Source organism: Lissotriton helveticus, chromosome 2_1, assembly GCF_964261635.1.
Source record: "Lissotriton helveticus chromosome 2_1, aLisHel1.1, whole genome shotgun sequence".
Taxonomy (NCBI): domain Eukaryota; kingdom Metazoa; phylum Chordata; class Amphibia; order Caudata; family Salamandridae; genus Lissotriton; species Lissotriton helveticus.
Window position 1 is genome coordinate 308,249,336 of NC_136059.1, and position 576,716 is coordinate 308,826,051.

The 576,716-nt window shown below is 47.2% G+C and overlaps 1 protein-coding gene across 2 annotated transcripts; it reads right to left on the reverse strand.

Moving 5' to 3' along the window:
• Positions 1 to 86,169: 86,169 nt before the first annotated feature.
• Positions 86,170 to 474,429, reverse strand: ZNF532 (zinc finger protein 532). Of its 2 annotated transcripts, XM_078674894.1 has the most exons (11): positions 473,723 to 474,429; positions 472,234 to 472,706; positions 321,415 to 321,565; positions 313,169 to 315,543; positions 217,380 to 217,561; positions 181,226 to 181,402; positions 150,366 to 150,528; positions 147,878 to 148,147; positions 143,602 to 143,714; positions 142,232 to 142,385; positions 86,170 to 90,396 (listed from the first exon to the last, which is right to left on the reverse strand). In XM_078674894.1, exons 3-11 carry the CDS (start codon positions 321,479 to 321,481, stop codon positions 89,896 to 89,898), a joined length of 4,002 nt encoding a protein of 1,333 aa, XP_078531020.1. In that variant the 5' UTR covers positions 321,482 to 321,565; positions 472,234 to 472,706; positions 473,723 to 474,429; the 3' UTR covers positions 86,170 to 89,895. The 2 variants fall into 2 exon arrangements, with proteins under 2 accessions (XP_078531020.1, XP_078531021.1); XM_078674895.1 differs by lacking the exon at positions 321,415 to 321,565.
• Between the last annotated feature and the right edge of the window lie 102,287 nt (positions 474,430 to 576,716).

Below are 576,716 nucleotides of genomic sequence, written 5' to 3' on the forward strand. Positions count from 1 at the left end.
AAGCTCTTTTGTTTTCTTATGTACATTATATGTAACCATTATAACTATTGTGGATTAAAATATTGATTATTCTGTCACCTTAACCCTTCCTTATCACGATACCTCACATCACCACGCACTTTTTCCCCCCCTCCTTTCGGGGCGTTGCTCCACCTGTCTATTTCCAAAAACGTGATTTTTGTTATTTGGTACGAACCCCCAGTGTGATTAAAACATGGTGGCTTGATTCAATGTCTATGAGATTGTTTTCTGTAATGAGTTATATATGTGTTTTTCATCCTTATGGGACCCCTTCCTCTTAATACGTAACTAACCCAGGTCCCAGGGACTTTATTTGGGTAAAACCCCCCAATTATACTCTAGCCATAAGAAGGGCCAATTCACCAATTGAATGCTTTTTGAGCGTTGATGGAGAGAAGCCCAAAGACCAAGCGAAATGGGTGGCCCCACCTATAGCGAATCCCTTTGTCTCTCAGGAAGGAAGTCACTGGTTTCATAGTCCATCAGCACTGGAGCGTAATGAAGGAGATATCTTGGTAGAGGTGTACTTTTATCCCCTCGAAGAGGACATGAGGCTCATCCCACACCTTAGCCATAATAAGTTCCTGCTATTTGTAACTATGGAGGCACGTGAGTATGTCCTGTGGAGTGCTGGGTCTTCCAGAGGGGCATGCTGCCCCATGGGTTCGGTCTAGGAGGAGTTCTTTCTCCACTAACTCCGGTGCGATGTGGCGCAAAAGCCACCATGCATACTCTTCCAATTTGGCTGCATCCGCCTGTAGTAGGACGTCTTTATTCCTAATGTTGGACCTAAGGGACCTATTTCCTAAATCTTCCAAGTAGTAATTAAGGTTAGCATTACGGTCTTTGAGTTCCAGGATTTCACTGCAACAAGCTTCCAGCACTTCTCTGGCGTCACATTCTTTTCCACCGTGTCCACTCGTTGCTCCAATCCACCCATATCTTACTGAAGGTCTTTCACTTCCTTGGTCATTTTCTTCTTGTGTGGAAAAGTAAATTTTGCCATGTTCTGTGTCTCTACGTGTCATCCATCATATGTTATGTGTGCATGACCAATATGCATATGTTATTCCCCATGTCCGATTCAAGACGCAATTACAGTTGTGTCCTCCTCTAGTATGCCAGTTTCCAGTCCTCGTGAATACTACGAATATCAGGCCTATGTAAAGCTACGTTGCCACGTTTCTCAGTGTGCACGTTATTCTATTATAAAGTCCCCGTTTCCAGGCCTCAACAGGGCCCGGACATCAGATTCAGCTCCTGTCTCCTGAACCCTTGCTGAGGAGCGATCCAGCCCCCACCTGTATCCTCGACCTTTCACTTACTTCCTGCCTCGCAGTGCCCGGTGCAGCTTGGCTCTGCCTCTGAGTCTGCCAAGACTATGTTATGATTCCAGCTATCAGTTTAGTCCTCCTTCTCTGCATTCCTAAGCTACTGAACTACATCAATAGTTTCCGTCATTGTCTAGCCTATGCGGCTCCATGTTAAGAGAAATACTGTATTTAATGGTCATTTAATATTCTTCATCACGCACTATATGTAGAATAAATGCATGCTCCAGTCTTAGAGTCAGTTAGCTTTTCCCCTCATGACTTCTAGTTTATATCAACATGTTCCCTAAACATCAGATACTAGATAGGGTTTAGGTACATGTCGCTCCGACCCTCCAGACTTTAGTCTCTGCTCCTAGCACAGAGTTCATAGCCCCCAGCTTCTCCTCGTAACACGTCATTGCCAGTTTGCGCGCACCACCAGGTTAGAGGCCCCGGCTCCTTAGGTAGCCCCCTCCTATGTTTCCGCCCATTCATGACATATTCTGTTACGTTTGTATCACATGTCTGAGTTACACCTTCTTTTTACTCTTATCTTTCGCGACTGCTACGCGTCACGCCTTCTGCTCCACCCACTGCTACGCCTACTGCAATGTAATGCTATGTGTTTGCGTTATGTATATATGCTCATGTATTGTTATTAAAAGTCAGCGCGCTCATCCCAGACCCAGCCCCAGCAGCTGCTGGGCCCTGTCATCCTATTCCTATGCAGGTTGTCCTGTTCCTGTCCTTTATGCTGTAATAAACCTGCAAAACTCCCACTACCTCGAATCTTGACTCTTATTTATTGAGCTATCTGTTATGTTATATGTCTAGTCAAAAATAGGGTATTATTTATTTATTTACCACATAATGGCGCCCGAACAGGTACTTGCCCTTTCCCCACGCGTCGGTGAAGCCACGCCGACCCCCTGACCCTCTGCAGTCGTGACGGAACTCTTCTGCGCAGTGGCAGATATTTCTGCTCAAGTATCCCTCAGGCCCACGGAGGAGACGGAGGAGGCGGTCCAGCATCCAGACGAGACGGTGGAGGAACGCGGCGAGTCCCGACCAGAGCCCAAGCCAAGAGTCCAAGGTCCGAGGTATCCGGAGGTCCACCCGTAACTGAAGTCCGAAGTCCGAAGTTCGTCGTCGTAGCAGTCCAGTCCAGTCCGAGGCCTTCCGTTCTTGCTGCCCGGTGAGTACCGTTACTGGGGTGGTATCTAGACAGGGTCAATTTAATTGACTCTGGTCTGTGGGTTGGTGGTACACAGTCCCACAAACGAAGTGTCCACTTCGGTGGATGCGGGTCCTGACGTGTCTCTTTAAAGAGACCGGTAAGTTTCGTGCTGTTTCAGCAGTGCATCTAGTTTCTGTTCTAGTCAGTTCTGTTCTCGAGAAATTTCAAGTATTTCCAGGTAGTATTCTGTTCGAACTGTTGTTTTAAATGTTTTTTATGTATTCCAATGTCGTGGTATGAATGGGAAATAAGTATCGTGTTTATTGTGTATTGTATTGTGTCTAGATTACAGTTCAGTCATGCCCATATTTTCCAAGTTACGTCAGTTAAAAACTAGAAAGGGTCTGCTGGAAGCAGCAGTTCCCGTCCCGCCCAGGGACAGTCCAGGTCACTTTATGTATCAGAAGCATGGCATAAGCGCCATATTGTATCTAGATTTATGGGTAGAGTATACCAAACAGTTAGAAGAAAAGTATAGATGGCCCGTATCGGGTACATGGGATGCCGAATGCATCATGCGAGTAGAGGAAGCATTATGGAAAAAGAAAGCCAGACAATCACAGAAAGACGCCATCGAGTTATGGCGTAAAGAAGCTCATAAAAGAACCGAAAAAGAAATCAGAAAGTCAGAACTAAGTAGAGAATCCCAAGAACGAGCCCAAGAAAGAGAATTAATCGAGATAGGTGAACGAGTTAGAACTGAGCAATCAGACAGACAGAGGAATGCCCTCATTAAGGGTATGTATCCTCTTCTTGCCGAGGGCTTGCCAAAAGCGACCCCGGAGGCATCCAGTAATTTCCCGCCACCGTTAGTTCCGACCAAGCTACGTCACAAACCGACCGCAGCTGATATTTTTATTTCGTCCTATCTGGACGACACAGTCCCCGAATATGCAAATCCTGTTCGCGCTCCGCCAGTCCCTGTAAATCAGGTAATTCCTGCTCCTCCAGACACCGGGGTGCCCTTAACAGCCCCCCCGGGTCAGCCCGCCATACAAGTCCAGCCCACGTTACAATTACCGACCCTGCCAGGACGAAAAGCATCAGTTGATGATTCTAGTTTAGGGGCCGCAGGAGGAGGTCTTCCTCAAACCCCGCCGCCATACAAGCGTTTATCAGCACTCGAATTACATGCTCAAGCATCACAGCGTACTCCTAAAAGTAATAAGTCTGTTGCAGAGATCAGGCAAACCCTTGGCGAATGTGTCTATGACCCAGTTCCAGGCGAGTTTAATATGGTTTTATATTCCGTACGCGTAAGGAGAGTGACCGAGTATCTAGTCACCCTGCCGAATATGAAAGAAGATCTAGACAGGATATATCGTTTCATCCGTACAGGGGATGACCCACAAAGTATTAGTGATGCCATGTCTCAAAGGAAAGCCGAGATTCAGCGCATGATATTAAAGTTCTTAATTAACTGTCTAATAAGAGAACAGGATTACCCGTCTAAAGACCCGGAAGAAATGAAAACTCTAACAAAATGGAGTGATAATATAGCCGAAGGAAAGCACAATACCATTGGTGCCATGGAAAGTATGTACAAGAAAATCCGTAGAGAGATAATAAAGATACACGAACAGCGTAAAGCCGCACAAGTAAGCGAGAAAGAAAGTACCTCTGATCCTGAAGAGGAAGACGACGAGAATACTGCCAGAATAGCGTATGTAGGAAAATCGGTTATAGTGAGTTAAGTACTATGCATGAACAGGAACTAGTCCGATCAGCAGTCAGATGGATTACTGATTCTACCACTTTTCCAGACGAAATAGTGGCACAAATGTTTCTGAAAATACCCCCAGCCGAGCAGCGACTGGTGGGTATGTATATGATTCAGCACCTCATTACTCTGTATGAGGGTCAACATTCTGATCCAGGCCCGTTACATGATATCCTGAACGAGTTACTCCAGTACAAATGGAGAGGTCTAGGTACCGATTTAATTAGTGTCATTCTAGAACAACGCCACAAATATAGAACATTCTTGAACCCGCATTTTGTTCATGTCTCACCCCCAGAAAGTAAATCATTCTACATAGACAGACAGAATCCGTTACGAGAAGTCCACCCAGTCAGAGGAGAGGGTGGCGAAATGCAGCGAGTGTTTGTATACACTCCGATCACAAAGATGGAACTCCTCGAAATGAAGAAATTAATTCCCTGTCATGACAAAGATCCAGCAGGGTTCCATAGAGAATTAAAAGACATGCTCCGTATGGGAGAATACACTTACCCAGATATCATTAAAATGTTAAAGGTTCTGCTACCCGCAGGGGTGTATGAAAAGCTAAAGGAAAAAGAATGGGAGGTGGGAGAGAAAAAGATAGATTGGGCAGTCCTAGAAGCAGAAGATAAGATACGTGTACCAGGTACTGGTCTTGGAGAGAAATGTAAAGAATTACCAGAATTATTAATTCAAGTTTTACCCAGATTATTAACAACGAGAAAAGAAGACTGGGATGCAATCTCAGCCTGTAAACAGAAACAAGATGAAGATATTAGTGATTTTTATTCTAGGTTTGAAAAGTGCTTTAGTATCAACAGTGGCCTCAAGACAAGTAGTGAGTCATACCCTCACCTTTTCGTTACCAAATTAGTCGAGAATTCAAGTCCACCAATTAAAAACCGAGTTCTGAAAGTCGAAAGTACCTGGCAAGCAAATACTCCGTCCCAGATGCTCCAGATGCTCCAGTATCACCAGAATAGAATCAGGGAAGAGCAAGAACACGAGAGAAAACGTATGAAAGACACGAAAATGAAAGTACTAGTTGCACAATCTGTTCCTCAAGACAGTCAGAAGAGGGGTCCGAATCAAGTCAGTCATCCTGCAGCTCCCGTTAAAGGGAACTGCAATTATTGTAAACAGCCAGGTCATTTTATAAATGAGTGTGCAGTTCTGAAACACAACATAGCTACTGGTAAGACTAAAGAAAGACCACGTCCGCCTAGACAGGAACAAGTTTCACAGATTCCTCAGCCACAGAATGCACAACAGACAGTTACAGTACCGCAGCCTATTGCTGCAACACAGCATGTTACATCGCAGATGTACCAGTATGCACAGTCTGAGTATCCAGAGTACCAGCCATATTCATGAAACAGCCTAGAGAGGGAGGTAGGCTTGCCTCTCATCGAGATACCTGTAGATCAAGAAGGTCCCTATGTTCACAGTCAAGTATTAGGGAAAGACAGAAAGTTTTTGATTGATACAGGGGCAAGTAGGACCACAATTAGTCATGCCGAAGTTCCAGGGGCTCCGCTCTCAGGCTCAAGAAATGTTTCCCTTGGATTTTCAGGAAAGCCTATCGTTAATGAGATTTCAAAGCCAGTCACTCTAGAAGTAGGTCCATTGTCCCGCACTACTGATCTGTTACTTACTAAGTCATGTCCAGAAAATCTATTAGGCATTAAAACACTGAAAGAGTTAGGTGCAGTTATATGTTGTTCCCCAGAGGGAATACGATTGTTCCTACGTGACTTTAAGGGTCACTATGTATTACGAGATTTTGATTCCAGACTGTCTAAAGTTCCGCAGCATTTATGGGCGCAAGGTCCAACTGATGTAGGTTACATGCAAATCACACCCCATCGTGTGACTCTCAAACCAGGTGTAGTGTTACCACGAATCAGGCAGTATAGATTGCCACCTGAGGCTGTAGCAGCCTTATCCAAAATTATAGACGAGCTCATGGCTCAAGGAGTAGTTGTAGAAACTGACTCCAATGTATGTAATTCTCCGATCATTCCAGTCATGAAACGTACTGATCCAAATGCACCCCCAGTATATCGATTAGTGATTGATTTACGGGAACTTAACAAATGTATTATTCCGCAGTACCCAGTTGTCCCAGATATCTCTTCCCTGTTAACTGCTATTGATTCCGAAGCCACGTTCTTCACTGTCATAGACCTCAAGAACGCATTTTTTAGTGTTCCAATTCATCCAGACAGCCAGTTTCTTTTCGGATTTTGTTTAAATGGAAGGAGCTATATGTTTACACGAGCTCCTCAAGGTTTCACAGAAAGCCCTAGTATTTACAGTCAAGCACTTAAGAGACAACTAGATAATATTCACATGCCAACTGACACTGCCCTGCTCCAGTATGTCGATGATCTACTGATCACAGCCCGTTCTGAACGTGCTTGCGAGCGAGCATCCCTGACGGTTCTGTATTTTCTAGCCGAGATGGGGCACAAGGTGTCCCCTTCGAAGCTTCAATTCTGTGTCCAGCAAGTGGTCTACTTAGGACACTTACTGTCCAAGAGGGGTAGGCAGTTGACACCAGACCGTATCCAGTTAATAGCGAGTCTTCCTCAGCCCAAGACCCAGAAGGAGGTACGTGCCTTTATCGGCCTTACTTCTTATTGTAGACAATGGATTCCCCAGTATGCATTTCTAGCCAAGCAACTGATACAGTTAACGACACAGGAGGCAGCCGCATCGACTGTTCTCCCTTGGACATCTGAACATACACTTAGTTTCAACGAGTTAAAGAAAGCCCTATGCCAAGCTCCAGTTCTAGCTACACCGAACTACAGTAAGCCTTTTACACTTTTCGTTACTGAACGTGAAGGTACAGCATTATCTGTTCTTACACAAGATCAAGCAGGACAATACAAGCCCTGTGCTTATTTTTCGAGCACATTAGATCCAGTCGCCCAGGCGTTGCCTGCGTGCCTCAAGTCAGTTGCAGCCACAGCACTAGCTATTAGGCAAAGTGATTCCATAGTCTTAGGACATTCCTTGACAGTACAAGTCCCACACTCCGTGGAAGTTCTTTTAAACCGAACACAAACACAGCACTTGACAATTGCACGTTTAACAGGTTATGAATTGACACTGTTCCAGCCACACATAGATATTAGACGCTGCAACATCCTGAATCCTGCTACACTGTTACCATCAGTTAGTTCAAATCCTGCCGCACACGACTGTGTGGAAGTAGTCAACATTACGACAAAGCCAAGACAAGACCTGACAGACATTCCGTTACCAGATCCTGACCTGACACTTTATGTGGATGGTTCATGTATGAGAACTAGTACAGGAGAACTAGTCGCCGCGTATGCAGTGACTACTGACACTGAAGTTATTAAGACACACCGTATTGATACCCTGTCCGCTCAAGCAGCAGAGCTAGTTGCTCTGACACAAGCCTGTATACACGCCAAGAACCTGAAAGTTAATGTTTACACAGATTCACGTTACGCATTTGGAGTTGTACACGACTTTGGAGTGCTCTGGCAGGAGAGAGGTTTCATGACTTCTCATGGAACCAAGATTCAGCATGGTCTCCTTATTCAAGCTCTGTTAGATGCAATACATTTACCGACATCCATTGCTATCATGAAATGCAAAGCACATACGAAAGTCACTGACATTATTTCTCAAGGTAATGATCTAGCAGATCGCACAGCCAAGCGTACAGCACAGACTCTAGACAGTCCAGTTAACATGACACACACTCCAGATCTGACTACATGTATGACAGTTAAGGACCCTACTCAAGATGTCATAGATATCCAGTCACATGCTACTCCCGATGAAATCAAGAAGTGGTCTGAACAAGGAGGGGTCCAGACAGATCAAGGATGGGTGACGAAGGGTAGGACCGCATGGTTTCTCCCCGACTCTATGGTTCAAGTCATCATTAATACCGCACATAGTCCAGCACATTTAGGAGAAAAAGCAATGTTAGACAGTATCCAGAACATTTGGTTCAACAAGCATTTACGAGCTGCAGCCAAGCAGAAAGTCCGTACCTGTATGATATGTTGTCAGTTTAATCCAGGTAAAAGTGTCCCGGTGGAACAAGGTGGTTTCCAGCCTCCTGACCACCCTTTTGAGGTCCTCCAGATGGATTATATTCAGATGGAGCGATGTCGAGGTTTCAAGTATGTTCTTGTAGTTGTATGCGCTTTGTCCAGATGGACAGAAGCATATCCAGTCCCAGATTACACAGCCGCGACCACTGCCAAGCAGTTGGTTCGTGAGTTTTTCCCTCGATATGGACTCCCTAGAGTCGTATATTCTGATAACGGTCAGCCATTCTCATCTGAGTTGATGAAGCACGTTTCCCTGTTGTTAGGGTACCAGTGGAAGTTTCATTGTGTACGCCATCCTGAAGCAGCCGGTCTAGTCGAGAGACATAATCAGACTCTGAAAATTCGAATTGCCAAAATATGTAAAGATAAGGGTGTGGACTGGCTAGTAGCTCTGCCAGTCGCTTTGTTTTATATGCGCATGGTCGCACATTCCAGATCAGGTCTGTCCCCGTATGAGGTCGTATTCAGCCGCCCCCCTAACATGTGGGGTACTCCTAGACCCCGAAGTATTACTGATGTTTCATGTAATATGCTGACAGATTACCTAGCTTCCTTGATGTCTGCCCTCAACTCATGTCGTTCACAGGTTGCCGCCACATTTCCAGACAATACCGAGGTGGCACCGCATGAAATCGTTCCAGGTTCGATGGTGCTCGTACGTAACTTCGACAGATCAAGTCCGCTGGAGCCACGTTGGAAGGAGCCCCGTCAGGTCCTCCTCACCACCCGTACAGCTGTGAAATTGGAAGGACGCCGCGGCTGGGTGCACCTTTCGCACGTCAAGAAATTCTACGGATTAAAGCCGGTCTCTAAGAACATTTCCCAGGATATCAAGACTTGTCAAAACATTGTTCCTAAGGACTGTCCCGCAAATGACATTGACACAACCCCTCCCCTGTTAGAGAAAACTCCGCAACAGGAGTATAAACAGAAATTAAGGTCTAGTAAAATAAGTCAGCCAGTTTGATTGTCTAAGTCCTCCCCTAGGTGAAACGGTTAGACTGTTTCTGACATGTATAAAATAGACCCCCATAGTGAGAGAGTCAGTCAAAACTCAATCCGATGTATCGTTTTTCTAAGTTTCATATTATTTCTCAGCCTTTTGATTTCCTGCACTAGTTACGCATTTTTCCTGTGTTTTCCAGTTCCTCATGTAAATAAGCCTTCTAATGTTACAGTAGAGCACACGTTTAGTGATCTGCCTCCTCACGAATATTCATACCGCCTCGCTATGCATAACAATACATTTATCCGCATGTTGCATTATTCACATCAAACCAGCAATGCCACTAATTGTTGGGTGTGTGGTCGACTCCCCCCTTTCCAGACGTCAAAGGGAGTTCTGCCACTTTTTCCTTATCCTTTTTCACATAATGGTTCGTGTGGAGCATGGTCCACGTTAACGTCATCCTCAACAGACATGTCTTTTCTTAACAGTACATGTTTCCCAGACAAGCAAGGTTTCCCCCACAGAACAGGTTTAGATCCAGAAAATGAAGTGTACAATTTAGGTAATTATTCGTCGAATTTTATGGTCCTGAATGTTCAGTCTGATACTACTCCAGACTCACCTGCTATTTCAGTATTACCAGTCAAAGGCGAATTATGTGTCCGTAATTATGGTTCTGTACACGTAGGACATAGTGATTGTACTACTATTATCCAGTATAGTGACAGTGGGAAATCTATTTTTAAAGCTTCACGTCATTCTTATTTTGTTTGTGGTCAAACCGCATATGTTCGTCTGCCCCTCGATTGGGAGGGAACCTGTTACATTGCCTTCCTACTGCCACCTGTTTTCCTAGCCCCACCTGACTACCATAGGAATTCCTTCCTAGTACATACTAGACACAAGAGAAACCTCCCGATTGTCGATTATACTGAAACTGCTGCAGAGCAATTCATTGATATTGATAAAGGTGTGTTCCCTTATTTAGGTACAGTTGTAAACAGTAAGCTAATCCGTAGGTTAACAAGAACCCTTGAAGCTGTAGTAGATGAGACTGCCTCCGCTCTAGGTAACTTAACCGAAGAGCAATCCTTTATGAGAATTGTTGTGCTCCAGAATCGTCTCGTCCTTGACGTCATACTGGCCGATAGGGGCGGGGCCTGTAGAGTCATCGGATCCAGTTGTTGCATTTTCATTCCAAATAACGCGCCGTCTGTTTATTCAGCTATAACCAGACTTCATAAAATTGCCCATCTATTACACCAAGATCCAGGCACCTGGACATGGTCCGGTTGGTTCTGGAATATAATTTCCGCCTGGGGATGGAAAGTCCTGTCCTTTCTAGGTATCGCAGTAGCGATCATATTCAGCTGCTGCCTCTGTATACAATGTGGCCCTGCGATTTGCGGCATGTGTGCTACCTCTTGTATTCCTAGTCCCAAGCCCCGTTCTAAATCCCGTTCCAAGACAATTCGAGATGAACAAATGGTACTGTATGAAATGATAGATGGTATCATGAATATTGATGTTTCCTGATGGAAACGTAGTGACAAGGAGGGAATGTGGAAAAGTAAATTTTGCCATGTTCTGTGTCTCTACGTGTCATCCATCATATGTTATGTGTGCATGACCAATATGCATATGTTATTCCCCATGTCCGATTCAAGACGCAATTACAGTTGTGTCCTCCTCTAGTATGCCAGTTTCCAGTCCTCGTGAATACTACGAATATCAGGCCTATGTAAAGCTACGTTGCCACGTTTCTCAGTGTGCACGTTATTCTATTATAAAGTCCCCGTTTCCAGGCCTCAACAGGGCCCGGACATCAGATTCAGCTCCTGTCTCCTGAACCCTTGCTGAGGAGCGATCCAGCCCCCACCTGTATCCTCGACCTTTCACTTACTTCCTGCCTCGCAGTGCCCGGTGCAGCTTGGCTCTGCCTCTGAGTCTGCCAAGACTATGTTATGATTCCAGCTATCAGTTTAGTCCTCCTTCTCTGCATTCCTAAGCTACTGAACTACATCAATAGTTTCCGTCATTGTCTAGCCTATGCGGCTCCATGTTAAGAGAAATACTGTATTTAATGGTCATTTAATATTCTTCATCACGCACTATATGTAGAATAAATGCATGCTCCAGTCTTAGAGTCAGTTAGCTTTTCCCCTCATGACTTCTAGTTTATATCAACATGTTCCCTAAACATCAGATACTAGATAGGGTTTAGGTACATGTCGCTCCGACCCTCCAGACTTTAGTCTCTGCTCCTAGCACAGAGTTCATAGCCCCCAGCTTCTCCTCGTAACACGTCATTGCCAGTTTGCGCGCACCACCAGGTTAGAGGCCCCGGCTCCTTAGGTAGCCCCCTCCTATGTTTCCGCCCATTCATGACATATTCTGTTACGTTTGTATCACATGTCTGAGTTACACCTTCTTTTTACTCTTATCTTTCGCGACTGCTACGCGTCACGCCTTCTGCTCCACCCACTGCTACGCCTACTGCAATGTAATGCTATGTGTTTGCGTTATGTATATATGCTCATGTATTGTTATTAAAAGTCAGCGCGCTCATCCCAGACCCAGCCCCAGCAGCTGCTGGGCCCTGTCATCCTATTCCTATGCAGGTTGTCCTGTTCCTGTCCTTTATGCTGTAATAAACCTGCAAAACTCCCACTACCTCGAATCTTGACTCTTATTTATTGAGCTATCTGTTATGATATATGTCTAGTCAAAAATAGGGTATTATTTATTTATTTACCACACTTGAGGGTTGCTATGTCTTCTCTCAGAGTGCTAAAGAGGGTTTCCATGAATCCGTGTGTGAAGGGGTCCTCTTTATATGGATCTTGGTCCCTGCCTGACCTGGTGACCTCTGTGCCTCTGGGCCGGTCACTCCTCCACGCACTGCGCACACTCCCCGTGGGTGTGCCCTGCTGCCCGTTCCCGCCGCTGCTCGCAGCTGTGCCCCTGACCACGAGGCGTGGTCTCTGCTTCTGAAGCGCAGCGCCGCCTCTGCTGCCTGCGTGACCTTTTCTTTTCCTGCCTCTGCCTCTGCACTCTGGTCTGTCCCCCCTGTGTTGGGACTGCTTTCCCCCGCTTTGCCCAGCTTTTTTCTTCCTGCCAGTCTCTTGCCCAGTCCGCCGCTTTTCCCGCCGTTTTTCCCGCCGTTTTTACTCCCGCTGTGCCCCCGCCACATCCCCGCTCCCCGCCGCTGATCCCCTGCGGCCCCGCCCCCCTCCACCAGGAGCCTTCCCATTCGCCGCCCCGCTCCCGCCTCCCAGCTGCCCCTCCCTCCCACTGGAGCATATAGGGAGGAGTGCACGCAGTGGTGACCTGTGACCTCTGTGCCTCTGGGCCGGTCACTCCTCCACGCACTGCGCACACTCCCCGTGGGTGTGCCCTGCTGCCCGTTCCCGCCGCTGCTCGCAGCTGTGCCCCTGACCACGAGGCGTGGTCTCTGCTTCTGAAGCGCAGCGCCGCCTCTGCTGCCTGCGTGACCTTTTCTTTTCCTGCCTCTGCCTCTGCACTCTGGTCTGTCCCCCCTGTGTTGGGACTGCTTTCCCCCGCTTTGCCCAGCTTTTTTCTTCCTGCCAGTCTCTTGCCCAGTCCGCCGCTTTTCCCGCCGTTTTTACTCCCGCTGTGCCCCCGCCACATCCCCGCTCCCCGCCGCTGATCCCCTGCGGCCCCGCCCCCCTCCACCAGGAGCCTTCCCATTCGCCGCCCCGCTCCCGCCTCCCAGCTGCCCCTCCCTCGCTCCGCCCCCCCACTCTCCTCTTATGGCAGAGTGGCCAGCGCGCAGCGTGCACGCGCAGCGGGCGCGCCAAAGGCGCGCCAAAGGTAAGCCCGTCTGCGCCCGTCCGCGCCTGGACCGCGCCCAGTGCCAGGAACCCTGGCCCTCGCAGACCCCAGCCCTCCCGCCGGACCTACGACGCCGCCACCATCAACGCACTCAACACCGGCCGAATCCCAGGCTGCTACCGAGCCACCCCGAAACGGACCCACACCCTTCAGCTGCCACGCCTGCAAGTTCACCTGCATCCGGACCTGCCCCGCACCAACACCCGCCAAGCCGAACAGCAGCAGCAACCACCTGAAGTGCATCCTCCTCAACACCCGCTCCGTCCACAGACACGCCATCGAACTCTGGAACCTCCTCGACACCACAGCTCCTGACGTCGCCTTCCTCACGGAAACCTGGATGAACGACTCCTCAGCGCCCGACATCGCCATCGCCATCCCAGAGGGCTACAAGATCATCCGAAGGGATCGCATCAACAACACAGGAGGAGGCATCGCCATCATCCACAGGGACACCATCCGCATCACGACCAACACCGACGACACCCTGACAACCGCCGAACACCTGCACTTCCAGATCCACACCGACCCGAAGACCACCCTCAGAGGCACCCTGATCTACCGACCCCCGGGACCACGCACACAATTCAGCGAGGACATCGCCGACTTCATCAGCCCGCAGGCCCTCCCCTCCGCTGACTACATCCTCCTGGGGGACATCAACTTCCACCTGGAGAACAACAACAACCGCAACACCATCACCCTGCTCGACAACCTAGCCAACCTCGGCCTCAAGCAGCTGGTGTCCACCCCCACCCACCTCGCCGGACACACACTCGACGCTGTCTTCTCATCCAGCAAAGACATCGCCTTCAGCCACGCCACCGGACTCCACTGGACGGACCACAGCTGCGTCCACTTCACCTTCAAAAGAACGACGATCCACCACCACCTGCAACAGGTTGCTCGAAGAAGCTGGAACAAGATCACAGCCGACCAGCTCGCCGCGTCCCTGAGCCAGCACCCTCCCTCCAGCTCAGCGAACCCCAGCCAGGCCGCCGACAACCTCACGAAGTGGATCAGCAACTGCGCGGACGAACTCGCCCCACTGAGGACCCCGCCCAGCAGACCCGGCAGCAAGAAGGCCCCATGGTTCACCGACGAACTCAAGAGCTCCAAGAAGAACTGCCGAGCCCTCGAGAAAGCCTGGAGAAGAGAACCAACACCGGACAACATGACCACCCTCAAGCTTGCCACCCGGAAGCACCACCAACTGATCCGCCCCCACCAAGAAAACTGCATTCAAGGACCGGCTGGACAACAACGCACACAACAGCAAGGAACTCTTCAACATCGTGAAAGAGCTCTCCAACCCCAACGCCGGAAACAACGACATCACCCCATCGCAAGACCTCTGCAACTCCCTTGCCTCCTACTTCCACAACAAGATCGCGGACATACACAACAGCTTCAGCACCCAACCGACGCACGCCACGACCGAACCACTGCCCCCCACCACCACCCTCCGCGCCTGGACTCCGATCAGCACCGATGACACCGTCCGCATGATGAACTCTATCCACTCCGGATCTCCAACTGACCCATGCCCTCACCACGTCTTCAACAAGGCCGACGCCGTCATCGCACCCCACCTGCGGGACATCATCAACACCTCCTTCGACACCGCCACCTTCCCGGAGAGCTGGAAGCACGCCGAACTCAGCGCCCTACTCAAGAAACCTACAGCGGACCCCACCGAACTCAAGAATTACCGCCCCATCTCGCTCCTCCCGTTTCCAGCCAAAGTCATCGAGAAGACCGTCAACAAACAGCTGGCCGCCTTCCTCGAGACAAATGGATCCCTCGACCCCTCCCAGTCTGGCTTCCGAGCCAACCACAGCACCGAGACCGCCCTCATCGCTGCCACCGATGACATCCGAGCCCTGATGGACAACGGAGAAACAGCGGCCCTCATCCTCCTAGACCTCTCCGCGGCTTTCGACACTGTCTGCCACCGCACCCTAGTGCAGCGCCTCAGCAACGTCGGAATCCAGGAGAAAGCACTGGAATGGATCATCTCCTTCCTCGACGGAAGAACACAGAGAGTCCGCCTACCACCGTACAAGTCAGAGGCCACCGAAGTCATCTGCGGCGTCCCTCAAGGATCCTCGCTGAGCCCCACCCTCTTCAACGTCTACATGAGCCCCCTCGCGGCCATCGCACCCCAGCACAACCTCAACATCATCTCCTACGCGGACGACACCCAGCTGATCCTCTCCCTGACCAACGACCCCGCCGCCGCCAGAGCCAACCTTCACGAAGGGATGAAAGACGTAGCCGAGTGGATGACGACCAGCCGCCTGAAACTGAACTCAGACAAGACGGAAGTCCTCATCCTGGGCTCCTCGCCCTCCGCCTGGGACGACTCCTGGTGGCCCCCCGCCCTGGGCACCGCACCCAAACCGACAGACCGCGCACGCAACCTGGGCTTCATCCTGGACTCCTCCCTCTCCATGACCAGACAAGTCAACGCCGTCTCCTCGTCGTGCTTCAACATCCTGCGCATGCTACGGAAGATCTTCCGGTGGATCCCCACCGAGACCAGGAAGACGGTCACCCAGGCCCTCGTCACCAGCCGTCTGGACTACGGCAACGCCCTCTACGCCGGAACCACCGCCAAGCTCCAGAAGAGACTCCAGCGGATCCAGAACACCTCAGCCAGACTCATCCTCGACATCCCACGACACAGCCACATCTCCGGACATCTGAGAGACCTCCATTGGCTCCCCGTCAACAAAAGAATCACCTTCCGTCTCCTCACCCACGCACACAAAGCCCTTCACGATCAGGGCCCGAGCTACCTCAACAACCGCATCAACTTCTACGCTCCCAAACGCCACCTCCGATCAGCCAGTCACGCCCTCGCCGCCGTTCCCCGCGTCCGAAGAGCGACAACAGGAGGAAGGTCCTTCTCCTACCTGGCCGCCAAGACCTGGAACTCCCTCCCGACCGACCTGCGCCTGACCCAAGACCACCTCTCCTTCAGGAAGAAGCTCAAGACCTGGCTGTTCGAGCAGTAGCAGCACCCCCCCCCCCTCCCCCAAGCGCCTTGAGACCCTCCGGGTAAGTAGTGCGCTCTACAAGTGTCTTGATTGATTGATTGATTGCCTGGCTGCGGAGAAATGCCTGTGGGCGAACAGGGTTCCTTGGTCAATACAGGCCATTTGGAGGAGCTTAGTGAATAGATCTTTGATTGTAGGGTCTTTTTTCATTCTTGTGGAAGTCGTTTTAGTCACCCATAAGGCCTCCGGGGGAGTTTGTACACACTAAAATAAGTGGTCTCTCTTGCTGATAAATCATTACGCCCCCCATAGCAATCAGGTAGTCCGGGCCTCTGCAATATATCTTGCTCCTGCACTGAGTCTATCGAGCGGAGAGGGCCGACAAAGGTACTCCTTCTGCAGCCAACACCAGTAGCCCCTAGTTGAGTCATGCTAAAAATGCATTCCACTGCTCTGTGCCTTCTGCCGTTGCCAGTTGATCTTCTATGCTTTGAACAAGGGAGTCAGTCCTTTCTCACCGCGTGGTGAGGGACTCGCCCTATGAGCCCTGTCTCTACTACAGCTAGTGGGAAAGCAAATGGGACCGGGAGTCCCATTTCAGCCACTGATCTCCATGGGGCCAGCCCCGGTGTCTCAATGTCTCATAGAAGCCACTATCAGGAGAGGGCCGTCTTGCTCAGTCCTTTACCCTGGGGCTTTCCTCGGGCCAAGATTTAATGCCCTATTCTGGCTACTCCCATGGTGCAGGCTGGGTGCTCTCACTCTCCTCATTCACACCTCCCAGAAATTCAGTGCACTCTCCATCGTCGAAAGCGACAGTCCTCCAAATGAGGAGCCCAACTGGAGTCTGTAAGGAGAAAGACAATGGCAATCTCAGCTGTTACTGCCAGCCAGTTTCTGTGCCTGTGCCCAGCTCAGAGCAGTTATTCACACGCAGCCTAGTTTCCCTAGGGCAGCCTCGTGACCACACTGGCTCTTTGGGGATCACCTCTCGTGGAGCTGCCATCTGCACCTCTCTCACTGCATTCTCCTTGGAGTCTCCCGCGTTCAGCCAATGCTCCGTCTCTAATCCGCTTCCTGTACCGGTCTTTCAGAGGTTCATTGGTTGGTACGGCACAGCCTAGCCCGAATCTCTGTCTGGGATTTCCTCCGCAGTTTCTGCTTTGGCCGCCCGCTTCGGTGCACTGGTTGTCCCTGGTTTGGGGCAGTGATGCACCACGGCTGGCTCAGGGTAGAAAGAACCTGCGTCTCCATCCAACGAGCACCATGAAGTTACTCAAGGAGGGAGCACTCTTGAACAATGATTACATGGGTTTTTATAGGGAAGATCACAAACAAGGAACGCCCAGAGGTAAATAGAACTTTGGAAATAACACACAAATGAGCTAAGGCAAGAATAAACAGCATCGGTGTCTTGTGCAATTGCTACGTTTTAGGGCTAAACAACAAGATGTGCTATTCTGAGTAGACTTTACTTAAGGATTAACTATTGCCTGAAAACCTTCAAGCAAGCGGACTCTGCATGTTTACACATTCTACAATGTCCCAACCTGCAACTCTTTACTCATGTTTATACAGATGCGGTGTCAAAAAGAGAGCCAGGCTGAAAGTAGGGCAGGGGTGAAAATGGATGAAGCATAGCTTAATCAAAAAATTAAAGAATCAGATTTTACATTTTAACAGGCCCGCACCCTTCCTTCATTGTCGGCCGCCATCTTGTTCTCCAACTTCGCTCTGGTCATAGGAGGGGGGGTCGAATCTCGCCTCTCAGCGTAAACAAGGCAAGTCGTTGGTTCTCCTCTACATGGGGGTCCAGTTGCTAGAATCCCGGGTGAGTACAACTCCCCTGGTCCGCCTTTCTCTGGACGAGTACGGCTGAACTCCACAAGGCAGATCCTACACGGGCGCCATATTGGACACACACACACAAAATGGAGTTTAAACTGCATACAAAGGCTGCAATGGCAGGCCTGAGGCATGATTAAAAAGCTACTTAAGTGGGTGGCACAATCAGTGCTGTAGGCCCACTACGGCACCACGTTTGAAAGACGCTCATTTTCCAATTGTAATTCGTCGAATGTGATATATGCCATACAATGCCCATGCCTGAAACTATATATTGGACAGACGACACAAAAGGCAAAGACATGCATATGCCAGCAAAGAAGCAGAGTAAGATGTAAAACTGCCAATGCCCCACTGGTGGATCACTTCGCCGAAGCAGGGCACAACGAGAACGATATGAAATGGACAATATTGAAAGTCTTGAAATTGCCACCCCGTGGTGGGGACATATCGCAGATGCTAAACAGAGAAGAATTAAAGACAATGATCCAATTCGATACTATAAGGAACGGTCTAAATCGTGCGGAAGACTGGACCACCTTACTGTAAATATCTTTCTGCCCCCGTGGATCACACATTTCTTCCCAAGACTTTATTGAAATTGAATATTGAAGCCCCAATTCTGAACTATGAATAGACTATATTTATGGAAATTGTAATTTCGATGTAACTCTGGCAAATTATGTTTCGTATTTTCCTTGAGACTACTGAACCGAATGTAATTATCAATGTTTGCCACCACTACAAAATGTTATGTTCGTAATGTATCACTTTAAAGCACCTTCGCCGCCTGCACAATTCACACTCATGCACCCCCCGCTACCACTTACGCTAAGCACTGCTTTCCTATGTGCAAACTCGAAATTCAAGGGCAGCATAAGTTATGACATGCCCCGAGTACACACTCCAAGATGGAGCATATTCTAAAGTCCCCGTCCCCTTCCCAAGATGGCCGACAACGTGCGCAAGGCCTCTTTCCATTTTCACCCCTCCCAGTCTCAATCGCTATGGACTTAAACCCAGTGAACAAGTCTCCGCCCGACTGCAATTGAAGCAGCGGACGGATCGGACATCGCTCCAACGCCACCTGATTCCCATTCCTACGGAGCATCAGGATCCCTCGAGGTACGAGCCGCAACCTCCCTAATCCCAGTAGGCACTCTGCTGGTACCTGCTTTTGTTTTAAAACTCGAGATTGACCCATTCCTAACAACTGCAGGCTCCCCTGTTTTTATAACCCGAGACTGACCCATTTTCTAACAATTGTCGGTTTCAGAAAACACTCGATGAACGTTTCTGGACCTCGCCTTTACCTGGACCTTGTTCCCTCGCTCCTAGAATCCCAATTAATTGGAGTGCAAGTACCCCCCCGAGGTAAGAACGTGAAACTCTACTCCCACTCGGAACCCCTCGTTTCTTGCGATTTTTCGTAACCTCCCACTTTATTATTAATTTTACTCTAATGGTTTCAGAACGAACTCGGAGCACGATTCCGGACCTTGCAGCATATCGACACTGCCCGGACTTCAATCATTGCCTAGATGCATAGAGGTAAACCCCCACTCATTAGTTAACCACCCCATGAGGACTGCCGCCTTAACTCTTATAACCAATCCCCTTTTCACTTCTAGGTCGCACACCCACATTCCGACCTTCTCCCTAGGCGGCAAGGCAACACGTTCCCCACTCCAATCCCACCTGGGTAAGCTGACACTTGGATACCCTGTCCCCTCACCACCCAGATTGCACTGGTTGAATGTTCACGGCTGAATTAACACTTGAGGGTTTCGACAGAATATACATACTTGGTCTCCGTCGCTATAACTATGAACGATTCTTTGAATGTGAACCAGTCAATGTTGTATAAACACAATCCGTTTTTTTGCAAAGGCAATATCAGCTTAAAAACTATCTTATGATGTATAAACAATCCGTGTCACATTTTTGGCGACGTTTTTCAGCAAAGGAAATAACTAAATCTGAGACCACTAGTCACTCGAGCACCCGTCCGTGTATGCCCGGTCTCCTCACCAATTGCCTGACACCACTTAGAGCATGTTAAGTCGGATCCGAATAAATGCAAAATGTGCACAAAATTGGACATGCCTGTACCTCAGAGAACTAGCCAGTAATTCAGCTTATGGCTCTTCCTTTTCTCCCCCTTTTTTCTTTCTTTTCCTCCTAAAACAGGTGGATGCATTAATAATACAGGCAGGCAAATGTTGTCAATTTTAGTCCTGAAGAGGGTCCCATGTAATTAGAGCAAAAAGGGATCGAAACGTCGACTTGTGATAGTGCTTTCACAACCTAACCATTGTGTTTGAATTTGTTGTGTCTAGCATTTTCTTGGCAAGACTTTAAATCAAAACACTGAGTCAAAAGTGGCCAATATTGCTCGTATTTGCCTGTGAAACCCTTTTCCTTTATGTGTTTGTTTGTTCTGAGCTTGGTACAGGATTGTGCCTCTTAACCAATTATTGTGTCTTTTCATTTTTGCTCAAATATATACCCTGCCCGGCTGGGCAGTGGCAAATATAGTCTCCTATTATGGGCTATATTATCTTGTTCCTATTGATTCTGATAAGCTAAGGACCTTTGTTTTTCATAGTAGAACCACTAGTAGCATTTTACTACAAGACCTAGGTACACGTAGAACGACTTTACTAGGGACTTACAATCGAGTGTGAGCCACTTCCAGCATGTTTTATGGAGTGAGCACATGCACTTTAGCATAGGTCAGCAGTGGTAAGGTGCACATGGTCTTAAGCCAACAAAAATTAGATCAGCAAAAATTAAGGTGTAAGGCAAAATGTTTGGGGAGATCACCCCTAAGCTGACAGGTCTAACATTGGGTGAGGTACTTCCTCCTTTAAGGCATTATAGGATAAATCGGGTTTAGAATTTTGGCTGGCTAGGGCTAACAATGTGTGCCGAGAACAGGAGTAAAACTCCCATTGTGAGGACTGTGAGAGGAAGACGGCCGCGGAGGTAATGTCTGATACAAGTATAAGCTTTATTTAATCTGCACGGGGAGCACTCTGACACAATTGTATCAAAGTATCAGTCTTTTCTGACAGGGAGCCGTCCTTATATAGAAGAAAAAGAAATGTGACATAGTAGCCACTCAAATACTGTCACGTATCGCATTTTCAAGCTTGATTATACATGTGGAAATGGTTACTCTTCAAATAATGGATGTTCAGCTGACAACCCTGGTAAAATACTCCTATTGAATCTCCTAAATGCTGCCTGGGCCATGCTACTTCCAGAAACTGAATACTTTTCAGTTTACACCGGAGGCCCTCTGCTGTCTATTATAATTTTCCTGGCACTGTCTTACCTCTGTCCGCTTCTTCTGGAAACTGTTTACTCTGCTCCTCTGTTGCAATTTAGATATGTACATGCACTTGCAATTGATCACTCATTCCCTATTCAAGTTGTACCTTTGCATCACTCTCCATCCTGGGGACCACAGCAAGGCTGTCTCACAGTCCACCCACATAGCCGTCCCAGTGGCAGTCCCTTCCTGTCATTTCCAAACCAATAAAACTAAGTTTTCTTCACTGCCTCAACCATCCACATTTCTGTGGGAAGGTGGGTGGCACTATAGGACATGCAAGAGAATACACATAGTACTGGGAATTACTTTCTTATACCTATTACATGCCTCATTCATTACATTTGAAGATATACCGAAGCATTATAGTACACATGATGGCCCTGGCAAAGAAGAAAAGACACCCGGTAAAAATTCAAGCCCAGTGAAATATATTACCAAAATCATCTACAACCACAAAGTAGTGCAATTCATAACAGATCATTGCATTAAATTACCTATCCAACAACCTGCATAAAGGCAGATATATCACACAAAATTTACAGATGAAGCTCATGAAGTGGTCTATAATAAAAAAGGGGCCAGGCCACTTAACTAAGGATGGTAACTGCGCCTTCCAAGTAATACACTTTCTGAATTCGTAACGATCAGTATACTGAAAGTATGGACCAAGAAGGTTTCACCCCTTTTTGGACTGCGGCGAAGTTAACAAAGTGAGCCTCAGACTCGACTTTTGACATGCTTCGCAAGGGGCTAGAAAGAAAATAATTAAGAACAATGGAACAGGAGGGTTCATTGTTTAAAGCATAAAGGCACTTTAGAAAAAAGTTCGATTTTTATTCTATCCTTAGCTCTGCTCCCATGCAATAGTTAGGGGGTACTATGTCGTTTATTGCAAATTATTTTGCCACCTGAGGGGTTTAAGAGCCACAAACAGTTTTTAAAGTTTAACAGGGTTTTACAGGTCTTAAACAATTCTATACTGCTGGTCTTACAAACGACTGTGAAGCTTTACCAGGCTTGGCAAGGGATTAGTAACTAAATAATTATAAAAGGCACAAAGGCTCTTTAGACATTTCAGGAGATAAACAAAAAGGACGCAAATTAAGAATGTTAAGTTAAGAATGGAGCGTTTGATTATCTTGTCTGAATTGCACACAGCATAATAATGCATTTTACAATTACTGTAACCCAGGTTATCCCCGCTCTTTGCCAATGAAATCATCTCATTTTTGTACATTAATTAATAAGCCTCACATGGAAGGTGCAATAGGAACAAACAGTGGCCGAAGTTTGATATTTTAGCGAGTTAGCTTCATGTATCCGTGCTTTTTAAAAAAAAAAATACATTTTGCACTGGTTATTACATTGTGCAAGGGTCTATTTTCCACGACCTTGCTGTTTTTATGCTCTGAAGATCTCTGCAGCGAGCCCTGCATGAGTGGAGGGCCAACCAGCAAAGGAATCCAGTCCTGGTTTCTCATCGATGCTTCATAGATGAGGGGCCCAGATACAGGAATCCGATCCTTGCTTCCTGGGTCCCGGATGGCGCTAGATGGAGGAATCCTAGCCTGGGCCCTTGGTTGGCTCTGGAGGGAAACCTCTCCTGGATGGAGGAATCCGATCCTGGGTCCCTCCTTGGCTAGCATTGGAGGAAAACCTGCTGAGCAGCTGCTGTTGACCCTCGCTGCTGTATGGCAAAGAAGGAAGGGAAAGCCATTGCAAACTGCATTCTCAAAGGGCTTCCCTTCCTTCCCCCACACTACACAGCTACCGGTATGGTGACCTCACGCGTTGTGCTAACGCCCAACAGTGCTCGTCACTGCCAGTGTGAAATGGTAATCATGCGAGCATGTGCTCAGGGACAGATCTAGGGTGGTGCGATCAGTGCCATCACACCGGGTACTGACTTCAGGGGGCGCTGAGTTTGCAAGTTTATATTGGTTTTAAAAGAACCTGCTGCTGCTTTCCTGGCCTCCAGCAATTTCCAGGCAATAGTAAAAATGTCAAGATAACTCCTGTGATTAATATTCTTCCTGAAGAGAGATCAGAGTTTTGTCTAGTTGTGATTTTGGCTGATCATAAAATAGCACAGAGAGTTAATATGCCTGCTGCAATGAACTGGAGACTTTAGGGGGACAGTTTTAAAAGGTGGGATTGCAAACTAGTTTAAAAGCATTCCACCCATCTTCTAAGGATCATCAAAGGCCCATAGTGAACATTTCTCTGCCTTTGAAACATCAAACATATAGGTCTACAGAGCAATTGCTGATTCGCAAAACAAAGCAATTAACTCTGCCTCACATTTATAAAACAGTGACAGAGCCTTTCTCCTGCCCATGACCAGCAAGGGTCCCTATTTGGACAAAGGTACCTACCTCTGCCAACGAGAGACCCCCATTTCTAACAGTGATGAAGAGGAAAATAAATATGTGAGAAATGTACAAATGCTAGATTCCAGGAAAATGTGTGGAGGGAAATAGGTGCACTTTTCAAACAGAGAGGGAATGCAGAGAAAAGTGGTGTGAAAGAGAGAAATGGAAGTGCCTGAGGTACTTTAAATACTAATATCAATTACACAGACCTTGTTAAAACTTAATTCACAGAGCTTCGCTCCATAGAGAAATCCCTCACCCCCTTTCTTCCCACTTAAAGCACTCTGCATGCCGGGTAACTTTTTCCCCCTTTGAGAGTCATTGCAATTTTCACCAGTATTTTGCTTAACATGAATTCAGTTGACAAGAAATTATAGTTGTAATTTTTTGTTTTCAGAATTAAGGCGTTAGGAACTGCGGTGTGCAACTACATCTAATAAAACAATTGCACTTTTTATAATATTGATAGTAATGTTATCACAAAATGGGAAAAAAATACTGGGTTGCAAACAAGGTTAAAAACATTCCGCCCATCTTCCAAGGATCATCAAAGGCCAATAGTGAAAATTCCTCTGCCTTTGAAACATCAAACATATAGCTCAAAAGAGCTATTGCTGACCCGCCTAGATTCGCCAAACAAAGCAATTAACTCTGCCTCTACTTCAGGGCTCACATTTATAAAACAGTGACAGAGCTTTTCTCCTGCCCATGACCAGCAAGAGTGGGTCACACGAGACACATCTACCGAAACAGAAAGCAACAAGAAATGTAATACCAATGATACAACACACAAAAACATACACCCAGAAGCACGGAGCAACTCTGTAGCAGGTGCTTCCCATTAAAGTTATTTCTAAACACAATGCCCCTAGCTGTACTGGTCACTTGCTCAAAAGCTGGCCCTGCACAACACTCTCTTACTGCTTTTCCGGCCACGCCTGTAGTTTTTGTAAAGGGCCCTTTACTTACTGCTGACAGCTGCTCTGACAGTTACTGATGTGCTGGAGTGAGTTGCTGGTCCCGTCCAGAGATTAAAGGTGGCGCTCCTTTCTGACTGGTCGACCCGGGAGCAGCGCTGCTGGCAGGCTGACACAGATAATGCTTTATTTCTGCAGTACACTGCTTTGTAAGTTGTAGTGAATGGTTGCATTCAAACATGGTAAAAATATCAGAGCACCTGGTGCACTCGTCCATACAATGCAGCACTAGTCGTAAAACAAGAACACTAGAATCAGCTTGGGTCCTTCTGTTGGAAAGTGGATTATTGGTAGGGGCAAATGTAGGTCTGCCACTGGCAATAGGGCCACTAAAACATGTTAGTACTCAGCATATGTCTTAGAAAATTATTCCCATGCTCACCCCTTGGTAGCTTGGCTGCGAGCAGACAAGCTTTACTTCAATGACAGGTATGTAAAGCATTTAAAAACACCAATTCAGTAAATAATTAAGACAGAACACATAATAAATATCCAATACCAATTTATAAATATAGGAAATATTTGTATCTTTAAAATGACACCAGAACAACAAAAATCCAATGTACGGAACCGGAGATATGATTTTTTTAACGATTTAATAAAATTTAGCACTTAGAAGCTTATAGCATCATATTGTGAAACCTTCTCACGAAAGACCGGGCCAAAGTCAAAGTTTGAGGCCGGGCGCGATGGAGCCCCGAGCGGCTACTGCTCGCGGCAGGTCCCGGTCTCAGTTTCTACCTTAACACTTAAAAACTTTTCAGGAGCTTTTCTTCCCGAGGGCCCTCAAAGCTCCCAGCCAGTCCGGATCTGGTGAGGGTTCGCCTTCCCTGGAGCGGACTTAGAAAATTTCTCAAGATCGCTTCCTCGGGCAACCCAGGAATCCAGGCTGGCACGCGATGGAAGGCAGGCGGCTTGGCTTTCGCTGTTGCTCCCACTCACCTTTTCTACGAGCGAACTTAGAAACTTTTCTGGAGTTCTTTCTCGCGGGGTCTCTCAATGCACCACATGTATCCGGATCCAGTGAGGGTTCGCCGGCTTCAATTTTCTTCTAGCCCCGGTCATTCTCTGGAAGTTGGAGCGATTGAGCTTTTGGAGGGAAGAATCTGGTTGGCTTGGCCGGCTCGCAGTTATAGGCAGGCGGCCTGGCTAGTAACGTAGAGTTGGTCCCTCTATGGAGCTTTTTTTCAAAGTTGCTTCAAAGTTCTCCAAACATCTTGAACTTCTTCCTGAAGATCCTCAAGGGGTCTGAAGTGTCTCAAACTCACTGCAACGGCCTGGAAGCTCCAAGATGGTCCTTGAAAGTTGAGGACTTCAGTCCCCACAATCCACTGGTATAAAACCCTTACATATCCACTAGTATTTCTCCACGGTGTAGATTTAGTTGGTGATGTTCAAGATGAGCTCTTTTAACCTGTAGTTTCCAGGGAGTCCACTCTTTAGTTCTTTTTTAGCAAGATAATCTACAGGGCTGTAGTTTCAGATGGTGCAGTCTTCGGAGGTCAGGCTTTAGAAATCTTGCACAGCAAAACTTCTCAACAGGGCACTTCTTGCTTCAGTAAGTCTCTAGAAGCAGATCTGGAGGGCTTTGCCCCTCTCAGATACCTATTTCTAGTTCTCTGGGTCGAGCAGGAGGTCAGTTCTGACCAATGGGAGCAGGGTAACTCCTCCAATATATGACCACATGCTGTAAAGTGTGGCATTATTTTGTCCCAGAGTGCATCCCATCTTCCAAATCCATAATGGCTGATTTTCCAGCAAGGAGGTAAGAGCTGGCTAAACACACCCCTAGGATGGCGTATTTACTTAGACTCTCACCCCTGCATCTGCTCATACATTCCTTAATCCTACCATCTGAATAAGGTGGGAAGAGCAGGTTTGTAAATGACACTGTTCTCTGCTCCGCTCTTTGAAGAAAATAGTTTATGAATCCTCCCCCTGGCCTGGCATTCCTATGGAACAGCACACTGCCCTGCCAGCAGAGCTGGTTAACCCCAAGGGGTCTTTATCACCTCTTTAAGGCAGCCTGGCTAATCCACTTAACACTGACCAATCAGGGAAGACCACTGGAAGGCTGAATTTGGATTTACAAATAATAAAGTCTTATAACTTCTTGTATGTACACTTCAGGAGAAATTCAACAATATGATATTGTTGTATTTATTAATACCATTATGGGAAGTCTTTGAATGGCATTTCTAGCCCTCTCCTATCAAGAGTTATTAATAAATAGGTTCCTATCATGTTAACCTATGTAACAGGGGATTTGCAATGGGAAAAATGACTTGGGCCATTTTTCCAGCAAAAGTATATGTCTTACAGTATGCGTCTTACCCCACCCCAGGTGCAACTAGGGGAGACTCTAGGGGTTCTGAATCTGTAGAAATATTGCAGATTCTGCCTCCACAGTGCTCCTAGCATCAAAGTCGAATTTGAGCAGCACTTTACCACAATGTGGGGAGTGAAATGTGAACTTTCACTTAACCCAGGGCATATAAAACTAATTTTATAAGGGCGTATCTTATACATATCTGACCCCCCAACCCTGGGACACCCAGGGGAGACCCTGGGGGTTCCTACTATGGCAGAACTTTGTAGGTTATCCATTCTTAAGTGCGCCAAACCCCAAAGTCTAGTTTTGGCACAATTTACTTTTTAAAAGCTGTCCTGGCACACAGGGCTGCTTTTGAACTGACCTCAGGCTTTAGCAGTGCACACATGTAAGTGCAAAAAGAGCTGCTGGCCTCTAAACTGCCATGCCCTAAGGTACTAGGGACTTCTAGGTAGTTCCATGCCCCCGTGTCCTATTAAATACTAGGGGCCTACAGGGTAGGTCATGCCAATCACAGGGGTACCCCACCATACCATTGTGTACCCTAGCGTATGTAGGTGTTTTAACTGTATTCTAATGTGTCACTTTCAGCAAGCACTAGCCCTGGGCCTGGTTAGGCAGAGCCCAGGGTCAGTCAGTCAGTTAGATACCACCAGTATCAATCAGCAAAACGTTGGGGGGTGCTCAGGGCACAGAATGACTTTGCAACACAGCCCCCCTCCCCCACCCCAAACAAAAGGTGATAGGTTACTAACCTACACCCTGGTAGTCCTCATCAGCTAAGTGGAAAAACCTGTAAAGTCCATCTGCATTTGCATGGGCAAACCCAGGTCTGTATTCCACTGTAAAGTCCATTACCTGTAGGGAAATGAACCACCTTATCAGCTTGGGATTCTCCCCTCCCATCTGCATGAGCCATCTGAGAGGTCTGTGGTTAGTTTGAACACGAAAGTGAGTCCCAAACAAATATGGTCTCAACTTTTCCAGGGACCACACCACAGCAAAAGCCTCTCTCTCAATGGCACTCCACTTCTGCTCTCTGCGAAGAAGCCTCCGACTAATAAAGGCAACTGGCTGTTCAAGGCCCCCTTCGTTTAGCTGTGACAACACTGCCCCAATCCCTTGCTCTGAAGCATCTGTTTGAACTACAAATTCCTTTGTGTAGTCAGGGGATAGTAGCACTGGTACTGAACACATGGCAGCTTTCAGAGTGTCAAAAGCCTTCTGATACTATGGGGTCCAAATCTCCGTCTTGGGCCTCTTTTTAGAAGTGAGTTCTGTTAGGGGCCCCACAATGGTCCCATCATTTTGAACAAACCTTCTATAGTACCCTGTCCGTCAAGGAATGCCCTGACCTGTGTCTGGGTAACAGGAGCTGTCCACCCAAAATAGTTTGGATTTTAGCTTGGAGAGGCTGTACATAGACCCACCTACCAGGTGGCCCAGGTACACCATAGACCTCTGCCCTATTTGGCACGTGCTTGCCTTAATAGTCAGGCCTGTCTGTTGCATGGCCTGAAGCACTTCCTTAAGGTGGCTTATGTGCACCCTGTGGGGTTTTAGGTTTAAACCTATAATAACTGATACAACTCCACTGAAAGAGAAATAGCCCTCACCAGTGAAAACATATAAACACTGAAAAAACACCTGCACAGCCACAAACTAAATGCCATTCAATGAAAGGAAAAAGAGAATGAAAGAGTCATTTTTTTTCTTCCTGAAGGGGCCAATACAATGTAACTTTGTTATATAAGCTAGCAGTAAGAAAGACTGGGCTAACATTATTCTGCTTGAGTTTTGAGGTTTAGGGATGCCACTAAAATATTGATTCTTCTTCCTTTTGCTTGTTTCAGTTTTTGTGGTCTTTGGTCTAAAAATGCAGGGTTAGAAGCATGTTTTAGGTCTCGCAAATTGCCATCACCTCAGGCTTTAAACATTCAATGCAAGGTTTAGTGACAATGTATAAAGAGCGCTATCACCAAGCATCTGAGATAGTGGTGAAAACATGACACTAGACTTATGGAGAACATGGAACGCAGTATCACTTTGAATGCTCTGCAAAAAAAGGTTCTTTCCAAGTTCAACAAAGATTGGAGTGATATTGTTTGTATTTGCAGCTATTCAGCTACGTATATGAAAAAGTTGTGTGATGGACTGTAAAAATTGATACCCTAGCTGAACTAATACCCTGTAGGAGATCCTTGCCACTTATTAGATGGTATGCTGAAAGCATCTTTACATTCTTTTGAGTTAATGAGGGATGCTGTTTACTTTTTAGTCCATTCTAGAACACTGTTTTCTTATGCACAGGAACTAAAACGCAAATATTTATCATTTCTTGCTTTGCGTGGCATCAAAGAAAGAGTCATCCCTACTGTGTCCTTTAGCTGAATGTTCTTAGTCCAAGGGGCTATGAATGCTATATTATCCATGTGGTAACCGTTTACAGAATTTTTGCTGAGTGATGTTGGCAAAGACAAAAAATGTGAGGATATTTGGTCGCATATTGATAGGGATGTAAAAAAAAGTACCCTCTACTGCATTAGTAGATTTTTACAGGAAAACAAAACTGCTGTAGTGGACATGATAAAAAAACTAGTGTGTGAAAAAACTCTTGTCTGCCAAGTGTTCAGCATAATTGGTGTAGATGTGAAACATCTCCTTGAGAGTAGGCTGGTCGACACCTTTAGTGACTTTGGCCCTGCAACATGTTCCATGTTAGAGTGCTTGCCACTTGGTAAGCAAAGCAATGCTGAAGAGCAATTCAGGAACGTTTATTTTACAATGTATGAGAAATGGCTTGCAATGAGGCATAGAAATGTCCCTTCACCACCAATGGCATTTGAAGTCAATGAAATCTCAATGTGGTACTCTGTAAAAGTTCTAGATCCCATGAGTAATGGGAAATTTCCCCCGTAGTTTCAAAAGTGCTGCTTCATTTTTGACCGCTTCAATAACTATGAGGGCATAAGCGCCCAGCTCAATGCAAATGTTGCAGAACCTGCCATGAGAATTGCAATGTTCAAGTGCACCAGTATTGGCATGGAAAGCTATGTCAGTGGCCAGAGTTAACAAATTGTGTACTGGCTGTTTTGGCATTGCCCATCTCAAGTGCCAATGTTGAAAGGGCCTTTTCACAGAAGTTTATATGGGAAGGAAAGAGCGAGCACACATGACCAAAGACTCACTGAAGAAGTATTGTATGGTGTACTAGAATAAGTTTAATTTTCAAAAATCTATTTGGACCTCATATACACTATACGTACACTGTCTATATACCATGTTCTATCAGTGCAGAAAGCAAGCAATAATAAAAGCAAAATGCTCCATAAACACCGGAAAAACACTCTTTTTGTTGTTTTAGTGGCGGGCAAATGTTTAACCACTGATAACAACTGTTTTTTAAGGTATTGAAATCACTGAAAAAACCCCACCAGAATTTAGCAAAAATAGAAACTGAAAACAGGAAAGCCTACTTATGTGATTCCCCCCAGGTAGAACTATATCCATCTATATCCTCCAGGAAAGCTGCACTGAACTGTTCCAACCAAGACTAGACCCTGTTCCAGGGGCGGTGCGTCCATTAGGGCGCTGGGGCGTTGCCCCCCCACCCGCGCCCACAGCTCCCTCGGCGTCTCTGAAGTTAAGTAAACTCTCAGTTTACTTAAGTTCAGAGACACCGAGGGAGAACTGACAATCATGTCATTCAACATGACATCAGACCACCCACACCCTTCTGAGTCTGAAGGGGGTGGGTGGTCCGGCGTCATGTTGACTGACATAATTGTCAGACCAGGGGCAGCAGGCAGCAGCGCAAGTGTGCATGAGTGGGCAAGATCGGCGAATTTTTCAGCCGTGCCCAGTCATGCGCACTTGTGTTTGCACTGGCTTGCGCATGCCCATTAGGAGAGCGAGGATTGAGCAAAGGCTCAAACCTCGGTCTCCTAATGGGCAGGCGGGCGGAGAGTAACCATGCCCTCGGTCAATCCTGGCACTGCTGGCAGCGCCAGGATTGGCTGTTCCGTTTCCCGTTTCTGTAGGCGCCAACAGACCCGAGGCAGCGCGGACCTGCTCAGGTAGGATTTTTTTTTAAAACTCCTCCCCCTACCCCGCGAACTGAGACTGTGCCGTCTTTACCGGCTATCCCTTGAAAAATGGGCGAGTTTTGGGCGAGTTTTAAAAGCATGCGCCTCTTCGTCCTGGCCATGTCTTTGGTCGCGATTTCAGGAACACTTTCCTCTCTCGCCCATTAGGTGTGCGAGAGGTATTCCCACATTTGAGATCAGTTGATGACGCTTCATATCAGACAGCCAACGCGTGGAGTTAACCCTTCCTTTACCGTTGTGTTCAGTTCTGATAAAGTTAAAGGCTTTTCTATTTCTATGCGATATTTGACCTTGTGTGATGTAATCTGGTGCTGCTGCCCTTAGTTAAAGTTTGCGCCATATAAAAAAAACCCTGCAAAACAATTAAATGAATAAACCACGCACCTTTCCTAGCCAGGTGTCATATTAAAAAGAACCTGCAAAATAAATATCTAAATTGTGCTCCTTTCCGAGCCCGGTAGCGGAGTCTGCTGTAGGGCAGCTTCGAAGTGGAATTGTGTGCCGGTTAACACATCTGTGAGTTTTTGCTTCACTGTCCACTTGCTGCTTTGTTCACGGTTGTGTGCGAAATGTGTGGAGGTGTCATAAGGTCCAATGCATGGTCCTCGTGAAATTAAACTCAGCTGATCTGTTTGTTTTCCGTGATTCCTGCATCCTATCCAGGACAGTGTAATTTGGAATTTTAACCAGCTACTAAAACCTGCTGTAAACCAGGATGTGTAAACGTGAATTGTCGGTGCAAGGGTGCTTTTTCTCCCCAGTGAAAAGTGTCGCCTTGGAGACGTTTCTTTTTTATTTTCTGAGTCCATTCCAACTAATAAATTGTGCAGGCGCACAAGCAGATTCTTACATGCTTACGAAACACTCAGACACATATCTTCTCCCACACAATCTGAAACTCATTCTCCCAATGAAACACACTGTCAATTTCATTCATTCTCTCACTCATACCCAAACACACTGTTATGCAAATGCATTCTCTGTCCGATGCAGGCGATTTCTGTCAGACTCGTACACCGGCATGCACACACTTTTAGACATTCATGCAAATCCACGCATCTGCGCACACACACTGCCTCTCTTATACCATCTATCAAACTTATGCAAACACGTGCACACACAATTTTAAAGACTGCTTCAGTGGCACACTCCTACACTTCCACACACAATCAGTATACACCATACTCACCCACACTTTTCCTCAGGTGCACATGCTCATATTCTCACACTAACACTGAACCTTACAAACATCGAATTATTTTACACATATACACTTTTACACAGTCTCAATGTCAGTAGCCGATTGTATCAGTTTAAATATTGGCGAGGATGTGGCGTTCGAGCCAAAGCTGCCGACTTTAAAACTGGGTCTCCGTGTCGGCTCAACAATCCGTGATTCTGGGCAAATCATCAGTCTTCCCGTGCCTACAAAGTGACCTGGTGCAAAGTAACTGGTGCTAATGTAAAGCGCTCCTATACTTTCAGGTCGAGTTCGCACTATATAAAACTGAATATTTAGAAACAACAATGGAACCCAAACAAGTCGACCAGGGATCTTGGGAATCAATTATTTAGAACAACAATAGTCCCCGGAATGGAAGGATAGGGAACCAAGTAATGAATATAGACACAATTGTTGCTATGTTAAGTGGACTTGTCCAGCCGGACAGAGGTCTAATATTTACTTGAGAACAGTAAAGTCAATAATGTACAACAATACATAAAATGGGACACAGGACTGTGTCCTACATAGCCAGTGAAACACAGAACGGGGAGAAGGACACACACAAGGGGGGCTCAGGCAAAGCTTTCTAGGTTTTTTACACATAACAATTACATATTACTGTGAGAACAAATCGCAACAAAACAGCTTTACGTTGAAGTAAATGGAAGTTTTATAAGGTGTATTTAAGGTGTCAACTTCGTTTCGATCCGTTGAAGGAATGCATGGATCATCATCATCAGGACATAGAATGTTAGGATAGAGCCTCATATGCCTAGGGAAAAATAGTGAGGGAAAATATCCAGGCGGAAGGATTAGGGACCGTACATTACAGAAGAGTCAGTGGCGACAACGTTGCTTGCAACACAGTGAGTACTGATTGACATCACTGGTGTAATGAAAAGTGAGGGGGCCTCCCTGCAGGGTACTTAGGGGGTCCCCTACGGGCTCAATCAGGAGCTCTCCTGGCCAGAGTTCAGTGCCGAGGGGGACCCTTGGAGCTAGGGGCCCCCCGCACCGCGTGGGCTACGGGGGCCTGTGTTACGCCCCTGATTGATATGCACGACTATGACTAGGAAGGTGTAGGAAGGTACAGCTATTTAGTCTATGCTGCAGAATCGATCGGTGGGTGGTTGCTCTAGTTATTACAGGGCGCTCTGCCGTACGCCTCTCACTGTTCTGCATGCCGTACCCTTGATTACCGGTATGCTTGCTCGTGAGTCCTCCACATGTGAAACCAGCGTCCTACTACTGCTTATGGTTTTTCCCTATGCCTATCCAAACCACCTCAAATACACTACACCTTCCATGTCATCTTGATATGAGTGCAATCATTAGAAATCACGCCGTCCACCGATCAATTCTGCGGCATAGACTAATTAGCCGTACCTTGCTACAAGGTAATCTGAAAACAAATGCACTGAAGAATTACCCCAGAGAAGGCATATGTTTTGCATCCCATATTTGCTAGAGTTCTTATGAAAGTGGAGAAATCACCTGTTTTTAACGGAGTGGCGACTTGTGTGTGGCTGAGCAGTGTATGTATGTGCTTATATGTGAATGTGTGCGTGTGTATGCATTGTGTCTGTTCTTTGAGTTTGGAGGTTTGTGGCCATTAATCTACGGTGCTGTGTGTGGTCATTGTTTTGTCATGTGCTAAAAGGTCGTTTAATTATGGTTTTGTGAGAACGTCACCAGCACACCAGAAGTGGATAGAAAACTGAGCCCGGGTTTAATGTCATCTGTGTGAGTTTTCACAGCGCCTTAACGCAACCCAGGCAAGGGGTGGAAATCCAAGAATCATCAACGAAAATGTAAAGCTGCCCCATTGCGCTTCTTTTGTGCATAGCGGCAGAAGGGGGTGCCAATGTTATTAGAGTGTGCAACCATGTCAATTTTATGGATAACGAGTACTGCCTTATTTAACCTGTCCTTCTGCGGGGGACAGTCAGTGTTCGGTGGCAGGAGAGGCACCAAAACACAATACATTGTAGAGAAACTTGAACTGGTTACTGCCCAGAACGTTCCTCCTGGTCTCTCGTCGCTAGCGTTTTTTCAGTTGTATATTTGATTTCTCAGAATTACTATAACTTTATTTATTTAAAGTTTGAAACTCTTGAAAGGAAGTTTCCATCCTTCCTGTGTGCACTAAAGAATCTACTCTGATTAATAAGAAATGCCGATTTTTACCGATATTTACTTGTTTGCTTTTTGTATCACTTTGAATGTGAATGCACAGTGAAAGCACCCTTTTCAGTATCTCCAGCTGCTTCCCTTTCCAACCCCCTTATAGAGAAATATGACCATTTACATTCTCGAAAAGATATTTGATCGCAAATCAATAAGCACTTCCTTTTCATTTGCCGGCCATCTATTAATCCCCATGCTTTCGCTTATCACTTTTTGTAAAAAATGCTCATGGAATTGTGCAGTTAATTACATTCGACTTGTGCCGTGCTGCACGTGTTGAACTGGCGTTTGCATATGTAGGTTACAATTATAACAGTAAGCATAGCTGCACTTCACCATAGAACACATGTGCAGCGAAACACCAGTTAGCTGTTGGTACATGTATACACTAATTCCCGTACTGCTTGCACCATATTGCTTATGGGAGGATATTTGTATGTTCATGCAGGGTGCATCTATTTGGGCCTCGGGTTTCCAAGAGGCGCCGTTAGCCCTAGATGGGAGAGGTTGGATGGAAAACATGTCCTGTGCACTTTGTGTATTAGAGTCAGCCTCCCTCTTTTTATTGTGCAGTGCTTTGTGAATAGCGGTGCAATTTGTAGCAAAATTCTAAATGTTTTTGTGCTGAGAAACAGTATATTGGGTCGCAGTATTAGATTGTTGCAGTAATCTAGTTTACTATTAGCAAGCAGTGTGTTAATCAGAACATTAGCAGTGTGGACAGGTAATGTGCTTGGGGTTATTTCTTCTGTTAACCCCTCCAATGCTCATGACGAGCTCAGCTCATCATGAGCCACAGTTCCCGTGTGCTCATGACGAGCTGAGCTCGTCATGACCGTTAGAATGCTCACACGCGGGGCTAATTCCCCTGCTGTGCGAGCGTTCTACACAAACAGGTGTGGCCGTGACGAGCTCAGCTCGTCATGAGCACACGAGCACCGTGGCTCATGACGAGCTCAGCTCGTCATGAGCATGGGCAGCTGTGCGAGCCTCCCCTCCCCCCCAGCACAGCAGGGGAATCAGCCCCGCAGCGAAGGGGTTAAGTAGCTGTAATCAACTCATGGTAGCTGTGAATGTTCTGAAGAACTGTCGTCACAAACTAGGATTAAATAGGGTCCTTAAGTTCCATGCAGAGGAGGAAGAAAGAAGATCATCATTGAGATCACCATCATGTAAAGGGTAAAAAAAACAACAACAAAAAAACAGGTCCGGGACAGAACCATGGGGCTCACTAACAGGTAGGAGAGCAGGTGGCAAGTGGAGGAGCAGCAGAAGGCCAGGAAAGATCAATCGGTGAGATAGGAGATCCACTCTTTGGCTTTACCATCAAACAAGGCTTGGTGAGATCTGCAAGTAAGGTTGGGCGGCCAGCCTATCAGTGTCTAAGATGTGCTGCGATGAGGAACTTGTAGATAAGCCTGTGCGGGCAGTTTAGGCCCAGCACTAATTGCTTTATTAACCTTCCTGCTTCCTCAAATTTGCTTAAAAATGCACCGTTTGTCCACTCTTTTTTCGAAATTTTCTTGGGGGGTAAACCCCACCCAAACCCCCCATATGTTGTTTGCGCTCGCTCGGTACGCTTGCCCGCCGCAGTGTAGTAGGACAATAATGTTACGCCCAAGCACTTTCAAAAGTCACCAGCCGCCACTGCCCTGTTCACCAACCTTTGGAGGGTGGCAGGTGCATTCTTTAGGCCAAAGGGCATTAACTTGAACTGATAATGTCCCTCTGCTGTGGAGAATGCTGACCTCTCCTTTCCTCCATCAGTGAGGGCAATCTGCCAGAAACCTGAAGTCAAATCAAATGTACTCAGGTACTTAGCAGCCCCTAACCTATCAATGAGTTCATCAGCTCTAGGTATAGGGTAAACGTCAGTCTTTGTGAATGCATTCAATCCTCTGTAGTCCACACAGAGCCTTAACTTCTTGGGTCCCCTGAGGATTAGGTTTAGGTACCAGCACCACTGGACTGGCCCATAGACTCTCAGACGGTTCGATTACCCCCAGTTTCAGCAACCTCTGCTTTAATGCCGGCACTGACATGGTCAGACAACCTGTACAGTTTATTTTTGACAGGTAGGCTGTCACCAGTGTCACGTGGTGCACACACCACTCAGTGATGCCTGGTCAAAGAGATCAGGCCAGCAAACTGCTCCAGCACTTGCTTACAGTCTCTGTGCTGCTAGCCTGTCAATTTGGGAGACAGTACAACTCCCTCCACTGACCCATCTTTTTATTATTTTTTTTATAAATGCGTTTATTGGCATTTTCATAGTTGCAATACAGATACGATACTCATTAAGAATATGAAGACGTTTCAATAAGAATATTTCAACATCAAATTCTGTGTACAGTGATATACAATAAGACGGTTGTGGTAGGTCCCTTCGGCTCCCCTCACACCCACCCCCCCTTCCCTCTTCCCGCCCCATCTCAAGACCTCATTGGGAGACAGTAAGCTTAAGTCCATAGTGTTTAAGCCAAGGCTTCCATATTCTCCAAAACTTTTTGGGACAACCCCTTGCCTGATAAGTTGTTTTCTCCCCCAGCATGTACATATCCATATTTTTCCTCCACTCATTCAGTGATGGGCCCGTCACTGCCCCCCAATTCTTGGCCAGATCACACTTCGCCACATAGTTCTAGCTGGAATAGCAGTATTTTTGTCCTAGGGAGATCAACCTCCGTGGAGATTCCCAGCAGTACTAACTGCGGGTTCAGAGGAATCGCCCCCTCCAGAACGGCCCCTAGTTCCTCTAAAAGATTCCTCCTATATCTCTGAATCTGGGAACACTCCAGAACCGTGTGGAAGAAGTTGCCCTCCGCCTTCCCTATGTGATGTAAACGTGCCCTATCATAGTACGCCCTGTGCAGATACTTGAGTTGGATCAGTCTTAAGAGTGACTTGATGGCTACCTCACGAGGGTGCTTCAACGCCATTTCCCAGTCCAGGTCCTCTATTGCCCCCTCGTCTAGTTCCCATTTGGTCTTCAACTTCTGCAAGGAGTCTGGCTTGTTATTGATGATGGTCATGTATGTACAGGAGACTGCCTTATCTCCTATCTAGACCATCCGGAGGCGACCCTCGATTGGCGCGTATTCCGGAATGGCTGTTGTGTCAAAATGATGTGCCTGCCATGCGCGTCAGCTGCAGATATTTGTAATGTTGGGATTTGGCCATGGCATACACTGTCTGGAGGTACGAGAACGTTACCAGTTTCCAGCAACACAGTATGTCCTTCAGCTGGGAGATGCCCAGTAGGTCCCATTTCCTGAAACCTCTCAGTTTCGCAATTACTATAAGTCTGTTGCCTACCCACAGTGGGGTTTCCTTTGTCACTCTACCCGTCCATTTCATCTGCCTCTTTGCCTTTTTTCATGTTGCTATTACGATCTGTGTGGCTGTTAGGTGACGTGTGGAGTCCTTACCACTGTAGATATAGTGTGTATATGGGTGATCAGTGAATTGCGCATGTTCAAGCACATATGTGGAGTGGTCTCTTTCTACAGGACCCCATTCATTCACAACGATAAGGTGGGTTGCCCAATAATAGGCCCACAGGTCGGGCAGAGAGACACCACCATTATATTGGTTACATTGTAGTGTCGTCAGCGCTATCCTCGGTGGTTACCCATCACAGAGGAATGTTTTCAGTGTGCCCTCTATTTTGGTGAACAACTTGTCTGGGATCCAGTGGTACGTGTTTTTGCAGGACATATAAGAACTTCGGGAGAACTATCATTTTATAGAGCGCAGCTCCACTGACCCATCTTGCACATTAGTGGAGAGGAGGTTGGGCACAGGCTCAGTTTCCTCCTCCACACCCTCATCAGTGACCAGTAACATGGTCATATTTGCCCTATCATGGTGGGGTTTCAATCTATTCACATGTGGAACCCTATGAGGGTTTCTGGGGGTGCCAAGGTCAACCAAATAGGTAACATTACCCTTCTTTCCTAAGATTGGATAGGCCCCACTCCACTTGTCATGGAGGGCCAGGGAGCTCTAGGCTCCAACACCCACACCAATTGTCCCGGAGTATACTCAGACATAGTAGCCTTTTGATCTTACCCGTGCTTCATGAGCTCCTGGCTGGTGAGGTAACGGGTTTTTAGGAACCCGCTGGTGTCAGGGGATAACACCCGAAGACCTCTGAGTTCCCTTGTTCCGGACCACAGAAACACGTAGTCTTCTAGTCGCAGTCAAAGATCAAGTTTTATTGGTAGCTACCAAGTAACACGTGTCCCAGAAGTTCACCACACAGAGAGTAGGTTCTTGGGAGACTGTTCGTTTTTACAGAACCAGCCGTCTCCTTATATATCAAATATATGGCTTCAAGCAAGAATTCTTGAGTTTATGGTATGGCAACACACATATTTCTACAACAATACAAAGAGCGAAGTCATGTAAGCAAGCCCATATTTTAGATGTCCAGTTTGCTGATAGATTACCCAGTTGGATCGGGAACTCCCATCAGATATAGATGAACCACCAATAAAGGAAGGTACAACCCAGCCATAAAAGGGCCATAAACAAGATACGGGGACAGGTGCGTGTTTGAAGGAAACATGGGCTGTATGTAGTGAATGGTTCGTGGAATGTTATGCGTAGATGCTATCGTATTCGGCCACTGGGCGAGGAGCTGCCTAAACAGGTTTGGCCGAAGACAGTGGAGTCAGTTAGGACAGGTCAGGGGAAAGTCACGAAAGGTGGACGTGTCTATTTGGATCAAGCTCGACCTTTAATTGACTTATCATGAGGGCAAGATGCAAGATGGATGCCGTTCACAAAATGGAGTTTAAGGGATGGGACGGAAACTGTGATTTAGGGGTGTTGGCAACCCTCGATTGTAACGCAAATACATAGGAATGATGTCCTAATCATTATCGGTTCGTAGACACCAAAATCGTCTCGGTACGTTGAGGTTTCGTGACACGGGTATTGGACCTCGATATCGGGAAAACCACAGGGTCCGGATTTTGGGAACCACAGACCCTCCTTTTGCCCTCAAATAAGGCAATAACTCATGCTAATCTGAGTCCAAATCGGTATGAAGAAATTCGTGGAGATGTTGCTGGAGCATCATTCTGCTACTCAGCTCGTCCTGTGACACAGACTTCCGTACACACGAGGTAGCACAGAGGCCACATAGTGCAGGAGCACACTGTATACACAAGCAAAACATGAACAGAAGTGCCAAGATCATCCCGATGAAAATCAAAGTTTTCCATCCCCAGGCAGTGATCAGTTCCCAGAACCACCCCAGCAGGGACCAATCCCCTTTCTCAATGTGAAGGGAACCAGATATTTCGTGTAGTTTGGAGATGGCCTGGTATACTGTTGGTGCGTTATCAGGGATGAAAATGCAGCAACTGGATTGGATGACTCTACACACACCACCACGATCGGCGAGTATAATGTCTAAGGCAATTCGGTTCTGAAGGGTCATAAGTCGATCCGACTGAAGCTCTGTTGTCAAATTGCCAAGTGCTCCGGCCGTTGTGGTCACGGCGGATTCAACTATCCTCGCTAACTGGCGAATATTCCTGCTGTTCACCATAGGCCCCCAAAATGGCAGAAAACCCTTTGCGAAGTCAGCGAATTCCTGACCCGCGGTGTCGTCTTTACTCACGACACCTCTAGCTGTCCTTGTCCGGTGGTAATCTGCTCGGGCCGTGTAGGTAGGAGGCAGCAGAAATGAAATAAAACATATACCTGAGAAATCAGGGGGCAACCACGTGTAGGCTTGATCGTGGCAAACGAAATACGTGCCTTTAGCTGCCAAGAGTATCGGGGAAGTTCGGGAAGCAAATACATATGTTTCCGTGCAAATGCTCTTTCCTAACTGCGCTGTGGGGTTCCTACCAATACCCTGTAAGCATAAGTGACCTCGGTGGGGAACTATCCAAACTGGGCGAGATTTCTGTGCTGCCTGGCTCTTGACCAGGTAAACCCCATGTTTGGTCACGTTCCAACGGGTGTAGGGACTCAGTTCATCTTTGGGGATTGTCAGATAGGTGTCGATATCCCTACTCATGTTCCTTATCCCTGCAATTAGTGCCTTGTTACTGGAGTCGCTCGCAACGGGTCGGGTATGGTTCTAGGGCGAATAGGAACATGGTCTGGAAAGCCCACAGAGAACCATAGTAGCTAAATGGCAAAACGAAGTATGGGATACCCTTATCGGTTGTGTGTGGCATAAGTCCGCATATCCAACAGTTTGACGTGTTCATTATGGACTGGTGTCCGGGCAGACTCGTGTTCAGGTAAAGGGTGAAAGTAGTGTGGAGAAATAGTGGGAGGAGGTGGCGTCTGGGTGTCATTCGAAAAGGTAACTTTAAATACGAACAAGGTATAACCAATAAAAAACACAAGTATGCTACATAACATTAAAACACATAATATCAGGAATCTTCTTCTGGACAGTATCGTGCATAACTGTTTTTCGAAGTTCGTGAGTCTGACAGGTCTCTCTACCCTTGGAAACTCCATCCTCTAGTTGCTGCCCGCGGTGGTTGATTGATTCTCCCAGGGAGCGCGCTCTGCTCAGTCCGGGGTAACTCCCGTGGACCAATCAGAACCGTGGACCTAGAACTTCCCAGTTGCACTCCCCAGACTTCAACCGCGACCCTAGCAGCAGAACCGGATGGCGGTTCGAAAAATCAAAAATGAGCTAGTTCCCTTGGGACGAGAGAGCTGAAAATTCAAAAATAGTTCTTAGGGGAGAAGAGGAAATTACATGAGATCAAGCTTTTATTAGTTCTTTTGTCTAGACCGCAGGTTGTATCGTCGTTTCCCAGGTACGGTGTGATCTTCAAACAGCGTTTCAGGGTCAGTAGTGTCCAATTGCATAGATGGTGACATAAGTCCTTGCAAAATATGATCACTCTTCTTTTCGGTGCTAGTTTCTTTCAAACGGGCATCGCTGAAAGGGATGAAGCGAGGTACGGATTCTGTCTCAGAGTCAGCAAGTCCTTTGTTGACCCACCGGTCGTATGGAAGGGGTAGAGGGACCCGTTTGCAGTGGGTCCCATGTACCCAGTTCTTCTTGCCTTCAACCCGAACAGCAGATCTTGTTGAAAGTAGTACCAGGTGCGGTCCGGTCCACCTCGGTTGTCCGTTGTTGGTGCGCTGAAAATTCCGCAACAAAACCCACGAACCGGGTTCGATGAGGTGACCTGGATCGTCAGAGGCTGGTGGAGAAGAACTGTGAACCTGTTGGTGTAAAACACGCAATTTAGTTGTCAATTCGCACAAATAGTCAAGCAGTACGGGGTGCTCTATCTCGCTCAGTTTCTTGGGTCTTGGCACGCCCCAGACGTTGGCTGGGCGGCCAAACACGATTTCATGGGGGCTAAGTCCTAACCTGGAGTGGACAGTCGTCCTGGTTGACAAAAGTGCTAGAGGCAAGGCATCAGGCCATTTAAGACCTGTACTGGCTTGGATTTTGGCTAGTTTGAGTTTCGGAGTGCCATTGTAGCATTCTACTAATCCAGCCGATTGGGGGTGATTCGCAGAGTGGAATTTTTGGTGTATGCCTAGACACTCACACACTCTCTTCATCACGCATCCTACGAATTCACTTCCGTTATCACTCCAGACAATTCTAGGCATACCGAATCTAGGGAAGAACTCTTTAACAAGGGCTTTGGCAGTCGATAAGGCGGTGTTGTCCTTAAGGGGGTACGCTTCCACCCACCTTGAAAAGGCGCAAACAACAACGAGAACGTATTTCAGGTTGTTGCACCTCTCCATGTGGATGAAATCTAGCTGCAAAACCTCGAACGGGTACGTTGGAGGCGCAAAATGACCAGCTGGAGTTGGCGTTCCCCTACCGGGATTGTACTTCAAACATACCATACACTTTCTGACCACGTTTTCTGCGTACTTTGGGATATTGCTATTCTGCCATACTGGGGCCAATAGTTTACATATTCCTCTCGAATTGATGTGTGCCATTCCGTGAGCCATCGTTACCACTGCAAGTACGTATGCATTAGGTAGTAACCATCGCTGGTGTTCCGATAGTTCGACCCAACAACCATTCGCATCCAATCTACCTGTGCTTTCTCTCCATTCATTCATCTCGTTCTCAGTGGCCTCGGCTTGTATTGATTTTACGCTTTCAATGGTGTCCTCACACATTCCTACATCAGCAGTCCATCTAGCGGGACCCATGACATACATCCGATTCATTGTGTTCCTTGCAGTTCCTTTCGCAATCTCATCTGCAAATGCATTTCCGCGGCCAACATCATCCTGAATCTTTCTGTGTGCACTACATTTTATAATGGTGACTTGTAGGGGCAAGGTGAGTGACTCAAGGAGCTCATTAACTAGCTGGCCATGTTGTATCTTTGCACCATGGGACGTAAGGAACCCACGTTCACGCCATAATCTCCATAATCTCCCAAAACTGTGAGCCACACCAAAGGCATATTGGCTGACAGTGTACACATTCACTCGCTTTCCTTTCGCCAGCACACATGCTCTAGTAAGCGCTATCAACTCTGCAGCTTGTGCAGAACTGTGGGGAATGCGTGCAGTCTCTACAATGGTGTGTAACGTCGTTACGGCATATGCTGTAGTCGTATCACCATTCGGCAACTTGAAACATGAACCATCAACCCATAGAGTATCATTGCATTCGGGAAGGGGAGTGTCCTGTAAGTCTACTCTCCCTTTTGTCTCTTCCTCTGTCCTGAAACAGCAGTCATGCTTGTCAATCTTGTCTGTCTCTGTCGGGATGGGTAATAACGTAGCGGGATTGAGTGTATCACACCTCTTTATATGGATGTGACTTGCTAGCAGGGTAAGTTCGTAACTGGATAGTCGAGCGCTAGTAAGGTGTTGTGTCTTTGTCCTATTTAGTAAAATGTCTACTGCATGCGGAACCATAACGATCAGAGTGTTATTCATGACTAATCCAGCAGACTGTCGAATGCAGACAGCTGCTGCGGCTGTTGCTCTTAGACAACTTGGCAGTGCCTTAGCCACTGGATCCAGAGTTGCCGAAAAATACGCGCATGGGCGCTGTTTGTCCCCAAAGAGTTGCATTAAGACTGATAATGCACAACCTTCTTTTTCGTGGACATACAATGTAAAAGGCTTACTGTAGTTGGGGTTTCCCAACACAGGAGCCGAACACAATGCATCGCGCAACTCGCGAAAACTCGTCTGACAATCTTCAGACCAAGGCATAGGTTTAGGCGTGTCTTTGCGGAGTAGTGACAGTAAGGGTTTGGCTAGTAGTGAGAAATTTGGTATCCATTGTCTACAGTACGATGTAATGCCCAAAAAAGCCTCGGACACCTCTCAGTGTCCTTGGGGCACTTAGTTCTGTGATTGCCTGTATTCTTTCTGGTGTCAGTCTCCTTCCCTCCTTCGATAAGATGTGACCTAGGTAGGTTACTTCTTGTCGACAAAATTGCAGTTTTGAAAGGGAGACTTTGTGCTTCATGTCACATAGGTGACGTAATAGCGACAACGTAGCTTCCTTGCAAATCTCTTCAGTGTCTGCAGCGATCAGTAGATCGTCTACGTACTGAATCAATGTTGACCCATCTGGCAGTACAATTGTGTCTAATTGTGTTTTCAGAGCCTGACTGAATATTGATGGACTTTCGCAGTAGCCTTGAGGAGCGCATTTGAAGCGGAAGCTTCGTCCTCCTAAATTGAAGCCGAAAAGGTCTCTACTCTCTTCGGCGATCGGGATTCTTCAGGTCAATCACCGAGAACCAAGCTGCTGAAGCTGGAACCATTGTCAATAAAGCAGTAATGTCGGGGACGACTGGAAACTGCGGTATAACTACCTTGTTTACTTCTCGGAGGTCAATCACAAACCTATACACAGGGGGCTGTGAAGGATCAGTACGTTTCAAGACCGGTAAAACTGGACTGTTACAAATGTTTCCTGTTGTTTCCTCGATAACATCTTTATCGACCAAATCATAAACGATCGTTAACAATGCCTGTTCGCAGTCGTTAGAAATTTTGTATTGGGGAATACGTGGCAATCTGACGTTTGCTTTCAAAGTTATGACATACGGTGCTATCTCTAAACGACCTACATCGTTGGAACCATTAGCCCATAGTATATCTGGAAGTGATGACAATTCGGTTGGGATACCTTCTTTTGACAAGTACATTGGAGAAATGACTTTTCTCCCTAAAGTAAGCTGTACTCCCGAGGGAGAACAGTACAAAGTCGCGTACAACCTCTTTAGCAAATCCAATCCTAACAAATTTTCACCGCAACCTGTTGTAAGAATGAGGGGTGCTTCTAATTCACAGGGGCCAACAGAAACGGAAACAGGACTAGAGATCGGGTTTCTAACAGGGGCGCCAGAGAAGCCCACTGAGACATTCATTTCGCCAGACAAAGGTGCGCCAGGAAGTTTTGAGTGCATAATAGAACTTTTTGTAGCACCAGTATCCAGCAGAAATGGCTCTGACACTCCTGAGGTAATTACCTCGACATAAGGTCCATCCTGATCTACTGGAACTGAAACAACTCCCTCTCTTTGTCCATGGCTGTCCTAGTGATCGTTACCCTCATTGTCGTGTTCGGTGTAATAGTCGTCAGCATAGTACTGAGCTGACTTGGACGATGAATTACCCTGTTGATCAAAGCTATTCATTGATTTCTGAGGTGGAAAAGAAGTTATATTCTGAGTGAAATTTCCACGGCCTCTACCTCTAGAGGCATGCTGAACACCTCTTTCCCTTACACCTTGTGCACCGTTTAAACGTCGTGCAAGAGCCGGACAATTATTCCTAAAATGGCCCTCTTCTTTGCAATACGCACATTGATTCGGGCCATACGTAGGACGCTGATGGGAAAGCTCGTTTCCTTGCGCGTCTCTAGAGTACTGCAGATTCTGTTGATAATTAGGCTGGCTAGCCATACGAGGCTGATAGGCCTGTTGGAGAAGAACTTTAGTTTTCAAATCTTTCGTCTTTTTGTCTGCCTTGTCTAACTCGTCTTTACGCCTATTTTCATAGTACTGGGCTGTTGCTAGAATCTGCGCTGACGTAGAGACAGCCCAAGCACTTTCTGAGTCTTTTAGTTTAGCACACAATTCAGGAAGCAAATTGTGTACAAACTTGTCTACAAACAGTCTTTGGCCACCCTCGGTAGCCATATCCTGACCACTATGGTCAGTGAAGGTTTCCTCAAATCTCGTGAAGAAGTCAGACACATTCTCGTCTTTCTTCTGCTTGCACGCGGATAGCTTGTCCCAGTTTACACGTACTTCAGGCATAATTGTCTTCATGTATGCGATAATTCTACCAGGAAGTTCAGCTATTAACGGCTCAGGCTTGAAACCACCGATTTGTCTAGCATCTGTAGTCGCAATGTTTGCCCATGAGTCACCTAATTCTTGGTCATGATCCGTATGACGTATCTTACTCCATAAAGGATGTGGAACAATGTTCCCAAACAACATGTCTATATCCGCTAAATTCATTATACATGAGCTTGCAGTTTGGGACAACTCCTTATAATACCCAGTCGGGTTTTTACGGGGATCGGGTAGTGTCTGCTTGAGTGCTAGAACTTCGGATCTTTTCCAGGGGACATGTACCCATACACGCTGGAAATTAGGCAGAACCGGTGGAACTGCGTTTGCATCACCTTCCCTCCAAACCGGAGGAACCTCTCTCATAGGGTACTGTCTCGCTCTTTTCCTACTATACGTACCACTGTCAGAGGATGACCCAGAATTACCACCTGTACTTCGATGTGATAATAATATCTCTACTGCTCTTTCAACGTCGGGACCAACTATCATACCCTCCCCAAATTTAAATCGTAACCTACACAACTCCTGCAGGTTGCTCTTCTGACCATTATCTTCCAAATCCTCACACAGGAAAACACACATCTGCTCAAAGACGTATCTTTGCGTTGGTTCATCCCATTGACGGAAAACGTTCATGACAGACTCTACATCATATCTCGCTGTATCCATAGCCCAATTTCGTGCTAACTTATTCAATGTTTCCCTTTCCTGATAATCAGGCATTTGGCTTCGTAATTGTCTTCGTTCCGTGTTAGGGGTCGTTTTAGGCGACCGAAAAAGTGGTGAAGGAAAGTTAGTAACAATGCTGGCCATTTTATGCCAGACGAGAGGTGAAAGTGGAGGAATAGCTGGTAGTAGAACAGAGTCACGCAAAGCAGAAACAGAAATGTTCGTAGAACGAGTATCAGAGAGACTAGAAGGTGCGCTAGGCGAAATTTTGGAAGGAACGGTAGGAGAAATAGATGTGATCGGTGAGCCTTGAGGAGGCTGTGCCAAAGAAACAGGAGCCAGCTGAAGAGTAGCTGGTGAGTGCGGTAAAGGAGCCTGTATTACAGCTACCAAAGGTGCAACGAAAGGTGGCGGAGATGCTGTGGCATTTTGTGCATAGGGTGGCGGAGAATTTAATAGGTGGGACATCAATGGATCTTTCTCGGATCCTTCCTGTTGACCTTTTCCTCTATTTGGCAGCATTGGGTAACATTTATCTATCGCTAGTTTCTTGCTCCTAAGCATCTGTTCGCTCTCCTGCTCTTCCTCGTTATCTCTGTATGCAACGGCAGCTTGCACCATTGACATACCTCTTTTATTCTTTTTTGCTAGTCTTATTTCTTTCTGTTTGGCTTCCTTGCGCCATGAGCGGAAAGAGTCAAACATTGCCGGCCGGGCTTTCTTCTTGAACAATTTGACCTCTAAGTTATCTAATATTTCTTGGTCGAAACTACCATATTGGGGCCATTTTAAAACACCATCCTTGCGGGTGTATTTTATCCATACCTCGTTATATGTGATAGGACCTATGCCGTGCTTCACATAGAGTTCATACATTGGAGTTCCAATTGGAGGAACTGGACAAGAATCTTCCAACTGGGAGTCCTTACTACAACCAAGACAAAACAAGTTTCCAAGTTTGCTAAAACCAGGCATCTTCGCTCACTGGTCTAGCTTCAAACTTCAAAGGATTATCTGTTACGATATTTCTCGGGAATACACGAGTCCTTCGGCTTTGGGGCTTGCAAGTTCCAAATCAAGTCGTATCTCAAGGATACCAAAAACTAAGAACAAACTAAGGACTAGGAGACGCTCCACTTATACTTAACTGAAGTATTTGAAGATCGATGACGTCGCTAGAAGACTCGTCTATCGTTTCGCTCTACCAAGGATCACTGGGTCCAAAACAAGGTGATAGTCAGGGCAGCAGTCCTTCGTAGCCGTCGGGACGCGGGGAACCTCGCAGCAAATACCTTCGGAACCACGTCGACATACAGGGGTCGCTGAAGTGGCTGGCCGTCCTCCGGAATTTTCACACGAAGCTCCTCACGAACATCTGGCTTGGACCGTCACCGCTTGATATCGCCCCGAGTTGGGCGCCAACTGAGGTAACGGGTTTTTAGGAACCCGCTGGTGTCAGGGGATAACACCCGAAGACCTCTGAGTTCCCTTGTTCCGGACCACAGAAACACGTAGTCTTCTAGTCGCAGTCAAAGATCAAGTTTTATTGGTAGCTACCAAGTAACACGTGTCCCAGAAGTACACCACACAGAGAGTAGGTTCTTGGGAGACTGTTCGTTTTTACAGAACCAGGCGTCTCCTTATATATCAAATATATGGCTTCAAGCAAGAATTCTTGAGTTTATGGTATGGCAACACACATATTTCTACAACAATACAAAGAGCGAAGTCATGTAAGCAAGCCCATATTTTAGATGTCCAGTTTGCTGATAGATTACCCAGTTGGATCGGGAACTCCCATCAGATATAGATGAACCACCAATAAAGGAAGGTACAACCCAGCCATAAAAGGGCCATAAACAAGATACGGGGACAGGTGCGTGTTTGAAGGAAACATGGGCTGTATGTAGTGAATGGTTCGTGGAATGTTATGCGTAGATGCTATCGTATTCGGCCACTGGGCGAGGAGCTGCCTAAACAGGTTTGGCCGAAGACAGTGGAGTCAGTTGGGACAGGTCAGGGGAAAGTCACGAAAGGTGGACGTGTCTATTTGGATCAAGCTCGACCTTTAATTGACTTATCATGAGGGCAAGATGCAAGATGGATGCCGTTCACAAAATGGAGTTTAAGGGATGGGACGGAAACTGTGATTTAGGGGTGTTGGCAACCCTCGATTGTAACGCAAATACATAGGAATGATGTCCTAATCATTATCGGTTCGTAGACACCAAAATCGTCTCGGTACGTTGAGGTTTCGTGACACGGGTATTGGACCTCGATATCGGGAAAACCACAGGGTCCGGATTTTGGGAACCACACTGGCCTCCAGTTTCCTGTTTGCCTTGTACATGTACTCTGCCATTCTAGATCTGAGGCCTAGCACATAGTCAAGCACATTGTCCTGATCTTCCTTAAGAGGCTTCTCTAAAGACTCTCTCAGCAGGCTCAATAGCCCCCTCACTGTGTGTCCAAACACCAATAAAAGGACTGAAACCAACCCCTTTCTATGGCACCTCCCTGTAGGCAAACAGTAAGCATGGGAGGAGAACATCCCATCTCCGCCTGAGTTTCTCTGCCAACAAATTTATACTGCCCTTCAGGGTTTTGTTGAATCTCTACAAGACCATTTGCCTGTGGGTGATAGGGGTGGTGAACTTGTAGTCGACACCACACTCATCCCACATAGCAGTCAGATAACTGGACAGGAAGTTCGTGCCCCTTTCTGACACCACCTCTTTTGGAAAACCCATTCTGGTGAACACACCAAGCAGTGCTCTAGCCACCGCAGGAGCATTCAATGGTTCTAAGAGGTATGGCTAACGGGCACCTAGTGGCATGGTCAACTACCACTAAGATACCTATTCCCTGATGCAGTAGGTGGGTCCCGGGGACCAACATTGTACATCCCCTCCCTTTCAAAAGTTACCCCAATCACTGGCAGTGGTATTAGGGGAGCCTTTATCCTGCCCCCTGCCTTGCCACTGGCCTGACAGGTGACAAAAGAGCTGCAAAACTTCTTTACCTTTTCAGACATATGGGCCAGTAGAAATGGTTCACCAACCGGTTCCATGTCTTTGTCTGTCCCAAATGTCCTGCCAAGGGGATATCATGACCCAAAGTCAGGATGAACTCTCTGTACTTCTGGGGCACCACCAACCTCCTGGTGACCCCCTCCTTGAGGTTTCTGGACTCAGTATAAAGCAGCCTATCTTCCCAGTAGAGTTTGTGAAACCCACTGTGAAACCCACTGTCAACCCCTCCTCTTGCTTAGAAGCTATTCGCCTCAAGCCCTCAAGGGTGGGACAGTCATACTGTACCTTATTGAACTCCTCTCTGGAGGGTCCACCTGCTCCTATCAGTTCTGCCAAATCTGACAGCTCTGGCAGGGAAGGATACCTCCCTCAGATGCCAGATCCTCCCCATCAGGGTTAGATTCTTCCTGCACCTCTGGAGTTCCCTGGGCTGGCTCACCAGACCCAGTGCCCTTGGATGCTTGGCCCTTTGTTCCAGGGTCCAAGTGTCCAGCCCCTTCATTCTGGCTAGTCTGTGACCTAGTCACAGCACATACCCGCTCAGGGAGCTCCAATATTTTCATATGGAGTCCTCTCTCCACCTCTGACCACACAGAGGCTTCAAGATGATTGCCCAGTAAACACTGGACTAGGAGCACCTTTGACACAGCTACCCTCAAAGCTACCCTCAAAGGGCATGTCACACCTCCCCCATTCCAAATCTAACACAGCCATAGGATGGAGTTTGGTAGTGCTGTCTGCATAAGTCACCTGGAGAAGCTCACCAGGTAACACCTCTCTGGAGGCACCAGTTCATCCAGGGCCGTAGTTACACTAGCCCTAGTGTCTCTGATAGCTAGCCTCAACCTCAGTCCCATTCACTTTAGGCCTCTGCCTGAACATGTCCATGTTGGGAGGTAATGCAGCAAGGGTTGCAATATTCACCCCACCCAGGGACACTAAGGCTGCTTCCACCACCTGACTACCCCTCTCTGGGGCACCACTCTCCACCCCTACACTGAGACTGGCAATCCCTGTGGATGGCCCCTTAGGGGGGAGCTTCTTGGCCCAGACAGCATCTCCCTGCTTGTGGCCTAGCTGGTTACAGTCATAGCACTTACCCACCTTTGAGGGGTCAACAAACCTACCAGGCTTTCCCTGATTCCCCCTCCCTTTGAATTTGGGTTGGCTTGGGCCCCCCTCCTTGTGCAGGGTTTTGTGGGTCTTTGGAGGACTTCTGGTTTTGACCTTCCTTTCCCTGGGCTTTCCCCTGGGGAGGGACCTGTACTCCTGTCTTCTGGTTACCCCCATGGTGTTGAATGGAAACCTGGGTTCTCACCCACTCAACAGCTGCTTCCCCCAGCTCTTTGGGGTCTCACAAGCTTAGAGTCCACTAGATACTGGCGTAACTTCTCTTCTACACAATGAGTCAAAACATGTTCTTTCAAAAACAAACTATACAATCCCTCATATGTGTCAACTTTGTTCCCAACAATCCAGCCTTCCAGTGCCTTTACTGAAATGTCCACAAAGTCTACCCAAGACTTTGAACTCAATTTCTGGGTGCCTCTAAACTTCACCCCGTACTGCTCTGGAGTCAGACCAAATCTCTTGACCAAGCATGACTTCATCTGCTGGTATGATTCTGCATCCTCTCCCTTCAGGGTCAGGAGCCTATCCCTCCCAGCTACTAGAATCAACTCCCACAGGAGTGCACCCCAATACCTAGAGGCGACCCTACTCATTTTAAAGGCCCTCTCAAAAGCTGCTAGCCACCTGTCAATGTCATCCTCCTCTGTGTACTTGGGCACCATACCCTTGGGAAGTTTAGGATCAAATGCACCACCGCTGGACATTTCAAAATCTTCATTTTCACTGCCACCATTTCTTCTCAACTCCTCCCTCTCCCATCTCTTCCTAGCCAATTCCAATTTTTCCTCCGCCAAGGCAATCAAAGCTAATTGAGCCTCAAGCTGTCTCTCTGCAAATGACAGTGGTGGTTCTGGAGTAAGGGACCCTTCCCCACTCCCACCATCTGGAATCAACTAGCTAACACTAGTAAAAAGGGAAGAGGTCTCATCCTCACCACCCTCTTGGGTGAGGTTGGGCGGAACATCCTCCATCCCCACTTGGTTCTCCTCAGCTTCCCCGGCCCAGGCCTGTAGGGACTCAAGCAACCCTGCCTTCCTCATCTTCTTAGCAGCAGGCAGCCCTCTAAGCCTACACTGTGCCCAAAGATCAGCCCCCCAGAACTGGGACAGTTTAGCCAGGTCCAGCTCAATGTTTCCCTAGTTTTGGGTCACAGAAACTAGGCACAACCGACTTAGAACAATTTGGAAAAATCAAAACAATGGATTAAAAACAGTTTAGCCCCAATTCAAAAAATCAAACGCAAAAGTTTTGCTCTAAGGCAATTTAGAGGATTTTTATAATCTCAATTCTCTTTACTGAAAGGTTTACTTTTAAACACAAGTCCTCAATCACACAGCTGAGCACCAAATGTTGAAAAGTGGATTATTGGTAGGGGCAAATGTAGGCCTGCCACTGGCAATAAGGCCACTAACACATGGTAGTACTCAGCATAGGTCTTAGAAAATTATTCCCATACTCATCCCTTGGTAGCTTGCCTGCGAGCAGACAGGCTTTCCTTCAATGACAGGTATGTAAAGCATTTAAAAACACCAATTCAGTAAATAATTAAGACAACACATAATAAAAATCCAATACCAATTTATAAAAAATAGGACCTATTTCTATCTTCAAAATGACCCCAAAACGACAAAAATCCAATGTAGGGAACTGGAGATATGAATTTTTAAAGATTTAATAAAATATAGCACTTAGAAGATTATAGCACCATATTGTGATACCTGCTCGCGATAGACCGGGCCAAAGTCAAAGTTTCAGGCCAGACGCGATGGAGCCCTGAGCGGCTACAGCTCATGGCAGGTCCCGGTCTCAGTTTCTACCTTCACACTTAGAAGCTTTTCTTCCCGAGGGACCTCAAAGCTCCCAGCCAGTCCGGATCCGGTGAGGGTTCGCCGGCTTAACTTGTGACGAGGTCCCGGTCAACCTCCCTGGATCGGACTTAGAAAATTTCTCAAGATCGCTTCAGCGGAGCAACCCAGGAATCCAGGCCGGCACGCGATGGAAGGCAGGCGGCTTGGCTTTCGCGGTTGCTCCCGGTCACCTTTTCTATGAGCGGACTTAGAGACGTTTCTGGAGCTTTTTCTCGAAAGGTCTCTCGATGCTCCTCATGTAGACGGATCTGGGGAGGGTTCACCGGCTTCAGTTTTCTTCTAGTCCCGGTCAATCTCTGGAAGTTTGAGGGATGGAGCTTTTAGCGGGATGAACCTTGGTTGGCTGGGCCGGCTAGCGGTTGAAGGCAGGCGGCCTGGCTGGCCAGGTTGAGTCGGTCCCTCTATGGAGCTTTTTGTTTTTTCAAAGTTGCTTCAAACTTCTCCAAACTTCTTGAACTTCTTCCTGAAGTTCCTCAAGGGGTCCAAAGTGTCTCAAACTCACTCCAATGGTCTGGAGGCTCCAAGATGGTCCTTGAAAGTTGAGGACTTCAGTTCCCACAATCCACTGGTACACCACCCATACAAATCCACTGGGAGTTCTCCAAGGTGTAGATTTAGTTGGTGGTGTTCCAGATGAGCTCTTTTAACCTGTAGTTTTCAGGGAGTCCACTCTTTAGTTATTTTTCAGCGAGATAATCCACAGGGGTGTAGTTTCAGATGGTGCAGTCTTCAGAAGTCAGGCCTTGGAAATCTTTGCACAACAAAACTTCTCAACAAGGTACTTCTTGCTTCAGTAAGTTTCAAGCAGCAGATCTGGAGGGCTCTGTTCCTCTCAGATACTTAGTCCTAGTTCTCTGGGTCAAGCAGGCGGTCACTTCTGACCAATCGGAGCAGGGTAACTCCTCCAATATATGACCACATCCTGTAGAGTGTGGTATTATTTTGTCCCAGAGTGCATCAAACCTTCCAAATCCATAATAGCTGATTTTCCTGCAAGGAGGTAAGAGCTGGCTAAACACACCCCTAGGATGGCTAATTTACTTAGACTCCCCCCCCTGCATCTGCTCATACCTTACTTAATCCTACCATCTGCCAAAGGCAGGAAGTTCAGAGTTGTAAATGACACTGTTCTCTGCTCTCCTCTTTGAAGAACATAGTTTACGACTCCTCCCCCTGGCCTGGCATTCCTATGGAACAGCACACTGACGTGCCAGCAGAGCTGGTTAACCCCAGGGGCTCTTTATCACCTCTATCACAAGGCAGCTTGGCTTATCCACTTAACTCTGGCCAATCAGGGCAGACCACTGGAAGGCTGAATTTGGATTTACAAACAAGACAGTCTTATAACTTCTTGTATGTACACTTCAGTAGAAAATCAACAATATGATATTGTTGGATTTATTAATACCATTCTGGGAAGACTTTGAATGGCATTTCTAGCCCTCTCCTATCAAGAGTTATTAATCAATAACTTCCTTCCAAGTTAACCTATGTAACAGGGTATTTGCAATGGGAAAAGTGACATGGGCCATTTTTTGCAGCACCAGGACTTACATAAACATATTTTATAAGTATGTGTCTTATATCTAAAGGAACCCCACCCCAGGTGCCACTAGGTGAGACTTTAGGGGTTCTGAATCTGTAGAAATATTGCAGATTCTCCCTCCACAGTGCTCCTAGCATCAAAGTCGAATTTGAGCAGCACTTTACCACAATGTGGGGAGTGAAATGTGAACTTTCACTTAACCCAGGGCATATAAAACCCATTTTACAAGGGTGTACCTTATACATATCTGACCCCCCCCCACCCCTGGAACACCTAGGGGAGACCCTGGTGGTTCCTACTATGCCAAAACATTGTAGGCTATCCATTGTTAAGTGCCCCAAACCCCAAAGTCGAGTTTGGGCACAATTTACTTTTTTAAAGCGGTCCTGGCATCCAGGGCTGCTTTTCAACTGACCTTAGGCTTCAGCAGTGCACACATGCAAGTACAAAAAGAGCTGCTGGCCTGTAAACTGCCATGCCCTAGGGTGCTAGGGACTTCTAGGTCGTTTCAATCCCCCTTCCCTATTATATACTAGGAGCCTATAGGGTAGGTCATGCCAATCACAGGGGTACCCCACCATACCGTTGTCTACCCTAGTGTATGTAGGTGTTTTAACTGTATTCTAATGTGTCTCTTTCAGCATAGCACTGGCCCTTGGCCTGGTTAGGCAGAGCCCAGGGTCAGTCAGAGTCAGTTACCACCAGCATCAGTCATCAAAAAGTTAGGGGGTGTCCAGGGTACAGGATGACTTTGCAACACCTTCCAAAAGCGAAAGGTCACTTCAGATGTGAGAACTGTATTGCCTGTACGTTTTCCTTTGACACAGAGGTCTTTGAACATGGTAACATCAGACAAGACTTACATTTTTTCTCCAATTGTAACACATGTAATGTAGTTTACTGCATATGGTGTCCATGCTGTTTATGCTAGACTGGGCAAACCTCACAACCAATCAAGACACCCATCTGCCAAATTCATAGCAGAATATGATGCTCTGTATTGAACAGAGCGGTACAAAAGGGGGTGGTGATGGACGGAGCATCTGAAACAAGCAATCACTCACACCCAGTCAAAAGATCTGGGTTTAATCCATCACCGTTCTTTAGCCCACTCTGCCACTCTAGTTCAGACATGGCTATATGCAAATCAGTTTGACCCTGTGCCTCATGGGAACAGTCCAGCCCGAACTGCCAAGCCATGCCTTCCCTAGACCGGAAACAAGCTTCAGATGTGAGTCCCTTGCTCACTTTGCCACTGGATTCAAGCAAGCCGGGCTGAAGACGGCTGTCATGCCAGAAACCAGTCCTCGGAAGCTTGTTTCCGGTCCAGGGAAGGCATGGCTTGGCAGTTCGGGCTGGACTGTTCCCATGAGGCACAGGGTCAGACTGATTTACATATTACCATGTCTGAACTGGGGTGGCAGAGTGGGCTAAAGAACGGTGATGTATCAAACCCAGATCTTTTGACTGGGTGTGTGTTTGATTGGTTCAGATGCTCCGTCCATCACCACCCCCTTTTGTACCGCTTTGGCCGCCATAAGTGTGGCAGGGTATGCTCAGACGTGAGTCCCTTGCTCACTTTGCCAATGGATTCAAGCAAGCCGGGCTGAAGACGGCTGGAATGCCAGAAACCGGTCCTCGAAGCTTGTTTCTGGTCCAGGGAAGGCATGGCTTGGCAGTTCGGGCTGGACTGTTCCCATGAGGCACAGGGTCAGACTGATTTGCATATAGCCATGTCTGAACTGGGGTGGCAGAGTGGGCTAAAGAACAGTGATGGATTCCACCCAGATCTTTCGACTGGGTGTGAGTGTTTGATTGATTCAGATGCTCCGTCCATAACCACCCCCTTTTGTACCGCTGAACAGGAGGCCGGCAGACTAGCCCTTGGAGTCACCTCGGAGTCTTGGGTTTAGTTGCAGGTCCAATCCCTCTGACTCAGGCAGGAGGGCAGCAATCCAGTATGGCAGCAGTCCAGCAAGGTAGTCAGACTGATTTGCATATAGCCATGTCTGAACTGGGTTGGCAGAGTGGGCTAAAGAACGGTGATGGATCAAACCCAGATCTTTTGACTGGGTGTGAGTGTTTGATTGGTTCAGATGCTCCGTCCATCACCACCCCCTTTTGTACTGTATTGAACAGAACCATACAGCGGATGATCTCAAATGGCAAGTTATCGACAAGGCTACCATTCCCGAAAGAGGAGGAGACCTATCACAGATCCTACAAAGACTGGAATGTCGATGAAAAGAACGGCTCAACTACATCACTTATGGACTGAATACAGCTGAAGAATGGTGTGGTTTTGTTGCCACTCTATTCAATCTGTCCTTGAACTGTACTTCCATGAATGTCATCTCCCTGAGTTGTCAACACGCAATGATTCCTGTTTTGGATTGTCTTGATGCACAAGTTACTACTTGTGTAACGATATATCTGTAAGAGACATTAGTTAGTGATAGATTCCTTACCTTAGAATATCCCCAGGCGCCAGACTGGATCCGGAAAGTTTTGCTTAGCAGTACCCCTGTGCGTCGGTAGGTGGCGTTGTGCGGCTCTGCATCCGTCGCTGGCATCGTAAGCGCCGAGATGACGTCAAGGAGACTACTTAGGCGCCACCCATGCACGCTGACGTCAGTTCTGCACACGACTTTCGTCGCCGAAACGCAGAGCCATGCAAGAGACTGACCATTGGTGCATAAAACTAGGGCCCTAAAAAGGGATAACCTTAACCTTAGTAATCAGCTCGCAGAACAGGGAAGATGGGTGGGGTGGTAAGGAATCTATCACTAACTAATGTCTCTTACAGATATATCATTACAAAAGTAGTAACTTGTGCATCTGAAAGAGACACGTTAGTGATAGATTCCTTACCTTAGAATAGATACCCCAGCAATACCAACCCCGGTGGTGGGTCTGCGAACGAGATTACACCAAAAATTCACCGAGTACAGATCGGCCAAAGAAGCCATCTCTCCGGACTCGACTGTCAAGGTAGTAGTGCTTTGTAACGTGTGCAGCAAGGCCCTTGTAGCTGCCTGACAAATTTCCTGCAAGGGAACGCCGCGTCCCAAGGCAGTAGTGGCTGCCGTTGCCCTGGTCGAATGGGCACACAGCCCCACAGGAGACTCCTTCTTGGCCACGGAGTAACATGCTTTGATGCACAAAACAACCCACCGGGAAATGGTCAGTTTGTGCACAGACCGACCTTTTTTGGCACCCACGTAGCCAACAAAGAGTTGATCATCCATCCGGAACTGTTGTGTACGCTGCAGATAGAAAGCGAGTGCACAATTTGGGTCCAGATGGTGGAGCCTCTCCTCCACCCTTTGAAGGATGCGGAGGCGGAAAGAAGGTGGGCAAAGTGATGGTCTGCCCGATGAGGAAGGCTTTTCAACCTTTGGCAAGAAAGACGGATGGGTCCTTAAAACCACCTTGTCTGGATGAACAGGAAGGAAAGGAGGTTTAGAAGAAAGAGCCTGGAGGTCACTCACTCTTCTGGCAGAGGCGATAGCAACCAGGAAAGCAGTCTTTAAGGTAAGAAGACGTAAAGGACAAGTCCCACTGAGGCATTATGAAAAGCACAGGAGGAAACGTGTGTGTAATGCCTTCAAGGAAACGGTTAACAAACAGGGACTTAAAAAGAGAAGGCTGATCAGAAAGGCGGAGATGGCAGAAAGATTACCTTTGATAGTGCCCAGAGCAGAGCCCTGCTGGGCCAAAGACAGAAGAAACAGAAGAACCTCAGAAAGAGGGTCAGCAAGTGGATCCACAGCCTTTGCTGTGCACCATGCCACAAATTTGTTCCATCGGCAGGCGTATACCGTTTTAGTGGAGGGACGCCTGGCTGCCAGAATGACATCACAGACTTCGGGAGGAAGACCGAAAGGTGTCAATTGCCGCCGATCAATCTCCACGCATGGAGGTGGAGACTGGACAGGTTCGGGTGGAGGACCGTCCCCAGTTGCTGCTACAGAAGATCCTCCCGAAGAGGCAGACGGATCGGGGGATCGATGCTCATACTGAGTAGCTCGGGATACCATACTCTTCGAGCCCAGTCCGGAGCCAGAAGAAATATCTCTGGCCCAGTTGCGCCTGATCTTCTTCAGCACTCTGGGCAGAAGTGGTATAGGCGGAAAGGCGTACAACAGACCGCAGCTCCACTCCAGACGAAAAGCGTAGCCGAGCGAGTGCCGCCTTGGAAATGCCAATGCGCAGAACTGATGACATTGCGCGTTCTCTTCAGTGGCGAATAGATCTAACCAGGGCTCTCCCCACTGCAGCAAGAGACCCAGCACCACGTCAGAGTTCATACGCCATTTGTGATCCATCATGCACCAGCGGCTGAGTTCGTCACTATGGCGTTCAGAGAACCTGCCAGTTGTTGAACCACCAAGGTAATGCCTGCACGTTCCAGCCATGTCCAGAGGTGCAGAGCCTCCTGACATAGGGTCCGTGAACACATGCACTACACTTCCCCGGACAGAGGGAAGGAATGCCTTCAGTACGAGTCGGATCACCCGTAGCTCCAGAAGGTTGATATGGAGCAGGGACTCCAGAGGCCTCTGATCTCCGCCTCTCCCAAGTGGCCTCCCCATCCCAGGAGGGACGCATCCATCACTACTGTGTGCTCCGGTTGGTGAAGGGAGAGGGATCTGCCATTAACCCAATCTGGACATGATCCGACAGGTAACCCTGATGCTGCGCCCACTGGAACTTCTGGTCCCACTGTAGAGCCCTCATATGCCATCTGGCATGTCGCACTAACAGGATGCATGAGGCCATCAGGTCCAGGAGCCAGAGGGTCATCCTGACTGAAACCTTGGATAGAGGCTGTAAGATCGGAATCATAGCCAGAATATCCTTGACTCGCTGCTCGGAAGGAGAAACCCGAAACAGTGTCGAAGCCAGAACCGCTCCGATGAAGGGGAGCTTCGGAGAGGGACTCAGGTGCAACTTCGGCACGTTGATGGAAAACCCCAGAAAATGCAGGAGGTCGGCCGTAGTCTGAAGGTGGGCGACGACTGCTTGGAGGGAGCTTGCCTTCAACAACCAGTCGTCGAGGTAGGGGAAGACGGACACCCCTGACCTGCGCAGATGAGCTGCGACCACCGTCAGCACTTTTGTGAACAACCGAGGGGCGCTGGTAAGGCCGAAGGGGAGCACGGCAAACTGAAAATGCTCCTGGCCTACCGTGTACCGCAGGTACGGCCGGTTGGCCGGCAGGACAGGAATATGAAAATAAGCGTCTTGCAAGTCCAACGCTACCATCCAGTCTGCAGGGTCCAGGGCAGCCAGGACCTAAGCCAGAGTCAAAATCTTGAACTTCTCCTTCCGGAGGAAGCGATTGACATCCCGGAGGTCCAAGATGGGGTGCAGGCCCCCCTTGTCCTTTTTGGGGACCAGAAAGTAGTGGGAATAACAACCACTCCCTACTTCCTGAACAGGAACGCACTCTATGGCACCCTTGGCCACGCGGGCGGAGAGTTCCTGGCGAAGAAGAGTCAAATGATCCCCCGACATGCGGTGGTACTGAGGTGGCATGGATGGAGGGGGGGACTGAAAGGGAAGCGAGTAACCTTGGCAGATTATCTGCAGCACCCACTTGTCCGATGTAATTTCGCACCGGTGGTGGAGGTGATGGCGGACCCTGCCACCCACCGGCGTGGGGTGCTCCCTGAAGCTCGGATTAGGAAGACTTAGAGGTGGAATCAGCAGAGGTAGAGGTGGACTGACCCGCACGCTGGTTCCCAGACCCACCCCTGAGAAAGCCATGGCAGCGCTGAGGCTGGTTCTGCACAGGCTTGTTGGAGGAACATGCCTGGGTGCCTCTGCCCTGGCCACAAAAGGAACGAAACCCAGGAGTAGCAGGGTTCTTCGTAGAAAGGCCCAAGGAATTGGCCGTGGCCCGCGAGTCCTTAATGTGCTCCAGAACACGGTTGGCCTTATCGCCAAAGAGGCGGGAGCCATCAAAGGGCATGTCCATGAGCGAGCACTGGGCATTGGGCGAGAACCCAGTCAAATGCAACCAGGCTTGGCGCCGCAACGCCACAGTCGTTGACATTGCCCTGCCCAAGGAATCAGCGGTGTCCAAACCACATCTGATGGTAAACTTAGCCGCTTCCTTACCTTCAGCGACCGCTTGGGAAAGGACAGCCTGGACCTCCTCAGAACACTGAGGCAAGACCTGAGCCACGGAATCCCACACTGCGTGTAACGGCCCAACAAGCAGGCAGTGTTAACTGACCGCAGCCCTAAGCTGGCCGGGGAGAACAACCTCTTGCCAAATTGTTCCAGCCTTTTAGAGTCCTAGTCCGGCGGAGCCGTGGGGAAGGCACTCTGTGACGTCGAGGCCTGAATGACCAGGCTCTCAGGTGTAGGGTGAGTAGTCAGAAAGGCGGTATCACCAGGCGCCGGGCGGTGACGCTTTGCGAAGTTTTTATCCACCGGTGTCTCCGTGGCCGGCCAAACCAAGTGCCCAAGAGGACTTCGGAAAGGGCCTCATTGAAAGGAAGCAGCGGCTCCAATACTGTAGACGCCGTCAGGAGCTCCTCTATAAGGAGATTGGTTTTGAGGGCTACTGTAGGGAGGTCTTGATTGAGAGCCTCCGCAGGACCACAGTGTAGGAAACGCCCTCCTCCATAGTAGGTGGAGGAGAGGCAAACCCAGGTCAGAAGACACATCAAGTTCGCCCGCATCTTCAATGTCGTCCGCCCAATCCTGGTCGGAGTCACACTGCCGGGCAAGGGGGTCCTCGGAGCCCTCCCAGTCCTCGTCCTGCCCTGGTGTAGATGGACCCGGTTGCGGCGGCAAGGCCCGAGCCGGAGAAGGGACAAGCGGCGTCTGGCACGGAACCGGAAACGGCGCTGGCCGGGGCCAAGCCGGACCCGTACCCCAGGCCGGAACGAAATGGTCCGGGAACCGGGACAGGGGTGGGAGAAACAGCACCCAGTGCAGCGCCTGTGGCGGAGCCAAGTGCTGTGCCAGGGCTGGAGGCAAGCGCGGCGCTGCACCTCGTGGCGCCGGGGCCGGCTGCGCAGGATCCTGTAGTGCCGGGGCTGGTGGCAGAGCCCGCCGGGCCAACAGGATCTGGACACGGGATCGCGGGGCCCGGAGGCAGCCCGGGGCCTGAAAAGGCAGTCCATGGCAGCAAGAAACTCCTGCATCTCTTCGGGACTCGCCGACGGACCCGGGTAGAGCAGGTAGGCCGCGGGACTCCCTGGCTCCAGAGGAACTGCAGGGGTGGAGCCCCTGTCCCCCTCGTCCGCCTCCGGGGAGCGACAGGGGGACATCGGAGAGCGAACACGCTTCAACTTCTTTTTATGGCGTCGCTTACTGGAATCTGAAGGCGAAGACTTGAAGCCCGAGGAGCGATGGCTCCGGTCCCGTGAGCGGTCCCGTGAATGGCCCTTAGACCCGGAGCGGCGGTGAGAGGAATGCCGGACCTCCAGCAACTTCCGACACCGCTCCCGCAAGGCCTTTAGGGCCATGGCTCGACAGTCTCAAGAGTCCCGGGAGTCATGATCGGTCTCCAGGCATCGTGGGGGTCCGCCACCGGCATGTTAAGGCGGCACGACCCACAAGACTTAAATCCGGGCATCCCTACTTACACCAGGAGACAAGAAAAGGAGAAAAAAGCCTAAAAAAAGTAGTCAAAAAATGACTGAAGTACGTACTCAATCAGGATCTGTGCTTTCGTCGCAGAAAAAGAAAGAACTGACGTCAGCGCGCATGGGTGGCGGCTAAGTAGTCTCCATGACATCATCTCGGAGCTTTCGACGCCAGCGACAGATGCGGAGCCGCATGACGTCACTTACCGACGCGTAGGGGTACTGCTAAGCAGAACTTTCCGGATCCAGTCTAGCGCCTGGGGATATTCTAAGGTAAGGAATCTATCACTAACGTGTCTCTTTCAGATTATAATTACTGCACTGCAATTGCAGTATCCTCCGTAAATGTATATACGTTTATATAATTTTAAACAGACATGGTCCCATCATGTTTCCTCCATATCTCTATGTCCGCCACCACTATGTGTAATCTGTAATTTTTATTTTTCTCTTGCTTATTATCATTATTTATCCAGAATTAATCCCCTTCATTATAAGCACACATTGACTGCGTGGGCTTTGCCCTTTTGACAACAATCCATGAAGACAGTAAATATCGCCACGGGAGCACTAGACAGTGTACTCCTCCACGAGTGAACCCAGAGTGGCACAATACTCGTGCGCTCTTTATCTCCTGCAATGACTGGCACGCTGCATGGCATGAGGTTGTACGGGTGCAGCTCTAAGCTATAATTATCTACCACAGCGTGCGTTGCTCTTAGTGACTCTACGGAAGGAGGCGGACTTCGGCGGTCCTCCATGAATGGACTCCATTACCCCGTTACTTTGGATTATTAAGGAGGATGACTACGGCAGCCTAAGTCGCAGCATACACAAATGATTTTTCTCTCGCTCTGCTAATATGGGTAAGCCCCCTGGAAATTGTTCGATAACACTGATAAACAGGTAACAGGCAACACCATGCTCTGCGGTTTTTCCTCATTCTTGCCCCCCTTTTTCCTCTAAATAGATAATCCATAACACGGATTCTCGTGTTCCCTTTACATTACGGAAGTCTAATATGACACAAGACGCCGCAATGGCGGTCAGTCCCCTTTCCCTCACTGGGGAAAGTTAAAGACCAACACAGTCCTTATCCATTGCTCCTTCCCACATCACAATGAGGCTCATATGTCTTTTATTTCCTTCTCTCGATTAGTGCCCCGCTGGGCCCCATGTGAGTACCTTTCTCAGAATACACTTCCTTGTGGTGTGCACGTTACACTCTTGACAGTTGATTCTCATTCATTTAAGTACAACCATTAGTCAATTGACTACCGTTTGATTTATCTTGGTTTTTCTCCAGCTTAGCCCACTTATTTATCCCTTGATTATTTTTTCAGGCGTCCCTCATTGTTCGGTCCTGAGGAGACCCCCTATTGATGGTGGGGTCGAAACGCCATCCACACACTTCTAAAATGAACCATTCTCCAGCCCCTACTATTGTACTAGAAGGCTGTTACTAACTACTGAATAGTTATGCTATGGTTGTTTTTGTATTCTTGAAACCTATTTTATGTCACAAACTGTCACCTTTGATATTTAGGTTCTATTTTCACTTGGGATACCACACACTTTTCTTGATTAATTTGATTACGCATTTACATAAACAGCGAATACTCGTGATTGTCTTTTTGTGTATGGTTTCTTTTCTCTATCCGACATCTACCCATATAAATTGCCATTGAGCTAACTAGTACCATATATTACATACATAGGGCGTCTCGAACTTTTGGCGACCTACGACTCCGGTGCCCGACTAAAGGTGCCGCAACTGTGTTCTTTATCGATTGTTGCACATATCGGAGGTATCACTCTGGGAACGGCTCCCGCACGATTTGAAGTGAGGTACTCTCTCTGCGGGGGAAACATAATTCCTTTCTTGGGTGCGAAGGTCTACTGACTAAGGTCTCTACTTTTCAACTTTCGCAATCACCCTTCACCTAAACAGAGCAGTGAGCAACTCTGGTGCTTATCTGCTATTAATGGGACAGTATTAAAGAACAAATTGATGAAACCCCTGGGGAACATGAATGTGGTACCCCCCCCGAATCATTTTAAATATGTTCTGTATCATTGGGATGCTCACTACAAGGACATATTATTTTTCTAAAAACGTGACGTTTGACTTCATACCAAATATACTGTTTAGCCCTGACGAAGTTCCTGTGGCACAAAGGGGAACGAAACGTGTTGGCTGTGCCTTTGATAACTGAAATAAACTTTTTGATACTGAATAAAGAAGAGACTTTTAAAAATAGTCTTTGCTCTATTGACTTTATTTGAGTGCACCTTCCCTTTTGTTTTTGTCTACTGGTCTAATTTAGACATCCTTAAACAGCGGATGTTGGAAGTGACTGCACCATCTGATAATTGGAAGACACAGGAATTAATGTGCTTGACCTTGGTCTGCTGTTTGTGCTTTCTTATTATTACATACAATGTCCCCAGGCTACCAGTACTTAGCGCCAAGACACCCCAGGGTAGCAGTGCGCTCTATAAGTATAAATAACATAAAATGTCCACAGGAACCACTGTTCCTTCTTATATAATAGATACCCTGGTTCCATGCGAGTAGGGTGGACCATGTTTTCCTGTACATGTCCATGATGGTGTGGCATGCTGCCTTCATAGCTGTGCCCTGTACCTTTCAAAGACACTGTCAAGGGCCTGTTCTCATTAGGAGTATGACCAAACAAGCAAAGCGTACCTCTCCACCCCACATACAAATGGTGCAGGCGAGGAAACAACTTTAGTTAAAGTTGTTTTTCTTTAATTTCCCGCTGCCCGCCCGGGCAAAAGAAATGCTTTATGGGGAGCTGGGTCTTCAGGATAATAGAAATTAAAACTATCCTGCCTTCACCGACCAGACCCCCTCAGTCTAGCCGGCAGGCAGTTGGCTGCACACTGCCATGAGGGATGCACTGTATGGACCGTAGAGGCACAAACTTGACTCCGTGGCGGCAGGCGCTGCAAACTTTTTTTTTTTTTTTTTAAAACAGTTGTATCCATCAGAGTGCCCACCATTAAAGGTCAGTGACAACACTAGTGGGGTGGCGCGGCGCCAGTTGCCAGAAAAAAAGGCAAGGCACTGCCTCACTGAATTTGAATGAGGGCATTGCCGTGGCACAGACACCTCCTTACCTGGCATACTCCAGGACGAGAGCAGGGCCAGGAAGATAGGGGTCCTCCACATGTTGGGTTTGTTACTAGCAGTTCAATTAGTACACTACTTCAGTTCTCCCTAGTCCTGTCAGGGGAAAAATTTAGTTTGAGTCTCCCAGCCAATCTAAGCACTGCTCTTATGCAGCATATAATGCTAAGCAGCATAAGAGCAGTGCTACGATTGGCTGGGGCATGCAAGCACAATGCTCCATGGAAGACCGATGGGGCTGTCTCCTTGCTGACGCAGCTCCATTGGTACCTTAAATGTGGAAGCCTGAACTGCGCATATCAGATTGCCCACAGAAAATATACCAGCCAATCTCACCTGCCCAGCTTAGTTTCAGCCTTAGCTGCTCGTCACACCCACTGAGACACCGTAGCCCGCCCCATAAGGAAATAAAACGAATGGAGTGACTGAAGTAATTTAAATGATCAAAATGAGCCAGGTTGCAGCAGTGAGGGGGGGTCAACACCCCAGCGCCTTAAGGAACGAACCGCTGCTGTCATTGAGTGAGCACACCAATACTTAGGGCCACGCCCTAACCTTGACCGTACTTCCAGGCCCATAATTGCCAGGCTACTGAATTTCAGGGACCGAGACACAGTGTTGCGGCTAACACAGGAAAAGGGTCTCTTGACATTGCAGGGCTCGACGTTGTCTATCTTCCCAGACTTTACGCCCCTTGCCCAAGAAGCACAGCGTAAATACACTGGAGTAAAAGCCACTCTCCAAACTCTAGGCCTTAGATACAGCATGCTCTATCCTGCCCGTCTCAAGGTTGACGTCAATGGTAAACCACAAGTATTTGACATTTCCACAGATGTCCAAGTCTTTTGTAAACAGTACCCTGAGAAACGACACACATCGGGAGGAAACTCCCCTGAAAGCTCACTGCTGGATGACCAGTGACATGCCAACTATGCAATGTGAGAAAAAGAGGCTACGGTCACTACCTAATAACTCCCCTATCTTAAAATCTCATACCAGACTGAAATCACCGGAGGATATTACAGCTTAGTCAACAAGGGTGGCAGATTTCCCATTAGCAATGGTATTTTTACCCGACTGATCACCGTTGCACCTACCATTAATCCATTAATATATCATTATGTCATATTTAGACAGTCCAAATAGGACAACAATTTCCAATCTTTCCTATCCCTGAGATATTTAAGAAGAACCTGACCCAGGATTTCCAATACATTATTATTTTCCATCTGAAAGTAATCATTCGGCATTTGACTGGGGAATTTAGCATTAAGATCCCCTACCAATAGGATTGGAAGTTTGCCAAAGGTTTTCCATTACCATTACCAACTCTTTTAACTGTATATCTTGGCTATTTTTCAGGAGGGATATGAGTATTTACTATAATTTGATCTATGCAAACATTTTCCACCTACATTTCCTTGCTTTTCTTCAGACCTGAAATTGTAATATTTGAAACGATGTAAGAGTTAATAAAAATGTTTTGAATCTTTATATTGTGTTTTACTGTAACCAAAAAATGCTAACCCCACTGAGGGGGGTCCATATTGTCCCTTAACTGCATCCACACTATACACCATTAAATAATTGATCATCATTTCTTAAAATTCCTATGTTTCTTGAAGAGTATTATCAAATATTCATTCTTTTCTAAAATGGACATTGACTATTTAAGATTACTTTGCGAGCCAGAAATTTTACAAGAGACAAGGGAAACACCATCATCAGGAACTCCAAAAAGGTGGTCTTAGGTCAGCCTTTTCAGGATTAGTCGCTCCAGACACCAAATTCCAGTCATATTCACCCATTACAGATGAATCATCAGATTTTGCATAAATGTGCCTTTCAGTCAATCACTTCATTACAATCCCTTCGGTTCCCCCACCTAGAAATGTATTATTAAACCTATGACTTAATATTTTGTTTTGCTGTGCTGCCATTGGTACATCACGGCGACCTCAGTGGTAGGTTTCGATCTTCCTTTGAATATCAAATGGAACTGAAGGGGAAGGGAATCTCTCATATACATCATAACCTGCGCGTCACAAATTAAGAATTTCCACGAACAATACCCTGAAAATGGACAGTTTCAAATGGCCAAGATGCTGCAACATCAGTTGCCTTCGTGAAGGAAGCAATGTCCTTCGAAACCAATTTGGAGAGCTTTGGTATTGAGTTAAAGAGGCCTTAAATCCTAGATATTTGAGGGGTCCTTCTGAATAATGATCAGCAAAAATACCTACCAACTGAAGAACCCTATCTGCAGCATTATATGTATTAGCTGAAAATACTCCACTCCCTAAGTAGGTCGTAGTTTGCTGTAAAACCAAAGGACCTACCCCCTCCCCTCCTTTCAACATACATTACTTTGGTTCACAGACGTGATTTCGGGTACCCTATCAGGATTACCATGATGAAGAGAACGAGTCTGTGAGCTATTTTGAATCAAAACTTGGCCTTCTGAATCTCTACAAATATTACCAGCACTTGGATCTGAGGACAATATAATCAAACTGAGGTAATTTGAATCATCAGTCTTTTGCACAGTAATCTCTGGAGTTACTAATCTCTCTTGCTGCTCATCAACACCCTCCTTGTCTATTCGTCTTGGTAGCATGGACTCCAGCAGTAACACGTTTTTTTGTAATCCTACACTCTTTAATATTTTTATTTGCAACAGACCTTTCTTGCCCTGTTTTTTTCTGGAATAGTGGAAACACTTAATCTTTTTCGACCCATTCACACTCTCTGCCCCTACCCCATCATTCTCTTTTGCTTCTACTGCCCTAATGGACTCGTGTTCTGAGGGAGCATTTTTCAAAGCATCGATGCCTGTCATATTTCATGCTCCCCACCACCGTTAGCAACATACCTCTACTGCTTTAGTCGGTGTCACCTTATAACAGAGTGTAACCAAAAGGACCACGGTTTCATTATAGTTATAATTAAAATGGGACACCTCTACGGCTCGAGTCTGAATCTACTTATGGCAAGTAGGACTGAATAATATTCGAGAGCCTCAGATTGTTTGAAGGCATTGAGCAGAGAGGCCTATCTGACTCCTCTGCAAGCCCACCCCCTTCCATTATACATTTTCTAGAATAGACCACTTCTTTGCTCACCTAATAAATTCATATCAATATCCGAGATTACTAATCCGCCCCTAACATTACCTAACCCCATTAAAAAAATGATTCCCTATTTCAAGGCCGACAGACTGTTGGTGGCTATCTCCCTTAGTAGAGCAACTTATAATAGGACTAGGGCTGGTTGGCATTAACACCACTTACCCTTCCTGAATACCCTCTGACCTTGAGTCAGACCTTGCATACACATGTCATCTTATACTCACACTTATCTAATCCACCAAGTAACATTGAAACGGACATTTCCCAAGGATTGCTGGGCACCACAAGTAATGCTGATTAATCCATTAGCAAATGTTTCTTAGTTATTATTATTGGTTGGTAGTGGAAGAGATCCTTCTTTCAATATAGATTTCATATAGGTCTGTATCGAGTAGCTGGATCCCTTTGATGCATTTTGTTTTTTCACTAGGTCCTTTCTTTTCACCACCTGAGACCTCAGAACATGCAGAGGGCTTGAGGTCATACAGGCCCTCAAAAGAACAGCAACCTGGGCATTCATATTCTGACCTTAGAAACGTCATCCCAAAAGTGTTCTGCCCCTCATGCCCCGTGCCCAACTTATGTTCAATTGTCACTGGATCAGGAATGCAAATACTACACTTTACCATCACGCCTGCGTACGGATAACTAAAGCAATCAAAGAGATCAATGAGAGAACAAAAATCTGGCCAATCGCAATTTGGCTATACTCCACCCCAGTCAATATCCCAGGGAGGAATGCTTAAGCTAGTGCCACTTCAATGTCCCAAGGACCAATGCTAAAGCTAATGCCTCTTTAACTTTCCAAGAGCCCTACGCTTAGTATATAGCAACATGGCTATGACCATCTGAGCACACCCACCCAGAACTTAAAGAGCACATGGAGCGCTGAAAATCAAGGAGCACAGGAATCCAAGAGTGCTGAGACTCAATGATTGAGGTTAGATGACTTGCCTAGAATATCTTCTCCAACTTGATACAATCAAAAGTCACAATATCCCAGAGTCAAAACAATTCCATACATCCAAACTGTAGTGTAGTTCCTATCTTCCCAATAGGCTCTGCGCATTGGAATAATACCTACAGCAGTAAAGGCCTAGGCCAGACGTTAACTAGGTCTACTACTGTCGATACTAGACTTAAGTTTTGGGTTTGCCAGCGTAGCTCAGAGTTCGCTAGAAACTTTCTCGAATGTTCAGGAAAGAATTAACTCCCCTGATTAGACAAGAAGGGATTTAGTTTCTGACAACCATAGAACATGACAACTTTGCTCTCCCCTAATCAAGAGTGTATCTCCAGAGTCGTGTGAGCACAAGGCAATTATTTTACTCAGTCAGTACGTGCATTCTTAGTCTCATCAGATTGTAGAGAAAAGGAAGAGACGGGCGTGTTCAATAAAAAGGTGTTATTTATTGATCAGTCTCTTTTCTCGTACAAGAGAAATGGATCGATATTATTGCAATACTTATAGTTAAGTAAAGTGCATACATTAAAAGCAATAGTATAAAATAATACTGTAAAAACATTGATATGGTTTCTGAGCCATATGATGTTTAAAATGATTAAAATATATTACATACACATATACATTTGACTAAACGTACTCAACTGGTGTTTCTAAATACGCCTACCCCGTGTACCTGACCTAAGTCTAATGCGTGGGCGGGAATAGAAAGTTACAGTTTAAGTTAAGTTTGTTTTTGCCAAGTGAATAACTAAAGAATTCTCTGTGAGGGGTTATTCAGTTCTGTACCTGGAAGTTAGGATGAAATGAGGAATGGTATCTCTTTCTCTGCTCTCGATATTCCAGGCCGCCTGCGAGGGCTGCCCGAAAGCGCCGGTGCTGGGTCTCTCGGCAGGAGATAGCAGCGCGTCTCTCAGCGCGTCAGGAAGGCGGGGCTGCTGCCAGCGGGGTCTGCTCTGCTCTTGGCTTCGGCAAGTATGGCTGCTCCGTCTCGTCACCACGCGTGTGTTTGCATAGGGCAAGATCGGCAATATTTATACCTTAAAGGTGCCGAGATTGACGTAAGGATGGACATAGATACGTCAATAAAGATGTCATACGACTTGCTCGTTAGCACATTCTTTTACTGAAGTTCTCTGTGAAATCAAAACAATGGCCGCACGGATTTTCCAGGTTGTCATAGGTTTGATTTGTTATGAGAACGTCGTATGCCTTATCAGGGGCTGGAGGAATGTCGCTTGTCTAATTAGATCTCAAGCGTTATGACCTAATCAGATAACACGTTCCTGTGCCGTAGTGTGACTGCGTCAGATAACGGTATCTGCATCATGGGGGCTTTTCTTACCTCATGGGCTGACTGTTAGTTAACTTGATAGTTAGTTTAACCAGAATAGGGTCAGGAATAGGGGGATCGATTCAGAACCTATAGGAATACATGACACCCACTCCACGCTAACTATGGTCATATTTACTAATCTATGCATAGTATAACATAGTACAACATACTATAGAGTATAGTGTATACCTTACCACCCCAAAATACATAAATGCATTTTGAAACGTTCAAATATACTGAAAAATTGCAGACATATATATTGTATGCACTCAAGCTGTAGAAAAATGCCAAAGTAATCACATTTGTATACATTATTGCTTATATGGTATATGAGAAATACACATGAAATGGCTCTTAATATGGCTATACAGAAAGAAAGTTCGAGACCATTTCATCACATAATAAAATATTTGTGAACATACCAGCGGGCAACTAAAGTTTATAAAGTATCTAAAAATAGAAATCTTAGTTCTCTAGGAATAGTTTCTTACTTTAAGCAGAAGATAAGTGTCCCGAAATTTTTTGTAAAAATTAATTTGGGGCTGCTAAAAAAATTGCTGTCCGTGAACTGGTGGGAAAAATTGTTCATGTGACTTTATTTTCAAAGTTGAAGGCCGAATTCAGGGAACGCCGTGTGCGAGCTTGCTCAAAAGTCTCTATTTCTGTTCTGGAGAGAACATCATATCATTAAGGCTTTCGAAAAAACTGTCAACAGCTTCATGGGAAAGTTCCACTAAGTCGGAAATAGGTGTAACCATGCATTCGTGCGCATGATTGTCTCCATTGACATTCTGATTCGCATTGCTGACAGAAGGTCGTACCTGATCGATGCTGCTTTCATCTTGAACTTCACTACTCTTCAATCGTAGTGGTGAAGATTCCACGAATGCCGTCATCAGGATTGGCAGCCTTTGAGGGCAGCACAAAGCGTGAACCTTGGTAGGAACTAACAATGTATCTGCATCCACTGGCGCATCCGATTGTAGCGTCAGACAGGTGTCTAACACGCATTCTTCTCCGCATAGCAGACACCTTAATACAGGTAAAACACACCTTTGCCACATTGGTCGAAATGATAGAAACCAAGTCATGTTCAGGTCTCTAAGCCGGGAGAGTCCCAGGATTTTTGATATCCGGTCCCGGTATCCAATGGCTAGGATTGTATCTTCCATTGTCGCGAGAGTTTGATCTGTGACATGGGTTGCCATAACGAAAAATAAGGACTAAAAATAGGATTCCTGCAATTAGTCCCAGGATCAGGGGAAGTCCGCCAAAAATCGAATGGACGAAATCTGGAAAAATACCCAGTATGGCTTTGAATGGTGTTAATGCCATCGAAAATACTGTCTTAAATACCTTTTAGACCCCAGTGGTATCAGAAATATTTAAGATTTCGCTCAGGATTTCCGCGAAATGTACGGGTGAATTAGTTGATAATAATGTATGTATCTCTGCAGTCGTCCTTGCGACTTGTAGATCATACGTTTCTTTTGATGACGTGAGCCTTGTAGGCGTCTGAAGAAGCACTGTTTTCATTCTGCTTAAAGTATCTATTCGAATAGAAGTAATTTTCAAATTGGGCCATGCCCTTGCCTCCCTGTCTGGAAAGGAGCTGGGGAACAAAGAACGTCCACAGCACTTGACCTTCGCAGTCGTAGTTACTAGATAAGGAGTCCCGGGCGTAAGACTACAACATCTGCGGTCTACAATAAGAATGTAACTCCCATTATAGAGTCTTTGAAAGAATGGTTCTATTTCAGTTGCAGGTGCGCCTTGCTGGTGACATGAAAGGTTGTATGAATTCCCTTCACAGGCTCCATGCAAACTAATTCCGTTACACAGATGCGTGCCGCTTAGTGACATAGCACAATTGTTGCCACTAAGAAACACTTTCTGTCCTTTATTACTGACACATGCATGTGAATAGGGCAGGTTCCAAGTTGTTTTAAGGTACCCCTTTCCCAATTTCTCGTACATGCCAGCCTGTATATATTTTTGGCAGTATTGAAACCTGAAGGTTGAGATTGGAATATTTATGATTCCGTGTATTATCCATTCACTGACAGGTCGTTCTGACATTGTCATTGGTAATCTTTCTAGTTTTTCAATGCTCAAGATTGTATAATCAGCACCCTTTTGCGCCATACCGATTTGTCTATCAGTAAGGTTAAAGATTTGGAATAGTGACGTTGTGTTGATTAAACGCCAAGGCACATAGCCTGAACGAAGATTTTGTAACGTCCAGCCAAGCTGTACAATAGAACGCAATTGTGACTGACCATGTTGTAATAACAGTAAGTCTTGCGATAATATATCGATTGCTGAAGACACAATGCTGTCCAATGAAAAAATTCTGGAGGACAGAGTCATTAACCCATTGTCCACTACAGAAAGTGATTTTTCCAAATTAATACGGTCAATTTCCCGTATTCTCTCTGCTGTTTCAATTTGATTAACCTTCCAGGCCTCATTGTATGCTGCATATACAGAGGCTGCTATGAAACGCTTCTGACGCTGTTTGCGTGGTCCCAAAATGAAATCACGCAAGTCAGCACCATCAGTAAGTAAAGTTAGGTGTTGCTTAATTTCAGGCAGTGTGGAAGTTTGTAGCCATTGAAGGCATAATTTGCCCACACTGTAGGTTGTTATTATCCCTGGGTGATGTCTTTGGGGATATCTAGGGTCTGGCCTGGTCATTTTGAACCCCTGTGTTTTATTCAGGAATCTGTCTTGACAGTTATTTGTATCTGTGGGCCAGATCAACCATTGTTTCCAATCAGGATGTGTTCTGTTTTGGTTTAATATATGGTTTACGTCTATCTCTTCATCCGTATCAGAGCTATTGCTAAACATTGTTGGCTTTGGAATAGACGGTTTATTTAAATCTTTGATTTTGGCTAGGCCAAGACAGGTGGTTTGTTGAACAGTGTCATTTAAAAATATTATTTGTTCTGGGATCATGCAAGCTCTAAACAAAGCTTCTAAACCCTGTACTTGCCATTCTTTTGTACCCCAAACACTTTTCAAATCAACATTTTTGTCCCAATAATCAAATCCAAAAGTATTCATTTGTTCAAAAAATGAGTCTGAATATAACAATTTTGTGTTGGTTATCATGGTTTTCATCCCTGTCTTGTTTGATAATTTAAAATAAAATGTTTCAGCATTACTTGTGTTAAAACCTGAAAAATATGAATATTTGTCGTAAACGGTTCTTGAGCTCCCTTTTGGAGGTGTTGCACAATGTTCCCATTGATTAAAATTTAACACATTTCTAGGTTGTGCAGATCTATGTAAAAAGTGATTACCATAGTGGTTATAGCAATACATACTGTCATAATTTGTAGAACCCTGCAAATAATCATGTTTGGTAAATTTAGCAGACATTACTAAATCAGACATCATGTTATTAATGCTTTCGAAGTCCCAATCATCAGCAAATGAGTTTGGTTTTACAAAGTCACTCAAGGAGATCTTAATTTGGTGTGGATATTTCAGGATTTCGACCGGACCATAAATTTCATAGTCAGTGTTGTCCCAGGCTACCCCACCAGGTATTGGATTGGCTGTGAAGTTGGCTGAAGAAAGTTCTCTTTTCTCGACGTGTGAAGATGTGTGTGGTTTGAGGATCAAGTTGATGTTCTGACTTGCTGTGTCCATTTTAGCATATTTTCCCTCAATGAAGCGTCCCAAAGTTAATACCATGATGAGCCAAAGTATGAGGATAAATGCACCAAAACCCACCCAAAATTCAATCCATGGAGAAATCAGATATGTTTCTTTCAGTTGGTTCAAAAGTTCATTAGCTTTTTCTTTAAAGGTTTTTGATGATGGCTGTGTCTTTGATTCACTGAGGCTTTCAGAGGAATCATCGAAGTTTATGAAGTAGCCGGATGCAGTTCTGTCAATTGTTCCAATTGCTTCAGGATTTTTGTTTCTTGCATTTTCACTTGGTACTTCATTATAGATTGGTGTGTCTCTGCTAAATGTTTTTATTTGGGTTTTCAGAGGTCTGAGTTCTATTGCATTGTTGCATAGTCCTTGTTCTTCTGTAGGCGTTTCGAATGTGATGAGCCTCTTCGTTAGGACCTCTGTACTGGTAGCAAACCTTGGTGTTCTGCTACTTATTGGGAGTCCACTTGGCCTACTGTTTGTTATCGGCCACATGTTGTGGTTTTACCAGGTCGATGGATACAACTCGGTTCTCCTTTTTACCAGCAAGTGGCGGTAGTACAACTGATCTTGTCCCGTTGACAGACAAGACAGGAACTGCTTTTCTGTAAGAAGGCCCAAATTCCTTCTTTACCGCGATCTTCTCCCTGACTAGATCCCCGACTTTTGGAATCCAGACAGGTCTTGCTGGGACAGGTGGTGATTCTTCAGTGGTTGTTGGCTGTTGTTTCAACTGTATGTTGCTCAGGTCTTTTCTTGTTTTGTTTAAGTCCTGCAAAATAGCCAAACGGTCTTTGACATCAAAGCTTTTTTCTTTAACCACTGAAGTCTGACTGTCGAGGTCAGAGATAATCATTCTAGTTCCAAATAATAATTCGTACGGACTGAATCCCTTCAGAGAATTTCTTGGCAAGTTATTTAGACTACGTTGGACACTTATTAGATGTTTGACCCACCCAGCTCCCGAACCTAATATCCTTTCCATTATAGATTGCTTTCTGCCTTGGTTTTTTCTTTACACCATCCCGTACCATCAGGAAGGAAGTGAGAAGATTCCCGCTGGGCTGTGCTCATTTGGCCATGTTTCCCCCCCGGCCGGAGGGCTAGAGTGAAGACAATGGTCAAACGTAACATGCTCTTAGCGTATATGCCATTTAGACTCGCAAATCTTTGTATAACAGTCCGGACGTCAGCCGAGTGCTGGTGATCTACATTATAAGTTGAACTAGCCTGTATATGTTAATCGCAAGCCCTGCTTTTTACTGGTGATATTATCTGCCTTGATACGACGAGGTATTAAACTGTTTCTCTCCCCACTGCGATCTCTATTGCAGTTTGGGCAGTTTTTTACAAACATGGTGTGATGCAGGCTCATGCCTGGCCACCAGTACCGTGATTGTAATTCTTCCAGAGAATCTTTTAATTTAAGGTGTCTGAGACCCTCGCCCATATGTGCGTCTGCGATTAACAAGTTTCTCCTGTCCATGTTTGGAATCACTCTATCCCCCACTCCAGGGATTCGAGCAAAAGGGACGGAGTTTGCATCGATTATGTATGTATAATTGAGTGGATAGTTGATCGGTAACGCTGAGCAGTCGCCTTTTGATGAAGTTTTCACCGCCAGCACTGTTTCACCGTCAATGTATTTTAATGTACGCTTTTTTCGAACTACGGGAGCCGATTTAGTGGCTGCCGCTGCGGCTGCTTCAGCCAATGAATTCCCTACAACGTGAACGCCATCACGCTGATGACTCAGTGAGTGTGTCACGTGAGTCTTTGGTAGTTCTTTTTGTAAAAGAGCTACTTGTTCCCAGAGCAGTTTCTGCTTTATTGGTGCATCTGTGTCATCTTTGTAACCGTTTTGAATCCATGCCTGCAAATCGCTGTTATATGATTTGACGCAGTAATATGAATCTGACACTATAAGTGTCGGGAATTCGCGATCCGCATTATCTAGCGCCATTTTCAATGCTATTATTTCAGTTTGTTGTTCTGAATTAGTTTCTACTGAGTGTGATTTTGTTAATAGAGGTTTTAGTTTACCTCCGCGCCACACTTCTTTTGTAATCTCACATGTGGGGTTGTATGCTTGTTCTCCCCAAACGGGGGGTTGAGCATGTCCGTCTGTATAGATTACACAGGCGTAATGTCGTAGAGGCAGAATGTCGATTGGCAGAGGATACGTCTTTTCATACTTTAGATTTTTTACTTCTTCTAGTTCTGGATCAAAGTAGTAGTATACTTTGTCCGTTGTGATTGAATTCACCCATTGTATCCATTCCGGATTCAATGTTGTTGTTGGTAAATTACACGGTGTTGTTAGTGCCTCAAAGGCTGATTCTGCTGTTCTGACTGTGATATGTCTACCGTCAGCTATGTCTTTTTCTCTAGCTATTGCGGTTTGAACTGCACGAATGATTTTTCCTGTATTACTGAATTTCTGTTCAGCTTCTGTGTACAAGTGTGATTTGAATGCAATTGGTACCTTTTCTCCCTCATTAGAGGTCAGGTATGTGAATCCGCATCTCCCTGGGATGACTCGAATCACAAGATTGCGTGTGTTATCACGTGTTTCTAATTTTGTTTTAATTAGCATGTCTGTTTGTAAGGATCTCAAAATTTCTGTGTGTGTTTGAGTCCAATTGGATCTTTTAAAGTCTGGTTTAATTAGATCATAAAGGGGTTTGACCCTTTCTGCGTAATTTGCAATGTATGTTCCTCCGAAATTTAGGAAGCCTAGAATTGACTATAGGTTTTTTAGTGTTTTAGGAGCTTGGATTACGGCACATTTCTCTAGGAAATTGTCAGCCAGGCTTTTGCCTTCACTTGATAATTCATATCCTAAGAATAGGACTGTCAGATGGGCAATTCTGGATTTTTTAAAGTTGAATTTGTAACCCTCTGCTGCGAACCCAAGTATTATGGTGTTCACTCTTTTCAAGTGAGTCTCCAAGTCATCATCTGTTAAGTAAATGTCATCGACATAAGATAATGCTTCATCATCATATAGTTGTAGTAATTCTGTTACTCTCGCTGAGAATACCCCCGGGCTGTTCTTGTACCCCTGGGCTAACCGACAGAATTGTTTTTGAGTGCCATTTACCGAGAATGCAGTTAAATATCTGCTCTCCGGTGCTATGTTTTGACAAAAGAATCCATTGGAGATGTCCAAGGTTGTTTTGTATTTTTTGCGCACTATGTTATTCATTAGTGCAGCACTGTGTGAGTTTTGCACTGCAAAGGTTTTGCAACATGTGTTAAGGTGTCGGTAATCCAAAACTAGACAATATGAATTGTCTGGTTTGGAGACCGGAAACAAAGGATTGTTCATTTGTGAGGTGCAAGTTTCAATCACCCCCTGGTATTCTAGCTGATCTAGTATTTCATTTACCTGTTTTTTAGCTTCTTGCTTAATTGGGTACTGCCTTTGTGCAGTAGGTTGTGATTTTAACTGGATTTTGTGAGGAGGGGAGTCCTCATCCCATCCTACATGATTTTTATATAAAGCAGGTGCTAGAGCCACTGCCCACTTTCTGGCAAGTGTATATTTTTTATGAATCGGGATTTGATTCGAGAAGGCAGGCATAATTATTTCTTCGCCATGAGGGCACTCCCTAACAAACTCTGGTGGCCAGTCTTTTTCAGCTAGAAGGATATCATAGCCCTTGGAGAGATTATCCCAAAATAGTCCCCTTATTTTCCTAGTCTTATCTCCCTCTATACGTAATGTTATCTCGTATATCTTGTGGGGTTTGCTAACTCTGGTGTCTGCAGTTTCCACTTGAAGATATTCATTCGTGTCCACTGTCTCCAGATGATTCATAAGGACTTTGCGAGCTATGCTCACTTCTGCTGCGCTGTCTAGCATTGTCTGAGCCCACTCTCCGTTTTTCAGTTGTGTCCTCAGTATTCTCGGCATTGTTAACTACCTTGATACTGGCTACCTTCTTTTTTGGAAATTGTAATTTCTTTTTTAGCTGAGCAGGTTCCTTGTCTTTGGACTTGGCGTGCTCTTCTCTTTGTTCTGATCGTCCTCTTCTTTCCGATTTCTGCGAGGAATTCTGAAAAGATTGAGAGGGACGTGTATCAATGTCTTGATATCTATCAGGTTTTTTAATATTATCCCTATTTCTAAGGTTATATCTTTTCCCAGAGGGGTCACTCTGGGGTGACCTGTGTCTCTGGTTCGGAGATTTCTCCCTTCGCCTAGGAGACCTTCCTCGGGACTGGAATTTCTTTTCTTTAGGATTGGATTGTTTGTTTCCATCCCAGTTCTTTTTTGGTGAATTATTAAAAAATATTTTTTCTGGACTTTCAGTCAGTTGCGGTTTTACTGGTATTCCCCCTAAACTATCTCTACCTAGTTCCTCATAGGATTTTTCTATGATTCTGGCAATTTCAGCTGGTTGGTCTGCTATATCTGTCTCCTTTAACCTTTGGCGGATCGCCACGTTTGCTGCTTCACCTTTTATGTTGGCTAATAATATAGCCGAGACCTGCTTGAAGTCTTTCAGTAATTTCATACCAAGAGTTAAAGCTGGTTCTGGACCGTATTCATCTTGAATTTGTTTTAGCACATCTGGTATTATCGAAATGGATGGAACACCGTGCGTTTTTGTGTAGATTGAAGCAAAGACTGTACCCCAAGTGTCACAGTCCTCTATGTGTGGTGCGATTCCCATTGGGAGACATATAGTCAGAATCCTGTGTTTTTCTAGCGGGGTGGTGTCAGGAAACACCGCCTCTATTTGGGTGATTTTCTGTGCCAACCAGAATGGTATCTGTTCCCGTTTAGCCGGAACTTTACCTAGGCAGGATTGGATGTTCTGTGGTGTAATTTTATTTGTGTTCCCCTGGTGAGGGGTCAGCTGTGGAAGTTTAATCGCTGGCTGAATTGTTGAAGTCCGCATTACATACTGGACTAATTGTCTATGAATTTTTAGTAATTGTTTTAGCTGTATTAACAGCTCTCCTGTAGACATCCCTTCGATGTCTGGGTGTGGTGTGTATCCGGCTAAGACCGGCCACGTTGCTCCTGGTCTACCTAAAGGACCGAGCCTTGTAATGTGATTGTTATGTATTAGGGCGCCATCAAATAAGAGCAAATGCTCTTGGAATTTGAGTGGTACTTCCACCTCCTCGAAAGGAGTGTAAATGTCAGGTGGTACCTCTATTTTGTAATAGTGGAAGTACTTTGTTACAGCATTTGCTGCCGGAAAATGTATCCATGTATAGTATACCTCTGTCTGCCGATATTCGTGTGCCTCAATTACGAATATGACTGTGCCACCTCTAGGTGTCAGTCCATTTTCTATAAGTTTTAAGGTTATAGATCTCCTTTTGCTGACCGGAATGAGTATTATATCCGCGTCTGCATCCTGTAGTGCAGTATCTGCTGCTGCTATTTCAGCTGCTAATCTAACTGCCTCTCTTTCATCATCACTCTCTGTCATTTTACTGACCGGATGGTTATTTCTTTTGTTTGCAGATCAGGTTTCTAATGGAACAAAGATTAGATGCACAATATTTCGGAACAGTGTATCCTTCAACGTTGACTGTACCAAGAACCATACATAGGAGTTCCCTCCTGCGAGGTTTTGGAGGATATTACCTTTCACCCACTCCAGACGTCTTTGGAGTATGTGGGAAAAGGGGTCTGAGTGAGAAAGCACGACTGAGTTACTCTAAATGTCTTAAGTTAGTTTTATCGCCCTTTCCAAACGCGTTGGGCGCCATGTAGTGTAGTTCCTATCTTCCCAATAGGCTCTGCGCATTGGAATAATACCTACAGCAGTAAAGGCCTAGGCCAGACGTTAACTAGGTCTACTACTGTCGATACTAGACTTAAGTTTTGGGTTTGCCAGCGTAGCTCAGAGTTCGCTAGAAACTTTCTCGAATGTTCAGGAAAGAATTAACTCCCCTGATTAGACAAGAAGGGATTTAGTTTCTGACAACCATAGAACATGACAACTTTGCTCTCCCCTAATCAAGAGTGTATCTCCAGAGTCGCGTGAGCACAAGGCAATTATTTTACTCAGTCAGTACGTGCATTCTTAGTCTCATCAGATTGTAGAGAAAAGGAAGAGACGGGCGTGTTCAATAAAAAGGTGTTAATTATTGATCAGTCTCTTTTCTCGTACAAGAGAAATGGATCGATATTATTGCAATACTTATAGTTAAGTAAAGTGCATACATTAAAAGCAATAGTATAAAATAATACTGTAAAAACATTGATATGGTTTCTGAGCAATATGATGTTTAAAATGATTAAAATATATTACATACACATATACATTTGACTAAACGTACTCAACTGGTGTTTCTAAATACGCCTACCCCGTGTACCTGACCTAAGTCTAATGCGTGGGCGGGAATAGAAAGTTACAGTTTAAGTTAAGTTTATTTTTGCCAAGTGAATAACTAAAGAATTCTCTGTGAGGGGTTATTCAGTTCTGTACCTGGAAGTTAGGATGAAATGAGGAATGGTATCTCTTTCTCTGCTCTCGATATTCCAGGCCGCCTGCGAGGGCTGCCCGAAAGCGCCGGTGCTGGGTCTCTCGGCAGGAGATAGCAGCGCGTCTCTCAGCGCGTCAGGAAGGCGGGGCTGCTGCCAGCGGGGTCTGCTCTGCTCTTGGCTTCGGCAAGTATGGCTGCTCCGTCTCGTCACCACGCGTGTGTTTGCATAGGGCAAGATCGGCAATATTTATACCTTAAAGGTGCCGAGATTGACGTAAGGATGGACATAGATACGTCAATAAAGATGTCATACGACTTGCTCGTTAGCACATTCTTTTACTGAAGTTCTCTGTGAAATCAAAACAATGGCCGCACGGATTTTCCAGGTTGTCATAGGTTTGATTTGTTATGAGAACGTCGTATGCCTTATCAGGGGCTGGAGGAATGTCGCTTGTCTAATTAGATCTCAAGCGTTATGACCTAATCAGATAACACGTTCCTGTGCCGTAGTGTGACTGCGTCAGATAACGGTATCTGCATCATGGGGGCTTTTCTTGCCTCATGGGCTGACTGTTAGTTAACTTGATAGTTAGTTTAACCAGAATAGGGTCAGGAATAGGGGGATCGATTCAGAACCTATAGGAATACATGACAAAACGATTAGTCTGCTGTTACTGCTACCGCCATCACCAAAAAGCTGCCGCCTCAAATGTTATTACGGTTTTCTGTTTAGCAGGAGAAAGCACCCAAACACTTTCCTTCGACTTCTCCAGAGACTTACACTAGATAGTTGCTGAAGCAGTGCCCTCTTACACCCAGTGTAGCAGTCACCACCCTGCCGCACGCCCACCACCTCTAGGTTCGTCAAGGGCAGCAAGCGTAGTGGTGGTACCGCACTCACCGTGGGATTAATATCAGAAGGAGTAACCACAACACTCCCCTTAGCCAGGGAGTGCCCTAAGCATCAGCTACAACTCCTCCACAGGCTTGGGCTTACATTTTGGCTTAAACTCTGGCTTATGTTTTTAGAGTTTTAGATTACAGCATTACAGTGGGGTTTGGTGGACACGGCAGCAAACTGTGCTTTCGAGCAACTCTGACTATGATGCATAATAGCGCAGTACTAACGGAGCGTAAAAAGGTGAATTCCAAGTTTATTCAAGATTTTTATCAAATTAAATAAATAAAAAATAAAGGATACAAATAAACAGGCCTCACTCCTCCAACTCATTAAACTTTAACCTTCTCAACCTCTTCAGCCATTGTACTTTGTCCAACAGACAGGCACAGTTGAAGTTGAAAGCAGGTACAAACAATGGACTGGGTATCAGGAATGGCAGGCAGATGGAGGCCGAAGAACAGGAAAAGTAAATCAAGCATTTGCTGTGCAATCGGTCTCGCCTTTGGGACCAAGTGTTTAGCCATGTAGCATATTATCGCATATTACTGACAAGCAGTGTTTGATGTGCACACAGGAAGAGAAAGGCAGATATTGTTAGAGCATCTTTCGGGGCAAGGTCCTGCACTGAGGGGAGTGCTCTGGGGGACAGATGAGTAATAGGAGCGAGAAAGGGGGGGGGTCAAAGACGGAAGGAGAAATACAAGAGAAAGAGAGTCTGCAAATTAAAGTGAGAGAAAAGACAGCATATGAATAGGGAGAAGTGATGGTTTTTATTTCAGTAAGGGCACCGCCCACTGCGAGGTTGTTTAGTGCAAGGAGCTCAGTGGGAGTACACTGCAGCCAGGGAAGTTCTCACTTTGATGTCACTTAAACCAGGACAGGTATCAGTGCATGGAAAGCTTTCAGTGCGATGCCAGTGCAGTATGCAGCTGCTATTGCTAACCTATTAGCAGCCCCAGGGTAATTTTATAGCAGCATGGAAGAATTTAAATGCATAGCCACTGCATAAAGGCCACCTACAGTATGCTGGCAATTCGGTATGGGCAGCCCAGAGTGAATGCAGCTCTAGAGTGATATCACTATTGAATAGCAGCTGTCAGTGAATGTGTAGTTCTGTTAATGTCCATTGTTAATGCAGTAAGAGCAGCTTCCAGTGTGCCATTGCTGCGATAGACATAGCTGTGCGGTCACAGTAACATAATGCACCCAGGTGATGTCAGTGCTGTGCTGGTAGTGTTCACTTTTTATACATAAATGGCAACTCTAAGTGTTGTTAGTGTGCACTATTGACCCCCGAGAGAGCACGGAAAGCAGATAGAAGGCAGCAGGGCCACATGAGAAGAAGAACTAGCTGCTGGCTGGAGCAGTTCCCTGGCTGTCCTGCTCCATAAATGGATCTACTTTGGATCTCAGATTTAGGAAAGCGAACTGGAGAGCTGCCAGGAGCCCTCCACCTCCTGCATTAGCACTTGGAGGGGGAAAACTTGGGCTGCGATATTTGGAAAAGGCCTTGGAGTGGCACACAGTGGGCGGGATGGGAGGGAAAGAAGCCGAAGCAAAACAATTGAAACACACCTATGGAAACGCAGGCAAGACAGAGCCTGGTTAATCATGTGACCACATCGAGGTGGATTAGTAAAGTTATCGCTGGTGCTCTGCTATTTATCTCTGTATTATGTTTTACTCTGGATTTCATATTAATGCACAGTCCCCGAGTAATGGCCGAGAGCTATCTGCGTATTAAGGTGCACAGAGGGGTGGGCGCACTCGGACTGCTGAGGCTCACTGACGCGTGCAATGTCCACCATGTATAATAATGATGTTCCATGTGCCTAAATGTTAGCAGCAGCACCCGGCGTGTGCGAGCTGAGGCAGTCTGATTAACTGACTGCAAGCAGCACCGTGTGCAGCGAGTCGCTGGCAGTACAGAAAGAAAACTAGCGAGTTAATGGCTAGAAGAGAAATTAAAGGAAAAAGTAGTGCACTTACACAAAACATATGGCCCATAGTGAAAGGATCCTCGTAGCAGGGCCAGTAGCCAGGGTGGGAACAAAACAGCCAAAAGGCAGGGCAAATGTACACTGTTCAACAAAAATGAAATTTGTAAAGGCAGACCAAGTAACTAATGAAAACCAGTGGGCATGTTCAATCTCCACACAGGGAATACAGCAGGTCTCGGAGAGCAGCGCATGTGCGCTAACACTAGGCTAAACCTAAAAAGGCAGAACAATATAAACAGCACAATCCGCACCAACGCCGGCTGCTTTCTTTCACCACAGGAGCTATGGTGCCTAAAGCGGCTGCCTAATATGGCAGCTGAGGATACTTGCAGGCTCAGGGCTGCAAACTATTGACTACTCTGCTCTAGACGTTGAGGCTGCATAAGGCCATAAGGAAATAAACACAAAAGATTATTCTGATCATGGTCACCGGGTCTTCATATCGCCTTTCAATTTTAAAAAAACAGGGAAACGCATACTTCTGGGAAGATATGAAAAGAACACGATACAAACAAGATGGCCAAAAAAGTGCTTGTGTTACCCCCAAGGAGTCAAGTGAAACCAGACTTCAGAAGGCTTGATAGTGATTTGCAGGTATATTCTCTTGCTATGTTCAACAGTTAAAAAGATATGGGGGTGCAGTCTTCCTACAATGTTTTTGTTTTGGCCAATAGATGCAATAACCTCTCGTTGAAATGCTAGCAATGCAACCCCTCCCCCCGCTCCGTGAACGGACTGCAAGTTACACACACATTGCCCCAGCTGCTGGAGTGATATTTGAACGCTCTGTAGACATACTTGGAGTGATAATGGCCCCTCGACTCCCTCCCCCCTTGAGCTCAGCCATTAATCACATCCCAGACACAAAGCATTACTCACTATTTCCTGTTTAAGTCCCCGCAGAGCCCAGCGTGGGGAGCGGGCCTACTCTGAACCCCGCCTACACAGAGCCATCTACCTGCCTGTGGATGCAGAAAACAGCAGCGCCGCCTTCCTAAAGGTCAATACGACCACCGCCAGCCGCGCATGTTGCATGTAACGAGTGCACCCCAAACGCTGTGCATTATAGAGTAATGGAGAAAGGAAGCATGTGTAGTGCATCTGTGTAAATTCTACTGCCCTCATTCCTCTCAATGAAACACAAGCATTCCTGCTTCTATTCGAGACTGTGAAATGCCTATGCTTTGTTTTTTTCGTTTCACTTTTTCCAGGGAGAAAAAAAAACTTTGAAATCTGGGGCACACCTTTCAACTCCGCTTCATCTGGAAGGCACCCCATCCGCAGTCACCCACACTATTCAAACAAAGAACACACCCACCCCAGCTCCTGCCTCAACCACACTCCACTGTGTCAATCCTTTCAATGCAACTGTGAACACTGCTTGAATGCTTTAAGTGATCCTTCATTGCGGTTACCTTTTCTGTGCCTGAAAGAACATTACACCCGATGCAGGATGTGCAGTATTGCTGGCTGCTTCCTCCCCCTCCCTCCTCACTTCCTATCTAAACGGACTTCCTGGTCTTGAGATACGGGTACACGGCAGGCAGGGGGGGCTGCGTACCGTACAGCTGGACGGTGGCAGTAGCGCTGTGCGCTCTCTTTAATCAAATCCTCTCGGCAGTGACGTTAATTATTAGCCATAGTGATAATCTAAGTAGTGTGGTAGCCACCGTTTGGGTTTATTTCATTACTGCGTGCACACTTGCCTCACGCACACCCAGTGTCCACATCGGTCGAATTACAGTAAAAACACAAGCTGTGGCCATTGCGTTAATGGAAAAAAAGTGCTTTACTGACTAATGTAGGAGACAGTGTAATGCCGCAAGTAAACAATCAAGTCTGGATGGGCTGTCCGAAAAGGAGACAGGGAGGTAAAAAAGAGGCCTCATTTACAATAACAAGCCAGCGTTTAGCATAAACGATGACGCCAGCCAATCAAAAAGATGGGTGTAGCTTCAACTCCACTAAAGAAATGTTATCGATTACAAGACGCCTCGCAGAGCGAGGAGAGCATGCAGGCTCCAACGCTAGGCGAGACCTAAAAGAGCATTACATGCCTAAGGAATGTCTGCTGTCTAGAGGATCTTGCACCCAGGTTCCTCTTCATTTCTTACTTCCGGAATACATGCTTAATTGTGTAGCCCCGCTTTCTTCAGCACAGAGAACAAAGCTGTACAGTGTATGTGTTCCATTCTACTACTGAGAATGCGGTTAGATATAAGGGTGCTGCCAAATGCGAAAGGCCTAAAAACCAATCAGTGATGACACTGATGATGCGCCTGATGATGTTTGTTAGGTAGCCTTACCGGCAGCAGACCTCATGAAAAATGCCTGGTCTTCCACACCACTATAATCTTTTCCACAAACTGAACACTCACCCAACATCCACCCATTCCTCCCTCGCCTCCTATGCTCATTCATATCTGTAGCAACACTCACCACCACTATCACTACCGCTCTGCATCACAGTTTTCCTGCATTGTAGTCTCACTCGTCTATGTTGTGCTACATTGGCCTATCGATAAAAATGTGCTACATAAATCCCACTTACATACAGGTGCTTTGTAATGTAATGTGCTATCATCATGAGCAATGCATTGTTAAAGGTCAGGTCAGATTCCTACCTACTTTAAAAGTCAGATATGCTAACTCTTAGTTTTTGTACTGTAATAATAGCATCACTTCAACTCCTATTTAAAAATATATGGATTTTTTTTACTGTTGCTGTTTCAACAGAAGCCTCCAGCGGACCTCAAATGAGCTGCTGTAGATACATAATATAGTGTTATTAATGTTACACCATAAAATGATAAAAGTTCAAAATGCTAGACATTTATTTACATGGCAAATTCATTTCATACAGTTATAACGGACATATAGTTCAATTACATTTGACAGCAGCAAGACTTTTTCAGAAACCAAACAACCACTATAGTGTGCCATGCAGTAAACTAAATATACATAAAAAAAGTTTAAAAAAGTACAAAATTAGGGATTTATACAAGGTATAAAAAGGAAAAATGCAATAACTCTCACAGAGAACTATTTATGGAAAGGACTTAACTGTACACTTTCTGTAATGTATGTTAGTGGAAACATCCAACCATCACTCAGTGAACACAGGCATAATAATTTTGCACTTATAAACACACGTCCTAGGGACAACCTGATGTCATATTTTGGGTTGTTACGCTAAGTGCTCCAAGAGGATGGATACCACTTGTACAATATACAATTTATCTACAGTAAAAGAACAATCTTTGTCATGTTTTAAAGCAAAGACTGACTCCACCATGGGACCCCAGCACCCATCATGACTGTTGTCATTTAATGGCACTTGTTCAAAGCTGCATTCTTTGAAGCCATATAGACAAACAACATTTCCAATAACCTTATTATTGCCTTTCAGGTGAGCTATTAGGAAGCATTATTATCCCTGTGAGTGGACAACAACAGTCCCCATTAATGGCTCATCAAGAAGTTATAAGCCAAAGTCGAGGATGTATATAGAGGTGAAAGGGAAATTAACAGTCATTATTGCCCAGCTTTTGGAGGGCAACAAAGCAATTAACACATGATAATGTTCAATTTAATTACAAATGTTTTTTAAACCTCACGCTGTGTAAAAGACCCCAGAAGCTCCTGGCTTCCACAGTCTATCACTACAGTCACCTCAAAGTGAAAGAGTTTAGGTACGAACTGCGTATGCGTATATTCTGTAGAGATTTTCTTTTTCATTTTTTTTGTTTTTAAACAGCAGCTGCCAATGTTGTAACTAAGGGCCATATATACCGATTTTGGAATAGCAAATACCTAATCGTGATTTTCTGTGAATCGTAATTAGGAAATTGCTATTCCTAATGTATGAAAAGCATTAGGTTTCAGTTAGCGATTCTAAATGTGGACGCAAACAGAGTACTTTATGAATATTAATGACGTAGGTCGCAGTTTGAGACCCATTAGGAATTGTAGCCATCACAGGGATGGTGGTGTGCTGGGGTCAGTAGACCACAATGTCTGTGATTACTTTTTAGTAAAGCAATCTTTTTTTTTTCTTTTTAAATCAAGCCCATTTTCTAAAAGGAAAAGGGGCTGTGTTTCAAAAAATAAAATTAAACTCTAAGTTTAATTTTTTAAGAGCAGGCATTGCTACACTGCCTGCTCCTAAAAAATATTTGTTTCAACATTCCCAAAGGGGAAAGGGTCACATGGCAACTCCTTCCCATTTGCAAATGGTTATCACCACCTTTGAGATGTCGGTAAAAAATTAATGTTTTGCAACAGTCATTCAGGCGCAAAATATTCATACATACCACTACATTTCAATAGTTGGAAGGGGCGGCCTAAACACACCCTTCCAAATACCGAATCGCTAAACTCAATCTACCATTTAGTAACTTATTATCAAATCGCAACTCGAGTTTTGCACTAAAAAAATGTTTTTTTGCTGACGGAAACTGCCACATTCTGTGACTCAGGCTGCTTCTAACCACAAAAATATGTTTGTACATATGGCCCTAACTCTTCCAGGGCAACATCTTAGCCGTTTCTCCCTTATGGCACAGGTGAATAGAGAAGGCAAATCACAGGATGGCATTCTACTCAACAGAATGTTCATGTCAGCAAGCACAATGCCACATGGCGTGTTGCCTTCCTATTCTTTTTAGTGGCGATATGACCGTTTTGATAGTCTAACAAAAAAGGCTATTTATCATAAACAAAGACAAATGAGCATGATTCATCCAGATTTCCATCAACAACCACCACGAATTAGGATTTTAGGATGTCTGTTCGTTTGATGATATTTGATTGGGTTTTGAGAACTACTTTGACATCATTTTCTAGATGGGTTCTTTAAGAGTTATTGGAATACTGTTGAAGATGTAACAAACTGATCCAACCTAAAGGCAAAAAACAGATTTTAGAGGGGGTTCATAAAGGCTCAGTAGCATAAACTTTAGGATGCAATTAGGACCCGTTTCATGAACTACACCACTCACAATCAGATGTACCTCCTTAAGGTTCATGTCTAATTTATGTCCTTACTTTGCACTTTCAAAGAACTCACCAAGGCTAAAAAATACAGCAAAAACAAAATAAGCATTATAGTCTGCTGCTGAGGGCATTAATAGTTGTTAAGGGCCTTGAAACCCAGTTATGGGCCCGAGCTACAGACGATGGACTATAAGGAGGCTGAAGGCCTTTAACAACCATTATAATCAGAGGCGGAAGGACTATAATGCTATTATAATGCTATTAGAATATTCCACCAATGGGGGCGGGGCGGCAGAATGTTCTAAATTAAAAAGGGAGAAACAGAAAGGCAAACATTGGAAAATGGAGCAGAAGGTCTGTACACGCCATTATTGGCCCTGAGCCCCTCCATAATCTTCTGTGGAGCTCTCAGCATTCCAGTTTTCTAATAGTAGTTCATGCCTGCGTCCTCGTCATGTCAGTCTTTCTGCTCAGTTAAGCCTATCTCAGCTTTCCTTAGAGGGTGCTAATGCTTCCTATGTCAGGGCAAAGGATAAAAATAAATTTGATGCAAAGCACAGATTATCCCTTTAAGGGACAGATTTAATAGTCTTCAACTGTAAATACCCCAAAAAAACATTGTAAAAGAAATTATGCTAAAACATGAGGTCCAAATGCATTACTCGCTTTCGACGTTTGGAACGGTCTTAAATTCTCAGGTGTTTCATCATCGTCCAGCCAATAGCCAAGCTATGGTCTGCAGTTTAAAAGCAGTGGTTCTGGCAGCAGTCATGGTCTGAGTTCTATTCCAGTCGAACTGAATAGCTTATTATGAGAAACTGCACCATGTTTTAATGATTCTGTCCATTGGTACCATTCTGCCCAATGGTATGAACACCGTACTTTTGAAATAAGATGTCTTACCAATAGGGTTTAGAAAGAATGAGCATTCATGTAGATTTCGATTTCTGAAATGGACATTCACAGCCACTGATGGTGGAGACTTTGTAAAACTGCCTTCTTTCAAGTGCTTAGCAAATCTCTAATGCTACATCCTTAAATAAATAATGTGACATTTAAAAACACTATATTTATTAACCAACAAAACTTTCTAGCTACACATTTGTATGACATTCAACAAATACCCCAACACTTCCACTCATACATTCCGTGGTTAATTTTCATTTCGAAACTTCCATACACACTTTTTATACCAAACAGAACTCGAATAACAACCCAATATTAAGAACTGTTTGCGAGAAACCAATTACAAAAAACAAAAAAATAAACACACCCATTCTCTCCACGAGACAGTAATACAAACACATAACAAATAGTACAAAAGTTTTCTTTGAAATATATACAAGGTTCTTCTGTTTGTGATAGTTTGAGTAGATGCTGAGTGTATAGTGCGATGGGATAGCTAAAATAAACTGATTGTAGTGCTCCCAAGTACGGTTTGCTTCCTTCAGTATCAGCAGAAATGTTATTATGAGGTGTTTGATGTACACCCAAAGTCATCTTTTCTACTAATATTTAAGGAGGGTGCAACTTTACTTCACATTTATGGTAATTTTTCTACTGAGCTCATTCGTTTTGACTTGATGAAGGCCATGCCATGGGTTCTCATATGAGTGTTTAAGGCAGCTTCAGTTTCAAATGTCTTTGCACAAACTTTACATCTTTTTTCTGATTCTGCACAGTCAGATATCTCGTCTGCCAAACTGGGTTTACTGTCCTCATGATTCTCCTCTCCAGAGCCATTTTGTTTAGAAATGGGTTGTGGCTCCTTTAGCTTGTGGACAATGAAAAGATGGCGAGATAGAGACACATGGGAGGTATAACAGAGGCCGCACTCTCGACACTGGTATGATGAGCCATCTGATTTGTGCTGAGGGATATGTTCATGAAACTGTAGTAGGTTTTCTGTTGTAAAGCCACACACCGCACATTTGTGAACTTTAAAAACATTTATCTTTAACTTTTTCAATGGCTGAGTAATTGAACCTTTCTTGGGACTTGACTCGGCAATGGATTCTTCTAATTTGCGCTTTGGTGAAGAAACCTAAAGAAACAGTAAAACAAGAATAGTTACAAAAATGCTATAAGTCCATAAAACATTTTAATTTTATCAGTTTGGGTAGTCTGTGGTTTGGCATCACCAAATCTTAAAATAAAATAACTGATTTAGAATTGGCTGGTAACAGTAATTCATACGATTTCTGGAGGGGGTGAAACTTCTGCAGCAAGGTAGAGGAAATGCATCTTATGCCCTGTCTCACCCTAGCCATACAAAGTTGGTTCAGTCCGTCTGTCTGTCTCAACATTCTAAATCTTAGTAAATGTGACCAGGAGGTAAATTCTCAAAAAACAATTGCTAACCATCACAAATAATCAAAACATTTATCGCCATCCTCTTCAAATATTTAACACTGCAATGGGAATGCAAAGGACACAAAGTCTATTCCCCACTAGAGAGGAGAAGAACAAGCTACGTACCTTCGGTAACCCTATTTTCAGTCAATACTCTAGCTAACTGCAGAATCCACTGTTTGTGAATACCCACACGCCCCAGACTGGATCTGGAGATTTTTCTCAGCAATTCCCTCCTGCACCAGTAAGTGTCTTTGTACAGCTCCACGATGGTCTGTTAATTTGTTTTCAAATTTTTTTTTTGCAGAGTTTTATATAGTGCGAACTAGACCCGAACCGAATCAGGTATCAGAGCGCTTTACATATCACCAGTTACTTTACATGAGGACACACAAATGGCTAAAACTAGAAAATTCTGCAGGACCGAACAGGCTAAATGCCCCACCTGTCAGACTTGGTGATCCATGCAGCAGTGCTTAGTGAACATACGTAAAACATCACAGCCTGGAAGCTGTTCAAAATAGGTAGTACATGCACAAGTGCAGTCGCAGCAGCTTTGGCTCTGGTGGAATGAGCACGCAGGCCTTCTGGATGCTTTTTCTTGGCTAGTTGATACCAGATCTTTATACAAAGAACAACTCATCTGGGAAAGGTACATTTATGCACTACTCTTACCTTCTTCACACCAGAGAAATCGAAAAATAGCTGATAACCGACCCAGAGGTCTTTGGTGCCACTGATGTAGAAACTCTAGGGTCTCTTCCTTCATGGATGGATAAGGAGGTGTGAAGAACTCTGGCAGGGTAACAGACTGCCCAATTTGGAAAGGCGCAACAACTTTTGGGAAGAAAGCTGCCTTGGTTTTTAGCACCAATTTGTCAAGGAAGAAGGTGGTGTATGGTAGCTGGAAAGAAAGTGCTGGTTGCTCACTCACGTGATGAACTGACACGATTGCAACAAGGAACATGGTCTTCAATGTGAATATTACCAGGAAGAAGCTGTGCATAGGCTCAAATGGAGTGCACATTAAGAACGTAAGCACTAGACTAAGGCTCCAGTAGGGGATCACGAATGATGACCAAGTGATGGCTAATCAGGCAAGGGTAGAAAAGCCCTAGTGCTTGTGAAGTTGCTGACAACCTGTGACTGTTGTCACAGCAAGGCCTTCCTGGGCTAGAGACAAGGCAAAAAGGAGAACACCAGACAACTGGATATATAGGGATTACGTTAGACCTGTCAGCCTTAGGGTGATCTTCCCACAAACCTTTTTGCTTTTGCCGTTTTTTTGTGCTGAAATTTGTTTTGGTGGCATTAGGAGTCTGTGCACTTTACCACTGGTAACCAGTGCTAAGGGTCTTGAACTCTTTCCTTTATATTAAAGTTGGCTTACACCTGTTTGGGCTACTTAATTTACTTATGAGTCCCTTGTAAAGTGGCATACTGTATACCCAGGGCCTGTAAATTAAAAGCTGCTAGAGGACCTGCAGCACTTATTGTGCCACCAGATTCGACGCCGACATCCTTCAAGCCCTGAACACCAGACGACCCAGCGAATGCTGCTGCCATACTGCCCAGCATTCTACAGTAGGACCGTTCTCCTGAGCCAGATGCACTTTCTTCTGCACCAGCATGAACACTGTCACGCCACAAAGCACCACGCAGACCTCTCATCACACCACGCCAGAAGCAACACACAGACTCCACTGCTTACTCCTCCACATGCGCTCGATATGCAAGCATTCCACCAAATTATGGGAGCTTATTTCCTCGCTCGCACCAAACATCATCTTCATCACAGAGACCTGGCTCAATCCCACATCACCCCAGACATTGCCACAGTGATCCCCATCAGATATAAAATCATTCACCAGCACCGCACCAACAAGCCAAGAAGAGGAACACCATCATCCACAAAGAGACCATACAATGCACTACTACCACCGACAACATCACCCCCCACCATGGAACATCTCGACTTCAAGCTCCACGGATAACAAGACAACCATCAGAGGAAACCTCGCATGCCAAACCCCAGGTCCGTGCTCCAACTTCTGCAACACCATCACAGACTTCATTACGCCCCTTGCCTTTGACTCCAAGGACTACATCTTCCTTGGCGACCTAAATTTCCACATTGACAACCCCAATGACAACACTGCACACTTCCTTGACAGCATGAGCAGCCTCGGATTGACCCAGATGACCCTATGCACACCGCAGGACACGTGCTAGACCCAATCTTCACCTCCAGCAACTGTGTGAAATATAGTCACATCATATAAAACACATGGATCGATCATTCCATTGTCCACTTCCGCATCTCCATCCCCCGCACCTCAACCTCCAAGATGACCAGCGCCCCCACTGGAGGTACAAATAAATTTCAGAGACCAGCTGGCCGAACACCCTCAACTCCTCCAACCCTGCTACTACCACCAACCTCGAACAGGGAATGAAAAAACGTCAATGCCTGAATCACCAATTGTGCTGACAACATCGTTCCCATCAAGAGTAACATCCAGAGAAAATCCTCTAAAAATGGCAGCTGGCAAACCCAAGAACTCAGAACTGTGAAACCAGACAGCAAACAGCTGGAGAGGAAATGGTGCGCCAGCAAGGAGAACTCCGACAGGGCATCCTTCAAGACCTCCCTTAACATCTACCACCACCTGCTGAGGGAAACAAAGATAAGAGCCCTACCTCCATGCATCGAACCACCAACACCAACACCATGGCAACACCAACAAGGAACTTTTTAACATTGTTAAGGAACACTCCAACCCTGCTGCTAGCAAAAACACCATCACAGGAGCTGTGCAACAACCTTGCCAACATCTTACACAACAAGATTTCAACCATATACAGAAACTTTGAACCCCAACCCTACACCTACGGACTTCCTCAGCAGATGCAGCACCACCAAAACCGACACGAACCACAGACTGACTACCTGGAACCTTTTCTCTACCTAGGACACCACCTCCACCATGTAATCGATCCACTGGGGAGCTCCCACAGACCCATGCCCCCACAACATCTTCAATCTCAGAAACCAAAGGATTGGCAAGGAACTCACCACCCTGCTCAATACTCATCACCACTGCAACATTTCCCGATGGAGAAACATGCAGAAGTCAGACTACTACTCAAAAGACCCTCCACCGACCTCAGAGAACTCAAAAACGACAGGCCAATCTCTCTTCTCTCAATTCCAGCGAAGGTACTGGAAAAGATCACCACCAAGCAACTCATCACACACCTGGAGCAGAACCAGCTACTCAACACCTTCTAATCCAGTTTCCGCAGCAATCACCGCACCAAGACTGCCCTGATCAAAGCCACTAACTACATCCAAACCCTCCTCAACTGAGGAGAAACAGCAGCTCTGATCTTCCTCAACCTCTCAACAGCCTTCGACACTGTATCCCAACACAGACTGATCAAAAAAATGCTTATCTTTTAGCCTCACGCTCTTTGACGCATATATGACCCCACTGGCCAACATCGTCAGGTCCTGCGTTCTCAACACAATTTCCTACGCAGACAACCCCCAACTCATCCTCTCACTCACAGATGACCCCACCACGACCGCAATCATCTTCCATGGATGCATGACAAAAGTCACCGACTGGATGAAGAATAACTGCCTGCAGCTGAACACAGACAACATGGGAGTAATGGTCTTCGGCAGCAGCAGCAACACAAACAGCTTCTGGTGGCCATCAGACCTAGGACAAGCACCCACTCCCTCCAATCATGCCAGAAACTTCAGAATCATCATTGACAACAAGCTCACCAATAAATCACAGATCAACACCGTCTCCTCAGCCTGCTTTCTCACTCTGTGCATGCTAAGTGGGGATCCATGCACACGAGATGCACCGAGATAAAGGACCTCATCACCAGCCGACTGGACTATGGCAACAATACTTCGGAATCGCTGCGCACCTCCTGCAGAGACTTCAGACCATACAGAATGCTGCAGACAGACTCATCTTCGACCTTCCTCAACAAACCTAAATCACACACCCACCTCAGGCAACTCCACTGTCTCCCACTACAAAAGAGATGCCAATTCAAGCTGCTGACCCATGCACACAAGGCACTACACAACCAAGGATCAGCCTACATTAACGACTGCCTGAACTTCCACCAACCACCTCTCTATCACTTGCCCCTACTTCCTGCATCTACAGAAGCAGAAGTGGAGGACGCTCCTTCTACCACATCGCAGCAAATACCTGAATAGCCTCCCAACAACTCCGGACCATCACTTCAGTTCTGGGATTCCGAAGGGCCCACAAGACCGGACTGCTCGAATGAGCCTCCAGGACCTGCAAGCACCTGGCTACCCTATCAGGTGATTAGCTGTAATTTATAAATCCTGATTGATTGATTGACTTAATTAGCCCTTTCATACATGCCCCAGGTGTGACGTTGCAGCCTGAATGCAGTTTTAAACTGTCAATTCGACTTGGCAATATAACAAAGTTGCCAGTTGGACATTGTTTATTCCTCACAGAGAGGTGCACAATAAAGGGATCAGATGGGCCTAGATAGACCATCGACTGGTAGGATGGGGAGGCGGGATCTTGGCACAGTACCGCTTGCAAATGAAAAGGCTGTTCTCAGCTTCATACAAAGGCCTTTCCATCCCTGCATTGTTCATGCAGCCAGCTTGGAGCCAGGGTAGGGGAGTCAGGAAACTTCAAGCACTTCCAAGGGAACTCTCTAGGAACTTCTCATGACTCAAAGAAGGCACCATGTATAAAAAGGGAACTTTCACTCTTCAGTACACTCCTGGAACTGTGGATGCTACAGAAGAAGGACTGATGTGCTGCTTTGATGCCACAAGGACTACTCTGCTGCCCTGCTACCCTACTGCTCTGTAGCTTGCTGCCCTGCTTGCTGAGAGGGATGAATTGACCTGCATCCATCATCTCAGGCTGAAGTGACTCCAAGGGTCATAAGACTGACCTACTGTTTTGAGCTACAGGGACATGGCTAAAGCTCCAGATGCTCCCTGCAACTGCCCAGCTACTGCACCTGCCTACGCCCTGCTAGCCACAGCTGGAGTGAGCTCATGACCCCACAAGAGGTGCTTCACAGGTCCTGGACCTTTAATGAGGCCTCAGTTAAGCTCCTCTCCAAAATAAGGAGAAAATTGTAAATTTTGGGCCTTTGACAACATGAACGCGCCTATTCAGGCCAACATATTCCTGGCCATGCCGCCTACGAACGTGAAGGTTTTGCAAACCCGACTCTTCGCAACAAGAGCAACCAAACATCAGCAGCACCAGATCTGCAGTTGGCATTATAGCATCAGCTTGCAGTGACGGTCAATGTGAAATTCCAGCAACGACTGTTTGTGATGGCCGAAAGGATCTTTATGCTACATCAAAGATCACCTGTGACGCCCAGCCTACTACTCACTCTATATTGGCCATTCAAGACGCTCTCCCTGCTCCTCGCGGCCCCTTCCCCCACAAACAGAACTCTTTGTTCAGGACTCTTTCAGCGGGACTAATTTGGTCCCTGTCTCCGGCCCACACTCTATCGCTGTCGGCTGAACTTGTGACTTTCACCTTGTCTCGCACAACCAGATAACTGCAAGTGGCGTTTTGTGCTTTTAGGCAATTTACTTACCTGAAATCTTTAAAACTACATATCTCTGGTTCTTTGTACACATTGCCTGTCCTATATATATATATCAATCTAAATGCCTGTATTAGAACACTGCAGGAAGTATGCATTCACAGTACCCAGGGCACAATGCTGATTGCCACAAATAATGTCTTTACTGCAATGTATGACCAAACCACAAGTATTGCAGAATGTACTGAAAAGCACCAATTCTATTCCCACGGTATCGTGCCCAAGCACGCGATGTGTATAGTCCTTCTTTTGTTTTTGGAGCCTGTTGCGGCCATTTCACTTTGTCCCTTTTCAGTTTTAGGGCCCTACTACCAGTATTGAGAGCTGACATTCTGCATTTGCATGCAGGAGATTCCCAGCCCCAAGAAATGGTAGGCTGCCTGTGCAGAGCAATCTTGGGAGCAGGTAGGAGACGCCTGTTCCTCTTGTGGAGCGCTCGCTTGATTTACATTTATAGTATACTTACTCAGCGCTTGGACGCCCTTGGGCAGCAATCGCGCTTAATAAATCCATATACAATACAATACAATAGTGGTGCTGTAACAAGGACATTGTCTTAGTGCAATCACTTGGAATCACTTGGAACGTACGGGAATGATTTACAAACATTAAACCTTGGGCGCAACAGTAGTTGCTCAGCACCGGCAAGTCTCAAGGCAATTAGACTGTATGATACAGTAGGAAAGTGGCCCTAAACATAAAGACTAGTGTGTGATTATCAAAGCCAAATCACTGAGCGCCAACCATAGAAGAGGACTTTTTCACCCACAGGTAGCAACCTATAGTAACAAGTATATGATATACTGTTATATATGTGTATGCAGAAACACCAAGAGTAACGCCTTGCATGATTTGTTATAGGACTCCCTCTCTGCGGTACCCTCCCAAATTCCCTTCTCCTTGTCCGGTCACACTGAACCTCTGTATATTTATAACACAGAGTCAGAGCTAGTGGAAGATGAGCCTCCTGAGCCTCCTGACGGTACTGCCCCCAAGGAACCGCAACCTTGACATTGCCTCTAAGTAAAGCTTGACTGCTTTTGTGTCAACCTTCTGGATGGTTAAGCACAGGTTAATTTAGGACTTTTTGTGGTTCACCCTGACGGAGATTGTGGCTGTTGCTTGAATAGAGGTCAGCCTCCCCTTCAACCAACAACAAATTTCTCACAGGTTTGATATGCCAAGATAAACACCAATCAACAAACTTCTCACAGCACCCTGCAAACGTCTGGTTGACAGAATAACGTTTACTACCTTGGGAGGGAAGTCAAAAGCAGGCAGCTGTTGCAGCTCAATCTACAAATATGGTGGTGTAAGTTGTACCCCTGCTGCTACAACAGGAGAGTCTTCCAAAGGGGCAGCTGGATTGGAGGACTGATGATCATGATCAGTTCTGGGTACTGCACTCTCCTGGCCAAAGCCGGCGCCGGTGGATGACTTGGGCCCGGTAATTCATGATCTTCTTCAGAACTTTGGGAATGAGAGATAGAAGTGAGAATGTGTACAGGAGTCCCGAGCTCAAGTCAAACCGAATTAGGGCTCTGAGGTAGAATTGCCTTGGGAACTCTACAGCACAAAAGTTTTTACACTGCACATTTCCAGAGGTGGCAAAAACATCAAGACCGGGATCTCCCCATTGCTGAAAGATGCTCTGTGCCACCTTGGAGTGTGGCTTCCATTTGTGAACTGCCAAGCAGTGCTCGCTGAGTTTGAGCTCTGCAACTTAAAGATTCAGCCAGGTGTTCTCTGGGCACAAGATCAATAACCCCATCCTGTCTTTTGTGTTGCATAACCACATTGCGTCGGAGTCATCTGTAAGAATCTGCACCCATTCCCCCTTGGATTGGAGGAAAGCTTATACTGCCAAGCCAATCACCTGCAATTTTAGCAGACAGATGTGGAGTCGGGTCTCCGCCTGAGACCAGACTCTTCTGAACTCCACCTCGCCCAGATGTTATGTTATGTTATTTATGTATTTAATATAGCGCAACGGCTACTCAAAAAGAGTGTCCCGGCGCTTTAGGTAAGGGGAACAGATTCAGAATATCCTCCCCATCCCAGCAATGATGCACCAGTAACAACTATCAGTTATAGGTCGGGTAGAGAGAGGGGCTGCCACTGGTACAACTAATGTCCCGGAGCCACCACTGTAAATCTTTTGCAGTCTCCTCCAACACATGGATTGAATGGGATATGTTTCCCTGGTACTGAGCCCACTGAGACTTCAGATCCTTCTGCAGAGTCTGCATGTGCCACCTTGCGTGGGCCAATTGGAGGATACAGGAGGACAATAAGCCTCAGAGCTGCTCGCACAAAAACCCAGGTCAAAGGCTGAAACAACGGGCTAATAGCCCAAATATCCTGGACTCTGAGGAGGAGGGAAGGCCCAAAACACCACGGTGTCCACAATGGCTCCAATGAAAGAGTCTCTGTGAAGGAGTCAGCTGTGACTTCGGCACCTATATGGAACATTCAAGTGATGTTAACAGGTTGCTGTCATCTGGAGGTGGTTTAGGACTGTTTGAGGCAGGCCCGCTTTTAGTAACCAGTCATCAAGGTCTGGGAAGACTAGTATTCTCAACCACCTCAGATGGGCATCAACCACCACTATCACTTTTGTGAACTCCCAAGGGGCATTGACTGAGGCCAAATGGCAGCACAGAAACTGAAGTGTTTTTGGAGACTACCTCAAACCGCAGGTGGCATCTGCAGGACGGCAGGATAGGGATGTAGAAACATGAATCCAATGCCACCATTTAGTGTCTGGGTCCAGGACAAGCAGAACTTTGTCCAAAGAGAGCATCTTGAACTTCTCATTCTTGAGAAAGAATTTCAGAGCGGCGGAGGCCTAGAATAGGATGAAATAGTAAATTCTTTTTTTGGCACCAGAAAGTAGCAGGAATATCGGCCAGTGCCAAACCTTTTATGTCAGGACTCTCTCTAGGACTCCATTATCCAAGAGAGCATGAACTTCTTCTCGGAGAATGGACAAGTTGTACTCTGGAAACTGCTGTGGTGTTGGTGGCATACTTCCAGGGGTGAGGAAGGGAAGGGTATAACCGCACTGGGCAATTTGAGGAATGCATCTATCTGTTTTGCCACCCACAGAGGTAAAAACCTATCCGGCCTCCAACCAGCCAACACTATGCAGTCAGCCAAATAACTTTATTCGATTCAAATGAATCCTAAAAGTTTACAGAAAATCATACACTCATTAAAAATAAAAATTTCTACGCATAGTTTAAAAGCAATGCACAAAATAAAAACCAGATTAGGTAAATTCAATAAAAGCAATTTACAATTCGTAACGTTTCCTAATTAGAAAAACTATTTTGATAAAACTAAGCACAGAGCTGCAGATAGTAACAGTTGATAGCGACCTCAAATAGTTAAACCCCTCTGTAAGAACAAGGACGAATGTCCCTTAAAATAGGCTTAATAAAACGGGCTCTTGGGTCTTTGTAGTGTGTTCAAAAAAGCATAAGGTGCATTGTGCTCTGTTGGGCTACATTGTTACATGGATGGGGGGGGGAAGTCTCACACCAACCCCCCTGTTTCGGAAAAGCCACAAGAAAGTGCAGTGTGCTTAAACGAAATCTAGTCATTAGAAAACGTGAATGGACCTGGGTGGTAAAAGGCAAATAATATTGTTGCGGATTTAAAAGTGCACGGTTCACTGTGCCACTGACCTGGTTAGATAAGCCGGGTCAGGGACCTCCATTGCATTGTCAAGGTTCATAAGCCTCTTAGGACATCTCTTGAAAATAATAGGTCCTCTGAGGTCCAAATATTTCCCCATAGAAGCAAGGGGGCAATATGAATTCTGTCAGTCACATAGTCAATACCCACCTCAGAATGACAGAATTGAGTGGGGGAACTACTGGGGATCAGTAAAAATCGTTTAAAAAATGTGTTCTCTAATTTTTGAATCTGTGCACTTTTATGATATCCCCATACTCCTGCTCCATAGGTGGCCCTGACAGACATTTGGTTTTATACAATGTTTTCACTTCAGCTAATGTCTTATGACCAAGTTTGCAGGCAAATCGAAAAATCCCCTCTATGGTTCTACTAGTTTGTTGTAGCCTTGTCGTAATCAAGTGGTCCCAAAAAGGTTATCAAAAAGGTTCCCCAAGTAAGCAAAATTTGGTCCAGTCCTGTCAAACTCAGTGAATGCATTCAAATATTTTTGTAGGCTATTGGCTGTTAAGGTCATCAGGACTGTATTGTCCACATAGGACAATAAAGGTACCTGTTTGCCTCCTATTCTTGGAAAATCCAAGTGTTGCTGTAGTAAAAAATGTTCTAAGCCATTAGTATATATTAAAAATAAGAAGGGAGCCAATATCCAGCACTGGCGCACTCCGTCGTTTGTGGCAATTGGGTTAGTCTTTTCTCCCCCTGGACCATACCAGATAACTACAGTAGTAGACGTGTGTAATCTGTGCAACAGGGTGACAGGCGGTTCCTCAAATCCCGTAGTGCCCATAAGTGACCACAGCTTTCCCCGACAAACCGTGAAGGCCAGAAGGATTGAAACACCCCTGGCCTTCATGTACTTGACCATAATCATAGCCAAGTTGAGGCACTGCTCATCCATTCCCCTTCCCTTCCTGAAGCCAAATTGAGTGTTCACTATAAGGCCAGAAGTATTGGCCCATGACTCCAGGCGTGAAAGAATTACCCTCTCAACAACTTGCATGAAGCATCGATTAGAGGAATGCCTGTAGCATGTAGGGCCATTTCTATTTCCCTTTTTAAAAATCGGTGCCACCACTGCTCTTTTCCATGATGATAGAATACGTCTCACAATTGCTGCTTTAAAAACCTTGAGTAACAGTGGGGCCCATATTTGTGGGTTGCTTTTAAATAAATCCAGAGGCACACAGTCTGGCCCTGGAGCTTTTAGAGGAATACCCTTTCTCAGGGCCTCCTTCACTTCGCTTAAAGAAAGTGATGCAGTAAGCTGTTGTGCAGTTTGTATGTCGATACTTATTTCATCCTCGCACTCACTTGGTGAAACTCTCTTTGGGTTAAATATATTGGAGAAGTGGGTCTCCCAAGCCACCCCAATTATATTAATGTCCATGCTCCTTTTTTCATTAGTAAAAAGGGGGCGATTTAGCACCTCCCAAAAGCTCCTGGAATCCTTCAGGGCACTTATTCTTTCAAGATCATCCCAGGCCTGCCTTCTCAATTCATCATTTCTCTGCTCAATTACCTTTTTATAGGACTGCCTGGATACTTTTATGTAATGCCTTTTTCAATTATTTTGCGCCGCAGAACACTCGGCATTGAACCATCTTATTTCGGGGAGACTGCCTTTTTTTTACCTGTCTGAGCAAATTCTTAGCCATCACAAATAATTTCAAAACTTTGTATTATTGCATCTGGCTGTGAAGTATCGGTTAAACAAGTCATTACCGGAATTAGATTTGTTTTAATAACAATCTCCTCAATATCCTTCTAATTTATTGTGTTCCATTTTAGCCTTATCCCTAGGTTGCGATTATATTTTATTAGGCAATCAGAGGCCTTGCCCTTTCGTGCCTCAATATGTAGGGAAATAGTAAGGGGATTATGATCACTGGCAGGGTTGGGTTCGACCGCAAAGTGATCAACAAGGTGTGAGTACCTACTAGAAATCAGCATAACATCAATAGTGCTTACACACCACCCCCTGAAATGTCGAATATTGCACCACTGGAGTGCTAACCAAAGTGTCAATCATACGTAGGTCATTCACAACAACAATGGAGTTTAAGGCATTGCCCTGTGTGGTATGTTTAAAGTGAGTCATACGTTGATTATCAGTATTTACTAACCCACAAGCCTTGCTCCCGCAATGCTGACATAAGGTGCAGTTGAAATCTTCTACCCAAATAATACACAAAGGGGAGACCTTCACTGCTACCTTAACAATCTAAATGTCAAGCAAATGGATAACCACAACATTCTGTGTATCAAAAATATTGTAGTACCAATTGACTAATAATATGGGTACATTGATCAAATTAAAACACAGGATCAGCTGATACCATGGGGATTCAATTACTTTTTCTATTCTTAGCGACTCATACTGTACCCGAATTCGGGTCGCAAGGCCTCCCTTTGCCCTCCCTGCCAATGATGGTTTAGCTTAGTTAGTGAATGAGTTGTATCCATCCACAGAGACATCATCCCTGCTCCACGTTTCTTGTGTGCAAATAATGTCAAAGGTTTTGACATTCTGGACCCATGTCTCGTCTAATAACCTTCGAGAAATACCTGCAACATTCCAAGAAATAAGACGCACGCTGCGGCTATTAGGATGTCAATTTTGCGCATGTAAAGAGTTGTCATTCCCACTTTTCGATAGTTGTTCAGCTTGAGTGGCATTCAAATCTATCCCAATAGTCCCAGCTGTTCCCAGACCTCTATTATGGTACAGCTGCGGGAAACAATAGCTGTGTTTAGGGTCTATAGAGAGTGTATACTCTTTATCACTCCCACGTGTATTGGAAATAATCTCAGATACATGGGCATTGTCCTCTGATGCACTCGTTTTTAGCTTTAGTCAGTCTATATCAGCAAGACCGCTTAGTGTCTCAAAGCGATTTTCGTGATACCAGGGTGGAAACTGTGGATACGGTTTTGTCCTTAATGAGCTCTCTTCTTCCACTAAGTATGGTCGCAATCTAGGTGATCAATTAAAAAAACCCAATGGTAATATACAGATCCTTAACTAATTCATAGGTTGGTCAGCCATCCTATCTAATATGGATCTTACCTGACCTGGTGGCCTGTGGTCAATACAATGCAATCCCCCGCCAGTGACTTATTAGTTGGACCTACCCACCAAACCCTGCGTGCCATCTTAAGCTCAGAGAATAGTAGATTATTATTTACACCTGTCTTTGCATTTACACAACACAAAGATTTATTCCTCAGACATGGCCAGTCTTCCCTGTCACCAGGCAAGAATGGGGGAACATTAGCTAAAGCGACAATATAGGGTGTTGTTTCTGGAGACAGATGTAAGTTCAAATTAGTGCCACTGATAGGTGAATTACCTAAGTGATGATCTACAAGGGTACGTGAGCTTTGGGGCCTTTCATCAACATTGTTACATGCCTTATTCACTTGATCAGTGTTAGGGGGATTTACAAACTGACAATCACTTTGGGAAAATCCTTCTGTCTGAAATGAAGACACAGTGACTTGTGGGCAGTTAATTTCCGGTCTCCCTTGGTGAAAACCTTCTGGTGTCGTAGTTCTCCGAGAAGGTTCCGGGTTGTAAACACCCCCTCTATTGGCTCCACCCATGATCTTATTTAGCCTAGGTTTGTGCTCTCTAGGCAATGTGGGAATGCTAGGTGATTGTTTTTCTAAACATGATAACCTGCTCTCGATATCCGTTAATTTTTGAAGGATGGGATTTAAGTGCGCTGTAATTACAGTTTCCAATTTATCCCAAAACCCTCCTCCAAGTTGTGAATTAAAGGCGGCTCGGGAACCACCTCAACTGGAGCTATGACTTGATTGGCTTCAGGTGTAGGCTCCCTGTCCACTTGGTTGCTCCTACCACATAGTAGTTTAGATGTGAGGTGGCTTTGTTTGTATGACTACCTGCCCTTTCTTTTTCTTTGGTGGGGGTGCAAAGCTACCTCCGCCTTTTGAATTCGATTTCTGGGCCCTCGTATCTACATTTGGCATAACTAGAGTAACCTGGAAGTCGGTTATCTCCTGAACATTAGCAAGCTCAGGGCTTGGGTAGGGTGACCTGCTAGTTAGTGGTGCTCCGTCAACCGGGTTCGTTTGTGAGCTTAAAGTGCTGAGGGTATGATGACTAGGTAGCACTTGAGGATCATCTGCGCTCCGTTAATTCAATTTCGTGCATGAGAGCAGATTCAGCCCTTGATAAGAAGGCATCTAGTGTACCTACTACCCTTTGATCAGACTTAGGTTTTGTCATGTTTGATTAAAGCCCTACCTTACAACACAGGATAGTAACAGTCAAATAAGAAATATTATCAGGTAAAACCTTCAGGGTTCAGGGAGTAGCACCACTTCAATGAAGGCAGAGCGGCCAGGGGGCCCTTCGCAGGCACCTCTGCGCCAGGCCTCTTACTCACTTCTCCCCCTCAAGCGCACATCCTGGCTGCCTCTGCGCGACCTAAGCCTCGCTCGGCGCCCCCCCAGCCATGAGGGGGTGTCTTCCAGCCGGTCCGGGCCTCCGTGTCACCTGGTGTCCTCTCACGCCGTCGGCAGGCACCTCGCGGAGGCCGGCCAGATCAGGCCGCAACGCCGGGCCAGCTGACTCAGACCTGCGGCGGGCAGTCGACGTCCCAGAAGAGGTCAGGACGGGCACCAGCACCCTGCGACCAGCCTCCGATGGCCCCACACACGGCAGGAAGCTCTGTTCTTCAGCCACGGCGAACGGAGCTCCTCAGGCTAGATGTTGCTCTGCCGCCATCTTCTCTGACAAGACTACCAACACTATGCACCTGAAGTTAAGCTAAAGGGGTTTTGCAAAGGCAACAGACCTGGAGGGGCTAGAGGTGGGGTCCTGGGGACCTGGATGCTGTGGCCCGGACCCCCAACGTCTACCTCAAAAGAACTGGAGTGTCTATTTTTGCATGGGCAAAACCTGTCAGTCTTTGCTGAAACCCTCTTCCAAAGCCTCAAAAAGGGCAAAATTGTTGGGAAAATTGCTGTACGCACAATGAAAGACCAAAAGCGCATGCAGTTACTTTGCTTTCAGTGCAGCTCTCTAGTGCAGTGTATGCTTTCTCTACTAAAAGACGGTTGCCATAAAATTGTATGTCCGTGAGACATCATTGAAGAAGCCTGTTGCGTGATGTCCAAGCACCATGCTAGTACCAACTGCCCAACCCATACAGTAAGTAGTGTTCAGTCCCGATCGTATGACGTACTTCAACGCGTCTTGACGATCCTGAAACATTTGCTGGAGGCTTGCACAAAGGTTGTCTAGGACTGCGAGCAAGATCACGCTTACCATGTCCCACAACGCAAGTGAGTAACGTCCCCAGGAGGAAACTCAAATTGACTGACCGAAGGACAAGGTTGGCAGAGGAGAACATCTGTTTCTCAATGGCCTCCATATGTTTTAACTCTGTGTCAGGCAGGGTGGTTAAAATGTATTTGGGTTGAGTAGACTGGTGGAAGCCTGAACTACAAGTCTCTGGTGCTGGGTGTAGCGTTAGAAAAATAGGTCACCCGAAGCTGATCTGTGCAGTCGGGCAAATTGTCTGTTGACAATGGGGGAGATGCGGGGGGGTGGGGGGGATGTTTCGCCCAGCTGCCTAAGAGGGAGCCTGTGAGTGATTCATTGAATGAGAGCTACGGTTCCCGAAAAGGTCTGCCCTGGCTGTAGGACCTCAGTGAGAATGTTTGTTTTAAACTGCAATGAGGAAAGCTGCAAATGAAGAAGGGCCAGGTGGGGAATTAAGTATAGTATTCCAAGAAGTGTCAAGATCACTGGCCTCCTGGAGGTCCAGCAGAAAGATTATCTTCGTTGTTATGGAGCTCAGGGTATGAAAATCTATGTAGTAAAGCAAGTGTATCAGAATCTGAATGCCGTGGAAAATGTCGAGTTGGGTTCGACTTCGATCAAGGTCATGACAGATTCGCTTGAGTCCGAAAGGACTATGGGTGTGCCCTCCAGTGTCGGCAGTGTCACATCTGGCGCTGAAGCAGGGGAACTGGTGTTGTAATGAGTTCAGGGGTAGGTGTCTGTTCCAAAGTCAGTAAAGATGCCAGAGCGGTGTTGAGGGCACAGTTGGAGTCCGGCAAGTATCAACTGGTGGCAAACAGACTGTAGGGCTCTTTGGATCCATGGGGCCCAAAGGTTTATCAACGGTGTCCGGAAAGGTAAAAAAATTCACAGCATGACCTCTTTGAAGGCATGCGATTGCGGCAGTGTTGCGGATAGCCCCGGTACCTCAAGCTCGATTGTGACTAATGCACTAGTCAGCTTCACGGTGGTACTTCATATATGACAAATATTTAATTGCTTGTCCCATTCCAGCGAGCCCATATGCTCCAAATGGAAACCATAATGGGCTTCTCAAATACTAAACCGAAATGTCCATACAAATGACAGATGACCAAGTTCCTCGAGTAAGCATGTATAGTGTGAACTTAGAAAGAAATCACATTGTCCACAGTGCATGCACTAATTTGGTAACTCCATGAGTTAGCACATGTGCTACAGCTTTCAAACAGAGAAGAAATCACTTTTCGTATTTGCGGTCTAGCTACAGCGCATCAAACTTTTATCACTCTGCCGTAAGAATGTAAATGCATTGCGAGAAGCGTGCTTGGTATATGGTGTACACTTACGTAACCCACCCACCAACCCTTATGGGGATTTTAGTGGTCTTAGACAACCTTAGAAACCTCTCTAAGTGGTAGATGTGGAGAGCAGCCTTCAGGCTAAGCCCAGAAGGAGTGTAAAGCAGCTTGTTTTACCAGAACATAATCTCATAGGTATAGTTTAAGTGAAAAAGAATCACTCCGTGTATTTATAAAAATATGTATTTATTGTAAGACACTCACTAACATATACAAATATCTCCTAGCCGGAGATTTACACAATGCACACAATACTTTTTAACTGCTAAAGGAGCTTGAAATACACGATGGTCCCCAGGAGGAGACCACACCATATACTAAAATAGTGGTATGCGAACCAAGATTCGAGTCAAGACAATACGCAGAAGACTTAGAAGTGCCGGGGACCCAAGGAACCACCAAGGTAAGTAACCTGGAACCCCACGGAGGCTGTATGCAGAGTGGGAACACGACCGCGGGATCAATACCAGTCAATGGTTAAGTCATGGTTGCAATTTTAAAGAAGGACCCTTCCCAGCGGAAACTGAAGGAACCCCGTGGAAGACAGAAGGTTGGAGAGCAACCCCATCAGTGGACACCTTAGGAATCATGATACTTGCCCCCCAGATTTATTTATATATTTGGTGTTTTATATAGCGCTGACAAGACCCTGATAGGGTATCAGAGCGCTTTACATTTGCATATCCTTCACCTTACAACAACCTGAGCATCATGCAGTTTCAGTAGACCTGATCAGTGTACAGCAAATAACTTGAAACAGTTATGTTACAAAGTCATAAATTAATTGTATATTGATTTGTGAGAGAGACATTTGTGCTTGACTATCATATTTACAAGACCAGAACGATGTTAGTGGACAAAGTGTGGTAGCGTGTGTATTGAATAAGAGGGTCCTCAGATAATGTCAAGTCTGCTGGATTTATGGAAGGAGTTTGCTCATAAAAAAGTATTTGGCTGCATTTTTAAAGCAGCGATGGACGAGACGTTTCTAATGTTAAGGGGGGACAGTGTTCCAAATTCTTGGTGCTGCACAAGAGAAAGCTCGGTCATAAGTTCTTTTTTCCGGAAGAGTGCCGGTTTCAGTAATAAATCTGAGTAACTCAGAGAAATCCGGCATCCTCCTGAAAGAGTGATTTTCTGAGCTAGGTACCTTGGTGTATTGTAGTGTATCGCTTTGTGAGTGATACATGCCATTTTTAGTTGTAGTCTTGCTTCGAAGGGCAGCCATTTGAGTGCGTTCAGATGAGGGGTGATGTGGTCGAATTTTTTGGATCCAGTTATAAGTCTTGTGGCCGCAGGATTTTAGTGGTGTTGTTGAAATCTTAGGAAGACCGGCTAGTGTTATGCAACCGTACTCGATCCTTGATATAACTAATGCCTGGACTGCTGTTTTAAAATCCAAGTTATTTATGAACGGTTTCAGTTTTCTGAGGTAGCTTAGATGAAAGCGGGCTTTTTTTGCCATCATGTTGATATGTGCGAGCATGGTTAGGTTTTTATCTAGCATAATGCCCAGGGATTTGGTTGAGTCTACTATCCTCGGAATGCAGTTTAGTGCAATGATTAGTTTGCTCCATTCCAAGATATTCGCAGTGCTTTTTGCGGGGAAAATCAGCAGAATTCAGTGTTCTGTGAGCTAAGTTTGAGGTGTTTACTCGTTCGCCAATGGACTGTTCTCTTTAGTGCCTAGTTATCTCTTCTATCGATGTGATCTTGATGTAAAGCTGTGGGTCGCCAGCGTACATGTGGAAGGAGATGTTTGCTTGCTGTAAGATTTCTGTGAGTGGTTCTACGTACAAGTTGAATAGTTCTGGGAATAGTGTTGAGCCCTTTGAAACTCCAATTAAGTTACTAGATGAAGCTGATAGAGTTTTGTTCACTCTGAATTATTTGCGATCTGTTTTCTAAGAATGAACTAAACCACTTTAGGACTGTACCCTCTACGCCCATTCTTTTTTCCAGGCAGTCTAGTATTTTGGTATGATTTACCGTGTTGAATGCCGCCGAGAGGTCAAGCAGGATTAGGAGACAGGTTTCGTTGCAGTCTAGGGCCAGTAGAGCATCATCGACGATGTGTAGAATTGGTGTTTCAATGTTGTGGTTTGGTCTAAATCCTGATTGGAAGTTATTCAACAAATTGAATTCAGAGATGTGTTGGCTTAGTTGTACACATTTTTACAGGACTTGGCTAGCATGGGAATGTTTATTACCGGTCTAAAGTGGTTCAGGTCTGCAGTGTTCTACGTTTTTTAAGATTGGGTTGACTTGCCATGTTTTTAGGCAGACCGGTATTGAGCCTTGCGATAGCGAAGCGTTAATGACCTTTGTCCAGGAGGGGTTGAGCAGGCGGTTTATTGTAGACCAACATTTGGCAGGTAGTGGATCGTTGAAGTGATTATTTGGTTTTATGGTTGAGATAATCTTTGCGATATCTGTGTCAATTTCAGGCTTGAATTCTGACCATCCAGCATTATTTTTAGGTAATTCTAGCGCTGGTTGATGTTCAGGCTTGGCTGAGGTGTTACTTTTGCTTGCAGGGCAATCCTCTGCCTTTTTGAGCTCCTCTTCCATCGCAATAGCTTTGGCTGTAAAGCAGGTGGAGAATTCTTTACTGCTTATGTTCGATTTTGTAGCTGTTGGTGCAGATTTGGTCATTTTATTAGATTGATCTTTCAGTAGTTCGAAGAGATTGCTCAGTCTGTTTTTTGCATTATCTAGTTCTTTCCTAAAAAAGTATTTTTTTGAGTTGAGAATGCTTTTATTGTAGACCATTCTGGCCTGTCTTACTTGTATTAAATGGGGTGAGGAAGGGTGTTGTCGCCATTTCCGTTCTGTGAGTCTGAGTGAGGGTCTTTCTACATTGAGGGATCCGTTAAACCAAGGGTTTTTATCTTTGTCTGGAACCCTTTTGAGTTTTAATGGAGCTATGCCCTCTATTATGCTCGTCATCGTATTATTGTAGGAATCTGAAGTCATTGACATCTACCAGGTTATGACGGGTTGCAGGGATGCGGGATGCATAGGTGTGAAGTGGCGTCGGAAACCGTTGTCGAACCCAATGGAGGACATCAGAAAGATGCGCTGCCGGAGAAGGTGAAAGTGTCTGGTGGAACCCAAAGGTGGATTCAAGATGTGAAGAACCTGCAAGCAGAGGGGACAGAGTCTATGCCACGAAGGCGTGACCAGAAGGCATGGAAGAAAAATGGCCACTGAGGTCAGGTGTTGCAGGGGAGCTGAAGGTGTCCTTAGAACTGCAGCAGTGTGGAACAGGCGACGCTGTGGAAGACCAGGAGCAGTAAACGAGTGTCCCATGTCGGATGTCGAGAGATGAGGGGTCGGTGTCCGGCGGGAGCACCAACAAGCCTTGTCAACTGCAACCAACGTGGAGGTGGAGAAAGGCGCAATGTCAGGACCAGCAAGGTTTGAGAGACTCGCCACAAGAAGGGGAGTCAGGGCAGGCCTGAGCAATCAGGGGAGCCAAAAGAATACGAAGAGGACCCACAGGCCAGAGGCACTGGAGTCGCAAGAGGACCTTGAGCAGCTCACCAAAGATGTAAGCCCCCGATGCAAAAAGATGCGGTGAGGAAGAAGATCTTGGTCACAGGAGATGATTGAGGTTGGGGCTATTTGGAGCCCAAAGATCTTGGTAGAAGGAAGCCAACAAGCCTTTGCAACTGCAAGTCGACGCGGCACACAGGGGTTCAGCTCATGCGGCTCCGACGAGAGATACTGCCTCCAACTTGGTGAGTGGACAGGACAGGCTTCAAGGGATGAGAAGAACCACCACCTGTTTTGCAGAGGCTTTCGGAGTCCGTGGGAGCCCAGGATCAGCAGACCGGTCAGCTTAGTTGCGATGCCTGCAGATGCAGGGAAGTGACTCCTTCACTTCAATGGAGATTCCCTCAGGTGTATTGCATGCCCACAGGCCTTGGAAAGTTCCTGTATGATGCATAGGCACGGATGTTGCAGCAGACGATCCGGGCGACAAAATCAGGAGCAGCAGGAGTCTTCCCTGTTGCAGCGTAAATACCCAGAGCGAAATCCAGCAAAGTCCAGAGTGCCCAGATGGTTGAAGAAGTGGTGTCGGAAATGTATCTTGTCCCATGACGAATCTAGGGAACCTTCCTCAGGTAAGCCCTGAAATACCCTAAGTAAAGGTTTGGGATGATACAGGGGTACCTCCCTAAGGAGGGGCTGGACAAGGGGGAAGATACTCTCCTGTCCTTTGACCAGGTTCGCATCAGAGCAGAAGCCAACAACTCCCTGAAACGTTTTGAACTGGACTATGCAAGGAGGGCACCAACTGTGCCCTACACGCAGACTATGTGGTGCTGGCAAGTGCTCCCACCCTGCCCCAATACACTAAATCCTGTCTGGGAGGTGGTCACACCTCCCTGTGACAGGATACCTATTGTTCTGCCCTCCCCTTCCCAACCTTTGTGCAGCAGGAGGGCAAAACCATGTCTCTGGCCGGCAGAAGCCCTGGCTGGCTGTCTGGGTCTGAAAGACTGCTATCGAGAGCACAGATGGCCTCCTAAAGGAGCTTTACGGTGCATGGAATCAAACCTCCCACACAGTTTACGGTGTGGGGGTATGATTCCAACATGTTTGATACCAAACAATCGGATTTGTTGCAGTCAGTTTCGAGATGATCACCACGTAATGACTCGGTGCCCCTCTATATGTCACATGGCTGTCTCACTTACAACCCGGGAGAATGGACTCCATAGGTCGTAGGGGTTTCCTGCTCATGCAGGGGCACCCTCACACTTAGAACCAAGCACCCTGCCTTCAGGATTGAAAGGCCTGCTCTAGAGGTGACTTATGGGTTTCAAGTGCAGTGACCCTAGATATAGGGAAACCTAGATCTTTCACAAGTTGTGCTCGCACCAGCTTACACAGGCTGCAATGGCAGGCCTATAGTTGCAAATTGAGTGGTCTTCCATGGGTGGCATGATACATGCTTCAGCCCATGGGGGACCCCTGGTGTAACTATGCCCTGGGTACCTTAGAACCATATGCTAGGGACTGATAAGGTTACACCAGTGTCCACTCTGTGATCTACACAAGTACTTACCAAACCAATTTAGGGGAGAAAGCCCAGAGACTGGGATCCTGATTAGCAGGATCCCAGTCAGACTAGTCAGAAACAGCATTACAATAAGCAAAAAGTGGGGGGTACCCATGAAAGCAGATCCTCCTTACCTACAGAATCCCCTTCCCCAAACGTAAGGAGATGAGACAAACCGTGCCCAGTTGAGTCTTCATTTTGTACGTGGAAATATCTGGAGAGTCCATCTGCATTGGTATGCTTACCCCTGGTCTATGTTTCACTGAATAGTCCATCCCATGTAGGGAAATGGCCCACCTCAAATGTTTGAGGTTTTCACCCTTCTTCTGTGTAAACCATAAGAGGGGCTTGTAGTCTGTCTGAACAATGAAGTGAGTGCCAAAAAAAGTATGGCCTCCTCTTCTGCAGGGCCCAGACCACAGCAAAGGCATCCCTCTCAATAGCTGACCAGTGTTTCTCCCCGGGGGTCAACCTTCTACTGATAAAAGTTACTGCTTGATCCTGGCCCTCTGCATTAAGTTGAGAGAACGCAGCCCATGACCATAAAGCAGATGCATCTGTCTGGACAATGAAAAGTTTAGAGTAGTCAGGACTTTGCAGAATGGGAGCAGTACACATGGCCTGCTTGAGGTCATCAGATGGCTTTTGACAACTTACTGTCCACTGAACTTTCTTGGGCATTTTCTTAGATGTCAGATCATTCAGGGGAGTCGCAATTGACCGATATCCCTTCACAAATCTTCGGTGATACCCACTCAGGCCCAAGAAAGCTCGGACCTTAGTCTGGGTAATGGGAGCAATCCATTCCATTATGGTCTGGATTTAGCTCTGTAGTGATTGGACCTGGCCTTCACCTACCAGGTGGGCCAAGTACAAAACCTTGCTCTGCCCTACCTGGCACTTAGTGGCCTTCATAGTGAGGTCTGCTTTCTGCGGAGCCTCCAGAACATCCTAGAGGTGGACCAGGTGATCCAGGTGGAGATAAAGACAGCTATATCATCTAGATATGCTGCACTGTAGGCTTCCAGACCTGTTAGGACTTTATTCACCAAACTCTGGAATGTGGCAGTTGCATTCTTTAAACCAAAGGGCATCACAATAAATTGATAATGCCCACTGGGGGTTGAGAATGCTGTTTTTGTCTTGGTATCCTCAGATAGTCTGATCTGCCAGTAGCTAGCAGTCAGGTTAAATGTACTAAGAAACTTGGCTGAGGCCAAAGTATCTATTAGTTCAACTGCCCTTGGAATTGGATGAGCGTCAGTCTTAGTGACTACATCGAGACCTCTGTAGTCTACACAAAACCTCATTTCTCGTGTTCCATCCTTGGGCTATCTGAGGGTTTAATAACCCCCAACTCCAGCATCTTTTGGACCTCTGTCCTGATGTAGTCTCTGACATGGTCAGGCTGTCTGCAGATTTTATTCTCAACAGTAAGACTATCGCCTGTGCCCACTTCATGGGTACACCAGGTGGTCTGACTGGGGGTCAGGGAGAACATATGCATGTACTGGTTGAGAACATATGCCTGTACTGGTTGAGGACATTCCTGCAATCAGTCTGCTGTCAGTGAGGCTGCCTGCCAAGGCTACTCCTTCTCTGATCCATCATCATGGTTCTGAGAGAGGAGATTAGGGAAAGGGTCACTCTTCCTCCTGTCCCTCATCAGTTGCCATGAGCAAGCCCATGTCAGCCCTGTCAACAAAAGGTTTCAGGTGATTCACATGAAGTACCTTATGTGGACTTCCTGGAGGACCTAGGTCCACCAAGTAGGTGACCTCATCCTTTTGCTCAAGTATAGCGTGGGGTGCACTCCCTTTGTCTCGGAGAGCTGCTGGGGCCACAGACTCCAACACCTACACTTTCTGGCCTGGCTGGTAAACAGTCAAGACAGCCTTTTGGTCATGTCAAGCTTTTTGGAGTTTTTGGCTGGCCTCCAGGTTTTTGCTGGCCTTCTTCATATACTCAGACATGTGTGAACGCAGGCTAAGTACATAGTCCACTTTTCTACTTAGGAGGTTTGAGAGGATGCTCCCAAACTTCCTTCACTAGACACAATGGACCCCTAACTGGATGACCAAACAGAATTTCAAATGGGCTACAGCCAACCCCCTTCTGAGGAACCTCTCTGTAGGGAAAGAAAAGGCAGGGTAGTAGGATATCCCATTTACGCCTAAGCTTTTCTGGGAGACCCATTATTATACCCTTTAGGATCTTGTTGAATCTTTCAACAAGCCCACTGCACTGTGGATGGTAGGGTTTGGTGAACTTGTAGTTCACTCCACACTCTTTCTACGTGGCACTAATGTAACTGGACATGAAGTTGGTACCTCAGTCTGTTAAGACCTCCTTAGGGAAGCCTACTATGGAAAAGATTACCTGGAGGGCCATGGCCACTACAGGGGAATGACCTCTGGGTACCTAGTGGCATGGTCCACCGCCACTAGGATATAACTGTACGCAGATGCAGTTAGAGGGTTCAAGGGACCATCAATGTCAATCCCTACCCTTTCAAAGGGAACTCCAACGACTGGAAGTGGAATTAAGGGGGCCTTTGTGGTGCAACCTGACTTACCACTGGCGTGGCAAGTTGGAACGGAGCGACAAAACTCCTTGGTGTATACAGACATATGGGCCAGTGAAAGTGAGGAACAAGCCTATCCCAAGTGTTACTTTGCCCTAAGTTTCCTGCCAGAGGAATATGCTAGGGAGAGCAGGAAACCTCTAAACATCTGGGGTATTATCAACTTCCTGGTGGTTCCAGGCTTGGGGTATCTACCCTCTGAGTATAGAAATCCTTCTTCCCAGTAGATCTTATGGGACCCACTGATATTCCCCGTTGTCTCAGCAACAGCTTGCTGTCTGAAAGGTTCAAGAGAGGGGCAGGTCTGCTGCTCCAAACTCAAATCTGCCCTGGAAGAGCCCTCTGCACCCAAGACCTCAGCCTGATCAGGCCCAAGTTCCTCTGGAGCAGTACGTTCACAGGGGCTAAGATCATCTCCTTCAGGAGACTGATCTTCACTCTGAGTCTGTGAGGAGGATAAGGCCTTACCCTTCCTGCTCATGATCTTGGAATGCACCTGGTCCATTATTCCAGGATCCAGGACCTGTTTAATGGTAAGCAGTTTGGCCTGAGCCCTGGTGACAGCAAACACACTAGCAGAAATGCCCAACATTTCTGCATGAGTCCTGAACTCTACTTCAGCCCAGGCTGAAGTTTCTAGATCATTCCCCAGCAAACAATCTACAGGTAGGTCTGGCGATAGCACAACATATTGAGGTCCAGTTACCCAGCCCCCCACTCCCCAACCCCAGCTGAGGTCCACAACTGCCAAGGAATTGTCAGTCCTGACATTGCTAGCGTTGGTCATCACTGGGTACACTTGTCCAAGTATGATATGATCAGGAGACACAAGTATCTCTGTCACCATGGTGACACTGGCCCCTGTAGGCCATTGCCTCTTTTCCATTGATTAAAGGCTGTTGTCTGTACTTGCCCAGGTTAGTGGGACTTACCAGTAAGGTTATAAGATCTATGCCAACATCACAGACTAAAACATCCTGAGCTGGAGTCCTGACTAAGTCAGAACCCACCTCAGAGCCCAGGGTTAACCCTACTAATCCCTTCGTTGCTGTGCTACCACTTGTATTGGTGCTAGGGGGTGCAGTTGCCTTGGGGCCAGTGGTAACAGGAGTTTACTTGGCCTTTACACAATCAGCATCCTTTGTCCAATGGGTTTTTACCTTACAGACATAGCACCAAGGTTTCTTGTTGCCGTTCTTGGAATTTAGAGACTCACCCCCAGATGCAGGTTTTTGGGGCCCTTGAGAAGACTCTTTCTTATCTTTGCCCTTGTCCCCACCCGTATCCTGGGATTTAGAAGAATCCTGCTTCTTCTGGTCACCTCCATCACCATAGTTCTTCTGCTTAACCCTGGTTCCGACCCACTTATCTGCCTTCTTTCCCAATTCTTGGGGACAAGTCAGATTTGAGTCCACCAGGTACTGATGCAAAAGCGGATTCTGACAGTTAATAAGGATGTGCTCCCTCATAATCAAATTGTACAATCCCTCATAGTCCTGTACCTTGCGTCCATGAAGCCAGCCTTCCAGAGCCTTAATAGCACTGTTTACAAAATCCACCCAGTCCTGGGCCTGTGCTTTCTGGGTGTCTCTGAACTAATCCTATACTGTCCAGTGGTTAAGCCAAACTCATCTATGAGCGCACTCTTTAGTACTGAGTAATTGTCAGCATCCTCTTCGATAACAGCGAGGAACTTATCTCTATCTTTGTTAGCAAAAGAGAGCCACAGGATAGCTGCCCACTGCTCTTGAGGGATCCTGTGAACTTTACAGGCCCTCTCCAAAGCAGTGATCCATTTATGGAAATCATCCCCCTCCTGGTAAGGAGGCACTATCCTGCTCAGGTTCCTATTTTCAAAAGAAGGTCCCCTGATTCTAGGGACACTGTTGCTGCCACCATGGGACTCTAGTCCCAATTTCTTCCTAGCTTTCTGAACTTCTAGGGACTCTTTCTCAAGGGCCAACAGATCTCTCCTGAGCCTAAGCCTAGCTTTCACAAGTTCAAGCAGTTGGCACTCCCTGTCAAAAGAGCTGTCCCTCTTACTAGATATGCAGGTCCCAATTGAATATCCCGAAGCACTGGATTCCCTAGATGAGGATCTAGACATCCTTAGTGTACTCTGGACCCTCTCAGGAGGAACTAAGGATGTCTCCTCTGTTCCATCTGCACTGTGCCCTGAGGGATCAGAGTTTGACAGGTTGGAATCATTTGACTCCTCCTTTCCCATACTCCGAATTGGATTGATCAGGAAGAGATCCTCATGCTCCCTCTTCAACAGTATCCCCAACCATATTGTCCTGTTCTTCTGCCCTCACATGATGACCATCATCCTTAGGCAGCAGCTCTAAAAGCAGCTTAATAGTGGGGTTGCCACCTGTCTTTATCTTTCTAAGACTACACAAGGTCCTTAGTTCCTGGAACTTTAGACCACTGTACATAGCAGACTGGGGTACACTAGTATCCCCAACTAGAGACATGGCTCTAGGTGTAGTGAGGTGTTGCACCTACCTAACCTATTGGAAACTAACCTCTCTGAGGTTGGAGAAAGGGTTGTGCTAGACCCTTAATTATCAAACCCCACGTTCAGTAGAACTTACTTATTCTAAGCTTTATGATATGTGCCTAATATTAGTGATGGGTTTTCAATTAATCCACACCAATATTATCTGGTAAAACAATGCAGGCTTGAATCCCAGCCACTGCACACCAATGTAAGGAGCAGGCTTGGTATATGGTTTACATTTATGTAAGTGGGCACCTTCCACCAATCCAGACAACCCTTTTGGTGATTTTAGTTGTCCTAAACAACCTTAGAAAGCTCTCTAAGTGGTAGCTGTGGAAAGCCGCCTTCAGGCGTAGTCCAGAAGGAGTGTAAAGCAGCTTGTTTTATCACAACATAATCTCATACATATAGATAAAGTGGAAAAGAACCACTCAGTGTATTTATAAAAATATGCATTTATTATAAGACACTCACTTACATTTACAAATATCTCCTAGCCGGAGATATACACAAAGCACACAATACTTTTCAATGGAAACAGGTAGTAGCACTAAATACACAGTGGTCTCCAGGGGGAGACCAAACAATATACAACAAGCATTTGCAATGCAATAGGTCTCGCATTAGGAAAGTTTGAGCTATTGGTATTGTAAATGACAGATATTTTATTTATGTGTTGGTTTTGAAAATAGCGAAATTAATAGCTTTGTCATTTACAATGCCAATAGTTTTATTCACTTTCGCAAACGTGACACCTATAGCATTTGTAATGCAATATGTGTTGTATTTACATGACTTAGATGTATTAATATTACAAATAACAATGGCTTTTCTTTTTTTAATAATTAATACTTAAATAAAAGTTATTGTAATTTATGATGGCAATAGAAATTGCCTGCCTCTGATAATGCAAATTAAACAGAGTTAAGACCAGACAGGTTATGCCAATCTTATATGTTCTGCCACCCGGGAGGCCGTTATTTAAACAGAATTATTGGTTCGAAGATGGGTCCCACTGTTACACTTTTACTACAAGAAAAACACACTTGTAGTTTGCTAGGTTAATCAACACTCATATTCTAAAAGTTAATTCACTTTTGTGCCCAACCTGTTTCTAGAAAGAGTTCTATGAAATGGTGTGATGGTGGTTTATCATGTTATATTGGTACTTTGCATGTCAGCTTGCTGGTTCATTTCTTGAAAGACTACTATACACAAAGTATTGTTCTTGATATACAATTAGATGTAAGTAATAATTTCCTGTGGCTGAACTGCAGACTGTGATCATGGCTTCTCACTTGATCAAATTGTGTGATTCTAGGCAAATCGCTTCACTTCTCTGTGTCTTTTTTTCATTTGAAAGCAGAATTTTAAAAAGTCCAGACGTTAATAGAGTTCAGAATGCTATTAACAAAATATAATGTATAAATGGTTTATTAGCATGAATCATGCTGCTCATACATGCTGGTAAAAAAAAACAGTGATTTTAATGAGAAGTATTAACCCCCTCCCAGTTTCTCTCCTTTGTTCACGTGTTGAAGAGTGAAAATTGCATCTCGCGAGGTAGAGCCTAGCTGTGATGTCAAGAACACTGGGCACGTGACCCCCACCTTCTGTTAAAAGACTGCTTCATAGCAGGTGTTCACGCCCTTCTATGTTCGCATCACTGAAGGTAAATAATACACGTGTTTCTAACCAAGTATTTTACCCGTGACGGTCGCAAAGAGTCTCGCTCTCCACCAATAAATGCCAGTGGGGGCCACATGTAATTACCAGGGCAGATAAACCGCTGAAGCAGAACTAGCGCCGGCTCTCCATTTCTGCCCACTCTGAATTGGCTGCTTGTTGACCTTCCTGCCCACGGTTTTGGGTCCTGTGTTTTTTGTTTTTGAGACGTTTGTTTGCACTGGCATCTCGTGCTTGTGTTATGAATACTCGTAGTCAACGAATGCTACAGTCAGCTTGCAAGCGTAATATCTGGAATGCATAGATTCTTTGCAGTTCCTTTGCAGCATTGTTGACTTTGTGGCACTCTCTGCGCGCTATAACTTTTTTGTTGCTTGACTTTCGGGGAAGCAGTACGCTGCCCGGCTTGCCCTGACACGCTTTCTTATTATTTGTCCTGCTTAGGCAAAGCTCCGATTGTTAACTGATCGGGCGAGATTAGAGCAAGAAATGCAAAAGTGCTGCTTTGATCTGGAAATGAAGCGCAAAAACATGGGTAGGAGTGTGGAACTTTACCTTTGAACGGATGGCAGAGGTCACCTTTGAAATGAAATTATGATTTCTATGCGGGTGTCCCTCTGATGGCCTTGGTCCGGTCTGTCATGTTCTCATTTGGGAGCTATGGTGTAGGCAGGTAGCTGGAGCTTTCATGTGTGCACTTGCCGAGCTCTCTGGGGCCGCACTGGTGAGGGCTGCTTTTTACAGGGTTTGGCTCAGCAGGAATGGGGGTCCTGTGTTGTGATTGTTAAGTACTTGCAACGCCAAGATATCCTTCGGCGTGAGTCACGCTATGATCTGAAAGTTAATGAACATAACAGGGCTGGCAAGCAGGAAGCCGGTACCGATGTCTGGTGGCTACAGGCACCTGGGGGCTGATGGTGTTGGGGCGGTGTGCAGGCCTCGTGACACTGCAGGCAGAGTCTGGCCTGGCTTGTGCCCTGGAACAAAGCAGCAGCCCACGAGGCGGTCCTCCTCACAGTGAGCATGGCTTGTGAGGGAGAGGAAGGGTCTGCACAGGATGTAAAGGCGCCAGGCCTTCGTTGGCGGTGGGCGTTTAGGGGAAGAGAAAGCTGCATAACCACCACCTGAAAACAGAAATGGCAACTGACCTCTGCCCCTGCCTGCAGGGCTGGTCGCTCCACACACCGCGCAGCTCCCTCGTTGAGTGCCGGGACCCCCGATCCCCCCCCCCCGCTGCTGCCTCGCACAGGTGTGTGCCGGGACCGCCACTCTACCGGCTCACCTCCTGCTTGTGCCCCTGAGCGCCTTAGCGGTATTTTCGCCCCTTCTACAGCGTTTGTTGTGATTTTTGGTAACTGTTTGCATTAACCTGTGCTTTGTTTCCCCTTTGTGCCTCCTGTGCCGCCCTCGTGTCCTCCCCGCCGCTTGTCCCCCTCCCCGCTCCCCGCCGCTGCTCCCCTGCGGCCCCGCCCAGCTTCGCTAGCTTTGCCGCCCATTGGCCCACCCCGCTCCCGCCTCCCAGCTGCCCCGCCCTCCCACGGTCCATTTATAGTGGTCGCCGCGCGGTGGTGAGCTGTGACCTCTGCCCCTGCCTGCAGGGCTGGTCGCTCCACACACCGCGCAGCTCCCTCGTTGAGTGCCGGGACCCACGACCCCCCCTGCTGCTGCCTCGCACAGGTGTGTGCCGGGACCGCCACTCTACCGGCTCACCTCCTGCTTGTGCCCCTGAGCGCCTTAGCGGTATTTTCGCCCGTCTACAGCGTTTGTTGTGATTTTTGGTAACTGTTTGCATTAACCTGTGCTTTGTTTCCCCTTTGTGCCTCCTGTGCCGCCCTCGTGTCCTCCCCACCGCTTGTCCCCCTCCCCGCCGCTGCTCCCCTGCGGCCCCGCCCAGCTTTGCTAGCTTTGCCGCCCATTGGCCCACCCCGCTCCCGCCTCCCAGCTGCCCCGCCCTCGCTCCGCCCCCCACTACGCCATTTATGGCGGAGTCCACGCGTACGCGCAGCGTGCAAGCGCAGCGGGCGAGCCGATTGCGCGCCAAAGGTAAGCCCGTCTGCGCCCGTCCGCGCCTGGACCGCGCCCAGTGCCAGGACCCCTGGCCCCCGCAGACCCCAGCCCACCCGCCGGTCGTACGACGCCGCCACCCTCAACGCACTCAACACCGGCCGAGTCCCGGGCTGCTACCGAGCCACCCCGAGACGCACCCACGGACCCTTCAGCTGCAACTACTGCAAGTTCACCTGCATCCGGACCTGCACCACTCCAGCAGTGCCCAAGACCTCGACGAGCAACAGCAGCAGCCACCTGAGATGCATCCTGCTCAACACCCGCTCCGTCCACAGGCACGCCACCGAGATCTGGAACCTGCTCGACACCACAGCTCCAGACGTCGCCTTCTTCACGGAAACCTGGATGAACGCCTCCTCTGCGCCTGACATCGCCATCGCCATCCCAGACGGCTACAAGATCATCCGAAGGGACGGCACCAACCACACCGGAGGAGGCATCGCCATCGTCCACAAGAACACCATCCGCATCACGACCAACACCGATGACACCCTCACAACCGCCGAGCACCTGCACTTCCAAGTCCACATCAACCCCAAGACCACCCTCAGAGGCACCCTCATCTACAGACCCCCTGGACAACGCACACAATTCAGCGAAGACATCGCCGACTTCATCAGCCCGCACGCCCTCTGCTCCGCTGACTACATCCTCCTAGGGGACCTCAACTTCCACCTGGAGAACAACAACGACCGCAACACCACCACCCTGCTGGACAACCTCGCCAACCTGGGACTCAAGCAACTGGTGACCACCCCCACCCACTACGCCGGACACACACTCGACCCAGTCTTCTCATCCAGCAAGGACATCGCCTTCAGCCACGCCACCGGACTCCACTGGACGGACCACAGCTGCGTCCACTTCAGCTTCGCAAGGACCACGGTCCACCACCACCAGCAACAGGCTGCACACAGGAACTGGAACAAGATCACAGCCGACCAGCTCGCGTCCTCCCTGAGCACGAACCCTCCCACCAGCACAACGAACCCTAGCCAGGCGGCCACCAACCTCACGAAGTGGATCAGCGACTGCGCAAACGAGCTCGTCCCCCTGAGGACCCCGCCCAGCAGACCCGGCAGCAAGAAAGCCCCATGGTTCACCGACGAACTCAAGAGCTCCAAGAAGAACTGCCGAGCCCTCGAGAGAACCTGGCGCAGAGACCCAACACCGGACAACATGACTGCCCTCAAGCTCGCCACCCGAAAACACCACCAACTCATTCGCGCCACCAAGAAAACCGAATTCAAGGAACGACTGGACAACAACACACACAACAGCAAAGAACTCTTCAACATCGTGAAAGAGCTCTCCAACCCCAACGCCGGAAACAACGACATCACCCCTTCGCAAGACCTCTGCAACTCCCTCGCCTCCTACTTCCACAACAAGATCGCGGACATACACAACAGCTTCAGCACTCAACTGACGCACGCCACGACCGAACCACCGCCCCCCACCACCCTCCGCGCCTGGACTCCGATCAGCACCGAAGACACCGTCCGCACGATGAACTCCATCCACTCCGGATCTCCGACCGACCCCTGCCCTCATCACATCTTCAACAAGGCCGACACTATCATCGCACCCCACCTGCGGGACATCATCAACACCTCCTTCGACACCGCTACCTTCCCGGAGAGCTGGAAGCACGCCGAACTCAGCGCTCTACTCAAGAAGCCATCGGCTGACCCCACCGACCTCAAGAACTACCGCCCCATCTCGCTGCTCCAGTTTCCTGCAAAAGTCATCGAGAAGACCGTCAACAAGCAGCTGGCCGCCTTCCTCGAGACGAACGGATCCCTCGACCCTTCGCAGTCTGGCTTCCGGGCCAACCACAGCACCGAGACCGCCCTGATCGCAGTCACCGATGACATCCGAGCGCTGCTCGACAACGGAGAAACAGCGGCCCTCATCCTCCTCGACCTCTCCACGGCTTTCGACACTGTCTGCCATCGTACCCTAGTACAACGCCTCAGCAACGTCGGAGTCCAGGAGAAGGCACTGGAGTGGATCATCTCCTTCCTCGCCGGAAGGTCACAGAGAGTCCGCCTCCCCCGTTCAGATCTGAAGCCACCGAGGTCATCTGCGGCGTCCCTCAAGGCTCCTCGCTCAGTCCAACCCTCTTCAACATCTACATGAGCCCCCTCGCAGACATCGCACGCCAGCACAACCTCAACATCATCTCCTACGCTGACAACACCCAGCTGATCCTCTCCCTTACCAACGACCCCGCCAGAGCAAACCTTCACGAAGGGATGAAAGAGGTAGCCGAATGGATGAAGACCAGCCGCCTGAAACTGAACTCAGATAAGACGTAAGTCCTCATCCTGGGATCCTCACCCGCCGCCTGGGACGACTCCTGGTGGCCCCCCGCCCTGGGCAGCGCACCCAAACCAACAGACCACGCACGCAACCTGGGCTTCATCCTGGACTCCTCCCTCTCCATGACCAGACAAGTCAACGCCGTCTCCTCGTCATGCTTCAACATCCTGCGCATGCTACGTAAGATATTCCGGTGGATCCCCACCGAGACCAGGAAGACGGTCACCCAGGCCCTCGTCACCAGCCGTCTGGACTACGGCAACACCCTCTACGCCGGAACCACCGCCAAACTCCAGAAGAGACTCCAGTGAATCCAGAACGCCTCAGCACGACTCATCCTGGACATCCCCCGTCGCAGCCACATCTCCGGACACCTGAGAGATCTGCATTGGCTCCCAGTCAACAAGAGAATCACCTTCCGCCTCCTCACCCACGCACACAAAGCCCTACACAACCAAGGCCCAGGATACCTCAACAGCCGCCTCAACTTCTACGCTCCCACTCGCCAGCTTCGATCGACCAGCCACGCCCTCGCCGCCTTCCCCCGCTTCCGAAGAGCCACCACAGGAGGAAGGTCCTTCTCCCACCTGGCCGCCAAGACTTGGAACTCCCTCCCCACCCACCTCCGCCTGACCCAGGACCACCTCGCCTTCAGGAAGCAAATCAAGACCTGGCTGTTCGAGCAGTAGCAGATCCCCCCCCCAGCGCCTTGAGACCCTCTGGGTGAGTAGTGCGCTATATAAATTCGATGATTGATTGACCTCCTCCTCCTGACCTGCGGTGCCGGAAAACAAGCTCAGACCACAAAAGAGATTAATGCCGGCCAGTGGACAATAGTGGTGCATGATTGGGGGGGGGCTATCTGATAACTGCTTAATGCGTGCCCACATGATTTTGTAGCTCCTGCTGGTTACAGCAGGAATGCCACAGCCAATTGTGTAAGACTGCCGCGATCCTAGATGTGGGGGAGACATGCACTGCTTAGTGCCCTATTTCATTCCTGTGTGTTAGAGGACACAGATTCGGTGCGGGGGATACTGACCTCTGTGTGTGGGGTGAGGCTGCACCGCTCAGCGGACACGGCGTCGGTTTTATTAGAAAGCATACGCTGCTGTGCTGCCAGTTCGCTGACCCCCGCTCAGGGCTCTATTCAGCACTTAGACAGCGGCTCTAATAGAGCTGAGAGGGCGCTGCACGCCCTCAAGGCAGCAAGAGCCTTTTACCTCCAAAACGTGACATTCAGACACACCACGAGCAAGACCTATCCCCTAAACACATGGTCTTTGAGAGTGCAAGTCCCAGTGCCGTGTCCGTGCCCTGCCATATGCACATGCAGACCCCGGGTGCAGAGTGCAGCAGTTACCTGGCTGGCGTCGGTGAGGGGGCTCCCCCGAAGCTCAGCAAGTAGAGGGGGCCCAGGCGCTGCAGCAGGGCTGCTGCGGTCAGCTTAGAGCGCGTGCCTCCTCTCTCCGACCCACTCGTAAACGGAGGGCATGCGCGTGGTCTACCCCAGCCTATTATTTTGCGGATTAGCGGATGCTCCGGTGAATCAGTCAGACACGGGAGGGGGGGTTAGAATGGGAACAAGTAACATGATATACTATGACCACATATAATGAACAGTAAACATAACAAATACGCCGCCTAGAACAGCGAGAGCGAGGCCTGACACGCAAATTGGATTTCCGGGCGGGAGAAAGGAGAGGCGTGACACGCACGAACTGTCCGGAAGGGGCGGAGAAACAACGGAGTGGGCTGCGGAGTCTGGACACAGGGAGGAACAGGACGAGAGGAGTATAACAGACCCGGTGAGGCGGGGCGTCGGGGCACATTTACGGTGCCCGCACCCCCAGTGATGGAAGCCCTGCGCATGCCCGGTGAGTGGGGGGGGAGGGTGAGTGTGTGCGCGTGGGAATGTGTGTGCGCATGCGTGAGTGTGGCTGCGTGTGTATATGTGGGTTTGTGTGCCTGCGTGGGTGTATGTGTGTGCGCATGCGTGAGTGTGGCTGTGTGTGCGCACGGGCGAGAGCCTGTCTTGCTGTGAATCTGAGGCAGGGGCTGGCCGTGCGCGCCCACGAGGTGAAGTCGACGCTTGTGCCCGGCCCCTGTCTCAGATTCCCAGGAGACGGCTGACAATAGTTGTCGAGCAGGACAAACCATGCTTCGCATGCTTTCTCCAAGGCTCGACCTAAAAATAGTAGTATGCGAACCACGACTTGAGTCAAGACTACACCCAGAAGACGTAGAGGTGCCGGGGACCGAAGGAACCACCCAAGGTAAGTAACCAGGAATCCCACGGAGGCCGTGTGCAGAGTGGGAACACAACTGTGGGATCAATGCCAGTCAATGGGTAAGTCACAGTTGCCATTTTAAAGAAGAAGGACCCTTCCCAGCGGACCCTGAAGGAACCCCGCGGAAGACAGAAGGTTGGAGAGCCATCTTATCCATGGATACCTAATGAACCAGGATACCTGCTTCAGGGAACCTGGGTGCATAGGTGTGAAGTGGCGTCGGAAACAGTCGTCTAACCTAATGGAAGATTTCAGAAATATGCCGCTGCTGGAGGAAGTGAAAGTGTCCGGTGGAATTCAAAGGTGGATTCAAGATGTGAAGAACCTGCAAGCAGCGGGCACAGAGTCTATGCCACTCAGGAGTGACCAGGAGGCACAAAAGACGAATGCCCACCGAGGTTGGGTGTTGCAGAGGAGCTGATAGTGACCGTAGAATTGCAGCTGTGTGGACCAGGCTACACTGTGGAATAGCAGGAGCAGTAAAGAAGCTGTCCCACGTCGGATGTCGAGAGTTATGGGGTTCGTGTCCAGCATGAGCACCAACAAGCCTTGGCAACTGCAACCAACGTGGAAGTGGAGAAAGGTGCAATGTCGGGACCAGCAAGGTCTGGGAGACTCACCCAAAGCAGGGGAGTCAGGGCAGGCCTGAGCAATCAGGGGAGCCAAAAGAATACAAAGAAGACCCTCAAGAGGATCCACAGGCCGGAGGCACTGGAGTTGCAAGAGGACCTCGAGCAGCTCACCAAAGATGCAAGCCCACGATGCAAGAAGATGCAGTGAGGATGAAGATCTTGATCACTGGAGATGGTTGGGGCTACTTGGAGCTCGAAGATCTTGGTGGAAGGAAGCCAACAAGCCTTTGCAACTCCAAGTTGACAAGATGCACAGGGGTTCAATTCCTGCAGCTGCAAAAGGGTGGCCTCAAACTTGGTAAGAGGACAGGGCAGGCCTCGAGGGTTGAGAAGAACCACCACCTGTGTTGCTGAGCATTTCGGAGTTCGTGGGAGCCCAGGATTAGCAGACCGGTCAGCTTAGTTGCGGATGCAGGGAAGTGACTTCTTCACCTCAAGGGAGATTCCCTCAGGTGTCTTGGATGCCCACAGGTTTTGGAAGGTTCCTGTATGTTGCACAGGCACAGACGTTGCATCAGACGAGCAGGGCGACGAAATCAGGAGCAGCAGGACTCTTCCCCGTTGCAGCCTTGATACCCAGAGCGAAGTCCAGAGTGCCCAGGCAGTTGAAGAAGTGCAGTCGGAAATGTATCTTGTCCAATGACGAATCTAGGGATCCACCCTCATGTAAGCACTTAAATACCCTAAGGAAAGGATTGGGGCATTACAGTGGTCCCTCCCTAAGGAGGGGGTGGATACTCCCCTGTCCTTTTCCGGATTTGCGCCAGAACGGCTCCCTGAACTGGTTTGAACTGGACTATGCATGGAGGGCACCACGCAGACCATGTTGCACTGGCAAGCGCTCCCACCCTGCCCCAATACACTAATTCCTCTCTGGGAGGTGGGCATACCTCCCTGTGACAGGATATCTATTGTTTTGCCTTTCCCTGCCAGAGCTTGGCGCAGCAGGAGGGCAGACACATGTCTCTGGCTGGCAGCAGCCCTGGCTGGCTGTCCGGGTATGGAATACTGGCACCGAGGGCCTCCCAAAGGAGCTTTATGGTGCATGGAATCATACCTCACACACCGTTTATGGTTTAAAGGTATGATACCAACATGTTTGATACCAAATATGATAGGATTCGTTGCAGCTAGTATCGAGGTGGTCACCACGTAATGACTCTATATGTCATACGGCTGTCTCACTTGGCTGGCTCACAACCCGGGAGAAAGGACTCTGTAGGTCTTAGGAGTGTCCTCACACTTAGAACCAAGCAACCTGCCTTCAGGATTGAAAGGCCTGCTCTAGGAGTAACTTATAGGTTTTAAGTGCAATGACCTTAGTTCTAGGGAAACCTATATCTTTCCTAATTGGTGCTAGCACCAGCTTACACAGGCTGCAATGTCAGGCCTATCGTTGCGAATTGAGTGGTCTCCCATGGGTGGCATAGTACATGCGTCATCTCATGGGGGACACCTGGTGTACCTATGACCCGGTACCTTAGTATCATATACTAGGGACAGATAAGGTTACACCAGAGTCCAATCTGTGATGTACCTAAGTACTTACCAAACCAATTTAGGGGAGAAAGCACAGAGACTGAGATCCTGAATAGCAGGATCCCAGTCAAGACTGGTGGATAGCAGCATTACATCAAGCAAAAAACTGGGCTTAACCATGAAAGCAGATCCTACTTTCCTACATGCATCCTGAGCTCTCTTGGTCAAAAGTGTGCCACAAACGGCTGACTCTGACAGCTGTACTACCCTTCTGAAACACAGTTGAAATATAACCTTTCATGCAGTAGGCCAGTATGTCACAGATATTAGCCAGCTGCATTTGAAATGTGAACAGATGAACCACCTTGCATTGGAGCTGCGTGAAGAATAAAAGGTGCACACTTATCTTCAAAAACGTAGACGAACGGGATATTAAATCAGAATCGCAAGTTAAAGACTCAAGGCAGGGTAAAGGATGAGATCGCCATAAACAACATCCTTTCCTTGCCCAAAGATTTTAGAAAAGGCAGCCAGTCTCTCTAAGATATGTAGTGAAACTCCCACCTGCGCATCGAAAAATGTTAACCAAAACCAGCACACTTTGTTAATGTTCACGGAACCCTGAAAATGATAAACGAGCATTGAGCCAGCTCAAAAAGCGTAGGGTCTACCACAGGGGATCAAGCACTCAGCATATTCAGGGAAATCTACATCTTTGTCGTAAAAAAATGTCAGAGAACCCCGGAGGTAAACAAGCCACAGACCTACACTCTTTTGTCGACTGCTACTGTACTTCAAGCCAATGTGATCTGCCATATTGTAAAGTGTTCTGATTGATTTATTAAAAACACAAACATGAGCCCTTTGAACTGCTATGTATAGTGAGCTGGTGCTACATTGGATATTTTAAGTAGACACTTCTGAAGGTTCAGAGGACTGTTTGGGGTGGTCATTGAGACAGACAAAGGTTTAGACTACATCAGATACAATACATATTGTTTATATTTAAGGGTGAAATGGAGGACCACCAAGATGAGTCTAAGTGTGTATGTTAGCCATGCTGTCATCGACCAAAAAGAGGCAGCCTCTCTGATGAACTGTCTTACAATAAATCTCTCAAATTTCTTACTGTATACATGGCTTTGCAATGCCCGTCAAAATATAATGTGCATTGACACCCGGGTATGATATGTGTCTAAGTGCGTGTTACACTATAATCCATGCAGATGCCTTATCTAGCAATAGAGAGCTTTATGGTCTAAAATATAAGAAGTCTCTAGGAGTACACTTTAAGCTACAAGAACAAGATACACCTTTTCTCTTTGAGACTCTATCTAACCGTAGATTCATCACAGTGTAAATACCTCCAAGTGCAAGACAGGGTCCGAAAAATGTTCAATAACAACTCCCTTGCACGTCAGTAGGTGGTGCTGTGTGGTTCCGCGGCAAGATACACCCTGCTCTGGATGCAACGTCGGGGTCACTATATCTGCACCACTGCTATACGCTGGTGCCAGCTTCTTCCGGAGCACTATTTGCGCCATGGAGCCCGCAGAAATCAGAATATCCCCGTGTGTAGATCGCTAGATTGAGATATTATTAGTGAAGTGTATGATTCTATTCCACAGAGAGTAGAGGTGTGTAGGCCTTTGATGAATCTGCAGTTAGACTGAGTCTCTACCAGAAAAGGTGTTACCAAAGGCAAATAACTAGTTCTTCTGATAGAGGCTTCTACCAGCAGATTTCTCACCTTGTAAACACATACCACAGACGTACTTCCCATGGTGGAGGCCCTGTGGAGTGACTCAGACCAGGAAATCTTGCAGGACAGATCAGGTCAAGTGTATGTCCTGCTGTACCTGGCAGTCCACAAAATAGTGCTTTTTGGACATGTGGTGGGACATGTATAACCACAATGACCCAGAGTCTGTCTAGGTATAGGGGAACTGGAGGCATGGGGTTCTAGGATCTAGCGGCCTCCAACATAACTGTTAAACCACAAAAGAGCTGCTCCCAGCGGAAAAAACAAAAGTGAGCTAAGTGTGAATGTTTCTTAGTTTAAAATATTGACATCTTACAAAAAGTGCAAGACTGGTCTCGCACACCACCTGGTGTCATGCTTCATCATTTGCCAGTCCTCGCCCTCCAAAAACTCGGTTTTATGGAGGGCGGGTATGCACCTGACGACAGGGATGCACTTCTAAACTAAGTGGGGGCCCAAAGAAACGTGAGTTAAAAATCCATTATAGGCGTCATATTATTTTTAATGTTACTGGCGCCTATATGGTATACTGAAAACGTGGTCGGTGTGTTGGGGTATTAATTGTCCCCACACCGATATTAAGAGGTCGACATGTTTCTGCCAAATGGCCTGTGTGGGTCCGCGGCATTCATCAGGACCTATGTGTGACTAAGGGGCGGACTCCACCCAGTCCAAACTGTAGTTGGAGGGTGTCCACTATGTGGGCAGGTGGTGAAAATGCTCCACTGCAAGGTGGCCTTGGTAGTAGCAGCCTGAAATGAAATAATAATATACAAAAGAAACAATTACACAAAGGTACACAGGGATAGTGATAATACATGGCGTGCAGCAAGGGATGTGTCTGCACACTCATTATTACATGGTAATAATGCTTACCCTAAATATTGGAACTCATTGCTCCATAGGAGGGTGAAAGACCAGGGATCCTTTTGATACGAGTCTTTTGTTAAAAGATGAGGAGAAAGAAGAGAAATAAATGCCAAGAATTAGTCCTTTTATAAAAAGTATAGGTGAAGTTTCACGTATTTCCAAGGTAAGAGTCCCAATCACTAGACTCACTCACATGTTCTCACACAAGCATACTCTTACTGTGTATGGAGGTATTTTCCGCTGCTCCACCTATGCGTCCTTCTCCTCTCCTCGATGGTTGTGGAATGATGTGTGAGGGGAGGGGAGTATATATAGTGCGTGCCCGACTTATTCAGTAGCAGCTGTAGTTAATTATCGTGAGATGTCCCAATAAGAGTAATGCAACCCAATGCCTGACCAACCTTATGTGTAAGAAGGAGAATCACGGAGGTTGCCTGACTCGCCATAAATGGCCCTTCCGAACTCTGGTTTCCGATTGGAAACACCTGTGATATTCCTGAGCGCGGGTCGCTAGTGTAGCGGGTTCTAGCATGCGCAAAGGAGTAGTGTCAAAGAGTCGGAGCATGCGCAACTGGTTTAAGAAGCGGCTCGTGTCAACGAGTCGGGGCATATGCGACTGATTTGTGAAGCGGCTCGTGTGGTGCGAATGCGCACAAGGATGTAGTTCGGAGTACACTTCTATGGAAAATGCAACCTGGTTGTGCACCGTGATCATAGCCTCAATAGCGCGTGCATGTTAAAGGGGCGGAACTTCATGAGTATTCTTTATAGCACCAAAGGTGCATATATACAAAGCGGTCACAGAAGGGAAAAATAGACCAGTTATGTACTGTTTTAGTATGTATGACACAAGAAGCAGATCTATATGTAGTGTGCATGTACCCATGTAGATATGAAACAAAAACTAACTGTGAGGTCTACTTCATTGGGAAGTGACAGGCACAGGTGTTAGGCAGTACTGAGATACCAGGTTTGCTTATAACATTACAGAAATGTGGAAATGTATCGCCATGTCTAGTGTTCTTGACAGACTCAGTTGTATATGGTTCGTAATGCAACCCAAAGACAGTCAATTCATGTTGCCAGTTGTAGCCACGGTATATCATCATTAAGGCCATTGATCCATGTTCGCAGGCGGTACACCCATCGCTGTTCTCTAATATGTAGTGGTTTGGTGAGATCGCTCTTCTGTTTCCTCATTACTTCCAGCATTACCCATTTGAGATCATGGTCTGTGTGATTCTGGTCAACAAAATGCTTTGTGAGTTTGGTGTTTGTTTTTCGACACCTTATGGTACTTCGATGTTCATTGATCCTGGTTTTTATTTTTCCTGTGGTCATGCCCACGTATTGTAAGTTGCATGGCCATGTCAGGAGGTACACCACATTCTCTGTGTTGCAATTGGAAAAGGTATTCAATTTCCATGGACGTGTGTTGCCAATGTTCACCTCTTTCGTGGTTATTGTAAGAGGGCATGCAACACAGTTGCCACAGGCATAGTGTCCAGTTGGTTTTGGTGTATTCCATAGGGTGATTTGATCACCCGATCTTGTAATTGGGTCTGTGGTTCAGATCGCAGTTTTCAAAAAGAAACTGGAGGAAATCAATATAGATCATACCGAATATCAAGACTACCTCACCCAGTCTATGTTAACAAAGCTTAAGAAAGATGTACAAAAATTCAGTAGAGAAAAAACATACCCGTATACCACTGATGAATACTATGAGAAACCAGCTCAACCACAACAAGCGAGGAAACAACAACAGCGCTTCCGACAGACACCACAGAACTGGACTTTTAGTTCTGGCGATGATAGGAGCACAAGTGGCAATAGTAGCAGTGATGAGAGCTCTGATGACCACCAAGGTGGACGTAAACAAAACTATAACCAACACATGATGCCTCCCTCGATGCCCCACATGGGGTTTTGGCAGCAACTCTTCTATCCACCAGTGTTTGGTTTCCCCCAAGGCCCACAATTTTTTTTATTCCGAGGCCGTGGCAGGGGAAGAGGAAGGCAAAAAAGACGAAACACAAGGGTACAATGGGAGGATCAGACACCAGTAGCAATGGGAACAAGAAGCCGGGGGAGAGGGGACGGCCCGTCGAACAGCCGGGACTAACTAATATTGTGAACCTCAGTGACTACACTCTCTCATCTGATGAAGAATCGATCCTGAGAAAGGGCCTTGGGTTTGTTCCAACACCTGCCAACGACCCATTCCTATTACACATTGAATGGGCACAATTTTTCAGGAAGATAAAACTTCGGAACCACTTCGGGGAAGACAATGATACTCTGAGAGAACATATCAACACAGGACTCAGGAAGAAATCTACGTTTACACCACCCACCCAGACAATTCCGCGCCATATACAAGCATTTGAGCAAGCAGTGCTTACAGAGATTGAAGGGGTCAACTTCAAGGAAGAAAAGGGATTCCAAAATTTGACAAACCCTGAACGAAAAGCCCTTGAAAAATTGAAAACCAACTCTGAACTCACAATAAAGCCTGCAGACAAGGGCGGTGCAACAGTTCTAATGAATAAAACCATGTACCGGGAGGAATGTAACCGTCTACTTTCGGATGCCATCAGCTATGAGAAGTGCCAAAATGACCCAACAACACGTCTAACTAATAAAATACAGAGCATGGTCAACGAAGCTCTGAATAACGACTGGATTACAAAACATGAAGCTGAGTTTTTGGTTAATGAATCGCCCAGGATCCCCAGATTCTATACTCTACCGAAAATTCACAAAAAGAAAAATCCCCCACCTGGACGACCAATAGTTCCTGGGATTGGATCTGTTCTGGAACCATTGTCGCAATTTTGCAACTAGTTTCTCAAAACAATCGTGCAAAAATCACGATAATATCTCCGTGACACCAAGGACGTCTTGTGCCTACTAAGAGACCTAGAGATTGATGCGTCAGATGATCATCTTTTTATGACTATGGACAAAGAGGCACTTTATACCAGCATTTCGCAAAGACGCACCCTGGAGGTAGTGGAAAATATCCTCCTGAACACCGAATGGAATTACCTGACCCCCCAACATTTTGTAATGGAATGCGCAGAGGTAGCTTTAACAGAAAACGTCTTTGAATTTGAAGAAACTTTATACCATCAGATTACTGGTACCTCAATGGGCAGTACATTTGCCCCAAGCCTTGCATGCCTATATGTACATCAATTTGAGGAAGACCATATCTTCAATGACAGCAACCCGTTCACATCACAATTGAAAACCTGGAAAAGGTTTATAGATGATGTCTTTATCATATGGCATGGAACTGTGGATACAGCTAAAGCATTTGTTGAATGGGTTAACTCAAAGGGCCAACATCTTAGATTCACTCATTCTATTGAGAAGGAGCATGCCGTCTTTTTGGATTTGGACATTTACATGAATACAGGGGGGATTAGTACACAAGTACATAACAAACCAACAGACAGGAACAGCTTATTGCTTTACGAAAGCTTCCACCCTAAAGCCCTACGGAACAACCTCCCGGTGGGACAATTTCTACGGGTCCGTAGAAACTGTACCGAAAAAGGAACTTTCCTGGAACAAGCAGATGTGTTGGAAACTAAACTTCTAGAACGTCATTACCCAAGAAAAATGATCAAACAAGCAAAGAAAAGAGCCAAGAATATCAATCGAGATGCCTTATTGGAAACTGCTGAAAAAGAAATAACCAATAGACTTGTTTGTGTCACCACATACACCCCGGCATCAAACACTATTCAAAAGATTGTGAAAAAGAATTGGCATATTCTACAAAGCGCTGGAAAACGTTGGGACCCACCGTTGTTTGCATTCAAACGCAGCAGAAATCTACGAGATGAACTGGTACACGAAAAAGACCCAATTACAAGATCGGGTGATCAAATCACCCTATGGAATACACCAAAACCAACTGGACACTATGCCTGTGGCAACTGTGTTGCATGCCCTCTTACCATAACCACGAAAGAGGTGAACATTGGCAACACACGTCCATGGAAATTGAATACCTTTTTCAATTGCAACACAGAGAATGTGGTGTACCTCCTGACATGCCCATGCAACTTACAATACGTGGGCATGACCACACGAAAAATAAAAACCAGGATCAATGAACATCGAAGTACCATAAGGTATCGAAAAACAAACACCAAACTCACAAAGCATTTTGTTGACCAGAATCACACAGACAATGATCTCAAATGGGTAGTGCTGGAAGTAATGAGGAAACAGAAGAGCGATCTCACCAAACCGCTACATATTAGAGAACAGCGATGGGTGTACCGCCTGCGAACATGGATCAATGGCCTTAATGATGATATACCGCGGCCTCAACTGGCCACGTGAATTGACTGTCTTTGGGTTGCATTACGAACCATATACAACTGAGTCTATCAAGAACACTAGACATGGCGATACATTTCCACATTTCTGTAATGTTATAAGCAAACCTGGTATCTCAGTACTGCCTAACACCTGTGCCTGTCACTTCCCAATGAAGTAGACCTCACAGTTACAGTTTTTGTTTCATATCTACATGGGTACATGCACACTACATGTAGATCTGCTTCTTGTGTCATACATACTAAACCAGTACATAACTGGTCTATTTTTCCCTTCTTTGACCACTTTGTATATATGCACCTTTGGTGCTATAAAGAATACTCATGAAGTTCGGCCCCTTTAACATGCACGCGCTATTGAGGCTATGATCGCGGTGCACGACCACGTTGCATTTTCCATAGAAGCGTACTCCGAACTACATCCTTGTGCGCATGCGCACCACACGAGCCGCTTCTCAAATCAGTCGCATATGCCTCGACTCGTTGACACGAGCCGCTTCCTAAACCAGTTGCGCATGCTCCGACTCTTTGACACTACTCCTTTGCGCATGCTAGAACCTGCAACACTAGCGACCCGCGCTCAGGAATATCACAGGTGTTTCCAATCGGAAACCAGAGTCCGGAAGGGCCATTTATGGCGAGTCAGGCAACCTCCGTGAATCTCCTTCTTACACATAAGGTTGGTCAGGCATTTGGTTGCATTACTCGTATTGGGACATCTCACGATAAGTAACTACAGGTGCTACTGATTAAGTCGGGCATGCACTATATATACTCCCCTCCCCTCACACATCATTCCACAACCATCGAGGAGAGGAGAAGGACGCATAGGTGGAGCAGCGGAAAATACCTCAATACACAGTAAGAGTATGCTTGTGTGAGAACATGTGAGTGAGTCTAGTGATTGGGACTCTTACCTTGGAGATACGTGAAACTTCACCTATACTTTTTATAAAAGGACTAATTCTGGGCATTTATTTCTCTTCTTTCTCCTCATCTTTTAACAAAAGCCTCGTATCAAAAGGATCCCTGGTCTTTCACCCTCCTATGGACAATGAGTTCTAATATTTAGGGTAAGCATTATTATCATGTAATAATGAGTGTGCAGACACATCCCTTGCTGCACGCCATGTATTATCACTATCCCTGTGTAATTGTTTCTTTTGTATATTATTATTTCATTTCAGGCTGCTACTACCAAGGCCACCTTGCAGTGGAGCATTTTCACCACCTGCCCACATAGTGGACACCCTCCAACTACAGTTTGGACTATGTGGAGCCCGCCCCTTAGTCACACATAGGTCCTGATTAATGCCGCGGACCCACACGGGCCATTTGGCAGAAACATGTCGACCTCTTAATATCGGTGTGGGGACAATTAATACCCCAACACACCGACCACGTTTTTAGTATACCATATAGGCGCCAGTAACATTAAAAATAATATGAGGCGAATAATGGATTTTTAACTCACGTTTCTTTGGGCCCCCACTTAGTTTAGAAGTGCATCCCTGTCGTCAGGTGCATGCCCGCCCTCCATCAAACCGAGTTTTTGGAGGGCGAGGACTGGTCAATGATGAAGCATGACACCAGGTGGTGTGCGAGACCAGTCTTACACTTTTTGTAAGATGTCAATACTTTAAACTAAGAAACATTCACACTTAGCTCACTTTTGTTTTTTCCGCTGGGAGCAGCTCTTTTGTGGTTTAACATGTGGTGTGACACCCAGGTTGCAGCCTGACAGATGTTCAAGACTGGCACATCAAGCGCTAGCATAGAGGTAGCAGCCTCTGCTCTGGTGGAATGAATGTGCAAACCTTCTTGGCTACACTTTAGCAGATTTTTTAAGCAAAATATAATCCATGAAGAGATGGTACTATTATGTACCACTTTCCCCTTTAAGGCCCCAAGAAGCTCACAAAAAGTTAAGTCTAATTTAAGGCTTCTGGTTTGATCAATGTAGAAATTGAGGGACTTCTTAAGATCAAGAAGGTGGAGCCATTGCTCTTCCTTGGACAGATGAGGTGGAGTGTAGAAAGATGACAAGGTTATGGATTCCCGTACAGGAAAGTGTATGACTACCTTTGTCAGGAATGCTGCTTTTGTTCAAAGGACCAGGTTGTCAGAAAAGAATGATGTGCATGGCTGCTGGATGGACACGCGTGAAGTAAACTCATTCACTAGCCAAAATTTATAGCGATGAGGAATACAGTTTTTATGGTAAGCATGTGCAGAGAGCAGCTGTGCATGGGTAAAGGGAGTGCACATCAGGTACATATGAATTAAATTAGGGTTCCACTGCGGCATTACAAAAGGTGTTGGTGGGAACATGTGGACCGGACCAGCCCCTTCAAGAAACACCTCACAAAAAGATTTGAAGAGAGACGCGATCTGGCAAACTTAAAAAGGACTAAAGGCAACCTTAACTACTGCCATGGCAAGGCCTTGCTGGGCTAAGGAGAGACAAAACAATAGGATCTCTGACAACTTTGTCTGTAAAGGCTGAATGTCACAAGAAGAACACCGCACAACAAATTTCTTCCAGCGTCCTGCTGAGACAGTTTTGGTGTCAGGCTGCCAGAATAACACCAATCACTTTGAGAGGGAGATCAAAAGTCTTCAACTGTTGCAGCTCAATCTCCATGCATAGATGTGTACATTGTGCAGCTCCTGTGCACGTTCGGGAAGAGAACCCTACCCTACTGCTGCAACAGGAGCTTCTTCCAAAGGAGCAGCCGGTCAGAGGATAGATGCTCATGGCCAGAAGGTCTGGGCACCACACTCTACTCGGCCAGTCTAGTGCCACTAGGATGGCTTGGGCCTGGTCTTTCCTAGTTTTCAGCTCTCTGGGCACAGGAGGTAGGGGCGAAAAGACATACAGGAGTCCTGACCCCAGTCAAACTGAAAGGCGTCCTTGAAGACGAATTGCCTTAGGATTTTCAACAAATTAAAGTTTTTACACTGCGTGTTCCCTGCGGTGGCGATCAGATCAAGCCAAGGCTCCCCCATTGTTTGAAAATGCCCTGTGCCACCCGAGAGAAAATTCCATTCATGATCCACAAGGCAACTTGAATTGGTCTGCCATGGTGTTAAAAGATCCATCAAGATGCTAGGCGATCAAGGAGATGCCCTGAGCATTCAGCCGCTTCCAGAGATGCGAAGCCTCCTAGCACAGGACGCACAACCCCATCTCGCTCTGTTTGTGGCAGTACCACATAGAGGTATTATTGGCCGTTCACGGTCAAGTTGATGTGGAGACAAAGCTTTTGACGGAGGCCAGAGCTCTCGGATATCCACCTCTCCCAGGCAACCACCTCAACTCAGCAACTACCCATCTGTCATGTCTCTGTGGGGTATGGAGAGAGGTCTGCCGCCAGTTCATCTGCAGTCGAGCAGTCACCACTGCAGGTATTTCACAGTCTCCTCCGACACTTAGATGGAATCAGAGATAATCCCTTGGTGCAGAGTCCACTGGGACTCACATTTGCCACCTGGTGAGAGTCCACAAGCAGGAAGCCGGAGGCCAAAAGGCCAAGAAGCTTCAAAGCTACTATCACTGAGACCCAGGTCAAAGGTTCAAAGATCAGGATCATAGCCCAAATGTCCTGGACTTGTAAAGATGAGCACAATGTCCAGGATTGCTACTATGAAGAGTAGCCATTGCAAAGGAGTCAGGTGTGACCAGCATGTTGATGGAACTATGATGCAAACAGGTGGGCCGTCATCTAGAGCTGGTTTATGATTGATTGTGGCAAGTTCACTTTTGGTAGCCAGTCGTCGAGTTATGGGATGGCTAGTACTCCCAATTTTTGCTGACATGCTGTGACCACTTTTGTGAACACTCGAGGTGTACTTGTAATGCAAAGGGGGGCACAGAGAATCGAAAGTGCTTGTGACATTCCTGAAACCATCTGGTGGATCGTGGCTTGTTTTAAGCCGGTAGCACGATCGCAGTACACGGCACCTTCAGGCGGGGATCGCTCTTCAGCGGGGATTCGCTCTTCGGCACCTTTAGGCGATCCCCGCCTGAAGGTGCCGTGTACTGCGATCGTGCTACCGGCTTAAAACGAGCCGCGGTCCAGACTGTCTCGAAGACAAATGCGGGATCTCGCTGAACAGACCCGCTCGCGAAGGGCTTCTCATTGCCCATACCGCCTCCACAGCCTGGATTCCAGTTTCCTATAACGGAAAAGCTGAACCTGCACAAAGGGCAATTTCAAGACAAACATGATTTATATTCTTGTTCTGAAGATGATGCCATGTATTTAAGGTTTCGGCATCAAAACGTCGTCAACACATTAGTACCATATGTACCTAAAATGTTCGTAAATGCTTTGTGCAATGGTGCTCAAAAACGCAATCACGTCTGTTCACTGAGTACAAGTATACAGACCGCCTTGTTCGCTTTTGCCTGAATTTTGTTGTTTTGTCTTGTTCACTGTGGGTCACGGGCCGTGCCCACTTGACATTACTGTGAAATTCTCTTCTAAATTGTGTATATTTATCGAATAAATACCTGTCCGGCTGGACAAAGAACATACTATCTATCTAGTGTATGCCTATTCTTACCCTGATCTCCAAAATACTAGAGTCCACTGTTTTTGTAATAAATGCCCTACTCACACAGGCAATGGTATCCAGGCCTGAACGTATGGCATATTTCACAGCATCCTGTTCATCTGGTGGGTTGGCCGAATGCCCTATGTGATACCTGGGAAGATGTTGGCCACTCCATCCCACAAAGTTCTGCTGTTGATGGAGTCCTGGCTGCTAGTGTGCTGAGAATTAACCGAGATGGTGAGCTTGTCTACAAGATGAGCAAGGTTGCTGGTCACGATGGCTTTATAAATGATGCAGTTGGGTTTTGAGATGATGACGGCCGGCAACGGAAGCCAATGGAGTTCCATCAGGATAGGGCTGATGTGGCCATATTTGTTCAGGCCCTGGATGAGGCTTATTGTGGACTGTAGGATGCCCTTAAGGGAAGCATATGTGGGATCAGGTACGCTCTTGAGCAGTGTATTACCACCATCCAGATGCGAGAGTACGAGGGTTTGAACATAAATTCTTAAGTTACTTTTTGTAAGCAATGGCATACCTTTCTTCAGAATAGAGAGCTGGTACTAGGCCATATTTGTTTAATTGTCAATGTGCTCCTTGAAGGTGAGATTGGTGTCCAGGGTGAATTCAAGTGAATCCAAGTGGCATTTGGTGAAAGTTGGGATTTGTAACCATTAAGGCCAGGTTTGTACAGCTTCTTGTTTGAGGTACTTGGCAAATAAGATCATGAAGAATAGTAGTTAAAGAATAACATGAAGAACAAAATAGCATTAGAAACAATAGTTACAAGTTATTGTTGAAAAAATGAAGAAAAATATATGCGAAATACAAAATGAAGTCAGGGCACACCCTTATCCAGGACCCTTCATCACAACTCATGTACTGCAGTTACTGTTGTTACAGTCTCCAATCGCTGTAATACCAAGTAGACAGAACAAGTTTACAAAAATACAATATGTGTACAATTTTAGAAAGATGAAATATAAAAGACTGCTACAAACAAACATATAGAAAACAATGTTCTATATGGTCTGAGGAGTTTGCAGCATACATGTAGCAAAAAGATCTGAAGCGAAGACTGTCCAAAACATTTACCATGGTTTGTGGAAGGGGAAACCCTAGAAAGAGAACACAATTTGTGAAGGACAATAGATTGATCAAAGTGCAGACCTTTTCTTATCTAGTATACTTTTCACACATTCAGGCACATGGGGTCTGTTCAGATTTTCTAGCAAAATTGGTAATAAGCCAATTTGAGAATTGTCAAAATTAAACAGAAGTAAATGTATACCCTCTGCTATACATGGGGAAGCTGTGTGGGGTATGGCCAAGAACCTATAGCTACAATTAGAGGAAAATCAGTTTTTATGTAAGGTCTTGGCAGTACTCCCCACCATCTCAACTTTTATTACCCACAGCTAGTTGAACATGCCGAATATCGAAGACTCGACTGACCTGAACTCTAATATCTGCTGGCACAATATTTGGAGAAAAGGAAGGTCAAAATGTTCAAAAGAAGACATTTCTGACTGCCTAAATCTCGAAGACTATTATAAGATCCCATGGCTAGCATACATAAATAGGTTGTTAATTGAATCTCTTAAGGGTACATCTGTATGAAATTCGCCACTATTTACCATTTTAGTAAGGAGATAAAAACAATGTTTAATAACTATAGAAGAAGTGTAAGAGAGACAAGAGAAAGTCATAAACCTTCTGTAGTTAGATACTTTACATGTCAGGAACATCTGGGATTACCCATGTATTGAACTACATTAACAAATACCCAGCAGAGATTTTATCTCACACAAATGAGATTGGGCATTCTGTACCAGCTGGTAGCATGCCCCATGAAAGATGCATGGATTTCTTTTTTACCAAAATGCCCTTGTGATGACCGGGCCTCACAATAAACTGTTACTGTAAACATGTTATTTTGCAGGCTATTTAAAGATATTAGGATAAACCTTATTCTTAACCCAGAAATTATTTTGTATCAAGAAGCATTTAAGTGTTTATGTAAGCTGGAGAATGCATTAATTTGTCATACTGTTTCCACTTGTATTGAGTGTGTAGTAGCAAGAAAGAAACTTTTAACAGCCTTAGAGGAGATAAGATATAAAAATTAAGTCCTATCACGATTCCCTTTTGATAAAGCCAAATGTACATTTTTAAACAAATGTTTTATAAAGTATGCGTTAGTTGCTGGAGGGTTATCAATTGCCTTAGCTGTTTTAAGAAATGAAATCATGCAATTATTTTATTATAAATTATGTGGCCCAGAGCATATTTTTATAATATGTTGTATATATTGTACTGGCTTATATCCTTGGCTTAGTACATGTTTCTATTTCTAGCGATGATTTATAATGATTTAATGATAACTTTTTACATGAAATGTATTTTTTTTATATCTTTTATGGATTATTTAATACCCGAAGAAAGATCTTTTTGACTTTATATTGTCCACAATCAAACAATGTTCTATTGGGTCCTCACTAGTTGAAATGTAAAATATACAATGGGATAACAGAGCAACAGAAAGTTCTTTGTTAATAGCTGCAAATATAGCTGCTGGACTTCCAGATGGATTTACTAATATAACCCACTAGGGCACATCTTACATTAACTATGAAGAATTAGTGATGGAAATGGCTTCTGACAGCATATAGAAGCTTGGCACGAGGAAGCAACTATTAAGAGACAAAGGCACACTATGCCTCCATTTCACTGCAGTGTCAATCTGGGAATAACAATAGAAACACAAAGCTGGGTACTGAAGGTCATTGGGCCTCAAAGCAAGAGGACAATGAAAGAGAACATTTTCTAGTCCCATTCATCCACACTACAGTTCACTGTCAAAAGAAGACTACCCTGCTCATCTGTTGGTTGTCATACATAAAGTGAGCTACATGTGATGAGCTCACTTGGCTTATACCTATATCTAGCATAATGAAACGCATTAGTGTTGTGCTGAAGTACAAGTGCCGCATGTATCTATTATAAATTTCACAGAGCATGCCAGTCAAGACACATGTTCTTACACTTCTCTTTAAATTTGTACAATCTGCAAAACTAAGTACAAAACCGCAATTGCTTAGTAAATGTACCATACTGAGCCTCCTGAGAAACAATATTGGTATTTATCAATATAACAATCTTCTTCACTAGGTAGAGAAATAATAAAAAAGTGTTAATAGCATAATTTGAACAGTATTTGCACCAAATACGGAAATCATGTAACTTTTATGATAACAACAGTAATAGTATTAACCACAATATCTATGTAACACTAAAGGCAAATGGGTAATATTTGGAAAAAGTGTACCTGAGTGTCGTCTTCTTTCTCTACAACTTCTTCTGTGGGTGTATTTTCTGCAATTACCTCTTTAGCATCGGGTTCTTTCTCATCGTGCAGAACATTGATATTGTTTTCCAACACAGACTCCTCGACTAAGGTGCCATTTGCATCGGGACATTCACTTAAAAAAACATAAATGTGGGACACACTGCACCATTAGAAATATTCTTCTGAAAAAGGTACCGCATGTGTAGCAAAAGAGCAGTCGAAAAGTGATAGGCATGTAAAGAAGATGAATAATCACAGGTACAACATTTAAAAAAAAAAGTAGGGATTTTCACAAACATCCAGCAGCCTGCCCTTCATGATTGTGCAGTAGTTTTTAAGACAAAGAAGACTTGAACCCTGCCCCAGAGTTTGTTAGTAACATAATGTCTTCAATTTTTGGAGCAGCTATTGATTCAGAATGAGAATGCGCCAATGGAAGTTTTTGCTCCACGTGGATAGCATTGTCGACTAAACCCTGCTGGTCGATTCCACTGCAGAATTAGTACTTCCTCAAGAAACTGGAGGATTTCACATTACCACTATACTCTAATTCCATCAATGGAGCTACTACACAAGACCATGAAGGTACTCTCCTGGAAGAGAGATACACAAAAAAGCTACAAAGCAAAAGTCACCTTGCCTTTTCATTCAGACATGGGAAACACAGAATGGGAGAAGTAAAATCGTCAGAGGTAAAACAAATATGCCAGGTAACAGTTTTTCCTGGCAATTGTATTCCCCGATGGATAGAATAAGACCCTAACTGATCTCCAAGCAATCAACTACTGTCAGAGCCTAGACAAAACATATGATTTCATAGCATGCTAGAATAATGTTATGGTGTTTCTATGTGTCTATGTGCTTTGCATCTATAGACAAAGTGCGTTATTGCCATTTGTTTTTCTACTTGCCTATCCTAACATTTTTACTTTATGTGATGGTCACTGGGGCACTACACACGGTAAGACAGGGACATTGGGACCTACTTCACAAACTAATTCAATACATTTCTACCTTCATAGTTTGGGATTGATTGGTGATCTTTATGCATTAACATGTCTTCAAGTTTTTGTAAGTTACAGAGATGGCTCTCGACAAGCAAACTGTTTAATCCTTGATAGAACATGGATAGTTTGAAGTCATGGATAGTTTGAAGTAATTTCCTAAGATATTCATATGTGTGGCAGGAGATGTTGGTTAGAAGTTTATGCTGATCAGAGTACTGATGACTATAACTTTATTTTCAATTGTGAATTTTTGCTGGTAATGTAACACGAGGCACTTATATTTACGTGGTGCTAATGTTAAGTTGGCAAACACAAATCTACGTAAAAAAATAAAAAACTTACACATGCTTATAAACTTTTCGAATCCCTTTGTGCTTGATCCTGTTGTGACGGCAGAGGCTGTGTGATGAACTAAAAGATTTCTCGCACTGTCGACAAGGATGTCGCTTCATTTGCTGTTCATGAAGAAAAAAAAACATAGAAATGATATTTGTCAACTTGGAGGATCTACAAACATCACTGAAGATAGAGTGGTGGACAACAACTTTTACCATTAATAGCTGAGGCGGATCAGTTGGTTAAATCAATGAGGACTGTGTACCTTGACTGGGGCATGTGGAATTCTACTAGGTTCACTCAGGGCTTAATAAGCTTAAAGATGTGTTTAATATACTTATTACTATCATTTATCTGAATTTTAGAGAATACTTCCAATTAGGGACAGGGCATATTATATATAGGCTTTGGAAAGTTCCCAAATCTGGTATTTAGCTCAACTGTTGGGAAAAGAAGCAGTAGGGACAAAACATTTAATAAAACAATTTGCTCGGAATGTTTTTTACAAAGAAATAAACAGTTACTGACGTGTAACAATGGCTCGCCAACTTGGGTACCTTTAAAAGGGCACACACTTTGTGTATCTTAGCCATCGAGGTGTATATATGCTTAGTTTTTTTTTCGAGATTTAACTGGATTTCCGATATGGGAAACTTGCACCGAATCAATGAAAATGAATAAAGATAAGGTGCAGTACACATGCTGTGTTACCCTACAGAGGCTGAAAGGCATGCTGTCAGATACAACTCAGTGAATGACTGAACCATTTGCCCATAATATAGGTGGCAGGAAGAGAAATTGGTACGCCCAAGATAGCGCACAAAAACAAGAGCATACCATGACAAGGCAAACTCTGAAAGGTGGCATAAGGGCATGAAAAGTAGAAATGTAATTCGGACAAGCAAAATCACCCTGTGCAAATGTAAACCAAAAAAAATGGACAAACTGATTTGTAGATATTATTTTAGATCCAGCATGTGCAGGCAGGAGCGTAGCTTAGTCAGTGAGATTCGGGTGGTGTGCATCTCAAATTTCGCAACTAAAAAGAATGGAGCAAGTAAGGACCAAGGTTTGGAAGGACTGTTCCCATGATGAGCAGTGTCAGTACTGATTTGCCTTAAATGGACCTCTAGGACTAAATTAGAGTTTGATGGACATGTACTTCATTGTAATGGTGATGGAGTTCCCTGTCACCCAAAGTCAAGGTGAGCCTTGCTGACCGCAGATTTTACATCAACAGAATAATAAGTGTTCTGTCGGTATAAACAGTCAGCTTCTGATTGCTCCTACTCTGTCAGGCCGTCAGAGGAGGCTTTGCATTGACAGAGTAAATTTTACTCTCTTGGTTTGGGGTCATCAGGATTTTTTATCAACATTTTCAAAAACAAACTCTTGCTTTGGGAATACATATAGTTGGAGTGTCACAACCCAAACACCGCCTCTGAAGCTATGCACCTATGTACAGGCAAGCAAGTCAGACATAATAGGGCCAACTCGCATTTAAACCTGAGACACTGAAATGGATAACAGAACAGTTCACAGGGATTCACTTATTGAAATTATATCGAGGTATAGACGTCCTGTTGTCCAAGACATAGAATGATTTACTGTTGGTAAGCAGATTAAATTAATGTAAGACACTCAAGAATAGACAGGAAGAAGCAAATCAGTGACAGTACTTTAGCAATCAATCAATAATAACTTTATTAGGAGGCAATTAGCCATCCATAAATGCATAATATAAAACAGTACAAATATAAAAAATATAAAAGATACAATTCATAGCACCAACTCAGAGCATGTGCAGTAAGACATAGAAATAAAAAAGGAATTTAACATTCACATCTAGGTGGATTGTTTCCCCGCATTCACACAAAGTTCCTAAGCATAGCTGGGTGAAATACAGCAAATGAAGAGAGGAAAGGAGGACAGAAACCTCAAAATCGGTCTGCCATGCACTCCCCACCTGCCCTAACAAGCATGTTTAAATCTTTTCAACTGTAGGGAACATAGAAGTACAAAAGATGACATGTAATTAACACACATCACTACCCAGCATAACAGCATGCAATTGCACACTATGTCTCATTACCGTGGAGAGCTAAAAATAAAAATCTCTTTCTGGCGTAAAAAACAGCCCACAGAAAGGATGCCATACTACAGCAGATCTCCAAGGAAGGCAGAGATTGTAGGTATAAATCCACAAGTCTACATTGCGTGAATTGTGCACCTCTTATAATCAGTATAATGTAGAGCTTTCTCTGATGGTTATAAAACTTGCTGAAAAACACCAAATGCATAGTATTCTAAGTCATCACATCACTACAGGGACAATTAGTTAAAATTGTGGACCAGTCATTCAGGTTTTGGAAGCTGACCAGACGATGAAAGGTGCCTTGTTTTAGACGAATCAGGACAAACCTGTGTCTTGCATTTAAAACTGCTTTAAGATAGGGTGGCATATCAAAAGTAGTTAAAATCATTACATTTTTCAGAACACTGGGTTTATAAATTTCAAATAAAAATCTAATATTCTCCATGTGATATGGCTTCATTTTTTAGAAATTCCCTACTAATAAGGTCTAGTGTTACAGGCTTCTCAAAATACTCAGGGTGGGTACTTGTAATCTGATAAAAACATAATTCATACAGACTCTAAATTGAATGCAAAGAAGTGGGTGATGGCTTAGATCTCTAAACTAGTGTGAGAATATGTACATTTTTGTAGCTTACAGGGTAAAAATCCACTGAATGAACAGAAATCCTCCAATACGCTCCTAAACAAACATTTATAGGTTTAGTCTGGTGGGATAAAAGTCAACATTTTCATTTGACCCATGCGGCAAATGACAGTATTGTATCATTTATAAGGAAAACAGCATCAATGAGCATTTTTTTCCTTTTTGATGATTATCTTCCCTCTTTTTGTGTTCCTCAGGGGGGTTTATTGCTGCCTCAATATCCCCCCCCCCCCACTGCTGATGCCACATTGGTAGCTGAGCGCTTTACTAGTTTAACTTCAACATCAATCCTCCTGCTGTCCTGACTTGAGGGTGGGGCACTTGTGGCTGCTGGATTGTGAGATCTCTTCCTTGCAATGGTGCAGAGGTGTGGTGCAGCGGCCAAGGCAGCTGACTTCGGAGCACAGGGTTCATGGTTCAATCCCTGTCTCCGGCTGCGGCTCAGCTCAGCACGATGTGACTGTGGACAATAGCTCACTTAATTTCCACGACAGCCCCCAGCGCCTTGAGACCGGTAAGGGTGAGTAGTTTGCGCTTTACAAATACGAATTTACATATTACAATCAATAAGCTCTCAGAGATAAATTATGATTTGATTTCCAATATATACTTTCTATCCTGTTTAACTGCCCTGGCATCAGCCTGGCTTTCAAAAAACTGCCTGGCTTTTAAAAACCTGCTCAATCATACAGTGTATGATTGGCAAGACCTAACCTCTTTTTGGGAATATGTTAATGTTTCTATTAAGGTAGATCATTCTGCCTGCCTGATCTTCCTCCTTATCAACACTAAAAGTATCTGGTGTCCTCTTTAATTCCCCATTATAAGCTGAAATATTACCAGGCGGAAAAAGTCTAGTCAGATAAGGCTCCTAATTATCTTCAGGAAAATCTGCATGTAGATCCTCCCTTATCTTCTGTTCCTCCCCATATTTCTGTCATGCCTACCCTCAGGCTCCTCTTTAGTGTACTTTGGTTTTCCAAATTCTTCCTAGTATATACTATGTTTATGATAACACTATCATAAAGGGATCAGTATCCCATTCTCTCCACCTCCGTCTCTTATATTTGTCTTTATTGTTAAATTTCTTAAGAATGCCATAAGACGTCACTGCTTACTTTTAAAGATTTATTTTTCACCTATAGGGATATTTTTTGGGTGTCAAATGTTGTGTTGAATTTCTGCATCAGACATTTTAGTCCTGGTTTTGAAATCAAAATTATAAGTCAACTATTGAGTTTTTTTCTATGGTATCTTAGCAGTCTGGTCAAACGTCATCATCTGCTTTAGAAGTAAAGTCATGCCTTTTCACTTGCACCTTACCAGGGCAAACCTGCAACTGTCTGTGGAAACTTGGAAACAGATAGCAAAACACACTCTGGTTATTACAAGTGCCTATAAAACAAATTACAGAAACTGTAACACTGACATATACATTCAACAGAGGCAAAAAGAAGACTATTTTCCGTTTATTAGATCAATGCCTACTACCTTTACCCTTGATTATAAATGATTTGTTGCTATTTCTTCTGGTACTTTACCTTTCCATGTTCCTTTTTCATGTGCGTTATATAGGCATCTCGTTGTAAGATCAGCTGATCACAGTCCCAACATGTCCAGCCTGTTTTTTTAGCCCCTCCAGCTTTATTATCAGGGTCTGGTTTCTTCTCTGATTTTTCTATTCCATTTACAGGCTTGACATCCTCCTTGTTATGACTTGCTGAATTCTGAAGCGAAGGTCTAGAACCCAAAGGTAGGTGTATACCTAAATTCGGGGGACCTTCAACACTTTTCAATGTTCCGTGCATAGTCTACAAAATAGGATGTTAAAGTAAAGCGTACAATGTTAAAATCTGTAATCCATAATGAAGAACAAAATAAAACATAACCAGCAGACATTAAATGAGGACACCCTTAGACATGACAAAACACACCAAATAATATAAAGTCATAACATTTAAAAAGGGAAGAAGTTACATGGAAGAAGTTACAGGGATGTTACATTTACCATCTCAAAATATATGAAATCTCAAAATATTAAAAAGGAGGGAAGATATTTCAAAGCAATAGCATATTAATCCTCAGGAATAAAGTACAAAGAAGTATTGAACATAGTCAGGATGCTCACTGAAAAATTTCCCGGGGACTTCTATGAAATAGGTCTAGTGAGCCAGTGAATAACTTGATCCTGATCCCATCTGTTGTGCATCTTTCCGAGCTTAACATAAAAGCTGGCCTCCAACAATGCATTTAGTTTACAACATAATTTAAAATTTGATGTACTTTTGGCTCCCTCAATTATTTACTCGTTGCAGTTATGGACAGTGGATTCACAAAAGGTTGGTGTGCTATTTGCAACCACTTTTTGTGAATTTTATGATAATTAGATTTGCAAAAAGTGGCGGTAAATTGTACACCAACATTTTGGGAGTCCAGTAAGATTTTGCAAACCAACCTAGGTACTATGAAGTCAGTTTGCAAAATCCCCATTCGGACTGGATTGCAATCCAACCTACTGTGTACATTTTCATGAGGTAGGTTGCAAACTGCTGAGACTTACCTGATTGGATGCCATCACGAGGATGGTGGCCTGCTCTTTGCTTCTTAAATAGTATATATAAGGAAAATGGCCTGCATAAAAAAATTAAGAGTGTGTGTGTGTCTGTCTATATATTTGTTTTTAAATACGGTGTGTTGGGAGTGGTTCCTTAGACTATCGCCAACTTCCAAACTTTCTGATTTTTCAATTCACAAAGTGAATTGATTAACCCCGCATTTGAGGAGTCAGAACTCTATCAATAGTTTCCACCAAGTTTGTGGTCTCAAACCAATAATCCATAGTATTTCAAATAACAATTTGTAAGGGATGCCCAACCATGTCCCTTCCAAATTGTGATTAGGTATGTATTTCTAGTCCCATTTTGCAATTCAGTAAGCACTTAACCAAATGGAAAAATAGGTTTAGAGCATTGTAAAACTCATTTAGCAATCACAAACCATGTGGTTTAAGGAATTGAAGGGTGTATGACAGCTAAATGATTTCAAACATCAGGTCCTTTTTTCCCAGAATGGCAAGGGAGTGAATGAGGGTAGAACTAGGACAACTGAATAGTTTTAGGTCATGCCTATAGTGGAGGGCCTCTTTTTATGCACCAATATATTAAATTCAGTTAGGATTTTACTGGATTACTTCAAACAGCATGTTGGAACCATTACAGAAGTATATGATTGTGTCCGCATATACTGCTTTAGTGGTGGTTGGTTAGAACATCTGTCTCATTCCTACATTCACATTAAGGTCCATGACCTAGAAGTATCAGTTCTCTTACACAAAAATCTAATGGCTCCCAATCACACCACATAATCAGGAACATTGTAGCGAGGATATTGATTCTTCAGGAGAGATCAAGTTAACACCTCTTACCAATACCAGCCTCAAACTCTGCATGCGGGGCACACTAGGGAAATATTTACAGAATGTTTGCTGGTGTGCACCTGATTTGTGAGTGACTTGCAATACTTCCCAAATACCTTGTTGGGTCCGCTTTAACTAGGGTACTAGATTGTCCTAGGTGGTGGCAGAAAAACCTATTGGGAAGTCTGTCACATCCGGGGTTTTCGGTACTTGTGAGGGTATCACAAACAGGACTCCCAGTTTCTAATATAAAATGTACATATATAACCAACTTACTCCTCAGCTCTTCTGTCCGTAACATTTCAACCACATGAGTCGGAGTTCTGTTACTTCGACAGCAGTGGGAGTCTGCTCAGAAGCTACCAAATCTCATCACACTTTTGATTCTAACAACTAGAAGTCTTCTAGCAATTGGTCAGAATAAGTTGACCACACTGGTGGACCATCTGAACATAAAGACTGTGTTTTATATGTGTTTATGTCTGCGAGTGTCATATCTGGAAAATAAGGTCTGGTTTTTATCTTTCAGTTGCTCTATACTTTAGCTTCCCAGTTTTTCTTTTACTGAAAGACAATGTTGATTTGATTTAGAAAGAGTTACAACATCCTCTTACCTTTATGTGATCCGTCATCAGCTGTTTTTGTGCATACAGAAGTGAGCAGTCTGGGCACTTAAAAACAGACACCTTTTGGTTTTCAATATGCTGATCAAAGTGGCGAAAGAGCAGGGACTGCAGGGTAAACACTGTGTCACACATGGAGCACTTATAGATGGTTCTAAGAGGAAGAAAAATGCAACAGTCATCAGTAAAACCTATGTGACTTAAGGTTAATTGTATTTCTTTGAACAACGTGATTTACCAAACTGTAGTTTGAGTATCTGGGTGGCTACCCATATACCAATTGTTGTTCCATACAGGTTTTATTATATTGGACACTGCTACACTGGTATGATAAAATACTCATCTACAACTCATATCTGAGGTCCGTTATCCATGGATTTTGGGTATGCACAGTCAAATTTGAGATCAGTAACTACAGTACTCATCACGTAAGAAGAAATTGTTGAATACCATAGGCCGAAGACATCTGACCAGTGATCAAATGCTATCAAACTCAGCTTTGTGTTCTGTCACAACGTCGGATTTCTTTTAATCACCTTTACAAACAATTGTAATTGGTTTGTTTCAAATATTCACAATCTTGGTTTAGATCACTCAATTATCCTAATTTGAGGCTGCTAAGGCTAAAATTGTGCATTAAAGCGAAATATGCTTCACTGATAACCTAAAGTAAAAGAAACTACTTTTTGCATCCCTACATTTTTCTGTGAATCTTACATCATTAAATAATTTTTTATATGAAACTAGCTTACCCGTCGCGCGTTGCTGCGATCTCCTTAGAATGGAAATTCAAGGAAACTCGTTATGATAACATTCAATTTACACTGTCATTTTTATTTAAACCTATTCATTTGAATATGGCAAACATTTCAAAGTGTTGTTTTAATTCTATGTATTTATTCGAGTGCTTGTGGTTACACGATTTTTTGTTTTTCCGTCTGGTGCGTACATCAGTATTCGAAAGATTATGAGAGCCCTGGTGGGCCAATATTTAAAAAAAATGTATGCCAGAAACCTTCGCGGGAGTGTACTCAACAACTTCCCAAAGTTTCCTGGCGATCGGATGAATGCTGTTTTAATTCTATTTATTTATTCGAGTTCTTGTGGATACACGATTTTTTGTTTTTCCGTCTTGTGCGGACATCAGTATTCGAAAGATTATGAGGGCCCTGGGGGGGGCCGATATTTAAAAAAATATATGTCAAAAACCTTCGCAGGAGAATACTTAACTTCCCAAAGTTTCATGGCGATCGAATTAATGGTGTAGTAATGCATAAAGGACAAACAGACAGACAGACATATATTCGTGTTTTTATATATATAGATATGGAAGATATTGCAGACACTAGAAAGGACAACCGAAAAAAAGAAAATACTTATGAGGAACCATTTAAAAAGAAAAGGATGAATCCTTAAAAAAACACAAATTAATTTGTATGTGTATAAATTAACACCTAAGATAAGGTTCTATAGCCGTACATTTTTTCCAGTCCATCTTTTTATCATTTAGAAAAAAAATAACTGAACTGAAAAAATAAATCAGCAAATAAGTTAAAATGTTTCTTTAAAAAAAAAAAAAGTGTGAAAAGAAGCATACAAACTGAAATTTACAAACTAGTTGGAACCTGGAATTGCAGACTGCCATGCTTGCCAAATTACTAACATTCAAGAGCACACACTGTCATCTTTGTGAGATTTAACAACTGTCTTCAAGAAAAGATCCTACCCCAGCCCGAACAATTTCCTACTTTCAAAAAAACAAACTGCAGCCAAGATCGCAATGCCATTATTTTCATACTGGAGGATTTCTCCACAAGTTTATTTATGTGTAGGTATGTCTAGAGAGTAAATCTACCAATAGGAAAACTGACCGCTGGACAGGGGTGGAAGTACGGAGGTACGCTTCAGGATCGACCATAATGAAATGGGAATGTCAATTGTTACTACAGAGGTGATCACCCCAGGAGTACTTATAGTGTGGTCCTTACATCAGGATTACCTTTATATCGCATTTTATTACAGTGGGGGTGCCTTTAATTCACAGGGAATTACTTCTATTTTAAGTCTAATATTTAATTGACTTATTTTATTTACATTTGATTATATCTTTTAATTAATATAATATTTGTTCAAAATTAAAATTACTTTTACTGTAATCTTGTAGGGATTCTGCCTTTTTCTGTGTAGTCATCCCAGATTGTTGCTAGCTTTAGAACTCTGTGCCCTTCACTTCTGCTAACCAGAAGTAGAGTGCCTGTGCTCCCCATTAAACATGGTTAAACTGGCTTATTCCTAACTGGCACATTTAACTTGCCCTAGTACAAGGTGTAGTAAGTGCACACAGTGTCTGGACGTTAAATGCCACGTGTGTACTGCAGCATCTATTGTGTCATCCACTACATGCCAACTTTGTAGCCTGACTGCTGCATTTTAAAATCTGCAGTGCAACTCATTAAAATAACCCTTTTTAATCAGGTATAAACCTCCTTTTTAAATGTTAAGAAATCTCCCCCCAGGACATAAACACAGTCAGTCAGTCTATCTCCGTGTGTGTGATCTCAATCGATTGAGATCACATACACGGACGGGATCACCAATATATTTCCCTGTATTTGGGGCAGTGCTGGGCTCCGGTTCATTACCTGAGAGGCCCTCTTTACAATTGCAGAGTACTCGCTAGACAGCTGTTCTGGGACAGGCATATTTATGAACAATCCCCATACACATGGTGCAATAACCATGATTGAGGACTTGCTAATACAGCTGTGAGGATTTTACCAGTAGAGGAGTTGTAATTTACATATCCTTCAGGACGGAATTTTCACCAGAAGAGAAGTTCTATAAACAGAAGATTGAGCATTGAAGAAGTCGCAGGACAGTGGGCCCACTGGCGACGAAACACATGTTCGCTAAGGAATTAGTACAACAAAAAGAAATAGAGAAAAATAAAAATAAAAGAAGATAACTTGATTGTCGACAATGGCATTTAATTATGTTTGGATTGTAATTTTGCGTGTGCTAGAGGTCCTGTTTTTCTTTCGTAAAGGTGACCACATCTTTGATCTACTGGAACACAATCTGCATGAGCGGGTTCTTTCTTGTCCTCTCCAGGTGAGAGCAACATCCATGGTTCTCCCTTTAAATTGCTAGGAGTATGCAAATGTGGAAATCACTTGGATGCTTCCCTGTTTGACCCACTCACCAACCTTAGTGGAGAAGTGTGGCTCACCGATTAGAGCGGCAGACCCTGAAGCAGAGGTCTGGCCCGGGACCAGGGTTCAATTCCCGACGCGGCAGGGTCTTGGGCTCAATGTCCACGGACTCGATAATTCTCGCCTAGGTGCCTACTCTAATCATGGGTCCCACTCTGCAACTCTGGGCAATAGCTTGCTTAATCTCCACAACGGCCCGAAAGCGCTAGGATGCCTGGCCTCACCTTGGAGGTGCCCAGTAAGGGGGCATCTCACAGGGAAAGCCAGGAAGGGTTCCACAGTGGTATACAGCGCCAAGATACCTTTGAGGTGATAGTGCGCTTTACAAGTATACACACATTTACACATTTACATTTAGTAGTATCCAAATGTCTTCCTGTCTTTTGCCAAGATGACGGACAGCTTAACAAATAGCTCCCAACGTTTTTCCTGCCGATTTTGTTGAGGAGTTCTTAATGCCGAGGAATAGGAGGACATTGCCACCAAACAAAGAAGCACTTACTTCATATAGTTAAGAGAAAGGACCCTTGTTTGGTAGAGATATAAGGTCTTTGTAATCTCGTTGGCTTCTCTATAGAAGGATTCATGTTATCACATATTTCTGGATAAAACTGCACCAGGAATAATCACATTGCCAGAACGCAGACAATATCACAGGTGACATTTCCTCATGCTGGTACATGCAGCTGTAGAGTAGAACACCTACTGGACATTTACTCAGGGAGGTAGCACTTAGTAATTTACCAGAAGAAAGAACTTCACTTCGGTAGATATTTTGTTCAAAACTGTGGACTCTTGTTGAATAAAAGGGCAGGTATGGTCCCTTTGTGGCTGAGTCACTCACTCAGCTAATGATACATCCACACAGATGCCCCCACACCCACTCACAGAAGCCCTCACTCACTCATGCACCCACTCACAGCCCCATATAGCCATTCACAGACCCATTCAGATACTCATGTACCAACTCCGAGACACACACACCCACTCACAGACTGACTCATACGCTCATGCAACCATTCAGACCCACACAGTCACTCACACCACTCACAGACCCACTCATGCCCTCATTCACAGACTGACTCACACTCATGGAGGCACTTGCAAACCCACTCAGAAACACACACCTACTCACAGACCCCCTGAGGCACTTATGCAGTCACTCACACACCCATTGAAATACTCATGTACTCCCTCACTCACCCACTGAGACACTCATGCACTCACTCACACACTCACTCTCAAAGTTCACAGGTTACAGTTAGAAAACCATAGAAATTCACTTATAAAACCAAAGGTTACAGGGAATTTATAGTTAGGAAACAACATTAATTTTTTTTTTTAATTCACTGAAATAATCAATGGTTACAGGGACGTTCTAGCTGAAAAATTGACTTTTAAAAAAAACCTTAGAAATTCACTAAAACACTAAGATTACAGGAACTTTATAGTTAGACTCACATTTCACTCACACTAAACAGTGAAATTCAGCAGTTATAGTTAGCTGAGCAGACTACAACTTATGCCCCCACAATGCACTGCTTATTACCTCACATATTACATCACTCATGACATGGTCAATGACATCACTGATCACATCATCTACTGCAGCACTCAGGCACCCACTCACACCCCTATAAAACCTCTCAAATACCCACTCACACCAACTCACGTGCCCATTCACCCATACAAGTACTCACACAACCACCTACTCATCCATAGAGCCACTCACACACCCACTCATACAGCTACTCAAACAACCACTCACACGTCCATACAGCTACTCACACAACCAATTACTTACCCATACAGCCACTCAGTTGCACACACACCCACCATGCAGCTACTCATACACCCACATATTCACCCATACAGCCTCTCAACACAGCCACTCACAAGCCCATACAAGCACTCACGCACACACAACTACTTATATCCCCATTTACACATCCATACAAGCACTTACACATCGGCTTATTCATCCATATATCCATTCACACAAACACTTACTCTACCATGCAGCCGCTCACACACAAACTCACTTAACCAAACACCCCCTCAAACAGCCACTCACTCACCCATATATCCACTTACACAGCCAGTCACTCACTCACTCATACAGCCATTCAGATACCCACTCACTCACCCATATAGCCACTCACCCACACAGCTACTCCCACTCCTACTTATACACCCATAAAGTCAGTTACACACCCATACAGGTACTCAGACACCCAGTCACACACAGAAACACACAGGCACACACTTAATATATGTTAGAAATAGTTTCACTCAGTTGTACATAATGTATACTACTTTAACTTTTGTAGTACATTGGTCTATATGTTTAACACTCAAAGTTTTAGAAAATATGCACACTTACTGGATGATCATCATCAGTGAGGTCATGAGTGAGGTCACTCACCATGTCAGGAGTAATATAATATGCGAGGTCATAAGCAGTTCATTGCGGGCGCGAGTTATAGGTAGCCCAGCTAACTAGAACTGCTGAATTTGTCTGGTTTCGTATGAGTGAACTTCTAAGGTTTTTTCAATTCGATTTCATAACTATAACTTTTTTCTTTAATAAGATATTGAACAGTACATATGCATGATGCACCACTTATGGTTGTATTTGTCATCTATTTAAAAAGTACAATAACTATCTTATTTTAAGATATTTTTGGTTTTTGCAATGACGGCGCGATTGCTGAGGACACACAGCAAATACCAAGTGTTTCTGACAAAGTATAAAAGACATATATATATATATATATACACATATTTTACATAGAGTTTGAGTCCAGCTGTTTCGTAAGATATTGATTTAACTCCCCCACCCCCTTTGTATACATTTGTCAAAAAAAGTACATCTGAATTGCATTTTCCTTGTTCGCGGCAACACCGGACAGTAGCGATGACGTCGGTGATTGTGAATACCGCATGTTTTTTATAGTGTAAAACACATATACAGACATGTTTTATTTAAAGCTTGAGCCTAGCTGTTTAGTAAGATATTGATTTAACTTTCCCCATTGTATACATTTGTCTCAATCAATCTGTGAGTAGGTGCAGGAGTGCCTTTGCGCATTTTAAAGTAAGTATATGACGGTCTGCCTGAATCTGTGAGTCGACACATGAGTGTCTAAAGTGTGTGTGTCTGAGTGGGTGAGTGAGTCGGTGGATGACTGACTGTGTCTGTGAGTGAGTGCATGAGTTTCTCAATGGGTCAATGACAGGAAGCATGAGTGTCTGAGTGGTTCTGTGAGTGGGTGCATGGGTCTATGAGTGGGACTGCGAGTAGGTGTTACAGTGTCTAAGTATATCAGTGACTGGGTGCATAAGTGACTATGGGTGTGTGAGTATGAGTCGGTCTGTGAGTGGGTGTATGAGTGTCTCAATGGGTCTGTAAGTGAGAACATATGTCTCTGAGTGGGTGAGTTATTGGGTGCATGCATGAGTGTCTGAGTGGGTCTGTGACTGGGAGGGAGAGTGTCTGGGTGGGTTTGTGAGTGGAAGAACAATAGTTACTTACCTGTAATCTGTGGTTCTCCAGTATTGGTGTCTTTCATAGATTCACATGCCTGAATCATTCCCCGTCGTCGGAGTGGGAGTCCCACGGTACATAACATAGCAATAATATGCCATAATATCATAGTAAAAACCAGTAATTCCCAACCAGGAAGTAAAGTAGCCCAAGCTACAGGAGAAAAAACTTCCACACTCATGACTATCCTAGTCATTTTGTATAGACCAAACTGCAGCCAATCAGGCGACAGCACCCACCAGAAGGTTCTCGCCAGAGGCTCAGGCTCTCAGATTTTCTCGCAAGGAGTGATGGTAAACCAATGTAGCCTAAGAGCCTCTGAGGGGAGGTGGGCGGGTTGTATGTAAATCTATGAAAGACACCAATACTGGAGAACCACAGATTACAGGTAAGTAACTGTTGTTCTTCTCCAGTATTAGGGGTGTCTTTCATAGATTCACATGCCTGAATCAGAGTAGATAGCAGCACACATCTGTGTTTGGTAGACGCTCTTGGTAGCATAAGCTGGTAAATATGAGATGCACATAACCATGAAATATATTTGTATATATATATATATATATATATATATATATATATATATATATAAAAAATCACATTACTAAAAGCATGATAAAATGCAAATACTTGAGCATGTGCACAATACAATAAGAATAACAAGCGTCTGATAGCAGTAAGAGGAGGTGGGAAACAAAGGCTCACCTTATTTGAAAAGATTACGCAGAACTGCTTGACCCACTGAAGCATCGGTCTCGCTGGCTGCATCCAAACAGTAGTGTTTGGTGAAAGTATGCCGACTGGCCCAGGTCGCCGCTCTGCAGATGTGCTGGAGAGGGACTCCAGCGAAAAGAGCAGTTGAGGAAGACACTGCCCTTGTGCGCTCTAGGAGCTGCTTGCAAAGGTCGTCCTGCTTGTGTATGGCAAAAGTCAATAGCTGCAGAGATCCATCTCGCAATTGTTTGCTTAGACACTGCTTGGCCTTTACGAATCGTACCATAGGTGATAATGAATATGCTACTTACCAGTATGCATCTGTTCTTGGCATGTAGGGCTGCTGACATTCATATCTATAGCATAGATCGCCGCCTAGTGTTGGGTCCGGATGATTGCACATTGTTGTCCTGGAAGAGTCTTCGAAGTATCACGAGATAGGTGGCTCCTCCCCTGGACTACAGTGCGCATGGGCATCGACTCCATCCCCAGATTGTTTTTAGCCATTGTGGCAAAGATGGAGTGTAATAGTGTAAGCGAAGGCCATGCTAAGAGTAAGTGTTAAAAAGTCTGCAGCCGCTACAGGCGCCGGGGAGGAGGGCGGGCGATATGAATGTCAGCAGCCCTACATGCCAAGAACAGATGCATACTGGTAAGTAGCATATTCAGTTTGAGGCATGTGGGCTGCTGTATTCTACTTAGAATACATAGCAGTCCCTCCATTAACGGCGGCCGCCAGTGCCAGCTGCAGAAGTCTGAAAAAGCGTTTTAAGAACAGCCTGCCCTACAGCTGCCTGCTGCTTGGAGTGCACATCTACACAGTAATGTTTAGTAAATGTGTGTGGTGCAGACCATGTGGCTGCTCTACAAATATCTTCTAAAGGGATATTACCAAGGAAAGCCATAGAGGCCCCCAACTTTCGGGTGGAGTGGGCTCTTGGAGGGACCGTTAAAGTGCGCTTAGCCTTGTGATAGCAAATCTGAATGCACTTAACGATCCACCTGGCTATACCTGCTTTGGAAATGGGGTTGCCTTTGTGCTGGGCTGAGAAGGCAACAAAGAGTTGTTGTGTTTTCCTAAAGTCTTTGGTCCTATCGATGTAGTACATCAAGGCTCGTTTGACATCAAGAGTGTGGAGCATTCTTTCGGCAACTGTTTCTGGGTTTTGAAAGAATGCGGGCAGTTCAATGGTCTGATTGACATGGAACTGCGAAACCACTTTAGGAAGAAATTTAGGGTTAGTGCGCAGCACCACCCTGTTGGAGTGAATTTGAATGAATGGCTCTTGTACGGTGAGCGCCTGTAGCTCACTAACACGTCGCAGAAGAAACGTAATGGCAATGAGAAAAGCCACTTTCCATGTCAAGAACTGAATCTCACATGAATGTAGAGGCTCAAAAGGTGGGCCCATCAACCTGGTGAGGACCACATTGAGCTTCCATACAGGAGCTGGCGGGGTCCTGGGAGGGATGACCCGCTTCAGGCCTTCTAGGAAGGCTTTAATGGCAGGCACTCTGAAAACGGAGAGGTGCTGCCTGTTCTGGAGATAAGCCGCTATGGCGGATAAGTGTATCCTGATGGAAGTGTATGCTAGATTGCATCTGTAAAGATGTAACAAATAGCAGATGATGTTGGGAGTGGATGCATCTAGCGAGTTGATGTTGTGTGTCGCACAGTAAATGACAAACCGCTTCCATTTTGCTGCATAGCAGGCTCTGGTGGTGGGCTTTCTTGCCTCCCATATGATATCCATGCATTCAGGAGGCAAGTCAAGGTAGCCAAACTCTAAGACTTCAGGAGCCAGATCGCCAGGTTGAGCTGTTGCGGATCTGGATGCTAAATGTCGCCATGGTTCTGCGTCAAAAGCCCCGGTGTGAGGTGTAGCCTTTGATGCGGTACCACGGAGAGTTCTAGAAACGTGGTGTACCATGGCTGGCGTGCCCACGTTGGAGCAACCAGGATGAGTGTCATCGAGTGTTGCCTTAGCTTTCTTGCCACCAGCGGTATGAGAGGTGCTGGGGGAAAAGCGTACGCAAATCTGCCTGACCAGTTCATCCATATCGCATTGCCTTGCGACTGTGGGTGAGGGAACCTGGCGGCAAAGCTTTGGCATTTTGCGTTTTCCCTTGTGGCGAACAGGTCTATCTGTGGATGACCCCACTGCTGGAAGTACGGGCGGAGTACTGATGGATGTATCTCCCACTCGTGCATCTGGTGGCTGTACCTGCTGAGCAGGTCCGCCATTTGATTGTCTGTGCCTGGGAGGTGTTCCGCCATGAGGAAGATGTTCCTCTGAATGGCCCACTTCCACATGCTCTGAGCCAGATGAGACAACTGTGGAGAGTGTGTACCTCCCTGCTTCTGGATGTAGTACATGGCTGTCATGTTGTCCGTCCGGATCAACACAACCTTGTTGCACAGATGTACTTTGAATGCTTTCAGTGCCATGAAGATTGCCATCAGTTCTAGGTAGTTGATGTGCATCTTCTTTTGCTGTATTGTCCATAGTCCCTGCACTGTGTAGTGGAGTACATGAGCTCCCCATCCCTGGAGAGACGCGTCCGCCGTCAGGATGATCTGTGGGACAGGCTCTTGGAACGGTCGGCCCTTGCAAAGGTTGTGTGGATTCCACCAATGCAGAGAGTTGTATGCCCGACCGGTGACCAACACTAGGTCTTTCAGCTGTCCCTGAGCCTGATTCCACTGATGCGCTAAGCATTCCTGGAGCGGACGCATATGTAACCTCGCGTGCGGGACTATGAAAATGCAGGAGGCCATCATGCCTATCAACTGCATGAACACTCTCGCAGGAAGCGAGTGTTGCGGTTTGAACTGTTGGATTAGCGACTGGATGTTGTTGATCCGCGCCGAAGTTGGCTGAGCCGTGGCTGCCAGAGTATTGATTGTTGCACTTAGATATTGCCGCACATGGGCCGGCTGAAGGTGCGACTTTGGATAGTTGAGGGAGAAGCCCAGACCGTGAAGAAGGTGAATGGTGTGGGACATGTCGGCGGCGCACTGCTGGGCCGATTACGCCTGAACCAGCCAGTCGTCCAGATAAGGGTAGACATGGATGTGTTGTCTCCTGAGGTGCGCCGCCACTGTCGCTAGACATTTGGTGAACACTCTGGGGGCCGTGGTCACTCCGAAAGGAAGGACCTTGAAGTGATAATGCCGATTTTGAATGGTGAATCTGAGGTATTTTTTGTGTGATGGATGGAGTGGAATGTGGAAGTAAGCATCCTTGAGGTCCAAGGTTGCGAGGAAGTCCCCCTGAGTGAGTAACGGAAGAACTTGCTGCAGCGTTAGCATGTGGAAGTGTTCCGAGAGAATGTATTGGTTTAGGGGCCGTAGGTCGAGAATAGGCCTGAGGGACCCGTCCTTCTTTGGGATTAAGAAGTACAGGGAGTACACCCCTGTGCCTTCCTCCTCCACTGGCACGAGCTCTATAGCGCCCTTTTGCAGCATGACAAGAACCTCCTGCTGCAATAAGTGCAAATGCTCTGTGGACATAGGACGGTGTTTTGGTGGTATGTTGGGTGGAGTGGATGTGAGCTCCAAACAATAACCGAACTGGATAAGTTTCCTGACCCACCTGTCTGTGCTGATGGATGTCCAGACTGGCAGGAACTGCTGGAGTCTCCCCCCCGACAGGTGTGGAATGGTCGGGGGCAGTGACAGGGCGTCACTGTTTGTTGGAGGCGGAGGAACGGGAGTTGTTATTGCCCCTGCCTCTGCCCTTGGCGTTGTTGCCCCGATAACCTCCTCTATTTTGTTTGGGGTAAGAGGATTGCGCCCCACCTTTATTGAATTGTGTTTGCTGGGACATTTGGCCTCTGGAAACACCCCTATTGCCTGAGCGACGAAAAGTGCTCCCCCGAAACTGTTGGGATTGGAGAGCTCCCATGGACTTGGCAGTCTCGGTATCCTTTTTTATTTTTTCCAAGGTGGTATCCACCTCAGGACCAAATAATCTGTCAGGGTTAACTGGCTGGTTGAGGATGGTAGTTTGGATCTCAGGCTTAAATCCAGAGATTCTGAGCCATTCTTGGCGTCTTAACATCACACTGGTGTTAATTGCCCTGGCTGCAGTGTCCGCAACGTCTAGTGCACACTTAATTGAAGCGTTGGAGATGAGCTTCCCTTCCTGGATAAGCATCTCCGCAGCCTCCTTATATTGGTCTGGGAGATGTTGCAACAGGGTCTCTAGTGTGTCGTAGTGTGCCCTGTCGTATCGTGCCAAGAGCGCCTGCGTGTTAGAGATACGCCAGATATTGGCCGCCTGAGCTGCTACTCTCTTTCCCGATGCTTCTAGCACTTTGGACTCTTTGTCCGGGGGAGGAGCTTCACCAGTGGTTTGCGAATTCGCCCTCTTGCGGGCATTAGAAACGACCAGGGAGTCCAATGGCAACTGGCCCTTGATGTAGGTGGGATCGCCAGGTGCCGGTCGGTATTTTTTCTCAATTCTAGGGTTGACCACCCTTGCCCGTGTGGGCTCTTTGAAAATGTCCGCAGCATGTTTGAGGACCCCTTTCAGCATCGGGAGGGTTTTCACAGTCTTTTCAGCTGCTGAAAAAGTGTCAAAGAGGAAGTTCACCTCCACAGGGTCAGCATGCAGTTCAACGTCGTGTTTCTTAGCCGTCCTTTCAATCAAGGCATTGAATGCCGCAGAATCCTCAGTGGGAGATGTTTTGATATTGTATATCTGAGGGTCAAGGGCGGGTTGCAGATCCCCATGTCACCTGTGTCCACACATGCGTCCTGTTGGGCCTCAGGATCTGTGTGGGCCGGGAAGTTGTATTCCTCATCTTGATCCCCAGCATCCTCGGCATCGGAATAAGTTGGCGGGGCGTGGCAACTCTTTGAGTCCGAGGAGTCAGTGGTTCGACCAAGACCGGTGAATCAGAATCAGGCTTTTTGCGCTTCAAAGGAATGGTATACGACTCCAAAGGCGTCGTCGCCGTAATTTTCCGCTTATAAAGCGTAAGCTTCCCCGTGTCGGCATCGATGAAACGTTCCGACTGTTCCTCCATTAATGGTGGACGACGCGTCAAGCCCCCAGCCGGGAGAGTAGGAGCCGACCCCACAGCACTCTGCGATTTCGCTTCGGGCACCGCCCGTGGTGCGAAGGCCTTCGGTGCCACCTTCGGCGGCAACGTGAAGAGGAGTGGCGTCGATGACTTGGAGGTGGGGACCGACTGCTTCGGTGCGGAAGGCGTTTTGGGGTCTTCTGCCGAAGCCTTGTCCCTGATACGCTTGAGGGAGTCCGAGACCTGCTTTGTGAAGGAAGCGGACGGCTTCGTCGATATGACAGACGACCTCGGTCCAGCAACGTGTGAAGACTCGAGCGTCGATGACTTGGGCTGTTCGGTCCGAGGCTTGACCGTGTTGGCGTCCTGGGCACCCGCTTTAGGGGCACCAATCTTTGGCTCGATGCTCTTGCTGGTCTTCGGCTCGACGCCCTTTGCGGCCCTCGGCTCCGCGCTCTTGCTTGGCACTGGCTCGATGCCCGACCCGGACTTCGGCTCGACGCCCTTGCTCGACTGAGTCTGGACGCCTTCTTGGGCTTCTGCTCGACGCCTTTGGTTTGCTTCGGCTGGACGGATTTCACCGACTTTGCCGGGTCGACAGGCTTCTTCGGCCTGGGCTGTCTCGACACCTCGGAAGACGAGGGTGTCGACGGTGGAGCAGAAGGTTTCGGTTTCGAAGGCGCTTGAACCACTTTAGGCAGTGTGGACACCGAAGGTTTCACTTTCGGTTTCGTTTTCGGTAATGGCGGCTCCGTCAAAGTGTCCGTAGCCGGGCCGGGAGGCGGGGCCGTGGATTTTGGTAGAAGGTCTTGGGTAAGGCCGATAGGCGATCCCTCAACCTGAGCCTTCATAAGTGTTCGAACGGGGCATAGCTCGTCCTCTGAGCTATCTTCCATGGCCCCATAGGCCTCATCGTGGTCTCCTACCTCGACGACGACTTCTTGTACGGGTAGGCCTTCGACATCCATTTGATAGTCGTAGTCGACTTCTTCCGCTGGAGGTGAAATCTGCAGCTGAACGTCGTGTTCGTCTGCTTACTCGCTGTCGAAGATGTCCACTGGTGCCGGGGCCGACTGCCGGGCCTCCATGCGCGCCACGCGCCGAAGCCGAATTGTTTTCTTCGAACGAAATCGGGAACAAGCCATACAGTTGGCTTCATCGTGGTCCGGCGATAGGCACTTGTTGCACACCGGGTGGACGTCGATGTGTGGGTACTTCGATCCGCACACGGGACACTTCTTGAACAGGCTCCGTTCCATCGTCGAGGGTCTTGCTGCGCCGACTGGGCCTCGAGCACCAAAGAGTCACGCGACTCCCTGGATGTCGAACTCTGGAGGCAAGTCCGAACAGAACCGGGCACCGAACGCAAACAATACCGACGATAAGAGAAAAAGGCCTTTTGGCCTCGAGAATATTGTCGATTCCGAACTGGAGAGAACGAAAGTACATCCGAACACAATGGCGGAAAAAAACAATCCGGGGATGTAGTCGATGCCCATGCGCACTGTAGTCCAGGGGAGGAGCCACCTATCTCGTGATACTCCGAAGACTCTTCCAGGACAACAATGTGCAATCATCCGGACCCAACACTAGGCGGCGATCTATGCTATAGATATGAATTCAGCAGCCCACATGCCTCGAACATAGTTGATCAGATTTGCGTAACATAGAAGTTCTTTGCAAATAGAACTTTAAACATCTAATGTCCAATGTATGCAATGCCCTTTTTGCAGGGGATTGTGGGTTAGGAAAGAATGTCTTTAAGATGACAGGCTCGTTAAGGTGGAAGTCTGAAGGCACCTTAGGTATGAATTTCGGATTCGTACGGAGCACCACTGAGTCATTTGTGAACTGTAAGAAAGGATGATGAACTGTGAAAGCCTGGATATCACTGACTCTTCTAGAGGAAGTCAAAGCCAATAAAAGTGACACCTTCCACGCAAGGAATTTAAAATCGGCTTTGTGGATAGGCTCAAAAGGATGGCGCATGAGCTGCGCTAACACTACATTAAGATGCCACGATGGTGGTGGACGACGTACCGGAGGGAACATTCTGAAAAGACCTTTGAAGAATTGTTGTAGAATTCTTGAAGAATAAAGAGAAGTGGTCCCATCTTGTCGGTATCTTGAAATTGTTGCCAGGAAAACCTTTAGGGTTGCATGAGAAAATCCCGATTTTGCCAGATGTAAGAAAAAAGGTAAGATTTGCCCTGGCTTAGCCAAAAGAGGATAAATTCCAGCTGAACGACACCAGATACAAAAACGTTTCCATTTGAGACTGTACGTCTGTCTTTATAGTAGCAGGTGCTCTTGCTTTGGCTAGTACTTCCTTGCAATCTGCAGGAATGTTTAGGTGGGCGAACTCAAGGTATTCAGGCGCCAGGCCGCTAACTTCAGACATGTCGGGTCCGGATGGTAAATCTGACCGTCCTGGATGGGGAGCAGGTCCGGAGTTGGACGCAACTGAATTGGTTCGCACTCCGATAAGAGAAGGAGCTCGGTGAACCAATATTGGCGAGGCCATCTGGGGGCAATAAGAATCAGCCGACACGGTTCTTTCTTCATCTTCCGCAGAACTCTGGGAACTAACGGTATCGGTGGAAAAGCGTAGGCATATATTTGAGACCAGTTGATACGCATTCCCCTGAGAGTCTTTATGGGGATGCCAACCTGCAAATAACCAGCATTTGCTGTTCTTCTTGGTCGCAAAGAGGTCCAGATCTGGATGACCCCACTGCCGAAAGATCCGATCCACCATCTGTTGATGAAGTTCCCACCATGGACACTGTTGTCCTGCTGAGAGTGTCTGCAAGAACGTTCTCTGTTCCCGGTACATGAACCGCCAGAAGATTGATTCTGTGTCGTATTGCCCATGCCCATAGCTCCTGGGCTTCCTGAGACAAAAGAGCTGATCTTGTCCCTCCCTGTTTGATGACATAGTGCATACTTGTCATATTGTACGTGCGAACCAATACAGTGGCTCCTTGAATGATTGCTCGAAATGATTTGAGGGCAAGGAAGATGGCTCCCAGCTCCAAGCCAACGTTTCTGCTGAGGGCTCCATTTGCCGCTGATTGTCAGTCCCTGAAGATGAGCTCCGCAGCCTTCGAGGGATGCGTCCGTGGTCATCGTAAAGTTTGGTGCGTCCTGAAGGAACGTGCAGCCCTGCTGCAGATTCCTTCTTTGCATCCACCAGAGAAGGGAACCCCGCATGCGAGGGGTGATCTGGATGAGGTCCTCAAATGAACCTGAGACCTGCAGCCATTGTAAGCAGAGTTCTTATTGAAGAGGCCTCATTCTGAGACGGCAATTTGGTATCAACGGAATGCAAGACAATACCATCCCCAGAAAGGATTTGAACCGTTAGACTGAAACTGACTTTTTTTAAAGTAGATTCCGAGCCATGTCCTGTATTCTGACTTGTCTTTCGTCCGACACGAAGACATGGAGCAGTTGGGTGTCTAGGGTCGCTCCCAAGAAAGCTCGTCTTCGGGATTGCTGACGTTGATGGAAAGGCACAGAGATTGAAAGAGGGCTAGACACTGCTGTAAATGGGTGTCTGTGTCTGCGTAAGAACTGGCCTTGATAAGGCAGTCGTCCAAATATGGAAATATTTGTATCCCCTCCAGCCGGAGGTGTGCTGCTACCGGAGCCAGGACCTTTGTAAAGACCCTGGGTGCCAAGCTCAGTCCAAATGGAAGGACCTTGAATTGATCATCCCTGCCAGCCACTCTGAATCGCAGGAACTTTCTGTATCAAGGTAAGATGGGGATGTGGAAATACGAATCTTGGAGATCCAAGGTGGCCATGTAGTTTCCAGCCGATAGAAGATGCAGTATTTCCTGTAGCGATAACATTCTGAACGTTAGCTTCTTCAGATATTTGTTTAGGGCACGGAGATCCAGAATTGGACGCCATTCTCCGGACTTCTTCTTTATTAGAAAAAATCTGGAGTAGAATCCTGTTCCCCTCAGAGTTTGAGGAACCTTCTCGATTGCTCCTTTCTTCAACATCAAATTGATTTGGGTAAACGGCTCCTTTAGATGAGCTTGAGGTGGTCCCTTTGGGGGAACGTTTGAAGGAAACTGTTCAAATTCGAGGGCATGGCCCTTGGCCACAATGTCCAGGACCCACCTGTCCGATGTTATCGATGACCATTTTGAGTAGAATTTTGATATTTGTCCTCCAATTTTTGCATGAGATTGGGACAGAAGCGGTGGCAGGTGATAAGGCTCATTGTCGTTTATCCTTTCCACGGTAGGCCGGTCTCCTCTTGTTCTGGGAATAATTATTGTTTCGTTGACCGAAGGATTGATAACGCTGTGTATGGTAGCGTTGATTCCTCTGTCTGTAAGAGGACTGTTGCGTATATCCCCATCTGTTAGAGAACGATCCACGTCCTCTCACTCCTCGAAAGGGCGGCCTACGAAATTGCAGGGTGCCCAAGGATTTAGCAGTTTCTGTATCCTTTTTGATTGTCTGCAGGGCTTCTTCCACTTGCGGACAAAACAGAAGCTCTTCGTCATAAGGCATATCCAATACCTTTGTTTGTACTTCTTGGCGGAACGAAGTGGAGCACAGCCAACCTTGCCTACGCAGGACAGCAGCACCTGCCAATTGCCTGAAACCAGTTGAGGCCACATCAACAGCAGAATCAATCATCAGCCGAGATCCTTTCACCTTCCTGCAGGAATTTTTGCGCTTCAGACTTAGAAGGTTCTGGAAGTAGGTCTATGTATGGCGAGATATCCAACCATATCTGCAGGTCATATCTGCCCAGGATGGCCAATGAGTGAGCAGCTCGGACCGTGGTAGCTGCCATCGTGGAAACACGCTTGCCAATGGCATCTAGGCGTCTATCGTCTCTATCAGGTGGAGCTGCGATTAGAGACGAAGGGTTCCTAGATCTCCTTTTGTGCAGCTTGAACGATTACTGAATCCAGTTTTGGTTGTCCTATAAGGCAAGCAGGGGACTTCTCAGGAGCCTTATACTTTTTATCAATCCTTGGCAGGACCGGAGGAATGGAAACCGGGTTAGACATGACTTTAATCCCCTCCTTCCAGATGAAATCGAGAATAGGTATAGACTTCGCTTGCTTCCTTGGCTGGTCTTTAAAAATCATATAGGATGCATTCCTGTTCTGTATGCTCCATATGAATGTGCAAGCGTTTCGTGGCCCGCTCCATTAAAAGGTGGAATCCACCCACGTCCACTGGAGGTGAATCTGAAGTAGCCGGTGGTGAAGGAGAAGGAATTTGAACCTGGTAATCATCCCACTCCGACATCAAGGACCTGTCATCGACTTCTCCTTCATCTCTTTCTTCTTTGTCCCAAGAACGTTGTTCGTCCGGCTGATTGGATGACGCAGGTGGAGGAGATCTTGGAGGTCTGAGGTCAGGCATAGGCGTCTCTACCACAGGTGTAGGAGGTACAGAGCCTGTTGACTCCGATGGCGGAAAACGCCTGTAATAGTCATCTAGCATGCATTGAAGGTTGGTGAGCAATGCTATTGGCACCTGAAGGGACATTTGTCACAGTTGATGTCATTTGCTCAGGCGAATGCTGATCTTCTTGGTCATCCTCCTGATTTTTTATGTTCAATTCGGAAGGACTTGTCGCCGTTCCAAATGTTTCTTCAATGACAGAATCCTCCTCACTGTCCTCAGAATCCAGTAGCTTGTCTGGAACCTGTAGAGGTATTTTTTGCAGTGAAATATGCAGAGGAGATAAAGGTTCCAAGGTTGAACCACGTCTCTGAAGTAAAGACGGTTTTGGCGTTGACAAAAAAGCCGTAGACGGCGACCACACTTGCAAAGTGGTACAAGAAGATAGCTGTGGCGTCGATGGCTGTTCCACCAAAGGACTCGTTGACCTGGGTTTGGCGGTAGACGACAATGAGGTCGTCGTCGACGGTACAGTTATCGTCGTCGACAATAATGGCTCAGTTGACGGTGGTGTCTTCGTCGACGATGTTGTCTTCGTCGACGATGGTATCTTCGTCGACGTCTTCGTCGACGATGGTGCCTTCGTCGACGATGGTGTCTTCGTCGACGATGGTGTCTTCGTCGACGATGGTGTCTTCGTCGACGATGGTGTCTTCGTCGACGATGGTGTCTTCGTCGACGATGGTGTCTTCGTCGACGATGGTGTCTTTGTCGACGATGGTGTCTTCGTCGACGGTGTGGTAGTCGTCGACGATCCCGTCGACGGTGGCAGAAGATGAAGACTCTGCCGTAGACGTGATAGGTCTAACAGTAACATAGACCATCGTCGGCGATGAAGACGCCGTCGACATAATCATCTCAGGCTTAGGAGAGGAAAAAGTTACCGTAGACGTAGCGCCGACAGAGATCTTCGTCGACGAAGGAGTCGACGACGGCGTCGTCGACGACAGGGTCTATTTCTGCGGTAAAGTCTTCTCAGAAGATGTTTGAGGTAACTTCTTTGTGGATTTTCTCGGGGCGTAGATGAACCACTTTTCTCCTTAACAGGGGAAGTAGCCTTAGATGTGTAAGGCCTCTCAGACCACTTAGCAGGTTGTTGCTTCCTCGCAACCTTAGCCCCAGGAGAAGTTAAAACCTCATCAGCAGCTCTCTTCCTAGAGGCTGAAGTAGACCCAGAGGCAATACTGCCTACCTCAGAAGCAGCATAATCCGAATCGTTGAGCTTTTGTAGCCACAAAAGCAGGTGGCCCTCTCTGTCCCGGAGGGTCTTCCGAGGGAAGGTCCTACAAACCTTGCAGTCCTTCACTTGATGTTCAGGATACAGGCAGTAAATGCACTTCTTGTGGGGATCTTCTTTAAAAAGCCGGAGCTTACCACAAGAGTCACAAGGCCTGAATAGAGATTTCTTGGTAGACATCTTCAAAACACTAGATTCCAGAAGGAAAATAGAGAAGTACTGAGCAGAGCTCAGGGAGACTCCCTTCACACGACGTGCGGTAGAAAATCTGAGAGCCTGAGCCTCTGGGGAGAACCTTCTGGTGGGTGATTGGCTGCAGTTTGGTCTATACAAAATGACTAAGATAGTCATGAGTGTGGAAGTTTTTTCTCCTGTAGCTTGGGCTACTTTACGTCCTGGTTGGGAAATACTGGTTTTTACTATAATATTATTGCTATGTTATGTAACGTGGGACTCCCACTCCGACGACGGGGAATGATTCAGGCATGTGAATCTATGAAAGACACCCCTAATACTGGAGAAGTGTGTTTCTGTGAATGGATGAGTGAGTGGGTGCATATATATCTGAGTGAGTCTGTGAGTAGGTGTGTGTGTCGCAGAGGGAATGAATATGTGACTAGGTGCATAAGTCTCTGAGAGGGTCTGGGACTGAGTGTGTGTGACTGTATGGTTGTGTCAGAGGGTGTACGAGTGGATCTATGAGAGGGTGTATGAGTGTCTCAGTGGGTCTGTGAGTACGTATGTTAGTGAGTGAGTGGGTCTGTAAGTTGGTGTCCCAGTCTCTGAGTAGGTCTGTACATGGGTGCGTGACTCTCTGAGTAAGTCTGTAAGTGGGTCCATGAGTATCTTAGTGGGTCTGTGAGTGGGTGCATCAGTGCCCAGCTGGGTCTGTGAGTGGGTATAAGAGTCTCTAAGTGGTTGCATGAGACTGTGTGCATAAGTCTATGAGTGGGTCTCTAAGTAGGTGTGTGAGTCTCCAAGTGGGTCTATAAGTGGGTGCATGAGTACCTGAATGGGTATGTGAGTGGGTGCGTGGGTATGTGAGTAGATGCATGAATATCTGAGTTGGTATGTGACTGAATGTATCAATCAATCAATACAATCAACCATAGCATTTGTAAAGCGCACTACATACCCATGAGGGTCTCAAGGCGCTAGGGGGGGGGGAAGCTGCTCCTGTTCGAAGAGCCAGATCTTGAGGAGTCTCCTGAAGGTTAGACTGAATGTCACCCAACCTAGGACGTCGCCCTGGCACCTTAGAGACTCCCTGCTTCAGTCCCCAGTTACGTTCAATTCTCTCCAGAAAGTAAATGCAGACTATCTTTCATCTAAAGATACTGGGGAGACACCCCTGGCATACGTTTGGGAAGCTTTGGAACTGGTAGTGCAGGGGGAAACTTATAGTTGTCTCCACATCAGAGAACCACCATCGCTGAAGCAAACAACAGAGCTTGGAGAGATCGGTTTTGGAACTCGAGGCTATGCACAAAGGGACTGGGGCCCCTGGAGTATGGTGCATCTTAAACATAAATTTTACCACGGGAGTAACTGCTGCTGGTGCATGTTGGCACATCGCCTCCGCAGCAAAATCTACTCTGGATCTGTGATACGCACTGTAACCATCTACAGAGGTCTGTTATGACAGAGATAGATTCAACCTTCTAGGCCTTTTATGGTTCCCTGTACTTGACCTCTGATGGCTCAGTGGGGATCCATTGGGTTATCTCCTAAGTGTCGCCTTTACCTCACTTCAAGACACAGAGGTTGAGGCTGTGGAACAACACATACAAATGGAAGAGGTGATTTTGACCATGGCTCGCTTAACACCAATGAAGTCTCTAGGGCCCAATGGCTTTAGCACACAATTTTACAAGGTTTTACCTGTCTCTGCAACTCTATTGTCGATTCAGGCTCCATCACTGACTCAATGTTGGTGGCCGCTATTTCGGTAATTCCGAAACCAGGCAAGGATCCAGCCCTCTGTGGGTTGTATAGACCTATCTCTCTCTTGAACAGAAATGCAAAGTTATTAACTAGTATCTTAGCACACCGCCTGAACCTCTAATGCCAGGCCTGATTTAGCTTGACCAGCCGGGATTCATACCCGCGTGATAGTGCAGTGATAACACCAAATGCCTTCTGCACCTCCTAGACAAAATTCATAGGCCACTGAAAGAGGCACTGCTTCTCTCCATCGATGCAGAGAAGGCATTCGGCCAAGTTCACTGGCCCTGCCTCTTTGAGACGCTGATGAAATTTAGCCTTGTTGACAAGTTTTGCAGATGGGTCAGAAGCATCTCGAGTGCACCCTGAGCTTCAGTGAGAGTCAATGGTTTATCGCCCTCTCCCTTCCCTATACAACGGGCCACATGTCAAGAGTGCCCATTGTCCCCTCTTTTTTTTGCTTTATACATGGAGCCTTTGGCACAACAGTTGAGGGCCAATCCGGCGATTGCGGGGACTCCCATTGGAGGTGATCTTTATCTAGTCAGCCTCTATTAATTAATTAATTAATTGTGGGTTTCTAAAGCGCTAGAATCGACTCCCGAAGGAGTATCTCTGTGCTGTAGACCGCTGGGGAACCCGTCCTGGCTTTCCCTGTGAGATCGTCCCTACTGGGTATCTCCAAGGTGAAACCAGGCATCCCCGGCGTATGTGGGGGGCCGTTGTGGAGATGAGGCAAGCTAATGCCCAGAGTTGCCGAGTGTGATCCCTGGTTAGAGTAGGCACCCAGGCGAGAAATATCGAGTCCGCTGACACTGGTCCACGACCCTGCCGCATCGGGGATAGAACCCTGGTCCCGGGCCGTCCTCTGCTTCCGGGTCTGCTGCCTCCAACCAGTGAGCCACACCACTCCACAAGGTGCAGGAATGAGGTCATTCTATCAATCAATGACCCGATGTCCTCGCTTCCTGCACTGGTTGCAGTTCTCCAGACCTTCGGGGAGGTCTTGGTATTTAAAGTAAATGTACAGAAATTCTGGATCTTGAACCACTCCATCAGTCCCCCTCACGAGAATATCCTACACTCTAGGTTTCCCTTCGAATGGGCGATGGACTCCATATCTTACTTGGGCATTAAGCTGGCCCACACTCTCCCCAAAACCTTGGCTTCCAACTATACCACCCTTGACTCTCAGATATGCAGGAAACTGTCAGCATGGAGCGGTCTCCGGCTCTCTTAGATGGGTAGGATAGTGGTGGTTAAAATTACCATCCTACCACGTACACTTCACTTGCTCCGTACACTTCACTTGCTCCAGACACTTCCGCTGACCCCCCTGCACAATGCCCTTCACTCCCTCCAATTAGACAGCAACAAATTCTTGTGGAACATCAAAAACCCCATCTTCATAAACACCTACTTTACTGCTCGAAACGAGATGGTGGTCTGGCGGTTCCTATGCTACGCCGCTACTACCAAGCTACACAACTAAGATTCCTGGTGGAATGGAACCGTCCGCCTTCTGAAAAACACAAATCCTTCATGGATCAAGCAGTTTCTGGTTCCAACATATGGAAAGAAGTCTGGCTGCCACGTAAACAAAGCTTTTGGCCTCCATTCCTTGCCGGTGACGAGGTCCACACTCAAAGTATGGGACTTCATAGCGCTCATAGCAGATCTCACGACTTTCCCCTCCCCCATGACTGAGATTTTAGCGAACCCAGACTGCAACCTAGAGATGGAACAAGAAATGTTCTGGCAACGGGGCAAAGGAGGTGGCAAATCAATGCAATGCCTCTTTGATATACAAGGGCTTCTTCCCATTGATCAGATCAAAGCAGATTTTTTCTTAGCAGATTCCGACTGTATACAATATTTACGATTGCAACATTGAGAACAGCAGGGGGCAGGGCAACCCATGACCTCTTTTGAGTAATGGATACTCCTTTAAACGGACGACAAGCACCTCATACTGAACTATGCGATATGCTAGGCAAAGAGTCTTCCCTGGCTAAATCCAATGGGCAGGCGAGATGGGAGCCGGAGCTGGGGAGACCCCTTACTTCCAAAGAGTAGATGGATATCTTTTACAGAGTACATCAAACAGCACATGATATGGCGAGCACTGGGACCATCCATAAAATTGTCTCTTACTGGTACCTGACCCCAGAGAGACTTCACAAATGGAACGCAGGGAGCTCAAAAGTATGCAGGATACTGGGATGCTACTCCACCTTCTACTGCATAGTCCGAAACTCACCTGTTACTGGGATTAAATAGTGACCGATATTGACTCTGTCTTTCACACTACAATCCAAAGGTTCCCAGCATATACTATCCTTGGACTACCAAACTCCTCGACTTATCCGCCACGCTCTAACCAGGAGAGGAAAATAGACCTAGCCTTGGGGGCGTCTCAGCAGGCGATTCTATAACTCCGAGGCACTGATATGACTCCCAATCACACCTCCTGGCTACACAAACTCTGGTTTATCCTGGGGATGGAGAAACTTGTCGGTGGATTCAAGCTGCACCCTTTATTCAAATTCTTTCCTCCGAGTTCTAAGAACGGACGTGCTCAGCCTACCGACGGCTTTAATCCCCTACGAGATCCCCACAGAGAGCTAGGCGCCACCTAGAATCATACCATCTTCCCTTCCTATACCGTACCATATTGTGAGGCCGACATTACCGACCATGTAATTGCTGTTTTTATTGCGATTTGGGAGGTAGGGAGTTGTTTGACTGGTTTACTTAAAAGTGCCTGACTTACCCTGCAGTTCCAAGGGTTGTAGGCAGAAATCTGTGATAAGAGCTCTTTCTGCTTTATCGACCATTGCCGGCCTCTGGTGTAGGCAAACAGCTTTGCATTGCCCTGACTGGGCTTTAATAAACAGAATTGTTCCACAAGATTAGCTATGGTAACCCTAATTTACAAACAAAGCAAATCACCTAAGGAATTTGCCTGCCTAAAGGCCTCTCTACATCCGGACTATTGCAGATGAAGATGCTGGCAAAGGTACTGGTAAATTGGATGTACAACATTCTAGATAAGTTAATTCACCCTGTGTGGCTGTCTGTCCAAGCATAAACTCTGAGGAAGCCTGCTGTCATTTTGTCATTAGACACTGAAAAGGATTTCTGTTCTGTTGAATGGCCTTATTTAATACTCACCTTAGGGAAATGGGGTTAGGACTGGGGTTCCTGCGGTGAATCAGACTGTTATATACTAGTCCTGGGGCAAACATACAATGGCACTCCCGCTGACATATTTCAGCTGGGGTGAGGCACTAAGCTGGGCTGCCCATGTTACAGTTCCTGTTTGCCCTGGAGACAGAGCCCCTGGCCTCGTGCCTATGAGGTGATGCTCAAATTAGCAGCCTAGTGTGGGAATGCAGATGGGAGTTCGGGTATCGCCCAACCTAAATTCTGAATTCTTCAAATGCACTATTAGGGACTCCGGTCATACACATACTGACAGACTGGCTGCCTCCAAAACGGATGGTGTGCCCTTTAAAATAATGAAATCACTAGCGCTTACTCAACGTCCTTCAAAATACTCCGAGTGACTCCACACATGGTCCCAGAGGAGTATTTATGGAAACTGTAGGGTGGACGGAGGACCTTGCTATGAGACAGAGGTCCAATTAGAATGGTATACGACAGGGAAATAGCACTGGTTGGTAGGTGTAGTAGATAAGTATGTCTGGTAGTTAGGTATGGTAGGGAGTGATGGTTGGGTACATATGATACTTTGATAGGGAAGTTAGGTGTGATAGTGCATAAAATAATATATTTAAAAGTTTGCATTAATATAGTATGTTCTAGACTTCTAGCTCACAACATCATAGCACTGTTAAGGAGAAGCACACTTTTGCTAGCAGATACGTTTTTTTTATATAAGATGCTGCAATTGTTTTAAGCGCGTTACAAATCATAGCATAAATAATAAAAACTACAGTTGTGCAGAAAAAAGAATGGTTTATTTATAAAATTATAAACCTGGGCTTAATAATAATAATAGTAGGTAGCTGAATAGGATGCATTAACAGAGTTAGGCTACACTCGCAAAGAACTGTGGTATAAAAAGTAGCCAGAAGAAGCAGTTTCTATTGAAGTGTTGAACTTAAAAGATATTGCACAGTATGCACTTTTTACAATTGGCCACTATTGTCACTGCATCATTAAGAAAGTTTATGCGCATGCTTGTCTTGACTAAACAAACAAAACATGTAAATCCAGCATGTAACCATAACAACAAAGTAAGATAAATGAGCATGCAAGGGAGATCAGCGAAGGAAAAAAAAAACACTTACCTGAAAACGGCCAACTGCCGCCTCTCCTCTGTCCTCTTCCCGTCTCCGGTCCGGCAGCAGGAAGCACCTGGGCTCCCATGCTCTCCTGAGCCAATCACAATACTGCAATGAAGCCTTGTGATTGGTCTGAGAGCCGTGGTGCGGTGCTCAGATGGAGAATGGGAGGCTGGCGTGTTCCTCACCAGGCTGTGCATTACAGCCTGGTGGGGAAGATAAAAGTTCATGTGACTGTTTGGCTGGGCCATCAGGGCCGGGAAAGTAGTTGTATGTGGTTAGGGAGTGCAAACCGCTCCTCCCCCTGTTCTGGCTAGGCCCGCCCCACCCAGAGAGCAACTGGCTGCAATAGGAAAACTGAAATGTTCATAACAATAAATTATTTTAAAAAATTCCTTTTGAGCAGTGGGGCGACGCTCCTCGACCTTAGTGGAGGAGCTGCCACTCTGGTAATTGTAGCGTTTGGTTGACAAGTAAGTGATAAATCACCTTTGATAGGAACTGTGGTTTGTTCTCATTACCACTCTGTCCTTGTGTATTTGCAAGTACGTTTACTGTGTTGAGTGCTGGTGGCTCACTAACCCTTCTTAGGGAGCTGGTGACTATCAGGAATGCCTTGTGAAGGTTAGGTGTTTGAGGTCAGATTTGAGCATTGGCTCAAATGGACCAGACTCCAGATTTAGGTTCTATATTAGTGCGGATCTGGAATGATTGGTGGCTCAAACTCTACCACTTCCGGTTCTCTCTCCATCTGTGGTTTAAGAGAGATTCTAAATTCCTTCACGGATCTGTCGCAATCCCTTTTTTTTCTGCGCAATGATTCAATTATGGCTTCAATACAATTTATTATTTATAAAGTTTTATATAGCGCAAACAAGATCCAGGGGAATATCGGAGCGCTTTACATTAGGATGAAAGGAGGACATAATTGAATAGTCGACAACAAGTACTAGTAAAAAATAAAATAAAAAAAGGAGGAGGAATTGTTACAAATTCAGGGACAGTTGCACCATGGAGGGTCATACAATAAACAAGTTTACGCGGGCCCAGAGGGGAGTGTTGTGCATGGAAAAGAAGAGCAGTAAAGGATGATGGTACGAAGGAAGTAGGAATAAAGCCTTTGAATAGGTGAGCCCTGCCCAAGCAGGGTAAGAATTTATTCATTAAGAATCTTTTGGTTTCCAATTTGAGCGCTGTCGTTGCAAAGATTCTGCGTACTTCTGGAGGAAGAGAGTTCCAAATCTTTGGGGCGGCGGCAGGGAAGGGTCTGTGACAGGTTCTCTTTTTCTTAAGGATGAGTGGTTTCAAGAGGAAAATATTGGCGCTCTTGCCCCACAAGAAAGCTCAAGTTTTTGCGCTAGGTACCTGGGGGTATTGAAGTGAAGAGCTTTGTGCGTAAGAACAGCAATCTTTAACTGAATACGTGCTTCATAGGGCAGCCATTTAAGAGATTTTAGGACTGGGGATGTGTGCTCATTTCTCTTTGAGCCTGTAACCAGTCTAGCAGCAGAGTTCAGCGATACTCTTAGAGGAGCCAGAGTGTATTTGGGTAGGCCGCAGAGGGTCGTGCTGCCGTAGTCAAGGCTCGGCAGGACAAGCGCTTGGACCACCAGCTTGAAATCATTTTGAGGAAGAAAAGGGTTGATCTTCCTGAGTGTCCTCCTCAAGTGATTTGCTACCTTGCAGACCTTACGGATGTGATTTTTCATGTTCAGGTGCTTGTCCAGGGTGACTTAGAGCGATTTGGCTGAGTCTACGATGAGAGGAGTGCGGTTGAAGGCAGTGAGGGGATTCAACCAAAGGTCAAGCCAAGCTTGGGGGTGTTGTTAGTAGGGAAGATGACCATAATTCTGTTTTGGAGGTGTTGAGCAAGAGATGGTTCGCAGTTAACCAGTTTTGAGTAGAGGATAGGGTCGTGTTGAGAGAGATTACATTTTCCGGGGAGTAGATTTTCACATAGATTTGTGTATCGTCCGCATACATATGAAAGAGAGTGTCCGTGGAGTTTAAAGAGTTAGCTAATGGTTCCAAGAACAGGTTGAAGAGGATAGGAGAAAGGGCGGACCCTTGGGAAACCCCCATGTGAACTGGAAAGGGCTGGGAGAGAGAGTGGTTTGCCTTGACCCTTTGAGATCTGTGGTGGAGGAAGGACGAGAACCATTGTAGAACCTGACCAGAAAAACCCATCTTGTTTTCCAGAATGGAAAGGAGGTTGTCATGATTAACTGTGTTGAATGCTGAGGAAAGGTCCAGGAAGATCAGGAGGCAGGATTCGTTTTGGTCAAGCATTTTTAAAATTTCATCCATAACGTGAATGAGCGCAGATTCGGTGCTGTGCTCCTTCCGAAAGCCAGATTGATGCTGGTCAAGGAGTTGATAATCCTCTGTGTGAGCACAAAGTTGGGATTGAACACATTTTTCAATGAGTTTCGCTAGGGTGGGAATGTTGGAGATAGGACGGAAGTTATTGAGATCAGCCTTGTCTGCGTTGGGTTTTTACAGTATAGGTGAAACCTGAGCTGCCTTTAGACAATCGGGGATCATGCCTTGAGAGAGTGAGGCGTTTACAATCCTTGTCCAAGTGGGGATGAGAACATTCTTGATATCTTTGAAGATGGCCAGTGGCAAGGGATCATTGAAGTGGTTGGATGGGTTTATGTTATGAAGGATCTTGGTGATGGCTTTTTCACTAAATGGGGTAAATGTGTTCTAGGACGCATTGTTCTTCATGTTCAGGTTAGTAGATCTGCGTTTTTCACAGAGGTCAAGAGGTGATCTGTCACTGGAGGAAGGCAATAGAGCCTTCTTAGAGGCGAGGTCAATGGTGATGAGTCTTGCTTTCTCAGTCAAGAAAGCAGCAAGTTCATCGCAGGAGGGAGAGCTGCCACCAGGATCCGAGTGGATTGGACCTACAACTGATTGCTGTTTGACCAATTCGAAGAGTTTCTTGGGGCTGTTGGCCGCTTGATTCAATTGGTGTCTGAAATAGTCAGCCTTCGCGCTCTTAATTTGTTTGTTGTAAAGGCTCCTAGCCTCTCTAAGGGGTTTTCATTGGTCCACAGAGGGATTGGATCGCTAGAAACTTTCGAGTGATCTCAGGTTGCGGCATTCCGTATTTAAATTATCATTATACCAGGAATTGGGTAATTTTGTTGAGGCATTTGTTTGTTGGATTGGAGAGAAAACATCCATGATCTTGGAGATGGTCGAATTGTAGGAGTGAGTGAGTGACTGCACTTGCTATTTTATCGGAGTATATTGATCTGAGGTCCCTTTTCCAGATCTTTACTTTTATGGGTTGAGCCTTCCTCTAGCACATCTCCCTGTTGATAAAAAAGAGGATGTAGTGGTAGTCGGACCAGTCACATGGGATAATGGAATCCAAGGTGATGGACTGTTCATTTGAGATAATGAGATCTAAGGTTTCTCATTTTATATGGGTTGGTTGGTCACAGTACTGAGTCAGGTCTTGCTAATTTAAGAACGATTTTAGGCAGGATACTGCGGTGTCATCGGGGTTCGACCAGTGGAGGTTGAAATCACCAGGAAGATTTGGGCCACAGTTGAATCAACATTGACGGAGATGATTTCCATTATTTGCTCGATAAAGGGGACCTTGTCCCCCAGGGGGTGGTAGAAGGTGGGAAGTTTACAAATCGGTAGGTTCTTGCATGAGATGCTGAGACAAAGGTATTCACAGGAGGAAGGCGTAGAGTAATCACATTGAGAGATCGAGATTGCGTTTCTGTTACTACAGGTTAGGCCACCACCCAACTTCCGAGCTCTATCTAGCCTAATTATATTGTGAGTGGGTGGTATTAGGAGGTCTAGGATAGGAGTGGAGGAGGGATTTAGCCAAGTTTCAGTGAGGCTGATGATGTCGAAGTCCTTGTGTTGGATGAGGTCAAAGATATTGGAGGCATGTTTGCTGGCTGATCTGCAATTGAGTAATGCACATTTGAGACGTAATGGAATGGGGCGGGAGGCGTCTGGGTGACAGCCACACGAGTGAGGTTGTCAATATTGCTGCTTCAAGGATTGCGAGGAGGTTCTCTGTACGGGTTAGAATGGATAGGTTGAATTTGACTCGGCTGGATCACGTTGTGGTTGGAACGGGTTGAGTAAGAGTTGTAAGTGACAAGGAGATCCATGGACGATGGGGGGGGGGGGGGGGGACACACACACATCTTCTAGGCCAGGAGGAATCGGTGGGTAGGGGAATGTATTTCAGGATGGGGGAGGGGGGGTGAGGGCTGACCAATGCAATCACTCTCTCTAGTGGAAACATTGGGCATCTTCGCAGATCTGGGGAACAAGCTGATCATGGAGAAAAGATCATTATAGAGGGCTTTCATTTCAAGTAGCTCGGAGGTGAGAAGGTGCAATTGGAGATATGTCATCCAGGCGCGCTGCCAAGTCGGGGTGTTGGGCTGGAGGAGGCGTAGGGAAAGCGAAAGGGGAAGCGAGAGGGGAAGGGGGGTCTTGGCGCAAGTCCTTAGGAGCAGGGGTGGAGGTGAAAGGTTCCTTGGTAGGTAGTAGATCTTTTATTTTCACTTTCCCTCGATCACCATTGGTTTTGCTGTCAGCACAGCCTTCTGTTTCAACTCCAACCCTACGTTTCAGCTCCTCCCTCTATTTTATCGGTCTCTCCTTCTGAGTTCTCTCCCTGTGCCAACTTGGTGTTGGATGACTTCGATTTTGCCATGACTTAGTGTGCACACCTTTGCTTTTCGCTTCCCTTCAGCGTCTTGGGCTGGAACACTGTGTGCACTGTACAACCCTCTGTGTTGGCATATTAGGGAGACAAAGGCTGATGACCGAATGTGCGTCATTTTGGCCACACTTATTGTAGAACTATGGGTAAAATATAAAAGGGGTATGCTCCATCCATTACCTGCATTCTCAGACCATTGTGGTTGACGTGGATTCAGATGGTTGTGTTCTGATAGTGAGATATGTGCCTTCCCTTGACATTGCTATTGTATCCAATGGTGTTCTTTCATTGTTTTCAGATGTTTTGCTCTTAAAACTCAGTGAATATCTTTTAAAATCTTCTGTGTTCCAAACCCAACGCCACAAAAAAGAGTCTGAAGATGGCAGCCAAACAAATGGGCTTCCAGGGTGAGGGCCTGATGTCACAGGAAAGGATCTGAAACACCAAATGGTCAATGCCGCCCAGCAGAAAAAAAACAAAAGGATAGAACAGAGAATTCTAGACCAAACCACTAGATGGCAGAATGATGCACAGCAGGTAAATCCAGAAAAGATTCACAAGAGGATCAGAGTTAACCAGCAGCATGGAACTTATATTCATTTACTGTTTGAAGTAGAATAAGATAAACAGAATAACAGAAGTTAAATATATATTTAATTTCGAAAAATTAAAATGAAAAATAATATAATCTTATTCTTACTTTGGTTCTCCAATCTTGACACCTGGGTGTTGGGTATATGTATGGGAGTGTGTGCTGGGAGCAGATTTGAAAGCCATTGGACAAATTGGACATTTGTAGAAAACTTCACAATGAGCACCTTGAATATGAGCCTTAAGAGAAGGCACCTCCGAGTACACAACGTTGCAATGTACACATCTGCAAAAATAAAAAAAACACATAGTAATGGAAGCACCAATAAATATAATTAAACATAATATTTCAGTAAGTACTTCCTAACAAAGCAAAAACTTACTAGGCCACTGTGGCAATATAAAAGCAAATTTAATTTTAAGAACAGAAACAATTCAAGAGGACTGAAAAATAAAGCAACCAGCAAAGCATTGAAGGAAATGACACAAGATCACGATGAAAACATATAGATTAGCTCATTCTATGTAGGTATGTTTTAATCGTACACATTTGTGTGTAAGTGACACAGGTGCAGGACAGTAAGTGGCTAATCATGAGCTGCATAGTGCAAGAAGGTTGTGATTACCAATTCCATGCAGTAATTGATCCCTCAACAAAGCAATTAAGAGATAAAGCCCTCGGAATGGGGAACAGCCATGCAAACCCAGGATAAAAAGGCTCCCTCCGCACGACTTGCTCCATTTCCAGGGGCTTTTTCACTCCCATTTATCACTTGCTCTTAACCCTGTGATAAATGTGGTGAGGAGCCAATGTGGGTTCTGATTGCGAGCTGCAAAGAGTGACTTAAATCTGTTTTGGGCCAGTTGTTTGGGTACATTTTTGCCCCTGAGGGCATGGATACTGGCGGCCCCATCACCGGACCCTACCGCTTAAGTACTGAGAGGGCTACTGTAGTTGAAGCACAGTCTGCCATTGCCTCGGTTGGTATCCCCTCCCCAAGCCTCTAAAAGGGTGAAAACATTAGTGAAACTGGAGCATCAGGAGAGCAAGCCCAAGAGAGCGAGCCCAATAGTGCAAGCCCAAGAGAGCAAGCCCAGGAGAGCAAGCCCAGGAGAGCAAGCCCAGGAGAGCAAGCCCAGGAGAGCAAGCCCAGGAGAGCAAGCCCAGGAGAGCGTACCTTTGCATTGAGATCCTTTAAATATGTTAGGTCAGCGCTTCCTAAACGTTTTAGAACCACAACCTACTTTTTAGTATGACAAGCTTAAACAACACACTTAGCTTTGATTGACATGTAATGAATATGCTACTTACCAGTATGCATCTGTTCTTGGCATGTAGGGCTGCTGACATTCATGCTCACTGCTCCATCAGGATTCAAGCAAGCCGGGCCGACAAGGCTGAAATGCCAGAAACCGGTCCCCGGTAGCTTGTCTCCTTTCTGGTGAAGAATTGGCTTGGTAGTTTGGTCTGCCCTGTTCCCATGATGCACTGGGCCAGGGACAGACTAATTTGCATATAGCCAGGTTCTGAGCTGGGATGGGGCAGTGAGCTAAATAACGGTGATGGATCAAGCCCTGATCTTTTGACTGGGTAAGAGTGGTCTGCTTAATTCAGACACTCTGTTCATCACCACCCCCTTTTCTGAATCGACATTCATATCTATAGCATAGATCGCCGCCTAGTGTTGGGTCCGGATGATTGCACCTTGTTGTCCTGGAAGAGTCTTCGAAGTATCACGAGATAGGTGGCTCCTCCCCTGGACTACAGTGCCCATGGGCATCGACTCCATCCTTAGATTGTGTTTAGCCATTGTGGCAAAGATGGAGTGCAATAGTGTAAACGATGACCATGTGTAAGAGTATGTGTAAGAATAAGAAGTCTGCAACCGCTACGGGCGCCGGGGAGGAGGGCGGGCGATATGAATGTCAGCAGCCCTACATGCCAAGAACAGATGCATACTGGTAAGTAGCATATTCAGTTCGAGGCATGTGGGCTGCTGAATTCATATCTATAGCATAGAATACATAGCAGTCCCCCCACTAACGGCGGCTGCCCGTGCCAGTTGCAGAAGCCTGAAAAAGTGTTCGAAGAACAGCCTGCCCTACAGCTGCCTGCTGCTTGGAATGGACGTCTACACAGTAATGCTTAGTGAACGTATGTGGTGTAGACCATGTGGCTGCTCTACAGATGTCTTCCAAAGGAATATTGCCTAGGAACGCCATGGAGGCCCCCAACTTGCGAGTGGAGTGGGCCCTGGGGGGGACCGTTAAAGTGCGCTTAGCCTTGTGATAGCAAATTTGAATGCACTTAACGATCCATCTGGCAATTCCTGCTTTGGAAATGGGGTTGCCTTTGTGCTGGGCTGAGAAGGCAACAAAGAGCTGTTGTGTTTTTCTGAAATCTTTTGTTCTGTCAATATAGTACATCAGCGCTCTTTTGACATCAAGAGTGTGGAGCATTCTTTCGGCGACAGTTTCTGGGTTTGGAAAGAATGCGGGCAGTTCAATGGTTTGATTGATATGAAACTGCAACACCACCTTTGGAAGAAACTTAGGGTTAGTGCGCAGCACAACCCTGTTGGGATGAATTTGAATAAATGGCTCTTGGACAGTGAGCGCCTGCAGCTCACTGACTCGCCGTAGAGAAGTGATGGCAATGAGAAAAGCCACCTTCCATGTCAAGAATTGAATCTCACAGGAATGGAGAGGCTCAAAAGGTGGGCCCATCAACCTGGTGAGGACCACATTGAGGTTCCACACAGGAGCTGGCGGGGTCCTGGGAGGGATGACGCGCTTCAGGCCTTCCAGGAAGGCCTTAACGGCCGGCACTCTGAAAACAGAGAGATGCTGCCTGTTTTGGAGATAAGCCGCTATGGCGGATAAGTGTATCCGAATAGAAGCATATGCCAGATTGCATTTGTAGAGATGTAACAAATAGCAGATGATATCTGGAATGGATGCATCTAGCGGGTTGATATTGTGGGTAGTACAGTACATGACAAACCGCTTCCATTTACCTGCATAGCAAGCTCGGGTAGTGGGCTTTCTAGCCTCCCGGATGATGTCCATGCATTCAGGAGGCAGATTAAGGTAGCCAAACTCAAATACTTCAGGAGCCAGATCGCCAGGTTGAGCTGTTGCGGATCTGGATGCTGAATGTCGCCATGGTTCTGCGTCAAAAGCCCCGGTGTGAGGCGCAGCCTTTGATGCGGCACCACGGAGAGTTCCAGAAACGTAGTGTACCATGGTTGGCGTGCCCACGTTGGAGCAACCAGGATGAGCGTCGTCGAGTGTTGTTTGAGTTTCCTTGCCACCAGTGGGATGAGAGGCGCTGGTGGAAAAGCGTACGCAAATCTGCCTGACCAGTTCATCCATATCGCATTGCCCTGCGACTGTGGGTGAGGGAACCTGGCGGCAAAGCTTTGGCATTTTGCGTTTTCCTTTGTGGCAAACAGGTCTATCTCTGCATGACCCCACTGCTGGAAGTACGGGCGGAGTACTGATGGATGTATCTCCCACTCGTGCAGTTGGTGGCTGTACCTGCTGAGCAGATCCGCCATTTGATTGTCTTTGCCTGGGAGGTGTTCCGCCATGAGGAAGATGTTCCTCTGAATGGCCCACTTCCACATGCTCTGAGCCAGATGAGACAACTGTGGAGAGTGTGTACCTCCCTGCTTTTGGATGTAGTACATGGCTGTCATGTTGTCCGTCCGGATCAACACGACTTTGTTGCACAGATGTACTTTGAAGGACTTGAGTGCCATGAAGATTGCCATCAGTTCTAGGTAGTTGATGTGCATCTTCTGTTGCTGCGTTGTCCACAGTCCCTGCACTGTGTAGTGGAGCACATGAGCTCCCCACCCTTGGAGAGATGCGTCCGTCGTCAGGATAATCTGTGGCACAGGCTCTTGAAACGGTCGGCCCTTGCAAAGGTTGTGTGGATTCCACCAATGCAGAGAGCTGTATGCCCGACCGGTCACCAACACTAGCTCTTTCAACTGCCCGTGAGCCTGATTCCACTGACGTGCTAAGCACTCTTGGAGCGGACGCATATGGAGACTTGCGTGTGGGACAATGAAGATGCAGGAGGCCATCATGCCTATCAACTGCATGAACACTCTTGCAGGCAGTGAGTGTTGTGGTCTGAACTGTAGGATTAGCGACTGCATGTTGCTTATCCTCGCTGGGTTCGGCTGAGCCGTAGCCGCCAACGTGTCTATCGTCGCGCCTAAATACTGCCGCACATGTGCTGGCTGAAGGTGCAACTTCGGATAGTTGAGTGAAAACCCCAGACTGTGAAGAAGGTGAATGGTGTGGGACATGTCGGCCGCGCACTGCTGGGCCGACTTCGCTTGAACAAGCCAGTCGTCCAGGTAAGGGTAGACATGGACGTTCTGTCTCCTGAGGTGCGCCGCCACTGTCGCCAGACATTTGGTAAATACTCTGGGGGCTGTGGTCACCCCGAAAGGAAGGACTTTGAATTGGTAATGCTTGTCTTGAATGGTGAACCCGAGGTATTTCCTGTGGGAGGGGTGGAGTGGGATGTGACAGTAGGCATCCTTGAGGTCTAAGGTCGCGAGAAAGTCCCCTTTGTTCAGCAGTGGAAGAACCTGTTGCAGTGTTAGCATGTGGAAATGTTCTGAGAGGATGTACCGGTTTAGGGGCCGTAGGTCTAGAATCGGTCGGAGTGTGCCGTCCTTTTTCGGGATTAAGAAGTACAGGGAATATACCCCTGTGCCTTCTTCCTCCACCGGCACGAGCTCTATCGCGCCCTTTTGCAGCATGGCCAGAACCTCCTGCTGCAATAAGTGCAAATGCTCTTGTGACATAGGACGTTGCTTTGGGGGCATGTTGGGTGGAGTGTCTGTCAGCTCTAAACAATAGCCGAACTGGATAAGTTGCTTGACCCACCTGTCCGTGGTGATGGAGTGCCACACTGACAGGAACCGCTGGAGTCCCCCCCGACAGGTGTTGGGTGGTCGGGGGGGAGTGACAGGGAGTCACTGCTTGTTGGTGGCAGAGGAGCGGGAACTGTTGTTGCCTCTGCCTCTGCCCTTTGAGCTGTTGCCCCGGTATCCACCTCTACTCTGTTTGGGGTAGGATGACTGCGCCCCACTTTTGTTGAACTGCGACTGTTGTGACATTTGGCCTCTGGTAACAACCCGATTGCCTTAGCGACGAAAAGTGTTCCCACGAAACTGCTGTGACTGTAGAGCCCCCATGGACTTGGCAGTCTCAGTATCTTTTTTAATTTTTTCCAGTGTGGTGTCGACTTCAGGACCAAACAGCCTGTCGGGGTTGACTGGTTGGTTGAGGATGGTTGTCTGTATTTCGGGCTTGAACCCGGAAGTTCGGAGCCAAGCCTGTCTCCTGAGCATCACGCTAGTATTGATTGCCCTAGCCGCTGTATCAGCAACGTCAAGGGCGCACTTGATAGCAGCATTGGAAATGAGTTTGCATCTCAGCCCCTTCCTTGTATTGGTGTGGCAGGTGTTGCAACAGGGTCTCTAGGGTGTCATAATGTGCCCTGTCGTATCTGGCCAACAGCGCCTGTGTGTTTGAAATGCGCCAGATGTTGGCCGCCTGTGCTGCTACCCTCTTCCCTGACGCCTCTAGCACTTTTGACTCTTTGTCCGGGGGAGGAGCTTCACCCGTGGTTTGAGAGTTAGCTCGTTTGCGAGCATTAGAGACCACCAAAGAGTCCAGCGGCAGTTGGCCCCTTATATACGTTGGATCGCCAGGTGCCGGTCTGTATTTTTTCTCAATCCGAGGGTTAACAACCCTAGCTCTCGTGGGTTCCTTAAAAATGTCCGCAGCATGCCTTAGGACCCCCTTTAGCATGGGAAGAGTTTTCACAGTTTTTTCCGCAGTGGAGAAAGTGTCAAAAAGGAAATCAGCTTCCACAGGGTCAGCATGCATATTCACATCATGGTTCTTAGCTGCCCTTTCTATCAAAGCATGAAATGCTGTGGAATCCTCTGTGGGAGACGTCTTGATGTTGAACACCTGAGGGTCAAGGGTTGCCTGCTGATCCCCCTGATCACCTGTGTCCACCCACGAGTCCTGTTGCTCATCAGGCTCAGTGTGGGCTGGGAAATTATACTCCTCATCCTGCTGCTCCCCATCGTCTCCATCTGAATAGGTGGGTGATGGCGTTGCCCCCTTGCAGGGTGCTGAATGCTGGGTTCGACCATCACAGGAGTATCATCTTCAGTCCTTTTGCGTTTCAGGGGAATCCTGAAGGCCTCCAAAGGCTGTGACGCCGTAATCTTCCTCTTCAGAAGCGTTAGCTTCCCGGTATCGGCGTCGATGTACTGCTCCGACTGCTCCGACAGAGTGTTGCTGACGCGTGAAACCCCCAGCAGGGGGAGTCGACTTGGACCTCTCCGGGTCCTTTGGCACCGGTCGCGGTGCAAAGGCCTTCGGCGCCACCTTAGGTGGTAGCGTGAAAAGGATCTGCTTTGAAGCCTGGGGCGTTGGGACAGCCTTGTTTGCGGCGGAAGGGATCTTCGGTTCCGATGCGGAAGCTCTGTCCTTAATACGTTTTAGGGAGTCCGAGACCTGCTTGGTGAAGGAAGCGGACGGCTTCGTAGACCCAACCGATGTCTTCGGTCCACCTCCAGAGGAAGACTCGGGCGCTGGCACCTTCTGCGTATCCGATGGAGGTGCACTGCGATCCCCGACCACAGCAGTGGACGTGGATGCCGACGACTTCGCCCCGGCAACTTTGACCTTTGGCGCCGTAGTGCCAGACCTTGGCTTCGCGCCCTTGGCAGCCGTGGTGTCGACAGGTTTGTAGATTTCGGCTCGACGGCCTCAGGGTGAACGGCCTCACCCGTTTTCTTCGGCTTCGGGTCGGCTGTCGCGCTCGGCACCGATTCAGCGGCTCTTCGCGAGCCGGGGTCCTCGACCACCTTCGCCACCGCGGAGGGTGCGACACTTTTCTTAGGCTTCGAGGCCACCGAAGACGACGGCGTCGATGGGGGAGCAGTCGTTTTTGGTTTCGATGGTGCGACGGCCATCTTAGTTGTTGTCGATACCGACAGTTTCGGTTTCGATTTAGGTAATGGCGGCTCCGCCGAAGTGTCCGTGGCCGGGCCGGAAGGCGGGGCCGTGGATATTGGTGTAGGGTCTAGGGTAAGGCCATGTGGCGATCCTTCGACCCGAGCCTTAGTAAAAGTACGAACGGGGTATAGCTCTTCCTCCGAGCTATCTTCCATGGCCCCGTAGGCCTCATCGTCGTCTCCTACCTCCTCGACGATTTCCTCCACGTCTTGGCCCTCTGCGTCCGCTTCGTAGTCGGACTCGACGACCACCGAAGGAGGCGAAACTTGAAGATGGACCTGTTGCTCGTCCGCTTCTTCATTGACGAAGATGTCCACCGGTGCCGGAGCCGATCGCCGGGCCTCTAGGCGCGCCGAAGCTTGATGGTTTTCTTCTACCTAAACCTGGAACAGGCCATGCAGTTGGCCTCGTCGTGGTCCGGCGACAGGCATTTGTTGCAGACCGGGTGGACGTCGATGTGTGGGTATTTGGATCCACACACGGGACAGTGTTTGAACGGACTTCGTTCCATGCCGTCGAAGTCTTGCTGCGTCGACTGGGCCTCGATCCTCGAAGTCTCACGACTCACGGGAAATCCGACTGGAAAGTTGGATGGAAGGGAGGCACCGAACGCGAACAATACCGACGGGTCAAAGAAGGCCTTTTGGCCTTGAAAAACTAAGTTTTTGTCGATTCCGAACCGGAGTTAACGAAACCACATCCGAACCCAATGGCGGAAAAAAACAATCTAAGGATGGAGTCGATGCCCATGCGCACTGTAGTCCAGGGGAGGAGCCACCTATCTCGTGATACTTCGAAGACTTTTCCAGGACAACAAGGTGCAATCATCCGGACCCAACACTAGGCGGCGATCTATGCTATAGATATGAATTCAGCAGCCCACATGCCTCGAACCTAAAGCACCGTGTGGTAGTGCGTTGTCATTTACAGACAGCACATTACCATTGAAATGGTTACTAAATTTGATGAGGTATACAGTTGTACTGAAAACTATATAGTTACGCTGATCAAACTATACTGTACACAAATTATAATGTTTGGAAATCCCGTTTCCATGAATATTTATTATTTGAGCATCACCAAGTAAAGAGTTGTGATTTGTCCTACTTAAGGAAAATGCTACTTACCAGTATGCATCTGTTCTTGACATGTAGGGCTGCAGAACCACACACTATTGCATTAGATCACCATCTGGTGGTGGGCCCGGATGATAACACTTTGTTGTTGTCTTGGAAGAGTCTTTGTCTGTTGGATGACTCCTCCCTTAGATCGTAGTGCGCATGGGCATCGACTCCATCTTCAGATTGTTTTTGCCGTTGGGCAAATGATGGAGTTGTAGGAGTACATATAGAGATGACCATGTATTGTGTATCTAAATAAGATGATACTGGAACAGACACCAGTAGCCGGGGAGGCGGGTGGCGTGTGTGGTACTGCAGCCCTACATGCCAAGAACAGATGCATACTGGTAAGTAGCATTTTCCGTTCGAGGCATATGGGCTGCAGACCACACACTATTGCATAGATTGCACAGCAGTTGCTCCCTTAGCGGCGACCACCCGTGTCTGTTGCAGTAGTTTGAAATAATGTTTTGAGTACAGCCTGGCCCACACTTGCTTGTTGTTTTGCCTGCACATCTACACAGTAGTGTTTTGTAAATGTGTGCGGAGTAGAGCATGTAACTGCTTTACAGATGTCATCTAATGGTATGTTACCTAGGAATGCCATAGATGCCCCTAATTTACGGGTAGAATGAGCCCTAGGGGGAATAGACAGAGTGAGTTTTGCTTTTTGATACTGCACTTAACATTCCATCTTGCAATGCCTGATTTTGAAATTGGATTCCCCTTAGGAGAAAAAGACACAAACAGTTGTTTCGTTTTACGAAAAGGTTTTGTCCTATCAATGTAGTATAGAAGCGCTCTTTTTACATCTAATGTATGTAGAGCTCTTTCTGCCACTGTTTGTGGTTGGGGAAAAAATACTGGCAACTCAATAGATTGATTGAGGAGGAAAGGTGAAATGACCTTTGGCAGAAACCTTGGATTTGTTTGAAGAACCACTTTATTATGATGAAGTTGTATAAATGGTTCTTGAATTGTTAATGCTTGTATCTCACTTACTCTTCTAAGTGACGTTACAGCTACTAAAAAAGCAACTTTCCATGTAAGGATTTGTAATTCACACTTATGTAATGGTTCGAAAGAAGGACCCATAAGTCTTGTGAGAACAACAATTAAGTTCCACACTGGAGAGGGTGGTATTCTAGGAGGAATTATTATTTTAAGTCCTTCCATAAACGCTTTGATTGGAGGTACTCTAAACAATGACAAATGTCTGTTTTGAAGATATGCTGCAATAGCAGCAAGATGTAACCTGATTGATGAATACGCCAAGTTAGATCTTCGAGGATGTAACAGATAGCATATAATGTTTGTATGGAAACATCTAAGGGATTGATGTGGTTATTTGTAAAATATACAACAAACCTTTTCCACTTTGCTGCATAACATGCTCTAGTGGTAGGGCGTCTTGCTTCTTTTATGACATTCATACAATCAGGTGGTACATTTAGATATCCAAATTCTAAGACCTCAGGAGCCAAATCGCTAGATTGAGCTGCATTGGGTCTGGATGCATAATCTCTCCATGGTTCTGTGTTAGTAGATGTGGAGAGAGTTTTAGTTTGTGATGTGGTACTACTGACATCTTTAGTAGCGTGGTGTACCAGGGTTGTCTTGCTCACGTTGGTGCTATGAGAATCAATGTGAGAGAATGTTGCTGTAGCTTGTGTACCACGAATGGGATTAGTGTGAGGTGGAAAAGCGTACACAAATTTGTTTGACCAGTTCATCCATACCGCACTACCTTTGGATGATGGGTGTGGGTATCTAGCGGCAAAGCTTGGGCATTAGGAGTTGTGTTTTGTAGCAGATCTATGTCTGGTTGAACCCACTTTTGAAACAATGGCTGAAGAACTTGATGATGAAGTTCCCATTCGTGTATATGTTGTCTTTGACGACTTAACAGATCTGCAACTTGATTATGAACTCCTGGGAGATGTTCTGCTAATAGGAAAATGTTCTAAGAATGGCCCATCTCCATATGCTCTGTGCCAGCCGGGAGAGCTGTAGGAAGTGTGCTCCTCCTTGTTTTTGAATGTAATACATTGCTGTCATATTGTCCAGCCGGACTAGAACAGCTTTGTTTGATAGGTAATGCTGAAATGATTTTAGAGCTAGAAAAATCGTCAATAACTCCAGATGGTTTATGTGGAGTATTTTTTGTTGCATCATCCATGTACCCTGTACTGTGTGATTTTGTAAATGCGCTCCCCATCCTGTGAGAGATGCGTCTGTGGCTAGTATTATCTGTGGAACAGGTTCTATAAACGGCCAGCCCTTGGAAAGGTTCTTGGTGTTCCACCATTGCAGAGAGCGATATGTCCGGTCGTCGACCACCACCAGATTTGTTATTTGTTGCGGAGCCTGATTCAACTGACTTGCCAAGCACTCTTGAATGGGGCGCATTTGTAGTCTTGCATATGGCACTATGAAAAGGCAAGATGCCATCATTCCTATTAGTTGCATAAACACTCAAGCTGGTAGTGAGTGTTGTGGCTGGAATATTTTGATAAGATCCTGCATAGTTTGCATTCTTGCTGGGTTGGGGTACGCTATTGCTTTGGAGGTATCTATTGTAGCACCCAGATACTGCTGAGACAGGGATGGTTGGAGATGGGATTTCTTTTGATTTACTGTGAATCCCAGTTTGTGTAGCAGACATATTGTTTGATGTGTGTGCTGTACACATTGGTTGTATGACTTGGATTTTATTAACCAATCGTCCAGATATGGGAAGACATGAATGTTGTCCCTTCTTAAGTGTGCTGCTACTACTGCTAGACACTGTGTGAACACTCGAGGTGCTGTAGTTACTCCGAAAGGGAGTACCTTGAATTGGTAGTGTTGACCTTCTAGAATGAACCTTAGGTACTTTCTGTGCGATTGTTGTATGGGAATGTGGAAGTAGGCGTCCTTGAGATCTAATGTGGCAAGGAAATCTCCCTTCTTTAGCAACTGTCGATGTTGTAGTGTGACCATACGGGCTGTACAGGTTTAGGGGCCTTAGATCTAAAATAGGTCTGAGTGACCCGTCCTTTTTGGGTATGAGAAAGTATAGAGAATAAACCCCTGTGTTTTGATGCTCTTTTGGGACTGGTTCTATTGCAGTCTTTTGCAGTAGAGATTCCACCTCTTGTCTTAGCAGTATGAGGTGTTCCTGTGACATAGGCCGCTGTCTGGGTGGTATTGTTGGAGGAGTGGAAGTGAGTTCCAGACCATAACCTGACTGAATTATTTGTCTTACCCACCTGTCTTTGGTGATGGAGTTCCATACAGGTAGGAACTGCTGTAACCTCCCCCCAACAGGACTGGAATGGTCTGGGGGGATGGAAGGGAAGTCACTGTTTGGGAGTAGAGGTGTTGCGATTGTTGTTTCCTCTACCTCTACCCTTATTGTTGTTTCCTCTATAACCTCCGCTATAATATCCTTTATTAGGCGAGGTTTGGTTGGGCGCTTTAAAAGAAGAGGAGGTATTGTCAGTTTGGAAACCCTTAGAGGCGCCCTTGTATGAGGAGCGACAAAAGGAAGGTCTATGGGCTTGTGTTTATAAAGCTCCCATGGATTTTGCCGTGTCTGTATCTTTTTTCATCTTTTCTAGTGCACTATCAACTGATGGACCGAAAAAGATGTACTTGGTCAAATGGCTGGTTTAAGACTGGCTTGTACTTCTGGTTTAAACCCAGAGATGCGTAACCATGCATGTCTACGCAACCATACCCCTGTGTTTATTGCTCTAGAAGCTGTCTGCTGTGTCTAGTGCACATCTTATGGAGGTATTTGCAATAACTTTGCCATCCTGTATTAGGTCAGAAGCCCTGGTTTTGTATTGCTCTGGCAAGTGTTGCATGAGTGACTCTAACTCATCATAATGAGCTCTATCATACATTGCTAACAAAGCTTGAGTGTTAGCAATCCTCCAGACATTAGCAGCTTGTGAAATGGTACGTTTTCCCGAAGCATCTAAAAGCTTAGACTCTTTGTCAGGAGGTGGAGCATCTCCTGTTGTCTGCAAAATAGCTCTTTTTCTTGCATTTGACACTACTAGTGAGTCCAATGGCAACTGTCCTTTAATGTATGCTGGATCAGTTGGAGCCTCTTTGTAATTCTTTTCTAGTCTGGGATTAATTACCCTTGCTCTGACTGGGTCCTTAAATATTTCAGGTGAATGTCTTACCACTCCACTAAGTATTGGAAGTGTGGTTGTGGTCTTATGTGATGACATTAAAGTGTCCATTAGGAAGTCTTCTTCCATTGTATCTGTGTGTAGGTCTAACCCATGGAAAGTGGCTGCTCTATGAATGAGCTGTGTAAACCCAATATTGTCATCTGGGGGAGATGGTCTAGACAGGTATACATCATCTTGTGGCAGATCTGGAGCATCTGGTACATTATAATCTTCCCATGGGTCACCTGATGGCCCAGGAATATCATCTGGGTCATTAATGTCATCCATGTGATGTTCACTCTCTATGTCCTGTGAGTAACTAACCCCATCATCCTCATCTTGTGGTATAAGACTATGTGTACTAGATGGTGAATGTACAGGAGCAATATCTACTGGTACTTCTCTTTCTGGTGAAGGGGTCCTCATTGGTGAAGTTTGAGCATGCTTTTTTAGAGGAACTGGCGGTGTTTTAGGATACTCCATTTTCCTCTTTTCAGACACAGAAGTGATATGTCCAGTCTTTGGATTAATATGAAGAGTTTTTTGCTTTGGATCAGGTTTAAAAAGCTCTTCTACTGGCAAATCTTTTTTCAGCGCCGATTTATATGGTATGGGGCCGAAATACTTCGGTTTAACAGTGTCTATTGTCTTTGGAGCAGACTTTTGTTTCGGTTCCGAAGACTTTTTCCTAGGATACGAGCTCTTTGGATCCGGAGTTTTTGGTCCCGGAGTACATTTCGACTCATCTACCTTCGGAGCCGAAGTATGTTTCCGTTCCGAAACCTTCTTCGGGTCCACTTTTTTCGAAACCGGGGTGGTTTTTGGTTCGGTAGCTTTGGGAACCTCTTTCGGTGCCGAACTTGCTTTCCCTTCAACCACTTTCGGTATCGAAGAATGTTTTGATGCCGGTGTTAATTTTGGTTTAAGGACCTTCTGCTTTTCGGGACCGACAGACTGACTCGAGCCCGAGTCGACTGGAGGCTTTTTTGTATTCTTCGCTGCCGAGCCAGAAGGCGGGGCGTTGGAAGGTTTTGGTCTGTGTGCACCTGGACACGAAGGTGGAGGTGGAACCAAAGCCTGTCCCGTTATGGTGGAGTGAACAGGGTCGACGTCTGTACTCATGACCTGTTGACCAGCTGGAAGATCTCCATCTTCGGATTGATCCTCGACTCCAGAAGCTGAATCCTCTTCTTCAGAAGCGATGTCTTCATGCTGTTGTTCTTCGGCGTCTACTTCAATTGGAGCCTCGTCTATGATGAGGTCTGGTGTCGACGAAGATGACTGCGCCATTACTCTTCGAGCTCAACAGTCCCTGATGGTTTTCTTGGACCGGAACGAAGCGCAGGCCTCACAGTCTCGACTCTCGTGCTCTGGAGATACGCCGAGACTGCAAACCTCATGAAGATCGGTGTGAGGGAATTTGTGTCCACACTGAGGGCACTTCTTGAAGGGTGTTCTTTCCATGAGCCAAAGGCCCAATGGCGCAGTTGGGCCCGACGGCTCGTCGAACGGTGGAATCGAGAAGTGAAGTTTCTATTCGACAATGGTAACCGGAATCAATGTCGACGACGATGCCGATGGTATTTTGAATGATTTATGGATTCGAAACAGATCGGTAATGGGACCGAACGATGAACAACATCCAAGCCCGATGGCGGAAAAAAACAATCTGAAGATGGAGTCGATGCCCATGCACACTACGATCTAAGGGAAGAGTCATCCAACAGACAAACACTCTTCAAAGACAACAACAAAGTGTAATCATCCGGGCCACCACCAGATGGTGATCTAATGCAATAGTGTGTGGTCTGCAGCCCATATGCCTCAAACATATTTGTTTCCTTCACATTTCAGAATTACAAAACAAAATTGTTTCATTTTCTCCTTATCACTGGCAAAAGAGGCAGACTCTTCTCCAGCTACTCTTGGGAAAGGGGAGTGCAGGCCAGTGTCAGGAAAGGTATCCAGGCCACTGGCTTCCCGCAAATCCAGAAATAAGTTTTCAACATCATAAACATGACTGGAATAGTCATTGTCTTAACTGAATTCATGTTAGTGTGGAAGGAAATGGTCAGAAAGAGGGCAGAGGTGTGGTCAGTGTGACATATGTGGAGGTTGCTTTTGGTTTGGCTCGGCGTCTGAAAGGGCAATAGACTTTCCTTCAGATATCTGCACCAGTGTTAACGCTCCGGCATCGATGCTCAGTGCTGCGGTGCCGTAAGAAACAATAATAATAATAATAATAATAATACAGTTTTAAAGCGCCTGGTTACACAAATCGGTGTGTCCCTGCGCTGGAAAAACCACGCTCCAAAGAGGCTGGAAAGAGCCAGAAATGCTAAACAGGCTAAAGAATATACAGGTCTCACCATTGTAAAAGCCAAGTTTTTAGTTTTTTCTGGAAAATATTTTCCATGGGCTCAGCGCGAAGAAAGAGGTAATGCGTTTCAGTTTTTAGCTGTCAAGTATCCGAACGAGCGTGCATCCATTTTGGCTCTTTGGACTTTGGGTACTTTTACCAAGTAGGCTCCGGTTGATCTAAGATAACGGGCCGGATGATGGAGGACAAGAAGATGGTGGAGATAACTGGGGCCTTTGCCCTGCAGGTTCTGATGACAATAACATAGGGTTTTAAAGAGAATTCTTTTTTCAATAGGTAGCCAGTGCAGAGAGTCAAGGGAATTCGAGGCAGAAGCTATTCTAGGAAGGTTGAGGACCAGACATGTCGCTGCATTTTGGATGCATTGCAGCTCGTAGAGACATTTTTTTGCTGCTCCAAGGTAGAGTGTGTTTCCATAGGCTAACTGGGAATTTACAAGTGCATGAACCAGGGCTTTTCTGGCCAATGCAGGGAGAATGTACAGGGTTTTTCTCAACATTCTGAGAATTCCGAAGCATTTCCCTGTGACCTTTCTAATGTGGATCTCAAAAAAATTTGGGGTTCAACCATACACCTAGGTTTTTTGCTTCTTCCTTTGGGATAGGTGTGGGGCCCAGAATCTGGGGCCACCAAGCTGAGGACCAAATGGAGGGGGACTTTCCTACGATTAGGACCTCGGTTTTGGTACGGTTTAATTTAAGGCAGTTACTCGACATCCAGAAGGCAAAGTACCTCAGGCAGGAGGAGAACTTAGTGGCTGCTTCCTCCATGTTTTGGGAACGGGTGACAATAAGTTGTGTTTCATCCGTGTAAGACACAATGGTGAGGTGTTGATCCACAATCTCCGACAAGGGTCAAACATAAAGCTTAAAAATAGTTGGGCTTAAAATTGGGCCCTGGGGAACCCCTTGTGAGAGTGGGATGCTTTAAGAGATATGTGGACGCTGCACAACTTGAAACCTGCGGGAAGTCAGTCATCCATTTAAGGGCTACTCCGCACGTCGCAAGTCATTATAAGAGTAGTGTAGCAGTTGCGGGAAGAATAGGCAATACGCTGATTCTAGTAGTTCTAGGCTTTATTTTAGAATATAATGAGTCTGAGCTTTTCTGTCTAGTGATTCGTGGAAGTCTGGGAGAGCGGCTCCTTGCTGCTTTCCTGATGCCTGAATCCGTGGATGCGGCTCTCCGTCCTCGGTCGGGTGCCCGCCGAGGAAGGTCTCCGTCTACTTCCGTGTTGCTTCTCAGTAGGCAGAACCGGGAAAACAAAAGGCAAGAAAACGGTGCATCAGTATCCGTTCTGCGTTGTGGATCACAGGGAGGGGAGTGAGGGACCAAACACACGTGATACACTCTGTTTCTAACGGCCGAGGTGAGGGTAATTGTGCTCAGGGTATGGGAAAAACCACCAGGGAGAAAGGAATCCCGGGCTTAGTCCGATGCTATTTATTTACGAGTGACCCAACCCCGTAGCTTGTCACGCACCTGGTTAAGCCATACACCTCCCCCGGGTGTATGGCTGGGCGACTCGTGGTGTCGTTGGCCTCCTGGCGTTCTTTCTTTGTCGTCCTCCGTTTGGTCCTTGGGCTGTCTTTCCTCGGACCCGGTCTTCCGTCGCACCGCTCCTCTTCCGTCTTCTTTCTCGTCTCTCCACTCGTCCTCGAGATATTCGTCCCTCCTTAGCTCCACTCTCCTTCCGTCTTCCTCCTCGCTTCCCTCTTTGCTCTGGGTGAAAAAGCACACCCTTGATTCGTCTATCTCGGCAGATGAGGTTTCCGTGTCCTGAAGAGACTCCTCCCACTCCGAAGTCCATTCAGAATTAAAGGGCCAGTGTGTGGATTGCGTGTCTACCTCTGTTTCAACGTTCTGTGGAGAGGAAGAGGTAGTGTTTAACCTTTTACTGTTTTCAACTCCTTTACAGTCATTATGTCGAGGTGACCCCGCTGTGTTACACACCTCCCCCTCCGGACACTCACGATCGGGGAGTGGATGACGGGATAGGAAGTCTGCCCCAACATTCTCACAGCCTTTGCGGTGATGTATAGAAAAGGAGTATGGTTGCAGTGAGAGGAACCACCTTAACACTCTCGCATTATTGGCTTTATTGCGCGCCATCCAAAGTAATGGAGCGTGATCAGTGAACAGTTCAAAACGGCGTCCTTCCAGGTAATAGGCCAGTTTTTCAATGGCCCATTTAATTGCCAGGCATTCTTTTTCTACCGTAGCGTATTTTAATTCCCTAGGGAATAACTTCCGGCTGACATATAAAATCGGGTGATCGAGGCCATCCTGACCAGTTTGGGAGAGCACTGCCCCAATCCCGTAGTCCGAAGCATCAGTGTGTAAAGAGAACGGGCGGGTGAAATCAGGGGAAACCAAAACTGGAGTGGAAGTAATCACGGACTTCAGAACTCTAAATGCCTCCTGCATCGGTACAGTGGGACGTACCGGTGAAGACGCTCGCCCAGCGTTCTTCAGAGCGTCAGTGAGAGGGGCCGCAATGTCCGCAAACTGTGGGATAAAGCGTCTATAATATCCCACAAGTCCCAAGAAGGAACGCAACTCCCGTCTTGTGGATGGGAATGGAGTGTCCGAAATGGCCCTGACCTTCTCAATTTGTGGTTCGATCAAGCCATGCCCCAAGACATAACCAAGGTATTTAACTTTATGAAAAGCTAGTTTGCATTTTTTTGCGTTGACAGTGAGGCCAGCTTTTCTTAGTGCTTGCAAAACCACGGACAGGTGTCGGAGGTGAGACTGCCAATCTGGACTGTAAATCACAATGTCATCTAGGTAAGCCGATGTAAAATCCGACAACCCCGCGAGGACATTATTCATTAGGCGCTGAAATGTAGCCGGCGCCCCATGAAGTCCAAAAGGAAGTACCGTGAATTCAAAATGACCCTCCGCTGTTGAGAAAGCCGTTTTGGGGATGTCTTCGGGTCGCAGAGGCACCTGCCAATACCCCTTCGTTAAGTCTAGGGTAGAGATGTATTTGGCCTGTCCTAGTCGCTCGATTAACTCGTCCACTCTCGGGATGGGGTATGCGTCGAAGAGTGAAATTTCATTAAGAGCCCTAAAGTCCATGCAAAACCTTCGACTGCCATCAGGTTTAGGGACCATCACAATGGGACTGGACCAATCGCTCTTTGACGGGCGAATCACCCCCAATCGCAGCATTTCGTCAACTTCAGCTTTAATTGCATTTCGTCTGGCTTCGGGGATTCTGTAAGGTTTAATCCTAACCTTTTTGTTGTGTGGTGTGTGAATACAATGTTCCGCCAGGGAGGTCCTTCCAGGTCTGTTGGAAAAAACATCCCCGTAAAGTTTCAAAGTCCCCTTCAGTTCTACCTGTTGTTGGGCCTGTAGTTCGTCATTATGAACAAGCATGTCAATAGTAGAGCCCTCCAATCCGGGAGCAGTAGCCACATGAACGTTCGTAGGAGGAGGTCCCAACCACTTCTTCAGCAAATTTATATGATAAGATTGCTGCTTCCGTGGTGTCACCTGCAAACTATAACTAGTACTCCCAATGGCCCCCACCACTTTAAATGGCCCCATCCACTCAGCCTTGAATTTATGTGACGAGGATGGAAGGAGAACCAAAGCCCAGTCACCAACATTAAGGTGTCTCCATTTTTTTCCTTTATCGTAATTAGTCTGCTGTCTATGCTGACTAATCTCAAGATGGTCTAACGCCAGTTCCCTTAGTTTACCCAATTTGGCTTTCAGGTCCCTGGCGTATTCAAGAGTAGACTTCGTCTCCTCTGCCTGTTCATTAATCCAGGCATCCCTGGTCATTTCCAGCAATGAGCGAGGTTGCCGACCATAAAGCATTTCGAAGGCCGACACTCCGAGACTACTCTGTCTCTGAGCCCTAATGGCGTATAGTGCTAATGGTAACATCCTGTCCCAATCTTCTCCACTAACCTCCATCATTTTACGAAGGGTGGATTTCAGTGTCCGATTGTAGCGCTCCACCAGTCCGTCCGTCTGTGGATGGTAAACTGAGGTACGGATCTGGTGAACGTTCAACGTCTCACAAATTTCCTTCATTAATTTAGACACAAATGGTGTGCCCTGGTCAGTCAAAATCTCTTTCGGAAAACCAACCCTACTAAACAACTCAATCATTTTGTCACCGACCTGTCTGGAATTGGCCACGGACAACGGAAAAGCCTCGGGGAACCGCGTGGCATAGTCAACAACAACCAAAATGTGTCGAAACCCCTTTTTAGTTTTAGGCAGTGGTCCGATGAGGTCCATGCCAACCCTCTCAAAAGGTTTGCCTATGACTGGTAGCGGTTGTAAAGGGACTGCCTGTGGTCTAACCATATTCATTTTCTGGCAAATCTCACAAGACCTGCAGTAAGATTCGGTATCCCTGTAAATACCGGGCCAAAAAAATTGCCTGAGTATATTCTGCGTAGTTTTTTCGGCGCCGGAGTGACCGGCGACGAGATGGCTGTGCGCAAAGAAAAGGACCTGCTCCCTGAATGAGGCAGGCACCAATAGTTGTGCGGGCTGCCCCTCGCCACCTATTCTGTATAATAGGTCATCAATAATAATAAACCCTGGAAAACTTTTCGAGTCTACAGCTCTCTGATGCGCCTGTTCCCATGCGTTGAATAGAGTGGGATCGCTGATTTGCGCAAATTTAAAACCTCTATCCATAACCCAAGGGTCCTGTGTTAAGAGCGAGGTCACCGTCTGTGAACGAATGCCGGAAGAGCCAAAACCATTAGAGCCCCTTTCTGTGTCTTCCAGCTGGTGGAGTATTTCAAGCCTAGTCTCAGCTATACATTCACAAAGCAATTGGGCCACTCTATCTCCTTTTTTTATTTGGAAGGGTACGGTATCAAAATTAAACAGGAGGATTACAACGTTCCCTCTATAGTCCTCGTCAATGACCCCGGCCCCTACGTCAATAAAATGCTTAGCTGCTAGACCTGATCGTGGAGCAATTCTACCATAGCACCCGGGGGGGACGGCAATTTGCAGGTCAGTTTTGATAAGGGACTTCCCCTTTGCAGGTACCACATAGTCATATGCACTGTATAGGTCATAACCGGCTGCTTTCGCCGAACCTTTAGTGGGGTACGTCGCGTTATTAGTCAAGCCCCTAACTTGAAGGCTAGGTCTAAGCGGACGTTCAATTAGGCTGTAACCTTCTTCCCCTGTGTGACAGACTGTTTTGAGTTTATCCTTGAACATGTTCAGGAAACTAGGGTTATCCGTCCCAATTATGAGGTCTTCGGGTAGGTTGGACATTACTCCTACTCTAACAGTTTGCGGGGCCCCCCCAGTCTGTTCAATTACAATGTCAGCAATAGGGTATGGCCGGATGTCCCCATGAACACATTTGATGTTTACTAACCCCTGTGAAACATATTGTCCCGTTCTTACATAGGGAGTTTGTATTACCGACTGTCGGCAGCCAGAATCTAATAAAGCTGACAACACATGACCATTAACTTTCACACTTACTCTAAAAGAGCCCCCCATCTCTGCGGAAAACAGTACAGCTCTGGGGAGGTGCCCGACCTCCATTGGTTCCTCCTCATTCTTTCTTTTGGGACACATCCGGGCAATGTGTCCCCATTGACCACAGTCGAAACATTGTGGCCCAGTATTTGCCGTGTTTTCACTCCTCCATGTACGGGGACGAGCGGTATCTCTTCCTCGTGCTACCGGTTTCTCCATTCTTACAGCTCCCTTCCTTTCCAACTCAAACGGAAAATTTTTGGGTTGCGCCCTGTTAAATGATGAGGCCATCTCCACTGCTTCAGTGGTTGTTAAGTTGTTGTGTTGGCGAAGCCACTTTTGAGTTGCATATGGGAGGGCCTCCAGAAATTGTTCCAAGTATATTCGGTCAAGAATTTCTTCTTTCGTGCTGGTGGTAGGTGTTAGCCATTTATCTGCCGCCATTTTTAATCTCACAAATAAAGTTTTGGGATTTTCCCCTACAGATCCTCTCTCTTTTCTGAACTTTAGGCGATATGCCTCGGGATCTAACCCCAAATGATCGAGGATTATTTTCTTGATTTCTACATAGGTGGTGTCTCCTCTTGGATTTGCTACTTGGTAAGCAGCCTGGGCTTCTCCGCCTAATAGAGGTGCCAAAAAGAATGGCCATTTTGCGACGGGCCAGCCACAGGCCCTTGCTGCCCTCTCGAAGTTTAATAGAAATGCATCGGGATCTTCTCCCTGTCTATACTTTTGTAGAGACACGGTCGGTGTCCCATGGGTTACGGTTCTTTCTGTTGTTCCACCCCTCGATACTGGGTCTACCCAGGGCTGTTTCTCTTCGATGGCTTTCCTTAGTATTTCTCTGTCAGCTTGTGCGGATACTAGATGTTGTTCCAACACCCACTCAATTCGTCCTTGTCCTTTTACTAACTGATCTACAACTGTCTCCATCTTAACTCCGCAGATGGTGCCTATCCCCGCATTCTCCACCACTGTAGCAGTTGCGGGAAGAATAGGCAATACGCTGATTCTAGTAGTTCTAGGCTTTATTTTAGAATATAATGAGTCTGAGCTTTTCTGTCTAGTGATTCGTGGAAGTCTGGGAGAGCGGCTCCTTGCTGCTTTCCTGATGCCTGAATCCGTGGATGCGGCTCTCCGTCCTCGGTCGGGTGCCCGCCGAGGAAGGTCTCCGTCTACTTCCGTGTTGCTTCTCAGTAGGCAGAACCGGGAAAACAAAAGGCAAGAAAACGGTGCATCAGTATCCGTTCTGCGTTGTGGATCACAGGGAGGGGAGTGAGGGACCAAACACACGTGATACACTCTGTTTCTAACGGCCGAGGTGAGGGTAATTGTGCTCAGGGTATGGGAAAAACCACCAGGGAGAAAGGAATCCCGGGCTTAGTCCGATGCTATTTATTTACGAGTGACCCAACCCCGTAGCTTGTCACGCACCTGGTTAAGCCATACACCTCCCCCGGGTGTATGGCTGGGCGACTCGTGGTGTCGTTGGCCTCCTGGCGTTCTTTCTTTGTCGTCCTCCGTTTGGTCCTTGGGCTGTCTTTCCTCGGACCCGGTCTTCCGTCGCACCGCTCCTCTTCCGTCTTCTTTCTCGTCTCTCCACTCGTCCTCGAGATATTCGTCCCTCCTTAGCTCCACTCTCCTTCCGTCTTCCTCCTCGCTTCCCTCTTTGCTCTGGGTGAACAAGCACACCCTTGATTCGTCTATCTCGGCAGATGAGGTTTCCGTGTCCTGAAGAGACTCCTCCCACTCCGAAGTCCATTCAGAATTAAAGGGCCAGTGTGTGGATTGCGTGTCTACCTCTGTTTCAACGTTCTGTGGAGAGGAAGAGGTAGTGTTTAACCTTTTACTGTTTTCAACTCCTTTACAGTCATTATGTCGAGGTGACCCCGCTGTGTTACAAGTAGTTTGCGGGATACCTTGTCAAAGGCTGCGCTGAGGTCAAGTAGGACCAGAGCTGCAGTCTGACCCTCATCAGCACGCCTACGTAGTTTCACAGTCGCAAGAAGCAGAGCTGACTCAGTAGGGTGTGTGGCTCTAAAACCTGATTGCGTGGGATCGAATAGGTTGTTCCGGTTTATGTGGACAACCAATTGAGAGTTCACCACTTTCTCTGCTATTTTAGAGAAATAAGGCTGGAGTGAAATGGGGTGTAGATTATGTAATAGACCCGGGTCAGCTGATGGTTTTTTCTTTAAGGAGAGGGCGATCGCCTGTTTCCACTGACACTGGACCACACCAGGGCGGAGGAAAGCTAGAGGAGCTGCTTTGTGTGAAGGCCTTCTCTGATGACATTCGACGAGGCTGGGTCCATTGGGGAGCCAGATGTAATACTTAAGGCTACACCTTTTACCTCCTCCAGCATATGAGGGTAAAACTCTGAGAGGGCGCTGCCCTCAAACGTGAGAATTCTGTCAGGGAGGAGGAGAGAGCGATTACGAGCCTCTTAAGTGAAAGAGTCGTATATTTTAGCTGCTTCGTCGTCTGCATTGCTGTCGAGCTAAAAAAATAGGCCACTTCGAGACGAATGCCACAGCCGGTATCTGGAGTGGGCACGCTGGTGGTAGTCCGACTGGAGGTCACATTGGATCTTTGGGGCCTGAAGGCGCACCAAATGGGTCCGGTTGGGTACCAAAAATTTGGTACATGGCTTCTCTAAACTCTCAAAGCTGTTGCAGCGTTGGTGCGGAGCTGGGAAAGCAGGGACGGGGACCGATTTTGCTGCCTCCGCTACCCAGGGCATCACACAAATTTGAGTGATGGGAGAGGTGGGACAAGGGAGAGCTGTGTTTGGACTGCTTATGTTTTTGACTCTTTTTGGACATTCATGATGACCTCTAATTTGGGGGTGAATGGTTATGAGATCAGCACCAGGAGCAGGGGTGCATCGGTGTCCTAAACCTCGACCTGGACTGGGCCTTTTTCGAATTCAGTCGATGTTCTGTGACGTACAGCTTGGCTTCGTAGTCATAGATGGCCTTGGGATTCATCTAGACGCACTTGTCCCACAACGCTGAAAAGTGCTAGGAGGCCGACACTGGAGACGTACATCATGTGGGTCCGTCAAAGACATCTGCTTATGGCAATCCTAACACAGATTAAATCCTGTAGTCTTAGGAGGGGACAGGACCCTTGCACACTGGAACATTTTTTAGGGAAACCATTGGCCAGATTTGAAGGAGAAAGCTCTGGATCAGCATCAGAAAACGCACAAAGAAAGCATTGAATGTCAATGCACGGAGGTAGTGAAGATATAGTCGCCCGCAAGCATATCTGGGGCAGGACAGACTAGACACAAAGTAGCAGGATGCCACCTGCGCAAGGGAGCTGCTATGAAAATTTTCCAGCTGCAGTCCGGCACCTGGGGATATTCACAAAGTGGGGAATTCGCTGTTAGAAGTCTCTATCAGACATTCTGGGTTCCACACTCTCCTGGTCCAATCCGGAGCCACTAGAATGACTTGGGCGAAATTGTTCCTTGTCTTTTTCAGAGCTTGAGACAGGAGAGGCAGAGACAGTAAGGAGTACAGGAGTCTTGTGTTCTATTCCAACTGTAATTCATCTCTTAGAGTATCTTCGCGGAAATACCAAGTTGCAAAACCTTGGACACTGAGTGTTCAACAGTGGTGAAAAGATCTAGCTAGGGTTCTCCCCACCATCATAAAATGCCCTGAGCCACCTTCAGATGTAGACTCCATTTGTGATTCGCCAGGTGCTGCTGGTTAAGCTCATTTTCCCTGGTATTCAAGGAACCCACCAGGTGGTTCGCAACCAGGGAAATGAATTGAGACACTACCCTACTAGAGAAATACAGACCCTCCTGGAATAGGACTAAACTACACCCTGCTTACTGCAATACCACATAGTGGTGGGGTTGTCCATGAGTACATGCAAAAGCCTCCCTTTGATGGACAGCAGAAACGCCTTCAACATCAGATGAACTGTCCTCCACTCCAACAAACTGATATGGAGCCAGGCTTCTGCCAGAGACCAGAATCCACCGATCACCTCCCCCCAGCCCACTAGTGATGCGTCTATCACCAACGTCAGCTCTGGATGGGGGAAGTGAGAGGGAGATGCCGCTGGACAATCATGTTTGAGTAGCAACCACTGCTGATTGTGAGAGGACTCATCTGAAATCTAGATGTAAATTGTAAGATTTTTTTGGTGCTGGGCCCACTGAAATTTCAAGTTTCACTGCAGAGCATGGGTGGGGAGCAACACTTGCAGCACTGCAGCAGAAAGGAGAGGAGCGCCTCTGAAAATCACTTGAACGTGGAGGGGAGCCATGGTGAAGAAAATACAGCAGGAAGGACATGACTGTATCCCATCTGTCAGGCATAATTAATCCCCATCCTGTGCGGAATTCCTGGTTTCTGTCCCTTCCAGAGTGGATTTGGGCTGTTTGGGCAAACTGAAGCAGATTAGCTGCGGATGTCTTTTGGGAGTGGGACTCAGAGGACTGGTGCCCCTATTGGCCTGCACAATGCCTGCCAGATCCCTTTCCTATGCCTTGGAATGATTGAGGTGGCTGCTGCAGTGGTTGGGGTGACTGACAAGGTCTGTACAATGCTCCCTAGATTAGCTCCTGAATTTCCTAAACTGAAGCGGGACCTGGTTGATGGGAGTCACAGGAAGCGTGCCGCGGCTATACTGTTCTTCAAAAGCCTGAGGGCAAAATCGCCAAAAAGGCATGAGCCATCAAAGGGTATAGCCATAACAGAGGCTTGCACATTTCTGGAAAATCCCATGGAATGTATCCGTATTTGGCAGCAGAGCACAACACTGGTGGCAATTGCTCTCTCAGGAAGTCAGGAGTATCTAGACCAGCACAAATCATGTACTTTGCTATGTTTTGCCCATCATAAATAGTTCAAAGCAGAGCGGCCCTATAGTCTTCCGGAATCTCTAGCAAGATCTCGCTAGCCATGCCCCAGAGAACATGCATATAGTAGTGCAACAGACAGGTGCACTTACCTATCTCAGTGTCAGGTTGAACGAAGAGAACACTTGTTTTCCAAACGCCTCATTCCTCTTGGACTCCCTATCCAGAGGAGACATGGGGAAAACATTTGAGTTCATGATTTCAGCATGCACCACCAGCCTCTCTGGAGTAGGATGCCTAGTGAGAAAATCAGAGTCATCAGGTACTGGTCTGAGATGTCTGGGCACTTCCCCGTCCACTGGTGGGTAGGAACAGGGCCTCGCCTGAAGGGGATGAAGGGCTCAGACATTGACAGCCTAAGCTGTAGAAAATACATAAGAACATTAGTCTTGTTCTCAAAAGTGGGCAGCAGCCTCTGATAACCAAAAAGCTGAGGGAGGGTACAAAGTCATACTTTACCGAAAACGAGGGATCAGTGGAGTCTCCCACCACCCTATGGGAGGCCTATAAAACGGTCCTTCGGGGACAGGCCATATCTATGATAGCGAGTCATAAACGTACACAAAAGCAAGAACTTGTAGACCTAGAAAATGAATTGGACAAAGCCAATACTGACCATGAGACTAACCCGACCGCGGAAACACGACACACACTACAATTATGTCAACAGCGTCACACTGATCATCTACGCAGCAGGGTGTTAGATAGTTTAACGATCACAAAACAAAGGATATACGATGTGGGCGACAAGGCCGGCAGACTCCTTGCCTGGTTAGACAGGAAAAGAGACGAACAAAGGGCCATATTGCATCTGAAAGATCGCGAGGGTATATTGCAAACCCACCCTTCTATAATAGTCGAACTTATGGCTGACCATTTCCAGACAGTTTACACCCCCGACACCGAGGTTACCCAGGAGATGGCGGAGACATCTCTCGTGGGGATACCCACCCGCACTCTGTCGCAGGCCAACATAGATGAACTGGAAGTGGAATTGACCACTGAGGAGCTTCAAATGGCTATAACTGCCCTGCACTCGGGAAAGGCTTTGGGTCCCAACGGGATACCGGTAGAATGGTACAAAACAATGTCAGAAACGCTCTCCACGCCCCTACTCAATATGTTTCAAGACAGTCTGGATTGGGGACAACTACCGCCCGACCAACGAGCGGCAACTATAGTAACAATTCCAAAACCCGGCAAGCCACCTGAGGATTGCGGTTCATACCGCCCGATTTCTCTATTAAACGCCGAGAATAAAATCTTGGCAAAATTATTGGCCAATCGGCTGATGCCACATCTGGGGCATCTAATCCATCCTGACCAGTCAGGATTTATGCCGCATAGAAGCACGGCGATGAACCTAAGGCGGCTGCATGGGGTGATGGCACGGGCGCCGCTGTTGACGGAACCGGCGGCGATCCTCTCACTAGACGCCAAGATGGCGTTTGATCTGGTAGAATGGCGCTACCTGTTTGCGGTACTGGAACACATGGGCTTTGGCCCGAAATTTATAGCATGGATCAAACTACTATACCAAGACCCGATAGCGCGAGTAATGGCAAATGGCCGTCTCTCCAGAGAAATATCGTTGAAGAGGGGTACGAGACAAGGCTGCCCGCTCTCGCCGTTACTTTTTGCCTTGGTCCTAGAACCTCTGGCTACTGTCATTAGGACTACCCGGTTGCTAAGAGGAGTGCAATGGGGAGACGGATGGGAAGACAGGGTGTCATTGTATGCGGATGACATGCTAATCTACTTGATGGACTTACCGGTAAGTATACCGGCACTACTGGCGCTGTGCGAGAGGCATGGGACAGCGTCGGGTTATAAAATAAACTGGACGAAATCAGTACTCTACATGCTAAGTGGCACAACGCCGGATCTGAGCACAAGCTGTCCATTACTACTGGAGGAGGAATCCTTCAGATATCTAGGGATCCATATTGCACGAGACCATGGTACTTTCCGGAACCTGAATCTTCGACCACTGCTCGAACGATTGAAATCAGACGTGCGACATTGGAGCACCCTCCCCTTGACGTTATTAGGCAGGGCAGCGCTATTCAAGATGATGGCGCTGCCCCGTTTCCTCTATGTCCTGGAAAATACACCGGCGATAGTCCCGGCACAGTTCTTCAGACAAGTCTCTAATAGACTATCGGGCCTGCTGTGGGGGAACAAACCAGCGAGAGTGGCGCATTTGAAATTAATCAGGGACTGGTACAGTGGAGGGATAGCCCTCCCAAACCTGGAACTGTACTACTGGGCAGCTCAACTTAAGGTAATTAACCGATGGTTACATGGCCCACAAGATGACCCGGCGTTGATAGCGGATAGGAAGCAACTAGGAGCTGCCACCCTTCTGGCCCCACTCTATAACAAAGGGCTAATTAGGAAACTGGTAGGGCCCACTAGGCACACTGTGACACTGTGGCATAAAGCCCAGACACGACTGAAATGGGAGGGTGTGATCACACGCATGACACCGTTATGGGACTCCAAAGCCTTGGGTAGTCTAAGACACAGCAAGGGATTTGACCAATGGGACACCATAGGGATCTCAACGGTTGGGGACCTGTGGGCGGGAGGAGGAGTGGTACCATTTGAAACACTCAAGGAACAATACGACATGAGGGTAACTGAAACATACCGATACATACAGATCCGGCATGCGTTAATGACAGCATTAGAACCTGATACCACGGTCCCAGAGTCGGCTCCCCTAGAGGACCGACTACTGACAGACTACATGGAGAACAAGGCTACTTCTCTCACTTATCGTAAATTAATAAACAACCTGCCAGACCCACTGCAGAAACTAAAAGACACATGGGAGGAAGAGCTTGGGGAATTAGATGAAGATTGTTGGAATGCCGCACTGGCATCCCCCAGGGAGGCCGGAATATCAGCAAGATTTAGACTGGTGCAATTTAAGATACTGCATCGAGTCTACTATACACGTACTATGCTTCACAAAATACATAGAGCCGAACATCCGCACTGCCTGCGCCAATGCGGAGCACAAGGCACCCTGTTCCATACACTTTGGGAATGCCCTCCAATCATGATATACTGGCGGAGAATAACACGCACTATGGCTCAAACTCTACAACTAACCATTACACCTGAACCCAGGCTTTGCCTACTCAATATATGGGGCCCTAATGATTTATCGACATATGGGAGGCAATGGGTAGGGATCGGTATGATGTTGGCGAAGCGCGACATAGCGCAAAAGTGGGGGGCAGTGGAAACACCTACCCTGGCCCAATGGTGTAAGAACATGGACATAACTATGGTGACGGAGAGGGCGGTGTATAAACAAAGATCTAACCCACGCAAATGGAATAAATTATGGCTACCCTGGAATACCTATAGGGGGGATATATGCGCGCCTCTGCCAGAGGAAAAAGACATGGATAGCTCGGGAGAGGATGACGATGAGGACTAGGGTTGAAGGGGGGAAGATAGGGTAAAGACAATGGGTAGGCTACAACAATATATGTTCACCGGGCGGGGCTACAGTTCACAAAAATCATAGAACATACAGCCTGTACTACTGCTTAGCTACTATACAATGTAATGCTGATTGTCAGAACTGATGCCAAATATCCAATCAGTGACGTTTTTAGTTACTAGTTATAAAAACAGAAAATGTAAGTTGCATTCCTGGTTGATTATGGCTGAATGTTGAAGCCACACTACTAAATGTCGATACATATCTCAATGAATATTGCAATGCAACAATAAAAATATTTAAAAAAAAAAAAAAGTGGGCAGCAGCAAATCCAGGACCTCAGCTGCCTGTTGGACCACAACAGCAAATAAAACCCTCTTCTCAGTCGGTGGTCCAAGTGATAAACCCACCCACATATCAGGGAAGGTATGCAGCCCACCTGCATCTTGAAAAATCCATATAAAAACGGTCACCATCCTAATGAGGGGGGAAAATCACCATCCGCTACCTCCTCTTCATCTCCTTCTGGTGGTGTACCTTTTTCAGGGTCAGAGCTGACAAGATAATTGAGCCACTGTTGGACTGACCGCCCTCTTGGAGTCATCAGTGCATAATCAGGCTATGTAATGACCAGTTGTGCTTTAGTGATTTCTTAGTACAACATCAGTTGAGAGCGGGCTGAAGTTTGGTTCGGCTTCAGATATCTGAATCAGAAGTGGAACCTCTACATGAAACCAGCAATGCCAGCACCATCGTCAATGTGTTGTGGCCAGGCGCTGAAGTAGGTGTCTGTACCAGACTCACAAATTGACCCAGAACAGGATCGTAGTTATCACTTGGTACTGGGGAATTCCCTTCCGGCGTGAACCCAACTGGAGGCCCTGCAGATTCTTGGTGCTTGATGGTGTGCCAGAGATAGCCGGAAAACATCTGCTCCATGTCCTTTTTGAAGGCTTCGATTTTGCAGAGTCGCCGATGGCCTGGGAAACTTGGGGTACACTGGGATAAGCACCGCACTCAAAGACCTCAGAGGAGACCAACTAACATTGTGACACCCTTGTGATGTCTCCTTGGATACAGAGGGGTGGGATGCAAGCCCTGATTTGGTTTTTAAGTTTGCGTTTAGACTTCAATTTGGACTTTCGAGAGGACTTCGACCTTGAGTCAGACTTCCAGCGAGGAGCTAGACTGAGTCCTCGAGTGGAACTTACACAAGCATCTCAACTTCTTCTAATGTTTGATGACATACAGTTTCACCTCCCGATCGCCTTTGCCTGCGCGAGGGCTCACTTGTCGCAAGTCTTCGACTCATGCCCCAGACATCAGATGCACACCTTGCAGGTCCATAACAGATAACTATTTTCTGCAGTCAAGGCAAGGCTTGAAGCCTGTTTTAGGAGCTTGTCATTTCCATCCCTAGCAAACTGGTTTCTGAAACTTAAGAAATCATCAAGTGTGGGAGCCATGCTCTGGATCTGTGTCGGAAGCCGTGGAAAGAAAGAACTGATCTCAGTGCGCATGGGTGGCACATACATAGGACTCCACTACCTCGCTGCCAGGAACATACAGAGTTAGCGTGGAGCAGCAAGGCACCAAACAGCCTTGTGCAGAAGCATTGCTAAGAAAAGTTTGGTGCCTGGAGAGTAATTTTAAGGTGAGGAATCTGGGGTTGGAAGTATTCATTTGAAATGGCTGTCACCAGATACGTTTGGAGGATTCACTTAATCTTAACATTCTCTGAGATTTAATTCATTCATGCCCAATCCAAGCCCTTCTTTATGTGCTCATTTCTTCAAAACTACTGAACGGATTTACACCACAACAAGCAAAGGAGTTTCCTTGAGAAAAGTTCTACCTTGAAGCAAAATTTTGCGTATTTCATTCAGGTGTTTTTTCTGTATCGAACAGCAAAGAATCCTATGGGAGTTAAAATGGGAAATTGTACTTTTGATACCCTCTTCCCTTTTTCTGGGCTCCTGATTGAAGGACCTGCACGATACTTACAATGAATAACTCAACGTTGATTTTTTAATTTTATTATATTTTAACTTTTGTGCAGATTCGTTGCATGGCACCAGTCACTGAGAAAACAAAAAATGCCTTTCCTCTGGTAACTATGACCTAACTGAACTACAAAGGGTGGGTGTGTCATTTAAGATTTACCTTTCATGAATAAACTGTTGCTAAAACAATGAATAATGGCTTGAATCAGTGGATTTTTGTGATTCTGTTGCTGCAGCCTTTACCACGATTATGAATAACTGAAAAAACTCTGGCTCGCATGGACGAAATTAATACTGCCAGAGAAAGAGTGACATAGATGGAGTTTTTGTCACATATTTTAGATAACCATGTTGCTGCATAATATAGATAACCTTGCCACATAATCTTGGTGGCCATGACAAGAGTAAATCTAAGACTTTCATTTTTATGATGAAACTCGTGTTTATGTAACGGTGAAACTGTTCCCATATTTCTTGGATTCCAACATATACATGTATGATGAAACCATTGTTCACATTGAAAATAAAAACGCTGGCACTCCAGAAGTCGATTTCAGTTCTTGGTTATTTCAAAAGCCCTTCAGTCAAGTTGAAAGGTTTCAGCTTGAGCAAAGTCGTGATCAAGGCTGTGCATAAGCCGAAACAAATATATTTCTGTAATGAATTGATTACGTAGTTATGATGATTATAATATATGCCTAAATAAGCGAGTAGTATTACAATATGAATGCACAATTTAAGACGTCTGTATACTTGGGCGACTATTGGGGTTCAATGATTAATTGCATTCCTTAATGGTGCATCATATACCATCCAACAGAAACTGGATAGAATAAAATCACCACTACATGGAAAGACTTGAACATATAGGATTGGTTACCTCTCCGTGCGATACATAGATGGTATATACACTGAAAAACACACAAAGATTAAAGTGGAGTTACGCGTAGATCTTTCAATAATGAAAAAAACTGTTTTCAACCTGAAAAAAACATTGAAATTCACTAGTTACACATAACAGGACCAAGCATAACTTGCAGTGCCATATATATATATCATAAGTTATTATTAAAGCAATATGCAAGATCATAAGCAGTGCATCATACCAATTCAAGTTATACTTAGGCCAGTTACGTATAACTGGTATATTCCAGTTATTTTTGGTTTTAAAACTCATTTTTTTATATTACAAAACTTGGGTTGACTCCATTTTAACCTTTGCATTTTTCCGTGTTAAAATCTTACAACCTTACCTACTTATAACTCCACTTTAACCTCTGTTTTTTTCAGCCAATTTCATTTCATGTTTTTTTTTTATAATACATCTGCTGCAAACCCCTAGCCATTCACGGTCTTCAGCCTGACCCTGCACCTAAACCACTGCAGGTGACTAACCCCCGTGAGTGGACAACCGCCCACAGACCCTCACCCTGCATTCTTTTTTAGGTCGAGGGACCGTCGCACTGCGAAGCAGTGGGGGCGGAGTCCCGAAGAATTTATGTTTTGGAGTTAGGGGGCTTGGAACCCGCCCCTCTTCTCCATTGGCTGGCTTCCTAAACGGAGGCCAGCCATTGGAGGAGAAGGGAGTCACTCCAATAAAGCCCCGTCTCTTTCGGATTCGGGGCGTGCTTTGGCGTTCTTTCGCCCTGTGACGTCATCCGTCACTCAGAACGCCAAAAACACGCCCCCGAATCCGAAATTTTCAGATGTTTGCGGTCGCCATTGTTGCACGGCCGCCGTCGAGTCTTCCAGTGAGTGCTTGTTCCTTGTTCTCCTTCCCTCCCACTCCCCTCGTCATCTCTCTCCCTCCCTGCCGCCGCCGAGTCTTCCAGTGAGTGCTTGTTCCTTGTTCTCCTTCCCTCCCACTCCCCTCATCGTCTCTCTCCCTCCCTCCCTCTTTCCCTCCAGAAGGAACTCGCTGCTGATAATATCGCTGCTCTGTGATTTCACTCTGCTTTAGCTGCGGGGTCCAGGTGAGGCTGATCCCGACAGGTGAGCGTGGGGGCGGAGCAGGCGTGGGATGCTGGCTGGACCCCCTCCCCTTACCCCTCTCGTGCTTAGACGTGAACCCTGTTCGCTGGAACAGGGGGGCTGTGTGGTGAAGGCGATTGCGTAATAATCCTGTTCCAGGTCTCTCAAGGCCCGGGCATGCCAGCCGCTCATTGTTTGGTTGTGCTTAATGGTGATTAGCTTAAGGCTGATGTCAGGGCCTCTGGCATTATCTGGATTGACGCAGTGATGTCATGCATGAGTTTGCGTGCCATGGACTGCCGTTGTAGTGCTCGGTGAAGTGGTGATGTGCAAGACATTGTGTTCCCAGAGTCGCTACGTTTGGGTTATGTACCATGATGAGATGCAATATTTAGGGTGGTCATTGTGTGTATCATCATAGAGGTGATATGCAGGAGTTCGAGTATCCACAGTGGCAGTCTGTGGTTTAGGGCACTGGTGATATGCAGGAGTACGGGTATCCGCTGTAGCCAGTGTTTTGTTTAGGGCAATGGTGAAAGTCAGGAGTTCCGGTGTCCGCCGTGGCCCGTTGTGGTTTAGAGCAAGTTTAGGTGTCCAAAGTTGTCCGTGTGTGGTTTAGGGCAGTGGTGATATGCAGAAGTTTGGCTGTCCGCAGTGGCCAATGCTTGATTTAGTGAAGTGGTGATATGCAGGCCTTCGGGTGTTCGCATGGGCCAGTGCTTGGTTAGCGAAGTGGTGATATGCAATAGTTTGGATGGCCACAGGAGCAGTGCTTCATTTAGTGCAGTAGTGATATGCAGGAGTTAGGGTGTCCGCAGTGGCCAGTGATTGATTTAGTGCAGTGGTGATGCAGGAATTTGGGTGTCCACAGGGGCCAGTGCTTGATTTAGCGCAGTGGTGATATGCAGAAGTTTGGCTGTCCGCAGTGGCCAATGCTTGATTTAGTGAAGTGGTGATATGCAGGCTTTCGGGTGCTCGCATGGGCCAGTGCTTGGTTAGCGCAGTGGTGATATGAAGGAGTTTGGATGTCCGCAGGGGCAGTGCTTGATTTAGCGCAGTGGTGATATGCAGGAGTTAGGGTGTCGGCAGGGGGCTGTGCTTGCTTAGCGCAGTGGTGATATTCAGGAGTTTGGGTATCCGCAATGGCCAGTGCTTGATTTAGCGCAGTGGTGATATGCAGTAGTTTGGATGGCCACAGGAGCAGTGCTTGATTTAGTGCAGTACTGTTATGCAGGATTTTGGGTGTCCGCAGTGGCCAGTGATTGATTTCGGGTAGTGGTGATATGCAGGAGTTTGGCTGTCCGCAGTGGCCAATGCTTTATTTAGCGCAGTGGTGATATGCAGGAGTTCGGGTGTCCGCAGTGGCCAGTTCTTGATTTAGCGCAGTGGTGATATGCAGGATTTTGGGTGTCCACAGTGGCCCGTTTGTGTTTTAGTGCAGCGATGATATGCAGGAGTTGGGTGTTCGCAGGAGTAAGGGTGTGGTTTATTGCAGTGGTGATATGCAGGAGTTTGGATATCCACAGTGGCCGTTCTGTGGTTTAGGGCAGTGATGATATGCAGGAGTTTGGGTATCCGCAGTGGCCAGTGCTCGATTTAGATCAGTGGTGATATGCAGGAGTTCGGGTGTCCACAGTGGCCCGTTTCTGTTTTAGTGCAGCGATGATATGCAGGAGTTGGGTGTTCGCAGTAGTCAGGGTGAGGTTTATTGCAGTGGTGATATGCAGGAGTTTGGGTGTACACAGGGGCCAGTGCTAGATTTAGCGCAATGGTGATATGCAGGAGTTTGGGTGTCCACAGTGGCCCGTGTGTGTTTTAGTGCAGCGATGAGATGCAGCAGTTGGGTGTACGCAGTGGCCACTTGATGTGGTTGCACCCCTTCACAGTTTTAACATTGCTCCAGCTGCAATAACCAGTAGCTGACTTTTTTTTTCTTTTTTCTTTCACGCAGACTGTTAAATTTTCACATGTGACTGCAATTATTGAATACACTGGTGCTTGATACTTGCAGGGAGATAACTCTCGAGGGTGGGCAGGGACGAAAAGGATTTGTTTTGAAACTTTTAGCGTTCTGCCCCTGAGGAATCAGTGGGCGCATTGTTGTGGCTCTGGGTGTGTGTGGGGCTCTGTGTGTGTGGGTAGGGCTCTGTGTGTGTGGGTAGGGCTCTGTGTGTGTGGGTGGGGCTCTGTGTGTGTGGGTAGGGCTCTGTGTGTGGGTAGGGCTCTGTGTGGGTGGCTCTGTGTGTGTGTGGGTGACTGTGTGTGTGTAGGGCTCTGTGTGTGTGGGTGGGGCTCTGTGTGTGTGGGTAGGGCTCTGTGTGTGTGGGTAGGGCTCTGTGTGTGTGGGTAGGGCTCTGTGTGTGTGGGTAGGGCTCTGTGTGTGTGGGTAGGGCTCTGTGTGTGGGTAGGGCTCTGTGTGTGGGTAGGGCTCTGTGTGGGTGGCTCTGTGTGTGTGTGGGTGACTGTGTGTGTGTGTGTCTTTCTGTATGTGTGGCTCTGTGCCCGCGAATAATCTCTACTACTCTCTAAAGCTCACCTATTGCCATTTTAAATGACAATACCATTTATTTATGTTTAAAAAAAAAATGTCATGAGCAATGCCAATATCTCTACCTTTAATAATGCTGAGACCATTGCATTGTAAATGCTTGTTTATTTTTCCCTCGGTTCTTCGGGACTCCCGCAGGAGTACAGGGGTCTGTGCTGGCTCTCTTTGGACAACAATGAGGATACAATGGCACTCGCAGGAAGGGAATTCCTGCGACCATAACAAGATTAAACTATTTTATTTAAAAAATGTGCCCTTTGGCGACCTAAACCGCCCCCCCCCCGCCCCGCCCTCACAATCCACCACCGACTCAGAGTCCTGTAATGGCAGCCTTAACGGTCTCTTCATTTTGCAGCCAGCCAATCACAGTACTGGTTTACACGGGGCAAGCCAATCATTACCTTTATGTTGTCACTGAAGTGCTGCAGGACTAGACACTTTTTTTATCTTTTAATTTCTCAAAAACGGCTGAAAAGATTAACACCAAATCACAAATAGCAGGATTTCCGAGTAAAGATCTGGATATCTATCAAATTGTGTGCAATTCTGTTCAGCCGTTTTTTCTGTATTGTCCTCTAATTTTCTCTACAGAAATTGCGTGATGAGAAAAGGATTTTTCTCGGCCCCTGCTTGACAGATCATCATCACACTGAAACTTTCCAGGAAGTAACTGATATGGATGAGGCTTTTTTCAAGTTTCTTTAAGGTACATCAAACGGCACCAAACTAAAACAAAACAATAACCGCTTTTCCTATAGAAACTCTGACTTACATATAACTACACAGTGAGGACAACCACTGTGCAATATTTTTTTATGGCTGTGCAGTACCACAGTCCTGTTTCACTTTTGTTCACTGGGGTGTATCGAAATAACTGATGGACTCTACTGTGAGAGTGATTAAGTTTCAGTACGAGCTGAAACAAGGTTTCAGTACGAGCTGAAACAAGGTTGCTGCCGTCTTGAAATAAATAACCACATCATAGGAGTGCACTTTGTTTGGGGGGTTTGTGCCAAGTTTATCTATACGACACAGGAGTCGCACCCGTCCAGCCAGAGTGCCAGTAATCAGTACGCCGGGTCGATTATATCTCAAGAAAGTGCAACTGCTACACTAACATGGCTTGTTTTCTACCAAATTAATATTCTTCGTCCCTTAAAGAGCATATACCACTTACCGGAAACCAATTCTTCGAGTGTAGTGCAGGCAGTTCTTCGTGACGTGGGTCTGAAAATGTGCAGATCGACAAATTGCTCCACATTCAGGACATGTATATGGAGATTTATGCTGATGAATTCTCTGATGCGAGGAAAAACTGCAGGGGTTTGGGAGCAACATTTGACAGATACTGCAAGTCTTCTACAAATAAAGAAAGACACGGTAATTGTATATGAACTCGAGGAAAGGTTTTAGTGTTACAGACAAGCTTATGACAGCCACTACCATTAAAGAACAAACAGCCAGCAACTTCTTATCAGGTTCAACAGTGTTCCATTATTAACATAACATTCTACCCCTATCATATAGAATAACTGAATGTTTCAAGACCCTAACACATAACAGATAGTTCGGCTATGCGTTCAAAGAAGAAAATATCGGTCGGCGACACCTCATTATGGTCTAGTGATTTGAGATTACACAACTCAGAATTACACATCAATATGAGGTTATCACACTAGGGCCAGAGCACAAGTTAAACAACTCTAAATTACATGGCAAATTAAAAAGTTAGACTTATTTTTCGATTTAAAATTTAATGAAAGTACTCGGCTTGCTCCGATGCCAGATGCAGAAGTTCAGAGGCACCTGCAATGCTGGGAGGTGGCCCAGCACGGCAATATCCCTTATAGGACCTGTGCATTGCAGGCCTGCATGGAGAGTCATGGGGCACAGAATACGGCACAGATAGGGTCATGCAATAGCCTTGCAGCCTAGGCAGTGGTTTGTTAGAAAATAAAGAAAGTACTTGCCTTTACACTTGAAAGAGACATGGAATGAATGGCCAACCAAACAGGTTTATTTGCTCGTTAAAGTGTTTGGTAACAGCTGGGCAACTTTGTATGAGTTGCCAACCAGCTGGCCTAGAAAGAAAACTACATAAAGATGCAACATCTTGAGCTACAACTAAATGGAAGATGGGACTAAGGCCCCTTCCTGAACAAACTGTAGAGAAAAGATATACCATCAAAGAAGAGTGTAATGAAAAGGAATCAAAAGATTGTGTTTACATGATGAGCTTAAAAGGCATATATAGCAACATATCGCATAGTAGCTCCTTTTGTCCATGGGGCCAGTACTAAAGTTGCATCGTTAAGAAACCCTATATCCAAGTACACCTTTACTTTCTGAGCAAAAAATGCAGCAAATCCAGCAACATGTTCTTGTGACAGCAAGGTAAAGCAAGTGAACAGCACAGTGTCTTATGACAGGCCAAGGCATCTAAACAGAAAACACTTCCTAAACAAAAAAACAATATATTGGCAATTGAGATGCCACTGGGGCTTAGTCACAACCTGTACTTTTTGCAGGACGTTTATGGTACTATTCATGCAATTCAAAATGCTATTCGCAAACCAAAATGCCAAAACCTCCGCCTATCCTACCTCCTCTATATGGAGATCTCTGCACGTATAAGCCTATGTATTGTTAGTAAATGTGGGGCAAGGAATTGAGGCTGGAAAATGGGGCATACATACTTCTAAATGGGAGGGGTTTAAGGAGGGGTTCAGGGAGGAACACACCCAGCCAAAAAAATAAAAATAATAAGCCCACTGCTATTCACAATTAAGACTTCTAAAACTACTAAAGCCAAAAATGTCCCAAAACAGTTGTAAAGGTACTCCTGTTCAGATCTGGAGTAAGTCCAGCACTACACATAGCCAGCCACTAGAACTGCAACACCGTTCCACAGAGGTAGGGAGTTCAAATAAAACATTTCAATGAGGGCAGAGACTTAAAAAGAATGTTTTTTTTTAAACCATTCTTTATTAGGATATTTACAGTTTTTAAACAGTCATCCCCCCACCCCCCACCCCGTCCCCATATAGGCATTTTGAATGATCGATTTAAACGATGATAGATGTGCATAAATTATTGTACACATTCATAATTTAAACAAAAGATATAATAAAGAAAACTTTCAAGACGGGATTAGTCAGTAACTTCTACCCAATGCTTTATTGGGTCCCATATTGCTAATCCTTTCTTTTTCATGTTCCTACCCTTTCTACTGTAAATTGAAATCTTCAGGCTATAAGTTGCTAATAGGCGTGCTCGCCACTGTTGAAACGTGGGTGGGAGAGGATCAAGCCTGGCCGTAGCAAGAACAATTCGGAGTACTGCCATAGCTACAAACACGAGTCTCTTCATTTGGTTCGGTCTAATATCACCATCAACCCCTAGGATTATTTCCACGGTAGTTATCTCCAAGTTTGTTTCAAAAATTCTTGAAAGGAACATGGAGACCTCCTGTCTAATAGTCCGTAGTTCTTTCAAGTGGCCAGCATATGAATTAAGTCTGCTTCGGGATGCGCGCATCTAGGACATTGGGTCCCCTTCCCCGTACTCCATTTGGCTATTCTTTGGAGTGTATAATATAAATGAAAAAAGGTTTTGTAATATTGCGATTGCAGGTTGGATGCTATTAATAGTAAATGGAAAAAATCAAGTGCTTTATGGATTGTAGTTTCCGATGTCTCCAGTTGATTCTGCCACTTATTAATGTGTTTGTCCATATCGTCAGGAGAAGCGTTTGTCAAATTTTTATAGATTTCCCCGATTTTAACTGTATTATTTTGTGCTATTATTCCGATTATCTGAATTTTCTGGAAGGCCACACTGCCGCCCTCTTTTTCGTTATGAAGTCTCTAAGTTGCAAGTATTTATAGAAGTCGTGGCTTTCTAGACCAAATTTATTTTTTAGTATTTCGAATGAGCTAAAATCTGTTGAGTTATAAAATATACCGAATTTTGTAATGCCCTGCCTGACCCATCGTTTCATACAAGCGTCAGTGAACAGTTCAGGAAGACTCTTATTTCCAGAGATACTCGTATAATGCGAGAACCTACCAATCCCCAGAAGTTTGCGTATATGACTCCAAGCCATATAGGTTCCCTTTAGTGATTTAAAACAAACTTTTTTTAGATGACATTCATAAGTCAGTCGCCAAAGATGATCGTTTGTATCATTACCTAGAATGAGTTCTTGTGGGGTAGGGACCCCCCTTTCAAAGTCAGTATCTTTATCTGAAATTAAAAGTGCTCTGCTATATTTGAGTATAGAGGCCCACCAGAACATTTTAAGATTAGGTAGGGCAAGACCACCTCTGTCTTTAGGCAGAGTGATAAACTTCAAGGCTCTGCGTGATCTGCTGTACCCCCAAATAAATCGGGAAAAAATAGCATCACTTTTTTTTGAAGATTTGTAGGTCAAAATTTAAACATATAGTTCGAAAAAAATATAAAAATTTAGGGAAGATTAACATTTTAATTAGATTGCATCTTCCAATAATGGTTAGGTGTAGATTATGCAATCTCTTCAGTGTTTTTTCCTGTTTGTTTTAACAGGGGTTCAGATTCAAGTTAACTAAATTGTTTAGATTTGAAGTGATGTTAACTCCTAGATACACCGCATTATCAACTACCCTGGTGTCGCAAAGGTTGCTTTTGTTGTTGATTATGACCTGGGTCTTGTTCTGATTTAGTTTGTACCCAGAAATTCCGCCAAATTTATATGCTTCTTCTTCCATTATGTTTAGTGCTTCATTAGGGTTGCTTGTGACTATAGCGAGGTCGTCCACATATGCTAGTGTTTTAGTGTCTCCACTGGGGGTCTTTATAGGCATTATGGCTTGGTTGGTTTCTAGTCTGCGAATAAACGGGTCTATGAAGATGGCGAATAGTAAAGGTGAGCAGGGACAGCCTTGCCTTGTCCCTCTTGTCACCTTGAAGATGTCTGAAGTGTCCCTGTGTATCGTAACCACAGCTTCCGGGTTGACATACATCATGCGGATGGCTGTGATAAGTTGCTCCCCTATCCCACTCTTTGACATGGCGGTCCATAGATATTGCCAGGAAACCCTATTGAATGCTTTTTCAGCATCTAGCAATATCAGTGCCATAGGGTCTCCCGTTACTTCAGCCATGTCAAAGAGTGTGATCACCCTCTGAATGTGATTGGTGGTTGATCTGCCAGGAACAAAACCATGTTGCCTAACCGAGATAATTTTATGGATTACGAGGGCAAGACGGCTAGCTCGTAGTTTGGAATAAATTTTGGAGTCGCTATTGATTAGCGTGATGGGGCGGTAGGCCCCTAGCTCTGTGGGATCTTCATTCTTTTTGGGAAATACGATGATTTTCGCCCGAGCCCAAGATTCTGGTGGCCGCCCTCCCTGGAAAACATGGGTCATCAGCTTAGTCAAAATTCCTTTCAACTGCTGGCTAAATCTAGAATAAAATTCTGAAGGAATTCCGTCTAGCCCGGCTGCTTTTCCCGATGATAAGCTATGTATTGATAGAAGTATTTCGACCCATTGGGGTAGTTTCACCAGGCTATCTTGGTCGATTTGCGTTAGCCGAGTCCCCGTAACTAGATCTAGGTATTGCTCGATTTTGGATTGCGTTTTGCCTGTCTCCGTGTATAGATCTGCGTAAAATTTCTTGAATGCTTCCCTAATCTCTTTGGGATCTTCCGTAAGACCAATGGTGGGGTCTCTAATCACTTTAATCGTATTTTCAGTGTTCTCCTGTCTTGTTCGAATTGCAAGTTGGTGTCCTACTTTTTCGCCTAGTTCATAAATCTTTTCTTTATGCTGGGTGGCTTTACAAATGGCTTTTAAGGTAAAGATTTCTGTGATTGCATTTTTTGCGGTATCAACATCCTTAATAGCCCCTTCAATATTGGTGCCACCCTGGATTGCACTCACTAGATCTTCCTCCTTTCTGGCTAGTTTGTCTTGGAAAATTTTGAGATTTGATTTAGCCTCCTGATTGTTTCTGATTGAAAATCTGAGAGTCTCACCCCTGATGCCGGCCTTAAGTGTATCCCAAACTACTTCCAACGGGGCACTACTGAGATTATCTTCTAAAAATTCTGGGATCCATTTTTCTATTAACTGGCAGTATTTTTCATTATATAATAAAGCCCTTTCGAAAGTTCATTTGCTGTGGCCGGATTGGATCTTCCCCATATCAATGGTTATCCTTAAGGGATTATGATCCGACAGCAGCTTCGGTAAGTGATCTATGGTGCAGCTAGTAATAATAGAGTGTGTGGCAAATATATAATCTAATCTTGCAAATGTATTATGTGGGTAGGAAAAGAAAGTGTAACCAGGGTTATTTGGATATTTCATGTGCCAGCAGTCAGAGATCCCATGTGCTGCAGAGTTCTTCAAGAGCCCCGAAAACATTTGGCTTCCTGCCATTATATTGAAACGTATTATCCCCCATACCCCAGTCTGCAGGAAGATTTAAATTAAAGTCGCCACATACAATCATGGGTAGTGACCAGTGTGCCAGTTCAGTGGACAGATGCTCCAAAGGATGAGGATCATCCGTAACGCACCCATATATGGAGCAAATGGTTATTTTTTTTTTCACCCCCCCCCCCCATACCATATTGGCACTCGGTGATGGCCCATCTACCAAATTAATCTGCTGATGATTTCATAAATTGAAGACCCCCACCCCGTGCCAAAATAGCCACCTCATGCGATATGTTTGCCTGAGTCGTAGCGGTGACCACTCTATATCCAAGAGTGTTTAATAAGTGTGTTTGGGACCTTTCCACATGGATTTCTTGGCAACAAACGATTTCTGCCCCTATTGTGTCGACGCCTATTGCCGTTCGCTGCCTTTTTTCGGATTGTTTAGGCCACAGTTGTTGTTTGTTACAATTTGTTTTTTAACCATTTCATTTTATGTTCCACACCTTTTGATTTGCTACTGTGCCTGTATACCCTCCCCCTCCAACCGCCCCCAGGTCAAAAGAATGTTAAAATAAATTAATATCTTCAACTTTAACAAATATAAAATGTATTTAATGTTAAAAATACATATATATTTAAACTAAAGTATTAAAAAAACATTCTGTACATAATGTTTAGTAATATTCAATACATATTAAATTAAAAGTAAAGAATTTTACTGTAGTTGGGATTAAATATTTTAATAAATTATAATACACAAAAAGTATTTTAATGATTTAATTTTAATATACTTTTAAGATAATTGTGCTATAACTTATTTTATTTGTCATAGGTTTAAAACTATATATAAAATTAATCATAAATATTTACCATTCAAATAATTGATTTTTTTTTGTAAAGTTTAACTAACTTTTTTACTTTCCCCTATACTTTACAATAGGTGCATCTCTGCCCCAGAGCCAAAGATCTCCACATACGCATGAAAAGTTACTTGTAGTAACTTTACACTTGAAAATGTGGCTCCATACCCTAGTTTCAAGGGGTGGGGACATGTAATTCTACACTTTGAAGAATAATTACACATTGAAATGGTTTACAGCCAATTGTAGTAAAGTTACTTCAAAGAGTAAGAGTAAACTTAGAAATAGGTAAATCTACACTTGCAAATTTACCTTTGTAAATAGAAAGTGAAGTGAAGTGGTTCACCTCTTTCCTAGACGGCAGATATCAGGAGGTCTGGTCACCTTTCTCGGCCAGTATACCATCTTTAAGCGTGGCGGTGCCACAGGGCTCTATTTTGAGCACTGTACTTTTCAAACTGTACATGGCCCCCCTGGCTACCCTGGCCAAAGAGAATGAGGTCACAATAATATCATATGCCGATGACACTCAACTGCTGTTCACCTGTAGGAAAGGAGAAAAATTTGATGCGGAGAAGATTAACAAATGCCTGAAAGAAACTTTTGCTTCGTTTAAATAGAACCATCTGAAATGTAACTCAGATAAGTCAGAAATTATTTTTTTCGGCTCCCCGCCACTGGATGTCTGGAAACAAAGGTGGCCTCAAGATATGTCACCACCCCAGGCCGCAGTTAGGTCTGTAAAGAACCTGGGAGTCAAAATAGATTACACTCTTACGATGGCACCCCAGGTTCAGGAGGTAGCAGGGATTTGTTTTGCCTCCTAAAAATGTTGCGGAGGTTTTTGTTTTTATTGCAGACCTCACACAGAAATACGGTTATTCAGGCCCTCCTTATGTCCAGATTGGACTATGCTAATGCCATGTGCTTGGGCCTTCCGGAGCTCCGACTAAACAGAATGCTGGTGGTGCAGAACGCGGCAGCCAGGGCTATTCTGAGTCCTGGGCCTAAAGACCGGATTTCCCACCATCTCAGGAACTTGCATTGGCTGCCTGTTCGCAGTAGAATTCGCTTTAAGGCACTGGTCCTGGTTTTCAAGGCTCTGCATGGCCTCGTAGCAAAGTACATCTGCAGAAGAGTCTCTGGTTATGTACCGGCCAGATCTCTTAGATCCACCCAACAACATCTTATGGTCATCCCGAAGTATTGCAGGGTCCGTAAAGGCGGACGCTCTTTTCAGTGCAAGTGGCTGGACTCTGGAATAAGCTTCCCCTTTCTCTTAGGCAAACCACTAATCTGTTGACTTTTAGGAAACAACTGAAGACCTGGCTGTTTCAACAAACAACCTTACTGATTCTTACTTGGTTCTTTACCTTTTCTGTTTTTCTTTTTTCTCTTTTTCCCTGTTCTTAGCTTTTGGTTTTAGGTCTCAGCGCAGGGATACTCTCCGAGTAGCTGTGTGCTCTATAAATCTATTTTAACATAACATAACAGATAGGACCCATAGTGTCTGCAAAGTATACACATCAGAGAACAGGCATAAGATTTTGATCAAAAGCTAAACATTATTCTGCGTTTGTGGTGTATAAGGGGTCGCTGATAACTCATTATGAAAAGCTAATGGAAGCAAAAATTGACAATATACCCAGCCTGAAAATGCCATGATATTGATGGACAGCCTATCCCAGAAATGGCAAATCATGACAAACACATTAAAGTCATTGGCTGACGGGGTCTGTCCCAAAACCCACTCTCTCGCTGTTTTTCTTGTACTTTTTTGAAGAACTGATTACATGAGGTATTATTTCAATGAAGCTCTCTGTTGCCAAACCTAAAAATCAGAATACTCAATATTTTGTTTAAAAGATATGAATACGTTAATATTTTGTTTTCTTTAATTTGCAAAAGGTTAACTGTAGTAGAACAGATGTGCTTAGTTGTAGAAATAGCTTTTAATGATGATGTCAACTTCAACAAACTAAAGAGAGTATATGTAGCAACCTAAGCTATTTATTTACTTAATAGCCTGTATTTTTCATGAGAATGTCATGTACAACAAACTAGAGAGAGGATCCATTAGATGACGTAATGTACTTAAGTAGAATGCCCAGTAAAATTCAAGTGCAGAAAGACATTAAGTGCAGTCATGAAAATAGCTCTCACACTGCTGTATTGTACTCCAGCATTTATAGTAGTACCCCTATGTATGGAAGTGAAGCACTTGACTATATGGGCCTCAAGCTGTGCCATATAGGGTGTGTGGTTAGGAGTGGGGTAGTCTTTGTTTTTGATTCTAAGTAGGAGTATTTTAATGTCATGAGTGATGACCACCGAGGTGCGGTTGTCGTACAATGGGACGCATCGCTTAGCTGTTTGGAGGATTAAGCGGTGTGATAGATAGACACGCAGTTTATGTTATTTTTAGTAATTTGACAGATTTGAGCAGCTCTGCAGGTCCCGTTAGGGGATTTTGTCTAATCCTAGTGTGTTTTAACTAGTTACAGTACTGGGCTGTCCAGCCTGGCATTTTGTTTAAAACTTTTTATTATGCTTGATCAACCAGGTATTGTTCACACACAGAAAACACTGTTCAGTCAAGCGAGAAAAACAACTGATCGGGATAAATCAGGAAGGCACTGAAGACCTGGCTATTTCCAATAGAGGTGGGAAAACCAATTCTGCAATTCTTAGAGGGATCCGAAAAAGAGCTGTGGCTTGGCTTTAACAGTCAAATCCAGAGCGGAACCATTACCAGATTTGGCACGGAAGTCAAACAATATGTAAAAATAGGATAAAACTTTCTAAAAAAGTTTATTTCTTCAACATTTGTAAGTGTTATACTAATACATGAGATTGTGCACAGTGAACGCTATTTACTGAAAATCATTTTTCAACAAACTTCTACACATTCAAGCATGCTTAGAAACATTCATGAATACCTTTGTTCTCATGAGTCAACAAAGAAAGATGCCAGTTTTTCAAGTGCACCATGTATAACTATGGCTAATGTCGTGGTCATGTTAAATAACATTATTGCCCAGGAAATCATAAAAGAACGTTGTTGGTCTATAACCCACACACTGAACGGACTTCCTTCACAGTGCTCTCAAATTAGTCGCTCCAGGAAAGCGAGACCTGAAATAAAATGATTTGCCTGGAGTCACAAAATGTGATCAAGTGAGAAAGTAGGGATTAGAGCTCAGGTCTTCACACACACAGTTGGATGAATGTCTCCTTTACTCTCCTTTTTAACAACAAAGTGTTCGTTCATGAGCTCGATTGTTCATTAAATACACTACATCACACTAAATCAGTCTGACTCCACATATAATAATGAAAACCCACTAGGTTAACCACTAACTTTATGTTACAGAGTAGTCTGTTAACCCGCCATCAAGTACTTCAACGCCTCATCAGGGGTAGTATGCGCTTCATAAATGCAATTTCATTAAAATACAATACAAAATGTATGTTTCATGGGTAAGGATTCTTTTTTAATGTTTGTCAGCAATTTCAAAGCCAAGTGTAGAGGCAATGTCTGCACAGGATGTGGCACACTGCAAATGAAAGAAGCAGGAAGCAAGTGGTTCGTTAGCACTGATTGAGGAGCTGTAGTATGCTCTGCAAAATTAAAATAAAAAGAGAAGGAAAGAAATGAAAGGAAACCTACATAAAGAGAAAATGGTAAAATAAAGGACTGGCACACCAGCCTTGGCACTAAAGCACACTAATTTTTAGGCGGATGTGCACATGTAGTCAGAAAAATGGTGCACGCAGAGGGCAAGAAGCCAATGACCAACTGAGCTTGCCTTCCCCCCAAAAACTAGCATACATTATTACAGTGCAAAGCTTTTTCTCATAGGATTTGTCCGAGAGGGTAATCATGGCCAAAATATCTGCCTACAAAGGTAATCTGTAAGCTTTCATGTAATAAAATAAATGGGTGCTGTCTTTAACACGGTGCAAATCCACACTTAAAAGCCATACTGGCTGTAACATATGCGTTTTAAAATACATAAAACAGGCCTACTGCGTTTCTCATCACTTCATATTAAACAGGCCAGACCTATGGCATCTGAAACATCTTTTGCAAATGAAGCAAAGAGGCCAATAGGCTTGTCACCACAACTGACTCAGACATACTGCATTGATCATACGCTTTCCCAAAAGGAAACCATGAGGTATACCATGGTTAAATTACAAATGTGTACACAATTACAGTGGTCAAAACAATATAAAGGCCCTCCTATGAGGGCCTAACAAGGATTATCCTGGTGCAAGTCTTCTATCTCCACGGTTTGTTTGAGTGGGTCACAACAGCAAAACCAAAACCCTTGTCTACCCCGGTGATCTGTGAGATTTCCTATAATAAAATACCTGCCTATAGGTTTTGGCACACGACAATAACAATCCACTCTTAACCCCTTCGATGCTTGTGACGGAACCGTTCCGTCATCAGTCACTGCTGAGCTGTGCTGATGACGGAACAGTTCCGTCACGACCGCACCCTGTTCTGGAATGTCCAGCACAGGGGCGGAATCGGCGCCGCACGGAAGCGGTTAAAAGCCCATTGCTTTTAACACAAGCTTTTCACAATACAAAATGGCAGACCAAATGACTTTGTAGTAACTTTTAATAAACAGCTCAAACCTATGGAATCTGACATGACTTGTTCCAATGAATCAATAAAGCATTTAGCCTCTACCTTAGGCTCAATACCATAACCAGGACAGTTCTACTGAACTTTATAAACTGGTAACCATCATGGATACAATGATAAAATTAGAAATATATGTACAAAATTACAGTTTGCTAAATAATATAAAGCCTTTCTCAAAAGGGCCTAACAAAGATTATTAAAGTGAAAGACCTCTTCTCTCCAAGGTTTGCCAGAGAGGGTGACCAACAACAAAACCCTGGACTACTACAGTAATTTTTTAGATTTCATATAACAAAATATCAGTCTAAAGGCTGTAATAGAGTGTGATAACAATCCACTGAAAGATGTCTATTGGCTTTAACAAATGTGTTTCACAATAAAAGCAAAGTCTATTGCTTTTGTCCTATTGCATCAGAAAAAAAGTTTCCCAGTGAACCAATCAGGCCTATATACTTTGTGATTGGCTTGTGACCCTAACAAACAAGCCTATTGTATTGAGCATAAGCTATCCTACAATGGAACAATCAGGCATGCAGTTATAAAATTACAAATGTATATAAATTTACAGTTGAAAAAGCAAAAGAGTAGGTCTCATAAGAGGGCATAATAAGGTCGATCACAGTTCAAATCTTCGACTGCCATATTCTGTCAAAGGGTAACAACACAAACACCCTTACCTACTACAGTTACCAATGTAACAAAATACCTCTGTGTAGGCTTTAATACAATTACCTCACCCTTAAATGCATACTGGCTTTGACATATGTTCTTCACAATACATATCTCAGGATGCCTTTATCATAGCAGACATAGCTGTTCATAATAAACAGATCAGGCTTGCATTCTTGGACACTGGCTTGCCACCATATCCAAATGAGTCCTGCTGTATTGTGCATACGCTTTATCACAAGGCAAAACTTGTGATGCAAACACTATTTTTCAGTAGAAGCACGCAGCCTCTGCCTAATGAAATGCTGCACTCACAGTAACAAACATGCGAGCAGAGCTTACGTCACTCTCTCAGTAGTTGAAAGGTCTTTTTCAGCAGTCTAGAGACACCTGGGCTGTCAGGCAAGACCTCAAAGATTAAGTCGATGGTTAAGAGAGCATTGTGTCGCCTATGCTGGAAAATAAACACACTTTCACAATGACAGTGCTGTTCTCCAGAGCATTATTCAGCACACTTGACAAGCTTACGTTTGCAGGACCATCACTGATGCAAACATCTACCAATGAATCCTCACCAATGTGTGAAAATAAATGTTATAAAAATAGAACCCTGCCAGTCAAAAGTTACACTGTCGCACAATGTCCTTTATTTTCTTTCTTTAAATATGCGTTGTTAAACCTACTCTAAAGTGTGAATATACTACAAAAGAAAAGCACATTTTAGAACAAGTTTCTAATCACCTTAATACTATTTGCATTTAAATTGGGAGTTATAATAATACATATGGTTGCATTAAACTCACTTTAAATATTAGCATAGTATCCCCAACAAAACACACATTTCTAAGTACACCGCCGGGCACATATGCAGTCTCAGGCAAACAATGAACGCTATCCTTCTAAAGAGCACTAAAATTAATTAATACTTCATGTAATGTAAAAGCACATCTCAGGACTCAAGTGACTTTTAAAAACAACAAGGTCGAAGGACCCTTTGATGACTATAGAGACCATTATTACACAGCTATCCTTTATGCATTCTCTCTCTCTCTCCCCATATGAGCATAGTTGCAGTCACCACTGTGTAGTTATAAATAGGACCTAGGTAACACAGGAAGAGCGTTTTTGTTTTCTTTAGCGCTACTTAACCAATTTCCACAAAACTTTTTTTTTTTAAAAGTCCATCCACCTCAGCTCCCTCCTGAAAACTTTTGGGGTGATCCATCAAGCGGCCACTGAGAAAAAAGGGTGGGGGTACCAAAATGGAATTTCAAAAAGCAATTTTCCATAGGAAACTTGAACAACGATACCACGAAAATGGCTGAAAGGGATTACATCAAATTTGGCAGACAGGGCATGGTCCAGAAAGTGTGCTTTTTCGCATTTGGTGCAAATCCGTTCAGTAGTTTTTGAGAAATAAAAGTTCAAAAACTTTCCATATCTGGAAGGTTGCATTTGCGGGAGACTCGCAAGTGTCCCGCAATCACGCCACTTTTAACAGATCAATCTGAGTGGCCGAGGAGGCTCGTCTGACTACTCACTCCCACAGTAGCAAAACACTACCCTGAACGTCTGTGGGAGCTCGCACTTAGATTGTTCACAACAAGTAGAGAAATGTTGCGGTCCCCGGTCACTTAAATGTCTTTAGAAATAAGTTATAAAAGGGCACCCTGATCCACTCGACCTTGTGGAGGAGTAAGCCCCCACAGGACCCCACGTGTTGACAAATTAAAAAAAGATATTTTGGAGGGGTTTCCAAAATCATGCCGCTTTCCCGCGGGAACCAGCGCAGCCCCCACAACTCTTGCGGGAGTCCCATGGGAGTGCACAAGGCTGCACTGTCTCCTGCAACATTTTCTCAGTTTTTTTTTTAAAGGGGATGGGTCCGACTGTCTGTGGTGGGTTGCCACAAACAGACAAAGGACATATGTAGCATGGGGTTAGCCTTATGTATGGTAATAAAATATTAATTTATATATATTTTATTTTAAAGAGGAAATTCACTGAAAAAAACAAAGGTTAAATTGAAGTTATAGTTAATTAGTACTAATATCTTACTTTGCATTTTTTTTAAACTCAGGAATTCACTTTAAATAAAAGGTTGAAGTGACCTAGTTAGGAGGGAATGTCAACTTAAACTTAATGTTTTAAAATAAAATAAAAATAAAAACACTGAAGTTCACAGTTCTAGTTATTTCAAGTAACTATAACATGTTCCCTCATCATGCAATGCTTATGATCTCACATATTATAACACTCATGACATGTTCTGTAACATCATCGATAATATTACAGAGGACAGCTAAACTGACACGACTGTCAAGAGCGTAGGGGGCAATTATAGTTACTTGAAATAACCAAGTGTTGTATTTCAGTGCTTTTTAGTTGAAACTGTTACTTTTAAACTGATATTTTCACCTAACTGTAATGTCACTTTAACCTTTGCTTTTTCAGTGAATATAAAATATATAGAAAACACAGTCTCCAATAAGTAAATATGGTTAGGACCTAGTTACCATAGAAAAAGTATTTTTTTATTTTGCTAATAAATTTGTCACCATTTGACGAATCTTCAGTGGCAAAGAAAAAGAGGAGGGGGCGGGTCCCAAAACGCAGTTTCCCCATGCAATGCCAAAATGGCTGAACACACGCATCAAATATGGCAGAAAGCTAGATATTTACACAGAAAGTGTTCTTTTTCTGATTTGGTATAAATCTGTTTAGTGGGTTTTGACAAATTCAGGTTCAAAATGCATAGATATTTGGATGGGTGGGTTTGTGTGACACCCGTGGGAGTACCGCGGGCTATCAACTTTATAATTGAGAGCCATCCGATTGGTCAAGAGTGCTCTTTTTTTCTCCGGTCCTCTCGCTCCCACAAGTCAAGAAGGAGCTTGTGTTCCGATTGGCTGGACACAACCTGAACAAGAATGTTGCAGCCAACATCACAGGACTCAGTAACCATGTCCTGCAAATTAAAAAAAAAAGCAAATGCAATAGGTCTCTCATTTGCAAGAGTGTGAGCTATTGACACTGTAAATGACAATGACTTTTATTTGTGTAAGTTTGAAAACCTGCAAGCAGTCCATATACATGCACTTTGTACTACTAGTCCTTGCTTACGAGAAGCAAGGCTGGCAGTAAAAGAGGCGCAATTACTGCCAGCTTTGCTTCTCGTAAGCAACAACTAAGTTCCACACTTGTGTTTACGCACCGCTTGCAGGTTTTCCAAGCACAAATAAAAGGCATTGTCATTTACAATGCCAAAATCTCAAACTCTTGCAAATGAACGACCTATTGCATTGCAAATGCTTGTTATGCTCCGAGACGGAGGCGGCAGCAGGCATAGGAAGGCAGGAACCGTAACGCCAAGCCATGCGTTTCAGAAGCAGGAGGGAGGAGGCGGCAACTGCAGCCAAAACAGACCTCGGTCTAAGAATGCACAGGAAATGTGGCAAGATGAGAACAAGATTTACAGCCCTGTTTATAACAGAGCTCTGCAAACCACGAGCACTGGTCTGGAGTGCTAAAACTTAAAGAAATAGTGCTCACAAGTTCTGAGTAACAATACATGCAACAGTGGCAATCCGTGAAAATGGGCGGAGCTTTTAAAGCCCTGAATACAGCATATCTCGCAGAGACAGCGCTGCCTAGGCGAGACCTAAAACTGGCAAGCCCAGGTTGTAACAACGTTTTATGATTTCAACTGGTTGAGAGCTAGGTTTGTGTCAATATAGACTTGTGATGGAACCAAGAGCAAGCAGCCCTGGTGTTCATGAGACAAAAAGCAGGAAGTGTGGGGTGGTGATGGATAGAAACTTGGTGTGGAATCAGTAGACAACCTTGATGTTCATGAGACAAAGAGCAGGAGGCTTGGGGTGGTGGAGGAAAGAGATTTGACGTGGAATCAAGAGTAGGCAGCCTTTGTGTTTATGAGACAAATACAGAAGTGTGGGGTGATGGAAGGAAGAGACTGAGGTGAAATCAAGAGTAGGCAGCCTTGGTGTTCATGAGATAAAGAGATCGGAAGGGTACCGTGGTGGAGGAAAAAGACTTGAGGTGGACTCAACAGCAGGCAGCCTTGGTGTTCAAGAGACAAAGAGCAGGAAGTTTGGGGTGTGGAAGGAAGAGACTTGGAGTGGTGAAAAAAAGACTTGAAGTGGAATCAAGAGTAGCAGTCTTGGTATTCATGAGACAAGGAGCAGGAAGTGTGGGGTGGTGGAAGGAAGAGGCATGAGGTGGAATGGAACGAAGCAACCTTGGTGTTCAGTAACCCTGACATTTGACAGCACCAATGAAAGTCTCATGTGTTTAATAAACACAGGCTTCCCCCACGCACCAAGTACCAGATCTGGTTTATCTGCAGCACTTGAAAATAAACGACAGGTGGTCGCAGCACTCTCCAAAACCTCTTCATAAATAAATACAAAATGCATTATAGCTGTACGTTTGAAAATGTCAAAGCACTCTGAACAACTGATAGCCACATGTTGGCACTGTTCAAAATTAAATTTTAAAAAGCCTGTTCAAGAAATGCCAAGAGCATCTTAGGCAAACAGCCCACAAGATTTCATACTTTAACCCAAAGAATGCAAATGCAACAATTATTAGAAGCAAGTGTAGCATCTGCCACCATGTGACTGTATTTTTTCTTTTCCCGCAGGCGCACATATCTACAAAGAAACATTTCAAGATAAACTCCAGAGCTGGGCTGTCCCCTAGAGCCAGAAGCAGCTACTAACACGTTTCATGATAAAATAAGGTTTCCCCAGACTCAGCATCTCGGTTTCTAAACATACCCGAGGTCATACCCCTGCTCACAAGGTTATGGTGACTGACAGCTCTAAGTACCTCGTCTGACTGAATGACTTCAATGTAAGGGATTCAGTCGAACTCAAATAGCTCAGTCGGGGTAAACACCCACTGCAGAGGTCGGAGTGAAACGCAGGTACCCAAAATAGGTAAAATACATTCCCGATTTGCACGGTTTAGAATAATATATATGTGAAAACAATGAACCTGAATGGGGGGGGCGTGGCTTGGAGGCCAATGGAGCTGGCTGCGCGAGCGCCGATCTCAGTGTCGGTCCCCAGAGAATCCTGAAATAGAAAGGCCCGAGCTGCCCGCCAGCGGCGCCAGGAATCGCTGATGGAGGGGGTCCCAGCCCGGGAGCCTGCCCGGTGATCAGGGGGGCGTGCTGTAGGAGCCCCGGGACTGCCGAGAGACCTGAGGAGGACAAGGAGGAGGAGGCACAAAATGGCGGCGGGCTGCCGAGGAGTGCCCGGGCCTCCGGCGTCGGCACCGTGAAGCTGCCGGGCTCCCAGGAATACCACTACCAGGGCAAGGGGGGGGGAGGCGCCGCGGCACCCAGGCGCCGAGCAAGCAGCGAGAAGCAGCGGCACCCGAGCAGAGCGCGCTCGAGGTAATTCTACGCCGCAACGGATGGGCGGAGAGGAGTTCGGCGAGCACTGGGGCGGCGGCCTACAGGCTCGAAGTGATCGGCAGCGTGGAGAATTGGATGCGGCCCCCGCAATCATACAAAGGCCAGAAGAAGTGGAGCTAGTGAGACGCGAGCAGAGGGGACCCTTCCGCCTACCTGCCTGTCCCGGTGAGTGAGGCACGGACTGTCCTGCGGCCCTTGGCTGCGGAGGTGGTCATGAGGTCGGGGGGCGGCCATGGCCTGCGAGCTGGGGTGGAGGCGGTTGAGGGCGCGGGCTGGGAGCTGGAACCCAGTTGAGCGCGGGCGAGGAGCGATTGCCTGAAGGTCGCCATAGGAAGGGCCCTGGTTTCCACACGGGCACCAGCTGGAAGGGGGGGTCCCAGTGACCCGGAACACTCTGGACGGCGGCACGCGGCAGATAGCAGAGGGAGGCTAACACTATTGCCTTATGAGGACGGACTGGCGAACAGGGCAATAATAAACCAGGTGTGCGCAACTACTGTGCTGAAGGAAAGAAAGCACCCTGGGCGAAACCTATTGACCGGAGGAGCAAAGGCTGGTGAGAAGTGGACTACTCCGGGCACCGGGAGAAGAAAACGTATTGAGCGGGGCTGTGGGCAGCATGGCAGAGTAACTTTGATGACCAGGAAGAACGGAGCCGTGGATATTCCCCCCTGACACTGCAGTTGCCAGGAGAAGGGGCTGGCATTTGAGTTTGAGGAGGGGAAGACCGGATTTGAGAGATGCTGAGTGACCTCAAGTTGTGGATGGAAGCGGGCGAACCAGACGCTGCATTATTGGGGTGGCGCTCACTGGCAGGCACTGCACCCGGGCACTAGTGAGGCCAAAGAGAGAAGCGGGAATAATCTGGGAGCCTGAGCGCCAGCGGCGAGCACACTAACACTCTGCTACTGTCACGAGCCACGGATAATGGGGAAGCCAAGAGGAAAGCAGGGTGGGGCAGCCCAGCAGCCAGAGGGCGAGCAGCAGTCCCAGGGTGAATTGGAGGGGGCGGAGGAGGCCCAGGACCCGCAGTTGCAACGACAGTTTGATCGTATATTAACAGCGATCGCGGAATCACGTACAGCCCTACAACAGGACATTGCGCAAGTAGCGACGGGGCTGGGACTATTGAGGGCAGATCACTCCAAGCTGGTGGACAGAGTGAAGCAAGTGGAAGTGACATACATTACAGGAGGTAGCGCCTGCCCAAAAGGTATTGGAGAGCAAGATGGCAGATGCGTTGGACCGCATCCAAGCGCTGGAGAAGCGAGCAGAGGATGCCGAAAGCCGCAATAGGCGAAACAACATGTGCGTGGTGGGGCTGCCTGAAAAAGTGGAGGGGTCAGATATTGGTGCAGTATCTGGAGCAGTGGTTGCGGACAGTGGTAGTGACGGAGGGTCTGTCTTCCTTTTTCATGCCGGAACGAGCACATAGGGTGCCTGCCAAGCCCCCACAGCCGGGACGTCCCCCACGCCCGGTGGTAGCTAGACTCTTACATTATAAGGACAGGGATTTGATGCTCCAGAGGGCGCGGACGGACGGACCGTATGAGGTTGATAAGGGTAGAGTGACTATATTCCCGGATTATACACTGGAGTTCCAGCGCCGTCGTACTTCATTCCTATCAGTGAAAAGAGAGCTGCATTCGGTAGGCATTCAGTACTCGTTATTGTTCCCTGCGAAATTGAAAATTATGCTTAATGGTAGCACTCACTATCATGATTCCCCAGAGGACGCATGGGCGTGGCTGGAAACTTACAGAGATGGCGCGGATCGAACGGAGCGACGATTGCAAGAGCTCTCTGAAGGACTGCCCCAGCGTAAATCGCTCCTTTCTGGTGAAGAATTGGCTTGGTAGTTTGGTCTGCCCTGTTCCCATGATGCACTGGGCCAGGGACAGACTAATTTGCATATAGCCAGGTTCTGAGCTGGGATGGGGCAGTGAGATAAATAACGGTGATGGATCAAGCCCTGATCTTTGGACTGGGTAAGAGTGGTCTGCTTAATTCAGACACTCTGTTCATCACCACCCCCTTTTCTGTATCGTTTTTGGCCACTATAGGTGTGGCAGGGTATACTCAGACATGAGTCCCTTTCTCACTGCTCCATCAGGATTCAAGCAAGCCGGGCCGAAGAGGCTGTAATGCCAGAAACCGGTCCCCGGTAGCTTGTCTCCTTTCTGGTGAAGAATTGGCTTGGTAGTTTGGTCTGCCCTGTTCCCATGATGCACTGGGCCAGGGACAGACTAATTTGCATATAGCCAGGTTCTGAGCTGGGATGGGGCAGTGAGATAAATAACGGTGATGGATCAAGCCCTGATCTTTGGACTGGGTAAGAGTGGTCTGCTTAATTCAGACACTCTGTTCATCACCACCCCCTTTTCTGTATCGTTTTTGGCCACTATAGGTGTGGCAGGGTATACTCAGACATGAGTCCCTTTCTCACTGCTCCATCAGGATTCAAGCAAGCCGGGCCGAAGAGGCTGTAATGCCAGAAACCGGTCCCCGGTAGCTTGTCTCCTTTCTGGTGAAGAATTGGCTTGGTAGTTTGGTCTGCCCTGTTCCCATGATGCACTGGGCCAGGGACAGACTAATTTGCATATAGCCAGGTTCTGAGCTGGGATGGGGCAGTGAGATAAATAACGGTGATGGATCAAGCCCTGATCTTTGGACTGGGTAAGAGTGGTCTGCTTAATTCAGACACTCTGTTCATCACCACCCCCTTTTCTGTATCGTTTTTGGCCACTATAGGTGTGGCAGGGTATACTCAGACATGAGTCCCTTTCTCACTGCTCCATCAGGATTCAAGCAAGCCGGGCCGAAGAGGCTGTAATGCCAGAAACCGGTCCCCGGTAGCTTGTCTCCTTTCTGGTGAAGAATTGGCTTGGTAGTTTGGTCTGCCCTGTTCCCATGATGCACTGGGCCAGGGACAGACTAATTTGCATATAGCCAGGTTCTGAGCTGGGATGGGGCAGTGAGATAAATAACGGTGATGGATCAAGCCCTGATCTTTGGACTGGGTAAGAGTGGTCTGCTTAATTCAGACACTCTGTTCATCACCACCCCCTTTTCTGTATCGTTTTTGGCCACTATAGGTGTGGCAGGGTATACTCAGACATGAGTCCCTTTCTCACTGCTCCATCAGGATTCAAGCAAGCCGGGCCGAAGAGGCTGTAATGCCAGAAACCGGTCCCCGGTAGCTTGTCTCCTTTCTGGTGAAGAATTGGCTTGGTAGTTTGGTCTGCCCTGTTCCCATGATGCACTGGGCCAGGGACAGACTAATTTGCATATAGCCAGGTTCTGAGCTGGGATGGGGCAGTGAGATAAATAACGGTGATGGATCAAGCCCTGATCTTTGGACTGGGTAAGAGTGGTCTGCTTAATTCAGACACTCTGTTCATCACCACCCCCTTTTCTGTATCGCCAGCGTAAATCGCAGCGCCTTCGACTTAGGTGACCGAAGATGCAGAAACCGTTGCAAGCTCAAACTGAACTAGGGAGACAGGATGCGCTGGAGGCAGTGTCAGCGTTGGCTGGCAGTCAGACTTTGCAGTCGCCGGAGAGTACGGACACGGAGAAAGACAAGACACATTTGGACACAGAGGCGTCGGAGGCTGGAAGTGTTCGGATGCTGCAGGTTACCCCGGCCACAGCAGATGGACTCATGGATGAGTGATAGTTCGAATTTACGGGTGCTGGGGCTGTAGGGTGGCAGAGTCGGTTGCAAATGGACCCTGTATGGTGCTGTGACAGAGAGCTGGTGTTGAATGACGAACGGAGTGGGAAAGCTGGGTAGCGGCCAGAGGCGGGGAAAGACCTCACACTGTGATGCTTTGTTAACTTGATGACTGGCGCACCGGTGGGGTAGCTGGCGGGGACTTATAAGGGGACCTCAGCGGAGTAAATTAATGAGCGAGAGCGGTCACCCGTTGGCAACAGTCCCCTACCCCCCCAAGCCCTTAAGGCATGGGGTGGCTACCGCTGGGCTTAGGTGTGCGGTGTGTATTGGTATGGTTTGGATGGGGACTAACAGTTTTGTTTTAGGACCTGTTCTTGGTAGGGTGGGGGTGTTGGGGGTTGGGTTCTGGGGGTCGCCGGTGTGTTGGGCAAGGTCAGTGGAAGGAGGAAGAAATTGAAATGTGATAATGGGAGCAGTACCTGATTTGAAATGTATTACTTGGAATGTGCGGGGACTACATACGATGACAAGGCGCAACAAGGTTCATGCATATTTGGTCAGGAGGGGGGTGCACATAGCATTGCTCCAGGAAACGCACCTAACGAAGGCAGAGGGATTAGCGCTGCAGCTTAGATGTAGGGGCCAGATTTTATTCGGCGTTTGCAAGGGGGGGCGCTGATTTGGATCAGGGCGGGGTTCCCCTTCCAGTTGCTTAAACACATGATAGATGGTGAGGGCAGATTTTTTGCGGTCGAAGGGCACCTATATGGCAGGGAGGTAACCTTATGTAGTATTTATGCTCCTAATGCGGACCAGGCGCGATTTCTAGACCGGTCGTCAGGCACTCTAGCGCAGTTCCTGGCGGGACCGATAATATTGGGAGGGGATTTCAATTTGATTGCAGATGCGCTCATGGACAGGTCTCACTCCCCCTTGGCAGAGTCTCCAGTTCATAGGCTGTCCAAGTATAGGCTTGATTGGCAGGCTAGGTGGCATTTGGTAATCGTGTGGAGGTCGCATCACCTGCAAGATAGGGATTAATCATATTTCTCAGCGCTGCACGAGCTTCATGTTCGGCTAGACGCCATACTGTGATCCCCATCGGTAGTGTCCTCCGTAACTCACTCTGAATATCTCACGAGGACTTTGTCTGACCACAACCCGCTATTGATTACATTGCATTGGACGAGGGACAAAGCTGAAATTTCCACATGACGACTGCGCCCTGAGACACTAGATGATCCAGTGTTCCGTAGAGAGGTGGAAGAGGGGATAGCCCACTACTTTACGGAGAATGCAGGACCCGCTACTACTAGGGCGGTGGAGTGGAACGCCTTTAAAGTTGTGGTGCGGGGGTTATGCATAAGTAAGTATGCTGGAGTAAGAGAAACCCTGCTGCAGGATGTGGAGAAAGCAGATAGACGATTGAGGTCATTTTATTTTATGCGATTTTATATAGCGCAAACTTTACCCGAAGGTGTCAGAACGCTTTACATAAGAACCAGTTGTAAAGGACTAAGGATTACATGCGTTACATAAAAGATAAACAGAAAAAATTGCAAATGTACAAGATGTAAAGTCACACAAAGAAGAGATAAACAGAAAGAAAAATTGCAAATGTACAAATAGTAAAGTCACTCAAGGAAGAGATACGAATGGATATACTCTAAGAGTCACATAAGAATGGTAGAGAGTACAAAGGTCTACTGCATATACTAGTGATTAGAGTTCTCTCTATATACATACCGAAGGGATACGAATGGATGAACTCTAAGAATCACATAGGAATGGTAGAGAGTACAAAGGTCTACTGCATATACCAGTGATTAGAGTTAACTCTATATACAGAAAAGCAGAGTTTCATTAAGTGGGGTCGGAGGGTGGGAGTGATACTGGGGTATGGAAAAAAGGCAAATCAGAAACATTTGAGGATCGTCAAGGGGGAAACGAAGGAGAAGGGTAAAGGCCAAGGAAACGGACAAGAAGGTGGGCCAGGGTCAGGAGAAAGAAGCGGCTTAGAGCAGCAGCAAAATGGCGGCCATAGAGAGCAGAGCAGTGGCAGGCAGCCATCGGAGCAAGGAGGGAAAGGGATTGGGGGACCACCGGAGCGAAAGCGAGTCAATTTGATGGGCAAATGCTCAGGGGCCACTGGGCAGCAGAGTCGCTGACGATGTTCAAAGGCACACTCTCTGGGTCGCAAGGGCAGCAGTGCCCCTCAGGCTGCACGCAGCACGCCAAATGTGTGTGGAAGTCCGCGACGGTGCCAGAGACGAAGTCCAGGAATGCGTGCACCCCCAGGTTAAGACAGCAAAGAAAAGGCCGGGAGCGTCACGCTGTAGTGTCGAGAAGGCCCACGCAGAGGGCGACAAGGCGGGGACACTGCTGGCCTGGTTGGCAAATCTTATACCGCTGGGCTCTCCGATCCTGGCTCTGGGAGCGGATGAGGGCACTATGGTCTATACTCAAAGGGAGATTATGCATGAGTTCCGGAAGTATTACGAGAGGCTGCACGAGAGTACATTAACGGCAGATGACACTGAAATTGAGTCATACTTGGAGGAAGAGGCACTTCCACAACTAGATGAGGACCAGGTGAAACATCTGGGTCAGGGCATCACCCTTGAAGAGATAAGAAGTGGCATTAAACAGATGGCACGGAATAAGACCCCAGGGGTGGATGGGTTACCGGTTAAATTTTACTTGCAATTTACAGATGTATTGGCACCAAGGCTATTAGAGGTCTATAAGGAGGTGCAGGAAATAGGACAGCTACCGGAGACGATGCGAGAGGCCCTCATTGTTCCTTTATTGAAGCAGGGAAGGGATAGCAGACAAACAGCAGGGTATCGTCCTTTATCAATGATGTCCACGGATTATAAGATCCTTAGTAGGATCCTGGCGTCACGCCCGATGCAGCATATGACAAGCCTGGTGAATAAGGACCAGGCTGGTTTTATCCCTACCAGGAATACTGCTACTAATGTGCGAAGACTGCTGAGGGTCTTTGGGGAAGCTTGTGAGGGCTCGCCCAGGTCAGCAATCCTCTCTGTAGACATAGAAAAGGCCTTTGATAGCCTAGAATGGACGTATTTGTATAAAACGTTGGGCTGTTTTGGGCTGGGCGAAGAGTTTGTGAGATGGACAGCAGTGCTGTATTCCTCGGCGGCGGCACGAGTTAAGGTAGGGCAAATGATTTCCCCCAGATACGCAGTAGCCCGTGGGACGCGACAGGGTTGCCCACTTTCCCCGTTACTATTTGCTTTGGCAATAGAGCCGCTGGCGGCACGGGCTCGGTAGGGACAAAGGTATCAGGGCCTAGCTTTTAGGGGGGAACAGCAACACATCTCCCTATACGCAGATGATTTGTTATTATTTTTGGCAAATACGGGTGAGGCAATGGCAGGGGCAGCACGGCTGTTATCAGACTTTGGGGCGGTTTCAGGATTGAAAGGTAATTGGTCTAAGACATGTCTGTTCCCGGTACAACCAGGAAGGGGAGCCCCTGAGATGCCACAGGCTGTAAGGTGGGAACCGTCTTGTTTAGCATACCTCGGAGTTCATATTTATCAAGGCGCTAGTGATATACTAGAAGGGAATATAGGGAGATGCATACGAGCCCTAAAGGGGAGTATGGCATTTTGGAGTACCCTTCCACTTTCTGTGATGGGGAGGATAGCGCTACTAAAGATGGTGGCTCTCCCTCGACTACTATACCTTTTTAGAACACTACCTATATGGGTGCCATGCTCGGTGTTTGCCAACCTGAAGTCCATGATAGTGGGGTTCATTTGGGGGTCAGTGAGACGCAGAGTGGCCCTCAAAACATTGATGAGGCCGAGAGTGGAGGGCGGCCTAGCAGTGCCCGACTTCGAATTGTATGATATAGAAGCGCAGCTACAGGTCCTTACACAGGCGGTGGCCCTGGAGTTCAGGGGCCCTGAATCTGCAAGAGGGGGAGGAATTCCGAGACATGTCCTGTCCTTTATAGCACTGCAGCAGAGGCTGGACCTCAGAGATCTTACCTTTGAAAACCCGAGGTTGTGTTGGAACAGCTCCCAGCGAAGGGCGGGCGTGCAGCACCCTTACGCGCCGGAGATACCACTGGGGATGCTGACAGCATTGGCTCATGGATGAGACTGGTCATCGTTATGGGACTGGGCGCAGGCAGGGATCCAAGTACTGCGGGACTTATATGAGGATGGGGAGCTGTTGACTTATCAGGTACTGCAAGAGAGGTTTGATCTCCCCAGGGGAGGTTTCTTGATACATGCGGCCCTAAAGCGTGCGATACAGAAGCATTGGAAGGAGGGATTGATCGAACCCAAAACTACGATGGCGTGTCAGTATGTGATGATGGCAGCTGGTACGTTCAAAGCAGTTACATGTTTATATTCGAGGATGTTGAACAAAGGTTTAGCCCCATTGGACGAGCTGCGCCTAAAATGGGAAGTGAGTATTGGCAAGCCCATACCAGAGGCCACATGGGGGCACATACAGCGTAGGGCGTGGAAGGGAACTAGAAACGCCCGATTCCAGCTGGTGCATTTCTTTATTGTACATAGGGTGTATTTGACGCCTGGTAAGATCAATGTTAGACGGGGACCTGGAGGGTCGGCCGAGCACAAGGGGAGAGGCCTCCGGTGAGGGCCGTCTCCAGCGATCGTACAGACAAGTAACTTCCCCCCCCACAGATGGACACCACACGAGGATCAGATTAACACCTTTTATAGGCAGTTCTTGAAGTAAGGTAGTACGATACAAGGAGATCAGGACACGATGATCCTCTCAATTCTAGTCTCTAGCAGGGGAAGGGGGTAGCGGGACAGTCTTGGTACCTACGGGTACTGAGGTGAAACGGCGGTAGCTCACAATCCTCGTACTCGGTGGTCGGACGGGTCGGACCGCGGCAGCGCCAGTAGGTCCCGAAGAGGTCGTAGGTGGCAACGTGTGGAAATTTAGTTTGTATACTGAACATTATCTACGCCATCTTGCAGACTCACGTACGAGCATACACGACAGCCATTTTAGGTACCATGGTCTCCCTGTTCACGATCGCTCATCAGCACACTTCCCTGACCCTGCGAGCATCCCCCATGCACCCTGACTGCCCCCGCTCTCTCATGCACAAGTCAGGAGCCCTCCCCTCCCGCATGATTCTGTCCCAGAGAATCGCACCCCGCGCCTGACCAACACCTCCTTTCCGTCCATGAATACCCCTCCTTTGATGACCCTTCCTCTGAGCCTAACGTCAGCACTGACCGCTGGTCATCCTTTAGCCCGAGTTTACAGTTTATTGCCCCCTACTGTATGCACTCGCCTCTCCTGAAAGAGGCCACTATTGATCACGACCCTCCACCCCCAGAGATTCGATCAGGCGCACACATTCCAGAGAGATCGGCAGAACACTCAGCTGCGTGATAGCCCCTCCCAATCATATGAGGGGAAAGGGTCTCTACTGTTGTCATGTGTTGGAATGGGCCGGAACTGGGGGGTGACAGGGATATCGTTCTGATGTCATTCTCATGCTCTACAATGTCCCTGTTGTAATAAAGGACGTTCACATGTCTAAAACCAGTGTATAAAAGACCAGCTCTCAGAGAAGTTGAGAAAGCACCTCGAGACGATACCTTGTTGTCCGATCTGATGTGTTCCACTCCGTCGGAATAAAACTTGTTTCCTGTCTTCCAGTCTCCAGCGCCTGCCTCTTTATTGAGTAATTTCGTATGGTATTAGAGGCGTTTTACGCCGGGCAAATTCAACTTAGGAAACAACTACTGAAATCGCCTGACCATTGTAAATTGATCCTTATCAATTGGCGTCCCAAACGCGGGGCCCATCAGCGACACGTGGATCCAGTGGGAGAGGTCCCGACGACAGAGTGAACGACTGCAACGATCGGAAGAGCTCCTGTCCGATAGACCCTCGTCTGACAGCCGATCATCTGAACTTCACTGATTCCGAGCAGACCTCTCCCGAGTGATCTACGGTCCTGACTGGGAACCACCAGGAGTGCCGCGATAGCAACAGAGAGTAGAGGACGATCGGGCGCTGGAAGCGGAAGACGAGAAACTGTCCATGCGGTCCGGGTAAGGTCGTGACACACGACAAAATTGCGAAATTGATTGATTGATTGTTTGATAATACTAGTATTACTTATTTGTCTCTGAGAAATTCTCTATTTGCAAACAAACACAGAATCGCCATACTCTGTTTAGTCTTTGCAGATAGGGGAGAGTAGGCAACGCAAAACTTTAACACGTCGTGCTTATTCTTTTTTTCTCCCCATTGATTGATTGATTGAATCGAGCATTGAATTGTTCGAAGTTGGTTCTCTTAGGGATCTTCTCTGCCTGCAAACGGGGAAGAATAGGAATATTCTCTCTCCCTTTGCAGAAAGTGAAGGGTAGGTAACGCAAACCTTTAACACGTGGTACCTATTACGTTCCTCATTGATTGATTGTTTGACCAAACATTGACTGTTTGGAAATTGGGTCTTTCGGGAGGTATTCTCTGTTTGCAAATAGTGTAAAATAGAATATTCTGTCCAGCCTTTGCAAATAGTGAAAAGATAGGTAGTGCAGGCTTTTGCCCCCTATGGTAATTCGTCATGCCTATCTTCTCCCCATTGGTTCATAGTTGGGTCAACCCGGACCGCTTATTAGAGATGAACCATCCAGCTCCACTGGAGGGCACCCCTAATAAGGACATGTTTACTAAGCAAGGACTAGTCGCTATAGCTTATAGTAAGTTATGGCATAAATATACAAAAAGGGATCCTAAAAACCAGTGGCCACTGATAGGTTCTTTTGATGAAAATAAAATAAAAACACTAGAAGCAGCTGTAAAAATAAATAAGGTAACATCCACTATGCTCGATAGTATCGGCATGTGGCGCAGAGAAGCAGAGCATCGCAGGAATAAAGAGGAAGCAAAAACCGTGAAAGAATTACGAAAAGCAGCCCATCTGGCCGCAAAAGAACTAGATGAAGAAATAAGAAGAAGAGAGGAAGTTAAACAATCACAAGAATCAGGACTGACAGGTCAATGCCCTGTCAGGACCACTCCTACGCTCTACCCGGAGGTACCCTCCAAACAACGGGCAAATGACGAGTTACTGCTCGGTCCTCCAATGATCTACATGCCTCCTCCTTATGCTCCCTGCCAGCCTCTAGCACAACACTCACCAGTCCAGAGTGCAGTCGAGGGTAACCCTAGCGCTAGTGCCCCGACTCTTACGGTCTTCGCACCAGCCGCATCGGTAACAACACCAGATGAACTTGAGACTGGCAAACAATTAACAGCCAGACCAAATAGGTTGAGCAAAGATGAGCGGGATGGAATCGACCAAATAGCAAAAACCCTGGTAGAACGGAGGGAGAGTGAAGAATATACGATGAATATGCACAACTCGCATGCCGGTAGTCACAGACGGCATTTTATTTTACGGTTCAGCTACCACACCCTGAACGCGTATGAGGATAGGTACCAGACTAAGGGTCCTGCTAAATTGACGGCCCTATATAGAAAGGTTGATGTCGGAGATGGGGCTGAAAGCCATATGACGGATCTCTTCATGCAAATGCTTGAGGTCTTCCGCCACCTCGCGGAGCAGAAACCAGAGGTCAAGCTCACAGTCCCTGAGACGATTGAACCCTCACTAGGAGCAGCCAACACTATGATGCCTATCAGAGAAGCCGCCCCCTATTGGGTTCCCCCGAGAGGTCAGGGAACAAACGATGATATCAACCATGCAGACGCCAAAGGGAGGGTTGTGTACAACTGGGTTTACCAACCATGGGATCGGCAAGATATTTTAACTTTTAGACAAACCCTGCCCGATTTAAGAAAAAACCCTACAGCATTCTATACCGAATTAGGCACAGCTTTGGGCTCAACTATAATGACTTTAGCGGACATGGATTTATTTTTCGGGTTGTGTCTGCCGGCTGATGTGTGGAAGCAAATCCGGAGAACTGACCACACGGAGCTGTTCGGACACACCTGGACAAAACTCGATGAACTAGATAGGCAGCGAGAGCCCGGAAAGAAACCTTTAAAAGACATACTGGAACTCCCCGACAAAATAGTGCAGAAGCTTAAAACGTTGATCCCAGAAAAGAAGGTAGACTGGTCGATAGTCACGGCCTGCCGCCAGAAACCTCAGGAGGACGTATCAGAATACTTCTCACGATTTGAAACAGTGCTCTCCGACTACAGTGGCCAAGACATGACCACCGCAACCGGACAACACCTATTCGTGCAGAACTACGTAAAGGGGCTATTGCAAGAGGTCTCCCAAAAGTTACAGACTAGCGAAAGTAGTTGGGGAGCCTCCAAACCTGCAGCTATCCTTCAGATGGCTCAGTATTACGAACACCAAAAGAATGAGAACGAAAGGGCAACTGAGAAAAAGAAAAAGGACCTAAAGGAACGAGTAATGATTGCACAACTACAGGGAGTGACCACAGGGAGGGAACGGTATAGGGGGAACTACCAGTCGAATGCCCCTAAGAATTCGACCCCTAGAGACCGCAACCCCGCCCCTGGCGCTCCACGAACCGACCTTGATGAGAATCAATGTGCATTCTGTAAAGAATTTGGACATTGGAAGTCTCAGTGCCCAGCCCTTCGGGAACTGATTAGAAATAAAGAGACGAGGGACATGGCAAATGGCCCCAAAACTGGAGGGCAGGGACGAGGACAGACCCACGACACCACCAATGACCGATCTGGTAGACCAAACACATTTGACCGCCCCCGACAGAATCAGTGCCAACAGTCCGATGGCTACAATGATCACGACTCTGCATAGGACTGCCAGGGGCAAGGGAGGGATACAGTCGAGCTCTGTGTAGACCAGCAAGGTCCTTATGTCACCGCTAAGGTCCTGGGTACAAAGACTCCATTTTTGGTAGACACCGGAGCGACACGTAGTGTATTATCAAAACGACTGATTCCAAAGGCACCCTTGTCTGGCTCACACATTACCTCGATAGGTTTCGATGGGACGCCCTCCACTAACCCCCTGTCTGTACCTATCTCCTTTGACCTAGGAAACAATCCCACTGACACGACGTTTCTACTCTCCTCCAACTCCCCTGATGCTATTATGGGTATTGATTTACTGAAACATTTCCGAGCTACTATTAGGTGTTCCCCGGAAGGAGTCCGAGTCATCCTGTACGACAACCCGAACATGTCCGGACCCTACCCCGCACGACACATGTACATTTTGACAGATGCTGACCTATCCTTGCTCGATTCGCTACCCCCGCACCTATGGGCCAGAAACGACTCAGATGTGGGACGAATGATGATCGATCCTGTACACATAACTGTTCGACCAGATGCAATACTCCCGAAACTCCCACAGTACCGGATATCGCCCGAAGGCGAGAAGGCATTGGTGGCGATTATTCAGTCCTTGGTAGATGCAGGAGTGGTAGAGGAAGTGGTTAGTAATGTCTGCAATAGTCCTATCCTACCCATTGTTAAGAAGCAAGGTGAGGGGGATGAGAAAGCGTATCGCTTCATCATCGATCTACGAGAAGTCAACAAAGTGGTGGTGCCACAGTACCCTGTAGTCTCAGACATCGCCGCCATTCTGACTCTCATCCCGTCCACTGCCACCACCTTCACCGTTATTGATCTTAAAAATGCATTTTTCTCTATCCCCATCCATCCAGACAGCCGTTATCTCTTCGGCTTCACTTTAAAAAACCGTTCATACCGATTTTGTAGAGCTCCCCAGGGCTATACTGAAAGTCCCAGCATTTACAGCCAAGCCCTGAAAAGGCAGCTGGACGCTGTCCAGCTACCAGATGGAGTAGTGTTGATCCAATATGTCGACGATATCCTTTTGGCGGCCGACACCACTCCACTTGCAATCACAGCCACTATCCAACTCTTGCACTTTCTTGCGGAGAACGGCCACAAAGTCTCCAAAAAGAAACTGCAGTTCTGTCAGTCCCAAGTAACATACCTAGGTCATCTCCTGTCCAAAGAAGGGAGAAAACTTACACTCGACCGAATCCAAACCATCCTAGACACCCCTATTCCAAAAACACAGAAGCAAGTCCGTTCATTAGTAGGCCTTACTTCTTTCTGCCGACAATGGCTACCAAATTTCAGTCTCATTATAAAACCCCTACTTTCCCTGTTGGCCAAAGATGTTCTGTTCCCACTCCCGTGGACTCCCGAATGCCAAGCATCCTTTAAGGAGTTGCGAGATGCCCTTTGCTCGGCACCCGTTCTAGGAACACCAGATTACTCCAAGCCCTTCTCCCTCTACACTCACGAAAGGGAGGGATGCGCATTGTCCGTTCTGACCCAGTCCATCGGCGCCAAACAGCGCCCTTGTGCCTACTTCTCTGCCACTCTTGATCCAGTCGCCAGAGCTCTACCAGCCTGTCTTCGAGCAGTAGCCGCTGCTGCTGTCTCTATCCGACAGAGTGAGGGAATTGTACTTTCGAACCCTCTCACAGTACTAGTACCCCATGCAGTTGACACACTTTTGAACCAGACAAAGACTCAACATCTGACTAGTGCACGACTGACAGGATACGAATTGACTTTGCTTGCGCCCCACATCACTCTGAAGAGATGCACGACATTGAACCCTGCTACCCTTGCCCGAAAATGACCCCGATGTGCCCCCTATACACGACTGCGTGACTCTCACAGACGAACAGACTAGGAGTAGAATTGACCTCCGAGACGGTGCTCTCACAGACCCTGACGGAGAACTATGGGTAGATGGCTCTTGCATCAAACTCCCAGACGGCACCACTTCTGCTGCCTATGCGGTAACGACTGCTCGAACAGTAGTTGAAACAGCTTGCATCATACAACGATCAGCACAGGCAGCAGAACTAATTGCCCTCACACGAGCATGTATCATAGCAGAAGGAACCACGGCGAACATTTACACGGACAGCCAGTACGCCTTCGGAGTAGTTCATCATTTTGGGATCCTGTGGAGGGAAAGGGGATTCCTGACGTCCCATGGTACACCCATCCTTCACGGAGATCTAGCCTCCGCCCTGATTGAAGCAGTCCTTCTCCCCACACGATTAGCAGTGATCAAATGTCAGGCACACAAGAAGGTGACAGATTTAGTTGGACAGGGAAACGCACTAGCCGACATCACTGCCCGAACCACAGCTGAGAATAGGGCCACGACGCGCATATATGTGACCAGGTCACAGGCAGAACAATGGACCGACGCTAGGGAAACGATCAGGGATATCCAGTCGACCAGCACACCACACGAACTGACTGAGTGGGCACGGGTGGGTCTAAGGGACGATGAAGGCTGCTGGCGGACAAAGGACACAAACAAATGGTTGCTGCCTGATGCATACTTGATCCCCATACTGACAATGGCACACTCCCCTGCACACATAGGTTCTGCCCCCATGATCGAACTCATTTCCAAAGTCTGGCACAACGGCAAGATCCCCAACTCAGCCAAACGCCTAGTCCAACAGTGCCTTATCTGCTTACAACACAACCCCGGGAAAGGAACTGTGGTACCCCGGGGAGGGTTTGGGATCCCCGACCACCCCTTTGAGGTCCTCCAGATGGATTACATCCAGCTAGAGAGGTGCCAAGGCTTGAAGTACGTATTAGTCATTGTATGTGCCTTCAGCAAATGGGTGGAAGCCTATCCGACCCGTGATAACACTGCCATGACTACTGCCAAAGTACTACTGAAGGAGTTTTTCCCTCGCTACGGCCTTTGTCGAATTTTATGGAGCGACAATGGCCCCCACTTCATAGCTGAAGTTATCCAACTTATCCTGAAGGGGTTGGGGGTCAAACAAAGGTTCCATGCGGTCTTCCACCCCCAATCCGCTGGCCTGGTTGAGCGACACAACGCTACACTGAAACTGAAACTGTCAAAAATAGTGGCCACCACAGGGCTTAAGTGGCCAGATGCCCTTCCACTGGCATTACTATCAATGCGCTCCACCCCCACTAAGCATCACTTGACCCCCTACGAAGTTGTGTTTGGGCGGCCTATGAACCTCTGGACTGCCCCCAAACCAACCTCCATTCATGACGTCCCCGACGTCCTGCTGTCAGATTATTTGTACAAGTTAACTAAGACAATGTCTGTCATTCATCAACAGGTGCAGCAGGCCATCCCCGATACTTCCAGGGGTCCCGGTCACGATATCCAACCGGGTGACTACGTCTTAATCCGGAATTTCCAACGAGCGAAGAGTCTGGAACCCCGGTGGACGGGCCCCTGGCAAGTACTGATCACCACTCGGACGGCTCTTCGAGTGGAGGGGAAGAAACACTGGCTGCACGCCCATCACTGCAAAAAGGTCTCCTCAACCCTGGCCACGACAGACAACGTCAACACCCAAGAAGAGCTCCTGAACAAAGACCGACCATCACTGAACTGTTATCCTGATACGGAGGCACTTGAACTTTCAAAACACTCTGATCCCACTGTGCCATCTCGAGAAGGGTATTTCCTACGTCGAAAGGAGGGAGCTTCGGCTAAGTAGACCACTGACTAAGTTAAAAGTCTCAGAACGGTGACCCAAAGCAATCAAGGGCTACCTGGAGAGAAGCTAAACTAAGTCTGGGGTTCTGCCCACTACCGAGCACCTTGAAGATGAAGATGATGGAAGCGCCAGATAAGAAGATGATGGAAGCGCCAGATAAGAAGACATCGAAAGCAACAGGAAATACCCACTATAGGAATCCAAAAACTGACAAATTGCACAGCTCAAAGACAATCGCTTTCTTCGTTATCTCCCTGTTCTGCCTCCTCCTCATGACTTCCTTCTGGATCCTGGAGGAAAGCACGCCCGCTCACCAAATGTTGCCGACCACTGTCCAGCCGACCACCGTGAAAGAGCACCACCTGATCACCCTTTCACCTCAGCTTCGAGAAAGGCGTAGGGAATTCTGGAACAATTCCTTTGTACAACTGTTGCACCAGCACAACCTTGCTACAAATGCCACAAACTGTTGGATCTGTGGGTTGCTCCCACATACTACCGGACACTCCATCCCCTTTATTCCTTCACCTTTCTCAGTTCACGGCTCTTGCCTCGCCTGGTTGATCCTCATGCAAGAAAGCCACAAGGACAATGCTGCTTCTGGTCAGACAGTGTCGCACTTCTACTATGGGTTTTGGTTGAACAACACAGGAAAGCCCTTTTGTCCTGCAATTTCAGGTTCAACCTTCCTTACGAACATCCCTGCCAAAGAAAGGGTCGAAATGCAAGTGCTCCACAATCCAGCCAGATCCACCTTCTCTCACCTACGGAAACAAACGGCTGCCACCCTGACTACGGCCCTGTCCGTCATCAATGTCACAGGACTCGTATGCCTCGAAGGGCAAGGAACACAGCTGGTGGGTCACAGTTCTTGCCGCATCACCAAACCATTGGCCTCAGCTGACCCCCCTTCCTTTGTTGCTTCCCCGAATATGTACTTTGTTTGTGGCACCAAAGCTTACACGTGGCTCCCAAAAGGCTGGAAGGGTACGTGCTACATCGCCTTCATTCTTCCTCCCACGTATGTGGCCCCAGCCAATCACCACCGGCAAAAGCGCGCTGGAGATGTTGAACAAGCCGACTCCACCGGAGCACAGTTCCTGGATGCAGCAAAGGGACTAGTTCCTCTGTGGGGACCAATGGCCAATAGCCGCGAAATCCGACATCTAACTCAGGCATTAGAAACAACCATCAACATCACCGCTGGCGTCCTCGCCAACAACACGGCTGAGCTTCAGGCAGTCCGCCTGGTGGCTCTTCAAAACCGTCTTGTTTTAGATGTGATTCTGGCCGACCGTGGAGGTGCATGCCGTGTCATCGGCTCCAGCTGTTGCACCTACGTGCCAGATAACTCGCCTTCAGTCTATAAAGCAATCGAACACCTCCACAGACTGTCCTCGGAGGTTCACCAGGAACAGGAAGGATGGTCGCTTGGAGGCTGGTTCTGGGACACTTTAAAGAACTGGGGATGGAGACTGTTCACGTTTTTATTGATACCGATCACGATACTATGTGGATGTTGTTTAGGTATTCAATGTTTACCACCTTTATGTGCACTTATTTCCAACTGTATGTGCTCTAAGACTTTGAACCTTAAACCAGAGCACATGAGTCCCCTATACGAAATAGAAGTGCGTGGTCTCATGGGGATTGATCCGAACTGACAAGCTGGCAAGACATGTTAAAGGGAGGACTGTGGAAATTTAGTTCGTATACTGAACATTATCTACGCCATCTTGCAGAGCATACACGACAGCCATTTTAGGTACCATGGTCTCCCTGTTCACGATCGCTCATCAGCACACTTCCCTGACCCTGCGAGCATCCCCCATGCACCCTGACTGCCCCCGCTCTCTCATGCACAAGTCAGGAGCCCTCCCCTCCCGCATGATTCTGTCCCAGAGAATCGCACCCCGCGCCTGACCAACACCTCCTTTCCGTCCATGAATACCCCTCCTTTGATGACCCTTCCTCTGAGCCTAACGTCAGCACTGACCGCTGGTCATCCTTTAGCCCGAGGTTACAGTTTATTGCCCCCTACTGTATGCACTCGCCTCTCCTGAAAGAGGCCACTATTGATCACGACCCTCCACCCCCAGAGATTCGATCAGGCGCACACATTCCAGAGAGATCGGCAGAACACTCAGCTGCGTGATAGCCCCTCCCAATCATATGAGGGGAAAGGGTCTCTACTGTTGTCATGTGTTGGAATGGGCCGGAACTGGGGGGTGACAGGGATATCGTTCTGATGTCATTCTCATGCTCTACAATGTCCCTGTTGTAATAAAGGACGTTCACATGTCTAAAACCAGTGTATAAAAGACCAGCTCTCAGAGAAGTTGAGAAAGCACCTCGAGACGATACCTTGTTGTCCGATCTGATGTGTTCCACTCCGTCGGAATAAAACTTGTTTCCTGTCTTCCAGTCTCCAGCGCCTGCCTCTTTATTGAGTAATTTCGTATGGTATTAGAGGCGTTTTACGCCGGGCAAATTCAACTTAGGAAACAACTACTGAAATCGCCTGACCATTGTAAATTGATCCTTATCAAACGGGCCGCGGCAGCGCCAGCAGGTCCCAACGAGGATGACGGTTACACCGGGCCGCGGCAGCGCCAGCAGGTCCCACGAGGATGGAAGTTACAACGGGCCGCGGCAGCGCCAGCAGGTCCCACGAGGATGAAGGTTGCAGAAGGCCGCGGCAGCGCCAGCAGGCAGGACGATAGTTCACAAGGCAGGGCTACGGCAGCGCCAGCAGTCCGTCAAGGATGAGTTCTTCTCGGTGTCTCTCGACTCCAGGATACAACTGCCTTCCTGCTCTGGGGCTCCTCGGATATAGGTCTGGCGCCCTTTGATGTCCGGACCCTCGCACTGGGAGGTCGGGAGGTCCGGGATGAGGGAGTCCAGACACCCAGCAGGGGGGTGGAGCCAGCACCCGGGGAGGCTGGGGGCGATCGGCACCTGGCAGGGGAGAGCCATCGACACTTCTTTCTCCCATTAGCCTGCCAAGTGGTCCGTTCACCTCCTGGATGGATGGTGGTGCCGGGATGGCGGGGCCTGGCCGGGCCCAGGGTTGGGGTCGAGCTGAGGCCACGCGGCCGCGTGGTGCAGTGTCCAAGATGGCGGCTGGGCCGGGCAATGGGGCTGCCGGGGGCCCGGGCCCATGACACAGAGATATCCGGGAGCAGGCGTCCCGGAGGAGACGGGTTGCGGGTTGCTTCTGCGGGTAGCCCCCGGAGAGCCGGTGTCTGGGCCCTGTCATGCGGGGAGGGAGCGAGCCCTTCGTGGGGCCTGTCCAACATGCGTCCCCCCCAGCTGAAGGCGGGGAGAGTCACCCATCCTCTTGGGGACTCTCCTCGTCGAGGCGGAAAAAGCGGGACAGGCCATCCGCGTTGGCGTGGTCTTGGCCAGGGCGATGCTCCACAGTGAAGTCCATCCCCTGCAGGGAGATGGACCATCGCAATAGTTTGGGGTTCTCCCCCCGCATTTGCATTAGCCATTGCAGGGGCCGATGATCTGTTTGTACCCGGAAGTGGGTTCCGAAGAGGTAAGGCCGGAGCTTCTTGAGGGCCCATACTACTGCGAAGGCCTCTCGCTCAATGGTGCTCCAGCGCTGTTCTCGGGGCAGGAGGCGTCTGCTGATGAAGGCCACTGGTTGGTCGACTCCCTCGGGGTTCAGTTGGGAGAGGACGGCCCCGATGCCATGGTCTGAGGCATCAGTCTGGACGATGAACTCACGGCTGTAGTCGGGGGCCTGGAGCACAGGAGCGGTGCACATGGCGGCCTTCAGCCTCTCGAAGGCCGCTTGACAGTCGGGAGTCCAGTTGACTGTTTTTGGGTTGGTATTGGATGTGAGTTCCGTGAGGGGCCCCACAATGCTGCCATAGTCCTTTACGAACCGCCGATAGTAACCGGTGAGCCCCAAGAAGGCTCGGACCTCGGTTTGGGTTACGGGGGGGCGCCAGGACTGGATGGCAGCGATCTTGAGCTGGAGGGGGGCCACCAGACCGCTCCCCACTTGGTGTCCGAGGTAGGTCACGGACCCCTGGCCGATTTGGCACTTGCTGGCCTTGATCGTGAGGCCGGCCCGTTGGAGGGCCTGCAGGACCCCTCGGAGGTGGCGGAGGTGGTCTGACCAGTGGCGGCTATACACCGCGATGTCGTCCAGGTATGCGGCGCTGAACTCTTCGAGGCCCGCCAATACCTGGTTCACAAGTCGTTGAAACGTGGCTGGAGCGTTTTTCATGCCGAATGGCATCACTCTGAAATGGTAGTCTCCATCCGGGGTGGAGAAAGCGGATCGTTCTTGTGCCCTGGGGGTGAGGCCGATCTGCCAGTAGCCCGCCGTCAGGTCGAAGATGCTTAGGTAGCGGGCCGCCCCCATGCGGTCAACTAGTTCGTCGGCTCGGGGGAGGGGGTGAGCGTCGGTTCGGGTGACAGCGTTCAGACCCCGATAGTCGACGCAGAACCGGAGCTCGGGTGTGGTGCCCGGGGCCGCAGCTTTGGGGACCAGTACAACCGGGCTGGCCCAGGGGCTGTCCGAGGGTTCGATGACTCCGAGTGCGAGCATCTTGGAGACTTCTTCTTGGATGCAGGTGCGTACCCGATCTGGTACTCGGTACGGCCGGTGTCGGATAGGAGGACTGTCGCCAGTGTCCACGTCGTGCAGACACCAGGGGGTGACCCCGGGTGTGAGGGAGAATAGGTTTGCAAATTGCAGCAGGAGGGCCCGACAGTCTTGGCGCTGCTCCGGGGTCAGAGCCTCGGAGAGTTGGACCCCGTCCACTGAACCATCTTTTTCCTCGGCCCCCAGTAGGTCAGGGAGGGGCTCGGAGTCCTCTTCCGCCCCACTGTCTGTAGCCATCAGCAGGCTGAGCTCCGAGCGCACGAAGTGGGGTTTGAGTCTGTTGGCGTGGAGGACCCGGAGGGGGTTCCGGGGGGATTCCATGTCGATGAGGTAGGTGACGGGGCTCTTACGCTCGATCACCTTGAAGGGCCCCGTCCATTTGTCCTGTAAGGCACAAGGTTCGATGGGGGACATCACCCATACCTGCTGGCCAGGCTCGAATTCGATGGAGGAGGCATGTTGATCGTACCACTTCTTCATGTCCTCCTGACTGGCTTCAAGATTGGCTTTGGCGAGCTCTCTGAATCGCCGGGTCTGATTACGGAGTGTCAGGAGGTACTTGTAGACGTCTGGAGGGGTCTTCAGGGGGGCCATTTCCCACTCTTCTTTAACTAGGCTGAGAGGCCCGCGAACAGGGTGTCCGTACAGGAGTTCGAAAGGGCTGAAGCCGAGGGACTTCTGGGGGACTTCTCGGTAGGCGAAGAGGAGGCACGGTAGTAGCACGTCCCACTGGCGGCGTAGGGGTTCTTCCAGCCCCATGATCATCCCCTTGAGAGTGCGGTTGAATCGCTCGACCAGTCCGTTTCCTTGCGGGTGATAGGGGGTTGTGAATTGGTAGGTGACTCCGCACTGTTGCCATAGGGATTTCATATATTTTGAAATAAAGTTTGTGCCCCTGTCACTGACGACTTCCCTGGGGAAGCCCACTCGAGAGAAGACCCCCATTAAGGCTCGACCTACCACTGGTGCTGTTACAGTTCGAAGGGGAACCGCCTCAGGATAGCAGGTGGCGTGGTCCACCAGGACCAGGATGAATCGATGCCCTTGCGCTGTTCGGGGGTCCAAGGGCCCCACAATGTCTATTCCCACCCTTACGAACGGGGTGGTCACAACGGGGAATGGTTGCAGAGGTGCCTTGAGTTTGCGGCCGCTCTTCCCGCTGGCCTGGCAGGTCGGGCAGGACCGGCAGTGGGTGGAGACGTCATTTCTCATTTTCGGCCAGTAAAAGTGAGTCACCAGGCGGTTGTATGTTTTGTCTTGCCCCAAGTGTCCAGCCAGGGGGACATCATGGGCCAAGTTCAGAAGGAAGTCTCTGAAACGGAGGGGCACCACCAGCACTCGACTGGCCCCCAGCTCCGCTATTCTTTGTTCGCTGTACAGTAGGTCATTGTCCCAATAGATCCAGTGGGCCCCTGCGGTGTCTCCTGTGCCCTGGGCGAGCGCTTGCTGTCGCAGTCCCTCGAGGGAGGGACATGTCTTTTGCTCTTGCCGGAATTGTTCTTGGGTGGGCCCCCCTTCCTGACGCCACTGAGCCAGGTCCGGAAGGTCTTGGGGCTGAGCGGGCTCTTCGTGGGTTTGTTCCGGGGTGTCGGTAGGGATGGAGTCTCCCTCTGGAGCGATCGGGGGAGGAGGTGCTGGCCATTCGGGTTCTTCAGATCTAGGGATGGTGTCGGCGGCCATGGACCGGGTTGTTACGCACGCCCAGCCCGGGAGGCCTAACATCCCCAGGTGCTCTCTTCTTTCAACGGCTGCCCACGGGGAACTCTCGAGATCGTTCCCCAGGAGGCAGTCCACGGGGGCATCGTCGCGGACAGTCACTTTTAACATACCGGAGACTCCTCCCCATTCGAAGGGGACGCAGGCCATCCGACACAGGCTCTCCGAATTGTCGGCCGATCGGACGGGGCAAAGAACGTTTGGCAGAATTTGTTCTGGGGTCACCAGGTGACAACGGACGGCCGTCACACTGGCCCCTGTGTCACGCAGGGCTTCGGCCTTACGCCCATTTATGTTCACCCACTGGCTGTATTTCCTGGTGTTGGCTGGTAGGGGAGCCCGCGGGATCAGGTCTCTTCCCCCTAGGCAGGCCTGGGTCATGGCGGCAGGTTCCCACTCGGGCTGCTCCTGCTCATATTCTTCAGGCTCTTCGGAGACTTGCTCTTCTCCTAGGGCGGCGGCAGCCACCTGGCGGGGTCCGGGGGTCTGGTTCTTTGGGCAGGTCGGGTCACTGGCATAGTGGCCGACTCGCTGGCATCGATGACACGTAACGGTTGGCTCGGAACCCCGGGCGCATCGGGGGGTTGCCCCGGCCGGCCGGGGTGTTGTTGGCGGGAGCGGCCGGGACGGCGTCTCTGCCCCGGCCCTGTCCTCCTCCTCCTCCTCCTCTTCGGGGAAGATGATGACCTTGGTTGGTTCTGTTCTGCTCGTTTGGCCCACTCCGGGTCACTCGGGTGCTCTCCCATCGGTCAGCCTCGGCGGCGAGCTGCCGTGGGTCAGTCAATTTACTGTCGAGGAGGTGCTGCCTGAGCTCGACGAAGCAGTTGTTGGAGAGGTGCTCCCACACAATGAGGTTGAAGAGCTGTTCGTAGGTTGTTACGTTGCTACCCTTGATCCATCCCTCGAAGGCTCGGCTGAAATAGTTCACATATTCTATCCAGGTTGTACCCGGGATCCGGGTGCAGTTGCGGAACCTCTGGCGGTACATCTCGGGCGTCAGCCCATATTGACTGAGGAGGGCGGCCTTCATGTGGTCATAGGACGTCATTTGATGGTCCGGAAGCTGCAGCAGGGCATCCCGGCCTTCATTGACGAATCTCCCCCATAGACCGGCTCCCCAGTCACTTCGAGCGATCCGGTGGGCAGTCATGGCGATCTCGTAGGCCTTGAACCACTGCTGTATGTCGTCGTTCCGATAGTATTCACGGACCATATCCTTGGGGATGTGGACCTTCTGTTCGGTAGTACCTGGGGAGCGCGGTTGCTCGGGCACCCCTAGGTCTTTGTTCTGTTTGCGCATTTCTATCTCCGCTAGCTTGCACTCGTGTTCGTATGCCAGTCTTTTTTCTTCGAGTTCTCTCTGTCTCTGCTTTTCCTCTCGCTCTTCTTGGAGCCGTAAGTGTTCTAAGTTCATCTTTTGTTCTGCCAGTTTCAATTCTCCGTCTAATTTGAGCCGTGCCAACTCTAACTCGTGTAGTCTATTTTTCTCTCGTTCTCGGATCTCTTCCCGGGAGAGATCCGTTCTCCTTTCTTCCGTCAGAGTGGTGTTTGTCTCCGGGGCTTCGGGGTCCCGGGGTCCGGCGATATTTGTCTCTGCCCAGGATTCTAGGGCGTGTTTGAAGTCCTCTTTCGTGCTCAGACCGGTGGTGGCAATGCCTAGTTCTATGCAAAATTGTTTTAGCTCTCGGTGGTTGTACTCTTCCAGTTGTTCCATCTGGAATTTCTCTGCAGATCCGCTCTCTCTGGTCGTCATTGTGGATTAGTCGTAGGGTGAGTTACTCTCTGTACGGTTACGCGTTGGTTCGGATCGCGCCGCTGGCCACCAATGTTAGACGGGGACCTGGAGGGTCGGCCGAGCACAAGGGGAGAGGCCTCCGCTGAGGGCCGTCTCCAGCGATCGTACAGACAAGTAACTTCCCCCCCCACAGATGGACACCACACGAGGATCAGATTAACACCTTTTATAGGCAGTTCTTGAAGTAAGGTAGTACGATACAAGGAGATCAGGACACGATGATCCTCTCAATTCTAGTCTCTAGCAGGGGAAGGGGGTAGCGGGACAGTCTTGGTACCTACGGGTACTGAGGTGAAACGGCGGTAGCTCACAATCCTCGAGCTCGGTGGTCGGACGGGTCGGACCGCGGCAGCGCCAGCAGGTCCCGAAGAGGTCGTAGGTGGCAACGGGCCGCGGCAGCGCCAGCAGGTCCCAACGAGGATGACGGTTACACCGGGCCGCGGCAGCGCCAGCAGGTCCCACGAGGATGGAAGTTACAACGGGCCGCGGCAGCGCCAGCAGGTCCCACGAGGATGAAGGTTGCAGAAGGCCGCGGCAGCGCCAGCAGGCAGGACGATAGTTCACAAGGCAGGGCTGCGGCAGCGCCAGCAGTCCGTCAAGGATGAGTTCTTCTCGGTGTCTCTCGACTCCAGGATACAACTGCCTTCCTGCTCTGGGGCTCCTCGGTTATAGGTCTGGCGCCCTTTGATGTCCGGACCCTCGCACTGGGAGGTCGGGAGGTCCGGGATGAGGGAGCCAGCACCCGGGGAGGCTGGGGGCGATCGGCACCTGGCGGGGGAGAGCCATCGACACTTCTTTCTCCCATTAGCCTGCCAAGTGGTCCGTTCACCTCCTGGATGGATGGTGGTGCCGGGATGGCGGGGCCTGGCCGGGCCCAGGGTTGGGGTCGAGCTGAGGCCACGCGGCCGCGTGGTGCAGTGTCCAAGATGGCGGCTGGGCCGGGCAATGGGGCTGCCGGGGGCCCGGGCCCGTGACACAGAGATATCCGGGAGCAGGCGTCCCGGAGGGGACGGGTTGCGGGTTGCTTCTGCGGGTAGCCCCCGGAGAGCCGGTGTCTGGGCCCTGTCATGCGGGGAGGGAGCGAGCCCTTCGTGGGGCCTGTCCAACAATCATGGAATATTATAAGGCTGACAATGTGCTGTGTCCTAGATGTGCTGCAGTGGGGGCGGACCTGGAGCATATGGTGTGGGATTAAATTTAATTGAGAAGCGCTAGCTGGTTTTTGATATGGCTACATGCATACTACACTGGTTTCCTCACACCCCCAAGAAGAAGGTGACTAGTAAGTTTGTAGATATGGGCCTAGTGCTAGCGAAGAGGGAAATTACGATGCGCTGGAAGTCTAAAGAGGGTCCCAGTGGTAAGACATGGAGGGCGGAACTGCTTAAGTGGGCTAGTAGTGAGGGAGCAGTTCGTTATCAGATGGCGATCCGACAGAAGAATGAAAAGGCGATAGAAGTGGCGAGAGCTTGGGAGGAGTTGGTTCAGACGCTGATTAACCAATCATCCGGGGAGGATGCAGAATAGTGAAATGGAGGGATATAGGTGTACCTGTAGACCCAAGATGGAATATCCTGACCTATTGTCATTACAGACTTCATCTCTAGATTTGTCATAAGTGGAGAACACACCGGTGACGGGGAGGGGCGAAGGGAGGGATGGGGAGGGTGCTTTCATCTGTACAATTGTTAATATAGAAAGTAAACAGGGTTGGTTGTTACCTTGGTAACGGTGGGTGGTTCACTTGCGGTCGATTATTGTTGTAATACCAAGGGTACGTTGTACTAGAAGCGTCAGTAGTGGGACTTTACTGGGTGATTGGAACCATACGTTGCCGATGGGAGGGGAGAGAAAGTTTGTTTAATGTAGTAACGAATTTCTGAATGCTGAATTGAAAATCAATAAAAATGTGTTTACAAAAAAAAAACAATGAACCTGAATAGTGTGTGTGTGTGTTTGTATATATATATATATATATATATATATATATATATATATATATATATACACATATGTATATATGTATGTGTGTGTTATTTTATTCTCCCCAAATAACAAAAGGACAAGATGCGGCACTCCAGAAGAAGGCACAAAATGTTATTGTGCACCAACAAAAGGGAGACGCATTTCGGCGTTAAGCCTTTGTCAAGCTATTTCCTGTTTCTCTATCGAATATAGAAATAGGCCGAACAGTTACAAGACATAGAAAAAATACTATACCAATGCTTCACAATTTAGTTCATTGTGTATTATTAATTGACTCGTAAATGTAACGAGTTGCGTGTAACTAGATTATACATTTAAAATGTGGCATTTGGGGAGGAGCTTCGCGTGCAACCGAGATGGTCGCGTGAGTACAGGGCTCCCGGACCTTCGCCACCTCCGGCACTTATCCTGTATAATCCTGGATATGACTACGGACCATCGCAGATGAAACCTTGCGGATATGATAGCTGCTTTCAAAATTTGAATTGGTCCAAGAGAACCGATTTTATGGTGATTTGAAATCTCCTGGCCTGCTCCACGGTCCTGCCCCGGGCTCTAGTTGGTGAACTGCCTGGACGGTAATTGAACAACAGCGGCTTCCCTGGTCTCACTCTCGACCCTGGACTTGGCTTTCGGTTTCGCTTTTGGCCCAGACCCCTTTATGCAGCAGATTTGGCCCCGCCGCTCCCGGATCACTTCACTTCCCGGTCCCACTCTAGGACCGGGACTGTATAGCACCGCTCGGTGTGTGACTTGGAACACGCCGTCCTTTGATTGAGCATCGGTGGGTGGTTTCGACGTAGCCATTTTCACCAGATCTCGGGGTCCCCTCGGTGGCGCAGCATCCAAGATGGCCTGCAAGCCCGAGGTTGACAAGCGAAAGACCAAGGCTGTTCACCGTGGGGGCTCCGTACAATCTAATGTCATGGACCGATACACTCATCCTAAGGGGTCCCCCGGTGGAACTGGCAAGCCTCCAGCGGACAGGGGAGATGACCCTACGGCGGACGAAGACCCGACTCTGCACGATATCATGGGCGCCATTGCGGGTATGCGGGCCTCCATCGGTGCGCAGTATGACACCCTGGCGCAAAAATTGGATACAGTGGCGATCGATGTCACCTTGATCAGGGCGGTATTGGCTAAGACGAACGAGAAGGTCAAATCTCTGGACTTGAAGACTTCCAGCCTCACGACGGATGTCTCCGATCTACAAACGGAGGTCCGCGGTCTACAGTCCTCTAACTATTTCTTCTCCCGTCGCTTGGAAGATTTTGAAAGTCATTCTAGGCGGAACAATGTTCGTATTGTGGGTGTCCCTGAAAATTCGGACAACTTAAATGTTGATCTTATTGTAGAGGACCTCATCGTCAACCATCTTGCACCCAAAGGCCTGAGTAAATTCTTTGCAGTGGAGCGGGCTCACAGAGTGCCGGGCGGTAAACCTAAGCTGGGTGCTACCCCGCGGCCCATCATCGCCAGGATATTTCATTTTCGTGATCGGGATGCTATCCTGCAGGCATTGTGTTTGGGTGGCCCCACGAAATTTGAGAACACGACGGTGAGTTTCTATCCCGACTTCACTCAGTTGGTACAGAAGCAAAGAATGGGGTTTCAAGGAGTGAAGAGACGATTGAGAGACAGGGACATGAAATATGCTATGTTGTTTCCAGCCCGACTGCGTGTGGAACATGGGGATCGGACGTTCTTCTTCGACCGCCCTGAGGCTGCAAGTGACTGGCTCGACACGCTGCCCAGGCAGCAGGAACACCCTGAACATTCTGGTGGAGCTGAGGGTGGACTGATGGACCAGGAATAGTAATGTGACTAGGTTCTCTGGACTGCACATAGATCTTTCGGCATGGTTAGCGGATCCTTTAACTTTCTTTAATTGCGGTGGCCCTCCAGGGGTGGTGGGGGGGAAGTGAGTCTCTTCCTCCTCTGGGGTTTCTTTTCGTAGATTAGTTATTTGCTAGGGTGACAGGCACACTGCAAGTTGGGGGGGCCTTTGAGTCTAACGTAGGGGTGCAGGGTGGGGGGTCTTGTTTATTGGGTAGGTTTGGGGGTGGGGGGGGGGGGGGGGGAGTTGTTTTCGTTTTGTTCCCTTCAAGGCACTATATCGATGGACATTTGGACTGGGCTGTTGCGTCTAATGTGGGGCGGATGCTGCGACTACGCTTGGGATGGGGTAGGGGGCTAAAATTGCTGTGTTGGAATGTTAACGGGTTGGGGGACAGGATAAAACGGGGCGTGGTGTTACAACTCTTGAGACGTCTTTCCCCTGATGTTGTGCTGTTGCAGGAAACACATCTGATGGGCAATACATGCCAGGCTATGAACCGTAGGGGCTACCGTCTACTGGCACACTCCGGCTTTACCACTGGCTCTAGGGGGGTGGGTATCTTGGTTAGAGTTTCCCTCCCCCTTGAGATCAATGCTGTCGTCCTAGACGACAGGGGGGCGATATGCTGCCATTACGGGACGGTGGGAGGGAAAGGTTGTCACTTTGCTTTCCGTTTATGTCCCGCCTGGCCTGCAAAGTACGACCTTTGCTGACCTGAGATATCAGACATAGAAAGAGAGCTGGAATCTGATGTTACCCAGGACAGGTTGCACCTTCTTAGCCTCAAACAAGCTGACTATAGAGCATTGGTCACTGATGCCGCCAAGGTGATGAGTAGAGAGCAGCAAGGTCGCTTGTATGATGTGGGTGATAAGGCCGGAAAGTTGATAGCTTGGTTGGACAAGAAGGAGAGGGCTAGTCGTGTGGTTCCTTTGATTGCTAGGGCGGATGGAGTGGGAGTGACTGACCCGGTTGAGATTGTGGAGTGTTTTTCTGAGTATTTTCAAACCGTATACTCCCCTGTATCGGACAGATCGGAACAGGATTCGCATTTGCTTCTGAGAGACATTGCTTTGCCTTGCTTGTCGGAGCTGGATAGGGGACTGATGGACGCGACGCTCTCGGAGGTCGCGACTGCGATCCGCTCTGTGAGATCGGGAAAGGCCACGGGTCCGAATGGTCTCCCCATCGAACTCTATAAGCTGCGCCCAGACAAAATAGCACCACATCTTCGCTCGATGTTTTTAGAATCGCTTGACGCGGGTACCCTTCCATCTGATCAAAGGCTTGCATCTATCGTGGTGATTCACAAGGAAGGGAAGCCGCGGGATTGCTGCGCGTCGTACAGGCCCATCTCGCTTTTAAACGCTGAGCCTAAGATCCTCGCAAAAGTACTTGCGAATCGTTTGATTTCTGTCGTCTGCGACCTGATCCATCCGGATCAGTCCGGGTTTATTCCGCATCGGAACACGGCGCTGAACCTTCGGCGTCTACATGGCGCCCTTGCGAGAGTGTCCTCGCTGCGTGAACCGGCCATTTTGGCTTCTTTGGACGGTCCTTGCCAAGTTTGGTTTTGGCCCAGTTTTCATCAGTTGGGTGAAACTATTATATCGAGACCCCTTGGCTCAGGTGGTTGTCAACGGTTGTGTTTCTGGCTCATTTTCTCTCGGAAGGGGTACTCGCCAGGGCTGCCCGTTGTCTCGGCTTCTTTTTGCTCTTGCGTTGGAACCTTTAGCGGCTTGGCTGCGCTGGGAGGCGTCAATGAAGGGTATACGCTGGACCCCTGATTTCGAGGACCGTATATCACTTTACGCTGACGACATTCTGTTATATCTCATGTCGCCTCGGAAGTCACTGGTAGTGCTATTCGATGTCTTGACTTCCTTCGGTAAAAATTCGGGCCTTGTGATCAATTGGTCCAAGTCCTGCGTCTACGTTCTTTCGGGAGATCCTCCTCTCATGCCGCGTGGGTGCCCAATACAGGTGGTACACGCGGGTTTCAAATATTTGGGGGTGTTTATCACCTTGGATCCTGTGGTTCGCTATGAACGTAACCTGCTGCCCCCGCTTCAGCGCTTGCGATCCAATGTGGTGGCATGGCGTAGGCTTCCGTTGTCCCCGCCTGGGCGTGCGGCTCTATTTAAGATGATGTCATTGCCCCGATTTTTATATGCCCTACAGAATACTTGCGATACCATCCCGGCCAGCTATTTCCGGGAGATTGAAAGCTTGCAGCGACAACTGATATGGGGTGGACGATCTCGCATAGCACTTGCCAAGTTGACACTTCCTTGGTATGACGGTGGAATTGCTCTCCCGGATATTAAGCGCTACTACTGGGCCTCCCAACTGGGGGCGATTAATCACGGCATGTATGATCCCACGTCGAACCCCGTGTTCGAAATGGATAGATGGTTGCTGCCTGGTGGTGACTACAATAGGGCGCTTTATACGAAATCTGCAGGGAAGCTGCTCACTGGCCCTACCAAGATAGCGGTGCAAGTATGACATCGTGCGAATGATGCCATGGGATGGAAGGACAGACTTACACGCGCTACTCCGCTCTATACTTCCGAGAGGCTGGGCTCCCTATGGACGACGAAAGGCTTTGATAGATGGGACGTTATTGGTATGTGCAGGGTGAATGATGTGTGGACTAAGGGTAGGGTTAAAACCTTCGACGAGTTGAGATTGGAGTATGACCTGAGTGACAGGGAGTTTTTTAGATATGCTCAGATCCGACACGCGCTGATGGCGGTCTTCCCTCCGGGTACTACCGTACCGGAGGCGTCACCACTTGAGGATCGGGTGCTGGATGGGCACGTTCCCGACAATACGATATCGCTTATTTATAAAAAGTTGATGAACGATAGGACTGACCTTTTACAGCGACTCAGGGAAGCTTGGACTGGCGATGGTCTGGAGTTAGATGATGAAGATTGGCAGCAGGCCATATCCTCGCCGAAAGAGGTCGCAATTCCGGCCCGCCTTAGGTTCGTGCAGCTTAAGATTCTCCACAGGATCTATGTTACTGGTCCGCGCTTGGTCAGTATGGGCTATGCGTCGGATGGGCTGTGCAGGCGTGGTTGTGGCCTTCCGGGCACCTTTCTTCACATACTCTGGGAGTGCCCGGCGGTTGTACGTTTGTGGAATCGAGTGCACGCAGTAATGGAGGAGGTCACAGGTGTTGCGTTATTGCCTGAAGCTAGACGATGCTTGATCTATGATTTGTCACAGACTCAGTGGGTGACCCTCGGCAACATGATCGCCAAGAGGGATATCGCCCAGTTGTGGGGCTCCCAGAGGCCGCCCACAGTTCTGACATGGAAGGAGAATATGGATTGTTGTATGTTCAGGGAGAAGACGGTGTATGTGGCCCGTGGCAGGCCCCGCAAGTGGGGTAAGATTTGGGGTCAATGGAATTCCTACCGGGGAAATATATGTACACCCCCCTTCACACACTTGGTGGCAGATCCTCCCTCCCCTTGACCCGACATTCCTGCTATCATGTTGTTTCGATTGTCTCAGGACTTGCTGTATCCCTCAATCCTCCCATCCTGCCATGTCATTGATTGTATTATGTTCTTATGCTTTCCTCCACGCAGGACGCACCGCCATTCGATTGATTGTACTGCCTTGATTATTTCTTTTTGTTCATGTTGTTAAAAGTTTCAATAAAAAGAATAAAAAAAAAAAAATTGCCATTTGTACAATACAAATAACACGCTTAAAAAATGCTCAATAGCACCTTGCCCAAAAACGCTCTTACACAGTCGATAATGTTTCTCTATTCAAAACTGGGCATTGTGGTCTATTTGGTTCGACTTTCTATCCCCCATATTGTTGTATACATTTAGAAATCAATGAAATTCATGTTACAGAATATCGGTTTAGTGGTTAGTTCCCTCCCGACATTTACGAGTCATCTACGATCATTATTGTAATTCATGTACGTTATTGTCCGAATTGATGCAAAGGCTTGCAAACTATACTCATTCATCCTAGAATAGGCGGTGAAATTGTTTTTGACCAGATTTTAGGGCAAATGCCTTTGATCCCAACATTTAAAACCGCGCAATATTAGAACTTGAATTGTTCAAAGCCGCAGACATAATCGAGCATATATGGACTGACCCAAGTCTCTGGGGCAAGTGCCCTGGGTCCAATATGTACCATAAGTGTAACGATCTTTAGACAGCCCGGTGTCACCTAGTCTACATAGAACAGGAAAAATAAACTTCTGTGAGGTGCAAATGGACAAGTGAGTGTGGAGTGAGTGTTCCAAGAACGATTGTGATTATTAAATGGGACCATGTTAGCGGGATTTTTTTAGTGAGGTACTTTATTGAATAATAAAGTTCCTGAATTGTATAGCCGCAATTGCGGCTTCGCTACTATGGCTTGGCCTCAGTTGGCATTTAACTATCACTAAATGTCAATCCCTCTAAGCAGGTCCACATTAAAAATTGTCAGGTGACACTTACTCGAAAGCATACAAAATAATAAAATCACCTAAAAATAGGTGAAATTGCAGTCGGTTTGGAAGAGTTATGTTTCAACGACCTATATGAGTGGCAAGTTCCTCCCCTCCATTCAAACCCTTCAGTTTTTTACAATCCAAATCAATAATGTACTTGGACTCAAGTATCCTGAGATTTCTCTCTCTGTCACCGCCCCGTATGTGTACTGGTATCCTATCAATCCCATAGAATTGGAGCTGGCGGTTTTTGCTTTTGTGTTTTTCAGCAAAATGCAGGCCCATTGGATAGTTGAAATTGCAGTTCTAGACTGCCCGAAGGTGCTCCAGTAAGCGTGATTTTAATGGAAGCTTTGTGCTGCCTACATACCTAAGGCCACATGGGCACTCCAGCACTTAGACAGCAAAATCACTATTGCAATTCATGATCTGTGGGATTTTCCCTGCCTCGATTATGTACTCTTTACAGTTTTTACCACTGTGGCACGCAATACACGTACAGCAGGTGGTAAAAACCATCCAAGGCCTTTAACCAATGTGTGGTTGTGTTGTCCTGGGGGTAACTATGGACTAGGCGGTCCCTTCGAGATTTAGCTCTTTTATATGTTACCTGTGGGCAGCTGCCCACGCTGTTGCCTATTATCGGATCTGCCACGAGTAGGTTCCAATGTGCCTTCATGGCTTTCTTTAGGGCCATGCTCCTCTACTAAATGTGGTGATCATTGTTGGTGCTAAATAATTTTTCTCTGTGAGTTTTTTTTTTATTTTACTCGCAGACAGTTTGAATAACAACTTGCTTTGCGTAATGTTCCTCACCTTGTCATTGGCTTTCTGTAGGACACTGTCCCTGTATCCTCTATTCCTAAAATGTGCCATGATTCTGTTTTGTTCAGCTTGGAAATCTTCGCTAGTACTGCAATTGCGACGAGCACGCAGCACCTCCCCATAGGGGATGCTTTGTGCCAGGGGGACAGGGTGATGGCTCAGCGCATGCAGAACAGTGTGTAGTGGGCCTTTAAGGCAGTCACACAGGGCCAGTGCATTGCGGAGACTAAGGGGGTTAGGCATACTATACAGACAGAGGTGCTTGCTGCTGAACAAGGCCTAAGAGATGTGGAAACTAGGAGACTGGGACACCCGGAATTGCAGCCTGCGCTACTGGAAGCTAAAGTGACATTGGTGGTGCATATAGAACGACTTAGATGCTTTGACTTTAAGCACTATATGGACCGAATGAGGCAAGTCTGGGTGCCTTCTGGCATGGCTACCGAACCAGACTGAACCTGGCTCTCCTATAGTCGAGTTGGAGAATGAGAGGGGACAAAATAAACACCCAGGAAGGGAAAAATGTTCTCTTAGCTCATTATTATTCCACTTTGTATCATAGCGTTCCAACATGACATTCGCAGGAATACGGTCGTACCTGGAGATGTTGCATATCGAGGAAGAAGAGGCAGAGGAAATGGGAGGGGATATAACCCACCAGAGGTGCAAACAGCTATTAAAAACATGAACAGCAATAAGATCCCGAACACGGACGGGTTCCAGGCAGAATTCTATGATGCCTACCCACAGAACTAGCACCTAAACTATCTGCTTTATATGCTGCAGTCAAGGCCATGGGGTCCCTGCCAGCCATCACTAGGGAAGCACTCATAATACCTGTCCTGAAGTCAGAGAAACTGACACATGATCAAACATCCCACAGGCCACTATTAATGTTAAATATAGACTTCAAAATATTGAGCAAGATACTGGCGGCCAGATTACTGCCCCCATTGCCATTATGATTCACTCAGACCAGGCAGGATTTATACCGGGCCATAAAACACGGCAATCAACATCAGACGACTACTGGCTGTCTTGGAGGCTGTAGACTATGAGAGGGCGAGCGAGCAGTATTCACAGTGGACAAAGAGAAAGCTTTCGACATCCTAGAATGGCACTACCTCTATGAAGTACTGATGCACATGGGTCTGGGTAGGAACTTCCTGGCGTGGACGAGACTCATTTATATAAACCAGACTGTGAGAGTCTGCACAGGGAAAACAATTTCCACAAGTCAGAGGGGATTGTGGAACACAGGAGGGATACCCTCTGCTGTGTGCGTTGGCTATGAAGCATTTTGCCAGCAATGCACAAACCGGTCTTAGCTATCAGGGCTGGGACATTCGGGGTTCTCAACACCGCAGTGGGTTATATGCGGATGACCTCCTGCTTTTCTCCCGCGATACCGGGGGAGACCTGAATGGAGCCAGAGACCTGCTGGAGAGCTTTGGCCTGCTATCTGGCCTGAAGGTAAACTTTCAGAAGTCCACGCTTTTTCCTTCGCCACTAAATAGAGGCCCACCAGAAGAACTGGAGCACCTAAAGAGGGAACCCCACTGACTAGCATATCTGGGGGGGTGAAGATCTGCCACGACCCCGCAGACCTCTTGGAAGGCAACATAGGTCTAGCAATCTGTACCCTCTGCTCTTTTGCAGATTTTTGGAGTCTTGGTGGTGGGCAGTGTTGCGCTCCTGAAGATGGTGGTCTTGCCGCATCTGCTTTACTTCTTTGTTACGATCCCATGAGCAATGTTTCGAGACTAGGATTCATTGGTTACCACCTTTATATGGGGGGTCTCAGCAGATGGGTAGCATTGGCCAAAGTCCAGTGCTCCACAGTGATTAGGGGACTGGCAGTCGATGATCTGGAGGAATCCTGTCTGCAGGGCCACTGGAATTATGTAAATGTCAAGGTATTTGTAGAGCGCACTGCCACCAAGCGGTTTCCTGGCGTTATTACTCATACCGCTGTGGAACCCTTCCTGGCTTTCCCTGTGAAGTGTCCACTACTGGGCACCCCCAGGGTGAAGCCAGGCATCCTAGCGCTGTTGGGGCCGGTGTGGAGGTTAAGCAAGCTATTGCCCAGAGTTGCAGCGTGGGGCCCATGATTAGAATAGGCACTGAGGCGAGAATTGTCGGGTCCGAGGAAATTGAGCCCAAGACCCGCCGAGGCGGGAATTGAACCCTGGTCCCGGTCCAGAACTCTGCATCAGGGTCTGCCTCTCTAACCATTGAGCCACACTCCTCCACAGGAGGAAATTGTGCAATTGTGCGGCCATGGCGATTCTTACATAGTTATAGATTTGTCGCATTTGCAACATAATCCAGCCTCTGCTCCATAATCTGCAAATTTTAACCCGAAAAAATTGATTCTAGCTCAAACAGGGCAAACGTTACTCAAAACGCAGCGACACGTGTTGCCATGCAGTGGAATGCCTTTTCCAAAGGTGGTCTTGTTACCTTTCTGTTGCTTGTTGCTATATTTGGGTGTTAAATTGGTACTAATGATGTGCACCCAATGCGCAGACAGAGTAAAAAGTACAAAATAATGAAGCAATACATAACAAGCATTTACAATGCAATAGGTCTCGCAGCATTAAAGTTTGAGTTACTGGCATTGTAAATGACAATGCTTCGCATTAATTATTTTTTTTTAATTTGCAATTGGTATATAAACATTGTTTGTAAATGGTTAGCTGTTGCTTATGCTAAGCAAAATTGGAAGTAATATAGAGTGCTAGTCTTGCTAGTTATAAGCATGCTGATTTAAAGCGCTCGGATACCTGCGGGTAAAGTTTGCGCTATATAAAAGTGAAAACTAATAAATAAATTAAAAAAAGCCTACCTGTACCACGTCCGTTCTTATTCTGCGATGCCACATATCTTTGGGTCGCTGTACTTATTAACTGCACCCAGTTGTGGGAAACCTCCATGGCAGGAACATTGTGTTGCGGGGCAGACACTGGCAATGTAGCCACTGTCCTGTGGCTGCACCACGGGATAACAGTGTAGGGGCAGGAATGCAGGCAGTTGGTAGTGCTGTGCCATAGCAGTTTAGTTCTCTGTGTATGCTGGGCATGGAGGTTGCTATTGGCTGACAAGGGTGAGAGCAGTGTGAGCTGGCGCTGACAGCGTGAGGAATATTTTACCGAGTGTCTGGCACTGGCGCGGTTGATTGCAAACCGGCCAGCGCAATTTTCTTTCTTGTGTAGCGCCTGGTGCACGTATTTTTAATAACTATCAACTTTGATTGGGGGGTGAACTGTGTGCTGATTAGATCTCTGTTTTACAACCTAGCACCCACCTGATTCAGTCCCCGGTCCGTCACGGCGATCTTGTGCCGATTGAACGGAGGGACCTGACTCCTCCCCCAGCTGCGTCACTTCCCTTATCTTCCTATATGAGCTATGGACACTCGTCCGCGCAGCGGGCGAGCGCGCCGACAGCGCGCCTAAGGCAAGCCCGTCTGCACCCGTCCGTGGCCGGCCGGGGACAGGGGCCCCTACCCCTGGTCAAAATGGGTCAACTATACGCTGGAGCGCTCAGCAACTCCGCGCCCTATGTCCGGTAGTTTCTGATGCCTGTCTCCACAGTCTCAATGTGGAAGGATCTAGCAACTGTAAGGTATGTCAGTATAACTGGCGCTGTATACCCAGACCTAGGGCTGAGACTATTAGCCTCACATGTGGACTATTGATCACCCGATCCATGCGGAAGCATAGTCTCGATATATACGACCTGCTTATAGACCTGAAATTTGACCTCCTCTTCCTCACTGAGACATGGCTAGATGCCAACTCAGAACCGGATATAGTTGCTTCCCTCCCTGTCGGCTACTCCATGGTAAGGTTAGATAGAATTGGGGGCAGAGGTGGCGGGATAGCCATTATTTTTAAGCAGCCACTCTGCTGTCAACTTGAACCCCATGCTATCGCCGACAGCGAGATAGGAGCCTTTTCTATTAAAGTCAATGCTAGCAATACATTGAAGGGTTTTTTGGTCTATCGCCCCCCTGGCCCCTTTTCGAACTTCACTGTCAGCCTCACTGAAGGCTTAACAGAAGCTGCTCTACGTAGGGATAAGTTTATACTGCTAGGTGATTTAAACATCCACCTAGATGACCAACTTGACAAAGGTGCTACCGACTTCTGTCACAATTACTATCCCTCCAATTACACATTAAATCTAATGACCCCACCCACCAAAAGGGCCACTTATTAGACCCTATTTTTGCTAATTGGGAAGGCATTGAAGTAAAGACTCCCGTTCCCATTCCTTGGTCGGACCACCTGCTAGTACCTTTTAGCATTACTATTGCTACTGGAAATACTCATAAATGTACTAATTCTAAATATATGAGCCGCAATTGGCGGGCTTTTTCTATAACTAAATTCAAGACTGCACTGACGAAGGGTGGCAGACTAGGAGGTGTGGATGCTGACATGGTATCAGATAGACTAGAAGGCCGCATCAACGATGCCTTAGATGAAATAGCCCCCCTTTGTCAGAAAAAACTCGGCAGTAGACCCCAGAAATCCGCCCCCTGGTTTAGTGACGAGCTCCGTTTAGCGAAATCACAATGCAAGAAGTTAGAAAGACAGTGGCGGGTGGCATACCTAGACCTAGCTAAAAAGAGCTACTTAGACAAACGTAGACAATACCACAATTCCATCAGACGTGCTAAAACAACCTACTTCTCAGGCAGGATAGGAGAAGCCAAGAATTCAACCAAAGAGCTGTTTAAAATTTATAAGGAGATCTCTTTTTGGGGCTCATCTGTTGACCCATCACTGGTCTCGGAAGAATCTTGCAACCGTATCGCTGCTTTCTTTTCTGACAAAGTGGCTATCATCTATTCTACTTTAGGATAGCTTTGAACTGTAAGACTACTGTTAATTATGTCCCCTGTAATGATATTCTCCATATAACTGTTAAAAGGCAATCAGCCAGGAATGCTTTTGAAATTTTTTGTATTTATGCCAGGGGGCTCCCAGGGGGTCAACTGTCTCCAACACTGGAGCTGTTAGACAACAGGCTTTCAGCCCTCCCCTCTAAATCCTCAGTATTAGTGGGAGGTGATTTTAATTGTACATTTGAGCCTCTTGATGAGGATGAATTCTTGGGCTCTTTTAACAAGTTAGGAAACCAGTTAATTCCATCCTTATCTTTGGCTCCAATCAAGAAGTGGTCGGCTCGAGCCATTCAGTTGAATGCCCTGGTGTCTGCATACGACCTATGTGCCTTAAATGGCCGCACTACATCTGATCGCATGGGCGCCATGACCTTCAATCGAATTGGCTGCCCGTCTAGGATTGACTACATCCTTTTGGATGTATGGTCATGGGCCAATTTGGTTGATATGGAGGTCAGACAGAGGATTGATAGCGACCATAATCCCCTCTGCATGGGTATGTTCTGGGGAGATAATACTGGTGAGGAGGTCCAAAATGAGTTGATTACTAAAGACCTAGTCCCTTCTAACTGTAATCGTAGGATTAAATGGGATATGGTTAGGTGTAATGAGGAGACACTTGAGAATATCAGGGTTTTAGTTTCGGCTGCTTCATCCGCCCTGGTGCCAATGAATCAAATTTCATCTCAGCATCAGGGGTCAGTGCTGGCAACTAAGTATAAAGACCTAATAGGGGAGATCAGTATGTTTTTTTCTAAAAAAAACCAAGGGATGCCACTTGTCAAAATGCATGGAAAAAAGGGGAACCCCTGGTATACTGCCTCCTGTAGAGGGAAAAGAAAAGAAATCTCGCTAGCTATTAAAAACAAGGATGCCCCAGCCGCCAGATTAGCTAGAAATGACTATCGCATTAGTATTAGGAAAGCTAAAAAAGATTGGGAAGAGGAACATTGGCAGGCTTTAAAAGAAGCGGCTCTTGGGAAAAATGCCATGGTATTTTGGAAACTGATTAACGTCATCGATAGACGAGGCGCTGAGCCTATTCCAAACCATATAACTGAGTCCCAATGGTATTCCCACTTCTCGAATCTATACGGCGTAGGCTCCTTAGAAGCTGCGCCAGCATCCCCTTTAATAGGTACCAATTGTTTGGCCCATCAGTATGAGGACTCTATAGACGTATTGTTTTCGCCTCGTGAGGTACAGGAGGCCATCCTTAAAATAAAACCGGGTAAGGCACCTGGACCGGACGGAATACCGGGTGATTTATTGAAGTCTAACCCATTGGTTTGGGCTGTTTTTATTGTAAATGTTTTGAACCTCATCCAGTTAGGCCAGCAAGTACCGGATTCATGGAAGGGTGCTGAAGTTGTTACTGTTTTTAAAAAGGGTGAGAGGGAGGACCCTGCCAACTACAGACCAATTAGTTTAATTGATGTTATTCAAAAAGTAGTTGGTAGGGTAATTGTAAATAGGATTGAGGGCTGGCTTATGGAAGAAAATATTTTGTCCCACTTCCAAGCTGGATTCAGAAGCAACGTTGGGGCCATTGATCAAGTTTTCAGATTTTGTGCAGTTTTTTGGAAAACAGTGTCAATAGCCAGAGGGAGCCTTTACCTGGCTTTTATTGACCTTAAAACTGCTTTTGACGTAATACCCCGTGTTAAACTTTGGAGTGTTCTACGGGATATGGGGTTCCCATCCTATCTGCTAAATCTTATCATTAAACTCCATGAGGGTACTTATGCGAAGATACGATGGGGGGCACAGGGACAACTCACTAAGAGTATACCTGTTAATAGAGGGGTGCGGCAGGGGTGTGTGATGGCCCCTACTTTATTCTCCCTTTTTATAAATGGGGTGGTGAAACATCTGAATGAGACAGCGGCCGACGCCCCCATTGTGGCCGGGGAGAAAACGCCATCCCTCCTCTTTGCCGACGACACCCTTCTCTTATCTAAAACCCCCACAGGCCTTCAAACCCTTCTTGATCAGTTTAGTGTTTTTTGTCAGGAACGGGGACTCACAATAAACACAACTAAAACTAAACTAATGGTTATGACCGCCAAGAAGAAATACAGGAATATCCATTTGTCCTTGAATGGATCCCCCTTAGAGGTGGTCGATGAGTTTGATTACCTGGGTGTTAGGATTAATAATCATTTGAAATGGGAACCCCATATATGTAAAATGGTTTTAAATCTTAAAAGGGTTTCCGGCACTATTTTAAAAAACCAACGTCTCTCTATAAGTAGGCCAGTTGCACCTGTCTTATCAGTTTATGAGGGAAAAGCAATTGCAGCAGCTGTTTATGGCTCGGAACTGTGGGGCAATGAGAATACCAACGACCACGTCCGATCAGAGAATAAGTTTATGAGGGACTTGGTGTCGCTTCCATCCTCTACCCCACTCAAACCTCTATTCTTAGACCTAGGCAGAAAGTCTATTCGGGACTTCCTTCAGCTCCGTCCCCTTTTATATTGGGTCCGTTTGAGGAGGACCCCCGAATTAGGTAACTATGCCCTAGTGTTAGATGAAATGCTAAAATTAAACACTGCAGGCAAAATAAAGTGGCTAAATGCTTTAAAAAATCTTGTAGTAAGTGTGGGTTTAAGCGACGCTTGGGTATCCCAATCACCTCCACCAAAACAAGTGGTGAAAAAATTATATTGGGATTGGATAGAGGCCAAGGCGCTACAGAACCCAAATTGGGGACATTTGACCGAGACTTTATTGTCCCATAAATGTACCCTAAAATTGGAACTGTTTTTGGATTTTATTCAGATCCCTCGAGAAAGGACTTTATATCTTAAATTTAGACATGGAACATTGCCCCTCAAAACTGTTACATCTAGATGGAACAAGAGGAGGGAAGAGGATACAATGTGTCCAGGTTGTATAAATCCCAAGGAATCATTGGGCCACTTTCTTTTTGCCTGTAAGGCATACATCCTACCTAGGAAGAAATGGTTAAAACCAGTGCTAAAGAATCTTGGTATTAGAGATTATAAATTAGCTTTGCGTATTCTTAGCTCTGACACCTCTTCCATGGTTGTTGTTTGTGGGGTTGCAAAGTTTTTATCATGTGCCTGGATTATTAGGACTAAGATTTTAAAAAATGCTAATCAAGTCAATTTTTCCACATAACTCTTAGATGTATTTTTGTAAATAATGAACTGTTTTATAATTATGTTTGTATTGTATGTTTGTACTTTTTATGATACATGTGTCGAATAAAAGTATAATGACTTGACTTGACTATTCTACTTTCACGGGGGGGGGGGGAAGGGAATTGAGTTTAGAGAAAATACACTGGAGGTTGATGGTGTCAGTAGGTTGGACCATTTCTTTACTCCATCTCCCGACAGGCTTCAGCAGATATGCCGCACCATTAAGTCAGGGTCTCCTCGTGATCCAGCGTCACCTAAACTCCTTGCAGAAAGTATCGAGACTCTTGAACCCTATATTAGGGAGGTTCTCGACATCTTTTAAATCCAATACTGTACCTAAGACTTGGAAACAGGCGGTAGTCCTCCCTCTTAAAAAAACCCGAATCTTAGTTGGGACCGGATGGATAATCTGCGTCCTATCTCACTCCTTCCCTATCTGGCCAAGGTGGCTGAAAAGGTAGTGAACCTCCAACTTATGACATTTGTTGAGCAAGCCAATCTACTTCACCCTACTCAATTTGGCTTTCGGTCCCGCCATTCCACGGAATTTGCGCTGCTGATGGCCACTGAGACCATCAGGCAAGGAGTAGATGAGGGTCAAACTATGGCCCTCATTCTACTAGACCTAAGCGCAGCGTTTGACACTGTAGCACATCACACTCTGCTACAGTGTCTAAACAAAGGGGGTGTCACGGGGTCAGCGCTGAGATGGATTCAATCTTTCCTCACTGACCGGGGTTTTCAGGTTAGACAGGGTGAACACTACTCCCGGTTGTTCAATCTTGATCAGGGGGTGCCTCAGGGCTCGGCCCTGAGTCCCACCTTGTTTAACCTTTATGCCTCCCCGGTGGCCACCATTGTTGAAGGCTATGGAATCCAACTGGTGTCATATGCCGATGACACACAACTGGCCATCTCACTATCACGGGCACCAGATGTTGCGGCGGTCAGCTTCAGTGCCTGCATGCAGGAGCTTGCATCCTGGATGTCTGACAACTGCCTGAGGCTGAACGGGTCCAAAACTGAGGTGCTCGTGGTAGGGGGTGGTCCGAATGTGTGGTCATAGGCATGGTGGCCGGCCTGCCTGGGCTCTACCCCAGTGCCTTGTCAACAGGCAAAAAATCTTGGGGTAATGTTTGACTCCGCCCTTACATTTGCTCCCCAGGTAGATCGGGTAGCCGGGATGTGCTTTGGTATACTCAAGAGTCTACGAAAGATCCTGGATCGTCTTCCGGTCGATGTCAGACAGACTCTTGTGCATGCCTTGGTTACATCAAGATTGGATTATTCCAATCTTCTCTATCTGGGAATAACAGCAAAAAGCCTCAACTGCCTCCAGGTACCTCAAAATGCCACAGCACGGCTGGTGCTGAGGCTTCCAAGTAGAACTGCCTCTAGAGTCGCTCTGAAAACCCTCCACTGGCTTCCGGTAAGGGAGAGGATAACTTTAAAAGCACTATGCGTATGCCATCGTATCATCAATGGCAAGGCACCCAATCCTCTACTATCCCTTATAACTCCCTATAGCCCAGGACGCAGGCTCAGATCCTTGGGTACCGGGCTACTCGCAGTCCCCAAAATTCATAAAACCCGAATGGGTGGCAGATCCTTTAGGCTACTGTCGGCGAAGAGCTGGAACACGCTTCCGATGGAGTTACGTCTCGAACCTTCCGAATCAAAATTCCGCAGAGCTCTAAAAACACATCTTTTTCGCTCAGTTTTGATGTAGCCTCCCTGTTGTGTCTCTTCACTCTCTCTCTTAGCGCGGGGACACGCCGGTGTGCGTAATGCCATGCGCTTTATAAAACTCCAAAATAAAATAAATAAATAAGAAGTGGTGAGGAGGTGCTGGTTCGGTGTGCCTGCTTTCTGATCTTGGGCAGGCGACAGGTAAAAACAAGCAAGGACAGTGCTGTTGTGGTGCTGAGTGATGATGTGGTTGGGCTGAGTGATGTGGTGGTGTATTAGAGCGATGTGTAGGTGTCCCAGAGTGATGTATGTGGTGGTGTCCCAGAGTGATGTATGTGGTGGTGTCCCAGAGTGATGTATGTGGTGGTGTCCCAGAGTGATGTGGTGGTGTCCCAGAGTGATGTGGTGGTGCCCCCGAGTGATGTGGTGGTGCCCCCAAGTGATGTGGTGGTGTCCCCGAGTGATGTGGTGGTGCCCCCCCCCCCCCCGAGTGATGTGGTGGTGCCCCCCCGAGTGATGTGGTGGTGCCCCCCCCGAGTGATGTGGTGGTGCCCCCCCCGAGTGATGTGGTGGTGCCCCCCCCCCGAGTGATGTGGTGGTGCCCCCCCCCGAGTGATGTGGTGGTGCCCCCCCGAGTGATGTGGTGGTGCCCCCCCGAGTGATGTGGTGGTGCCCCCCGAGTGATGTGGTGGTGCCCCCGAGTGATGTGGTGGTGCCCCCGAGTGATGTGGTGGTGCCCCAGAGTGATGTGGTGGTGCCCCAGAGTGATGTGGCGGTGCCCCAGAGTGATGTGGCGGTGCCCCAGAGTGATGTGGCGGTGCCCTAGAGTGATGTGGTGGTGTCCCTGAGTGATGTGGTGGTGTCCCTGAGTGATGTGGTGGTGTCCCTGAGTGATGTGGTGTGTGAGGGTGAGGGTGAGAGGGTTGTGAGGGTGAGGGGTGTGAGGCTGTAAGGGCGAGTGAGGGTGTGTAAGGGTGAGTGAGGGTGTGTAAGGGTGAGTGAGCGTGTGTGAGGGTGAGGGGGTGTGAGGGTGAGGGTGATGGGGTCAGGGTGTGTGCGGGTGGGTGAGGGGGTGTAAGAGTGAGGTGTGAGTGAGGGTGGGTGAGGGTGAGTGATGGTGGGTAAGGGTGTGAGGGTGAGTGAGAGTGTGAGGGTGAGTGAGGGTGTGAGGGTGAGTGAGGGTGTGAGGGTGAGTGAGGGTGTCTGAGGGTGAGATGGTGTGTGAGGGTGAGGAGGTGTGAGGGTCCGAAGTAAATGGTGGCAGGGCAGACATCATAAGATAGAGAGAAGAGACTGCATGGTGACTGTGTTGGTCAGTTTCAGAATCAGGAGGGGCAGAGCCAGCACGGTGTACGAGGGATCCGGGGAATTGGGTCAGGAGAAGAGGTGCGGTGTCGACAAAGTGCGAGGTGGGGGGAGGGAGGGGGCTGGGGGGCTGCAGTATAGTGGGTATAAGAGAGAACGGGTGGGCGAAGGGCACGGGGCAGCAGGTGGGGTGGCTGGGGCTGGGGTGCGGAAAAGGAGGCAGAATGAGAGGGGGGTAGTTGGACAATGCAAGTAAATGTTAAGAGTGGGCGGGATAGCAAGCATCGATGGCAGAAGGGAGAGGACAGTTGTTAGTCACTACTCCCCGCAATATCAGCCGACCATTGACAGTGCAGGGGCGGCGGAGGATGAGGGGAGCGGCTGGGGTCCTTGGTTTGCTGGCTTTCAGGCTCGGGCGGGTGGGGGGTAAAGTTTGGGCTAGTGTGGGGTTGGTTTCTCGGTGGCCTAAGGGTGAAGGTGAGGAGGGAGGCATGCGGGCGAATGCAAGGCTCTTTGCAGATGGAATGGCGGTGCTGTCAGAGGGGCTGGAGGTGTCGTGCCGCACGCAGGCAAGTACATCGTGGAGTTTGCTAGTGATTGTGACAAAGGTATAGGATACAGGGGAGGACGAGGCGGCATCTTGCGGGACAGTGGCGTGCGTTAGAATGGGGATAGACTGGCACTCGGGATGACTTGGGCACAGGGATGGGCGTTTGGGAAAGGGTGGCAGGTTGTAAATTGTGGGGGCTTAGGGGAGGCTTGTGGATGCGTGGTGGGGGTCGGGAGCACATGGGGGCTTGGCATGACAGTGGGGAGGGGTGTTCGGTGGGGGTCACGGGTGGGAGCGTATACGGAACTGCTGACGCGAGGGTGATGGGTGTGTGGGTGCCGGTTGCCCTCAACAATAAGGGTTTGAAAATATTTAAAGCGACACAGAGTACGAGGTCAGGGCGACCAGGAGTAGGGGTGTGCTCTGTCGCGGGTTGGGTTGCGCCCGGGGCGGGGGCTCAAGGAAATAAGGGGGTGGATGGTGATGCGGGCCAGGTGGTGCAAGTTGGCAAATCAGTTTGAGCACGCTGAACATGGGGAGAGTCAAGTTTGCTGGAGATGCGTGGAGAGGTGGGCATCCGTTGGAGGGGGCGGCTTTCGAATTGGTGGGGGCTCTGTTTTCGGAGGGAAGACTCAGCAGGTGACAAAAGGTGGATGGGTGTAGGGCGGGCGTCGATGCAGTGGCAAAAGTGCGGTTTCAAGGGATCGAGAAGATTATGGGCAGAGGGCAATTCCACCGCTTAAATAGGATCAACGTGTAGACCGTTAAGATAGGGAAGGGGCAGGAACTCCGGGTAACGAGGTCAATGCACGGGGTAACAGTTTCAAGCATAATTCTAGGAGGTCGAGGGACGAAGAAAGGTAGCTCGGTCAGTACGGTGGAGTGACTATGAGAGGCGCGAGAACGTCCCTCAGAGCGCGAAACTGAAAGCGCGGTGAGAGCGCATGAGACGACGTGAGCGTGCACATCGGCTGTCCCGGCGCAAGCTGAGGATCGCCGGAGAAGACATGGCGTTTACCTGCCCTGAGGCTCCGAGTCCGAATTGGAGGTTGAACTGTCCTTGAGCCTGGCCCGCTCCTAAGGCAGCACGGACAGCGTGACGGCGGCCGCCTGGGCTGAGAAGTACACCGAGCATGGCGGAACGACAGTAAGGAATGCGGGGAGAGAGTAGCTGTTGGCAGATGGCGCATGGCTGGCTGACACCGGAGGGGGTGCAAGGAGAGCTGGGGATTCAGGAGTTGTGTGTTTGTGCGTGGGTGTATGTGCGCTCGTGTGTGTGCATGCGTGCGTCTCTCTGTGTGTGTGTGTGCGCGTGTCTTTTTGTGTGTGCTTTCAAGGGAGACAGAAGATGGTGTGCGCGCGACTTGATCCGATTCCGGCGTGATGCGCCTCACCATCTCTTGTCTCCTTGGAAGCAGAGTGGACGGCTATAGGTCTCGCGGCAAGAGCGCGCAAGACCTAATGACTCCTAACAGCATCTCCAGTACGGCCCAGAGTCACCTTTGGCAAAGGCTGGGACAGCAGTGACCCGAAAAGTTTATGCCCACAATGTCCCTTCAAGTGGGTACACTGCTGCTCGATCCTCTTTCATGCTAGGGTGCTGACGAGATGCTAACACTACTTTTGGGGGCGTTCTGTAAACTCTGGACACTTTTCACTCAAGTAGAGAGCATGGGGGATAAAAGAAAGTGTGGGTACACAAAAGATGTAAGAATGGTGGTCTGCTCACAGAAATTATACGACCATCCTACACCACTCCCGCTCTCCCAGGAACATGGCTGGATTGAATAAAAAAACAAACTCGACGGAGAACCTTTCCTGGTCTTATTACAGCATATTGTCACATAGCTATGCCGACCACGGTGCATCATGGGAGATGTACAAAACCTGCTCTGCCCAGAAACGTACACACCTGATCTCCGAGGGTAGGGTAAAAGATTGAAAGCTAGCCCCAACTTCACTGGCATGCATCCAACTGCAACCATTGCATTTCAATTATATTGGCATTTGATTAGACACCCAAACTCCCACCTGCCACAAATTGCGCATAAAGTCAAAGCTCCACTCCAGCAATCTGAAGAAACTTGCGGTGACGCTATCTTCAGGGAGCGACCCTGGTGCCTTTCTGGTTGTCTCGCGAGGTGAAAAGCCCACTTCACCCACACCTGGGACCAAGCCTCAATCTCGACCCTTAGGCCTCGTTGTTGCAACCCGGAAGTAATGCCTGGCCGGAAACCCTGCCCAGCTGTCGAGGAATGACGGTGACCACTTAATGTGTCACAGAGCGTGGAGGGCAACAACATCCTCGTAGGTGGAGGCAAGCCACTCTGGAAGCACTGACTCTGCTTAATAGGTTTACTTCCAAGCACAAACGTTTGTTACTTTGAAGTTGCTGCCCCTCTTCCACCTCTCACCCCGCCTCCCTCAAAAACCCCTACAGCATCCTTTATTTCTCCCCGACTTTCACCTGCAACGGACCACCACCACCCTATAGACTGAGTTCCAGAAGAGCCAACGCTAGGCCACAGTTTTTGGGATCTCTGACTAAGCTGAGCTGTGCAGTGGCCTGCGACCCACCTGCATCCTGTGCTTGCTGGATCCAGAGCTTGTGTTTGTCACTCGAGAATACATTACAAACTACGAATAGGGTAATGTTCAGCTCTAACTTTCTTTCAAACCATGAGGAACTCCCATGGGGCGGGGAGCTGTTGGCCCAATATGGCTAACACTACATTCCAAGTTTCTAAGCCCTGCCCTTAACTGGACGACAAAATAGTTTTCTTTGTATCCTCTCACAAGTAACTAATGAGAAGTTTTCAACCTCATGCCTATCAACATTGGATTTTTTTAACCACAATTAGCAATTACTGACATATATCCTTTTACAGTTGTTGGCAAAAACCTAATGAATGTTGTGCCCGTGACCCCAAAGCTCATCAGAACTGGAATTTCTTTATGATGGCGAAATCTTGATGACTCTGCAACACTGAAGACTGTGAAAAAAACTGACAATGGTAGAAAATAATACAAATTCACTTTTAAACGTTGAGGTTAGCTTTTGGTGAACAATCACAGACATTAAATTGTACTTGTGTTCTCAAAAAAGCCCCAAGAGGAGTCTTGATTTTGGAAGAAGGAAATGTGCTCACCAGGGATACTTCCAAGCACCGACTCGTTAGTATTGCAAGTGTCCAATGGCACCTCCACAGACTTCAATATCAGTTAGACCTCAGCAGGTTGGGCAGCCCCAGGCCTAGCCATGCTGCTCACACACCAGGGCATAGCACTGGCACACTGATTCCTACATACATCACTATCTACATACATCTCTACATTACCTCTACACATGTGAAATATGGTTCAATCATGGAACACGAACCCTCCGTAGAAGATGATATCAGTTGGATGGGCAGGTCAAGAAATATGAACTCCCATTTTTGTTTGTATTTTTAACTGATCTACCATTTTCAGGTTGTTTATCAAATAATTATTTCTTTTCAATTAATAAATGTGTTCAGACATAAATCTGTACCGGTTAGCAATAGTCCCTAAACCTTTTTTAACCATTACACCACCTCCCATGAGCTAGGTTTCGACAGTATGACTAAAAGATGCCAAAGAATGAACATAGCTTCGGAGGCCCTACAGTCGCAAACCTGGTACTCAGAATCCTGCTCAGTAAGGAGCACATTCAGCCTCACTTTTTCAATTTCTAGGGGGAAGGGGCTCTGAACTTTGCAGGGGGGAGGGCGCTCAATGTCCGTTACGCCACTGGTTTGAATCTGGTGCTCAGGATGGCGCGACCACTGGTCGTCCTAGCAGTCCCCCTAGTACCACGAGCCGCGGCAGTAGACTTATGTAAATTCGGTTTTGCAAGTTTCACGCTGCATATTTTTGGAGCCGTGTTTGAAGACTCAAACTCGTTATCTCTTGGTCATTTGAGTTGTCCTACAAAAGGTACAGTACTAACTAATTAATCCCCCTTTTATGAAAACCCACGTGGCTAATCATGAGAAATCCAGAGAAACCTTGCTAGGTTAATTAACGGCAGAGAGAACTCATATCCACTAATTAGGTTGCTAGTGGGTTATTTTGTGGCAATGAATCGTTCTTTGACGGTTTTACTGGCTGCGCATACTTGCCGCAGTGCTGCACTTCGTCGAGTTGCTCTTGAGGTCTGTGCTGCTAATAATGCTATCTGCATGCTTCTTGCGAGGCCTCAGCAGTTACCAGAGCTCCTTCGGCTCATATGAGGAGAGATGCAAGAAGGACTAATTCCAGCTTTGAAAAAGAAAGCGAAGTTAAGACTTTGTCACCTACATTCAATGGTTTTTCGTCTATAATAACATTTAAGGGAGAGTGCTCCTATCAAGATAATTGATCATTAAAATTCCTTAATTACTTTGTTTAATAGACAGATGACGATAAGCGGCTTTGGTTCCGAAGAGAGAACAGGGCGCTCTAATACCTTAAACACATCAAAAAGGCAACTAGCAGCATCCTTTCCCCCACCTCGGGTCCATGCGACACAGACGACGCTAATAGCCTTGTGCAGGAAGGAGGGGTTCTGGGCTCACCCTGCACTCTGCAATGCATCCATGGAACTTCTGCAGGACTAAGCATTTAACTAAGAGGAGGGCTTTCTTTAAACAAGCACGGAATAGAAACCTGTGGTGCGCGCGCACCACAGAGGAGCCGACGTGGGAATCGAAACCAGTGGTGCACGCGCACCAGAGGAGTGGGGGCAAGGGAACGCGAAGACACGCCGAGACGAGGTAGGGGATGTGTGTGTGTGTAACCGCCGGGGGTTCTGTGTGTATGTGTGTGTGTGTGTGTGTGTGTGTGTGTGTGTGTGCACGGCGGCGGGGGTGGGGGGGGAGGAGGTTCTCTATGTGTGTGTGAGTGTGTGTGCGTGTGTGTATGCGCGGCGGCGGGGGGGGGGTCTCTATGTGTGTGCGTGCGTGTATGTTCGGCGGGGGGGTTCTGTATGTGTGTGTGAGTGTGTGTATGCGCGGCGGGGGGGTCTGTATGTGTGTTGTGCATGTGTTGTGAAGAGCCTGCCAGAATCGGAGCGCGTGTTCACGCGCGCGACCTGATCCGATTCCGGCAGGCTGCGTGCGCGTGCCAGTCTCTTGTCTCCAAGTCAAGCAACTCCTTGAAAGCTGAAACGATCGCAATAGTCTCGCTTTGCGACAGCAGGGGCGAGACCTAAAAAAGATGTGCCTTTTCTTGCTGTGTAATTTACTCAACCCTGCTACATAATTTCGCCCTTCCCTGCCCCATAATTCAAGTGGCCATGACTTTATAGAGGCTCATTTAAACTGGCGGATCCAGTGGCTGGCGGCAGGGAGAAACCCAGACAGGACTTAAAGCCCATCTGTTCCAGCGGCATTGTATCTTACTGTGGGTGCTGTTAAGAGTGCACCGGCCACCACTGGGGAGTTCAGGAAAATTACTTGAAGCTGGAGAAGGTGTATGCAAAAAATACACAGCAAGATACCATATTCCCTTGATTTGTGTCTCTCCGTGCTACAACAGTTGCCGCATGGCGAATGCAGGGGTGGACTTCATGCTTGGACTGCTGCAGGAGCGGCTAGGGTGGGAGATCTCTTCATGAATTCGGAACTGTTCCCGCTTGAAGATTTTAGAGCAGAATTTTAACTGTTACAGGCCCATTTCCTCTGACATAGAGCTCTCACTTCAGCACGAAGGATGCACTGGCTTATCTGAACCACTGGCACTCAGATGCTGCCAATTCGTGGCCTTATCAGCGGGCACCATTAAAATGGTCTCATGGCTCTATAAAGTGATACGAATGGAGCTCCAACGCATATTGAAGCGCCTGAGGAGACAGTAGGATTAAGACTTGGGTACTTCTAGCCCTGTCAAAGACTGGGACATTATTGTTTAACGAAAACTAAAAGTCTCCCAAAACATGCACATTAAATCAGTTAACTACTATATCCTGCACAGACCAGATCTGCGGGAAGAAAGAAGCATACATATTGCAGATGTTTGGGAGTGCCCCACGTGTACTTTTTCAAGGGAGATCACAACAACAATCGAGATTGTCAATGAAAGGGAGGTTCCCTGTTCACCGGGCCATTGCTTACTAGGGTGGTTTTCCACATAATGCTAAAACCAATGTTACTGTAAAGTTTCAAGACCTAGCCTAAGTACCAGCCAAACGCGAAATTGCCAGACACTGGAAGTCATCGGGAAAGATGGAATAACTGCATGGAGGAGGGAAATGGAAAAATGGGCAGGTTGTGAGGGAGGGTTACTACTGAGGGAAGCTTGACACAGAATTGGAAAACTATAGACAGCCAGGGCCTGAGAAGTATCGGTGGATGGATTTGTCACACCGGAATTTGAAACCCCCATAACATCGCCTGCACGATCGTAACCGCTAGAACGGTGACATGATGCACTAGGTCCTCAATGATGGTCTGATGAGCATTCTGCTACTTCTGCACACTGACAAGACTGCCACTGAATACCATGCCCATTAAAATACATTAACCTCTAGAGTGCACTGATATATTACCCATAATATCAATTTAGGAATGTTGTAGGAACTCACCGGGGAGGATAGATGAAAGGGGGATGAGAATAAGTGATACACTTAGGGTCAAGCGGTACAATGTATTGTTCTAGTGCTATCACCACTTGAATGTACCAACTGTATCAATGCAATGAAATCCTAATACAATTTGCATGGTCAGTGCTCAAGCTATAGCTACTGAAATTAAGTAGAACTCGTGAATTTCAGTGGTAAAATGTTACATTGTAACTAAAATTTTCACCCAACTACACCTTAACTTTAACCTTAGTTTAAAACATACACATACACCACACATTCATATTGGTAGTTATACTTAGGTTTACATTTCCACAGGCGGAGCATTTTATGGTTTGCTACTAACTTCGGCCCCTTTTGACGATCTTCACAAAACTCACCCCTCCCCAAGACCCCCTCAAAAAGGTTCATCTACCTCAGCTCCTTCCTGAAAATTTTAGTGGGGATCCGTCCAGGGGCGCCAAGAAAAAAGGGGAGTCCCAAAACGTAAATTCTTAGTGCTTTTTCAATAGACTTCTTTAGACATGGCTACAGCAAAACTACTGAACAGAATTACACAAAATTCGGCAGGAAGCTTTTTGCGATTTGGTAAATCAGTTTAGTAGTTTTTGAGAAATGAAGGTTTAAAAAGAATTGTTTTTTTACAGTTGGGCTCGCGATTATCTTGCGGGCCTCTTGCAAGGGCACAAAATCAAAATTGGAGCCCTGTGATTAGCAGAGAGGTCTTATTTCCTCTGTGAACCTTCACGCTCTCATGGGAGCCTCTCGCTCAGATTGGCTGGCTGTTGGAATGTTAGAAATGAAATGGCTGTCATTACGGTTTACTGTTAAAAACTGGAGGTGTTGTGGAAATGAAATAAAAAAGCTATACAAGAGATAAGCAGAAAGACAGTGCCTCTGCATGCTGTCCCCCTAGATTTAAAGAGGAGGTGTCTAAGGGACAGCTACTGTGAAGATAATAAATGTGTATTATTTTTAACTAATTTTTACGATCTCACGAGACTCTCGCGGGATTCGTGTGTAATAGTTAAGTACTGTGATGGTTAGAAGGCTACTTTTTTTTATAGATTACGATCTCGCAAGATTCTCATAGGATTGTGAAAAGTAGGAAGGAGTAGGTGAGTTAATACACTCTGCTATGCACACTTGTTACTGAATGAAGGAGTCTTACTGAAGATGGTGATTATCAGACTCTACTATTTATGGTCATTAGTTTGGATGGGACTTTACTCTTCTCACAACTCTTCTCAAACACCCTACTATGCACACTCATCATCTGAGATGGAGGTCTAAAAGGAGAGCCCAGTCCCTCCTTATACCGTACTACACACACCTATCATTAGAGAGAGCGGTTTCAATAGAGAGGCCAGTCCGGAGGGACACACCCTACTGCGTACATTAGTTATCTGAGAGAGAGGTATGGAATAAAGGGCAGTCCTTCCAAACACTGTACTATGCACACCTGTCATCTGAGAGAGGTCTGAAAGAGAAATCAGTCCCTCTCCACAACGTATACATACACAATTCACAACCTGAGCAAATCTAGATATAATAGTACAAAGTGTCAAATCAGAATAAAAGATTCTTCAAAGAGAAAAAGTGTCTCTGAGGATTATTTTCTTTTCCTTTATTTCTTCAAAGTTCATAAGCAGTTGCAGCATACAATTCTCCCAAACATTTTCTAATGTACAGTTCAATGCCGACACGTGTTTCGCCCGGCTAATATGCCTCAGGACTTCGTCAGGGCAATTTTGGCAAAACTTTTGAAAGGGAAAATTCGAATCAATTTTGTTCTTTGAGTATCGTCATTAACCTTCAAATTGTATTATGAAGATCTCTAGGAAAAACTGGTATTTTTCAGTAGAAGTAGAGGTTATCTTCTTCTTTACTTCGCATAAAAATTATGATGGTCGCTCGGAAGGACAGGTATTTTTCAATCGAAGTAAGAAACTATCTTCTTCTTTATAACCCCGTTTAAAGTAGTATTGGTGCAGCATCAATAGTCCATGGCAGCTCGGCTCGTACTACACCACCCCCCATCATTATGGAGAGGTCTCACCAGAGAGGCCAGTCCCTCCATACACTCTACCACACATACCCGTCATCTGAGGGAGAGGTCTTAAAGGAGAGGGAAGTCCCTCCCCACACCGTACTATACACACCCGTCATCTGAGATGGAGGTCTAAAAGGAGAGGCCAGTCCACCAACACACTGTACTATGCACACCTGTGATCTGAGAGAGATCCGAAAGGAGAGGCCGGTCTCTCCCCACAACCTACTACATACAACTGCCATGTATGAGATGGGTCTCAGTGGGGAAGATACTCTCTCCTACATACTACTATTTCGCTACAAATTTGTTGCAATCCTGAACGAATCTTCCGAGAGTCAGCATACAAGCATCGGAGAATGAAACTTGATGCATGGACACGTGCGATCTCACAAAAGGCTTGTGAGACCCTGATAGAAAATTATTGAGCCTGCCACGGGGCGTTTTACGATCCCACACGTCTCGCGAGATCATAATGGGGAGAAGTAGAAAAAGGGCCAAGGCTCAACCAATAGTTACCATTCTGATTACATGGCTGAAGAAATGCTGTGATGTGATTGGGTGCAGAACCAGAGATAGTTCACATTGTTCTTGGTGATTTGGAGGAGCTGGAAACTTGTTGGATCTGTGCTCAACAGAAGTGACTGAATTTGGAACTAAGACAGACTTGTGTCTTCAGCTGCATATAAGAAATTGCTCTAAGAATAGGTAATTATAAATATACTTTATGAACTTTGTTGAGAAGTGTCAGTAGGTGCACTACAATTGGTAAACGTAATCTATACAAGGTTTAGTGAGTTAAAAGCAGTTTGTAGAGGTGCATGTTTTTTAATATAGGTTTAGAGAGGCAGAGTTTAGAATGTAGAGGGATATCACCAAGTATTGGACGCTGTGTTAGAAAATGAAAGGCAGTGTTTCTGAAATGATAAAACAAAGAATCTGCCATCTGTTAATACAAGGCCCAGTGTTTTTAAAAAACCTTACTGTACACACATTTTACCCCACGAGATGTTGGATTGGAGATATTGCTATTTCTAGAGTAAATCACTATCCTCACTTTATTTCCAGAGGAATGTGTTACTTTATAAGCTGCTATAAACCATGTTTGATGGCATGTTATAATTTTATTGTGAAATAAATGCACTGGTTGAGGGTGTTGAATTCTTCAAGAGAAAGGAATAGGACATTAGTGGTATAGTACATAACTGTGACTGTGGGTGAAAAACTTTAAAAAAAACTTTAGATTATGTAGTGATATATCACTGTTATCAATTATTGATCAGTATGCAACGTTGCATGCTTTTTTTTTTTTAGGTGGAAAATGTAAAAGAGAAGTTTTCAAAAACAGAACTATCACAGCATATGTGGAGGAGGAACACAGAAACTGTTCACTTTGGAAGAAAGAGGGAACAGTAACTATATGGAAAGTCAGGAAAGAAAATGTATTGCACAACTGATTTTGATGTTACTGCCTACGGCAACTTTTGTACCCTTAGAACACCGTGTTTTTTATAGATCTACTTGTTTTTGCTGACAAATTATGTGCTTCCTTAAACAGAAACAAAGTGCTTTATTTACAAAGGAGGGTTGTTATCTGCTTGAGCAGGTCTAGATTCCTGTAATGGATGGAACAAACGGAATATGCTACTTACCAGTATGCATCTGTTCTTGGCATGTAGGGATGCTGACATATTAATATCTGTGCATAGATCACCGCCTAGTGTTGGGTCCGGATGATTGCACTTTGTTGTCTTGGAAGAGTCTTCGAAGTATCATGAGATAGGTGACTCCTTCCCTGGACTACAGTGCACATGGGCATCTTCTCCATCCTCAGATTGTTTTTCGCCATTGTGGAAGAGATGGAGATAGTAAAGTAAGAGATGGCCATGCCAGAGATAATGCTGCAGCTGCGACAGGCACCGGGGAGGAGGGCGGGCGATATGAATGTCAGCAGCCCTACATGCCAAGAACAGATGCATACTGGTAGGTGCATATTCCGTTCGAGGCATGTGGGCTGCTGAATTCATATCTGTGCATAGACTGTATAGCAGTATCTCCTAAGAGTCTTCGAAGTATCATAAGATAGGTAACTCCTCCCCTGGACTACAGTGCGCATGGGCATCTTCTCCATCCTCAGATTGTTTTTTTTCCGCCATTGGGTTCGGATGCTAACTCCTATTCTCCAACTTCGGAATCGAAAACAAAACTTTTCGAAAGGCCAAAAGGCCTTCAACTTAGACGGTATTGTTCTCGTTCGGTACCGCTCTACACGATCCACCTTTCGATCTCGACTCGGTCGTCGACGCGGGCCGTTGGGCCTTTTCGACGCCACGTGAGCCTACCGTCGATGGAAAGAAGCCCGTGTAAAAGGTGCCCACAATGCCACTCCAAGTTCCCACATACTGACAAACACTCAGTATGCAACAAGTGCCTTTCCCCAGACCATAGGGAAGAAACCTGCCCAGCCTGCGCCCAGTTTCAGTCGAAGAAAACCATACGGATCCGATGGGCTGCCAGGCAAGAAATGCAGCGACAGGCACCGGAACCGGATGATGACCAGAAACTACCGGAAGCTCCAGACTCGGACCTAGAGATCGTCACCGTCGAGGACTACTCGGACTTCGAAGACGAGATCCCACCAGGGCAAATCGTGAGTACTCTGCCCCCGACACCAATTAGCCCATTACCAAAGGCTCCGGTCGAGGCATCGCCAAAAGGCCTTAGCCAAGATCCTAAAAAAGTTTCGCCAGCCCCGCCATTCGGCTCGGCTCCGAAATCGAAACCTTCAGAGACCCCCGGGCCAAGTACCATCACCCCGAAGAAGGTTCCATAGCACGGCCGGAAAAACCTGCCGACCCAAAGGCAAGTGTTCCGAAGACACCAGTCGATCCGAAAAACATCATCGACTCGGAAAAGGACACGCAACCCAAAAAACCTGCAGAGCACAAAAAACCGTGTCGAGCCGAAAGTTCCGGTCGACCCCAAATCACTCGTCGACCCGAAAAAAGGGCCCGAGCCGAAGAAAACACCAAAACTCGTCAACTAACAAAGTGTTACCGACCCAAAAAAGTCCAACACTCAACCTAGGACTGTAGAGGAAGAACTCTTCCACCCAGATCCATCAGACGACCAGGCAAAAATATATATAAATCCAGAGACTGGTAGAGGTACCATCCTGCACAGGAAGAAGAGGCCATTGGACACTGGCTCTCATTCCCCTATTCCATTAAAGAAAAAGGACTTTGGGACTTCTCCATCTAGACCCTTCATCCCTTTTTAGCCTATCATGCCTACCACACCTTTTGCGCCTTACTCTCCTTCTCACCACGGGGACAATGAGGGTAACATGGGGGACGAGCCACAGCCTCAATATGATTTCCCACAAGATCCTCAACCACAAGAGGAACCATGGGAGGAGCCAACAGACCCTTACAACACCCATCCCATCCCTGTTGTACACTCTTATCCAACTAAGCCGTCACCTACTGATGACACCATAGTCTTCAATCAACTCATAGACAGGGCAGCACAATACCACAACGTAGACATGCATAATGACCCTGTCGAAGAAGACTTCTTATTTGACACCTTCCTTACTTCAGAAAAAAGTGTCAGAACACTTCCCATGTTAAAGGGAGTTCTAAAACATGCACCTGACATATTTAAGGATACAAAGCGATACAAAAGGGGATGATGGACGGAGCGTTTGAGCAAATCAAACACTCACCCCCAGTCAACTGATCTGGGTTTAATCCATCACCATTCTTTAGCTCACTCAGCCACCCCAGTTCAGACATATGTCTTCCCTGGACCGGAAACAAGCATCCTGGGACCGGTTTCGTATTTAAGGATACAGCCAGGGCATGGGTAATCAATCCCAGAATAGAAAAAAAGTATAGGGCAGCTCCTACAGACCCTACTTACATCAGAGGGCAGTTACCACTAGACTCACTGGTAGTGGCTAATGCACGTAAAAGTGCCAACTCCCAAACAACAGGGGAAGCACCTCCCCCTGATAAAGAATGAAATATACTAGAGGCATCAGGCAAAAGGGTAGAAGCACAAGCCTCCAACTCATGGAGGATTGCTAATACACAGGCCCTACTGGCTCGTTACGACAGGGCGCATTATTATCAGCTCGAAAGCCTAATGCAACATCTACCTGAGCCTTTTAAAGCACAAGCTGATGACCTCATACAAGAGGGAAAATTCATAACAAACGCCTCCATCAAATGCGCGCTTGACGCAGTAGACACCGCAGCTAGATCAATTAACAACAGCGTCTTACTACGCAGACATGCATGGCTGCGTATCTCCGGTTTTAAGAATGAGGTGCAGTCCACCATTCTTAACCCACCATTTCTATTTGGGCCTGCTGTCGACACCATTTTGGATGAAATGAAAAAAGACACAGAAACCGCAAAATCAATGGGGGCATTGCAATTTCAGCAACATAGAGGTTCCTTTCGACGCTCCTCATACAGAGCAACTACACGAGGAAATACCTCTCAAACATCTGCCTCATACAAAAGTAACACACAAGGTTCCTTCAACAAGAACACAAACAGAGGAGGTTATAGGGGCAACAATAATAAGGGAGGCAATAACACCAGAGCCTCCACTGCCACAAAACAGTGACTTCATCACGCTACCTCCAGACCACCTAACACCGGTCGGAGGCAGACTCCAACAGTTCCTACCTGTCTGGCACGCAATTACCACGGACAGGTGGGTGAGAGAAATTATCCAGTTTGGTTATTAGCTAGAACTGACTTCTACACCACCAAACATACCACCCAGACATCGTCCTACGTCCACGGAACACATCACCCTGCTCCAACAAGAGGTGAAATGCATGCTGGAAAAGGGGGCCTTCGCGCACGTCCCTTTCCACCAGCAAGGGACAGGAGTATACTCCTTATACTTCCTTATTCCCAAGAAGGACGGTTCCCTCAGACCAATATTGGACCTCAGACCCCTAAATCAATATATACTAATCGGAGCACTTCCATATGATCACACTACAGCAAGTGTTCCCGTTGCTACAACAAGGAGATTTCCTAGCAACACTAGATCTCAAAGATGGGAACTTTCACATACCCATCCATCCAGCCCACAGAAAATATCTCAGGTTCACAATAGAAGGTCAACACTACCAATTCAAGGTTTTGCCCTTCGGGGTTACCACGGCACCAAGAGTGCTTACAAAATGCTTAGCGACAGTAGCAGCACATCTCAGAAGGCAACACATCCATGTGTACCCTTATCTGGACGGTTGGCTAATCCAAGCAAAATCGTACCAACAATGTGCAACACACACGTCTCAAACACTTCAGTTGCTACACAGCCTTGGGTTTTCAATCAACTACCCAAAATCGCATCTGCAACCATCCCACATACAGCAATACCTGGGAGCCACTATAAATACCTCAGTGGCAAAGGCATATCCAAACTCAGCAAGGATAGCCAGCATGCAGATACTCATTCGCAAATTCCTGCCACAACACTCTCTGCCAGCTCGAATCTTTATGCAGCTCATAGGCATGATGGCCTCCTGCATATTCATTGTCCCCCATGCCAGACTCCAAATGCGCCCATTACAAGAATGCCTAGCACGGCAATGGAACCAGGCTCGAAGACAACTAAAAGATCTGGTGTTGGTAGACAGTCGCGCTCACAACTCTCTGCAGTGGTGGAACCCACAAAACCTTTCCAAGGGGCGACTGTTCCAAGAGCCGGTTCCACAACTAGTACTAACAGCGGGCGCATCACTGACAGGCTGGGGATCCCATCTCCTTCAATACACAGTACAAGTGATCTGGACAAACAAACAGGAAAAGCTGCATATCAACCAACTAGAGTTGCTAGCGATATTCCTAGCCCTGAAAGCATTTCAGAAATACTTGTACAGCAAGACGGTGTTGATCCGGACGGACAACATGACCGCAATGTACTATATCCAGAAACAGGGAGGAACGCACTCTCCACAGCTGTCCAATCTGGCACAAAGCATATGGAAGTGGGTGGTTCCAAAAAACATTATTCTCCTAGCAGAACACCTTCCAGGGAAGGACAATAAGATTGCCGACCTGCTCAGCAGGCACAGCCAACAACTACACGAATGGGAAATTCACCCCCAAGTTCTCCAGCCATTCTTCCAAGAGTAGGGTCACCCAGAGATAGACCTGTTTGCCACAAAAGAAAACTCCAAATGCCAGTGCTTTGCCGCCAGGTTCCCACATCCGTTGTCACAGGGCAATGCGATATGGATGAACTGGTCAGGCAGATTTGCGTACGCTTTTCCCCCAGCACCGCTGATCCCGCTGGTGGCACGCAAACTGCGGCAACACTCACTCACGCTAATCCTAGTTGCTGCCACATGGGCGAGACAACCGTGGTACACAACATTCCTAGAACTTTCAGTAGTTCCTCATCAAAGACTGTGCCTTGCTCCCCATCTTCTAACTCAGAACCATGGAGAAATCAGACACCCAGATCCCAATCAGATGAACCTAGCGATCTGGCTCCTGAGGTCTTAGAGTTCGGATACCTTAACTTGCCCCCAGACTGCATGAACATCATTAGGGAGGCAAGACGACCAACCACACAAGCGTGCTATGCAGCTAAATGGAAGAGATTTGTTATTTACTGCAACAATAACCAAATCAACCCATTAGACGCTTCCATACAAAACATTATATGTTACCTGCTGCATTTACAAAGATGTAACTTAGCATACTCTTCTATACGACTACACCTCGCTGCTATAGCAGCATACCTTCAAAACAGGCAACACCTTTCACTGTTTAGAGTACCAGCAATCAAAGCCTTCATGGAGGGTTTGAAAAGGGTGATCCCTCCAAGACACCCCCCTTCCCCAGTCTGGAATCTAAATATAGTGCTTACCAGACTTATGGGACCTCCTTTCGAACCTCTACACTCATGCGAACTACAATACTTAACGTGGAAGGTTGCATTCTTAGTTGCCATTACCTCACTCAGAAGAGTGAGCGAATTACAAGCACTACCAATTCAAGAACCTTTCATGCAGGTACATGCCAACAGGGTGGTTCTTAGAACCAACCCTATATTCATGCCTAAAGTTGTATCCAATTTCCATATCAATCAATAGAACTGGCAGTATTCTTTCAAAATCCACAGTCAGTAGCTGAAAGAGCCCTACACACACTGGATGTAAAAAGAGCTCTACTTTATTATGTGGACAGAACTAAATCATTTAGAAAGACAAAACAACTATTTGTTGCTTTTGCACCACAACACAAACGAAATCCTATTTCAAAGTCAGGAATAGCCAGATGGATAGTTAAATGCATTCAAATATGTTATCAAAAGGCAAAACACAGTTTAACTGTCCCCCCAAGAGCACACTCTACAAGGAAAATGGGGGCATCCATGGCTTTCCTAGGAAATATTCCTCTTGAAGACATCTGTAAGGCAGCCATATGGACCACCATACACACCTTCACAAAACACTACTGTGTAGACGTGCAAGCAAAACAGCAAGCTGCTGTAGGCCAGGCTGTCCTCAAAACTCTTTTTCAAACTGCTGCAGCTGGCCAGGTAACCACCGCTAGAGGAGATACTGCTATACAGTCTATGCGCAGATATTAATTCAGCAGCCCACATGCCTCGAACGGAATATGCTACTTACTAGTATGCATCTGTTCTTGGCATATAGGGCTGTTGACATTCATATCGCCTGCCCTCCTCCCCGGTGCCTGTCGCAGCTGCAGCATTATCTCTGGCATGGCCATCTCTTACTTTACTATCTCCATCTCTGCCACAATGGCGAAAAACAATCTGTGGATGGAGAAGATGCCCATGCGCACTGTATTCCAGGGGAGGAGTCACCTATCTCGTGATACTTCGAAGACTCTTCCAAGACAACAAAGTGCAATCATCCGGACCCAACACTAGGCGGCGATCTATGCACAGATATGAATTCAGCAGCCCAAATGCCTCGAACTGGTTGTTTCCAATTTCCCGGCTGAACTCCTTTTTTGCAAATTGTATTTTATTTGAAGTGGCTCTTTTGCCACCTAGTCAGCCAGGCTATTAAAGTTGATATTGTTTGGCAGGGTAAGGTGGATGAAATGAAGGAAAAATGATTATGTACATCAAAATCCAGTAGGCAAATGAAGCAAAGGGGAAGGAGTTATTGCTGCCTAGTGATCGGAGGTAACAGAAAATATAAAAAATTGATAACGTTTGTGGTGTTTTTTTACAGTTGTTGTAGATTGTTGATATAGTTGTTGTTTGTAATGATGTTAAAAAAAATTATTTTAAAAAAAATGCTTAAAAATACTACAGATTTCTTTACTTATTAGCTTTTAAATATCTCAATATTAATACAGTCTTGAAACTGCCATTTTAAGTCAACATTGAATCTTAAAAGAACTGTAACTGTTCTGCTGCATGGATATGTATGTTTAAGTTACTATGGAGAGATTAGTGCTAATTCTCACTGTACTATAAAGATTTTTATACAAGAGATAGGTTTTAGTACAGAGGCGCATGCATTCTCAAAGTGTACTACATACTGCTCTCAGTTGCTGGAGAAGGCAGTTCTTTTGCACGTCTTAGAATATATTCTTGTCACTCTGGAGAGACGTTTCAGCGCAATGGTCTGTCTCTGTGTACACCTTACTATACATGCATGACAAGCTAAGGAGTTGTCTGAGAGAGAGGTGAGTATGTCCTTGGGTTCAAATATGCACACTGGTTGTTCATGCTACAGTTGTCAACAGAGAAGATACTCAATTTTATACTGTACTAATCACATTCATTATCATGAGGAGAGGACTGAGCAGAGAGAGCAGTCTGTACCCACAGACTATTTTTCACGTGCAACTTAGGGAAGATGTCTGAGCTGACCTGGCAGTCGCTCATAAACCTAGAATGTATGCTTGTTATCCAAAAGAAACCTCTCAGTATAGAGCTCATTTCTTACCCCGCACCATAGTTGTAGATCTGTCATTCAACAAAGTGGCTAGTCACTCCCAACACACTACTACGCACACACATCATCCAAGAGAGAGGTCTGAGGATAGGGGCCAGATCCTCCTCCCCACCCTACTATGTGCACCCATCATCTAAGCCAGGGGTCTCCGCGAAGAGCCCATTACCTCCCCACACCCTACTACTGTAATCTGAAAGAGGTCTCAGTATAGAGGAAATTTTTTTCCTACATTCTAGTATACACATCCTTCATCGGAGAGAGAGTTCTTAGTGTTGAGGACAGGCCTTCCCCACACTGTACTGCGCATCTTTCTCGTCCTGGAGAGATGTCTCAGATGAATGGCCAGTCCCTATTATACCCTACTATGTAGAGTGGTTATCCTGTGGTCGGGTATTTCGGAGGAGTCCAGTCTCTCATCACACTCTACTACATATTGTTTCCATACTGTGGGAAGCCGGGACTGGAGTGATCACTTTCTCCTAAAGTCCTAGAAGAAAAAAGTACAAGTTCTAAGCACTGTAATGAATAGAGTGTACATCATGTAATTTTTAAAAAATTACAATCTTGCGAGAGTCTAGTGAGACCATGGGGAAAAAAAAGGTAGGGGTGGGAGAGAAAATGGTTTATAGACAGAGGTGTCAGTGCACAGGCTTATGTGTTTGAATACTCTACTATCCACATTGAAGGATGCAGGCCTGTTGTCCATGAGAAATACACTAAATGCTCAAGCTCGCAAGACTCTTGAGAGAGGTGGAGAAATACACAGCTAAAGGTAGGTGTTTGGGTGCTCCCACATTCGCTGTAGGCTCCCGGGATCGTAAAATACCAAGACAAAAAACCCAGCAGAAGAATTAGGGAAGCAAAAATCTGCCCCAAGAAATAGGTTTTAGTTGTGTGTCTACAAGGAGGAGTAGAGGAGGTGTCTACGGGATAACTACTGTGAAGAAAATAAATGGGCATGCCACAAGGTGCTTTACGATCCCACAAGACTCTTGCGGGATCATACAGGGGGAAGTAAAAAAAAAAAAAAAGAAGCAGGCTAAGGCTCAACCAATAGTTACCATTCTTTTTACATGGTTGGAGAAATTATTTGATGTGATTTGGTGCAGAACCAGAAATAGCTCAGTTTGTCCTTAGTGCTTTGGAAGTCTCTTTGAGTTATGCTTAGCAGAAGTGAATTCATCTGGAGTTGAAATAGACTGGTGTGGTCATTTGCATTTAAGAAGGAACTACAAGTTTAGATATTTAGCAGAGAGGGGCTTTGATTTTTTGCTGCATACCGCCTTCTGGGGTTGGACTTCGTTCCCCAGAGAGAAGCCTGTTGTGGGCGGGACCAGTAGAGGACAACACACTTATAAGCGAACATACTCCTGCATTGCGGGTGACAGCAGCAGCAGGGGCCTTGATTTTTGCCTGCGGATTTGCCAGAGGGAAAGCCCAGTCACCAGTTCATTCCCCAAAGCCCACCTTGGCAGGAAGTTACAAAGAGCAATAGGGTTGGTGGCCACTGAGATTGAATTACCAGAGAGATTACATTTCCTGGCGACTGACTCTCAGAATACCACAACAGGGTCCCGGCCTGCTTTATTCTGCAGCTCTGACCAAACGGTCAATGGGATTCTTTTGGTTACTGACTAACAAGGAGATGATGGCCCCCGGTGGGGTTTGGCTATTGACTGTTCCCAGACAGAGGGAAGATGAGCAAGTCCACTTTGGATGTCAAGACTAATTACAAATCGCGCTGCATGCCCAAGTACACTACAGATGCCAGAAAATATATCTCCAGCCCATGTTCTACTATTGATGATGCAGCCCCCGTGTCTGTTGAAAGAGATGGCGGAGGCAATTCCCAGCCCCCTTGGGTATCGTGCATAGTAAGGGACATTCTAGTGCAAGTCAAAACCATCCTGCTTGATGAACTTACTCCTCTTATATTTCAATTGGACATGTTGGGTCAATGGCGTGGAGATATTCTCAGTACAGTTAGGGTGCCATAGGGTATAATGGATGTAGGCATTCAGATTGAATTTGTTCACCTGGTTGATGCACCACGGGTTAACACAACAAACACAAAGGGGAAGGGCAATAGTGTCAGCAATCATGGGCGTGTAGGGGAGTCTAATGGCTTGTGCTTAAGGGGCCCTTCATTGATAGCCACTAATGAGGGCAGCTCTATGACTGGACCAGAGGGGACTGCCGTTGAGACTTCCAGGGTCGATGCTATACAACCTCCAATTATTAATGTGTCTCCTGCTTCATGTCCCTATGTTGTGATTCTTTCAGAGTCCCAGAGTTAAAAATGGGCCAGAGGGAATTTCATGAAGAGTTGACAAATAAATGTCTGTACTGGCTCACGAGAAACAGACACTTCCCCTATGACAGGGCTAGAGATATCCTTACAACTCGTAGAATGAGCTGGATTGGAAGGGGTCCCATAGATGGGCCCAGGGACTGCGTCATTAGTAACTTTAGGGATCCAAGGTTGGCTCATGACCTCTTGGTGAATTATCAGTGCAAGACCTGGGCTCCGTAATAACACTCTTACCACTTGCATATTTTTACAGACCACCACCCCAAGGCGATTTATGTTGGCAGGCCCTGTTTGGTGTGAATCCAACTTATAAACCGGAATGCTCCGTTCATCGTGCGCTACGGGTCCCATCTTTTATGATACCTGTTGCTAACAGATTTGATGTCTTGGAAGGGGTGAATTGACAACTAGGGTTCACGATGTGCAAGGCTCCTAAGTCAGCTGAAGGAGATTGCCTGGGAGAGAGGTTATGTGACCGTGGTACTTTTACTAACCCCCAGACAAGCACTGGTCCTGTACATGTAGGCTATCTCGTTGGGTGGTGAATGATGGGATAGAGCTTACTTGAAACCATGCCTGGTCCAGCAGTTGATAGGGGCAGGAGTAAAGGTGATCTCCTAGCCCGTTCTGGCCTACATTACCCTATTGAGATCCTCTTCTTTTAGGTAGGGCTAACAATAGGGAGGGGCGCAATCAAGGTCTTGAAGAACCCTTACAAAGTGTGAATATTTCGGAATTACGGGGGACTGAGCCAGGTGTCCGTACAAGGAGAAGAGTTTTGTGTGACAACATCAGGTACACAGGAAATTCAAAATCTTTTATGAGACATGAGGAATAAATTGGAGTGCAGTGACTGGGGGTTCTTGATAGACCAGTATGACATGTTTATTTTAGGAAACCTAGTTACTAGAGTAGTAGAGTAAACTCGGCACCCAGGATATGCAGCCTTTACCGAGGTTTGGATTGCTGCGGGATGAGCAAACCGTCAAGTTGGCCCAATGGGTAGCCTCCCTTTGGGTGCGAGATCATGAGGAGATAAACTTTTTTGTGTCACTAATCTTTGTCCCCAAGATTCTTTTTAATGAGGTTAATGTTTACGCTAAACCAATGGGAACTGGGCATGAATCCCTAGTTGTGGAGCAACTATCTGCCTTTCTATCCTCTAAACTGGAGAGTGCTTTGAAGATAGTTGGGGGGTAAATTTAATTGTCACTTTGAACCCTTGGCTATTAATTGCAGTGATACACTGTGTGATGAGAACAGGTTGTTGGCTATACCAGTTCTGTATATTTTGTTTGTCAAAAAATGGTCACCTCCGGCTCTCCAAATGAATGCTCTTACTTTGAAACATTCAATGCGGGCGTGTAATGGACGGACCAAGGCAGATAGTCAGGGGGCCTATATGTTAAATCAGATAAGTTGTTAATCCGTAATCGATTATATTCTTGTGGACATAGACTTGGAAATATTGGCCAGACACAATAGTCATCATATTATCTTGTCCCTTGATCTAGTCTTTCCTGCCAGGAACACTATGGCAACTTATAGTGACCAGCTGGATGGTAGGCTAAGATTGTCTTTATCTAGGCATAGAATACAATGACTCTAACCCCTTTGCTGCGCGCATCGGCCAACAGCCTTCGCGAGCACTACCTCGGTAGTGCTGGGCATGTCCGTTGGCTGACGAGGCCCGCCCACTCGTTTAAACCACCGCACCGCGGCGGAATTCGTGCCGCAGTTAAGCGGTTAATACAGCAGGACCCAGATCTAATCAATGCCCTGTATAAGCCAGTGGGCAACTCTCTACTGGAATTTAACAAAGTCATCGCCCGCAACGGTGGCCGAGATTCATACATCGCTAGTTGGTTCAGTAAAGGATCTTTTCTTTATACAAGTGCGGACTAGAGGTCAAAGGAAGAACATCCCCTCATGGAACAACAGGCAGTGTAGAGATGCCAAACTAGCCTTAATAGAAGCACTAAAATCTAAAGACAGTATTCAGGTTCGAACCTTTAGGGTTACTTTTAGAAACACTATTAACAATGTGAAACAAGCATTTGCAATGCAATAGGTCTCGCATTTACGAGAGTTTGAGCTATTGGCATTGTAAATGACATTGCCTTTAATTTATGTGTTGTTGTTAAAACAGCTAAATAATGGGCAGTGTCATTTACACAATGCCAATAGCTTAAACCCTTGCAAATGCAAGACCTATAGCATTGCAAATGCGTTTGTCGCCCGTGCTATAAAAATAAAATAAAAAAAGCGTTGGGAGAGAGTTTGTCCTGCCTGAAACAGCAAGCAGAAGAAAGCTATTTGAAAAAATAGTGCTCAGAGGCTGTAATTAAAGCCTATTGAGTAAGAACAATAGTTACTTACCTGTAATCTGTGGTTCTCCAGTATTGGTGTCTTTCATAGATTCACATGCCTGAATCATTCCCCGTCGTCGGAGTGGGAGTCCCACGGTATATAAAAAAGCAATAATATGCTATAAATACATAGTAAATACCAATAAAAAACAAACCAGGAAGTAAAGTAGCCAAGCTACAGAAGAAAAAACTTCCACATTAGTGACTATCCCTGTCATTTTGTGTAGCCCAAACTGCAGCCAATCAGGCGACAGCACCCACCAGAAGGTTCCCCCCAGAGGCTCAGGCTGTCAGATTTTGTCGCACGGAGTGATAGTAAACCAAAGTATGCTAAGAGCCTCTGAAGGGGAGGTGGGCGGGTGCATGTGAATCTATGAAAGACACCAATACTGGAGAACCACAGATTACAGGTAAGTAACTATTGTTCTTCTCCAGTATTAGGGGTGTCTTTCATAGATTCACATGCCTGAATCAGAGTAGATAGCAGTAAATATCCTTGCTAGGCAGACGCCATAGTAACCCAGCTTGTCAAACTGTGCACATTATATGAATTATATATAAAATGCCTTAGCATAGCCTGGAGCATGATAAAATGCATCTAGTGAAGAATGTGCACTCTGAAAACGGTAGCAGAAGCGTCTGACTGCAGGAAAAAAGGAGGTGGGAACAGAGGCTCCCCTTAGCTGAAAAGATTACATAGAACTGCTGGACACATGGAAATATCGGTCCTACTGGCTGCAGCAAACAGTAGTGATTGGAGAAAGCAAGGCTGCTAACCTAGGTTGCCGCTCTGCCGAGGTGCTGGAGAAGAACTCCATCAAACAGAGCAGTTGAGGAAGACATTGGCCTGGTAGAGTGCGTTCTAGGGGCTGCTAGCAAAGCTGTTCAACTTGTGCATGGCAAATATCGATCGGAGCAAAAGATCAATAATGCAACTGTTCGCCCGGACCCTGTTGGGTTTTAACTAATCGTACCTTAGTAATAAATTGATCAGATCTGCGAAAACCGAACTATCCCTTGTAAACAGAACATTTGAAACCTTTTCTATTATCAAGTGTATGGAAAAAACCACTTTGTTGATAGTGGTGGAGGCAAAGATGCAGTTGAATTTACCGGCTCGATCCGAAAGAAATTCCGGAGGCACGTTAAGTAGGAATTCCAGAGTAACTCGAACCACCATAGAGTTATAGAGAACTGTATGAAAAGGCTAAAGAATCGAAAGATCTGAACCTAACTGACTCTAATAGAGGACTGTTAAAGCCAAGAAAAAGAAAATGACACCTTTCTAAGTCATCGTAGATCATCACTGAGGAAAAGTTGAAAGGATATCACATGAACTGCCCTATTACCACACTGAGATGTCTCGATGGTAATGGACGAACTGGCGGAGAAAAAACAATCTGAAATTTTCTTGAAGGATTGAGTTATATTTTTTGAGGAATAAAAAGATGTGATCCCCTCTTGTCGGCATCTGGAGCCGCTGCCAGGTAAGGCACTAGTAGAATTATGAGGCAATCCTGAACTTGACAGCTAAATGAGAACAAACTGGAAGATCCTTTCCATTAAGAGTAAAAGGATGAACTCTAGCCGAACAATATCAGATACCGCAAAAACATTTGCGTTGGAGACCTTGTCCCTGTTATGGCGAACACTCCCTTGCAAACCGCAGGGATGTTTAGATAGGCGAACCAAAGGTAATCAGGGGCTAGGCCACTGACCTCAAAAATGGCTGTTCCGAGTGATAAATCTGGCCGCTCTGGAAGAAAATAGATCCGGAGGTGGACATGTCCGGATTGATTCGCACTCCGACTGGAAAAAGGAGAAACTCAGTAAACCAGTCTTGGCGAAGCCATGAGGGGTGAAGAGGGACACTCGACACCACTCTATTTTGTTCTTTCGGAGAACTCTGGGACCCAAAGGTATCGGTGGAAAATGGAATCAGATTGAGATCAGTTGGACGACAAACGCATTTCCCTGTAAATTCTTGTGGTGATGCCAACTTGAAAAGCACCAGTATGTGCTGTTCTTCTAGGTCGCGAAAAGACCAGATCTGGAAGCACCCTACTGCCGAAATTTGAATCCACATTCCGTAGAGGAAAAACTCAATCGAGAGTGGAAATTGTCGTCCTGCTGAGAGTGCCTGCCAGACTGTGTCTTGTACCAGGAACGTGGAATCGCCAGAAAGTTGTGTGCGTTCTATCGCTCATGCACATAGATCACCGGCTTCCTGAGGCAACAAAGCTGATCTAGCCCCTTGTGTTTAGTGACATAGAGTACACCAGTTATATTGTCTATGCGCCACAATACAGTTGTCTCCTCGAAATTATTGCGTAACAAAATTGGAGGGCAAGGAAGATGGCTCTTCGCTCAGCAGGATGATGTACCAACCTCATATGAGGGCTCATTTCCCTAAGACCTTCAGCCCCTAAATAGTGCTCCCCAATTCCTGAGGGATGTGTCCATGGTGATTGTGCAATTTGATACCTTTTTGAGGGAAAAAACACACCTTGTGTATAAATTTCTGTCTTGGATTCACCCAAGAAAAAACCTCTCGCATCGAGGAGGGATTGTAATGAGATCTTCAAATGAATCAGAGACGTGAAACCAATGTTTATGCAGTTGCTGTAGCAGCGTTATCCTGTGCAGAAGGACACTCACAGGAAGCAGGTGGAGGTCATGGCCCGCTGAAATTTGGAGAATGTAATGAAATAGACTAATGTACTCAAAAGAAACAGCAAGAAAGAGCTGCAGGCTTCTCATTCGTAAGAGACAAACACCCTTGCTGAATTAGCATGGACTGTTGTTCCTAGAAAATCCTGTGTCGTAACTAGGAATAATTGGGACTGGACATGGTATATCGATAAAAACCAGGCATTGAAACAGTGACTACAAAGTCTGGGTGTACTGGATTGCTTATTAAGAAGAGTGATCCTCTGTAAATAAACCTGTCTCAGAAATGATGAATGCGTATGTATTGCAGACACAGATAGGCTGCCAGAATCTACATAAGAATCACGTGGAGTGGACCGAGAGTCCTGACAAGATAGGCCTGTGATATAACTTAGAGTATAGATCAATCACGTTCCGTGCTGTGGAAGCATTGTTACCTAAACCTTGACACTCTGGAGGTCGAGTGCACATGTTAGGTCCCTGGCAGTAACATTTGAAAAACTTTCTGGAGGTACAACCTTTGAAAAATGTTTGTGCAGAGATGACAAAAATCCGGCGCTACATATCTGACCAGCTAGTTGAAGAGGATCTGAGAGGAAAAAACCTAACTCCTTATTAGATTCAGAACCACTCCGACGGTCCCTGATGTATCCATAAGTCAATTTGTAAATGACTCGCGCAGATGAGTTGAATGCGGTCACTATGAAGGCGTAGCATACAGGAAATTGCCAAATTCTAGAGCATGCTCTTTTGACATCACAATTAGAATTTTCCATAGATAAATAGCAGTGGTGACCAAATGAAATCTTAGAGATATGCCACCCTTATCCCACTTGGAATGGAGTCATGATGGGCTTTAAAGTAAGTCGTAGTGTCCTGGAAAAAAGACGTCTTGTATACGATTTAGAGTCGAATCATACAGTTGCATATCAGGTACTGGGTGGAACTTTTTGGATTAAATGCGAAAACTGTCCTCGGGCACCCCGAAAGAGTTGATCCCCGTACTGTGGAGAATCGAAGGCGCGGTATTGTCTGGTCAATATGATGGCCCAGAAGTAACAACTATAAAAAGGTACGGCCATTATCTCAGTATGGACTTGTGGGCGAGGAACTAAGGGTTCCTCCAACCTTAACTCCGCAACACAATACTGCAAAACTTGGAGATGTAATGTACACTGCACGGTGTTTTGTTGATGATTATCTTTTGTCCATCCTTTTTGTTAAAAATTCTAGAAATGCCAGTGTAGGGGTATTCAAGGATACGCACATTCTGTGCCCCTATGGTAAAATTGATCCTGTCCAGAGAGCTAAAAGATTGCCCGAGAGTCACCAGCGTCGATCTTTTGGCTTAAGCAGAGCTCAAAATCACTGTCAATACAATACTGAAAGAGAAAGAAACCGTCCGCTTCTATCCTGGTGACAAGGGCTTGACGAAAGCGCGTCACCGTTCCTTACATGAGGAGGTTAAATCCGTCAACATCCGCCGTAGGATAGAAGAATAAAGAATCATGCAAGATCCCGTAACTTGCTGAAAGGAGGCTACGACTAATAAGTAGGGTAAAGTAACACTGTAATAAGCCCAACTGGACCAAGCGTCGACTAACCTGACCATGGACTGGGTCCAGCATCAGAGAGGTCAACAAGAAAACGTGACCCTCAGTGTCCGCATAGGAAAACTGTTGCAGACTTAAACTACTGTGGAGGTGACTGCTGACGCTGTCAGTCTACAAGTCCTCCGTAGACATACTTCTTGTTGGCAACGAAAACTGATCCTTAACTTGGCCAACATTCCACAATAAAACTCACCATCACTGAGGATGATTGATGAATTAAGTAGTTTGTCAACTTTGAAAGTCGTCGACGAGCCTGCTAGTGATTAAGAGAACTGTCGTCAATGGGCCAACTGTGTACGGACCTAAAGCCTGCGTGGCCACTGCCGATGTGCCCACTGTTAATGGCCCCAACTGCACTGTTTATAGGCCCACTGTTGATAGCCTAGAGATGCCAGGTCCACTGCCAATGGCCAAGTGCCGATGGATCACATGTCAGAAGGGCCACTGTCAGTGGCCCACTGCTATTGAGCCAACCGTCGCCCAAGCTTTCAGTTGACTATGTCAGCTGAATAGGCTCACAAACGCCGACGAGACTCTTCACCGTCTATGACTGCTCTTCAGCGTCGACGAGGGACACACTGCTCCGTCGACGAGGCACCTCATCTCACCGTCGACGAGGCACTCCTCCGTCGACGAGGCTCCTCACCGTCGACGGGGCACTCCTCCGTCGACGAGGCACCCCTCCGTCGACGAGGCTCCTCACCGTCGACGGGGCACTCCTCCGTCGACGAGGCCCCTCACCGTCGACGGGGCTCCCCACCGTCGACGATTGCTCTTCAGCGTCGACGAGGGACACCCTGCATCGTCGACGATGTTCCCCACCACCGACGAGGCATCTCACCGTCGACGAGGTCCTTCACCGTCGACGAGGCACCCCTCCGTCGACGAGGCTCTCCACCGTCGACGATTGCTCTTCAGCGTCGACGAGGGACACCTCTCACCGTCGACGCGGCTCGCCGTCGACGGAGCTCCCTCGTCGTCGACGAGGCTCGTCGTCGACGCAGCCCCCTCGTCGTGGACGAAAGGTTCCCGTCGACGATGCCACCATCACAGTCGACGTTGCTCGTCGTCGACGCGGCAAAACTCGCCGTCGAGGCTCAGCATTGACGAGGCAAAAGTGTATTTTGTGAAAAAGCTGTTGGTCAACGAAGCTCTTTGTCGGCAGCGCAGCATCCTGCGACTTACAACCAGTGCATTTGAGGGCTCTGTCAACAGGATCCTGAAGCCCTGTGACACCGTAGATCACCAGTGACGGCAGAGATTGCCGTCGTAGAATACCAAGAGCGTCTAGTCAACAAGCTGGCACCTCCTCAGAAGAAAAATGCACAGAACGAGTCTAAACGCCTGAGAGTAAATCTCGTGGGCGTAGATGTGGGAGGCAGACTCGTAGCAGGTCAAAGACCCTTACCTTAGAAGCAACCTCAGCTGGTGAAGTAAAGCCAAAAACATCACTGCACAGAAAGGCGCCATATAAACATTGAAAATCCTCCCACATCAGAAGGGGGGTAGCCAAATCACAAGAACATCCCCTTCTATCCTACCATGTCAGCAACAGCCAGACAAAATGATCCATGGAAACGGTCTCAGCTTTCCACCAGTGACACAGGGTCAACAAATAGACTTCGTGTGAGAAAATATCACAAAATTTAATAGATATATATAATATAAATGAAGAAACTGAGCAGAGCTCAGGGAGACTCCCTGCACACGACGTGCGGTAAAAAATCTGACAGCCTGAGCCTCTGGGGGGAACCTTCTGGTGGGTGCTGTCGCCTGATTGGCTGCAGTTTGGGCTACACAAAATGACAGGGATAGTCACTAATGTGGAAGTTTTTTCTTCTGTAGCTTGGCTACTTTACTTCCTGGTTTGTTTTTTATTGGTATTTACTATGTATTTATAGCATATTATTGCTTTTTTATATACCGTGGGACTCCCACTCCGACGACGGGGAATGATTCAGGCATGTGAATCTATGAAAGACACCCCTAATACTGGAGAACAGAACACGTACCAGGGGGTGACGCCATGGGTGGTTACAAAATGAGAAAAAACTGTACTAAGGAGGGACTACTATGCCTATGTACTAAGGAGGGACTACTACACCTATTGACCAATGAAAAGCCACAGTTTACAGTGGACAATGACACAAGCCAATGAAAAATATAGACGGAGAGTGGCAGAGCTTCAAGTCCTTACTGAACACATCATGCCTCTCAGTGCAGCACAATGCGCTGCCCAGGCTCGACCTAAAAATGAATGTGTCCATCTGTAATGTACCTGGTGCTCATGAAACCGCTCTAATACCTTAGGGTCGGGTTTGTGCTATAGAAAACGACAACAAAATGATGTTCATCAGAATGAATGATGACTTTATTATTTGGCTGGCTGGCTCAACTGGGTGAGGGATTTCGCTTTCAAGGCAGGTGGTCAGGCCATCTCCATACTCAGCCACATTCATTGCTAGTTATTTCTATATCACTGTGGTGAACCTGTGGCCAGTTTAACTGAGCAAAAGTGGGTGCAAAGACATGCCAAACTGCAGTAGGCTGTGTGACCCAATAAAGTGAAGAGAGCAACAAAAAAATAGGGCTGTCATCATACATTTTTACCCTAATATTTATCTGCGGCAATATGAGTAGGTGAAGTACTCCCATATGAAAAGGTCACTTGTGGTCCCTATACCATGTATTCATTCTCAGGGAACGAGGCGTGCTCCAGGAAGAGGCAGGCAGAAGTTTAGTCTTCCTCAGATTGCATCCAATATATTGCATGCATTGCAGGCTAGTTGGTTTGGGATATACAACAGCAACACGTGTATGCATTACTACTGTCTTTGTGGAGATAGGACTAGGCCCTGTTGTTGTATATCCTCAAGCAAAGTCTCCACACTCGGAACCCTAGTGAAGAGCCCTTTGGATTTTACACTTGAGTTAATCGAGGCTCCTAATGGATGGCCACTAATTGCACATTCACAGTATGCAGACACCAGCATGCTCCTAATTGACAGGCTGCACAAGAGGAGCTCTGGGATCTCTTTTTCTATGACGTATTTAGAATGGGTTCTCGATGGTTTTCGAGGACAAGCTCTGAAATGTTAAAAGTGAGTGCCTGTTGTGTGATATTTGTTAACTTGTATATGTGTGAAACCTGACAGGGTGCAGGGGTTCAGGACTGTAGGAAAAAAAGAAAACAAACAGGATTTTACTGGGGAGAATTGTGATAACCAGATGAAACACTGTTTGCACCGATTATACTCCCATAAACTGCAAACATGCTTAAAATGGTGTAAAAATAGCTACCGGTAATGTGAGCACCGGAAACGCCATTTCTGCAATGTTTTCGGATGTATTCATTATTGTCAGCTAAGCACTGTTTTGCCACATACCAAAAGACCCGTACAGCGCCTCGTAACGTTTTTTTTTTTTAACAGTTCCAAGCTTTGCTCTTGCCAGTCGCGTTCCATCACTGCCATGTCCACTACTCCAGTGAGATACATCGAGGCGCTACAAGACAGGGGATTAAAGTAGGCCCCTGAGAAGCAGGGGGGGGCTTTAAGGGGCACCCAAACCTCGGGGGGGAGGGTTCTACGTTCAGTCCAAAACCATTGGATATCTACGAAACATCTACGGGGTCCCTTATCACATTCTGCGGAGGGGGAGGGGAGGGGGATGCTGTCCAAGACTTTATTCTACTCGAGGCGTTGCGATGCAGACCCAACCTGAGTGCCTGGTACTTGTATAGTGATTGCACTTAAAGATTTGCATGTTATATTCATTTATTACCTAACCAGAATCGACCACTGACGCGCTAACTCTCAAGGCTATGTTAGTACCACGCTGGGGCCCTTCTGCTCAGTATACTGCTTTCAGTCCTGTATTTGGGGTATATGGTGACTTCCGATTTTGGCCCGGGCCCTTTTAAACTCAGGTATTATGTGCCTCCGGGTCCCTCGGTCAGGCGGCTGTGCGCCTGCACTACATGACAGGCATGCACCAATAAACAAGCAAACTCACCGCCGCAGCCCGGCTTCAACAGGAAGCCAGGCAACCTTTGTTGGGACGGAGGCGGGGCCAGACAAATACAGGAAGCAGACGGGAGTCTACACCGCGCTCCTGTGCTCGCCGGAAGAATTGCGTCTCAGCTAGCGGGGCTCCCGTGGAGAGCCCCGCGGCACCCGCCTATTGCCTGGAATGACCCGCTGGCTGCCCAGGGACACGCAAGAAGAACCTGGTGAGTGGGGTGTGAGGGGGATGTGTGCGCGCTGCCATGCCATGCTGTCTGAGTCAGAAGCGCACGCGCCCAACGTTATCAATCCTTAGTTGTAAGGGGGGGTCTCTGTATGTATGGGTGCGTGCATGGGCGCTCGTGTGTGTGTATGCGCATGCGTGTGTGGTGTTGGAGCTTCCGAGGCAGGGGATGGGCACGGCGCTGTGCGCGCCCACGAGGTGAAACTGCGCTCGTGCCCATCTCGTGTCTACATTCCCAGAAACGGGCTGCAATAGTCGTCGAGCAGACAGCAACCAATGCTTTGCATTGGTTGCACGTCTAGGCTCGACCTAAAAAGATTGGGTCTTGGCAAAATGGGATTCCTTCCGCCAGGCCATTAAGAGTAAGGTCTCCAAAATGTTTTGGAATATGGTCTCTTATGGGAATTGCAAGGGCATAGCCAATACAGGGCATAATATCGCTGCTGAAGTATGGAATGATCATTATCGGTCCCTGAATGGTGTGCAGGAAGAGAAGGGAGTACGGGTGAAATGATGTTTCTTCCTTAAATAGGGAATTGTCATCCTTTGGTTTGAATGATTATCCTATGATAAAATTGATGGAAGTGCATAGGGCCATTCATAAGATTCCCCCTCATCAGACCACTGGCATTGAAAAAATTCCTTGGGATTAATATCTTTCCCAACCTGAGGTCTAGGGTAAATATGTGATCTTCAATGCCATTATTGAGGGAATTACTATCCCCAAATCATGGGCCTGGGTAGAAATTATACCTGTGTATAAGAAAGGTTCCCCCACTGCTTCTGGGTAATTATAGACCTATCAGTTTGATAGTACCATGCAAAAGGTTCTCTCTAGGGTATTACTGGAACGATAACAGGAGTGGATGGGTGATTAGCCCTTTCCAAACAGGATTCAGGCAACAAATATCTACTGTAGACCAGGTTTTTAGGCTGCAACTTCTATATTGGAAAACCGTCATTCTGAAGGGTGGCAGCCTTTATTTCACATTTGTAGGTCTAAAGTCAGCTTTTGACTTAATCCCAAGAGATATGCTTTGGGCAGTACTGATATGAATGGGAGTCCCTCCTTATCTGTGCGACACAGGTAAAAGACTCCATGAGAAGAACTTTGTCCAGGTTCGATGTGGGAAATTGGGGGAGCTTGCGAAACCAGTTACTATTAGTAGAAGAGTCCGGCAAGGATGTGTACTGGCCTAGCCCCATTTTGTTTGGACTTCAATGGTCTGACGGATTTATTAAACAAAGTTGACAATAATGATGCTCCCAGTATTGATTGTAATAAGGTTCTGGCATTGATGTTTGCCAAAGATACTCTCCTTCTTTCAAAATCTTAATGGGCATCCATCCAAAGGATATGGGATAATGTTAATACCTGTTGTAAGCTAAGAGGCTTAGAAATTAATGTCACTAAGACAAAATGTATGGTCTTTAATTAACTTAGTGCGTAGTGTTCTCTCTCGTTCGTTCTCTCTCTTGTGCGTTCTCTCTCTCCGATATATATATATATATATATATATATATATATATATATATAAAATCAGGATTAAGATGTGTATCAGAGTATGTTTTGCCGGTTTTAATCAATAAATGGATTTTACCAACCAGTTGCTGTGTTTGTTCCCGCATCAAGGCAAGTTTGTGTGGATGTATATTTATATATATATATATATATATATATATACACACACACACATATATACACATATATACACATATATACATATATATATATGTATATATACACACACACTTTAAAAAGGTCAAAGTAATGTTATAATTAGGAGACTTTGTCAGTGAAAACATTTAGGCTTTGAACTAAAAAATTAAAACACACAAATTCACCAGTTATAGTTAGCAGAGCTAACTTGAACTTGCGGCACACTTTCATTGCTTATGACCTCACACATTACAGTACTCATAAATTGTTCTATGACATCAATCATGACATCACTGATGAGAGTTCAAACAAAAGCAAAGAACTCTTGTGGTTGTGTAGTCAATCACAACTGAGGAAAGTTAGTGTTTTTGTTTTTTAGACTTTGGATCTTACATAAGATCACTTTACCTGAAGTTTGTTTTGATCCTCAAAACTTTACTAAACTTTAGAAGGAGTCAAAAACAGGGAATATATCTCCATGGCTTAAGCAAGATATGGAAAGACATGATGAGACCCCACATTGTTAGCTGGGTCGAAACGTTGTCGACAACTTGAAGCGAACCAATTCGCAGTACCTACTATTATACTACGAGGCTTCTCACATTGATTATGTATCCATTGAATGTTCGTTTCTGTAACAACATTGAAACCTTGTTTCTATAACACAAAAGTCACAATCGATAGTCATAGGTTTCATTTTTTTTCACTTGGGACACTCAGAACTGAAAATTTACAACAAATGTGAATTTTCATATATAAAACATCTTGTTTCTCTACACACTCTGTGTTACATGTCCTTCTTTCTCTGACATTTCTATACCCCCATTTAACTGCGATTGTGCGGATATATATACTGTAATATTAATTCAGCAAGTGCCCACAGGAACCACTGCTTTTTTGTCCAGATATACTTATAGACACTTCTCCTTGATTCAACTTCAATACATCACTTTTTCAGACTTAGATAATGAGATCAACGGAAGGTTTTGAGGGCTGTTTTTTTTTGCTTTTCTTATTCATGGTTAGTTGGTGACCTAGCTAAACAAATATAACTGGCCCTAAAGACCGTGTAAGTGAATGTGTGTAGCGACTGATATAGATATACACTTATGTGTGCATACACGGGAGTATGGCAAAAACACTTATTTGAGCCCTTATTAAAAGTAATTATTGCAGCTGAAACGATAATTCGGGTTCACACTACTAAGTTTTTCAAGTAACAGCTAAAAATACGTATTACCTTTATCCAAACAGAATATATAACAGGAGAACAGCACAAGGCACCCTCCTCACATGTAACAATATGTAAATTAAAAATATACTGTACTTGTCCACTTGTATCAGCCGAATGCTGGAAGTGCGTAGCTAAGGTTGTCTCATCTTGGAAAACATCATTACACTCCAAGCACTTCAGATTATGCCTGCAAAGTCTGGAAGGATCCTCCTCTAGGGGCATAGCAGGGACAATGGGTGCATTGTGAGGGGCAGATATTACTGTACTATTGGTACCAGACTGGATCTTCACTGCTGAAGGTGCCCCAATCCCGGCAGGACTTTGAAGAAGTGATGTGGTGGTCGCTGGAGCAGTACTGAAAGTTAGGAATGTAGATGCAATCATCTGATCCAATGGGACGGGTTTTAGAATCAAGTGAGAGCACTGCATGACAACACCTTTTTCCTTATGTCCTCGTGCATGGGAGAGAAGACTGCATTTGTTATAGAAAACCAGATTTTTGGTGCAGTGGTTACACGTTACTTCAATCCGTACACTCCGTCGGTCATAATGCTGCATCAGACTTTTTTCAAGGGCGAAAGAATCCCCACATTCCAAACACTTGTAACCACGTGGAGGCAGGGTGATGCCTGAATTGGCAGGGGGGTTCAGATTTGGGGTGTAAATGGGGACAGGGTTGACACTACTAAGGACCTTATTGAATGCTTCCACTACAGAACTTTGTGACGATGCCACCACTTGAACTCTGGCTATCTTTTTAGAGGGCTGTGTGACTAATTGTGAAACAAGTGTCTGTTTTAATTGTTGCTGAGGTTTGGTTAGTACTTGGCGAAGTTCGGAGGTGGATTGAACACCTTGAGGCAAAAGGTTAAGGTTGGCGAGATGGACAGTCTTTGGCACAAGTTTAGCGCTGGCAATGCTTGCCGCTGGCACCACAACAGTCTGTTGCTGTATAGCACTGGCAGCTTTAATTATGGCATTGCTGGCACTCTGGACAGAAGCAGCAGATATCACCGTGGCTTTCACCGTAGTGTTATTAGCAAGCTTTAAATTAATTACTTGTGATCCTGCAGTTTTCACTGCTGAAACGGGAAGGAAGGCAGTAGCCACAGGCTTGATGGTAACTTGCTTCGGAGTGAGGTCTGTTGTTGTCACTGTATTCGTGACAGATGGCGACTGAAGGGATGATCTGCTCGGAGAAGGAGATAGGCCAGTGACAGATGAAGGAGAAGATAAAAGCGATGTAACTATCATTGAGGGGCTATGCTCTGGAGTCTTTTTCCCACAATCCTGTTCAAATTCAGGTAATACTCTTGTTACTGTTCTCTTAATTTCTCCAGATGAAGTCTTGATAGTTTTTATACGAACCTTTGGGATTGCTGGAGTTGAGCCCGCAGGAGAAGATGGAGAGCCTTTGCTGCTGATCTCACTTGAAACACTCCTGGGACTGTCCAGCTGCTTTGCATGCAGTTTATTTGCACCATCAATCAGACTCACAGACTCAGGAGACTGCTCTATAAGTAAAGGGCTTTCACTCATTTCTTTTGGGAAAGGAGAAGTGTCTGCTGAATTGCACTGAGTTAACTTGCAAGGTTCTGGGTTGATCTTTCTAGCACTGAGGGCCTGTATTGCAGCTATACACGAAGACAGTTTTAATGATGACTTTGCTTTAGCACTGAGTGGAGTATCACAAATGGCATCACTTTCATTTTTTTCTGTTCTTGTCGATTCTTCTAGTACCATATTATCAAGTGACTTATCAGAATCGTCGTTAAAGAGCTTATCTTCCAATTGTCCAACTTTGAACGGTTCACAGTCACTAAGACCAATAGAGTTTGTTTCTGTTTCTGGCCCATGTAATATACTGTTTTGCATACGACTTGGATAAGAAATGCCACTTTTATTCAAGGTTTCCCTTCCAATGGCCTTCAGCCTATCGTACTCCTGCTGTGAAAACGATCTTGTCAACATGCTTGCACGATAGCCTGATCGGATATCATCTTTATCCGGAGGATCAACCACCTCAATCTTTTCATCCTCGTCAAATTCTTCAGCACTTGAAATAGGGCTAAACTGATTAAAAACAGAGTTCTTGAGTATACCTTCAGATGCTGCCCCCAAACCTTTCATAGACGATATTCCCTCCCGATTAAAACGCTCTAGATTTGACACCGTGAGAAACCCATTGTGCAGCCCATTACTGGTGGAATGATGAACATCCTTTTCTGCTCCATCTGAGTCGATCCGTATGTTTTTGACTATCACACTTACACCAACATCTGAGGATGATGGAGCATGGGAGTCCTCATCTGGATGAACATGGTGTTTCATATGGTTTTCATGATCATCATGCTCAGATTCAATAGCTGCCTTCGGGTCGACCATGTCAGGGATGTCAAAGGCGGCAAGGAGGTCATCAAAATCTGGTGTCTTCATATCGCCCATGATTGTGGATTTAAGCTGCAAGTCTGTGAAATAAACAGAAACGTGCTGGAGTTTAGGAATTATAGACATTGTGAAAGAGTGCAAGAATCAACAAAGCTTTCCTTGACAGAGACCACATTGCAATCACATGTTCGAAAAACCATTAGAAGAACCCTAATATGACTGACTCAAACTACACCTACCTATTTGCCTAATACCATCATGTCTATCTGATCAACAAGGCAAGATAGGTCACCCATGCTCTTAATTGGAATATAGTATGTCGGTTTTACAAGTACTATGCAAGTACCATGAAATGGTCGCTTACTTAAATGTGCATTGCAATTTTACTAATATTCATACACCTTGATAGGAAAATAAATAAAACATTTTACAATGAAAAATTATTACTAGGACAATGAGTTTAAATATATTACACTAAAGCCTGTGCAGGGAGAAGAGAGCTATCACTGTTTCTAGGCAAATTCAGTCACACTGGTGGGTGACTGGGGATCAAAAACAAATGAATATAACCTGTATGATTAATGAAAATAGATTAAACGTATGCTATACAAAAGTTACACCCTCCATTAGCATGTCTTAAATTAAGTCACGCTAACACCAAGGGGGTAGAGAGAAGAAAAAGGGGATTAAGATGCAGTGCACGAATTGTGTTTTTGAAAACTGCCCTCACTCACACACAAATGTGTGTGGCATGCTTCATCATCAGGTCTGCTAACAAAACACCCTGGCGTAGCCACGCACAGGATAGAGCATAGGGAGGGGGAAGACAAACAACATAAAAATAAATCAAATTGGTGACTGTGTGTGCTAGAACCAGTGACTGGAGACAATGGTAGAAAAAGTGCAGCGAAGAAAGTGATTAAAACTGGCTCATGGGTGCCCTATCAGATATCTTTATTCCAGGGTCCCAAGGCCAGGATTAAAATTGTGAAGGATGGGCGTGTTATAGAGAGGGCTAGGTCCTCAAAACACCCTCCTTAAACTGCCAGTGTCAACATGTTTCAACCGTCTTCATGTGCCCCCAAAAGAGGGTCACGTCGGTCTTCCTCAGGACTTCTACAAGTCCCAGTCAGGTTCCCCACATTACCTTAATGTGGTCACTTGCCGGGGTTCAAGGTCTAAAAAGATCCAAGCATGTGGTGGCAACTCCCCTAACATGGGATACAAGCACTGGAAAGATACAACATACATATGTCTGTCATAAAATTACATGTCAACAAAATATCCTCCCTGTAATTTAAAGGGCATCAAACTGATGGCTCTATATGTCTGACTGACCTCCAACTCTTTCCAAAGGGCCGGTTCATCTATATAATTATCTTAACCCCTCCTTGGGTACCCATCTACGATGTTACCCTGTGAGTCCCAGGTATTCATAACAGCTGCTGTCATGCATTAAAAACAACTCTACATCCGCTCATTGTCGAAAAAAGTGTCCTCATAATAGTTTTAAACGGAGGAATGACTCAATCCCTACTCCCCAACCTTCACTCACCGAGTTAATCAAATTGTTGAACTCGAAATGGTGGCAGGCAGGGAGAACCCCTAAGAACACAACCTGCATCAGAAAAACACAGTGCACATCAATAGTCAAATACCTGTAGCGTACAGTGTTTTGGGTCCAACACTGTAATCAGAGAACAAGAAAAAAAAAAAACTATAACCCCCTTACTGTTCCGAAGGGAGTTCGCTCAAAATCGGGCCTGCTTCCTCACCACCGCGTAGTGAAGTGAGAAGAGGCCGACCAGTGCAATATGTATTCTCCTTCCGCATATGCCCACCGAGGTCACGTGGGGCGCGTATGCGAAGGAGTCACAACGCTGGAGGGGTGTGGTCCCGAACTTTAATCCACGCCCCTTTGTAGTCCGATCCCCTTCCACCATAAACAAAGAAAAGTAAAGAGGGAAGCGTTTTAACAAAGGAACCCGATCCCATTCCACACATAATTATGGATTTAAAGATTAGCGAGGTGGATACAATGCACGCCACTCCCGCAATAGTACTTCAAATAAAAGCAAAAGGGGACTCACCCTCCTGTCGCTGGAGGCGCTGCTCTCACACTCGGTCACAGAACAGATTGGGCCCAACACGTCAGTAAAACATATCTCCCGCAGCTATCAATACGGGAGTACAGTGTCCCGGAGTGTAAACTGACACCGCCACTACAGCAAAGGTCATATTAGGACCAACTCCAGAGGACAATCCCTCACCCTCCAGGCCCCCTGATCTCAGTCTCAACCCCGAGAGGAAAAACCGGGCTAACAGTTCAGATGTGGATAGGGATGTAAGACTATACCAAAAGTCCCTGTCCCTCAAAAAAAATGGAAGATGTTATCACGAGTGGACACATAACTGGGTGGAACCCCATGTATTGATAGTAAGATTAGTCAGAACACTTTTATTGTCTCCACGCCAATCCCCCTGTATATAGATGCACCACTCCTCAGTAACAGAAAAGGGTTGGCCACAATGTGGCTTTTCAAACGATAAACCCACCTTTGTTCTCTCATAAAAGGGCTCTATTCTTATCCCCCGTATGAGAATTCAACAGCAGCTTTTCAATGACCGACCACCTGAGCTCTTCCGTGGTATGTTTTAATTCCAAATTGTGTGCAGTCAGTTTCGTATTAGACCTCCCACATCTAATAGTACTTCGATGCTCCATAATTCGGGTCTAGAACCGAATAATAGAGCCCTTATATTGGGATCGGGTTCCTTTGTTAAAATGCTTCCCTCATTCCTTTTCTTTGATTATGGTGGAAAGGGGATCGGACTACGAAGGGGCATGGATTAAAGTTCGGGACCACGCCCCTCCTTCACCCGTCCAGCGTTGTGACTCCTACGCATACGCGCCCCACGTGACCTCGGTGGGCAAATGCGGAAGGAGAATCCAATTGCACTGGTTGGCGTCTTCTCACTGCACTACGCGGTGGTGAGGAAGCAGGCCCGATTTTGAGCGAACTCCCTTCGGAACAGTAAGGGGGTTATTGTTGGGGGGTTTTCTTGTTCTCGGATTACAGTGTTGGACCCAAAACACAGTACGTTACAGGTATTTGACTATTGATGTGCACTGTGTTTTTCTGAGGCAGGTTGTGTTCTTAGGGGTTCTCCCTGCCTGCCGCCATTTCGAGTGCAACAATTCGATAAACTCGGTGAGTGCAGGTTGGGGGGGTAGGGATTGAGTCATTCCCCCGTTTAAAACGATTATAAGGACACTTTTTTCGACAATGAGTAGATGTAGAGTTGTTTTTAATGCATGACAGCAGCTGTTATGAATACCTGGGACTCACAGGGTCATATCGTAGATGGGTACACAAGGAGGGGTTAAGATAATTATATAGATGACCCGGTCCTTGGAAAGTGTTGGAGGTCAGTCAGACATATAGAGCCATCATTTTGATGTCCTTTAAATTACAGGGGGGGTACTTTGTTGACACGTAATTTTATGACAGACATATGTAGGTTGTATCTTTCCAGTACTTGTATCCAGTGTTAGGGGAATTGCCTCCACGCTCCTGGATCTTTTTAGACCTTGAACTCTGGCAACTGACCAGATTAAGGTAATGTGGGGAGCCGGACTGGTAGAAATCCTGAGTAAGACCGACGTGACCCTCATTTGGGGGCACATGAAGACGGTTGAAACATGTTGACACTGGCAGTTTAAGGAGGGGTGTTTTGAGGACCTAGCCTTCTCTATAACACGCCCATTCTTCACAATTTTAATCCTGGCCTTGGGACCCTGGAATAAAGATATCTGATAGGGCACCCATGAGCCAGTTTTAATCACTTTATTCGCTGCACTTTTTCTATCACTGTCTCCAGTCGCTGGTTAGAGCACACACAGTCATCAATTTGATTTATATTTATGTTGTTTGTCTTCCCCCTCCCTATGCTCCATCCTGTGAGTGGCTACACCAGGGTGTTTTGTAAGCAGGCCCGATGATGAAGCACATCACACATTTGTGTGTGAGTGAGGGTAGTTTTCAAAAACACAATTCGTGCCACTGCATGTTAATCACCTTTTTCTTCTCTCTACCCCTCTTGGTGTTAGCATGTTACATGAGGGGGCTTTGGGTACATGAGTATTTGACCCTCTCCCCTTCTCTTGTGCTGAGTAGTGTTACATCAAGTCGCAACATAATCTGTCTTATACAGATGTAAACAGCAGAAGCTGATTGAAACAGTCATATATGAATAGGAATTATGAAAACAGTTCAGTTGTGCCCATGGTTATTAATAATATATGCAATATTAAATGCATCGCACAAAAGTAAGCATGTCTAGGGTTGGGAATTAGACAGCATTTTTAATTTTTAATGTTCTTATTCTGTCCACTCAAACATTTTCCTGGCATGCCTTCCTATTCTGCACATGCAATAAGAAAGGCAGTGTAACAGTTACCCTCTCTCACACTTTTTATGCGCACACAAACCTCAAACAATAAGATGTAGCTTAGACATGCTGCATAGTAGGCACAGTAAAGCAGAGAAGGTGGGAAGCTGGACATAGCTGCAAACCGGTAAGAACAATGCGAGTCATCACCCCCAGAAGAAACTGCTGCCACTATGAAGTCAATCCACCCGGGGGCCCAATCAGACCCCTGGCCACCCATGCCTACTCCAGCGCCATGCTCACACGCATTCTGAATGCCTCCACTTCTTCCACGACCTTCACAGATGCTTGGAAACACACAACTGTCCTCCCATTGTTCAAGAAACCCTCAGCGGCCCCTTTAACGCTCACCAACTACTGAACGATCTCCTTGCTACCATTGCATGCCATGGTATTAAAGAAAAAAATCACACCGTGCTGAATAGGTACATTACCATCCGGTCCTCAACACACCTTAATCTAGATTTCACACGCAGCTACCGCATGGAAACTGCCCTCATGACCGTCATGAATTTGCATGATTGTGCAGAGGAGACAGCAGCCCTCATCCTCCTGGGCCTCTCTGCAGCGTTTGACACAGTCTCCCACCCTATTCCCATCCAACATCTACACAACATCTGAATCCAAGGGCACATATTCCTGACTGAAAGGACTCGGTCATTAAGCCTTGCACTGTACACCTCGAAGACCCTCAACCTACTCTGCGGAGTTCCACAAGAAACCCCCAAGAGCCCGATCCTCTTCAATGCATACATGATTGCTCTAGCTAGCATCATCTGCTCTTGTGACATTAACATCTCCTACATGTACGATACCGGACTCATTCTCTCCCTCATGGACAAGAGACCCATTACATGGATCAAGTGCAATACCTTCATGGCTGAAATCGCCGAATGGAAGTAGATAAATTGTCTAAAGCTGAACACTGACAAGCATAAAATTGTGATCTTCTGAATGAGCACATCACTGTCTGACTCCACCTGTTGGTCAATAGAGCATGGACTGACAACGGCAAGAACCTCAGGATCATCATCGACAGAAAACTCTACATTACCACCCAAGTCAATGCTGTCACAGTCTCATGCGTTCATACCCTGAAGATGCTGAGGAAGATTTTCATATGGTTCACAATAAGCACCCGAAAAACCGGCAAACGCGCCCTGGTCACAAGCAAGCAGGACCATACGAATACCATCTATGCGAGGATAAAAAAAAACTTAACCATGAGGATGCCAGAATCACACTCAATCTCCCATGCTGCACTCACATCACATCACACATGAAAGAGCTCTACTGTCTCCCCATTCACAAACAGGCAAAATTCAAACTCCACACTTTGAACACTAAATAACAATGGCCCAACATACCTCGCATCTGCTTTCACAAACCTCCCAAGACAACTTTGCTCATACTGACTCCTCGAACAAATCTCATGCATACGGAAACCTGGATCCCACGGTCGAGCCTTCTCCCACATTGCTCCTAAAGCGTGGAATTACCTGTTGCTGCACATAAGAGCTTCCTCCTCACTTCTTGAATTCTGCAACAAAGCTGAAGACCTCGCATTTCAAGTGCTTACACTGGGCCCTAGGTGTAACTAGACTCACACCTGCTGAGCGCCAGGATACCCTCGCAGGGTGATAGTGCTCTCTGAAAAACATAACCAATATGTAGCCTTTACACCCACCTTTTTTTCCTTCTTTTTTCTTTATCAGGTGTTAATATGATACACGGAAGAAGGGTACAGGAAGCAAAAAAAGTATGATACCTGGAATAATCACGCATTGCAAAACCGGTACAGCACATGGCAGAGAACATATGTGCAGCCTGTGGGGACCAGTATTCGCAGGGACATGGTGGGGACAACGTCAGGGCTCAGCCACGCTGATTTTGTATCACCCTGTTGGGGTCAGCAGGAAAAAGCCTAGGTGAAGTGGGGCAGAAGGGAGAATGGGGGAGAGGGAGGGGGTTCTGCCGTCCTCGTGAAGAGGGGATTAGACGGTACAGAGAGGAAAGAAAATAGGAAGAAGGCAGAGAGGGAGGGCTAATGACAGAAAAGGAGGGAGCAGAGGGAGAGGGGTCGAGCAGGTGCAGGAAGGGAAGCGGATGCCCACACGGGCTAGGGAAGGCAAGGAGATCAAGGGAAGTCAGCGGTATAGTGTTCAGTCCACTCACCAAGGGCTGGCAACACCTAACGCCCTCCGCCCTGGGGGGAAGGTGTCCAAGTGAGGAGGAATGTATTCGCCTTGCCTACAAACTACAGATGTCCCGCTCATACGCGGCCATCTGGAACATGGCAGAGAGCCTTTCGTTGTGAGAAGTGGTTATATGTGAGTGCCAGTGGTGGAGGATGCTACTCTGTTGTCTTCACACCACATGAACTTTACCCCACAGTCTTTACCATGTAGTTAGTTCCATGTAGGTAAATGTATGGTTTTGTTATTTGGTAAGTAGTGGTTTTAGTGCTATAGGTGCTGGTCGGGAATTCAACTTTCAAAGTTATGAGGCCACTTTCTCACTGACCTCGTTTAACATGAAAATGTTAGTGTGGCAAGGTTTGTGTTCACTAAGAGGAAGAAGTGCATACTTTCTCGTCCATGGACATTGCTAGCTGCTAAATTAAGCTAAGACCAAGTAGAGCACTTTATGTAATGGTTTTTAAGGCATTAGAATTTCTATAGCACTCTCCTACCTTTTTCCATAAAGCCAACAGATTAGTTAAATAGTTATTCCATCTGTGGTGCATCTATGGGATTAGGAAGGACATCAGTGTTGTGCATGAGGCCTGGTCCATTAGCTCTTTTGCGAACATATTCCACAGCCTGAAAACATGTACTGAAAAAAAAAAAAAAAAAAAGAGTTCCAACCTAAGCAGAGTTTTTGGAAAGGGAGGAATTGTCAGCAATGGAGACATACTTGAACTGATAATTTTCTGTTGGTTCTGTTAAAATCGGATTTTCAAATTGTAGGAAAGTTGGTTTGATCCCATGACTGACAAGTGTGCAAAGGTGAGTGCAATGAATGAGATTGTACTTGCGACTGGTAACTAGTGTAGAGCCTTAAGTGCATGCAATATCATATACAAACTGGTTGAGGGAGGTCTAGGGGATATGCTTAATTTTGATCCGGCTCTGTACTAGGACGCATGCCTAGTGAGGATCGGGGAAAATTCATAAACTGTTTGAGGATCTCAAGAATCCTTTTGTTGCAGAAATTAAATCTGTGGGGGCACCCCTTCCTGGTTTAACCATTCCTGCAGAGTTGCCAAGCTTGCACTAATCTTCTCAATTAAGTCACAGGACAGAAGAATGATGCAAGTTAGGAGGGTGGCATATAAAAAGGTTGTCAGTAACGCAAAGAAAGAATGGAACCAAGGGAAATGGGAGAGTTAACTTGCTGCCGCAAAGGAGGGATGCTAGTGGCCACTGGGAGACGTCCTCGTTGAAAATAACATTGCTAAAGATGCATGGATATAACACTTTTCCAGTCTGTACTCGATGATGGCAGGGGACAGTGTTTTACCAACAGTCGAGATGGGCTCTCTTATGGCAGGTTTAAGGGAAGCGCCTGGCAGCGATGCGTAACCCCTTATCTCGAGTCAGGAATGAGCATGTAAGAAGATTGTCCCTATCAAAGCTGCCAAGCTTGCACTAATCTGACAAAATCCCTGGCGATTTCTTTCTGGCTGATGTGTGGGGCCCATATTTCGTGCTATTATTCAATGTCATTATGAAAGGGATGCCAATTCACAACAAGCATTGGCATAGCCAATAGGTCTCGCCTTTGGGACTTTATAAGTAGTTAGTTATGCAGGAGGTCCCAAAGGCGAGACCTACTGGCTATGCAAATGCTTGCTTTCTTATTTATTGCTCCCCGAGGCAGCACGAAGCGAGGAAGGGAAGTAACACGGCTGAAGGGAGGCAACACAGAGGGCTGGAGGCAAGAGCGCAGGTGGGGGTAGCAAACAGAGGGGCGCAGCTTTCATTGGTGTAGCAGGTGCATTGGCACTGGGGCCCAGATGTCTGAGGGGCCCACGGAACCCGGATTATTGCTGCATTTTATAAATCAAACAGCAGCACGGACCATACACTGTGGCCCATGACACGCAGCCTAGGCTTCTGGGGACATAGCAAGTGTGCAGGAGGGGCTGGGAGCAAGCAATCAGACAATGAAAGGTGGGAAGGACAGGCTGGAGGTGTGCACAAGGACAACAGAGGTTAGGAGAAGTGCACAAGGGAGACAGTTGAAAAACTAGCACTCTCTTAAACAAAAATAAACAAGCATTTACAATGCAATAGGTCTCGCATTATTACAGTTTGAGCTATTGGCATTGTAAATGACAATGCTTTTTATTCATTTGTTTTTAAAACCTGCAATCGGTGCATAAACACGCACTTTGAACATATAGTCCTTCCTTAAGATGAGCAAGGCTGGCAGTAAAAGAGACTGCCAGCCTTGCTTCTCATAAGCATGGACTAGAAGTACAAAGTGCTTGTTTACGCACCAATGCAAATGAATAAAAGGCATTGTCATTTACAATGCCATTAGCTCAAACTTTAATAATGCAAGACCTATTGCATTGCTCTAACCATAAGGCTACATCCTCTCCCCTTGAAAATCGAAAAGTTTGCACCTTAACCTGCTTTGCTTACTGTACAGAACCAGAATGACAGTGGTTTACCAACGTCTACTAGGCCGCAAGAATTTACGCGTATGAAAATCTTGGGAAAAACCAAACATTTTCACAACAAATATCTCAGGCCTACTGCCTTTAACATAACTTTACATAAACAGATCCGGCACACAGCCAAGATCACTGGCTTGAGACCATAAGCAACAATGTCCTGCTACTCAAGGCAACCAACATGTATGTGGGTGACGCCTAAGCCCCTTTCAACAGTTGTTATGAAATCTGTTTTTTACTTTGACTACAAAAGGTCACTCGACAGCTGCATTAGGAGCAAGAGCTAAAAAGTTTTGAAACTGCGATGAAAAAGTATATTGCAATGTGGTAAATAATGACCTGGTGGGGCACAGAGGGAGGTGGAGAAAGGAAGAACTCAGTGCAAGGGCCGATACTTAAGTTTGTAGTAGGGAGCGAGAAAACGAGAGCAAGAAATACAGAAGGAAAAACATAAAGAACTAGTTTTAAATGCATGCATGCTGTTTGCGAGGAATGCAGCTAGAGAAAGCAAATTTAAAATACAAAACACGTGTGCAATGCTGCTTTGCTTACTGTACAGAACCAGAATGACAGTGGTTTACCAACGTCCACTAGGCCGCAAGAATTTACGCGTATGAAAATCTTGGGAAAAAACAAACATTTTCACAACAAATATCTCAGGCCTACTGCCTTTAACATAACTTTACATAAACAGATCCGGCACACAGCCAAGATCACTGGCTTGAGACCATAAGCAACAATGTCCTGCTACTCAAGGCAACCAACATGTATGTGGGTGACGCCTAAGCCCCTTTCAACAGTTGTTATGAAATCTGTTTTTTACGTTGACTACAAAAGGTCACTCGACAGCTGCATTAGGAGCAAGAGCTAAAAAGTTTTGAAACTGCAATGAAAAAGTATATTGCAATGTGGTAAATAATGACCTGGTGGGGCACAGAGGGAGGTGGAGAAAGGAAGAACTCAGTGCAAGGGCCGATACTTAAGTTTGTAGGAGGGAGCGAGAAAACGAGAGCAAGAAATACAGAAGGAAAAACATAAAGAACTAGTTTTAAATGCGTGCATGCTGTTTGCGAGGAATGCAGCTAGAGAAAGCAAATTTAAAATACAAAACACGTGTGCAATGTTATCAAGTGGATTCTTGACGTAAAAACAGTGTTCAGTAAGTGTCAAATACTGACCAAAGACAAATACTGCAGCTTTCACATAGGACATGCAAAAGAATAGTCAATGGCAACGGGCGCCGACTAGCAGGAAATGCAGCAGGAGGTGGTGCGGGACAGCACGCAGCGTCCCAAAAAAATAAATAAATAAATACCGCCTTCGGGTAAAGTCCGCGCTATATAAAAATGCATAAATAACTAACTAAATAAATACCGCAAATCACCGCCGTCACTTTGCCGGCCTGCGACCAGGAAGTCAGGCAGGCCGGCGCGACAACAGGAAACAGGAAGTAGGAGGGCGGGTGCCTACCCCGCCTCCCACGGAAGAGCCGCGATTGGACGGAGCCGCCGTGTTTAGAGCACCGGAGCAGGCAGGAGCCTACCCTGCGCCCCGGTGCCGAAGGAGGGAAGAAGAGTCCTGCTGCCGGGCCCTGCAGCTGAGGAGAGCCGCCGCACGAAGGAAGCCGGTGAGTGCGTTGCTGAGCGGGGGAGGGGAGGGGAAAAGCATGTGCGCGCGCGAGTGCGGGCGGGCGGGCTTTGTATGTATGTGTGCGTGCGTGTGTGTGACTGTGGGGGGTGTGTGTGTGAGTGAGTGTCTGTGTGCCTGTATGTGTGTGCCTGCGTGTGCATGCGCTCGCCTGTGTGTGCGTGCGTGCGTGCATGCAGAGGGGTGGGGGCTGCCTGCCTGCGTCTGTAAAAGCAAGGGCTGTGAGTTACTCCGCGCATGCGCGAGGGCAAGCCTGTTCATTCCAAGCCAGCCTCAGCCAGCCTCGGGAAAAACGAAAGTAATAAAAAAGCGAAACTGACACTGCCACTGCAGACAATGCTGCGCGCTCCCGAGGTTAAATCCGACACTGAAAACGCTCGTAACACTTTGGTGTCCACTCTCCTAAAAACGGATCACATTAGTTGTCGAGCTGACAGCATTCATGCTTCGCATGAATGATAACGTCAGCTCGACCTAAAAAGTAGCACCTGAAAAAATGTGCAGTAGAAGGACACAGTTAATTTATTTATGCTCCAGGGAAGGGACAAAGACATGAAGAAGGAAGGAAGCTGACCAATACAAGCAAGCAAGCAAATGTAAGAGATATTAAAACCAACCATTGGTATGCAACAGGCAGCCTTTAAGACCTCTGTGAGGTAGGAAAGGTTATCTAACCCTAAAATAAAGGTGAAAATAACATTCTTCAAAAAAAATAATAAGGAAAAAAAACTTTGCACGCAGACTAAAGACGTATGCAACAGGTCCTAGCTGCTGTGTAGGCATCCAACAGAGGGATCGTTACAAGGGCCAAAATCCATACTCAACGAGGTTTGTGCACTGGCCCTGCCCAAAAGCAGAGTTTGGCAGACGGATAGTCAATAACAAACTTGACAATATCATAATGCACTTGAAATTAGGTTGACAGGATATCAGTCATTTTTGTGATGGAAAACTCATTCGTCAAACTCAAAATTAGGCTCCAAGGAAGCGTGTTGCTCTGTACGTGATATTCACTTTTTCATTTAAAAGATCCTATTTACCATCATTGAGCAAGCTAAATGTATTTTTCAAGAGTGCTAGACAAAAGTATGAAATACAGCGTGGGCAGGTGTTGAACAGACTGAAATCCTCTGGCATTCTGTATCTACTGTCAGTGTCTGCGTTTATATGAATGTTAACCGGAATAGGACAGAGTGCTTTTTAGGTCGAGGACTCGTCGCACTGCTGTAAGCAGTGGGCGGAGCTCCGAAGATTTTATGTTTCTTGGTGTAGGGAGCTTGAACCCGCCCCTCTTCTCCATTGGCTGGCCTCGTAAATGCTGGCCAGCCATTGGAGGAGAGGGGCGTCACTCACTTTAAGCCCCGTCTTTTTCGGATTCGGGGCGTGTTTTTGAGGTTCTTTCTATCTGTGACGTCATCCGACACTCAAAACCTAAAAACACGCTCCCGATTCCGAAAATTTTGGAGCTTTGCGGCAGCCATTTCTGCCCGACCGCGTTGATGTGCCACACGTAAAATATCCTGGTTTTTGTTTGTTTTAAACAATCTGCAAAGAATCATCCATCTTTTCTTCCCCGGAGACTGCTGCTCGGTAAAACCAGGAGAACAGCGTCTACCGAGGACATGAGGTAACTATCCCTTGGCACGTGTATTCTTAGAAATGCTGATCTCACCCCTTTACGACAAGACGACAATGACCTTATCCTTGGAAAGCCTTGCATTGTAGACTTGCCACGTGGGATGCAACTCTGTTTTGGCCGGAAACCGCGTTGGATGAGTCACAGTTCGAAGCATGACTTTTTTGGGCACTGTCGCTTCAAGACCCCGTCAGGTTGCAGTGTCTCCTGCAGCCAAGAGCCATCCTTCCCCCCAAAGTGCGGACACCGCCAGACTCCAAAACACAGAAGTCCCCGGCTAAGCCCCAGGCGACCCCTGCGAAGATCAAGTCCCCTCCGCTGAAGTCCAAGGCGACTCCGGCGAAGGTGAAGCCCCCTCCGGTGAAGCCCCAGAGCACTCCGGCGAAGCCCAAGTCGCCTGCAGCGGCCAAGTCCCCGCTGCCATTGGCGAAGTCTCGGCCACCCTACAAGGTCCGGACACCACCTCCTACCAAGACTCCCTCTCTGGTGATGTCCCGGTCACCACCGCCCGCGAAGCCCCAGTCCCCACCTCCTGCCAAGTCCAAGCCTCCTACCACCGTGAAACCTAAGTCCCATACCCCAAGCAAAAATCGCCCTCCACCTCGGGTCAGGTCGCCCCCACCTACAAAGCCTCAGTCTCCGGCACCCCTCCACAGAAACAGTCGCAGCATTCAATCCGACCGTTAAAACGTGCATTCGTTTAACTACGAATTGGAATGTAAAAAATATGGCAGTTATATCAACAGAACCGGTACAATCCAAATACATGGGCTTTGGTGAGCGCCAGGCGCACAATGGCGCGGCTGGCAGGGAGCCACGGCCCAGGCAAAGCTCCATTGCTATGTCCAGGTGGTTAGGCTGGCGAGAAAGGGGGGTGGACCACTCTGGCAGTGGGAAAGAAAGTAAGAAGGGAGCCATTGAGCGACATAAATCAAGAGATTAGGAGGCAGAGAGAGCGACAGCTGATAATGTATAGTGCATAAGGCACTACAATGTAAAGGACCTGATTTCTTTCAAAAACACTTCTTGTGGTACTTACCTAGTAGAAACCTTCGCTCATCAGGTGCCAAATTGGTTGTTATTCCATCTACAAAGAAAGTCTCTTGGGGTGTACGGAGATTCATTTATGGAGCAGCCAAGGCTTGGAATAATCTCCCTCTATATCTTAGGGGGACCTCTGATCTGTTGGCCTTTAGAAAGGCCTTGAAAACGTGGTTGTTTTCAAACTAAGACGCCATTTTAGCTGACTCAGGCTTTGGCTGTAAGGAGTATTAACGAGTGCCAGGACACCTCAGGGTAACCGTTTAGGCTTTATAAATGATTTAACATAACATAATATAAAACACTCTCAATAGTAGTAATCCTTGACATACAAGGACAAATATGAATGCTGTTGTTCTCGAATTAAGATCAACGCTCTCATCAGCGTAGGAGCGGGAGCTGCTTTACGACCTATCAGGTAGATTCATGAAAGAAAATGCGGCTCACAAAGGACCAGAATCTGCGAATCTGGCCCTTTGCGAGCGCAATTTTTGCATTTGGGATTCATCATCCTAAATGCAAAAATCGCTATCAGCGAAATCGCATATTTGCGAGGAATTGCATTTAAGGAATCTCTATTTGAGATTCCTTAAATGCAATTCATTAACCATTTTTAAATTGCGAATTCGCAATTTTTGATCGCTATTTACCACGAAGTCCGACTTCGTGGTAAATAGCGAAAAAATAGAAAAAAGCACTTTAGTGCATTTTTCTCAATTGCATGTTACACACACACATGTCCTTTGGACATGTGTGTGCGCAACACCTGTGTAAATTTGCATTTCAGGGGTGCTACAGGGTGTCCTTTGGACACCCCTGGCACCCTTGAATTCGCATCCTTATTTGCGATTAGCAAATTGCTAATCTCAAATAAGGAGGCTGTAGGAATCGCAATAAATATTGCGATTCCTACATGAATCCCGTTTTGCGAGTCTTTAATAGCGATTCCTTATGAATCGCTATTAAAGACTCGCAAAACGGGACTTTGATGAATCTACCTGCTAGTGCCTAAGCTTGCATCGGAGAAAACTGAACGTTTGCGGGGCATTGTATGGAAATTGCTGTTTAAGAAATCCGTAGTATGCAGGCCAGGAGCTGATTCAACTCTGTGCAGCGCGGTACACGGTCTGTGTCTGGGGAAGAAGCAACAGGATTGTTTTTTTAGAACTAAATTCGAATTTTTGTCAGGTTGTCGTCGGGGAAATTATACGAGCGTGGCTTTGCCCCATGGCCTTGGTGAAATGTAGCATATTTTTTCGTTGTTGGGCAGCACTAAAGTCCCTACTCTCCATGTTCTGAATTGTGTTTTATTTTTTTCTGAGTAGATTTTAAGAGCAGTGATGCTCAACTGGATTCATGTTTTACAGCCCTGTTTAATGCCGCTAACACCCTTCGTATGTGTAAAAAAAAATATTAAAACGCAGAGTAAGTTACAAGCTCCTAAACACGTTACCCCTTTGTCCCACCTGTATGCAGCCCTTAGTTTGTCTGTATGTATCCATGTATTTGTTTTGTAACACTCTTCCTTGAGAAAATAACCTCCTTGTATTGCCGGCGGGAAGGCTTGTGCTAAATAAATCCACATAGTTGCATTCCTTTTTTTAATAACCATTTTTTTACTTTTCCAGAAACTATACTGACGCACTTGGGTGTAAAACATGCCCTAACTAATCACGAACTAACTTACAAACACGATTAGTCCATAACTGCATTCCTATATTCGTGAAGTATTTTGTAAATTGAAAGTGGTTGCTCTGCTGTTTACATACAACTCTGTACGGTAGTCTGATGCACTCTGGGTCCCGGTTTGTGATTTTAGGCTTGTGCTAAATAAATCCACATAGTTGCATTCCTTTTTTTAATATCAATTTTTTTACTTTTCCAGAAACTATACTGATGCACTTGGGTGTAAAACATGCCCTAACGTATCACGAACTAAGTTACAAACACGATTAGTCCATAGCTGCATTCCTATATTCATTAAGTATTTTGTAAATTGAAAGTGGTTGCTCTGCTGTTTACATACAACTCTGTACGGTAGTCTGATGCACTCTGGGTCCCGGTTTGTGAGTTTTAAAAATTACTAAATTAAATGTATATTTATTTTTTTATATAGCGCAACTAATACCGTAAGGCGTCTAGGCGCTTTTAGGGTATTTAGTGAGACTAGGCTCATGTTGCACGTGAATTGCTCCAAAAAGTGTCCATTTTCTTCCCCGGATTCCCCATCGCCCTTTAAAGACCCCGTGCAACTGGGCTATGGAGCAGCAGTCCTTTTCAGCTCAAGAATTAAGCAATCTGGCTTGTCCGGGCGACTTCATGCGCGCTCTCATGGCACAATATGATCCGTGGCGATAAAAATCACCCCTCAAACAGATATTTCTTTTGCACAGCCCACGTTCTTCCAACAACCCCCCTCCCCACCCTATTCGCTATGCGTGGTAATAAGGTGGCTGTTGAAAAGAAATCAAGACAGACAGGCATTTTAACCGAGCAGATGAGAGCTGTCCTCAGCCCTCCTCCCCCTCATAAATTCTTTGTATGTGGTCAAGGATATGCTGACGAGGTAAGGTCCTGTCGATGGTAGGGAAGCAGGAGAGAAAGGCAGGCAGAGCCTCGAAGCAGAGGGCTGCTGCTGGAAGTCAGCCTGCTGGGCCAGGTAAATCTGTGTTATCAGGCTGCATGTACAATGTCATTTTCCTGTCGCCCCCACCCTCTGTGTATTTGGCCTCCATTTTCTCCAGTAAGTGTTACTACCACGTGTTTCTTGTGCTTGCTCCCCTGCCCCCTGGTTGTGCTTGCTCCCCTGCCCCCTGGTTGTGCTTGCTCTCCTGCCCCCTGGCTGTGCTTGCTCTCCTGCGCCCTGACTGTGCTTGCGCTCCTGCCCCTGCCCCCTAGTTGCTTCTGCATGCTCTCCTGCCCCTGCCCCCTGTGTGTGGGTGCTAATGCAATAGGTCTCGCATATGCAAACGATTAAGCTATTGGCAATGTAAATGACAATGCCATTTATTTCTGATTTTAAAAAAAAGTCATGAGCAATGCCAATAGCTCTAATGCCGAGACCATTGCATTGTAAATGCTTGTTTAATCTAGCCTGCTAGATTTGTGTATGTTCAGCTTCTGAGAAGGTGGCAATAACTTGAAAAAGGGATATCTGTTTTTGAGATCCCTCAGGTCTTATTAGACTCAGGTGGCCAAAGTGTACTTTTATGTTGGTGGATAAAGAAGCTATTGAAGGTGATAACCGAGCCACACGTGCAGTCACGTGGACATTTAACAATACTTGTAGTGTCTACAAAACAATGATTTTACTCACATCAAACCAATTCAATACAGTTGTCTAAATATTGGACAACTGCTGGACCTGACAGCGAATTTATATCTGCTACATGTGCTTTTTGTTGTATTGGGCCAAACTAATCCATTATACCCTCAAGGGAAGCTTTGAGGTCTAGGCTAGCACAATATTAATACGTTTCTTTCTGGGCTTAAAAATACCTTAATATGTGTCTTCTTGCTCCACCGAGCAGTACCCAGCTATGTCTTACAAGGCTTACAAATATACACCCACAAATCTAACAAAAAGAATGATAAAATACGTCATCTACATAAGGAATACAGTAGTCATTTTACTGTGCTATTTGTCTTAAACCTTTGCTTGGATATCAAATCCAATCTCTGCTCTTGATGTTTCCAAGCACAGCTAGAATAAGGTTGACTAACTCAGACTATTAACTGTGGAGGTGTGCTCATTAACTCGGGCCCCAATTTGTCTGCACTCTTGTTCAAATAGCTGGCACATTTGCTGTTAGGATCCATACAGCATGGTGATACAGGACATTTGCTTCAACAAAACTTCCACCGTATGAGTGAAATATTCTATGCTATTGAAAGACACACATACAAATGAAACGCAATTCAAATATTTTGACTGTTTGAAAAATTAAGGGCTTTCACTTTTAATTTCCCCAAAGGGAATTGATTAAAAAGTGCTGTCAGTAATAAAGTTGAATCGGGGAGCTGAGTCATCCACAAGATGACAAAACAAGGAATGCGTGAGAGAGAGAGAGGGAGCAGGAGGTGAGCCCGGGAGTGGTGCGTGCAGTCTACTCATTTTAAAGCACTGCACTTGTGGCACGCCCCAGCTCGCTCCCGCAAGGTGGATGCTGCCACAAGCACAAGTGTATGCTTGAAAATGAGCAGAGCGAAGGCTAAGGGCCCTCCTATGCTGCGCATGCGTGCTGCATAGGCGAGACCTAAAAAGGGCTCCCTTCTTTTCTAACAACAAACTACAGACCGATTATTCATATTGATTCTACGCAAAAATATTTTAGCACAGTTATCTAGAAAGGCTGCAGGAGAGGAGAGTGGCCAAGGAAATTCTAATTTCCCTGCACGCAGGCTTCCGCAACTGAACGCCCACCATGGATCAAGTATGTAGGCCCCAGTTATTATTTTGGTAAATTGTTGTCCTAGAGGGTGGTAGACTGTATGTGTTGTTGGTAGACTTGCCATCAGCTTTTGATTTGGTTCCTAGACATACCTTGTGACAAGTGCTAGTCAATATGGGAGTCCCACCGTACCTCCTTGCAATTATTGAGAGAATTTCACCTGCGTCAGATGTGGCCAGCTGGGAGAAGTGATCAAGCCATTTCCAGTCAACAGAGGTGTTAGACAGGGCTGTGTTCTTGCCCCAACTCTCTTCACACTGAATGTCAATGACCTGGTTGCCTGTTTGAACATGTGTGAGAGCAACACTCCAAGATTCGCCAACATGAAAGTGCCTGTCCTAATGTTTGCAGATTATATGCTTCTCTTATCCGAATCACCGACAGGGATTCAGAAAATCTTAGATGAATTTAGTAGTTTCTGCATGCAGAGAGGAGTTTGGAAATGAATGTGGCAAAAACAAAATGTGTTTAACCCGTGTCACTCCAGGAGACCTAATCCTACAATGGAAGGGATCGAGACCTTTGAATATCTTTCGATTACCGTTAATGAGCAACTGGATTGGACAGCACATACCTTCTTTTTTTTACTGTTTTTATTATTTTCATTACATGTACAGCATACACATTAATTTTGTTTGCAAGTTTATCATAGCGCAAACAACAGAAGTCATTGTCACATTTTCTTCATTTACCCAACATGGTGATGTATATACCCCGTCCACTCCCATACTCTGTCCCACCCCCGCCCCCGCCCTTCCTGTGGTGTCTTATGGTTCAACTGGTGTTGTCCCCTGTTCCTCCCCTCTAGGAGCCCGTAGTATTCCATCCAGGAACCCCAAATGTGTTTTTAACTTCTTGGGCATCCACAGGCTTTGTAAGTTGTTTTTTCTCCTGCCATATACAAGACCATCCCTCCTCTTCATTCAAGTAGTGTGGGTGAGTCAGGCGTCTCCTAATCATGTGCCACGTCTCAGACCTAGATTTTGCTAACAGTAGCTTGGCTTTAGGGAGGGCTATTTCTGTAGGCACTCCCAGTATTAGAAATTTGAGGTCCAATGGTACCATTTCCCCCAGTATTTTGCGTAGTTCTTTCGTTATGGTACTCCAATAGTCTTGTGTCGCTGAGCATTCCCATTGTGTATGTATAAAGGTGACCCCCTTCATTTTTGCATCGGCGGATCTCAGGTGTGTCTGCCCTTCCCATTTATATAAACGGGTCCGTCATAATATGCCCTGTGTAGCATTTTAAATTGTATTAGACAAAGGAGAGACTTGATGGCCACCTCGCGTAGATGCATCAGCGTTGCCTCCCATTCAAGGTCATCCATTGTTCCGACCTCCACTTCCGACATTGCCGACATTTTTATCAGATTGTCCGGCTTACAGGCCACAGCACAGAAACAGCCATGACTCACATTGTTGATGATGCACTTCAAATTCTTGACCAAAATGGTACCTGCCTCCTCCTCGACCGGTCTTCAACTTTCGACACGATCAAACACGAGAACTTACTCGAACTGCTGAGCACCAGAATGGGTCTTTCGGGAACAGTACTCAAATGGTTCACCTCCTTCCTCCACAATCGGACTCAGAAATTCAAAATCAACAACACTTTTTCCAGCCCTGCCCCAGTAACACTAGGTGTCCCGAAAGGATCAGCCTTATTCCCTACACTTTTCAATCTAGTCATGGAGCCACTCACCGTACTGCTTCATGCCTCTAATGTGCAATCCCACATGTATGCTGATGACACCCAACTCTACCTCAAACTTCAATCACCTGAAGACATCAAACTTCTCAACTCAACTCTTAAGGAAACACAGACATGGTTGGCAGAGAATCATCTCAAACTTAATGCTCTAAAAACTGAGTTCTTACTAATAGCTCCCCCCGCCAAAATCGACATCGCACGGGATTGGCTTAAACACCTCAATGCATTCAACGTCCAACCTATCATTGTAGACTCAGCAAAATCTTTAGGTATAACCCTGGACTCCAATCTCAATATTCAACTACATATCAGCATTGCAACGAAGGGAGCTAATTTTCAAATCAACACCTTGAGGAAGCTGAAACCCTTCCTCCCAGCCAACGATTTCCGAACTACGGTCCAAGCGCTAGTTATCCCTCAGATCGACTATGGAAGCACCACACTCTGCGGCCTCCCCCTATCTACAACCGCACCACTAAGAGCTTCTATCAATGCTGCAGCAAGACTCATCACTGGATCAAAAGAACGCTCACACATCTCCCCCGACTTAAAATCTCTGAACTGGTTACCCTATGAAGCCAGAATACACCTAAAAATTGCGTGCATTACTCATAAGGCCTTACACCACAATTCGCCTAGCTACTTTGCACAGAAATTGACAATCTCAGGTGGTTTAAGAACAACAAGAAGCGCACAAACTCTCCTCCTGAAACCACAAAAATTCCACAAGATAAAAACATACAAACGCTCCTTCTCAGGGATGGACCCCAGGATTTATAATGCCCTCCCTCCAGAAATAAGACTTATCTCATCCACTGCATCCTTCAAAAAGGAAGTAAAAACGATCCTCCTGGCTAAATTCACTTGAACTTAAAAACTGTGTAAATACTATTTATCTGTTTCTCTTTCCCCTGTATTACATTGTTTTTGTCTTCTCATTATATGTAAAGCGCTCTGATATCTGTAAGGATCTTGTTTGCGCTATATAAAACCTTGAAAATAAATGAAAATAAATAAGGAATATGCTACTTACCAGTATGCATCTGTTCTTGGCATGTAGGGCTGCTGACATTTATATCTATGCATAGATCGCCGCCTAGTGTTGGGTCCGGATGATTGCACATTGTTGTCCTGGAAGAGTCTTCGAAGTATCACGAGATAGGTGGTTCCTCCCCTGGACTACAGTGCGCATGGGCATCCTCTCCATGCTCAGATTGTTTTTCGCCATTGTGGCAGAGTTGGAGTATGATACAGTAAGTGATGACCATGCTTGAGAATAATTCTGAGTGCTACAGCTGCGACAGGCACCGGGGAGGAGGGCGGGCGATATAAATGTCAGCAGCCCTACATGCCAAGAACAGATGCATACTGGTAAGTAGCATATTCCGTTCGAGGCATGTGGGCTGCTGAATTTATATCTATGCATAGAATAAATAGTAGTACCCTTCTTAGCGGCGGTTGCCCGTGCCAGCTGCAGCAGTCTGAAAAAGAGTTCTGAGAACAGCCTGGCCTACAGCAGCTTTCTGTTTGGAGTGTACATCCACGCAGTAGTGTTTGGTGAATGTGTGTATGGTGGTCCAAGTGGCTGCTCTGCATATATCCTCTAGAGGAATGTTACCTAGGAAAGCCATGGATGCCCCTAACTTGAGTGTGGAATGCGCTTGTGGGGGAACTGTTAATGTGCGTTTAGCCTTTTGATAACAGATTTGGATGCACTTAACAATCCATCTGGCTATAACTGATTTGGAAATTGGGTTGCCTTTGTGCTGTGGAGAGAAGGCAACAAACAGTTGCTTAGTTTTCCTGAAATCTTTAGTTCTGTCTATGTAATACAAGAGAGCTCTTATCATCTAGTGTGTGTAGTGCTTTGTCTGCCACTGAATCAGGATTTTGGAAGAATACTGGCAGCTCAATAGTTTGGTTAATGTGGAACTGTGACACTACCTTAGGCATAAATTTAGGGTTGGTACGCAGCACCACCCTATTAGCATGAATCTGAATGAAAGGCTCCTGAATAGTGAGGGCTTGCAGTTCACTAACCCGTCTTAGCGATGTGATCGCTACCAGAAAAGCCACTTTCCATGTCAGAAATTGTATCTCACAAGAGTGAAGAGGTTCAAATGGTGGACCCATGAGTCTGGTGAGAACTATGTTGAGATTCCAGACAGGCGAAGGCGGGTGTCTTGGAGGAATTACCCTTTTGAGTCCCTCTAAAAAAGCTTTAATGGCAGGCACTTTGAAAAGGGAAAGGTGCTGTCTGTTTTGAAGATAAGCTGCCATTGCTGCTAAATGTATCCTGATGGAACTATATGCCAGATTGCATCTGTGTAGGTGCAATAAGTAACATATGATGTTTTGCGTTGATGCATCTAGTGGATTTATGTTATTATTGGAACAATAGATGACAAAACGCTTCCATTTTGCCGCATAGCACATCCTGGTTGTAGGCCGCCTAGCCTCCTTGATGATGGCCATACAGTCAGGGGGCAGGTCCAGGTAGCCAAACTCTATGACCTCAGCAGCCATATTGCAAGGCTCAACTGTTGCGGATCTGGGTGCTGAATGTCTCCATGGTTCTGAGTGAGGAGACTGGGTGTGAGCCGAGGTCGCTGGTGGGGCACCACTGAAAGTTCTAGGAAAGTGGTGTACCATGCTTGCCTTGCCCACGTTGGAGCAACCAGGATGAGGGTCATGGAGTGCTGCCTCAGTTTGCACGCTACCAGCGGTATGAGCGGTGCTGGAGGAAAAGCGTACGCAAATCTGTTCGACCAGTTCATCCATATCGCATTTCCCTGAGACTGCGGGTGTGGGAACCTGGCGGCGAAGGTGTGGCATTTTGCGTTATCTTGTGTGGCCAATAGGTCTATTTCTGGATGACCCCACTGCTGGAAATACGGTTGTAGCACTTAGGGATGGATCTCCCACTCGTGCATTTGATGGCTGTGTCTGCTGAGCAGGTCCGCCATCTGGTTGTACTTGCCCGGGAGGTGTTCCGCCATAAGGAACATGTTCCTTTGAATGACCCACTTCCAAATGCACTGTGCTAGGTGTGACAATTGTGTAGAGTGTGTTTCTGGATGTAATACATTGCAGTCATGTTGTCCGTCCGGATCAGCACAACTTTGTTGCACACATGCAACTTGAATGCCTTCATTGCCATGAAGATTGCCATCAGTTCTAGGAGGTTGATGTGCATCTTTCGCTGCTGTGCTGTCCATAGGCCCTGCACAGTGTACTTGAGGACATGCGCTCCCCAGCCCTGGAGAGATGTGTCCGCAGTCAGCACTATCTGTGGTACAGGCTCCTGGAATGGTCGTCCCCTGCAAAGGTTTTGTGTGTTCCACCAATGCAGAGAGTTGTATGGACGACCGGTCACCAACACTAGGTCTTTCAACTGTCCATGAGCCTGGTTCCACTGTTGCGCTAAGCACTCCTGAAGCGGACGCATGTGCAGCCTCGCGTGTGGGACTATAAAGATACAGGAGGCCATCATGCCTATTAGTTGCATGAACACTTGCGCTGGGAGCGAGTGTTGGGGTTTGAATTTTTGAATGAGCACCTGCATGCTGTTGACTCTTGCTGAGTTCGGCTGTGCTGTTGCTGTCAGAGTGTTTATTTCTGCGCCTAAGTACTGTTGGATAGGTGCGGGTTTTAGATGGGATTTTGGGTAATTGAGGGAAAATCCTAGACTGTGTAGGAGGTGAATTGTGCGGGACATGTGGCTGGCACATTGCTGGGCCGACTTTGCTTGGACAAGCAAGTCGTCCAGATATGGATAGACATGGATGTGTTGTCTCCGACACTGTCGCTAAGCACTTGGTAAACACTCTGGGGGCAGTAGTGACCCCGAAAGGCAGGACTTTGAACTGGTAATGCTGGTTGTTGATGGTGAACCTGAGATATTTCCTATGACTGGGGTGAACAGGAATGTGGAAATATGCATCTTTCAGATCTAGTGTTGCTAGGAAATCTCCCTGACTGTGAGCAATGGTAGAACTTGCTGCAAAGTGAGCATGTGAAAGTGTTCTGATAGGATGTATTCGTTCAGGGGTCTGAGGTCTAGAATGGGCCTGAGAGACGTGTCCTTTTTTGGAATTAAGAAGTACAGTGAGTACACCCCTGTACCCTGTTGTTCTAAAGGCACGAGTTCTATGGCCCCTTTTTGCAGCATGGATATGACTTCTTGCTGCAATAAGTGCATGTGCTCTGCAGACATAGGACGGTGCCTTGGTGGTATGTTGGGTGGAGTGGAGGTTAGTACTAGACAATAACCGTGTTGTATAAGTTGTCTCACCCACCTGTCCGTGGTAATGCCTTCCCAGACTGGCAGGAACTGCTGAAGTCTTCCCCCGACCGGTGTTATATGGTCTGGGGGCAGTGACAAGACGTCACTGTTTATTAGTGGCAGAGGATCTGGCATTGTTATTTCCTCGTCCTCTGCCTTTGGTACTGTTCCCACGGTATCCACCTCTATTGTTTTTGTTATAGGTGGTTTGAGTGCCTCCTTTGCTGTATTGGGTTTGTTGCGACGTTTGTCCTCTAGACGCTCCCCTGTTACCGGAGCGACGAAAGGAACCGCCCCTGAACTGCTGTGACTGGAGAGCCCCCATGGATTTGGCAGTTTCTGTGTCTTTTTTAATTTTCTCTAGGGTGGTGTCTACCTCAGGACCAAAGAGAAAGTCAGGGTTAACTGGCTGATTAAGCAGAGTTGTTTGGATCTCTGACTTGAACCCAGAGATGCAGAGCCAGGCATGCCTCCTGAGCATTACACTAGAGTTAATGGCCCTAGCCGCTGTGTCACCTGCATCCAACGCAAATTTAATAGATGCGTTTGAGATTAACTTCCCCTCCTGTATGAGCATCAGGCAGGTGTTGCAGTAGCTGCTCTAGCGTGTCGTAGTGAGCCCTATCATATCTTGCTAATAGGGCCTGATTTTGGATTCTTTGTCCGGAGGAGGAGCATCACCACTTGTTTGAGAGTTTGCTCTCTTTCGAGCATTAGCCACCACCAAGGAGTCCAAAGGGAGCTGTCCCTTGATATACGTAGGGTCCACAGGTGCAGGTCGGTACTTCCTCTCAATCCTGGGGTTTATTACCCTTGCCTTTGTTGGCTCTTTAAAAATGTCACCAGCATGTTTGAGCACACCTTTGAGCATAGGCAAAGTTTTTACCGATCTTTCGTGCTTAACAGTAGACACGGGCTTCGGCGCCCCGATCTTCGGGTCGACACCCCATTGCGACCCCGAGGGGTTGAGCACACGTTTAGACTTGGTATGTTCCGAAGTCGTCGAGTCGATGACTGCCTTCACCAGTTTCGGTTTCGATTTAGTGTCTTTGGGTTTAGTTTTAGATTTTTCCACTGATTGTGGCCGATCGACCGATGGCTCTTTGGAAATGTTCTTAGCCTGGCCCGGAAGCGGGGCTATAGAACGTGGATGAAGATCTTGGCTTAGGTATTACATTGGTATGATTGATTGATTAATTGATATAAAACATTATATATCAATCAAGTGTTTATTTAGAAGCTTATATAGCGCACAGCTACCCCCAACGGGAGGGGCGGGAGTGGGGGGGGGAGGTGAGTCCTGGTGCTGCGAACAGCAAACATTTGTAAGTGTCTCTATGCAACAAGGGGTTGAGAAACAGCCAGGTTTTCAAATTGCGTCAAAATAAGCCTTCTGATTCTGTCAAACAGAGGGACAGTGGCAGGTTGTTCCAGGATTGAGCCGTGATAACTGCGAATGCTCTGCCCCCCATTCTAGAGCGGCAAAAACGGGGAGTAAGTAAAAGGAAAAGATTATTTGATCTGAGAGAACGGGTGGACTGAGCATGCTTCAGTCTGGTTCTAAGGTAGGCCTGCACCTGACCCCTCATTGCTCTATATGCCAGGACCAGTGATTTAAACTGAATGTGGCTAGTCACAGGCAGCCAGTGTAATTTTTTTAAGTGAGGTGAAATTGAGTGACAATATGGGATGTTACAGATCATTCTTGCCGCCGCATTCTGCACGATCGGCAGATGTTTGACCAGATAGGCTGGTGCTCCGTAATACAGGCTGTTTGCGTAGTCCAAATGGGATGTTATAAGGGCGAGCATCCACAGGAAGGAAAGGAAGAATTTTCCAGATCAGGCGGAGTTTACCAAAACAAGCAGATGTGACCTTATTTATTTGACCCTTGCAAGATAGCTCATTATCAAATAAGAATCCCAGATTCCTGGCTACTACTCACCCGTGAGGGTCTCAAGGCGCTGGGGGTGGAGGGTTTCGCAGGTTCCACTCCATCAAGGAGGGGGTATTTCGAAGAGCCAGGTTTTGAGGTTTCTTGTGAAGATGGGAAGAGATGGTGTCTGTCTGAGGTGGAGAGGGAGGGCGTTCCAGGCCTCGGCCGCGAGGAAGAAGGAGCAGCCACCTGATCTGGTCTTTCTGGTGCGGGGGACCACGGCGTAGGAGAGCCTATTGGGGTGTGTGGAATTTGAGTCGGCTGTTCAGGTATGCTGGTGTCATGGAGGGCCTTGTAAGCGTGGGTGAGCATTTTGAAGTTGACTCTAGCTTCGATGGGGAGCCAGTGGAGTGTGCGCAGAGGCTGGGAGATGTGGCAGTGTCTTTGCAGGTTCAGAACCAGTCTTGCAGCGGCGTTCTGGATGTTCTGTAGCTTGCGTGTGAGGTTATTGTTTATTCCAGCGTAGAGTGCGTTGCCGTAGTCGAGTCTGCTGGTGACCAGGGCGTGAGTGACTTTCTTTCTGTGTTCGAGGGGGATCCATTTGTAGGTCTTGCGTAGGAGGCGGAGGGTGTGGATGCAGGAGGATGAGACAGCGTTGATCTGGTGGTCCATTTTGGGTTCAGAGTCCAGGATGATTCCCAGGTTGCGCGCTTGGTCTGTGGGGGTGGGTGGACTTCCGAGGGCGGGGGCCCACCAGGTGTCATTCCAGGCGTCGGGGTGTGGGCCCATGATAAGTACTTCTGTTTTGTTGGTGTTTGGTTGAAGGAAGCTGTTTTTCATCAATTTGGCGACGGCTTCCATGCCTTCTCAAAACTTATGTCTGGCGGTGTTGGGTTCGTTGGATAGGGAGAGGATGAGTTGGGTGTTGCCTGCGTATGACACCATGTTGAATCCGTAGGTCCTGACGATGGGGGCGAGCGCAGCTATGTAGGCGTTGAAGAGCGTAGGGCTGAGGGATAACCCGGGGAAACTCCGCAGGTGGATGGTGTAGGGTTCGAGAGAAAAGGGTGGAGTCTGACCCGCTGCATTCTGCCGGAGAGGAAGGAGAAGATCCAGTCGAGGGCCTTGTCTTGAATACCTGCATCGTTGAGTCTGTGTATTAGGGTGCGGTGAGAGACTGTGTCGAACACCGCTGAGAGGTCGGGGGATGAGGGCTGCTGTTTCTCCTTTATCCAGTAGTGGATGTCGTCTGTTGCGGTGAGGAGGGGGGTTTCCGTGCTCGGGGAACAATGCGGTTGCCAGGGAGCGGTTGATGGTGTGGCGGAGCATGGGTGCGAAAGTGTCGGCAGCTCTGTTGAAAATGTGGTAGGGGCATGGGTCTGTGGGGCCCCGGAGTGGCTTGAGTTCATACAGGTGTGTATGCTTTATTTGAGGAAATTGGTTTCCAATTTATGGAAACACGCAACTGTGTATTGTTTATTTAGGTTTTAGGCTCAGTATTGGTAGGTTGCGTTTATTATGTGATATAAAGCTAGGCGATGAAATTTAGCGTGATGTAAATGCACAGTGCTTAGTATTTTAAGAATGTTTTTAAACATGTCATTCATGTCAGAGATATAAGCAGTTACCAGTGTGTGGGTCTTCAGGTGCATGGTCGCTCAAGCCTTTCTCCACGCGACGAGTGTGGACACAACCGTTCACAGCCCGATAGGTGCAGGTTAAGAAGACCCACTTACCTAGTGGCGGTAGCGAGAGCCTTGGGGAATTCTTTAAGCCACAGAGCGTTAGGAGAGCGGTGCACCTGCCACGAGCGAGGCAGACACAGTAAGTCAAGGCAGCTGCTCACAGGCAGGTTGCTCAAACGCAAGCAGGCAGTTAAATACTTTAGAGGAAAGAGGTGGGAAGCAACCTGCAGCTGTATTCTTGCGTGAGCACAATGCCATCTTGGATTGGGCTTGTCCCAGATCTACATATACTGTAGAGGCTGCCATTTTTTCATTACAGTCATGCCGCAATCTGTCTAGTCACAGTTATTGTATAGGTCTTTTGGGCGTAAGACAGTAAGAGTGTTTTCAGGTCAGGAGCGGCAGTTTCTGGGAATAAACAGCTAGGTTTATTCATCTCACAGTTTATGTTTGGGCAGATTAAGGAGAAGATTTTTTGGAAATCCCTAAGGGGGAAATTAATGAGGAGATAATTGAGAGATTAATACAGCATGAGATGGGAAGCTGTATATAGGAGACTGTGGATAAAGTAATGGAAAGTAGGAAAAAGAAAAATGGTTAGGATAATGAGTACTGGACCATATCAGAGGGAGAATCTGATGATGGAGAAAAAATGGGGGAAAAGAAAACAAAACATATTGAGCAGGGTCATATCCCCCTTAACAGAGTTGTAGGTCTGAGCACCTTAAAAGCACACATACAAAGAAGAAAGGTATTCTATGTGGCATGCAGAAAAGATGTGTCCTGAGCAGCACGCAGGATCTGGATACTCAGGACAAGTTTTTAGAGACGATAATTTGGAAGGGGATGATGAGTTTATCAATGAAGCACCTATAGAAGTGCAGAGTGGTGGGCCTTGCAACACATGGGCAATTTTATTAAGAAATGTCTGGAAAGTATCAGGCAATCTTCAGTTATGTTAGGACTTTTGAAAAAGGAAGAGGAATTACTTGGGCACCAGATACTAGACTGGTACAAAGGAATTTGGTAATAGTATATTGGTGCATGGAAAGGAGTTTGTACCCTTGGAGGCTCCTATAGTGGAAGTGGTCAATTTTCTGGCAGAACAATTTGAAAAAGGACTTAAAGACCTGCTCTGTCTGCCAGACGTAGTTGGGTTGATGGTAGAAGAGAGGTTAAGAACATGTTGGTCTGTAAAGTGTTAAAAAGTGTTCGATTATGGAGACCTCTTAGTGCACGATATGAGATTTTGTGGGATGCTAATATGGTACTATCTATCTCTGCTCACCACTTGGCCTAGAAATAGGTATTTAGAGTTGAAAAGACTGACTATGAAGTTAGAGTCTTTGCTGCGTTTGGTGTCATGTGAAGGCATTGGAGGCAAGTAACAGTTTATGACCCTTTTGTGGTGATTTTTGATTATACTAAAATAACTAAGACATTGCCGGATACCATACAAAGTAAAGTGCACCGAAGAAAATGAATCTAGTCAGTAATGATATCTCCAATGTCGCTCTTTATTCCAAAATTCATGTTCATTCATAAAAATCTACGGGGTCCGGTTTACGAGATTTGCTGCAGGTACCGAGCGGGTGCCTGGCATTGAAGGCGGTGTGTCAACTTGCAAACACCGCCCTCCCGAGACCCATGATGTGATAAATACACCTCATGTGCAATTTGGTTTTTCTAAAGAGAGCAACCCCTGAATTATAGGATTGCAATTTTTAATTGTAATATTCGATTTTTCCCCATCACATCCTCTGGTTAGGGTGGGCCTTAGTGCGCCCATACCGCTGAGGTACACCTTTTGTGGTCCTGAAGAATGCCTGGCAAGTAGCATCTTTGAGGCAGAAATATGTCGACCCTACACAATGGGATATAACTGAACAATCTATGCAGTTTTCCATCCCACACCCTATTTTTAAGTGTGTCTGATTGGCCAACTAATACATTATTTTTGGACACAATCTTGACATTTTTAACTACCGCTATCACATTCACTTGTCACCCAATCACGAAAAACCTGCTCCGCAGTAATTCTGGCATTGAAGCACACCGGGGAGGCTCTCAGCCTCTCCTGGTGGGGCCAGATGATGAAGCATGTCACAACTAGGTTGGTGAGTGAGGGCTTTCGAAAGAATCTAGTGAGATTCTTTAAGCCTTCTCTTCTCGCAAGAAGGCACACTCTTTTGTAGTTTACATATTCATAAAAACAGCCAGCGCGTTTCGCTCTTAAAGCAATACTTATGGGACTTTATCAGGGCTTTTTAAAGTTGTAATCTATCGCGCTATGAGCATATATTTCGTAATGCAATTTCTCCGTAAGATAGAGGTAAGCTCCAAAGGCTAAAGCTCGACACATCAAGACTCTCCTTCCGTGGCGCCGCACAAGTTTTGCTTTAAGAACGAAGAGGGTTGGCTGTTGTTATGAATGAACATTAATTTTGGAATAAATAAAATGGAGAAATCATAACGGTCTAGATTCATTTTGTTCGGTGCACCTACTTTTGTTCGCTTTGTATTGTAATCTGTACTCAGTGGCACCAAAGGGTGACAGGTGCTGGAGCAGTGTGCACGATTTCTAAAAATCAATTTACAGTATCATAGTGAGGTACTATCCAATGACTCCGTCACCATGTATCTTTTTAGGTCTCGCAGAGGCGTGGGCGAAGCAGCGAAGCTGCTGCCACGCCTCTGCGAGAGATTTTGTAAGAAAAAGGGTACTGTAAGCCCCGCCCCTCCTTTCCATTGGGTAGCGTCAGCGTTTAGGGTAAACACTGGCTTCCCATTGAAAAGCAGGGTTTTTAGTTGCCGCCCTGTCCGCTTTTTAGACATCCCCTCTGGACAGCGTGGCCTGCTTTACGACTGTGGTAAAGAACTTTTCTTATCTGCTTTTTTATTTTAAGAAGCAGATAAGAACATTCTTTACCACAGCTGTGAAACAGGCACGGAGAGCAGAGGCGCAGGGGGCACAGGGAGTGCAGCTCTCCCCCACCCACCCCGGCCAGGCTCTCCCTCCCAGCATCTGCTGGCAGACACTGTAGCAGGGGAGAGTATCTCCCCCGCACTCCCAACTTCAGCCTCTTCCTGGTGTTTGCTGCAGAGGCGCGCTTTGTGCGCCCCGTGAAAGCTGTAAAACCCTTCTGCGCATGGCTTTGATCGCGTAGTCAAGGCGGCTAGGGAGATGAAGCTTGAGGATTATTAAATGGGCTTTGGGCGTGCAAGTGAATGGCAGTGGGAGGGGTGTTTGTGAGGGAGGGCGCGAGGCCGAGCGAGGGAAAGAGAGAGTGGGTGTGAGGGTGGAACACGCGTAGGGGTGGTTGAGAGAGTGCGAGGTTGTCTATGTGGTGGAAGTGAGCGGTGTGTGTGTGTGAGGCTTGGTGAGTGAAAGAGTGAGGGTAAGCTTGTTTTAAAGAACGCTAGCCATTCCCTTCCCGTGGTTTTAGAGCAGGGATGTTTTTATAGGATCTGAATGTCCCCACGAACAGTTTGCTTTCAGACTCATTCGAACTTTTGTATACATGCCTCCGGATGATACCAATTAAAGCACTCTTTGTACTTTACCCCTGTAATGACATACTCCTTGCCAACTTTGTGTTAGGCAGTTTCATCCTGGATTCTACATATCGGAGTTTTTGTTTCATTATTTCGAAGGCTGGGTACAGTTTGTTTTTCCGTCTGTGATTTCAAGGGCAGAGAGATGCATTGGGGTGCGGGAGAGGTGAGGAAGGAATCTTTCTGTGAAGCATCTTAGACACTCGGAAATGGATTGTTCGGTCTCTCATCTAATCATTAAAGCCAATCAGAAGTAAAAGAAAATGATTTCTTGGTGTGGTAGTGCATTAAAATCAAAGTGTTGGATTGTGGCATCTTTTATTTAGCTGCATGTGGTAATCTCCTCGGTATTGCTCACATTCTCCTGGTAGCTCCACAAACTGAGGCTTGTAAATGGATCAAATGTGGCTCTGGATCCAGTGTACTTATTCTGATTACTATGTGCCTGATTGATGACTTTCTGATGTTTTGAAAAAATGCCTGCGCCGGAGTCTCTTTGTAGCGGAGGCACGTGACCGCCGTTTGCTGTGCTTTGGGGGTCGGGGTGGCAGCGGCGTGAGGTCTCTCGTGCCACCTGCCTGTTATAATTGATAATTGCAGAGGCCGCCGCACCCCCCGAAGGGGGAGGGAGGCTAAAGGGCCGGCGCCATAACCCACGCCGTGCCCACGTGGAGAACCGTGAAGCGCCCAGAAGCCAAAGGGAGGAGAAACTCGCACCTAAGCCGCCCGGAAGTGGACAGTGCCCAGTGGCGCCAAATAGGCGGCCAATGGGTACACGGCGCAACCTTTGAACCCCCCAATCAGGGGGGGCTCACCTGCAAACCTCATGGGCAGTATGGGCGATATAAGGCACCGCTCTCCAAGGCAGCTCACCAACTTCGTCGGGAGCAGGGAGAGCGGCGCACCAACGGACAGTTTTCAGAGAGGAGACACAAGGCGAAGCGCTGCCCGGAAGAACAATTCGAGAGGCTGACCATCGCTGGATCACCGGTTCGAGCAGTGCGCCCAGGGTCTCTTCATTGTGGTAGGCTCTCCCTGAACCCTCCCGACGGAAGCACCGTGGTGCCGAGGAAGAGGCGAACAGCTGACTCAGCGCGCATAGTGCCGCTGGACGGAGAGTTACTCACCGCGGAAGTGCGGCGGGAACCGATAAAAGAGCGGCTGTACGGCCTCAGGTCATCGGCGAGACGGGGCAAGAAGACCGGGTGTTCGACGAAGACCGGTATTCGCCAACACCGCGCATGGTCTCGCTGCCGGTGGAGAGGTCCGCAGTGACAAGGGGAACCGCCCGCATTCGCCCTCGAGCCACCGGCTACTCGGCCCTCCCTTCCAGTAAGCAGTCCCGAAGGAGAGAGGGCGCGAGGCAAAACAGTAGCTGGAAGCGCCCCCTCGGCATCCCCTCTGCAGCAGAGGGTGCGAGCCCCTAGAGAGCGGGACAGGCAGCTACGGCCAAGCGGGCGAGGCAGAACTGTGCACGGAGCCGCCCCGCCTTCCCCAAGTAATAAGAAACAGCCGTTCGGGGCCTGTGAAACTACACGCATCGGGCGGTACCGCAGGAGGACACTCGGGGCACGTTAGGCCCAAAGCGGCGCGAGCCAGGGGCATCCTGTGGAGTGAACTACCAGGGCAGCAGCAGGCGACGAAGGTCACCCGGGGCCGAACGGCTCGGGCACAGGGCAACGTATCGTGCAAGCGGAAGCCTTAGAGCATCGAGTCATGACAGACGGCCAGCCAGAAGAGGTCGCAGAGCTGCTAAAAAGAATACGGGAGGTCTCAGCAATCCACGGCAGTGAATGGCTACAGCCACACCTAGAACAGGCGAAAGGCGGCGCCCCAGAAAGCAATGGGGAGGACGAAGCAGGCCCGTCCTCACCCAAGAAGCGCAAAAGCACACCGGCGCCCAGGAAGAACCCCCAGAAGAAGGAGCGGAGAAAAGGGGGTGTGCCAGCGGACGCAGCAGACAACAGCAAGAAGACCGGCGGCGCAGCAAATGGTGAGCATATCGCAAGCATAATGAAAGAGTGTCTTAGATCATGGACCCCTGCATGGCTTAACAGCACGGGGCAGGGGGCAGGGGGCAGGGGGGCCGGGGGAGCAGCACGCGGAAGGGGCAGCGAACCTTCCATGGCACTTGATCGACCCAGGCTGGGCGCGACAGGCAAGGGTGCAGGGGCAAGTGGGGCCTTCTGAGCAGGGCGAGCAGGTGTCCCCGGTCGCGGCGTGGGGGTATGGCAGCACCACAGGTCACCCAATGCAGGAGGGCTCAAGTGGCGACACATACCTCAGGCCATCCCCTGGGCCAGCATCCTTAACAACCAGGGCCACAGGTTTAGCGTGCCTCATCCCCCCTTGCAGTCAAGGAGAGGATATGGCGCAAGGAATTCATAGACATTTTTTCCTTCCTGGAGATACAATTAGAAGGACTGGACCTCACAACTTGTGACAGGAAAGAGGATGACAGGAAGGAAAGGCGCAGCGCCAAGAAAGAGAGGAGCTTTGAGAACTGGTTGGATGCCTTTAGAATCATGGCGTGCATTATAGTTGAGAAGTTCCCGCGCTGCAGACTTATGGCTCTACGAGGCCAACATCCACTGGGCGCAGAAACAGTTCGCCGGCGATGCGTGGCTAGAATATGATAAAGGCTTTAGGCTACAAATGCAGAGGCATCCTGAGATGGAGTGGAACGAGGAAGACGTCTCAGGCTTCATACACAAAATGCTAGCGGCAAAAGAAGTGAAAGCCTAGGAGGGAAAGGGGGACCAGTCCTTTCAGAGTACCTACCAGAAGGGCAAGGGCAGGTCATTCCATAGGTCACAGCATGCCACAGGGAGATCCCGGTCACCCACTAGAACTTCAGCCATATGCTGGAAGTTTGACGCCGGGGATTGCACATGGGGTTCTGCGAGTAAATTCCAACACACGTGCTCAAGCTGCGGAGGTAGGCATCCGGCGGCAACATGCCGCAGCAAGCGTGAGTCAAAGGGCGACAAGAAAGAAAAGAGTAAGAAGCAGTAGCCCTAAGGCGACAGAGTGGGGGGGGACTTGAGGACATCCAAGAATGCCAGCTGGCCAGGTCCCCCATTGACACACAACAGCTGCGCAGGTTGGCTAACAAGTACCCAAACAGGGCAGATGCGACGCTCCTAGTGGAGAGATTTGAGGAAGGTTTCAGGATTCCATTTGGTGGCCACTTACCAATGGAGGGAGCAAACAATCTGAAATCAGCTATGCAGCATCCTGACGTGGTACGGGCCAAATTGGCCAAAGAAAAATCACTGGGCAGAATTGAGGGTCCCCTCTCACCAAAATTACATAAGGGCATAGTGGTTTCCCCCCTGGGGGTGGTCCCCAAAAAGGAGCCAGGCCAATTCAGACTCATACACCATCTATCATTTCCCGAAGGATCCTCTGTAAATGACGGGATCCCACCTGAGGCTTGCTCGGTGGGGTATGCATCAGTGGATGACGCAATTGATTTGGTTAAGGCGGCGGGAAAAGGGGCCCTTATGGCCAAGGCGGACATCGAATCCGCGTTCCGCCTCTTGCCGGTTCATCCTTCCAGTTTTCACCTCTTGGGTTTCCAGTGGGAGGGGGACTTGTTCGTTGACAAAGCCATGCCCATGGGTTGCGCCATATCGTGCTCATACTTTGAGCAGTTTGCTACATTCCTAGAATGGGCCCTCCACGACAGGCACCCGGAGGGTGGGAAACTGCATTATCTGGACGATTTCATGTTCACTGGCCCAGCTAGGTCTCCCACATGCGGGAGCACATTAGCAGCCTTTGAGGAGCTGGCGAGGACACTGGGGGTCCCATTGGCAGCGGAAAAAATGACAGGGCCAACCACCAGCCTCACCTTCTTGGGAATAGAATTAGACTCCATAGCTGGGACAGCCAGGCTGCCGGCAGACAAGGTTAGAGATTTCAGGGAGGAGGAAAGGAAGTTGCTGGGCCGTAGCAAAGCCACACTCCGCGAATTGCAAGGGGTGATTGGGAAATTGAATTTCGCAGCTAGAGTCATTCCTGCAGCCAGGGTATTTTCCAGGCGGTTGACACAGCTGACGTCAGGCGTCACCCACAAACACTACCACATCCGGCTGGGAGCGGGTGTTAAACAAGACCTACTAATGTGGGACGAGTTCCTTCAGGTTTTTAACTGTATTCTAATCTGGAGAGAGGGTTGGGTCACAGCCAAGCAGATAGCCCTGTTCACAGATGCAACAGGGAGCCTGGGTTTTGGGGCAATTCTTGAGAAGCGTTGGTGTGCGAGCCAGTGGCCAGAGAGATGGCATGCGCAGGGCACAACCAGCAACATCACATTCCTAGAGCTATTCCCAATAATAGTGGCACTGACGATCTGGAAACAGGAGCTCAGAAACATGAAGTTGACCCTGTGGTCAGATAACAAGGGGGTGGTGCAGGCAATTAACAAAGGCGCAGCGAGATGCCCTGACACCTTGAGGCTAATGCGACAGTTAATTAAATTGCAGCTGGAGGGGAACCTGGAGCTGAAGGCTCGCCATGTACCGGGGGCAGAGAATACGGCGGCAGACGCCCTGTCGCGATCTCAGGTGCAGCGATTCAGAGAACTGGTACCAGGGGCGGACAAGGAGATGACCCCTTTCCCAGCATACCTGTGGGACCTGGGGGGATAGACTTGTCCAGGCTAGTTATGCACGCACTCACCCCAGAGGCAGCCAAGAGATACAAGAAATATGCAGCCACAGTAATGAGAGTGGGGGGCATACAGTCGCTGGACGACATGGCAGGTACACGAACGGCAGTGGAGAAATTTGTGCAGTGGGCATTCGATACCAAAAAGACAAGGTCATGGGCACAGGCTCATCTAGCCGCCATCGCACATTTTGCCAAGTTAGTTGCGGGGGAAGATCCCACGGCATCCCTGTATTTAAAAACAGCATTAAAGGGATGGAAAAGATCAGAAGGGGTAAGAAAGGACACTAGGCGCCCCATAGATTTTGACAAACTGGGCCAGTTAATGGGTGCATTGGTAGGGGTAGCAGCCTCCAGCTTTGAACTCTCCTTATTTAAGGCGGCATTTACCACGGCCTTCTTTGGCGCTTTCTGCATCAGCGAGCTGGTAGCTCCCAACAAGCTAGGCCCGGCCCGCGCTGTCTTCAGGCGTCTGATGTCAGGCCCTTGAGTAAGGCAGTGGAAATAACTTTGAGGCGGTCAAAGACGGACAAAGCAGGGAAGAGTGTGACCATACTGTTGCATTGCATCCTGGGGGCGGGCCCCTGCGCAGTATGCTGCTTGCAGAACTACATGGTGACCTGCCCAGCGGGGGAAGGTCCCCTGTTGAAACATCTGGACGGGAGCAACCTGAGCAGGTTCCAATTTACGACTGTACTGCGACAGAGTTTGGCCAAAGCAGGGCTGCACCCAAGGTCTTTTGCCCCCCACTCGTTTAGGATTGGCGCGGCTACATCGGCATCGCAGCACGGCATGCCTGAGGATAGGATCCAGGCAGTGGGCAGATGGCGGTGTCAGGCATATAAGTCTTACATCCGCCCCCATCTGGTGTAACGCCAGAGCGGGCACACAAAAAAAAAAAGTCACTTTGGGATGCCGCACGGCAGGGTGTCAGGGGCCTCCTCTCCCACCACACCCCACACGGCAGACAGTCAACCGGTGCACAGAAGGCCACCGTATGCTACTTTCTTCCTACACTGCAGACAGACAAACGGTGCGCAGAAAGCCACCTGATGTTACTTTCTTCTCTCAGCAGGGGGACGTCCGTGTCTGATATGGGTGGTGGGCCATTCCTTCGTGTCCAGGATGGAATCCTGGTGGAGGCAGGCGGGGCACAAGATGGAGAACAAACCCAAAGCGACTTGCATCCGCTGGCTGGGGCTTCCAGGGATGAAGTGGAACCAGCAGCTGGCAACATTAGACGACCTACTGGCAGACTCGGCTTGGCATCCGGACGTCCTCATCATCCACCTCGGCGGCAACGACCTGACGCAATTGGGGCGCAAAGCAGTCGGGCAAGCCATCCAGACGGATCTCACCAGGATATCGGCATGGTTCGGCCCCACGACGGTCATCTGGTCGGAAATGGTCAGCAGGAGGCATTGGAGAGGTGCTGACTCTCACAAGGCGGTGGACAATGCCAGGAAAAAATGGAACATCGCGATGCATAGATTCTGCAAGACAAACAGGCTGGAATCAATCAGGCACGGTTTGATTCACCCAGGTCGCCCGGAACTTTATGGGCCAGATGGGGTCCACCTCTCAGACAGAGGGATGAGAGTTTTCTGGGACAACCTATGGGGTGCAATGGTGCTCGCAGGATGTATATGAAAAAAAAAAAAAACACAGACCTCGAGACGGGGGGGGGTGGGGGGGGGGGAGCCGCAGAAAGACGTAAGCCTCCCTGCGGCATGGCGGAAAGTGATACAATGGTTGGCTAAGGAAACACACCGGAGGGCGGTGTGTAGGAGGAGGGCCACTCACTTTTGGATGCCGCACGGCAGGGTGAGGTGGCCGCACCAAGGAGGGGAGTAGCAGGAGGAGACGGCACTCGCGGCCCAGACCCGGCTGAACGGCAGGGCGCAAAAGGTAGCGAGCTGGGGGACCTAACTCCAGAAGGGAAAGCTCCCCTCCACCACACGCAAAAGGCGTGGGTGACCAACCAATGGAATGGTGATCCCGGAAATAACCTACAGAGAGGACCACCAAGGACTAACAAGGGTGCTGGTTGTTGGTACCATTTACGAACTGATGATTAACACCATCCTGTTATATGTTATGACCTGTATGATTTATGATCAGGATTATTTAGTTCGCTAATGACCAAAGCATAACCAGCATGTGTGATTTTAATATTTTATTAAAACTGCGGCCAACAACGACCACTACATAGACACGCATTGTTGGCTATCTTTACAGTAGGGAGGGCGGACGGGCGGTAGGGAGGGCGGGAAGATTTCTCCACAGGATGGGCACGTGCGAGGGTTATTGCAGAGGCCGCCGCACCCCCCGAAGGGGGGGGGAGGCTAAAGGGCCGGCGCCATAACCCACGCCGTGCCCACGTGGAGAACCGGTTCTGGGCGCTTCAAAGCGCCCAGAAGCCAAAGGGAGGAGAAACTCGCACCTAAGCCGCTCGGAAGTGGACAGTGCCCAGTGGCGCCAAATAGGCGGCCAATGGGTACACGGCGCAACCTTTGAACCCCCCAATCAGGGGGGCTCACCTGCAAAACTCATGGACAGTATGGGCGATATAAGGCACCGCTCTCCAAGGCAGCTCACCAACATCGTCGGGAGCAGGGAGAGCGGCGCACCAACGGACAGTTTTCAGACCCACCCACCCATACCTAAGGAACAGCAGTGTCGCAGGGCTGAACAAGTGGCAGGGTGATTGCGGAAAGTGATACAATGGTTGGCTAAGGAAACACACCGGAAGGCGGTGTGTAGGAGGAGGGCCACTCACTTTTGGATGCCGCACGGCAGGGTGAGGTGGCCGCACCAAGGAGGGGAGTAGCAGGAGGAGACGGCACTCGCGGCCCAGACCCGGCCGAACGGCAGGGGCCAAAAGGTAGCGAGCTGGGGGACCTAACTCCAGAAGGGAAAGCTCCCCTCCACCACACGCAAAAGGCGTGGGTGACCAACCAATGGAATGGTGATCCCTGAAATAACCTACAGAGAGGACCACCAAGGACTAACAAGGGTGCTGGTTGTTGGTACTATTTACGAACTGATGATTAACACCATCCTGTTATATGTTATGACATGTATGATTTATGATCAGGATTATTTAGTTCGCTAATGACCAAAGCATAACCAGCATGTGTGATTTTAATATTTTAATAAAACTGCGGCCAACAACGACCACTACATAGACACGCATTGTTGGCTATCTTTACAGGAGGGAGGGCGGACGGGCGGTAGGGAGGGCGGGGAGATGTCTCCACAGGATGGGCACGTGCGAGGGTTATGAGCCACGTACACGCTGCTTTGGGAGAGCGGGGGTGTCATTTGGTCAACGCGCTGACCGGTGCAGCCCGAGGCTACTGCCGGCCATCTCTCGTCTTTTGTTTGACTGTCTCCGCCGGCCATAGACAATTCCTTTGACCCTGGTCTCGGGGGCGTGCTGTCTTCACGGTGGGGGCAGGGCTGACCAATGTGCTGGCGAGATAATCCTGCCTTTACTAGAAAGTGTTCATAAAAACAGCACGCTTGGCGGTGCCAAGACACAGCCAATTTAAGACAAAGGCATAAGGGGCGCATCAATCTATGCTCTACATTTCTTCCATTCAAGACTGAGTTTAACACTGTTGCTTAGGAAGGAAAACAATGCTCTTAAAAACAGTTATGGGACAAAGTCATTGTAAATGTACTTTAGTACACCTGTTTAAGCAAGACTTCAGCACTGAGCTACAGGCAAAACACACTTCCATCTGCTTCAGCATGAAGGAGTTTGTAGTGCTATGCAGAGGAGCCAGCGCCAGCCAACGCACACAGGGGCACTGCCGTGCATGCACGGCTCTTCGGTCCTGATTCACATACACATGTGTCTGTGTGCTCTATGTCTCTGTGTGTCTGAATGTGTACTGTGTCTGTGCGTTGTGTATCTGTATGTCTGTATAACTGCGTGTGTTGGGTGTCTATGTGTCTCTGTAGGTGTGTGTGTTTGAAAATGCGTGCAAGTGTGTCTGTGTAAATACATTGCTAGGCTGCACCAGTGCGTTTTAATCAATTCAGCTGCACAACGTCTTCGAAGCATGAACAAGGGCTTGTTTTTATGGCGATTATAGCAGACAAGTCCAGTGAGCAAGTCCGGAAATTTCAAATGAGGCCACGTCTACTTGCAAAGTGAACAAGCATTTGCAATGCAATAGGTCTCGCAGTTGTGAGAGTTTGAGCTATTGGCATTGTAAATGGCAATGCCTTTTAATTACGTGTTGGTTTTTAAAACATAAATGAAAGGCATTGTTATTTACGATGCCAATTGCTTAAACTCTTGCAAATGCGAGACCTATTGCATTGCAAATGCTTGTTTGGTTTGGCAACGTCGGATACAATTTACTATCTGAAATTTGAGGCTTGAAAGAAGCTATGTATGGTAGATTGAATGAAAGAGTCCAATTCTAGATTGGAAGAGTATCGTCCTGATGGAGTGACTCATTTAATGGTCTTTTTTGTGAAGCCATTTCAAGCGGGGACTACTGCAGTTATTGCTAGATTGGTGAAATGTATTATGCAACAAGCTGGTTTTGATTTACAACAGTTTAAAGCACATTCAGGGAGAGGTGCAATGGCAAGCCAAGCTTCTGGAAAGGTAGAAGGTTTGAAGACATTATTAGAGTGGCTAAGTGGTCGAATGCTTCTTCTTTCACTAAACATTATTATTGCAAGCTAATTGAGCATATGTAAACGTAGTGCTAGAGGGCTACCAACATGCATTATGATGACCTCCGGTCTCGTACTGAAATAGCAATTCTCCCGGGAGGGGCGAGCATTATCCCGTCCGCCTCTCCCTGTTTAAGTAGTAAGAAAAAGATATGTATATAAGAAATGTAAATATGCAAGTGTGAAGAAAAAAGGGGGGGGGGGGAGGGTTAGAAAAGTATTCTGGAAATTACTTTGGTTATGTTGTATTTGAAAAGGATTTTTAGCAGTTTTTTCTTGTTTCAGAAAAACCCTCCATAAGGAAATCAGTGGGTGGAGGATGATATTTTGGCATAAGAATAATCGAAAGAGCAGGGTGCCAAGAGGGAACAAAGTTTCACATTTAAAAGAGAAAGAGGATTCCGAGACCGGACTATTTATATGTAGAGGAAGGTTCTAGTTCTGGATTGTTATATTATTTAACATTCTTTAAAGTAATGCACGGAGTAGCATTAAAGGATTAATGCATAATATTAGGCTTCGTGACTTTCATGAAATACAGATTCTCTAGGCATTTTATTTAGAGAATCACTATTTACACCCACTTTAGGCTCAGCCCTGTGTAGATGGTGGGGGGGAGGAGGGCTGTTGGATGATCTTTGAACTCTTGCAGGACATGCAAATAAAAAGGTTTAACCTTGAAGAAAGAGACAGGCTGCGTTCGGACAGTTTAGTCATCCAGTCATGAATTCTGAACTAAAAGAGGGTGCCAGGATGGATAATACAATATTTGAAAAGGTGATAGGGAGACTCATGGAGTAGAGGGAACCAATCTCAATCTTTATATATAAACTAAAAGGCAGTGTCTAAAAGTGAGAAATAGACATTCTTTAGACAGACTTCCTTTCGTCTCTACGGTTGTCTCTTCCCTTATCTTCACTCTCTCTCCTCCCCTACCCCCACTACTTTCTCTCTCCTTTCTCTCCTCCCCTAATGTATTGCTGATTGTTTGATTTAATGTTTACTTGTTGTTCTTTTTCTGGTATATTGTTGAACCACATTGTTGCACTTCCTTTCGTCTCTCCTGTCGTCTCCTCCGCATCCTCCTATTCATGTCTCTCCTTCCCTCCTCTCTCAATGTATTGAGACCGAACTATTTTGTCTGATGCCCAATGGAGCTACCTGGTTTAGCTATAGGGGAGATGGGCCGTGGATTCCCTCCTTGGTCGTCACCTACCCAGTCGGTCTTTAGACAGACTTCCTTTCGTCTCTACAGTTGTCTCTTCCCTTGTCCTCACTTTCCCCCCTCCCCTACGCCCCACTACTTTCTCTCTCCTTTCTCTCCTCCCCTAATTGTATTGCTGATTGTATGATTTAGTGTTAACTTGTTGCTCTTCTTCTAGTATATTGTTGAACCACATTGTTGCACTTCCTTTAATCTCTCCTATCGTCTCCTACCGCATCCTCCCTCTATTTATGTCTCTCCCTCCCTCCTCTCTCAATGTTTTGAGACTGAACTATTTTGTCTGATGCCCGATGGAGCTACTTGGTTTAGCTATAGGGAAGATGGGCCGTGGATTCCCTCCTTGATCGTCACCTACCCAGTCGGTCTTTAGGCAGACTTCTTTTCGTCTCTCCTTATTGTCTCTTCCCTAGCTCCTATCCTCTCTCCCCTGAATCTCTCCCCATGTCTGCTACTCTGCCTACCCCCTGTCCTTTGTGCCCTTTGACTAAGCACTCCTTCTCCCCTTGTTGGGGAAAGATCCAATACTTATACTCTGGAGTCTCAGCGAACCCGCTGAGTGAGTCCACTGCGCCAAGGGAGCCACTCACACTTGAGGTATGGTATGGCACCCCTTGCCAAAGCACTCCCTCTCCCCTTTTCGGGGAAGGATCCAGTATGTAGGCCTTGGAGTCTCAGAGACCCCTCTGAGAGAGTCCACTGCGTAAAGGGAGCCTCTTGCAATAGAGATAGGGAAGGGATACCACTTCCCCTTGGATCACAGCTTACTGGACGTTGGACGTTGCCTGGACTCGTCTACCGGTTTGTGTCCCCGTCACCCTTCCCCTCCTCTCCCCATGCTGTGTCTCTCACCCTCCCCTCCTCTTTCCCACCTTCATTATCTGTCTACTTCCCCTACTCCAACCCCCCCCCAGAATCTCTCAACTTGCCTTCTTTTCCCCTTACGTATTTGTGCTTATTGTTTATCTCGACCTTGCAATTAACTATGTTGCCATGCTCTAAGAACTGTGTAACCTTTGTAACGATGTAACCTGTAACTATGACCTGATGCTCATGTAAAGCGCTCCGATACCTCCGTGTCTAGCCAGTGCTATATAAAACTTTTAAAAAATAAAATTAAAGAATAGATGAGAAAAATACTTAAACACTCGTATCACACATAAAGAATGGAAACTCCTGAAAAGGAATATACATAAAAGGCCCATAGCAGGATGAATAAGGAGATACACAACAAAATCATATACAGCTGGTATCACAACACAGGCAAACTTCATGGAATGCATTCCACTGCTTCACGGGACAGTTGTAGACGGTGTGTGAGATACCCTTCATGGGAGGTGGGGATATCCCAAACTTCTACACCTCTGTAGGAATGCTGCAGAAAATTATTGGCTTCTCCTTCCTCCTAGCTCCATAAACTTTTGTCCTGGGGATGAGTCCAGATAACTGGAAGCACATGGGTAAAACATAGTGGCATATGATGCTACAATCACCACCCCCTTTTGTACCGCTTTGGCCGCCATAAGTGTGGCAGGGTGCTCAGACGTGAGTGCCTTGCTCACTTTGCCACTGGATTCAAGCAAGCCGGGCTGAAGACGGCTGGAATGCCAGAAACCGGTCCTCGGAAGCTTGTTTCCGGTCCAGGGAAGGCATGGCTTGGCAGTTCGGGCTGGACTGTTCCCATGAGGCACAGGGTCAGACTGATTTGCATATAGCCATGTCTGAACTGGGGTGGCAGAGTGGGCTAAAGAACGGTGATGGATCAAACCCAGATCTTTTGACTGGGTGTGAGTGTTTGATTGATTCAGATGCACCGTCCATCACCACCCCCTTTTGTACAATTTCTGGTAGCAGCAAAACTCGCCATAGCATTCTGTTGGAAAAAAGCAGTCACCATGTGATCACTCATTGGTAACACAGGTTATGGAACATTTTAGCCTCGGAAATTATAATTAGCAAACTGGAGGGCACACAGCTTCTTTATGAGGAACAATGGAGGGCTCTGGTTTGACACATTTTACAATGTGAGCCTGCACTTACATTTTCACCTTGTTGAAGGGTGCGCTGTATTTTCTCTTCAGCAATCTTATTCAAAGCTGTTGAGAGCCGAAAGCAATACCAGGCTGGACGATAATATGGGTTGGAATGCTGTACTGCTGTGGACATTGTAGCTTCAGAATAAGGGGTGTCTGGAGGAGGGATCAGGGGAAGGGAAGAATGGAGCATCGATATAGCTGTATACTGTGAACGTTACTAGCAACTTGGCTGGAAGTCATACCCCTGCCAAACGGGAAATAATGATATGAGTTGTAAACCTGATTCAAAGAAATAATAAAAATTCAACTTAACAAAACATACTTCCACACCACAAACAGTAGTAAGCTGATCACCAGACACTTAAGGCTACTGCAAAACCACGTTTTACCTAACGCAGAAATCTCCTAGATAATTACAAAGTAGTCAATCAGCTAGCTAATAAACATGCTCTCAAAATCGAGAACTGATTATCATTACGATTCTACTGATCTAAGATTTTGACTCCAACTAAAGTGTGTTATAAAGGTATTCATCCACTAAACAATATTTGTGTACTAGACTGCACAGGGGGCGAGAGTCTGCTACAAATACAAAGCTCTGCCTCAAGAAACAAAAACAAAAGGGGCCTCACGTGTTTGATGTTGCAAGACCATCATTAGATTTGCAGTTCCTCTATCATGCCACCACTGCACAACCTGGGAAGCAGACATGCCAATAGCCCAATGCCTGCAAATACATATTTGCCGCACAATCTTCAGTACTTGGTGCTGGACTAGACTGTTCTCCCATAACCACTTAGTAATTCCAACAGTCAGCCTTGAGTTGTATACCCTGCAATCAGGAGAATTTGATCTATTTGCAAACCATGTTCTCCATTTCTGATGATTGACAGCTTACATTTTCATGACAGGTAGTTTGAAAAGTGATGGAGGGTGGTAAAGGGCACCAAGCCTCCCTACCCCCTCCCAAAAAAGAAAACAAGATAAAGGGTCATTGAAGCTGTGTCCATCGGTTGCTTACTGCCTCCGAAAACCAGCTGGAAATCCACTATTTCCCGCCACATTACGCAAGCTCAAATTCGACTTGAATATGGCCTAAGAAACCAGATCCCCGACAGACAAGGTGCACTAGTCAAGTACTATTGGAGGATGCGGGATGCAGAAGAAAACACACTCGCCCACTATTGTTGGGTAGCAATTGAAAAGCAAACCAGGTTAAAAAATTCAATCTTTAAAGCTCTGAAGGCCTCGCTCTCCGCACTGAAGTTAGAGGAGGCATGGCTTACTGTTCCTACCTATTCCGACTTTAAATATGTGGTCAACAAAGCTATGAAACGGTATTCTTTATCATTAGATAAAACAGCCCGAGCAACAACAAAACACGCCTGGTCTGTGATACAGACATACCAGAGGTTGCAACCCCAACCCTACTTGCTAGACCACTTCCCGCACCACAAAAAGCACTTCTTCACGCTACTAAGTCTTGGGTCATACGCACCAAAGGATCTAACCCCGAAATGGAAATACGCATAGCAATCAAAGGAATGTCGCCTGAGCGGAGCTTGTGATGAGTCCTTGCTGAATCTACTATGCATCTGCCTTGCCCTAATAGAAACGCGTAAAATGGGTCTTCGGGAGGTCTTCAGGAAGGAACAAATAAGAGCAGCAGTGGATTACTATCTCAGGGGCTCATCTATCCCACGGTCCTGCAGAGGTATACATTTTCTAAAAAACGCGGCAAAAGAACTGGCCAATGCAGAACCTGCTAACCAACTCATGCAGCGCTAGAACATTTGGCTCCGAATTCCTTCGACAGTCTTGCTTACATGTTAACACTTTTAAAAAATATCGCCTTTTTACATCTTTTACAAAAATAACAACAATGTATATCTTTGCATGTTTTATTCATGGTGGTTTTCCCACCCTTTTATGATTTTTTTTAATGAAATCAAATAAAAGTATATTTGACTGACTGATAGTAGTTTTCAGCTTGTTTTCCCTGACACCGTGTGATTTCGGCTCCTCACAGGGTGACAGGGTGAAGGGAGCCGAAATAGTGTGACCGGGTGAAGGGAGCCGAAATCGTGACACACGGTGGCACTTTATGAGTTGGCAGGTCTGCTAATATGTCTGGTTGGAAAGTATAGGATGAATATGCTGTATAAGTTGTTCAGAGTGAGCTGTGCAAAGCTGAGCATAACGGGCAGAGAACGTTGGAAGCAAGGATTTGATTGATGGGGAAACAGTTGAATATATAAGCTGGGATGATTTGGTTCGAGTACTTCAATCCAGCGATGTGCGAGATGTAATGATTTGTGCGCTTTGTAGCTTACTCACAATTTTGGCCACAGGACATCCACAGACCCAACTGCAGTAGTCAGTGCCAGAGAGGGAGAGCCACAACTATGACAAGAGTGGTCGGGACATTAGTTAGAAGAAACGAGAGTACCACTGGGAGAAGTTAGAAATGTTCAAACACGCTTTTAAATCGCAGAGTTAACCTGAGAGGAGGCAGACAGTTAAGTGTCAAAGGTAACTCAAAGTTCCCAATAGATTTGGGAGGTTTGGAAGGAATGCGGACGTAGAGAGTAAGATATTCAAATTTTTCTGGGTCAATGAGTAAGATGTCAGATTTTGCACCATCCATGCGGAAATAGTTGTCTCGCATTCAATTATGTACTTGTTACTGATGGATGTCCTCAACATACATATGATAGCCAACACTGAGGAAGTTAACAGTTGCTGTGAGTGAAGCCATACAAGCGTTGAAGAAAGTCTGTGAAATAAGTAATCCTTGTGGCACCCAAAAAGTCTTAAGTGAATTTCGATATCTTCTGAGAAGAGGAGGCAGCCAAAAGAAGAAACACATGTTTATGTTCCAGGTGACACCTCTTTACCTTCAAACAGGGCCGGACTAGCCGTAGCAGGCATCTGGCTTTTCACTAGAAGACTGGAAGGGTGGGGGCAAGTTGTGCAGTGGTGGGGGGCGGTGGGGGTGGTTAGGTTCTATTACAATGGGCAAATTTTGTAGCAGTAATGTCAGCTCCCAGTAACAAAAGCAGCAGTGCTTCACACTTACACCGCAGTACCCCACCCCTCGGTGGCCAGTTAGACAAAATTCCCTGGGCTGATTTGGGTTCCAAGTCCGACCCTACCTTCAAGCAAATGAATATGCACCACACACCTCATTTACTTTATGCCAGGCTTAGCCCTCAGTCATTGGAAGCCTGATAGGAAGTTGGAATTTACTTTGAGTTCCTTCTTGAGACATATACGATGTATGTAAGATCAACCAAAGAGGTAATACATGGTCTCCAAACATTGTGGTGCGCACGGGTTGACCATAACCAACAATTCAGCAGGAACTATTGAATGGGTAATTTGTGGTTAGTTTTATTTTCTCGGTTTCACATCTTGTATGAAACCCCAGCCCCTGGCAAATAAAGGTATACTTTATTACTCAGATGGAAGGAGCGGACTGCTGCATTCACCTATATGGAGTTTGAGAGAATAGGTGTACTTACTATCCAGCTGGTACACCCTGCCCCTGCACCTCAGGCAATCCTTGTCGCTGACCCAATTCAGAAAGGATCGCAGGCCTGGCTTTTCGACTGAACATCCTCGCCCAGACAGATCAGCAGCAGCACCTCCCCTTTCGGCATCTTGAGACCCTCACGGGTGAGCAGTCGCGCTATATAAACTCCTGATTGAGTGATGGATTGCTACAAACCTACTTCCTGAGCTATTGCCCAGCATCAAATGGTTAAGAATTTTTATCACTTCTAAGTCCTGTGGAAAGTAAATTAGTTCTTAACATGTGTTTTCGTTTGCATCCCGACACTTCCATAATCACAGCAAAATCAAATAGCTGTTAGGTTCTTTTGAAGTACCTGCAACTAGACCACTGTGTTATTTTAAGGTGGGCAATGTGAAACAGGCTTTTGGATTCTCTTTAGAGTTATGTGTGAAACGTACCTGAAACAAACAATGCTTTTTCTACAGTACTTAGAATTATTTTTTTCTTGTACGTTTTTGTTTAACAATGCTTCATAAGCAAGCATGGGCACTTGCATTAGAAAGGCTTATTGGCTTTGTCATTACTTGTTGACGATGATGCTGGACAGCTACATAAATGCACAACATGTAATGATATGGCTACTCGCCGAAAAAACGCTTCAATGCCTCGTCAGGGGGAGTAAGCGCTATGCAAATGCAATTACAATACAATACAATATGTAAATGTAAATAAAAAGTAATTACAAATAAAAATACTGGAGCTTTTCATTTTTCATTGAGAAAGGAATACACACTTCGGTAAGAAATGCTGTACAGAGAAACAGTGCAACGGTATGAAAGTTCATATTCAGCTTCGATGGAAAACTGAGTTGACTGAGAGGCTAATAAAGGCTTAACAATCAGTTAAAGACAGGAGACTGATGGAGAATGGTGGAGAAACAAAATGTTGTATACCCCTACTGAAATTACACTTCCATAACCATAACTTGAACTAATGGAATGATGTGTGAAATTAACCAACCTAGAATAAACATTACACCAACACTAGTACACGTGGAAACTAATTTTGCTTATGTTGCAATCATAATTAACTAATCATGTGGGTTTGTCGTGTCCTGAACTAATGCAAAGCTTCAAAATAAGTAAAAGCAGCATAAATGTGCTTTTTGTACATGTATTTGTGGCAGAAACCGTAGGATAAGTGAGTATAAATTGCATAAATGTCGCTCATTTGCTAGGTAATAATTAACAGGGAAACCCTAGTATGGACGAAGGTAAACAGAAAGGCTATAGTTCCATATTTAACATTTATTTGTGTTTGTTTCTATGATAGTTCCCATTTTTGTTCGTGAGGCCTATCAGAAAAATTGAGTCACTCGATTACTGTGGCCATAAGAGAAATACACATGCACGAATAAAGCAGAGAATGAATGCGAGGTGACTGTGCCTGAACAGCGCGGTTCAAGGCCACCATGCCCCGAGAATACAGATGACTGCCAACAACTGTGGATGTCAATATTGTATAACGTGGGAATATGTTTGAATATAGCAATTTGAGAACGTGACTAGCCCGGACATTTTCTGAAACAAAGGACCTATTACATTTTAGCTGACACAACGGAAGGCGAATATTAAAAAGATGAGGTTATGCTCATCTACCCCAAATTTTCCAATCAGGATTCGAGTTTTTGCTGTTAGTTACTTTTGTAGATAGATTAAGTTAGTGAAAAAGGTATAAAAAGTGCTGATTTTACTTGAGAAAAAACTCCTCTTAAATTTCCTCCAGAGATGCTGTCGGAATGCTGATTTTTCCTGAGATGTAAGACTTAGAATAATTTTCTATTTTTCTTTGAATGAGGACTGAGCTTTAGATGAGGTTATTAGTCAGGGAAGTTAGGAGAAAATGAATTTTGGGAACTATCTGTCTTTTGCTAATACTTGCGTTCTGCATCTAAATAATAATATCTGAATTTTCTAAAATAAATGAATAAAACTGTCTGAGATGAAACTCTTATTCTTCAATGTCATATTTGAATAAAGAAATAAATAAAGTGAATAAACTTTTAGACATGCTAAACTTTGCTTTTAATAAAAATTAGCTAAATGGAGAATTAAGTTGGTTTTGTATTTTCCTACGCCTAATTTTTTACTAGCAGATTCGTCGACCACAATGGTGGCGTGTCTAAACAAATGTTTTGTTAATGAAACCATGGTAAACTCATTTAAACAGCAGGTGTAAATAGTATAAATATCCAGTTTTAGTTTAAACACTTCACTATGATACAGCAGCTCTTCTTTGAATCTCACCAATCCATGGAGTAGGATGGAAGTGTTTTGTGAGTGACCCGCAGTGTTATGGGCCCCATTGCCGTGTATATGTATGATTTTGTACTTCAGGGAAAGGTGACATGGTTTTAGAAATTATTTCCGGAGTAGCGCTGCATCAGTAATTAGCTTGGTAGCAGAGCATTGGTTGCTATAGAATTAGCTAGGATTATGTATAAAGTGTTATATAAGGGTTTTGATGTACAGAATTATGACTAACATCTGTTGAGTTTGTATTACGTTATATGTAGTCCTGAAAAGGCTTCAGAGTATTGCGAGAAGCTGGTGCCTTTGTCTGCAGGAAGTGTGGCAAGTGAGGTCGCACGTCGCATAGTCTTTTTCAAAAGGTAGTATCGTCGTATACTGCAGTGGTATCGTTGTATATCACAAGTGGTGTCGTCGCACATCACAAGTTTAGGGACCTTACGTGTGAAAGGATAAATGCATAGCAAGGACAGCCTATAAAATCTTAGCTTTCAAGTGCAGGGATCAATGCGTATCCTGATTTTAAAACTTACTGCTGAGAGAGTAAGAGAACTCAACCCGAGCTTGAGAGAAGGGTAAAGGTAGAGGTAAGCGCTACTTTGTCGGCGATTGTAAAATTCTGTGGTAGAGAAGAGGTAAGCGCTGTCTACCAAAAATACAGAATACTTGTGTAATTGAAAAAACTATTACTTTTGTTTAGCGAAACAGACGAATGGAGTTGTATTGTGTAAGTTACTAACCGATTCAGTTGAATATTTTGTAAATACGGCTTCTCGAGAAACCTTGTAAAGGAGGGGTCAGTCGGTGCTGCAGAAGCCAGAGCGCTGGTGACGTCAAAAGTGTCGAGCTGGGATTGGTCCTCGTCACCAAGACAGAGTAAGGGCTGATTGGTGCATCACAAAAAGCAGCAAAACTATTAGTTAAGCACTAAGAAGACGTATCTTGTTCTAATTGGTACGCTAGTGTAAACCGCGCTGTGATAGGTTGGTGTTACGGAACAGCAACAGGGAAGTACGCAATCTTTTGAAAGACAGGGAATATACAGAAAATGGATTACTATCACGAAGAGGAAAAGAAGAAACCTTCATGGTTCAAGAAATTGAAAAATGCGTTTGTGAAGGACAAGGCAGTAGTAACAATTGAGGGAAAATTACTTCCAAAGCCGAAAACGCCTGTGTCGTAATGGAGAAGACAATCTGTCTAGAAAGGTTAGTGTATAAGTTTATTCATCAATAGGCTGGACCATCAGAGCAGGGTGGCTACAGCCTCTGTGTGAGACCGTCAACGGACTCCTATAGAACCACCAGTACAAAACACTGGAACAATAGTGTTCTCATTTACAACCATTCTAAAACAAGCCTAAGTAACTACATGGGTCTTCCCTTAATATAAAAACAACAAGCATTTACAATGCAATGGTTTTGCCTTTGTTAAAGTTAGAGCTATTGGCATTGCTCTTGACATTATTTTTATTTATGGTTTTTTTTAGCAAATAAATGGCATTGTCATTTACAATAGCAGGGCAGTGCACAGGGAAGGGGGGGCGAGGAGAGACGAAGGAGAGCTGCGGGCTCAGGGAAGGGGGGGCGAGGAGAGATGAAGGAGAGCTGCGGGCTCAGGGAAGGGGGGGCGAGGAGAGACGAAGGAGAGCTGCGGGCTCTTGTTGTAATGCTTGCATGGATGAGTTGGTGGATGCATGGATGGGTGCATGCATGGATGGGTGTATGGATGGGTGTATGGATAGATGCATGGATGGGTGGATGGATAGCCAATCCCTCAACAATTTATGCAATCCACCAACCCATCCAACCAACAACCCATCCATGCATCCACCCATACATCCATGCATCATGCATACATCCATCCACCCACTGCGTCCCACTCCGACCCCTCTAAATATAACTCATTTTTTCTGTATATAGAGATGACTGTATTCACTAGTATATGCAGTAGACCTTTCTACTCTAACATTCCTATGTGACTCTTGCAGTACATCTATTCATATCCCTTCTATATGTATATAGAAATATAACGAGAATCAACAGTCTCTTCTTTGTGTGACTACATCTAGTACATTTCAATTGTTTTCCTGTTTGTATCTTTTACTTAACGCATGTAATCCAAAGTCCTTAGGTTTGGCAACTGGTTCTTATGTAAAGCGCTCCGACACCTTCGGGTAAAGTTCGCGCTACATAAAATCACATTAAATAAAACTTTACCCTACAAATCCAACCATCCATTTGTGCCTAGGCTTACATTTTACGGCCTCGAAGCACACAGAGAAGGGACTGTTTACTAAGTCGAGGCTTTGTAGGGTGCATGGCAGGGGACAGTTTTAGGCGCCAAGGGAGGGTAGGGAGCAGAGTCAGAGTACTTCACGGAGGTAGGGGGCAGTTTTTTATGGTTCAGGGCAGGGGGCTGCGGTACTTTTTGGAGCATGGCCTTATTTTAAAGGGCTCAGTTCAGGTGGAGGAACGGCACAAAACACCAGGCAGACAGAGGGCAGAAGGACACAAAAACGAGGGGAAACAATTATAACTGAGGGCAGATTGGCACAAAAAACTAGGCAGACAGAGGGAAGAAGGACACAAAAACGAGGGGGGGTGATTGTAACGGAGGGCAGAACGGCACAAATCACGAGGCAGACAGAGGGAAGAAGGGACACAAAAACGAGGGAGGGATGATTCTAACGGAGGGCAGAACGGCACAAAAACGAGGGGAAAAAATTATAACTGAGGGCAGATTGGCACAAAACACCAGGCAGACAGAGGGAAGGAGGACACAAAAACGAGGGGGGGGGATGATTCTAACGGAGGCAGAACGGCACAAATCACGAGGCAGACAGACACAAAAACGAGGGGGGGGGATGATTCTAAGGGTAGGCAAAACGGCACAAAACACTAGGCAGACGGAGGGCAGAAGGACACAAAATCGAGGGGGGGGATGGTTGTAACGGAGGGCAGAACGGCACAGACACACCTGACACCACACTTCACATTCCAGAATACCTTAGAAGGACACACAATGAGATGGACACAAAGCAGAGGACAACACCAGACCCATCAGTGAAATCATTGCAAAACAGGACACTTAGTTAATAAATCATGTTAAGGACATGTACCATATCCTGCAAAGTAATCATAAGGTCAAAATCTAGAACCCAGCAAGCCATCGTCATAAAACCACATTCAATGCAGAGAATCCACCTAAATTCCCTTTAAGAACCCACCTAGCAAACATCCTAATAGCAAGCCGCAGAACCAGCCAGGTAATCATCCACACGACAAGCACGGGAATCAGGCCCACCGTGATCTGTAGCACTAGAACCCAAACAATCACCCCAGTTACAAGTCAAAGCAGGCTCTTAACAAAAATGCGGCCGTCGTTGGAGCCCCCCCTCTGGGGGCTCGACATCACCAAGGTGCCCGCTGAGCCCCTCTGGGCTCTCTGTAAATGAAAATGCCCCCGGAGCCTGCCACTAGGCTCTTAAAACAAACAATGCCCCACGTTGGCGGAGCGGGCGGCCCGCTGCCACAGGGCCGCTCGTCTGCTGCCGTTACGATGGAGTCCCGCTCGGGGGACTCAGGAAGAAAAGGGGCCTCCTGTGGGAGCGGCCCTCTGACCAGACGGTGCCGCTCACCTTGCCTGCCAACACTGTGCCTCTCGCAGGTACCACAGCGTCACCAGAGCTCCCCCCAGCCCATATCACTCACCGGGCGTTCTCCTCGGGGACTTCGCTCCTCTCCTCGGCCGCTTTTTCTCCCTGCAGCCTTCCAATGGCTTCCCGGCCCCACTCACTTTCAAAAGAAGCCCAAAACAAACATTCGTCCTACCAAAACAAGCCCAGCAAGCATTACAATGCCGGAGACACAGGGGGAGGAGGGAACGGGCACACATAGACAGCGGGAGGGGGGGACGGTAGGGCACACGGACAGTGGGAGGGGGGGCGGGAGAAGACAGCAAGCACTCACAAAAATGAGAAAAACATACCGGGCAAAGGCTTCAGTTCACACTGGGAGGGGGGCAGAACGGACACATGGGGAGGGGGGCGGAACAGACACGGACAGCGGGAGGGGGGGGGGCGGGAAACAGGGAAAAATTATATTAAATCAAATGCTCCTTACCTGATTGCCTCGTGGGAACTCGAATATTGCAGCCAACTCCAACAACAAACACTTGTGAAAAGACGAAAACGGGCCGACTCAAAAAAAAAAAATAACACACACCCACCGCCGCAATGACGATCCGAAGTGGGTGGAGAGGGAAAAAATGTCGGGAACGCCCCCGAATCTGGTCCGGCCTTGACGGACAGATCCGGCTCCCAATGGCTAGCCTCCATTTATGGAGCTAGCCAATGGGAGGAGGGGGCGAGGAGGGGGCGGATACCCGACCCCACAGAGAAACATAAGGATTTTGCTAGCGCATGCGTACTTCGTACGCATTGCCAAGCAAAACCTAAAAAGGAAGAAAACTAAACAGTGACAATATATAAACAGAAGAAGCAGGAAAAGAAGGAAAAAGAAGAAAGAGAGAAAGACAAGAAGAGATACTACTGTAGGAGGAAGAAAAAGACAAGGAAAAGAAAGAATATTACTTTCTATATCTAAAAGGAATTTGCTTAACTCATACACTGCGCCTCAGGGTAGTATTCCCCATACAATCTAAGTTGGAAGTATTATGTACACAAGACTTAGAGGTCTCTGCATCAGTGGAATTGTCATTCAACAGAGAAGAATGAATAGTTCTCTTTATTAAAAGAGATGTATTCCACCACTGCCCATTGCTGAGCTTGACGGAACTTCCTCTCACATCCAATACTTTGATTGGAGAGCTAACCTTAGAAGAACCTTTTTATACATGGACAGGTTTTTTAACACAAACATAATCACCTGATTCAAAATTAATATCTTTAACACTCATTTTCACATCAAAGTAGGATTTTTGTTTGTTCTGGACAGATTCAACTTGTTTCCTAACACTTTCATCAGATCATTGGGCACCTTTGACCCATTTGCACATCCACGCAGGACAAGAGATGGTAGCAGCCCTTCGTCCACGCAACAACTCAAAAGGTGAGACACCTGTTGTTGAGTGAGGTGTAGTGCGGTAAAACCACAACATACTCCTCACAGAATTAGCAACAAGACACTTGTTGGAAAGAGCCCATCGGATACATTCACCTAACACCCTATTCATGCGTTCAAGTAAGCCGTTAGTTTGGGGGTGATAAAGTGAACTCTTAAGATGTTTGATACAACAATTTTGAAGAAGATTTTAAAATTCTGAACTGACAAATTGTGTGCCATTGTCTGTTATTAAAAACTCTGGATATCCCTCCTTCAAGAAAACATCATTCAGAAACTCTATGGTAGTTACTTCTTTTACAAACTTGATCTCAGGCCACTTAGAATAATCCATGAGAACTAAACCAAATCTTGAAGATGAATCAAGTACATGGAAAGGACCTACAACATCCAACACCAACTTTACCCATGGTGTGGAAGGCATTTCTATGGGGGTAAGTGGAGGAGTACACAATTTAACAGCTTTGTCGTATCTTGAACAAATTACACAGGATTTAACATAATCATCTACAAGGCTATCCATTGAAGGCCACCAGAATGACAAACGTACTCTTTTTTCGTCAAAGTTGCACCAAGATGGCCTCCATGAGCATTCTTGACTAAACCTGCTCTCATAGTAAGAGGAGGTATGAGTTTGTCCCCCCTAAGCAACAGACCATCTTCAATTGTCAATTCATCTGCTACCTGTAAGAAGGTTTTGAAATCAAAAGACAAATTCCTCTCTTTAGGCCAATCCTTTTCAACAAAATTCATTACCTGAACTAATGAAAGATCATCTTTAAGAGCTTTACGCCATTTCTCCTCTGACACTGCACATAAATGAGGTACATCCACAGCCACTACAATAAAATCTTCTTTGTCCTCTTGTCTTAGATCTGTTTCGACCTCCACAATGTCTGAAGAACGAGATAAGAAATCTGCACATCCATTTTTTGAACCAGGAATATATTCCACTGAAAAACCAAACTGAAGAAGTTTAGAAGAATAATTCTACTAAAGTGCTGTGCACATCAGCGCTGGAGATGACAGCTCACAAACCATAGTAGTGCACTTGAAACAAAGTTAAAATACCCTTTGCTGGTATTAATACGCTGTGCACATCTGCGGTGCACTTAAAGTGCACAGATACAATCGTGGAGTACACGAAACTAGGTTTAAATGTCCTTTGCCGCTACCTTTGTCTGCCACTCCCTTTCTTTTATTGTGACGTGGAACTCACAGCTGACTGACGTTCGCTGAGCCGTGAAGAACGTTTCGGGCTCGCATGGATTATGACGCCATCAGGAAATACGCCTCACGCGCCTCAACGTCAACACGCTTCCAACTGCGACCTTGACCGTTGCCAAAACGCAACATTTCTTTTGCGTTCCAAAGCACCGTCCTCAATTTCTTTGCTTTCCGCCCTGCTCTCACATCGCAAAAAACATCGCGCAAGCACAGGAAAAGACTCTCCTTACTTGGATTGTCGTGGAGAGTGATCTGCTTTCGAACAGGCTTCTTCACGCTCTTCTGTGGCCACTTCTGTTAAGGATGAGTTTGTGGGTTCTTGATGATGGTCCAGCGCCCATCGCCATAAAGGATGTCGTAATGAAGAGAGGACACTCCGTCTGGAAAGGTCAGTTTATAAGTTTATTCATCAATAGGCTGGACCATCAGAGCAGGGCGGCTACAGTCTCTGTGTGAGACTGTCAACTGACTCCAATAGAACCACCAGTACAGAACACTGGAACAATACATTTACAACCATTCTAAAACAAGCCTAAGACACTACAGCCTGCTTCCAATATGTTGTCGAAATATGGTTACCATACGTGTGTTTGGTTAGAGAATTGAGCAAGGTATACCAGAAATGATGGTGCGCTAGCTTTCCCACAAGCTGGATCTTTTAATGTGGCAGTTTTGCGAAACTTGAGAGAAAGGATGATGAAGCTTGAGCCAAGACCTAGACCGACTCAATTTGAGGTTTTAGTGGAATGGGAAGATGAGATGCACGAAATGGAACCAGAAAGGTCGGAAAGGCATATCAGACCAAGAGGTCGATTGCGTGGTTTATGGGGAGAGACACATGAAAGTAGAATGCGCATATGGCGAAATGCTGACATGTGTGATGGCATGTATCCAGTCAAACTAGTGGATGAATATGAAGGGCGGAAATGCACAGAATAGAGGAAAAATGTGGAAACGGGGAGAGAAGGTTATGGTGATAGTGAATCAGAGGATGCTGTACTGGAAGAAATATTAAATAGGAGACCGCCACCGTATCAACCAGGTTCTCACCTAATGCTCCACCCGTAGACGAAAGAATTAATGAAACCCCAAGGCAATTTTCAAATTTTAGAGATGTACCAGAAAGAGTAGAAGTGAGATATAATCCGAGTACTTCAATGACAGAACCAAGACTTACCGGTACTCCCAAGCAAAATAGTGAACGAGAAAGTGTAAATAGAGTAGAAAAGCGAGGAACAAACAAGTACTGCTGAATATATACGATCTACAAATCAATTGACAGAAAAGATACAAGAACTTACGAAAAACATGGAAGCAGTAACAGTTCGATAGGACCTTTGATTTCAGTGTTTGAAAACCAAAGAATAAAAGAGCCAAGTATGACAATCCCTTTACAACAGAGTTTACAAAAAGTAAAAAAAATATTTATCCAGATTTGTCAGAAATAAGACGAGCAAATAATGTAAATCCGCCTGACTTGACTTTCAATCAGAGTTTACCGTATAAGTATGCGACCGGAGCGGAATCGGACTGCTACACCTGAAAAGAGCATAGAGAAAATAGATTTAACACAGACTCCTGTAGGACCATCAGAACAAGAATTAAGTGATTGGATTAAAACTTTGAAGTTAAAAGAACATGTACCTAAAGTATTTGATGTAGCAAGATTAAAAATCGATTTGGAAGAATTAATTATTGGAACAATTGGAACAGACAGATTAAAAACGTACCAAGATGATGAACTTATGTTCATGTGCAAAAGTAGAACATGGAAAGCGAAGTCTGTACATGATCAATTAGAGGGATTAGCAAACAAATTTGAAGTAGAATTCGCAAAGAATAAAACATTGCAGAAATCCTACAGAGTAGATTTTTCAGAACAAGACATTGAAAATATGAATACTGCAGGAAGGTTAACCCAAATAAAAGAATTGATTGTGCTGTTACGGAGATGGGGAGATGTGAATAAGTGGCAAGTGAAATGGGCAAAGAAGAAAGAAGAGGCTAGTGATAAATCTACATTAGCGTTCCCTGTGAGAGAAAAAGAGACAGTCGCAAATTAATTTCCTATGGGAGAAATACCAGGAGGAGGATATGTACATGTTCCTTGGAGTAGACAGGATATATTACCATTTACAAATGATTTCCCCAGATTGAGAGAAAAACCAGTAGAATGGTATCGACAGGTAGATCGATTTGTAAAAGTCTCAAAAGTATTATGGGTAGATCTGGATGGATTATTTGATATAGTTGTGCCAGCAGATTTGTGGACGGAGTGTAAAATAACTAAATTGGCCAAAGGAAGAATATCCTCGAGATAAAGTAACAGGTGCCCCATCACCTGAAGTGATGAGGAAATATGAACAAGTGATAGTATTTTTGAAAAATAAAATCCCACCAAAAGAACAGATTGGGTCAAAATAGACAGAACTACTCAGGAGCCTAAAGAATCTGTAAATGCATTTTATTAGAGATTGTTGTTGGTATTCAAACAGTATAGTGGATATGAAGAGTTGAGCGAAAAGGATATGAGTCACTTTATATTTCGATTTGTGTACGGATTAAGACCAGAAATTGGAGACATGATTAGGCATAGTATGATAGGATGGCAGTCGAGCACTGTAGATGATGTCTTAAGAAAAGCCAAATATTGTAGTGAAGAAATTGATGCCAAACAAAAGAAATTAACAGAAAAGGCTATGTGGGCACAAGTGAAGGTAGCAGAACACCAAGTGGCACAATTGCAAAATAAAAACACTGATACAAATCAAGGAAAATTGAAAGGAAATTTCCCCAAACCAAAATTAGTAGGAAACATAGAAGAGCTTAAGAAAAAGTTCCCTTGTCATAATTGCGGCAGGATAGGGCACTGGAAGAAAGAGTGTAAATATCCACCAAGAGTTAATCCAGAAAATACATAATTGAATCCACAGGTGCAGCATGAGGTAATTCAACAGCAACCGCAACAGCAGCAGATAGTTACTCAGCAAAGTCAGGTGCCACAACCGCCACTTCCACACAGTGTAAACCTACAGAGATACAGTGCAGAGACAGGATTCAGCGGAGGCGAGCAGGTAAACAGATTGCCTAGAGTGAATGAGAGTCCCCAGTATTGGTTACAAGAGGAAGGTGGGAGTGAGTCGGATGAAAGTTTCTGACGGTGCCTGAGAGGGGAAGAAGAGTGTGTGCTTGGAGCCACTCTTGAGGTAGATCAGTCTAGTCCATTTGTGAACGGAAAGGTGAATGATGTAGAAATAACTTTCCTAGTGACACTGGTGCTACCTGTTCTACTGTTAGGTCAGTGGAAGTCCAAAATCTTCCTCTCTCGGGAGACCACATCCAGGTTGTAGGCGTAGCTAATAGACAGATCAAAACCTCCTTAACACAACCAGTTGAAGTAGAAATGGGAGATTTTAAAGACATGCATCGATTTGTGGTGTGTGATAGTAGCCCCGTAAATTTGTTAGGACGTGACATTTTGTGCAAAATGAACTGTGCCATATATTGTTCACCAGATGGCATAGAACTGCAAACCCCAGATGAAGATAGCCTGTATAAAAATGACCATGCTCATGATTGAGGCAGAACAAAATAAGTTGTTTCCTGTGTTTGATCGAGAAAAGATACCTGATGAATTGAAAAAGGTAGTGAAAGAGAAGGTGTGGGATTTCACCGGAGAAGATATTGGATTGATGAAAGATGTAGATCCTGTAAAAGTCTCTATAAAAGAAGGTGCGAGTTACCCAAACGTTCCCCAATACAAAATGGCAGAAGAAATAATTGAAGGAATAACTCCAGTGATAAACAAAATGAATGAGCAAGGCATACTGAGAGAAATAGAAAGTAGTCCTTGTAATTCACCGATAATGGGATTGAAAAAGCCAAACGGAAGATTTAGGATTGTACAGGACCGTAGAAAGGTAAATCAAATAGTTGTCCCATGTTGTCCGATTGTACCAAATCCAGCAGTGATCTTATATCAAATTCCCCATGATGCAGAATGGTACACTGATCGATCTATGTAATGCGTTCTTTACAGTTCCATTACACCCAGAAAGCCAGCCAATTTTTGCGTTCCGATTCGGAAATCGTATTTTGGCATGGTGCCGTATTCCTCAAGGGTATACTGAAAGTCCATCAATCTTTAATTAATTGCTAAAAAAATCATTAGAAAGTTTGAGCATGCCTGGAGAGTCTGTATTGGTTCAATACATTGATGATCTCCTAGTGGCATCAAAGACAAAATATGCATGTGTAACAGATACCGTTGCATTGCTGAATCATTTGGCAGAAGAAGGACATAAAGTGTCCCCATCTAAATTACAATTTTCTCAAAAGGAAGTGCAATACTTAGGTCATAAGATTTCCAAAGGAATCAGACAAGTTACTGCAGAAAGTATCAAAATGATACAAGGAATGCAGCCACCAAAAACACAAAGTCAAGTGAGAATGTTCCTGGGAATGGTAAGTTACTGTAGACAGTGGATTAGCGGATTTTCACTGATGGCAAAACCATTACAGAGACTAACCAGAGCAGATATCAGAGACCCTATAATATTGACCAAAACTGAGATAGAAACATTTGAGCAGCTGAAAACGAGCCTATGTGAGGCTCCAGCTTTAGGGATGCCTGACTATTAAAAAGAGTTCGAACTGTACTGCAGTCAACGAGAAGGATGTGCATTGTCAGTACTAATCCAGAGACATGGAAAACTGACAAAGCCAATTGCATATTTCTCAGCTGTTGTAGACCCAGTTGCAAAAGCGTTGCCAGGTTGTCTGAAAGCAGTAGCAGATACAAGCATCAGTCTAGAACAAAGTGAAGGAATAGTGATGGGATTTCCTGTGAGGGTGTATGTACCTCATTCTGTGGAGATTCTCCGCACTAGGACCAAAACACAGTACCTGACCAATAATAGGATGACAAAATATGAGAAGACAATTCTGGGAGCAGAAAATTTGAAAAAATATGAGAAGACAATTCTGGGAGCAGAAAATGTGACAATCTCTAGATGCGTAAATGTGAACCCTTCTACATTATTGCCTAATACTATGGAAACTGAAGTGAGAAATGAGGTTGATCACAAATGTCTAGATGTTCTTGAATACTGTACCAAACCAAGACCAGACATCAGAGATAAGCCATTGCCTGAATCTGACTATGTGATGTTTGTTGATGGTTCGTGTCTGAGAACAGACGAGGGTGTCTTGAGTGCAGCATATGCCGTTTGCACAGTGGCAGATGTACTGGAAGCATCTTGTCTGAAAGGAATTCGTTCTGCTCAAATAGTAGAATTGATTGCTTTGATTCGAGCATGCGAACTGGGAAAGGAGATCAAGGTTACCACAGTGACCGACAGTCACTATGGTTTTGGAGTTGTCCATGATTACGGACAACTGTGGTCCCAAAGAGGTTATATGACTTCTGCAGGATCACCAATACGGAATGCAGAATTCATGAGAATGTTGATAGATGCAATTCAGTTGCCTGACAAGATTGCTGTGGTGAAGTGTGCGGCTCGTAAAAAGGAGGATGATTACATCACCCGAGGTAACAGGTATGTAGACTCCATTGCAAAATATTGTGCTAAAAATTTGGCATCCATCAATCGGGACAGGGAAAAGGAGCATGTTTCAAGTCTTTTAATGCTAACAACAGTAGTTGAAACTTGGCAGGAAGTGAGGCAAATGCAGGAAGAAGCTGATGAGGAAGAGAAAAATGTCTGGTTAAAAGCAGGTTGCAGACAAAGAGAGGAAGATGAAATTTGGGTTTACAAAGATGAAAGACCAGTAATACCCGATAGCATGATTTCAAACATGGCCCGAATGTATCATGGTCAAGCTCATATTAGAAGAGATGCCATGCTTTGCTTATTCAGACAAACGTGGTACAATCCCAAGTTCAGGATGATTGCTGAGAGCTTATGTCAAAGATGTGTTGTGTGTCAGCAGTTTAATCCAAACAGAAGAACAATTGTGAGTCTGGGAACCATAGGACGGGAGGGAGGTCCATTCACACTAATACAGTTGGATTTTATTGAGCCTCCACCTTGTAACCGACTCAGATATGTTTTAGTGGTCATATGTTTGTTCTCTCGATGGGTAGAGGCTTTCCCCACAAAAAGAAATGATGGGCTAACTGTAGCAAAATTGCTTTTACGTGAGCTTATCCCTAGGTTCAGCTTTCCAGTGACGATCGAAACTGATCGTGGCCCGCATTTTCAAAATGAGCTCATGCAAAGGATATGTGAAGCACTGGACATTCGTCTGAAACTGCATTGTGCTTACAGACCTGAGGCTTCAGGAGTAGTTGAACAAGTAAATGGAACAATTAAAAACAGGATTGCAAAAATGTGCTTGGCAACAGGACTGAAGTGGCCAGATGCCTTGCCACGTGTTTTATTGACCTTAAGGAGCATCCCTGACAGAAAAACTGGATTGAGTCCACATGAGATTTTAATGGGCAGGGTAATGAGACAGGCATTTGTACCAGCTGAAAAACTGCTAACTATTAATGATGACATCATACTGGATTACTGCAAAAACCTGTCTGACGTGGTGACTTCTGTGTTCCATCAGGTGGGAACTTAATCAAACACGAAAGAGAAAACTCCAGCTCATGATCTAGTTCCTGGAGACTGGGTTCGAATTAAAGTTGACCGCAGAAGAAATTGTTTGGTGCCTCGTTGGCAGAGACCAAGACAAGTCATATTGGTCAGCACCACTGCAGTTAAATCCGCTGGAGTAAAAAGATGGCTACACGCAAGCCATACTATACTATCCGTGTGTCTGAACCTGAAAATCCAAACGAGGAAGGTGAACTCACAACTGATTCTGACTCTGAAGGTGAACCAGAGAGAAGTCCAGATACTGAAGATCGACAGGAACGTCGACATCTGAAAGTATCAGAAGCAAGTTCTGCATCTGAAGGAGAAGAAGAAATTGTTGACATACCGAATTCTGAAGATCAATCTGAAGATCGAGAATTGGTAAAGACTGACACCAGTAAGGACACTGAGCAAAGTGAAAACAAGACTGGTGATCAAGAGAATACCGAAAAACAGTCTGAAAGCTCTGAAAGCAGGAACGAAAATCCGGACACTGGAAAAGAGGAAATAACTCACGATAAGGATGAGATTCCAAGTACCAGCTATGGAGATGTTCCTAACAGAGTGAAAGAACTGTCAAAGGAGATTCTGAAAAAGAAAAAGACATTATAAAGTTTGTCATAAATAAAACTGTTGAAGAGACTGAAAGTGAAACTGACGACAGTGAAGATGAAACTCCATTGAGAAAGAGTTCAAGAAAGAGGGCTTGGAGAGTGGAACATAATACCACGGAGCCTAAGACAAAAAGAGTTTGTCAAGGAGATAATTGGCCTAAAGGAAATGATGAACTGAGATTTAAACTGGTTAACAAAGAAAGAAAACAAGAAGATCAAGTAAATGAAATAACCAGTCAGAAGGAGTCGTTGGGAAAAAGAATAGAAGTTGTGCAAAGGCCAAAAAGAGTGAGAAGACCAAATCAGAAGTACAAATCACCTGAATGGACATATATAGTATTACCTCCAATTGAAGAAGTAAACAGCAATCAAGAGAATCTGAATTGTCCAAAGACAAATGGGAAAAGTGAGTAAAGAACTGAATCACAGAGAAAAGTGGTAATTGATCAAAGAGATAAGGTAAAGGTAAAACCTGAAACCCTGATGAAAGAGAGGGCACTGTAAGTGAAAAATAAAAGCTTGTAGGTGACACAAGGTCGAAGAAAATCTGTTAGAAAAATCGCTGTGTAAAAAAAAAATGTCTACTAATGATCATAAAACGAAATGTTCTATTTTTACAAAATGGTGTAGATCATGTTTGATATGTACAGGATTACTAACACTGATATGGATAATTTTGGCTATTGTCATTCCTTTTCAGGATAACTTAGTGAAGTTAAAACATAATGTGAGTTCAGGTGAACCAAATGTGGAATCAAAGTCTAACAAGCAGCATGTATATAGGCCAGAAATACATCAGGATAGTTCTATTAGTGATTTCACGAAGAATACATTTTCAAGATTGTTATCTGAGTATGTTAGGACAATGGATGCTAGTGACTGCTATGTATGTGTGAAATTACCCGCATCTGTTTCAGAAGGGGTGACATATCACCACCTTCCACTTACATATGGTGTTACATGTAGTGTGATTGCAAGCCTGTTTTATAAAACAGGGACGTTGGAATACTATTACTCAAATTCAGATGATGTGTTTGCTAAACTAAAAATAGTGGATATCATGAATAAGATAAAGCCTGCTAAATTATTTGGTGAATTCTTTTTAGAAATAGATGAATTGAGCCACGAGTACACTTTTAAAAATAATTTGACATGCAAAATGAGAGTTGAAGAAAAAGCATTTCTAGATATGGTTGAAGAGAGAATTGCTTATAAACGTAAAGAAAAAGTAAAGCATGAGAAATCCAAATATTGGACATTTGATGACGAAAATCTTGATGAAAGAAATGTGAATGTAGCTATAAACATAGACACTCCATTGTTAGGGAAATTCTGTATTAGGAGAGACAACACTGTGTATGACAATTATTTTGTGGGAGCAAGTCAATGTAAAGACACTTATAGAATCCTAAGGGGATGGGGATTTAAAGGGGGAAAAGATCCAGTTTTCCCTGGTATATACTTTATCTGTGGGAACAAAGCTTATTATAGATTACCAGACCACTGGTACGGGACCTGTTATGTGGGTTTGGTCTTTCCTAAAATCTTTCATGTAGATAGAGGTACTAATGGCATACATGAGATATGTAAACCTTTAAGTTGTAGAAAAAGAGTGAGTGTTATAGAAATAATAGGTGATGTTTTTGGAGCACTGATACCAGCAGTGAGAATATCTTTTAATGCAAATCGAATTCGAAGATTGTCAACGATAGTAGATCGTTTGTCAACAGACACAGCAGGGGGATTTTTAATGGTAAACACCGAAATGATTGCTATGAGAACTATGGTAATGCAAAATCGTCTTGCTCTTGACATAATATTAGCAAAAGAAGGAGGAGTTTGTGGAATTTTGAAGGTACAGCACTGCTGCACCTATATTCCAGATAAAAGTCATAATATTGAAAAGTACATTACAAATATTACAGAGTTGCATAAAGAAATTGAACCACTGGAAGTTGATGGTGTTCTTGAACAACTTGGTAAAAATATTTCAGCAGTTAAACGTTGGTTACAAGAAATAGGTACTTCTATTATAGGTAAGATACTAATTCCAGTAACAGTCATAGTATTAGTATTTCTAATGTTAAGATTATGTTGCATATATAGAAAAAGAAGGACTGCAAGAAAGTTAATAAAGAAAGCAATTCAAGAAAAGCGAGATAGGGAAAGAGAAAACTGTGATATAGACATGGAAGAATTTCGAGAAAAAGTCTTTAAGGAAACTAGAGAAGAAGATACTAGAGTATAAACAGTACTAATCTGGATAACTTGAAACATGTTTAGGTAAAATTTGCAAACTTTTGGGAGATATTTGGCGATAACATCACCAAAGGAGGGAGTTGATGGAGCAAGGTGGGAGAAACAAGATTTTGTATACCGCTTGTGAAATTACACTTCCATAACCATAACTTGAACTAATGGAATGATGTGTGAAATTAACCAACTTAGAATAAACATTGCACCTACACAAGTACACGTGGGAAACTAATTTTGCTTATGTTGCAATCATAATTAATGAATCATGTGATTTTGTCGTGTCCTGAACTAACGCAAAGCTTCAAAATAAGTAAAAGCAGCATAAATTTGCTTTTTGTAAAAGTATTTGTGGCAGAAACAGAAGGATAAGCGAGTATAAATGGCATAAATTTCGCTTATTTGCTAGGTAATAATTAACAGGGAAACCCTAGTGTGACGGGGCGGGTCGCCCCTGCGAGGACTACGAGAAAAGGGGAACTGTTACACAAGACTGGTGGTCAGCTGTGCCTTTTTTACCCCTCTCTCTTCCCCTCCAGCAAACAACGTCTTATCCTGAAGAGGAGTGGTCAAGCCCTGATTATGCGTACCCGTGGGGTGACGAGGTGAATTCGGGACTCTGCACCTTTAACACCGAAAGCGACGTAGCAGAGACCCCGCCCACTACACTGCTCGACACGTCAAAAGAAGGAGGAACCCGAAAAACGCCGGAGAACGTTTCCCCGGAGGACGAGAAAGGAGAAGAGAGGAAGCAGAAGACGGTTCGGAGAGAAACCAGCCAAACGGAAGACGTCAAGCCAGGAGGCCACCGGTTCCGCGAAGCGCCCTGCCACGCTCCCGCGGGAGGGGCATGGCTAACAAAGGTACGGGGCAAGGTTGCGGGCTGGGCGGGTTGGAGTGGATGATCCGCTCACTGTTTTCCGCCTCACGTTTCCCGGCACCCCTTCCTCACTGGCACTTCGACACCTCGCCTTGTATATACACTGTGGCACTGACTCCCTCACTCCCGATCCCTTTTGTGAGTGTGAGAGAAACACTCCCCTGATACTTTTCTTTCTTCATCTTCCTTTCCCGGTGGTGCCCTCCCGGACTCCGGCTGGAGGTCGACGGCGACCCCGACATTCTGGCGGCAACTCCACCTGCACGTCGCAGAGCCAACCCGGACTTACCAGTTTTCCCGAGAGGCGTCAGGACGGAGACCGACGAATTTGCCCGAATAAGACTTTCCAATAGGAGAAAGAAAGCCTATTTGAAAATAAAACCCTCGTTAAAAGCACTCTTTCAGACTTCCGACTCACTTCCTTCCCCCGTGATACCCACCCCGTTACACCTAGTATGGGGGGAGGTAAACAGAAAGGCTATAGTTCCATATTTAACATTTATTTGTGTTTGTTTCTATGATTGTTCCCATTTTTGTTCGTGAGGCCTATCAGAAATATGGAGTCACTCCATTACTATGGCCATAAGAGAAATACGCATGCGCGAATAAAGCCGAGAATAAATGCGAGCTGACTGTGCCTGAACAGCGCGGTTCAAGGCCGCCATGCCCCGAGAATACAGATGACTGCCAACAACTGTGGATGTCACTATTGTATAACGTGGGAATAGGTTTGAATATAGCAATTTGAGAATGTGACTAGGCCGGACATTTTCTTAAACAAAGGATCTATTAAATTTTAGCTGATACAACGAAAGGCGAATATTAAAAAGATGAGGTTATGCTCATCTACCCCAAATTGTCCAATCAGGATTCGAGTTTTTGCTGTTAGTTACTTTTGTAGATAGATTAAGTTAGTGAAAAAGGTATAAAAAGTGCTGATTTTACTTGAGAAAAAATTCCTCTTCAATTTCCTCCAGAGATGCTGTCGGAATGCTGATTTTTCCTGAGATGTAAGACTTAGAATAATTTTCTATTTTTCTTTGAATGAGGACTGAGCTTTAGATGAGGTTATTAGTCAGGGAAGTTAGGAGAAAATGAATTTCGGGGACTATCTGTCTTTTGCTAATACTTGCGCTCTGAATCTAAATAATAATGTCTATTTCTGAATTTTCTAAAATAAATTAATGTAACAGTCTGAGATAAAACTCTTATTTTTCAATGTCGTTTTTGAATAAAGAAATAAAGTGAATAAACTTTTAGACATTTGCTTTTCATAAAAATTAGAAAAATTGAGAATTAAGCTGGTCTTGCATTTTCCTACGCCTAATTGTTTACTAGCAGATTCGTCGACCACAATGGTGGCATGTCTAAATAAATGTTTTGTTAATGAAACCATGGTAAACTCATTTAAACTGCAGGGGTAAATAGTATAAATATCCAGTTTTAGTTTAGACACTCCACTATGATACAGCAGCTCTCCTTTGAATCTCACCGATCCATGAAGTAGGATGGAAGTGTTTTGTGAATGACTCGCAGTGTTATGGGCCCCACTGCCGAGTAGATGTATGATTTTATACTTCAGGGAAAGGTGACGTGGTTTTAGAAATTATTTCCGGAGTAGCTCTGCATCAAGACAAGCTGGACAACGTTTTTACATACCTATCTATATATTGTTATATCCGGGAGTAAAGGGAGGCAAAAGCAGTGCAAGTGGGTTGATAAGAATTAGTTGTGACCAGTGTCAATTATCGGTAGTGCAGTATTCAAGCCACTTTTTAGGTCTCGGCTAGCATAGGCAGCGCATGCGCAGTCTCGCTGGCGAGATCTTATGTCTCAGAGTAGCGAGGCTTAAACCCGCCCCTCTTCTCCATTGGCTGGCCTCCTAAACGGCGGTCAGTCATTGGAGAAGAGGTCTCTGTGACGATCTCTTTTCACTGTAAGCCCGGTCCTTTTCGGATTGAGGGGCCGGTTTTTTTCGTTTCTTTCTCTCCTCTCCTCCAGCCAATGGAGAAGAGGGGAGAAAGAAAAACACGCCCCCAATCCGAAAAGGACGGGGATTACATACTCCTGCTGCCCATCTGCCCGCCTCTCCTTTGTGCGTCTTCCCCCCGGGGCCCCCTCTCTCTCCTCCCTCCGTCTCGCGCCACTGCCAGGCGACTGCCCTGGATGGGAAAGGGCATCCCGCTGCTCCGCCTCTGCTCTGGTTCCACCTCACCCCTCCTCACCTTGTGGTTCCGTTGTAGTTCCTCAGTCCGAGTCGCTGGCGAAGACCCGGGCGCAGGGCCCACCGCTTCGGCAACCGCCACCAGTTCCAGTAGCAACCGGAGGCCCACCCAGCAGCCGCTCGATGTTCGCCCGGCCTCAGTTGCGGCGGGGAGACTGCATGTGCCCTGCTCGCCACCGCTCCCAGTGGAGCCCTGCGGAGAACCCCAAAGGCGTCAGTGCTCCCCATCTGTCCATGCGCCGTCCGTCTCCCTGCTCTCCATGTTCACCCTTTACATTTGCAGATTGAGTTTTGCATATTTAAATTTAAGGCAAGCAGGTACACTTGCAAGGTACCTGTTTAGCGGCCTGCTCCTCCCTCGGTTTCAGAGCACAGGACATTCCATGCATTACATTTCGGTTCTCCGATATTCAATGTAACTAAAGGTGCCGTATAACATTGACCACGCCCTTTTTCCCGCCACGCCCCACACACCAAACTCGGAAGACTGAAGCGAGAAATTTTAACTACAAGATTAAGCCACCACTCCCGCCTTCCATCCACCTTCTCGGACTCTGCTTTTTAGACCCACAACCTCAGCACGTTTCAGCGAACACAGGCGGTCGCGCAATGATCTGCATTCTGCTGGTCTCTGGACACGGAACGGTGCTCGAGAGCCAGATTAAGGTGAGAAGTAGCAAGGACAGGACAACATACGTGTGAAACTTGATGAACTTCAGGATGGGGGGGGGGGTCGTTTCCTAAGAAACCGAGAAACAGAAGTTGGACAAGAGAACCTAAGCCCCGCCTCTTCAATGCGATAAAGCGAGCCTGTCATTATAGAATGTAACACACAGCTTTAAGAATGTAAAGAGCACGGAATTGTCACAACACTAGCGACATCCGGAGTAATCTTTTACGTAATGTTTCGCGCACTCTAGTTGCTTCGCTCTTTTTTTCTAGGCCTAGTTAATAGGCGTTGGTGTTAAAACATGTTGCGGGTAGTATTTGATCTGTTCCCTCGTTGTGATTCTGCCCTCTGTTCCCTTGTTGTGATTGTGATTCTGCCCTCTGTTCCCTTGTTGTGATTGTGATTCTGCCTTCTGTTCCCTCGTTGTGATTGTGATTCTGCCCTCTGTTCCCTCGCTGTGATTCTGCCCTCTGTTCCCTCGTTGTGATTCTGCCCTCTCTTCCCTCGTTGTGATTCTGCCCTCTCTTCCCTCGTTGCGATTATTTTTCTGCCCTCTGTTCCCTCGTTGCGATTGGTTTTCTTCCCTCTGTTCCCTCGTTGCAATTGGTTTTCTTCCCTCTGTTCCCTCGTTGCGATTGGTTTTCTGCCCTCTGTTCCCTCGTAGCGATTGTTTTTCTGCCCTCTGTTCCCTCGTTGCGATTGTTTTTCTGCCCTCTGTTCCCTCGTTGCGATTGTTTTTCTGCCCTCTGTTCCCTCGTTGCGATTGTTTTTCTGCCCTCTGTTCTGTGTGTGGCTGTGTGTGTGGCTGTGTGTGTGTGTGTGGGTGTGTGTGTGTTGGACTCTGCGTGTGGGTTGGACTCTGCGCGTGTGTGTGTGTGTGTGTGTGGGGGTCGGACTCTGCGTGTGTGTGTGTGGGGGTCGGACTCTGCGTGTGTGTGTGTGGGGGTCGGACTCTGCGTGTGTGTGTGTGGGGGTCGGACTCTGCGTGTGTGTGTGTGGGGGTCGGACTCTGCGCGTGTGTGGGGGTCGGACTCTGCGCGTGTGTGGGGGTCGGACTCTGCGCGTGTGTGGGGGTCGGACTCTGCGCGTGTGTGGGGGTCGGACTCTGCGCGTGTGTGGGGGTCGGACTCTGCGCGTGTGTGGGGGTCGGACTCTGCGCGTGTGTGGGGGTCGGACTCTGCGCGTGTGTGGGGGTCGGACTCTGCGCGTGTGTGGGGGTCGGACTCTGCGCGTGTGTGGGGGTCGGACTCTGCGCGTGTGTGGGGGTCGGACTCTGCGCGTGTGTGGGGGTCGGACTCTGCGCGTGTGTGGGGGTCGGACTCTGCGCGTGTGTGGGTCGGACTCTGCGCGTGTGTGGGTCGGACTCTGCGTGTGTGTGGGTCGGACTCTGCGCGTGTGTGGGTCGGACTCTGCGCGTGTGTGTGTGTGGGTCGGACTCTGCGCGTGTGTGTGTGTGGGTCGGACTCTGCGCGTGTGTGTGTGTGGGTCGGACTCTGCGCGTGTGTGTGTGTGGGTCGGACTCTGCGCGTGTGTGTGTGTGGGTCGGACTCTGCGCGTGTGTGTGTGTGGGTCGGACTCTGCGCGTGTGTGTGTGGGTCGGACTCTGCGCGTGTGTGTGTGTGGGTCGGACTCTGCGCGTGTGTGTGTGTGGGTCGGACTCTGCGCGTGTGTGTGTGTGGGTCGGACTCTGCGCGTGTGTGTGTGTGGGTCGGACTCTGCGCGTGTGTGTGTGTGGGTCGGACTCTGCGCGTGTGTGTGTGTGGGTCGGACTCTGCGCGTGTGTGTGTGTGGGTCGGACTCTGCGCGTGTGTGTGTGTGGGTCGGACTCTGCGCGTGTGTGTGTGTGGGTCGGACTCTGCGCGTGTGTGTGTGTGGGTCGGACTCTGCGCGTGTGTGTGTGTGGGTCGGACTCTGCGCGTGTGTGTGTGTGGGTCGGACTCTGCGCGTGTGTGTGTGTGGGTCGGACTCTGCGCGTGTGTGTGTGTGGGTCGGACTCTGCGCGTGTGTGTGTGTGTGGGTCGGACTCTGCGCGTGTGTGTGTGTGGGTCGGACTCTGCGCGTGTGTGTGTGTGGGTCGGACTCTGCGCGTGTGTGTGTGTGGGTCGGACTCTGCGCGTGTGTGTGTGTGGGTCGGACTCTGCGCGTGTGTGTGTGGGGGTCGGACTCTGCGCGTGTGTGTGTGTGGGTCGGACTCTGCGCGTGTGTGTGTGTGGGTCGGACTCTGCGCGTGTGTGTGTGTGGGTCGGACTCTGCGCGTGTGTGTGTGTGGGTCGGACTCTGCGCGTGTGTGTGTGTGGGTCGGACTCTGCGCGTGTGTGTGTGTGGGTCGGACTCTGCGCGTGTGTGTGTGTGGGTCGGACTCTGCGCGCGTGTGTGTGTGTGGGTCGGACTCTGCGCGCGTGTGTGTGTGTGGGTCGGACTCTGCGCGCGTGTGTGTGTGTGGGTCGGACTCTGCGCGCGTGTGTGTGTGGGTCGGACTCTGCGCGCGTGTGTGGGTCGGACTCTGCGCGCGTGTGTGGGTCGGACTCTGCGCGCGTGTGTGGGTCGGACTCTGCGCGCGTGTGTGGGTCGGACTCTGCGCGCGTGTGTGGGTCGGACTCTGCGCGTGTGTGTGGGTCGGACTCTGCGCGTGTGTGTGGGTCGGACTCTGCGCGTGTGTGTGGGTCGGACTCTGCGCGTGTGTGTGGGTCGGACTCTGCGCGTGTGTGTGGGTCGGACTCTGCGCGTGTGTGTGGGTCGGACTCTGCGCGTGTGTGTGGGTCGGACTCTGCGCGTGTGTGTGGGTCGGACTCTGCGCGTGTGTGTGGGTCGGACTCTGCGCGTGTGTGTGGGTCGGACTCTGCGCGTGTGTGTGGGTCGGACTCTGCGCGTGTGTGTGGGTCGGACTCTGCGCGTGTGTGTGGGTCGGACTCTGCGCGTGTGTGTGGGTCGGACTCTGCGCGTGTGTGTGGGTCGGACTCTGCGCGTGTGTGTGGGTCGGACTCTGCGCGTGTGTGTGGGTCGGACTCTGCGCGTGTGTGTGGGTCGGACTCTGCGCGTGTGTGTGGGTCGGACTCTGCGCGTGTGTGTGGGTCGGACTCTGCGCGTGTGTGTGGGTCGGACTCTGCGCGTGTGTGTGGGTCGGACTCTGCGCGTGTGTGTGGGTCGGACTCTGCGCGTGTGTGTGGGTCGGACTCTGCGCGTGTGTGTGGGTCGGACTCTGCGCGTGTGTGTGGGTCGGACTCTGCGCGTGTGTGTGGGTCGGACTCTGCGCGTGTGTGTGGGTCGGACTCTGCGCGTGTGTGTGGGTCGGACTCTGCGCGTGTGTGTGGGTCGGACTCTGCGCGTGTGTGTGGGTCGGACTCTGCGCGTGTGTGTGGGTCGGACTCTGCGCGTGTGTGTGGGTCGGACTCTGCGCGTGTGTGTGGGTCGGACTCTGCGCGTGTGTGTGGGTCGGACTCTGCGCGTGTGTGTGGGTCGGACTCTGCGCGTGTGTGTGGGTCGGACTCTGCGCGTGTGTGTGGGTCGGACTCTGCGCGTGTGTGTGGGTCGGACTCTGCGCGTGTGTGTGGGTCGGACTCTGCGCGTGTGTGTGGGTCGGACTCTGCGCGTGTGTGTGGGTCGGACTCTGCGCGTGTGTGTGGGTCGGACTCTGCGCGTGTGTGTGGGTCGGACTCTGCGCGTGTGTGTGGGTCGGACTCTGCGCGTGTGTGTGGGTCGGACTCTGCGCGTGTGTGTGGGTCGGACTCTGCGCGTGTGTGTGGGTCGGACTCTGCGCGTGTGTGTGGGTCGGACTCTGCGCGTGTGTGTGGGTCGGACTCTGCGCGTGTGTGTGGGTCGGACTCTGCGCGTGTGTGTGGGTCGGACTCTGCGCGTGTGTGTGGGTCGGACTCTGCGCGTGTGTGTGGGTCGGACTCTGCGCGTGTGTGTGGGTCGGACTCTGCGCGTGTGTGTGGGTCGGACTCTGCGCGTGTGTGTGGGTCGGACTCTGCGCGTGTGTGTGGGTCGGACTCTGCGCGTGTGTGTGGGTCGGACTCTGCGCGTGTGTGTGGGTCGGACTCTGCGCGTGTGTGTGGGTCGGACTCTGCGCGTGTGTGTGGGTCGGACTCTGCGCGTGTGTGTGGGTCGGACTCTGCGCGTGTGTGTGGGTCGGACTCTGCGCGTGTGTGTGGGTCGGACTCTGCGCGTGTGTGTGGGTCGGACTCTGCGCGTGTGTGTGGGTCGGACTCTGCGCGTGTGTGTGGGTCGGACTCTGCGCGTGTGTGTGGGTCGGACTCTGCGCGTGTGTGTGGGTCGGACTCTGCGCGTGTGTGTGGGTCGGACTCTGCGCGTGTGTGTGGGTCGGACTCTGCGCGTGTGTGTGGGTCGGACTCTGCGCGTGTGTGTGGGTCGGACTCTGCGTGTGTGTGTGGGGGTCGGACTCTGCGTGTGTGTGTGGGGGTCGGACTCTGCGTGTGTGTGTGGGGGTCGGACTCTGCGTGTGTGTGTGGGGGCCGGACTCTGCGTGTGTGTGTGTGGGGGCCGGACTCTGCGTGTGTGTGTGTGGGGGCCGGACTCTGCGTGTGTGTGTGGGGGTCGGACTCTGCGTGTGTGTGTGTGGGTCGGACTCTGCGTGTGTGTGTGTGGGGGTCGGACTCTGCGTGTGTGTGTGTGGGGGTCGGACTCTGCGTGTGTGTGTGTGGGGGTCGGACTCTGCGTGTGTGTGTGTGGGGGTCGGACTCTGCGTGTGTGTGTGGGTTGGACTCTGCGTGTGTGTGGGTTGGACTCTGCGTGTGTGTGGGTTGGACTCTGCGTGTGTGTGTGGGTTGGACTCTGCGTGTGTGTGTGGGTTGGACTCTGCGTGTGTGTGTGGGTTGGACTCTGCGTGTGTGTGTGGGTTGGACTCTGCGTGTGTGTGTGGGTTGGACTCTGCGTGTGTGTGTGGGTTGGACTCTGCGTGTGTGTGTGTGGGTTGGACTCTGCGTGTGTGTGTGTGGGTTGGACTCTGCGTGTGTGTGTGTGGGTTGGACTCTGCGTGTGTGTGTGTGGGTTGGACTCTGCGTGTGTGTGTGTGGGTTGGACTCTGCGTGTGTGTGTGTGGGTTGGACTCTGCGTGTGTGTGTGTGGGTTGGACTCTGCGTGTGTGTGTGTGGGTTGGACTCTGCGTGTGTGTGTGTGGGTTGGACTCTGCGTGTGTGTGTGTGGGTTGGACTCTGCGTGTGTGTGTGTGGGTTGGACTCTGCGTGTGTGTGTGTGGGTTGGACTCTGCGTGTGTGTGTGTGGGTTGGACTCTGCGTGTGTGGGTTGGACTCTGCGTGTGTGTGTGTGGGTTGGACTCTGCGTGTGTGGCTGTGTGTGTGTGTGTGTTGGGCTCTGTGTGTGTGTGTTGGGCTCTGTGTGTGTATGGGTTGGACTCTGCGTGTGTGTTGGACTCTGCGTGTGGGTTGGACTCTGCGTGTGGGTTGGACTCTGCGTGTGGGTTGGACTCTGCGTGTGGGTTGGACTCTGCGTGTGGGTTGGACTCTGCGTGTGTGTGGGTTGGACTCTGCGTGTGTGTGTGTGTGGGTTGGACTCTGCGTGTGTGTGTGTGTGGGTTGGACTCTGCGTGTGTGTGTGTGTGTGGGTTGGACTCTGCGTGTGTGTGTGTGGGTTGGACTCTGCGTGTGTGGCTGTGTGTGTGTGTGTGTTGGGCTCTGTGTGTGTGTGTTGGGCTCTGTGTGTGTGTGTTGGGCTCTGTGTGTGTGTGTGTGTGTGGGTTGGACTCTGCGTGTGTGTGTGTGTGTGGGTTGGACTCTGCGTGTGTGTGTGTGGGTTGGACTCTGCGTGTGTGGCTGTGTGTGTGTGTGTGTTGGGCTCTGTGTGTGTGTGTTGGGCTCTGTGTGCGTGTGGGTTGGACTCTGCGTGTGGGTTGGACTCTGCGTGTGGGTTGGACTCTGCGTGTGGGTTGGACTCTGCGTGTGGGTTGGACTCTGCGTGTGGGTTGGACTCTGCGTGTGGGTTGGACTCTGCGTGTGGGTTGGACTCTGCGTGTGGGTTGGACTCTGCGTGTGGGTTGGACTCTGCGTGTGGGTTGGACTCTGCGTGTGGGTTGGACTCTGCGTGTGGGTTGGACTCTGCGTGTGGGTTGGACTCTGCGTGTGGGTTGGACTCTGCGTGTGGGTTGGACTCTGCGTGTGGGTTGGACTCTGCGTGTGTGTGTGGGTTGGACTCTGCGTGTGTGTGTGGGTTGGACTCTGCGTGTGTGTGTGGGTTGGACTCTGCGTGTGTGTGGGTTGGACTCTGCGTGTGTGTGGGTTGGACTCTGCGTGTGTGTGGGTTGGACTCTGCGTGTGTGTGTGTGTGGGTTGGACTCTGCGTGTGTGTGTGTGGGTTGGACTCTGCGTGTGTGTGTGTGGGTTGGACTCTGCGTGTGTGTGTGTGGGTTGGACTCTGCGTGTGTGTGTGTGGGTTGGACTCTGCGTGTGTGGCTGTGTGTGTGTGTGTGTTGGGCTCTGTGTGTGTGTGTTGGGCTCTGTGTGTGTGTGTGGGTTGGACTCTGCGTGTGTGTGTGTGGGTTGGACTCTGCGTGTGTGGCTGTGTGTGTGTGTGTGTTGGGCTCTGTGTGTGTGTGTTGGGCTCTGTGTGTGTGTGGGTTGGACTCTGCGTGTGTGTTGGACTCTGCGTGTGTGTGTGTGTTGGACTCTGCGTGTGTGTGTGTGGGTTGGACTCTGCGTGTGTGTGTGTGGGTTGGACTCTGCGTGTGTGTGTGTGTGGGTTGGACTCTGCGTGTGTGTGTGTGGGTTGGACTCTGCGTGTGTGTGTGTGGGTTGGACTCTGCGTGTGTGTGTGTGGGTTGGACTCTGCGTGTGTGTGTGTGGGTTGGACTCTGCGTGTGTGTGTGTGGGTGGGTTGGACTCTGCGTGTGTGGGTTGGACTCTGCGTGTGTGTGTGTGGGTTGGACTCTGCGTGTGTGTGTGTGGGTTGGACTCTGCGTGTGTGTGGGTTGGACTCTGCGTGTGTGTGTGTGGGTTGGACTCTGCGTGTGTGTGTGTGGGTTGGACTCTGCGTGTGTGGGTTGGACTCTGCGTGTGTGTGTGGGTTGGGCTCTGTGTGTGTGTGTTGGGCTCTGTGTGTGTATGGGTTGGACTCTGCGTGTGTGGGTTGGACTCTGCGTGTGTGTGGGTTGGACTCTGCGTGTGTGTGTGTGGGTTGGACTCTGCGTGTGTGGGTTGGACTCTGCGTGTGTGTGTGGGTTGGACTCTGCGTGTGTGTGTGGGTTGGACTCTGCGTGTGTGTGTGGGTTGGACTCTGCGTGTGTGTGTGGGTTGGACTCTGCGTGTGTGTGTGGGTTGGACTCTGCGTGTGTGTGTGGGTTGGACTCTGCGTGTGTGTGTGGGTTGGACTCTGCGTGTGTGTGTGGGTTGGACTCTGCGTGTGTGTGTGGGTTGGACTCTGCGTGTGTGTGTGGGTTGGACTCTGCGTGTGTGTGTGGGTTGGACTCTGCGTGTGTGTGTGGGTTGGACTCTGCGTGTGTGTGTGGGTTGGACTCTGCGTGTGTGTGGGTTGGACTCTGCGTGTGTGTGTGGGTTGGACTCTGCGTGCGTGTGTGTGTGTGTGGGTTGGACTCTGCGTGCGTGTGTGTGTGTGTGTGTGTGGGTTGGACTCTGCGTGTGTGTGTGGGTTGGACTCTGGGTGTGTGTGTGGGTTGGACTCTGCGTGTGTGTGTGTGGGTTGGACTCTGCGTGTGTGTGTGGGTTGGACTCTGCGTGTGTGTGTGGGTTGGACTCTGCGTGTGTGTGTGGGTTGGACTCTGCGTGTGTGTGTGTGGGTTGGACTCTGCGTGTGTGGCTGTGTGTGTGTGTGTGTTGGGCTCTGTGTGTGTGTGTTGGGCTCTGTGTGTGTATGGGTTGGACTCTGCGTGTGTGTTGGACTCTGTGTGTGTGTGTGGGTTGGACTCTGCGTGTGTGTGGGTTGGACTCTGCGTGTGTGTGGGTTGGACTCTGCGTGTGTGTGTGGGTTGGACTCTGCGTGTGTGTGTGGGTTGGACTCTGCGTGTGTGTGTGGGTTGGACTCTGCGTGTGTGGCTGTGTGTGTGTGTTGGGCTCTGTGTGTGTGTGTTGGGCTCTGTGTGTGTGTGTTGGGCTCTGTGTGTGTGTGTGTGGGTTGGACTCTGCGTGTGTGTGTGTGTGTGGGTTGGACTCTGCGTGTGTGTGTGTGTGGGTTGGACTCTGCGTGTGTGTGTGTGGGTTGGACTCTGCGTGTGTGGCTGTGTGTGTGTGTGTGTTGGGCTCTGTGTGTGTGTGTTGGGCTCTGTGTGTGTGTGGGTTGGACTCTGCGTGTGGGTTGGACTCTGCGTGTGGGTTGGACTCTGCGTGTGGGTTGGACTCTGCGTGTGGGTTGGACTCTGCGTGTGGGTTGGACTCTGCGTGTGGGTTGGACTCTGCGTGTGGGTTGGACTCTGCGTGTGGGTTGGACTCTGCGTGTGGGTTGGACTCTGCGTGTGGGTTGGACTCTGCGTGTGTGTGGGTTGGACTCTGCGTGTGTGTGTGGGTTGGACTCTGCGTGTGTGTGTGGGTTGGACTCTGCGTGTGTGTGTGGGTTGGACTCTGCGTGTGTGTGTGGGTTGGACTCTGCGTGTGTGTGTGTGGGTTGGACTCTGCGTGTGTGTGTGTGGGTTGGACTCTGCGTGTGTGTGTGTGGGTTGGACTCTGCGTGTGTGTGTGTGGGTTGGACTCTGCGTGTGTGTGTGTGGGTTGGACTCTGCGTGTGTGTGTGTGGGTTGGACTCTGCGTGTGTGTGTGTGGGTTGGACTCTGCGTGTGTGTGTGTGGGTTGGACTCTGCGTGTGTGTGTGTGGGTTGGACTCTGCGTGTGTGTGTGTGGGTTGGACTCTGCGTGTGTGTGTGTGGGTTGGACTCTGCGTGTGTGGGTTGGACTCTGCGTGTGTGTGTGTGGGTTGGACTCTGCGTGTGTGGCTGTGTGTGTGTGTGTGTTGGGCTCTGTGTGTGTGTGTTGGGCTCTGTGTGTGTATGGGTTGGACTCTGCGTGTGTGTTGGACTCTGCGTGTGGGTTGGACTCTGCGTGTGGGTTGGACTCTGCGTGTGTGTGGGTTGGACTCTGCGTGTGTGTGGGTTGGACTCTGCGTGTGTGTGGGTTGGACTCTGCGTGTGTGTGTGTGGGTTGGACTCTGCGTGTGTGTGTGTGGGTTGGACTCTGCGTGTGTGTGTGTGTGGGTTGGACTCTGCGTGTGTGTGTGTGGGTTGGACTCTGCGTGTGTGTGTGTGTGGGTTGGACTCTGCGTGTGTGTGTGTGGGTTGGACTCTGCGTGTGTGGCTGTGTGTGTGTGTGTGTTGGGCTCTGTGTGTGTGTGTTGGGCTCTGTGTGTGTGTGTTGGGCTCTGTGTGTGTGTGTGTGTGGGTTGGACTCTGCGTGTGTGTGTGTGTGTGGGTTGGACTCTGCGTGTGTGTGTGTGTGGGTTGGACTCTGCGTGTGTGTGTGTGGGTTGGACTCTGCGTGTGTGGCTGTGTGTGTGTGTGTGTTGGGCTCTGTGTGTGTGTGTTGGGCTCTGTGTGTGTGTGGGTTGGACTCTGCGTGTGGGTTGGACTCTGCGTGTGGGTTGGACTCTGCGTGTGGGTTGGACTCTGCGTGTGGGTTGGACTCTGCGTGTGGGTTGGACTCTGCGTGTGGGTTGGACTCTGCGTGTGGGTTGGACTCTGCGTGTGGGTTGGACTCTGCGTGTGGGTTGGACTCTGCGTGTGTGTGGGTTGGACTCTGCGTGTGTGTGTGTGGGTTGGACTCTGCGTGTGTGTGTGGGTGGGTTGGACTCTGCGTGTGTGGGTTGGACTCTGCGTGTGTGTGTGTGGGTTGGACTCTGCGTGTGTGTGTGTGGGTTGGACTCTGCGTGTGTGTGGGTTGGACTCTGCGTGTGTGTGTGTGGGTTGGACTCTGCGTGTGTGTGTGGGTTGGGCTCTGCGTGTGTGGGTTGGACTCTGCGTGTGTGTGTGGGTTGGACTCTGCGTGTGTGTGTGGGTTGGACTCTGCGTGTGTGTGTGGGTTGGACTCTGCGTGTGTGTGTGGGTTGGACTCTGCGTGTGTGTGTGGGTTGGACTCTGCGTGTGTGTGTGGGTTGGACTCTGCGTGTGTGTGGGTTGGACTCTGCGTGTGTGTGTGGGTTGGACTCTGCGTGTGTGTGTGTGGGTTGGACTCTGCGTGTGTGTGTGTGGGTTGGACTCTGCGTGTGTGTGTGTGGGTTGGACTCTGCGTGCGTGTGTGTGTGTGTGGGTTGGACTCTGCGTGCGTGTGTGTGTGGGTTGGACTCTGCGTGTGTGTGTGTGGGTTGGACTCTGCGTGTGTGTGTGTGGGTTGGACTCTGCGTGTGTGTGTGGGTTGGACTCTGCGTGTGTGTGTGTGGGTTGGACTCTGCGTGTGTGGCTGTGTGTGTGTGTGTGTTGGGCTCTGTGTGTGTGTGTTGGGCTCTGTGTGTGTATGGGTTGGACTCTGCGTGTGTGTTGGACTCTGCGTGTGTGTGTGGGTTGGACTCTGCGTGTGTGTGGGTTGGACTCTGCGTGTGTGTGTGGGTTGGACTCTGCGTGTGTGTGTGGGTTGGACTCTGCGTGTGTGTGTGGGTTGGACTCTGCGTGTGTGTGTGGGTTGGACTCTGCGTGTGTGGCTGTGTGTGTGTGTTGGGCTCTGTGTGTGTGTGTTGGGCTCTGTGTGTGTGTGTTGGGCTCTGTGTGTGTGTGTGTGGGTTGGACTCTGCGTGTGTGTGTGTGTGGGTTGGACTCTGCGTGTGTGTGTGTGTGGGTTGGACTCTGCGTGTGTGTGTGGGTTGGACTCTGCGTGTGTGTGTGGGTTGGACTCTGCGTGTGTGTGTGGGTTGGACTCTGCGTGTGTGGCTGTGTGTGTGTGTGTGTTGGGCTCTGTGTGTGTGTGTTGGGCTCTGTGTGTGTGTGTTGGGCTCTGTGTGTGTGTGTGTGGGTTGGACTCTGCGTGTGTGTGTGTGTGTGGGTTGGACTCTGCGTGTGTGTGTGTGTGGGTTGGACTCTGCGTGTGTGTGTGTGTGGGTGGGTTGGACTCTGCGTGTGTGGGTTGGACTCTGCGTGTGTGTGTGGGTTGGGCTCTGTGTGTGTGTGTTGGGCTCTGTGTGTGTATGGGTTGGACTCTGCGTGTGTGTGGGTTGGACTCTGCGTGTGTGTGGGTTGGACTCTGCGTGTGTGTGTGTGTGGGTTGGACTCTGCGTGTGTGTGTGTGGGTTGGACTCTGCGTGTGTGGGTTGGACTCTGCGTGTGTGTGTGGGTTGGACTCTGCGTGTGTGTGTGGGTTGGACTCTGCGTGTGTGTGGGTTGGACTCTGCGTGTGTGTGTGGGTTGGACTCTGCGTGTGTGTGTGGGTTGGACTCTGCGTGTGTGTGTGGGTTGGACTCTGCGTGTGTGTGTGGGTTGGACTCTGCGTGCGTGTGTGTGTGTGTGGGTTGGACTCTGCGTGCGTGTGTGTGTGTGTGGGTTGGACTCTGCGTGCGTGTGTGTGTGTGTGTGTGTGGGTTGGACTCTGCGTGTGTGTGTGGGTTGGACTCTGCGTGTGTGTGTGGGTTGGACTCTGCGTGTGTGTGTGTGGGTTGGACTCTGCGTGTGTGTGTGGGTTGGACTCTGCGTGTGTGTGTGGGTTGGACTCTGCGTGTGTGTGTGTGGGTTGGACTCTGCGTGTGTGGCTGTGTGTGTGTGTGTGTTGGGCTCTGTGTGTGTGTGTTGGGCTCTGTGTGTGTATGGGTTGGACTCTGCGTGTGTGTTGGACTCTGCGTGTGTGTGTGGGTTGGACTCTGCGTGTGTGTGGGTTGGACTCTGCGTGTGTGTGTGGGTTGGACTCTGCGTGTGTGTGTGGGTTGGACTCTGCGTGTGTGTGTGGGTTGGACTCTGCGTGTGTGTGTGGGTTGGACTCTGCGTGTGTGGCTGTGTGTGTGTGTTGGGCTCTGTGTGTGTGTGTTGGGCTCTGTGTGTGTGTGTTGGGCTCTGTGTGTGTGTGTGTGGGTTGGACTCTGCGTGTGTGTGTGTGTGTGGGTTGGACTCTGCGTGTGTGTGTGTGTGTGTGGGTTGGACTCTGCGTGTGTGTGTGGGTTGGACTCTGCGTGTGTGTGTGTGGGTTGGACTCTGCGTGTGTGTGTGGGTTGGACTCTGCGTGTGTGGCTGTGTGTGTGTGTGTGTTGGGCTCTGTGTGTGTGTGTTGGGCTCTGTGTGTGTGTGTTGGGCTCTGTGTGTGTGTGTGTGGGTTGGACTCTGCGTGTGTGTGTGTGTGTGGGTTGGACTCTGCGTGTGTGTGTGTGTGGGTTGGACTCTGCGTGTGTGTGTGTGGGTTGGACTCTGCGTGTGTGGCTGTGTGTGTGTGTGTGTTGGGCTCTGTGTGTGTGTGTTGGGCTCTGTGTGTGTGTGGGTTGGACTCTGCGTGTGGGTTGGACTCTGCGTGTGGGTTGGACTCTGCGTGTGGGTTGGACTCTGCGTGTGGGTTGGACTCTGCGTGTGGGTTGGACTCTGCGTGTGGGTTGGACTCTGCGTGTGGGTTGGACTCTGCGTGTGGGTTGGACTCTGCGTGTGGGTTGGACTCTGCGTGTGGGTTGGACTCTGCGTGTGGGTTGGACTCTGCGTGTGGGTTGGACTCTGCGTGTGGGTTGGACTCTGCGTGTGGGTTGGACTCTGCGTGTGGGTTGGACTCTGCGTGTGGGTTGGACTCTGCGTGTGGGTTGGACTCTGCGTGTGGGTTGGACTCTGCGTGTGTGTGGGTTGGACTCTGCGTGTGTGTGTGTGGGTTGGACTCTGCGTGTGTGTGTGTGGGTTGGACTCTGCGTGTGTGTGTGTGGGTTGGACTCTGCGTGTGTGTGTGTGGGTTGGACTCTGCGTGTGTGTGTGTGGGTTGGACTCTGCGTGTGTGTGTGTGGGTTGGACTCTGCGTGTGTGTGTGTGGGTTGGACTCTGCGTGTGTGTGTGTGGGTTGGACTCTGCGTGTGTGTGTGTGGGTTGGACTCTGCGTGTGTGTGTGTGGGTTGGACTCTGCGTGTGTGTGTGTGGGTTGGACTCTGCGTGTGTGTGTGTGGGTTGGACTCTGCGTGTGTGTGTGTGGGTTGGACTCTGCGTGTGTGTGTGTGGGTTGGACTCTGCGTGTGTGTGTGTGGGTTGGACTCTGCGTGTGTGGGTTGGACTCTGCGTGTGTGTGTGTGGGTTGGACTCTGCGTGTGTGGCTGTGTGTGTGTGTGTGTTGGGCTCTGTGTGTGTGTGTGGGTTGGACTCTGCGTGCGTGTGTGTGTGTGTGTGTGTGGGTTGGACTCTGCGTGTGTGTGTGGGTTGGACTCTGCGTGTGTGTGTGGGTTGGACTCTGCGTGTGTGTGTGTGGGTTGGACTCTGCGTGTGTGTGTGTGGGTTGGACTCTGCGTGTGTGTGTGGGTTGGACTCTGCGTGTGTGTGTGTGGGTTGGACTCTGCGTGTGTGTGTGTGGGTTGGACTCTGCGTGTGTGGCTGTGTGTGTGTGTGTGTTGGGCTCTGTGTGTGTGTGTTGGGCTCTGTGTGTGTATGGGTTGGACTCTGCGTGTGTGTTGGACTCTGCGTGTGTGTGTGGGTTGGACTCTGCGTGTGTGTGGGTTGGACTCTGCGTGTGTGTGTGGGTTGGACTCTGCGTGTGTGTGTGGGTTGGACTCTGCGTGTGTGTGTGGGTTGGACTCTGCGTGTGTGTGTGGGTTGGACTCTGCGTGTGTGGCTGTGTGTGTGTGTTGGGCTCTGTGTGTGTGTGTTGGGCTCTGTGTGTGTGTGTTGGGCTCTGTGTGTGTGTGTGTGGGTTGGACTCTGCGTGTGTGTGTGTGTGTGGGTTGGACTCTGCGTGTGTGTGTGTGTGGGTTGGACTCTGCGTGTGTGTGTGGGTTGGACTCTGCGTGTGTGTGTGGGTTGGACTCTGCGTGTGTGTGTGGGTTGGACTCTGCGTGTGTGGCTGTGTGTGTGTGTTGGGCTCTGTGTGTGTGTGTTGGGCTCTGTGTGTGTGTGTTGGGCTCTGTGTGTGTGTGTTGGGCTCTGTGTGTGTGTGTGTGGGTTGGACTCTGCGTGTGTGTGTGTGTGTGGGTTGGACTCTGCGTGTGTGTGTGTGTGGGTTGGACTCTGCGTGTGTGTGTGTGGGTTGGACTCTGCGTGTGTGGCTGTGTGTGTGTGTGTGTTGGGCTCTGTGTGTGTGTGTTGGGCTCTGTGTGTGTGTGGGTTGGACTCTGCGTGTGGGTTGGACTCTGCGTGTGGGTTGGACTCTGCGTGTGGGTTGGACTCTGCGTGTGGGTTGGACTCTGCGTGTGGGTTGGACTCTGCGTGTGGGTTGGACTCTGCGTGTGGGTTGGACTCTGCGTGTGGGTTGGACTCTGCGTGTGGGTTGGACTCTGCGTGTGGGTTGGACTCTGCGTGTGTGTGGGTTGGACTCTGCGTGTGTGTGGGTTGGACTCTGCGTGTGTGTGGGTTGGACTCTGCGTGTGTGTGGGTTGGACTCTGCGTGTGTGTGTGGGTTGGACTCTGCGTGTGTGTGTGGGTTGGACTCTGCGTGTGTGTGTGGGTTGGACTCTGCGTGTGTGTGTGTGGGTTGGACTCTGTGTGTGTGTGTGGGTTGGACTCTGTGTGTGTGTGTGGGTTGGACTCTGCGTGTGTGTGTGTGGGTTGGACTCTGCGTGTGTGTGTGTGGGTTGGACTCTGCGTGTGTGTGTGTGGGTTGGACTCTGCGTGTGTGTGTGTGGGTTGGACTCTGCGTGTGTGTGTGTGGGTTGGACTCTGCGTGTGTGTGTGTGGGTTGGACTCTGCGTGTGTGTGTGTGGGTTGGACTCTGCGTGTGTGGGTTGGACTCTGCGTGTGTGTGTGTGGGTTGGACTCTGCGTGTGTGGCTGTGTGTGTGTGTGTTGGGCTCTGTGTGTGTGTGTTGGGCTCTGTGTGTGTATGGGTTGGACTCTGCGTGTGTGTTGGACTCTGCGTGTGGGTTGGACTCTGCGTGTGGGTTGGACTCTGCGTGTGTGTGGGTTGGACTCTGCGTGTGTGTGGGTTGGACTCTGCGTGTGTGTGGGTTGGACTCTGCGTGTGTGTGTGTGGGTTGGACTCTGCGTGTGTGTGTGTGTGGGTTGGACTCTGCGTGTGTGTGTGTGGGTTGGACTCTGCGTGTGTGTGTGTGTGGGTTGGACTCTGCGTGTGTGTGTGTGGGTTGGACTCTGCGTGTGTGGCTGTGTGTGTGTGTGTGTTGGGCTCTGTGTGTGTGTGTTGGGCTCTGTGTGTGTGTGTTGGGCTCTGTGTGTGTGTGTGTGTGGGTTGGACTCTGCGTGTGTGTGTGTGTGTGGGTTGGACTCTGCGTGTGTGTGTGTGTGGGTTGGACTCTGCGTGTGTGTGTGTGGGTTGGACTCTGCGTGTGTGGCTGTGTGTGTGTGTGTGTTGGGCTCTGTGTGTGTGTGTTGGGCTCTGTGTGTGTGTGGGTTGGACTCTGCGTGTGGGTTGGACTCTGCGTGTGGGTTGGACTCTGCGTGTGGGTTGGACTCTGCGTGTGGGTTGGACTCTGCGTGTGGGTTGGACTCTGCGTGTGGGTTGGACTCTGCGTGTGGGTTGGACTCTGCGTGTGGGTTGGACTCTGCGTGTGGGTTGGACTCTGCGTGTGTGTGTGGGTTGGACTCTGCGTGTGTGTGGGTTGGACTCTGCGTGTGTGTGTGTGGGTTGGACTCTGCGTGTGTGTGTGGGTGGGTTGGACTCTGCGTGTGTGGGTTGGACTCTGCGTGTGTGTGTGTGGGTTGGACTCTGCGTGTGTGTGTGTGGGTTGGACTCTGCGTGTGTGTGGGTTGGACTCTGCGTGTGTGTGGGTTGGACTCTGCGTGTGTGTGTGTGGGTTGGACTCTGCGTGTGTGTGTGGGTTGGGCTCTGTGTGTGTGTGTTGGGCTCTGTGTGTGTATGGGTTGGACTCTGCGTGTGTGTGTGGGTTGGACTCTGCGTGTGTGTGGGTTGGACTCTGCGTGTGTGTGGGTTGGACTCTGCGTGTGTGTGGGTTGGACTCTGCGTGTGTGTGGGTTGGACTCTGCGTGTGTGTGGGTTGGACTCTGCGTGTGTGTGTGTGTGGGTTGGACTCTGCGTGTGTGGGTTGGACTCTGCGTGTGTGTGTGGGTTGGACTCTGCGTGTGTGTGTGGGTTGGACTCTGCGTGTGTGTGTGGGTTGGACTCTGCGTGTGTGTGGGTTGGACTCTGCGTGTGTGTGTGGGTTGGACTCTGCGTGTGTGTGTGTGGGTTGGACTCTGCGTGTGTGTGTGTGGGTTGGACTCTGCGTGTGTGTGTGTGTGGGTTGGACTCTGCGTGCGTGTGTGTGTGTGTGGGTTGGACTCTGCGTGCGTGTGTGTGTGTGTGGGTTGGACTCTGCGTGCGTGTGTGTGTGTGTGTGTGTGTGTGGGTTGGACTCTGCGTGTGTGTGTGGGTTGGACTCTGCGTGTGTGTGTGGGTTGGACTCTGCGTGTGTGTGTGTGGGTTGGACTCTGCGTGTGTGTGTGGGTTGGACTCTGCGTGTGTGTGTGTGGGTTGGACTCTGCGTGTGTGGCTGTGTGTGTGTGTGTGTTGGGCTCTGTGTGTGTGTGTTGGGCTCTGTGTGTGTATGGGTTGGACTCTGCGTGTGTGTTGGACTCTGCGTGTGTGTGTGGGTTGGACTCTGCGTGTGTGTGGGTTGGACTCTGCGTGTGTGTGTGGGTTGGACTCTGCGTGTGTGTGTGGGTTGGACTCTGCGTGTGTGTGTGGGTTGGACTCTGCGTGTGTGTGTGTGGGTTGGACTCTGCGTGTGTGTGTGTGTGGGTTGGACTCTGCGTGTGTGTGTGTGTGGGTTGGACTCTGCGTGTGTGTGTGGGTTGGACTCTGCGTGTGTGTGTGTGGGTTGGACTCTGCGTGTGTGTGTGGGTTGGACTCTGCGTGTGTGGCTGTGTGTGTGTGTGTGTTGGGCTCTGTGTGTGTGTGTTGGGCTCTGTGTGTGTGTGTTGGGCTCTGTGTGTGTGTGTGTGGGTTGGACTCTGCGTGTGTGTGTGTGTGTGGGTTGGACTCTGCGTGTGTGTGTGTGTGGGTTGGACTCTGCGTGTGTGTGTGTGTGGGTTGGACTCTGCGTGTGTGGCTGTGTGTGTGTGTTGGGCTCTGTGTGTGTGTGTTGGGCTCTGTGTGCGTGTGGGTTGGACTCTGCGTGTGGGTTGGACTCTGCGTGTGGGTTGGACTCTGCGTGTGGGTTGGACTCTGCGTGTGTGTGGGTTGGACTCTGCGTGTGTGTGTGTGGGTTGGACTCTGCGTGTGTGTGTGTGGGTTGGACTCTGCGTGTGTGTGTGTGGGTTGGACTCTGCGTGTGTGTGTGTGGGTTGGACTCTGCGTGTGTGTGTGTGGGTTGGACTCTGCGTGTGTGTGTGTGGGTTGGACTCTGCGTGTGTGTGTGTGGGTTGGACTCTGCGTGTGTGTGTGTGGGTTGGACTCTGCGTGTGTGTGTGTGGGTTGGACTCTGCGTGTGTGTGTGTGGGTTGGACTCTGCGTGTGTGGGTTGGACTCTGCGTGTGTGTGTGTGGGTTGGACTCTGCGTGTGTGGCTGTGTGTGTGTGTGTGTTGGGCTCTGTGTGTGTGTGTTGGGCTCTGTGTGTGTATGGGTTGGACTCTGCGTGTGTGTTGGACTCTGCGTGTGTGTTGGACTCTGCGTGTGTGTTGGACTCTGCGTGTGGGTTGGACTCTGCGTGTGGGTTGGACTCTGCGTGTGGGTTGGACTCTGCGTGTGGGTTGGACTCTGCGTGTGTGTGGGTTGGACTCTGCGTGTGTGTGGGTTGGACTCTGCGTGTGTGTGGGTTGGACTCTGCGTGTGTGTGGGTTGGACTCTGCGTGTGTGTGGGTTGGACTCTGCGTGTGTGTGTGTGGGTTGGACTCTGCGTGTGTGTGTGGGTTGGACTCTGCGTGTGTGTGTGTGTGGGTTGGACTCTGCGTGTGTGTGTGTGTGGGTTGGACTCTGCGTGTGTGTGTGTGTGGGTTGGACTCTGCGTGTGTGTGTGTGGGTTGGACTCTGCGTGTGTGGCTGTGTGTGTGTGTGTGTTGGGCTCTGTGTGTGTGTGTTGGGCTCTGTGTGTGTGTGTGTGTGGGTTGGACTCTGCGTGTGTGTGTGTGTGTGGGTTGGACTCTGCGTGTGTGTGTGTGTGGGTTGGACTCTGCGTGTGTGTGTGTGGGTTGGACTCTGCGTGTGTGGCTGTGTGTGTGTGTGTGTTGGGCTCTGTGTGTGTGTGTTGGGCTCTGTGTGTGTGTGGGTTGGACTCTGCGTGTGTGTTGGGCTCTGCGTGTGGGTTGGACTCTGCGTGTGGGTTGGACTCTGCGTGTGGGTTGGACTCTGCGTGTGGGTTGGACTCTGCGTGTGGGTTGGACTCTGCGTGTGGGTTGGACTCTGCGTGTGGGTTGGACTCTGCGTGTGGGTTGGACTCTGCGTGTGGGTTGGACTCTGCGTGTGGGTTGGACTCTGCGTGTGGGTTGGACTCTGCGTGTGGGTTGGACTCTGCGTGTGGGTTGGACTCTGCGTGTGGGTTGGACTCTGCGTGTGGGTTGGACTCTGCGTGTGTGTGGGTTGGACTCTGCGTGTGTGTGGGTTGGACTCTGCGTGTGTGTGGGTTGGACTCTGCGTGTGTGTGGGTTGGACTCTGCGTGTGTGTGGGTTGGACTCTGCGTGTGTGTGGGTTGGACTCTGCGTGTGTGTGGGTTGGACTCTGCGTGTGTGTGGGTTGGACTCTGCGTGTGTGTGGGTTGGACTCTGCGTGTGTGTGGGTTGGACTCTGCGTGTGTGTGGGTTGGACTCTGCGTGTGTGTGGGTTGGACTCTGCGTGTGTGTGGGTTGGACTCTGCGTGTGTGTGTGTGGGTTGGACTCTGCGTGTGTGTGTGTGGGTTGGACTCTGCGTGTGTGTGTGTGGGTTGGACTCTGCGTGTGTGTGTTGGACTCTGCGTGTGTGTGTGTGGGTTGGACTCTGCGTGTGTGGCTGTGTGTGTGTGTGTGTTGGGCTCTGTGTGTGTGTGTTGGGCTCTGTGTGTGTGTGTGGGTTGGACTCTGCGTGTGTGTGTGTGGGTTGGACTCTGCGTGTGTGGCTGTGTGTGTGTGTGTGTTGGGCTCTGTGTGTGTGTGTTGGGCTCTGTGTGTGTGTGGGTTGGACTCTGCGTGTGTGTTGGACTCTGCGTGTGTGTGTGTGGGTTGGACTCTGCGTGTGTGTGTGTGGGTTGGACTCTGCGTGTGTGTGTGTGTGGGTTGGACTCTGCGTGTGTGTGTGTGGGTTGGACTCTGCGTGTGTGTGTGTGGGTTGGACTCTGCGTGTGTGTGTGTGGGTTGGACTCTGCGTGTGTGTGTGTGGGTTGGACTCTGCGTGTGTGTGTGTGGGTTGGACTCTGCGTGTGTGTGTGTGGGTTGGACTCTGCGTGTGTGTGTGTGGGTTGGACTCTGCGTGTGTGTGTGTGGGTGGGTTGGACTCTGCGTGTTTGGGTTGGACTCTGCGTGTGTGTGTGTGTGGGTTGGACTCTGCGTGTGTGTGTGTGGGTTGGACTCTGCGTGCGTGTGTGTGTGTGTGGGTTGGACTCTGCGTGCGTGTGTGTGTGTGTGTGTGTGTGGGTTGGACTCTGCGTGTGTGTGTGGGTTGGACTCTGCGTGTGTGTGTGTGGGTTGGACTCTGCGTGTGTGTGGGTTGGACTCTGCGTGTGTGTGGGTTGGACTCTGCGTGTGTGTGTGTGTGGGTTGGACTCTGCGTGTGTGTGTGTGGGTTGGACTCTGCGTGTGTGGGTTGGACTCTGCGTGTGTGTGTGGGTTGGGCTCTGTGTGTGTGTGTTGGGCTCTGTGTGTGTATGGGTTGGACTCTGCGTGTGTGTGTGGGTTGGACTCTGCGTGTGTGTGGGTTGGACTCTGCGTGTGTGTGGGTTGGACTCTGCGTGTGTGTGTGTGTGGGTTGGACTCTGCGTGTGTGTGTGTGTGGGTTGGACTCTGCGTGTGTGTGTGTGGGTTGGACTCTGCGTGTGTGTGTGTGGGTTGGACTCTGCGTGTGTGTGTGGGTTGGACTCTGCGTGTGTGGCTGTGTGGGTTGGACTCTGCGTGTGTGGCTGTGTGGGTTGGACTCTGCGTGTGTGGCTGTGTGGGTTGGACTCTGCGTGTGTGTGTGTGGGTTGGACTCTGCGTGTGTGTGTGTGTTGGACTCTGCGTGTGTGTGTGTGGGTTGGACTCTGCGTGTGTGTGTGTGGGTTGGACTCTGCGTGTGTGTGTGTGGGTTGGACTCTGCGTGTGTGTGTGTGTGTGGGTTGGACTCTGCGTGTGTGTGTGTGTGGGTTGGACTCTGCGTGTGTGTGTGTGGGTTGGACTCTGCGTGTGTGTGTGTGTGGGTTGGACTCTGCGTGTGTGTGTGTGGGTTGGACTCTGCGTTTGTGTGTGTGGGTTGGACTCTGCGTTTGTGTGTGTGGGTTGGACTCTGCGTTTGTGTGTGTGGGTTGGACTCTGCGTTTGTGTGTGTGGGTTGGACTCTGCGTTTGTGTGTGTGGGTTGGACTCTGCGTGTGTGTGTGGGGGTCGGACTCTGCGTGTGTGTGTGGGGGTCGGACTCTGCGTGTGTGTGTGGGGGTCGGACTCTGCGTGTGTGTGTGGGGGTCGGACTCTGCGTGTGTGTGTGGGGGTCGGACTCTGCGTGTGTGTGTGGGGGTCGGACTCTGCGTGTGTGTGTGGGGGTCGGACTCTGCGTGTGTGTGTGTGGGGGTCGGACTCTGCGTGTGTGTGTGTGGGGGTCGGACTCTGCGTGTGTGTGTGTGGGGGTCGGACTCTGCGTGTGTGTGTGTGGGGGTCGGACTCTGCGTGTGTGTGTGTGTGGGTTGGACTCTGCATGTGTGTGTGTGGGTTGGACTCTGCGTGTGTGTGTGTGTGTGGGTTGGACTCTGCGTGTGTGTGTGTGTGTGGGTTGGACTCTGCGTGTGTGTGTGTGTGGGTTGGACTCTGCGTGTGTGTGTGTGGGTTGGACTCTGCGTGTGTGGCTGTGTGTGTGTGTGGGTTGGACTCTGCGTGTGTGGCTGTGTGTGTGTGTGTGTTGGGCTCTGTGTGTGTGTGTTGGGCTCTGTGTGTGTGTGGGTTGGACTCTGCGTGTGGGTTGGACTCTGCGTGTGGGTTGGACTCTGCGTGTGGGTTGGACTCTGCGTGTGGGTTGGACTCTGCGTGTGGGTTGGACTCTGCGTGTGGGTTGGACTCTGCGTGTGGGTTGGACTCTGCGTGTGGGTTGGACTCTGCGTGTGTGTGGGTTGGACTCTGCGTGTGTGTGGGTTGGACTCTGCGTGTGTGTGGGTTGGACTCTGCGTGTGTGTGGGTTGGACTCTGCGTGTGTGTGGGTTGGACTCTGCGTGTGTGTGGGTTGGACTCTGCGTGTGTGTGTGTGGGTTGGACTCTGCGTGTGTGTGTGTGGGTTGGACTCTGCGTGTGTGTGTGTGGGTTGGACTCTGCGTGTGTGTGTGTGGGTTGGACTCTGCGTGTGTGTGTGTGGGTTGGACTCTGCGTGTGTGTGTTGGACTCTGCGTGTGTGTGTGTGGGTTGGACTCTGCGTGTGTGGCTGTGTGTGTGTGTGTGTTGGGCTCTGTGTGTGTGTGTTGGGCTCTGTGTGTGTGTGTGGGTTGGACTCTGCGTGTGTGTGTGTGGGTTGGACTCTGCGTGTGTGGCTGTGTGTGTGTGTGTGTTGGGCTCTGTGTGTGTGTGTTGGGCTCTGTGTGTGTGTGGGTTGGACTCTGCGTGTGTGTTGGACTCTGCGTGTGTGTGTGTGTTGGACTCTGCGTGTGTGTGTGTGGGTTGGACTCTGCGTGTGTGTGTGTGTGTGGGTTGGACTCTGCGTGTGTGTGTGTGTGTGGGTTGGACTCTGCGTGTGTGTGTGTGGGTTGGACTCTGCGTGTGTGTGTGTGGGTTGGACTCTGCGTGTGTGTGTGTGGGTTGGACTCTGCGTGTGTGTGTGTGGGTTGGACTCTGCGTGTGTGTGTGTGGGTTGGACTCTGCGTGTGTGTGTGTGTGGGTTGGACTCTGCGTGTGTGTGTGTGTGGGTTGGACTCTGCGTGTGTGTGTGTGGGTGGGTTGGACTCTGCGTGTGTGGGTTGGACTCTGCGTGTGTGTGTGTGGGTTGGACTCTGCGTGTGTGTGTGTGGGTTGGACTCTGCGTGTGTGTGTGTGGGTTGGACTCTGCGTGTGTGTGGGTTGGACTCTGCGTGTGTGTGGGTTGGACTCTGCGTGTGTGTGTGTGTGGGTTGGACTCTGCGTGTGTGTGTGTGGGTTGGACTCTGCGTGTGTGTGTGTGGGTTGGACTCTGCGTGTGTGGGTTGGACTCTGCGTGTGTGTGTGGGTTGGGCTCTGTGTGTGTGTGTTGGGCTCTGTGTGTGTATGGGTTGGACTCTGCGTGTGTGTGGGTTGGACTCTGCGTGTGTGTGTGTGTGGGTTGGACTCTGCGTGTGTGTGTGTGTGGGTTGGACTCTGCGTGTGTGTGTGTGGGTTGGACTCTGCGTGTGTGGGTTGGACTCTGCGTGTGTGTGTGGGTTGGACTCTGCGTGTGTGTGTGGGTTGGACTCTGCGTGTGTGTGTGGGTTGGACTCTGCGTGTGTGTGTGGGTTGGACTCTGCGTGTGTGTGTGGGTTGGACTCTGCGTGTGTGTGTGGGTTGGACTCTGCGTGTGTGTGTGGGTTGGACTCTGCGTGTGTGTGTGGGTTGGACTCTGCGTGTGTGTGTGGGTTGGACTCTGCGTGCGTGTGTGTGTGTGTGGGTTGGACTCTGCGTGCGTGTGTGTGTGTGTGGGTTGGACTCTGCGTGCGTGTGTGTGTGTGTGTGGGTTGGACTCTGCGTGTGTGTGTGGGTTGGACTCTGCGTGTGTGTGTGGGTTGGACTCTGCGTGTGTGTGTGTGGGTTGGACTCTGCGTGTGTGTGTGGGTTGGACTCTGCGTGTGTGTGTGTGGGTTGGACTCTGCGTGTGTGGCTGTGTGTGTGTGTGTGTTGGGCTCTGTGTGTGTGTGTTGGGCTCTGTGTGTGTATGGGTTGGACTCTGCGTGTGTGTTGGACTCTGCGTGTGTGTGTGGGTTGGACTCTGCGTGTGTGTGGGTTGGACTCTGCGTGTGTGTGTGGGTTGGACTCTGCGTGTGTGTGTGGGTTGGACTCTGCGTGTGTGTGTGGGTTGGACTCTGCGTGTGTGTGTGGGTTGGACTCTGCGTGTGTGGCTGTGTGTGTGTGTTGGGCTCTGTGTGTGTGTGTTGGGCTCTGTGTGTGTGTGTTGGACTCTGCGTGTGTGTGTGTGTGTGGGTTGGACTCTGCGTGTGTGTGTGTGTGTGTGGGTTGGACTCTGCGTGTGTGTGTGTGTGTGTGGGTTGGACTCTGCGTGTGTGTGTGGGTTGGACTCTGCGTGTGTGTGTGGGTTGGACTCTGCGTGTGTGTGTGGGTTGGACTCTGCGTGTGTGGCTGTGTGTGTGTGTGTGTTGGGCTCTGTGTGTGTGTGTTGGGCTCTGTGTGTGTGTGTTGGGCTCTGTGTGTGTGTGTGTGGGTTGGACTCTGCGTGTGTGTGTGTGTGTGGGTTGGACTCTGCGTGTGTGTGTGTGTGGGTTGGACTCTGCGTGTGTGTGTGTGGGTTGGACTCTGCGTGTGTGGCTGTGTGTGTGTGTGTGTTGGGCTCTGTGTGTGTGTGTTGGGCTCTGTGTGTGTGTGGGTTGGACTCTGCGTGTGGGTTGGACTCTGCGTGTGGGTTGGACTCTGCGTGTGGGTTGGACTCTGCGTGTGGGTTGGACTCTGCGTGTGGGTTGGACTCTGCGTGTGGGTTGGACTCTGCGTGTGGGTTGGACTCTGCGTGTGGGTTGGACTCTGCGTGTGGGTTGGACTCTGCGTGTGGGTTGGACTCTGCGTGTGGGTTGGACTCTGCGTGTGGGTTGGACTCTGCGTGCGTGTGGGTTGGACTCTGCGTGTGTGTGGGTTGGACTCTGCGTGTGTGTGGGTTGGACTCTGCGTGTGTGTGTGTGGGTTGGACTCTGCGTGTGTGTGTGTGGGTTGGACTCTGCGTGTGTGTGTGTGGGTTGGACTCTGCGTGTGTGTGTGTGGGTTGGACTCTGCGTGTGTGTGTGTGGGTTGGACTCTGCGTGTGTGTGTGTGGGTTGGACTCTGCGTGTGTGTGTGTGGGTTGGACTCTGCGTGTGTGTGTGTGGGTTGGACTCTGCGTGTGTGTGTGTGGGTTGGACTCTGCGTGTGTGTGTGTGGGTTGGACTCTGCGTGTGTGTGTGTGGGTTGGACTCTGCGTGTGTGTGTGTGGGTTGGACTCTGCGTGTGTGTGTGTGGGTTGGACTCTGCGTGTGTGTGTGTGGGTTGGACTCTGCGTGTGTGTGTGTGGGTTGGACTCTGCGTGTGTGTGTGTGGGTTGGACTCTGCGTGTGTGTGTTGGACTCTGCGTGTGTGTGTGTGGGTTGGACTCTGCGTGTGTGGCTGTGTGTGTGTGTGTGTTGGGCTCTGTGTGTGTGTGTTGGGCTCTGTGTGTGTGTGTGGGTTGGACTCTGCGTGTGTGTGTGTGGGTTGGACTCTGCGTGTGTGGCTGTGTGTGTGTGTGTGTTGGGCTCTGTGTGTGTGTGTTGGGCTCTGTGTGTGTGTGGGTTGGACTCTGCGTGTGTGTTGGACTCTGCGTGTGTGTGTGTGGGTTGGACTCTGCGTGTGTGTGTGTGGGTTGGACTCTGCGTGTGTGTGTGTGTGGGTTGGACTCTGCGTGTGTGTGTGTGGGTTGGACTCTGCGTGTGTGTGTGTGGGTTGGACTCTGCGTGTGTGTGTGTGGGTTGGACTCTGCGTGTGTGTGTGTGGGTTGGACTCTGCGTGTGTGTGTGTGGGTTGGACTCTGCGTGTGTGTGTGTGGGTTGGACTCTGCGTGTGTGTGTGTGGGTTGGACTCTGCGTGTGTGTGTGTGGGTTGGACTCTGCGTGTGTGTGTGTGGGTGGGTTGGACTCTGCGTGTGTGGGTTGGACTCTGCGTGTGTGTGTGTGTGGGTTGGACTCTGCGTGTGTGTGTGTGGGTTGGACTCTGCGTGCGTGTGTGTGTGTGTGGGTTGGACTCTGCGTGCGTGTGTGTGTGTGTGTGTGTGGGTTGGACTCTGCGTGTGTGTGTGGGTTGGACTCTGCGTGTGTGTGTGTGGGTTGGACTCTGCGTGTGTGTGGGTTGGACTCTGCGTGTGTGTGGGTTGGACTCTGCGTGTGTGTGTGTGTGGGTTGGACTCTGCGTGTGTGTGTGTGGGTTGGACTCTGCGTGTGTGGGTTGGACTCTGCGTGTGTGTGTGGGTTGGGCTCTGTGTGTGTGTGTTGGGCTCTGTGTGTGTATGGGTTGGACTCTGCGTGTGTGTGTGGGTTGGACTCTGCGTGTGTGTGGGTTGGACTCTGCGTGTGTGTGGGTTGGACTCTGCGTGTGTGTGTGTGTGGGTTGGACTCTGCGTGTGTGTGTGTGGGTTGGACTCTGCGTGTGTGTGTGTGGGTTGGACTCTGCGTGTGTGTGTGGGTTGGACTCTGCGTGTGTGGCTGTGTGGGTTGGACTCTGCGTGTGTGGCTGTGTGGGTTGGACTCTGCGTGTGTGGCTGTGTGGGTTGGACTCTGCGTGTGTGTGTGTGGGTTGGACTCTGCGTGTGTGTGTGTGTTGGACTCTGCGTGTGTGTGTGTGGGTTGGACTCTGCGTGTGTGTGTGTGGGTTGGACTCTGCGTGTGTGTGTGTGGGTTGGACTCTGCGTGTGTGTGTGTGTGGGTTGGACTCTGCGTGTGTGTGTGTGTGGGTTGGACTCTGCGTGTGTGTGTGTGGGTTGGACTCTGCGTGTGTGTGTGTGGGTTGGACTCTGCGTGTGTGTGTGTGGGTTGGACTCTGCGTTTGTGTGTGTGGGTTGGACTCTGCGTTTGTGTGTGTGGGTTGGACTCTGCGTTTGTGTGTGTGGGTTGGACTCTGCGTTTGTGTGTGTGGGTTGGACTCTGCGTTTGTGTGTGTGGGTCGGACTCTGCGTGTGTGTGTGGGGGTCGGACTCTGCGTGTGTGTGTGGGGGTCGGACTCTGCGTGTGTGTGTGGGGGTCGGACTCTGCGTGTGTGTGTGGGGGTCGGACTCTGCGTGTGTGTGTGGGGGTCGGACTCTGCGTGTGTGTGTGGGGGTCGGACTCTGCGTGTGTGTGTGTGGGGGTCGGACTCTGCGTGTGTGTGTGTGGGGGTCGGACTCTGCGTGTGTGTGTGTGGGGGTCGGACTCTGCGTGTGTGTGTGTGGGGGTCGGACTCTGCGTGTGTGTGTGTGTGGGTTGGACTCTGCATGTGTGTGTGTGGGTTGGACTCTGCGTGTGTGTGTGTGTGTGGGTTGGACTCTGCGTGTGTGTGTGTGTGTGGGTTGGACTCTGCGTGTGTGTGTGTGTGGGTTGGACTCTGCGTGTGTGTGTGTGGGTTGGACTCTGCGTGTGTGGCTGTGTGTGTGTGTGGGTTGGACTCTGCGTGTGTGGCTGTGTGTGTGTGTGTGTTGGGCTCTGTGTGTGTGTGTTGGGCTCTGTGTGTGTGTGGGTTGGACTCTGCGTGTGGGTTGGACTCTGCGTGTGGGTTGGACTCTGCGTGTGGGTTGGACTCTGCGTGTGGGTTGGACTCTGCGTGTGGGTTGGACTCTGCGTGTGGGTTGGACTCTGCGTGTGGGTTGGACTCTGCGTGTGGGTTGGACTCTGCGTGTGGGTTGGACTCTGCGTGTGTGTGGGTTGGACTCTGCGTGTGTGTGGGTTGGACTCTGCGTGTGTGTGGGTTGGACTCTGCGTGTGTGTGGGTTGGACTCTGCGTGTGTGTGGGTTGGACTCTGCGTGTGTGTGTGTGGGTTGGACTCTGCGTGTGTGTGTGTGGGTTGGACTCTGCGTGTGTGTGTGTGGGTTGGACTCTGCGTGTGTGTGTGTGGGTTGGACTCTGCGTGTGTGTGTGTGGGTTGGACTCTGCGTGTGTGTGTTGGACTCTGCGTGTGTGTGTGTGGGTTGGACTCTGCGTGTGTGGCTGTGTGTGTGTGTGTGTTGGGCTCTGTGTGTGTGTGTTGGGCTCTGTGTGTGTGTGTGGGTTGGACTCTGCGTGTGTGTGTGGGTTGGACTCTGCGTGTGTGGCTGTGTGTGTGTGTGTGTTGGGCTCTGTGTGTGTGTGTTGGGCTCTGTGTGTGTGTGTGTGGGTTGGACTCTGCGTGTGTGTGTGTGGGTTGGACTCTGCGTGTGTGTGTGTGGGTTGGACTCTGCGTGTGTGTGTGTGGGTTGGACTCTGCGTGTGTGTGTGTGGGTTGGACTCTGCGTGTGTGTGTGTGGGTTGGACTCTGCGTGTGTGTGTGTGTGGGTTGGACTCTGCGTGTGTGTGTGTGGGTGGGTTGGACTCTGCGTGTGTGGGTTGGACTCTGCGTGTGTGTGTGTGTGGGTTGGACTCTGCGTGTGTGTGTGTGGGTTGGACTCTGCGTGCGTGTGTGTGTGTGTGGGTTGGACTCTGCGTGCGTGTGTGTGTGTGTGTGTGTGGGTTGGACTCTGCGTGTGTGTGTGGGTTGGACTCTGCGTGTGTGTGTGTGGGTTGGACTCTGCGTGTGTGTGTGTGGGTTGGACTCTGCGTGTGTGGCTGTGTGTGTGTGTGTGTTGGGCTCTGTGTGTGTGTGTTGGGCTCTGTGTGTGTGTGTGGGTTGGACTCTGCGTGTGTGTGTGTGGGTTGGACTCTGCGTGTGTGTGTGTGGGTTGGACTCTGCGTGTGTGGCTGTGTGTGTGTGTTGGGCTCTGTGTGTGTGTGTTGGACTCTGCGTGTGTGTGTGTGTGGGTTGGACTCTGCGTGTGTGTGTGTGTGTGGGTTGGACTCTGCGTGTGTGTGTGTGTGTGGGTTGGACTCTGCGTGTGTGGCTGTGTGTGTGGGTTGGACTCTGCGTGTGTGTTGGGCTCTGTGTGCGTGTGGGTTGGACTCTGCGTGTGTGTGTTGGGCTCTGCGTGTGTGTGTTGGACTCTGCGTGTGTGTGTTGGACTCTGCGTGTGTGTGTGGGTTGGACTCTGCGTGTGTGTGTGTGTGTGGGTTGGACTCTGCGTGTGTGTGTGTGTGTGGGTTGGACTCTGCGTGTGTGTGTGTGTGTGGGTCGGACTCTGCGTGTGTGTGTGTGTGTGGGTCGGACTCTGCGTGCGTGTGGGTCGGACTCTGCGTGCGTGTGGGTCGGACTCTGCGCGCGTGTGGGTCGGACTCTGCGCGCGTGTGGGTCGGACTCTGCGCGCGTGTGTGGGTCGGACTCTGCGCGCGTGTGTGGGTCGGACTCTGCGCGCGTGTGTGGGTCGGACTCTGCGCGCGTGTGTGGGTCGGACTCTGCGCGCGTGTGTGGGTCGGACTCTGCGCGCGTGTGTGGGTCGGACTCTGCGCGCGTGTGTGGGTCGGACTCTGCGTGCGTGTGTGTCGGTGTGTGGGTTGGACTCTGCGTGTGTGTGTGTGTGGGTTGGACTCTGCGTGTGTGTGTGTGTGGGTCGGACTCTGCGTGTGTGTGTGTGGGTTGGACTCTGCGTGCGTGTGTGTGTGTGTGTGGGTTGGACTCTGCGCGCGTGTGGGTCGGACTCTGCGCGCGTGTGGGTCGGACTCTGCGCGCGTGTGGGTCGGACTCTGCGCGCGTGTGGGTCGGACTCTGCGCGCGTGTGGGTCGGACTCTGCGCGCGTGTGGGTCGGACTCTGCGCGCGTGTGGGTCGGACTCTGCGCGCGTGTGGGTCGGACTCTGCGCGCGTGTGGGTCGGACTCTGCGCGCGTGTGGGTCGGACTCTGCGCGCGTGTGTGGGTCGGACTCTGCGCGCGTGTGTGTGGGTCGGACTCTGCGCGTGTGTGTGTGGGTCGGACTCTGCGTGTGTGTGTGGGTCGGACTCTGCGTGTGTGTGTGGGTCGGACTCTGCGTGTGTGTGTGTGGGTCGGACTCTGCGTGTGTGTGTGGGTCGGACTCTGCGTGTGTGTGTGGGTCGGACTCTGCGTGTGTGTGTGGGTCGGACTCTGCGTGTGTGTGTGGGTCGGACTCTGCGTGTGTGTGTGGGTCGGACTCTGCGTGTGTGTGTGGGTCGGACTCTGCGTGTGTGTGTGGGTCGGACTCTGCGTGTGTGTGTGGGTCGGACTCTGCGTGTGTGTGTGGGTCGGACTCTGCGTGTGTGTGTGGGTCGGACTCTGCGTGTGTGTGTGGGTCGGACTCTGCGTGTGTGTGTGGGTCGGACTCTGCGTGTGTGTGTGGGTCGGACTCTGCGTGTGTGTGTGGGTCGGACTCTGCGTGTGTGTGTGGGTCGGACTCTGCGTGTGTGTGTGGGTCGGACTCTGCGTGTGTGTGTGGGTCGGACTCTGCGTGTGTGTGTGTGGGTCGGACTCTGCGTGTGTGTGTGTGGGTCGGACTCTGCGTGTGTGTGTGGGTCGGACTCTGCGTGTGTGTGTGGGTCGGACTCTGCGTGTGTGTGTGGGTCGGACTCTGCGTGTGTGTGTGGGTCGGACTCTGCGTGTGTGTGTGGGTCGGACTCTGCGTGTGTGTGTGTGGGTCGGACTCTGCGTGTGTGTGTGTGGGTCGGACTCTGCGTGTGTGTGTGGGTCGGACTCTGCGTGTGTGTGTGGGTCGGACTCTGCGTGTGTGTGTGGGTCGGACTCTGCGTGTGTGTGTGGGTCGGACTCTGCGTGTGTGTGTGGGTCGGACTCTGCGTGTGTGTGTGGGTCGGACTCTGCGTGTGTGTGTGGGTCGGACTCTGCGTGTGTGTGTGTGGGTCGGACTCTGCGTGTGTGTGTGTGGGTCGGACTCTGCGTGTGTGTGGGTCGGACTCTGCGTGTGTGTGTGTGGGTCGGACTCTGCGTGTGTGTGTGGGTCGGACTCTGCGTGTGTGTGTGGGTCGGACTCTGCGTGTGTGTGTGTGTGTGGGTCGGACTCTGCGTGTGTGTGTGTGTGGGTCGGACTCTGCGTGTGTGTGTGTGGGTCAGACTCTGCGTGTGTGTGTGTGTGTGGGTCGGACTCTGCGTGTGTGTGTGTGGGTTGGACTCTGCGTGTGTGTGTGTGGGTCGGACTCTGCGTGTGTGTGTGTGGGTCGGACTCTGCGTGTGTGTGTGTGTGGGTCGGACTCTGCGTGTGTGTGTGTGGGTCGGACTCTGCGTGTGTGTGTGTGGGTCGGACTCTGCGTGTGTGTGTGTGGGTCGGACTCTGCGTGTGTGTGTGTGGGTCGGACTCTGCGTGTGTGTGTGTGTGGGTCGGACTCTGCGTGTGTGTGTGTGGGTCGGACTCTGCGTGTGTGTGTGTGGGTCGGACTCTGCGTGTGTGTGTGGGTCGGACTCTGCGTGTGTGTGTGTGGGTCGGACTCTGCGTGTGTGTGTGGGTCGGACTCTGCGTGTGTGTGTGGGTCGGACTCTGCGTGTGTGTGTGGGTCGGACTCTGCGTGTGTGTGTGGGTCGGACTCTGCGTGTGTGTGTGTGGGTCGGACTCTGCGTGTGTGTGTGGGTCGGACTCTGCGTGTGTGTGTGGGTCGGACTCTGCGTGTGTGTGTGGGTCGGACTCTGCGTGTGTGTGTGGGTCGGACTCTGCGTGTGTGTGTGGGTCGGACTCTGCGTGTGTGTGTGTGTGGGCTGGACTCTGCGTGTGTGTGGGCTGGACTCTGCGTGTGTGTGGGCTGGACTCTGCGTGTGTGTGGGCTGGACTCTGCGTGTGTGTGGGCTGGACTCTGCGTGTGTGTGGGCTGGACTCTGCGTGTGTGTGGGCTGGACTCTGCGTGTGTGTGTGGGCTGGACTCTGCGTGTGTGTGTGGGCTGGACTCTGCGTGTGTGTGTGTGGGCTGGACTCTGCGTGTGTGTGTGTGGGTTGCACTCTGCGTGTGTGGCTGTGTGTGTGTGGCTGTGTGTGTGTGGCTGTGTGTGTGTGGCTGTGTGTGTGTGGCTGTGTGTTGGGCTCTGTGTGTGTGGGTTGGACTCTGCGTGTGTGGCTGTGTGTGTGTGTGTGTGTGGCTGTGTGTGTGTGTGTGTGTGGCTGTGTGTTGGGCTCTGTGTGGGTTGGACTCTGCGCGTGTGTGTGGGTTGGACTCTGCGCGTGTGTGTGGGTTGGACTCTGCGCGTGTGTGTGGGTTGGACTCTGCGCGTGTGTGTGGGTTGGACTCTGCGCGTGTGTGTGGGTTGGACTCTGCGCGTGTGTGTGGGTTGGACTCTGCGCGTGTGTGTGGGTTGGACTCTGCGCGTGTGTGTGGGTTGGACTCTGCGCGTGTGTGTGGGTTGGACTCTGCGCGTGTGTGTGGGTTGGACTCTGCGCGTGTGTGTGGGTTGGACTCTGCGCGTGTGTGTGGGTTGGACTCTGCGCGTGTGTGTGGGTTGGACTCTGCGCGTGTGTGTGGGTTGGACTCTGCGCGTGTGTGTGGGTTGGACCCTGCGCGTGTGTGTGGGTTGGACCCTGCGCGTGTGTGTGGGTTGGACCCTGCGCGTGTGTGTGTGTGGGTTGGACTCTGCGCGTGTGTGTGTGTGGGTTGGACTCTGCGCGTGTGTGTGTGTGTGTGTGGGTTGGACTCTGCGCGTGTGTGTGTGTGGGTTGGACTCTGCGCGTGTGTGTGTGGGTTGGACTCTGCGCGTGGGTGTGTGGGTTGGACTCTGCGCGTGTGTGTGTGGGTTGGACTCTGCGCGTGTGTGTGTGGGCTGGACTCTGCGCGTGTGTGTGTGGGCTGGACTCTGCGTGTGTGTGTGGGCTGGACTCTGCGTGTGTGTGTGGGCTGGACTCTGCGTGTGTGTGTGGGCTGGACTCTGCGTGTGTGGGTTTGACTGCGTGTGTGGCTGTGTGTGTGTGGCTGTGTGTTGGGCTCTGTGTGTGTGGGTTGGACTCTGCGTGTGTGGCTGTGTGTGTGTGTGGCTGTATGTGTGTTTGGCTGTGTGTGTGTGGCTGTGTGTTGGGCTCTGTGTGGGTTGGACTCTGCGTGTGTGTGGGGGTTGGACTCTGCGCGTGTGTGTGGGTTGGACTCTGCGCGTGTGTGTGGGTTGGACTCTGCGCGTGTGTGTGGGTTGGACTCTGCGTGTGTGTGTGGGTTGGACTCTGCGCGTGTGTGTGTGGGTTGGACTCTGCGCGTGTGTGTGTGGGTTGGACTCTGCGCGTGTGTGTGGGTTGGACTCTGCGCGTGTGTGTGTGGGTTGGACTCTGGGCGTGTGTGTGGGTTGGACTCTGGGCGTGTGTGTGGGTTGGACTCTGGGCGTGTGTGTGGGTTGGACTCTGGGCGTGTGTGTGGGTTGGACTCTGGGCGTGTGTGTGGGTTGGACTCTGGGCGTGTGTGTGGGTTGGACTCTGGGCGTGTGTGTGGGTTGGACTCTGGGCGTGTGTGTGGGTTGGGCTCTGGGTGTGTGGGTGGGGCTCTGGGTGTGTGGGTGGGGCTCTGGGTGTGTGGGTGGGGCTGTGGGTGGGGCTCTGGGTGTGTGGGTGGGGCTCTGGGTGTGTGGGTGGGGCTCTGGGTGTGTGGGTGGGGCTCTGGGTGTGTGGGTGGGGCTCTGGGTGTGTGGGTGGGGCTCTGGGTGTGTGGGTGGGGCTCTGGGTGTGTGGGTGGGGCTCTGGGTGTGTGGGTGGGGCTCTGTCTGTCTGTGCGTGGGGCTCTGTCTGTCTGTGGGTGTGTGGGTGGGGCTCTGTCTGTCTGTGCGTGGGGCTCTGTCTGTCTGTGCGTGGGGCTCTGTCTGTCTGTGCGTGGGGCTCTGTCTGTCTGTGCGTGGGGCTCTGTCTGTCTGTGCGTGGGGCTCTGTCTGTCTGTGCGTGGGGCTCTGTCTGTCTGTGCGTGGGGCTCTGTCTGTCTGTGCGTGGGGCTCTGTCTGTCTGTGCGTGGGGCTCTGTCTGTCTGTGCGTGGGGCTCTGTCTGTCTGTGCGTGGGGCTCTGTCTGTCTGTGCGTGGGGCTCTGTCTGTCTGTGTGTGGCTCGGTCTGTCTGTGTGTGTGGCGCTCTGTGTGTGTGTGTGGCTCTCTGTGTGTGTGTGTGGCTCTCTGTGTGTGTGGCTCTGTGTGTGTGGCTCTCTGTGTGTGTGGCTCTCTGTGTGTGTGGCTCTCTGTGTGTGTGGCTCTCTGTGTGTGTGGCTCTCTGTGTGTGTGGCTCTCTGTGTGTGTGGCTCTCTGTGTGTGTGGCTCTCTGTGTGTGTGGCTCTCTGTGTGTGTGGCTCTCTGTGTGTGTGGCTCTCTGTGTGTGTGGCTCTCTGTGTGTGTGGCTCTCTGTGTGTGTGGCTCTCTGTGTGTGTGGCTCTCTGTGTGTGTGGCTCTCTGTTTGGCTGTGTGTGGGCGTGTGTGTGTGTGTGTGTGTGTGGGGCTCAGTCTGTGTGTGTGTGTAGCTTTTTTTGTAGGTGGCTCTATGTGTGGGTGGCTCTGTCTGTGTGAGGGTGGCTCTGTGTGTGTGGCTCTGTGTGTGTGGCTTTGTGTGTGGGTGCAAATGCAATAGGTCTCGCATTCGCGAGCGATTAAGCTATTGGCATTGTAAATGACAATGCCATTTATTTATATGTTTTAAAAACAAAAACAAATAAAAATAATGTCTTGAGCAATGCCAATAGCTCTAACTTTAACAATGCCGAGACCATTACATTGTAAATGCTTGTTATAGTGGGAAGGCAAGAGAGAGAGAGAGAGAGAGAGAGAGAGAGAGAGAGAGAGAGCACAGTTCAAACAGGAGTTGATTTCGGAGGTATATTACGGGTAGATATACGAACCCCACCCGTTGTGCCTAGGGGGCAGTATACTGGAGAGATGCCACACACTGGGGTGGCATCTAAGTGTTCCAGCTCTGATAAAACAAACAAGCAGGCAGCTTTGGAAAATACAGTGGGCAAACCGCTCCAAATGCAAATATTTTTCAGATATATACATTGAAATCCCCAGGGGCTAAAACTAACTAAAGAGCACACAACTAGGCATATTAAGCGCTATGCATAAATGAATCCAGCATGGCAGAGATATAGCACCGATCATATTTTCAAAAACTCCCTGGTGCATGTGTAAATGATTTACAAGTTTCAGATTATACTTACAAAACTGCATTAATAGTGTGTGCGTATTTAATATAATCCTTCATGTGTGAATTTTCTGCATCTGAAGTAGGCAAAGCATGAAATTAAAGGAAGTGATGTTCTCTTTAAATCATAAAACACGCGGATCCAGTGAAATATGAGCTGGCATTATGACGTAAAATAAGCAAACAAATAGCTGCAACACAATGTTTGTTTTGGACTAGAACTGACTGACGTGTGACAAACCCATGAGCAGCTAATTATTTCTTTACAGTAGATTCATATACCTAGTCTCACACAATTATATGTTTCGCCATTTATAAATCAACATGCCCTACTCAAATGTAGTGCTCACAGTACTGTTTCCTACTTTCACTATCGAACCGAGGGAGTAAGTAGCAACCCACAGACCTACTACTGAATTATACAGAAACTGAATTTACAACAGTGCTCGAGCAACAACGCTATGCAGACCAACAGAACGCAACAAAAACAATATTTTGCACAGGTCGGTCCAAATGATGGTGGAAAATTGTTCCTACACCGATCCAGTAAGTCCTAACACCACAGCTATCTATAGCATAAATATATTCTGTACATGTAGAAAATATTTGTATGCATGTACAGAAAAACGTCAGAACAATACCAACATGCAGCCCTATATAATTATTGTAAGACACAGAACAGTTTCACAAAAAGGGACATTAACATTCTAACTTTAAAAGAGTTCAATCAATCAATCAATCAATCAAGTCATTTGTAGAGCGCACTACTCACCCGTAGGGTCTCAAGGCGCTGGGTGGGGGGGGGGGTGCCATTACTGCTCGAACAGCCAGGTCTTGAGCTTCTTCCTGAAGGAGAGGTGGTCTTGGGTCAGGCGCAGGTCGGTCGGAAGTGAGTTCCAGGTCTTGGCGGCCAGGTGGGAGAAGGATCTTCCTCCTGTTGTCGCTCTTCGGATGCGGGGGACGGCGGCGAGGGCGTGGTTGGTTGATCTGAGGAGGCGCTTGGGAGTGTAGAAGTTGATCCTGTTGTTGAGGTAGCTTGGGCCTTGGTCGTGTAGGGCTTTGTGCGCGTGGGTGAGGAGACGGAAGGTGATTCTCTTGTTGACCGGGAGCCAGTGCAGATCTCTCAGGTGTCCGGAGATGTGGCTGCGTCGGGGGATGTCGAGGATGAGTCTCGCCGAGGCGTTCTGGATCCGCTGGAGTCTCTTCTGGAGTTTGGCAGTGGTTCCGGCGTAGAGGGCGTTGCCGTAGTCCAGTCGGCTGGTGACGAGGGCCTGGGTGACCGTCTTCCTCGTGTCGGTGGGGATCCACCGGAAGATCTTACGTAGCATGCGCAGGATGTTGAAGCATGACGAGGAGACGGCGTTGACTTGTCTGGTCATGGAGAGGGAGGAGTCCAGGATGAAGCCCAGGTTGCGTGCGTGGTCCGTCGGTTTGGGTGCGGTGCCCAGGGCGGGGGGCCACCAGGAGTCGTCCCAGGCGGAGGGCGAGGAGCCCAGGATGAGGACCTCCGTCTTGTCCGAGTTCAGTTTCAGGCGGCTGGTCGTCATCCATTCGGCTACATCTCTCATCCCTTCGTGCAGGTTGGCTCTGGCGGTGGCGGGGTCGTTGGTCAGGGAGAGGATCAGCTGGGTGTCGTCGGCGTAGGAGATTATGCTGAGGTTGTGTTGGCGTGCGATGGTCGCGAGGGGGCTCATGTAGACGTTGAAGAGGGTGGGGCTCAGTGAGGATCCTTGAGGGACGCCGCAGATGACTTCGGAGGCCTCTGACTTGTACGGTGGTAGGCGGACTCTCTGTGTTCTTCCGTTGAGGAAGGAGGTGATCCATTCCAGTGCCTTCTCCTGGATTCCGATGTTGCTGAGGCGCTGTACTAGGGTGCGGTGGCAGACAGTGTCGAAAGCCGCGGAGAGGTCCAGGAGGATGAGGGCCGCTGTTTCTCCGTTGTCCATCAGAGTTCGAAGGTCATCGGTGGCGGCGATGAGGGCGGTCTCGGTGCTGTGGTTCGCTCGGAAGCCCGACTGTGAGGGGTCGAGGGATCCATTCGTCTCGAGGAAGGCGGCCAGCTGTTTGTTGACGGTCTTCTCGATGACTTTGGCCGGGAACGGGAGGAGCGAGATGGGACGGTAGTTCTTGAGGTCGGTGGGGTCTGCTGTGGGTTTCTTGAGGAGAGCGCTGAGTTCGGCGTGCTTCCAGCTCTCAGGGAAGGTGGCGGTGTCGAAGGAGGTGTTGATGATGTCCCGCAGGTGGGGTGCGAGGACAGCGTCGGCTTTGTTGAAGACGTGGTGAGGGCAGGGGTCAGTCGGAGATCCGGAATGGATGGAGTTCATGGTGCGGATGGTGTCTTCGGTGCTGATCGGGGTCCAGGTGCGGAGGGTGGTGGTGGGTGGCGTCGTTGCGGTTGTGGCTTGCGTTGGTTGGTTGTTGAAGCTGTTGTGTATGTCCGTGATCTTGTTGTGGAAGTAGGAAGCGAGGGAGTTGCAGAGTTCTTGCGACGGGGTGATGTCATTGGTTCCGGCGTTGGGGTTGGACAGCTCTTTCACGATGTTGAAGAGTTCCTTGCAGTTGTGTGCGTTGTTGTCCAGTCGATCCTTGTATGTATTTTTCTTGGTGGCGCGGATCAGTTGGTGGTGTTTCCGGGTGGCGAGCTTGAGGGTGGTCATGTTGTCCGTCGTTGGTTCCCTTCTCCAGGCTTTCTCGAGGGCTCGACAGTTCTTCTTGGAGCTCTTGAGTTCGTCGGTGAACCATGGTGTTTTTCTGCTGCCGGGTCTGCTGGGTGGGGTTCTCAGAGGGGCGAGTTCGTCCGTGCAGTCGTTGATCCACTTCGTGAGGTTGTCGGCGGCCTGGCTGGGGTTCGCTGAGCTGGCCGGAGGGTGCTGGCTCAGGGAAGCGGTGAGCTGGTCGGCTGTGATCTTGTTCCAGCTTCTTCGGGCAACCTGTTGCTGGTGGTGGTGGATCGTCGTTCTTCTGAAGGTGAAGTGGACGCAGCTGTGGTCCGTCCATTGCAGCTCTGTGGCGTGGCTGAAGTTGACGTCTTTGCTGGATGAGAAGACGGCGTCGAGTGTGTGTCCGGCGAGGTGGGTGGGGGTGTTCACCAGTTGCTTGAGTCCGAGGTTGTCGAGGTTGTCGAGCAGGCTGATGGTGTTGCGGTCGTTGTTGTTCTCCAGGTGGAAGTTGAGGTCCCCCAGGAGGATGTAGTCGGCGGAGGGGAGGGCGTGCGGGCTGACGAAGTCGGCGATGTCCTCGCTGAATCGTGTGCGTGGTCCCGGGGGTCGGTAGATCAGGGTGCCTCTGAGGGTGGTCTTCGGGTTGGTGTGGATCTGGAAGTGCAGGTGTTCAGCGGTGGTAAGGGTGTCATCGGTGTTGGTCGTGATGCGGATGGTGTCTCTGTGGATGATGGCGATGCCTCCTCCAGTCTGGTTGTCGCGGTCTCTTCGGATGATCTTATAGCCCTCCGGGATGGCGATGTCTGGGGCTGAGGAGGCGTTCATCCAGGTCTCGGTGAGGAAGGCAACGTCGGGGGCGGTGGTATCGAGGAGGTTCCAGAGTTCTACGGCGTGTCTATGGACGGAGCGGGTGTTGAGCAGGATACACTTGAGGTGGTTGCTGCTGGAGTTCGGCTTGGCGGGTGCAGGGAAGGTCCGGATGCAGGTGAACTTGCAGGCGTGGCAGCTGAAGGGTCCGTGGGTGTGCTTCGGGGCGGCTCAGTGACATCCTGGGATGTGGCCGGTGTTGAGTGCGATGAGGTCGGCGGCGCCGTAGGTTCGTCGGGTCGGCTTCCGTCGGTGGGGGCCAGGGGTCCTGGCGCTGGTCGCGATCCGGTCGCGGACGGGCGCAGACGGGCTTACCTTTGGCGCGCCTTCGGCGCACAATCGGCGCGCCCGCTGCGCGTCGGCGCGCCCGCTGCGCGTCGGCGCGCCCGCTGCGCGTCAGCGCTGCGCGTTCGCACGGTCGCCATATATGGCGAAGTGCGCGGGTGGGCGGGGCAGCTGGGAGGCGGAAGCGGGGAGGGATACAGAAGGTAAAAAGGGGCGTGGCTTGTTGGCGGTGGCGGGAAGCGGGGAGCGGGGAGGAAACCAAGGGACAACAGTGCAAATAACAAAAATGCAGCAACAATACAAAGGTAACACTTTTACCCTAAATACAGAGGTACAGCCTTGAGGGAGGCTAACAGAGACGACAGCAGGGCACAGGGAGAGAGGCGGCGCCCTGGAGCTACCACGGACCGCGTCGCTCGAGGGAGGGGGCGGGGTCCAGCGGCAGCAGCCGGGGAGCGAGGCAGCGAGTCAGAAGGCGGAGGGGGCACTCGCAGCAGCTGGTGGCCGTGCGGCGCGGGGGTGTCCTACAAGTAGGTCATTTGGTGTAGAATTCTTAAGAAATATGCAAGTCACAGGTGTAAATTCTAGACGAATCGACTAAACCTTTAATTCTTCGCAAGCGTGATATAGTCACTACTAAATTCGACTGGCTTACAACATCATTATATCATTAGCATTCTTTTGATGCACACGTTTCGTAAAATTGATTGTGGGAATTAATTTCTTAGAAATATTCCTTAAACACATTTAATGAAACTTCTGCTAAAAGTCATTGTTAAAGGCAACCTTCATAAAGGTCTCCCTCTCTCTAGCTCTCTTTTTTTTCTTCAGGGAAACCCAAACTCAAACGCAATTCTCCCATGTTCCAATTTTGCCTAGACAGTCTATTTTTCAGTTATTTAAGCGGAGATTGCAAGAATGGGCCCCCAGGGGGACTGGGCAAGAGCCGATGTCCCCCTGGGGTATTTCGCGCGAGGGACGACCTCACGTGACCTGATTGGGTGGCGGGAGGGTGGGAGGGGCTGTGGCCAAGTACGGGGAGGGAGAGGGAGGGTTGACGTCACTCTGTGCGAGTGAAGGAGCGGTGGTGTCGTGTTTGACAGGAGCAGCTGTGAGGTATTCCTGTCAGTGCTGCAAACTGTTTTTGCGAGTGGTGTTTTGACGACATTTTCGTCATTAGTTGAATTATGGCGGCTGATGAAATTGCCAGAGAGGCAATTAGAGCGTTGGTGGCTGTGGGACGTAGTGATTTACTACGGCCAGGCGCTGTCATGGACAATTCTGTGGAAGTAAAGCGCCCACGTCGCCTAGCAGTGGAAGGTGTGGAGCGCGCTGTAGCGGCTTGCAGGTCATCGGCAACTACTTCCACACAAGTCGTTGGTGTGATGAAGGCGCCAGCTGTTCGAGCGCGAAGGGCGAGATCCACGAGTAGGGGCAGCCGAGCGAAGCAACCCCCACCTCTCCGTTCTGCCTCTGCTCCGTGTGTGGTGAGTGGAACTCATAAGGCAGGTGCGCAGCAAGTCGGGAAGCGAGCGGGGAGGCGAGGAGGTAGAGCCAGCGGTCACTTTGATACACGAGTGACCCACATACAGTTGATGGAGGCAGTTTCGAGTGGTGGAATCAGCGCTAGCGTTGGAAACACGTCTCAGACACCAGCTGTGGAGGTATTACATGGTGAGGAAGAGTTGTCCAGACGAAGGCTTCAAAGGTCCTATGCAGTGTCCCATATGAGCAATAGTGTAAACATTGCACCTCAGGTTTGCTCTACTGGGCAGAAAACTAATTTAGTGGACTATTCGAGCGACAGTGAGGGAGAGGATTATGGGCACTTGGAAGTGGCAGAATGTGATGGCTTCATGGGGGAAGAGCGAGCGTCGGCCGCCTCAAGTCAGCAGAGGGTATTTGCGGACTGTCAAGAGGTTGTAATGCCTCAGCCTAGAGGCCCCCCAGAAGTTTTCCATGATGTAGACTTTGGAGTGGAAGAACTCTATGCTTCGGATGATATGGATGACTGCCAAGAGGCGCAAGGACCTTGGTGGGGTCAGCAGGTGGGGGAGAATCAGGGTGTGGTGGGGGGGATCAGGGCGGTCAGGGCTCCAAAGGTCATGTACTGGGTCAGTGTGTGGTATTTCCGAAATCTAGGCCCCCGCCTTGACATCCCCCAATGGATTTTGAGTCTGGTTTGGGTCCACAGCAAGGGCAATGGGTGTGGGTAACTCATACGGACATACACAAACAGCAGTTGTCTGGTACCTCAGCAAAACAGGTAAAAGGTAGGTATGGTAAAGTTTCACGCTGGAGCGGCGGGAACTGTATGACGGCCTCTGGGTGTATTCCTGAGGTTCAGAGTTCTTTGCCTAGCATAGCGAAGCAGAGTGCGGCTTTTGGGGGAACATGCAGTTCTCACAGCGGATCTGGTGCGGATTTTAGGTCAGCGACTAGGTGCCTTACACGGGGGCCTGAGTCTGAGGTGATATGTCAGGATGTTGACATGGCGTCTGGCGATAGGCCAGGTACACGTTTTGAAATTACAGAATTCAGAAATGTGCAAGATGAGATTTATGATGATGGGGATAAAGAAAATGACATGTACACAGGGTGTGGTGGGGTTTATTCAGAGGCGGCGGCTGGTTTGGGCGACCAGGTGTCGGGAGGGAGGGGGGGAAGGTCAATTCACCTCTGCTAGTGTGTTACAGAGATCTGGAGCGGTTCTCTCGTCGGAACACAGGCGTCTGGGCGGACATCATCAGCGTGATGGTCTGGAAGAGTTTCGTCAACGTGCTTCACAGCTACCAGCAGGTAAGCAGACTGGTGGGCTGCGTGGACTAGGCCGTTGGCAAGCGGACCAGGTGTTGCGCCTGTGGAAGGGGGAAAGGGGTTGTTGGCTGCCCCTGTGTCGCTGCTGCCTCGTTCGGCCGATTGCCGGCGGGCGCCGCTGCGGCTGTTTTTGCCTTTGTCTTGCCTAACATTTGTGCCTGTTTTATAACTTTTCTTTCCTTGTTTTGCTGATATATTGTGCCCGTTCTGTTTAACTTGTTACTTCCCCCGTGTTGTGGTTTCCTTCCTTGCTGCCCGCCTACCTCGCCGCCCTCCGCCCTCCCTTCCCGCCACCGCCGCTTTGCCCCGCCCCTTTTTCTATTCTGTACCCTCCCCGCTCCCGCCTCCCAGCTGCTCCGCCCACCCGCGCACTTCGCCTTAAATGGCGACCGTGCAAACGCGCAGCGGTCACGCGCAGCGGGCGCGCCGATTGTGCGCCGAAGGCGCGCCAAAGGTAAGCCCGTCTGCGCCCGTCCGCGACCGGATCGCGACCAGCGCCAGGACCCCTGGCCCCCGAAGACCCCGACCGACCCGCCTGACGTACTCCGCCGCCACCCTCACCGCACTCAACACCGGCCGACTCCCAGATTGCCATCAAGCCTCTCCACGACGAACCCACGGACCCTTCAGCTGCCACGCCTGCAAGTTCACCTGCACCCGGACCAGCCTCGCACCAGCACCCGCCAAGCCGAACACCAGCAGCACCCACCTCAAGTGCATCCTGCTCAACACCCGCTCCGTCCACAGACACGCCATCGAACTCTGGAACCTCCTCGACACCACAGCTCCAGACGTTGCCTTCCTCACGGAGACCTGGATGAACGCCTCTTCAGCTCCCGACATCGCCATCGCCATCCCAGAAGGCTACAAGATCGTCCGGAGGGACCGAAACGCCAACCAGATGGGAGGAGGCATCGCCATCATCCACAGGAACACCATCCGTCTCACGACCAGCACCGACAACTCCCTGACCAGCGCCGAACACCTGCATTTCCAGATCCACACCAACCCGAACACCACCCTCAGAGGCACTCTGATCTACCGACCCCCTGGCCCACGCACACAATTCAGCGAGGACATCGCCGACTTCGTCAGCCCGCATGCCCTCCCCTCCGCTGACTACATCCTCCTGGGAGACCTCAACTTCCATCTGGAGAACAACAACGACCGCAACACCAGCACCCTGCTCGACAACCTCGCCAACCTGGGACTCAAGCAACTGGTGTCCACCCCCACCCACCTCGCCGGACACACACTCGACGCTGTCTTCTCATCCAGCAAGGACATCGACTTCAGCCACGCCACAGAGCTTCAATGGACGGACCACAGCTGCGTCCACTTCACCTTCAAGAAAACAACGACCCTCCACCACCACCAACAGGCCGCCCGCAGAAGCTGGAACAAGATCACAGCAGACCAGCTCGCCACCTCCCTGAGCCAGCACCCTCCTGCCAGCTCAGCGAACCCCAGCCAGGCCGCCGACAACCTCACGAAGTGGATCAGCAACTGCGCGGACGAACTCGCCCCACTGAGGACCCCGCCCAGCAGACCCGGCAGCAAGAAAGCCCCATGGTTCACCGACGAACTCAAGAGCTCCAAGAAGAACTGCCGAGCCCTCGAGAAAGTCTGGAAAAGGGAACCGACACCGGACAACAGGACCTCCTACAAACTTGCCACCCGGAAACACCACCAGCTGATCCGCGCCGCCAAGAAAACAGCATTCAAGGACCGGTTGGACAACAACGCACACAACTGCAAGGAACTCTTCAACATCGTCAAAGAGCTCTCCAACCCCAGCGCAGGAAACAACGACATCACCCCATCACAAGACCTCTGCAACTCCCTGGCTTCATACTTCCACAACAAGATCGCGGATATACACAACAGCTTCAACAACCAACCTACGCACACCACGACCGAACAACCTCCCCCCACCACCACCCTCCACGCCTGGACCCCGATCAGCACCGAAGACACCATCCGCACGATGAACTCCATCCACTCCGGATCACCGACCGACCCCTGCCCTCACCACGTCTTCAACAAGGCCGACGCCGTCATCGCACCCCACCTGCGAGACATCATCAACACATCCTTCGACACCACCATCTTCCCCGAAAGCTGGAAACACGCCGAACTCAGCGCTCTGCTCAAGAAACCAACAGCGGACCCCACCGACCTCAAGAATTACCGCCCCATCTCGCTCCTCCCGTTTCCAGCCAAAGTCATCGAGAAGACCGTCAACAAGCAGATGGCCGCCTTCCTCGAGACGAACGGATCCCTCGACCCCTCACAGTCCGGCTTCAGAGCCAACCACAGCACCGAGACCGCCCTCATCGCCGCCACCGATGACATCCGAGCCCTGATGGACAACGGAGAAACAGCGGCCCTCATCCTCCTGGACCTCTCCGCGGCTTTCGACACGGTCTGCCACCGCACCCTAGTACGGCGCCTCAGCTACGTCGGAATCCAGGACAAGGCGCTGGAATGGATCATCTCCTTCCTCGACGGGAGAACACAGAGAGTCCGCCTACCACCGTACAAGTCAGAGGCCTCCGAAGTCATCTGCGGCGTCCCCCAAGGATCATCTCTGAGCCCCACCCTCTTCAACGTCTACATGAGCCCCCTCGCGGCCATCGTACGCAAACACAACCTCAACATAATCTCCTACGCCGACGACACCCAGCTGATCCTCTCCTTGACCAACGACCCCGCCGCCGCCAGAGCCAACCTGCACGAAGGGATGAAAGAGGTTGCCGAGTGGATGACGACCAGCCGCCTGAAACTGAACTCGGACAAGACGGAAGTCCTCATCCTGGGCCCCTCTCCTTCCGCCTGGGACGACTCCTGGTGGCCTCCCGCCCTGGGCACCGCACCCAAACCGACAGACCATGCACGCAACCTGGGCTTCACCCTGGACTCCTCCCTCTCCATGACCAGGCAAGTCAACAACGTCTCCTCGGCATGCTTCAACATCCTACGCATGCTACGGAAGATCTTCTGGTGGATCCCCACCGAGACCAGGAAGACCGTCACCCAGGCCCTCGTCACCAGCCGACTGGACTACGGCAACGCCCTCTACGCCGGCACCACCGCCAAGCTCCAGAAGAGACTCCAGCGGATCCAGAACGCCTCAGCCAGACTCATCCTCGACATCCCACGAACCAGCCACATCTCCGGACATCTGAGGGACCTTCACTGGCTCCCCGTCAACAAAAGAATCACCTTCCGCCTCCTCACCCACGCACACAAAGCCCTACACGACCAAGGCCCGAGCTACCTCAACAGCCGAGTCAACTTCTACGCTCCCAAACGCCACCTCCGATCAGCCAACCACGCCCTCGCCGCCGTCCCCCGCATCCGAAGAGCGACCACAGGAGGAAGGTCCTTCTCCTACCTGGCCGCCAAGACCTGGAACTCCCTCCCGACCGACCTGCGCCTGACCCAAGACCACCTCTCCTTCAGGAAGAAGCTGAAGACCTGGCTGTTCGAGCAGTAGCGGCTTCCCCTTCCCCCCCCCCCCCCCAGCGCCTTGAGACCCTACGGGTATGTAGCGCGCTTTATAAATGTCATTGATTGATTGATTGGTTGGGAAAAGGTCAAGAATTGGGTACCAGGGTGGTGGAGAGGCCGCAGTCTGCTTCAGGGCCTGGGGAGATGAAGGACATAGAAAGAGGAGGGAGCCCTGTTTCTTCAGCAGCTAGTTCAGTTCACAGTGATACTCCGAGAATTAGTCGTACAAAATTACCATATATGGGGGTGGCTATGCCCTTGGGTACACATTTATCTCAGAGAACTAGACAGAGAATTTGGAGCCACGATTATGTGGATATTTTTCGCCTGTTGCATAGAGATCTGCAAGCCAGGGAAGGGTCTAAGGAGGAGGAGATGGAATTGTCGCGCCGCCCCAAAGTGCCAAAAACAATTGAGAATTGGACGGCTGCATTCCTTATTTATGCCAGTGTTTTTTGTGAGCGTTACCCTGAAAGGGCGGTTTCACTTTTTAAATACATCGACATCATCAGACGGGCGCAATTACAGGCGGGAGGATATGCTTGGTTGAATTACGACGAGGAGTTTCGGGCGAGGGTGAGTTTATTTAACGATAAACCGTGGGGTGAAGTTGATCAAGAGTTGTGGTTGCAATGGTTGTCAGGACACTCGGCTTCCAACACGATTCATACGGCCAGTGGTTTACCAATAACTTATCGGCCCTTTCCCCAGCGTCCCGCCACGATGGGGGCGGGTAGTTTTGGGAGGGGTCAGTTGCCTACCACGGGAGCTTGTTGGGGCTTCAATAGAGGTTCCTATGTGCGTCAATATTGTAAGTTCAAGCACGAATGTGCACAATGTGGGGGTAGACGTGCCATCTTCCAGTGCTTTCCTAACCAACAAGTCGGAGACCATGGGAGGGGACAGAGGGGGTGTGGGGCATTGCCACCTCTTATACCAAAAGGCTCCTACCCCAATTAAGTTGCAAGCGATGATGCGTTACCTGGATATGTACACGGATGCTGAGGCGGCAGTTAAGTTGATTTGGGGTTTTCGGCTGGGCTTTAGTATTGGCTATGAAGGTCCTAGAGTATTGCGTTGGGCGGATAACCTCAAATCTGCGAAGGAACTGCCTACGGTGGTACGGAACAAGTTGAGTAAGGAATTAGACTTAGGTAGAATCGTGGGACCTTTTTCACACTGCCCTTTGCCAAATTTGATGGTGTCACCTCTTGGAGTTATTCCAAAGAAGGCCCAAGGCGAGTTTAGGCTTATTCATCATCTGTCGTGGCCGGAAGGGCAGTCAGTAAATGACTTTATATCGACGAATGACTCGGCTGTGTCGTATTCGTCAGTTGACGACGCCTTGTTGATGGTTCGCAAGGCTGGGGCAGGAGCGCATCTAGCAAAATGCGATATTCAGGCAGCTTTTCGTCTTTTACCCATACATCCAGTGGATTTTGAATTACTGGGTATGTACTTTAAGGAACCATACTACGTGGACAGGGTGTTACAGATGGGTTGTGCTATTTCCTGCTCACTATTTGAAACATTTAGCAAATTTTTGGAGTGGTGTGTCATTCGGCGCTCAGAGCATGCAGCAGTCTGTCACTACTTAGATGATTTTTTGTTTGTTGGAGAGGCTGATACTGACCAATGTTCTAAGGTCTTGGCCTGTTTTCAGGATATGGCACGCGAATTTGGTGTGCCATTGGCGGAAGATAAGACGGAAGGTCCGACAACAACATTGGTCTTTTTGGGTATAGAGATTGATACCACAGAAATGGTGGCTCGCTTGCCTTTGGCTAAAGTGCAAGAGATTAGGCTTTTTCTACAAGAAATGATTGGTGCTAGGAAAGTACAACTGCGTCCGGTCCAGAGGCTTCTGGGTTACCTGACTTTTGCATGCAGAGTAGTTAGAGCAGGTAGGACCTTTTGCAGGCGCTTGGGTTTTGCTATGGCGGGTGCTGTATTGCCACATCATCACATACGTTTGACAAACAAAATCAAAGAGGATTTGACTATATGGTTGAGATTTTTGGAGGGCTTCAATGGAGTGTCTGTCAATTTTGTGGATGAAGACACGTTATGGCAAGTGCAAATTTTCTCAGATGCCTCTGGAGCCATGGGTTTTGGTTTGTTCTGGGAAGGAAGGTGGTGTGCGGAGCTGTGGCTGCCACATTGGTTGGAGCAAGGTCGTAGCATCGCCTTTTTAGAATTCTTTCCACTTTTGGTTGCGCTGCATGTCTGGGGCGAGGAATTCAAGGACCGCTATGTTTTGTTTCATATAGATAACATGGCAGTGGTGAGTCTGGTCAATGGGCAGCGGGCAAAGGATATGAGGGTTCTACAATTGTTGAGGGAATTTATGTTGCGCATCCTTCAGTTGAATATTGTTTTTAAGGCGAAGCACATTCCTGGGGTGAACAACTCAATTGCTGACGCTTTATCTCGTTGCCAGTGGCAGAGGTTTAGGGAGTTGGCACCCAGAGCAGACAGACACAAGACAGCGATCCCTTCGAGCATATGGGACCTGGGGGACTGAGAATTGCGGAGCTGGTTGAGCAGTCATTAGCGGATGCCACGAGACGAAGTTACCAGCTGGCGTGGTCTGGCTTTCTAGGCTATGCGTTGCAGCGCGGGATGGACGGTACAGCGGTGCAAAATGAACAGTTTATGTTGGAGTTTGTGTTAGATTTGATGGATAAGGGTTTGTCCCATACGACGATTTCAGGCAAGTTGGCGGGTATTTCCTTTTATAGCCAGATGTTGTTGGGACACGAGGTTCAGATGGGTTTCCTGTTGCGAAAAATGTTGAAAGGCTTTGTGAAAACCACTTGGCATGCTAAACAGTTGAGGAATCCCATTACTTTTGTTTTGTTACAAAAAATGTTAGGTGTCTTGCCCGTTTGTTGTTATAATGAATGGGAATTGTTTCGTTTTAGGCAATGTATGGTATGGTTGTTTTTTGGAGCTTTTCGCATCTCGGAATTACTGGGGTTGCGAAATCAGGTGGGGATCCAGACATCGGATATTCAGGTATTGGGAGGAGAAATTTTACAGATAAAGTTGAGACAGTCAAAGACAGACCAAAAGGGGAGTGGGATGTTGGTGAGATTGGGAAGGAATGGGGTAGTGGGTTGTTGCCCGGTGGGGGAGTGGGAAGCGTTCTTTAAGTCTGCAGTGTTTCAGGAAGGAACGATATTTTGCCATAAGAAGAAAGACTAGTTGACTAGTTTCCAGTTTTTGGCAGTCCTGAGAAAAACTTTGGCATTGGTGGGGGAAAACCCAAAAAGTTTTGGTACGCATTCTTTTAGAATAGGTGCGGCTACAGAAGCTGCTAGGTTGGGTTGGGGGAAGGAAGATTTGCAGCATTTAGGGAGATGGAAATCTAATTGTTGCTACAGATATGTTAGATTGTAATGTCAAAGGTTACAGTGTATAGTATTAATGTTAGTTTTTGTATCACAGGTCGAGTTGCGGATTTCCCTCGCAAAAAGAGGACTTGGATTGTTGGTCATTCCATAGTAAAATGGGCAGCAATTTTTGCTGAGCAGCAGATTTGCGGACGAGGTCTTGGTTTGTATAGCAATGACCATGAGGTGGTATGGAAAGGTGTGGTAGGGATGAAATGGAAGGAGTTATTTCCTTCACTATCCAAGCTGGCTGCGGCTTGGGGTATTCCAGATTTGTTAATACTGCACTTGGGCGAAAACGATCTGGTGGACTTGTCTGGATTAACGCTCATTAAGCAAATGAAACTGGATTTAGCGGTAATCAAAGACAAGTGGGTGGGTACTCGGGTAGTTTGGACAGAATTTTTATACAGAAGTCACTGGAGAGGTGCCCGGGTACATGCGGCTGTTGAACGAGCTCGCAAGGTGAATAGAGCTTTAAAAACTTTCTGCACTGCAATGGGCATCACGGTGCTGGCTCACGAGCATTTTAACTGTGAAATGCTGCATTTGTTGAGAAGTGATGGTGTACACCTCTCACAGATGGGACAATCATACTATCTCATGGAACTGCGAGATGCATTAGCTAACTTGTGGTGTGTGGATTTGTGGTGCTCACAGAAAGACATATAAAAATATATATATATATTGAGAAGAGAGCTTCAGTCGCACAAGGTCAAATGGCAGATCGAGTGGGCCCCTTGGGTTGGGATGAAGTTTGGGTGGGGCAGGAAAACTCTGAAGGTTTTCCTGGGTGGCGTGTTTTAAGGGATAGGATAATCTTGAGCGGATTCATCCTTTCTCTAGGGGGAGGGGTTGGGAGGGTAGGTGGGAAAGAAAAGGAAAGATGGAAATTATACTGATGGTTATGGAAAACAAGTTATGGATTGTTGCAAAGAATGAAGCATTGGGGAAAAGAAATGTATACAATGGAAAAGGTTTTGGGGAAAATAATACAAGGTATTGTTGGGTAAAAGTTAAAAGTTAATGTTGCGGGGTCTGTCTTTGGCTGTCCTTGTAATAAAGGTGACCTTTTATACTAATATGGAGAGTCGTGTGAGAGTCCTTATTTGCGCGAAAACATATAGCATGTGGCACATACAAATTTTGTTTGCAAATCCTATACATGCCTCTCTTAAAAGGATGCTCGAAAGAAGAGATCTGTGTAGGAGGAGTGCTGCGATATGTCACTCCATGGCCACATTTTCCATGGTAAGGCATCCTTCAACCTATAGTAAGATTTTTTATCACAAAATCAATGGGTAAATAACTGTTATCTAACCTATCTATTGGAGAGGATCATCTTTTGCGTGGCATTCCCCCAGGGGTTAATTTGTAATAGAGTTCCCGGTGTTCAAAGGTCTGCTCAGAAGTCCACGGCGGCGCCATTAAATGTCAGTGCGCGGATTATCAAGGCTGCGTAGCTTTGGATCCACCCCAGACACATAATAACTGAAACACTTCCTGCCCCTTCATCACACTCATGTAGCCTCCTGCTTTCTCACTTGGTGACGGTTTCAGTCCCTCTCGTCCTGCATCGTTCTGCTTGGTGTGCTATTTACTCTGCTGCTTTCGGTATATGTCTGATAACAAAAAAAGTGCGGGCCTCAAAAATGTGTGCTTGTGTCCCCCATCGGCAACCACTGATTTTCTCAGATTTGTTATGCTATGCCTTTTGCTCAATCTGTTTTTTACTGTAGACAGACTATGTACTTTACCCCTGCCAACCAGAGGTAAGGTGTGTGTGCTCTCCTTCTAAACATATGTAAATTGGAACATTCAATTGGCACATTACAATACAGCGGTCACCACTAAATAGGTTCTAGTTAGGACCACGTTTGCATAGGTTTGCTAAAAACTATGGCGCTGCTTAACTGATTGTCACAAAACTTTTCAGATAAAAAAAAAACACAAACATACACCTCAGCTCCTTCTGGAAAGTTTTGAGGTGATCCGTCAAGCGAGGGGAAGAGAAAAAGCAGGGTTCCACAAAACGTGTTTTTCCCATGGAGTTTTCCATGGGAACTTTAGAAGACGCTACAGCCGAACAGCTATACCAAATTTGACAAAAAGCTAAATATTTATCGAGAAGCATTTTTTGGTGTGATTTGATGCAAATTCGTTCAGTAGTTTTGGGGAAAATGAAGGTTCAAAATGTATAAATATCTAGAGACACAGTAGTACTGCGAGCCCAGTAGCTCAAGCAGATCTGATTGGCTGCTGCCTCACATCAACAAATATGTTTGCCAGTCACTTTAGGACTCGGGAACTCAGTCCCAGTGTCCTGAAGAAAAAAAACAGCATATGGAGGCATAGGAGGGTAACTGACGCCCTGGGACTTATGGTCTGTGACTAAAAACTGATTTTATAGATTTTTCTTCTATTAAAATAGTACCATTGTTGTACTGTGGTACCGCAATAAAATTAATATGAGGGCACCCTTTTCAATAGGAACCCCCCACCACTGTCTTCCCCACGGGAGGGCCAGGGTCCCCCACATTATACGAGGGGGGAGAGTGTGAGCCCTCCCACAAGGCAGTTAGGGGCCCCAGGGACAGCAATTCCTCGGGCACTCACCAAATGCTTATTTTAAACAAAATACATTGGGGAGGGGGCTGTTCGTGCCCACCCACCCGGACCCTCCCACCACAGCCACATATTGGGAATAATGAATGCTCCCGCCTCGATCAAGAGCTGAAAGGTTCCCACTGGGCAGGAGTACTAAACCAGAACTACTCTGCACATGCAGCACAGAAACAGTAAGTGTGCTCCTGCAGTAGGAGTAGAAATTAAGCTCCCGCTGGACTGGAACACATTTGCTGTTGTCAGCTCCTACCGTCGCCGAGGATGGGTGCTGGTAGGGGAGTCGGAAGGCTCGTGGGGGCTTTGGGCTTCCCCCACATCTTCCAGAGCTGGAAATGTTTGGGTGCACACGGTGGGACCGGGGCACCCAGCCACATAACAAGCATTTGCAATGCAATAGGACTCGCATTTGCAAGAGTTCGAGCTATTGGCATTGTAATTGACAATGAATAGGATCAATGATGGCCACTGGCACTCCTGTTTAGTAAATAGTTCTCTGCTTTAATATAACTTAGACTCAAGTTGTCTTCTTAGGCGTGCTGTTCGGTACAATAGGGCTGCCTGTCCCTAATTTAATGGTAATTTGATGCGTGTTGTTAGTGACAAAATATCATAACCCTACCGTGCGCACAGCAATCGCTTAAGAAACCTTACCCACCTGAGTGTAGCAAACCACTATTGAGTATCGAGCAGAGGTTCCACATGTTAGCTTCAAACCCTCCACATTCAGCATCCGAGTATTGAGTTGTTGTGCACGAAGAGCATCAGTTTTCAGTGAAGTGATAATGTTATGTCAGCACTGTGTGTATAGAATCATGGTGGTGTATTAAAAATTTAAAGTGGCAGTTGTGAAGAATAATGGAGGCATAATAAGTAGATTGATGCATTATAAAAAAGATATTTACGTTCAATGTTTGTTTTGACAGAGGCCCCTGAAGAAGGGGCAACGGTCCCGAAATGCATCGGGCCAATCAGCTCAACAATCGCCCCAAATTTTTTTTCATGATGTTTGTATGAATAGTAATACAATGCATTAGAAAAACGTGCTTTGGAGTGTAAAAATGTATATGATTATCAATACATTAGAATGTATATTAATCAAACAATGAAAATGAAAGCAGTTGAATAAACATGAAAATCATGTAAAAACATAAGACGAGTTTGTAGAAAAATTCTTCAAAACAAGAATAGGAGTAAAAAAAAGTTCATTTTGCTGTGCACACGGTAGGGTTATGATATTTTATCACTAACCACACGCATCAAATTGTAATTGACAATGCCTGTTATTTATGTGTTTTAAAAATCTGCAAGCGGTGCGTAAATATGCATTGGCCTTCCTGTCCTTGCTTTCAAGAAGCAAGGACGGCAGTCAAAGAGGCACAATTACTGCCAGCCTTGCTTCTCCTAGGCAACGACTAAGAGTTTACACACTGATTGCAGGTTTTCAAGACACAAATAAAAGGCATTGTCATTTACATGGCCAATAAGCTCATACTCTCGCAAATGTGAAACCTATTTCATTTCAAATGCTTGTTGAGCTCTGAAACGGAGGCGGCAGCAGCCACAGGAAGGCAGGGACTAGGACACCAGACAAATAAAAAAAAAAAGAAAAATGGAAAGTGCCCCAAGCTTTGTCCGTGTAAAATTTGCTCGATTAGGATATAGACCTTAACAGTGGTGGAGAGATGGAATCCTTGCCAAAACTTCTATATCCATTTGACCACTGAACACTTATAGTATGATATGCATGTATCTTATAACTAATTGCAGTCAAGCTACACACCAATGACCTGGAATAACCGATTCCCTGTTGGCGTCTGTTTACAGCAACATGACCAACCATGATTATTCCGAAACTAAGGTGTGTCACGTCAGCTTGTGCAGTTTCGAGTTCTTTGACAGAATGGATTTTGTTTAACTTCACTAATCCTTGGCATAGGAACATCAACACTGTGTAGAACATATGAAGGAAAAGCAGAGCGGTGCAATACCGATTCATAAAATATTGTCAGTTTTGCAAAGACATTACAGGAGTAACCCAGCTCCAGTCTGGGTGAAGAATGTTTGTTGGGATTAGAAGCGATGTGCCAGTGCCTTAATCTTCCTCGCACATATTAAAGTTTCAAATCAATAGCAAGAGGAAGGAGGCAAAATCACATTTCCAAATGCAGGTCAAGATAACAGTGCCTACCATACACAAAGAACGGGTCAGTGAGACTCACACTAGCCAGTCTTAAATAAGTTCTGATTTTTCAATCACCATACAAATCTACGTTTATAAAGCGCCAACAACAGCTATTAGCAATAAACAATCTCTCGCTCTACAAAGGACACCCTACACCCTTAAAATAAAGACTGTGTGCTTATCCGTAAATCACTTCGGGGGTTTATGGTTAAAGCAGCCAGGCCAACATGCCACATCACAAATCTTCGTTCAATCATGAGGTCTGTAAATAAAATGCATATGAGGAGCAGATTATGAATGCAATAATATATCAAACCATTGCCAGGCTCTACGTAACAGCTTAAAATACATTTGTGAAAGCTACATTCACACCTCTAATACTTGGTGTGATCCAAACTGGGCATTCGGCTAGCATCACTGCAAATGTAGGCCGTACCCCGGCTAATCAGATAATGCTTGATGCTTAAATAATGGCATCACTATTCAGGGAATGACAGGCAGCTTCCAACAGTCGCATAATCAGCAGTTGGAGAGCGTACAGAAGGCATTTAATACCTTAACCGCTGCGGTTTTTCTGCCGCTGTGCCGTCGTTCTAAAGGGTGGGTGGGGCTGCGTCGGGCGTTGGCCGACGCAGCACTGGTGAGGGAGTGCTCCCGTCGGCCAACGGCCGAGGGGAGCACGGAAGGGGTTAAGGGGAGGTGCATAAGTGATGCCATGACAACAGTCTGCTTTGTATGCACACATCTAACTCTGGGGCCCCACTTTACAGTGCTTAGAACCGACAAGGCCTCAAACGCTGCAATACTGGACCCCTGAAGATCCATGTGCATTAACACCCGGAAAAACCCAAGAAATCATGTACTATTTCCCAAATGACTGGCGCCAGGGTGGTTAGGGCTGCTGCAGGTGGCAATCACTAGCTGACTCCGTAACTCAAACTGTGCATGACCTGAAAACTTGTAGCACCTAGGGGGTTTCAAATTGTGTTTGTTCCCTGGTGGACTCCTGCATAACCTGCATGTTCCAGTGAGATTAGTGCATAAGGGGTGTGCTAGTGCTTGTGGGCACTTGTAGTCTGAGATGCAAAATCCACGCTCACCTAAAAACAGCTCCTGTAACAGCACCCTTAATATTCCTACTTTACGTTTACATGCATATATTGACAGTTGGAAGTTATGGCCATGTTCTAATCAGTCAAAATATATATCATATAGAAGAACAGCACTGCAAATGTTATGTAAAGGACCAATACACATGTTTCCCCAACTCTAATATTTATTGGCACTGCGATATTTGTTATCATTGTACATGGTACCTTGTATTTGCTGGCGATCAGCAGAATGGCAACAATGTAAAAGCATTTTCAAGAACCAATACATTGGCGAAGGACAAAGTGAATAAAGGAGCATTACAAAAGAGGAAATAGAGGGCCACCGGATTACCAGAAAGAGCAGTATCGTCTGTCCTCAAGATTGTCCTCAATGCTCAAGACTTAAATGTTAAGGCTACTGGCTACTACACGAGGCATTTTGGACCCAGACACGGTTATTTGCACTAGGGCTTAGAAAAGTTGCAATATGCTGGAACTGTTTTCGGGAGACAGGGGATCTAGCCCACCTTATCTTTCAGTGTACTGTACTTAAATCGTTTTGGGACAAAGTCTTTGCCCTCATACGTGGTGTTTTTGAATGTACTATGGTCAGAGACTCCTTCAACTTGCCCACGGCAAGCATAAACACAAACTTGAGAAATTATTCTGACAAAGACCTACTTGACCTGTTACTAACTTCAGCAGTGAAAATCATTCTTGCCAATTGGAAGGACACGAGTAAGTCTACATACAAGAGCTGGTCAAACTGGATCATCCATCTCAGAGGGGCGGACAACATATCACTACAAAACTCCCCATGTAAGCCATCTTCCAGGTCGATGTGGAACTCATTGGACTAGTTTCTAGACTCTTATGAACCCCCATGAACAAAGACCTCACCACAGAAACATAATCGGTGACCACACTGCCGCTGCACCTGTGCGATTGTTTGTAAGCAAAACGTTCTTTATTATGCGCACCGTGCCGTAAAAATATGTAAAGTTGCCAATAAAGTTCCTGTGTGCTAAAATGCGTATCATATAACTGTGCCCCCCCCCCCTTCCCTACTCCTTTTTTCTTTCCTTTTCTTCTTCCTTAGCCTGTCCCTTTCTCTTCTACCATTGGACGCCTGAGTGGGCCCATGGTGTCCATAAAGGCGCATTACCGACAGGCTCTATATGCACATGTAAATTTGGACACCCTCGCGTAACCGAATATATGCTTTCTGTATAACTTGTGAAAAACCAATAAAGTATTTTGAAAAAAAGATATAACAAGCATTGGTACAGCCAATAGGTCTCGCCTTTGGGACCTTATAAGTGGTTAGCCATGCAACAGTTGATGTTGTTGCACCAAGGATATTGTGCTGCATAACTAAATACTTATAAGGTCCCAAAAGCTAGACCTATTGGCTATGCCAATGCTTGTTGCTTTTTCCATGTGTGCTGCTTAGTGCAGCACACATGGAGAAAGCAAAAAGCCTTGGATAGTTTATGTACAAGAAGGTGACCCATTCCTGCACATAAGCAATCTTTTAATACAAAAAAGTTTGTAACTTCCATGTGTGCCGCATTAAGCAGCACACATAGAGGTGGCAAAATGGCATTTCAAGATTGTTTATATGCAGCCACCCTTGCACTATGGTGAAAGGGTGCCTGCGTTGGCTCTACACTGCTAAGTGTAGCGCCAGTGCAGGGGGAAATGCAAGGCTGCACCATATTGTTGTACATATGGTGCAGACTTGCGTTTCTGAAGTGGCGGAGTGAGCGTTAAGCCTTCAAGGCTAATGCCTCACTCCGCTATTTCCTTGTACATATGCCCCCGAATGTGTTGTTGCAGCAATGGATGCTGTAACGGAGTGTGCTCCTATTTCTAAATGTACATAGAGAGAGGAGTTTGCCAAAGATCACAACCTCAATAAAATTAAAGAATGTATTGCTTAAGTATGGCCAGAGAGTAGAACGCTTTCTGGTGAAATTAAAAAGTTCACTTTTGTGGCACCTGAACATTTGATTGTTGATGATATAGTGATGCATATCTGTTTATTCCTTCAGAAAGTTTGTGCAAGGTAATCATCCAGACAGCAAATCATGGTCATTTGGGGTCGCCAAAACATGTCAGCGCCTTCAAATTGGAGGGACCACCGAAATCAATTGTCACAGACAATGGGACCCACTTAATTTCTCAACGTATGTGTGCGTTTTTTAGCACAATGATATTCAACATATGAAAGTAGCTCTTTGACCTTATTCCAATGGCCTAGCTGAAAGGGAGAACAGAATGGTCAAAGAGGGTGTACAAACTGCAATAAGAATTGGTCATATTATATCACACCTCACAGTACCACTGGGGTTGCACCTTTCACCTTGCTCAGAGGAAGAAAGTTGCACTCCAAATTGTTTCCCATTTTGACTTTCTAGCAAGAGTGGCCAAGAAATTGAATCTCTGGATTCAATTAGAACCAGGGTTGAGGCTAATCAGAATGCTATGGCGTTTCTTTTTTATGCTGGCAAGCATTTTAAAAATGAACTTTTGAAGTTGGGCGATTGGGTTCTAATCAAATATCCAAAAAGTGTTATGAAAGGCATGTCTAGGTACTCTTCACCTGCACTGGTCAGTCAGGCAAGCAAAGGTTCTGTCCTTTTAGAAAACAATTACTGGTGGAACAAGAGGAGTTTGATCCTTCTCACCGATTCACAAGCAGACATATTAAAAAAACATTCTTCTTCTAATGCAGATTGTAATCAATCTTATAGTTGGTTACATGATACTGTTTCAAATTCAGTTAATGGTCCAAGGATATTTAACGATGTTTCCAAGATGTGTTGTCCCCAGAGACTTACTTGGGTGAAGTGACAGCCAACACAAGGAATGTTCGCTCTAGGAAATAACCCAGTAAATTCATAGATTATAATCTGGAATAACTACGTGAATTTACGCTGTAGGCTGCAAGACTATTGTTGGTTACCTTCACATTTTCATTGTTGTATTCTGCAAATTCAAGTATTGCATGACAAGTTGTCTTATTTAATTATTCTTTCCTCTTTCTGTTTGTTGAAGGGGGAATGTGGTATGTTACTTGCCTCGCCTTCCTAGAGGCAGCCTTGTTCAATACAAACATGTTGTCGTTCAACTAATGTTCCATGCTTGGTGGCTGATCGGTAACTGCAGATCTCTCAGGCCTCAAAGACACACTGGAAGTTTATCACCATAAGATATTTCCAACAGTATTGTTCAAAGCGAAGACTAAAACCTTCAATTGTACAATATTAAATTGGTTTCTATTGAAACAGAAACCCGTAAAAAATTAGGATACCCGATATCTCGCTCACTGCCACCCAGAGTGCAGTAAAACTGAGGAAAGTGTACACATTGTGTCCACGCTAAGTAAATGATACTGTCAAAGGAGCCTTATATTAAATGAAGGGTCCCTTCTGTATTAGGGGGCGCAATCATACAACAGTCTTCCATAAAATCAAGACAAAAAAGTGAAAAACTTATTTTTACCTTGTATACTCAAAAATTAGGTATTTTTTCCTCTGAAAAGGAAATCAAAGCGTTTTAGATTGCCACAAGAAGGCTTGGTATGCAGATTTTAAACAGAGGATTGTGGGTATAACGCACACACAACCTCTTGTTCGTCTCCGTACCCTTCTGAGGTCTGCGCCCAGTGTTGACACACGATGGGGGGGGGGGGGGAGCCCAGATATGCAAGTTTCCAGACAGAATTTGAGTACAATTAAATGCATGCGAACGGGAGGCAATAGGGCACAAACAAACGGGGAGGTCTGACCAACGGAGCCTCTCAGACAACAGTGGAAGCAGTGACTTCTGCAATCCCACAATCCTCAGCGTGGCAGTGATCGAGGCATCAACTTCAAAGTTTATGCAAGGTTTCTGATACTAAAGAAACCTTAACAACTTGTTTATTAAATAACATTAGGAAAGGTAAAAGGTGAGTCAATACAGAATATAAAGCTAATTGAAAAGTTACCGTATTTTTTTAATAATAACAAAAGACATTCTTGCAGTTTATATTTGTTTTGATATTTACAATTAGTTATTCTATAACTGGTTTATGTTTGCCGCTATTATGGCAGAAAAGCGCATTGAATATACAACAAGCATTGGCCGCGCGGCCATTGCGCCGCAAAAGTGAAAGTAATTGCGGCTGTAAGGGTGCCCGCGAGATGGCGCCTGTGTTCTTAAGCACGCGCCCGCGCGCGTAACCACTCACTGGTTTCCAGAGAAAGCCCTTCAAAAAGCCAGTTACTAAATGTCTCGCTCACAGCGCATGCGCGCAGGATCAGCGAGACCTAAAAATGCTGAAATGTAGATACTCACTATCAGAGAGTGCCTGTTTGATACTGAAGAGTGCTGATCTCTCCCATTAAAAACACTTTACCTTTGCTGAAGAATGCTGGTGTTCCCCCTTTCAAACTTAAGTGAGGTACTAAGTACACAACCTTCAAAAACACTAAAGCTTTTTTTTTTTTAAATTAGGAGGGATTTAGGAAAATTCGAAGAGGGACTGGAGAGGTGAAAATTGAGATTTGGTGCTGGCAAATGCCAAGTCATACAGGTGAGGAGGAGATGTCCTGGGAGCAGAGATGAGAGGAAGGGTTTAAGAACAACAAACAGGAGAGGGAAAACATCCTATGATCATCTTGGGCCCAAAAGCTTTAAGAGCGCCCTATAGACGAATGTTAGCATACATGGAGGGAGGGGGGAGGACCAGCGGACAAGGTATTACAGCTGTACAAATTATTGTCTAAGTTAGGGAGGTGGCAGTCTGAAGAACAGACTTAGTTAGAGAGGGAAGATCACAGGCAAGACAGAATAACACAAGACCTTAAGAGAGCCAGCCACAAGAGCTACAGCCGTACAGAATGAAGAGAAACGGGGAGTGAGGCGTAAAACATTCCAGGGTGCACAAACTTAAGGAGAGATGGTCTCCAAAACACGGAATAAGAAGGATTAGGACAGAAGAATTCAGAAAATCTAGGACAAACAAGCGTTATCATGGTGTAAGAGAAAAGATAGCGAGGTGGTCTAAATCTATAGCTCTCCAATCAGTAAGGAGGTGGGTCCTCCAAACATTACCTGTCGACAGTAGCTCACACTGTAGTTTATTTGTAGAAGGAACTAGTCATCTGAAAAAATCAAATATCAAGCTGCAAATCGCGCTGCTTGAAGCATTTCTATATTTATATTTTTGGTATATCGCAAAATAATATCGCTATTTACTACCACAAAGAAGCAAGACACACAAGGCAAGAAATGAAGCAAGGAGATTCGGCTAAGTTAAAGCACCAACAATGCAATGTGTCACATCACACGTCTACGACAACCTCACACCATCATGAACAGAAAGAAAAGGGTATTGTACTAACTAGGGTGTATGAAGAGGGGGGATAAAGAGTATATTGTAGGATTCAGGCCACCAAATATTACAGCATGGTATTGAACATTATATACATACATACATATATTATATATATATATATATATATATATATATATATATATATATATATATATACCATTGATAAAGCTCGTCGTAATGCAACAGTGTATGGTCCTACCTAATAGGGAAATGCGTACCATATCTACAATAGGTAAATTTAGTCTACATTCAACTTACAGAGCACCATTTCTTACTTACTTTAACAACAATTCATCAGTGCCGAACAACAGAAAGGAACCAAAGAGGTGCAGATCCCAATCCCTGGATTAAAGCTCCAGGAGAGGGCAGCACATCTGCAGACCACCGAAGCAAACACAATCTCCCACCCTACCCACCCCACCCCACCCACCGGTTCAAGAGCAACGGTTTACAGGATTCCTTAAACCCTTGGTGGAAATAGTGGACGCAAAAATTCCCCGTCCCAATTAACATTGCAGCAGGTATCAGGTATGTTTTTGCGGAGATAAACACGGTTTAAAAGAAAAACAAATTAAACCTGAAAAGCAGTGCCCACAAACTGTGTAGGGCGACTCTTTGCCCACTTCATTGCAACATTTTTGACATTTTCCATCGGCAGCTAACAGTTTAAATTTAGTGGGTAAAATGCATAGGTTTGCGCACCTCCTGTGCAGGCCTGGCTTTAGAGCAGTGAGACAGGTGCGGTCGCACTGGGTGCAGCCCTGGGGAGGGGGGGGCGCTGTGTTTAGCAAAAACGTATAATTTAAAAACATCTGTGGCAGAGTTCCATGCGCGTCCAGTTTTCAGACAGCATTAAAAATGTAAAGATAGCTTCTGTGATTAATAAGAGAGGTCGAGCGCACGCAGTTTTTTCTATTTACAGTTTTCACTTGCCACAAAGTAGCAGAGAGGGTTAATATGCCTGCTGCAAAGAATTCACACTGTGCAGATATGTATTTATGAGGATAGCTGAGTGGATTACTGTTTATGTCACAGAGATACCTTTGCCACCGCAGCTTATAACATATAACCCTAATATGGAACAGTGACTATTACAAACTGTAATCAAAGAGCTGCATGCAAACTGCATAAAACCATTAGGATGTTGCACCTTGCACAAACAGCGCTAAAGCCGGTCCTCATCCTGTGCACAGAAAAATCAACATTATTTTATATGAGGCAGTGACATACCAGGTCTCGAGCATGGTAAAACTGGTACACACACTTACATCCTCCACTGGAGCAGCAATGTCAATATTACCTCAGACATTAGTGAATACCTGCGGTCGCCCCAGGTAACCCAAGAAAAATACATTCGGAGCAGGAAATAACGACTCCGAAATAACATTAAAGTGGCGTGGCGCGTTGATGGTATTTTACTCAAATGCGTTTACTCTTATAAAGAATTCCACACCCTTCACCTTACTATTTGTCCATCCCTTCTTTTATGGTCTGCTATTTCGAGTCACTAGTCGCGCGGCGGCGGGTGGGGGAGCGGACCACCGACCACTCTGCAGGAGACGTGCTGCCGCGATTTGTCCTCGAGTAAAAGCTAACATTAGTTTAATGATGGAAAGGCAAAGCGGGTGTCTAGCACACGACCCCTTTTCAGAAAGTTCTTTCACACGCATGGAATGATCAATCTGAGGGGGTAATCGGGGTGACTTCTGTCCGCACCAGCTTCAGTGGGCTTTTCTGCATATTCCTGACTTTAGGTGGATCACACCCCCCATGTACTTGCTGCCGCCCTAACTGTCCATTCTGTGGATCCTCGTTAAAACCCTGAGGAAACTGATCTTCATATGGCTGGTGCAAGTCAACAGCGTCAACAACATGGCAAAGCGAACGTGTTGTTTTCACATACCATGTCATGCTATTACAAGCATGAAGATACTGTTTGCATGTGCAAATACTGTTTAATTTGTTAAAGCCAGACCAACTGACTTCGCCAAAGGAGGAGTAACAAGCAATGGCTGCGCGGCGGCTCCTTGTGTACATTACTCCCCTATAGCGCGAACTCGACCCGAAGGTATGTAGCGAGGGGAGAGGGGAGGAGAGAGGGGAGGGAGCCTGCGCGATTTCCTTGCGGGAGCGAGCGGCAAGGCATGATAATTGCTGCCATATGGCGCCAGCTGCTAGCTCCCGCGTGCACGTCTTTGCAGGGAAAGCTGTGCCGATGACTAAAGGTCTCTTTCCTATGTAGAGCATGCGCGCTACATAGACGAGACCTAAAAAGAACGACGCGTGAGCTCTTGTCGTTCATATATCCCGTGCAACTGCTATTTCAGAATATTAGTTGCACGGGCAGCTGTTTTAAATTTTTTGCCAAACTGAACATTTCAGTAAGAAAGTTTCCGAAATGTACCATATGCACCTTTTTACTTTTTCTACTGTCACTAAAAAATAGTGTACGGTGTTAACCTCTGCAGGAGCACTTCTCTCTGTGCCATTTCATAGAAGATTCTGCACTGACATTTTACATTGTTTTTGATTGCACAGAAAATGAATGCACCACATACATTTTTATACTTTCTGCACTTGGAATAAACGTAATGTGTCAGTCTCTGCGGGCACACTTCCTTGCGTACCATTTAATAGAAGGTTTGTTTTCGACAACAAGCATGTTTCCTAAGCAAAAACAAAACTCTAGTTAGAGACTGTGCGAAGGTGGGGTAGTGACAATATCCGCAACGGAGTTCAGAGGAGAGCAAGCGAAAGAAAAAAAAAAAAAGAGTTCCAGATAAGCAACACTTCACGATGGGAGCGTAAAGATAAGGGAAGTAAGCCGCTGCTCCGTGGGATGATACACATGCCAATAAGGCGGGACAAAGAAGAAGAGCTGATCAGTAGGGAGGAATCCTTTTTGAAGGGCAGTCTAAGTGAGGAATGTGAATGAATGGGTGGGATGTAAGCCCAAAGAATAGATTACAGAATGTCGAGAGACAGCGCATGCGCTGTCTAGGCTCGACCTCAAAACTATTTGAAAGGGCAGAGCATGAGTGGGCTCTCCGTTCTCACATAAAAAAAACAATAGGCTATGGAGCCAATGAATAAATTATGTAGGTATGGTCTCACAGCTTCAGAATTAAATTTGGTGAGGCCCTTGATATAGAATATTGACTGCTCCCACAAAAGTATACCCATAATACCCAGCATTTTCTTTCAAAACTATATTAAAACCTCCTCCTGTATCCAAAGCAAGAGGCAGTGACACCCACCAACAATTGAAGTAAGTTTAGTGAGTACCTGCAGGGACTACAGTAGCCCCCCGGAATTGAAAAGAACACTGTTAATCTCCTGGATCAATCACTGTTTCATGACCCCATGAGAGCTTACCATCATTTACAAAACACTCAGAGCTGGAGCAGTATGCTCTTCAACTGGAGTGCTAGGACCTCTTGTGTTTGGTTCTATGCCTGCATTTTGTGGCCTGAAGAGTGTTAAATAAAGTCTTAAACACGTTTATATTTTTGTAACAGTAATTCTATGTCAGGACCGGAGGCTTCGGATTAGGGTGTTCTTTCTTCACTTTATTATATCCAGCAGCCATCAAAGGTTAACAAAAATAACAAAAAAAATCATATTTCTCATGATGCTACACGAAATGGGCAGAAAACCTTTGTGGCATAGTCCAATCATGTTGCAGCATATCCAACAACTTCCCCTGAGGAAGCTCCAACCTCCTCTTTCTTTGTTGCTCCAGCAGCAACAGCCAAGTGACTCGTTTTACTCTGCATTGGTTTTGACTATATTAATAATTAACATGCCATAATTATATCGTATTTGCCACTATTTGGTATATTTATTTGTATAAAGGGCTGTTTAGCACTGTGTATTGCATTGCAGCGAGTGTGTTATTTCCAGCTGGAGCGTCTCTAACTCCGTTTGCGCCCACTCATTTCCGCTAACAGCCTCTCAGTGAGGTCCGGCCATCCCGCCACTTGGGGACCGCCCTAATTGATATTCGCGCCTGTGCGCGTCTCTACCTACCCTTCCCCCCCCAGCAGGCGAGTCTTCCTTCCACTCAGGAAACACAACGCAGAGAGACTCGTCTGGCCCTTTGTTTCGCTCTGCTGCATACACACTGGGAAAGTCCTTTTTGAACGTGCTTTACAGACGCTCGGGTTTTCGGTCAGGAAAAATAAAGAGAGCCCCTGCCTGGAGCATAACACTCATGACTCGGGTAAGACCAATAACTTTATACAGGGACCAGCCCAGGCAGTTTTTGCATAACCCTCACTAAAAGAAGGGAGCAGTGGTCCCAGGCCATACTGAACCATCCTGCACCACCTCAGCTCTTGCGTACTTTCCTTCCATCTCGCAAGATGAGCTGTGTGTGCTATGCAGCAAGGTGAAATAAGGTTCTCCTGCTGACCCCCTTAAACCAGAGCATTTTATGAACTCCTTATCCTTGCTTCTGGCCCCTCTTGGTCAGGCGATCAATCTGTTCCCGTCCAGAGCAGTTGTTCAGAGGACATGGAAACAAGCCAGGGTGACCCCCCCCCTGTTAAAAAAGCCTTCCCTGGATACAACTAAATTTGAGAACTTTCGTCCCATATCTCTCCTGCCATGGATATATAAGATTACAGAGTCCCCCGTCAACTCCATTCTGACAGGCTACTTGGAAGTCAACAACATCTTGGACATCTCACAGAATGGCTTGCGCCCTGGCCACAGCACAGAATCAGCCCTCCTGGTAGTGACTAAACATCTGAGGTCTGCATTGGATGAGGGATGCATGTCAGCACTGATTCTATTAGACCTCAGTGCCACGTTTGATACAGTCTCCCACCAGATTCTGCTGCAACGGCTGGAGGAGGTGGGAATCTTGGGGGTCGGCCCTTGACTGGTTTGCCTCCTTCCTCTTTGAGAGGACCTTTCAGGTGTCGGCTCCACCTTTTTCCTCTCGGACTCATACCATTCAACAAGGGGTGCCACAGGCCCACACCAAGAAAGTGGCAAGGACCTGTATGTGTATTCTGCGTGGATATTTTGACCTTCTCGGCAGGTCATCATCCAGGCTGCCATCCTGTTGAGATTGGATTACGCCAACTCGCTATACTTGGTGGCTAATAAGTCTGAGATTTTTAGATTACAGAGAGTCCAGAATGCGGTGGCCAGAACCCTTCTTGTTCCACCTCTGTTGCCATGCGCCGACTACATTGGTTGCCGGTGGCCAGACGGGTGGAATTCATATCTCTGTGCATCACTGCTCTTGGCTTATATTCCCCCCGCAAACTCAGCTCAATGGGCCAATACTTGGTGGTGGTTCCTAGGGTGAGGAGAGGGCGGGCGGGGGGACGTGCCTTTTGCACACTGGCGGCGAAGCTTTGAAACTCTTCCACTGTCCATCCGTAGCCTACAAAATTATCTGGCATTCTGCAAGGCAACCAAAACCCATTTCTTCCCTTCACTTTACAGTATTTGTTCTTTGGTGGTCCCCTCCCAGCTGGGGCAGCTGTGCGCTCTATAAGCCACATAACATAACATAACATAACATAGTGAGATGGTATGGATTCTTTGTAACTGCAGTGAGGAATAACGATTTATGGATGAGATCAATTATTTGGGGACTGGAAGCACGGACTTATGATAACACCATGTTAGATCAAGCTGAAATAAGAATCTGTAAGGTCAATAGAAGATCCATACTGAGACAAAGAATTGGAACAACTGACAATGAGAGATTACCACTTGTGACTACATTTAATGCTAATTATAATGACATCTACAGGATAATATGTAAACATTGGTTGTTGTTATCTGTGGTACAAGGCCTAGATGATGTTGCTTCAAATAAATCATTAGTCACGTACAAGAGGGGCAGGACTGTTAGTAATAGAATTACTAAGAATGACATGCTACCTAGAAGGGAGAAGTCAGGTTAGATACAGGAACCACCAAACGGGTTCTATGTATGCACCAAACGCAACATGTGCACGGTTGGTACCAACAGGTTAACCCCTTGTATGCTCGTCATGGCATACAGTCCTCGGGTGCTCATGACGAGCTCAGCTAAAAAATTGACGCACTGGGCCAATGCGCAGGGGAGTGGCCCCTTGGGCAAGGGTCACTCTCCTTTGGGGGGCCACTTTACGGAGCTCTTGTTTTTTTTTTTTTTGGTGAGCGACCCCTTGGACAAGGGTCGCTCCCCTTTTGGGGGCAATTAGGAAGGCTTTGGCTGCCCCCCCTGGGGGGCCAAATTTTTGGTATATTTTAGGATGTGCTGGGGAGTGGCCCCTTCGGTACGGGTCACTCCCCTTGGGGGCCATTTTAGGAAGCCCACAATGTTTTTTTTGTCTATGGGAGCGACTTCTTAGACAAGGGTCGCTCCCCTCTTGGGGGCAATTAGGAAGGCATTGGTATCCTTCTTGAATCTTCCTCTGAGCCGGATTATGACACTGACAGTGCGTCTGAGGGTGAGGAGGGAGGGGAAGATTCTGTCAGTGAGTTTTCTCTCCACATGGACTCATCGGATGATGAAGGTTCTCACCGTGCAGGTGAAGTGCCTCTTTAGAAGAGGATACTGATGTGCTGATGGTGCAAGAGGCATCTAGTCTGCAGCCGGAGGCTGCTAGGCTTCCTACTGGAAGTGCTGGACTGCGGGTTGATCCAAACATATTGCAGCCGGTGTTGCCTGCCTTTAGCGGTGATGCAAGGTGTAGAGCGGATTGTGAACATTTTCTTGCCTAAACAGTTTTTTCAGTTATTTATGGATGATGTTATTTATGGATGATGTATTTTTGGGTGAGATTGTTGAGCAGACTAATTGGTATGCTGAACAGTTTTTGAGGGACATTTGAGGAACAACAGTGACAAACTTAGACCCCACTCTAGAGCTACCCGGAGGAGTCCCACAAATCTGGAAGAGCTGAAGAAGTTTTTGGGTTTGACTTTATTGATGGGTTTGGGAAGGAAGCCGAACCTGGCTTCATATTGGTCTTCCAGTCCCTTGATGGCAACAGCCATATTTCCAGCAGTTATGACTCGTGATCAGTAACAGCGACAGGCAAGCTACCAAAACATTTTGAGGTAACATCGACATTGCCTATCAAAAGATTTTTTGGGTCCTTGCCTGTCGCGAGTACTTGGGCCTCGCACACAAGTGAGGCACCACTTTTATTGGGAGACCTGGGGGAACGTTGGGTGGTAGGAAATTTGTGTGAGTCTGATGATGCCACGCTTTCCCACACAAACATGTGTGAAAAAAACAATTTTTTCAGCTAAAATAGAGGTTTGCAAGGGATTCTGGGTAAGGGAACGTTGGGGGATCCATGCAAGCCATACCTCCTTGGACGCCCCCGGGTGTCTACTTTTCAGAAATGTGTGGGTTTGGTAGGTTTCCCTAGATGGCCGTCGAGCACAGGGCCAAAAACACAGGTTACCCCCCTTGCAAAAGCAGGTGGTTTTGACATACCGTATTTTCCGGTAGAAGGTAGAAGACGACCCGGCGTATAAGACGACCCCCTACTTTGCTTGATAAAATGTAGGTTTTGTGCTATACTCGCCGTATAAGACTACCACCACTTCCAGCGCAGTCCAACGCAGTCCTGCATAGCCATTTTGAGAATTTATTTTATTTTGGCTCGTACTTTGTACGCTTTTGTAACCTGCACACTTATCACTTTCTTCTCCAGGAATGTACCGATTGCTACCTCATGTATTTTGGTTGCTCACTATTGTCACTTTTGAGCCATGTAATTTAACGTTTGCTTTTGTAATTTGTTCATTTGTAATTGTTTCTCTTGTATCAATACTGTTCCTACTGTGAAGCGTTCTGACACCTTCGTCTAAAGTCCGCGCTATATAAAATCGCATAAACCTTTTAGTGCATGATTTATGCCTGCGCTAGTGACGTACCAATATCCCCCACAGCCCCCGCGGTGCGAGGGGAGGGGGAGCTCTGGTACTGGGCACGGACGGCGGATTAGAGCCCCTGGCTGGGTCCGAAGCGTGGGCGGGAAATGGTGCAGCTTAGGGAACTCAAACACAAGATCAGCCCCTCGCCAGCCAGTGCGGTCAATATGCCTTAGAATTTTCACTGCTTGAGCAATTTATGTTACAGGAGGATTTCTGTAGAAAAACAACCACATCAGCCAAATTAGCTTCGATTAACGCGGTAACGTAACCTGTGTTTTTGCTTTTTCAAGTCTGGAGATTGCATACAAAGTTCAAGTCTGGAGATTGCATACAAAGTTCATATTTTATACCTATTGCCAAAAAAACACGTGCTCCGATTGCGTGCTCGCACAGTGTTTTATAATGCAGAAGCAGTCTGACACCTTCGGGTGTAGTCCGCGCTATGTAAAAAACGCATGAAAACATACCGTCAAATTTGGCACCCTGCGTATAAGATGACCCCTGACTTTCCAGAACATTTTAAGGGGTTAAAAAGTCGTCTTATACGCCGGAAAATACGGTAGGCAATTTTGAAGTCACCTCACTACGTTTAGGGCCCTTGCCTGTAGCGGGTACTTGGGCCTCCCACACAAGTGAGACACCATTTTTATCTGGAGACCTGGGGGAACGCTGGGTGGTAGGAAATGTGTGTGAGCCCAGTGATGACACGCTTTCCCACTAAAAATGTGTGAAAAACTGATTTTTTCAGCTAAAATTGAGGTTTGCGAGGGATTCTGGGTAAGAAACGTTGGGGGTTCCACGGAAGCCATACCTCCTTGGAAGCCCCCGGGTGTCTACTTTCCAGAAATGTGTGTGTTTGGTAGGTTTCCCTAGGTGCCGGCAGAGCTAGGGTTCACAAACTACAGCTAGACACTATGCCAGAAAAGGGTCATTTTTCACTGTGAAATTGAGGTATGATCACGTTGCATTTTCCGCCGTTTCCCGTCGCAGGCACTAGGCTGACCCACACCAGTTGGGTACTATTTTTCTCTGAAGATTTTGGGGAATACGGGTTGGAATGAAATTTGTGGATCCACGCAGATTCCAGAACTTTCCACCACAGAAATGTGGGGAAAATGTGTATTTTTTGTCAATGTTTTAAGTTTGCAAACGTTTCTGGGTAACAGAACCTGGTGGGAGGCAGTCAAGTCACCCCATCCTGGATTCCCCTGGGTGTCTAGTTTTCAAATATGTATAGGTTTGCTAGGTTTCTCTAGGTGCCGGCAGAGCTAGGGTTAAAAAACTACAGCTAGGCACTTTCCCAAAAAAGGGTCATTTTTCACTGCGAAATGGAGGTGTGACCACGTTGCGTTTTGTGCCGTTTCCTGTCGCAGGCACTAGGTCGAACCACACAAGTGGGGTACCACTTTTCTCAGAAGACTTTGGGGAACGCAGGGTAGAAGGAAATTTGTGGCTCCACGCACATTCCAGAACTTTCCACCACATTAATGTGGGGAAAATGTGGTTTTTTTTGTCAATTTTTTAGGTTTGCGAGGGTTTCTGGGTAACAGAACCTGGTGGGAGGCAGTCAAGTCACCCCATCCTGGTTTCCCCTGGGTGTCTAGTTTTAAAAAATGTATAGGTTTGCTAGGTTTTCCTATGTGCTGGCAGAGCTAGGGTTCAAAAATACAGCTAGGCACTTTGCCAAAAAAGGGTCATTTTTCACAGCGAAATTGAGTTGTGACCACGTTGCGTTTTGCGCCGTTTCCTGTCGCGGGCACAAGGCCGACCCACACAAGTGAGGTACCGTTTTTATTGGGAGACTTAGGGTAATTCAGATTTGTAAATCAACTGTTATTACCTATTGAGTTTTTCACGCATTTCTCCCTTCCAAATGAAAGACATTGTGTAAAAAATAAGTCATTTTGAAAAATGACCAATAATTCTCATGCTAGTATGAGTATTCCTAATTTTGAAAATGTGCAAATATGTACTGTTTCTAAACTCTATAATTTGTACCCATTTCAGAAATACATAGGTGTCTTTCATACCGATTTTTCCATGTATACATTTTCCCAGAATAATTGCTCTATACCCGGTACATAGGAAAATACCATTGCAAGTTGCTGCTCAGTTTTTGGCTCTGGGTTTGTCGGGTTCTTCGTGAACCTACAAGTCCTATATATATATATCCCCACAAAAAGGAAAGTCCAGCGGACGTAACGATATATTGCTTTCAAAGACCTGTCATAATTTCAAGAAGTTACAGATGAAAACCTTGGCACAAAAGGCTGATTTTTTTCAACTACTTTTCAATGTTTCCAATATTTAACTGTTTGTTTCTATAAAGAAACCTTCATGGATTTAGACAAATGACCCCTTTCTGAATTCAGAATTGTGTATACTTTTCTGAAATGTATAGCTTTCCAGGATCCATTATAGCTTTCATACTCATTTTTACCAATAACTGGAAGGAGGTTGAAAGCACTAATAGGCTATGTCCCAGAAAAATGCCAAAACTGTGTGAAAAATGTTGGCTCTCTGATGGACTGACTGTCATTCCCTAAAAGCCTTCGAAAATGGTGATTTCAGCCCCACAAACCCTTTTTTGATAACATTTGCAGGGAAAAACCCATAGGCTTTCATTTGCAGCCCGTTTCTCCCATTTTTCTGAAAAAAAACAAAAATGTTACTGTATTTTGCTTAATTTCTGGGACCCCTCCAAGGGAATCCACAAACCCTGGGTACCTTTAGAATCCCCATGATGTTGGAAGAAAAGGACGCAAAATTGGTGTGGATATCTTATGGGGTCAAAAAGTTACAGGGGCCTAAGCGCCCACTACCCCAAATAGCCAAAAAAAAGTTTAGCACAGGAGGGGAAAAGGTTTAGCTGCGAAGGGGTTAAAGCAGTTTGAATAGAACTCTGAACAGACTTATCACGTTGATCAATTCAATAACTGTAACAGTACAGGGGAGGAGCTACGCGAGCATCTAAGATGGCCGCGTAGGCCAGTGGCTCCGTGAGACCCTCGCCCCCTACTATCCTGAGATTATCCTGTGGCGCCGTGGGGTGCGCTGAGTGGCGGAAGGGAAGCGGTGAGCTTCGTTGGCACTCCGGTCCCGCTGCGAGGTTGGGGGCCCGGCGGATATTGGGAGGGCGCATCGGGGGCAGTGCAAAGAAACATCCCCCCTGGCCCTGAACCTGACTGGTGGCTGACCTTGGGGCCCGGGAGGCTCCTAGCCCGGATTGAGGAGTGGGTGCCATATCGGGTGGTCTGGCTTGACTCTGGATGCGTGGAGCTTCGGGGCACATGCCAGAATAGAAGCAGACTTCGTCCGTCGGCGGCGGGGCAGAGCAAAGCGGGGGCCCGACGCGACGTGGTATTACGAATGAATAGTGGAGCAGCTTGACATACGGGATCGGTCCTGCCCTGGAGTTGCGCCGCCCTGGGGGGCTAAGTCGGGGCCCCGCGACACCAAGTGAGTGAGGTGTCTTGCGGGAGATCCTGGAGTCTGGGGCTCGAGATTGGAGCTTGGCCCTGCAGTTGGACGCCTCGATTAAGGTTGCTGAGGCCCTATCTGCGAGACATACGCGGCCTCCGTTCAGGGTGAGAGGCTCGTCGGTCCCCTGCCCCCACCCACGTTCCGTCTCCCTCCCCCAGGGAAAGAAGAAGACCTGAGCAGCGCCCCGAGTTCAACCCTGAGTATATGCCACAAGAGGGCACCAGTCCAGGATGGGAAGTGGTCGCTTGATGTAGGAGGTGGAGGCTACGGGGGGAGAGGAAGGGACCAATATCGGCCCGACGCGACGGAGGAAGGTGGCGGCAGATAACACACGGAGAGTAGTGGAGGAACGGCTCCAGATAATCGGTTCATGCAGAAGTACATGATTATGATGTTGGGACACAGAGTGGGGGCCGGAGGTGGTACGGAGGAATGGTCCACGATGAATACCAGACTTAATTGGTAAGCGAGAAGAGGAGTGTCCCTTGCATGAATACAGTCTTAGTATACAGTGTATGGATAGATCTGAATCAGCTGTGGTGGGGAGACCCCCTGGAAATAGAACTGTTTATGTGCGCCTGAGACAGACGCGGAGGGCATGGAACTAATACAGGGCCTAAACCAGACAGACAGATGGGTGGGGGCCTGGACATACCTTGTGGACCATAGTCGTGACTGAAGTGATAGTTGGCGCAGATCAGTCCGAGCAAAGAATTAAGATGGCGACTAAACTGGAGGGCGAGAAACAGCTGTCCAGATCAACTAAAGGGTCTCGCTACGTCCAATCCAATAAGTTAGACCGGTACACGCAACCCAGGGGCTCGCCTCCCGGGTCGGGGAAGACACAGGACGGAAGTGGAGAGTCCGCAGGCCTTGCATCGGAACCCACGCTGCCAGATGTAATGGCCGCCATTGATGGGGTTAAGACTTCCCTCGGGCAGAAGATGGAGTCACTGGATCACAAGTTGGACACTATGGCCATGGAGGTCAACCTGATCCGAGCTGATCTCATCAAAACAAGTGAGAAAGTGAAGTCGTTAGATATCAAAACTGCGAGCCTGACAGATGATGTAGCTCAGCTGCAGCAGGAGGTTCGGAATCTAAAAGCCACCGGAGACCTGGCAAGTCGCAAGATGGATGAGTACCAAGGAAGGGTTCGGAGGAACAATGTGCGAATAATTGGTGTCCCGGAAAGAGCAGAAGGGGCCACACCGGAACTCTTTGTGGAAGATATTATTCTTAATCATCTGAAACCGAAGGGGTTGGGGAATTTCTTCACTATAGAACGGGCACACAGAGTCCCGGGCGGAAGACCGAAGCTAGGGGCCCAACCTCGTCCGATGATCATGAGGGTGCTCAACTTTAGAGACAGAGACGCTATCCTGCAGGCATCCAGATCAGGGGGCCCCCTGAAATACGAGCATTCAACCCTCTCCTTCTCTCCTGACTCCACTCAAACTGTCCAGAGGCAGCGGCAGAGTTTCCTTGGTGTTAAGAAGAGACTCAAGAAGAGACTCAGAGACAATACAATACAAATGCCTAGCGAGAGATAGAGCGATAGCTCAAAATAATGCCGTACAGAGCAGCATATATGAACATGGTGATAAAGCCGGTATATTGATCGCGTGGCTTGAACATGAGAAATGGGCATCTAGGCTGGTACCTAAGTTAAAAAGAACAGAGTCAGATAAAGTTACAAATCCACAAGCTGTGGCGGATGCATTTTCGGAGTATTACAAGAATGTCTATACCGCCGGTAGAGGGTTTACAGAGGCTGAGAATAGCAAAATGATCTGAGATATTGTCGTGCCGGGATTGTCGGAGGATAAGTGCTATCTGGACTCACCATTCTCCGACGATGAGGTGGCGCAGGCTATAAGAATGATAAAATCCGGTAAGGCGACTGGCCCCAATGGGATACCAATTGAGTTGTATAAATTAAATGCCCATAGATTTGCCCCGCATATCCGAGCCATGTTCTTAGAGAGTAAGGAGAAGGGTCAGCTTCCATACGAACAGCGTGTGGCAAATATAGTGGTCATACAAGACACAATGTTCCTCATATAGGCCTATTTCGCTCCTTAATGCAGAGCCTAAAATTTTGGCGAAAATGCTCGCCACTCAGTTAGTAAAGGTAATTACGACTTTGATCCATCCGGATCAATCTGGCTTTATGCCGCGTCGTAATACGGCTCTGAACTTGCGAAGGTTGCATGGTGTTCTTGGGGGCTCTTCGAAGATACAGGAACCAACAGTCTTGGTGTCCTTAGACGCCACTATGGCATTTGATAGGGTTGAATGGAATTATCTGTTGGCAGTGTTGGCGAAGCTGGGTTTTGGAAGTGAGTTTATTGGATGGGTGCGATTATTATGTGCTAACCCCCTGGCCAGGGTGGTCGTCAATAACTGTAGATCGAATTATTTTTCGTTGGAGAGGGGCACAAGGCAGGGATGCCCATTGTCCCCGCTGCTCTTTGCGCTTGCGCTGGAGCCACTGGCGGCATGGGTCAGATGGGATAGATCGATAAGTGGCTTGCGGTGGACACCAGAATGGGAAGATAAAATCTCACTATACGTGGATGCCGTTTTGCTCGATCTCACCAATTCCAGAGCGTCCTAAAGCAATTTTCTGGATGTGCTTGCCATTTTTGGTAGGTACTTAGGATTTGCTATAAATTGGTCAAAGTCGGTGCTTTTTGTCCTTGTAGGCGTCCCACTGAGAATTCCGCAAGTGTGCCCAATTCAGATTGAGCCAGTAGGGTTTAAATATCTAGGTATATACATAACGCTTGATCCAAAGTTAAGGTATGCCAATAATTTGGCTTCCCCATTGAGTAGATGTAAGAAGGATGTGGAGCGCTGGAGAGCTCTTCCACTATCATTGCTTGGAAGGGCTGCTCTGTTTAAGATGATGGCTTTACCCCGATTCATATATGCTCTTCAGAACTCGATGGACCCAGTACCGGCCTCCTATTTTAGGGAAATTGAGACACTTCAGAGGCAGCTTCTATGGGACGGTAGACCCCAAATAGCGTTTATTAAATTAACTCTCCCGTGGTATGATGGGAGAATCGGACTCCCGGATTTAAGGAAGTACTATTGGGCTTCGCAGCTGGTTGCTGTGAATCATATCGTCTACGGACCCCCAGGAGATCTGGGTTATGCCATGGACCGCGGGCTTGCTCCTGGTGGAATGATAGAGCTCTGTACGCTAAGCCAGGGAGGTTTGCACTAGTGGGCCCAACAGAACATGTGATACAGGTGTGGCACGCGGCTAATAGATATCTAGGTTGGGAAGGAAAATTGACGCTGGCCACTCCCCTGTTGAACTCGGAGAAGCTAGGGAGCCTGTGGAAATCTATGGGGTTTGATAAGTGGGATCTTATTGGGATCACCCAGATAAAGGATGTTTGGGGAGGAAACAAGATACACACATTCCAGTCTCTTAAAAAACAGTATAGTCTGCATGATAATGCGCACTATCGATATCGGCAAGTGAGACATGCTCTCCTCACTCACGTACCCAGAGATGCAGGGCTTCCGGAGGCGTCGCCTCTTGAAGACCGGGTGCTAGGCGGACACATTCCCGAGAAGACTATTTCCTTGATATATAGGAAACTTGTTTATAACATGGAGAATCCGCTGGGGCGAATCAGAGCTCAGTGGAGTGCTGATGGATTGAAATTGAACGACGAAGATTGGGTGGAGGCAATTTCCTCCCCGAAGGTAGTGGCGATTCAGATGAGGCTCCGACTTGTGCAACTAAAGATTTTGCATAGATCATATATTACCGGGCCTCGGTTGGTGCGATTGGGGCAAGGGGGGAGTGGAGAGTGTAGAAGGGAATGTGGAGAACCTGGCACCTTTATACATATTCTCTGGCACTATGTGGCGATACAGACATTTTGGACGAAGATCCATGATGAACTCAAAGAGGTATTGGGAGAGGAAATACGACCAGAAGCCCGAAGGTGTCTATTGAATGTGTGGGAACCCACAGATTTGAATGTGTACCGGAGGCAATGGGTAACGCTGGCGTATATGGTGGCTAAACGAAATATCGCCCAGCTTTGGGGAGCAAGTCAGCGGGCTCGAGTCTCAACATGGGCCGAAGATTTGGCCTGGTGTATGTTTAGGGAGAAATCAGTGTATGTGGCCAGGTGTTGCCCGGAGAAATGGAGGACGGTCTGGAGGGCGTGGAACAGCCACCTAGGAGAGATTTGTGAACCACCAATGCCACAACTGGAATTAGAAGCGCAGGAATCCCTGTGATCCTTTTACAAAATATAGTTGCATGTGATTCTGTACCTGTGATTATTGGCCTACGAGACGAGAAATGTATGGTATCGCCTGATGTCCTTATTTACGCCTTAATTTTTCTTTTTTTAAATGTAATTTTCTTTTGCATTTTGTTAATAAAAAGAGTTTTAAAAAAAATTGTAACACTACACATGTAATTCATGTAATTGTATGTAACTGCATGAAGTTATATGTGGGGAGCACTATAAGATCCCTTAAGATTTAGGAGCACTGCAGGGCAATAAGAAATGGGAATTTTATGTTACCCATTGGTTTCCCACACCAGGGTCTGTCAGCCTGAGAAATGAGATTTCATATTTCATGGCATAAAAAAAGATTCCCCTGGCCAAAAGGTGGGATCAGGAAGTGCTTTTATGACAGACAGAAGCAAACAGAAGCAAGATGGATCAACATGTTATGGGCTTTGGGAAAAGAATTAAATAATGCGAAAGAGTTACATTTCTTTCCTGTAGGGGTACCGGATAAGACCACCTTCTCACTTGTGATGGAGTACATAACTTATTGCTTTGGTACTATAAATGGCTGCCCTCTTTGTTTTGGTAATATAAAAGATGTGATGATGAATACAGATATGTAGGTTGGTAAAATCCCATGATGAAACCTTAGACTTAATGTGAGAGTGACAGGTGATCTGTTTAGATGGGCAACGGTGAGCAATATCGGGAACGCGAAACAATCAAGACAAGTTGGAATTTGCCCTATTACAAGCAATACATTAGGATTGATAAGTTGGTCACTAATTTAGGTTGCTAAAAGTGATACCTATGACATTGAATTGTGGTGGATGGTTAGTAATGACACAGATCAGCAATATCTTCAGTATAGGGCAATATATTCTAAGATGGCACCCATTTGAGAAATGATTATGAGCACACATTGTTTAGAAGTCGCAGACAGAGTTGAAGTTAACTGCTTTCAATATAGGAGAAATATGGGACTTGAGGAGAAGCTTTAGGAGTACTGGTGACTTTATGCGACAACGGGACTCAAACCTATTTAACTATACAGATTGGAGGGGAGATTCATGCTCCATTATGGCAGAATCTGATGATGCATCCTAATGAACTGCAGTAATGATGGGAGTCAGGAACAATGCTAGTGCAATAAAACATAGTTTATGATGGTTTCCATTTTAGGGATGATTATGAGCCTGCACTGCTAGGCTGTTTGGAAGTCGAAGACGGATTTGACATGAATACATTTCAATGTAGGAAATGAATGTGATTTGAGGGAATAGTACGTTTTAGTGTTACTGGCACCTTGTGCGAGAATAAGATTTTAGAAAGTCCTTCTTTTTCCCAGTTCACCCCCATCTTTTGCTGAATTATATTATGATAGGTGACTCTGATTGTGCACTGGGCTCTGCTAACCAGGCCCAGGGACAGTGCTATGTTTAAAAAGGTACATGCAATAGGATACACTTACAAATGGCAATGACAGACCCTATAAGTTCCTAATTGATAATAGGACCACGGGGTGCAATCTACCCTTTAAGTCCCTAGTATATAATGGGGCATGGAGGGTTAGAGGCTCAGCAGATTTCCTGCATGTGCATGTGTGTTTGTTGCGTGCCAGCTGTCATTTTAAAGACAGGCTGGCTTTGCGGACACCCTTTAAAAGTAAATTGCGTGAAAACTCAACTCTGGTGGTATGGTCACTTTAAAAGTGACAATCTACCTTATTTTTTACAACTTAGGCACCCACCAGGTCTCCCATAAGTGTTCCATGGGTGGGGGCCATGTAACTTTAAGCAGGAACCTTATAAAAGATGCTTTTTTATATGCCCTGGTGACGAAAGCCCGTTTCATTTATAGGTCGAGCCTAGCGCAGCGCATGCAGTGTTTCTCGACTTTTAGTAAGGTGGTTTTCAAAGTGCTACCACAGGCATTTTGGTGGCCTCAATTTTGCGTGCATGCGCGCAGCCGCCAGCTGTCTTTTCTCGGTCATGGGTAATTAAGTGCATCACGATCACTTTCAGCTCCCGCGCGGCCAATGCTTTTCATGTGTGCTTGTTTCTGCTTTTCATGTGTGCTTGTTTCTTTTACTTAGTAAGTACTTCCTTATTAGGTGAACGGTTAAACTTCTGTACTTACAAATGGGCTTTAGAATCATTTCTTGAGGATATTTTCCATATTTATGCGTTTCTCTAGCATTTTCTGTGATAAAGGAGTAATAACCAAAGCATCTGTTATTAAATGTAGGAGTATTACACTGGAAAGAAAACGTGACACCACTTAACTAAAATGTTGGATGAATCATTTATATGTAAAACTGAGGGATCCGTTGTGTCTTAAAAAGTAAAAATAGTTGTCTCGCCATATGCTAATGTCACAACAGATTGTAATTTTATTTGCCGACATATGTTTGTATCTGAACACATAAACTGACCCTTAGTCATTTAGTTTCCACTAAGTGACACTACATATTTTACAGGTACAAGGGTTTGGAGCACAGTCGTCAGTAAAGGGCAATAAAGCCAAGCACAAAGCTTCCATTATTTTACACTTGCCTATGTGCTGGAGCCCCATAAAGACACAACCGGCCCTGTGCTCAGCTTCGGATCACAGGACACCGGAAAGTGAGCACTGTTCACAGCAGGGGTTATGTCCACGCATTAGCCGGGACGTATGCGGGAATCCGACCTTCGTGTCTATTCTGCAAGAAAGTGCTTTGAAAAAAACACAAGCCTCCCTGAAAATTCAGATAAGTAAAAAAAAAAACAGCTATTTCCACCTCTTCACTTCAAGAGCAAGAAGCCAACCACCTGCCAACTTCCAGCAGCTCTGCTTAACAACACTGGCGATGCTCGAGACAAATGCATACTCCGGCATCGACTTCCTAAAGGGAATCCATATTGCACAGTAAATTAAAAGCTGTTTCTCTATCCATGCCCTATTATCCATTTTAAAAAATAATCTGCTACGACACTTGCTTCCTAGAAAGCTCTTCTCACGCCATAAGGTGAAATAAAACTTGCTAACCAACATGCTCACTATGGATAAGGTTCTTAGTCACGCCCATCGAATACTCGTCAATGCCATAGAATCTATTTTGAAGTCTAGTTTAAAAGAGCTCTAGTTAACACTATGAAGAGAAGACTGTCTATGACAACTACCTTTTACTGTTCATGGGCTGACAAGAGGGACTCGGTTGTTCCTAAAGATCAAGGATGAAGAGTATGGTCAAATATAAGGGAAGAAAATAAATAAGAGGGTAGTGCTCAGTGGAGGGCTACCCTGGGAATCCCATTAGTTGGAATTGAATGGCCTCACACACCCTTGCGAGTGTCATGCTTCATCATCGGCCGTTGCTCCTCATTGGACAGGCGGTGCAATGTCCAACGGGCTCACCTCTAGGAGGGGCTCTTTATCGGAGATCTTTTTTCCAACAGCCTGTGGGTGAAGTGCAAGTGAGGGGCCAAGTGAGGGGTGGATAGTGTAGGTGGGTGCGTTAAAATATAGCTCGAGGTACCGGAGATCAGTTTATTCTGGTGGTTCCCGTGCTATATGTTAAAACCAGTGGGTAGCCTATGATCGCCAGAAATAAGGTTCTGTATCACGATCTAGGACTACAATAAGTTCTGTGAGGTCGACATGTTTCTCGCTTTTGCAATTGAGCTGCGATTCTTCAGGACCTAATATAATATATACATCTATCTCAAGGGATGACCTAATAAAAGTATCAACCTCTAATACATATATTTATTTACTGTTGTACTACCTGGTTAGGACTGCTCTTGCCTAGAGGAGACAAAAGAAAGAGTTACCAAAATACAGAGTCAACAGTTTCCCATATTTGACCGTGAACACACTGTGGTTGTGTGGAGACAAGTGACTCTGTGGCAGTGACATTGAGTGCGCAGTGACCATTAAGTATCAACTGTAATCACATTTACCACATGTCACCTCTGAAATAAGATTTAAATTAAAATAGAAAATAAAATAAAGTAAAATAATTCAGCAGCAGTTTCTTCATGGTGTCTAAATAGTAAACATCCAAGGGGTTATGTAGTTACTCACCTAAAGGTCAAGGAGTACAGGTGTCAACAGTACCCGGTAGGTGTGACTTCAAGGGGGAGAGCCAATAGGAGTTTAATGGCTATAGGGGAGACAAAGGCACGCAATTCTGGTTTGTCAGTATTCCCTACAGGTCAAGACAACTCCAAGTTCTGAGAGAAGGGAGGGGGTGGGGTTATGGTTTATGCCTTATGATTTGTACTCTTAGTATTGGACATTATATTGTAGAGACACTCCTCTACCTTCAGTCATCTACTTAGTTTCAAGCACTCTGTAAGGCAAAGGTACACCCTAGATCTAGGGGAGCACCACAGTGTAGTTCAACCAAGCTCTACCGACATTTATCAAATGCTCTCCAGGTCGCATTGTAAGCTCGCCTGGTTGGTGTACCAAAAGCAGCGATGTACAAAAATCCGCGTTTGTAATGAACGCGCCAGATCCACCCAGTGTGTGCCTGAGTGAATGGCCATCCACATCGGCGCAAAAACGCACCCGCATGGGCTACCTCCTTCTGAGCAATGTGTACTCATTAAAGGAGAGTCTTGATTAACAAGAAAGACTTTTCAAGGGAAAGTTAAACATAAAAAAAATGTTGAAAGGAGCAAATACTGAAAGAACATTACATTTTTAAACAAGCATTGGCATAGCCAATAGGTCTCGCTTTTGGGACCTTCAAAGTATTTAGTTATGCAGCACAATATCCTTGGTGCAACAACAACTGTAAACACTTATAAGGTCCCAAAGGCGAGACCTATTGGCTATGCCAATGCTTGTTCTACAATGTAGTTAGTTAGCTCCGTAGGCTAACACTGCAATATTTTATTTAGATATAACTATTGCTAGTAAAGGAAAAATATCATTAAAGGACTTAAAAGATTGGTATTGATAAATGTGACATGCCACTGTTTAATTTATTATAACTAGTACAGAAGAGAAGTTATATAACTGTCTTCTATAAGACAAAATCCAGCCTTCTAGAGGTCACGGCTGGTTGGTCAGCCTTAACAGGCTTAGCCAGGCTGTTTTGATTAGGTGATAAATAGCCTGACCAGAGCAGAGGTCACCGGATAGAGAGAGCTCTGAAGCTAAGGGGGATGGGTTCTGCAGAGTGAGCTGGGTAAATCAAACTGAGCTCAAAGAGAGAGCAGATCAGTAAGGAATGACAAGTGTACATAGCCTATGTGAAAGTTGAATAGTCTCTCAGACCTGCTGCCAGAAAATACAGGGAGAAGAAGGACTGCCCTGCCGAAATCCGGATCTGCATCCAAAGGCCTACACTATGATGGACTGCCCCTGCTGTACAGTCTGGTCTTACAGCCCTGGGGACTGGGTCCTGCTACAAGAAGGATTAAGGAGTGAATCCCTGCAAGCTACAGGTTAACAAAGCCCACCTGCATCCTCTCCTCCAAGAGTCCTCATCATGGCGTGCGTCCAGTAGACTTAAGGATTTGGCTTGGTAAATGTGGGAATTGTGGTCCAGACATCCCAGAGACACTTTTAACCAACAAGGATATCATCAGGAAGCACCTCCTGAGGTTTGAAGAACTTTTGTGAAAAAGCTGAATGAGGTGACCGACCCAACAGAGTCAAGCCGACTACCTACAACCGCGACAACCAGGATTTCAGGTTTGTCCCGCTGAAAGCTCTGGAGCTCCGGACTTCCAGGATTTGACCGGGGTCGGAAGAAAAGGCTCCAGAAAAGTTTTTAAGTGTGAAGGTAAAATTTAGACTGGGGACTTCGGCTTAGTGTATCCAGCCAGGGCTCCAGCTCAGTCGGCCTCAAACTTTGAATTTGTCGAGGTCATGCGCGACCAGGTATCCCAGAGTGGCACTATGTTTTTAAGCACTATAAAGTGGTTAATCTTTCTTAATTCATATCTTCGGTTTTCCTATATTGGATTTTTGTCGTTTTGGTGTCTATTTGTTAATAAAAATATTTCCTATTTTTATAAATTGATGTGGGATATTTACTGTTTGTTGTGTCTTACTTATGGGATATATTAGTGTTTTTAAATGCTTAACACTCCTGTCTCCCAAATTAGGCCTGAGTGCTCGTTGTCAGCTACCAATGGCTGAGCAAGGAGCTAATTTACTGAGACATTTACTGGACACTATTTGGTGCTGGTTGGCCGTATAACTAGTGGTAGGTGCATACTTACCCCTACCAATAACCCACTTTCCAACATAGGGGATTTTAATGTCATTTTGTGATTTGAATAGTAGGGGATTTATATATTCCATCATGGGAAAACCTTATGATGTGTCGTCTTAGCGAAATTGTTTTATGATATACTGACCACGTTGGGTAAGATTGGGCCATAGAAGCAATCACTGAGACAAAATGGGCATTACGCTGCTAGATTAAACAGTGGGGTGTTCCTGCTGTGCTGATTATCCACGAGTAAATGTTTGGGGCTCTACATAGAAGTTAGGTAACTGTTTTGATTAGCAGATATTGCAGGTGGACCCTGCAGGACCGCCTCCGGATCAAGCCTGGCGAGTGGCTGCTGTGCAATACAGCCCGTGACTGCACTGGGAAGAGGGATCATGGACTCACCGATTCACGGACCAGCTTGACTGTGTATTCAAGGGCAGAACGTTGGGGACTTGAGCAGGTTCCGGATTTTAGCTTTGGGGTTTGGCCACAACATTAAAACTTCCTCCCTTACCTGGCAATTCAGCGTCCATTGTAGGACAATAATAAAGCTCCTCACCCAGTGTTACTGGAAAGAGGGATTCTGGGAGCTGCAGTTCGAACTACAACACTGCAGCTGCTACCTAATTAGCAGAGCTAGCTGACCTCACAGCATTGGGAGGGCCTTAATTCATTAAAGGAGGAAGTTGGACTCACCTCATCACAGCGACGGCATCTGAGGAAGGCTCATGGGAGCCTAAATGCATTACGCCACACAAGCTGCTAAATCCTGCTAAGCTCCCCGCTGTGTCCTCATTGCTTCTGTGATGGAGAGGTGATTTTTGGATATTTCACACGCTTGCCAGTGCGCGTTCAGAGGAACCGTTCTCCAAGTGTCCTGCAGCATACTGGTGACGTGGCAATTTGTTTTCCGAGGTATCGGACCCTGCAGGACCGCCTCCGGATCAAGCCTGGCGAGTGGCCGCTGTGCAATACAGCCCGTGACTGCACGGGGAAGAGGGATCATGGACTCACCGATTCACGGCCCAGCTGGACTGTGTATTCAGGGGCAGAACGTTGGGGACTTGAGCAGGTTCCGGATTTTAGCTTTGGGGTTTGGCCACAACATTAAAACTTCCTCCCTTACCTGGCAATTCAGCGTCCATTGTAGGACAATAATATAGCTCCGCACCCGGTGTTACCGGAAAGAGGGATTCTGGGAGCTGCAGTTCTAACTACAACACTGCAGCTGCTACCTAATTAGCGGAGCTAGCTGACCTCACGGCATTGGGAGGGCCTTAATTCATTAAAGGAGGAAGTTGGACTCACCTCATCACAGCGACGGAATCTGAGGAAGGCTCATGGGAGCCGAAATGCATTATGCCACACAAGCTGCTAAATAAAGAAATCCGGCTAAGCTCACCGCTGTGATTATATATATATATATATATATATATATATATATATATATATATATATATATAATATATATATATATATATATATATATATACCTTGGGTAAACTGTGAACCTTAAAATATATATATATATATATATATATATATATATATATATATATATATATATATATATCCCCTACTGGCAGGAAGTTATAGTTAGGAACTAGTTCCAAAGGAAAAACATTTTTTGGACTTGGCTATAACTTTGGCGTTGTTTGACCAAGCTGCATGAAATTTTCCTAAAAAAGTTTCATGTGGGTACTGTTAGGGAAAGTTTGGGGGTGATACGAGCAGTGGGGAACGAGGAGTTTGGGGTGCGACATAAGGTTGCGTTTGTAATGTTAATTCCCATAGGAACCCTTAGACACACTTACAGCCCGAACCGCGGAACGGAATTATACCAAATTTAGCAGGGAAACAGATGTCGGTTCAAGGAAGTGCCTTTTGCTTATTTGGTGTAAATCCGTTTAGTAGTTGTTGAGAAATTCAAGTTTAAAATTATAGTGATATCTCTGGCCACGGATATTTCCCGTTGGGTTCGCGATTAATCGTGAATGCACATGCCAACGGCATTGCTTTGATTGGCTGGAAGCAATCTGAATAGAAAGTTGCGGCTGCTATTTTATCTAAGAGAACGGTTACCAGGGCTGAAAATCTGTGTGAAAGCACACATAAGGGGTCAGGGTGGACATACTCTGACCCCATGGTTGAGAAATGGAGGTGATAGTGACAAGTTATGAGTCCAATAAAGTGATTTTTTTAATCGTGCTCGATTTTTAGTGAAAAAAACAAAGGTTACAGAGACGTTATAGTTAAGCTGATATTTCACTCGTACAAAACCAGAGAAATTCAGCCGTTATAGTTAAATGAACGAACTATAACTCGCACCACCGCAATGTACAGCTTATGAACTCAAATATTACATCACTCATGACACGGTTAGTGACATCACTGATGACATCATCCAGTGACTGAGTGTTTCTAAAACGTTGGAGTGTTAAATATATATACACCAAGGTGTATTGATGAATCACTGGGTGTATGAGTGCCTGTATGGATGATTTAGTGGTTGAATATATATATATATATATATATATATATATATATATATATATATATATATATATATATATATATATATATATATAGTCGCTACAAAATCCAACACGCAGTCCTGCGAAATTAGAAGCAGCACTCACAGGGGGGTACAAAGCCAAAACTTCTTTATTTGGCAACCAGCACACACAAGACGCGTTTCGGCGATGAGCCTTCGTCAATTGCAACTTGGAACGCGCCGCCATTGCTTTTAAAACAGATACAATGTAATCGTCATAATGATGGCATGAACAACAACAAAGGACTACTCGTGTGCTACAATGAGCACCATCTTAGGAGTACTTTTTACAGTGAAAAACGACAAAGATATATATCACTCGCTTTTCCCATCTGAGGGCAAAATTATATGTGGTTAAAATTTATGCCCATTCAGGGCTAGAGTTAATGGTTTGTAGATTGCCAAATATGTATTTGACGCTCTCGTATCCATAACAACAGGAAAAGCGAGTGATATATATCTTTGTCGTTTTTCACTGTAAAAAGTACTCCTAAGATGGTGCTCATTGTTTTAAAAGCAATGGCGGCGCGTTCCAAGTTGCAAATGACGAAGGCTCATCGCCGAAACGCGTCTTGTGTGTGCTGGTTGCCAAATAAAGAAGTTTTGGCTTTGTACCCCCCTGTGAGTGCTGCTTCTAATTTCGCAGGACTGCGTGTTGGATTTTGTAGCGACAATATATTGGATGGGCACACCCCCACCTAAAGGAGCACCCGCTCGTGAGTGCAGCAGGCTGGTGTATCGTTGGGAGCAAGCATATATATATATATATATATTTATATTTATATATATTTAGTGAAAAAAACAAAAGGTTACAGGGAGGTGATAGTTAGGCTAATAATCCACTCGTCCACTCGTACAAAACCAGAGAAATTCAGCAGTTATATAGTTAGCTGTGCTAACTAGAACTTGCACCCCCCAAATGCACTGCTTAGGATATATAGTTATATATAGCTTGCGATTGATTTGCCCCGAAGCTTTGGTTATGGACATTATGTGGGATGTTGTCGCTGATTGCCAATCCCTATTTGCGAAGGTTTGGTTGATCTATTTCAATAGGGAGGAAAATCCAAGATGGTACTGTAACAGAGGGAGTCATGTTGAGGAAGAAGTAACCAAGATTAGATGACTTGAGATGTTCTTTGGATTAGATGAACATTAAAGGATAATCGGCTTATGTTGATTTGAGAATCAAACTTATTATCAAATGTTTTGATTTGAATGTGAAATACATTGCTCTAAGCCTTTCTTTGTGGTTTGTTGGTATACATAAAAAGAGAGGACACTTCAAACTTGTGCTGTAAGGAGGGGAAACATGCGGAATCAGAAAGTGACTAGGATTAAATGAGGAGAGTTGATCGGTGGATTAGAGAAAAAGTGAACGTTTAGGGTAAAGGTGCATTCACATCTTAGGTATTTTGGTTATTAAGTCACTAAGTGTGAAAGATTAAGTGGACATGGTTTTGCTAATCCAATATATGCTGAAGAATATAGAGGTGATTTGTAATTCAAAGGGTGTTATGTACGTGCAATCCACTTGTTGTACTTAATTGGTTGATTGCTGTTAGGAAGCAGAGTTAATGTCTTAAGAGATTAGCTCATTGTTCTACATATTGTTTTTAATCACATGCTTCATATTGGGGATACGAGAGTGATACACGAGTGCAAAAGTTGTTGAATTTGATTTTTATTAAATGTTTGAGAGCAGTTATATACGCACATATATTTTTATTGTAGAGGATATGTCACTTGACATGGGTTAAGGAGATCGTTCATGACTATAAACAATATGAGAACAGTCAGAATCTATGCAAGTAGAATCAGTAATAATGCAACATTATGGTTAATATACGTATAATGCAGCTTACCATTTTAGATTTAGATCTATACTAATGTACCTAAGAAAAAACGGTTTGGTCCTCCATTTTGTAATGAATATGTTGCTATGAATATGGAAATGAATATACCAAGAATAAAAAATAATATTTTGACACTGTCCAGTAGAAACACATGGCAATGTCAATGTAGAAAATGTTGGGGATTTTGGTTATCTGCTCCTGGGAAATTAATATATATCCTGTATGCTTTTAAGTGCTCTTATCTGCAAACATGTGTGTACATGTTTTTGCATCCCTGATGAAGTCCCTTGTAGAGACGAAACGTGTTTCCTGGGCTGGGCTTTTTACAAGACTTAAAGAAAATAGAGGAATAAATATTTTTTATACTTTTGACAATCAACTGTGTTTGAGTTTATGTGATGGTCGATGTGTAAATGATGATGTCACCAAAGCATCACAGACATTTGGGATCTCAACGATTTGAAGTGTGACAAAGGGATCATCGACTATACTAAATTCTGAGTGCTTCCCTCTGTTATGTGTTTATTATTACATGTTATTAGGTTTTCTTGCAGCTGAACATTGAGATTTAATTACCAAAGTTGACTTAGTATTGTATTTTGTACTAGTGAGGTTGGGTATGACCATTACTGCAAATTTTCTAAATTGTTCAAAAAATAATAACACTGGACAAGGGCACCTCCATCTAACTCCCAGCAGAACATAGGATAAAGTTTACATGTTTTTTCTACCACACAGCGCTTACTGGGGGAAAAAAATCTAGGATACCTAAGGAGTGCCCCCACTATATGCCCAACACAAACTTGTTAGTTGAGGCTCCAAAAAGTATCACACAACGCGCCTACATATGCTAGAAATATGGTAGCAGATCTCTGTGATTCCAGACTGTTAAATTCACTGAATCGAAGCCTTATGGCAGAATTAAAGAATAATCTTTTCAGGTAGGTCTGAAACTTGAACTAGTACTCATAGCTTTTAACTAAATTGCACACTTCAGAAGTAGTCAGTGAAGAATATCGGACCAAGACCCTCTCATTTCACAGACTAAGGTCCGACACCCCCTTCCCGCCTCCGGTTTTTATATTGCCCTGCACAGACTCTAGCTGGATAGCATGCTGAAGTACTGAGCAAACACAAGGAGTACTGAAGCACTCTACAAAAATGTTGAAGTTTATAAACGTGGACACAGTAGCCTAGGTAGAAATAGAGGCCTACTTCCTCTCCAAATGACGCCTAAACAACGGAGTGGAAAGTTAACCTGAGCCCACCTTTAACCGCATGCGCGCTGCGGCTATTTTTGCGCTACGCAGCTTTTTTCCAAAAGCCGCGTTACATGACGAACGTGCGAGCGGCGCAACTGATGACGAGCTGAGCTCGTCATCAGCGCCAAAGGGGTTAAAGTAAGTTCTATGGCCAGTTTACACAGCCTCTGAACCCAAAGCCCTGCAAGACTACAAGCAAGTTTTGTAAATTAGCAGACCCTAAAGTTGTGAGTACTAAGCAAGTCACAGAGTGGTCACTGTCTAACCTCCCCACTCTCTCTCAGCACCATTTTGCTTAACCCAAAAACAAAATATGCCACCTATAACCAGATTGTTACCTTGTAGATTTATTTTCTTATTCTTTATAGCAGCATGATGAACACAAAATGTTTACACTTAAATGAAACAAACTAACATCAATAGAAGTCTTTACATTAATAACAAACATTTCGTAAAATAATTCTATATTTTTATGGAGAAATCCACATGAAATAGAATAGCATTATGGCTGAGGCCTGTATCATCCCCATAAACCTGCAAGTGCACTCATTTTATTATAACTTACATTACGGATAAAATACTACAGCTTTCTTTTTGACATATATGAATTAGTTTCTCAACTTTTATACAGATTACACGATCTCAAAACTCTAATACTGAATTCGAGGAGGCAGTGGCTTATCCTGGTTGTGAAACAGTTTTAGTAAACTGGAGGAGGAAATAAAGCTCCATGCCTGACAGGGCCTGCCTTTGCAACACCAGCAGTAAACAACAGGCCCTGAAGCAATTACTGTCATTTTCTACTCGCCCACATTAGGTTCATGTGCATACATGTGTAGAATGTGATGTTACAAAAATATGCATTACTCACAAAACCATTCCATTCGTCTGACATACTAATATATGGCACGGTATGCATGCTACATTTATATATACTGAATTTAATTTCAAACAACCGACAGTGCCACCAAATATAACTAGGCAATGGGTGAATACCTACAAATATAAATAAAGGGTCGTTTAAGAAAAGCAAGAGGTGCCCAAATATATCATCTTTATACTATTGGTTACATGATTAACATACGAAAAGGGGCACCAGGATTTAAAATTGTGGGCGTCCCAATTTTTAGTAAAACAATCTTCATTAATAATTAGCCCATAGCACTGTACACCATTCCCTCGTGAAATCATAGCAGGTGTGTTTACTTTACGTTAAACCGAAAACATGCCTTTTATATTCAAAATAATGAAACCTCATCTAACATACAAGCAGACCTGCTCGTTTGCACAGGAAAACGTGAGAAAATGACACATATATTATCTCAAACAGGTTATCAACGTTCGTCTTGCATGTGTTATTCAGTAATCTAAATCTTTTTGTAGATATAAAGAAAAACAATGGCATGCCCACCTCCCCCATGTTATGGCTGTTCACTGAGGCCGACTGCAGCATACAACCAAGATGAAACTTACCCTATCTGCAAATTCCAGTGGCTTGGAGGCTTAAGGGCTGTGCTTCCATCTGCTGAAGGTAGGAAACAAAAACACCCCAATGTCACTGGAGGAACGATCCACAATTCCTCCATGTTTCTCGACTGTATCCACCATTAAATCCATGTTGCAGAAAGGGCTGGTTAGATTTGTGAACAAAAATGGACGAGGATGTGCAGATTCCGGTTTCCCGTTTTAGGATGTAAAAGCTGTTCTCTCACCAGGTTCCCAAAGGCAAAATATTTAGTGTTCCAGTCTCAGCTTTACAGCCTTTGTTCTTCCTTTTTCTATATTCATTACCGCTGCCTTCACTCTCTTCTTGCTGCTCTCTCCCCCTCTCTCACTCTGAGGCCTCTAGCTTTCAGAACAAGATGCAGATGCCAGCTCACATTTAAGAGCACACACTTTTTTTTCAACACAGGAAAGGGCTTTTACTATCCAAATTATTTGCGGAGCTGCAATCGTTAAAAAACACATATTATTCGCATGGCATTGGAAATCAAACAATATATACGTGAAATATTTAAAACGTGTAATTTGCAATTCCTGTGAGCTTTTAAAAATGTCTACAACGCTAAGAAAGCGTGAGGAAAAGGTATATTTCTTAGACACATGCAATAATCTTATAATGAGAATTAATTACTCAAGGGTTGGGCATGTCAGACATAGAACCACTGCATTATCAGCACTACGTGAATTAAGAAAAAACAGTCTCACTCGCCAAATTTGGACTCAGATGATGTACGAAATAAATACTATTTTGGGCACCATGTATGATCATAAACAGGCCCATGCTGTGATGCCCTAATTCAAATACAATACCAATGCCTAAATGCAGCTGAAATTGTGCGAGTGAATACTGCATAATAACAAAGCAGGCAATTCAGAATGTTAAAAAGGCATTGTAAACTCAAGTTTAACAGCAGCTTCTGCTTTTCGATAACGTGCATATGTGTAAGTTTCAGAGTGTAACCATAAACGAAGTGCTGCATGTTTTCATGGCTTCAAAGTTATGCCCAGTGCCACGTGAACCTTGACCTTTCTGATGATGTTTTTTTATACAGGGGCTGCTACTGCCACACAGATTATTAGTAACAGCAATGTAGATGAACTCCACCAAACCGCTGATATGGCCTACAAAAATACCTGAATTGTTTTAGTTTGACAATGTAATTCAGTAGCTCATGCAATGGCGAATTTGCATTTCTGGCCTGCTGTTATTAGAAGCAGCAGCTAGCTTCCTTTAAAAACAAAAGAAAGCTGTACTTGTTTTTCTGAGCATGCAAAATAAAACCGTGCCACAGGCACGTCGCAATTACCAAAACGGTGTTGCAGTTTTACCTAACAAAAAATATTAATAATAAAAAGGGAAATCTCTGCTGTCATGCGTGCATTAAGAGACAGAACTATTTAACATATGTCAGACACGACTATAAAACAGAAATAGTCCTTATCAGGGTTGTCCACATACCAGTGATATTTGCCTAATGTGCATTCGTACTTTGTGGGATGGCACCTCTGCAAGCTGCTCTGCCTGTGGCTGCCATGGAGGGAGGACAGCCCTCACTGCAGCTCAGTGCCTGCATTGTTCAATAGGGGCTGAGCTGCCTGAAACCGGATTGAGCCAGTTCTGGTCACCCTACATTACAAAGCTATGGCAACCCCTCGCAGACTCGTCAGTGTGTGCCGAGCTCTCTTGTTGTGCGGCTCTGCGGAGGCTGCTGCTGTCCACGTATGAAACGTTTTTAATTATATCCGTCCAGTCTTTTGCGTACTTCAATGTCCGCAGCGACAACTTTAGCCTGCGGTACAGCCGCTTTCCTTCCCGGGTTCGGTAACCGGCGATTGCTGACGGAAAAAGCAAAGGGGGCCACGGGAGAGACGTGTGCCCTGCCGGGCTGAGAGCCTCCTTACTGTTTTGTAGTCAGGCCCGCAGCATCGGCGGCAGCCATACATGTGCACAGATTCACCACGTCCGTAAATCACTCATTTCCTCCAGCGTCTCCCCGCACGCCCAGTCTGTGGGAAAAAAACGCCCCTTGTTCTGCTGCCTGCGCCGCCATTTTACAATGGCCTCCAGAGCAGCGTACGTTTCCTTGGTCGCAAACGATTACGTTTTTTCTCTCTAAATAGAACCTCGCGTGCTTTTTAGAAACACCACAAAAGACCCCAAGGATATTTACGTACAGATGCTAACCGCAGCGGTTTAGGAGGGAGACCCTTATATTTTTTAAGCCCATATGCCTTTATTTCATATTTCAGGCGTCTCACGCCTAAAATCTACTCTTTAATGAGAATCAGTGGGAAGAATCAGTTCTCCAAAATTTCCCTCGTACAAGGTTTAAAACGTAGAATTGCATGCTCAGTGAAATGATGTTATTACATCGTTTGGTAGATTATTAAAGGTTAGTTTATTCAGAAGAGGTTAAAGCAGTATGTAATTACAAGCCTGGGTTTCAACTGTCTTCCCTGGAATCTGGAACCCAGCAGTGTTCCCGATTCCAGGTATGACACAGCGATACCACACATTCCCCTTTGTAATAAATAATGAAGAAACAATTTAAACAGAAACTGAAAGAACAAGAATTGGTACACAAAGTATAATTTGATTATAGAATTTGAAAACAAAAGTATCAATGACGAGAAGTTACATACTACGATGAACAAATCAGATTATCTATAAAGATGATAATCTTTAAACCACACTGGAGTAAGACTTTTCCTCTGTGTTCGCTGAATAGTTTTAGAGTCAGGAGTACAGGAGAACTTATTTTCAGGAACACTGTGCATAGATGTAGGACCAGAGAACTTCCTCCAATTACAGGCACTGTTAGAGGACTTTGAGTTGGACAGGCCTGCCAAGTGTCACGCATCAGGCGTGACACTAGCGCATTTCCGTGTGGTAATCCGCATTACCGCACTGAAATGCGTGACCCGCACTGAAATGCATTGTCACGCATAATCGTAGTGTCTCAGCAGGTGTCTAAATGTGAAGTGCGACCACGGTAGTAGAAGCTGTGCTCCATTAGGTGAAGCAGCATGAGCCTGGTGCGCTGCTGGCAGCATGCAGTTGACAAACTGTGAGCTATCTGACCTCCGCCTGCTGCACACAACCGAAGCATTGCAAACTAATGTATAGTTTGTAGCAGGTGAAAACGGGAGTGGCGGCCGCGCCGTCTTCAGGGCTCAGCTGCAGCTTTCATTCTCACAGCTCTGCTCAGGAGGCTCAGCCCGGGCGGCAGCGGCGGCATGTTTCGCACTTGGGTTCAAGGAAGTCAGGATATTTTAGGTTATGTATGAGGGATATAGCCCCGAGGTTTTTTGAGGATTTGGTTGCAGAGGGAAGATGATTGTCGTGACATTCCGTCGTTGCGCAGCAGTTTCACTTTAGTGCCTTGCACAAGGAGACTCCTGGGCCCAGGCAGCGCGTGATCAGCTGCTTGGAGCCAGTGCCGGTCATGAAGGTCTGCCCTGGGCATGGCTGAAGGCTCGAGGCCCCGGGGGTGCTTGCCCTGGGCATGGCTGTAGGCTCGAGGCTGCGGGTGTGCCTGCTGGTGTCTGCCGCCGTTAGTTTGACTTCGGCCTCGGCCAGCCAACAGCCGCCTTTACTTGGGCTAAGGCAGCTCATCTCTGCGCAGCTCTGCTCTCTGCAGCTCTTCTACATCTCACTGCAATAACAGAGATCACAGTGAGGGGAGAAAAAAAAACACCTGCAGCACTCTATAGAAAGTAGAGATTTCTAGTTTATACACAGGGCACGTCTCTTTACTGGGCTCAGGTGTGAGTGGTGTACGAGAGAGACTGCACACTGGAAGGGAGTGTGTATTCCCGGTGGGTGAGGGGGAGTGCTTTGTCGGGGCCCCGAGGAGTATTGCAAAAGGTTTCCTTGCCTGAAGGAGGGGGAACATCGGGTAGGAGAGTTGTAAGGTGAGCACACAAGAGCGCATCACGGCTGAAAGTGTTTGAGTTAGTGGAAATGAGGGAGGGGCTTCGGTGCAGAAGGAAAGGGGGCAAGAAGAAAGCAGAGGAAGATGATGGAGCAGTGACAGATGAAAATAGCAGGAATGAAAAATAACCTACAAGACTGAGATAAGAACACAGGAAGTGCAGGGTGATTGAAAAAAGAAGCATGACGTGGAATCAAAATGTATAAGCCTTGGTATTGTCTGAACCCCTACATTCGGCAGCATGAGTGACAGCCTCTTTAGAAAAAGTATGAGCTCCGTCTGTTTTTGATTTGATTGCAAATTAGGCATGGCACATGTATAAAATACCAATGAACTTGGCCTAAATGCCATCAAGGCAAGCTTAATGGCACACCAAAAAATTATACATGTATCAAACAGGGTAATGTAAAGACTAGCATTTGAACATAGCTCAGCAAACCTAAACTATGTAGGATACTTGAAAAAAAACAGAACTCATGCCCAGATGCTCAAATGGATGTAATGTATGATATTGATATGTTTCCCTGGTTTTCATTGCTTGAGTTAGTTCACGAGAAAGTGTCACTCATGGTCATTAAAATGTCACTCATAATTGCACTGAAATTATGAACATGTCACACATTGCAATCTGAAACCTTGGCAGCTATGGTTGGATGACATGTTAGTCTCTGAGGCTGTTCCCTTAGGCCACAACCACTTGGGGATTTTTACCACTTTGGACATATTCCATACATTACCATCTGAAAGTTCAACAACTTGTCGACCAACGCGCTTGACTAATAAAGGATCCGAATATCGTGACTCCCCAGACCTGACTAGTCTGCATTTCTTGACACGCACCCAATCATTGACACTGAACAATAAAGAATTGGCATGTGAGGAACAATCCCTGTCAATGGACTTTTTTGAATCAAGCATTCTCATCCAAGGTTGACTCATGTTGGATACACTCCTCCTCCCCCTCATCTTCTCAAAATGTGAGAGATCACCCATGTTTCTTGGCGTGTTTCTGTAGCACCACAGAATTTCACTAATGGTTTGTTTACAATCATTACCATTGCGTAAGGCTAATTGGAGACCCTCTTTAAATACCCTGATCCACCTCTCTACAATACCATTACTGTTGGGATAATAAACTGATACACATTTGTGTCTTATGCCGTGACGCACCAAAAATTCTTTCATCTCCTGAGAGACAAATTGCACACCATTGTCTATCGTGATAGATTCAGGGAAACTCTCTCTTTCGAATACTTCATTTAAAAACCTGATCACTACATCAGAAGTTATGTTAGAAACCATTTTTACCTCAGGCCATTGAGACAATTGATCAACTAAGATAATTGCATACATCATGCTCTTGTTGAATGACATGGGACCAGCAATGTCTAAGGATACACTTTCCCAAACCCGTGAAGGTCTAGAAACGGGAAGACGTTCATACGCGACATGCTTTTGAGACTTATCACTTAAGCAGCAATCCATACAGTCCCTGACGTATCTTTCTATACTTTTATCCATCCCTGGCCACCAGAACTCACTCCTGATCCTCCTTTTCATGGATGTCATACCCGGGTGACCCTCATGAGCCATCTCCAAAATCTTAGACTGCAATTCGCCTGGAACCACCAGTTGTAGGCCTCTAAACAGTAACCCCTCAACAACAGATAGTTCTTGAGCAACATGAAAGAACGGTTGAATTCCATCAGACAACAAGTCTTTGCGTGGCCACTGAGTTTTCACAAAACTACATATATCATTAAAAACAGGGTCACTATTACATGCCAATTTCCATGTATCCTCCCTGATACAACCTTTGGATATCTCACAAATTGACACTACGTTATCATCATCATTGTCCACCTCCACTACATTGTCATCAGGCACGGGCAATCTAGATAAGCAATCTGCTAAAACATTCCTAATGCCAGGAATATACTCAACTTTAAAATGAAAATCTTGAAGTTTGTATTGCCATCTGGCAATTCTTGATGTCGCTTTTCCACAACCTTTGGTAGTAAACAAATCTACTAGAGGACGATGGTCAGACCAGAGTTTAAAAACAGTACCGTATACATACTTGCGGAAATATTCTATGCCCCACCAGCAAGCAAGAGCTTCCTTTTCCAATGTGGAATATTTGCATTCAGCATCCCTCAATGGCCTTGAAGCAAACCCAATTGTTACCATTTGACCCTTTTGACGCTGCATTAAAACTGCTCCTATTCCCACATTGCTAGCATCTGTAATGACGAATGAACCATGAGCAGTATCAAACGTTGCAAGAGCAGGTGCAGATGCAATGTTTTGTTTCAACAACTCGAATTCTTTTTTACAACTTTCATCCCAAAGAAAATGAACATTTTTTTTCATCAAATTTCTCATATTTACAGTTTTGTCAGAGAACAGGGGAATAAACTTGGAGTAATATTCGGCAAGTCCCAAGAAAGACCTAAGCTGATCTTTATTCGTAGGGTCAGGAGCAGATTCGATAGCCTTGATTAAATTTAATTTTGGGGAAATGCCATCTTTACTAATAGTATGTCCCAAATAGTCAACAGAAGACACCCCAAATTTACACTTTTCTTTTGTGAGGGTGAGACCACTGTCTTGCAGCACATCTAATACCTTATACAGAATTACAGAATGGTCAGTTGGATTGGTTGAAAAGATTAAAATGTCATCTTGAAAGTATAAGACATCTTTAAAATCCTTAAAAAGATTATGCATCACCCTTTGAAAGACAGAAGATGCCGATATAAGACCAAAGGGCATTCTCTTATACCTGAAAGCACCTTCTGATGTGATGAAAGACGTCAAATGCTTACTGTCCTTGTGCAATGCAATTTGATGGTAAGCATTTGACAGATCCAGCGTGGAAAAAATGGATGCCCCTTTTAATTTTGTAAACATTTCATTTATATTAGGCAATGGATGTCTATCCACCCATACGCTCTCGTTTAGGTCTCTTAAATCTACACAAAGTCTAACTTTGCCGTTAGGCTTGTGAGCGACAACGACTGGGGATAACCAAATTGAAGATTCTATTTCTTCAATGACGTCTAAGTCACACAATCTCTTGAGTTCAGACTTCACAGCGTCTCTTAAATGTAACGGTACATTCCTTACTTTATGAACTTTTGGTTCAGCGTCGTCCCTAAGAATAATTTTGTGCTCAAAATTTTTTAAGAGGCCTAACTCAGATGCGGAAAATACAGAAGGAAATTTTTTCTCACACTCATGGCCAAGATCAAACTCTACATTCATGACTAGGTCTGAATAACCAAGCACTTGATCAGGGTGGTTGGGATCTAATTTTATCATTAAGTCCCTTTGCTGCGGCCACCCCAATAAACATGAACCGTCCTTTGCCACGTAAACCTTAGAATTAATGGTTTTCCCTTTAAAACTTAAAGATGTAGTGAAAAAACCAAGGATTTCAATGGGTTTTTTCCCATACCCAAGTAGTTTTATGTCAGGAGGAGATAATTTTAAACCCGGAAATTCTCTCATACATTCCTCACCAATGAGAGTACGTTTTGCCCCTGAGTCTGCCATGACATTGATATTCTTCCCCCCAAAATCCACAGTACAGTATGGAGAATCTTTATCACACTCATTAATTTCATATACAGCAAAAAGAAATTCTTCTTCTAAATTATTATCATCTATTTCATTGACCTGTTCATTTGAACTCTTCCTCTGCATAACATTTTTACTATTAAATTTGTTCTTATTTTTACACATTTTACTAAAATGGCCTTTCAACCTGCAATATCTACAAAATTGTCCAATTGCTGGACACTTCCTGTCGTTCGCTAGGTGATCTGGACTTCCACACTTGAAGCATGCATATTCTCTCTTCTCTTGGAAAGGTTGATTTTTACTTCTAAAAGAATTCCTCTCCTCAGGATTAGATTTCCTAATAACGTTCACCTCGGTTGATCTCTTTTCCGTAAGTACCTTTACGCCCAGATTCATGCTTTCAAAACGATGGGCAATATCTAACGCTTTGTCTAAAGATAGATCCTCCGTGTCCAAAAGTTTTTCTTGAAGCTTGACATCAGCAATTTTATGGACCATTTGATCACGCAACATTTGATCATGAAAGGTAGAATAATTGCATTTAGATGCTAAAATCCTCAAGTCATTCATAAATGAGTCAACAGATTCACCTGGTAATTGACCTCTGCTCAAGAATTTATGGCGTGATACTACTACGTTGACTTTCTTTATATACTGTTTATCCAATTGTTTGATGGCTTCTTCGAAAACATCTATAACTTGTTCGGTAGATGTTACGTTACGTGAATCAACAGGTAAATGACTGAGGACATGTCTTCCTTCAGCGCCCAAACAGTGTTTCAAAATTGCTAGTTTCCTTTTGTCGGTGTAGTCTTCACCACCTATTGCTTTTATGTAAGCATAAAATCCCTCTTTCCACCTTTTCCACTCTAGAACAGGTTCACCGGGACAGGGTAGGAAAGGTGGAGGAGCAGAGAAGCCTTCCATTTGTTTAAATTAAAAGTACTGAATTTTGAAGCAAGTACATTGAATGTTGAAAGCAAAGGAAGAAAAAAAACATTATTATTTTTTTTTTTTACACTATTTTCCACTTATCATCAATGTTATTGTGATTAAATGCTTTTTCCGTGGTTTATCAAGGATATCCAGGTTATATTCGTCAAGAATAACCTGTTACGAAGTTCCCTTCGCGCAAATACACATCCACAATGCTTTCCAATATAATATAGCCCAAAAGATGGCCGCCGTGCTTCAAAATGCGTGATATTACGCCGTGATGCGCATGCGCGCCAGCTGACTCCGCTTCACGCGCTGCCGAGCTCTCGCGCTGACGGGCTCTCGCGTTGCAATCACAGGAAATGCCCAATATAGTTTAAATTCAATTCTTCACTCACAGAAGAACGTACATTAGCGGGATTTTCTCCAACGCGCTCCAGCTTCTGTCTCCAGCACGGCGCCGTCTTCTTTCACAGGACCAACAGGACGACTCGTGATCCTCCGTATGCAACGCACCTCTAACGTCGCAGGTAGGGATTCCAGGCTTTGGTAACTCGTTCTTTTTCCCAATGTCGCCAGTGAAATGATGTTATTACATCGTTTGGTAGATTATTAAAGGTTAGTTTATTCAGAAGAGGTTAAAGCAGTATGTAATTACAAGCCTGGGTTTCAACTGTCTTCCCTGGAATCTGGAACCCAGCAGTGTTCCCGATTCCAGGTATGACACAGCGATACCACACTCAGCCCAACCAAATGCTGTGCCGAGTTCCCATGAGTTTTTGTTTTTATTCTTTTTTTATTTTATTTATTTACATGTTCTTTGTTTCTCCAAGAACAAATATAAGTACAGCGCAACTGTCAAAGTCTCCAAGGAGGGTCAGATTGAGTAGTTTAGTGCCTAAAAAGAGAATTGGATAGAGGTTTGATATTTTTTCGGGGTGGACGTCGATCTATTTGTTCTATGAAAGTTATATGGTGATCAAATCAAGAGACCATAGTGAAGCATATCGTGCCATGTTTTTGCAATTTGATTTGTATAGTACTTCATATTCTGGTGAGGCATCAAAAGTTAGCTTTGGGGGTAAATATAATTAAGAGAGAGTGCCCCCTTCCCAATGTAGGTGAGTTGCTGGGTATGCGTTATCCCATTGTAGTCTGTTGGAGACATTTATCTAGCTTGAATGGTGAGGATGGATGCGGCATCCTACACATTAGTGTGTAATGAGAGGTGTATATATATTTTACCTCCACAAGGGCAAAAAGATCTGTAGGCATTTTCTGTTTATCTATGTGATTGCCTGTAGCAGTGTAGGATAGAGACTTTTCAGCTGGGTGCCCTCAGTGGATTATGCCAAGACAAGTTATGGTGCAGCTTTTCTACTCCTGTATTTTGGAAGCCTGGATGAGGTGTATAGCTCCATGATGTTTGAGGTGGGTGTTGGTCCTTATCAGAGTTTTTTGTGCTGCTACGGCATGGACGGGACAGACATGGCTTACAATAACAGATTATGCAGTAAGGCGTTCTGCACGTGTAGACACACTTAAAATTTGGGTCACATTATTCAGTTACAAGGAGTTGTGGGCAAAGGTTGGAGACCAATAGTTTGCATTCTACCCTGTTTGAAATTGGGTTACTGGTTGAGAGGCGCAGCCCTACTCCATCAGGCACCACGATCTCTGTCTGAGTGTAACACAAGCAAACCTCAAATTAACCTGTGCTTAACCCTCTGGTAGCTTGACACAAAATCAGTCAGGCTTAATCTAGAGGCAATGTGTAAAGTATTTATGCATCACCTGGAGATATGCAAAATGTAAGTGAAAATAGGGCCTCAAAGCTCCAACTGTGCTTATCCGGTCACTTCTGACATGGACAAAATCATAAATTCAGGCTGACCGCAATGGAGATTTGATTTACCTATTTGTAGAGCGCGCGAATGCCCGAAGGCGTCTTGGCGCTGAGATAGACCATTGGCTCTTGAGGATGTTAATTAGAGCTATGCGGAGAAAAGCCAGGTTTTAACTTCCTTTCTAAAGGATTTCAATAATGGGCTGATTTTTATGGCCAGAGGCAGCTGATTCCAGGTTCTTGCTGCATGTACAAGGAAACTTCTTCCGCCCCAATTGGCTCTTCTGAATCTCGGGACCCTGATGAGTTTCTTTTGGCCGGATCTGAGAGATCTGTTTCGCTCATAATGTTTTAGATGTGACTTCAGAAATTGTGATCCATGTGAGAAGTTGGCCTGATATGCAGTGCTCACTATTCTAGTGATCACTATGTATCAGTCCAAACAACCCTTATTGATGATTGGTTGTAAGTCAACCTTATAGACCAGCTATCCTAGTAGCATGGATACGAGCAGTCTAAGGCCAAGACTCTAGAGGGCGTGTTAAGCCAGCTGTTTTACCATCACATTACCCCTTGAACACCAAGTGAAAGGACACCACACAAGTTGTTATGAAAATAAACAGATATTTATTTATAACAAGACTACCCTGAACTCTTTATGAGTCAGGGAGCTAAGCACGCAACAAAACTCTTACGAAAATACTTTAAGTCGCACAATTTACACAAATGCCCTAGGGGCACGAAAAACCATATACACAGTAAGCGAACTGGCTAGCAGGTAAGTAATACTTTTCTAGACTTAGGAATCGCTAGGCCTACAATTCTAAACACTGGGATTAGATGCAGGAGGCCTGTGGACGTCGTGTGCAGAGTGGGAACTCTCACGCGTAAGGCGGGAAAAAGTCTATGGAGGCTAGCAGTTGCAAAGTTACTGTTCTCGGGCGAACCCGACTAGTTGGGTCGAAAACGGGGGTGGATCCGAACACTTAGGGTGTTGGACTATGCTGAAGCACCGGAGTACTTGGTTTACCTAGCCCAGGGGCTGCGGCTGCATAGGGTTGAAGTTGCGTCGGAAACCCACGTTGAAGAACCAGGAGCCTGAAGAAAGAGTTGCTGGCAGGCGGCCAGTGAAGAGAGTTCGTGGAGATCCAAGCCTGGATCAGGGAAGAAGAAACCTGTAAGCAGAGGGGACCAAGTTCTGAATCACTAGCCAGTGATTTGAGTGGGCACCAGGATGGCACCGGACGAAGTCAACTCAGCCAGGTGAGTGGGCGCTGCTGGGCTCTGCAGTCTCTCGGACCAGGAGGCGAGGTGCGAGCTGTCCCACGAAGGTACTTGCTGTCGACGTCACTGGACCCAGGATTGGGGCAACAAGTCTTGGCAAATGCAAGGCCCACGCGGTGGACCTAAAATGGCGTCTTGAGTGGACCAGGAGGGTCCAGGGTGCTTCTCTGAAGAAGGGAAGCAAGGGCTAGTCTGGGGCAACCAGACCAGCAGTAGTTGTCGTCGTGAAGCGTCGTAAAAGGGCCACTAGCCAACGGCAAGTGACCGGGACAACGCGGTGAGCAGCAAAGAGCAGAAGGGCCCCACGCAGATCTCGTGGATGCAGGGGGGCTGAACTTCGGTGCTGGAGCTGCTCAGGGTCGGGGCTTCTCTTACCCCAAAGCACTCAGTCGAGGGTCACTCGGGAGTCGTGCTGGACAAGCGTCGTGCAGTTCTGAAGATGGCCGGTCCCTCGAGGTCTCGTCGCACCCACGGATCACAGCTGGGCTGATGATGTAGGTTGAGGTCAGAGGTGCCAGGGAAGCCGGTTCTCGTCGTGCTGGAGCAGTCTTGATCCGAAGGAGAGACTGGCAACAAACCGCGATGCTTGGTTGGTGAATGCTGCTGCAGGGTGACTACTCCTTAGTCACAAGGGAGAAAATCTTGAGAAGAGTCTTGAGTTCTTCGTGTAGAAGGTCGGTTCAGGATTCAAAGATTGATCTGATTTGGAAGGGGGCCAGTTCCTACCTTTATCCTGCAAAAAGGGGCTGGCACGCGACTAAGTCCTGCCCTATGGCTGGGACTAGGAGGGGGGTGGTTACACCCCTCTCCTTTGGCGGGCTTTCCCCAGGCCAGGGGCTGGGGCGCCCCTGGAACTGGTTCCAGCCGGCCTATGCACAGTGAGCACCGGGGTGCCACTTGCAGTCACCTTCCTCTAAAGCCCTGCCTACCTAGGATACACAAAATCCTGTCTGGGACGGTGCTGGCACCGCCCCTGGCAGGAAACCCTTTGTCCTTGCCTCCTGGGCTGGGAGGACTCCCAGCAGCAGGAGGGCAGACTTGTGTCTCGGTGGCAGCATCCATTTTGTGGAGCTAAGGCTCTGTCTAACTTTAACCGGGGTTACAGGTTACATACATGTCGTGTCCCTCTAGAAGGGTGGAATGCTAACCCCGTCGCCAGAATTGGCGAGGGGTTAGTATTCCAATTCGTGTGACACCTTACTCGACATGTTTTGATAAAGCGATACCAGAGTTGGCATATAACCGCGAGGATTATAATGCACTTAAGAGTATATGGTATGCGATATCATGGAAACAGCTAAGGGATGGATCCCGAAAGCCGCAGACAGGCTCAGCTCATGCCAGAGCACTATCTCACACGATTCCAAGCACTCTGCCTTCAGGATTGTCAAGGCCTGCCATAGGAGTGACTGATAGGAGATCTGTGTGTCCATTTTAGGGTTAGATATAGGTATACTATATCTACAGCAAAGGGTGATTACACCACCTTGCCCCAGCTGTCGGGCAGCCAGTTGTGTCAGATTTGGATGGCCAGCCAGGGGTGGCATAATACATGCTGCAGCCCCTGGTAGGCCCTGGGTACACCTATGCCCTGGGTACCTAAGGTACACTGTACAGGGACTGATAAGGTGACTCAGTATCCAATTAGATATGTACCTAGGGTACATGGAATCCATTTTACAGAGAGAGCAGTAGGCCTGGGGTCCTGAATAGCAGGGCCCCAGGTCAACTAAGTCAGAAAACCAGCAAAACACCAGGCAAAAAGTTGGGGGCAACCATAGTCAGGGATCTACCTTCCTACATAACCCCCCCCAAACGAAAGGAGATAAGGCTATCCTTGCCAGGTAAGCCTATATTGCCTGAGTGGCCATATAAGGAAGTACCAGCACTGGCATGGTTACCCCCTATCTCATGGTCCACTAAGCAATCCCTCCCCCTAAGGGTGTCTGAGGGTCTCCACCATAGGGAATCTCTACCTGTGGTGTGTTTTGGCAAAGTAAAAGGCTGGTGCTGAAATGGAGTACTGAAGTGAGGCTCCACTAATTTTGGGCTCAGCTTCCTCCAATCATTATCCACCATAGAGGCCTTTCTTTCCAAGACTGAGTTGTTTTGGGCTCTCAGGGTCAACCTCTGGCTACCTACAGCTGGAGGTTGGGTCCCTCTGTTTGGCTTACTGGAGGGACAGGTCAGGTCTGGGGCCCTCAGGTCCCAAGTTTGGCTGTGCCCAACAGTGTCCATCTGTGGGAGGTCCCTAACTAATTTTAAGGGGGATCCCTCAGGAGTGTGTTTTATTTTCACTTGGCTAGGTCTGCTAGCTTCAGTGCCCTTAATCTGCTGATTGGGGAATTCTTTTAGACAGGGGGCCCTTTGGGGCCCAACACTGGCCTCCCTGACCTCTACAGCCCTGGGCTGACTGAGGCAGGGTAGAGAGGGGCAGGTTACCTGCTCCAGACTGGGTCCCACCTTGGAAGGGTCCACTGACATCAGGGGTTCTGCCAGGCTAGGCCTGACTACCTCTGTGGCAGTTTCCTCACAAGGGGTCAGATCAGTTCCCTGAGGAGGCTGATCCTTTCCTAAAGTCTGGTGGGAGGGAGATTTCTCTTCCTCCTCAATACTCTCTGTCTGAGTGGAGTGATCCATAGTTTCAGGCTTCACAACACTATCATCTGTCTGAGTTTGAGCTGTGGCCATCACAACTCTCCCAACCTTTTCAGGAGGGGGCTCAGTTTGGGTGTGGGCTGTGACCATCACATCCTTGACAACCTGTTCTGGGAAGGAAGTTGTCTGAGATGGGGCTGTGACTGGCACAGCCCTCCTGACCTGTTCAGGGAGGACATCTTGGACTGGGGCTGTGGCTATCACTGCCCCACTAACCTTACCATGGATGTTTACCATTTTGGAATGGGTTTCTTGCTCTACTTCAGCCCAGGCTGAGAGCTCTAAATCATTCCCCAGTAGGCAATCTACAGGCAAGTTTGGTGACACTGCCACTCTCTTGTGGCCAGTGACACCTCCCCAGCTGAGATTGACCACTGCCATGGGATGATCTCTCTGTACTCCATCAATATTGGTCACCTGGTATGTGGCACCAGGTAAAAGTTGCCTTGAGGGGACTAGACTCTCAGTCACCATGGTGATGCTAGCCCCTGTATCTCTATAGGCCTCAACTTTTATACCATTGATGAGGGGCTCCTGTCTGTACTTGCCCAAAGTGTTGGGACAAGTTGTGAAGTTGGCAAACCCCATGCCAGTCTCACAGACAAGAGTATCTAAGTTTGGGGACCTGGTTAGGCCAGAGTCCCCAGGAACTCCCAAAGTAAATGCACCCAAATTCGTGGGGGCACTCCCACCACCTGGGGGATTACTACTAGTAGTAACAGGAGGCTTGGGAATGTTACTTGGGGGTATGTTCTCCTTATTGTTGTTCTTTGGGCAACTGCTGTCAGTTTTCAAATGACCCACCTGCTTACAGGGATAACAATAAGGTTTCTTCTGGTTATTAGAAGGATTCTGGGACCCACCCCCCTCAGAGGATTTTTGGGGCCCTGATGTGGTTTGATCTGGAGATTTATTCCCACCCTTCTCTTGAGGCTTGGTTGATTCCTTTTTCTGGTCACCACCTTGGTTCTTGGGCCTAATCCTGGTTCTGACCCATTTGTCTGCCCTCTTACCCAATTCTTGTGGAGAGGTCAGATCAGAGTCTACCAGGTGCTGGTGTAATAACTGGTTCTGACAATTATTTAAGACTTGCTCTCTCATAATAAGATTATACACTCCTGTGTAATCAGTAAGCTTGCTACCCAGCAACCTGCCCTCCAAAGCCTTAGTGGCACAATCCACAAAGTCAGACCAGTCCTGAGACTGAGTTTTCTGGGTGTCTCTGAACAGCAACCTGTACTGCTCAGTGGTTAAACCAAACCCATCAACCAGTGTATTTTTCAGGACCTGGTAATTGTTAGCATCCTCCACTCTTGTAGTGAGGAGCTTATCTCTACCTTTACCATCAAAGGAGAGCCACAGTATAGCTGCCCACTGACTCTGGGGAATGCACTGCACAGTGCAGGCCCTCTCCAAAGCAGCCATCCATTTCTGGATGTCATCCCCTTGCTTAAAGGGGGGCACTATCTTTGTCAGGTGTTTAGTATCTAAACCCTTCTCTTTTTCTCTTGGGAGATTGCTGCCACCAGTGGGAACTATCCCACTCATCTGCTGCTCTCTAGCAAAGGCAAGCTTTTCTTTGGCCAGGGCAAGTTCTTCCCTTTCAATCCTCAGAGCAGCCTGTCTCATTCTAGCTTCATGCTCTATTCTCTGGGGGGAAGTCAATCTCCTCTGGGGAGAGTTCCTTCTCCTCTGAGAAGAGGCATTAGAGTGCAGAGATCTATTGGAGTCCCTAGAAAGAGATCTATCTCTCCTAACTCCAAGGTTAGGCCCACTTCGGGTCAGTACTGGGGGTCCCCCAGATCCTAGCCCAAGTAAGTCTAAGTTGGCCCTAGTTAGCCTTCTGACTACCTCAAGACCTTTGTCTACCTCATCCCCAGAGAGTTCCTCTTGATCCTCCTCCTCAACTGCATTTGCAGTGTTGGGGAGGTCTGGATCCCCAGAGGTACCCTCTAAGGCTGGCATATTCCCATCTAGTTGAGAAATCTTTCTCGCATCATAAGTCTCTAAGAGACCTATCAGAAAGGGAATGGTGGGGTTAGACCCCTGTTTCAGTTTCCTGGAGGTACACACTTGTCTCATCTCCTGGAAACTGAGAGCTGCATATCTTGAAGTGACCTGTGGAGGGTCAATGCTCACCAGGGGAGTCTCAGTGGACTCTCCATGGTTAGACATGCTTTTCTAGTGAGGTGTAAGTGGTGCACTTACCTACACTATTTGTTTGCCTACTGATCCCTTGCTAGAGTTGTAGTTTAGGGTGTGCTAGGCCCTAGGAGCTACAACAGCTGGTTCAGTAGAACTCAGAGTATTCTAAGCTAAGTTATATGTACCTTAGTACTTATGTGATCTTTCAGATGATATTCTTAGGATATGTGTGGTAAAACAACAGCAAGCTCAAATCCCAACCGCTGCTCACCAATGTGAGAAGTTGGCCTGATATGCAGTGCTCACTATTCTAGTGATCACTATGTATCAGTCCAAACAACCCTCATTGATGATTGGTTGTAAGTCAACCTTATAGACCAGCTATCCTAGTAGCATGGATACGAGCAGTCTAAGGCTAAGACTCTAGAGGGCGTGTTAAGCCAGCTGTTTTACCATCACATTACCCCTTGAACACCAAGTGAAAGGACACCACACAAGTTGTTATGAAAATAAACAGATATTTATTTATAACAAGACTACCCTGAACTCTTTATGAGTCAGGGAGCTAAGCACGCAACAAAACTCTTACGAAAATACTTTAAGTCGCACAATTTACACAAATGCCCTAGGGGCACGAAAAACCATATACACAGTAAGTGGAATGCGAACTGGCTAGCAGGTAAGTAATACTTTTCTAGACTTAGGAATCGCTAGGCCTACAATTCTAAACACTGGGATTAGATGCAGGAGGCCTGTGGACGTCGTGTGCAGAGTGGGAACTCTCACGCGTAAGGCGGGAAAAAGTCTATGGAGGCTAGCAGTTGCAAAGTTACTGTTCTCGGGCGAACCCGACTAGTTGGGTCGAAAACGGGGGTGGATCCGAACACTTAGGGTGTTGGACTATGCTGAAGCACCGGAGTACTTGGTTTACCTAGCCCAGGGGCTGCGGCTGCATAGGGTTGAAGTTGCGTCGGAAACCCACGTTGAAGAACCAGGAGCCTGAAGAAAGAGTTGCTGGCAGGCGGCCAGTGAAGAGAGTTCGTGGAGATCCAAGCCTGGATCAGGGAAGAAGAAACCTGTAAGCAGAGGGGACCAAGTTCTGAATCACTAGCCAGTGATTTGAGTGGGCACCAGGATGGCACCGGACGAAGTCACCTCAGCCAGGTGAGTGGGCGCTGCTGGGCTCTGCAGTCTCTCGGACCAGGAGGCGAGGTGCGAGCTGTCCCACGAAGGTACTTGCTGTCGACGTCGCTGGACCCAGGATTGGGGCAACAAGTCTTGGCAAATGCAAGGCCCACGCGGTGGACCTAAAATGGCGTCTTGAGTGGACCAGGAGGGTCCAGGGTGCTTCTCTGAAGAAGGGAAGCAAGGGCTAGACCAGCAGTAGTTGTCGTCGTGAAGCGTCGTAAAAGGGCCACTAGCCAACGGCAAGTGACCGGGACAACGCGGTGAGCAGCAAAGAGCAGAAGGGCCCCACGCAGATCTCGTGGATGCAGGGGGGCTGAACTTCGGTGCTGGAGCTGCTCAGGGTCGGGGCTTCTCTTATCCCAAAGCACTCAGTCGAGGGTCACTCGGGAGTCGTGCTGGACAAGCGTCGTGCAGTTCTGAAGATGGACGGTCCCTCGAGGTCTCGTCGCACCCACGGATCACAGCTGGGCTGATGATGTAGGTTGAGGTCAGAGGTGCCAGGGAAGCCGGTTCTCGTCGTGCTGGAGCAGTCTTGATCCGAAGGAGAGACTGGCAACAAACCGCGATGCTTGGTTGGTGCCTGCTGCTGCAGGGTGACTACTCCTTAGTCACAAGGGAGAAAATCTTGAGAAGAGTCTTGAGTTCTTCGTGTAGAAGGTCGGTTCAGGATTCAAAGATTGATCTGATTTGGAAGGGGGCCAGTTCCTACCTTTATCCTGCAAAAAGGGGCTGGCACGCGACTAAGTCCTGCCCTATGGGTGGGACTAGGAGGGGGGTGGTTACACCCCTCTCCTTTGGCGGGCTTTCCCCAGGCCAGGGGCTGGAGTGCCCCTGGAACTGGTTCCAGCCGGCCTATGCACAGTGAGCACCGGGGTGCCACTTGCAGTCACCTTCCTCTAAAGCCCTGCCTACCTAGGATACACAAAATCCTGTCTGGGACGGTGCTGGCACCGCCCCTGGCAGGAAACCCTTTGTCCTTGCCTCCTGGGCTGGGAGGACTCCCAGCAGCAGGAGGGCAGACTTGTGTCTCGGTGGCAGCATCCATTTTGTGGAGCTAAGGCTCTGTCTAACTTTAACCGGGGTTACAGGTTACATACATGTCGTGTCCCTCTAGAAGGGTGGAATGCTAACCCCGTCGCCAGAATTGGCGAGGGGTTAGTATTCCAATTCGTATGACACCTTACTCGACATGTTTTGATAAAGCGATACCAGAGTTGGCATATAACCGCGAGGATTATAATGCACTTAAGAGTATATGTATGCGATATCATGGAAACGGCTAAGGGATGGATCCCGAAAGCCGCAGACAGGCTCAGCTCATGCCAGAGCACTATCTCACACGATTCCAAGCACTCTGCCTTCAGGATTGTCAAGGCCTGCCATAGGAGTGACTGATAGGAGATCTGTGTGTCCATTTTAGGGTTAGATATAGGTATATTATATCTACAGCAAAGGGTGATTACACCACCTTGCCCCAGCTGTCGGGCAGCCAGTTGTGTCAGATTTGGATGGCCAGCCAGGGGTGGCATAATACATGCTGCAGCCCCTGGTAGGCCCTGGGTACACCTATGCCCTGGGTACCTAAGGTACACTGTACAGGGACTGATAAGGTGACTCAGTATCCAATTAGATATGTACCTAGGGTACATGGAATCCATTTTAGAGAGAGAGCAGTAGGCCTGGGGTCCTGAATAGCAGGGCCCCAGGTCAACTAAGTCAGAAAACCAGCAAAACACCAGGCAAAAAGTTGGGGGCAACCATAGTCAGGGATCTACCTTCCTACAATCCAGTTCCGTTAATTGCCTTGTACGCCAGGCATAATGATTTGAATTGTACCCTTTTTAGGTCTCGCTAGACGAAAGCAAAAGCGAAGCTTTTGCTGTCTATGCGAGACAACTAATGTAATCACTTTTAGGGGAATGTGGACAGCAGACTGTCACGAGCTTCTCCTGCCGGAGATTTGACCTCGTGAGCGCGCACGCCCAGCCCGGCGCCGTGCACGTCCCCTGCCACAGAAACACACATGCACACGCAGGCAGGAAGGCCCACACACACAGACACGCGCGCGCACCGCCGCCCCCCCCGCCGCCGCATACATAGAAGCGCCCCCGGCCGCCGCATACATGAGGCCTCACGCCCCTCCTCTCTATTCGGGACTCACCGGGTCGGCTGGCGCTCGGCGGCAGGGCGGTCTCTCCTTCTCCAGCGGGGGCTCCCTCTTGTGCACGCCCCCCCCCCGCCATGGCTGGCACGGCATCTCCGGTCTCCCTCACGACTCGGGAGACCGGAGGACAACAGGCAAAGCTTCCGCAAGGCAGTCGGAGCGGACCCACCTCTTTCCGGCCCCGCCCACAACCAGGCGGCGGGCCGGACATCTGCTTCCGGTGTTTTCCTCCGGGCTGCGGCGGTGATTGGTTTTTTTAATTCGTGCCCGCCGTTTTTTTTAATTCGTGCCCGCCGCTTCCCCAACACAGGAGCAATTGAGAAGAGCCCCCTCCTCTATTAACGTAAGTATTGGTTCTTCCTCGGCCACGCGCACTAGGTCCTGGGACTTGCACAGAAGCAGCCTTCGCCGTGTACCTCGTCCTCAAGCTTACATAGCCTAGTTGTAGGTTTGGGAGCGAGGGTTGGCATGTTTAATGTGGAGGATCAAGTAAGGGGATTGAGTGCATGTGTGTGGAGGAGACAGGACGATACAGTAGCAGAGTGTGGTCTGTACATGTGCAAGTTGTGAAAGGGTGTTTATAGGTGGGACAGCGGGTGTTAAAGGGATTAACTGAGGTGATTACTCTGTGTGCAAGAGTGATGCACACGTGGTGTGGGTATGCATGTCTGTATGTTTGTGGTAGTTTAAATAGCACTACTCCTCAAACGATGGGCATAATTTGCATAAAGTGTTTGTAGTTTAGGAAAAGCATTTTTTGTTATTGCCGAAAGGTATATTAAATGTTTTGAGAGAGATCTTTGCATTGCAGTCTAAACATTTTGTTGAAACAGTGTTTTAAAGTGCCCACTGCACTCTTTTGGAACTCAAGACGAAGAGCGAGATGGAGCAGAGATGCTAAATTCTCTGGTAACTAACCACAAACAAGCATTTGCAATGCAATAGGTCTCGCATTTGCGAGAGTTTAAGCTATTGACATTGTAAATGACAATGCCTTTCATTTATGTTTTAAAGACCAACACGTAAATAAAAGGCATTGCCATTTACAATGCCTATAGCTCAAACTCTCACAACTGCGAGACCTATTGCATTGCAAATGCTTGTTGCAATTGGTAGCCAGTGCAAGGTTTTTAGTTTGTGGCTGATTGGTTCAAACTTAGGAATGCCGAGTACCAGCCTGGCTGCTGCATTCTTCAGGCGTTGTAGTTTGGCTAAGATTTTCATCCTGGCTCCAGCATAAAGGCCATTGCCGTAGTCCAGTCTTGACTAAGCTAAAGCTGTCACCACTGTCTTACGCGAATCCTGCGGTAGATAAGGTAGTATCTTTCTTATCATTTTTAGGATGTACCAAAGTGTTGAGGCCAGTTTGCTGGTTTGGGCGTCAAATGAGAGGTTGGTGTCTAGAGTGACTCCCAGGTTCTTCACTTTTTCTGATGATTCTGGGCATCTTCCCAGATTTTCAGGCCACCAAGAGGGAGACTATATATTTGTGTCACCTCCTAGTATCATGACCTCACTCTTGTCCCCGTTAAGTTTTAAGCAGTTCATTTTCATCCATTGGCTGACCTGTACCATGCAATGTTGAAATTTTTCTGCCGTGTCCTCCACATCCTTGCTGATTGACACCACGATTTGAGTATCGTCAGCGTAGGATATTGGAGTGAATCCGCAGTTCCTTATTATTTCAGCAAGAGGGGCCACATATAGATTAAAAAGAGTGTGGCTCATCGAGGAGCCCTGTGGGACCCCGCATGGCAGATTGAATAGAGTGGATTTAGCTCCTCCTGATTCTACCAAGAAAGTTCTGTTCTCTAGGTAGGAAGCAATGAGGGTACATGCTGAGTCATGTATTTCTGCTGCTTTTAGTCGTGTTAGGAGGATCTCGTGGCTGACCGTATCGAAGGCCGCCGATAGGTCGAGTAGCACCAAGGCGGCCTTCGCTCCATTGTCCAACACATGCCTAAGTTCCTCCACTGCTGTAAGTAGAGCAGTCTCCGTTCCGTGTCCCTCGCGAAAACCGAACTGAGAATGGTCCAGCCAGTCGCCATCCATCAGGTATCGGGATAACTGTTTGTTTAGCAGTTTCTCAAGAATTATTGCGGCAAAAGGGATCCTGGCTATTGGTCTATAGTTGTTTGGGATTTCGCAGTCTAGGTTTGGTTTTTTCAATAGCGGCCTGATCAATATAATTTTCCAATCATCTGGGAAGATGTTGGTTTCGATAATTTGGAAGAATAGTTTTTCTAACACCAGACTCAGCTGTTCTGAACAGATTTGCATTATTTTGGGTGGACAAGGGTCCATTGGGCTACCTGAGTTAGTGGTAAGCACCTCTTTCTGGATCTGATCTACTGTAGGAGGAGTGAAGTGGAACAATATGGGTTGAACTGATTGTTCCACTCGGTTTATTAGGTGTAAGGTATCCTGATCTGCCATCTCCATGTTGTGATTTTTAAAGGAGTCATAGACTGAGGATACTTTGCTAACAAAAAATTCACCTAATGTGTTACAGAAGTCTGATGACATTTCTTCTGAGTTGTTATTTTCAAATTTTGATAATTTTTTAACAGTATCAAACAGGGCTTTGCTAGAGTTTTTTGACTCATTAATTTTCTGGACGAAATATTTACTTTTTTCTGTTATTATAAATTTTTTATAACTGGCTAAAACAGCTTTATATTCTTGTCTGAGCTGGGTATCATAATTGGCTCGCCACTTTTTCTCTGCTCTTCTGCACTTCTGTTTTTGTGTCTTTAGTGCTTCCGAGAACCAAGGTTGTGACGGGGTTTTTCTTTTAAAAGTAACTTTTTTTTGTGGGACTGTGAGTTTAACCGCAGTATCCAACCACTTGTTAAATTGTTTGCAGGCTATATTGCAGTTTTCATCAAATATAGGATAAGATGATCGGAGTGTATCAGCAAAAGCCTGATGGTTAACTTTAGACCAGTCAGGGTATGTTGCTTTTTTAAGAATTTCCACGGGTCTCCCCGTATCTTCTTTAATTTCTAATATAAACAGGACTAACTTGTGGACCGACCATGGGACCAGGAGAGTAGCAATTTTATTTAAGCTCTGACATGAGGTAAATATGCCATCCAGTGTGTGGCCAGCGTAATGGGTATCTAGGTGTACCTTTTGTTCCAGATCAAAATTTGACATTGCATCCGTAAATGATGCTATCTTAGGGTCCGAGGTTTTCTCTAGATGTAAATTAAAATCTCCTAAAATTGAATAATCAGGACCTGTCACGCTTGATTCTAAAAATGGACTTAACAGCTCAATTAAGGGCGTTTTTGCGCTAGGTGGTCTGTAAATTAGTAATCCATTGAACGTGTAGTTATCCGTGATCTTGATTTGGAAGGTCAAGGTTTCACAGTCCGCGTTGCTTCCTCTTTCTGAACTCTTAACCCTGAGTTCTTCTTTTGCTATTATTGCTAATCCTCCCCCGCGTTTTATTTTTCTGTCAGCTCTAAAAATAGAATAACCCCCGGGAATGGCCAGGGTTAAGTCGGCATCTGATGCTTCGTCTGCCCACGTTTCAGTGACAAACAGTATGTCGATGTTTTGGCTTTCGATTAATTCAGCTGTATGTATGTTATGTTTGACTAAGGACCTGACATTAATTAGGCCAGCCTTCAAAGTGCTGTTTCTATAGTTTGGTATCTTGGATTTGTTTTGGGGCATGGTCAGGATCTTAATAGGTGAAAAATCAAAAGTACATGGGCAAGACGGACATTTTTTACCTTCCTTGTGTAGCTCTATCCGGGCGCATGTGATGCTGGGTCTTAGTATTCGGAGCTCCGGACTGGAATACTTCAGTTGTCCTTTATCGGGATCGTTTTGGACAGGGGATATGGCCCTGGGCCCGGTCTCGGCGTGGACGGGCGCAGACGGGCGCAGACGGGCTTGCCTTTGGTGCGTTTGAGGGGGGCACATTATTAAGTGAGAGGGGAAGGGGGCGTGGCCTACGTCCGTGGGCGTGGCCTGTAATCTGGCGAATAATGGCGGCAAGAACTCCGACCCGCGGCAGCCCTTAGATCGGCAGCGCGGGGAGTTCTGATCAGGTGAGGAGGGGGGGAGTGCTCAGGGATAAAGTGCAGCAGTGCAAAAGTACAATTTTGTTTCTAAAAGCAGTTTCTTAAAATCAAGTTTTCGTTAAAATAATGACTGAGCTGGGGCGTGGCCAAGGCGGCGAGCATGGCGGACGCAGCCTGAGAGAGCTCCGTCCTGCCTATACATCATCCGCGCCATATATCCTGCATTTCCCCGACCTGCGATCCCCCAGACCAGACGCTCGGCATCCGGTGGCGGAGGGGAAGCTCCGGTGGAGATTTGGGCTCGCTCCGTGCTTTAGATCCGGCGCGGCGACCCGGACGAGGTGGGGCCTGCGCGAAAATCAGAAGCCGGGACCTCGAGTTTCGAGAGGCCCGGCCGGAGGTGAGGCGGAGGCGGGGTCGGTCGCAAGGCCGGTACCGGCTCCCCGGACCTGCGGATCTCCGCTTGAGACAGGAGAGCCCGAGAGACCTGCGGACAGCGCGGAGCCACCCTGGAGCCGGGACACTGGCAGTGGTGAGGTGAGCCGGCGGGGGGAGGCGAGCGCCACAAAAGAGGGGGAAAGCACTCTCTGCTGCAGGCCGACCCACTCGGCAGCCAAGTCGGGCTGCGGGGGCCGGGGGTCCCCGGAGTGCTAGGGGGCTCCTGCCTTCGCCCCTGCTCCCGGGGACGCCTCCATACTTGCGGCCATACCCCCCTCTCTCCCCCCTCTCCCTCCCCCCCCCCCCCGGGTGGGGACCAACGACGCTTGTGGAAGCCCGGCCTGGAGTGGGCTACTGCTGGGGGCCGACGGCGAGCCGTGGACAGCTGGGGGTCGCCATCTGACGATTGGATTTCCCCCCTTGTTGGCCGGAGCTATTGACGATCCCGAGGCACAGGGCCCCCCCGGAGGGTCTACTGTCCCTGGCTCTGCGAACGGAACGGGGGGCATACTCCAGTGGCTGAGGCGGAGGGGAGGTGGCGCTCAGCAGGGAGAGGACTCCACGGCCAGGTACGCCGGCATCCTTGGACACGTGCCCACCTTCCCCTCGGATCAAGACGCGACGCGGGAGTCCCTGACCGTGAGGGGAGCTGCCAGTAGCAGGAAGATACTTGGACGCCGGGCCTGCTCCTCATCATGACGCGAGGCGGCAACAGTGGGGGCGCCACGAAGCAGGGCCCCATAGATAAGTTTACGGGACCGAGTGGTGGAGCAGGAGCGTCCGGGGGCCAGCCCAGACAATGCGGCCCTGATGGCGGCAATCACGCAATCACGGGACATGCTGGACGCGAAAATTGGGGCTGTTGGGGCTGATGTCACATTGCTTCGCCAGGATCTACGGAACGCGGTGGCCAGAATCACCGAAACTGAAACCAGAATAACGGAGGTGGAGGATGATGTGGTCGTCCTGAAGAAGAAGGTTGCCACTCTGGAGGGGCTACAGAAGAACTTGGCACTCAGGGTCGAGGACGCGGAAGGACGGGCCAGACGAAATAATCTGCGATTCGTGGGTTTGCCGGAGGATTGCGAAAAAGGCAACATGGAGGCATTCCTGACAAAATGGCTGGAGGGGTGGCTCCCCCCGGACTCCCTCTCAAGATGCTTCATCATTGAACGGGCGCACCGAGCGCTTCTCCCGAAACCGCCGCTGGGAGCACGCCCCCGCCCAGTCATCGCCAAACTCCTTAACTACCATGACCGCGACGCAGTCCTCCGGCAGGCGCGAGCTAAGGAACCCCTGATGTACGAAAACCACAGAGTCCTGATCTTCCCAGATTACACAAAACTGGTGCAGCAACAGCGACAGTCCTTCACTGCAGCGAAGGCTCGGCTACGAGACCTTAAAATCCAATACGCCCTGCTCTATCCGGCCCGCCTGCGTGTCGTGTTTCAGTCCAAGACGCAGTTCTTCAACACGCCGGAGGAGGTCTTTGAATGGACAGACGAGACGGTCAGAGTGAAGGTGCATACTCCCCCGAGGCGCAACTCCGAGCCCTCCTCAGAGACGAGACCCTCGAGGACTCCCAGGAGATCGCGTAGCAGAAGCAACTGGAGGGCGCGCTCTCGGAAGACCCAACCTCCCACGGATGGCGAGTCGGGGGGTGACGAGGTGGTGGAGGCCCCGGCTCCGGACCCGTGACGATCCTTCACGCCTTACAGCTCTCTAATGGACGCCGCCACACGCTTTACTGCAAGAATGCGGTGTGGGGCGAGCAGTGGGTCGGGGGATGCCCATGAGTGGGCGGTCACCACCCCGAGGACTAACAGTAGTTAATCGGGTTACGGGTTAGTTGAAGTTGGGTGGGTGGTTGGTGGGGATCCATTGGCATAGACGGTTGGGGGTCTCCCGTTGGAGGCTGAAGACTGTCTCTACCGCGACAGATACTTCAATGTTACTGAGGTATAGGGTGGGGGGGAGGGGGGGTGGACAACGTTGGGGTTGTGGTGGGGTTTGGGGAGTTGGTGGGGGTTCGGGGGATCTGGGTACGGAGTGGAGAGGGAGGTTGGTGGGAGGTGGGATGGTTGTTTTCGGCACAGTACACTTTCAAGGTTGGTTGTCAGCGCTGGTGTTTGGATGGCCCCGAGGGCTCGGATCTGTGATCTATACACCTATTGATGGCGGGTGGTACACAGGAGTCTAGCCCCACACGGGCGGGGTTTCGAGTGGTGAGCTGGAACGTCCGTGGGATGCTTGACAAGATTAAGAGGGGTGCAGTACTGCAGCTGGGGAAGAGAGAAAGGGCGGATGTGCTATTCTTACAGGAAACTCACCTCCAGGGCAATAAAACGCTTAGCCTCCAGCGATATGGCTACCACCAAGTGTTCCACGCGGGCTTTGTGAGGGGGTCACGGGGAGTGGCGATTCTGATACACCATCGACTGAATTACACTCATGAGACGCAGTGGGTGGATGCGCAGGGACGGTTTATATTCATTAAAGGGATGGTGGGTGATGAGCCGATGGTCTTTGGCAGTGTGTATGCCCCACCCCCGCTCCAAGAAGCACTCATTGAGAAACTGTTTGATGTCTGGGCTGATATACCTAGTGTGATGTCTATTGTGGGCGGAGATTGGAATGATGTCATGGATGGGCACAAGGATAGATATAGATCAGATGGGGGGACCATTTCCCATGTTCCCACTAAATTGAGTGGTATGGTACGAGGGATGGGGTGGATTGATGCATGGCGGTACCACCATCCCCATGGCCGAGAGTTTACCTACATCTCAGCAGTGCACAAATCCTTCTCCAGACTTGATTGCTTGTTTGTTCCTAATGGGTGGATGGGAAGGGTTGCTTCTTCATCAATACTCCCGCGTGGCTTGTCGGACCACTCTCCGGTCGCGGTTGATGTCCTTCTTGGTAGGACACGGCAGCCATTTCGGTGGCGTTTGTCTGCATGGCAGCTACACCAGGACGACTACAGGTCACGCTTGCGCGAAGCCATTTCTCTGTACTGGGACTGCAACGATCAGCCCGACATGGCCGCTATAACCCTCTGGGAAGCCATGAAGCCCGTGCTCCGGGGGGTAGACATCGCTTGGTGCGCGGCGGCGCGCAAGGCCCGCAGGGGTGAGATAGAGGAGACTGCGCGGCGGGTTCGAGACCTTGAGGAAGAAAGTACTGCCGAAGGGTCTGTGGATACCGTTGAGCGGTTGCTACTAATGCAGCAGACATACAACTCTCTTCTAATGGACGAGGCCCGCCAGCTGTGGCTGGCTACACAGAGTAGGATTTATCAGTGGGGGGACAAATCTAGCTCTATGCTATACAGACTCTGTCAGGGGACTTTCCATGCGCAGACTCTACCGGGACTTCGCGACGAGGCAGGAGAGCCTGTGACGGCCCCGGTGGAACTGGCGGCCAGTTTCGCCCGATACTATGAGGCCCAATACGCCCCGCGAGAAACAATCCCTGAGGCGGAGGTGGACAAATTCCTAGCTGACCTCCCGCCAAGGGCCCTCTCAGATGAAGACCGGGACCTACTGGACCACCCACTGTCCTTAGACGAATTGACCGCGGCACTCGGGGAGCTGAACACTGGTAAGGCTCCCGGGCCTAATGGGTTCCCGTGTGAATTCCTTCAGACATTTCATGTTCAACTGGGTGCGCGCTATAGACAGGCGCTGGAGGAGGCCAGAGACCGTGGTCGCCTACCGGCAGACTGGCGCCACGCCGAGATTGTTGTCTTCTGTAAACCGGGAAGACCCCCGGAGCAGCACGCGTCGTACAGACCGATCTCGCTCCTGAACGTTGAAGCGAAAATACTGGCGAAAGCCCTAGCCAATCGCCTTCTCCCGTATATTACGGACCTGGTACACCCGGATCAGGCCGGTTTTATGCCCCATAGGGCGACTAGGCACAATATCCGGCGCGCACAGATGGTGATAGAGGCAGCCAAAGCCGCCGGGATCCCGACAGCGCTTCTCCTGGCTGACATTGATAGAGCCTTCGACTCAGTTAGCTGGGTCTATCTTCGTGCGCTTCTGACCCGTCTGAACTTTGGGCCTCGATTCCTCTCGTATCTGCACCTACTATACACGGACCTGACGGCCTCGGTGAGGATAGCGGGAGCGACCTCGGCCCCTTTCCCCATAGGCCGGGGCACCCGACAGGGTTGCCCTTTATCGCCGTACCTATTCGCCCTGGCCATGGAGCCGCTGGCGGCATGGGTGAGAATTGACGCGCAGATGCGGGGACTCGAATGGGTGCGGGGACCGTCTGATCGTATTGCACTGTATGCGGACGATGTCCTCTTCTTCCTCACGGACGTTGATAGATCTGGCCCCAGAGTTCTGGAAATAATGCGAGTATTTGGGGAGGTCTCTGGCCTGCACTTGAATACACGGAAATCCACGCTGTGGATACTGGGTCAGCGCGGACGGCTTGGGCACTGGGCGTTGACGCTACAGGAGGCGGCAGGTGGCATCAAATACCTCGGTGTCTTTCTCACGGACGTTCCGGGAGTTGCCTGGACCCGTAATGTGGTGCCGGTCTGGGATCGCGTACGGTCAGACATGAAGGTCTGGTCCAGGATGCCCCTGAACATATACGGCCGCTCCGCCATTTTTAAGATGGTGGCTCTCCCGCGCCTTTTGTACCAGCTACAAAATCATCCATGCCCCATTGCACCACATTGGTTTAGGCAAGTAAACTCTGCACTGAGCCAGTTTCTCTGGGCTGGTGGGGCGGTCAGAGTAGCGCTCCGCACCTGTTTCCTTTCCACGTATTGCGGGGGTCTGGCGACTTCGGACATCCTATCTTACTACCAGGCTTCCCATCTTCTCATACTAAATGACTGGTGGTATGGAGACCGGGGAGACCCGGCCTATGCCCTTGAACGATACCTGATGGACCCGGACACGCTCCACACCATCCTTTATTCGGCAGGCAAGCGGAAAAAACTCCCAATTGTTACTCAAGTGGTTTTCCGAGTGTGGCGGGGAGCCCTTCGCCGCATGGGTTGGTGGAATGTCTTGACGCAAGAAACACCCCTTTGGCACAATGGACGTCTGCCGGCACTTGCGGCTCTCCAGGGGTTCCGGGGCTGGGATGACATAGGCATCTCGACACTGGGCCACGTTATGCAAGGCACGACCCTTAAATCGTTTCAGGCTTTGCGGGATGAATACGATATGCCGCAGACCCAATTTTATAAATACCTACAACTCCGCCACGCTCTGTCCCCCTCGCTGTTAGGACTGGACAAACTGCCCGAATTTAGTCCCGTGGAAGCCAAGGTCTTTATGGGGGAACTGGGGGACAAGAAAATCTCCAATATATATCAGACTCTGGTCACGCACTGCTCTGCCTCACTAGATAAGCTACGCAAGGCATGGGAGGAAGATATTGGTGCCTTAGACGAGGATGACTGGAGGGAGGCCTTAGAGGCGCCACGAGGGGCGGCTGTTGCGGTGCGACTGAGATTTATTCAGTTTAAATATTTGCATTGTGCGTACTACACCAGAGAACGGCTGTGGCGAGCTGGCCTGATTGCTTCCCCTGAGTGTCTGAGATGTGGTAGCACGGTTGGAACGTTCTTACATACAGTGTGGTCATGTGTGCGGCTGACGCGGTTCTGGTCGGGTGTGTGGGACTGCCTGTCTGAGGTGCTGGGCTGGGACCTCCCCCGCTCCCCTAAACTGGGTCTCCTTCACGTCATGGAACAAGTGGGAGGGAATATCTACAAACGCCATCTGCTACTCCTGGGCCTTACAGTAGCCAAACGGGATGTGGCTCGTGCCTGGAAAGACCCCCGGGCTCCTGTGCTGGAGGTGTGGAAGAGAGGGTTGGACTTTACAATGGGGCTGGAACGTCCGGTCTTTGAGGCCAGGGGGTGCCCCCGAAAGCACTTTAAAATATGGCAGCGCTGGGCTGAATATAGAGGGCTCTGGCTGGAACCGCCAGTGCAGCGGGACTCCGATGTGGACCACTTACCGATTGACTCCGGGTGAAGGGGCCAACACACTGATTGCGACTCCAAGAACTAATACTTTGAATCATACGAACACTGTGCCGGGGGGGGGGATCCGGGAGGGGAGGGCCAGGGTGGGAGTAGGGAGGGGGGAGTTGGTGGGGATCCTTTCCTTTGAAAATGTTGATTGCACTGCTGTTGTTTATTGATTACCTGCTTGTTCATTGGACCCCTGATCCATAGGGGACGGTGACCTGATTATATGCTATTTCAACGAAATAAAATCTGTTATGAAAAAAAAAAATAATGACTGAGCTCCCGGCTATCTCGCCTCAGGAGTGGTAAATCTCTAACTGCAGGCTTTCCTTCAGCTCGCTTTAAGTAAGTATGCGGAGGGGGCGTGGCCTATGTCCGTGGGCGTGGCCTGTAATCGGGCGAATAATGGCGGCAAGAACTCCGACCCGCGGCAGCCCTTAGATCGGCAGCGCGGGGAGTTCTGATCAGGTGAGGAGGGGGGGAGTGCTCAAGGATAAAGTGCAGCAGTGCAAAAGTACAATTTTGTTTCTAAAAGCAGTTTCTTAAAATCAAGTTTTCGTTAAAATAATGACTGAGCTCCCGGCTATCTCGCCTCAGGAGTGGTAAATCTCTAACTGCGGGCTTTCCTTCAGCTCGCTTTAAGTAAATATGCGGAGGGGGCGTGGCCTACGTCCGTGGGCGTGGCCTGTAATCGGGCGAATAATGGCGGCAAGAACTCCGACCCGCGGCAGCCCTTAGATCGGCAGCGCGGGGAGTTCTGATCAGGTGAGGAGGGGGGGAGTGCTCAGGGATGTAGTGCAGCAATGCAAAAGTACAATTTTGTTTCTAAAAGCAGTTTCTTAAAATCAAGTTTTCGTTAAAATAATGACTGAGCTCCCGGCTATCTCGCCTCAGGAGTGGTAAATCTCTAACTGCGGGCTTTCCTTCAGCTCGCTTTAAGTAAGTATGCGGAGGGGGCGTGGCCTGTAATCGGGCGAATAATGGCGGCAAGAACTCCGACCCGCGGCAGCCCTTAGATCGGCAGCGCGGGGAGTTCTGATCAGGTGAGGAGGGGGGGAGTGCTCAGGGGTAAAGTGCAGCAGTGCAAAAGTACAATTTTGTTTCTAAAAGCAGTTTCTTAAAATCAAGTTTACGTTAAAATAATGACTGAGCTCCCGGCTGTCTCGCCTCAGGAGTGGTAAATCTCTAACTGCGGGCTTTCCTTCAGCTCGCTTTAAGTAAGTATGCGGAGGGGGCGTGGTCTACGTCCGTGGGCGTGGCCTGTAATCGGGCGAATATTGGCGGCAAGAACTCCGACCCGCGGCAGCCCTTAGATCGGCAGCGCTGGGAGTTCTGATCAGGTGAGGAGGGGGGGGAGTGCTCAGGGATAAAGTGCAGCAGTGCAAAAGTACAATTTTGTTTCTAAAAGCAGTTTCGTAAAATCAAGTTTTCGTTAAAATAATGACTGAGCTTCTGGCTATCTCGCCTCAGGAGTGGTAAATCTCTAACTGCACAGGCGAGCTACAGGAACCAAGTTAGGCCTGCTGAGCAGAGTACCTTAAATCTTGGTTGTGCAGCATTGTGAGGTTCCATGTTGAGGATGCACCATGCAGCGGTGGTTCCGACGAGTTGTGAGGCTGCAATGCGAGGATTTGTGCTATCGTTGAGGACTTTACACATTCCTTCTAAGTTAAACCTGACTACTTTCGTGCCAAGCTCCTATAGGGTTAAGCACAGGATAATTTGGGATGTATTTGTGTTTCACCCTGACAGAGATTGTAGTTCCTGTTTGTGTAGGGTTTGACCATCTCAACCAGTAACCAAGTTTCCAATATTGGTGTTTAGAGGTGAGATTTGGACTTGTGTTTGTACGTTGACATAGTAATTGTGTGTTACACTAAAATCCCAGATAAATAACTTTAGACAGTTTCTACTTTCTTTTAATTAGTCCTGGATTGGCTCTTTTTGCTTTTTTTTTGTTTCTACACTACCTGACTGTCTGTGACCATACCTGTAGTAATGGAATTTGACTTGGCCAACCTGGAAAGTTACACTGTTGTTGAGATCAAACAGCTCTGTAAGGAAAGGGGTCTGCAAACCAAGAAAGGCACCAAGAAGTTCGAGGTTCAGAAAGCTCTCGGGGCCTGTACGGAGGTCCACCGGTACAGACAACTACAGAGGATGGTAATGAGGATGATATGGATGAGCAGGACCTGGATTCCAGCCCTGAGGTACAAAACCCAAGAGAGGGAGGACTCCTCGCCTGAGCTGGTACTCCCTGCCGGAGCAAGAAGCAGTAGTGTATCTTCACAGGGCCTGTCCCTGAAGGACCTAGCAAACAGGAAGGTTGAGAGGGAGTTTCAGTTGCAAATGATCAAGCTCAAATGGAGGAAAATAAATTAGCCATGTAAGAAATGAGAATGGCCAATGTGCTAAATCTCAGAGAGCATGGATATCAGAGTCCAGCAACCATGGTGGCAGCATACCCACAGTTCTAAAGGGGACAAGAAAGTTTACATACCCAAAGATCTGGTGCCCAACTATGTGGTAGTACTACAAAGAACGGATGGCTGGGTATCAATTGTGCAGAATTGACGTAATCAAAATCAATAAATCTGGTTGCCCCAAGGATACGGTAATGGCCACCCACCATACACCAGAAGATATAGACAAACTCTACACCATTTAGACAAAGGAAGAAGATATATCCTGAGCAAATTCTACAGCAATCAGTTAACGTTCTTAATGAATGAACATCAATAGTCTTCTTTTATTTTTTTAAACCTTCTTCAAGAACAGTCCTAGTTGCCAACACGTGTTTCGTCTGTTTGTGGTGTAAGCCACAGACTTCCTCAGGGCAAATATTTCACAATGTTTCCAAAAATAAGAGCAAAATTTAAATTATTGATGAGTAAATGTATATTTGTCATATTTCCAAAAACATATCAAAGTCCTGATCCATGAGACAAGAAAATAAAGACTTTCGAATTTTGCTCTTATTTTTGGAACATTGTGAAATATTCACCCTGAGGAAGTCTGTGGCTTACACTGTCATGTATTCCTATAGGTTCTGAATCAATCCCCCTATTTCTGACCCTATTCTGGTTAAACTAACTATCAAGTTAACTAACAGTCAGCCCATGAGGCAAGAAAAGCCCCAATGATGCAGATACCGTTATCTGACGCAGTCACACTACGGCACAGGAACGTGTTATCTGATTAGGTCATAACGCTTGCGATCTAATTAGACAAGCGATATTCCTCCAGCCCCTGATAAGGCATACGACGTTCTCATAACAAATCAAACCTATGACAACCTGGAAAATCCGTGCGGCCATTGTTTTGATTTCACAGAGAACTTTAGTAAAGAATGTGCTAACGAGCAAGTCGTATGACATCTTTATTGACGTATCTATGTCCATCCTTACGTCAATCTCGGCACCTTTAAGGTATAAATATTGCCGATCTTGCCCTATGCAAACACACGCGTGGTGACGAGACGGAGCAGCCACACTTGCCGAAGCTGAGAGCAGGAGCAGACCCCGCTGGCAGCAGCCCCGCCTTCCTGACGCGCTGAGAGACGCGCTGCTATCTCAAGCCGAGAGACCCAGCACCGGCGCTTCTGGGCAGCCCTCGCAGGCAGCCTGGAATATCGAGAGCAGAGAAAGAGATACCATTCCTCATTCATCCTAAATTCCAGGTACAGAACTGAATAACCCCTCACAGAGAATTCTTTAGTTATTCACTTGGCAAATACAAACTTAACTTAAACTGTAACTTTCTATTCCCGCCCACGCATTAGACTTAGGTCAGGTACACGGGGTAGGCGTATTTAGAAACACCAGTTGAGTACGTTTAGTCAAATGTATATGTGTATGTAAATATATTTTAATCATTTTAAACATCATATGGCTCAGAAACCATATCAATGTTTTTACAGTATTATTTTATACTATTGCTTTTAATGTATGCACTTTACTTAACTATAAGTATTGCAATAATATCGATCCATTTCTCTTGTACGAGAAAAGAGACTGATCAATAAATAACACCTTTTTATTGAACACGCCCGTCTCTTCCTTTTCTCTACAATCTGATGAGACTAAGAATGCACGTACTGACTGAGTAAAATAATTGCCTTGTGCTCACACGACTCTCGAGATTGACTCTTGATTAGGGGAGAGCAAAGTTGTCATGTTCTATGGTTGTCAGAAACTAAATCCCTTCTTGTCTAATCAGGGAAGTTAATTCCTCCTTGAACATTCGAGAAAGTTTCTAGCGAACTCTGAGCTACGCTGGCAAACCCAAAACTTAAGTCTAGTATCGACAGTAGTAGACCTAGTTAACGTCTGGTCTAGGCCTTTACTGCTGTAGGTATTATTCCAATGCGCAGAGCCTATTGGGAAAATAGGAACTACACTACATGGCGCCCAACGCGTTTGGAAAGGGCGATAAAACTAACGTAAGACATTTAGAGTAACTCAGTCGTGCTTTCTCACTCAGACCCCTTTTCCCAAATACTCCAAAGACGTCTGGAGTGGGTGAAAGGTAAAATCCTCCAAAACCTCGCAGGAGGGAACTCCTATGTAAGGTTCTTGGTTTAGTCAACGTTGAAGGATACACTGTTCCAAAATATTGTGCATCTAATCTTTATTCCATTGAGAAACCTGATCTGCAAATAAACAAAATAACCTTTCTAACAGTAAAATGTCAGAAAGTGATGAAGAAAGAGAGACAGTTAGATTAGCAACTGAAATCGCAGATGCTGATGCTACCATGCAAGCAGCAGACGCGGATATAATACTCATTCCGGTCATCAAAAGAAAATCTATAACTCTAAAACTTATAGAAAATGGACTGACACCTAGAGGTGGCACAGTCATATTCGTAATTGAGGCACACGAATATCGGCAGACAGAGGTATACTATTCATGGGTACATTTTCCAGCAGCAAATGCTGTAACAAAGTACTTCCACTATTACAAAATAGAGGAACCTCCTAATGAGTACACTCCTTTCGAGGAGGTGGAAGTACCACTCAAATTCCAAGAGCATTTGCTCTTATTTGATGGTGCCCTAAAACATAACAATCACATTACAAGGCTCGGTCCTTTAGGTAGACCAGGAGCAACGTGGCCGGTCTTGGCCGGATACACACCACACCCAGACATCGAAGGAATGTCTACAGGAGAGCTGTTAATACAGCTAAAACAATTACTAAAAATTCATAGACAATTAGTTCAGTATGTAATGCGGACTTCAACAATTCAGCCAGCGATTAAACTTCCACAGCTGACCCCTCACCAGGGGAACACAAATAAAATTACACCACAGAACATCCAATCCTGCCTAGGTAAAGTTCCGGCTAAACGGGAACAGATACCATTCTGGTTGGCACAGAAAATCACCCAAATAGAGGCGGTGTTTCCTGACACCACCTCGATAGAAAAACACAGGATTCTGACTATATGTCTCCCAATGGGAATCGCACCACACATAGAGGACTGTGACACTTGGGGTACAGTCTTTGCTTCAATCTACACAAAAACGCACGGTGTTCCATCCATTTCGGTGATACCAGATGTGCTAAAACAAATTCAAGATGAATACGGTCCAGAACCAGCTTTAACTCTTGGTATGAAATTACTGAAAGACTTCAAGCAGGTCTCGGCTATATTATTAGCCAACATAAAAGGTGAAGCAGCAAACGTGGCAATCCGCCAGAGGTTAAAAGAGACAGATATAGCAGACCAACCAGCTGAAATTGCCAGAATCATAGAAAAATCCTATGAGGAACTAGGTAGAGATAGTTTAGGTGGAATACCAGTAAAACCGCAACTGACTGAAAGTCCAGAAAAAATATTTTTTAATAATAATTCACCAAAAAAGAACTGGGATGGAAACAAACAATCCAATCCAAAAGAAAAGAAATTCCAGTCCCGAGGAAGGTCTCCTAGGCGAAGGGAGAAATCTCCAAACCGAAGACAGAGGTCACCACAGAGTGACCCCTCTGGGAATAGATATAACCTTAGAAATAGGGATAATATTAAAAAACCTGATAGATATCAAGACATTGATACACGTCCCTCTCAATCTTTTCAGAATTCCTCGCAGAAATCGGAAAGAAGAGGACGATCAGAACAAAGAGAAGAGCACGCCAAGTCCAAAGACAAGGAACCTGCTCAACTAAAAAAGAAATTACAATTTCCAAAAAAGAAGGTAGCCAGTATCAAGGTAGTTAAAAATGCTGAGAATACTGAGGACACAACTGAAAAACGGAGAATGGACTCAGACAATGCTAGACAGCGCAGCAGAGGTGAGCATAGCTCGCAAAGTCCTTATGAATCATCTGGAGACAGTGGACACGAATGAATACCTTCAAGTGGAAACTGCAGACACCAGAGTTAGCAAACCCCACAAGATATACGAGATAACATTACGTATAGAGGGAGATAAGACTAGGAAAATTAGGGGACTATTTTGGGATAACCTCTCCAAGGGTTATGACATCCTTCTAGCTGAAAAAGACTGGCCACCAGAGTTTGTCAGGGAGTGCCCTCATGGCGAAGAAGTAATTATGCCTGCCTTCTCGAATCAAATCCCGATTCATAAAAAATACACACTTGCTAGAAAGTGGGCAGTGGCCTTAGCACCTGCTTTATAGAAAAATCATGTAGGATGGGATGAGGATTCTCCTCCTCACAAAATCCAGTTAAAATCACAACCTACTGCACAAAGGCAGTACCCAATTAAGCAAGAAGCTAAAAAACAAGTAAATGAAATACTAGATCAGCTAGAATACCAGGGGGTGATTGAAACTTGCACCTCACAAATGAACAACCCTTTGTTTCCGGTCTCCAAACCAGACAATTCATATCGTCTAGTTTTGGATTACCGACACCTTAACACATGTTGCAAAACCTTTGCAGTGCAAAACTCACACAGTGCTGCACTAATGAATAACATAGTGCGCAAAAAATACAAAACAACCTTGGACATCTCCAATGGATTCTTTTGTCAAAACATAGCACCAGAGAGCAGATATTTAACTGCATTCTCAGTAAATGGCACTCAAAAGCAATTCTGTCGGTTAGCCCAGGGGTACAAGAACAGCCCGGGGGTATTCTCAGCGAGAGTAACAGAATTACTACAACTATATGATGATGAAGCATTATCTTATGTCGATGACATTTACTTAACAGATGATGACTTGGATACTCACTTGAAAAGAGTGAACACCATAATACTTGGGTTCGCAGCAGAGGGTTACAAATTCAACTTTAAAAAGTCCAGAATTGCCCATCTGACAGTCCTATTCTTAGGATATGAGTTATCAAGTGAAGGTAAAAGCCTGGCAGACAATTTCCTAGAGAAATGTGCCGTAATCCAAGCTCCTAAAACACTAAAAAACCTACAGTCAATTCTAGGCTTCCTAAATTTCGGAAGAACATACATTGCAAATTACGCAGAAAGGGTCAAACCCCTTTATGATCTAATTAAACCAGACTTTAAAAGATCCAATTGGACTCAAACACACACAGAAATTTTGAGATCCTTACAAACAGACATGCTAATTAAAACAAAATTAGAAACACGTGATAACACACGCAATCTTGTGATTCGAGTCATCCCAGGGAGATGCGGATTCACATACCTGACTTCTAATGAAGGAGAAAAGGTACCAATTGCATTCAAATCACACTTGTACACTAAGGCTGAAATGAAATTTAGCCCAACGGAAAAAATTCTTACAGCAACACAGACAGCTATAGCAAAAGAACGAGCCCTGGCACAAGGTAAACGAATAGTAATCGTAACACCAATACCAGCCTTAGAGGCGGTAACAAAGGCAAGCATTCCAAATGCTAAAGCACTCCATCCAAGATGGATACAATGGGCTAACTCTCTTGCTGCAACAGACGTGGTGTACGAATTTGATCCTTACTTAAAAACACAAGAATTTCTCCAATATGAATTTGAATGTCCTCCGCCAACCGAAATTCTGCCTCTAGATCACTACGGCTGTATAATATATACAGACGGATCAGCACAACCCGCAGTAGGGGGTAAACAAGCTTACAGTGCTGCGTGCGCGATTGTTAAAGGTCGTTGGCACGAAGGGAAATTTAAACCAACCCTCACTAAAACACAATCCCTAGGAGATTGTACAGCTCAGCGAGCTGAACTACTAGCATTCAAGATGGCGCTTGAAAATACCGATCGAGAATTCCCCACACTCATAGTGTGTGATTCGTATTATTGCGTTCAGTCTTACAATGAATACTTGCAGATCTGGCTTCAGAACGGTTTCAAGGATGCGAAAGGTGGCACAATCAAGCATAAAATGCTCTGGGAACAAGTAGCTCTTTTACAAAAAGAACTACCAAAGACTCACGTGATACATACACTGAGTCATCAACGTGATGGCGTTCACGTTGCAGGGAATTCATTGGCTGATGAGGCCGCGAAGGCAGCTGTGCAAACGGCTTCCGTAGCTGCCGTCACCCGGTCAAAAACAAAAATAGACAGCGAAATATTACAAGCTGTCAGCGCTTCAGAAAAGGATTCGATAGAACCACTCCCTAAAGGCTTTCCAGTAAAATACTCCTACATATCTGATGCAAACAATGTTCCTTTTGCTCGAATCCCTGGAGTGGGGGATAGGGCAATTCCAAACATGGAACATAGGTTAGGACTAATAATAGCGGCACACGAAGGGCTTGCTTCTATTCATGCTGGCGTCTCAGCCACAGTATCATTATTAAAACAGAGATACTGGTGGCCACAAATGAGAAGACAAACGAGGAACTATGTTCTAGCATGTGAAATATGTCAAAAAATGAAAGTATCAACGGTGAGACGTCCAGCGCAGACGCCCCTTCTAATCTCGGATAAACCATTAGCCTGTGTTTATCTAGACCACTGCGGTCCCTTACAAAGGGATGGTAACTATAAATATATCTTGGTCGCAGTGGATTCATGCACGAGATTCACATGGATGTGGCCCCAGCGAACGGCTGACGCCAGAACTGTTATAAAAGATTTGCGAGTCTTTATCGGCACATACGCAATTGGCATGCTGCATTCGGACAATGGTCCTGCTTTTAGCTCTCGGGCTTATAAGGAGGCCATGGTCAGCATGGGCGTGCAATTGCGGTACTCTTGTCCATTTCACCCTGAGGGGAACGGAATTGTTGAAAGAAAAAACCGTGACATAAAGCAATCTATAACGGCAAAGGTATTAGGTTCGGGAGCTGGGTGGGTCAAACATCTAATAAGTGTCCAACGTAGTCTAAATAACTTGCCAAGAAATTCTCTGAAGGGATTCAGTCCGTACGAATTATTATTTGGAACTAGAATGATAATCTCTGACCTTGATAGTCAGACTTCAGTGGTTAAAGAAAAAAGCTTTGATGTCAAAGACCGTTTGGCTATTTTGCAGGACTTAAACAAAACAAGAAAAGACCTGAGCAACATACAGTTGAAACAACAGCCAACAATCACTGAAGAACCACCACCTGTCCCAGCAAGACCTGTCTGGATTCCAAAAGTCGGGGATCTAGTCAGGGAGAAGATCGCGGTAAAGAAGGAATTTGGGCCTTCTTACAGAAAAGCAGTTCCTGTCTTGTCTGTCAACGGGACAAGATCAGTTGTACTACCGCCACTTGCTGGTAAAAAGGAGAACAGAGTTGTATCCATCGACCTGGTAAAACCACAACATGTGGCCGATAACAAACAGTAGGCCAAGTGGACTCCCAATAAGTAGCAGAACACCAAGGTTTGCTACCAGTACAGAGGTCCTAACAAAGAGGCTCATCACATTCGACACGCCTACAGAAGAACAACAAGGAATATGCAACAATGCAATAGAACTCAGACCTCTGACAACCCAAATAAAAACATTTAGCAGAGACACACCAATCTACAATGAAGTACCAAATGACAATGCAAGAAACAAAAATCCTGAAGCAATTGGAACAATTGACAGAACTGCATCCGGGTACTGCATCAACTTCGATGATTCCTCTGAAGGCTTCAGTGAATCAAAGACACAGCCATCATCAAAATCCTTTAAAGACAAAGCTAAGGAACTTTTGAACCAACTGAAAGAAACATATCTGATTTCTCCATGGATTGAATTTTGGGTGGGTTTTGGTGCATTTATCCTCATACTTTGGCTCATCATGGTATTTACTTTGGGACGCTTCATTGAGGGAAAATATGCTAAAATGGACACAGCAAGCCAGAACATCAGCTTGGTCCTCAAACCACACACATCTTCACACGTCGAGAAAAGAGAACTTTCTTCAGCCAACTTCACAGCTAATCCTATACCTGGTGGGGTAGCCTGGGACAACACTGACTATGAAATTTATGGTCCGGTCAAGATCCTGAAATATCCACACCAAATCAAGATCTCCTTGAGTGACTTTGCAAAACCAAACTCATTTGCTGATGATTGGGACTTCGAAAGCATTAACAACATGATGTCTGATCTAGTAATGTCTGCTAAATTTACAAAACACGATTATTTGCAAGGTTCTACAAATTATGATAGTATGTATTGCTATAACCACTATGGTAATCATTTTTTGCATAAATCTGCACAACCTAGAAATGTTTTAAATTATAATCAATGGGAACATTGTGCAACACCTCCAAAAGGGAGCTCAAGAACTGTTTACGACAAATATTCATATTTTTTAGGTTTTAACACAAGTAATGCTGAAACATTTTATTATAAAATGTCAAACAAGACAGGGATGAAAACCATGATAACCAACACAAAGTTGATATATTCAGATTCATTCTTCGAAAAAATGAATACTTTTGGATTTGATTATTGGGACAAAAATGTTGATTTGAAAAGTGTTTGGGGTACAAAAGATTGGCAAGTACAGGGTATAGAAGCTTTGTTTAGAGCCTGCATGATCCCAGAACAAATGATATTTTTAAATGACACTGTTCAACAAACCACCTGTCTTGGCTTAGCCAAAATCAAAGATTTAAATAAACCGTCTATTCCAAAGCCAATAATGTTTAGCAATAACTCTGATACAGATGAAGAGATAGACGTAAACCATATATTAAACCAAAACAGAACACATCCTGATTGGAAACAATGGTTGATCTGGCCCACAGATACAAATAACTGTCAAGATAGATTCCTGAATAAAACACAGGGTTTCAAAATGACCAGGCCAGACCCTAGATATCCCCAAAGACATCACCCAGGGATAATAACAACCTACAGTGTGGGCAAATTATGCCTTCAATGGCTACAAACTTCCACACTGCCCGAAATTAAGCAACACCTAACTTTACTTACTGATGGTGCTGACTTGCGTGATTTCATAATGGGACCACGCAAACAGCGTCAAAAGCGTTTCATAGCAGCCTCTGTATATGCAGCATACAATGAGGCCTGGAAGGTTACTCAAATTGAAACAGCAGAGAGAATACGGGAAATTGACCGTATTAATTTGGAATAATCACTTTCTGTAGTGGACAATGGGTTAATGACTCTGTCCTCCAGAATTTTTTCTTTGGACAGCATTGTGTCGTCAGCAATCGATATATTATCGCAAGACTTACTGTTATTACAACATGGTCAGTCACAATTGCGTTCTATTGTACAGCTTGGCTGGACGTTGCAAAATCTGCGTTCAGGCTATGTGCCTTGGCGTTTAATCAACACAACGTCACTATTCCAAATCTTTAACCTTACTGATAGACAAATCGGTATGGCGCAAAAGGGTGCTGATTATACAATCTTGAGCATTGAAAAACTAGAAAGATTACCAATGACAATGTCAGAACGACCTGTCAGTGAATGGATAATCCACGGAATCATAAATATTCCAATCTCAACCTTCAGGTTTCAATACTGCCAAAAATATATACAGGCTGGCATGTACGAGAAATTGGGAAAGGGGTACCTTAAAACAACTTGGAACCTGCCCTATTCACATGCATGTGTCAGTAATAAAGGACAGAAAGTGTTTCTTAGTGGCAACAATTGTGCTATGTCACTAAGCGGCACGCTTCTGTGTAACGGAATTCGTTTGCATGGAGCCTGTGAAGGGAATTCATACAACCTTTCATGTCACCAGCAAGGCGCACCTGCAACTGAAATAGAACCATTCTTTCAAAGACTCTATAATGGGAGTTACATTCTTATTGTAGACCGCAGATGTTGTAGTCTTATGCCCGGGACTCCTTATCTAGTCACTACGACGGCGAAGGTCAAGGGCTGTGGACGTTCTTTATTCCCCAGCTCCTTTCCAGACAGGGAGGCAAGGGCATGGCCCAGTTTGAAAATTACTTCTATTCGAATAGATACTTTAAGCAGAATGAAAACAGTGCTTCTTCAGACGCCGACAAGGCTCACGTCATCAAAAGAAACGTATGATCTACAAGTCGCAAGGACGACTGCAGGGATACATACATTATTATCAACTAATTCCCCCGTACATTTCGCGGAAATCCTGAGCGAAATCTTAAATATTTCTGATACCACTGGGGTCTCAAAGGTATTTAAGACAGTATTTTCGATGGCATTAACACCATTCAAAGCCATACTGGGTATTTTTCCAGATTTCGTCCATTCGATTTTTGGCGGACTTCCCCTGATCCTGGGACTAATTGCAGGAATCCTATTCTAAGTCCTTATTTTTCGTTATGGCAACCCATGTCACAGATCAAACTCTCGCGACAATGGAAGAAACGATCCTAGCCATTGGATACCGGGACCGGATATCAAAAATCCTGGGACTATCCCGGCTTAGAGACCTGAACATGACTTGGTTTCTATCATTTCGACCAATGTGGCAAAGATGTGTTTTACCTGTATTGAGATGTCTGCTATGCGGAGAAGAATGCGTGTTAGACACCTGTCTGACGCTACAATCGGATGCGCCAGTGGATGCGGATACATTGTTGGTTCCTACCAAGGTTCACGCTTTGTGCTGCCCTCAAAGGCTGCCAATCCTGATGACGGCATTCCTGGAATCTTCACCACTACGATTGAAGAGTAGTGAAGTTCAAGATGAAAGCAGCATTGAACAGGTACGACCTTCTGTCAGCAATGCGATACAGAATGTCAATGCAGACAATCATGCGCACGAATGCATGGTTACCCCTATTTCCGACTTAGTGGAACTTTCCCATGAAGCTGTTGACAGTTTTTTCGAAAGCCTTAATGATATGATGTTCTCTCCGGAACAGAAATAGAGACTTTTGAGCAAGCTCGCACACGGCGTTCCCTGAATTCGGCCTTCAACTTTAAAAATAAAGTCACATGAACAATTCTTCCCACCAGTTCACGGACAACAATTTTTTAGCAGCCCCAAATTATTTTTCACAAATTTTTCGGGACACTTATCTTCTGCTTAAAGTAAGAAACTATTCCTAGAGAACTAAGATTTCTATTTTTAGATACTTTATGAACTTTAGTTGCCCGCTGGGATGTTCACAAATATTTTATTATGTGATGAAATGGTCTCGAACTTTCTTACTGTATAGCCATATTAAGAGCCATTTCATGTGTATTTCTCATATACCAAATAAGCAATAATGTCTACAAATGCGTAGCATAGCTTAAGTGCATACAATATATATGACTGCAATTTTTCAGTATATTTGAAAATTTCAAAATGCATTTATGTATTTTGGCGTGGTAAGGTATACACTATACTCTATAGTATGTTGTACTATGTTATACTATGCATAGATTAGTAAATATGACCATAGTTAGCGTGGAGTGGGTGTCATGTATTCCTATAGGTTCTGAATCAATCCCCCTATTCCTGACCCTATTCTGGTTAAACTAACTATCAAGTTAACTAACAGTCAGCCCATGAGGCAAGAAAAGCCCCCATGATGCAGATACCGTTATCTGACGCAGTCACACTACGGCACAGGAACGTGTTATCTGATTAGGTCATAACGCTTGCGATCTAATTAGACAAGCGATACTCCTCCAGCCCCTGATAAGGCATACGACGTTCTCATAACAAATCAAACCTATGACAACCTGGAAAATCCGTGCGGCCATTGTTTTGATTTCACAGAGAACTTTAGTAAAGAATGTGCTAACGAGCAAGTCGTATGACATCTTTATTGACGTATCTATGTCCATCCTTACGTCAATCTCGGCACCTTTAAGGTATAAATATTGCCGATCTTGCCCTATGCAAACACACGCGTGGTGACGAGACGGAGCAGCCACACTTGCCGAAGCCGAGAGCAGGAGCAGACCCCGCTGGCAGCAGCCCCGCCTTCCTGACGCGCTGAGAGACGCGCTGCTATCTCAAGCCGAGAGACCCAGCACCGGCGCTTCTGGGCAGCCCTCGCAGGCAGCCTGGAATATCGAGAGCAGAGAAAGAGATACCATTCCTCATTCATCCTAAATTCCAGGTACAGAACTGAATAACCCCTCACAGAGAATTCTTTAGTTATTCACTTGGCAAAAACAAACTTAACTTAAACTGTAACTTTCTATTCCCGCCCACGCATTAGACTTAGGTCAGGTACACGGGGTAGGCGTATTTAGAAACACCAGTTGAGTACGTTTAGTCAAATGTATATGTGTATGTAAATATATTTTAATCATTTTAAACATCATATGGCTCAGAAACCATATCAATGTTTTTACAGTATTATTTTATACTATTGCTTTTAATGTATGCACTTTACTTAACTATAAGTATTGCAATAATATCGATCCATTTCTCTTGTACGAGAAAAGAGACTGATCAATAAATAACACCTTTTTATTGAACACGCCCGTCTCTTCCTTTTCTCTACAATCTGATGAGACTAAGAATGCACGTACTGACTGAGTAAAATAATTGCCTTGTGCTCACACGACTCTCGAGATTGACTCTTGATTAGGGGAGAGCAAAGTTGTCATGTTCTATGGTTGTCAGAAACTAAATCCCTTCTTGTCTAATCAGGGAAGTTAATTCCTCCTTGAACATTCGAGAACGTTTCTAGCGAACTCTGAGCTACGCTGGCAAACCCAAAACTTAAGTCTAGTATCGACAGTAGTAGACCTAGTTAACGTCTGGTCTAGGCCTTTACTGCTGTAGGTATTATTCCAATGCGCAGAGCCTATTGGGAAAATAGGAACTACACTACAACACCACAAAGAGACGAAACACGTGTTGGCGGCTAAGACTGTTCATGAAGAAGGTTTAAAAAAAATAAAAGAAGACTCAGAAGACTATTGGTGTTGATTCATTAAGAACGTTAACTGATTGTTGTGGCATTTGCTCAGGATATACCTTCTTCCTTCAATTGTGTGATATGGGTGACATAGACAAGTGTTTTTCTGCCTATGAGGTGGCCCTTAAGATAAACCGGGTCCCAGAAGAGATGTGGGGGCATCACTCTGGAAACACATGTCTCCAGTGGGGAAGGATACCTTGCTTACATTAAAGGAGGGGGACCAGATAAAGTACATCCCAATGAAAGCCACCATTGTCAACAAATTTGGACTCACCCCAGAGAAGTGCCATATTAGGTTGAGAGAGAGCTAAATATGCAGAACCAGTTTTGGATGAATTTTGTTGATCACCACAGTAGGGCACTGAAAGGCTAGGTGCGGGCAGCAAAGTTGATTGTTTTACTGGACTGTTTAATCAGATGCTAAGAGATCACATGTTCAATATTTTTATTACAGAGTTGCGCCAGCACCTAGTTGATAGTAAGGTCACTGACCCCATGCAGCTTGCTAAGGAGGCAGACCTTGGGTGAGTCACCAGAAGGATGGTCAGGGGTCCAACCAGAAGAAAGAAGGGGAAGAAAATATTAAAAATAAGGAGTTCTCTAAAGGCTTCTAAAATAATTGCCAAGTGAACAATAGTAACCAGTCCCAGACTGACCCTAAAAGAAAGGGGTATTTGGATAAACTGACTGGACGGTTTGTCCCCCAGTGTACTGATTGCTCCAAGTCTGGACAATCCAAGGGAGACACCAAGTGTACCAAGAGGTCACAGCCTCCCACCGGTGGGCAGACACCTGGGTTGGGTATGAGGTGGCCTCATTTAAATTGGGAGAGAGAGAGCAAGTATACCTAGGGGCTAGCGATATGGTGCCAGAAGCTCATATAACTTCTAATACTTCTAAGTATAGGCAGTGGATCACCATCAATGGTCAAGGACTGGATGCTCTAAGGGACACAGGAGCCAGTATGACTACTATGAAGGCTCGTCTGATGTCTGCAGAGCAGATCCTACCCAATACATTCCACTAAGATATAGTCACAGACAAATGTGAGAGCCACTACACAGTAGGTCTGGTTCCCTATGAGTGGGGTGGGGGTCTCAGGTTCTCTAAAAGTAGCTGCAAGCCATGCCACGTTAGGCATTGACCTAGTGCACACTCTCTGAAAGGAAGAGGAGCTAAGGTCTCACCTGGGGATGTTAGGCTTGCCTGAATGGGTCTGATTGACCACAAGGACCATGGCTGTCTGAGAAGGAAGTCAAGAAAGCATGTACTCTCGAACAATGACCCAGGCAGATGCCAAGATGAAGAAGGGCAAGGGACTTGGGAAACCAACCCCTGATATTCCCATGGTCCACGTTGACTGGCACCTGAGGAATCCACCCCAAGCCTACCAGGGAAGACATTACCACCCTAGGAGACATGCCTGAGCTTGTTGAATAGCAAATTGAGGGTGCGCCTACCAGTGTGGAATTCTGCAAGGCGCTGAGAAAGTGTCCAACTCTAGATGGCTTCAAGGGGCAAGATGAAGTTCTGGCATCAGGTGACACCTCTGAAGATTACCTTATCTCTTGGGAGAATTACATCCTATACAATGAGGTTAGATTTCAGGGGCTGCTGTGTTTAGGTGGTCCCCCAATGTTACCGGGTCTTCCTACCAGGGTTGGCTCTTTATATCCCCCTAGCAGGACATCTGGGGCAGGACGAGGCCAATGCCAGGTTTGTCCCCCTCTTCTATTGGCCCTGGATGAAGACAGCCTCAGATACATTAGGTAGGTCTTGTCCCACCTGCCAGGCCACCGGGAAAGCAGGGAAAAAGCTGAAGGATCTATTGACTCCCTAGCTTGTCACTAGCATCCCCTTTGAGATGGTAGGCATGAACATTGTAGGCCCCTTGATCCCCAAGCCAACCTTAGGTAACAGGTTCATCCTGGTCCTGGTGGACTACGCCATGCAGTATCCAAAGGCCATCCCTCTGAGGTCAGTGACTACTCCTGAGGTGGCTAGGGTCTGATGGGGATTTTTACCTGTGTGGGGTTCCCTAAGGAAGTAGTGTCTGACAGAGGCATTAACTTCATGTCAGCTTTCCATGTGGGATGAGTGTGGGGTAATCTATGAGTTCTCCTCATCCTATCACGCTCAAAGAAACAAGCGCAGGGTTATGGGCCTGCCTGAGGCCATGAGGTGGAACAGAGACGTCCCCTTGCTATACCTGATGTTCACCTAGAGGGTGGTGCCACAGAAGGGTGTTGGATTTAGCCCATTTGAACTCCTCTATGGTACCCTGTTTGAACACCTCTAAGCCTTGTAAAAGAGTGGTGAGAGCAAGGTCCCAGGAAACCCCCTCAGGATCGGCTAGCTACAAGATGGCACTCTGCAACCAGATTCAGCATTTCTGGAAAAAGGTGAAAAATAATCTTGAGGCCAGTCAAGAGGTAATGAAACTCTGGTACGACCAGAAGGCAACTCTGGCAGAGTTTCAGCCTGCCAGGAGATGTGGGTCATGAAACTCGAGAAGCCCATTGCACTCCAAGAACATTGGACGGGCCCATATGAAGTGATCGAGCAGGAAGGGGAACTCACCTACCTGGTGGATCTGAAAAACCCTAGAAACCCCTTAAGGGTGCCCCACATAAACCACCTCAAACCCCATTTTGAGAGATCTGAAGTCACCATGCTCTTGGTGACAGTTGACAGAGTGGAAGAAGAGAGTGTACATCTCCCTGACCTGTCTTCCAAGGAGCACGATGGGTCAGTAGAGGGTGTTAACCTCTCACTTACTCTGACCTCAGGACAGCAGAGTGACTCACCAGTAACTGGGGCAGTTTTCTTCTCTGTTCTCTCGCACCCCTGTTTTGACACATTTGTGTACTCACAAGATAGATACTGGAGAGAATATGCCTGTGAAAAACAAAATGTAAACGCCATCAGATGAGGTGAGGGCCAGTATCAAGGATGTAGTCTCCAAGATTCTGGCATCAGGGGTGATTGTCCCTCCAACAGTCCCTGGTCCAGCGCAGTTGTGCTGGTACCCAATTCCACCCCAGAACTCCGGTTGTGTGTGGACTACCAAGGACTCAACTCCGTCACTAAGACTGACACTTAACCCATCCCTCAAGACCAGCTGAGCACTGCCAAATTCCTCATTACCTTTGATCTCACATCAGCGTACTGGCAGATTGCTTTGATTGAGGAGGCAAAAGAGAGGTCTTCATTATCAACTCCAGGGGGCAACTTCCAGTTCAGGGTGATGCCCTTTGGCTTAAGGAATGCTCCCACCATCTTTCACAGGTTGGTGAACAGGGTCTTGGGAAGAAAGCCTTCTGTGCCACCTACCAAGATGACATAGCAGTCTTCAGCTCGATCTGGGAGGAACTCCTTTACCACTTCTAGAAGGTGCTTTAGGCCATGCAGCAAGCAGGCCTTACTATCAAGGCCAATAGTGCTAGATGGGGAAGGGTACAATGTTTAAGTCCTGCGTCTTCGAGAATGCTGTCAACAATGGACTTGTGATGCGAAGGCCTGCATCAAGGATGCGTTACCGAGCGGTGGTTCTACACGATACTACGAGGAGATGCATCAAGCTTCCTGAGAGACTTCGACTACCACCTAGATGATACCACAGACCTACTGTAGAGACTAGACAACATCGGCCTCAAGCAGCCAGTCACTGACCCCGGGCGCAAAGCAGGACACACGCTGGGTCCCATCTTCACATCCAGCAACAGAATTTGATGCAACCACACCTCAGAACTCACCTGGTCAGACCACTTCACCATCTCCAGACATGCCCGTACTGTCCCCAACCGACACAACTCCCCCGTCTGCAGCTTGTCCAGGGTCACTCAGCAACAATGGACAGGCGACCTCACCACCACACAGACCACAGAGACAATCATCTTGGACCACACAGTTCAGGACTTCAACAACTAAATCACCAGCCTCACCGTCCAAATCGCTCCCATCAAACCAGCCAAAACATACAGACACCCCATACAAGCCAGCTGGTACAACCCAGAACTCAGCATATCAAAATGCAAGTCCATCAACTTGAAAGAAGATGGCACATTAGCAAGAACCATACTGACAGAGCCACCTTCAAATCAGTTTGAACGAATACCATCAGCAGATCAAAACAGCAAAGAAAGAGGCCCTGATCCACTGTATCGACACCTGCGCCAATGAAACCAAGGAACTCTTCACCATTGTCAGAGAGTTAACCTGCCTGTCAGCCACCGAAAACTCAATCCCGTTGTTAGATTTGGGGGTCTCTAGTTGGCACAGGTAGGTACTTGTGATAAATAGGGACCCTCGCTTCTAGTCAAGATAAGGGGATTACACTCCTAAAATAACCCCTGCTCAACCCCTTGGTAGCTTGGCACGAGCAGACAGGCTTTACCTCAGAGGCGTTGTGTTAAGCATTTATGACCTCATACAGTAACCCAGTGACAAGACTACAAATGGACACCACACAGGTTTTATATAAAAAATAAGTAGACTTTATATAGAGTTTCCAGAAGACCATAAACGACAAAAATACCCAATACTTGTTACTTTAAGATGGTAGATTAAGCTTAGTTCAGGTCAGTTCTTATATGCGACACTTTGCGTCAATGTACCTTAGGTTGCGTTGCGCTTCCACGACAAGCAATGTCGCAGTGAGGTAAATGTGGCAAAGTTCAGGTGCAAAGAAATAAAGACGTGAAGATCTTCCAGATGTGGCACGCTTCACAGGGAATGCGAGAAGTTCTCGGTTCGATGCGTGGACTACAGCGGCGACACCCTGACGATGCGACGGCAGAAGCTCCTGCGGCAACACTCTTTACCCACGATGCGTGAAGCTTCCGCTTGATGTGACAACTACAGCAGCGACATCCACGATGCGACGGCAGCAGCTCCGACGGCGACTCATCTCAGGGATGCGAGGTGCTCTTCTTTGATGTGGTGCAGTGCGATAGTTCCAGCGGCAACAGCCTCCTTCGGAGTTGCGACGGCAGGCGTAGCGACGGCGACACGCTCCGACCTCGTTGCGAGACTCTTCTCTTGATGCAGTGCAATGCGACAGCTACAGCGGCGACACCCTCCTTCGGAGTTGCGATGATAGCAGCAGCGACGGCGACACGCTTCCTCTTCGTTGCGGCACGCCTCTCTCCAATGCGGTGCAGTGCGACAGTTCCAGTGGCGACACCCTCCTTCGGAGTTGTGACGGCAGCAACGGCGACACGCTTCCTCTTCGTTGCGTCATGCTTCTCTCTGATGTTGTGCAGTGCGACAGTTCCAGCGGCGACACCCTCCTTCGGAGTTGCGACGGCAGGTACAGCGATGGCGACACGCTTCTTCTCATTGAGTCGCGCTTCCAGCTCCTTGCGACACACAATTACTCAGAAGGGCCAAAACAGCAGCAGGCACTTTCAAAAGAACTCTGGGGAGCTGGGGTGAAGTCTGTTGTCCCTGAGACTTCAGCAGGAGTCAAGCTCTTTTCCAAGCACTTGGAGATCCTTCACAAGTTGAAAGCAAAGTACACAAAGTTCCTTTCTCCTTCCTTTGGCAGTAAGGCAACCACTGCAGGCCAATCCCCCAAGCAGCACTTCACCTTGGGAATAGCCTCTCCTCAGTTTCTTCAGGTTCCTCTCCTCAGTAAAGGTTTCTTCTTGTAGTCCAAAAGTGATCTAATTTCATGGGATCAGGGTCCCAATATTCATACCCCAAAATCCTTTGTTCTCTGAGGGGAGAGGGGCCTTTGCCCAGTCCAAACCAGTTCTGAAGCACTCTGTTTACCAGACTTCTCCTTTCCTTTCACAGTGCAGGGCAGGCACATCAGACGCCCCACAGGAGGTGGGGCCAGCATTGTGGAAGGCAAGGCAAGTACAGTCCTGGAGCACTTTGTTTACAGGACTCCTTCTCTTTCAGTGTGCCGGGCATAGACATCAGTCGCTCCCCAGGAGGTGGGCCAGCATTGTGGAAGGCAGGCACAGCCCTATTCAAGGTTCAGGTGCAACTCCTCCCTCCCATCTAAATGCAGATCTCTCTATTCACCACTTGGTGACTCAGCCTGTCTCTTGGAATACCCCAGCCCTGTCACTCACAAAACCAGACAAAGGAATACACAACCTAGCAGAGGCAGGTTTGAATGGTTAGACAAGCAAATACCTACTTTGTAAAAGTGGTATTTTCAAACACAAAATGTAAAAACCATCTTCACAAAAAGATGTATTTTATCATTCTGAGTTCAGGCATACTAAACTCGAATCTCTACCATGTTCTCTGAGACAGTTAGGAATATAAACATGCAATAATCTAACAGCCCATTCTGGCCTATGGAGAACATGTATCCTTGCAATAGTGAAAACCGAAAATGGCTGTAATTCACTATTAGGACATGCCACACACATCGGGGCTTGTCCTACCTTATACTTACAATGCATACTGCCCTTGGGCCTACCATAGAGATGACTGATATGAAGAAAAGGGAACGTTTAGGGACTGGCAAGTGGGTGCACTTGCCCAATCAGCATGACAGTACCAGACTGCACGCAGGCTCTGCAATGGCAGACCTTAGACACATTTTACAAGGCTGCTTCTGTGGGTGGCACAACCAGTACTGCAGGCCCACCAGCAGCATTTGGATTTACACGCCCTGGGCACACTCAGTGCACTAGACTAGGGTCTGACAAGTAAACAAAATAGCCAAACATGGAACCACTGATTCATACATCAATTTACAATAAGGAGCACTTGCACTCTGGCACTGGATAGCAGTTGCACAGTGCCCAAAGCATCTAATACCAGCAAAAACACATGAGGCAAAAAATGGAAGGGGAACCCACGCCAATGGTGCCAGGTCTAACACCAGTCATCACAGTAATTCTGTGACGCCCTCGCCCACCATGTCCACAACAAGATAGCAACCATCTATGAGAACTTCGATCCCAAATCCACTAACCTCCTCAACCTCCGATCAACCACCTCCGCCAACCACGCGCTCAACGCATGGAAACAACTCAGTGCACCAGACTCAACCACCCTTATGAACTCCATCCACTCGTGAGCACCCACCCACTATTCAACCTCAGAAGAGACAAAATCGGCCATCAATTCATCACCCAATCAATATTTTGAAACACAATAGCAACCCATATGTCCCTGTGAACTGGGTTTTAGCTGTATAACTTGTTACAATTGTTCACAAGGAACTGATTCACAAGATTATGTCATTTGAGCAGGTATACACTTTTGCTATCATAAGACGGAGGAATAATAATAGAGTATCCAAATCTATTAGGTACGTACAATTACATTCAATATTCCTAAATTCAGAAACATAGGTAGCCCGCAATGTTAATTGATTTTGCTCACTTCACCCGAAATGAGTAACATATTTATTTGTTACCAAAAGATTGTTACTTAATAAAGCATACTTGCACGCCAATTCTATACCAAGTATAAAAAAAGAGAAAAATGTATATACATATTTGTGACATATGTGCCCCTAGTGCAGTGACCATAACCAACTCGTTGTTCAAACGTGGTGACTTGTTTATAGAGGTTATTGGAAGAGAAAGGAATTCTTATCAGATTCTGAATGCATTTCCAGATCAAGGACCAGTTTCATGTCTAGTACTCTGAGACTATCCAAGTATAGTGTTGACGATGCTTCGACCCGACAGAGTGTTGTAGGGTCTCTTCAGTACAAGAGATTCCTGGAGACTAAGGACGTCATGTAATTACATCCCTCATGAATCAGAGTTCAGTGTCTTGCTGTGGCTTGCATTTTGATAAGAACAGGGAAGGTGCGTTGGAGGAACCAATCTCCAATGGTCACATGTAATCTTTAATTTCCTGACTGTGTTTACACCTAATATGTAGACGGCAATAGTTTAGCAGCAATCTAAAGTGCTTTAATCAGCACGGAGCACTAATCTCTGCTGCATACCCGAAGGGATTCACCTTGGCTTCCTGACTAAATTATCTGTTCAGGGGACTTCTCGCCAGTACTGTGGTGAGTTCTTATCTAAGCACACTGCACTTTCTGGATGTTCCTTTCACAATTCATTATTCGTACGCAGATCACTTTAAATCCCTGCTAAAATATTGCCATCCACAAGAGATGTCACTTCAAGCTCCTGACCCACACATACAAAGCCCTTCATGACCAAGAACCACAGGTGGCACTTACACCATCCCACGTGAACCTCTGCTCTGCACATCTCCCACAGATCCCTCACATATACTGCTGCCCTGCCAGAGGATGCTCCTTCTGCCATCTGGCCACCAAAGTCTGGAACACCCTCCCTCTCAGCACCTTGCCCTCGCTGACCGACTTCAGGAAGGGGATCAAGACCTGGGTCTTCGGATGAGACCTACAGCAAGCACCTTGATACCCTCTCGGGTGACAATCAGCGCTCTATAAATACTTATTGTTTGATTGATTGAGCTGTGTCAATTCTGCCCTCAAGACCACAGCTAGGCTGGGAGAGCACCTTCAGGACCACTTTCAATGACCCAGGGCTGGGGTGGCACTGATTGGGGGGCAGAATTCACAGCAAACAGAGTCCAGGTGCTGGGGTCAAGGTGGTTGGAGCCTTTTCTATCCCTGAAGCTCTGATCAGGAAGCCAGCCAAATAGCCTTTGAAGTCACTCTAGTGGTCCTGGGATCAAGATGGAGGTCTAGTCTCTTCACTCAGGCAACAGGGCAACAGAGTAGCAGTCCTTCTTGCAGAGCAGCACAGCAGTCCTTATGAGTCTACCAGTTCTAGAGCTGTACTGTAGAGTTGGGCCGTAGAATCCATTATTACTACCTGCTGCCCACTTTGAAGTAGGAGAAGGTTGTGGAGTTTCCGTCCACAGAGGTGTTTGGTATTTCCTGCCTCCCTACCTTGGCCCTAGCTTGTCTGGTGTCACAATAGACTAGTATCAAACCCTTTGCGAGTGAGCAGCATTGTGAATGGCCAGGGGAACGAGCCTATGTGCTTCCTGGTTCCGGAGAGACAACGAGGGACAACACTACTGAGGACTCTGCATAGAGGTAAGTGTTTTTCAAAATTGTGTAATACCCCCCATGTGTGACCCCCGCCCACCTCTCCACTCTTGTTCCCTGCCAGCCGCTACTGCTAGTAGCACTTAATTTACAGGCCCGGTACATGCAGTACCACTTTACTAGGGACTTACAAGTAAATTAAATGTGCCAATTGGGTGTAAGACAATTTTACCATGTTTAAAGGAGCGATCACAAGCACTTTAGCACGGGCAAGCAGTGGTAAAGTACACAGAGGCCTAAGACCAAGAAAAACAAGATCAGCAACAATGGAGAAGTAAGACAAAAAGGTTTGGGGAAAACCACCCTAAGACTGACAAGTCTAACATACCTAGACTAAGAAACAGCAGAAATTTTACTGAAGATTACTTTTGAAGAGTAACTTCATATTAGGGTACACTGGCCTGGGATGCATATATGTGTAGAAAATTTGAAGTCTGCTTAGTCATTCCAGAGGTGGTACAAAAAAGACTGCAGATAAAGGAGAATGCTGATTACTAAGTGATAATTAAAACAGGTAGGGGATAAGTCATAAGAGAGCTTTAAGAGACCAGCAGTTCACAATCAATGTAGTGATCTATACCATCTTATATTGAAGATCTTATGAAGAATCTATATAGATGTGCAGCATCCCAATATTGATTCTGCAAGCCTCTGATAAATCCTTTAAAATAGGTACACATCCAAAAGAAATAAGAAAGTGTAAACTTTTATTATTGGTTCGATATATGTAAAAATAACCATTTATCTAAAAACATGTTTTCAATTGTTATTTAATCCTAAGAACGTTGGCTAAAAAGTGATCTGGAGCATACATAATGTACTTCTGTTCCAATCATACCAGAAGCTGACCTACATTGCTTAAATTGTGTTTTGGAGGAAATCATATTAGTATGTATCTTTTCAGTTTCAGGAAAAATTGATCAAATAAGACATATCACTGTGCAGTTTCAAGTGTAACATAATAAAATAGGCATACTGTAAGTAACTGGGCTACTGATTGAGGGGGAGTGAAATCCAGCTCAAGGAGAAACCACATTCCTTGTAAGGTTGAAGTCACAAGCAAACCCCAAATTAACCTGTGCTCAACCCTCTGGTAGTTTGGCACGAGCTAACCTAGAGGCAATGTGTATAGTATTTATGCAGCAATCCAAACTGTTATCAAGTGAAACACAAAACAAGGAAGATTCCACACCAATTAAAAAAAAAGAATAAAATGTAATCAACAATTTAAGACCAAACAACAAAAGTAGAACCGGAGATATGCAATTTTAAAGATCTAAGTGAAAATAGTACTAAAACGCACACTAGTTAACGCACAATAGTGCAAGAAGCGCGCTAACTGTGGATATCTGGTCACACTAGAGCGCGACAAAGTCACAAGTTCAGGTTGACCACGATAGACTGTGGGGCAGCTGCAGGGACCCAGTTAGGTCCGCTGAAAAAGAGTACTTTTAATTCTTCTTACGAAGAGTTGCGGAGTCCCCCATTGTCATGTATTCCTATAGGTTCTGAATCAATCCCCCTATTCCTGACCCTATTCTGGTTAAACTAACTATCAAGTTAACTAACAGTCAGCCCATGAGGCAAGAAAAGCCCCCATGATGCAGATACCGTTATCTGACGCAGTCACACTACGGCACAGGAACGTGTTATCTGATTAGGTCATAACACTTGAGATCTAATTAGACAAGCGACATTCCTCCAGCCCCTGATAAGGCATACGACGTTCTCATAACAAATCAAACCTATGACAACCTGGACAATCCGTGCGGCCATTGTTTTGATTTCACAGAGAACTTTAGTAAAGAATGTGCTAACGAGCAAGTCGTATGACATCTTTATTGACGTATCTATGTCCATCCTTACGTCAATCTCGGCACCTTTAAGGTATAAATATTGCCGATCTTGCCCTATGCAAACACACGCGTGGTGACGAGACGGAGCAGCCACACTTGCCGAAGCCGAGAGCAGGAGCAGACCCCGCTGGCAGCAGCCCCGCCTTCCTGACGCGCTGAGAGACGCGCTGCTATCTCAAGCCGAGAGACCCAGCACCGGCGCTTCTGAGCAGCCCTCGCAGGCAGCCTGGAATATCGAGAGCAGAGAAAGAGATACCATTCCTCATTCATCCTAAATTCCAGGTACAGAACTGAATAACCCCTCACAGAGAATTCTTTAGTTATTCACTTGGCAAAAACAAACTTAACTTAAACTGTAACTTTCTATTCCCGCCCACGCATTAGACTTAGGTCAGGTACACGGGGTAGGCGTATTTAGAAACACCAGTTGAGTACGTTTAGTCAAATGTATATGTGTATGTAAATATATTTTAATCATTTTAAACATCATATGGCTCAGAAACCATATCAATGTTTTTACAGTATTATTTTATACTATTGCTTTTAATGTATGCACTTTACTTAACTATAAGTATTGCAATAATATCGATCCATTTCTCTTGTACGAGAAAAGAGACTGATCAATAAATAACACCTTTTTATTGAACACGCCCGTCTCTTCCTTTTCTCTACAATCTGATGAGACTAAGAATGCACGTACTGACTGAGTAAAATAATTGCCTTGTGCTCACACGACTCTCGAGATTGACTCTTGATTAGGGGAGAGCAAAGTTGTCATGTTCTATGGTTGTCAGAAACTAAATCCCTTCTTGTCTAATCAGGGAAGTTAATTCCTCCTTGAACATTCGAGAAAGTTTCTAGCGAACTCTGAGCTACGCTGGCAAACCCAAAACTTAAGTCTAGTATCGACAGTAGTAGACCTAGTTAACGTCTGGTCTAGGCCTTTACTGCTGTAGGTATTATTCCAATGCGCAGAGCCTATTGGGAAAATAGGAACTACACTACACCATCAAGAATGCATTACGCAGCCAAAGCAATGTGAGGTCCGGCTCAATGATGCTTTCCGAGGAGCTGCAAAGCTCTGATGTGAGGTCCTGCTTCATCGTCAATTAGGCCGATGACGAGGGGGCTAGCGATGCAGGGTTCTACATCGAGGATGCGCTGCACACCGGCTGGTTCTGAAGAAGCTGCGGGGCTTGAGATTTGGAGTCGTGGTCGAGAGGCCTGTGATGTGAGAGCTTGGTCGGGAATGCATCGCACAGCGGTAGTTCAAATGAGGCTCCAGGCTGTGAGGGTGATGCAAAATCCTTGTACTAGGAAAGTCCACACAGCAGAGGCAATGTATTGGTTCTGCTCTGGGTTGCACCGCATAGCCAAGGAGATGCATTGGTTAAGATGGATCTACAGATGGGCTGACAGAGTACCTTCAGACCCACTTCCAAGGGTTCAAAACTGGGGCAGGACTCACAGATGGCAGAGTTAGAAGGCCTGCGAACTAGCCCTTGGAGTCACTCTGGGTTTCTAGATTTAGAGTTGCAGGTCCAGTCCTTCTCACTCAAATAAGAGGGCAGCAGGACAGCACATAAGTTCTTCTGAGCAGCAGTCCAGCAGAGTGTCAGTTCTTTCAGCATCACATCAGTCTTTCTTCCTGGCAGAGTCCACAAGTCCTCAAATGTACTGAAGAGTTGGAGGCTTAAGCCCAATTTGAAGTGGAAGAAGCTTCCAGAGTATTCCACACCCCCAATGGTGCTTTTAATTTCCGGCCTCCCTGCCCCCAGATTGTATAGGGCACAATAGATTAGTGTCAAACCCTTTTTTTGTGTGCCCAGGCAGGGCCTTTATGATGTGTAAGTGGGGTGGGTGATAGCTCCTCCCCCTTGTTAACTCAGAGGTGCCCTTCCTGCCAGCACCTTGCTTCCCTTTGTCTCACTGTCTGGGAGCGATATACAAAGACCAACTGCCACTTACAGCAAGTCTTGTGACCCCGGATACAGACAGCAGGCACCAAATGGTTGGGATAAAAATATGCAATCTTTCTAAAAGTGACATTTTCAGACTTGTGATTAAAATCAAACTTCACCATTAAAGAGGACTTTTAATTACAATTCTTTAAACGCCAAGCCTGTCTAACTGCTCCCTCAATTGGAAGGTACAGCTTATTAAATGTAATAAGGTAACCCCAATGATATCCTATTGTAGAGGTAGGCCTTGCAGTAGTGACAAGCATTTAGTTTACAGGCCCTGGGTACATGGTGTTCCATTCTACCAGGGATGTGCAAGTAAATTAAATATGGCAATTGGGTATAAGCTTATTCCATAATGAATTAGGGAGGGCACAATCACTTTAGGACTGGTTTGCAGTAGTAAAGGTCACAGAATCCTAAGGCCAGCAAAAATGAGATCAGCAAAATTAGGAGGGGTGAAGACCACCCTAAGGCTAACAGGTCAAATACATACTTACTGATTGAATGTTATAATTATATAATTTGTTCTTGATGATGCTACCAGAGGAAAGGTTGATATAAATTTATTCTGTAATTGTTTTGCCTCAGTATCATCACAGCACACATATTTTCTGTGCTGATACATGGCATAACAGGTAAGTAAAATCACCTTACATTAAGCTTTTCTTGAATCCTGCATGACGCAATAAACATTAGTTTTTCTGTAAAAGGAAAAAGACTTTCATAAGGTAACATAATATCACAATAGTCCATTAAAGGTAATAATTGGATATCAGAATATTTATCAGTATACAGAGCCAAATTCTCAAAAGTTCTTACTCAAGGAAGGAGCAGTATCCCCCTCATCAGATATAATGCCTAATAACAAAGATTAAGGTGGAAGAATGAATGTTTGTAGCACATGCCAATGAAAACTGGAGTCATCGCAAGTCAACATAATTATAGAGATCAGACCGAAGACTCAAAAAAGGTAGCTCACTCATGAGAGTATTCAATTCTAAAACAAATCTCACATTCCATCCTCTTAGATACACCCTTAGTGAATACATAGGTAGCAATGCAAGTTAGATCAAGGGCAGGATACTTCTGATATGTGTTGGGATTAGAACATTTATAAACAATTTCATAATAATTTCCTCTTGCCACCAGGCCATGCTTCAAATGGCCTCACCTTTTTCTTTGTTTCTTATGAAATGCTCTCTGCTATACTGCAAACACTGTTGCACTATATACTCCAGTTTTAATTTTCAGCTATCATTTTGGTATATTCAGGCCCATGTATGTTTCCTTATTCGAAACTTTCCTAAACCATGTCATGAAAGTATGCGCTGATCCATACTTCATTACTTCATATGTCTTTTTGCTTCTGTAATCTTTCCCTCTCTGAGTCCCTGTGCTGCCTTTAGTCACTAGATGGGTTTGTGATTCACTATACCTCCCCAATTGCTCACCCACGGCTGCCTGCTACATAATCTTTACGAACTGAGTGCTATATGTTCTCACAACTGTCTGAATTCCTTTGTTCCTGTGTGCTTTGCAGATTTGTGATTCCTAGTTCCAGTTTTCCTACCATGTCTCCTAATGTTTCAGAACCCCATCCTCTTGTGATAGGTACTTTTGTTTAAAAGTCCTGCTCTGGTGCTATAACTGCTTCCCATTTTAGCAGGATTCAATGTTTACCAGATGACTTCATTTTGCCAAGGATGCTGTGTTCCAGGTTTGGATTCTATAAACCTAATGCATTCTGTTAGTTTAGTTCTGACTCTCTTCAGTTGATCTAACAGGTTCACTTTACCCACCTGTTTAAAGTGCTACTACTGTGTGCTGAACTTACCCTTGACCAACATCAGTTAGATGTAAAGTGGATTGGTAATTCTGTGCTGGATCTATGTGTACCAGAAAAGGATACACAGGGATATAGGAATGCTGTGCATTGTGTATGTAGGCCTGAGAGGAATACATAACATGAGAGATATAGAGCTGTACAGGTCGTGAACAGTGGAAGCATGTACTAGGTGCATGTGTGCTTGCGACAAGTAGAATACATAAAAGGCTAAGTGCAGTGCATGCACAATGAATGTGTGTACTGGCAGTGTGTGTGTTTTCAAGTAGCACACCATAGCACAACACAGAAAGGCTACAGTATTAAACAGTGCACAGAGCAAATGTGTGTGCTGGATGTATGCGTGTCCAGAGTTGGGGATGCGCAGCTCATTCAGGACGATGTGTGAGTTCCGAGGAGCTGCGAGGCTGCAATGCAGAGGCTATTGTCGTCGTCTAGGCTGCCATCAACAAGGGATGTGAGGGCCTGCGCAAAGGATGCGTCGCACAGCACGGTTCTAATTTGGTAACGGGCTGCGAAGCAATGTGGTTCTTTGTGGCAGTTCGATCCACACAGTAGTAGTGATGGGTCAGTCCTGCTCGGGGTTGCGCTTCACAGCAGAGGAAATGCATCAGTTACTCTTGATCCACATAAATTGGTAGAGCACCTTAGGCCCACTTCCAAGTGTCCAGGATTGGGGTGGCACCATTTGACAGAGTAGACTCACATGTGGCAGAGGCTAGGTGCTGAGTCAAGGTTGGTGGAGCCTTCTGTCCCTGAGGCTCAAGTCAGGAGGCCAGCCACCTAGCCCTTGGAGACACTCTAGGGGTAAGGTTCAAGAGATGCAGGTCCAGTCCTTCTTACTCAGGCAAGAGGGCAGCAGGGCAGCACAGCAAAGCAGCAGTTCAGCAAGGCAGTTGTCCAGCAGGGCAGTAGTCCAGCAGAGTGGCAGTCCTTCAGCAGATAGCAAATACTGGCAGAGTATCCTCAGGTCAAAAAGTGGACTGAAGAGTTGGTGTCTGAGGTCCAGTAAGTATACGTAGTTATGCCTTTGAGGTGGGGGAGAAGCTTCAAGAGGTTTTCGTTTGAAGTCCCCCTGCATTATGCCTTCCCTGTCCGGGCCCCCAGCTAACTACCGGGGGAAGGCATCCCTTTTGTGTGGAGGCAAGACACAGCCTATTCAGGTGTAAATGGGACTGTGCCCAGCTCATACGTCTCCTGCTGCCAGTGGTGGCCCATCCAGGAACATCTAAGCTCCCTAATATGTGTGGCTATCAAGGATGAATACACGAAGCCCAACCATCAACTACATCCAGTCATGTAACCCAAGGACTAAAGTCACCAAATGTCATAGGCAGAAACGTGAAATTTCAAAAAGTGGCACCTTCAAAATTGTAATTTAGAATCTGACTCCACCACAAGTTAGGACTTGTCATTACAATTCCAAAGACTCCCCATGAACTGGTTCCTTGTTCCCATTTTTTTTCATCTTATAAAATGTTATAAGTTAACTCCAGTGTTATCCTATGGGAGAGGTAGGCCTTGCAGTAGTGAAAAACAAACTTACAAGTCCTACTTTTTAAATACACTGCACCCTGCCCTCTGGGCTGTCCAGGACCTACCCTGGTGGTGACGTATGTGTATTATAAAGGAAGGTTTGGGCCTGGCAAAAGGTTTATGTTGTAACATTTTGGCAGTGGACACACTTATCAATGCCCGGACGCACTTAACCGCAACCCCTTGGGGTATTTTCAGAAAGCCTCTTCAATTAAAAATTATTTATGCCAAAACAAGTGTCACTTTTTGATTTATTTTAATATTTATTCTTCTTTTGTAGTTGTTCAGCAACATATGCATTAAACTTCATTCATATTCAAGTGCCTTATTTCCAGCATTATGAGGCTTCCCTGTATAATTCTCAACATGCGATGCTCATTACTGGCATTCCCAATGTGTTTTAGGTCATTGGACCCTTCGTCAGGGGTCTCAGAACGTAAACAATGACAATATGTATTTCAAACCGAAATACAGAACTACAGGATTTTGCAATTTGCAAAATAATTGCAAAAACTGCAGTTTTGTAAAAAGGTTGTGCTATTGACAAAAGTGCCCATGAAATTAGCAAAATTTGCTGAATGAGACTGGAGAAAGACATGTGCAGCAGCGAAGTGGCACCCTAACACAGTCTCTCTGTCGCATTTTTGGCACGTCCCTTTTTTAGTTGAACTGTGCTATTTACTATTTATCTCTAGCCAAGCATTTCTGGTTAAGTGACTGATTGCAGAAGTGTCAAAACATAATGGAAATATTGAAGGTATGTTCAGTATACTGCAGTGGGGAGATTTGTCTGTCAATTTCATATCCTAGTGAGCACCTCAGAAATCCCCATTTGAATAATATGCCATCATCATTATCTAAAGCTACAACAGTCAACAAAATGTTAGTGTTGGTTGAGTGGATGTTGGTAGAGTTCACTATTAAAATAAAACCTAGATCCACGCACACATCTTTTACGTAATGGATGTGTGCATTTTATATATCAATCAAACAGATTTACAAAGCGCGCTACTCACCCGCTAGGGTTTCAAGGCGCTGGGAGGGGAGGGGTCCGTTACTGCTCGAAAAGCCAGGTCTTGAGTTGCTTCCTGAAGGAGAGATGGTCCTGGGTCAGCCGTAGGTGGATGGGGAGGGAGTTCCATGTCTTGGCTGCCAGGTAGGAGAAGGATCTACCTCCGGCGGTGGCTCTGCGAATGCGTGGGACGGTAGCGAGGGCGAGGCTGGTCGATCGCAGCTGGCGGGTGGGCGTGTAGAAAGTGAGCCGGTTGTTGAGGTACTTGGGGCCCAGGTCATGGAGAGCCTTGTGTGCGTGGGTGTGGATTCTGAACGTGATTCTTTTGCTGACGGGGAGCCAGTGCAGGTCTCTCAAGTGGGCGGAGATGTGGTTGTGCCAGGGGATGTCCAGGATGAGTCGTGCGGAGGCGTTCTGTATGCGCTGGAGTATTTTCTGTAGTTTGGCTGTGGTTCCAGCGTAGAGGGCGTTCCCGTAGACCAGTCGGCTGGTGACGAGGGCCTGGGTGACCGTCTTCCTTGTTTCGGTTGTGATCCATCGGAAGATCTTTCGGAGCATGCGCAGGATGTTGAAACAGGATGACGAGACAGCGTTGACTTGTTTGGTCATCGAGAGGGAAGAGTCCAGGATGAAACCCAGGTTTCGTGCGTGGTTCGTCGGCTTGGGGGTGGTGCCCAGGGCACTCGGCGACGTCTTTCATTCCTTCGTGTAGGCTGGCTCTGGCGGTGGCGGGGTGGTTGGTGAGGGTGAGGATCAGCTGGGTGTCGTCGGCATAGGAAATGATGTTCAGGTTGTGTTGGCGTGCGATGGCTGTGAGGTGGCTCATGTAGATGTTGAAGAGGGTGGGGCTGAGCGAGGATCCTTGAGGTACGCCGCAGATGACTTCGGTGGCCGCGGATAGGAACGGGGGGAGGCGGACTCTCTGGGTTCTTCCGGCGAGGAACGAGATGATCCACTCCAGTGCCTTCTCTTGGATTCCGGTGTTGCTGTGGTGCTGTATCAGTGTGCGGTGGCATACTGTGTCGAACGCTGCAGTGAGGTCCAGGAGGGTGAGGGCAGCTGTTTCCCCGTTGTCAAGCAGGGATCTGATGTCGTCGGTGGCTGCGATGAGGGCGGTCTCGGTGCTGTGGTTAGCTCGGAAACCGGACTGTGAGGGGTCGAGGGATCCGTTTGTCTCGAGGAAGGCGGCAAGCTGTTTGTTTTTTTTTTTGTTTTTGTTTTTTTTTTAAAACCTTTATTGTGCAGTATCATCAAACATTTACGGGCCTACAACCACCCGGCCGGCCTCGACGTCTGTCTAAGCACTTTCATAAGTTATACGGTGACTCAGCAGTACATCAATACAAAATAACAAGCATTCAGAATTACACTGGAAAACATCAGACTGCCGAGAAACAGGAGAATTAAGGTTCATTTTAAAATTTTAACAATATACGTAAAAGGATAGAAACAGAGAAGGATCAGTAACCATACAGTCCAGCGAGAGTAAGAGTGGGCAACGCCTACCAAAGGATATCTAACGAACAGAGAAACATAAGCAAAGTATCGGCACATAAATAGCAATGGAAGGATAAACTACCACCAAAATATTTCGCGCCAGTCCGTACCCACCCCACACCAAGCCACCCTACTGACCCGAAGAAAAGAAGAAGAGAAAAGGAGTTAAAAAAGGAAGAGAAAAAATAAGGCCCATAGGAACTGAAAACGGACAAAATAAAAGCCCCCCCTCCTCACCCCCCACCCTACACACATGCAGAGGCTACGGCCTACCCCCCCCCTAGCAGTGTGTCTGTCGCCCAATAAAGAATACCCGAAATATAGACACAGAACAGGAAGAAAGAAAAGAAGAAGAAACCCTATAAATCGGAGGAGGGTCATACATATGAGCTCCCAGTCTCCCAAGCCACAAGTTCATTCTCCACCCCAAGAGTAAATGGCAACAATAATAAGCAACAGTTACGGTAATGAATGGGGAGAGTCATCAAACACAGCGCAGCTGAATGTTACATTGGGACATATCAATCCGATCCTCCGCCAGCCAAGCAGCCATCAACTATGAAAGGGAGCACCTAGCCCTGGCCCGTTCGTGCGAGCCCCCCTAAACATGGCCCCTGTGGGAAGCCCGTCCCACCCAACACAAAGAAACAAAATGTCCACGCATGGCAGAAGAGAGGTCTGTGAACACAAAATGGACGCCGTCCGTTACCAATAGGTCCATCTTCACCGACAAACATCATCCCCAGGTCCGTCCGATGACACACAGTCCACAGCAAGGATCGTGGGGCTTGGAGGGAGGATGCAGTCAAAGGGGCTAACAGCCGCAAAAGCATTGTTCGGGGCAGTAGCGACGATACCGTGAACGAAGTCTCAGCCCCCAGGCGGGAGAGATACACTGCAGCGCCACAGGAGCTGGCAGACGGCCGTCCGCAGGCAACAACACTATCAGGGATAATCCGCTCCCCTCCGCACTCGCGGGGAAACATAGTAGCCACCTCAGGAACTGGAGAAGGCAAATCGCCATCCCACTGGGAGCAGTCCAGCCATATTCGCCTCAGAGTGCACGCAACGCCATCAAGCTTCTCACCCAGCTCTCGGTAACCATCCCTCCACGCAGATCGTAGGTCCCCAAGAGCAGCGAGAATGGTGCCACAGGATAGCTCAGGTTGGGGACCCCACATCACTGCGTTACGAGATGACCCACACACCCCATCACACATCACAGCGATAGGCAGGGTACTGCAGCCTATCTCGTGCAGGGAGCCAGCAAACGGTTCCACCGTGGAGGGAGAATGGCAATAAGATGGGGGCGAGGACGGCACCGGCAGGCAGCAGTCCAAGGTACCGATGCCAACAAGGCAGACCTCTAAGGAGCGATCCTCGGTAACAGCCATCCCCTCATCAATTCAAGGCTGGGGCAAATTCGGGGGTGGTCCGCAAAGACCGGGCAAGTTCGAAAATGGGGTCGATACTGCTCACCTCCAGCTTTACACAAAGAAGAAGTATGCCCAGCGAATCCCCATCTCGCAAATGCACCCCAGTCGCGTGGTGCGAGGAGCTGCGCCCCAGCAGCGAAATTCTGTTCCTGCTCCCCGTCGGCAGTCAATGCGTCCTAAAGGGCCAGCTCCGAACAGGCCCGGCTGGGCGGTGTTGAGAAATTAGAACCCGGCGGCATTCAGCTGCGTAGGTCCCGGCTTCAGGGCTGCGGAGGCCACCAAACAACTTCCCGAATAACTCCAGTTACCAGGCAGGTAGAAACCCCAGGAGAACACGAATGAGGACAGCGCGCAATCACCAACACCCCGCTGCAGCGCGACCTCAGGATGATAATCAGGATTTCAGAGCGGGGCTCGAGAACTCGCGGAGCCGGGAGCCTACACGTCCGCTCCGGTGGCCATCTTGGCTCCTCCCCCGGGAAGCTGTTTGTTGACGGTCTTCTCAACGACTTTGGCAGCAAAAGGGAGGAGCGAGATGGGGTAGAAATTCTTGAGGTCGGTGGGGTCCGCTGTCGGTTTCTTCAGGAGGGCACTGAGCTTGGCATGCTTCCAGCTCTCCGGGAAGGTGGCGGTATTGAAGGAGATGTTGATGATGTGCCAGTGTTGGGGTGTGATGATGGAGCCGGTCTTGTTGAAGATGTGGTGGGGGCAGGGGTCGGTAGGGGAGCCGGAGTGGATGGTGTTCATCGTGCGGGTGGTGTCTCCAGTGCTGACCGGGGTCCAGTTGCAGAGGGTGGTGGTGGGGGGCGTTGGTTCAGTGGTTGGGTGCGTGGTCTGTGCGCCGAAGCTGTTGTGTATGTCGGCGATCTTGCGGTGGAAGAACGAGGCGAGTGAGTCGCAGAGGTCTTGCGAGGGTGTGATGTTGTTGTTTCCGGCGCTGGGGTTGGAGAGCTCCTGTTGTATAGCTCCTATATATCCTTATATCGTGTTAAGTTAGCATAGGTACATTTGAGATTTAAACGCCATTTTTCCTTTCTTGCAACTTCTGCACACGACCCTTAATTGTTGACTTAGCTTTCAACCTAGTGGTTTGCCGTGGTGTATGTGAGAATAATATGTTATTGCTCTGATATCAGTTTTGTTTGTTAAACCATGTCTGCACGGAGAGTGCTGAAGTTTCAGGAGCAACACGATATGGAATTGTTATGAGGTCTGATCTCCACGCCTTCATAGTCATAACACAAGTGCAGCCTTTGCCAACTTGGGCTTGAGGCGGGATTGATATTGCTTTGCACGAGAATTGTTAACACACTTGATGCGGTGCACATGCAGAGAGAGCTGGTGTATGCTGATGTGATTCCTTCATGCTAGGACACTAAGGTATGGGCCCGCCCTAAAACAACCCAAAGAGACCTTCTTAGCTAATAATATAATATATGTGTTAGGGAGGGTGAGATATAAGTGTTGTTAACTCTTATTCATTACAGCATGTTAACATGCTGTCACCATTCGCTTTTTATGTCTTAGTAACTATGCTGATAATTTTGCTACTGATAATAAGTATACTTGTATTATCTAAGATACTGCGCCTGAGAAGACGGCATTAGTAAATAAACATTTCAAATGCACATGTGTCTTCTTTACTCCATGTTCTGGTTTGTAATGATAATATAACGAAAGAGTGTTCATGAGTCCCACGTACCCTGAGGTACTGTAAGTTCATGTTCTGGTTTGTCTAAACATTGGGAGCTTGATATGTCCAATGAGACACTGTAGCTAGCTCGGTAAGGGGTGAGTTGGTTGCTAAGGTAAGTTTTGGGACACCCTAATTTGCCGAGGTTCCACTCCTCTGTGCACAGTTCTGTGTGAGTACAGAAACCCTGCAACATGGCGCCCAACGGTTTCGGTGGTCTTATATCATGACACTCAAGTAGTTTATCGTTCATGCCTTAACCCCTTCACATCCGTTTCCGGAAAACGGGGTGTCGGTGAAACCTACCTATTTTTTGAAATAGGTCTTTATTCAAGCTTGATTCTTTCTTAAACGGTTTCTTTGAATTACTACCCAGTTGTGCTACAAAGTATTCTTTGTGTTTTCTTGTTTCCAGTGTTGTCATGGCGGCGGTGGCTATTGCGCAGCATAGTCGCGTAGCGGTACGCAATCATCTTCAGACGTACCAAGTCCCAGTAGATGGGATGGCTGTGATTTTCGTGGTATGTGCAGATCCGGCGTTTCCTTACGAGTTGTTTTACTCTTGGGTTACGTTTCCGGCTGTGGACGCTAATTCTGGTTTGTTCCACTCCTACACCGCCTCGGATGTCCCGGCTGAATATACGCCGTACAGGGCATTGGAAATCCTATTGATCATTGGCAGCATCGTGTTTGGTTTGATGGCGCCCTCCCCCACTCTTTGTCCGCTGCGAGGTTAGGTCCACTCTCAATTCCAGGTACAAATTGGCCTGCGTTGGGTGGCTTTACCCCGCACCCGAATCACGGGGCTTGTACCCTAGCAGAAATACGCAGGCTACATGTTGTTTCCATTTCCGTGATTCGTGCCTTAGTGCAATACATCGGTCGACATCTTCCTGGTGGTCCCCAGGGGGGTGCGGCCGCTCCCATGGAACGAGGCGGAATGCGTCTCAATCCAGTGATGGTTAATTCGGTTTTTGGTGCGCGTCCAGTTGACAACGATGACTTCCCATTCTGGCTAGCAGAGAAGTTTGATCAACTGGAGGCGGTTTTTCCGAATTCTACTCCTGCTGATAAACATAGAATGTTAACGATTACTCTACCGAAGGATATAACTCCTGAACTTGCTGACTGTGAAAGCTGGGGAAAAACGTTTGCGGCAGTTTATACGAGGTGCTTCGGCACCCCGTCTATGAATGCCCTGCCTGAAATCATTAGACGTGTTCAGAATGATCACGGTCCAGAGGCAGCGGTTGAATTGGGTATGCGCCTGTGTGGTTCATTTGAGATTGTAAGTGATCTCATTCTCTCCAATGTTAAAGGAGATGCAGTTAACTTTCAGGTGTCGAATGCTTTGGCTGCTCTGCCCGATGCCGACAAACCCCGCCAGTTAGCAAAGATTGTGGTGGCCGCTTATAAGACAATTGGCCGCACAAGTAGAGGTCTGAAATATTTTCCAGTGAAGGATAAAAAACAACCTCAGGGACAATCTGCAGTGACAGATGTCCAGCCCAAGTCCAAAAAACAGAATTGGCCTAAGAAACAGACACAGGGGAAGCAGACTAGGCAAACTCAGGATTCTGTTCCTGCAATACAAGCTCCTGCGCCGGCAGAAAGAGTTTATGATTTGCGCGATCGCGCGATGATTAAATCACCTGATCGTTTTCAGGGTTCTGATCAACGCTCTCCTCGTTCCTTTCAGGAAACATCGGCCCAGAAGACCGGTGGTGGAGGAGGGGGTGGACGTGGACGTGGTGGCCAGCAAGGACGTGGTCAGTCCCGCCAGACAGACGGCGCAGTGAAGCAGGAGGATTCTACGCCTAAGCGTCCGCAGTTTGCGAAGAAGAAAGTCGCGGCCTTAACAGCGCATAGATATGCCACAGATAGTGAGAACGCGGCTTCGGAATCTGACGTGGGCTCTGACCTTGCTGGACAGCGCGGCGGAGATTACCATAGTCAGAGAGGCGCTCCGTCCACTACTGAGGGTGACAGCGACTGAAGTTTTTGTTGTTATAGAAACAGCCGATACGAGATTGGCTCCCCCTGAAAGACTTTTTGAAATTGTCCTGTTAATTGAAGGTGACATACAGCGTACTGTCAGAGGGGTATTTTGGGAGAACCTTTTGTCTACGTACGACATTTTGCTTTCCGAGGCTGACTGGCCCCCACCTTTTGTGCTCGCAGCGCCGCGAGGGGAGGAGGTAATCCTTCCCAGTTTCGCGCACACTGTCTCAACTGAGCATGCGCAGCATTTTGCAGAAGAGTGGGCTCGGGCTCTCGCGCCGGCTCTGTACCGTAACCAATGTGGTTGGGACAAATTGTCCCCATGCCACGAAATTCCTTTGCGGTCTGAGCCGCAGCCTCAGCCTCAATATCCCATACGGCGTGAAGCTAAAGCGGCCGTCGCAGAAATCCTTGAACAATTGGAATATCAGGGAGTTATTGAAACGTGTGTGTCACCAATGAATAATCCCCTTTTTACTGTGACCAAACCTGACGGATCATATCGTTTGGTATTGGATTACCGGCATTTGAACTCGCATTGCCGTAACTGTGCAGTACAGAATATTCACGGCTCTGCCCTAGTGGATAGTCTAGTGCGTAAGTGTTTCAAGACAACGCTTGACATTTCCAATGGTTTTTATGCCCACAGACTGGATGGCTTTAGCTCCCAATGGACAAGTTTTACGTCCGCTGGTGTGCAAAAATGCTTCCGGCGACTCCCAATGGGCTACAAAAATAGTCCTGGGGTCTTCACCTCCAGAATAGTCACACTATTGGAGGGAATCGATCCGGATGCATGTTCTTATGTGGATGATATTTATCTCACAGACGACGAAATTTGGATGCATCTGTGTCGAGTGAATTCCATAATTTGTACTTTTGCTGACATGGGTTACAAATTTAACTTTGCAAAATCGCACATTGCTGAACACACAGTGTTGTTTTTGGGCTATGAGCTCAACAATGAAGGTAGAGGTTTGGCTCCTCACTTCTTAGAGAAGTGCGCACAATTGCGCGCTCCTACAACACTGAAAAAATTACAATCTTTACTGGGCTTTTTGAATTTCGGCAGAACTTACATTCCGGAATATGCCCAGCGTATCAATCCTTTGTATGCTTTGATACAACCGACTTTCTCAAAATCATGCTGGCTGCCTGAGCATTCAGCCGTTTTGCAATCCTTGCAGGCTGATCTGCTCGCTTCTAAATATTTACTGACTCGTGATAACCACACCAACCTGGTAATAAGAATAATTCCTGGGACGGTGGGTTTCACATACCTCACTTTTAATGAAGGTGACACAGTACCTATTGCTTACAAGTCACACTTGTACACTTCAGCTGAGATGCGGTTTCCCACAGTGGAAAAGGTTTTAACTGCTGTACAGATGGCTATTCTAAAGGAACGAGCACTGTCTCAGGGGAAACGCATGCTAGTGGTAACACCCTGTCCTCACTTGGAGGCAGTCACGAAAGCCAGTGTACCGAATTCAAAGGCTTTGCACCCTCGGTGGATTCAGTGGGCAGCGTCATTGTCATCCACGGATGTCATGTTTATTTTTGACGCTTCCTTACGGTCGCAGGAGTACTTGCAGTATGAATTCGTTCATCCTGCTCCTCTGGCTATGCGACCTTTGGAGGACTTCCATTGCATCATTTACACTGATGGGTCGGCGCAGGTTGCGCATGGCTCTAAACATGCCTACGTTTCCGCATGCGCCATTGTGGTCGGTGCTATGTTGAATGATGAGTTCGTTTCCAGGGAAGTGCACACGTTGCCCCTGGGCGATTGCACCGCACAATTGGCAGAGCTTCGTGCTCTCTTACTAGCTTTGGAGTACGCAGATCCAAGTGTTACTACTCTAATTGTAAGTGATTCTTACTACTGTGTCCAGTCTTACAATGAAAACTTGTTCTTTTGGATTCAAAATGATTTTCATGATTCCAAGGGTAGCACAATAAAACATAAAATGATCTGGGTTCGAGTGGCAGAGCTTAAGGCTATGTTGCCACTCGTTTATGTGATTCATACTCTCGGTCATCAGCGCGTAGGAGTTCACGCTGTTGGCAACTCGCTTGCTGATGAAGCAGCGAAATCAGCAGTATCTACATACTTAGTTGCAGCAGTTACTAGGTCTAAAACCAAGATTGATAGCGACATCTTGGCAGCGATTGCTGCCTCTGAGAAGGGAAGTAAACATCCTGCGGGATTCCCTTCGAAGTATAAATACCACTTAAGTCCCGAAAAGGTTCCTTTTGTGACAATTCCTGATGTTGGGGAACGGCTGATTCCCAACTCGGATCGCAGAACAGACTTGATTACAGCGGCTCATGAAGGTGTGGCGTCTGCGCATGCGGGCGTCTCAGCCACTGTAACGCAACTACAACAACGTTTCTGGTGGCGGGGACTGTACAAACAGACGCGTGATTATGTCCTTCTTTGTGACATATGCCAGCAGATTAAACCTTCAACTGCTACGCGTCCGCCACAGACTCAGTTGTACATTTCTAATAAACCACTAGGCTGTGTTTATTTAGACCACTGCGGTCCTTTTTCATCTGATACTGCGTATAAGTACATCTTAGTAGCAGTTGACTCATGCACACGCTTTGTGTGGGTATGGCCACATCGCAGCGCTGATTCACGGACTGTCATTAGAGATTTGCGTATCTTTATAGGGATTTTTGCCTGTGGTACCTTCCATTCGGATCAGGGTCCGGCTTTCGCCTCTAAGGCGTATAAGGATGCCATGACTTCGATGGGGGTCCAAGTCAAGTTTTCGTCACCCTACAGACCTGAGGGTAATAGTGTAGTTGAACGAATGAACCGTGATTTAAAGCAATCTTTGACAGCCCGAGTTATAGGCACTGGCAGAAACTGGCTGGCTCACCTCTATGGCGTGCAGCGTGCTCTTAATAATCTCCCTAGAAGGTCTCTGGGTGGGCGGACCCCATACGAAATGCTCTTTGGCATCAAGATGTACGTCCCTGACCTTGACGGTCTAGACTCTGTGGTTCGCGCCACTTCCTTTGACGCAGATGAACATTGCAATGTTTTACAGAATCTACAAAAGACCAGAGACAGTCTTGCAAAGGAACATTTGCCCTCCACATCGGATGATGCGTTGCAGATCCCGGTAGTTGGCTGGCTACCCCAAGTTGGAGAACTGGTTCGAGAGAAGATCGACAACAAGAAAGAGTTTGGTCCCTCCTATCGAGCTCCGGTCCCAGTGCTTGGAGTGAAGGGCACGAGAACAGTCATTTTACCACCACTTCCAGGTCGTAAGGAAAACAGGTTTATTTCTATTGACAATGTCAAGATACACAGAGTGGCCGATTCTTCTTAGCATGACACCAGCTGTTTCCTGTCCTTCCATTGTGAGACATTCAGTTATGCCCACTGCTTCTAATAATGAACCTGAGGTGGCCATCGAATTACCTGCTGTTTCCAGTCCATTATTAAATAATTTACCCGGAACTAACATTGATGAGACAGACTATACATACCCCACTGATTTGTCCATGCCTGACCTGCAAGCTCGTTTAGCCACGGAATCCAGATTTTCATTTGACTCTGCTTCCCTTGCCTCGAAAAAACCCTCTCAAATTGCGGTATATGCTAGCCTGTTTAAAAAACATTTTTTGATTCCTCCTTGGATATACATTTGGCTGGTCCTTTTTTCGGTTTACCTTTTTATGTCAATTGGTTTTGTGTTTTATTTTTTTCGGATTATGAATGGACACTATGTCGAGGAGAGAACTTACATTACTCATTTAAATGGAACATTGGCCCCACTTTCCTCTTCACATTCTACACACAGATTGAAAAGAGACTTGACTTTGGTTAACATCACAGCATGGCCTGTTCTGGATGGAATCGCGTGGGATGCAGTTCGTTTTCAGATTCATGGCCCAACGGAAGTCGTTAATGTTCCTAATGTACTAAGAGTTAATATGGGGGATGTGGTGAAACAAAACATTCGTTCTGATGATTGGGATGTTAATGCTGTGGAAAGTTTGTTTTCTGATTTAAAATACTATGCTGCTTTTGATGCTGAGGATTTATATTTAGAATCTGCTAATTATGGTGAATTGTTCTGTTACCAACATTATGGCAATCACTTCTTACACAAAACATCTTCCCGAAGGGATGCTGTTAATTTTACTCAGTGGGAACATTGCCCAGCTCCTACACAAGGGAGTTCAGAAACGTTTCTTAAAAAGTATACTTATTTCACTGACTTTAACCAGTCCAATCCCGAGTCCTTTTATTTTAAATTTCACAAACAGCCACTGTCCAAGGTTAGACTTACCGATACAAAATTGTTGTATTCGAAGGCCTTCCTAGATCAATTAGTTACTGGGGGCTATGAGTTATGGAAGGAAACAATAGACCTTAAATCGGTTTGGGGTTCAAGGGCCTGGCAGGTACGAGGCACTGAGGCTTTGCACCGTGCATGTCTCATCCCGAATCATATGTTGTTTTTAAATGAAACCATTTCCCAGACCACATGCTTTGGATTGGCTACATCTAAAAGGTTAAACACCCCGTCTTTCCCGGAGTTGGAGGAATATGAGGATTGGAGTAATTTTACTCGATTGTCCATTAAAGATATACAGGCTCTGCTTCTTAATTCCTCCTTTAACATTTCCAGTATGAATCCCAAGGGTTGGCTGCTTTGGCACCGTAGTGCTGATTCTTGCCAAAAAAGATTTTTAAATATAACTGACGGTTTTAAGACTGTTAGATCTGATCCCCGTTTTGATTTGAGTCATACTGTCACCTCTTACTCTGTGGGCAAGTTGTGTCAAGCTTGGCTGAAACATTCAACTTTACCTGCGGTTAAGTATCACCTTTCCAAACTGAATGCTGACGTGGATTTGAATGATTTCATTAAAGGCCCCGCTAGTGGCAGGTCGAAAAGGTGGTTATATGGGGTTTACAATGAAATTTGGAAACTCTCACAAATTGAGGCTGCTTCACGCCTTAGGGCTATTGATCAGGCGAATCTTGAGAAAGTGCTTGCAGTTGTTGACAATAGCATTAACGTGCTTTCTTCTAGAATTTACACATTAGATAATATTGTGTCGTCTGTTGTTGATATTGTGCATGATGAAGTGTCAGTATTATACCATGGTCAAAATCAATTACGGTCAATCATGCAGTTTGCATGGACACTTCAGACTCTGAAAATGGGTAAAGTTCCCTGGGGATACATGAACGTTTCCTCTTTATTTTCACCGTTTAATTTGACAGACAAACAACGCTTGCTTTCAATGCGTGATGCTTCCTTTTCTATGCTCCATATTGAAAGGTTGGAATCTTTACCTTTTTCTGTGGCAGAAGCCACTACTGCTACGTGGCTTATCCACGGTTTAATAACACTGCCTTTTGCTTTATATAAGTTTTCAAATTGTATGAAATATGTGCCAATAGGTCGTTTTGAACCCTTAGGTAGCGGTTTTCTTCATGAGGTCTGGTCACTCCCATACACATACAGATGTTTCAAGAATGAACAAGAAGTTTATCTAACAGGGGATGAGTGTACTGAGACGCCAGATCATTCTTTAATGTGCAGACACATACAGTTACACGGTTCATGTAACAAGGACCGACCAAATATGGCTTGCGTTTTACAGGGCACGCCAGTTCCTGCTATCATCCCCACGTTTAAATTGTTAGAGAATGGTAGTTATTTAATGCTCAATAATGAAAACTGTTGTGGTTTAATTAAAGGTATAGCTTTCATAGTAACAGTAAGTGAGCGAGTTATTTGCTGCAGAAATGTTCTTTATCCTCCCACACGTGAACATAGGGAGTCTTCCATTTGGCCACAGATACCGACCTTGGGAGCAGAATTCAGCGGCATGGCTAGAATAAGAGCTCTATTGTCCCAGAAAGAGGTGGCCTTGAGCTCGGCCCGTGAAACTTTCGTGCTTCACATTGCTAACACCCGTACGGAGGTTCAGGCTCTTTTAAACACTGATTTGCCTTTGCATTTCGGAGCCATGGTCCGTTCTATCTTTAACGCATCCTCCACAACGGGCCTAGCACATTTTTTTAAGGTTGTTAGCGGTGGTCTCGTGACTTCCTTTGAGAAGATTTTTGGAGTCATCCCTGCCTTCTTCCATTCTATTTTTTCGTCCTTATTTGGAGGGTTCCCGTTTTTACTTGCATTAGCGGCTGGCGCATTGGTGGTTTTCTGCCTTTTTAAATATGGATGCCCTTCCTGTGCAAGACCACGCACAGCTGCTACTGACGCAGTTTCGCAACCGCATGCTTGATTATTATGGCACACTGCCGTTGGCGACTCTAAGCACGGCGTTTGGATTATCTTTTCGGTTCTCCTATTTCACCTGTGTCCAGCCTGTATTTCGCTGCCTGACCTGTGATTTCCTTTGGGCCATTGATTTGTGTCTCTGCGGACCAATATCTTCTGACGTCGATTTTGATCAACTGATGAGTCCTATCATTGCTCACGAGTTGGTTTGTTCTGACGAAAGGATTATGGCCTTGGCGGTGGCACATGGACTAATGGGTCCCTGGGATGTGTTGTCGGCAGCGCAAAATTTCTTGGAACAAAGTTTTCTTGAAAACCCACCGAGCTGTCCTCTGATGGTTATAGAGGATCCGGTGCTGGAAGATCACGTATGTTCCTTTCATCTTTTAAATTGGATGGCTGAACTGTTTTCGGATGAGGACAGTGACTTCCTCCTAGAGGCTGTTGCAGCTTACTTTTCATATACAGTCTTATCATAGACACTGCCTCAAATTGACTGCTGATTGATAGCATTTCCTTGATTTTATTGACTTTTGGTCAAGACATTTTTTTTTTCTTGCCTATTGGCTTGAGCCACATTATACTTGTGGGCTATTTTTTAGCATTAGTTTTTGTAATTGAATTTTTATTCATGCTCGTTTATAATTGGATTCTGCTCTCATGTGATGGCACTTCTGTTATCTTATTTAGTCCGTTCTCGGATCATGGGGGGGTGTTGTATAGCTCCTATATATCCTTATATCGTGTTAAGTTAGCATAGGTACATTTGAGATTTAAACGCCATTTTTCCTTTCTTGCAACTTCTGCACACGACCCTTAATTGTTGACTTAGCTTTCAACCTAGTGGTTTGCCGTGGTGTATGTGAGAATAATATGTTATTGCTCTGATATCAGTTTTGTTTGTTAAACCATGTCTGCACGGAGAGTGCTGAAGTTTCAGGAGCAACACGATATGGAATTGTTATGAGGTCTGATCTCCACGCCTTCATAGTCATAACACAAGTGCAGCCTTTGCCAACTTGGGCTTGAGGCGGGATTGATATTGCTTTGCACGAGAATTGTTAACACACTTGATGCGGTGCACATGCAGAGAGAGCTGGTGTATGCTGATGTGATTCCTTCATGCTAGGACACTAAGGTATGGGCCCGCCCTAAAACAACCCAAAGAGACCTTCTTAGCTAATAATATAATATATGTGTTAGGGAGGGTGAGATATAAGTGTTGTTAACTCTTATTCATTACAGCATGTTAACATGCTGTCACCATTCGCTTTTTATGTCTTAGTAACTATGCTGATAATTTTGCTACTGATAATAAGTATACTTGTATTATCTAAGATACTGCCCCTGAGAAGACGGCATTAGTAAATAAACATTTCAAATGCACATGTGTCTTCTTTACTCCATGTTCTGGTTTGTAATGATAATATAACGAAAGAGTGTTCATGAGTCCCACGTACCCTGAGGTACTGTAAGTTCATGTTCTGGTTTGTCTAAACATTGGGAGCTTGATATGTCCAATGAGACACTGTAGCTAGCTCGGTAAGGAGTGAGTTGGTTGCTAAGGTAAGTTTTGGGACACCCTAATTTGCCGAGGTTCCACTCCTCTGTGCACAGTTCTGTGTGAGTACAGAAACCCTGCAACACTCCTTGACGATGCTGAAGAGTTCCTTGCTGTTGTGGGTATTGTTGTCCAGTCGTTCTTTGAATGTTGTCCTTTTGGTTGTGCGGATCAACTGGTGGTGTATGCGGGTGGCGTTCTTGAGGGCTGTCATGTTTTCTGTAGTCTGGTCGTGGCGCCAGGCTTTTTCGAGGGTGCGGCAGTTTTCCTTGGAGGTTTTGAGTTCGTTGGTGAACCACGAGGCTTTCTTGCTGCCGGGTCTGCTGGGTGGGTTCTTTAGAGGTGCGAGGTCGTCGGCGCAGTTGGTGAGCCACTGTGTGAAGTTGCGGGCTGCTTCGTTGGGGTCCGTTGTGTTGGCGGGAGGGTTCTGGCTGAGGGAGGTGGTGAGCTGGTCCGCGGTGATCTTGCTCCAGCTCCTGCGGGGAACCTGTTGCGGGTGGTGGTGGGTCGTGGTTCTCCTGAAGTTGAAGTGGACGCAGCTGTGATCAGCTTGGGACTACCAAATGATCTGCCCTTTAAAAACAAAACTTCACAAAAGTAATCTCATGTTAAATAACAAGTTTAAGCCAAATTTCTAACTACAGCTGTTTTTGGCATGCTTTATCAAAGTGTATCCAGGCACTTGTGTGTGAACTGGGTGATTGAAATATATGGAGCGCGAAGCAGTGATGATGAGCTTGGAGCACGGAATCCTGGGTTGAGTTCCAGCTCCACAAAAACCATGTGATCCATGTAAATTTTTCTTCATCTGGTACTGTTAAGCTGCCTTTCTACCAAATGTTGACAAGTTGATAGTATATGATCACTCTAAGTAAACCCACACTTAGGCATGCTAGAAGTGATTCAGTTTATGGTGGTGTACTATGCAAATCATCTCACGTAAGGTGCGGCCTGGGTGAGGGTCCCAAAGAGGCTAGGAAATACAGTCACACACATCTGTTTGAATGAAATGAAATGAAAGGGGATTTGTATAGCGCGGCTGCTGCCCGAAGGCGTCCAAGCGCTGAAATAGAGGGTGTAGTACTCCGGGCGAAGTGAAGGGTAGTTAGTTTCTGAAGAGGAAAGTTTTTAGATCTTTACGGAAGGACGAGAGGATGGGGTTGGATCTTAGGGGAGGGGGAAGGCCTCTCGTTCAGTAGATGTCAGTAAAGACTGCTGACAACTGGAGATCAGTACAGAACCCTCAAAAACGAAAGAGGGTCCCTGAATACAATTGTTACCAGGAAAGGGAGGCAGGGAATAAAGTAGAACAAGAACAAACCTTTCCTAGGTATCACATCAATATATCGGTAATATATCCTTAATTGAATATATATAAACATTGTCCCACAGCAAAACTTATTTGAAAAACATATTCTCTTTTTTATTGTTGTAATTTTCTGACATGAAAAATATAATCATAGCACAGTAATGTTATCAACATAATTATTCTATATGTACAATATTTTCAAATATACAAATATATACAATAACCCCCAAACAAAATTAGCAAAAGATATCATTCATTCAACTGATCAAACCGAGCATCCAAGCATTCATCCAGAACTACCAAGCGCAACTAAACCATAGTGAAACAATTGAGACAAAACCTGACAGTGAAAAATGACATAAATTTTACACATACAACATAGCAATAAAAAAGAGGCGCCAACGCGCTTTTCGGAAAAGGATCCGTATCAATCAATCAATCAATCAAGCATTTGTAAAGCACCTACATACCCGTGAGGGTCTCAAGGCGCGAGGGGGGGCTGTCACTGATCGAAGAGCCAGGTCTTGAGAAGTCTTCTGAAGGTCAGCAGGTCCTGGGTCTGTCGTAGGCCGGTGGGGAGAGCGTTCCAAGTCTTGGCTGCGAGGTGGGAGAAGGATCTGCCGCCGGCAGTGGTTTTGCGGATGCGAAAAACTGTGGCGAGGGCGAGGGAGGCAGAGCGGAGGTTGCGGGAGGGGGTGTGGAAGCTGAGTCAGTTGTTGAGGTATGTTGGTCCGGTGTTGTGTAGCGCTTTGTGTGCATGGGTGAGGAGTATGAAGGTGATCCTCTTGTTGACCGGGGAGCCAGTGCAGGCCTCTCAGGTGGGGTGTGATGTGGCTGCGTCGGGGGACCTTGAGGATCGGTCGTGCCAAGGCGTTCTGGATTCGTTGTAGTCGTCTCAGGAGCTTGGTTGTTGTTCCTGAGTAGAGGGCATTTCCGTAATCGAGTCTCTTGGTGATGAGGGCCTGGGTGACGCTTTTCCTCGTGTCGAGAAGGATCCATTTGAAGATCCTGCGGTGCATTCGGAGGGTGTTGAAGCAGGATGCGGAGATGGCGTTGCCTAGCTTGGTCATGGAGAGGGTGGAGTCAAGGATGAACCCTAGGTTGCGTGCGTGGTCGGTGGGTTCCGGGGCTGTGCCTAGCGATGTGGGCCACCAGGAGTCGTCCCAGGCTGATGGGGTGGGTCCGAGGATGAGGACCTCCATTTTGTCCGAGTTCAGCTTCAGTCTGCTGTCCTCCATCCAGTCAGCGACGGCCTTCATTCCTCTGTGGAGGTTGGCTTTGGCGGTGTGGGGGTCTTCGGTGAGGGATATGATCAGCTGGGTGTCGTCGGCATAGGAGATGATGTTGAGGTTGTGCTGTCGTGCGACGTGGGCGAGAGGTGCCATGTAGATGTTGAACAGCGTCGGGCTACGGGAGGATCCCTGTGGGACGCCGCAGATGATCTCGGTGGTTTTAGAGCGGAAGGGTGGGAGGCGGACGCTCTGGGTTCTGCCGGAGAGGAAGGATGTGGTCCAGGCCAGGGCCTTTTCTTGAATTCTGGCGTCATGGAGGCGTGCTGATAGGGTCCGGTAGCAGACCGCGTTGAAGGCAGCTGACAGGTCTAGGAGGATGAGGGCGGCTGCTTCTCCTTTGTCCAGCAGGATCCTGATGTCGTCGGTGGCGGCGATGAGGGTGGGATAGCTGTTTGTTGACAATCTTCTCTTTCACTTTTGCCGGGGACGGGAGCAGTGAGATGGGCCTGAAGTTCTTGAGGTCCTTGGGGTCCGCCTTGGGTTTCTTCAGGAGGGCGTTGATCTCGGCATGCTTCCAGCTTTACCTGAAGGATGCTGTCTCGAAGGAGATGTTGATTGTTTTCCGGAGGTGGGGTGCGATGGTTGTGCTGGCGAGGTTGAAGACGTGCTGAGGGCACGGGTCGGATGGGGATCCGGAGTGGATGGAGTTCATGGTTGGTGATCTTGCGGTGAAAGAAGGTGGCCAGGGAGTCGCACAGGTCTTGTGATGGTGGAATGTCGTTTGTGTTGGAGCTGGGGTAGGAGAGTTCTTTCACGATGCTGAAGAGCTCTTTGGTGTTGTGTGCGTTGTTGTCTAGGCGGTCCTTGAAGGCGGTCCTTTTGGCGGTCCTGATGAGTTGGTGGTGTCTGCGGGTGGCGTTCTTGTGGGCTGCGAGGCTGTCTGGCGATCGGTCGTTGAGCCATTTCTTCTCCAGCTTCCGACAGGTGTGCTTGGAGGTCCGGAGGTCTTCGGTAAACCAGGCGGCTTTCTTGTTGGTGTCATTACGAGCTGTTTGAGTCCGAGGTTGGCGAGGTTGTCAATCAGGGCGGTGGAGTTGGCGTCGTTGTTGTTCTGGAGGTGGAAGTTCAGGTCCCCGAGGAGGATGTAGTCCTTGGAGGCGAGGGCGTGGATGCTGACGAGGTCGGCGATGGTGTCGCTGAACTGTGGTCGTGGTACGGGTGGTCTGTAGGCGAGTGTTTCTCTGAGGGTCGTGTTGGGGTTGGTGTGGATCTGGAAGTGCATGTGTTCGGCAGTGGTGAGGGTTTCGTCGGTGTTGGTCGAGACTCTGAGGGTGTCTTTGTGGAAGATGGCGATTCCCCCTCCGACTCCGTTGGCGCGGTCTCTGTGGAAGATCTTGTAGCCCTGCGGGATGGCTATGGCGATGTCAGGTGCCGAGGTGGTGTTCAGCTAGGTCTCCGTCAGGAAGGTGACATCAGGGGCGGTGGAGTCTAGGAGGTCCCAGAGTTCGATGGTGTGTTTGCGAGCGGAACGGGTGTTGAGGAGGATGCATCTGAGGTGGTTGGATTCTCTGGCTGTTGGTTTGGCGGGCTGGATGCTGGTGTATCTTCAGTCCCGGCAGGTGAAGGGCCCTTAGGTGTACTTCGGAATGGCCTGGCAGCAGGGGTGGTGTCGTCCGGGGTTGAGTGCATGGAGGGTGCTGGAGTCGTAGTGTAGTCTGGCGTAGCAGGGGGCGCGGGGTGCAGTGGTTCTGGTGCTGAGCGCGGGCCAGGAGCAGACGGGCGCAGATGGGCTTGCCTTTGGTGTGCCCACTGCGCGCTTCCGTGCGGGGACCTCCATAAGAGGCGAAGTGGGAGGGAGGAGCAGCTGGGAGGCGGGAGCGGGGCGGCCAATGGGTGAGGGAAAGCGACACAGAAGGCAAAAGGGGGCAGGGCCGCAGAGGAGCAGCGGCGGAAAGCGAGGGCAGGGGACCAAGGAACGCCGAACAGAATGAAAGAAACAGATTAAAATACAGAGAACAAATACAGAGGAACAAATGACAAGGTTAGAAAATACAATTGGCAGGAGCGCGCAAAGACAGTCATCAGGGGCACACCAGCGGCGGACTCCCGGCAATGGCAGCCGAGGGGAGAGTCACGGTCGCACAGGAGGAGCCGTGCGGCGTGGGGGGCGACCAGAGATCAGGTCACAACCCCTGCCGCGCAGCGACCTCCATAAGAGGCCAAGTGGGAGGGAGGAGCAGCTGGGAGGCGGGAGCGGGGCGGCCAATGGGTGAGGGAAAGGGACACAGAAGGCAAAAGGGGGCGGGGCCGCAGGGGAGCAGCGTCGGGAAGCGAGGAGCGGGGGGGCACAGAGGCAGAGGAGCAAGGAATGCTGAACAGAAGGAAAGAAACAGATTAAAATACAGAGAACAAATACAGAGGAACAAATGACAGGGTTAAAAAATACAATTGGCAGGAGCGCGCAAAGACAGTCGCCAGTGGCACACCAGCGGCGGACTCCCGGCAGTGGCAGCCGAGGGGAGAGTCCCGGTTGCACAGGAGGAGCCGTGCGGCGTGGGGGGCGACCAGAGGTCAGGTCAGAGCGCAGTAGATAAAGTTCTTATTTGACGTAACTTGTCCTTTAAGTATTGCGAAATAAATCAAAATAGTAGAACAACAACAAGGGGGCTCAATCTTGAATTTGTATCAGACATAATAATCTCATCATGTTCTCCGCTACAATCCAAAAATATATAAAGGGGGAAGGCTTGTACCACACAAACTGGTCTTACTGGGTACCGTAATCCTGAAAACTAAATCCTTGTAGGTATAATGTCAGAACCTATCACAGACGTATCCTAAGTGAGATTGAAGGTGGAGCAAATGCCCCAGCAGATCGCAGGACAACCAATGTCCTAAAAACGCTATGAGAATACCTGACAATAGTAGCCCAGGCACAAGACTTCAAGACTGGCGGGGTCCGTCCAGAGTTAGACCTCCGTAGAATTTTCGTAAGCAATGAATGCACAACGCGGCTCCTCGTCTGGCTCGACGTCCTCAGGCTGCGTGAATAGATCAGTACAGAACCACCATGGTGCTCTGCTGGGCCTAATCCACTCTTATGAGGCTGTTTTGATTGGGAGTAGTGAATGATAAAAAGAAAGGTTAGAGAGGAATAGAGACAAAAAAAGAGAGAGAGGATAACAATGAGTGAAAAGGAGAAACGTGAGATAGAAACATAAGGGGAAACAGAGATGCAGCAGGGAAAAGTGAGCATGAAGGGAGCCAGATGTGGAAGAGAATGGAAGGGTGTACAGGCATAAAGATCGGGGATGGTTTAAGGAATAAGGGAAGGCAGGGACTGATGGAAGGATGCATGAAGGGATGTACGGTATGCAACAAACATGCTAAGGATGGTTGTGTGTCGGAATAATGCAATATTTAATATTCTTATATGAGCTGTGGCAATGCACCTCCACCCACTACGATCTTGCGCCATCGGGAGCCTGAGGAAGAGGTTTGGAGGCACATACATTATTCCAAATACCGGTAGCAAAGGGGTAGATTTGCAGAATCTGCCCCTTTTGTGACCGGTATTTTTGCTTTTGGGATCCATCATCCCAAAAGCAAAAATCGCAATGTAATTAATCGCAAAATTTGCGATTGCATTTAGGGAATTGCAAATTGTGATTCCCTTAATGCAATGCATGATGCAATTGCAAATAGCGATTTCACTATTAGGGATCACAAATTACTATCAATTTAAACTTGATGGTAATTTGCGAAAACTTTTCAAAGTTCCATGTTACACACACACATGCATTTGGGGAATGTCTGTGTGCAACATGTGGTCACATGGCAATTCCAGGGGTGCAACAGGGTGTCCTTTTGGCACCCTTGCGTCCTTGAAATTGCATGCGCAATTCGCGAGTGCCTATTTAGTACTCGCAAATTGCGCATGCAATTCCCATTGATTGCTATAGGCCTCAAGGCCCATAGGAATGAATGGAAAGTAATTCCTTATTTGCGATTTGCAATTTGTGAGTACCAATTAAGGAATGTGTAGGAAGTGCACATTTATTTTGCGCTTCCTACATGCATAAGTCATTGCGATTCCTAAATTGCTATTTCTTAAAAATTGCAGTTTAGGAATCGCAATGACTTACTTTGATGCATGTGGCCCTTGATGTCCTACCGCAGATGGCTCTGGGGCTTCGAACCACTTGCCCCAAGTCAGCACAATGCCACCGAAAACAGGATGACTAGCAACCCTGTGATATTGTGCTTGAATTAACCTATGCTAAAGAATGTTTCCACAAAGGAAAGCATAGCATATAAACACTGTCAGACACTGCAAACATGACTATTTTAAAAGTGGAATACACTACTAAAACAGTTTCCATTGAATTAAGGATGAAAAATTAATGGAATTTCAATGGTTTTGTACAAGTGAAATGTCCAGCTAACTATAACACCCCTAAAACCTACAGTTTTTTCAGTGAATTTCTAAGGTTTTTTAAAATGCTAATTCCTAACTATATCAGGCCTAAAACCTATGTTTTTGTCACACTCACTGCCACATAAGGATACATGACTACGTATCCCAGAATGCCTGCAGAATGGTCTGTCTTCTATCTCTCCCTCCACTCGATGTTTCTCACTTCCTACTTATGCTCCTCCTCTGGAGCTGATCGAGGCTTGTCACCTGTGGACCTGAGGAGAAGCCGTGAAAATTGCCTTTCCTGCACCCACCCTGTTTGTTGCCCTAACGGAGTGCACTTGTTCTTCACTGGCCTTGGCCGAGGCCGCGAAAACCTTCGGAAACACTGCCACCTTTTGGAACTTACTCGAAACGCGCTGAGCGTTTCCGTCCCGTATTCCGGTGTGGCAGACCAGCGAGTGCCGCGCTGAGAGCAGTGTGAGCGGACGCAGCTCTGCCTCGTTTGTTTACGGACTTACCAGTGACTCGGCACACCTTGTTTTTGACACACTAGTGAACCTAAAATAGTGTGTGCATATTCATTAGTTCATTCTTCGTCCTCACCGTATCTGGAGTGGAAGAGGAGCTCTCGCTGCAGTGGTTGGGTTACCTTGATATAGAGCCGTTGAGAGGCTCGGATGGACTACTTATGAGTTTGGCATCCCGCTACCAGACATTGTATTTTTGTTGGATTTTGGCGAGCCTTGTTACTACTATCCAGCGAGACCAACAGCTGCAGATAAGTAACTTATTGCCATATACTTTTGTGATAATCTGATAGCCAGATCATCAGCTATCCAGACCTTCTGTACCAGAACTATTCTTTTTCTTTTTTTCTTTTTTCCTTTTTTGATGGTTGTGGAATTCAGGATGATTGTGGCAGCCCTACAAAGTGAGTGAATATCTGTATGCAGTATTTATATATACACGTTGCTACCGGGGTAAGGGGGGAAATCTCATACCTGTCATTGTGTCTTTTCTGCAGGAGCCTGAAAGCAGAATAAGAGGGTCTACTCTCTACTTTGAACCCAGGCTGTAGATGGTTTCTGGCAGCCAGTCCGTTATATTTTATTTCTCCATTTTTTCCCTTTCCCCGTGTGAGGTCCTCTCTGCAGAGCTTATATATATCTGGCTCTAGAGAGGTGCCGCATATCAGGAAGGAGAGAACTAGCATCGCTTCTGCTGTATCTGGCTTCAAGGTTAGTCTAACAACCTTGTTTGTGACAGTTTTTTTCAGTGATATATATATGAAATGATCACATGTATGACACCGTATGTAATTTATGTAATTGAATGCCCATGTCAATTAAAATATGTGGGCAGCACTAAGAATGAACTGAAAAAGAGGATTTGGGAACATGTAAGGGCAACCATAAATCAGGACAGGAGCAATGCAGTTGCCAAACACATGGAGTCTCATCACAACAGCGAGTGGAAGAGTTTAAAATTCAATGGCATTGATACGTAAAAAAACCAGTGAGAGGAGGAAACAGAGAAATCATGTAGAGAAAGAAAGAATCAAGATATATTCTCAGTCTACGAACCATGACTCCGTATGGTCTGAATCAGAGCAGAGAAATGTATATACATTTGTAAATAGACATATGGACAAGTAATATCATTAATTGTATGTAAACATGGCAGAGTAGAAACAGATGCGTCTTTTCACATCTAATAATAATTTTGGTTTGTTTTAAAATTTAATTAGTGATTTGATCACATTGCACAAGTTTTTCACATAAAATCTAGGAATGTGATGATAAATGATTTGGGAAAGGCGTCAAAAATGAAAATAAAAACAGCTACGGGAGGTAAACAATGGGGCACAATATGATGCACAATGTTGCTAACAATAGAGATATTAATCTTGAACAATGATACAAAGGGCCACTGGAGGCATTAATTTAAAAAGGTAAAAACATTTTGTTGAATGACAAGTATAATCCTGAACTCGAGGTTGTTTCAGAAAACACCATGGTATAGGTTCCAAAAATGAATTGTAACGATGATACCATTTATAATTTATACAATCATTACACAAACATTTTTATTTATTTGTATATTTCTTTTGTCACCTTTGTATATAATTTTGGTGACTTTAATGGACAGAATTTTCACTGTAATATAGATAGCACTACAATAACCATAATGCCCTCCGTGTAGGAGGAGGATGTCGATGTAACACATGAGCTTTAAAAACGAATGAGAAAGTGGGGGTGGCACCGTGAACAAGATCTCAGTAGGAATTGAAACGCGTTGGTGTTTGGAGTGTTTGGAGCTGTTGAAAATAAAAACTTTGGATTAACTACAACGGATTATTGGTGTGCGACCCAACTTCTTTTCTTTTTCTGGGAAGAGATTATTATATTGACGGCGGTCTGCTCGACCGCGGAATTACGCACGGCTGAAAAGCAGCGCCTGGACCGCGCAACGAGCATAAAGTGTTTTTGAAACAAAAGTGGACTGTGGCGATCACCGACATAACAAGAAGCAAAGGAGGTTTATTTACTTCCCTGAACCGCGAACTGAGGAGGGAAACGCGAGCTGAGCCTAAGTTGAGAACGCGCTCGACTGCCGGAAGGAGGAAGGGGGCGATACTCGGCGAAGACAAGGTAAGCGGACATCTTTTTTAAGTAACGGGAGGGAAGCACACGGAAGTTCCTAATTGAGATGCAACGAGCAAATATGTCGGTCAGCCCTTGACGGATCACTTATGAGAGGCGTGAATGAAATATAAACCACTGAACTATGATTTCGATGTAAATCAGGTTGAGAAGACGCAGTACTCCCAAGTGAGTCACAACAATAAAACAGAGAATCTACAATACGGCAAATAATTCATTATTTGTAAAACTCCAAACAGACCAATAAAATGGAATCACGTGATGCGAAAAGACAAACACTGTTAGGAAAGCCGGAATTTTTTGAAACGGGGGGGGACTGAAGGACCAGATCCTAAAATTAATAAAAAGACTGATGTAAGGATAAAATTGAAAAACTGGGAGAAAATCTCCAAAAAAGAAATTGATAAGTGGTGGGAGGTTACCACCTTAAAGAAATACATAGAGGTACAAAGAGTACCTAGAGGTTTGAGAATTCACCTAATGCCAAGTCATCAGGACTCGAGCAATGGCTTACTACAGGAATGGGGTGAATATTTGCTTAGTTCATCACTTGGCTTAATGAACATACTAATTAAGCATATTGAAATATCACTACAAAAAATCAAAAGCCAAGTCCAAGAAATGGAAAAGGAAATGGCAACACTTGATTTAACACCTGATTTGAAAAAATTCAAAGCAGAATTGGAAAAACAAATTGAATCTCATGAAGACTCAGTGCAAAATCGCAAGTGTATCAAGTTCCAAAGAGATAAAAAGGATTATAGTGAAGGAAGAATCTTTACATATGCGAGGAAATTCGACCACCTGCAGCAACAAGATTATGGCCAAAGCAATGCGAGTACCTCTGACAGTTTATCATCAAATGTATCAATTGAGCAAAGTGATGAAGAAATTACATCAACTAGAAAGCAGTCTTTTTTGGGGGATATGCGGCTGGTCCTGAAACAACGCCAGTGGGAGCAAACAAGGGGATTTCAGCCGCAAAATCGAGGACAAGGCCGTGGAAAATCAAGAGGCAACAAATAAGGAGAGGAAGAAGGGGCAAGCAGCGGGGAGAGAGTGGGAACACTCACACGCAGCATGAGATTGAAAAAAACATTTTAGAGGAAGATCAGGAACTGACGGTCATCAACCTATCAAGCCGTCAGCTAACAGAATCAGAAAGTACATTATGAAAGAAAGGCTTAAACGTCTGCCCAAAAGTGCACCTAGATATTGCACAAACAAGAATTGACTTATACAAGTATGTGCGCAAGATCAAATTAGCTAAGCTTTTCAAAGAGAAAGAACAAAGTTTGAATTATAAGAAGAAAATGCCATTACTTAAAGGCACAATAAACACAACTTTATTGGCCAAGGAATCTGAAAGTTACCTGACACTGATGAATTTAGACATTGTTAACGAATCTCAACAAATAACATTGGAACAGACCTGTACTCAATTGGGAGCCGGCTTGAGTAAAAAAAAGCGGAAATCACGATTTTACCCGCAATTTCCACCTGCCAATAAAGTGGATATTTTTCATGAAGCCGTAATACAGGATATTTACAAACTAAAAAAACAGTGCTATTTTGACAATCTGAAAGTAGAAGAACGTAAAGCACTTACAACTTTGAGTCAGGATAAAACTATTGAGATCAAGATGGCCGATAAAGGCGCAAATGTCATCGTATGGGACAAATTGGAATATGCAAAAGTAGCCCATGATCAATTACAATATGAAGTATACTATAAGAAACTAACAGCCGATCCAACAAAGCAAATAAAAGAGTCATTGGATAAGAAATTGAAAGTATGGCTAGATCTAGGTCTGATTGACTTTGATGAACACAAATATCTCATGGTGGATGACCCGGTGACCGCGACTATGTATTTTCTATCTAAAGTACATAAGAATCGAACTAGACCACCAGGGCGTCCGATTGTCTCCGCTATGGGCTCTTTGTTTGAACCGATAGCCAACTATCTGGACTTCTTTTTACTTCTGTATGTTTCAAAATTAAGTTCTTTCATACAAGACACAACGGATATGTTGAAACAACTAAATGGAATTTCCTGGAAATCATCGTATAGACTGATAACGATGGATGTCGTATCCTTATATACGAATATTGACCATGAGCTTGGAATTTCAGCCTGCAAATTTTTCCTCCAGGATAGAAACATGCACTATTCTCGTCATAATATCATGCTGGAAGATATGATGAGACTCTGCCTGAATCAAAACATTTTTCACTTTGGAGATGAAATCTACGCCCAAATAAAAGGGACGGCTATGGGCTTTTCCTTTAGCCCAAGTTTTGCCTGCCTCACCATGGGTTGGTGGGAACAGAAGTGGGCTTGGTAGCTGAAAATGACCCTATGTTGGAGAAAGTGAACGTCCTTCATGCGTCAGCGCAGCGGGCGCGCCGTAGGCGCGCCGGAGTTGCGCCAGAGTTAAGCCCGTCTGCGCCCGTCCGCGGCCGGACGGGCCCAGGGGCCAGGGACGCTGTAGCTGCGACATCTTATACCTCAAGTGCTTACTCCCTCCCGCCCGATGTCAAAGCGCGTATCTCCACACTAGGAATCACAGGGAATACCTCATCCCATTTGAGACCGGACGTGCCTCACATCCCACCTACCCTCTGTGAACCTCACATCCGACTATTATACCTCAACACTCGTTCCCTTGTAAAACATCAAACAGACATCTTTCTTCTGCTCTTGGCTGAGAACCCCGATGTCCTTCTGCTATCCGAAACTTGGCTCACCGACGACTCCCTTCCGGATATTCTGGCGGCATTACCCCCTGATTATTACCTGTTGAATGCCAACCGCCCTGGGGGCCGACCCGGTGGTGGGGTGGCAGCAGTTATTCGTAAGAACCTAAAAATTATTGCCACCGCCTCCCTGATCCTCCCCGAAGTGGATAACCTGGTCCTCAGCCTGGGAACTGTGGTGGGTGCATTCACTGTTATAATTCTTTACCGCCCCCCCTCCCCCATGCCCTCCTTTCCCTCTTCCCTCACTGAGCAGCTCGCTAATCTTATCACGTCCACCTCTCGTGTCGCCATCTTCGGCGATTTTAACTACTGGTTCCAACATAAAGATGCTGGGCCACACGCCACCGAGCTTTTTGAGACTCTCTCGAGCCTTAATTTTACTCAACTTATTAAACTCCCCACACACAGCGGTGGCCATATTCTTGACCACATATGGACTTTGGGGGTGAAGTCCTCTTGTCCGCAGATCACCCCCTGCGTGTGGTCTGACCACTTTCTGATCGATATCACAATCTCGGTCAGCGATAACATCAGAGCCCCCCCTACAGAGGGTGGTGCGGCCCGCAAGTGGAGGACTGTTGACTCTTCTGCATTTCTCTCTCACCTGTCCCACTCCTGCCCCTCCCTTCCTAGCGACACCTGTATCGACGAGCTAGATAGTAACATCTCTGACTGGCTTACGTCTACCAGTGACATCTTTGCTCCGCTCACCAAGTTTCCCCGCTCACGGCACAGTAACTCCCACAAATGGTTTGACCACCAACTAAAAACCCAACACCTGGAGCTACGCCAGCTAGAGCGCAAGTGGAGAAGAACTTACTGCTCCACGAGCAGAGACATTTACGTGACTGCCCGTAACAAATACAAAAAAGCCATTGCTATGGCCAAAACAGCCTATGTTTCTAATAAGATCCTATCTGCCCCCTGCAAATCTAAGGAGATTTTCAGAGTGCTTGAAGAATTTTCCTCCGACCCCAGGACGCTCCCTATCCAGGCCCCGACACAAGAATCTTGCAATGCCCTCAGCACGTATTTTCTGGAGAAAATTGTTATGATCAAGGACACCATTCCGGCTACCCTTCCTGGCGCTGACCTTGTCTGCCCCCCTCCTAATGCCCTTGCCCTCACACACTTCCCTCCTCTAGATTCCAAATCTCTGGCCATACTGGCCGCCCGGGTTAAATCCGGTTCTCCGGACGACTGCTGTCCACCCTCCATACTACGGGACATCTGTCTCCATCTTCCTGATAATATTCTTCCTCTGCTGAACTCCTCCCTTTCTTCTGGTTTCGTGCCCAACTCCTTCAAGGCAGCCGTCCTAGTGCCTTTACTGAAGAAACCGGGAGTGGACCCCGCGGTTCTGGCGAATTATCGGCCTATCTCCCTCCTGCCCTACTTCGCCAAAATCTTGGAAGCCCACGTCACCGCCTGTCTCTCTCAGTTCATCGAGAGCTCCAACTTTCTCGAAGCTAACCAGGCCGGTTTTAGACTCGGCCACTCTACGGAGGTAGTAATCTTGGCCGTAGTGGATGCTCTTCGAGTTGGTGTTGACAGGGGCTCCCCTCAGGCCCTGGTTCTTCTAGATCTGTCGGCCGCTTTCGACACGGTGGATCATAACATCCTTCTCCACCGTGTCGAGCAGGCCGGCATCCAGGGCCTGGCGCTGACCTGGGTCAAATCTTTCCTGACTGGGAGGTCTCAGACTCTTAGCCAGGGTACTGTCAGGGCACCTAGGGAGCGCTCACCTTGCTGGGTCCCTCAGGGCTCTTCCTTATCTCCTCTTCTCTTTAATCTGTATCTTCAACCTCTTCTCTTCTCTCTGAGGCAGTGGGACGTCACCGTATTTAACTACGCTGACGACCTGCAACTCATCTTTCCTCTTGACTCTCCTTCTGCTATTTCTAACTTCCAGGCGGCTATGACCCACATCCTCCAGTGGATGAGCCAGAACCAGCTCAAATTAAACCCCGGGAAGACGGAGCTCCTTCTCCCCGGCAAAAGCTCTACTCACTGGGGCCCGCACTTTTGGCCGGCAGACCTCGGCTCCCCCCCACCCCCGTGGCCTCAGTAAAGAGTCTCGGGGTCATCATTGACTCCGAGTTATCTCTCAAACCTCAAATAGGGTCGGTGGTCTCCTCCTGCATGTACCAGCTGCGCAGGATTAGAAAGGTGGCTTACCTTCTGACGCCCGAAGCCCTGACTCTAGTCCTCATGGCCCTCGTCCTCTCCCGCTTGGATTTCTCGAACTCACTCTACCATGGTCTGCCCAAGGTCCTTCTTTCTAGACTTCAGATCGTACAGAACCAAGCGGCGAGACTGGCCTGCGGGATTCCGAAATGGCAATCTGCTAAACCTCTCCTCACCAAACTCCACTGGCTTCCTATCTCTTCGAGGGCAGCCTTCAAGATCGGTTGCCTCACCTTCAAATCTCTCACCGGCACCTGCCCTGCCTTCCTGAAATCCCTCATCAGTCCTTATCGCCCCTCACGTAATCTCAGATCCTCTACCCTTCGCCTTCTGGTCGTTCCCTCTTTTAAACTCTGCAGAATGGGTGGCCGAAGATTTGCTATCCTTGCCCCCACATTCTGGAATTCTCTCCCTTCCTCACTGAAATTTTCTAACTCGCTCATCCAATTCCGTAAATCTTTAAAAACTTGGCTTTTCCCACAATCCGGTTAACTCTCCCTCCTTTCCTCAGTGTCAGACCAGCGCCAGGAAACCCACGGTGACAGAGCGCTTTAAAAGCTCCCCTTAACATAACATAACATAACATAACATAACTGTGGTTGCGTTTTATCGACGACCTTCTCATAGTGTGGGATGGTTCAGAAGATGAATATAAAGAATACTTTGAAATCCTCAATTCATCACCTGCAAATTACAAATTCACGTACGAAATAAGTGACATTAAAATAATCTTCTTGGACACCGAAATTTATATCAAAGCCAATGAATTACATACCACTTTGCACAGGAAGAAAACCGCAACCAATGCAACCTTGCAAGCTAGCAGTTTCCATCAGCAGTGTTTATTTGAAAACATTCCATATGGAGAATTTTTAAGACTCCGTAGGATATGTTCGGAAGAATCAGAATGGGATAAACAAAGTACATCCATGACTTAAAGATTTGAGAGGGGAGGATACTCAAAAAGTCACATAAAGAAAGGCTGGGAAAGAGCAAGCCAAAAGGACAGAAACACCTTATTGCAAATAAGGAAGAAACAAGAAACTAAAGAAAGTGACAAAGAAGTAATAAGATTCATAACGACCTTCTCAAATGAATCAAAACGAATCAGGAATATCCTAAAGAAAAATTGGAACATTCTAAAGATGGATGCCACCATTGGTTCGATTGTGGGAAACATGCCACAAATAACATATCGTTGAGCACCAAACTTAAAAGACTGACTGACCAAGAGCCATTTTTTCAAAGAGGAAAAGAAACTATGGTTGAAAGAAAAAGGCTTCAAAAAATGTTATAATTGCAAAGTGTGCCAGATAGGGAAACCAGTCCAAGAGATGATGTTATCAAATGGAAAAATCTGGAATATTGATGAAATCATCACATGTATGACACCGTATGTAATTTATGTAATTGAATGCCCATGTCAATTAAAATATGTGGGCAGCACTAAGAATGAACTGAAAAAGAGGATTTTGGAACATGTAAGGGCAACCATACATCAGAACAGGAGCAATGCAGTTACCAAACAAATGCAGTCTCAGCACAACAGCGAGTGGAAGAGTTTAAAATTCTATGCCATTGATACGGTAAAAAAAACAGTGAGAGGAGGAAACAGAGAAATCATGTTGAGAAAGAAAGAATCAAGATATATTCTCAGTCTACGAACCATGACTCCGTATGGTCTGAATCAGAGCGAAGAAATGTATATACATTTGTAAATAGACATATGGACAAGTAATATCATTAATTTTATGTAAACATGGCAGAGTAGAAACAGATGCGTCTTTTCACATCTAAGAATAATTTTGGTTTGTTTTAAAATTTAATTAGTGATTTGATCACATTGCATAAGTTTTTCTCATAAAATCTAGGAATGTGATGATAAATGATTTGGAAAGTCGTCAAAAATGAAAATTTAAACAGCTACGGGAGGTAAACAATGGGGCACAATATGATGCACAATGTTGCTAACAATAGAGATATTCATCTTAAACAATGATACAAAGGGCCACTGGAGGCATTAATTTAAAAAGGTAAAAACCTTTTGATGAATGACAAGTATAATCCTGAACTCGAGGTTGTTTCAGAAAACACCATGGTATAGGTTCCAAAAATGAATTGTAACGATGATACCATTTATAATTTATACAATCATCACACAAAGATTTTTATTTATTTGTATATTTCTTTTGTCACCTTTGTATATAATTTTGGTGACTTTAATGGACAGAATTTTCACTGTAATATAGATAGCACTACAATAACCATAATGCCCTCCGTGTAGGAGGAGGATGTCGATGTAACACATGAGCTTTAAAAACGAATGAGAAAGTGGGGGCGGCACCGTGAACAAGATCTCAGTAGGAAATTGAAACGCGTTGGTGTTTTGGAGTGTTTGGAGTTGTTGAAAATAAAAACTTTGGATTAACTACAACGGATTATTGGTGTGCGACCCAACTTCTTTTCATCTGGGAAGAGATTATTATATATATATATATATATATATATATTACCTACTGGCGGTCGCCAGTAGGTATATATAGTTAGGATTTTTTCTCTATGGGATTTTTGAAAATTCTATGTCTAATAACTTTGGCGTTTGTGGACGGAATTGGCTGAAATTTTCAGGAAAATGGCACATTTTGTTTCTGAGCAGCCCTTGAAAATTTGGGGGGGGTTCGTCAAGGGGGGGCCGAGAAAAAAGGGGGGTCCCAAAACGTGTTTTTAACATTGAGTTTTCCATAGGGCGGTTGGCCTCACTTTTAGCCCGAACGGCTGAATGGATTTGCACGAAACTTGGCAAAATTGTAGGGACTGGTAGCCCGATGTGCCTTTGCTAGGTCTCAATATATGTGCTCCAGTGGATTTTGAGAAATTAACGTTCAAAAAAATATATATATCTGTAACAGCGGACCGGGCAGCGCTCTGGTTCGCGGACTTTTCGCGGTACGGAGCTTTGTGAAGCGAAGCTGATTGGTTCTCCGGCGTCTGTGAACATTCCAAACAGTCCGTAGCGGCCGCCATCTTGTCTCTCGGTAGGATCGAGAGACAAGAGGAGGCCAAAGCGAAGGGGCAAATGACCATAAGGGGGCATAGTAGATCCTCGCTGACCCCCTAGGTTTGATGTGGAGGTTTTAAAAGGGTCCCGCGGGGCAAAAAAAAAAAATAATAATAATAATCGAACGGCTGAATGGATTTGCACGAAACTTGGTAAAATATTAGGGACTGGTAGCCCGATGTGCCTTTGCTAGGTCTCAATATATGTGCTCCAGTGGATTTTGAGAAATTAACGTTCAAAAAAAGATATATATCTGTAACAGCGCTCCGCTTCGCGTAACGGAGGTTTGCGAAGCTGATTGGTTCTCCGGCGTCTGTAAACATTGCAAACAGTCCGTAGCGGCCGCCATCTTGTCTCTCGGTAGGATCGAGAGACAAGAGGAGGCCAAAGCGAAGGGCAAATGACCATAAGGGGGCATAGTAGATCCTCCTTGACCTCTTAGGTTTGATGTGGAGGTTTTAAAAGGGCCCCGCGGGGCAAAAAAAAAAATAATAATAATAATCGAACGGCTGAATGGATTTGCACGAAACTTGGCAAAATTGTAGGGACTGGTAGCTCGATGTGCCTTTGCTAGGTCTCAATATATGTGCTTCAGTGGATTTTGAGAAATTAACGTTCAAAAACAAGATATATATCTGTAACAGCGCTCCGCTTCGCGGAGATAAAATTATATCTGTATTACCTAGCTGTTGCTAACACCAGTTAGCGACGGCTAGTAGGAGATAGCGACCATCTTGGGCCCCACTTTGCATGTGAGTGATATTTATCACTAATGACATGCAAAGTGGGCATGCCAAGATGTTAGCGACTGGAAACAGTCGCTAACATCGCTATCTCCTATTATCAACTTTTGGAAATATTCGCGATAAGCGCGAATATCTCCAAAAGCTAGCACCTGCCCTGAGCAGTTCTTAGCCATGTTATCCAATGGGAGGTGGATAACATGGCTAAGAGCATTAGCTCGGTAATGCATGAATATCGCTGATTTTTCAGCGATATTAATGCATTGCGGTCGTTTTTTATCGTATTTGCGATAAACCTTGATAATAGCAAGGTTTATCTGCGATAATTTCTGACGATGCTTAGCGGTAAAAAAATCGTTGCTAAGCATCGTTAGGGATAAATATCGCTTAACTTTGGTAATATGCCCCAACGTCTGTTAACGTTCGATTCGAAGGAAATCAGGAAGTGTTGAAAAACATTGTCTGCGCCATCTTGTCTTTTTTCAAATGCCACACTTTTGTCGTGCACGGCAGTCATTTTAGATGCCTTGACCAGACCCACTCTGTGCACGCTGTCGATCCTTAGCATGGCTCCCCACCCTTGCAAGCATCTCCCCCAGGCAGTGGTCACCCCCGCTCTCTGTCTTATGCATGGGTAATAAACCTCCCCCCATCTGCGCTGCTCTTCCCTGAGAATCACACCCTGTGCCCGCCCGACACCTCCCTTTTGCCCTATTCACTACCGCACCCTCTGACACTCCTTTTCCTCTGTGTCCGATTGTCCAGGCCGGTCCTAGGCTATCAGCTAGCCCTGCAGATGTAGTTTATGGCCCCAGCTGTAAAGAATCACCCCTCTTCAAAGGAGTTATAGTAGATCAAGGCCCACACTCGATGAGATCCGTCACAGCAGACGCGTTCCTATTATCTGAAAACCATCCTGTATTGTGATTGGGGAGGGGACCGAGCCTGAAGCGGAAGATTCCAGGGATGACTCTTTGTACATCAAAGTTTTTACAATTATGTGTCACATTAAAAATATATAGCACTCCGACAAAGTAGTAAGATTATAAAACTTTAATAACTTATAAATATATACAAGAAAACAAAAACAGTAATAACATATAAACATTTTTAGGGAAAAACAACGAAGTAGCGGTCGGCTGTGCGAATAGTCCCAACGCAGCACAACGTCCAGATTTCTGGCATGGGGCGTCGCGGGGGGTGGGTCATCAGTAGCAAACTGTTGTGCGAATAGTTCCAAGGCAGCAGAACGATGGCACCAAGGTGATGTCCAGTAAGTTGCCGCACTGGTTTTGGTATCCTACAATGCTGCTCCGAATAACGGCGTGGGGCGCCCCGGGGGAGGCGGCGTGAACGGGCCTCTCCAGGTGGAGTCTCATCTGTTGTAGTGGGGCGCCCCTTTACCGTTTCAGTTGCCATTCCGTCCGTTTTTGGTCCACTGTGTCAAAAGCCGCAATTCAGCTGAGTTGCGCCCACTCTTGCGGTGCAGCGATAGGCGGCTGTCACAGGACTCTCAAAATGGCGGCAGGCTGTTTCCTTTTTGGGCCTGGTCCACTGAAATGGCCCTGGGACACCTTGGAAATCGGACGCTTGTCTGCTAGGTCTTGGACCCCATTCTCGAAAGTGTCCCCTCCGCCTTGAGGATTCATCAAAAGTTTTGGGGGCCCCCGACTCCTGTAGGCTTCTGGTGGGGAGCGGCTGCCATGATTGCTCGCGGAATGACCACGACGGAGCTACGAGATGGTGGTGCTCTCATGCTGACGCCAGCTTCAGTCTGAAACATCCAGAAACAAGGTGGGGCTTTCATCGTTTGGGAAAAAAAAAAAAGTTTTCATCCAATGAAAAGTGTTGTTTTTAGGTCATATGATCAAGCCTTCCATCATTAGGAAACCAAAAGTAAAATGAACCAATGAAAAGTTTTATAAACAAGTCACATGACCTGTTATGCGGCATAGGGTATAAAATGCGGAGAAAATACGTTGGCACGTGAGGCGGCGTCAGTAGCGGACCGATGTGCGAATAGGCCGAAGGCAACACAACGCGCCAAGATCCGGATGGCACCGAGGTGGTGTCCAGCAAGTTGCAGCACTGGTGTGGCCATCCTACAATGCTGAAAGTCGGCGTGGGGCGCCCCGTTGGCCTGTGAGTTTGCGTCAGTAGCGGACCGATGTGCGAATAGGCCGAAGGCAGCACAACGCGCCAAGATCCGGATGGCACCGAGGTGGTGTCTAGTAAGTTGCCGCACTGGTGTGGCCATCCTACAATGTTGAAAGTCGGCGTGGGGCGCCCCGTTGGCCTGTGAGATGGCGGCAGTAGCGGACCGATGTGCGAATGGGGCCAAAGGCAGCGCAACAATATTTTCGGAATAGAAGACACCACAAGGCGCTGAGATGCCAAGATCCGGATGGCACCGAGGTGGTGTCTAGCAAGTTGTGGCACTGGTGTGGCCATCCTACAATGGTAAAAGTCGGCGTGGGGCGCCCTGTTGGCCTGTGAGATGGTGTCAGTAGCGGACTGATGTGCGAATGGGGCCAAAGGCAGCGCAACAATATTTTCTGACTGACACCACAAGGCGCTGAGATGCCAAGATCCGGATGGCACCGAGGTGATGTCTAGCAAGTTGCTGTACTGGTGTGGCCATCCTACAATGGTAAAAGTCGGCGTGGGGCGCCCTGTTGGCCTGTGAGATGGTGTCAGTTGCGGACCGATGTGCGAATGGGGCCAAAGGCAGCGCAACAATATTTTCTGTATGGAAGATACCACTAGGCGTTGAGATGCCAAGATCCGGATGGCACCGAGGTGATGTCTAGCAAGTTGCTGTACTGGTGTGGTCATCCTACAATGCTGAAACTCGGCGTGGGGCACCCCATTAGCCTGTGAGATGGCGTCAGTAGCGGACCGATGTGTGAATAGGCCGGAACCAGCACAAGGCGCCAAGATCCGGATGTCACCGTGGTGGTTTCATAGTTGAGAGGCACTTCATCTGCAGTGGGGCGCCGAGATCCGGATGGCACCGAGGTGATGTCTAGCAAGTTGCTGTACTGGTGTGGTCATCCTACAATGCTGAAACTCGGCGTGGGGCGCCCCATTAGCCTGTGAGATGGCGTCAGTAGCGGACCGATGTGTGAATGGGGCAAAGGTAGCGCAAGAATATTTTCTGAATAGAAGACACCACAAGGCGCTGAGATGCCAAGATCCGGATGGCACCGAGGTGGTGTCTAGTAAGGTGCCCTGGTGTGGTCATCCTACAATGCTGAAAGTCGGCGTGGGGCGCCCCGTTGGCCTGTGAGATGGCGGCAGTAGCGGACCGATGTGCGAATGGGGCCAAAGGCAGCGCAACAATATTTTTGGAATAGAAGAGACCACAAGGCGCTGAGATTCGGTTAGCACCGAGGTGGTGTCTAGCAAGCTATGCAGCTGAGTTGCGTGCGCACTTGCGGCGAATAGGTCGAAGGCAGCATAACAATGTTTTCTGAATAGAAGACACCACAAGGCGCTGAGATTCGGTTACCACCGAGGTGATGTCTAGCAAGTTGCCGCACTGGTGTGGCCATCCTACAATACTGCTCCGAATAACGGCGTGGGGTGCCCGAAGGGGGGGGGGGGAGGCGGCGTGAACGGGCCTTCCTAGGTGGAGGCTCGTCTGCTGTAGTGGGGCGCCCCTTTACCGTTTCAGTTGCCATTCAGCTGAGTTTCGGCTGCTCTTGATGCTACAGCGACAGGCGGCTGCAACAGGACTCTCAAAATGGCGGCCTGTTCTTTGGATTTGGGCCTGGTCCACTAAAATGACTCTGGGACACCTTAGAACTCGGACGCTCGTTTTTTTTTTCCTTTCCTGTACATGCAAAAAAAGGTAAATGCCCGGTACGTTACACGCTTCATCTGCCACGATGAACTCTCCAGAGGAACCGAAAAAAAATATAGTTATGGTAACTATACCATGCATCGTCATATGGAGAGGTGGCACCAATTAATTATAGTGCTGCATAAAAGAGAGATTTGGAGGAGAACCCCTGAGCTGCTAGTACATTCATCAAAGAAGTGGCACTGACAGCATCAGAGGCAAGGGAAACGGTCCCAAATATTTAGAAGAACTTTGGAAAGATTAAAATGACATGTTTAGATTGTGGCAAATTAATTTCATGTGGACAGATGAGTGTTACTCTAATAAATACAGCATATGAACATCATCATAGTCGATGGTTGGTAGAGACATTTTGACTATATCCTGGACCTGCCCGTCCTCGCCCAAAATGGCGCCGGAATAAATGGGACTCGTAACTCCTTGTTGTGTACTGGTTGCAGAACCTTGAAATCACGAGATACGTATGCAGTTTTGAAGCACATGGCGGGCGGGGACGAGAATTGATTGAATATTTCGACATCCCTATTGATATTAAGTTCTGATGTGTTATTGATTACTGTACTATTGAAAGTTCGAATTAACGTCACCCATGGTACTTGCCCGCAAATGTATATCTAGATAATTTTATTGTAACTGGCCCTGTCGTATTTTAATTATAAAATGTACGTCCACCGATTCCGTAACTGTTAGACACCTTAGTTCTTGCAACCTAATGGCCCGCCTGTTACGTTCCTCTGCAGTGTAAATGTCTACTCATCATATACGATTACAGTTTGCTCCGTGGCCGGCCCACGTGGTTATAGGCTCGTATTTGTATAATGAAATTTTCACAATAAAGGTTTTTAAAAGAAAACATGGTAGTAGTATATACATTGGTAAAGTTTTTAATAATAGTCACTGTTTTAGAATCATTAAAAGGCAAGTGAAATAAAGCAGACCAATTACATGAAGGGTAAAAGGTATAATACGAAGGAACGCAGTAAAGATAAATGGTCAAGGGCTGTTGTGTTTTCTATTCCTGCAACATAAAGTGATCGATAAGAATCTCATATTCAGGCGTATCGGCGACTAAGACAGCAGGTCGACCCTCTTTTGCTCAACGGCTCCGTCATGGGACGAAGAAACGCTCTTTTTCTCGAAAAAAGAATATATTTTACTTGCAGGACAGTTGTAAATTTTCCGGGAAAGTACATTAGCCTGGAACATTATAACATATATTTAAGAAAAAATAATGTTCGAAAAGTAATAAAAAGCGTAATTTTTAGGTCATATGACCAAGCCTTTAATCATTAGAATAAGAAAAGTAAAATGAACCAATGAAAAGTTTTATTAACAAGTCACATGACTTGTTATGCTTACGTTACGCGCTGCGCGCCCCGGATGACTTCCGGATGCGCTAACGCGGCGCGTCATATGACGCATTACGCGACAACGCAGGTCCAGAATATAGTCAAAATGTCTCCACCAACCAGCGGTCGGAACACAACCCCTTTCAGCAGGCTAAATAGTTCTGTTAAATGACAACAGAAGGGACAGGCAACAAGAACCATTAGTCAAAGAGGGGAGGGCTAGTTCTTCTCTACCGGGTTACATTGGGGCGCTACCGGAACTGATCGAATTGGTAGTCTACAGTGTTTCTGGATGTTTCAGACTGAAGCTGGGGTTAGCATGAGAGCAGCACCATTTCGTAGATCCGTCGTGGCCATTCCGCAACCAATCATGGCAGCCGCTCTTTATCGTTATTTTGGGCGGGGTGGGTGGCGGAGCCGAGCTGTTTTGCAGCCATCATTGTGTGGAGTTCAGTTCATTTCACTAGTTTTGTATTTGTCATGAGGGGTTGTTCCTAATGTTTCTATTTTAGCGAGGTCAAAAAGAGATCCCATTAGTGGCCTACTGATTTTGCTCGATTCCTTTTCTTTTTTTTTTACACGATTTTTCGTTATCTGCAAAGACTAAACAGAGTATTGCGACTCTGTGTTTGTTTGTAAATAGAGAATGAACCAAAGAGAACCAATTCTAAAACAGTAAATACTTGGATAACAATCAATCAAATGGAGAGAGAAGCAGGCACGACGTATTACAACGGGGGCAAAGGCCTGCGTTAACTACCCTTCACTATGTGCAAAGAGAGAGTACTCCTAATAGAAATGAGGGGGGGGGCACCATTCAAAGCAGATCAGTGTGCATAAACACGAAAATGTTTTCACTTACCACGTACTTGACATTCGACAGCTTATGATATTTGCTATTAAAAAACCATTGAAATTCACTGAAAAAACCATAGGTTATAGACCATATATAGTTAGGAATTAGCATTTACAAAACCTTGAAAATTCACTGAAAAAACCATAGGTTATAGACCATATATAGTTAGGAATTAGCATTTAAAAAACCTTATTTTACTCACACAAAACCATTGAAATTCCATATATAGTTAGTTGCACTAACTATATATCGCGCACCCGCAATCCACTGGTGATGATGTCACATATTACATCATTCATGACATGGTCAGTGACATCACTGATGACATCACTGATGACATCTCAAATGACATCACTGATGACATCACTGATGACATCTCATTTGACATCAATGACCACATCACTGATGATATCATTCATGTGACAATACAATGCATCTCCTCACATTTTAATATAACCTCTGTTTCACCCAGTGTTAAATACAGAGTATAATTTTTGAAACCATTGACACACCAATACTAGTTACTACATATGTACTCACTGATTCCTACGTCTACACACACATTCACTCATTCACCCATACAATCATTCATACATACAATCACTCATCTTTACAACACTATCATATGCACTCATACACCTATACAGACACTCACACTCTGCCACTCATCCATGGAGTTACTCACACACCTAGTCAGTCCTGTAAAGAATCAATCACACTTCCATTTTCTTGTCTATACAGTTAAACATAGAGCACCTTACATTTTCAAACATATACTAACACATACTTACCTTGTTATACAATCATTGATATAAGTACACATTGATCTGCACAGAGTCACACACCTCCCAGCCAGCCACACACACACTCAGTCTCCCATACAAATACTTGGACAATCAATCAGTAACCCATATAGTTAATCATATAGCTACTGATCAACACATGCAGCAGTTTACAGAACAACAGACATAATGATGCACAAATTAAGACACTTTAGTCACTAACCCATGCACTCAGTGAGACACATTTAATCACTCACTCATACATTCAGTCATGCACCTACTAAATCCTTTGTCCAGACACTTATAGTACCACTCATTCTTCAATATGTAAGACACATTTTAACTTTACAGAAACACACAGTCACTGGATGATGTCATCAGTGATGTCATCAGTGATGTCATTTGAGATGTCATCAGTGATGTCACTGACCATGTCATGAATGATGTAATATGTGACATCATCAGTAGTGGATTGCGGGTGCGCGATATATAGTTAGTGCAACTAACTATATATGGAATTTCAATGGTTTTGTGTAAGTAAAATAAGGTTTTTTAAATGCTAATTCCTAACTATATATGGTCTATAACCTATGGTTTTTTCAGTGAATTTTCAAGGTTTTGTAAATGCTAATTCCTAACTATATATGGTCTATAACCTATGGTTTTTTCAGTGAATATATATATATATATATATATACACATATATACACACCAGTTCCGGTTTGGTGAAGAGCTGTCGAAGGGCGGTCTGGTCGGGGTTACCGGATAATCCAAAATCTGTCCAAAGCAACTCCTCTTCGTAATGATTTTTGATTTTGTTTGGGTTTGGACACTGTGCCCACTGGGGCTACAACTCGAATTTGTGGTAAATTAAGGACTGCGCTAGCCCACTTGGGCATGGAACTGTGTATGAAGTTTATTGACAGCGGTCTTTGACAGCAATAACTCACATACATTTTTTTTCGGCCAATATATGTCAGCCTGGTTTATAATTTTTATCATGGGGGCATCAATCTGTGATTTCCATGAATATTGACATATTAATGTTATATGTTTAATGTCCTATACTCTGCTATGGTTATTTTGAGTTTGATAATTGTATTGACGTTATGACGAAAAATGAATTGGATTAACCAGTAACTCACTGTTTATGTTATATCGAAAGCAATTTTAGAATACCATAGTTTTTCAGCAATAAGATTGAGTAATGTAGCAGCTATGCATTTAAATACATGATCGGTTGAAACCATGCACGACATTGCAAAATGGCCACCACATTCAGTATTTTAAAGTGCACTTTGATGATTGAATGTCTGACTGTGAAGAAGGAGAAATTCGAAACGCATCGTTTGGGGGTGATTCGTCAAGTGGGGGCCGAGATAAAAGGTGGGTCCCAAAAGGTGTTTTTCCCATGCAATTTTCCATAGGGACTTTTAGCCAGGGCTACAGCCCGAACGGCTGAACGGAATTACACCACATTTGGCAGAGAGGTAGAGTTCGATTCGCAGATTGTGATTTTTGTTAAATGATGTAAATCCGTTCAGTAGTTCCTGAGAAAATCAAAAGTAAAATCATAGCGATATCTAGGCACAGATTTCAGAAGTCTGTACAGTAAGCGTACCTGCCCGAGCACGAGCTGCATGCTGATTGGCTGTCAACTGTCTGTCAACACTCCAAACCAGGTAGTGTTGGCAGCCATCTTGTGCCTCGGCAGAACCGAGGCACAAGAAAACAGAAAAAGAAACGTGAAAATCACGAAAAGGGGACAGGGTAGAAACACCCTGACCCCCTAGGCCTGCTTAGGCGGTCCCACAGAAAAAAATTAAGGCACCACTCTGTAAACGCGCCCCCTAGCGCATTTGCAGACGGGGATATATTTCCCCTTGAATACTGGGGGTCCCTGGGGCCAAGTAGCCCACCAGGAACCTCCAGTATATGCCACGGGGCTGCCTTGCAGAGACGTGTAACGAGGCCACGCCCCTTTTTACACCTCTCTGCAATGCAGCCCCCTGGCGCGTTTGCAGAGGGGGAACTAATTCCCCTTGCATACTGGTGGTCCCTGGGGGGCAACTAGCC

What these genes read in the sequence shown, in the direction of transcription:
- ZNF532 (XM_078674894.1), bottom strand. Translation starts at nt 321,481, where the DNA reads ATGCGAGGTCTTCAGCTTTGTTGCAGAATTCAAGAAGTGAGGAGGAAG. An exon ending in GCTCTTATGTGCAGCAACAG is followed by an intron (nt 315,544 to 321,414) that starts GTAATTCCACGC and finishes TTTATTTCACAG; the next exon opens with ACTTGCAGCTTAAATCCACA. An exon ending in TGATGACGGATCACATAAAG is followed by an intron (nt 148,148 to 150,365) that starts GTAAGAGGATGT and finishes CCTATTTTGTAG; the next exon opens with ACTATGCACGGAACATTGAA.